This window comes from Pangasianodon hypophthalmus, chromosome 20 (assembly GCF_027358585.1).
Source record: "Pangasianodon hypophthalmus isolate fPanHyp1 chromosome 20, fPanHyp1.pri, whole genome shotgun sequence".
In the NCBI taxonomy this organism is placed as follows: Eukaryota; Metazoa; Chordata; class Actinopteri; order Siluriformes; family Pangasiidae; genus Pangasianodon; species Pangasianodon hypophthalmus.
Genome location: NC_069729.1, coordinates 2,142,768 through 2,602,522, shown reverse-complemented (window position 1 = coordinate 2,602,522; position 459,755 = coordinate 2,142,768). Strand labels below are relative to the sequence as shown.

At 40.2% G+C, this 459,755-nt stretch overlaps 13 protein-coding genes and 1 long non-coding RNA gene across 35 annotated transcripts in view; 10 read left to right on the top strand and 4 right to left on the bottom strand.

Moving 5' to 3' along the window:
* nfya (nuclear transcription factor Y, alpha) overlaps positions 1–5,842 on the top strand; it is a 6,809-nt gene extending 967 nt beyond the window's left edge. For 4 of the 9 annotated variants that reach the window (XM_026935557.3, XM_026935558.3, XM_026935559.3 and 1 more), the window contains exons 2-9: positions 1,032–1,141; positions 1,285–1,365; positions 1,889–2,035; positions 2,344–2,475; positions 2,755–2,854; positions 3,115–3,260; positions 3,385–3,558; positions 3,884–5,000. In XM_026935557.3, the coding sequence (XP_026791358.2) occupies positions 1,064–1,141; positions 1,285–1,365; positions 1,889–2,035; positions 2,344–2,475; positions 2,755–2,854; positions 3,115–3,260; positions 3,385–3,558; positions 3,884–4,054 (1,029 nt within the window). In that variant the 5' untranslated portion in view covers positions 1,032–1,063 and the 3' untranslated portion in view covers positions 4,055–5,000. Of the gene's footprint in view, positions 1–1,031; positions 1,142–1,284; positions 1,366–1,888; positions 2,036–2,343; positions 2,476–2,754; positions 2,855–3,114; positions 3,261–3,384; positions 3,559–3,883; positions 5,001–5,317 lie in introns of those variants that run through there. The other 5 variants (XM_026935563.3, XM_034314366.2, XM_053227207.1 and 2 more) reach the window with 3 other exon arrangements.
* A 685-nt stretch (positions 5,843–6,527) lies between these two features.
* cav4a (caveolin 4a) lies at positions 6,528–11,915 on the bottom strand. The gene is made up of 3 exons (XM_026935565.3): positions 11,368–11,915; positions 8,684–8,871; positions 6,528–8,508 (listed from the first exon to the last, which is right to left on the bottom strand). The coding sequence occupies exons 1-3, from the start codon at positions 11,596–11,598 to the stop codon at positions 8,358–8,360; spliced, it is 570 nt and encodes a 189-aa protein (XP_026791366.1). The 5' UTR covers positions 11,599–11,915; the 3' UTR covers positions 6,528–8,357.
* Positions 11,916–17,410: 5,495 nt separating this feature from the next.
* On the bottom strand, positions 17,411–25,634 carry si:ch211-213o11.11 (probable G-protein coupled receptor). Its single transcript, XM_026935288.3, has 2 exons — positions 25,165–25,634; positions 17,411–20,239 (listed from the first exon to the last, which is right to left on the bottom strand). The coding sequence occupies exon 2, from the start codon at positions 20,145–20,147 to the stop codon at positions 18,825–18,827; it is 1,323 nt and encodes a 440-aa protein (XP_026791089.1). The 5' UTR covers positions 20,148–20,239; positions 25,165–25,634; the 3' UTR covers positions 17,411–18,824.
* Positions 25,635–26,769: 1,135 nt separating this feature from the next.
* On the top strand, positions 26,770–36,322 carry rrp9 (ribosomal RNA processing 9, U3 small nucleolar RNA binding protein). Of its 2 annotated transcripts, none has more exons than XM_026935238.3 (15): positions 26,770–26,993; positions 27,234–27,319; positions 27,450–27,568; positions 28,451–28,518; positions 28,614–28,655; positions 29,233–29,359; positions 29,970–30,094; positions 31,688–31,780; positions 32,137–32,237; positions 32,392–32,526; positions 32,677–32,739; positions 33,356–33,501; positions 34,436–34,515; positions 35,333–35,406; positions 36,091–36,322. In XM_026935238.3, the coding sequence occupies exons 1-15, from the start codon at positions 26,916–26,918 to the stop codon at positions 36,185–36,187; spliced, it is 1,434 nt and encodes a 477-aa protein (XP_026791039.1). In that variant the 5' UTR covers positions 26,770–26,915; the 3' UTR covers positions 36,188–36,322. The 2 variants fall into 2 exon arrangements, with proteins under 2 accessions (XP_026791039.1, XP_026791038.1); XM_026935237.3 differs by having other exon boundaries at positions 33,356–33,510.
* Positions 36,323–39,133: 2,811 nt separating this feature from the next.
* Positions 39,134–68,629, bottom strand: grm2b (glutamate receptor, metabotropic 2b). Its single transcript, XM_026935761.3, has 6 exons — positions 68,107–68,629; positions 60,916–61,548; positions 48,174–49,011; positions 46,170–47,233; positions 41,983–42,163; positions 39,134–41,339 (listed from the first exon to the last, which is right to left on the bottom strand). The coding sequence occupies exons 2-6, from the start codon at positions 61,429–61,431 to the stop codon at positions 41,266–41,268; spliced, it is 2,673 nt and encodes an 890-aa protein (XP_026791562.1). The 5' UTR covers positions 61,432–61,548; positions 68,107–68,629; the 3' UTR covers positions 39,134–41,265.
* A 9,422-nt stretch (positions 68,630–78,051) lies between these two features.
* On the bottom strand, positions 78,052–123,178 carry LOC113539428 (testis-expressed protein 264 homolog). Its single transcript, XM_026935167.3, has 4 exons — positions 122,338–123,178; positions 114,398–114,619; positions 83,688–83,859; positions 78,052–80,152 (listed from the first exon to the last, which is right to left on the bottom strand). Exons 1-4 carry the CDS (start codon positions 122,596–122,598, stop codon positions 79,875–79,877), a joined length of 933 nt encoding a protein of 310 aa, XP_026790968.3. The 5' UTR covers positions 122,599–123,178; the 3' UTR covers positions 78,052–79,874.
* A 1,333-nt stretch (positions 123,179–124,511) lies between these two features.
* On the top strand, positions 124,512–125,920 carry gpx1a (glutathione peroxidase 1a). The gene is made up of 2 exons (XM_026935159.3): positions 124,512–124,779; positions 125,247–125,920. Exons 1-2 carry the CDS (start codon positions 124,540–124,542, stop codon positions 125,595–125,597), a joined length of 591 nt encoding a protein of 196 aa, XP_026790960.3. The 5' UTR covers positions 124,512–124,539; the 3' UTR covers positions 125,598–125,920.
* Positions 125,921–130,181: 4,261 nt separating this feature from the next.
* On the top strand, positions 130,182–132,894 carry brk1 (BRICK1 subunit of SCAR/WAVE actin nucleating complex). The gene is made up of 3 exons (XM_026935245.3): positions 130,182–130,346; positions 131,111–131,193; positions 131,938–132,894. Exons 1-3 carry the CDS (start codon positions 130,229–130,231, stop codon positions 131,962–131,964), a joined length of 228 nt encoding a protein of 75 aa, XP_026791046.1. The 5' UTR covers positions 130,182–130,228; the 3' UTR covers positions 131,965–132,894.
* Positions 132,895–133,021: 127 nt separating this feature from the next.
* Positions 133,022–136,899, top strand: setmar (SET domain and mariner transposase fusion gene). Its single transcript, XM_026935593.3, has 2 exons — positions 133,022–134,454; positions 134,926–136,899. Exons 1-2 carry the CDS (start codon positions 134,356–134,358, stop codon positions 135,679–135,681), a joined length of 855 nt encoding a protein of 284 aa, XP_026791394.3. The 5' UTR covers positions 133,022–134,355; the 3' UTR covers positions 135,682–136,899.
* A 14,285-nt stretch (positions 136,900–151,184) lies between these two features.
* itpr1b (inositol 1,4,5-trisphosphate receptor, type 1b) lies at positions 151,185–261,992 on the top strand. Of its 13 annotated transcripts, none has more exons than XM_026935780.3 (63): positions 151,185–151,414; positions 153,863–153,976; positions 157,047–157,117; positions 169,177–169,292; positions 169,881–169,967; positions 170,069–170,227; positions 172,337–172,435; positions 172,893–172,976; positions 173,143–173,289; positions 173,425–173,532; positions 174,365–174,409; positions 174,518–174,547; positions 175,567–175,721; positions 179,579–179,678; positions 179,824–179,984; positions 181,000–181,141; positions 181,320–181,478; positions 184,010–184,182; positions 184,595–184,714; positions 184,893–185,087; positions 185,310–185,561; positions 185,759–185,900; positions 185,998–186,151; positions 186,270–186,460; positions 186,674–186,854; positions 186,995–187,046; positions 187,171–187,336; positions 187,570–187,740; positions 188,268–188,339; positions 188,741–188,878; positions 189,128–189,253; positions 189,734–189,934; positions 190,043–190,294; positions 190,977–191,102; positions 191,771–191,899; positions 192,169–192,186; positions 194,746–194,866; positions 194,987–195,171; positions 197,249–197,397; positions 199,019–199,130; positions 201,699–201,734; positions 208,255–208,290; positions 209,373–209,420; positions 210,640–210,769; positions 212,048–212,235; positions 226,576–226,759; positions 227,095–227,345; positions 227,743–227,943; positions 228,583–228,693; positions 229,031–229,126; positions 231,323–231,457; positions 232,975–233,082; positions 233,444–233,675; positions 236,638–236,760; positions 242,485–242,660; positions 244,676–244,840; positions 244,918–245,107; positions 245,327–245,422; positions 245,879–246,012; positions 247,092–247,257; positions 248,425–248,585; positions 257,949–258,110; positions 260,565–261,992. In XM_026935780.3, the coding sequence occupies exons 2-63, from the start codon at positions 153,885–153,887 to the stop codon at positions 260,649–260,651; spliced, it is 8,397 nt and encodes a 2,798-aa protein (XP_026791581.1). In that variant the 5' UTR covers positions 151,185–151,414; positions 153,863–153,884; the 3' UTR covers positions 260,652–261,992. The 13 variants fall into 13 exon arrangements, with proteins under 13 accessions (XP_026791581.1, XP_053082913.1, XP_053082912.1 ...); XM_053226938.1 differs by having other exon boundaries at positions 151,186–151,414; positions 233,444–233,636; XM_053226937.1 differs by lacking the exon at positions 174,518–174,547 and having other exon boundaries at positions 151,186–151,414.
* A 4,694-nt stretch (positions 261,993–266,686) lies between these two features.
* On the top strand, positions 266,687–270,913 carry bhlhe40 (basic helix-loop-helix family, member e40). Its single transcript, XM_026935602.3, has 5 exons — positions 266,687–267,225; positions 267,475–267,538; positions 267,740–267,847; positions 268,587–268,710; positions 269,007–270,913. The coding sequence occupies exons 1-5, from the start codon at positions 267,149–267,151 to the stop codon at positions 269,843–269,845; spliced, it is 1,212 nt and encodes a 403-aa protein (XP_026791403.1). The 5' UTR covers positions 266,687–267,148; the 3' UTR covers positions 269,846–270,913.
* Positions 270,914–275,982: 5,069 nt separating this feature from the next.
* arl8bb (ADP-ribosylation factor-like 8Bb) lies at positions 275,983–292,854 on the top strand. The gene is made up of 7 exons (XM_026935435.3): positions 275,983–276,246; positions 283,272–283,352; positions 284,973–285,046; positions 285,164–285,257; positions 285,410–285,477; positions 285,916–285,986; positions 287,279–292,854. Exons 1-7 carry the CDS (start codon positions 276,124–276,126, stop codon positions 287,326–287,328), a joined length of 561 nt encoding a protein of 186 aa, XP_026791236.1. The 5' UTR covers positions 275,983–276,123; the 3' UTR covers positions 287,329–292,854.
* Positions 292,855–383,247: 90,393 nt separating this feature from the next.
* Positions 383,248–389,272, top strand: LOC128317107 (uncharacterized). The gene is made up of 3 exons (XR_008300610.1): positions 383,248–385,342; positions 388,220–388,423; positions 388,517–389,272. It is a non-coding gene; the product is annotated as an uncharacterized LOC128317107 (long non-coding RNA).
* A 1,534-nt stretch (positions 389,273–390,806) lies between these two features.
* Positions 390,807–455,216, top strand: sema3fb (sema domain, immunoglobulin domain (Ig), short basic domain, secreted, (semaphorin) 3Fb). The gene is made up of 19 exons (XM_034314196.2): positions 390,807–391,097; positions 395,367–395,518; positions 430,756–430,916; positions 431,984–432,046; positions 432,806–432,925; positions 435,863–435,952; positions 438,587–438,680; positions 440,475–440,594; positions 440,847–440,986; positions 443,966–444,080; positions 447,432–447,501; positions 447,834–447,978; positions 449,164–449,386; positions 450,631–450,719; positions 451,015–451,056; positions 451,495–451,652; positions 452,188–452,255; positions 452,445–452,578; positions 452,773–455,216. Exons 2-19 carry the CDS (start codon positions 395,404–395,406, stop codon positions 453,187–453,189), a joined length of 2,364 nt encoding a protein of 787 aa, XP_034170087.1. The 5' UTR covers positions 390,807–391,097; positions 395,367–395,403; the 3' UTR covers positions 453,190–455,216.
* The last annotated feature ends 4,539 nt before the right edge of the window (positions 455,217–459,755 follow it).

The window sequence follows — 459,755 nt, the reverse complement described above, 5'->3', positions numbered from 1 at the left end:
TATCCATTTTCTGGCTCCATGATTTGCTTCAACTAAAATTTCCAGGCCAGATAAATTTACAGTGTTGGAGACCAAAGTCCAAACTTTATTTGATGATGATAATTTGAATGCAAATTATAGCAATAATGAAGATAAGTGAATTGACTGCTTTCATATTTTCAGTCTTTTTTTTTTTTTTTTTCAGATCTCACCTAAAACCAAAAATGTCTAATGTAATATCAGCGTCACCTAGTATATGCCCTGAAATGCACCCCATTCAGTGCTGTGAAATGTTTGGAGAAAAGCTTAGAGAAGGTCCAGGGTATTTAGTGAGTGTCCGAATGATTCACGGGCACAGAAAGCGCACGAGTAACTTCGTGGTTCTGTAGAAGATTTGAAGTACGGCATCATTTCAGACGCATGGCAGGTCGAGCTGTGCTACTGGCATTATGCTGTAGAAGACAGGAACTGATTGACAAACAGATCACTTTTCTATCTGCCTGATAGCTCATCAGTTAGTCTCGACATCACGTGGTTTATTCAGGATTCATTTCCAGCTGGATCTCTGTCCAGATGTTCACATCTTTTTACCAAAGTGTGAAAATTATTACCAGGTTACACACAATAGATATAAATATATGCAGGTTGTTTAAACCTGACAGACATTGTTAAGGTGCAGTTGGCTTCAACCTGTTCCTTCTACCCGATGATCTCCTCTTGAAGAATGCGTTCTACTAAATCATTCGTGTTCAGTCTGTAGGGCAGAACGGAGAACGTTACCATGTATGTGGGATATTTGGCTGTAAACAGTGTTCTGTTCCAGTCATGAAGATGTTTCTGGCAGCAAGTTACGGAGAAAGAAAATCTGATTCGAACTGAAAAACCACCAATAAAAAAAAAACAAAACAACCAGGACCAGAAAATACAAAGCTTAAGTGCCTGGATAGAATATGCGTTTACGAAAGCTCTTGTGCACTGCCAGAATTCCACTAAACTAAATCCTTATCTCCATTCTCATACCTGTTTACTCTGTTTTTGTTCACACTGTGTAGCTTTGAACTTGGGTTCTGAATAGACTCTGAGCATGGAGCAGTTCACTGAGACGGCGAGCGGAGGAGAGCAGATCGTGGTGCAGGCGTCTGGTGGAGCGGTGCAGCAGCAGGTACGAGATCTGCCTCTGAATGGATGGGAGTGGATGTGGTGTTACTGATGACCAGGTGGTGCAGGCCACTGTGTGTGTGTGTGTGTGTGTGAGTGAGAGAGAGAGGTGTGTATAACCGTATGGCTGCGTTCTCTGTGGTCCAGAGCACAGTGACTGCAGTGCAGCTGCAGGCCGACGGCCAGGTGGATGCGAGTGCGGCCCAGCAGGTGCAGACTCTCCAGGTAGTGGTATTTTCTCTCCGGCTCTTCAGCTGTCTGCATGTCAGCAACTACGACTTCGCTACGTTTCCCCAAAACAGCACAGAGATGATCATCCACATGTTAAATCCGTGCAATCCACAAGCGGAGCGAGACGGCGTGTGCAGCCGTGTCTCATTCGTTCATTTCATACATTTATTTAATACTGAATTTACTATTCAGGACATTAACGTTAAACATGATGCTACTCTGCATGATTATTTTACATACAGCCATTACGATGACTCTTACCATGGCACAAATATCATTTCTCCAGTGTTCTCCAGTGCATGAAGCGTATGACTGTGTGTCTGTGTGTGTCTGTGTGTGTCTGTGTGTGTCTGTGTGTGTGTGTGTGTGTGTGTGTGTGTTCAGTGTTGTACTCAGTGTTTGTTTCGCAGAACTCTGTGTACATTCTGCATGAAGTCATCTGAACATGAGACCATTGAGAGACCTGCGGCACCAGAAAAAAACAAACAAACCCTGATTTCTCTTGCTCTTATCTTCTAAGGTTCAAGGGCAGCCTTTAATGGTGCAGGTCAGCGGGGGTCAGCTCATCACCCCCTCCGGGCAGCCCATAATGGTACAGGCCGTGCCGGGAGGACAGGCGCAGACGATCATGCAGCTACCGGTGACGGGCTCTCAGGGTCTTCAGCAGGTGTGATAATAATAATAATAATATAATAATAATAATAATAATAATGTGTGGCTTGATACAGACTGTGTGTGGTATCAAAGAAAGAACTTAGCTGCAGGATTTTAGGAAATTTATTAATTAAGTGATATGCTATTAATAGGTTATTAAAGTATTATTATTATTATTATTATTATGATTCATATGGGTTTTAATCATGTAGCTAAATTGTTGGTCTCTATCAAGGTGAAAAGAGTAGACGCCAACCTTTAGTGCCAGCATCTCAAGTAATAATTGAAAATTGTGCTGACTCTGAGGTGCGTCTCTAACAGATCCAGCTCGTGCAGCCGGGACAGATTCAGCTCTCAGGAGGTCAAACGCTACAGGTACAAACTGCACAGGGACAGACGCAGCAGATCATCATCCAGCAGCCGCAGACCGCAGTGACCGCAGGACAGAACCAGGTCTCAACACACACATGCACATAAAAACGACATACAGGCTGCTGTAGGTCTTTAAAATTATTATAATATAGGAAGGGAACTGCAATAAGCAGACAACTATAACTGATGCATGATATTACAGTTTGTTTGAGTGCCGTAGTTTATCATAATGTACTATAAAGACTACATAACATACCGTATAACACTGGATTAATATTGTACTATATTTATAATATGCAACACACAGTCTCCTGTGTAAATGTGTAAATGTGTAAATGTGTGAGTGTGTGTGTGTCTCAGCCTCAGCAGATCACAGTGCAGGGTCAGCAGGCTCAGACAGCGGAGGGTCAGACCATCCTGTACCAGCCGGTCAACTCTGATGGAACCATCCTCCAGCAGGGTAATACAACAAAACCACAGGTTCACCCACTACAGGTTTCATTTAGGAAAGACGTTGATATCACAGTAAAATAGAAATCCAGATTGGGATTGATGAAGCCAGACATTGTCATGAAAATGTATTATTTATACACAGGCAGGAAAGTATCTCTACAGAGCTCATGCACTAGTACTCTAGTGCACACTCTGATGTTACAGAAAGTGTGTTAGCTCAGATTGAGTCTTCAACCTCTCTCTTTTCTGTGTGTTTGTTCTCTTCAGGCATGATCACTATTCCAGCCGCCAGTTTAGCAGGAGGTCAGATCATCCAGGCGGGGTCAAACGCGAGCGGCACCGGGGGTCAGGGCACCGTGACCGTCGCCGTTCCTGTCACAGGAAACGTGGTCAACGCTGGAGGGATGGTCATGGTGGGTCGATCATGGGCTGAGGCTTATCCAGAGTTATAGTTACCTATAATGTTCTTTCACATGTAATTTGCCAATTTGTTAAATATGTTTTTGTAAAATGTGGCACCACTTGTGTGTTTATCAGATGGTCCAAAGCGGCGGCTCTGTCCCGACCATGCAGCGGATCCCTCTCCCCGGAGCAGAGATGCTGGAGGAGGAGCCGCTGTACGTCAACGCTAAGCAGTACCACCGCATCCTGAAGAGACGCCAGGCCCGCGCCAAGCTGGAGGCCGAGGGCAAGATCCCCAAAGAGAGGAGGGTGAGTTAAACACGCTTAACAGAAATAATGGATTTAATTTTTGCGAGAAATTTTTACGTTAGAAATGAGGTACTGCGTCAGCCTTTAAAGATGTGGTGTGTATTTTGTAGAGTGTTTAGAACTGTAATAATCGTATAATTTAAATGCTAACGTTTACAGTGTGACTCTCAGTATTGCCTTTTTAGGTATTTTCTGCTTCTGCTGTTTGTATTTTTTATTTTTTATTCTGGACGTTAACTCCAGCTCAGCTCCGCCCCTTTATGGAGACAGCAGTTTTAGTGATGGCGTGTACGATGTGTTAACCTGATTGTTCTTATTATCCTAGAAATACCTGCACGAGTCTCGTCATCGGCACGCCATGGCGCGGAAGCGTGGTGACGGTGGACGCTTCTTTTCGGTGAAGGAGAAGGAGGAGCTGACTGTGCAGGTGAGCGGGAGGCTCCAGATAAATCCCGGCACTGATTGGACTTCCATCTCAGCCCCGCCCCTGGGATAACAATCGCAGGCTTTTAAGCAATACACGCTCCCCTTTACAAGCCAAAGAGACTGCATGTGTGTACGTGTGTGTGTGCACATGTCTGTCTGTCTGTGTGTGTGTGTGTGTGTGTGTGTGTGTGTTAATGCTTTCAGGCTTCCTCACATGCATGCATCTTTTATTATTGCTGAGAACGTGTTGAGACATGGTTAACTTAATATTAATGTAATAAATGCATAGTAAATATGTTCAGCACTTTGTCCTTATAGTCACTGTTTCAAAGCTAAAACCAGTTTTGGCTGGTTTTGGACAGTTTCAGCAGTTTGGGTAACTTGTCCACCTGTATGGACTGCACTGTACAGAGTGTATTTGTGTGTGTAATGTCTAAAAACAGCCGTGGTTCTGTTAAACAGCTTCACATACGTGTGTGTGTGTGTGTGTAGCGAACACATCTTAAACCCGTCCTTGCGCTGCCCCAGTATTAACATTAACACATTAACAAAAGTGCTCTAGCTGATAGAAAGTAGAGATTACACTTTAATCACATTTTAATCTGACTTCACTTAATCTCAGTAACTCAGTATTTAATTTATTCCTTCCCCATACTTTCTTATTATTCATGATTATTCACAATAAACCGGCCGATTCCAAGCTTCATCGAGCTTCAGGACTCATCATTTGCAGTATTTTGCTTTTCTCTGTAACCTAAAATGTTATTCTCATCTGTGCCGTCTGCATGGCTTGTCTGTGTCTGTGTCTGTATCGCTGCTACGTTTGGAGTTTTATTTCATTGCTTAATTATTTGTCATAAGTTATTTACATGTTTAAAATGTTTGGAAAGGAATGCATGTGTTTTAACCTGCTGTATAAAACACACTGTTTTGTCATGTTCATATTCCTGGTGTTTTCTTGTACTTTCTCTTCTGTTACTTTTTTTTTTTTTAATTTGCAAATAAACACTTTTTTTTTAGTTTTCTTTTTTCTTGTTTTTAATATCCAAAGGATTATCCAATTTTTTCTGACTTTACTATAATGTAAAATATTGATTATTATTTTACTGTCATATATTTTGGACATTTAGAGATGTTGTGACTTTAATGACATTTACTAAAGTGATATTAATAGAGTAATGCAGATCCACATGATAAGTGGATTTTAAAAATTTTATGTGAGTTTATCATCACTCAGGGTAGTATGTGTATATAATAAAATAGAAAAAATGTCACAGTGTAATCGATTGTAATTGCCTTCATTGCTCCTCCTCTTCCTCTCTCTGTTCGGCAGGTGGAGTCAGAGCAGGCCCCGGTCGGAGAGGAAGCTGTGACTCAGATGATCAGCGTTTCATAACCCTTCGTAACACTTCATACGGTGTTCACTGCAGTGTAAAGCTGAAAGCTCGCTCCAAATCACAGCCGGTGCTTTGTACAGATTTCTACACTGGCTCTGTTACAGTCTGGTGCTTAATGAGCGAGAATGCTGATCTAGGATCAGTTTTTTAGCCTTTAACCTTGTAAATAATGCCACTATAAAGGCACGGAGAGCTGATCCCAGATCAGTGCGCTGCAGAACTGCCCATTTCTGTATGAAAGCATGGAAAGACTCGAGGACACAGAACCTGCACATTTCTTATCGCCTTGTACGACGTGTAAGGGCGACTCACGAGGTCGCTTCTGTGTGTTTTATTTTATATGGGATCTGATTGGCTTCTAAGCATGAGTTTCAATATCTTTGTTTGAATCTTGATGTTGTAGTGAGACAAAGGCAGATCAAAGAAGCTTATTTAAATACATCTGACATGTTTATTGTGGACAGCCTGAGTTACATTTCCTCATACACATTGTGAAAAGTGAAACTATTTCGCTGACTATGCACTTCCACACTGATCTCCAGAACGTACCAAATACTTAAAAGTCTCCAAGGCCATCTCATGGCAACTTCACAGCACAAATATCCATTTGATAAATAAAAAAGCTGATGTGTTTGGAAATGCAAGCAGCGTGAATGCTTATGGCTGTGTTTAGCAGTGGTGGGTGACTTTTACAGATCAGATCATTTGTACAGTAAACTCTGGAACTATTGGCACCCTCAGGAGAAATTGTTTTGCAAGAATTAATGTTAATTTCCCCGATAGCTTCCATCTTGTTTTTGATACTTATATTTTTCTTTTAGCACTTAATTTTGTGGACATGATTTGTGGAAATCATTGCTTGTTTGAATGTAAGAGCTCCCTACGCAGTCTCTGGAGTGTCATCCCACTTTTAAACATGAGATTAACAAAATAATGTTCCATCTCTTCCTGAAGTAAACATAATTTCTGTTGTTAATTGTTAATTACACTAACGCCAGATTTACCTCCGGACTGTGAACCGACTGTTTAACCATCGACTTTTCATGCTTTTTAAAGAAATAGTTCAAAAATCTTGGCACTTAGAAAGAGAAGTTTCTCCATGGGTGTGGCTATGTCTAATTTTGAATCTGACTTGTGTGTTTCTTTGCCAGGCAACTACACAACATCCCAAAGGAACTGTGATTAAATATAGAGGCCTGATAGTCATTTCCAAATGCCATGCACGTAGACCAAACCCCTGAGAGACAGATGGTCTAAATCAGATCACGAACTCCATAACACTGTTTGAACAGCAGGTTTTGAAAGGCAGGTTCTATTGACTTGGGTTTTATATGACAAAAATTGTTAGAGTCTACGATCTCTGTCAGTCTACAATCACCGAGTATCCTCTTCCCACCACTAGAGGGTGCCGTTCAGAAGAGCCGCACGTGTAATACACGATCACGGTCTTTCTCTTCAGCAGTGGAGGACACTGCGTCCCTAAAACGAGCCTTGATATTGATGTTGTTCCTTTTTGTTCTCGTGTTCAAGCCTCGCTCATTGTCAGAGTGTCAAAACTGGCCTCAGATCAGCAGAAAAATGGAGGCATCCACCAACAACCACCCACTGGACCAGCTCTCCCAGCTCAATAGCCACACATTAGCATAAAAATGGTGTGCTACGAATAATCAGGCCTGGAATAGTGCCGAATAATTTGTGCTTTTTTTCAAACAAGAGGTGCTTCATTAGTTCAATAGCTGGGATAAAATGCAGCACGTCGCCCAATTTGAATTTAAGACGAGAGATGGATGGATAAGCCTTGGCTCTCTTTTATAACATACAGATTTAAGGTTAAAAAAAAGAAAGAAAAACTTACCACAGTACAAGAAAGGATTTAAAATGAAGGCCCGTGTTTATATTGTGCCACAAAAATACCTGTGTAGTTACACAACTGTAATGTAACCCGAGGTGGTAAAAGTACCCAAGTAAAGACCTTAAAGACCTGCTAGCATGAGCTACAACTGACCTTTTTTGCTTAGGCTTAGGTCTGTTTCACTATGGCACGTAGCTATCCAACAATTTGATCGAAGAATGATGTTCACTGTGGTAAATAAATAAAAATGTTTACATGAAATATAATCACGGTTTCTTAAAGATGAGGTGTTTTCATCCCTCACTTTGTTTAATCACATTTTACTGGCCACCAGCAAATATGGTGAGGAACAGGATTAACCAATCAGAATCATGTGTTTTTCCCAGTAGATCTGGTTTTATAAGGTGAGATACTTTCCATCATATTACTAGCATGTATTTTTTTAAAAAATCTTTTTCAGTGGAACTCATAAATTTAACTTTAATGTTATTTAAATGATAAGTTGACGGTAAATGGTGCTTTTACTGCTATTCATAACACTGATCACACTTATAACTGTACCAGTCACACAGTGGTATTCTTTAGCCTATTTTATTATATATTCTCATATATAAATTCTCTGTAGTTACATTATATTTTCCTATATGTGTAATTACACAGGTATTAAAGACACTTAATGTAAAGTGGGACCAAAAGAACTTGTGTTCAGTTTTCAGGGTGTGTAAATGATATCACCACCACCACAATGCACAATATCAATTATTATAAAGTTCTATATTGCTAATAACACTCACCCTTTTGGACACCAGCCTGCTGCAGTGCATTGTGGGATTGGATGACGCTTTCAGCCGTGACTTACAAAATAGCAAATCTCCTTAAACAGTGCAGTATATTGTCAATAGGTACAGGATGATCATGACATTTTCTTGTTTTGATCCTGATTGGACATTATGTATTTTTTCCCCAGCAAAACTCTAACAGCAGTCCTATCTGGTCATTCCTTGTAAAAAAAAAAATTATAATAATAAAAAAAATAGAGTGAATCCATAGAGTCCTGTCACATCTGGTGACCGTGTCTGCTCCCGGAGCTCCTGTTAAGTAAAAATGGTCCAGGAGAGAGTTTTTCATACACGTGTGAGTTGCACACTGATGCTCGTGCAGCACTTGGAGACGCTGTGGTAGACAGGGAGGATGAAGATCTCCAGAAGGCTAGTCCATAGCATCTCCAGCCAGCTGGTGTTCATGAAGATTACCTTTACACACGGAGTGAGAAGCCTGAAGGACAAGAGAGGAAAGCTCAAGTCATTCCAAGATTGGCATTACCTGCTCATCACTGTGAATGATGAAGTGAAGTGAAGTGAAGATGCCACAAGTTCAGTTCCCCTCTACAACAGTATAAATTATTTAAAAAACCAGGATGTTGATATTAAGTTAAATAAACTGCTCGTACCAGATGTGTAGGCAGGTGAGGAACGCGAAGAGAACTCCAGCGATGATGGAGAACGGGACGGCGAGCACTGCGGTGATGATGCGATACAACCAAACCCGGGACACCTCGAAGAGTGCGTTGCTCCAGAACCACACCCGGTCTCCAGTGCGCACTGAGAGCGGCTCGGCTATCACGTCCTCGAAACTCACCTGAACACACACACACACACACACACACACACACACACGAGGCTTACATGTCTGACCTGATATTCTAACATTGCCTGACCTTTCAGAGACGTAGCTGTGTAATCATGTGCTATAAGTAAAGAATAAAACCCCATGTCATTCTGTTAAAGGAAAATAATCAACAGGGTCTCCACCTTCTGACCAATTATATTCGAGATTTCAACAGTGATGCGGTATAACGTTAGAAGAAATGTAACACAGGTAGCCTCAGGCAAACTGTGAGCAAAATCATCACAAGCAAGCTGTTGCTTGCTTATGTGGTTTCTGAGACTGTATGTCACACTGATGTCAGCAGCGGCCATCTTGTAACCAGAATCACTGTGAAGTTGCAGCTGCTTATGTATTACTGATATTACTGCAACACATGTTGTCATTGATTTTGCCCGGCAGTTTATTATGCTAAATGGTGATCATATGATGAACTGTTCAACTATATTAGCCTGGTACAATACCTTCATTGAGCTAAGTGTCATATTTGGGTCATTTTGGATAATTTTGTATGATCTGTCTCAGTCCAATGCTAGTGTTAATCTCATGGGATGCAGATAAGCATCAGCCTGCATTAACAAACCCACACTGAAACTCCTTCAGCTCATTAGTGGAGTATTAGCATATGAACAACAGATGCTGTGATCACTTATAGTGAGCGCTCATTAGGGGTTTTTGGAGAATACTTCAATGGCTAATAATGTGGAGCATATTTCAGCAGTTTGAACTTGAGACAAAAGAGCACAGGTTGATAAAATCGCACATGGAACATGTATGCGTCTGCTTTGCTTTTCATTACTCCTACATATATATATACACGGCATTTTATATGAGGGGTTTTCTACTTTAATGGCAGATTATATAATCATAGTGATTAAAACAAATCTGAGTATGAAATGCAGCATACAAGTAAAAAGATTTCTTATAGGAAAACAATCAATGACAGGGTGGTGTAATGAAGTGGAATTAATGATAAAACCCCCGGAAGTTGATTATTTTCTAATAACAGCACATCCCAAATGTTTCATTTCTATTATACCACAGAAGTTTGTCAACGCTAACAATTTTTCATTTATTAAAGAATGAAATGCACATTGTGCTTTTATCTGTTTACAGTTACATTTAATGTTATGGAACATCCATGAAATTAGTTAGTTCCTGTTACCACTTATGTTATAGCAGCTATAAACAGTCATTCCCTCACCAGCTCCTTCATCCATTGTTCCTGTGTCCTGAAAACTTACAAAAAATTACAGTTTTACTTCTGACTTACTGACACTGGAGACTCCTTCCATTAATAGTAAATAAATATCTCCTCGCAGAAACCTTCACCATATAAACCGTTACAAATGTTTTTAAATTCATTCAGTAGTGATAGAAATTCATATAACAATCATTAACACCTTCTGACCAATCAACCAATCAGAATCAGCAGAGCTGTGGTATATGTGGCTTTACTGAGGTAACATGACGATATAACCAGGATGGGTTTAGCCAGAGAACTCTTTGATGCACTTAGATATATATTTTTACACAACTTATGTGTTAAAACAAAACAAAACAAAAAACTTAGGAGATTTCCTGCTCACACAGTATGAGATGAATCTCCATCAGTGTGCTGCTATAATTGTGTTCATGATCTGAACAAGAACAACTGTGCTGCTTTTATCTTCCATCTGTCTCAGAGCAGCAGCTGTTAGCATTTACTTCAAGACAAAGTCTGTCTTTATACTTTACCTAATGAGCAAAGAGGAAACACGGACCTCTCGAGAGAAACATGTTTGTTTAGTGCAGTGGACAACAGAAGGGCAGGAGCACTCCTTCTCAGTATTAGTGTTATACCCTGTATTGTGTGCTTGAAATATACTTCTGAGCACAGTTTTTTCTGGAATTACAGTCTCCAAGAGTGCAAATTATTATTCATGTGGACTTTAATTTAATAGCATTTAATTCAGATGCTTTACACTGCTTTTGCAGGAGTTATTGATGCAGCGATATTGATGCAAAAGAATCACAATATAAGGTGAAGTCAGGTCACAATGAGCCGGATAAGTTTGGAGCGTCCTACATCTTTGAATTTCCACTGCCAACATTTAATGTGTAGACAATGATCTCATTTGTCGCAGGTTGCAAAAGTGGGTGTGGCATTGCTGTTTTTGGTATGCGATGAAGAAAATTGCATGCCAAAAGGTGTCCCAATTTACCTGATGTCACCCTATGACCCATTTTATGCTAAAAATTCCCTTATCAAGTCAAGTCTTCATCTTCTAAACCTGAGGAATTCCAAGTACATGGAGTTCGTCTGAAAGATTTGGTCCATTTCCAGGATTAAGCACATAATCTCTCCACCAGATTTAATCTCAAATTTACTTTTGGACTAAATCACACTGTCCATATGAGTACTGTGTCTCAGCTGGGACGTACTTTATCACTAACGTGACCCTGTGATCCAGTAAGTCATTCAATTACCTTGAGGCATTCGTTCATCTGTCGCGGATCTCTCTCGTTGATCAGAGGCCTCGTGTCGCTCTGCGTCGAGACCATATCCTCCTCTTCCTCCTCCTCTTCTTCTTCCTCCATGACCGTCTCCAGCTGTGTCTTCCAGGGCTGCTGTCCCTCACTGTCCTCGCTGTCTCCGTCATCTCCGAGGTCGATCTCTGTATCTACAGGGGCCGTACTCCTCATCATGGTGCTGGTCATAAACACAAAAAAACTCTTTAACACAGTAAAACTCTGAACAGCGCGTTGGCCGTGTTGCTGCAGTGCGGGGGTTGAGGGACGGATATATTAGGAAAGTGACCGTGCTCGTACAAGAATTCCCTTTGGGAAGATCTGTACCCCCTGCTAGATGAGCTATAAATACTGCAGGATGGGCCGTCACTTGTTAAACACTCCTCTTGAAAGTAACCAGAGAAGCACATGGAGGATCAGACCTGGGTTTCTCACAATGAAAGTCATTTTTTGCGTGACTTGATAGATAGATAGGTAGATAGATACTTAAAGGGGCAGTATGTGATGTTGAGAGCCCACTGTTGTCTTTCCCCTCTGATGAAACCCTCAACTTTCCCCCAAATGACCCCGCCTCCTCTGTTAATACCGTATGCCACATGTGCTGCTGTTTAAGGAAAAAGGGGCAGGGCTTAGCTCTTCTGTTTTGACAGGGGCGCGGCTAATTTCTGGGCCGGAAAAATGTAAACAGAATCCTGAAATGATGAAACTAAAGTGATTCTCTGCATTCTCTGCATTTTGAAATACTTCAAATCACAAATTTTCTCAGATTTTTTAAAATTAATTTTAGGTTTAGAAACATTTTAAACTTTACAAACTCCATCTTTAAGAAACAGGACATTTTTAATAGGAGCATTTTACACGCTTTATAAAGTGTTTGTGAAGTTGTGGTAAAAAAAGTGAAAAAAAAAAAATCTTTAAATGTCCTCTTTTACTTTATATAGGCTGTGTCTTCTTTCCTTATGTGATAAAACGTTAGCTCGGGCTCTTGCTGTAGAAGGATTACGATGATAAGGATGTGATGTGACCATGTTGAGATTCAGTCTGCTTTCTGCAGACAGAGTTTTCATCCCTGAAAAGATTTTGTAGGAGTGTCTCTACTGAATCTGAGTTAATGTATGACTTGACTCACTGAAACTTCTCGATAGAAGCTCAATAGCACCACCGGGCTTCTGCTCATCTTCAGAAGTGCTGTTTGCAGTTAGAGCTGGGCTCATTTTAAAGCTCATTTTAACATTCTGTTATTTTTAAGCTACCCATTTACACCACCAGTCAAAAGTTTGTATACATGTGCTCATAGAAGGTCTTCAATTTTACTCATTTTTGTTACATTAGAACAATAATGAAGACATTAAAACTAAGAATTAACACAAATAGAATTAACTAGTTGAGCCAACATTGAAATTCTTAATGATGAAGCTTTGCACACTCTCGGCATCTTCATGCGGAGTTTCACCCCGGAGGCTTTTTAAAAAATATAGATATTTTGACTTAGAAATAAATATATATGGGCATTAACTCCACTATTTACAAGTGTCTTAGAAACAAATCTCAACTGTAAAACTTACCAAACTGTCTTTAAATCAATGAAAAATTTAAATTGAATCTATTGTGTCCAAACTTTTGCCTAGCAATATAAACAAATCAAACTATCTGAGCTTTGATTTGATTGATTCGTAACTCAGTCTGCAGATAATAGATATGTTAGGAATCAAATGTGTAAACCCATATGTCCCAAATAACATATGAAGAGCAGATATAACTTAGTCATTCAAAGTGTGTGCTTGTTTTAGTGCGTAGCTCAAAAACGTCCAATTTGTCCGTGCTTGCGAATAGATCCGCCAGATTCACTTAGAGGAGTCGTTCAGAAAGAATGAATGTTCTGCAAATCACTAAAGCAAAAGAAAGAAAAGAAAAGACTGAGAAACAATATCCACACTGAAACACAAATCAACTGTTTAACAATTCATTATTAAAGCTGCAAAGTGCCTTCAGCATTAACACAGCTTGCGCTGATACTGTGGAATCCATTACGCACACAGCCAGGTGATGAATGGATTTGAGATTGTCGGTGACCTGTCAGTGTTTTATAACGGCAATAAAAAAACCTCACAGTCGCCATTCTGAACATTACAGAAAGACTTTATTCACTGCAAACACAATGACTTGTGTCTTTACATTATTATTATTATTATTATTATTATTATTATTTACATTATAAGTTATTTATGATAATGATCAACATTGTGGGTAGAAATAAGGAATAAAACAATTGGGAGAGTGTTTTATTCCTCTTATACCACAGTAAATTTCTAATGATTACACTTTTTTAATTAAAGAACAAGAATTTTTTTTCAGTTTATAGTTACCTTATAGTTACATTCGTGAAACAAGTTAGTTCCTGTTCTCACTTATGTTATAGCAGCTATAAACAGTCGTTTCCTCACCAGCCTTCTTTTTTTTCTCTGTTTAAGTCAGAACAAAAAACGCAGTTTGTCGTGTTCCTGAGAAACCACAAAGCGTAAACTCCTCTGTCCTGAAGATGTTGGAAAACTTAAAGTTACAGCTTTACCTCTGACTGTTACACTGACACTAGAGACTCTTTCCATAAATGTTAAATAAACTTCTCCTTACAGAAAACTTTAATCATTACACACATTTTTTTAGCACACGAGAATGAGCGGGTTCATATAAACCCGTGGCTTGCGGCTGCACTACTGTCAGAGCTGCTGTTATAGAAAATTAATCAACACCATTTGATCAATCAGAATCCAGAATTCATGGAAGAAAGGAGAATTAAGTTCCTTTAGCTTGAACGATATTTAGAGATGTTTACGTGCATTTCAGAAAAGTGATTTAAGCCACTTTGCTTAACACGAGCACGTCCTCTTGTTTGTCTCAAGTATGAATTGTTTACTTGACAGAATGCATTAGTCATAACTACGTGTTTGTGTGTGAGATCAGCACTAATGAAGTCAGCCATGACGTCTTTCAGAGAAACACAGCACCGTTTGAATCCACTACAGAAACAGAGGTCGTTGCGTCATGCAGCAATGGAATAATGTGAAAAAAAAAAAAAACAACAACTTTGAGCTTTTAGGAGGATTTGTTCCATTCACACATCATACTTGAGTGTGTATTTACAGCCACACGAGATTAAAACACCAAAATATCGTGCTTTTAAATTGAGTCTCTTTCTCTTAAACATTTTGTTAGTCCTGTACAGATCTACTCAATCAGGCATTGTTCAAACAAATTATTAAATGAAATGTCTTCTGATTTATATTTCATGCATAGGTGTGGAAATTAAATACATTAAGTTTGGTGAATATTAAATAAAATGAATAATAACAGTTTTAAATAAACTGAACTATTTTGGAATGAAGCAATTTGATCATAAGCTGTGTTTTTATTTAAACTTTTATATGCGATTTACATTGTGTAGTGTGCGCGCGCACGTATGTGTGTGTGTGTGTGTGTGTGAAAATAAAGAACAAGAAGAACAAAGATGGAAAGAAAAGAGAACCAAGTGAATCTGTGTTCTTCTTGCTTTTTATTTTCATACACACACACGCATACACACACACATACACACACACACACACACACTGTGCTTAGTGCTTGTGGGCTGCATTTACTTACTGTGGTATATGAAGGCGCTAATGGACTCTAAGTCTCTGTGGCAGATGGTGTGTATGAGAGGACATGGCTGATGAACATGTGATGTATTACTCTTTGGATTAAAAAGGAAAAGACACTTAAAGAACAAAATAGAAGCAGTATTCACAGAAAATAGGCCACATTAAATTTATTTTCATTTAAAGATAAAAACATTTTTATTGAGTGGATTATGAATAGGAATGTATCTTTCTCTTTCTTTCTTTCTCTTTCTTTCTTTCTTTCTTTCTTCTTTTCCGTGATATTTCTGATGTAGTTTTTGGGTGCATCATTGTTTAAACTGTGCAGACTCTCATGTACCTGCACCGGAGAGATCTGAAGATTGCACGTATAATTTGACACACATATAGCTCAAGTTTGTAAAATGCACCATATGCCAAAGCAAGCTACATTTATTTCTGTTTTTATTGAAACGTTCACTCATTTGGAGTACGTTAACGATAAAAGCGTTCACCAATCTTTATGCTTGTAGCTATGTAACTAGCTAATGCTAGGGTGCATCGTTACCATAAAACCCATGTGAATCTGTAGGCATATGTGACTTAACATCAAATACAGTTAAATTTGGTCAGATCTTATCTTTGAGTCCTGTGAAATATGTGAAAGTTAACTGACAAACATCCTCTTTAAATCTAAACAGGAACAACATCACAGCAGAAGCACGTTTGTAGCCTGTAGTACTGTATAGTAATATTAGTTTAGTTTAAATCCCTGTTTTATCACATACAGACAGACGGCATTGTGGGATATTTTTGGGGGGACACAAAATCTTTTACTAATGCGTTTCTGCGCTCTAATCTGACAATTTGTTAGATCTCTGTGTTTTTATGCTGCATGTCTATTGAGGTCATGCAGATTTTATACGTCTTATAGCAGAGAGTTATGTAAAAGTGTGTCACTATGACCTGGACAGGCAGCTCTGTGTGTGTGTGTGTGTGTGTGTGTGTGTGTGGGGCTCATGTTTAAGCAGGCGTAGCATGTAGTCCTGCTACAGCTGTTCCAGAGCTGATTTACTCTTATATAACTGTACATGTCAGCATCAGGGTCACGACCTCTCATAAATCCTCCTCTGTGGATGGACAGATGGCGGAAGCAGATACATACAGTATAAGGTGAGTTTATATATAATATGCAGTTTAATCTATGCACTGGTGTACACTGGTGTTGTGTTTGGTTATGTGAAACACCGTAATACACAGTTGTGAACACACAGCATATTATCATATGCTATCAGGGATGATTCAAAACTACGAAGCATTCTTCTATCCTCGTACCTGTCTACTTTTGAGAAGAAAAGCTGTCCTTTCTTTTCTAGGGAAGGCCCATAATCCCATAATTCCCTTATTAGCTTAATAGCGCTGTTCAAGGAATTGAGCTAACAAAGAACATTACCAGAACGTTCAGTCATTTTTGATATTGTAAATAAAAAGGTTACAAATATTAAGGTTCCTATAAGTAAAAATGTTGCAGCAACAATGTAGGTACTTGTTTGAGCTTTATGTTAAGTAAGTTTCTAAGTCCATAACGTTCGGAAAGCATTCTGCTATGCCAAAATTGTTCACAGAATTTCATATTTAGATTTTAGCTTGCTAATGTGAATCAACCAAACAAGCTATGTTAGTCTGGTAGTTCTTAGTTAGCTCGTAATTACTCTTTTATGTCATAGCTAATGGTATTCTTTACGGTTTTGATCACGCACGTGTTTGTAGATTGTTCTCAGGTAGATACCTAGCTAATTTATGATCTGACAGGCAGTGTATGGAATCTGTTATTTAGCAGTGAAGATAAAACGTAGAAGCTGATCCTGAATGTGATGCCTGCTGAGCTTTATACAGTTAAAATGCCGACCAGCTAAACCAATACAAGCAAACCACATAATTTTTTATTCCGTATTGCGATAATATATTGGTTCTGTAGTTTTACTGATTTTAATCATTATACGCCATTAAACAAACTCAATCTGTGCCAAGGGAAGTATTCCTTACCTTAGGTTAGGTAAGGGTGAGAGGAAGTTGGGATATTTAGATTCCCAAATTACAAATGAGGGGTCTTGTGTGCACTTTATAGCATGTTATTATCATGTTATAGCACTGTTTGCACAAAAAAGCTCCGCTTCATAATGTGCCATTTTAGTTACTGGGTTGTTATGGAGTATTAAATGCAGCAGACACTTATAAGGTCATTACTTATGCTTTTTGTGCTATAGCGTGATAAGTAGGCCTTTCTTTATCCCCTGGACCTTGACTAGCAGACACATTATCCAGCAGTGGAGCTCGCCGAGCCTGTTCAATCTTTTCTAAACAAAGACACGTTGTATAACACAGCGCACGTGACAGAGTGAAGGGTGTTTTATTCAGCAGGGAAACAGGAGATCTTAGAAACATCTCAGAGCCACATGGAGAAAAATGAACAGAAATTAAAACAGAAAGACAGCTTTTGAACTTGAATAAATATGGTTCCAAATAAATATCATTTTGCACAGTATCGTTAACTCAACATGAAACTACTCACATCACAAATGACTGAAAATGAATGTTAAAATATATTCTTAAACAATATTAAACAACACCATGTAATATATATATACTAATACAGAGTCTTTAGTATTGTGCAGCTGCGTAAAATGAGGCAACTCAGCGAACAACTCAACAAACATTGGTACCAAAATACAGGATATTTGTTAAATCAATAACAAAATAGATGGATTTCAAGGAGAGAGTGAAAGTTGTCTGATATAAAAACTGCATTATAGTTGCGTCGTGTAGTATTTTAAGGCAAATAAATAAAGACCGCGATGTTGTTACGGATCGCGGTGAAAATTCTCGTTCTGAATAAAACACGGCTGAAGACGATAATCCAAGGCGTTACTGTGGCATACGTGTAAGCAAATCCTCTCACTTCTCTGTAAACCTAACAGCCCTGAGTATCTGAAGTTGACTTCAGACAGCCTGACCTCAGTATCAGATTTTATTTTCACATATCTGATTCAGTCTAATTCAAGTCACTGGATCGTTTTACTTGAGGGACGGACCAGAAATTTGGTCATTTCTAATAATATGTTCAAAACTGATCTCTCAATTATTTAAAAATAATCACCAGTGGTGTAGTCCATGTTAAAAGTCAGTGTACGTAAACAACCCAGTATAAAAGTGAGTGTAGTGTGTGTGTGTGTGTGTGTGTGTGTGTGTGTGGTCTTGACTACATCACTCATTATCACGTGCTATTAGCATGACAAAGCAGACCCAAAAGAGACTTGAACTGTACATTTATTAATTTCCTCTTCACTTGATCAGTTTGGTTCGTTTGATTAGACCAGCTTTTGGCATCTGAGCAATTGCTAAAATAGCAGGAATTCTGGAGCAGTATTTTTTTCTGTACCTTCCCCCCCTTTTCTCCAGTTTTCCCTTTATATCTGTTTTGAACATTCCAGATTTGGATCTGATTTGAACATTGATTTGGATCCGATTTCAGTCTTCCAGATTTGGATCTGGATTTGAAGTTTCTAGATTTGGATATGATTTGAATGTTCCAGCTTGGGAGCTGATATGACCTTTCCAGATTTGAATCCAATTTTGAACATTCCAGATTTGGATCTGATTTTAAAAATTCCAGATTTGGATCCAATTTGAATATACCAGATTTGAATCCGATTTGAACATTCCAAATATGGATATGATATGAATGTTCCAGATTTGGATCCAAATTGAAAGTTCCAGATTTGGATGTCTTCTAACAGCAGCCTAGGTGAGTTCCTCAGGGATCTGTCCTGGTATCCTGAACGCGGTTTGGTCCAGTGTGTTTCTGGGAGTTGCAGTGCTGTAACTGCTGTGTGTGGCTTCCACCGAGCTGCTGCGCTTCAGGAAGTGCAGGAAGTCTTCGTGTGCAGAGGCATCGTGCCCGGATGCTGGGGGTCTCGCAGGTCTGCTGGGCGAGCGGCAGCAGCAGCACATCGTCTTACACACCTCCTCGCGGATCTGGCGGTTCAGCAGGCCGTAGAAAAATGGGTTTGCAGCAAATGAAGAGTACGCCAGCCACGTCACGGGGCCTTCTGCCTCGTCAGCCGAGCTATGGGTGACGCCCAGGGACAAGTGCAGATGGAAGGCAAAGTATGGCAGCCAACAGAGGACAAACTGGCCCACGATGACAGCGAGTGTGAGTGCTGCTTTACCGCCCACCAGTGTCCGGCGTGGCCTGCGAGGTGCGTGCGTCCCTGTCCCTCTCCTCGCACTTGAGCTGCTGGTGATGATGGTGGTTTGGCTGTTGACGGAGTCAGAACGGTGTTTTGGACGAGGTGTTGCAGGCACCCAGCTAGGCAGAGGACCCCTGTGTCGGGCGGCCATGTGCGCCACCTTGTAAACGTTGGCATACACGGCTAGGATGATGGCAGCGGGGACGCAAAAGCAAAGCACGCAGAAGATAATGGAGAAAACACGCCGGTGCCCGCTGTGGCTCCAGTGAAGTGAGCAGTGGGCGGCAGCAATGGCACTGTGGTGGCGATAACTGGGCCACCCAAACACAGTGGCCAGTCCAAGGACAGCAGACGCCAACCAGACCAGCGCCATGACTGCGGCAGCAATGCGGGGCGTCATTTTGGCCTCGTAGCGCATCGGGTGCACTATGTAGTAGTAGCGCTCGACGCTGATCGCTGTCACTGTGAAGATGGAGGCAGAGATCAGAAAAGCATTAAGGAAGATGTACAGGCGACACTCAAGCGGCGTAAAGATGACCCCAGCGAAGAATGGTGAGCCACACACAATGGTAAGGGGCATGAGGATGGCTGCACACAGCACATCCACACCGCATAGGTGCCACACGAAGCTGTACTTCCTCAGGTGTGCCGCCTTCAGCACCACGATCAGCACGGCCAGGTTCGCCAGCAGAGCCACGGCGTTCAGCGTCACCATGGCCGCCAGACCCATGGCATCACGGAGACGGGACTGTGGGTTGGACATGGTGCCCAGTTGCATGCTGGGAGTAGGGTGCACAGAGGCACCATGTTCCAGTGAGTGGTTGGCTTGTGTTTCGTTGAGGTTGGGGGTCTGAGGGAATCCCGATGCTGTCATCTTTGTAGCTCAGATCTACGCAGCTCAGGTCACAATAACGGGTTCCTCCATTGTCCAACGGGGGGATGGGATTGACTAATCACAGGCCAGACCTGTTGATGAAATAACAGATAAGGTAGTCATTTGTGTAAAAATTCCCTTAAACTCAAATATGTTTTTTAATTGGTTAACTTCTTATGCATGGCTAATTCCAGTTATATAGCTGGAAATAGCTCAAAATATACTGTACACAAAATATACAAATCACACATTGTTCCCTTTAAATTCGAGACAGGTTTGAGGTGATTATCATTAAAATGTCTTCAGGTATTGTTATATAATATTGCTGTATTTCCTACCACTTGTTTAGGAACTCATTCATACATTCATTCGTTCATCTTTTTAGCCCCTTATTCCGGGAACACTGGGCGCAAGTCAGGAGAATTCCCGCCGGGTGAGACACAAGTCCATCATAAGTCAAGTTTAGCAACTTGTTATATAAATTGTTGGAATTATGACAGAGTAATCAAAGTTCATGATGAGCATCAGAACTTTATAACCTGTAAGTCTTTTTTACTCGTGCCTTAAGCCCTAAAGAGTGTCACATTGTTTTCAGCTTAATTCTAGACTCATAATCCTTTGGTTCAATATTTGTCTTGCATGGATGATTCGTTACAGAATTGAGAGAGTGGGAGTTTGATCACTGAGAATTATTCATGACACACTCTGTGTATTTCTCTTTTTTACGCTCTCTCTCTCTCTCTCTCTAGCTCCTTTGCTTGCGCTGCATCTTTCTGCATCTCTCAGTGACCTCTTTCTCATTTCACATCTCAGCTCTGTCTTTATCTCTCGCTCTCTTATTGTCTCTCTCTCTCTCTGTTCTGTCTGTCTCTCTCTCCTTTTGCACTTCCTCTCTCTGTCTTTTCCTGTCAGTCTCTACCTTTCTGTTTGTCACTGTGTGTGTTTGTCTCTGTCTCTTTCTGTGTCTCCCTCTTTCTGTTTCTCTCTCCTCTCGTTCTTCCTTTCTCTGTCTCTATCTGTCTCTCCCTCTGTCTCACTCTTTCCCACTTGTTCCCCCCTCTCTCTCTCTCTAACCTTTTGATGGTGAGTATAATGAGGCAGCTTGTTGGGTTGCAGCTGCGGGAGGCTTTTCTGCTCTAAGCGGCATTAGCATTAGAGTGAGGTCACTGTCACCTGCACCTCACCACCACACACACACACACACACACACACACACACACAAACACACACACAAAATCTCTCTCTCTCAAACACACACGCATACAAAGCCCCCACGCGCACAGAAACATCCTCCCACACACTCACACAACATGCACTTGTAATACAGCTCATCCACAAAACACACACACACACACACACAAACACACACTACTCAAAATCTCCACAAAATCAACATCTCTCAAACACTCAGCCAGATCCTCAAACTGAGAGCATGAAAATCAAGCACCACTTAAATAAAGACTACATTTTCAATTAAATCCAAGCAGTACACTAAAAGTAAGATTAAGAATCAAACCTGAAATCTGAAATCTCAGATCTTCTAAAGCTGATCATGCCTCCTGATAGTGGACCTGCATCACTTTCTGTTTGTTCATCCATCATCTCAGGGTATATTGTGTATGAGCCACCGTCGGTGAATACAGTTTATAGGCACTAATGAGTGTCATAAATGTGTGTATGTGTGTGTGTGTGTGAGTGTGTTACATCATCACGGCTGCATGGTGTTTTTCAGCTTTATCGCAGTGTGGATCTTGATGGATCGGATGGATAGGACGAGGGCTTGCACACTCAGCTCCCACGCTTTTTCGTGAGGATGAAGAAGCCAAAGAGCTTTATCTCCAAACACACTCCTCGCCCGTCTGGTGTGAAACGTTGATAACGACAGCGAGTACAAAACATAAAATATTACCTTGTGTTTAACCCTCTCTCCTACACACACACACACACACACACACACACAGAGCCTACACACGTGCATCTATCACTGAACACCGTGTGCATTCTGTGCTCTTCTCAGAATCTTCTCAGAAAGTTTCCCAGAATGCTTCAGTGCTACGGGCTCATTAGTTCAGGCCATGTGGCACGTTTCTGATTTTATCCTCACTAATCTGCTCTAATGGACCAAGATTGGTGCACGGTGTGTATTAATGAGGTACATGAGGTCAGGACACAGAGCTGTTTCAGATTATGACAGTTATATAAGATGGTCCAGCTTTCAGACAATCTCTTTAAAATATGTAAAACTAAAACACAGAGCAAAAAAATGCAGGAAACAGTGATACGCTGATCACAACCCTTTATGTTTTACTTTAATAATTGAAGACGCTGACTTTGTCATTATTTTCTTTTAGCTAATGATGAGATGAGAAATAATGATAATAACTAACCAACCTGAATTTGCCTATAATGAAGAAAATTGTTAATCAATAACACAGACGTACATGAAATATAAAATCAGTAGATCAGATCAGAAAACCGATCTGATTTCCCATCCGATCTGATAACTGATCAGCTCTGATAATCTGATAACGTTTCTGGTCAATATCAGTCTGAGATCAATTATCTACAGCGTATGAACTATTTTAATCTAAAAGCTCTAATCTGACAATCAATAATCAATCAACCTTAATTTAATCTTTCTATAAACTATAATCTATTAATATATGAAATCTTTACCCTAAATGTTTATCTATCTACCCACCTACCTATCCATCCACCCATCTATCTATCCATCCATCCATCCATCTATCCATCCATCCATCCATTCCAGGTATTACCAGTCGGAACAATCAGATTGGAAAATTTCACCACATTGTGGTATAAAAATAATTAGATTTGGTCAGAAGGTGTTGATTAATTTTCTATAACAGCAGCTCTGACCATAGTGCAGCTCTGCTAATCACAGGCTTATATTAATGCACTCGTTCTAATACGTTATCATTTCTATAGTAACAACTAATAACTCATAAGCACTTGTCACACACTGACATGATTTAAGCCAACGGTCAAAAGATTTTAAACAATGTGCTCTTATTTAACATACAAAGAAGGACAAATTGTTGCTATGGTGATCAGAAGCTTTCTGAAAAGGCTCATTTGATGCTGTGCTAAGAAGCATGGCTTGATAAATGTACATCAGGAGTTAGACGTCATAACATAAATTTAAATCGATCATTTAACGCTGCTTGTTCTGATGCATATTACACCCAGAAAACTAGTGGCTAGTTCATAAAGAGATCTCATCTTTGCTTATTTGGTTCAACACATAATTTTATCCTTATCTGACTGTCTGATTTCTGGTGTCTAGTCCAGTGGTGTCCAATCTTAGGCTCCTAATAAGCACTGACTGACCAGAGACATTCATTATGTCCACTCTGAAGTTGTTCCTGATTTCAACCAGCCTGTAAGGTCTGTGCCTCTGAATACATTCCTTTTTCACCATACTACACATCTTTACTACGTTTTTATTAAGACATAAAAAAACATATTAAAAATCTAGACTTCCAGTTAATTTCGACAGAAACATCTTTTCCACAGATGGTATATCTTTACGCTATTACTACGTCTATACTATTATACTAAATATTGACTCGAATAGCACAGCAACATATTACCATATATACACACAAACATACACCTACTACCATCCCACTACTGTTAATAGTATGTTAAAATAGCTAATACTAATATACTACCATAATAAATAGTATGACACCTACTGTGTATTACTGTACTACCATGCAAAATATTACATCACTGATGCTGCCATGCATTTACTGTACACTGCTGTACTCTCATACTCAATGAGCTGAAAAATACTACACTGCTACTATTTGACTGCACTACTGTTATTCTATAATTATATGTATGTTATTATACATTCTTATAATACATTATACTACTGGTATTACACTATCATTTGATTAAACTCCCATTGGATTATACTACTGTTATTAAACTAACATTAGATTATACAACAATTATTATACTGCCATTAGATTATACTTACATGTCAATAGATCATACTACTGTTATTATACTATCATTAGATTCGACTACCGTTATTATACTACTATTAGACTATTCTACTGTTATTGTACTACCATTTGCTAATACTACAATTGGATTATACTGCCATTATATTACCATTAAATTATACTACTATTAGATTAATTATACTACTGTTATTATACTACCATTATTATTTTATATTGTATATATGTTTTTATACATTATTATTATTATTATCTTATGCTACAATTATTCTGCTACCATTTGATTATACTAAATTGATTAGTAATGAATATTGTGAAGTTCTATTCTTATTCTTCTGGATTCCATTTTAATTTAAATCATCAGCTAATGACTATTCAACACAGAGTCCCTAGCACTAGAACTGAGAGCCAGTTTAATCTGCACCCCAGGATCTGGCCCTTAGTCTGTGAAAGTAATCAGTTTCCAGAAAACCGATCTTTGCTGAATGATTAAGAGCGGGGAGAAGCGGCCGCCTGGGCCGAGGAAGTGCTGTTTACTCTTCATCCTCATTAAGGAGTGCGCTGGACACACAGGCTGCCTTCATTAACATCCATTAGCCTTACACAAGCCCAGGTGTGCCGGCGTGCCCCATCTCTCCTGCACGCACACACACACACACACACACACACACACACACACACACACTCTTTCTGCAGTGACATATCTGCTGTAAACTCATGGCTCAACTTTCCATCCTGCCTAATTCATGATTACTTTTGTTTTTTATGATACTGAGTTTTGGATTGACTTGATTGTGGCTGTGGGTGAAAATGTTTAACCAACGGCGCTTATAAACTGACCAGTAGTCATTCAATTCTTTTTACTTTTATTACCAGAACATTGTGCTTTTAAGAGCTGAAGCCAGACTCATCATGTGAATATCAACATGGATTAAATTATTGTAGCATTTTTCCTGGTAAAGTAGTGAATCATGACCAGATCCTGAATAAATAAATCAGATCAAAAAGTTAATAAATCTCACCTGGTGGTCACTGAAGGTCCTGTGAAATCCCTCTCAAACCCGATATCACAGCCAGATGTGCACATGTATCCAGATGTTACAATGAAGAGCAGAAGATCTATCCGAAGCAAAGCAGTTATTTAGAGCAGGAGACATTTGAGAGAAACAGGAGGGATGTGCGCGTTGGTAGAGTAAGTCCACTCTCTTTCTCTCTCTCTCTCACACACACACACACACACACACAGCGTTTATTGCCTAGCAGTAAACACCAGGTGGGTTCGAGGCAGCAGGTGAACGACGGCACTGATGCTCTGAGACAGAGAGACAGAGAGGGACACACACACACACACACACACTCAGAGAGACAGAACAGCTGGCCAGGGTGTGAGTGTGTGTGTGGGGGTGTGAGTAGTAACCAGTAGCAACAGTTAATCACATATTCATGTGAAAGTGAGTGCAAGAAAAGAGAAGATGGCCTATAGACCCCCTCCACTCTCATGGTCTCCCACACACACACACACACGCATATACACACACATACACACACACACACACACGCATACAGACAGTGTATGGCAGTGACAGGCACACATTGTCCATTTGGGTTCTCTCCTCAGTCCAGCTCTTGTTTAACCTCCTTTATGCTCCAAGTTATTATTATTTTAATTATTATTTTGTGTATGTTTGTGTAGTAATGTTTCAATTTGTGAAAGAAATTTGTTTAACAACTTTTAAAAAAAAAAAATTATTTTAATTATGTCATTGTGCCTGTTCTCGCCGTGTCCCTGTGGGTTCCTGTGTCTCTAGTTTTCTCCAAACTCCCAAAAACATGCCAGTGGGTGGGTTGGTGACTCTAAATTCCCACTAAGTGTGAATGTGTGTGTGAATGAGTGTGTGTGCATGTGTGTGTGTATATGGTGTCCCATCCAGGGTGTATTTCCGCCTCACATTCAGTGTTCCTGGGACAGTGTGTGTGTGATCCACCTGAGCCCTGACCAGGATAAAGCGCTGACTGAAAGTGTGTGAGTGAGTGAGTAGATGGGACTGTATGGAAATTAGCAATGTGTCCTTTTGGGAATGAATAGGTTCCTTTTTAAACGACACTTTTAAATGAATTTGGAGTTTGGAGCTTTAGCAAAAGAGGTCTATTTTATTTTAATTCTTTCAGTTTTTGGTCATCTTAGCTTGCAGAACTTCACTGTCAGTCAGATTGGCCATCTTAAAGTCCAGATTTACAACACTTCTCTTGTCTTTGTTACTTTCTACCTGTATATATAAATAATTTATATCTTTTATTTCCTCCTTATCTATTTTTTTTAGTTTTGTAAAGCAAATTGCTTTTGTGTTTATAAATGTAGCCTTAGCTTAGCTTCTGTCAGATCACTGGATGATGTGAAATTCAAAAAATTAAAATGGAGATTATTCATCTCTTTGTGGAGTGAATCGAATCAGTTTAAACGACTCACTGATTCGCATGGAGATTGAATCGATTCAGTTTAATGGTCGTTTCAGTACGATGAATCGCGGTAGAGCAGTGAATCGATTCTGTATAAAAGATTCATTTCAGTGAAGTGATTCGCGAGTATTGCTTGTCTCTCCGATCCGCCGGGGGGCGATAGTGAGCAAACACACTCTCACACACTCCTCAACCGAGGAAAACAGAAAGATAGCAACATGTGGAAGTGATCCATGTGGGGTTTAATACATGAGCTAACTGTGAATATTTGAAGAATAAAATAAAAATAACTAGGATAAATTATAGTTAATTAATCATGTCTTTCTTTATAAAGAAGAAATCCGCCTCAGCGGCTGTCGGGAAAGGCGAGAAGTCTGCTGGTGGCAAGCGAAAGGTGAGATTTTAGCTAGCTTGTGGCTAAAATACACAGCAATCTGCATGCCTATAAACATATAAAATATCTAAACCTTTTTATTCATGTCTCCAAGTCTAAGTAGAGTTTCTCTGAGTAAAAATAAGTGCAGATGAGTTTGCATCTAATTCCTTAATAAAGTTTTAGTGCTTTGAGTGACTTGTGGTATGTACTGTATTGGATGCAGACTCTGCATTAACACTGTGCTTTTTTTGTCTTCAGGCTGAGAATCAGGGTGGAAAAGGGCGTCTAAAAAAGCTCAACAAACGCCTGAATGAGGAGATCTCCAGCGAATCAGAAAGCGAAAAGTGACACACCTTCTGTTCTTTTTTTTCTTAATATTGAATATGATTGAATATATGAAGCTTTCAGATTGTTTGTGGTCTGTACAGTCATTGAACCCACTCTGAGTTTATAATCCGTCTCTCTTTTGTACAGTGATGAAAAGCAGGGCAGAAAGCAGAAGGAGGCGGAGGAGGATGAGGAGATCGAGGAGACGCCGCAGGAGAAGAAGCTGCGTCTGGCTAAGCTTTACCTGGAGCAGCTGAGGGATGAAGGTCAGTGAAGGTGTTCATCCAGGTGTTCATTCTGATCTGATGCTGTTTCTCTGATCCTGGATCAGGGGTTTAATCAGAGGAGCTGTCATATATCGCCGTTATCCAGGCCAGTTGGTTTAATCCAACTTTGCTCTGATGTAAAGAATAAACCTTCGGCTGCGTTTACATTGACCACTAATTCTGAGTTTTGTTTTTTTGTCTCGCAGTCTTCTAACACTGATCAGATTTTGTTACCTGCAGCACCTTGAATTAGTTTTTTTTTTTTTTTTTCACAGTCAAAATGGGCCGCATTAAAATTCTTACTGAGTCACATCTGATATCTGCTCATTAGACTCGCACTGAAGTGCTCACGTCCAATATTCTGATTACTTCTGAAGCTATCATGATTATGGTCATATGCTTGGCCAAAATTTATCATTTGGCTCTGAAACGACTGACATAAGTCACGAAGGTTAGTCGGTGGAATCCAGATGAAATAAATTGTGTTATGAATCTGTAGGAGGGAAAAAAACCCGCAGTGTAGCTACAGAAACAAGGGCTGTGACGGAGCGAGAATACAGTCCTTCCCGGTTCTAATCCCAACATCATATTAAAGACATTAAGGCAAAATCCATAGAGGTTAAGGAGCACTATAATCGTCATGGAAACTGCATTATTACTTTTGTTTCTACAGCCACAATGCTGCTATGGGTTTAAAGTTTTCTTTATAAACTTCTGGACAGGGAGTGATGTAAACATGTAAACACAGGACTCAGATATGGGTCAGATCTGGACAAAAAGAATCACATCTGTGCCAAAATATCAGACTTGTGCTTCAAGGCTCATGAAGTAAAGTCAGTCTTTGTAGATTCCAAGTGTGTGTGTGTGTGTTTCGGTGTGCAGAGGAGAAGAAGGCAGAGGACGAGGAGTTTGAGTCTGACCTGATAGCTGGACGCTTGCGAGAGGACGTGGTACGCTCTCTTCTTCTTGCTCCACTTAGAGTGATAATTGAACTTTTCATTTCATTCTGTGCTTGAACTTTCTAACATCTTTCACCTCTCAACAGCTGGAGCAGAAAGGCAAACTGCAGAGACTCATCGCTAAAGAGGTGAGCTGAGTTCCTGTTTCCTCACAGCCGCACTGAGTAGCGTGTCTCGATGCCTGGCTATGCATCGATAGACTGCGATATTTAAAATGCACAGTGTTGTCGTGGACACATCCAAATATAGACTGTAGAGATGATGAGGCTGTATGATTTTCCTTTTGTATTGGCTTTTTTCCCTCATATTTGTAGTCATATTTCATTGCACTGTACTCTTCCAAACTCTGTTTGGAAACTTAGCCAGCATTTTGTCTCATTTTTATGTTTTTTTTAATTAAGATTATTTTAAGAATAATCTAAAACACAAGCAAGAACGTTTATTCAGGACAATACATTTTTGTGACCATGATAGTGTAGATAATTATGTTAACAAAAATTCAAATTATGTGTTTATTCTGATCTATAGTTATGCTATTTGATTTACAGAAGCGCTTTATTGCTTCCATGGAAAATAAAATATGATCCAGTTTGAGATTTATTTGATTGAGTTTAAACAGTCAGCCACTCAGGAGCCAGTGATGTTACCTGATGCTTTACAGCATTTTCATGCATCGATGTGTCTCTGTGTTGTCCTTGTGTCCAGCTCATAGCTCCGGATCCTGCTGAAATCCGCTTGTTGAGAGGACACAAGCTCTCCGTCACGTGTCTAGTCATCACCCCGGACGAGAAACACATCTTCTCTGCGTCTAAAGACTGTTCCATCATCAAGTGTAACTATTATACTTAAAATCTGTTGTTTCGGGTTTGGCTGAGTCACCTTTTTTGTTTAGGTTAATTAAAAAAAAATACTAGTATCCAAAATCTTTAGGGTTATAATATTTACTATGATATATAAATAATCACAATGAAGTGTACTAAAGTGAAGAAACTGCCTTTATGAATTGAGAAAATGTTATTTTATTTGTTATGTTATTTTATGTTATTTTATTTTATTGTATTTTTTGGCAGAATTGTAGGATGCGGGCTGATACCTGAGAGAACATTCTGTACATGTATCTTGTTGTTCAGTGAAATATTTCATCCCTAAATGCTCAATATGGTTTCCTGTCAGTCTTCCTGTGTGATTAACAGTATCAGCGTTTCTGGGTCAGGATAAGGTTTCACAGTTTCGCAGTTAATGCTGTAGTGTGTGTGGGAGGTGAGAAAACGTTTATTTTTCAGTGTCTGTGCTTGTACACTCGCTTTTGTGGGACGGCGGTGTAAAATGATTAGATTGTACAGCAGCTGTGGGTTTGTGGGAGGAATAAAGTAGCTCTAAGTGTGTGTGTGTGTAAATGATGGCCTGTATATATATATATATATGTGTGTGTGTGTGTGTAGGGGAGGTGGAGAGCGGGAGGAAGGTGCAGAAGATCGCAGGAGGGAGGAAGGGGACGGAGGAACGGCATGTGGGTCACACGGGACACATCCTCTGCATGGCCATTTCCTCTGACGGCAAATACCTGGTGAGGGAAAACACTAAAAGTGTGATTATTGTGTGTGAGTGTGTGTGTGTATGTGATTTCAACTCATGTATCCCGTGGTGTGTGTTACAAAAATAATGTGTGATAATGCAAATTTATAATAATATTTATAACACAGACAAAAAGTATAGGAAATGTAAAGATTTGATTAGATGCAGAACAGAGTTATAAAACATCCATCTTATATTTAAGACAGAAATATATATAAAATAATAATCTTTTCGTTTGCTAATTGACTTAAATGTACTTAAATCATAAATTGGAATTGAAACCTTCTTAAAAACTGATTTAATCCTGAGCCCTGTCCTTGAAGCACATCTAACACACCAAATTCAACTAATCTGTACATTAACTGGTGTGAATTGACGTACGTAAATCGACATGGGTGTTTAAAGGCACTTTCGCATGTTAGGACATTTTCTGAATCAAAATTTATGCTTTTAATTCATATGCTATTTGATTTGGCTTGGTTTCGTACTGTACGTATGTAAACGAATTTAAAAAAATCATTTGAGGGCATGTAGGGCTGAAAATGTCCTTGTAGATCTCTTTGATTCATTGTTCAGAAATACATAGATGGGGAAAAAATGCAAACAGTTCTTTACCAAGTGCATAGAAATCACAAAAAACACAAAAAGAGCATGAAGCCGAAGCTAAATAAATATTTAGATAATTATATAGTAACTAGTTGAAAGCGTTTTCGCTTTTTGTTTGTCAGTTTGGATCTCTAGAGCATACAGCATTTCTACAGCTCTGTGCTTTGGCACAGTTCAGCGGCTCACATGTACACAGAAATGCCGCAAGCCAGAACACATGGCATGTTTTCATTTCTGAGTTGATTCAGAGTCGAATCGCTTTCTCACTGAGTTCACTCTGAAACGGTCCGAGACCACCTCGCTCCGATGATCTCGGTCCGATCGCTGTGTTCTCACCTGCCTACACGGGAAAAACAGGGAATTTGTAGTCAGTCAGATTTAAGAGAATATGTTGCGTATAGTTTACTTAAAAATATTGAGCAAAACAGGATTTTATTGCTTATTCTAAACCTCATTTAAACAAGTTTCTAATTACTAGATTGAATTATGTAGAGTGAGTGTGATCATTTCACATAGTATATTAATGTGATCCTGTTACTTTATAAAATCTCACGAGGCTGTCGGCACAGACAGGAAGAAATAACTCTAGTATTAATTTAATGTGATTAAATCACGTGTGACATGATAATGCGGTGGGTAACGCCAGCGACCCGGGTTCGAGCCTGAGCTCAGTTGAGAGCGTAGGAATTTATTTTACTCAGGGATTTGAAAATAGTTTCTAATATACGCAGTGGAATTAAATAAGTAAATTCCAAATAAATAAATAAATAAACTCAGTCGGCTTTTTTATTTCAGTATAAAGAACTGCACACCAGGCTTCCATTCAAATGGATAGAATACTAAAACGTGTGCAGGACGAGTGCTTTAAATCGCTAAACATTGTAAACTGTTTGTCAGCTGACCTGAGTGTGGTGCAGCTTGTGAATGTATCTTTACAACCAGAGCTTTGTGATATTAAACCCATCTTCTTCTTTACCAGGCCACAGGAGACATGAACAAGCTGATCATGATTTGGGAAGCTGCTACGTGTTCACACTTGTACAAGTTCACGGGACACAGAGACGCCGTATCGGTGAGGAGACTGCTCATCCTTATAACCGTTATAACTTTTGTGAATTTAAATAAAATTAATGTACTATAAACTGAGACAGACAAAAATAATATTCATTGAAGTTAAAACAAATAAGAGTGGAAAAGAAACTGGTAAATACTCTTAGCCCATTTATGTATTCATTATTTTAAAAAAAATTGTTCAGGATTGGATCGGAAATTTTTCTGAAAGCTGAATTTCACAGAAAAATTTAAATGTATAGAAATAAACACAACAGTAAAATACACAGCTTTTAATTATAACGGTGTAATTGTGATTTTAGTGTGTACATGTTTTGTATGATTTGTTTTTTTTTAATTATTATGTTAATTTATCAGGGGTTGGCGTTCAGGAGAGGAACACATGATCTGTACAGCGCCTCTCACGACCGCTCAGTCAAAGTGTGGAACGTGGATGAGAACGCTTATGTAGAAACTCTGTAAGTGCGCGCACACGCACACACACACACACACACACACACACACACACACACACAGGGTTTATTCCAGCTACGAGTGCGTTGTAGTAACCTTCTCCTGTCTGAAACATGAAATAGACATGAAATAATTTTTTTAAACTGTCCTGCTCCTCAGGTTCGGGCATCAGGACGCAATCACGGGTTTGGACTGCCTCGGACGGGAGCGGTGTGTGACCGCAGGGGGCCGCGACCGAACGGTGCGAGTGTGGAAGATTGCAGAGGAGACGCAGCTGGTCTTCCACGGCCACGAGTGAGTTTCACCACAAATACACAAGCCTTCAAATCTGACATATTTAACACAGAACTGCAGAAATGCAGGAAGTGATTCTGATTTTTATGCTCTTTTTTCTTCTCCTCTACATCCATAACCTGCTCTCGTTATCTTTTTCTCTCTCTGAAGGAGCTCCATTGACTGTATTCAGCTCATAAATGAAGAACACATGGTTTCAGGTGGTGATGATGGGTAAGAAGTTAAAATTGCACTCAAATTACTTTAAAATATTTAGTATAACATATTATACAGTAGTATAACATTATACAGTACAGACAGAGTGAACTGTAGCTCCATAATAAATCACAAAAGATTTGTAATTAGTCTTTTACAGTGATGTGTCCTTGTGGTTCATACTTAGTGTTTTAGGATTTCACAAAAAAACTGGGATTCAAGTAAATATTCATTATATAGGACATAACAGTGCTTGTTGTAGAACCTACATAGTGCACTATAGCATTTGAAACACCATTTGATATTCAGCCATTGAAAATGAGCAACTCAAATAAGTGGCCGTTAGAAGTATTTACATGTAATATTACTTTTAGGATACATTTGCTGTGCATCATTTTAAACAATATTTTTTTAAAAAAAAGGTAGGTGATGAATGCTGGCAATATTGTTTTGTTTGTTTGAAATTTGTTTTGTCAGCCTTAACATTCTTTTTTTTTTTTAAATGCAAAGATGATGCAGCAGTTCATTTATAAACCTTGACAGTTTTTAAAAAGTGCTGTGTGTGTGTGTGTGTGTGTGTGTGTGTGTGTGTGTGTGTGTGTGTGTGTGTGTGTGTGTGTGTGTGTGTATCCAGCTGCTTGTCTCTCTGGGCCGTGAACAGGAAGAAGCCGCTGACTACGGTGAAGCGGGCGCACGGTCTCCATGGCCACGCTGGGCTGGAGGGGCCGTACTGGGTGTCATCAGTTGCGGCGCTGCACAACTCCGACACCATAGCCTCAGGTGCCTCAGGTGCACACACACACACACACACACACACACACACACATTAATATATGTATCAGCACAAGTAGACGCACCTAAAGCCCCTGTGAATTATTTTTGTGATTAGTTTCTTTCTGTTAGATGTAGTTCTTTTTTTTTTACCTCAGTATTGATTGGAAAAGAAAGATTTCTGGAAACAACAGATCGTTTATTATGACACATTCTTTTTATTAACATTTTAAACCAAGCTGAAAACCAATGCCAAACTCACAAGTGCTTTTATATTACATCAATCGAGCATTTTTATATACACACATTCACTCATAGACTCTCAAGTACACAAGCAAGTACACACCCACACACTCATCTCTATTCTTCCTGTCTTTCTCTGTTTTTTTCTCTCGCACACCCACACACTTGCTCTCAAACGCAATATCACCTTGATCACACTGTAAACAGCTCTGCTTTTCAGCTCGTGGTGTTTTCATTTTCTATATCTCCGTGTTAAAGAACATAGAGAGGGAGAGCAAGAGGCAGATGGAGAGAGACAGAGACAGAGGGAGAGCAGGAGAGTGACAGACAGAATGACAGAGAGAAAGAAGGATGGAGCAGAGAAAGAGGAGATGGTTGGAGAGAGACAGAAGGACAGAGGTAGAGAGATGGACGGAGAGAGACAGAAAGACAGGAAGAGCAAGACAGAAATAGATGGAGAGAGACATATGGATGGAAGAGAGAGAGAAAAGGACAGCCAGAGAAATGATAGAACGGGAAAAGGGAAAGATAGATGGATGGAGAGATACAGAAGGAAAGAGGGAGAGAAGGACAGCAAGAGAGGTGATGGAGCAGGAAAAGAGAAAAAGAGATGAACAGACAGACAGACAGACAGTGTGACAGATGCCAGCTCTCTGAACGTCTCATTAACACACCATCGTGCTCTTGTGCTGTTCCTCAGGCTCCCATAATGGCTCTGTGCAGCTGTGGAAGTGCGGGCTGGGATTCCACGGCCTGGAGCCACTCTTCACCATCCCAGTGGTGAGAAACGACACGCAGCATTTCATATCTGAACCTTGATCCTGAGCACAGTGAGAGGAGAGGCGTTCACATTAGGCTGTAGTTATGCACTTGTAATTGGCTCGTGGGTGTTCGCTGTCAACACGCCTCTTTTCGTTAAACCGCTTTTGCATCACCACTGAACACTGTGACGTAATCGCGTTTGGGTGTAAGGTACAGCACTCACCTGCTGGTAACAAAAAAAAAAAAAAGAATATGCTTTTTATTTTTTTTGTCATTGAACAGATTGAATTGATCTGATGTAAAATGTGTGGTGATGTTACGTGCTACTTGAGGCCATAACATCTCTCCAGATTCTGCATTCAGGAAGAGAAAGTATGGCCATTTAAAGCAGTCTGAATGCCTGCTTGGCTGAAAGTTTTAAGAAAAATGCCTCAGATGCTCTGGTAGGAACTATATTTTAAAATCTCTGGCAGCTGCTAATTTTATCTGGTTTCTTATTTAAACCTCTAAGCAATACTTTGCACATTACTCAGCCTTTGTCTCAATAGTTGGTGTGAGATAGATGACCATAGTGATGTATTTTCACAGACTGTCCTTCAAATAAGCCACACCCCTCATTCATGATGTCACAGGATAAAACTCAAGTCTAACAGGAACATTATGTTTGTTTAAATTCAGATGTAATTGAAATAATACAAAATGTTTCAGATCATGTATTTGTTACAGTTTTTGATCATTTCACTGGTGTTGCTTTGGATAAATCACCATAATCATGAATTATAAATATCCTGGCAGTTAAATATGAGGGAATGTCCTCTCTTTTTCTTTCTTTCAGAATGGTTTTGTGAATAGTTTGAAATTCTCCAACACAGGCAAGTTCCTGGTGGCTGGCGTTGGACAGGAGCACAGGTACACATCATGGACAACATTATTTAAAACCTTTATTTCAGTTCAGTGATTGAGTGAATAAACTGAGTCCAGGAAATACACTGTAGTCCTGTTGATCAGCAGAGAGCACGTAGTGTACCATCATGATGCAGGCACATGGTGGCGCTGTTGCTCTGTGCAGATAAATTCAGGTCTATTTCCTGCAGCCTGAGCACCTGTTAAACCTGTACATATGATTTCGATCAAAAATGTGCAAAGGCAGTGTAATTTATTTAAAGATTGCTCTGTTCATGAATAAGTGGGAACTGGAAAGATTTTGATTTCAGAGTAGAAAAATTCATTTGAACAGACGTAATTCCCACCTGGAAAGTCTGACTTTCTCAGGAGCTCGGACTTCTCCGCCTGACTTTTCAAGCCTTTTAATCAGGCTTTTGAGTTTTCACTAAATACAGAAGGGCAGTTGTATGATTTACTACATAGACTGATATGATAGACTATGTACTACATCTACTGGGGAAAAAAAAGAACCTACCAGATGTCATTTTTGATATTTCTGATATTCACACCATTATTACCAAAATTAACCAATTTATGGTGGAGGAAAAAGGAAGTTTGAGTTGTAAAATGCAGAGTTCTCAGTTGTGATAAACATAGCATCAGACCTGTGAAAGTGTGTTTACCAGCTGTGTGTTGTGTGTTCTTTAGACTGGGCAGATGGTGGAGGATAAAGGAGGCTAAAAACGGACTTTACATCATTCCTCTCAAAAGACAGAACAAGGAGACGACGGCAATAACACAATAATACACACTCTGAGGACTGGACTAGAGTTTTGTTGATTTTTTTTTTTTTTTTTTTTTGGTCATCTTTATTTTTCCATTATGTTCCGTACATTATGTTGTGCAGAAATCTAAAAATAAATTTACATTTAAGTTCCCAGTATTTGACTCATTATTACATACCTTTGTACCTGTTGAATTCTGCATTCTGATTGGTCAGAAGGTGTTGATTAATTTTCTGTAACAGCAGCTCTGACAGTAGTGCAGCTTCAAATTGCGGGTTTATATTAATGCACTCGTTCTAATACGTTACCATTTCTATAGTAGCAGCTCATTCACAGGGACCTTGTTTGTGGTGGATGCTCCAGATAAACTGATTATAAAATGTGTGTGATTTGTTATGATTTTTTTTCTGCAAGGAGAAAAGGGAGTCTCCGGTGTCGGCGCTCTGTAGCAGTAAGTTTCCACCACGGGTAAATCTTTAGGAGAAGATTTTTCTCATCAACATGACAAGCAGGATTTTGTCTTATTAACTTCACAAGAGAGTAATGAAGACAGGCTTACGAGGGAATGACTGTTTAAAGCTTTACGGAACAGTAATTCAGCTTTATTACACCACCCTGTCGATGATTATTTTCCTATAACAGCACGCCGAGCATTGTACTATTTTACCTGTCCTAGCCTACTATAACTACACTTGAGCTTCAAATACAATAATTTAAAAAAATGTCAAAATTTCTAGTATTTTTTGCATTAATGTATGAATCCATTTAACATCCCATGCTTGTGAAAAAGGTACATTTTAGTTCATATAAACTTAACCCTGCTACCTGAAGTCACCCCATGAATGTTTTTTTTTTTTTTGAATATTCCACAAGTCACGTGTTCAGCAACAAGCTGCATCCTCCACATTTCCTGAAGATAATTACTAAGAGGAAAGGTAAGTTCTCTCATTCTTTTTTTCCTTATTTTCAGTGATATTGTGACATTGACTGACATTAGTACAACACTATTACTCAAATTAGTGATAGGAAGTAAAAAAAAAAAACATTTTAAGTAAATCATTACAATGTCATTAATGTCCTCGTGCCATTAGCATGGACGCTAGTCTGTTCTAAAAAAAACTCAACCTTGTTACTTAATTAAGAGCAAAATGCTTCAATCCTCAGCAAAGAAATCGTTTGAAAAAGATATTGTTGGCTGAGATGTGAATGGGCCTTATTTATCAACGTTTTACTAAAAGTTTCCGCCGTTTTATTAAAAAAAAAAACATTCAACAACGCTTATTTTGTTTGTCCTCGCGTGCGCGTGTTGATGAACTTCAATTAACAGGCGCGTTCACGTCACAGCTGATTTGCATTTGGTGACGCCCACAAATCGACATAAAAGGCAAAGCTCACGGCGCTAAAATGGCGCAGTAAACGGCAAAACAGAGCTGCTGCTTCTCCATACGCCTACTAATACTATATACTAAAAAGTATGTACTCTTTTTGTTAAGAAGAAGTACATCCTTTTGAGTGTGTAGCAAAAGAGTATGAAAGTGCTGGGGCATACTAACACTTAATGTAACAGAAGAGAGTGTTATTGCCTACTCATACACATATATATACATATATATATATATATATATATATATATATATATATATATATGGTGACATGTATATGTCACCATAAACAAACTCCTCTTTGCACTTCAGCTTTTCTTTGTTCTTTATTCCTTATATATATATATATATATATATATATATATATATAATTTAATTTAATTTACCATTCCCTTGATTTATTTTTTCAACATTTCATTTACACCTCTGTAAAATGCATCCTTGAATTCGGTGAAGAAAATGGTCACAAAACTCCTCCTCCCACTTGCAGGGAATTGTGGGTAATATTAGCTGAAAAAGTGTCCATGGATCCACACTTCGAAAATCTACCAGAAATAGTCGACCATCCGGGCACCTTTGGGATACTCATTTCAATATACTACGATTTGGAACACACTAATTATAATCTCAGATACTATTTAGTATCATGTGTATGCCAATATATATTATTCAGCAGCGTAACAGCCCCCTGAAGAGACCAAAAGTAGTAGTAGTTGTTCTTTTGGCTACTCCTGTTAGGGGTCGCCACAGCAGCTCATTAATCTGCGTATTTGATTTGGCACAGTTTTCACGCTGGGTGCCCTTCCTGATGCAGCCCTCCCCAATTTTATCTGGGCTTGGGACCGGTTGGTTCCCTGTCCGGGAATCGAGCCTGGACCGTGGCAGTGAGAGCGCCGAGGCCTAACAGCTAGTCCTCCAGGGACCCCCTGAAAAGGCCAAAGGTCTGGAGCTGAATTACACAAAAGGCGAATTAGATGTGAATTAAGTGAGGTAAAAAGAAAATGGTTTGACATGAAAGAAAAAAAAAGGTGTATACAGTATATACACATACACACTGTACTGGATTTACTGTATGTTATGTTGTTTATCATATTTAGTATTTTGTTAGTTAACTTCATTAATATATATTAAACGGCTGTAAATTTGTTTGTAACTGAAATACATAAGCTATTTAATCTTGACAGCTTAATATATAATTATATATTAATATAAATATATTAATATAAAAAAATAAATGCGCAGTAACTTGATTAATTGAGGTTTACATTAGTTAGTCTTGTTGGGCGTAACTTTACACACAGGAGCACGAGTAGGATACGAAAGTTTTTTGACAGTTTACGATAATGAATACTACATTTTAATATATGAATACTAATTTTCTTGTGAAATGCTCCTATGAATGATTTATGAATAAATCCTTCGGTATCCAAAACGAAATTGCTCCTATTCTTGGGAAAATGCTTAAAAAATGGGCTAAGTGGCATCCCAGCCATGACATCACCCGACGCTAACCAAACACATGGATTACCATGGTGTTGTGCTCTGGATTTCTTAACACTGCAATGAAACAGACAGGTTTGTCATTACAAAAGTTTATTTACATATATTACAGGAATAGCACTGACGGGTTCACCAAAGTTCACATTTAAACACATTCCTTTTTGTATTGTTATAGCTACTTTCAAATACTTTATTCAAATCTGATACACTAAAGATTTAGTCTTCAAGTTCAAAAGGAAATACTGACTATAGGGATTTGTTCTTGCATTGCCACTAAACTAGTGCATGGATAGAAAACATGGGACATTTCATTAACGACACGTAAAGAACAACGCAAATCTGCTAATGAGCTACTGAAGAAAACATGGCAGAACTCCGGCACTCGTCGTTCCAGAGCACTGCTTCAAGTCAGGTTCACAAATGCAATCATCTGAAAACAGATCTAATAACTACCACTGTTTCATGTTTCAATCATGAGCGGTGGTGTGAAAAAGTAAATACACCCCCTGAAAAGTTGTTTATTTACTGTATTATCATTGCACATACAATATCTGAACCTCAGTGCTATCAATGAAATACACTGAACTAATCTAACAGCAAACACTGAGAATAATTTTATATATATAGGTCTATATACTTTTGCAATAATTTACCTAAATTCTGTAGCTCTAAGAACATTATACATTTTTAAGAACAACTTTCCAGGGTTGTACCTACAGCAAAATGAAAGTGTGGAAAGTGTGTGTCTCGGTGTCTGTCACTGACGAAGAATATTGTTACCTGATAAGCTTCATTCAGTGACGTTCATATTTTATAAATATGTAAAGTCAAATATCTACTGTTAATGTTCCTTAAACTCCAAAGTGCACTGTAAAGCATTCACTTCATTAACACACTTCATACAACTGTATTTTAAATAAATTTTTTTTAACACGCCCTTGTTGACTTTGACCCTCACCAATTCCCCTTTTTCCTCTTGAAGGCTGTTCAAATACTTCATTATCTTAAGTAAAACTTTTTAGATGACACTTTTGGAGGACTGAGGGTTCATATGTATTTATTCAGAAGTTACTGTGATCTAATATAATGTCCCTGTTTACAAAATATTAATATAAATTTATGATACTCAGCCAGTTACTCCATACAGACGACAGATAACGTAACATTTATTTTGGCCGTGACATAGCTAGCTAGTTAAGCGCACCAGCAGGTTATAACTGTAGATCAGGAGTATGCAAGTAAAGTTTGTAAAGGTCCAGTTACATAAACTATCTTGCTTACTTTTTAATTCTTACCCATTAATGATTAGTTAATTTTGTTTCGTAGTGGTGCTTCATGTTAATGCGTTTGATCAGTGCCATAGAATGATGTAGGGAGAATAAACGCAAACTTCTTTGTCCAGTCATCTTTAAACGTTTTCATCGTCAACTTTTCTTTAAACAAACCATATCTTCAGTTGACTGATCAGACCAGAGCAGGTAAATACAGCAAAAAATCTGTGAACAATGTAGCTAGTTTCTGGTTCAATGAGCTGCCTTCAGCTAAATAATTTACAAAAATACATATGATTAGATAAACTGCAATAATTTTTTTTTTTAAGTAATTGGTTCCCTCTGCTGAAACCCTTTGCTAGGTCCACATCTGGGCCATGGTCCTCCAGTTGATGACCCCTGTTCTAGATAGATATCTAACATAACTGTAATATATATTTACAGAGCTTAATTAAAATACTTTTTTAAAATGTAAATACTAAAAATATCTAAGAAATTCGCCCAACTGCCTTTTTATAGCCACTGACTGGTGAGGGCATGTCGACAAAGTCACGTTAAAGACGCTTCCGAACTGGAGTTTTATAGTTTTACACTTTATTTCCATACTACAGCAAGTCCTAACTCCAAACATTCAAACATTAGTTGCCACTGAAGCTTTGTAACTTAAAATCTTGGCATCATGTGGCAACAAACCTACTTACTTGTTCATACTGGCACATTGCTTCCACATAGTCACATTTACAGGATTTTTTTTCAATTATTGAACTCTTGGATAGTCAAGTATTTATTAGAATTTCAGCTTAAGTGCCTGAAATGGATGACAGAAGCACCCTTGGTGGAAGAGGCATTGATAAAAGATTTATCCATGACATCACTGGAGATGGTGTAGTTGTGTATAGTTGTGTGTAGTTGTGTGCAGTCGTGTGCAGTTGTGCAGTTCCTCCTTCACAATGACGACGTCGTAGAGTCCACTACCTCTCGTCCGTTGCACACGGTGGGAACTACGGTCGCGGCCGAGGCTGTGGATGAAATATCAAATGTTTCATGGTCAGTTCTAGCGAGAGACATTTCAACTATTAACCTTTCACGCACAGAAACATGATGCAATCTCAGCGTAACCATGCTGATCACTCAAGCACGTAAAGGTTTTTGACACTGTTTCCAAAAGAATGCCACTCGGACATGATCCGCTGGAAGGAATTTGAGCTAATATTGAGAGGAAATTCAGTAGGTACACTGTTACTAGTGTTAATCTAAAGCATACAGTCTACAGGGTGTCCCAAAAGTCTCCGTACACAGGGGAAATTAACACTTTCTAGCAAAATATCTTCCAAAATTTTTCAACCTTAGTTTATATTATATATATATTTTTTTCCCGGTAGCCTTTAAAAATGCCTTTGACAAAAGAAGAACATATTGATATCATTCTCATGGCTGGATCGGGAAGCTGTCGCAAGGTTGTGATGGACTTCAACAGGAAACATGGCAAGCACATCACACACACAACACTGCTGCCAAACTTATTAACTAATTCAAAAAGACTGGAAGTGTTTGCGGACCAACCGAGAAGTGGATGTTAGGTTAGTAAAGGTTAGATAGTAGGTTAAAATACTCCAGAGTATTCCTTTAACCCTGATAAGGGCGAAGCAGGTATTTGACTACCGTGTGAGTAGGTGGAGCTGGGGGCTGTAGCGGCCGCGGAGAACCGGTTGTCCTTGGCCCTCAGCGTTGTCACGTTCTTCTGCGGCTGGAACAGTATGATGTGGATCTTGGGGGCAAAGAGGCAGCCGAGGACCACCGAGCCGCTCAGACTCACTGAGATGCACATGGTGGTGGTCTGAACCTGTGGAGTACACACACAGATGTGGGTTGTAAGACATTTATAAGCACTGAAGATAGAGATGACAGTCTTACAGCACCATGTTATAATTCAAAAAGTTTTACTGAATTATTTATTTTACATTTCACCTAAATGTCTCTTTTCACGTTTTGATATTTTGGTAATTTTTATTCAGTTTTTATCAGAAATTTTTACATAATTTATCCACTGCACAAGAATGCCATGTATCTGCACTAACCTCTACCTTTTTGAGTGGCGTGCATCATTCGCATTAAGTTCCCTGATCACTTCTTAAATGCTCATTTCTTTCCCCCTTTGCCTAAAACTCTTTATTCTAAATTCTATTATTAGCATATTAAAAAGCACATTAAATATTAAAAAGCCAATTAACGATACAAAATGCAAAAAATTGTTCATTTGAATGTCATTTTTATTCATCAGTGCCTCATTATAGAATAAACAATGTCATTTTTTTATTGACAGCCTTACTATTCGTCTCTAGATGTTATGATGATGCTTCTCATTTTTAAAATCACCCTTTTAATACACCTCTAACTGCCTTAAGGCCTGTCTAAATACTTTATTAGCTTTATAAGTGAAGTTTGTTAAATGACTCCTTGCAGTGACAAAGGATTGCGTCAACATGCAATTTCAATGATGCCATCAATGATAAGTGTCTTGTTTAAGGGAACAGACTTCCATTTGTTCACCCAGACTCACAAATTAGCATATGCTGCAGAGCTCCTGATCTCAGAGAATCTGCCTCCTTAGCTCTGCAGATTGCGCCTCAAATTGATTTTCTTAAATTTTAGCAAGCAGGTCCTCTCTTAAAATGCTGAAATCTTGGAGGATGGATGCCTTCGTGCTCCCTGACAGATTAGCATCTCCTTCAGAGACAGTTTTACATTTCCTCTGCTGTGCTTTCATAAAGTTATAACACGTTCTCCATGTCACATTATACAGTGAAGATCCTGTAACAACAGACCTGCAGTATGACTACAGAAAATTGCTATGTTCTGCTTACGTCGTCAATCTGCGTAATGTAGAAGACGGGTTCACATAAACAAACATTCTTCAAAGAGAGCTTGAGGTAATAAGGACATTGTTCCTGTTCAATAGCATTATGTTTCGCCATCACCACCACAGTATTTGTAACTGTACTTTGAGTTTCATGTCATCCTACAGCGTCCTCCTATTGGTGGCTTTTAGACAAGTATTGTAGCAATCTCACACTCACACTCACACTGAGATTTTAATCAAAATGCCTTAACTTCAGAGCTTTATGTGGCTGTCTTTGGTTGCATTCTAAGATCGCCAGTCTCACCTCACGAGCAAAGAATTCTTTTATGATGTGCAGTTTTTGTCTGCAAAAAATGTACAGTGTAAACCCGGTGTAAGACGCAGGTGTACCAACCCAGCAGATGTTTGGAAAACATTCAGTTGTCTCCCGCAGAAGTGTCTCTCTCTCATTTCAGCTTAAATTCTCATTGATTTAAAATGTGTCTCAGAGTAGAGGCTTAGAATTTCATTTGTGTTCCAGTGCTTTTTTCTTTCTGTCTGAAAACTTTGTTCCATCCACATTGTTACTGCGAACGCAACAGACACCAGCGTGTGACGAGCAGAGCTCATTTGGGATCGCCCCCTGCGCTACTCTGCGGTAAGCCGTAAAATGCTGGACAAAATACCAAAGCAAGGCTTGACAGGAGCCAAACCGCTGTGGGAAGGAAAAGGGAGAGTGAGGAAAATACGAAACTCTTTGTTGCGCTGACAATCGCTGCACTTTGCTCCCGTCTGTGAGGCCAAGGGTGCCGTGCTGAATCCCATCGCCCCAAGCCTCTCTTTTATGCCAGAATACATTAAAACTAATTCTTTTCCAAACTGTTTTCATACTGAGACGGTGCTCCTCATTAGTTATGATTCTACATTTTAAACATGGCCAAAGGCTTTATGAATACGTTTTTAGACTGTTGTAAACATCCGCTCTATCTTGATACCACAGATCGCTAGGTTTAGAATCTGGCAATGAGAATGATAAAACTTTGAAACTTTGTAAAACAGGTTTTTTTAGACCTAGAAAAACAAAGCTCATGTTCACTACACAAGTTTAAATTAATGTATTTACTAATATGCACATCTAGCAAGAAACAGAAAGCAGCTGGTATATTAGGCTGTTTGCCTAATGCCAACTGAACCCTTAAAAATTTTACTGATTATGAGCATCATTAGCACATTTCTTGGAAAGTAACCCTTGTACAAGGAGACCCTCTAAAGAATCTGCTGTAACACTGGATGCTAATGTGAGACACTTGTTAGGAAAAAATAGTTGACACTATCAAAAGTTGACATGAGATTTTGCAGAATGAACTTTTCATAAGTAAAACGTTAAAAGTTTGATTGAATATACCTTGATATTCAGCAGCACTACTAGCTTAAATGTTGTTTTAGTATTGTGGCCGTAGTTGAGCTATTTTCAAAATAATGTTGCTTTTCCAGTAATAATGTACTTTTTTTTAAAACTTTTTTTTATAGTAGCAGTGTAGCATGTCAAAACTAGCTAGCTGGACGAAAGATTGAGCCCTATTTGTATCTGATGCTCTTCTGATGATTGGTGTTTTGCAATTATAATAACTGAAGTAATATTAACTGCTATGTTTCGGCATACCCTGTACAAATTAATTAGTTGCACAAGGAAATGAAAAGTTGATTTTCCTCACTTTGACAAAGTAGCTTCAGTGTAGTTAGTTGCTTTTTCTTAGTAGCTTGTAGGGTAAAAATTTTATCAAACAAATTTTTACTGTTTCTGTGCATTATGTAAATTTATACCTAATGCGTCAACTTTTGTGACCTTTCGTCAACTATTTATGGCCTTTCTTTTAAAGACATAACACATCTTGCAATCTTTCTCGCTATATAAAATGTTATTCTTTTCGCCTGTTGTCATCACCTCAAGCGGGATACTTTGCAGTTCTTTCCTCAATCCACTCTCCACTTTGCACTGATGAGGAAACAGTGGCTTTCTTCCTGGCACAGTGATCTTTTCTGACAGCTGTTTCCTACGGCAGGCCTGGCATTGCCGCTCACATATCCTTGGGCCGTTCTTGATGACTGTGTTTACCGTGGAGCTAACCGAGTTCTGACATCTCACACCACACAGCAAAACGAGTCTGCTGATAAAGTGCGACAGGCCGCCCACAGTCTCCCGGAGGGACTCGTAACACACTCGAGTGTTACATGCTCACGCCTCTGTGAGTCGTGTTTGTGTTGGTTGATTTGCTGGATTTATCTGGTTAAGCAGCCAGCGTAAAAAGCCATCTGCCACTTAATGCCCCATCCATTGTGGCATGTCGGAGCTGTATGTATAATAAATTGACATTTTTATGGGTAGTGTATAAAAAATTCAAGAAGCGTCAGCATATCAAAGCAGCATTACCCATCCTTTAGAAGATGTGCATTTTGTTACTTGGACATACGATTGTAATTTTGTGGTTTTTATGGGAAAATGTGACAGATGGATCAACCACCTACCATGTAGTTAATGGTGGAGTAAATGATTTGTGAACTACTACAGGGTCCATGGTGGAACACTGTTAGAGCGGGGAGTGTTGCTACCTCACAGCTCCAGGGTCCCTGGTTTAATTATGAGCTGAGGTTACTGTCTGCGTGTTTTCCCTGTGACTGTGAGGGTTTCTTCCAGGTTCTCTGGTTTCCTCACACATCCCAAAAATATGCCAGCTGGTGGATTGGCTATAATAATTTGCTCCTAGGTGTGTGTGTGTGTGTGTGTGTGTGTGTGTGTACATGGTGCCCTGTGATGGACTAGCCTCCCTTCCAGGGTGTACTCCCACCTCACGCCCATTGTTCCCGGGATAGGCTCCAGATCGACTTTGACTCTGACTAGGATAAAATTATTGAAGATGAATGAAGCTTTTGAACCTGAATATATTTGAATATAACAACAACATGGTAATGCACTCAGACTTTTCATTATAGAGGCATAATCCTTACTCACCCTGTAGTCACTTGCAGTGACGTAGAAGATGGGCTGAAAGGCCAGCCAGATGATGCAGGTGGTGTACATGGTGAACCCGATGAACTTGGCCTCATTGAAGTTCTCAGGGCACTTCCTGGTCTTGAAGGCGTAGAACGTGCACAGGACGATGAGGATGCAGTTGTAGGTGAGCGACACCAGCATGCTGGAATCCAGACTGTTGCACTTCAGAGTCACCACGTCGCGCCTCTCGGGACTCACTTCCTTCCTGACACCTGGTGCCTCCACCAGGAGCCACACCAATGCCACCAACAGCTGGGCAGAGATTAGCGCACCGCAGATGGCCACTTGTGATGCGGGGCTGATGAAGCGAGGCCTCTGGGCGCCGTCTCGCACTCCACCAAAGATCCGCGCAATACGATTGGTTTTGGTAAGCAGGGCGGAGTAGCACACGGCGAAAGATGTGCCGAGGCCGAGACGTCGCAGGGCACAGACAACTGCGGACGGCTTTGTTATGTAGATGAAGGTCATAGCATAGCACAAGAGAACCCCCAACAGGAGGATGTAGGACAGCTCACGGCCACTAGCCTTCACCACTGGAGTGTCATTGTGCCGTAGAAAAACTCCAGCCACGGCCAGGGTACACATCATCCCCAGACAGGCGATGGTCACAGGTCCTACAGCCCAGGCATCTGACCAGTGGATGTATTCTTCTGGAAGCTCGTAGCAGCCAGTCAGGTTGGCCAGAGGCCATTCTCCGAAGCCACAGTCTTCACAGGTGAACTCGTCCAGAAGGTACTGATGGGCTTGGCAGGGGATGCAGATCCAGCAGCAAACGTCCCCGGGTTGCATGCTCTTGGCCTCGTTTGGTTGGCAGGGGTCGCTGCATTGGGAGGTGGGCACTGCTCCTCCAGCCCAGTGTAAAATGCTGGTGTTAAGAACAAGACTTTGGGCCCAGTACCCCACCTTCCTGTAGACATACCTTCCGTGCTCTTGCCGATAGTGGAAGATGTTGTAGCGGCCCAAGCTGTCACCCAAAGAGGTGAAGCGCACCACGTTCTCTGTATCAGCAGGTCTAAATGGAGCTAGTTAGTAATGGTAGAAAGAAAACAAAATAAAGAGCAGTGGAATTTAGTATAAAGACAATATTAAATAAAAATAGTTTCACTTAGAGAACACATACTTCATTAGCACATTTACTAACCAGAAAATGATCTCATCCTACCTTCAGCAAAGTTTTTGAAAAATGCTAAGGCTTTGAGCTGTGGTTGCTAATTATCACCACCTGCTGGTCAAAACACTTTAATGTGCATTTATTTAATGCTGTGTAAAAACAGCTCTTTATGATGGGTCATCAAAGGCCATGGTTAACACCCAAATCAATCAAATTAGATTCAAAACAAAAAAACAGCGGGAGAGTGGCACGAACATAGCGTCTCCACTGATCTTAGAGAGATGAAACACCATCGGTGGGCTTATTTGCTGAAAGCCCATGGGCTTTATTGCTGAAACTGAGAACACTGCCTCTGATGAATTGCATGTATGAAGTGTGGCTTTTAATGATTAAAAACAATGAAATAGTTAATCGCTAATTGTGGCTGAATCAACATTTTCTTCTTTCAGGCTCTACCAGATTTAAAGCCCTCGCTATGGTTAATTTTCTGATCATAGTTTTTCTCTGTGCAGCTAGGCTGACTGGAGCTGTGTGGTAACCTAATAATTACAGTTTTTAAATCTGAAATTCAGCAACATCCTTTTAATCAGCAGTAAAGACAACATACAACACAGACCATTCATCTGAGTGATGCCTGAACATTCACTGAAATAGCTCCCCTCTCTTTATAAAAGGAATACTTCATGGATAAGCGCTGCTGATAATGAATGAAAGACAGTAGGTGGCAATTAGCATTATGCAAAGCAAATCATGCTAATTGGTCCCACTAGCTTTCAGAGATTGCTGTTCATTTTGAAGTGTCCTTTTATGAAGCTGTGGTAAACATTGTCATTGTCAGTCACATCACTCACCATCAAACTTGGTCTTGAGGATGAACTCACGATAGAACCTTTTGCCGTTGCCAGGCTTCATGGCATCGCACACCCGTGTGGTATTGGGGCACACGGCCTGCCGCATGTTATGCAGAGCGTGCGCCATTGCATAGACTGCATTCACGACGAACATGATCTTTGACTCCTGCTTGAACGAGCCATCTCTCAAGCTGTGTCTGGCGCAGCCTGGCTCGTGCAGCCGACACCCAAACTTGTGCTCCCAGAATTCTCTGAACCAGGGGTTGCGTGTGTTGAGCTCTGGAGTGAGTTTGGTGAAGTAGTCCTCGAACTCGCGGATGGAGTAGGAAGCAAGCTCGATGGTGAAAGCCCCGTTGGCCGCTTTCTCACTGCCGTGCACCACACTCTCCTGCGCCCCCCAGCCATCGCTCGCCACCCAGATAAAGGTGACATTCATGCGTGCTGCTGCAACCAGAAGCTCCCTGGCATCCTCGCTGCGGGTGAACAGGATCACCACTTTGGCGTTGGCCTTCTGCTGCAGTGAGCGGATCACAGTCTCGTAGTTGCCCCGATTCATGGACCGGCTGACTTTGACCGAAGTGGCGATGCAGATCTGGCGCACACGTGCTTCCTGCTGAAAGGCGTCGATGCCTGTCTCCCCATAGTCACCCTCCGATGCCACTGTTGACACGTAGGTCCAGTTGAAGTAGCGCAGGATCTCAGCCATGGCTTTTGCCTGGTAGAAGTCTGGTGGCACTGTTCGAGCAAAGTAGTCATAGCGGGATTTGTCGCTCAGCTTGGCACTGGTGGAGGCATAGCTGATCTGAGGGATCTGGAAGAGCCGCAGCAGGTTGGCCACCTAGAGACATTTGGGGAGGAGAGAAGACAGACCTGATGTCCTACTCCAAACTCTATCAAGACATTTTTTGTGTCATGGCTCGTGCAGCTAACCAATAAGGGAAGTTTATAGCTACATTGTGAGCAAAGGGAAGATCTTCATATCCTAATGAAAAAAAAAAAACTGGGAAATGATCCTAGGCCTTAAAGCTACTCCAAGAATAATGTTGCATATACTGTGTACAGGTATAATCCAGTACACTCACACTCTTCAGTTTGCAGTTACTGTTTTTGTGCCATGAAATGACAGGTGTCAATTAGCAAGAGAGAGTGTAGACATCAGGAGGTACCTGGGCTATTCAGCAGGTTTACAGACCTAGTGATAGTCTCCTCCCAACATATTGCGCCTCTAGTCACATTGTCTCCACACAAATCAATTTAGAAAGATAGCCAGGGGCTCTCTGCAAAGCTTGTTGACAAGCAATCAGCCACACACTCCAATCTCCATGCCTGCCCATGTCCCCACTCTATGAAAAGATTGCCTCTGGCTATATATCTTCTCAGCATGGAGAGGGATTTGGACCCTACAAAGCCACCATCTTCATTCGTTATCTAACTCATCTGGGTCAATCATTTCTGCTTGCCTATCCATGGGACTTGGGCAGGTTTCATTCTGATGGATCGAGATAACGGCTGGAACCAAAAACAACAGATACGGAATATTGTTAAATTTATCCCAGGGCATGATCAGGTTAAATTTAGGTGTTGAAATCTAGCACTATAATGGTTGCCAGCAGACATGGAGGGGGAAAAAGTATTGGTTTTGTACAAACTTTTTGCCTGCTCTCATCGTAAAACATTCATATGGATATTTCAAAGGGCATGGAGACAGAATTATTCATTTAGATCTGAATGTGACATTTCTTCCTTAACTTTGTTATAGCTGCAGTTTGCTCATGAACTTTGAGTTGGACATTCAGGTGGATATTACATCTACATTCTTATTTCCCAAGGCAGAACAGGGAAGCTGTTTAGTCCGCAAATTGGAGTGACAATTAGGTCCACGGGGAGCACCGGCTAATGACGGAAAGTCAGTGTCCAAGAGGATTCACATATAGCATAAAGCCACTCACATTAAAAGGCCATTAGTCTGAGGCTTCTCGGGCCAATTGTTCTGCTTTAGGATCAATTTTTGCCTTTTGTATTTTAATGACTTACAATTACATGGACATCACAAACTGACCCTAGGTCAGATTTCCCTCTGAGACACTCCATACATTCGGTTCATGAGCTCAGGACGTGGCAGTGCTCAGTAGACTAAATCGATAAGAATACTCCTAAGGGGTTGTATGCAATTTTCTCCCACCCAACTTAAATTCCAATTTTGAGTCCCACCTAAGGCAAATCTATTCCAATTCAGCCCCCAGACACGGCTGTTATTGTATCTGTGGCTGCGTGCACGTGGCTGAGGTATTCTTCTTCAAGCTGAAAATAATCTTATCCTCTGAATAAATATATGCAACATTGTGCACTATAATGCTACTGCTTGGTTGTGCCAGTGTTAAACACTAAAGTTATTGGTTCTTAGTTTCCTAAAATGGGTCTAATCTGTTGTAGGGTTCTGCAAAAACCCTTTAATGGTAAACTTTGGGTAACCCGATTGTACGACGGAACCAAGTACAATTATCGCTTTGGTCATGGTCTTAAAAATCTTAAGGAGTTTTGCCACAGAACACTACTTTACAAATAGAAATCATATGACAGACATATAGGTTAAGTATTAATATGGAACCTGATAGATGCTTCTCTAATCATTCTTTTGATGTCACAAGGTACTAGATGAATTTCTGCCATTGTGGAAGATTCATTGTAGCATGAAATGATCTCTTTTAGAAAAATAAAAGTTCCTCAAGGGATCTTTGGACAGTTAAGGGTTCTCAACTTTCTAAAAGTTGTACTTGGAACTCTCTTTGAGAGGGAACGCCTTTGTAGAAGGCTTATTGTATGTATTTCCTTACGAAATGGTTAAAGACCTTTCTCTAAAAAATTTCCCTAAACAAACCCTTTTTTTCTGCCACCTTACCAGTGTAGATGGATCATAATGCTGTATTGCTGAAAGGATGTGTCATGTGACATTCAGTTGCTGTAAGTAATGTATACAGGTTAAATCTTGTGGAAAACATTAAAGTTTCTATGTAGACATATACAACAGAGGGTTTCTCTTTGAGAAACGGATCCATGGAGGCACGGCGGCACAGCGGGTAGCATCGATGCCTCACAGCTTCATGGCTTCAAAACTGAGCTGAGCTTACTGTCTGTGTGGAGTTTTACATGTTCTCACCGTGTCTGTGTGGGTTTCCGTCAGTACTCCGGTTTCCTCTCACTGTCCAATAACATGCCGTTCAGTGGATTGCCACTAGGTGTGAATGACGGTGTGACCTGCAGTGGACTTGGGTACCATCCAGGGTGTATTCCTGCCTCATTCTCAGTGTTCCTGGAAGAGACTCCAGATCCACCCATGACCCTGACCAGGATAAAGCACTTGCTAGAGTCTCTCTCTCTCTCTCTCTCTCTCTCTCTCTCTCTGTCTCTCTCTGTGTTGAGCTACACATGCTACTCCTGTGATCCTGACCCCTTATGCTCGCTGGACCTGCCTGATCCATCCTGTTGCCGTACTTCCGGTTGGAGTTCTCATCACCTGGAAATCACTCGCTGCTGCTGTGGATGGTCCCATACGGACAGCCTAAATATACATGAGATTACTGTGGATGGTACAATTTAAAAACCAAGTAGATGGCTTTGGACTGCAATTGATATGAACAGATTTTCTACGATGGCTTAGGACTACAATTGGTATGATAACTTTAGGACTGCAACTGCCACAAACAGTTTTGCACTCAGGTCTCCATCAGTGAACAGTTGATAACTTCAGCAAAACAGACTTCATGTGAAAACTATAGTGAATTTCCTGGTTAGACAATTGCACTTTTTGAGTAGTACACAGTTATAGAAGGGAATTATTTATCTGTTGTCACCCAGGGAGTCTCAGGGAGTTTTTGCTTGCCACTGTCACCTATGGCTTGCTCATTAGGGATAAATTTATAAATTTAAATTTATATCCTGAATTTATATATTTTTGTAAAGCTGCTTTGTGATAATGTCCATTGTTAAAAGTGCTATACAAATAAAATTGAATTGAACTGAAATGAATGAAGAAAAAACCTAGAATCATAAACACCCCAAGAACCCTGGAGGTAACACTTTTATCTAATGGTGCAGCTGTATTTTATTCTGTATTCTGTAGCCCTGGAAGAAGAACATGTCATATCAAAGCTACCAGCACAGCCTCGTCCACATGTTGATAGACATTAGATGTGATGTGTTTGGTGTTCACATGCTTAACGCTGCACGACAGCCATGTTTAAGGAGCCTGGTGGGTTCAGGGCCACTGGAGACCAGATGAATCACTGACCTAAGGAGGAGAAACTGGAGGGAAAGTAATTCGTTTAGACAAGAGCCAGTCTGGTCAGGACCAAAGCACTGGTTCACTATCAGTACACTCAGCCGAGGGAGACTCGTCCTGTTCACACTGTCTAAGATTCAAACCTAGAACATTTGTGCATTAAGATTTCACCTACTTTCCCTTTCATTTGGCATCCTCAATCTCAAGTGGAGTGTATCAGAACCACACCAAAGCACCAGCTCAGCTGTTGTTAACAGTTCATCACCCTGCACACTTTCCAGACACACACCAGCAAGGAAGAAACGCCACTGACGTCACTGACTCTCTGTTTCTCATTTTCTCTCTGTCTTCCTCGCTGTTTTCTCTCTGACCTCCTCAGATATTCAGTTTCTATACATCTAAATGAATATTTATCATCTCATCATCCTGTATGTATGTATGCAGGTGTTCTATTGGAGCATTCACTGACATCTGTCTGTGTTCACTGTGGCAAATAAAGTCCAACTGTCCCTGTACCAGAGAGAGAGAGAAAGAGAGAGATGCCGTTTTGGGGCATTTGTTCAAGTCCAATTTGAAAGGAAGTGGCTCATTGAACTCCTTATTTCAGGGGCACATTCAGGGCCGCTGCTGGTCAAATGGGTGCTCCAAGCGGAATTGTATTGTGGTGCCCCATCTCCACCAAATATTATGATAATTTAAAAACTACATTAATTGTCAGAACAGTTTTTTTTTAAAATATATATTAAATAGTTAATATATACTTACAAATATTAAATAATTAAATAATAAATCAACATAAAAATAAGTAAAACAATAATAAAATAATTTAAAAAACCTTTTGCCTATGTCTTCTGCTGGAGCATTTCAAGTTTCAAAATTCTACAAATGCACGCGCCTGCTTTTTCTGGCGCAAAGTCATTGATAAGCTCGTCATAAGATAATTCCTTTGCCAATTCGGAGTTGATGCTGATTATTGCCAGACCACTGAAGCGTTCTGGTGCCATAGATGAGCACAAGTATGATTTAATGAGCTTCATTTTAGAAAAACTTCCTCTCAGCAGAGGCACCTGTCACAGGGAGTGTCGTTGCTATGTGCAGAGCAGTCCACAGATTTGGGTACAGCTCTTGCAGGTGGTTGTCATGAAGAAATGAAAGCATCACCGTTGTGTGTGGCGGCAATTGTGGGAGGTTTATGATCTGCACGCGCTTCATCTTGAGCTTTTTTTTTTCTTCTTTTGCTTCTCAGCGCCGGACTCCTGTTGTCTCTTCCTGGGCATAGTTTTCCATTGGCATCCATCATACATGCAGGTGTAAACAGACGCACAGTGACGTAATATGCCATCTTTTTATTTATTATAAACATAGATTTTCTATATTATATTAACATATTTTAATTGTTGTGGTTCATATTAAAATTAGAATGGACCTTTTTTTTTTGAGCACCTGAGATGGTGCCCCCTTGGGAATTGATGCCCTATGCAAACTGCGTCATCCTCGTATACGGAGCGGCGGTACTGAACAAATTGCAGGTGTCCTGCTCAGTCTAGGCAATCCTAATTTTAGGCAATTCTGCTCACCGTGCTATCAAAATTTAGATACACAATGATGACCATACTGTTGCTCTGACTGTGGAGTGTGAACAAATGTAAATAAAGCTTTTCTTTCAGTTAACAGTATTTACACTCAAACTTGTGTCTGTCATTTAAAATAAAAAAATAAATTAAAAAAAAGGAGCTAATGTAATGTTGTACAGGACTAACCTGCTAGTTAGCTAGCTGTGCAATTCAGTGAACAGTATTCTAACTGTGTGGTTAAAATTAAAATGCTAACACAGCAAAGTCTTGAAGCTTAAGTAGCTAGATTACACGGATAACTTTCTAGTCCAAAGCTTGCCTTACAGTTTATGGAAATATTAGTATACGGCTAACTTTTTAGTTTCTAACTTTATAGTTAGCCAGCTACACTACTCAGAAAATGGAAGTAAAGCTGCATAGTTAAAAGTAATTATCATGAGCTTACACAACTAACTTTCTAGTCACCAAGGCTTGCTAGTTATTGGCTAGTTACCTAGCTATGTTATTCAGCAAAAGTTATGATGTTTGATGAGGCTGAAGCATTTCTCAAATGTCTGCGCAGATTGTTTAACAGTACAAGCCCTGAATGAGAAAGGGACCTTCAATAGATGCAGCTACTTAATGGTAAACAGCATCTGGCAGGGACAGAGAGATGAGAGAAGAAAAGACAGGAAGTGTTTGAGAGATGAGAAAGATAAAAATAGTGAGCATGTGAGCTAGAGTGAGAGAATGTGGAGATAAAACAGAAAAGTGTGAGTGCTATGGAGGGAGCCGGAGACTGAAAGTCTTCATATGGGAGAAGCTGTGTGGTGGTTTGACCCCATGTGCGAGTGAATTCGAAAGCGGAGTGTCTCGTGACGCAGCTCGGCTGCTTTTTACCGTCCTGCTTTCAACATGAAAGGCCCATCTGTTTCATCAGCGCTTGCGCCAGGCATGTGGGCATCCCACTCATCTACAGCACTACAGCTTCAGCCAGCGAAGTTAAAAAGAGCCTCCCTCCACAAACACTCACTGAGATGAAACAAATAGACAGAAAAAAATTTCAGCCTTCAGATTCACAGGATTCAAGTCAGTTGGAAGTTTGCTGCTATTTAATTTCCTGAATATTGGCTGTAAATTCCCATAATGGGATTTATGTATTTTAAATGATGTGCAAATTCTCGGTGAGAGTTCACAGGCAGCATATTGCTTATTTGCATTCTCTAAAACACCATGCACAGGTGAGGTCTCTGCATGAGTGACCTTGTGCATAGAGCGAGGATAGATGACTCTTTTGAACAGCAGTAACAGTATTAATAGTCCTCATCCTGTGAGTCTCTGTCTCTTCCTGTTTGGTTTGGAGCTGCTCTAACTCCATGGCTCTCAAAGTGAGGGCCAGAGTGTAATTTTATTTCTTTTTTCTTTTTTTTCTCTTTTTGCCGATGTAATGATGGTGGAGGTCACTGTTAACCACTGTTATACTATCCTGCTGTTGAATTCTTGATTCTGATTGGTCAGAAGTTGTACTGATTCATTTTCTATAACAGCGGCTCAGTGTTTGTTCTATTACGTTAACATTTCTACATACATAGTGACTTATAATACGGAAGCTTTGCATAAATGGATTAAAAAAAAAAAAAAAATTGCAATCGTTGATATGGTGGTGTTTTCTCTGGGCAGAAATTTATTTGACATTTATGGAAGAAGTCTCCAGTGTCAGTGCTTTGTAACAGTCAGTACATTTTCTGAATTCTACATTCTACATTTTAGGACACATCAGGACACATCACCTTTGTGGTTTCTAGATAACATGACAAGCTGCATCTGATTTTGTTGTATTTACTTTAAGAGATAATAAGGTAAATATGAATCTATCCACAATATTACCTGGTTTCAGTTCTGTGGATGAAAAGCTCAGCAATAAAAATCCTCCAGTAAATATGACCGTACATATTTGTGTAATGGACTCAATATATAAATAGTTGGATTATGCTATATAATAACTCCGGGATTGTTTTCATAGGAAAAAGGTACTTGTATGTAAAACCTTTGAGAACCCTTCAAGAACAATTTCGCTGTGCATGTAACGGCATGGCAATTATTATTCCCAGTACTCTGCACGCACAAGGTTGGCTTTATGCAAAATATATATAGTAATTTATTCTTTCACCTGCTGGAGGAAGTGATGAGAGCAGGAAGGATGAAAGAAGCTGCATGACTAGCAATTGGTTTGTGTTACGATTGCCGGTGTGAACTATGACGCACCTGGAGAATCTGACAAACTTTCATACAGACACACAGTAACCTAGGCAATATTCTGCCACTTTAATTAGAGTGCAGGAAGGCTCTCAGTGAAAGAGTGACAGATCCAGACTGAAATGTCACAGCCAGAATGAAAACTCCGGAGTGCCTCAGGCTTTGTGCATGAACTGAATTAATTGTAATGCGCGATTACTGAAGGATTGTCGTCGTGTAATATTAAGATTCTGTATTCATATTAATTCAGTGTTGCAACAGTGTTTATTGCAAATGTGTGTTTTTTTATTGTTTCCTTCTCTGGGGAGAGAGGCGTTTCGTTTTCAAGACAACCACACAACCCGTCTGCCAATCTCACCCACACACAAACTCAAATATAGATCACACACACACACACACACACACACACACACACACACACCAAAGATAGCACAGCCACCTGGTATCAGACACAATACCAAACTTATCCCCAAAACAGGTGAAGCTGAAGCCCGTACTCATAATAACATCCGGAAATACATTCACGTTAGGTTGTAGTCACACAAATACAATTTTCTACCTTAATGCGACACAGATCTGATTTTTGTCAGGCTCGTGTGGAAACAAAAATCTGATCTTTTCAAATCTGAACTGAGACACTTTTAACTGTGGTCCTAAATTGGATACATATCTGATAAGTGGCACTGCAACATCAATGAGAATGGTCAGATCAGAATTCATGTGGCTTCTTCCACAACGCTCATGTGCATATCACCGTCATCGTCATCATCCAGTGCCAGCAGTGCAGCAAAACAACAATGGAGGACAAAGACAGCAGTGACTATATTTAGTGGAAGGACAGGGAAATTTGGGATTTACTTGATATTTTAGGATTCAAGCAAAACTGGAAGCTACCAAAAGCTACTGAGTAGTGTCCAAACTATTGCCCATGAAATCGAATGCGCATGTGGAATGTTTCACAGCACGGCTGCGTTCACGTTAAAGACTGATATAGTCAATAAAGTGAGATAAGGTCACTTTACGAATGTAAACCCTCAAGATAGACAGATATGATCTGAGCCAAAAATTGGAATTGTGCAATGAAGCTTGTAATGTAAACATACACTCATTACATTAGACTTCTCAACATCATTTAGTGACTCCTAATGCTTCCTCCTCCATTCTACCTCACAATCCAGATGGCATGCAGTGAGAAAAAAAATAAATTGTGTGAAAAAACCCTCCCAGCTCCTAAAATGGCTGGGACGTCTGTTGCCATGTGCTGTCTGTTTTATATGCGTGTTCATCCACATCATGTTTGCTCAGGGCTCGTGCCAAGCGCCATCTCTCTCATGCCAGCAGGCTGATTGAGCTCCAGACAGCCTGAAGGCACCTCTTAGCTCCTTCTACTCAGAGGAGGACAGGTGGCTCGGGTTCTGCCAAAGCAGCGTCTCCGGGGCTGTGATAGTCCCGCCACAGACGGAGGAAACGGCTCGAGAAGCCACGCTAATTCCACCTGCTGTGAGCTATGATGTGATCTAGAGCAAGGAGAATTTGGTGGGTACTATTTTGGATTATGACATGTAGTGCGTGACTTTTATCTGTTTGGTACATTATGTAACAATAAAAGCACAGTAGAAACTCCCCATTATAGCCCACTTTGTGAACGGACAGTACCTCGGTCAAGTTCCTGCGTACGTTTCCTTTTGCATAACGGCTCCCGTAAAAGTAAATGATGTTCTATAATTTCCCAAGCAACTCTGACAGTAACAACAATGGAGGAGCCTAAAGATCTGCTTTACTTGTCATTAGGTAGTTCTTTTTCAACAGTCAGTGGTCTCCATTATTTCTGGCACCACCCATATGTCCCTGTTTGGTACACTTGGTGTCCTGACAAGGCAGGCAACTAAATTCAGCCTGAGTACAGATCACTTAGCAATGGAAACAATGCCAAAATGTCTGGTTGAAAAGCTAGCAGCCCCCTAGCTAGCTCTCTCCTATCACGCGTCACTGCTACGCCACAGTGCGGCTGAATGCTTCAAGAAAATCTCTGACTTCTTTGGGAAACTCACAGTGGTACAATCTTGACGATTGTGAACACTTTTCTGTTGTGCCAGATGGGAGCCAGAAAGTTAGTTTTCATTTGATGTTGTGTTACATCTTCATTTAATTCTGTCCCTATCATATGCCACTCGTTGTACCTTCCTGCCCTGTATGTCCTTTTTGACCTTCCACTTTCCTTATATGGTTTGCGCTTCCTGTTCCTGTTGTCTTGGTGTTTAATTAATCATGCTTATTACTTGTTTCTCCTGAACTAGTTTGTCTGTTTAAACTCTGTGTTTGTGATATATTTTGTTGTGTACTTTATCAGTCAGTAGGTTTTTTTCCTGGTGCTAGAGTCTAGTTCTTGGGTTTTTTCCCCATGCGTTTTAACCTCAGCTTTCGACAATCCATGACAGTGGTGATAGAATTCCTCTGAGTAAACATACTTAAATTCTTGAGAAAATCGAAGAGCGCCACCAAATTTCCAAACTTCACACCTTGCAGCTGTCAATAAATTTCCACTTCTGAAGTTGTGAAGGCCACAAAAATGTGCCATTGATATGGAATATTCTCATAAACATGGTGAACACATGACCACATTTACGTCATACCTCACCTGATTAACTGATTTATTTGGACCCACACTCACGTTCGTTCTGTGAATTTGACAGGGAACTTAGATTAAGGGTGTGCGAAAGCACCACAAATAGCATGTAGTTAACTCCAATCAGTCTGGCTTTTTTTTTTTTCATTTATTTTTGAGGCGATTACAAATGTAAATACGACCACTCCAAGAATAGGACAATTAGAAAACAACAAGTAGCTATCTTTGGGGCAGTAATTACATCTCTAGTAATGAAGGTTGGCATGTGTTTTTTTCTGGATATTTTTGAGATAAAGATCGAACCACTGCACAGTTCACTAGCTAACATTTTCTCATTTTCTTACCCCACTACAGCTTCTTGCATAAAAGAAAACACTACAAATCCCTCAGGTGGTCGAGTTTGTGCAGACAAAACTCAGAACCAAACCTAATTATGCAATGGGAACATAATTAGAGCTCGGCCCTCTCTCTGGCAGTGACAGCCGAAAGGAAGGAGCCGGTAATTAAACATGCTTACACTCACAGCTCACGGCATTTCTGCAGTGAAGCGCAGGAAAAAGAAGACACTTCAGTGCCGACAGACCTGTCGGGGTTCAGGAAGGCTGAAAGCCCAGATCAGGAAACTCCCAAAGTGGCAAGAAAATTTATACTGCCACAAAAATGGCTTTCAGACAACAATAAATCTGTGACACTGTCCATGAACATGTCAGCTATTAATACGCAGGGGTAACATCTTAGGGGTGTTGGTACTGTTTTGGTCATTTCATGTTATCTGATTACACAGTAATTTGCTGTGCTTTGAAATACTGTACTTGAGCGCTAATTACTCCAAAAATTCCAAGACTGTTTCATGATCATTGTATTATAGTGCTTGCAAAACAGCAGTGACATTTTAAAAACCTGTGAAAACTATAAATAATGAAAAAAAAATGTTGATTAGAGCAATTTGAGAACAGACTCAGAGGCCTACTGTTTCCTGATTTGCAGGCCTTGATATACGTTCCTCTGTCAGGGCCTCCCAGACTACAGCTCAAGCAGAATTAACCACTATGGCTAGTTGGCGAAAATCAGGATTGTTTAAACGAACATAACCATCCCATTACACAATTAGGTTAAAGGGAGGTTACGTTTGCTAGGATAGCATTAGTTGTCTTTCACATGCTAGTTTGCTTTCACTCACTAGATCCCTCTGATGGCTCTAAGTAATGGCTTTTACACCCTTCATGGTGCACTGTATACACTATATGGCTAAAAGTATGCGGACACCTGACCATCACACTCATGTGGTTTTTCACCAAACTCTTGCCACAGAGTTGGAAGAACACAATTGTAGTGAATGTCTTTGTATGCTGTAGCTTTACATTTTCCCCTCACTGGAACTAAGAGGCCCAAACCTGTTCCAGCATGACAATGCCCCTGTGCACAAAGCGAGCTCCATGAAGACATGGTTTGCCAAAGTTGGAGTGGACGAACTCGAGTGTCCTGCACAGAGCCCGGGCCACAACCCCACTGAACACCTTTGGGATGAACTGGAACCCTGACTGCACCCCAGACCTCCTCGACATCCCAACATCAGCGCCTGACCTCACTAATGCACTTGTAGCTGAATGAACAAAAATCCCTGCAGCCACGCTCCAAAATCTAGTAGAAAGCTTCCCCAGAAGAGTGGAGCTTATTATAAGAGCGAAGGGGGACTAAATCTGGAATGGCATGTTTAACAAGCACATAGGGGTGTGATGACCAAGTGTCCACAAACCTTTGGCCAGATAGTATATCATCCTATGACGAGCCATTTCAGATTAACCAAAGGAAGACTTTTAAAAAGGAAATCGTAGTTTGGATAAACTTTGTGTGGGATTGTTCATGGTAAACAAACAAGACTGACCAATTTACATCAAAAGGAAAAAAATTATCTAGACTCCTGAAACTTGGTCATACTTTTTATTGCATATTGCAACCACTACGCCTATAGTAATCATGAACCCCAGGAGTCTTAATTCCATGTTAGACTTATGGAGCAATATCTACCTGTATGGAGACATCACTATACGATCCCCCGATCACTCCAGATATAGCCAGCGGCGCCTCGTCTGGCACAGGGTTGGACCCGTCGGGGCAGATAAACCCGGGTTGGTGCACTTTGGTGAGCGATGTGCGGACGAACTCCAGCGACTGCTCCAGTGCGTATGTGTCCTTTGAGCAGGTGTCTAGGATGTGGGCACCCAGCTTGAGGCCTGGTAGGATGCGGTTGTCCTGGTTGATCTCATCGAGTGCCAGGAGCATGGCCTCCAGACGCTGGATCCCACGCTGCTCATTGATCTTACCACAGTCCTGTGTCCCCTCACCTTTCTCGTGTACGGGGAACAAGCCACCGATCACCAGGTCGCCATCCATGATGATCTCGCGTTTGGCGCCGGGTAGTGCGGGGACGTACCTCGGGCTGGCTTGGACTGGGATGGATGGGACAAGCAGGAGGACGGCCATCATGGGGAGAATTAGAGGAGCCATGATGGAGGACTGGATCCTTACTGGAAGCACAGCCATGTTTCGTTGTAGGGAATGTGCTGTTGGTTTAGATGTTTAGATGTAGGATTTTATAGACTGTTACGACTTCCAGTGAATGTTCTTTCATTTTTTTTTTTTTTTTGGTTCTTTCAGGACCTGGAAGAGGAACAAAAAAGGAAATTATAAAGGTTTCAAGGCTATTAGAGTTTATTTCGATAGAACATCAGTATCTGTCTGTATCTCTCAAGTGTGATTACTTAATCTGGCCATTTAACATTGCCTAATGTTTGCCTATCAGTTGGACATCGCTGATTAAAACCAGACATTGTGCTAATCATTAGACATCACATTAGGCAGAGAAAATATACAGAGCCGTCTGGCCATTTAATTGGATTGACCTCTATGTCGTGGAGGCTGGGCTACTTTTATTGACTCATTAATTTTATTTAATTATTTGATTATTTTATTTGAAACATCAGAGCCTGTCCAATTCTGGCAAAGAACCAAAAGCAGTGATTACAGTTCATGGCTTGTGGAAGGGAGATTTAAAATCTGTTACGGAAAAACATTTCTATCCAATTTTACTCAAATAAATCAGCTTCCAATTTTAGTTCTGTGAATTCAGAGGCTGACATTTGTCATTAGCGGTCCTCACTTAACGTCAGTTAAACACTGCTTATGAAATGCAAGTTTAGACTATTTTAAATACTAGAGGTTTGCTAAATGTTACCTAGATATTATATGCAGTCTGTGACAAAATCCCCAAGCACCAAAATGACATGTTTCCTTTTAGAAACTTTTAACAGAGGTCATCCTCGCTTTATTGTTATGCAGATTTAGTATTTCTGTTCCACGGATCCGTCTTTCTCCACGCCAAACTCTTGCCGTTCGTCTAATGAAGCAACATCCTCATATTTATTAAAGTGTTCTTCCTCGACCTCCGTTTCCATGGAAACTGCAGACCGTGGGTATGTTAAGGGGGGAATAAGGTGCCATGATAAAGGTAAGCAGCATATAGCAATTAATTTGAGATCTTTCATCGTGCAAGAACAAACACAGCATGCTTAGGAAAAAGGAATTTTTTCATCAACCGAATCCTTTAAGGTGCTTTTTTTAAATAAATGTGGAGGCAGGGAAAAAAGTTTGTTGACTGATATGGTTAAAGTGACCTTATGAAAGAAATAAAAGACAGGCACACAACAAATAATGGCTCAGCCTAACACTGAAAAGAAAAAGAATGAAACATGAAATATTAATGATGCTGTTCCACCGGAGTTTGTTGAGCAGACAGATGCCAATCACAAATCTGTATGGGTTTCATTTCCCAGGGCACAATGGTAATAATAAGATATTAACAACTGAAATCAAATACACATGCTGACCTGAGGCACCTACGCAAGACATATATGTAAAGAGAGATATAAGACAATGATTAATAATATTTTTTTTTTATCTAACAAATATTATATGGATAATATTAAATCCACAACTTTCTGATTGAATCCACGTTTTCTGACTATTAGAACAACAAACAAAAAAAGTCTTTGCTTTTATTTATTTTTTTGCACACTTGATGACAAATTCCATGCAAATGGCATTTGGAAAACGGCAGCTTTAAATGATCTCTGAGATTCTTAATTTATTATTAATTCCTAGTTCAGTTGTTTCATAAGGGTCCCTATTAGTATTTTATGATTGTTCTAGGATGGCATGATGAAGCATGGTGCCCAGTTTGATCTGGGTTCTCGACGAGTGTCCTATCCTGGGTGCACCCAGTGTTCCTGGGATAGGCTCCGGATCCACCGTGACCCTGACCAGGATAAAGCACTGACTAAATGTCGATATATCTGTAATATGTGCATGAAAACCACTGAGTATTGGTCTCAGTTCTACCTGCGAGATCACATGACAGGAAATGCAAACTTTTGCAGATAATGAGACACCTTGCAAGTTGATATGAGGTCAGATGTCAAATCTGTTGCACCAGAATTGCCTGATACAGTTTATTTGGCTGTTTTCATATCTCCAAAAAAGTAAACCTCTAAGTTTCTTTGATTTAAGTGTGCAGCTTCCTCCGAGAAAGTCAGAGATGTTTTCTGAGTTCTGACTCTTTTGTGGCAGCTATCCCTGACATCTGTCTCACCCTTGTCACGGTTAACGCTTTGGCTCCCGACTGTGCAGACGACCAGCAGGGTCCAGTGACTGCGGCCACGCAAAAATATTTAATTGGCATTAAAATCAAATCTTTCCTTGCCTTTCGTGCAGCAGATGGGAGCAGCTGGGCTCTCTGTGTCATCACCAAGGTTGAGGCCTGGAGTTAATGGGACACTCCATGCCAAGGTAATGTAGCATGATCAGGCCAGAGAAGAGATGATTAGGAACGAAGAAAAACTCTCTTTCCTCATGCTGATCCAAAAATAATGAGTAATACACTGTATGTGTGTTTCAGGGCTCAGTGTTCTGATAATGAAAAGAAAACTTATAGAAAGTGATATTAAATCATTTTTAACCTTGTAACAGTCTGTGGTGTTTCTGAGTGTCATGTCCTGTCGCTTGTGCAACATGATGCAAACAGAAGCGCATCGCTGGAAAGCACACAGCATCCAAAACAACTGAGAATAATTGACAGAAAGATGTTTGCAGTCTGTACATCTCATCACCTACTTGTCCTGACTCAGTTTCCTCAAGTTTTCACTTAGTTAGTGCTCATTCTATTAGTGATCTTCAAAGCGTGATCTTATATTAACACTTCCCATGGGAGTCTAATTCCACCACCAGTAACTTTTTATATTAAATACAAACTTCTAATATGTTATTACTCCTATAGTAAGAGCTTACACAGGGATTTGTATGGCAGATGCTCAAACAGCATAACAGACATTCCAAACCTTTTTAACAATGCGCACCAAACATCTGCGTGCAATAGTGTGTACGCTCTTGGGAAATAAAAAAGATATCCTTCTAGTACCTGTAAAGAAAGCTTTTTTTTTTTCTCAGCGTGATATACCAAGTAAAATGCCATTGGGGGGTGGGGGCTGCTTTGGTTTTATCCGTGGAATTTTGATTGGCTTGTGAAAAGTTGATGTTCCAAAACATACATGGAGATGCTAGCCTGAAGTCGTCTGTGGAGGTCTACTTGACTCCTACATCACCTGCGGCAATGAAGCAGAGTTAAACAAATTGTTGTTGGAGGAAAATGACTATTTGTCCCCAGATTGAGCCCATATTTATTTAATCCTGTATAAAAGAGAACCCTACAACAAATGTCCATTTTGATTTCAGGTTTTTTTTAAGAGTTTGTCCCTTTATGGGAACGCTTCAGGTTTCCCTGTCAGACAGTGTTCCAAGGAGAAGAACTCTACTATCCATAGAAGCTTTAAAGAAATGGACAAAAGGAAAAAAGTAAGTGGTTCCATGATGCTTCTTCAAGGCATCCACCAAATTCCAAGGCAGAATCGATTAGCCATCATGTTGATGGTGGAGATGGAGGTAGAAATGGAGGTGGTGATGGTGGTGAGGGGTTCATCCAAATGATTAGTCTTATATTACTACAGAATCTTGTTTAGGAAATATGCTTTGACATAATTAGATGAATTAGAAACAGTCATCTAGTGAAGTCAGACTTTTGGAGCCTACGTTACGTTTCAGTGTTTGATTAACAGGATACTCCTGAATCTCCTAAAGCCAAATTAAACACACAAGCATATATATTAATGCACTGCATAAATGATTAGAATCCCCACCATAAGATTGATAGCACACCTCCAAATCAAGCACTTCTACCCTCTCATTTTTGTCACGTTTCCACCCGATAATTAGGATTAATGGCCCTGTTTGTGAAGCATTTCTTTCATTCTGGCATAATTTGATTGTCTGAGAGTGCCATGCTGTCTTCGTCTACATGTTAGACCTCCAGCAGCGCCGGACAGAGAATTCAACACTCAAAAAGTGGGATGTTTCTAGGTAACCACAGGGAAGCTGGATAATGGCATACATGATGGAGTCGTGGGAAAAAAAAAAACGGCTTGATCTCAGCAGGATCTTTTTCTTGGCTATGCATGTGAATCTCAGAATCACAGGCGTAAGCAGCGGAGCTCCTCCACCAGAAGTATGCAAAAGTTCTCCCTGTTAGAAAAAAGGGGTTCTTCAAGTGTTTGTTATGATTTCATTGGATGATAAGGGTTGTAGGGTAGCTTGAAAACCTTTCTGACAGAGTAGGGTTCCTTTCAAGGTTTCCCCAGAGATACAGCAGAAGAAATGTAGTTTTTAATTCTCACTCTCACTTTCCGTAAGCGCTTTACCCTGGTCAGGGTGGTGGTAGAGCCGGAGCTTATCACGGGAACTTTGGGCAAAAGGTGGGAATACACCCTGAATGGATGCCAATCCATCACAAGGCACCATGCACATTCACACCTATTCATACCAATTTATCTTATCCAAGCTACCTATTGGCATTTTTTTGGAGGTAGAAGGAAAGCGGAGGAAACCAGTGTGAACACTGGGAAAACCCCAAAACTCACACACAGACAGTTACCCAAGCTCAGGACCGAACTGGAGACCCTTGAGCTGTTGCTTGTTCTTAATATAACTGCAGCAGAGATATTTAGATACAGCTGGAACCAACATCAGTTGAACAAACAGATCCTGATACTGCATCCTGTTCAAATTTGCCAAATGGTCTCATCAACAGTTGAGATCATTTACAGAATACAAAATCGTGGAAGGGTGGTAAAGATTATGATTTGTACCATGTATTGTGAAAATGTAGTTTATTTATAGTTTTTAATAATCATTTTCACTTTTTAAAAAAAGCAGAATTGTTTCTTGTTCCTGACTGACCACAATTCTTTGAACTAAGGCTGAAGTGACTGAATTTTGCAATGTTGCATGGATAGATGCATTTATACACACAGAAATAAACCATATGCTATTGCCTTTAACATGTCACATCGTCATTCCTGTGCAAGTTACCATGGATTCCTGAGAATGGTGACACTACAGACTCGGGCTTCTCAGGGTCTGCTATATCTGCTATAGGACTGCTGAAGTGGGCTTGATTTTGTAGAGGTGTCTAGAGAAAACCCTGCTCTTCTATTCACTTGTGGGGGAAAAGCCCACTCTGGATGAATAGTGTTATTCAAAACACAGTGCTATTGAGGCTTTATCCAGAACTTAAAAAAATTATTCAGTCCTTGCCAGACTGTTGTGTCGAGCATGTTTATGTAATGAATAGCTATATATATATATATAACATGAATGGAGCACAGCCCTTGTCACCACAACACTGCATCTCTTTAGCAAGAACACTAAAGACGCATTAAGGCTCCTCAATTAGATCAGTGACAGGTGTGAAAAACACCCCAAGCATCTTGAAGAGCATAACAGAGACGTGTAGGTTGGAGGGCAGATATAGATATAGGCTACTGTTACCAAAATTGAGTGACATTCAATGGGTCTTGGTGAATCATTTCTGCTTGGATTCCTAAGGAAGTGGTGATGTATCCTGTTCAAATCTGCTGGCTGGTTTAAAGTTGAGATATTTTAAAGAAATAAAGTCCTATAAATAGTACATCAACATATATGAGAGATGATTCATCCACTGGTCATTTAAGCAATTCACAGCAAAATCCCCAGTGTTTAATTAACACCAACAGCATTGGTTCAACACCCACAGTGACGTTATATAATGGAGTTAATTCAACATTCTAAGAGTTAGCCTGATCTCATGAGAAATTTGTATCCAACAAAGATACAAATTCGATGAGTACGGTCAAGGCACAAGACTAAATCCGATATCTGACCTTAACCTTTGCATATTATCATGCAGGTTAAGTTTTGCAAATATGAATTCACTAATGAATTTTGATTAGTATTCTGTACATTCTCAGACATAAAGGCATAGTGTACTCTTCCTTGTTGCTGGCGTGGTAGCATCAAGGGTACCTGTTTTGTAGCTTGGTGTATGTGGCGTACCTTTAATTTGTTTTTAGTAAAATATATAAAGAGGGTCCTTAAAACCCAATTATGCACCTTTATTATTGTTTTTTTTAATTGTACACTATATTCACGTTTAGTGAAAGATGCACACTAAAGGTAGAAGGAAAATACAGGTTGGTATCTTTGTTTCTAAGAGTGATCTTAAGCTACCTGAGTAAGGAAAGTGTTTTACATTTAACACATCTCGAGCTAAGTTTTCAGGGAAATAGATAGAGAGATTTCTTGCATGTGTAACACCACACCCCTCAGCCACAGACTCCAAAGAAATCACCTCCTTTGATAAACAGGAGGCTGTTAATAAAGCTGGAGCTTCCTGCGATGTTTACATGCAGTGATGAGTGGACAATAATCCTGCCTCTGTGTCCTCATGTTATCTGTCCATCTCGAAGAATTGGAAACCTTAAATGTTCACTTGCTTATGAACTAAAGCACAGGATTAACGCACAGATCGGAGTGTTTGTTATGATCGCTGACAGCGCGCGCGGGTTTCTCTTCTTTTCACAGGTAGATAACAAAGCGCGTGCGATTCTCGTGGCTCTGAAAATAGTTTTTAGATCAAATGCTTCGTGCAGTGCGATGCATGGTGATCAGTGTGTGTGAATGAGATTATAAATAAAGGTGCTGTTGAACGCGCACTCCGCTAATCCGCATGCAGGTGTGTGTGTGTGTGTGTGTGTGTGTGTGTGAGAGAGAGAGAGATACTGAAAGCTTTCTTACCTGTGAAGAATGAAAGTTTTTCTGTCTTCAGCTCAAACTACAAAACCAAACACTGAGAAAGTTTCTCTTAAGTTGATGTAAAACCAGGTGTTTGGTGAAAACAGCCAAAGCTCCGAAAAAGCAGAGTAGAGAGTTAAAAAAAAAAAAAAAAAATCTACATATGCGTGTTGCACGAACGCATCATTTCTCCGGTGCGCCTCATGATTCCACCGCGCGCCGCGCCGCGCCGCGGTCAGGTCCGGTTCGGTTCGGTTCGGTTCGGCTGTGATCCTCACACACACACACACAAACACAAACACGCGCGCGCGCACGGTCAAGTCACACTCATCCAGTCAATACTGAGCTGGTACCGAAAGGAAAGTTTGCGCAGGCTCAGGCTCGGTGGAAAAATGAAATATTCATATTATAACACAACTGGAAACACATTGCTCTAGTAGGTGTGTGTATGTATGAGTGTGTGTGTATGTTTGCTTGTATGATGTGATGTGATGCGATGGTAGGAGTGTGACCCTGAGTCTGCTCATTCTGCTCATCATCGGCGAAAGGTGGAGCTTGAACAGCACACACACACACTCCAGCTCCATCCATTCACTCCACACACTTAGGAATTGCAGAAATATGAGCAACAGCCTGCTCCACCTGATAGAACTGCTAAATAGACACCTGCAGCTGTAAGATAGCTTTTTATAGAGCAATATTAATTTATACACAGGTTTATCAACTCGTGCAGTGAATTAACACTTACAGTGTTGGAATAACCTGCAAGCTGTAAGTTCTTGTGTTGTATTATCTGTGAGGTAAGGAATAAAACATCAACGATGGGGTGGTGTGATGAAGCAGAGTAACTGTTACTACCCTGAAATCCAAAATTCCTATTACACTGTTACTTTATCGACTGTTACAACATGCTAACACTGGAGACTCCTTCCTTAAATGTAAAATGTTATTTCCGTCTCATTACAGAAAGCGCCATCATATGATCGACGGTTATATGTCATTGTTAAATAACAACACGTTTTTAAAATCTGTTGATTGCTGGCCTTAGATTAAGTGGAGCACCCAAATCTGTACGCGTTCCTGTGAATGAGTTGTTACTATAGAAACGATAACATACTAGAAGGAACTCATTAATGTAAACCTGTGATTGATTTACATCCAGAACTACTGTCAGAGCTGCTGTTATAGACAATTAATCAACATCTTCTGATCGGAGTCAAGAATTCAACAGTGTTGTGGGATCAAGTGTTACTGAATGTACACCTGTAGGGTTAAAGGTCAGTTATAGTCAGTGATTTTGGTGGAAGTTAGTTAAAGCTAGCTGTCGTTAAAGCCATGACCCTGAAGCACATGCATGCCTGCTGCCAGGGCTAGAAGACCTGAATGAGTAGTTCTGCTTATCGCTTTTATCACCGGCTTATAATAATGCCTCACTAGTAAATATATCACAGTCCTATACTGTATGAATTGGCCATAAACACCAAAACAAGCAACAAGCATACACCAAATGATGCTCCTCCATATATGAAAAATGTTTTAAGGAGACACGTCCCTGCATGGACGCCTCAGAATACTGTCAGAGATTGTGAGTAACCGGGGTGGTAGAAGTTGTGGGTGGGAATTGGCTACGAATAAATTGGAAGGAAACTGTGTAAAAGGCAATTATGGTGGTGTGAATATTTAATATCTGCACATGCCTGGTCAAGTGCATTCAGAGCAGGGAAATATAAATGTGCAGCGAGCGAGAATGGCAAACCATTATAACAAAACCTGCAAACCGCCAGGTGCTAATTCAACCACGTTAAAACTGCAAGTCACAGCCAGCGAGCCCAGCAGTGATCCGGCATGTCCAGCGTCCAGCACAGTTTCCTGATTTTTCTGCTCTAACACACCAACTAAACCTACAAATGAACTGATGAGGTAAGTCAGGTGTGCCAGAGCAGGAAGATCATACAAACTCAGTGTCAAAAATACAGGAACACAGTTTGGCAGCAGTGGGTTGTAATTCTGAGATGCTGCAGTTACAGGGTGTCCAATTTTAAGAGTATATTTTTGTCCAAAAAAGACAATTTACATATTTTTCACTTTTCTGCAAATATAGTCAGTCATCTATGACAACATTTGCTTCTTTAGTTTGTGGTTTCTGACACTATGACACACGGTTATCTATAGACAAGACCTGCTAAGAACAGACTGAGTAGCTCTTATAGCGCTTTAGCTGATACTGTGTTTTATAAGCACGTTGTAAAGACTAAGCTATTCTGAATTGAAATCCCAGCAAGATCAATGTGACGATCAACCTGGACAAGATGTAGCACAGCTCCTGGGAGGTTATCAGAAATCTCATGTGTGAAAAGAAACAGCAAGCACACAGACATTGTGTTTTGTAAATGCTGTGTTGCTGGAAATAGGAAAAAACTGTCTGGGGAGTCAACATTTCTTTCAGATGTGTTGTGAAAGAAAAGACTTGCTACAATTACACTGTAATAACGCTTAGCCTCAACCGCTAACTGAAGTCCCATAGATTCTGCTGTGATGTAGGATGATTTAAAACCCCATTCTGGCATTGCTCACCTTCACCATATATATATCTTCAGCTATCAGTATCAGCTTTCATATATAACCCGGTTGTCATAAGAGAGAAATCACCTGTAAAAAAAGAGCAAACACCTGTAATCTCACGCACAACCGGAGCAGAGCCCGTGTTTAGTGTTGTCGAAGCATCCTAACCTCTGATGCACTTGTCCAATCAGAACCTGTTCTTCCGAGTCTGTGAATGGAGTGCGATAATGGGAGGAAATCAGGCGTGGGAAGGTGTGTTTGTGTGTGAGTGTGAGAAAGATGGCCACAGAAAGAAAACCAGGGACATGAGCTTGGGCACAATGCTCACTCTGTTTGTCACACAGCCCTCATTCCCCCCCTCGTCCCGCTCTCTTCTCCAAACAACTCTCTCGGATATTTCAGGAGATGAAGCCAGAACCTCACGGGTAATTAGAGCGACTCAGACTCAGCCTCATGAGCAAAGGCGGGCAATAGAGGGCGTACAGGGGCCTCGCCCACCCTAAGAGTCGTCACACACTTCACATACATTCTGCCTTTTTTTTCATCTGCATGACAGAAAGCAGGATTCGCATAAAAAGTGTTAAAGCGTAATCATTTTAGTTGAATAAAATTACCTTTATAAGTAAATAAACAGGTTATGTTTTAGTTTTTACATCTATAGTAATAACATCTATCTATCTATCTATCTATCTATCTAAAAAGTGGTGCAACAATACTAAAAAGATTCCATTGCTCCATCCATTTTGGCTCAGTTTATCTAATGATCATAAAACAATCTTTAAAATATTTTTTTATCTTATACACGCATGCAGGGAAAAAAGCATTAACCCATCAAACTAGGGGGCGTGGCCTAAAGTTTAAAGATGGAATTATTCTTTTTTTCTTTTTTGTTCATCTATTTTGTATAAATAAAGTCATGTCACTTAACCACCTTAAGAACCCTTAAGGAACCCTTTTTCTAAGAGTGTATAGATAATAACTGTTATGATCAGATCATTTTATTTTTATCAGAGCATTAAATAAATTATCCAGCTGTTTTAGAATTAAATTTCAGGAGTTTTTTTTTGCATTCTACACCAGGCCCACCCTAACCGCAGGGTCCCCCCTTCCCCACCGTGTGTGCCTTGCTTCCCCCTCTGCTACGACACTGATCCCAAATATAATTAGCTCCATCTTTTATTTGCACTCCTGTGCACACAAAAGCTGAGAGCTCTTTGGGTTTCATTTCCATCCATGGATTTTAAAATACATTTACAGTTGTATTACCATAAATCTAAAGAGAAGGGAACAGAACTTGAGAGTCAAGAGTGCGTCATTATGCTACCAGGCAACATAGAAAGTCTACATCTGGAGGCTTAATAAAACAGTTGGTGGGTGTGTTTATGGCTGATGAGATGCATAATACACAGTCGAATTTGTCATTTACTTCTGAGTTAAGTGCTCGTCTGATATCTCAGTGTTTCAGCGAGGGCAGCATTAACAGCACTGGCACATTCACACCTAATATCATTTGGTTCAAACCCTGGTGCTTTGCCTGCTTGGATACTGGCATCAGAATCAGAGTTAGAATCACTTTATTTGCTAAATGTACAAAGTACAGTGCAAGGACATATAATGTGCAGACAAGCAAAACATACAGATGTACAGACCTACAAAATTTAAATACAGTAAAATAAACACAATAACTGCAATACGAAGTCCACATATAACACTACACAATATAGCCAAACCCATATCTGGGCCTTCCCTAGTCTGTTGCCACAAAGTTGGAAGCACACAATTGTGTAGAGTGTCTCTGTAAGCTGTAGTTTTACAGTTTCCCTTCACTGGAACTAAGAGGCCCAAACCTGTTCCAGCACGACGATGCCCCTGTGCACAAAGCGAGCTCCATGAAGACATGGTGTGTGAAGGTTGGAGTGGAAGAACTCGAGTGTCCTGCACAGAGCCCTGACCTCAACCCCACTGAACACCTTTGGGATGAACTGGAACACTGACTGAACCCCAGACCTCTTCACCAACATCAGCCCTTGACCTCACTAATGCTCTTGTAGCTGAATGAACACAAATCCCCACAGTCACGCTCCAACATCTAGTGGAAAGCTTCCCAGAAGAGTGGAGGTTATTATAACAGCAAAGGGGACTAAATCTGGAAGGGGACGTTCAACAAGCACATATGGGTGTGATGGCATGGCTTGTTGAAAGCGGTGGGGAAAAAAAAGTGGTTCTGATGGAGCCATGCCGTTTACCTGAGCAGAGTTTCTGAAACAGATAGTTCTCCAGGTGTGTGGAATCCACTGTGATTTTTTTTTCAGCTCTAATGTCATGCAGCGTCTTGAGGATGCAGAAGATGGGGATAGGTGGAGAGTGATGATTCTCTGTGGCTTCCCCTGAATAGAAAAGCCGAAAGAAGAAGAAGAAGAAGAAGAATGTCATGCAGCTTCTGAACTGATAGCTGCTGCTGACCAGGCCGCCTTTCTGCTGTACACACAAGCTTCGGCAATTCAAGTGGGAGGAGGCTGAGCTTAACCACACTGGTTAAGGCTTAGGCATATTTCCATTACAGCCTACTTGCGTACAACTTATCACAGTAAATCAGCTGCCTCAAAAGATGTCTTTCGAAACACACATGAACCTCCCGTAATTTCCCAGGAACTGTGCTAAATTTACTTCCTATTGATCATTACAGTGATTTGGGGGTTTAAATTCAAGGTTTAAATTAAAATCTTTTGCTCACACTTAACCACTTGCACACTAACATAGCCTGGTTTGCATACTACCATACTTGCACACTTACACACTAGTATAATTGCAGATTTGCACGCTTGCCTACTAGCATAATAGCTTTTTAATCTCCATGTTAAGTGCACTATATAGGGTCGCAAACAGCTTTTACACTATAACTTGAATAAGGACCCATTTCAGAGTCGGCTCTTTATTTCTTTCTCTGTATATTATGTGCACTCTATATACAGTATATATTGTATATTGATGGAAGCTCCTACACCCTACTTTGGGTACTATAATATCTAATAAAGCCGCCTTTAGGATTCTGCAGCTCTTTTGACAGATGCGTGCATACTGCTGGAACAGGTGTCACTTCCCTTCAGTACGGGGAATGGTGTGAAAGTGTTTTTTTGGTTCTCAGGTGTAAATGAACATAAATTCTGGACTAAATTACTGAATGGTGTCTCACCACTGAAGCTTTTTCTTGCACAGAGCTTCAGTGTGTGGCTGTGAAAACACATCTGCCTTTATAAATAGCTTCACTTCAGTGCAGTAGTTTTTGCACAGGCTTACTTCCACTATGGAGACAGTTATTGGTGTAATCCACCAACAGGTACATGAGACAAACAAACAGAAATAACTACCCTTTAGTACAGATATTGTCTGGGTGTTTGTGTTTAGAGTTGTGGAATTGTGTGAAAATCGAACAAATCTTCATAATGCAGTTACGAAGTTTAAACTCGTATTTGCAGTGTCTCATCGCCTGTACAAGCTTAGTGCCTGTGAGATGGTCTGCATATCTGGTCATGTGACCTTTCGAAGCAAACATGGACCAATTTTAAATCTGACTCCAAAATATTCAATTCTAATAAAGTATCCAGGGTTTAATATAAAATTAATACTAGAATAATATTATTTAGTGACAGGGTTATAGGTGAAATACATGTGAGTTTGAGCGCCAGTTAAAATCCTGTATTAATATGAAACACGCTGAAGTGTTTTATTATTATTATTATTATTATTATTATTATTATTTAAAGTGAGAGAATGAGAAATGATATGAAAAATGAAACTCTCATACATAATGGATTCAAAGCAGTCAGACTTCATTGTAAGTCAGTGTGTTAAAGTTCTGCACACTCGGAGTGTGTGTGTGTGTGTGTGTGTTGAGTATTCTCTGCTATAGTATGGATTTTTACCACCCTCATAAAAAAAAGAAACTGATGCTGACAGTAAAGGTGATAGGGTAAAGTTTGTGCACTGATTTAACAGAATGTGGTCTGCTGTACATTGCTTTTTTATTTATAAATTACACAACACTTAGAGAGGAAACATCATGCCTGAAGGGTTTTCGATACTGTCAGTAGGTATCAGGAAAAAAAATTCTAGTTATAGAATTATATATTTTTGACCATGGGGTCTGTGAAGCATAGCCAGGGTGTGATTAGCCAGGATGTGTGTTGTGTGGTGGAAATCACACACCTTTGTCAAAATACTGAGTTCTTATAGGTGTTAGCTTATTTGACTGGTCACTTGAATTAGTTTAATCCAAAGTTCCATATCTCAGAAACAAGTCAGCTTATAAATAACCCTAGATTTAAATATGAATTCAGTAATTCAAATGTGTTGTGTGTGTGGAATGTTCAAGAATAAAAAGCTCCAACAAATAATCTGAATAGCTGGATATTAATATTTGAATAGCTAGATTATGTTGATTATTTGTTGCTAGGGTGGCACGTTGGTAGTGTCACGTTGGTGACTGTCTAGGTGGAGTTTTGCATGTTCTCCCTGGGTCCATGTGGGTTTCAACCAGGTTCTCCAGTTTCCCCCCACCTCCCAAAATCACGCCAGGTGAACTGGTTATTCTAAATTTCCCATAAGTGTGAATATGTGTGTGTGTGTGTTGTGTTCGTGTGTGTGTGTGGTGCCCTGCAGTGACCTTGTGTTATATCCAGGGTGTCTCTAGATCCTCCATGATCCTGACCAAAATGAAGCTTACTGAAGACTGAAAAAAAATGTGCTGAGTGGGTCTGTGGAAATTTTTCAAAAAATTTAAAGTGATCGCTGAATCAAAAAAAAAAGTATGAGGAGACATGTTTTAGATAGCTTGTTGCTGATTTTGGTCTTTTCTGACAGCTTTTAAGAAAAAGACGACTTAACTAGTGATATGAAGGTTAAAGAATTGCTGCTTTTTCATCTCAGAATGACAATGAACTACAGAGACACTGAACACTGCATAAATCTTTCACTACACACTACACCCCTCTACCTGAGGTTTTTTTTAGGTTAGCTAACACTAAGTAAAACTTCTTATGAAATAAATGGCACTTTTAGCATTTTTCTTCTTCATGTTATTCTTCTTATGTCGTATTAATATTGTTTTTACGACATTGTTTTGACGTTTCCATCACAGTCTCATGAACCCCAGTTGGGGAAACCCTGATCTCAGTGCTCAGTGATAATGCTTCAACACACATGGATGCATCTCATTTCCACCTTTAAGTGATCTTGTCTGTGTCTTTAAAGCCCCAGGCAGGGAATCACAAATCCACATCCTGAAAACAAGCTCAAAGTTGCACAATTTAGCCATTTTTCTTCTAGTATTTAAAGCAGCAATGCTTGGTTTCCACCCCAAACGAGGCATGTAACCCAGTTTCCGCCGTGAGGAAATAAACACACTCACGTGCCGCTGGGAAAACAGCACTTTTCTGTCACTGCAGGAATATACATGAGTTTTTTCTCTGAGTGTAATAAAAAAGCAAGCTTTTAAGTTCGAGAAAGAGAAAAGAAGCTGCGAGCTGTCAGGCAGCACAAATGGAGCTGCTTAAAGATGACTGGAGAAATTCATGCTGTTAACAACATGGTGAGTTCACACACCTGACACACACCAGCAGAGACGGAGAGGAAAGTAAGAGCAGTAAAAAAGAATGTAAAAAAAAAGAAAGAAAGTAAATGAAAGTAAAGGAAGCTGTTCTGAGTGTTTTAAATCTATCAATATTTTAGCACTCTTCAAAAAATTTGTATTAAAACTTTACTTGTCACAGTATGATCACACTGAACATCCTTTCATTACATACTGATTTATAATCTCACCCAGAAGAGGATGGCTTCTAGGGCTGGGCAATATACGATACGATGACAAATTATGTCACAATACACTTTACTGAGATATCGCAGGTATTAGATATGTTTTAGCATTTTTTTATAGCAATGATGAAGCAGCAGATTGGATGTTCAAATTTTGTATTGAGCTATTTTATGTATTATTGAAATGTATTACAATTATTAGACTTTATTATTGTTTATCCTTTCTGCTTTAAAGTAATTTATTTTTGTATACAATTTAGACAAATAGTTTTTTTTAATGCAACACTACTGTTTTGTTAGTAGTTGGTTAGCAAACCTTTATAGTAAGTAATATAGTAAATTATAGTAAACCTTTATAATTAGTACACCGTGGTCAATGCCCCCTCAGTTTTTTTTGTTTTGTTTTCGGTTCGTTTTCCTATTGGGCAGACCCCTTTGTGGTTGGGAATGAATTTGGTTGGAAGAGGGACTGTCTCTGTTTTGACATGCATACCTTGTTGGGCTTTCAAAAAATAAGAAAAAGAAAATGCTGTTATGAGAGTCAAGCGTACCTGTAGCTGGTCTGCAATCATCTGTCAGTTACTCTGATTGACAGACACTTTCATACGGTTTTGTGTTGTCATTGTGCATGGATTTGATTTTTTCTGCATGGGAGCATCATCAGAAGTGTGCACATGTGCAGCTTAGAGGGAAAAGTGATTGTGATATGTCCTGTGTATAATATAAACATCTACAATTATCGTGATATATTTTTGTGATATCACCTACCCACTAATGGCTTTCTTTTTGAGTTGAGTTTCTCTCAGAGTTTCTTCCTCATGTCTCAGTTTATTTTTTTTTGCCACTGGTGCCTCATTAGGAACCTTTAACTTTTATAATACTGAAAATGGCATATTTTTGAATCTGCAAACTGCAAACATAAAGCCGCTCAGGGATAGATCTCGGAGTCTGAACGTCTGACACACAGCATCAACAGTAAACGAATTAGCATTTCTTTCCTTTTAAATGAGCTATACTGTATATACTAGTATTTGCTTGTTAAATCTATAACACTGACTATACAGTTCCCTGTTTTGTGCCGGTAAATATACATCAGTCATCACTGTTAGCTTGTTGATAACAAAAGACAAACATGGAGGGGTCCATGTTTTTCACACTTTGTAGTGCAAATGCACAGAAGTTGAAAATTATGCAATTCAGAGTTCCAAGTTTCCACTTCTGACTTAAGCTGAATGCAGCAATTATTCTAGTTAATGCTGTGCTATACTGGTATAGTAGAGATAAAATCTCACAACACATCTACACATCACTTTTTTAAATAACACAGTGACTGCCTTTTAGGAAATATTCTAGTTCAAAAATATTTTCTTTTCTTTTCGACACAGATCACTGAAAGCTTGCAGTGCTTCTGCTGCAGTGTTATAGAGCATTTAATGATTAAAAAAAGTGTATTTGTGCTTAAATGATGTGCTAAAAATACTCCCTGTGTAATGCATGTAATATTTTGGCATTGTGTTTGAATTATCCAAATCATTGTCTTGAAATTGACTCATTTTTGGTCGAGGCACCTGGCAATCATCTTCACTCAGTATTTAATATTCTGAACAGGTGAATGATCTCAACATTGATAACCAATTAGAACATTATATAAAACACTTCATTATATCACACAAAACTCATCAAGAGCCTGAAGGGACCAGAAAATCAGAGTCAAAGTCATCACATAATGACCAAAAACACATCAGATAAATGTCCAATTTGATTTGACACAAATAAAATGTGAGAGAATGGAGAAACAGGAGAAATCAGGAAAGAAAATAATTCCAAATAACAGTCATATAAAAACACCAGCACAACAATATTGATGAACAACAAAATGCAGATTTCATTCAGAAGTCAAGTACAGAGAAATACTGCATGAATGATTCAAATCTGATCCACACTCAGGGGAAATCTTCTTTCATTGTACTATTTACTGTTGATCTATGGTCAACTAAATTCATATAAAAATATAAGGCTTTGATAACCAAATGTCAGGCCCATAATACAGAAGAAACCTTACGTTTTAAGGACTTCCATTACATAGAGATTAATACAACTGTAGTAATTCTTTAATGCCGTACAATGTTATGTCATTAACACTAAATAATGGAAACAGCCAGAGACAGAATGTTTCACAACATAAGTGTTGTTCATATAAATGTTCAAATGATTGGTTAAATGTCAGTTATTAAGATATCAAAATCAGTAACTTTGAGTAGCTCAACACAGAAATCTTTCTTTATATAAGAACTATTTAAAGATTTGTTTATAAATAGGAGAGGAGATGCTGCAATGAAATGAAGTTCAAGAGATCCATGTTACCTGGTTTAAACAGTTTTGTTTTGTGCAGTTTTCAAGTCTTACAGGTAAAACTCCTGAACCAAAGAAGTCAATAAATGTCCTCAATATTTTACCTGAATGATAAATGGCCCCTTAAAAACAACACTTTAACATGTATCCAGACATTTTAAAACTAGCACTAGACTGATTCCACTTCTTACTTTTCACTAGATTATGAAGACTGATATTGATCCATTTCTAACTGAAAGGTTTGTGGCTCGGATAAGAATTTACGTCCAATCTAATACGCCAATTCAGTGTTTTAGGCCAGTAGAGGACTGAAACAGTACTGAGATTTTGATCAGTGCATCCTCCTTATGTCTTTGGCAAGGATTTAAAGAGTAAAACATGACAGTGTGTGCAGTTTTAGGAAAATAATCCAAGACAGGATGGTACGATACCATGCTGAAGTTGATTATTTTACTATAACAGCACATCCCCACATGTTTTATTCCTCTTATACCACAGCAAACTGACAATGATTACAATTTAAAATTTATTAATGAACAATATTTCACAAATTTTTAACCGTTTATAGTTACATTTAATGTTGTAGAAGGTCCAACATTTCTCTCTCTTGAAGTAAAGTGTCATTGTTACTGGAAAAAAGGAAAAATGTAAAGTCCTCTGTCCTGAAGATTTCCCCCATGATTTTCCCCAAACTTACTGACACTGAAGACTCTTTCCATTAATGTTAAACATCTCCTTACAGAAAACTTCACCATATCAATGATTATATGTTTGTCTTTCTTAAACAACACTACCTTATATTTATCCATTTATTATTAGCTTTAGATCACGTGGAGTGTCCCTGTGTTAGAGCACCTGTCAGAGCTACTGTTCAAGAAAAGGACTCAACACCTTCTGACCAGTCAGAATCGAAAACAACAGTGCTGTGGTATAAGACCCGCTAACACAACTCTCGTTACAGTTACAACATCCATGTCAATTTAAAGGCCAAGACACACAAACAGGTGTCTTATTCTTTTTCCAAATTTGCTTTCCATTTACAAATATCACTCCTCTCCTTCCGCCACCAGGCCTCGATGCTGAGAGCTGATTTTAGCGTCCTCCAGGCCATCGGATGTTACGCCTTTCTCAGTCTCCAGCTGCAGCTCCTCGAAGGATGAAGCACTGGAGCTCCTTCTACTCCTCCGGCTGCCTGAGTCAGAATCTGAGTCCCTGCGCTGGTGGTACAGAACGGACGGAGAGTGTGACAGAGCTGGAGATGTGTCTCTGCTGTGTGACTGGAGCAGGCAGCTGACCGAGCTGCACTCGCTGTGAGAGTCTGCACCTACACACACACACACACACACACACACAGGTAAATGAACACACAGAGGAGAAATAAGAGTCTGAATTTGGGTTCCAGCTAATTAATTAGGAGCAGGATCTGACGTTAGCACTACTGATGGGAGTGTTTGTGTGTGTGTGTGTGCATGTGTGTGTGTGTGTACAGCTGTTGAATGTGAGATCTTTGTGGATAATTAAAGCTATGCCTATACTGTATGCATATGCAGTGTGATTGTGTGTGTGTGCGTGTGTGTGTGTGTGTGTGTGTGAGGCTATATAGGCTCAAAGTAAGCAGTACTGTCACTGTTAATTGGAGAAAAGTGTCGCTGTGCAGTTGACGCCTGACGCAGAATTAGTGACGTGGTGAACCTGAGACCAGGATGCTAATGAGGGCCAACACACAGGGTTCAAACTCATCAAAATGAGCTTTCTGAGCCTAATCCTCTTTGGCCTTCTCTCTGCCGGGTTTAGAACAGTTCTAATCCTAATCCTCTTTCGCCTTCCTCAACGCAGCGACAGTATTCAGCGATTTTTATCGGTGTCTGAGTAGCACTTACTACAAATAACAATATCCCTGAGTTTTTAAACTAGGTCTCCTTAAGAACAAATCCTGACCCTCTGATATCTCCAATTATCACCCAATCTCCACCACGCCTTTTCTAAGATTTTGGAGAAAGTTGTCATCCAGCAGCTCGGTTCGTTTTTCTACGTAGGAATAACAAGCATGATGTATTTCAGTCTGATTTTCCGGAAGCATCATAGTACAGAATCAGCTTCGGCCAAAGTGGTCTGTAACCTACTGCGTGCTTTGCATTGTGGATATGTTTCTGTTATAGTGCTGTTCGACTTGTGCAGGATTTGACACTGTTGATGGACAGGTTTAAAAACGCAGTCGGATTAGACAGACGAGGTCTTGCTGTGTTGAGATCTTTACTTGACAGGCCGTTTCCAGTTAATGGAGAGTCTAAAAAAGTGTTCCTCAAGCTTTTGTTATAGCCCCCCCTATAATTTTCCCTATATCCAGCCCTTTGCACAAATATAATTCAGAAATAAAATGTTGGCCTTCACTTCTATGCTGATGATACACAATTACACATTAATTTGCATCAGTTCCCGAAATCTAAGACTGTTAAAGACATCGAAACTTCCTTCTAAAATACAGATAAAACAGAAATACTGATGTTGGACACTGTTCAGCTAATAAGCAATTAATAAGGCTTGTTTTATATCAGAGGTTGATATAGCATTACTGGCAAACAGAGAGAATTTTTTTTTTAAAAAAGAAGAGGCTAGGATCTGTCGCTTCGAGCAGCAAACAATGAGCAGTAGACTTTGTATGGATTTTAATGTTACGCTGAATTCATTTATTATTTCACAGCTCTGCCTGACTGTTACAGTGATGGTTTTGAAGTGATCTACATAATTTTAGACACGACAGGCTTCCACTAATAAAATGAAAGACCAATTTAACAGCTTGTGATAAGCAGAAACCTGTCTGTACGTCTGTCTCGGCCTGGCCGTGTGCTGAAATGCATAAATCTGTCTGACTGATTCATTCAGAACATAGGTGTCTGCACTTGTGTGATGAGGAGACATGTTAATGTAATCATGCCTCCTGAAAACATCCTCTGTCTGCTAGCTTGCTGTAAACTGCTGATTCAATGAGATAGCTAAAGAAAACCTGAACGGATGCAAGACTAGCACTTTTTCATCCCTCTTTTTGAGTTGTCAGAGAATTGCCTTTTCTATGGCACCTTATTTTAACCCTTGTGTCACTGTAAAAGGGGCAATGAAAATGTGTTCTCAGATTCAGGTACATCTCGTGGTGATGAAATATACAGCAACATGGCTGGAAAAAAAAGTCAAAAGTCGGGTGGTATTAGATTCTCAGGATCACATCTTTAATAAAATATTTGCTTTTCTATGATAAAACCTTTTAATTAATTTAATTCACGTGCAAAATCATGCTATTTCGACCAACTGTTTCCTTCTGTCAGACTCCGTGTGAAGCTGGTAGACAATGGGGTTATAGGTTGTGATTTACTGATGACTGAAAGGACCTAATGGACTTCTGTGATATATGCTGTATTCTCTAATTTCAGCCCATCTGCAAGGAAACAGGAAGACACTGATATATAGGATTTACGCTTATCTAGATAGAACTGGCAAACACAAGATGGAACAATTCAATTATTCTGGATCTATAACTCAATCAAGACTGGGTGAACTTTGGGAAAGCATTTAAAGCATTAACTCCTGATGCTAAAATGCTTAATTGAAATAAAAAAGGCCAATTTCTAGGTTTTTTATCAGCAGGACTGTTCAGTCAAAGAGATGCCTGTCAAGACACGAATGAAATGATCAGTCTGTCCTTGGATTTGTTGAAAAGAACAGTATGATTAAGTTTTTTTTAATCAAAATAGATATAAAGGATGAAATGTTTATCTCAGCTGAAGAAGTAAAGTTAATGGCGAGTGAATAGGGCATCGGATCCAAAAGGTAACAGCTAACGTCAGCAGTTTGCTTTATAACGTTCAGTAAAAAACAACTGACAAATTTAAGTCACATAAACCAGATTTACCAGCCTCTGAATATTAGTGTTTTCTACAGAATGATGGCGTGACTCGCATCGCAGTTTTACTTGGATAGATTTGGCTCCTAGGGGTTCTCATAATAGTCTCACACTGTTGGAGTGACCAGCAGGGGGCGATATGAGGGAAACAGAGTGTAAACAAATCGCACAAACAATGTGCACAACCTGGACCGTGCTACAAAAGTAATTACAACACCTCTGTGATCCCTCATGTTCAGTTATATTAGTTAATATCAAACCTGCCACAGATTTCACAGAGTGACAGACTGACAAGTGTGGGTAGCACACCTAGGGGAGCGCGCACACACAGATACACACACACACCCATGCACACACACACACGCAGCGGGCCAGCTGGTGTGTACAACACGTCCTTTAGCTCATGCTGGGGGGATCCATCAAACCTCTCGCTCTCCATGACACAAACTGAGCAGCCATGTTTTATCCCAGCACACAGCACCCCTGAGTTTCATACACACAAACACACACACACTCTGACATGTTGTGCACAAACATAATTACATGCACACACATTTTCTCCTTCTCACATACACCTGTCTCATTATTCAGAGCAGAGATAATGAAGTGTTACATTATTCAACTGAGCACCATATGCCTGGTTGTTAAGGTTCGAGCTCAAAATATTAATTAATCTCTAAATATTAATATGGCAATATAACGAAATTAGAGGTATGATGTAGTGCACCAATACACCAGTTTCAGTGATTACAATATGGCTGCACAGATTTGAAACTGATCAACTGTGCATCCATTTTAAATTACTGGTAAAAACATTGTTAGAGCTGTTTAACCTCAGTGCCACTAGAATAAGAGCAAATGAGAAATAACACTACTAACGCTACTGATGTTCTTCAAACAATTAGAACCCTGTAAAGAGTTGATTTTTATACATAACCTCTCTGTATTAAAGGGCAGGGTCTACCTGTGATGTCAGTCCCCTTATCCTCCTCAGACTCCTCGCCTTCCTGTTGTCTTTTCGGGGCTTTCTGGACCTCGGGCACATAGAAATCTCCCTGTCTGGCCAGTGGACTCATGTAGTAGATTAACCGACTCCTGTAGATCTCGAGGAAGGGGTGAGCACACAGCTGTCTGTCCTGAGAGAGAGAGATGCATGTTCATATTCTTATACCAATATTTTTTCTCTATAAAAAAATTGATGCAGAACTACAAACTATATATATACTATACAAATATATATATATATATATATATATATATATATACTTATGTACTGTGCAAAAGTCTTAGACACCCTATTTTTTTTTAGTACAACAAAAAACAGACAAAAAAGCACATTGAAGGCTGCAGGGTTTCACTGCAAAAATAAGAATCAAGTGTGACAGTCAAAGTCTCCAGAAGAACTGTGGTTGCTTCTGCAAGATGCTTAGTAACACTTTCCTTATAAAACTGCACAAATTGTACATGAGATTACTGTTTTTTTTTAAAGTGAAGGATCATACACAGTACTTTGTGTATATATATATCATAATACAAATATATATATATACACCGATCAGCCATTACATTAAAACCACTGACAAGTGAAGTGAATAACATTGATTATCTCGTTACAATGGCACGTGTCAAGGGGTGGGATATATTAAGCAGCATGTGAACAGTCAGTTCTTGAAGTTAATGTGTTGGAAGCAGGAAAAAGAGGCAAGTGTAAGGATCTGAGTGACTTTGACAAGGGCCAAATTGTGATGGCTAGATGACTGGGTCAGAGCATCTCCAAACTGCAGGTCTTGTGCTGCATATGGGGATGTGTAGCTGCAGACCGGTCAGAGTGCCCATGCTGACCTCTGTCCACCGCCGAAAGCTCCTACAATGGGCACATGAGCATCAGAAGTGGACCATGGAGCAATGAAAGAAGGTGGCCTGGTCTGATGAATCACGTTTGCCTTTACACCATGTGGAGAGTCGGGTGTGTTTGTGTGTCGCTTACCTGGGGAAGAGATGGCATCAGGATGCACTATGGGAAGAAGGCAAGCCGGCGGAGGCAGTGTGATGCTCTGTGCAATGTTCTGCTGGGAAACTTTGGGTCCTGGTATTCATTTGGATGTTACTTTGACACGTACCACCTACCTAAACATTGTTGCAGACCAAGTACACGCCTTCATGGCAACGGTATTCCCTCATGGCAGTGGCCTCTTTCAGCAGGATAATGCGCCCTGCCACACTGCAAAAAATTGTTCAGGACTGGTTTCAGGAACATGACAAAGAGTTCAAGGTGTTGATTTGGTCTCCAATTTCCCCAGATCGCAATCTGATCTAGCATCTGTGGGACGTGCTGGACAAACAAGTCCAATCCATGGAGGCCCCACCTCGCAACTTACAGGACTTAAAGGATCTGCTGCTAACGTCTTGGTCTCAGATACCACAGCACACCTTCAGAGGTCTTGTGAAGTCCATGCCTCGAGGAGTCAGAGCTGTTTTGGCGGCACAAGGGGGACATACACAATATTAGGCAGGTGATTTTAATGTTATGGCTGATCGGTGTATATATATATACAGTACAGTGCAAAAGTCTTAGGTACATGTACAGAAACGCTGTAGAGCAAAGATGCCTTCAAAAATAATGAAATGAAATGTTTCTGCATTAAAAAAATACTGTAAAGAGCAGTAAACAGTAATAAATGAAACAAAATCAATATTTGGTGTGAAGACCCTTCAGAAGTTTTACTGAGCATCTTGCAGAAGCAGCCACAGTTCTTCTGGAGACTTCGACTGTTGCACTTGCTTCTTATTTCTGCAGCGAAACCCAGCAGCCTTCATTATGTTTTTTGTCTGAAAAGTGTCTCTTATGTAATCTGCTGCTTAATCTGCATACAAACATTTTTCTGTAACATTTGCTTTTGTGCTGGAAAACTAATTTTTGGAAATCTAAAATGCTTTTGTACTGAATCAATAATGTAGAAGTCATAAAATAAAAATCTATAGCAAAGTTTGTACAAAAAAACAACAGGGTGCCTAAGACTTTTGCACAGTGCTGTGTATGTATATATATACATATATAGTGTCAAAGCAGCATTATATCCAATGGCAGTATTAGAGATGTTTTAATCGACGTGATCAGATGCAACAAGTAAACGACTGTCCAGTGTGTGAAAAATCCTGAAAACAGCATGAGACAGAGAGAGATGAAGAGAGAGATGAAGTGAGAGGCCCATCTCCATCAGAGACTTGGGAAGTGAGCACATCTGCTTGTCCATGGCTGAATAATCTCTAACAGGCGTGAATAGTGAGCTGATTTATTTATTCGGTGTGAGGAGGCTTCACAGCAGCAGCAGGTGTCAGAGGAGCTGCCAGGCTGGAATAACTCAATCTCCAATCAAATATATGCATATTCATATGTCAGCTAACTATGTGCGTAGACAGCCTAGAGAGGACATGTAGAGTAGTGTACTATAGTAAAGTGACATGTAGTGTAGTGTAGTGTACTATAGTGTATTGTAGTGTACTCTAATATAGTGTAGTACACTGTAGTGTAGTCTATTGTAGTGTTACGTAGAGTAGTATGTAGTGTAATTGTATTATACAGTAGTGTAGTTTAGTATAGTGTAAGTAATATGGCATGTTGTAGAATAGTGGAGTGTGTACTGTAGTGTATTGTACTCTAATGTAGTGTAGTATGTTGTGTAGCTTAAGTGTAGTGTAGCTTGGTGTAGTGTTGCATAGTGTAATAAGTAGTCTACTGTAGTGTAGTGTAGAATAGTGCATTATAGTGTAACGTAATGTGTAGCATAAATGTATTTTAGTGTAGCAGAGTGTAGCGTACATGTAGTATAGTGAAGTACAGTGTAAGTGTATTGTAGTGTATGTGTATTGTAGTGCAGTGTAAGTGTATTGTAGTGTATGTGTATTGTAGTGCAGTGTAAGTGTATTGTAGTGCAGCGTAATGTAAGTGTAGTGCAGTGTAAGTGTACTGTAGTGTAGCGTAATGTAAGTGTATTGTAGTGTAAGTGTACTGTAGTGTAGTGTAGTGTAAGTGTATTGTAGTGCAGCGTAGTGTAAATGAATTGTAGTGTAAGTGTACTGTAGTGTAGCGCAGTGTAAGTGTAGTGTAGTGCAGTGTAAGTGTATTGTAGTGTATGGTAGTGTAAGTGTACTGTAGTGTAGTGCAGTGTTAGTGTAAGTGTATTGTAGTGTAAGTGTACTGTAGTGTAGCGCAGTGTAAGTGTAGTGTAGTGCAGTGTAAGTGTATTGTAGTGTATGGTAGTGTAAGTGTACTGTAGTGTAGTGCAGTGTTAGTGTAAGTGTATTGTATTGTAAGTGTACTGTAGTGTAGCGCAGTGTAAGTGTATTGTAGTGTATGGTAGTGTAAGTGTACTGTAGTGTAGTGCAGTGTAAGTGTATTGTAGTGTAGTGTAGTGTAAGTGTACTGTAGTGTAGCGCAGTGTAAGTGTATTGTAGTGTATGGTAGTGTAAGTGTACTGTAGTGTAGCGCAGTGTAAGTGTATTGTAGTGTATGGTAGTGTAAGTGTACTGTAGTGTAGCGCAGTGTAAGTGTATTGTAGTGTATGGTAGTGTAAGTGTACTGTAGTGTAGCGCAGTGTAAGTGTATTGTAGTGTATGGTAGTGTAAGTGTACTGTAGTGTAGCGCAGTGTAAGTGTATTGTAGTGTAGTGTAGTGTAAGTGTACTGTAGTGTAGCGCAGTGTAAGTGTATTGTAGTGTAGTGTAGTGTAAGTGTACTGTAGTGTAGCGCAGTGTAAGTGTATTGTAGTGTAGTGTAGTGTAAGTGTACTGTAGTGTAGCGCAGTGTAAGTGTATTGTAGTGTAGTGTAGTGTAAGTGTACTGTAGTGTAGCGCAGTGTAAGTGTATTGTAGTGTATGGTAGTGTAAGTGTACTGTAGTGTAGCGCAGTGTAAGTGTATTGTAGTGTATGGTAGTGTAAGTGTACTGTAGTGTAGCGCAGTGTAAGTGTATTGTAGTGTAGTGTAGTGTAAGTGTACTGTAGTGTAGCGCAGTGTAAGTGTATTGTAGTGTATGGTAGTGTAAGTGTACTGTAGTGTAGTGCAGTGTTAGTGTAAGTGTATTGTAGTGTAAGTGTACTGTAGTGTAGTGCAGTGTAAGTGTATTGTAGTGTATGGTAGTGTAAGTGTACTGTAGTGTAGTGCAGTGTAAGTGTATTGTAGTGTAGTGTAGTGTAAGTGTACTGTAGTGTAGCGCAGTGTAAGTGTATTGTAGTGTATGGTAGTGTAAGTGTACTGTAGTGTAGCGCAGTGTAAGTGTAGTGTAGCGCAGTGTAAGTGTATTGTAGTGTATGGTAGTGTAAGTGTACTGTAGTGTAGCGCAGTGTAAGTGTAGTGTAGCGCAGTGTAAGTGTAGTGTAGCGCAGTGTAAGTGTATTGTAGTGTATGGTAGTGTAAGTGTACTGTAGTGTAGCGCAGTGTAAGTGTAGTGTAGCGCAGTGTAAGTGTATTGTAGTGTATGGTAGTGTAAGTGTACTGTAGTGTAGCGCAGTGTAAGTGTAGTGTAGCGCAGTGTAAGTGTATTGTAGTGTATGGTAGTGTAAGTGTACTGTAGTGTAGCGCAGTGTAAGTGTAGTGTAGCGCAGTGTAAGTGTAGTGTAGCGCAGTGTAAGTGTATTGTAGTGTACCGTAATATAAGTGTATTGTAGTGCAGCGTAGTGTAAGTGTATTGTAGTGTCAGTGTATTGTAGTGTAAGTGTATTGTTGTGTAGCGTAGTGTAAGTGAATTGGAGTGTAAGTGTATTGTTGTGTCAGTGTATTGTAGTGTAAGTGTATTGTTGTGTAGCGTAGTGTAAGTGAATTGGAGTGTAAGTGTATTGTTGTGTAGTGTAGTGTTGTGTAGTGTAGTGTAATATATTGTGTAGTGTTGCGTAGTGTAGTATAGTGGCGTATGGTGGCAGACGAGCTTGATGAGATCTTGCAGTGCAAGCAGAAAAGGAACTACTCACTGATAAAAGTGTTAACGGCAGTGCCTCCTCCATACCTCAACACCATCCTCTCTGTCTCTCTCTCTCTTTCTTTCGCTTTCTCTCCTTTGAGCTTTTTTCTCTTCTCCACTTCTCCCTTATTCCCTGCGCTCCCTGACTCTGATCTCAAGTGGGTAATCATGTCTCTTGGCTGCCTCTCCAGGCTCTCTCTCTTACACACACACACACACACACACACACACACACACAGCAAGTCTGGCCCTGAGGAGACCATTATGCTGCTCTTTACATGCTCATTTTACCACTTCTACTTCTGCATGCTCTCTCTCTCTCACTAACACACACACACACTCAGAGATCAGTCCCCTTTTCCTCTCCTTCACAAGAATCTCCTTCACTCTATCCGTGTCCATCACTGGATCTTTAATCAGTGCCGTGCATCCTGAGGCTTCCTCACATCTCACACCTTTTCGGCTTTTCTGCAGTAACGCTCCGGTAATTCCTGGATTTCCATGCCTGTCACTGGTCTGAGAACAGCATCAACACACTGCAAGAATTTCCACACAGGATGTGTCTGCTCTAAGAGGACTGACACATACATTACATTCACTGAGAACAATAAGTACCATATCCCTGATCTGAGAGCAGAGTAATAATGAGAACCGTATCCCTGATCTGAGAGCAGAGTAATAATGAGTACCATATCCCTGATCTGAGAACAGAGTAATAATGAGAACCGTATCCCTGATCTGAGAACAGAGTAGTAATGAGTACTGTATCCCTGATCTGAGAGCAGAGTAGTAATGAGTACTGTATCCCTGATCTGAGAGCAGAGTAATAATGAGTACCATATCCCTGATCTGAGAGCAGAGTAATGATGAGTACCATATCCCTGATCTGAGAGCAGAGTAATAATGAATACTGTATTACTGATCTGAGAGCAGAGTAATAATGAGTACTGTATCCCTGATCTGAGAACAGAGTAATAATGAGTAATGTATCCCTGATCTGAGAACAGAGTAATGATGAGTAATGTATCACTGATCTGAGAACAGAGTAATATTGAATACTGTATTACTGATCTGAGAACAGAGTAGTAATGAGTGGGATCGGAAGTGGGATACAAGTCTTCTGGGGTATATCTATCTATCTATCGGCTTTGCACATCTGATGTTTGATATTATTTGCCCAATCATCTTGGTTTTGGTTATGGGATATTATGTATAGATTAGGCAAGGCACTGTAGATGTCATGTCACTGAAAAAAAAAAAACAATACACATTTTACAAATATTGTGAGTGCAAAAGTTTGCATACCCTTAGGACAAAGTAAAGAGGATAAGGCAATGCAAGGAGACAACAATGACTTTTCATCACACATTTAAATTTTGTCAGAAATCATGAGGAGTGCAAACTTTTGCACTCAACTGTTAAAAAAAAAAGAGGCAAATCTGAAGTATTTACATCTATGATACAATAATGATTTTGCTTCCTTAACTTTCATCTTCTGTGCTACTATAATATAATAGGATAATTAATATTCAATGCACTTGCATTCAACTGCTAAATATTTTAACTAATTATAATCCGAATTAATTTTAAAGGAATTTATAATTAAAGGACGGCTGCAATATGTGTACTGTTCCACCCGCACAGCCATGCTAGTATGCTAGTATGTTGTTATCAGCACTGTTATCAGTGTACACAAACAGAAAACATATTGCAACATACTGCTATATTTAAAAATATAACCAGAAAATATTGCAATATATTCTCATTGTGTTGCAGTTTCCGTGGGGAAACTTGTGCAATATGAGCAGCCATAAACACACACACACACACACACACACACGACAATACATGAACATCTAAATTCATAAATATTCATAAAGTGTAAAGTATTCAGAGATTAAAACAGGCTGGAGGAGTGCCACCGTGTCCTCGGGACTAAACTCTGAGTTTATTAACACACTGCAGGGAAAAAAAAAACACACATATGACTGAATTGTAGCCTGAAAGTGGACTGCAGCAGCCCTTCACTACAGCAGCTCCAGTTTTAATTGAGTCTCCGGAGGACAGACATATCGAACAGGGCACTTTTAGTTGCTTGTCTGAAATACTGAGTAATCCGTTCATCTATAAACACTCGGAGCAGAAAACACAGCATCGATGTGTAGACGTAAGATATTCAACACTCTTCTGCGTTTGTGGCTTCAGATGCCGATCGATCAAGCGTTTAGGACCTCAATCATGCGACATGCTTTGCTTTATTTAACAATGTTCTATTAAAATTCCCAGGCAGAGATACATTTCCATCACTAAAGGGAAGATCTGTCATTACTACTTTTTTTTTTCTCCCTCCTCTTTCCAGGGGACGAGGAGGAAAAGAGCCTGGCCTATTGATTCATTGACTCTTGCATTGTGTTATCCTGATTTATCATTATCAGTAAAAACAGACATTTTGTTTTATTTCAAGAGATCGAACCAAGGAAGATACAAAAGCACAAAAGGTCCATGCATTGTAAATGTTCTGCGAAAAACAAAAAAGAAGGAAAATCAACTCAAGTTGTGACCAGTAATATACTTTGACGCTTCTACTTTAAGAAAACATATGTATGTTTTACCAAAACGATATAGAAATGTTTATATTTACATTATTTTCTAACCTCGCCTTGGTGCCTGCCTGCGAATGTTAGCATTTAGGGAAGAAGTCTCCAGTGTCAGTGATTCGTAACGGTCTGTAAGATCTGACGTGCAAAGATTTTGTGTAAGGAGCTGGTTTAACAGATGCAGCAGTGCATGCAGTCAGTCTGTGTAAAGATGTCTGAAACCTCACTAGCTTGGTGTGCTTTTCTCGATGTTTAAATGACTGAATAGAACCACCGATGTTAGTGTGAACAGAGATAAGTGAAGTGAAAAGATGACACCGAGGCTCCTATTTGAACACAGTGAGTGACTTTTACTTCAGGTGATGAGTCAGAGACTGATGTGGATGATGCTGATAATCAAAGTGAGAACTAAACTCTACAAATTCTTTAAAATGTGTCAGTTTTTCCATCAGTAGCTTAGGTTCTGTAAATGTAGAGGTAGGCATGGCGGCTTTCAGTGGATTTGGAATAAAATCTGTAAATACAATATTTTCCCTTTTCACTTTTGGGGGTAAACAGACTTTTAAATGGTGGAACTTTGCATCTGGTTGAGATAAAGAGAAACGTATTTCAGTTCAGGAAAGTCTGTAGTTTTAACAACTTTATATAGTAGGAAATCAAGCAACTCTCATGTTTATTGAGGAATAATCTCTGACCTCGCTTGAAATGACTTGAAAAAAATGACGTAAAGTTACTGTCATTATTGACGCACGTGCTGTTTGCACTAGAGGACGCGGAATCTGCTGTTTCACACATCTCAGACGAATTCGGACAGGATGTCGTGATGCAACCTGAGGTCTAAAATAAAGTCTGAAAAAGGGAAAAGTGGACATTTTAAATGAACAGTCAGAGAGCTGAGCTTATGTTGTTAGTTATTGCTATGAAACCTGTTAATGACATTCTGGGATCTTTACTAAAATTGGGTAATGCACTCACTATCTGAAGTCATATTTATTTAACTCACCAAATTGTAACTTTTCAAGGAGATGAGTTTCGCATTTAATTCCTTTTTAGTGTGTAAGTGCCTGTGGGATTTCTTAATGCTGGTTACTGCATGTTGTTATTATTATTATTATTATTATTATTATTATTATTATTATTATTAATGCTGTTATTATGTTTGGACCTTTACATTCTCTCAACCTCCAGAAATGCCCTTTGACTCTTAGAGCTGTTTTTTCCTCCTCTACATCTTCCCACTCCTCATCAGCACCATCATTATTTTGTTCCTTTTTTTTTTCATTCACACAGCTCTGTATGGTGGATACAGGAGTACAATGGGATTTTTGCCTGAAAATGGCCATAGCTGACAAACTGGCCATTTTTCAAAAATAAATATGACAAAGTATGAAAATAGGACTGCTTTACTAATGATTTCAGCTATAATGAGGACAGAAATAGAGACTGGAGTCAGGACTCTTATCCAAAACCTAAAGGAGAGACTTGTTAGCTCTTCTCCTCTGCACGTCCCTTTAATTACTACCTGCTGACACAAATACAGCTCCTGCTCCTGCCGCTCTGAGAGAAAAGGGTGGAGACGGGGAGAGAGAGAGAGAGAGAGAGAGAGAGAGAGATAACATTTTTGAGTTTGAAAATGTCTTATTTTTGGCCTAAATTTTGGCAAATTCCCTAAATCATACAAAAGCAGAACAAAGTTTAAAGACAAATACCACAGATCAGTCATATAAAAACAGAGCACAGTGTCCATAAACATGTCATGGCTGTTCAGAAAGCATCCCGTCACATTCGGGTCACACTCGCGTCATCTTCAGCAATCCTCAGCAGCCTTCCCAGAGACGGGGGTCATGGGAACTGTAACAAACACTCTGGCACAAAGTAAAGCAAATGGGCAAGTCGTGCCACGTGAAGTCACTAAGGAAGTGGATTTAATGAGGAAAGGTCAGTGTTCACACTCAGAAGGAGGAGCAGAGAGCAGCGTCCTTAAAAAGGTTACGGAAAATAACGCAAACTGAAGCTGAGAGGTTTGTTAAAGCAATTACAGAGATCTCCAAGAGACTTTCTGGTGAATGAAGACATCATCTTTACTATGTTATGAAACACATTAGTGGAATGCTGAAGCACTTTGGTTACAGAGATGTGACTGTGTGTGTGTGTGTGTGTGTGTATGTGTGTGTGTTCATTGAGGTGTAAATGAAACAGCACCACTGACCAGTTGAGGCAAAAATGAAGTGTAAAAACTCATCAGCATATATTTGCTAGTAATTTCCATTCATTTTATTTCTTTTCTTACTCTCTCTCTCTCTCTCTCTCTCTCTCTCTCTCACACACACACACACACACATTTTCCATACCCAAAATTCTCATGAATAAGAAAAGGAAATCTCTCTTTGTAAATCAAACACACATGCTTTAGCTGTAATGCACAGAGTAGAAATATAAATATGCTGCTTCGCTTCCTGATCTTCTCCTTCACACACACACACACACTCACTCACACACTCACACACACACTTTAAAGCCATACAGATCGGTGTAGATCCTGAGACACTGTTATGTTACATGGGGATTAAAGTGAAAATAATCCTCATGGCTGAAAGTTTCTCATTCTCACTTCAGCAGGTTTTTATTTTCTGGCAGTGTGAGTCATGAACAAACAGTGAATTATAAAATAAAGACTTTTTTAAGACAGTGTAGGTCTGTGACTTCAAAATTTGTTTTCCATCAAATTTGGTGGTTATGGTTTCTTCATCTTAAGCTCCAATATCACACCAGAACACGACTTTTAACAACACCAAGCCCTTGTGTTACAGTGAGACAGGCACTCTTACTCCATTCTTCTTATTCCTATTCTTCTAATTCTTTTTTGTGAGATTGAATTGAGCCCGAAGTGCTCAGTGTAAAGATTCTGTTCAAACCAGAGTCTATGCTTGCGTTTGATAAAATTTATAATTTCCTTTTAAATGTACTGAATCTTTTAGTTTAAAGTTTAAATTTTCCAGTTAAAATATATTCTGAGCAATCAGCAGCTCTGTTTTTACCTCACACCTGAAACACACACACACACACACACACACACACACACACACACACAATGCAGGTGCATACTGTAGGGCCCCTCCACCCTCCTCCCACTCACTCTCTCTCTCTCTCTCTCTCTCTCTATATATATATATATATATATATATATATAAATATATATATATACACACACACACACACACACACACACATATCTATATCTATATATATGCTTCTGCCATTCCATCTGTTTGTTTCTCCCATGGCTTTTGTCAGATGGTTTCTCTTTCTCTAATTCTCTTTCCTGTCTTTCTGTCTCTTTCCCTTATTGTTTTTTCCCCTTTTTCTTTGTCTTGTGTTTTTTCTTTCAATGTCACTTTGTCTCACACATTCCTCTCTCTCTCTCTCTCTCTCTCTCCCTCTCACTTTCACTCTCTCTCAGTCGTGGTCTCTCTGTCTATCTGTTTCTGTTTCTCGTTGTACAGTGCACACGGCTGAAGAACCTATTCTCACTGCTAGAACTGTTTAGGTGATGCTTTCTCTCTTTGGCCAAAATATTCAGCAAGACAGAAACATGCTCTAGTCCTGCTAAACGTTTTACCTGGAAAAGCAAAATAAGCAAAATGAGCAAAAAACAACACGAACAAAATGTCAGGACAGGCAGCAGTGGATGTTTTTCCTTTCTGTTTATTTTACCTTTTTTTCATCACTTTTCCTTTTGCACTTCTTTGTATTTTTGATCCTTTGCTCTCTTTTTTCTTTTTCATTTCTCAGTCGTTTTCATCTTTTCTCTCTCTCTCCTTGAATCCTTTTCTTTCTTTTCTTTTGTCTTATTTATTCTCTCTCCCTCTTTCTTTCTATCAGATTTAATGTGAAAAATGCCTGAGTATCTTTAATGTAATTCTGATAGTTTTAAGCTCTCAGGCTTGTATGTAATTACTATGTTATTATTATTATGTATTATGTAATTACACATATTATTATGTAATTACACGTAGTATGTATGTTAATAATATTTTTTTAAAAAATGTTTACTATCCAGTAAGTACATGAAAAACAGCACAGAATGATAATATTATTATGACGATTATGAAGAAGAGTGAAGGGTAAATGTGTGGTGTGATGAAGAATGATGTGTACACGGTTCTAGCAATTTTCAGAAAAGCAGAGTATATGCTCATATATTTCCTGTACAATTGTGCACCAGGACAAATGAAGACACACACACACAAACTTGCCCCACTAAATCACACTACATCTTCCCTAACGTGGTGTGAAACAAGAGGACCAATCAGTCCTGAAAGCCCACATTAGTCTCTCCATCCTGATTGCCTGCTCTCTAATTCCCACTTGCCGAAGCCTTTCTCACTTCCTCTCTCATTAAAAGACTGTAATCCACAGGACTGCGGGGTTGATGACTGTCAAACGTCCGCGAAAAACACAGGGGACGAGCGTGTTCTCAGCTGCGTCTGACAGTCCTCTCCATTAACGGCCACTAAAACTCCAAAAATACACAGGACTCGAGTGAGCCAGAGTTTAGCTCGTGTCTCTCTCAGCTCCTGTAGGATTCATCAGTGTGAAGTCTGTAGTCACACTTAAGGCTTTATAGTGTCCTTCTGCAGTACTTTTAGCTAACGGTGTCAAGCACAGATGTTTAGTTTGATCCTAAATGTCTGGGATCAAACACTAGAAACGCTCGGTCTCAAAGCTGTGAAGAAACATGACGTGGAAAGTGATTTTTTAAGGAAATAATATAAGAACACTAACGCGACTCATGCTCCTGATACACCGAGCCGAACTGCACAAGCGTCTCACTGTTTGCCACAGTTTTCTCGTAGTTTTCTCGTAGTTTTCGTAATGACCTTAGTTTCTCACTTCTGCTTATCTGCTGTAGCTCTCTGTATTTTTTATTTTTACAACAAATTATCTGTTTCAATTCCAAACACACTCTTTTAAACAGATTCAGAGTGTAGTGAAAATTTCGGTTAGTTTATTTGGCTACGTCCCTAGTCACAGTCAAAATAGTACATTTATCGTACACAGTATTGGGTTTCTGGGTTACCTTTCATCTTGAACAGAGATTATTGAACCCCAGTGGTGTGGAGCTATTTCTTTTCACACGTTTGAGTGTAACTTGTTGCCAGCTGTCTTCTTTACAGTGTGTCTAAGTGCAATTTTTATCTTGAACACACAACACACTATGTTGGTCGTAGACAAACCACTTGATCGTAGATGTTGACTTGGTGAATCACTGTCATAACAGTGAAGTGATGCTAGTTCAGGCTACTTAGCATGCCACGCCTTCTCTTTTTATTTATTTTTTTTTAATTTCTGTAAGGCTTTACATTAAGTTATTGAAACTGATGTTATATATCACATTAGTTGTCAGGAATAAAGCATGAACACTTGTATTAATTAATTTTTTTTAAAACAACATGAACAAGTTAATGAACATGTTTGTGGTTTAAATTCAGAACTGAGGCTGAAGGTTTTTAGGTATATCTATCAATTAAAACGCATGTTAATTCACATTTTACTTTATTAACACTATGATGGTCTACGTTTTTAAGCTGGTCTTTATGGTTTGTTAGTGTTAATGTCAACTAATTTAGTAAATAATGATAACTAAGGGATGCTTCATGTAAAGCATTAAATTTTATGTCTTTAGACAGCTTGCACCGAGCATCAGAGGTGTGATTGCCTCATGTTTTAATATAATTGGTGACATATCTTCAGTGTTGTCTGGTCTGTAAGTCTGTCAACATAAATCATAAAAATACGTCAGTGGATCGATTTGGAAAACGTCACATTCAATCCGATTCTGATCCAGCACCTCATGGCGTGAAGAGGGGGAAAAAAAGAAACTGGGGATAATCTGATCCTAATCCAGTGTCAGCACAGCAAGTCCCTCATTTCTTTTCCGGTGCCTCATTGTACCAGATTTCCTTTGAAACAAAGTGCATTAGCCTGGTTTGTGGGGATTTAGTCCTGACTTTGAATATAGAAGTCGCACAAAAGACTCACTCTGACAAGTCTTGCATTAAAACCTACCACTGAGCATCTCCTTTTCGCTCTTGTTTACTTCTCGGAAAGTTTGTTCAGGTTTTCTCCGCCCCGTTCTGACCCTCGCTAACCGCTCTAGAATGGTTCTCTTTAGGGAAAAAGAGCCGGTCTCTGGCTTCTTTTATCTGGGAGAGTTTTTTCTTAAGCTAAATAGCCCTGGTGCTTCTCCAACCCCCTGCTGCACTCCGGCCCCCATCCGGCTCTCATACTCCGCTGCCCACAAATTGCATTCTGAATCGCTTTGGTGTGAAAATCCCTCATCAGGAGAGAGGGAACGGGGAAAAGAGGAAGAGAAATCCTTTTCATTTGCATGTATATCTCAGAGAGGAGGTTCTCTGGGTCGCTAGGACATTTTAGCGCTTTTATTTTTGCAAAATAAGCCTGAAGGGCCACATCTGCAAGAAATAATTGAATTTGTCAGGAAATGTGTTAAGTCACATGTCACTATCGGGATTAAATTGATCTAACAGAAGGAAGAAATGTTCAGTGAATGGTCATGGAGGTCACCTGAAACAAACGATCAGACCAACATTCTCCAAGAGCTTCCACTTGAGATGACGAGCTCTCGAACAGATTCACATAGGACGACCTACTAGAGCTTTAGTGGTATCACTTTCAAAATCTTGACACACACACACACACAAAATGAAATTCTGAATAGAGAAAATCAGAGACACTTGAAGCAAGGCCTGTTGCCAAGGTAACGGGCAGGACAGATTTCCATGGAGATTAGATCCTCTGATATTCCAGAGAAGGAAGAAGAGATAGGGAGAGGAATGAGAGGAAGAGGAAGATAACAAGAGTCCTTCATTATTAAAGTGGGGGAGTGTCAGGCTTTAAGAGATTATACACAGATGAGCACTCTCAGTGAGACACAACTCATGAAAACCAGACACACATGCACACGCAGAGCCAACTATTTTACACCTGTGGCGCCTTTTACCGTTTTCACTGCCATCTTTTGGCTTCCTGCCACCCTCGAGGCTAATAACTAGGATCATAGATGCCATAAGTGATATAGTTCTATGTTTGCAGAAATGTAGAACATGTCTTTTTAAGGCATCATGATGGCGCAGCAGGTAGTGTTGACACCTCACCTCATAGCTCCAGCGTTTGATCCCGACCTTTTTTGAGTTTTATATGTTTTCCCTGTGTCAGTGTGGGTTTCCTCACGGTTCTCCGGTTTCCTCTGAAAAATATGCAGTAGGTGGATTAGGTACACTAAATCCACCTAGTTGTGAATGAGAGTGTGTGATGGACTGGTGTCCCATCCAGGGTGTATTCTCCCTCAGTGTTCCTTGGATAGGCTCTGGAATCACCGCAATTCCGACCAGGATAAAGCGCTTACTGAAGATATCACAAACTGTTTCTAATCTAATGATCAAACCAAAATATCAGAAAAACTCCCTGTACAAACGGGCACTACACTGTAACTTTCCTTGTCACTGGACTGGTACTATCAAGCGTACTTCTTTTATACCTTTACCTGGAAAGGTGTATGTAGTGCGCATTTATAGTTGTTGTGGTTGTTCTTTGTTCTTTCGGATGCTCCTGTTAGGGGTCACCACAGCAGATCATTGGTCTGCGTATTTGATTTGGCACAGTTTTTACGCCGGATGCCCTTCCTGACACAACCCTCCCCAATTTTTATCCGGGCTTGGGACCTGCACTGAGAGCGCACTGTTGCACGCAACCCCAGTGGCTGGGGTCGGGGCCGGGCCGGGAATCGAACTCGGGCTGTGGCGGTGAGAAAGCTGTGGCTGAACCACTAGTCCTCCAGGGACCCCTTAGTGCATGCTTATAGTAGTACTCTAAAATGAAATGAAAGGTACAAAAGTGGTCCTTAAGGTCCAAATATAAGAGTAAGAGTAAGTAAGAGTAAGATATTCCTTTATTTGTCCCGCAGTGGGGAAATTGCATTTAGCAACAGCAGATATATGATATATGATATAAGATATATGATATAAGATATAAATATGTGCCTTAAATCATTTAAAAGGTACTCTACGTTTACATGTACCCTGAACATTAGGAAGAAGCATCGACAGGAAGTGAGGCTCTCTAAGAGAAATCCCTTTACATACTGCAGTGGGTTAGTTAAACCTTGGCAAGTGGAGTCATGTTGCAGGACAATTGGAGCAAATTGAGCGTGTAACAGCGTAATTAAGTATGTAACAGCAGTGTTCAGAGTGTGGTGTCATGACCTTACGGAGACACCAGACTCCGCCTCGTGAGCAACGACAGATGGAGCTTTGGCAAGCTGGAGAGAGAGTACGATACTAAAATCTGAATGCTTGTCTAATCTTGTTTTTTATTTGCAAAATGCACATCCTTTGAAACCTAAGACGTCTTTTCAAAGGGTCAGTTATGTTGCACCGTCAAGGAGGCCAATGCTGACTGTTCCGTATAAGTGAACAAACACTTGTGGCTAGCGTCACACTAATCAAAAAATGAGACGAAAAAAAACCCTAGAGAGGAGATCCTGTTAGGCTCACTTCTGACGCTTTCACATGAACCAGTAGCAGGAAGTAACTGAACTGTATTTCACTGAGATGCACACAGTCACCCTTGTCCTGAAAGTCCTATTATATACAGTACAGTAGTGTGCACAAGTCGTAGGCACATGCACAGAAATGCTGTAGAGCAAAGATGCCTTCAAAAATAATGAAATTAAATGTTTCTACATTCAAAAAAATACTATAAAGAGAGTAAACAGTAATAAGTGAAACAAAATCAATATTTGGTGTGATGACTCTTTGCTTAAAAAAAAAACAGTATCTGAGGTGCAGTGTGTGCAGTTTTATAAGGAAATGAGCTGGAAGTGTTACTGAGCATCTTGCAGAAGCAGCCACAGTTCTTCTGGAGACTTTGACTGTCGACTCGCTTCTTATTTCTGCAGCGAAACCCAGCAGCCTTCATTATGTTTTTATCTGAAAAGTGTCTCTTATGGAATCTGCTGCTTTCTTTACTGACATACAAACATTTTTCTGTAACATTTCATTTTGTGCTGGAAAACTAATGTTTGGAATCTGAAATGTTTTTGCACTGAATAATGTAGAAGTCATAAAATAAATATCTATAGCAAAGTTTGTACTAAAAAAAAAAATAGGTGGCCTAAGACTTTTGCATGGTACTGGATGTAATGTATATACAGTAGATCGTACAGATTGTGGCAATTTTATGTTTTCGACACGTGAGCTATGAGCAAGCTTCTGGTAATTTCCCAGTAATGCTACTAGATCTTAAGAGATTTTAACCTTGTATTCACACCTCATCTCCTCTCATATTACAGCCATTACATTTCCACACATGTCCAAATGGGGCTCTGGACTCCTGGATTTGTTTATACGGTTTATTTCATATTCTCTGTTTGTGTTGCATTTAGTTGTAGAAAAGACTTCGGAAGTAGGTCGATGAACCGTAACCTCCTCAAATCAGATTTCACAGTGTGGTGTCACAGTGTGGTGTCTGCTTTAAGATGCTTTAACGGTCAATGTTGGGATGAGCAGTCTGCGGCTCAGAGAGAGAGAGAGAGAGAGAGAGAGAGAGAGAGAGAGAGAGAGTAACACTCTGATCATCATGATATGAGCCATATATGTAGCGACCCTGATTTAAAAGTCTGAAAAATGTAAAAAATATTTTAAAAGTGAAGAACGTCTAATAATTTGGAATGATTTTTGAGAGGTTTTCTCCCACAGTCTTTGTAAGATTCTGTTGAGTTTTCTGTTTAATTGGCTTATTGATAGTGTGATTATTCACTTACATATAGGATCAAGGTTGAGTTTCCTAAGTGTGTGTGTATGTGTGCGTGTGTGTGTCTGTGTGTGTGTTGGGTCACACAGATCTGCATAGGAAATATAAATGAAAAGAAGAAATTGTTGCTAGCCAAATAAAAATGTGATGTGACATTATTTTTTTAGTGAAAAGAATATAGTTCATCTTTTAAGCAAAACCAGTTAGGTCAATATTACACCTTTTGATTGTTTTTCATATGTTTAACTTGTTTTAAACTTCACACAATAGTCGGTTTGATATTACATAAATAAATTATGTTATATTTAATAACATGAACATAATGTTAATTTAGTAACATTGCTTGTAATAACACTGACATCATTTTTAAGTAAATTGAAACACTATCCAAACACTAATAGTGATTAAGCCAAAGAGAATTAAAGATCCAATAAGTAAATACTTCAATACAAATAATTACTCTCCATGTAAAACACTTACGTTTAAAACAGGGATTTTATAAAATAATGTTTGCACTTTAGACTTGTGTAAACAGTTCACAGCAGGGGAAAGTTTAGAGTTCGATTAAAACAAAGTTTCAGCTCTGATGCAGCAGGCATGAGTGCCTCTAATGGGAGCGCATTAATTGCTTTCACAATTAACGAACAGCCGATTAGCGGCGTGCATGGGCCAAAGTCACCGTAACGATTAATAATAGATTAATTATGCAGTCTTAACGAGCAGCGCTGTTGTTATGGAGATAGAGGCCGTATTAGGGAGCCGTTATTTTGGTGCTGAAGGTGCGCAGAGACCAGACTCTCATTTATAAGCATGGGCTGAGAGGCAGGCATGAGATGACAGGAGATGGTTGGAGTTAAGTGGCTCTGCTCGAGGGCACAACAGCAGAAGAGGTCCGTGGGCAGGGAGTTTAGAAAGCGCAGCTCCATGACCATTTTTCTTTTCCATCAGATGCTTCACAGTAGCGCTAAAATCTCAGCTTTGTACATCCCAAGGTGCACGTCCAAGTAATGAGCTCGAACTTTTAGAGTAATGGTGCACTCATCACATTTGAATGGTGTAAATAATGGGGCGTTTTATTAATTAATAATAACAATAAAAAAGAGCCAGTCTAGACAGAACTTTTAGGTTTAGTTTTCCATCAACGTCAGAGATGATAATAATGGTCACAGTGATGGTAAAAATTGAGCATGAAAAAAGTACTTGTTTTACTGTTGTCTGATTGGTCACTTGGATTAGAAACATATATTGGCTGAGATCACATTAATGTTGCATCTCCACCTCACTACACGACTCCAATTCTTCCACGTTTTAATTTTAAAAAGTCTTCTGGAAAGTTCTAGCTAGCACACTTGCTATCCAAGCCAACCATTTTGGATGTGTGTTTCTGTGTTTTGACAGCACATTAATTACACTTAATTTTTTTTTCCATTACACTGAAACACTACAGTTCATTTTCTAATCTAAAGATATTTAAAGTCAAACGCTGTCATGTCTACACCGGAATCGGCGTCCAACTACAATTCCCAGAATACAGCGCGGCTTACAAACATGGCCACGGAGGACTACAGCCCCCAGTCACCACAGACTCTCTCACGTTCACACTCACCTGATTACACACACCTGGACTCAATTACCGTCACAGCCACACTCCGAGTATAAAAAGACGCTCAGTCCATGCACTCACTGCGAGGTATACGCACTGAGTCTTTTGTACCAGTCGATACCAGGCCTTTGATTCGGTGATAGCCTTTCTGGTTTTCTCCTTTGCTCTTGCCTGCCCTAGTTAATATTGTTCGTTCATCGCCTGACCCTTGCCTGAATCTCGGCTCTGCCTTTGGATTACGTCTCTGTTTTGTTTGCCACCTTTGAATAAAACATTGAATACCTGCATTGCGACAAACACAAAACCACTGTGAGCCGCATGACAATAACATTACATTCAAGAAAGAAAAGATTTTTTACTATGTGAAGATGACACAGCAGTAGGGTTGGGTTTCGATGGACATGGATTGAAGCGTTGGTTAAAATGCAAGTGTTTATGCTCTGTGAGATGAGGGTAAGACGAGGGTAAGATGAGGGTGAGAGGAGGGTGAGAGGAGGGTGAGAGGAGGGTAAGACGACAGTGAGAGGAGGGTAAGACAGCAGTGAGATGTGAGTGAGACTATGGTGAGATGAGGGTGAGATGAGGGTGAGACAACAGTGAGATTAGGGTAAGATGAGGGTGAGGTGAGGGTGAGATGAGGGTGAGAGGAGGGTAAGATGAGGGTAAGATGAGGGTGAGAGGAGGGTAAGACAGCAGTGAGATGTGAGTGAGACTATGGTGAGATGAGGGTGAGATGAGAGTGAGACTACAGTGAGATTAGGGTAAGACGAGGGTGAGATGAGGGTGAGAGGAGGGTAAGACGAGGGTGAGATGTGAGTGAGACTATGGTGAGATGAGGGTGAGAGGAGGGTGAGAGGAGGGTAAGACGAGGGTAAGACGAGGGTGAGATGAGGGTAAGACGAGGGTGAGATGTGAGTGAGACTATGGTGAGATGAGGGTGAGATGAGGGTGAGAGGAGGGTAAGACGAGGGTGAGATGAGGGTAAGACGAGGGTGAGATGTGAGTGAGACTATGGTGAGATGAGGGTGAGAGGAGGGTGAGAGGAGGGTAAGACGAGGGTAAGACGAGGGTGAGAGGAGGGTAAGACGAGGGTGAGATGTGAGTGAGATTATGGTGAGATGAGGGTGAGAGGAGGGTAAGATGAGGGTAAGACGACGGTGAGAGGAGGATAAGACAGCAGTGAGATGTGAGTGAGACTATGGTGAGATGAGGGTGAGATAAGGGTGAGACTACAGTGAGATTAGGGTAAGACGAGGGTGAGATGTGAGTGAGACTATGGTGAGATGAGGGTAAGACGAGGGTGAGACTACAGTGAGATTAGGGTAAGACGAGGGTGAGGTGAGGGTGAGACGAGGGTTCGAGGAGGGTAAGACAAGTGTGAGATGGATGATGCTGGAGAAAAACACCTCAGCCACGTTTTAGGTGTGAAGCTGCAAATCGCTGCTCATTTAAGGACACGAATGCACTCGGTAACACACATTACACACCATCGGTGTTACCCAAGCACTTGTAGAACCATGTAAAGGCAAAAAAAAAACAAAAAAACAAGTATACATGTTAACTGCAATTCGCCATGCAGCAAAAATGTGACCTAACAATGAATAAATAATTGAATGATGAATAAAGCTGTGCTTGAATATTTAAAGAGTTGTGTTGAGTTTTAGAGAAGAGAGAGAGAGAGAGAGAGAGAGAGAGAACAGGCAGACAGATAGAAACAGAAAGAGAGACTGACATAAACAGACAGAGGGAGAGAGAGAACGACGGGGAACAAGAGACAGAGAGAGAGACACAAGTTACAGCCATGGAGACAGATTCGATCCTAATAACCACAGAAGGATCTGCGTGAACAGGAACCTCGGTAAATTAATCCGTAGTATACTCACCACTTGACTAATAACATTCTTAACTGAACACAACATCCTGTCCAACAGTCATATTAGTATGAATTTACTTTCAGAGGAGCCCCACTACAACACACCACAGAATATAATTACTTATGTCTGCTAATTAGTACAACCAGAAACTTCCACAAGGCTCTGAGCGGGAAAAGTGTATATTTAACCCATTATTTACCCATTATTTAACCCATTATTTAACCCTTCATTTCAAATCTGGCTAAAACTCGTTCATACTGAAATTAAACCCAATCCTTCTATACAGCAGCAAGGTCTGGGGACCCAAAAAACAATCACGCTGGGACACAAACCCCACCGATTCCACCTCAAGTTCTGCAGAAACAGCTTAAGAGTCCACCACAGCGCTGTGCAGCCGGCGGTGAGAGCACAGCTCGGTGACTTCGCTGTGTCTCTGTCTGAAAACTGATCCCATGTGAAGATAAATATGCTATAGAACAATAATATATGTGTAAATAGCTCTCACAAATTTACTTAACGACCTAATTATTTATCATTATTATTATTATTATTATTATTATTAAGAGAGTAAGAGAGACAGAAAGACAGACAGAGAGAGAGAGAGAGGGAAAGGGAGAGAGAGAAAGGGAGAGAGGGGAATGATGGGGCGAAATGCCAATGAGCTGAACTTGCTTCAAGTTCATTTTCACCTCAAGAGGTCAGAGTGCTGTTTCATTTACACCTCCATGACTGCCCACACACACACACACACACACACACACACACACACACAGAGAGAGAGCTCTGTAGATGATCTTGTTACAGCTTGACTCAGCAAGCTACCTATACACTAATCATCAGGCTCCTTCTACTCTAACAAACACACACACAAACACACACACACACAAACACACAGGGCAGGTGGAGAATGTTACACTCCCAGCTAAAGTTTTCTCAGCTTTGCCTCCTCGCCGTGTTATGTTCCACTCCAACTAATCGATAACAAAGCCACTGAAGTTAAAGCCCTGTGTGTGTGTGTGTGTGTGTGTGTGTGTGTGTGTGTGGGAACAGAAGCTCTTCGTGTCCTCACTAGTGCTCACACGCTGTTCTTTTTTATTCTGCCTGTGATCGGATCGATCCTATTGTAATGTGGCATTTACCCCATGCAAATGTTCCCGGAGTCCCTCAGGCCGCGGGACAAAAGTCATGTTTGAGGAGCGGAGAGGAACAGGACGATCGCAGGTCCCACACCGCCTGTACACACACACACACACACACAGAGCCAGTCCAATATTCTCTATACACATATACATTTGGACATATAGACACAGGCATGCACATGACCTGCACACACACACACAGTTACGTACAGGGTATAAAGGACTGACGAAATTTCTGATGTGGCTCCACCAATTTGAAACCTCATGAGACAGACAGAGAGAGAATGACAGAGAGAAACACACAAAGAGACAGACAGAGAGACAGACACAGAGACAGACAGGGAGAGAAAGACAGAGAGACAGAGAGAATGTGATCATGCGGCAAACAAAGTTAGGATTCAGAGCACAGGTGACGAGTGTGCTTTCATCTGCATCGGCTAATAACATATCAGAAAATCCTTCTATCCCTTTTTCATTTTCAACCGCGCGTGTGTGTGTGTGTGTGTGTGGGTGGGTCACAGCAGAGAGGGTGTGTGTATGCAGTGTGACGCCACAGGTCTGGCTGCTTGTCAGGAAAGCCATATGGTTGAGTGGGCAAGATGCTGTCTGGGGAGACGAGTGCAGGGAGCATGAGGTCTGCTTGGCAACAGCAAAGGCCACATACACACGCACACACACACACACACACACACACACTCTCAGTTTTTGGATGTGTATGACTTTTAAGCCTGTGTGAGCTAGAGCACACACAGTGACACGGTAAAGCTAAAACCTCTTAGCCAGGAATCTTTCAGGTTACTCGTGTGACCTTTTGTGCCCTTTACCCATAATTCTCCTGGGCACAGCCACCCTGAACCCTGTAGCTGCCCTCAGGCTCTGCAGCTGTCCCGATTGTCCCAGACGTGATCTCTGCCCATCACACCAACCCTATTTTAGTTCACTGATTTGGACCTGAGAGTACTCATCATCCCACCTGAAGACGCTGAAATTTGTATCTTTTTGCCAGATAAGCGTGAACATGGCAGCGCTTTAAGCTAGCTAGCATAGCAATTTCTCCATTACTTAGCGGTTTATCTGTGGCTAGCTATAGTGTGGTGAAAACGAGGAAACATTTGTAGCTTAGATGAATTTTGTGATAATAAATCAAGGCTTGTGTACACACAAAGTTTCATCTGGTCACTAGCAAGCCAGCTATTAGGCCAAGAACCTGAACAGTAAAAAGCAGTAAAGTTTACAGTTACACTGTCTAATCCCACCTCCGAAATGATTGCGCATTATGCTTGCTCAAGTTATATAAGTGCTACGTATAGTCTTATATGTGCACGTCACTAAAATTAGCGCTTCATCCATTTTGGATCTGCTGTGTTGTAATGCAAAGAGCACGACACAATCAGAGCAGTTCATGATGCTAATTTATGTGTCAATTTGCATTTTATTTTCTGCACCAATATGTTTTTAAGTGCTCGGTTTGATCCACTAAAATACTTCGCAGGGGCCGCATCTGGACCACAGGCCACCATTTGACGACCCCTGTTCTAGCTGAAAGGGTCACTGGGGTAAAATAGAGCCTCTGAGAATGCCGCTTTTAGAAATCCACCAAAAATAACCCGGCTGTGTTTACATTCAGGTCAGGGACACGAGTCTCTGACCCAAACAGCGATCCGAGCCTCCAGCCTCCATGTGCATGCCACCGTCTACCCAGACTGATGACACGAGGAAGACGGAGAGATGGCGAGAGAGAGAGAGAGAGAGAGAGGCGAATCAATCATCACTGTCATTGTTTCACTTCCTCCCAAACCTGCTGCTGTCTGAATCCATCAATATTTCACAAATTCTGACAGCTGCATGTTCGGGGAATTGCAAAATCTGGCACCACATTGTTATGAAACCCTTTAATACTCGGCAAGTTTACGAGTCATTTCCTCTTTCTGCTTAGATGCAAATGATTTATTAATAAATCCTGATGTTTCTGGAGATTAAGTCTAGTCCAGGAGCCTGAAAGTAGTTTCATTCAGAGAATTTTCCTTGGCTCTGACTTAATTCTGTTTTTATTAGTCCAGGGTTTACCATATAATCCAGATAGTGTTTACTAGACGTCTGCTGACCTCATGTTGGACACCGCGGAGGTGAATAATACATCGGCTTCATCTTTGGATGCACAGAAAGGCGTGAGTGCACACAAGCTGCTCAGAAATTCAGCCTGCACTCAGTCCGTATGGCACCTGTTCATTCCAACGTAATGACAAACTGCTAATTATCCAAGAAAGCAAGGGAAAGAGAGCAAAAAAAAAAAAAAAACAGCTTCTGGGAAAAAAAACGCAGGACTCTAGGTTGTCAATACCCTCGGCACTGCAGGGGGTTCACTGTCTGACAGTCTGACAGCTACAAGCGAGTCATAAATAATGATTGGAATAGCACGGAAATGTGAAATGCTTTTGAGTTTCCAGCATCTTGTCGAGAATGTCAGTTACTAATTTATTGGGCTGTACATTAGTGCAGGTTAAATGTTTATAAGCTTTAATGTTAACCAACAAATAAACTGTTTGATCAGCATTTGAGATTTGATTGGCAAGTTTATCATTCATGTTGTAAGAACTGTATCTTTTCGCACTGCTGCTCATGCTGTGTCACAGGGCGGCATAACACACTCAGAGGAAAGCGCTATCTGCCCTCTTACTCATACATGAGCTCAAAGACACCTGCGATTTGTTAGTATTGCTGTGATTGACAGGCGAGAGTGAGTATGCCCCTCCCACCCAGAGAACACGGCCAATTTTGTCACGGATGACACGGATGGCTCTGGCATCGTCGGGATTCAAACTTTCTCCGCGCGATAGGGCAAACAATTTGATGTTGCGTCATTTGGGAGCAGACAATTCGTTTTTAATCTCAACACCATTTCCGGCTCCACACAAACTTTCAGGCTGCAAATCTGTGACAATGAATACAAGTCCAGGTCTGAATAAATGAGCTCTGATGTTACACTTAATGTAAACTCTTGAAATCGTGGATAACAAACTTAGCATCACTAGCGTAACCTACTTGTCATGTTGAACAGTCATGAGTAACTAGATAAGTTAATTTAGTTAGTGTTAGCTCTCAAGGTTATAATGTAAATTCAGTCAGGAGTTGGTATTGGGGGCTAAACCTATGCCTGATGCTCCTCTGTTCATTTCTATGGCTAGGTAGCCTTTAGGTGGTTTAGCATTATTGCAAAATAAAATGTTTGGATTTGGAAAGCTTGGGGGTCAACTTTTCAAAATGTCGAATCCAAGGAACAGGAAAATTGCCTACAGGAATAATTAGCACAGGACACAACTCGGAGGTTAACGTTCTTATGCTGACAGCTGTTAACTCTATCAACTTGTTAGCTCTCGATAACTATAGCTATAAGAAGCTAATATAAAATAAATTTAGTTACATCACTTTCTGTTAGCCAGTTAGGTTAGCAAAGAGCCTGATGATGAAAACCATAACGATACTGTAACTACGACTGACTTGTGTTCTATACTAACTTTGTTGAAGCCACTAGTAGTGTTAGCTAGCTATCTTAAGCTATGGTGCATGGGAGTTTGTCTGTTATATTAACAATACCAATATTAAAGAATGAGAAAGAATTAGCACAGCATATGAAAAAGCAGATTTTTCTCTTTATTTTTTGGCTTGCTGTTTAAAACATTAATTAGCAGCATACTCAAAAGGATTTCTGTTTTTATCTGAAATGTTTTTGTTGCTTTGCCTGGAAACCCTTTCCTGAAAACTCTTAAATCTTCTAAATTAAATTAAGTGTGCTAAACACATGCTAACATTTGCACATTCGTCTTAAATTTATTCTTAGCACTAGAGTTATATTCCTCCCACGAAGCCAAAAACAAACAGTTCTGTCACAGAATTACAGTGTGACATCCCTAGACAGTGAAGATGCTCAGAGGGAATTATTACATTCTGGGTAACTATTGCATTTTCCTTATTTTGGGAAAAAATTGGAGCTTCTCGGATACAAACTGCAGCAGACACTCCACGGCCCACGCGCATCTCTCCCGCCGAGTGGCATTAACAGTCTATTAGCATCAGGAGGCTTTTGATAGGCAGCCAGCAGGAAGGTTAGTTTCATGTTGTTGTCATCTTTTGCCGATAATCTACAGCTGAGATCCAGCGATCATGCCGAAATGTCACCGTGGCATTTGGGAAAAAGATATTCTCTCCTCGTCCAAAACAAAGTCCAGGCCCACTAACACCGATCATGCACTCGCTGGAGGAGAGACGGAGCGAGAGAGAGAGAGACAGACGGGGAAGGGGGTTAGAAAGTGTCAGGAAGAAAGTGAGACAGAGAGAATGGAGGCATGAGGATGAAAGAGAGAGAGAGAGAGAGAGAGAGAGAGAGAGAGTGATGGACACACCTGGACTGCAGAGGAATACAGAGAAGAGCAGAATGCTGTTTTTATTCATCTTCTCTCTGACAGAAGTGATGAGTCCTTTTTTTCTGAGCCAGAACGTGCAGGCTGTTAGTACACCACCGTTAGACATTACTACTATAAACTATAAACAAAACAAACATCTGAATCTGTTTAAAATGTCTACAAGTACAGGTGTGATGATCACGCTGCAGTAGTGACAGATTTACAGTCGAGTGCAAACTCCTGTAACGAATAAATAAGACATAAAAATGTCATTTATAGCAACAAGACATGTCGTGTGTTCAAGTTGACGGATATTCCTTCATTATCACAAGTAACAATGGTCAAATAGCGCATGCTAGTATATTCATAGTAGGAGAAAAAAACAATATGACATGAATGCAAAAGTTTGCACCTCCCTCCCCTTCTCTGACACCTTTTGAATTTATAATTGTTTGCATCCTCATTTATAAAGAATGTGCTGAACAGCTTTGTAATATTCACCCTCTACGCATATCTTTCCGACATGTGTCTAGTTTATTTGTCTCCTTTGTGCATAAACGAAGAGAAAGTAGAAAGCAGTTACACGCTGCCTTCTTCAGATTAGATCTATACAAGACCTATACAATCTATATTACAGACAATAAACAGACTATACAGGTCAGTCTCGCAGCGCTTGGGGACGCCTGGTTAAGTTCAACATTAATACTAATAAATAATTCAACTGACACAGGTTTGCACTTGGTGAATTAAGCACTTCAGCTTTCTAACTTTCTTTTCCTGTATTTTGTCATTTTTATTACAAAATATGATGAATACATTGAAATCAGTATCAGTAGAACTTTTTGAGTTTAGTTTTGTCGCAGTTCAGATACTTAACAAGTTGAAATGTTGAAATCTTTGTTCCTGATGCGTAAAAAAAATAATACTAAGATTTCATATTTTAATTTCCTAAATTATTTTGCCACACAGAGCACCTTTCCGTTTCTGTCCCTCTACTCTGTCCTCAATGTAAGAAAAAACATACAGTATTTAATATATAAATGTTGTTTTGAAGCAATTCTGAGGTAAAACTATCAAACCATCATGTGTACGGGTATGTAGACTTAGAAGGATTAAAAATAAAAGTTAGACTGTATGCATGGAGAAGATGTAAACACTTGTGATAGAAGAGTGTGGAAAAACCGCTGTAAAAGTTCTTCACCATGTGCACTTTATCACATATACATAATACTATTTCTGTGGCCATGGCAACAGAGGGGCGTAGAAAATCCTGGGGGACCGAATGTCCGCTTCAAAAAACTCTCTCAGTTTACATGTGCTTACACACACAGAAGCACACACACACACACACCTAGGGAGAAAGTCATTCTTTGAATTTATTACAGGAATAATTTACTTTACAGGAATTCAGTATAGGGCCATCTGATTGATTCTCAAAAGTCCCGTTTCCCAGATCCCTCAGAACGCGTTTGAATGCTAGCTATCCAGTGAAATAATTAGCATTCACAACAGTGAAAGCAATAATAATTTACCTTACAACAAGGAATGTCAGATTTGTACAACTGACACAATATGAGACGTTCACAGTCATTGTTTCAGGTCACTGTTGTCCAGTCATGGTGTACTCAACGTATTTACCAACGAGATAGACCAACCCAAACTAGCTTTTAGGCATGCATAAATGTGTTTTCACCAACGTTCCGTAATCTTTTGAGGATCTAAACAGCTCCTGAACGCTTCTAAAACAGGACTACACAGTTCCAGGACAAGTTTGCGCTTCAGTCAAAAGCTTTATTGTCATTTATTATATTGCTTTACACTCCTGTTCTTGTGAATTCTGCTTGGTGTTCAGCAGCTGTACAGGCTGTAAAGGCTGTAAAGGTGTAAAAGCTGGTGAGGTGAGAGAGGCTGGTGAGGAAATGACCCATTGCTTTCTTGCGAATATGATTTTAACATTAATGTAGCTTTTTAACCCAGCAACAAGCATACAAAGGCTTCAGGTGAGAGGGGGGAACCATTACAAACATGTACAGAATGCACTCCCGCAATGTTTTTCACTCGCCACTGAGTAAAAATAAGAACCATCATGTACATAGACAGCATCAGTAATCACTTGTTCACTACGGGTTTTAAAATGCCAGATAAATTCCGTTCACAAAAAATATCTACTCAGGAGCAGGAACTAAAGAGGTTCCAGGAACTAAAATCAGCCCTGGTTACTTGGGTGCAATCTTGACTAAATTTCCTGAGTTCCTGCTTTAAAACTGTGCTTTATTAGTCATGGTCACGCTTGTGTAAAGACTAAATAGTTTGCCACTTGTGGAGCCATTTATCAAATGTGCACATGTCCGGTCTTGTGTTTCATCCACATTTAGCCTGGCTGTTGGTTTTCTATGGAAAACAGTGCTCCATGAGAAAGAAGCCTGAATTCCACAGTGGTGGGTCCGAGTATCTGGTTCTGTGATATTATATTGACTGAAATTAGAGGCTATGCACGACCATACCCTTTTGCTTTTTTACGGGTGAAAGGTTCGAAGAGAGAGCAAAATGAAATCTGTTCTTCTAAAGTAAACTGCCACTCAAGGATGGCTGTGAAAAGGTCGTCCCTGAGACAGCTGTGCTCAGACAGCGCCAGATCGGAGAAATCTCCCCATTATAATTCCCCACAGTTCTTTATGTGTCGGGATGTCGGCCTTTAAAAGGATTCGCCTTCAAACTCACAACTTGACTTTCACAAAAATACAGCACTCAGATTACATCTGCAGGCTAATTGAAGGGCTACTGGCTTTCACGTCCAATTAGATAGACTTGCATTTTGGTTAAACGTCAAGTGCGATGTCCAGATCAGCTGCTGACAGAAGTGGATCTGTACAGTGAGAGAAACATTGGGTTGGTTTAGCGCAAGATCTCTCGCCTACAAACCATGGGGAATTCTAAATGGATTTTTAGATTTAACTACAGATTTGAATCATTTCAGCATGGCATCTGGGCAGGAAGCAATTTCACACTGTTTTCAAATGGAGTGCAATCTGATGTGGACTCATCCAACCCAAACAGCAAGGCAGCGGCGAGTAACAGCAGCCCATGACCCAAGCATCATATCTCTCATCCACACACACACAAACCGCCATGCTTCTGGCGTGACGTTTCTTCAGCAGAAATCCGTTTGAAATTCAATACCCATCTCCAGCAGCGATGTTTTAATAAAAGGAGGTGATTTGAATAGGACTATTTGAATTGAATAGTCTGTTAACATTACTGATGTGTAGAGCAACATATATATCCATAAACCACAGGAGTAAAGGACGTGGGTCAATACTGACTGGGTGAAAACACTGCAGCACTTTATTGTAGCTTAACATATACATGTTTATTCATGCATTCTTTTAGTATTAACAGAAATTACCTACTGAAGCTCATGTCTCATTTTTGGACAACAAAGTAAGACAATAGAATAAATACAGAAGACAGACAGAAGAAGATTAGTCATGAAAGTCTTAAATAAAGTAAGATTAAATGAAACATATGTTAATTAAAATAGTGTTAGGTTAAAAATTAAGAATGTATTGTTGAAAAAAGTATTGCTGTCATTATATGGATATTCTTATGCACTTGTTTTTACATAGAAAATACAGTCTTTAAACTTTTGGTCAATAATATGCTTCAACATGAGAAACTAAATAATAAGCCAAAAGTTTAAATGTTTTGCTGATACTTTTGACTGAATACACATCGCTTTTCTTACATGATGGAAGGTATAAAGCAGACTTCGGCTGTGTAAACACAGACCTCCATGCTCTCATGAGGATAAAGAAACTCTTGCTTTCCAGTGCTGATATGTTTACTCACCTCCCTCTCCATAGCCTCTGTTCTCATCTCCGCGGCAAACACCGATGTAGGAAAGTAGAAGGCAAGAGCTCATTTTTTAGATCAGCCCTCTCAGTCCAAGTAATTATGGACATATCAAACATGTCTAGAGAACCCCTGCTCTGCTAAATGTATTGAAATTCACACCATCAAGCTTGTATGGAAGGTTCACACTAGTGAACACAACCACAGAGTGGCGGTGAAGATGAAGTTTTCATCTTTACTTACTCTACAGGAAATCTCTGAGTGTGAAGTGATTCCCTGTGACAGTTTCAATCTAGGTCAATCACTTCGACGCTCTGACGTAGCCACAAAAATTAAACTCTTAACCTACTGCAGTAGGTTCTGTACACTTCTATCTCATGTGAGTGACAGCAGGTGAAAGTTGTAATATAGCTGAGCTTACCTTAATATAGAAGTTGAGCTGTGGGTAAACCCTGTACACTCCCAGGATGATGGAGAGTCGGGTTCTGTAGGGGAAACAAGACGAGACCACGTGGGTGACTTCGGGGAAAGTGAAGATACGGAAGCCAAACTTCTCGTAGCGCTCCTGGAGTTCAGTGCTGGGTCTCTGATCGCCCTCACTCAGGATACTGCCCACGGCACTGCGACACTTCGGACCAGGCACCTGGGAAATACATATATAAAGCCATTGAGAGCGCCGGTTAAAGTAGTAAATTGCCTACTGCTGGGGTCCGATCAGGGTTTTCTTGCTTGTGTTGCTTGATCCCAGTGCAGCTTTTGATGCTATAGATCACAACGTTCTTATAGACAGACTAGGAAGTTTTGTTGGAGTTAAGGGAATGGCTCTTTCCTGGCTCAGGTCTTATCTGATAGACAGTTTGTCAATATTAACGGTGACTTGCACACAAAGGTAAAGTTTGCTGGTCCACAAGACTCTGTCCTAGGCCAAATGCTTTTTCCCTATATATTCTGCCTTTTGGGTACAACATGGTATTGGCTTCTGCAGTCATGTTAATGACAGACAGACGTATGTTTCTTGCTGATGTCCCTCATGCCTGTGTTACCTTCTGGCTCTCCTTTTCAGTTATGCTGTCATAGCAAGACCTTCCATTTGCAATCTAATCACAATGCACCATTTTTCCTAATATAACCAACCACCTGTTCACTGCTATTGTTTGAGGAGATGCTGGTTGTTGTTATGCAGTAATATGGTTCCTTCTTCTCTTAGGATTGGACTGATTCCTGCTACTTCATCTCTGAGTTATCTACACTTCTGATTATCCTCCTTGCTGTTGTAGATAATCTCACCTGGAAACCGTAGAGACTTGCACTATCCAACATCTGCTATGCCTATGACTCACATTCCTGCTGAGGCGATACAGCACAGAATTAACTATTACATTTCTGTACACTGAAATGATTTATAATCTCACCATCCCCAGAAAAGGACAGGTTCCCTTTTGAGGTTTCTTCCTCACATTGTTTCAGGAAGTTTTTCCTCACCACTGTCACCTCTGCCTTGATCATTAGGGATCTAAATCTACATCCAGATTTCCGTAAAGCTGCTTGGTGACAATGTCTGTTGTTAAAAGTGCTATACAAAGCTAATGAAATCTAAAATGACTATAAAGATATACAGAAGAAGAAGAAGAGGAAAGAGAAGTGCAATAAGTATGTCATGAACAAAGACAAGACTCGTAATAAATATACACTAAAAATTGCATTTATTTGAATTACTTAAAGGATTTTGTAATCAAATGCTAATTTTGTCCTACCACAGACAAAACACAGTATTAACAGTCTGCATCTTTGTTAAGCTAAGAAAATCACACAAGTCTTATATTCATTTCTATATATTTACCCACCAATTTATTTTTCCAAATGTGATATTTGTACACTTGATGCACATAAAATCCACCATTTTTAGCTCATCTTCATTCATTCAGGAAGAACTTTTTCCAACACACAAATCATGAATGCCTTCACAGTCACTATAGGATATGTTCACTATGTAGGGTGAAATGGAATGTTACAGCCCTTTATAATACACTGTGGATTCAGCCACAGCAAAAGAGGGACTGCCGTCCATTTCCACTTCCTTGTTTATTAGTTTGTTTTTTTCACATTTAATTGCCACTTTGATACATAAGTTAAAAATGTGAAAACCAAGTGTATCATTAACGACAGTGCACATTTCCCACATCAAGAGAAGGGTCATTCGGCCAAAAGAAGTGTAAGAAATGTGTTTTGGTAGACTTACTTTATGCAGTAGAAATATTCTAATAAAAGTATAATTTTTTGCTGTTGAATACATAAATGTTAGGCAAGTCACACCAAAACAATGAGAGAAAGTCTGCCTCTCTATTTTTTTTCCATTTTCCTGTTTTTAGCTGTAAAGTAACAGGCAGGCGCACTGACCATGACCTTTCAACCAAACCTTCAGCAAAACTTCCAAATCACTGCTGCCGTGAACCCGTCGCTTCACCCGAGCTTCAGAAAAGTCGCAACGAAGGCTGGCAAAAAAGCTCTCCACCTCAAGGCAGCAATTAGCAAAGCCTTTTCCAACAATCTTGAAGAAGCCCTTACTGAATCCTTGTCAGGTGTAAACACACTTTCCTCCTCACCTACCTCCTCTCAACACCCAGCTGGGGGCTAAAACAAACAGCCTTCATGTCCACACACACACACACACACACACACACACACACACACACACACACACATACGGGATGAGTCACCAAAAGAAAAGTGTCCTAATGAGGACCAGCCGCTCCATCGGAAAGCAGCATGGAGAGGGAAATGAAATAAATTAAAACACAAGCAGGATTTAATAAAGAAATGTAGCAGGCACAGGTGGCACTGTGTGTGTGTGTGTGTGTGTGTGTGTGTGTGTGTGTGTGTGTGTGTGTATATATGTGTCTGTGTCTGTGGTGGGACAAACTGCTGATAATTTCATATCTCTAATTGCTGAGAGTATGCTGGGTGCGGACAGATGTCCAGCTGCCATCTTCAGAGAGGAAAAGAGATTACGCGCTGAAGGACGACACACACACACACATATTTAAAGGATGCCCAGGGGAATGAGTGTGGTGTGTAACCACTTTTGCAGGAAGTAGGAGGAGGAAAAGGGAGGGGTGCAGGAGACCAGTCTGGGTCATTTCACTCTAAGTGATGAATGTGAGGTGAAGAAAATCAGGTAAAGATGTCACGGTTTAAAGCTAACTGATCGTGCACGGTCCCTGAGCAGCCATTTGTCTCACTCTGCCCCCCTGCTGAGTCCAACACAATGTCCCAGCTCGTGTCCTGCATCTGTTTAGTGCTGCAAATACATGTATCTGAATTTAAACCCAAAGCAGGTTTTCTTTTTTAGAATTCTACGTGAATCCTACCTGCAGAAACACTGGAGGAAACCCTGATGTAGAAATGTCAGCATGGTGTGTGAATTCTGGCTCTGACGGTTCCTCAACCTCAGCTACATCTCATATCACTCCAGTTCATATTTGGTCTCAACTGGGGATATGGACTGTTTTTTTTTTTTAATCCAGCATCTGGTTGAGACTAGAGGTGTGCATCACAGACCTTTTTAGGTTTTTTTCTTTCATGTAGAAATGGCACCGATCTGATACCCAGTATCAGTATTGTGCTGATACGAGCAAAAAAAATGGTTAATCGGATATTGGAGAAAACATACTGTTATATATCCTGTAACAATTGGCATTGGACTGTTTTTTTTTCTTTTGTCAAGATTGATTTTATTATTTTGACACTTTTACTTACTTTTTTTGATACATTTATTTTATAAACAATGTAAGTGATTTTTGTGTGAAAGAGTTTATCTATTATGTGCTTCAGTTAAAAACAAAAACCCACTGAAAGCTTAGTAGTTTTTAAAGAAAACTATCAGATGGCATCGATATTGGCTGATACTCAATGTTTCAGTATTGGTATTGGTATCAGAAAAGAAAAGCAGTGTTGTACCATCTCTGCTGTCATGCTGGGATGAGCGAGCGGTCCGATATGGAGCGAGCAGGACAAAGAAAGACCACGTTCGCAATGCCTTTATAACGTTCATTCATCCTTCCTAACTGCCTGGTCAGGACGTTTTGAGGAAACATTACCAATCCAGCCAGTTTGGTCAAACAAACATGCTTTAAAGAAAAGTATTTGCTAGAGCGCAATTTGCACAAACACACGTCATAAAGTGTGTGTGAGCACACGTGCAGTGGGACAGAGGGGGATCTTTACGGGTTAGAAGAGCAGCAGATTTCACTCGATGAAGCCTCGTTGGCTGACAGTCGGCTGCAGGAATGTGACTGTTTCATGTCTGCGAGAGTCTCTTGGGATTTATTATAAAACCTGTATTGCGGTTGCAGCAGGGCAGCGCTGTGAACCCCACGGCCCTCTGGGAACTGAAGCTAGTTATCATTCATGATAAACCCCCATTTAAATGACTCGCTCCTCCCTTTCTTTATCCATCCATTTACTTTGCTTTTTCCTCCAGCTGTGTAAATGCTGGCAAAGTGGAGAGTAATTTGAGAGTAATTTCGGATATTTTCAGTGCCCTTTTGTGATCGAGAATACTGAGAAATATGCCTTTGTCGAACATAGACCTGCTTAACTTTTTAATCAACACCTTTAGTTTTTACTTGCACAATAACAAGTTTTCTCAAATCACTGATTTGAGTTCATGATGTGATTTCAATGCTGTTCGGTGGGACACTAAAATCTACATAATAGCAACTGCATTTATCGTGCATACATGTTGAGTTGTCTAAAGGAATTAGCTGCGTCATACTCATTAGAAACATTTATTTCTACGTGATTTTCTATCAGCGCTTCCCCTATTTAAGTCATGTCACTTGCACCTGAATGTTTTTGCTTATATACATCCTTATCACAATTATTACATAATCATCAAATCACAATTATTTCGTATAAATACACAAGTATACAGTGTGTAGTGCAATAATATGGGTTGCATGCTATTTGATTTTGCTCTGTTGAAAAGACTTTCGATGGACAGAATGACCTACTTTTACACAAATGTGTATCTGTATTACATTTTCACAAGGTTGACTGTGGCTTTTTAAAAGAAAAAAGTCACAAAGGTGCTGTTTAGTGTGTTAAATTTGATAAATTAATGAGTTTGTGGCACATGGGTTGCCAGATCTACACAAAACGTTCCACTGTATAAAAAGTATACACACAGTTTTCTTAAATAGTGAATATTTCTGTCCCAATTGTCCTAAAACATTCTGACATAAACAAATAGTATGTAAGAGAATGAATGAGGAAAAAACTTTGCGTAGGCAGTGGAAGAGTATTGCAATTCCGTGTGAAAACCATGGATCTGTCAAGACTGTCTACGCTGCGCAGTACATCCACGCCGCCCTGTCTGTGGAGATTAAAGGGCAGTACAGTACAAGGGCAGTACATGAGGTGTGACTGTGGGATGGTGTGTAATATAAATCGTTCAGTGCATCTACCCAATTAAATCGAACGTCATGGAATTCCACGCTGAAGCTGCAGATTGCACTCGTACCGGCAGCAGCTGCACCTGTCCTGCTTTCATTTTTTTCCCCTCCACTAGACAGCAGTCCTCACTGATGGAGCATCCTGCTGTGCTTGTCCTCCTTGTGCTTTGATTGACAGAGTGTAGCAATTAGCAGACATGGGACTGGAGCGAGCGTGCCACACTGGAGAGGAGGAGAGATACAGTGAACCTTATAATGCAGATCCTCCTTTTTTTTTTTATCTCACCAGGGCTTTTAAGCACCAGGGCTTTTATGTGTCAGAACAGACAAGGTGAGAGAAAACTATACGGTCTCACACTTTCACTCTCTTCACCAAATGAGAAAGTCACGCCGATTTTTCTCAACCACGAGAACCAGCTCAAGGTCCGTGATTCTCCTCCTTCTCTTCCTTCTCCGCTGTATTATTTAGCTTAATGAAGAGAAGTGCCTAAGGGCAGGCAGGAGCTCTCCCAGAAGAGTTCACTGTTTTCCTGTGCTTTTCCACCCTTTTCTCTTTCTCTCTCTCTCTCTTCCAGGCCCTTAAAGCAGCTCTTTTGAGGCTTCTGACCTTGAGTTTGGCAGCGGTGCTCCAGGCCCCTCCGCTAACGAGCTGGGATCATTAGACCAATTAGCTGAGCTGGATTAAGACTTAGCCATAGCTGTGGAAGCAGAAGCAGTTTGGACCTTTCGCTAATTGGAGGCCTGGGAAAAAATAGCGAGACTGGCAATGACAAAAAGTCTTTCAGCACAGGAGCACAGGCGCTGTCAGTCCAACTCGCACTGCATTCCACCAGGGATTTCAGCTGAGATAAGGTGGACACATTAGTGCCATGGCAACAGCATCGGCCAATGGATGTGGACATGGATATGGGCAGGAAGTGGAAAGGAAAAATGAGCAAAAGTAAGAGGCGAGTTCACACAAAACGGGGCATAGATCTCTATAAGGGATGATACCGACTTTCACAACCTTCAACCTATAGCTGCTGTGATAAATTTGTCATTGCTGCATATTTGAAATGACACAGCAATGATCTAAAATGCACACAACCTGATTTATTATCTTTAAAGGTGTAGTTTGTAATTGTTTAAACTATTTCTAGGCCTTTAATAATCTTTAAAATTACTGTATAATCTGATTAGGATTATTTCCAAGACTTTTTGTCCATGATTGCATTAATTTATTCACAATCCTTTCATTGTGCGCCAGACGCCAGACAGTTGTCTGAGTATTAATATAACCAACCTGATATAACCTTCATACAAACTACCAAACTACCTCTGATTTTACCACTTCTCCATTTCATAAACCTAAAATTGAACAAACACACTGCGCTGTTTAGTTCTGTCCCACGATCTGTCCATATTGTTGTGTTATTGTGCATCCCTGCCTGTGTGTGTGTGTGTGTGTGTGTGTGTGTGTATACGGTGAGTACGTTCAGGCACAGACACAAATATCACATCATTTATCCCAGTTAGAAAGAGCAAATGATGTGTAAATACAGCCAAACTATATCAGATACGGTAATTTCCTCCCTATATCTGAATAATCACACACAGCAATAATCCTCCCACGTACATGCCAAAGAGATCATTACTTTACAGCATTACTGTACCAACAGCTCCACATAGTGGTGTCGGACACACACACACACACACACACACACACACACACGTTTCTACTGTAGGGTTACTATATAACCCTGACCTTAACCTCTGTAATCTAATAGGAAATATTTAGACTGTTTTAATTTTTCAAATAAAAGCTGCAGAGCATTTTTGTGAGTAATTGTGAGGATATTTAAAGCTTTCTGATCCTCACAAAGAGCTGAAAACATGCCTGCCACCTTCACGCACTCATCCTCCAACAATATTGCTGAAACATTGTGTAATAATTATATAATACTGGCATATTACACTGATATAATAGCAGTGGAAGAGCAGTGGTTAATAATTATATAACACTCACATGTTACACTGATATAATAACAGTGGAAGAGCAGTGGTTAAAAAAGGTAAATCTGTCCTGCTTTCTTTCCACTTTCCAGAGAGCAGAGGTGTTTATTCCTGCTTAATCTGCCCAATTCGGACCACTTTTGGATCCCACTCGCTCCCATAGGTACTGTATTTGTGTGTACCTGCTTGAATTTCCCAAAAATCAAAATAAATTAGTAACATTGTCGCACAGGGCCATGCGAGGACTCAGTATGCTCCCATGTTAATCATCATGGCCTTTCTTTATCCCGCGAGCGTATATCATATCTGTCCTCCCAGACCCGCCTTTTTTTTTTTTTTTTTTTTTGCACACTTCTGATAGAGGGAAGACTGATCAGCTCTATCACTGACACTAACCACAATGCTGTGCAGAAGCTGGTGAAAATAGTGCAGTTCACCACAGAGTTCTGTCCGTACAGGTAATATCAGAAACCACACACCACAGTCACAATCTCTGTCTGTCTAAAGAACAGTATCAAGCACATCTAGTCCTGGATTTCCAGGTGACAGAACATTCATTCATTCATCATGGGCATGGTGGATCTCAGGAACACCAGGTATGGGGTGGGAATACACCGTGGATGAGACACCAGTCCATTGCAGGGCACTATGCACACACACACACACACACACACACCTGGGGCAATTTAGTAAAGCCAGGGTGTGAGAAACCTGGAGAACCGGGAGAAAACCCACATGGACACGGGGAGAACATGCACAGAACTTGTACACAGACACTAATCTGAGCTCAGGAGCTGCCCTGCACCACCATCTCACTCCTACCTGAGTACATGACCTGCTGAATGAAGTGTGTTAGAGCAGGAGACACAGGATTAAGGGAGACACACTGATCAGTCTGTTCTAAAATCTCCCTTACCTTATTTGGATCATCATAGTAGACGCCTACAGTGGGCAGCTCTGGTGCAATCCTGCAGCTCTCAGCGAACAGCAGCCCGGACTCTTGATAAGGCCCTTCTCTGTATTTATAAGCGACAGTGATGCTTCTCACGGGAGAGGAGCCGGTGCTGATGTGGACCTCCGTCAGCAGGCCGGAATACACCACATACACCGCCAGGGTGACGAGGAGGAGAGCCAGCAAGAAGAACCCGATCACACTCCAAACCACAAAATCCGACATTTCACTCCACGGATGAAGGAGGGATTATGAAATGAACGCGTTGTTTATTAATAACAGTTTAATTCCGTTCAGAAACTTCTTGACTGCAAACTTCTTCTAGATGAGCTTAAGAGCGTTGACGATGATTGAATTACAGCTGAGATTTACTTCCGGGTAAAATATTTTTTAAAAGTTGTTGCCTAGCAACACGGGCAGCGTATGTAAAATCACAACTACGTGGTCATTATGGTTTTTTTTTTTCCTGTGTCCTGATTGCTGCTGATTTTGTGCTTCACTTCCCTAAACACACGCGCACGCACAGGCTCAATCCCAAAAGCATCCTTCATTGGTCATTTAGGGCACTACGTAGTGACGTAGCACCTGTTTCACGCGACACGTATGTAGGGAGCGAGGTGACATTTGGAATTCGGCCGGTGTAACGGTCTTCCCGGATGAACCATTATAAAACAGGGTGCAGTTTGAATTGTAAACACAAATTCCTGTGCTATATAGTCGTAATTTATTATATAATTCCTGTGTAAATACCATGATATTTAACTATGAATATTTAAATATAAAGGTTTTAGTGATGCGGTGGAAAAAGTAACCGAGTCTCGCAGAGCTGAATAACTTTTGGATCAGTCCGTTTCTAAAAAGATAAGTTATTCAAACTGATCAATACTGCGCACCAGAAACGCATACCACTGTCTCATTCTTATGCGTCCATGCTTACACAGAGTTTAGTCACCACGCAATAAATTTTTGATTTAACAGTAAACACAATTGCACCTCAAGGACCACTCATATAACTTTAATTAGCTTTTAGAGTAATACTTTAGGTACATTATATGCACCTATCCAGGTAAAAGATGTACCCTTGAGGTTACCACCACAGTGACAAGGAAAAGTACACTTTGGTACTTTTATTTTCTGAGAGAGAGAATATGGTGATTATCGTTGACAAATATATACACTATATGGCCAAAAGTATGTGGACACCTGACCATCACACCCATATTTGCCCATTCCAAAACCATGGACATTAACACGGAGTTTATCCTCCATTTGCTGTTATAATCAGCTCCACTCTTCTGGGAAGCTTTCCACTAGATGTTGGAGCATGGCTGTGGGGATTTGTGTTCATTCAGCTACAAGAGCATTAGTGAGATCAGGCGCTGATGTTGGTGAGGAGGTCTGGGGTTCAGTCGGTGTTCCAGTTCATCCCAAAGGTGTTCAGTGGGGTTGAGGTCAGGGCTCTGTGCAGGACACTCGAGTTCTTCCACTCCAACCTTCACACACCATGTCTTCATGGAGCTCGCTTTGTGCACAGGGGCATCGTCATGCTGGAACAGGTTTCAGCCTCTTAGTTCCAGTGAAGGGAAACTGTAAAGCTACAGCGTACAAAGACATTCTACACAATTGTGTACTTCAAACTTTGTGTCAAACAGTTTGAGGAAGAACCACACATGGCTGTGATGGTCAGGTGTCCACATACTTTTGGCCATATAGTGTATGATGATATAAGATGTAGTAGTATCTATAATATATAGTAACATAATATGATAGATTTTAATATTTTCAAGAACATGTCTTTCACCAATACCACTTCACAGATCATACACACTTAGAAAAAGATTACTAAACTGTACATTTCCTTGCCACTGGAGTGGCACCCTCGAGTGTATATGTCTTGTACCCTAAGTGTGTTTCTTTTACCTCTAATGGTGAATGTTTTGTACCTTTATAGTATTACTCTAATTAACTATTACAATGCTGTATAATTAGTAAATAATCCAGTACAGACTGAGACGGTTTGGGCATATGGATTGGCGAGACAAACAGTGTGTGTGCACAAAGTCTGGAACACTCCTTTTCACGCACAGCCCCTGTCCCGCCCCTGCACCTGAGCTCTGACCTCGAGTTATCTTCTAACTAAAGCAGTGTGCAAAAACCTCTCATTCCATGCTTCTCTGTACTCCTGTCAACATGGCTAAGAACTTTTATAACCTTTCAGCCAAGCTGCTGTCGGGTGACACTCTTGATTTCTCCTCGCTTAAAGGAAAAGTGGTGCTGGTCGAGAATGTGGCGTCTCTCTGAGGCACGACGGTCAGGGACTACACTCAGATGAACGAGCTCCACTCCAAATACTCAGAGAAGGGGCTTGTTGTGCTGGGAGCTCCCTGCAACCAGTTCGGCCATCAGGTAAGGTCCGGGTGTGAGTGCGTGTGTGTGTGTGTGTGTGTGTTTTACTCTTCTAAAACACAGTATACAAAGAATTTGTAATATACAAATTAGAATGATTTTATAATCCTAGAAGAGGATGGATTCCCTTGAGAGTCTAGTTCCTCTCAAGGTTTCTCCACACCCCAGACTCTCAAAGTATTTTCCTTGTCACTGTCACCTCTGACATGTTCATTAGGAATCTAATTAAGAATCAACATCCGGATTTCTGTAATGCTGCTTTGTGACAGTGTCTATAAAAAAAAATTGAACTGAATTGAAACTGAGCGAGGTAATCGAGGACTCTAGGAGTACTGGAGAGAAAATTTGATTCTTCAGCATGACTGTGTGTTAGTTCACAAACAGAATCCTGTAATGAGTGCTTAGTGATGGAGAGGCTTTGTAATTGCAGCCTAGTTGAATGCTGCTCTTTCTTTTTTCAAAACAAGGAAAACACCAAGGATGAAGAAATCCTGAACTGCTTGAAGTACGTACGTCCTGGGAATGGCTTCGAGCCTCGCTTCCAGCTCCTGGAAAAGATTGATGTGAACGGCAAGGACACGCACCCCCTGTTCGTGTTTCTCAAGGAGAAGCTTCCCTTCCCCAGTGACAACCCTACGGCCTTGATGACCGACCCCAAGTTCATCATCTGGAGTCCCGTGTGCAGGAACGACGTCTCGTGGAACTTTGAGAAGTTCCTCATCGGCCCTGATGGAATACCGTTCAAGCGATACAGCAGGAGCTTCCTGACCAGTGACATCGAGGCTGACATTAAAGAGCTCCTCAAGAAAGTGAAGTAAACCATCTTGGCACAGGATGGCCTCAGAGGGAGGTGTGAGCAGATAGAGACGTGACACAGCCACTCCTGTCTTATCAACCTACTGCCTGTGGAGAAAGATGGCAGTTTGTATTCAGCTGGCTGTGCTGACATGGTTAGAGTTCGACTGTTTGGTAGAAGGTTTACTGTATGAAGGCGCCGCTTGAAATCTTTATTGAGGGCGGTGGCTGATGTGAACGTAAACGCTTATTATTAACAGCTGTAATTTAGCCATGTACAGCGAGTTCAGCTTCTCCATCCAGCTGTGTGAAACCAAATAAACCTTACAAAAAAATTAATGACTTGATGTTCTTTTTGTTGACCAGTCATAGTGTGTGTGTGTGTGTGTTTGTGTGTGTTTTATGAGACTGCAGTGCAGTTGCTGACTAGGAAAAATTCAAAGCCAGTAAAAAGCCAGAGATTAATCTTGATGACTGACTGTAAAGGTTAAAAATTAAGTACTTATGATAGTCAGGACAAGGTCTTAACACTCTCACGTCTCCTCTCACGGCAATTAAACCTACTTGAGCTGCAGTATATCAGTATGAGTTGCAACATCAGATTTTTCCCGTCCTTGATCAAGCGAACTTATTAATGGAGCTGACAGGAAATATTTAAAAACAGATCAGTTTTATGTTTATTTATAGTGCATCAAATATATATATATATATATATATTAATATATTTATCTTCAAGTAGATATAATCAATAAAATCTAAATGACACCCTCTTTCCATTTCTTTAAAAAAAATGTGTTTGTGTTTGTGTGTGTATATATATATATATATATATATATATATATATAATAAAAATAAAAATAAATACATATATGTATTAAAAATCCTCCCACTGCTTTCCAATATTACTGATATGAGTCATATTAAAGGTAATTGTAAATTTGCCTGAAGGCTGAGTAGCTTGATAAAAAATATGTGGTTAATCACATGACAAATAAAAAAACACTCTCATTCAGTGTGTTTAAACCTGTACAGTGTGGTTTTGTTGTTTTGTTGTTTTCGCCACTTAACCAGCTCCACGTCTCAGAGCCATGACCAGCTTTCAGTCCCTTATCCATGTAACGTCTAGTAGACGAAGAGCTCGTAGTCCTGCTCCATGTCCAGAACCGTGTCCATGAGTCTCGCGTCCTCCTCGTCCTCCTCTCCATCAGCAGCTCCTTCCTCCACGCCGCTGTCTGCACTTCCTGTGCTGTCTCCTCGCGCCGGCGGTGTGTTCACGGTCAGAGAGAGCCTGTGACACACTCGGTTTAGCTCGTTCTCAAACTCCAGCTTCGCCATCAGCTCGTCCAAAGTCTCCAAGCCGGGGCTCTCTTCGGAAATGAAACAGGAGGAATTACAGAGCGTGACTGCAGCTGGATGACGGTTCTAACATTCATGGCACTGTGTATAAGGCATCGTTATTAGAGCGTGCAAAGAAAGTTGGGCTTAGAAACTTAGAGTTACACGTGAGAGATTTTTAGTGCTTTCCATTGCACTGCTTATTCAAAATAATATCTCAATGTGCTTCACATAAAAGAAGAAATTTTCACCAGTAATAAAATGCGATTAAGAAAATAGTCTCTATGATCATGATTATTGGCTCTGTTTCATTCATTAAACCTAATTCACTTTGCAAAGAAATGAACAGGGTAATAAAAGATTAAAGATTTTTATTGTCTCTTAAATTACAAGCTCATGATTCATATCTTTTAACTTTTCTATCTATCTATCTATCTATCTATCTATCTATCTATTCACCCTGGAGCCATTTTACACTGTCCATACAATAAAAAAAAAGTGTGTTTCATTGCTTTAAAATGACTGAGTGCAAAAATAAATTAAATTAAATAAAAAATTGACTGGATAATTGTGATTTTAATATTTTAAAAAATGATGTGATAAATATTTAAGCCATTATTGTGCAGCTCTAGAATAAAATTACTAAAACACTTTTCTACTAATGCATAGAACAAAATAGAAAAAATATAAAACAATTACAAAATAAACATGCACATAAAAATGTACTCTTCAGAGATCTAAAGTAAATTAATGTATTTTTCATTGCTCTACAATCTGTCAGTGATAAGAACACCATTGTTATGATCATGAGAAGAAATGTAGTGAAGTGTTATGACACGTCTCACTGACCAGTCGTTGCAGGAAGATCCTGATGTTCAGGTTCAGGCCCTGAGGCTGTAAAACCCTCCAGCCCGTGTCTGGATCCCTGTCTGGACCACAACAGGTGTGGAGAATAATTAGAGGTGTTATGAACCTTGCACATAAAGCACATAATTAAAGCTAATCATCAAACGCACAGCGCACACACCCGTGGTCTGCTCTGTGCTGTGTGAGGACGTGGTTATGCGCTGTCAGGGCGAGGCAAAGGTTATGAAGCATCTCAGGATGGTGCGTAGGAACAGGACATGAGACATAAAGGATAGGTCCAGGTCCTGAGATGGTGGCTGAGCAGTAGCTGACCTCGGGAAGATGGTTCGTTGCTTGACCTAAAGCTTTTGCAAGTCCTTCTCTGCATTGTCTCAGCTGAGCTGACATTGATCTAAATGTTGTTTTTTTTTTAAAATAAAAGTATTTTCTATTTTATTTCTGTCTGTATACGTGTCTGACAAATATAAAAATATGCCTTGATTTTACAGTTTATCTACAAAGCCGAATAAATATTATAGCTGCCTTAAAAAGTTTGCATCCCTTTTCACCTGCTCTGGTTAATTACTATTCGAGTGTTTATCATCCAGGTGTTGAGTGACTTAAAACACACAACATGTTACTGTTTAAGGCATAAACTCTAAACTCAAACTCTAAAACAGCTGAAAGATTTCAAGTTATAAATAAAAGGGAAGGATTTTGCAGTACCTCAATCAGAATATAATGAGCTTTTACACACCATAACATCTGGAAAAGTGTTTTGAGGCGTATTAAAAGTTTACATTTGTACCATGTTTAGGTTGATGTACAGCTTTTTAACCGTTTTTTGCTACTTTCTTAAAATGTAACTCACTAAAATGGCTAATGAGAGTAAAAAACTTTTGCACTCAGCTATACACAGCCATGTTTTATATAGATTTCTGGAGAAGCTTTGCAGTAATATAACTTGGGATGCAATTCTAGCTAATTAATAAATCATTTGAAATGGAAGTTTTACAATATTTACTAAATCACAGTGCTATAAAAACATTAATACTAACATTCTCATATATTTTATGGAGATTTTTAAAGCCTGTTTTCGTTTAAATCCTTTTCACAGTTAAGATGAAGTTAAAATTGGAAGGTTTTCTCATTAGCATATTAGCTTAATTCTTTCATTAAGATCATCTACTCTAAAAAAATCTGTTCATTAATTAAATAATGAAATTAATAATCCTAAACAGACTCAGCATGACATTTTAAACTAGATAGCAATATTATTCTATTCCAATATACAATACATGAAATCACTTGCCTTAAAGTTTGTTTTTTTCGGTTATAATTAATGTAAGATGCTTTGCAGGTTGTCAAGGAGACCAAAAACCGTTAAACTCAATACACGCGCGTGAGCTGTTTAAATTGTTTAATAGTGACAATAAATTGCGAAAATTTTTTATTTTATAATAAAGATTTTAGTGCTTCCTGTTCATTCTGTGCTCTTGTTTTATTTCACTTTTATTAACTCTTGTAATAACTTTGTTTTAAACCTTATATGGGCTAAGGAATCGTTTTAAACGATTCGTTGGAGTGAACTGACTGTATCGGATCTAAAAGATTCGATTCTTTAAGATCCGATTCTTCCCCTGCTCCTTTATGCTAAGCAAAGCCTGCAGCATGGCGTCAGTTGTTTCTGCAAGGATTCAGTGTCTAAAATGGCATATTTCAGTGCTTAAACTGAGCCATTGTTAACCATTGTTTAAAAAAAAAAAAAGAAAAAGAATTTGTAATACAACAAAATTGAATAGATGGAGTTGAATTCATTGCAGTGCATGGCATTGAAAGGGAAAAAGTCACTTTGCCCAGTCTCAGTCTCAGAGATGTTTACAGGCTGCAGACAGGCTGCCTGCATGGTGTCTGTTCATCATACATGTGCAAAGTCAAGGAATTTTACACAGACATCCCAAATTTTCTTTTTTCTTTACATTTCAAAGTTTATTTCTATAACCGTGCATCACACCATGGTGGTTTGAACACTTTAAAATGGAGAAAAAATGTATCATAGCATTATGTATCATAACAGTAGACACAGGCATATATGAAATGTATTGTTATTGTTCATAACTAGGAGGGAAAGATATATATATATATATATATATATATATATATATATATATATATAAAATAAGAATTAGCTACAATCAGAGAACCCTAAAGAGTGAATCAGAATGATGTCCTTATCACACGTGCTAGGAACAAAATATTCAGCCAAACAAATAACTCAAAACTTAAACTTAGCATTTCTGACAAAACAGCCCTAAAAAAATCATAAAGAAATAGTGAGTGAAATTTTGAATCATTTTAGTGAATCGACTCACTAAAAAGGAATCATTTTGCACGTGCCTGCTGTGTGACGCCAGGAGGCGCGCGTGAGCACCAAGTGCGACGCCCCAGCAGCTCCCAAGCAGCTGGAGTGAAAATGGCCGGACAGGAGGATCCAGTGCAGAGGGAAATACACCAGGATTGGGCTAATCGCGAGTATATCGAAGTGATTACGAGCAGCATCAAGAAAATAGCCGACTTCCTCAACTCGTTTGGTGGGTTTGTTCATACAGAAAATAAAAAGTTTGGTGTAAACAGCCGCGTCTTGCTGAATGCTGTTATGCTAACTGCGCTAGCATGGCGTAGATGAGGAGTGGCTAGTCTGCTCACTGTAGCTTCCTGTATTGCTTAAACGGTTTATTATTGATTTATAAACATTTGCCATTTCGTTTGAGGATGTTCAACGCGCTAAAGGAGCACAAATAATATAAGAGACGTGTTATTTACGCCTTCCAGCTTGGTAGTAAGCTAGCTAGCCTGCTAGCATAACAGACAGCTTTGCTAGTTTGCTAGTCAGATAGAGATGATGTAGAGTTTACATATTCATGACATTAGTGCTGATAGAGGAGATATGAATGAAATTAGAGTGTTATAGATAAATTAATATAGCATTTTTTTTTTCAAATGATTTAAGATTTCTCTTTATTTATCTTTAGAGCTGAGAGATTTAGTTTGGTTTGTTTATATGAGACTCAACATGCAACATTAGATGAAGATTTTATTCAATTCAGCTACATTTCTGTCAAGTTATAACCAGATATTGTAAATAATTTATATATAAAAAAAAAGATTTTATTTTGTTGAAAGAGCCATTTCAATCTAGGAAGTGGTATAACCTGTATTATTATCATCACCTAGATTTTGAAATGCTTCTGTTGCAGTGAAATGAATTAAATTAAATACGAACTAAATGATGGTCAGTAATAAGAATTAGATTTTTCTGATCTATATTTATATTTTTTTATGATTTCCTCCTCAGATATGTCCTGCAGGTCCCGTTTGGCCACGCTGAACGAGAAGCTGACGGCCCTGGAGAGAAGGATCGAGTACATCGAGGCCAGAGTGAGTGAATATGTCACAAGGCCAGGATTGTTCAGTTCAAGATGTAAACTCATTTAAATACTTCACCGCGTTTACACCAGAGACGCACAAGGTGTTTTCACACTTACATGTTTTTTTCTGAGCCAGCCACAGTTTGGTACAAACGTTATTATTTAATGCAAAACGTTTGACGCCAAACTTGAACATATCGAGTGCAAATGTATTAAAGATTAAAGAGCTACAGCATTTCGATGCCTTTGTGATGAAACGACAAGACAAAGTTGTTCACTTCGCTTCTTGTGAGCAACAGTTCTGCTGAAATGAAATGATTCGGCTTATAAAGCACCGGAAAGTGAAAGTGGCTTCACTCGTCTGTTTAACAGAGAGGTCGAGGTCAGTGATTCGGCTCATCACACCTTTAAAAACGAGTCTAAAATCGAGAGAGAAAATAAAGACGCAGTCAAACTCAAAGAATCTGATTCGGATTCAGAGAACCTGAATCCTTTATATGTGACGTGAAGAGAAAACAGCATTGTCCTTAAAATGAAATAATGATGAGTATTACCGAGTTGTGTTTACTTACTCATTTATGTCTGTGTTAATGTACTTAACTAGCCGACTAACTCACCACACTTAACTACCACTTTTTAGCCAGTTAATTGGTTTCCGTGACTCAGTAGCACACAGGACTCACTAATGAGGTTATGATTTGGTTGCGAAATGGTTCACAATAAGCCGAACTTACTGTCACTTTCTTTGTTTAAGGTTACAAAAGGGGAAACGCTGACCTAACCTTCCTGACGCTGAAGACGAGACAAAATGGCTACACTCCATTTTTTTTTTTTTTTTTTTTTTTCCCTCTTTTCTCATTCACCTTAAATAACCAAGCGACTGTTTTTCGACCAGCCTTTTAAAGCCCCAGTTAGGAACTGCTGACACAGTGCTACGCCGCTTCGGGACTCAAAAAGGGAACGTTAAAAACCTCTAGGTATCGTACGGTTAGAAAGGGTCGGCTCCAGCTGTAGCAGTTCCTCACTGCGGCTTTAACATGTGGGACCATGAGTAACGTGTGAACATTTTTCTTTTCCACAATTTCTGCCTCAGTATAAACAGTTGTTCTGTTTTTTTTTTTTTTTCTTTTTTTTTTTTTTGGATCGTCAGTCGACTTGTTACTGTCTCTGTGGTGCTTGCACGTACGTCTGGTCCTTCATCGTGTCCCGATTAAATTTTATTATTATTAACTGGGAAATTCAGACACTAAACATATATATTGGATAAAATGTATAGTGTACGATGAGCGAGTATGATGGGGGGGGATTTCAAAATGGTTAGTTTTTTTTTTTTTTAAACACAAACTAAAACAAAAATGTAAGTTGTTTACTCTGCCCCATGTGTGTGTGTGTGTGTGTGTGTGTGTGTGTGTGTGTGTGTGTGTGTGTGTGTGTGTAAGTAACCGTTTTCTGTATATATTTTGTAACTGTTGGAATGCAAAAGCCTGCGTTCGCAGAAACACCCGTGCCCTGTGACGGTTTCTCACGCAATAGCACATCTTCACACGGCGAGGGCGAGTGCGTGTGGGGCGAGAGGCTGGAGGAGTTACTCAAGTGCCAATTTAGATCGTGTGGAAGTGACGGCGGCCTCTCTACAGCTGATTTTGTGTTTTAATGCTCATACTTTGATGTATTGTGGTTTAAAAAAAAAATAAAAGAACATGTTACATAACTGTTTTGTGTTTTAATTTTGTCATCCAAACATATTCATTAATTAATTCATATTCTAATATCGATTGTTTTGTCTCTTTTTTTTTTTGTATAATTTTTATGTTACTTGGGAAAGAGACTAATGCAACACTTGAACTTTTCATCAGAAAGTAGATGAAAATGTCCTGGACTGTTGTACACTGAGTTAAAATGTGACACGCACCAGCAATCCAAACGGCTTCTGAGGTGTCAAGATTTATGATATTTTTCGTTATACGATCGTTAAATTCTCGATAGTTAAATTCTTCCTTAGTCAGAAGGTGTTGATAAATTAATCATTAATGATCAATTTATAGATTATTGATTAAAACAGCAGTTCTGACAGTAGTGCAGCTGTAAATCACAGGTTTATATCAATGCGCTCGTTCTAATACGTTATCGTTTCTATAGCAACAGCTCATTCACAAGGACTTGTATGGCGGACGCTCAAACATGAAAAATTTTCTTATTTAGCAATGAAAAATTAGAATCATTGATGTGCTAAAGCTTTCTGTGAGATGTTTCTTTAACATTTATGGAAGGAGTCTCCAGTGTCAGCACTTTGTAACAGTCAGAGGTAAAGCTGTAACTAATTTTTCTGCGGTTTCTCTATAACATGACAGCTGCCTTTTTTTGTTTTGTTTTTTTTTTTTTTGTTTTTTTTGTGCCTTATTCACTAAAGAGAGTTAAGAAGGAACAGTTGTTTATAGGGACAGTGAGAATAGGAACTTCACATCAGCTAGTTTCACATCATTAAATGTAACTATAAATGGATAAAAAGCATGATGTTCTTTAATTAAAAAAAAATACAGTTGTTGGCATGTTGCTGTGGTATAAGAGGACACTTCGGGACGTGCTGTTATAGGAAAATAAGCACCACGCCACAGCATCGTAGATTATTTTCCTAGAACAGCATGCTTCCTTATTGTTTTATTCTTACTTGTTTATGTTGTAAAGATATTAACAGTTTTATTTCAGAAGTGCACTGTATATTCTTCTCTCCACTTTTCTCCACACACTGTTCATATGTAAATACAAACATGGTGAAATTGTGCACTACAGAGGGGACAGGGTGTGGCTCTGAGCACACAGCAAGGGTGTAGTGTATGAATATAGTGCATAAAGCAGCAGCCATTGTGTCTGAAGCTTCACATTCATCTGAATGTCACAGCGAGTGAACAAAAGGAAGAAAAGAGTGTCAGTGTTTAATAATCAGCGTTTGATTTCTGACGCGCAGAGGGACTTTACATTTGAATTATAGTTGTTTTGGGTTACTTCCTGTTTCCGGTTGTAAGAGTCTCGTTGCTATTGGGAGTCGCGTTATTATTATTATCATTATTTTATTTAATTTTATTATTATTATTGTTATTAATACTGAATTGGTTTTAGAGCCAGGACTCGGGTCTGTGTATATGGAAAGTGTTTAATGTTTGTGTAAGTAGTAATGCTTGGTTTATTCGGAGGGGACATCAGCAACAGTCTGGAAAATGTCCCCGTTTACATCCAGAGAGACGTGAGTGAGGACAGTTTACCCAACTTCCAGGTATATTCTTGTCTTTTTTGTTTTTTTGCTCATGTTTTCTGAAGCGACCAACCTTTTAAAAATAGTTATTTTTTAATATAACGAGCTTTTATTGGATATAGGTTTGCATTTAGCCGTGTATTTGAGATTGCTCTATGCTGCAGTTTCTCTTTCTGGCCACTAGATGGCAGCGTAGACTCACACTCAGACCTCCAGCACAGCGTTTCCTGCTTCTTAGTATTTATGTACACTTGTGTATGATTTGTGTTTAAAAAACTTGTTTATCTTGTTTAATCTTGTATAATTGAAATCCATTAACATCTTAAAATCAACCTGTTGTTGTGGCAAACACTGAAAACAGTAGGGATAGCTTCTTGAATGTTTTGAGATGATGGATATTTTCAGCTTTCCTCTAGAGGACAGTGTTATTATTATTTACTGTTCATTCATTTTTATCTTATACACATTTTTAACACCATGTGTGTGCTTCAGTACACTCCAGAAAACGTTCAGGGTGTGGGCTGTGATGTTGACCCGAGTGAAGTGACCCTGCCAGGCTGCTCGTGTCGCTCGCCGTCCTGCGTGCCGCCCAGCTGCCCGTGCCTGCGTTTCGGACTGATGTACACAGAGGGAGGTCTACTGGAGCAGCGAGAGGAGTCGGGTGCTTCTTACAGCCAGCCTGTGTTTGAATGTAATGCCCTGTGTGTGTGTGGCGAGTCCTGCCAGTCCCGCGTGGTCCAGAACGGCCTGCAAACCCGCCTCTGTGTTTTCCGAACCGAGAGCCGTGGCTGGGGGGTCGTGACCCTGGAAGCCATCAAACATGGCAGTTTTGTGTGTGAGTACGCCGGGGAGGTGATCGGGTTTGAGGAGGCACGGAGGAGGCAGCTGTCCCAGACTCCCGAGGATAAGAATTACATCATTGCCGTGCAGGAGCATGGTGGCTCGCAGGGGCTAGGTGTGACGTTTGTGGACCCGGCTGCTGTGGGCAACGTGGGCCGCTTTCTGAACCACTCGTGCCAGCCCAACCTGACCATGGTGCCCGTGCGCGTGCACTCAGTGGTGCCGAGACTGGCCCTGTTCGCCAGCCGAGACATAGAGCCGGACGAGGAACTCACCTTCGATTACTCAGGAGGACACACACAGAGAAGTGACGCTTCTGGTGCAGGAGATCTCCAGAGGAAAGCGTGTCTCTGTGGTGCACAGAACTGCACTGGCTTTTTACCTTTAGACATTTCAGTCCTGCACTGAGAATACACTGGACAAATGATTCTCACAGGTTATTTATAGTTTATAATGCATCGTTAGCACTATTTGAGTCATCGCTGTGTACACACACATACTGTATTGCAGCTGACATTACTCACCTGCATCTATTTTCTGACAGCATGTCTTAAAGAAACAGTAATTATTAAATGACAGCTCAGAGACTTGGAGCTCGGAGCTGCTTGTGTCCCGAGACTCAGAAGTTTGTTGTTTCTATTGAAACACTCCATTATCTTTTACTGATTGTGGTACGGGGGTAGTGCTGACTCCTCACAGCTCCAATGTCCCCAGTTCGATCCTAAACTCAGGTTTCTGTCTGTGTGGATGGTCTCGTGTTCTCCCTGTGTCCGTGTGGGTTTTCTCCAGATTGATCATGTGGTCAGTAGTAGAAAATGATAGGGATTGTTTCACAGACATGCATAGAATTAAATCCTGGCATTACACTCCTTAATGTCTCTAACTGTGGAAGCTGCTACTATTCTGTGAGTCGGGTTAGTTTAAAACATGAACTCACTGTCAAGGTGGAAATTTCAGAAAATTCCGAATTCCCAGCCTGTACTTTAGCTTTTGGGAACGTTCTGAATTCCAAACTGGTTCCCAAGTTGCTAATTTAGCTTTTGGAAAAATTCAGAGTTCCCAACTGGTTCCAAACTGGTAGTATAGATTTCAGAAAATTTCAGAAAATTCAGAATTATAAGTTGGTTCCTGAATTGGTAACTTAACTTTCAGAACAGTCCAAATTCCCAACTGGGTCCTGAACTGGTAATTTAGACTTCAGAAAATTCTGGTATTCTGGTATTTCAGGAGTTATTTTTTACAACTCAGAAGCTCATACATACTAACATGCCATCAACACACCGTAATACCAAATAGCAATTCTGGGAAAAAGCTTTTCTACTTCTACAACATGGCCGCCCTCAATAATGTTACAGTGTTGATCTACATGATGAAGTTTTGTTCGTGTTTATAGATCACAGTCCATCACATTGTGTCCTTGTGTGTGTGATGTCACTGAGCTGAATAAAGTGTTGAACTTGCTGGTCTACTTTTCTGAACCACTTGTTCCATTCCACTTATGTTCTGTGTTGTAAACACCAGTCCAGGTTTACTTAGTGTGCATGTCCATCTTTTGAGCGAGTTTCAGAACCGCCACCTTCCCCTTTAACAGAACTTTCCATTGGAGCTAAAGCTCAGGGGTAATAAGCAATTAAAAAGAGCCTCTGGGTGTTTGGATATAGTAACAGTGCTCTCTCCCGAGCGCCACACTGAGGAGGGGGCCGGAGCGACCCATTTCACAGAGTCGTCATTCTTAAATCCCGTCTCCTCTCTCTCCTCCACGTCTCTGCCCCACTTCTAGCCAGAACCCGCCTTCATCTCAACAGCAATATTAATATCCTCATCTGGGTTAATTAGCCAGAGACCTGAGATGCAGAGCAGGGCACCAGAAACGAGACCAGAACACGAGGCACGTCAGCGTGAGAGCAGATACGCTCTGTCTGCATGTGGAGAGTAAATAATCCACAGTAACGTCCAGTATGTTAATCACAACCCTGCATCTTTATCTCCCAGGTTAATCTCACAGGTTAAGCATTTCAACTCTCAGCTCATTATTCAGTTACTTATTCTGAAGCATGTGATTTAACCTGGATCCCCTGATTGCTAAAATCCTAGCAGAAAATAAATGTTGACAATTTTCCCGTTACTCCAAATGTCAAGTCAGCCAAAACGTGATTTATGTTTAAGTAAATTTAAGTTTAAGAGATTTAAGTTCTGGTAGTTCGGTTCAAGTCAATTCAATTTGGTTTTATTCATATATCGCTTTTAACAATAGACACCGTCAGAAAGCAGTTGCAGAAATCCGGGTGTAGATTTAGATCCCTAATGAGCGAGCCAGATGTGACAGTGGAAAATGGAAAAACTTCCTGAGATGTCACGAGGAAGAAACAGACTCAAAAAGTAACCCTTCCTCTTCTGGGTTGTCCAAGATGGCCGCCACTATAACATCACAATATTCAGCTACAGTGAAGTGTTGTTCATGGCACCCTGGACCACAGACCAGCAAGATCGGGATTTGGTTTGAGGCAGAGATTTCCACAAAACATTTTGGCTGAAACAAGCCTCCATTACTTTTTGTAGCTTAAATTCAACACCAATCACATATTGGTTAATTGACTACAATTGGTTTAAAGATTGCTAGATTATTCCTTTAATGGAGTGGAGCGGAGAGACTCTTTATTCCTTTGTAAACTTCACTAAGAGATCATCTTAATTGTGATAATGATGAAGCCTTGTATGAGTCGGGGGTGCCATAACTTATGTATTGAATAGACTGTTTTGGTTTATTCTGTACATTTTCACTCATGAGTGCATGCATTAGGCCTGTCATATTTTAAAGCTGTGCAATTACGATTTGTCACTAAGATATTTTCTCTTCCTTTGTGGTTGCTGTTAATGGAGTTTTATTAAGGGTTTTTTTTCCCCAGCTGCTTTCATCAATGCCATTATGAGCAGCGATTATTAACTGTGTTTCTCTTCCTCTCGGCTGTCTGTTGAACCGCTTCCTTAGAAAATGAGTGCATGGTCTTAGCCCAGCCCGCAAGGGCCTTTCAGTCTCCCAAAAGTGATTTTCGTAAAGAATTCAATCAAGTGTGGCTGCAGTTTCTCAGGGTCTTGAGCTGCAGCTCCGGTTTGAATTCTTGTGAAAATAGTTTTTGTCTCACCGCTGTTCTGTAACTTCCTGACACATTGCAACACACTGAGAAAGCCGCTTCTGGTGTAGAGTATCGGAGGCGTTTCCTCTTCAGTGCAGGAGGAACCTTGTCTCCACTGCTCGGGCCAGAGGAGAAATGATACTGACTTGTCTGTGATAGACTCTCTGAAATTTGACTTCTGTCTCATGACTCATCGCATCGAGTGAGTAAGCAAGTCTCCCAAGTCTCTATGGCAACAGAATGTGCGATATCGATTGGACGGCGAGTGTGGGCAGTGTTTCACAGCGATTGTTGGCCGGTGAAAGCAGAAATCCTGCACTGCTGATGGAGCGACCTTCAGTTTAACTGTCACGTTGCCCTCAGAGCTGGCATCATCACAATTCGATTTTAGCCAAAGTGACTCGTGACTCTGTGAGACTCTGCGTTCTGTCCATCAGGGAACAGGCTAGGTATTAGGGTCATGTCCTCAGGTCACAGTGGCAATCATAATATCCCATTTCAGAAGATATAATCTCATACACCACCATGTTAGAATATGCCTTAAAGGTAAGTGTGCAGATGCAATGCAGTCTACATGCTGAACTCGCTCCTGGGTTTTCAGTAAATCTTTTAAAAGAGAAGCACGCAGGTAAAGTAGAGTGCAAGAACACACAATTATTGGGTTATTTCTGCATGTTTGGGGAAAACGATCAATTTCAGGGTGTTATGAGGCCTGATGTGAAGCAGAGTTACTGTTACCATAGCAAAACTGATTATTTTCCTGTAACATCACATCCTGAAGTGTTTTATTCCTAGCTTTTTTTAAATTTAAATAATAGATCTGTAGAATGATACATCATACTTTTTATCTGTTTATAGTTACATTTAATGTCCATAAAACAGGTTAGTTCCTGTTCTCACTTACATTATAGCAGCTATAAGCAGTCACTCCCTGACCAGCCTCTCTTTTTTTCTCTCTCTTGAGGTTAATAAGAATGCAGCTTGTCATGTTACCAAGATACCACAAACCTTTCGTCTTGAAGACATCGGAAAACTTCACACCAGAGGCTCTTTCATAAATATTACATAAACGTGCCCTTATGAAAATTCACCATATCAACAATTATACGTTTTTAATGTTTAAGGGCGAGTCTTTGATGTGTATAAATCGTTGTATAGATAATAGAGTCGAACAGTCAGATACTAAATATCTTAAAAACGGTCGAGGTGATTTAGATGCTAAACTGGTGGCTATACGCTTCCATTACTTGTTAATAATGTTAGCCTTGGAGCTCCAGTTCAAACACTGTCCTAACTGATTGAATACATTTTGTCTGAGGGGGAACTGTGTAAAATGTATTTTCACTAAACTGTTCCTTTAATTAGATGTGCTGTAATAAATGTAACTTCACGTAAATGTCATATGTAATTTACGTCAAAGTGACCAGAGCATTAGAGTCTATTTCTAGATTCTCCCACAAGACAACTGCTGCTTTATACACGGGTGAAATGACTTCCGCTGTTTCAAAACAAACATCCCAAATGATGTCTGTTGGGGTTACTCATTTTTTTTTAAATTCTGCCCCATTTTCTTGTTGGAAACTGGGCCAGTGGTTTATTTAGGCATAGCGGCCCATAAGCCTTGTGCACCACACCGCATGCTGTGAATTTATTTAAAGCAGAAGTGGCTGTATGTCTATATGGGACAATATGTCAAGAGCACTGAGTGCGCTGTGGCATTGGGGTGGCCTACATTACACTCGTGCGAATGTTAGAAAAGTAGTGCCACTTTGTTCTCGTTTGAAAAAAAGTGCATCAGGGTAATATTTGGGTCAGTGTAATTGTTGAGGTTTTTAATTTTATTGAATTTGGAGGTGTGTTTAGACATTAAAGATTCAGTTTGTAATTTCTAAAAGTGCTTCTAGACTTAAAATAATCAGATAATTTCAAAGAAGCCTTAATAAATATGTGATAGTTTGTTATTGGCATGCGATGGATATCATTTGTTCATTCATTTTATACAGCATCTCATAAGGCTTTAGTTTTAACAGAAGGGGTGTGGTCAATTGGGGGAAGCGGGAAGCTTGTTAATGTTTTCATAGCAATTGTAGTTCCCCTCACAGGCACCAGAGGGCTCTAAAAATTACACACTGCCCCTTTAAATCGGCAATTTTCACCAGGTTGAAGTGTTTCCAAATAATGTGCCGTACTGTAACATGGTGTCCTTATGATGAATTTATTAATATTCGTTTCAGTTATTTTAACATTTTAACCCGGTGAATATCCCCTTCATGCTTGCTGATTGCGGCGCTCTACTCCTTCTTACGTCCTCCAGCGCCGACACTTCCAGCCGTCGTGAACTCCGCAGAGATCCTGCCGTCTGCTAATCAAGGCCTCCCACGATCAAATCAAGTCTAATCAAGAGGCTCTCGGTGTGAAGAGAGGCTTCAAAGCCACGAGATGGATCAGACCGGTAAGACGTGTGAGTGGAGCAGCGAGCGGAACGGCGAGAGCGACAGCAGCAGAAATAGAAACGGGCAGCCTGTCATGTTGGAAGTGGGTTACGTCTCTGATGAGAAACCAGATGCCGTCGTGTCCACGCCAGATCTCATCCACTGGGTCTTTACTAGCTTGTGACCACAACTGGCTAACGTTATGTTAAGATTAATCTTATTTTATTTCTGTGATGTACATAGGCCTTTTTACTTAATCCTCATGATGTCTGGTCTTAATCAGTATATATCACTATATTACTGTATTTCTGTTTTATTGCTGCTGAATTACTCATTTTTATTTATTGCTATAGCATTTAATTTTCACATTTTTAGGCAGAGTGTCAGAGGGGGCCTTTGAAAATCTTTTTGGTATTTAATAATATTTTGCTACCAGGGGTTAATTATCATTCTGTACATGAGCTCGTGCTGGCGTTTCTTCAGTAGATTGCACTCAGTGTTGGCCATTTAGCATTTTTGCTGACATGCTCCTTTACAGTCACCTTAGACTTTATAATTAAAGGGAAGAAAAATCCTGTCAGGTATATTTAATTTGAGTGCACAGACGGGTCAAACTGTAAAAAATAAAAAAGTCTCTGCACAGTTTTTGCAGAAAATCTCACTGGAAACACCTTTATGCAGGTTTATGGAGGTGTTTTGTGGCGTTTCAGCTGGTATATTATAATAGAATGTGAATTGTTGATGAAGGTAATAATTTATGCGCTTTTGTGTCCAGTTTTTTTTACGAAGCAAGTAATGTTTCAGTTGTGATTTTCAAAACAAATTTTGAAAGGGCAGGACTTTAAATCCATGTTGACCTGTAGAGAGAGACCAGGTTTATTCTGTGCTATTCTTAAACTAATCCCTGTTAAGCCATTACCTTTAACCAGGTAGTCACTGGTTAGTGTTAGATCCTTTAATTCACTTTCAGACAGACCATCACCAGCTCCTAGTACCTTCTGATTACAGTTTTACAAGTTTACGCAACATGCTTGGTGGACACGTCGTGTTTAATGAGAGATGGCTGTGTCTATTTTTACTGCCTCTGGGTTTGTCAGTGAGATTAGCAGCCTTGGCTTCCTTTGAGAGATTACTGCTCTAGTGCTGATGAAGTGCAAAGATCAACTGTGAACCATCATGAACCATCTTTTGAGCTACAAATTTATCTCATAATTTGTGACAAAAAATGTCCTTTCTTTTATAGCTGTTTTTTTTTTAGTTCACTCAAAATATTGCTAAACAGGAACGAGAGCTAATAAGAACCAGTTTGCTATATTAATGTGAAATGTAAGCTATTTTAGTATTTAGTGATCCTTTCCTATGTTTAATCCTACACACTTCTTGCTCTTTGTATGCCTGTCTCTCTCTGTCTTCTCATCTGTCACGGCTGCTGATAATTGTGGTGAGATTACACAGCACATTGTGGGAACAGCACCTGCAGCTGCACCAGAGGTGCTGGACGCTCAGCTGGGTCTGGTCTCCTGGTCTCCTGGTCTCCTGGTCCCCTGGTCTCCTGGTCCCCTGGTCTCCTGCTTTTCATATCATCATAATCTGTGTGCTACATTATGTGCAACTGCATTGGGACACAATACACACAATAGTCCATAATACTGACCTGGGTTAAAATATAGTTTCATATATATATATAGTTTGAAAATTATTTACAAATAAAAAGTATAAAAGTTGTGATTGAATGAGTATTCACCCCGTGGCTGTGAAATTAGTCCTGGTGCCAGAAGTCACATAATTAGTTGAACAGAGTTCCCCTGTGTGCAAGTAAAGTGTCACGTGATCGCAATACACATGCACCTGTTTCTGGAGGAGCACAGAGTTTGTTATCCCGTGTTCATGACCAACTGGAACGTTTACGACTTCCGGGTAGGAAAGATCTGTTTGAATGGCTCTCCAACTCGTAATTCCTACTTGGAAAAATTCAGAGTTTTTCGAGAGCCGACGTCACTTCAACATGACGACGCTCATAATGAAAAGTAAGAACAAGAAATGACAGCGTGACTTAAGGTTTTCAAGCAGTCTTTTGAATTTCTGTTTATATTTAAAATCTCTAAATACGGGGTGATAATTGGATCATTGAAATGTTCATTTGTTTTCTGCAGATTTCTGATCAAACTGCTTCCATGTAATTTTTGGTACTATTAACAGTGAATTATCACATCCACTTTAAAAACAAATTCAGCACTAATCAAACACCACTTTCATTCCAGTTTTTGTAGGCAGCATTAGAGAACATACTTAAATAAATAAACAGCATCATGAAGACCAAGGAGTGATCAAAAACAAGTCTGGGATAACGTTCTGGAAAAGTGTCACTCTGGTGTTGGTTAGAATAAGATTCCTATGGAAAAACGTTAAATCCGTTATTGAAACGTTGCGTGAATACGGCATGACTGCAGCTCTTTCCTGAGGAGACCATCCACCAAATGGAAGTGACTTTTGGAGTAAATAATTTTGCAACTACACTGGTGGCCAAAACATTTTCCAACAAAGTCGTTAGTTATTTCCCAAACTATAAACTAACTAGTAGTCTAATTTAAACCACTGCGTTCCTGACCAGGCAGTTACTAAGGATGAATGAATGGATGTTGTAAATACATCACAAGGCGATGTTCATGAACATGGTCTTTCTTTGTCCTGCAAGCTTCATATCTGCTCGGACAAATGTCTAAAGCTCCAGCATGCATTTTTTGTATTTTGTTGCATATTGGACCATAGTGTACATTTGTGCACCTCATATATGTGTCTACATTTGTATCTGTTTAAAACACATTATCTGTTCAAGCAGAATAATATATTAGTATTTGATAACATCCCTAATTTGTTCTATAGTTACTCTGTGGCAGTGTGTGTGTGTGTGTGTGTGTGTGTGTGTGGAATATGAATATTGATGGGATGTTCTATATTGGCTCAGAGTTATGTGATCTTTCTTCCATGTTTCTCTGCCTCTCCATCTCGCCATCTCTTGTCTGAGCTCTGAACCCTCCTCAGAACTTAGGAGAATACCACAGTAGCATGTTTCCATAGTTACCACATCAGTGAGTGGGAGATACTGTATAGATTCCCACACCGGGGTTTCAAGAGCTGTTTTAGTGAAAGATTAGCCCAAGTGGGCCTGTAAAGCTAAAACCCAAATGCTAATATAGAGGTTGAACTCCCACATCACTACAAAGTCTTGCTTCTGCAGCATGCACAAGGTTCTCCAGGCCTAAATTTTAGGCTCGATCACATCCATTTATGGAGAAATATGTTTCAAACACTTCAGTGATTTCCTCCCAGAGATATGACGAGGTGGGATTCACTGTACTGCAAGTAATCAGACGCTCAAACGCTCACGCACACACACACACATACACACACACAGCATCTCTTCACGTCATTCTGGACATCAATGACTTCATTAAATCCATTTACACCACAATGATTCCGATCATTACAGCTTACGTGCCCCACCTCCACTCTATCGCATTTATGGTTTTGAGGCATTTATGTATTTTGCTTTTCAGATCCATTTCCTTGAAAAAAAAAAATCTAACCAAAGGCTTATCAGTCATCAAGGCATGAAGCCGAAGAGCAGTCCGAGCCCAAGCCACAGTGGATAATTAGAGCAAAACTACTAATGCTGCTGTAATAAGAACGTTTCCCCAGGGACACCCAAAGCCATTATCGCTGTATAATTGTCTTTTATTTTTAGTGAGGTACAACTTTTTGGTGTAGGGCAGAACACACTCACCTCCATGCTAGGACTTAAGCATGAACAACTGACACCCTGTAGACACGCCATGATGAAGCAGGTGGCACAGATTCAGCCTCGCTCTGTGGAAATCTTTCAGGAGGAATGTATTCATGAAATTAAAATGAGCAGAAAGATTCAACATTGCTATCATCTCATACATAATCATGTATATCCAGATTCCAGAACAACTCCTGCAGGGAAATCACCAAACTGTGCTGGACTCCGGAGATGTGATTCCTTAATGTTCTAGGATCTAGGTTAATCAAGACAGGTCTAGTTAAACAGTTATACTTAATCTTTACCATTGATTACTCTGATGTAATTGGGATAACTAGGAATTATTTTCACTTAACATTAGGTTAAAATAGGGTTTGTGCTGGAACTGAGTGCTCGTTAAATAGAATAACAGTTGCATAGTACCTACTGTTAAATGTCATGCTGACCCATAAAGTGTGTTTTTATATGATAGAAAGTCTGAAAATTGACATTGCTGCAATTTTTTAAAAAGTAGGAAATTAAAAATCTCCTTCAAACATGCTGTTTTACTGATACTAACATTGAACATATGACAGACAAATGTTATTACATCATAAAATATAAGAGCCTATGGTGGTCCAACATGCAAATGAGGGCCATGTAACACCAGGGAGAGGGAGTAGCCATATATTCATAGATACTGATTTTTTTTGCTGATGGTATATATGGAGGTTTTGGGTGAGTTTAACGATGTTTAACCTTCTTGTTGTTGGGGTAAGGTATGATTAATGAGGGTGTTTTCCTGAACTGTCGTTTCCTGCTTACAAATGTAGCATGTGAATTCATTAATCAGAAAAAAATGAATAGGAGTACTATTATAAGAGGCCCATCTTTCCATGGCCATCAATCAAGAAAGTCTATATAGTATATACACACACACACTCACACATACATACACATATATATATATATATATATATATATATATATATATATATATATATACATATATATATATATATATATATATATATATATATATATACACACACACAGTATATTAACAAATATATAATATATCTAATGTAACAGATAAAGGTTCAGTCTTTTTGCATGTGATATTCTAATGAATACAAATACATGAACATGTGTAGCTGATTTTAGGTCGTTGTTCTCGCTCAGACACGCTTGAAAAGTGGAAGCCCTGAGCAGAGCTGGTGATTTATTATCACCTCGCATCACTGGAGCACCACAATAAAAAAACAGCAGTGAGATGGACTAGGGATCAAAACGAGTTTGTCCTTGAAAATGAAACATAACAGAGCCGAGCTCGCCGATACCCCCCACCCATTCAGTCGCTCTCTGCAGAATACCATCAAACAATAGACGTACAGTTACTCTACCTTCTCTCTTCATTCTCCTGCCTGACCTCACAAAAGCACCATTCACGCTGCTGTGATGAGTGGGATTGTTCCTCTTCTCCATGTTCCACATAAATGGGAGTTTGAGGAACAACCAGAAAGCTAATGTTCTCACTCTTTTCACAAATCATAGGAGAATCGTCTTTTTTCAGAGAGCACTTTCTCTTTGCAGCAGTGCTTAAGCTTTTAGCTGTTAAAACACAACACCGGTGACGGGTTCATGAGTTCCTTCCTTATTGTGATTAGTTAATTCAATTTGTCTTGAATATTTCCAGATATTATATAGAAAGCAGATTAACCGAGACAGATAATCAGACATTCTGCTAAAAGGACAGAGTGAAACATCTTCTCTGACTTTATTTAATTTGTAAAAGCTTTAGATATCTGCCAGTTTCTGAAGAAAACACACCCATGTGCACGCAAGTTCATATCACTTGGCTTTATATCCTGTGCTTATATCTTTGAACAGTGACCCTAAATCACACCAACTATATACACTCACTAATATGATATCCTGCAGGATCTATAATACACAGATATTCACAAGGATCTTCTCAAATGGATCAACTACACTGTATTTCAGAAAGCCAGTATTAATGATGAGCCAGTTCGTGTTATTCATCCCCACTCCATTCAGTCAGATTAGTGTCTTTCAGACCAATTTCTCCAATAAGCTGTGTCTCAGACCAGGGCTACCTCTCACAGAACAACCTTGTTTAGATAGAGGAACAGAGCTAACTGATTACAGGTCATCGTTCTACCTCTGACACGCTTGAATTAAGCAACAGCTGCATCACTGTCTTGTAAAAAAAAAAAGTGCAGAACCACAAATGGTGACCTATTTAAATCCAGAACTAGCTGTATCTCAAATGCTAGCAATGAAAAGAGTACGATAGCTCTGAAGGTTGTGAAATCATTTTCCTTGTGCTGCTAGGGAACAGTGAACCCTAACAACAGTAGCAACAATGGAGAAGCTTCAAGATCTAATTTACCTTTTCACGTCCATTTGGTTTTATGTGAAGAGACATAAAAAAGCCACAAGTTTCCAGGATCTCCATTATATTCAGCAGGATTGTTATTAGACACTACTGCTGAAGATTTCTGTGCCATACTGTCCACTAAGCCTTGCTCCAAACTGCATACCGTCTTACAAAACGCTGTTTTTCTATATGAACAAACAAATTGTGGCATAGTATTTTGACATACTCTTTAGTAAGGTAGTAGGTGTTTTAGTCCTAGTATATTTTAAAAATGTCTATTGTCTGACTTTGATGATTTTATAGTGACTGAATAGACCAATCAATGATCTGCACTATTTCTAGCTCCACCCCTATTATTTAAACTCAGCATGAAGAGTACGCACATTCAACACATTCAGTACTTAATTACGTTATGAATTATTTCTCTCCCAATGTTTAATCACTGTCAATTCCCATCTACATGCTCTCCCTGTCACATGACAGCTACCAAATGGAGGGTGACACGAAAATTTTGTTCATGCTGCGTCACATGGCAGTTCGGAGGAAAGCACTAACCACCCTCTTAAGCATGCATGAGCTCATGGAAACTTAGGACTGGCTAGCGTTGCTTTGATTGACAAGGGAAAAAGAAACACTGTCCCTCCCACCCAGAACACAGACCCAGTTTCACTCTCTTAGACTCTGACATGAATGGCTGTCACTTTTGGGATTCAAACTCATGATCTCCTAACCATAAGTCAAATGGTTTTCTCTTGTGCCCTGTGATCATGGATTTCTAACCATGGCACACTGCACCTTCCAGTGGAACCATAGTATTAGACACGACTGAAAAGCAGACAGTAAAACATTAGTATAATTGTGGGTGGAACTGACTAGATGATTCAATAATCTACTGCATCTCTGATCATATCTTCGTATTATCTCACAGGATGATCGATGCATCACACTGTCTTCTCATAACTTGTTTTACCCTAGTGATCTCTTCACCACAGCAGACCTGTTTGTGTTTAATGAATTATTTTGTAGTTCAAGTGCCCTTCCTCCACGGATCTAATAAGGTGAAGAGAAGAGAGAGAGAGAGTGAGTGTGTGTGTGTGTGTGTCTGTGTGTGTGTGTGTGAGCGTGTTCACCGAGTAGCTGATCAAAGTGCCGAACCACGTGCCTCCATTTTAGTGGAAATCAGCTACAATGCAGCAGCTGTGTCAGTGAGAGTCAAACCATCTGTGAATATTTGCATCTGAAAGACCTGGTCCATCTTATGTCGCATCACACACACTTCAAAATACACACAAGACTGCATGAAACACATGCACACACACACACACACACACATAGGTCACATAGGTCAAGATCATGGGTTAAGAGTGGTCAGATAATAACAGTAACTTTAGCACAGGTATGATTATTGTCTGTGCAGAGTTTTGCATGTTCTCCACGTGGGAACAAGATTCCTATCTTTATTCCAATCTTTCTCCAAGTGGGCTTCCTCGGGGTTCTTCAAATTCCTCCCACTGACCAAAAACATGCCGGTACATGTGATGAACCAGCATCCCATCCTGGGCATGTTAAACCCAGTGTTCCTGGGATAGGTTCTGGATCCACTATGACCTTGACCTGGATGAAGTGCTTACTGATGATGAATGAATGAGAATCATTTCAGGAATGTAGCAGTGGGGGTAAAACTATAAGGACAAATGCCTTATTACCCTGTAAAGAAATGTGATTGTAAGCTTAAATAATATCTTTCTAGTTACATCTTAAAAATATTTTGTTTTTTTAATCCGTGCCTGGAGCCCTAAGGCGTTGTGGTGGGCGTGGGTCAGCGTGGTGCAGGTTCGTGGGCTGATAGGGCGGAATTGTTGTAGGACAGAATTGGTGCTTAGTATTGTTTGCCATTAATTTTCTAATCATGTTCTTCTTACATAATGTCATATGGCACATCTTTTTATTTTATAACTAACCTATTCTGGCCTCTTCTTCATATAGGTGTTTAATGTGAGCTTATGAAAGCCTTGAAATGTTTTTTGTAATCTAAAGAACTACATTTTTTATTTCTACGTGTTTCATTTTGAATTATTACTTTAAACATTGTATCCTATAATATATGAAATGTAAATATAGCTTTATCCACTATCATCCAGCAAGCCTCAGAGAGAGAAATCTGCCTCTTCCACTTTATTACACTTTTAGAAAAATGGCCCCTGGCATTATTTTATTTTATTTCATTTCATTTCATTGTAAACTAAAGCCATGCTGCAGCACACAGATGTTGATTTGGAAAGCATGTTTCTACGTCTGTGCCAAAGCTCACCACACAAAATGAGCTGAATGTGTAATGATTGAAAAAATTTGGGAGTGTTTTCTTTTTAGGCCAGGCGAAAAAAAAAGTAGATCACCAACTTGGTTTGTGGGTCAGACTGTTATAAACTTGACATGAAAGTGGAATTGACAGACAGAAAAAGGAGTGTATTAAAAAAAAGGGTTTGAGCAGCGTCTTGCAGGATGAAATGAAATGAGTTGTAAGAGCATGGACAATAGATGATGGTGCCGTGATGGGAGGCGCATTGATTTCATGGATTTTTTCTTCATTTGTTTGGTGGCTTTGTGTCTGAGGAATACACTTTTAACAGCAACCGCCATCACCACGGCAAGCTCTCATGCATGTGGCAAAATCTACACATGCCTGTTTTTGTCACATCAGCTATCACACATCAGCTATCACACAACTGAAAAACAGCCGACTCCACCCTGCCTTAAAGAGGCACACTGCAAACAAAGATCTCTTTTATAAAGAGACAAATATTCAGATAATCAGCGTGCCACTAACCGTCTCTTCATCTATAAGTTTCTGCTGTGGATGTGGATGCTGTCTAGACTTTAGCTGTCATAATGACAAAAAATACAGACTCAGATGATCTTTCTTGGAAGGATGTAAATTACAAACATGACTCCTCCACAGGCAGCTTCTTCATTTCTGATCATTAGCCTGTTTGGGTGGAAAATGGTCTTTCGGGTCTTTTTTAAAGGCTGCAGTTGCTTTTCACTCTTACCTATAAGGGCTATATTCACTTTTTTTTTTTTACCAAGTGTAAATCAAATGAATTGTTTGACTGTTCTTGGAAAAGGAGTCGTCAAGCTGGTTATTTCTCGTTTAGTTAATAGATTAGTTTGCTACTATAAAAAAAACTATTAAGAAATCAGAACTTGTGTTAAATATTAGATAGAAACGCTAAATAATACAGGATGACCGAAAAGTCAGGAACCAATGGAATTATGTTGAGCAAAATTTGCAAAATCATGATACAGCGTAGAGTGTAAGAGTGAACATATAGAGCGTGTGCTGTAAATAATAAATACAAAAATGAAGTTTATGTAGTTTGACTCTCATTGGTTCCTGACTTTTCCAGAATAATATTCAGATAATCAGTGTGCCACTAATGGTCTCTTGATCGATAGGTTTCTGCTGTGGATGGAGATGCTGTCTAGACTTTAGCTTTCTGAACAGAGTTTGTCATCATGACAAAGAATACAGACCCAGACGATCTTTCCGGGTAGGATCCACTCGTAGCAAATAAAGCATAAGTGAAAATAATAAAAGGAAAATACTATGAGTGTTACAGATGAGTGTCATGCAGCTCCAGGGTCTCTGGTTTGATCCTGAAATCCGGGAGTTTCACATGATCTCCCTGTGTCCCTGTGGGTTTCCTCCGGGTTCTCCGGTTTCCTCCTCCCTCCCAAAAACACGCCAGTAGGTGGACGGGCGATGCTAGGTGTGAATGTGTGTGTGAGTGTGTGTGTGTGTGAACTGGTGTGGTCCATCCAGCGTGTATTCCCAAATCATGTCCTGTCTTCCCGGGACAGGATCCCTTTCTGAACTGTTACTGAAGATACACCAAAGCATTCCTGGCAAAACTCTGAACTTTTATACAAAGCAAACTGGCAATAGTGTACCATGTTGGTTTAAAGAAAAGAGAGAGAGAAAGAGAGAGAGAGAGAGAGAGAGAGAGAGAGAGAGAGAGAGAGAGATCCACCACATTTTTAACGTTCCTTTTAGATTTGCATCCTTTCACCTGTCCACATGGCGGACCAGAAAAAAAAAAAAAAAGAAACCCAAAAGAAACAAAAAAACTACATTTCCCATGGACAGGCGCGGTGAGAGAAAAAGTGGGCGGAGCTCCGCGGCTCGTGGAGGCAGGAGAGTGAGCGGCGGCGCGGCGGAGCGGCGGGGACACAAACTGAGCCGTGAGACGAGACGCCGCGCTTTTCAACTGGACTCTTTTATTGCCTTGTCGCCTGCCATGGACTTACAGAGTGGAGAAAAGTGTCGGGACTTCGTCTGCCCCTGAGCGAGCTGCGCTTCGGCTGGTGCTCCGACTCCGACTCTGACTCTGTTCTTCTCCATCCGCGGGAGGTAAAAGTTCAGCACTCAGCTGATGCAGTAGTGTCAGTCGCTCGCGCCGCTGTGCGCACGAGCAGCAAGCGCGAGCCCCGGAGCCTGGAAGTCAGCTGTGATTGTAGCGAGATGTTTATTAATGATGCTGGAAGATGGCATGATGGAGCTGCGCATTCTGTGCATCTTCACGGGCTTTTCTTTCATCTCGGTCACTCAGATAACATTTTAGAGGCTGTAGTTGTTGTTTTAATGGGTTCTGAGGCTCTGCACAGGGATGACCATTGAGAAAGTTCGTTTAAGTTGGTTTAGATTAAATAATAATAATAATAATAATAATAATAATAATAATAATAATTAAACGCCAGCGCGCGAGCCCAGTTCTGATGCTCTGTGTTGAAATTAAGTAGCACTGCTGATTTATTTATTTTTTGTTATTTTTACTCGAGCTTGAGTGAGTAAACATTACAAGTATGAAGAAGTGCAACCCTTGATTTTTCTTTTTCTTTCTGCGCGAGCCCTCTTTGGGTTGTGCGGGTGATGGAGTGGATGTAAATCCTGCTCTAGGCTCGGGTCCAGGGCTGCATCCCTCTCTGAGTGGGTGTCAGGGATGCATGTGGTTTGGGTTTGAGCTCGTCGCAGGAGCATCTCATTCAGCGTGCTGTGTGATGATGGAGAATGTGAGCTGTGCTGAAACGGAAGTGTTGGCATGGTGATTGCAGCGCGTGCCGTTGATCAAACAGCTGCCTTAAAAAAAAAAACTCAAAGAGCGTTGTGTGTGTGTTTGTGTTTGTGTATGTGTGTGTGTGTGTGTGTGTGTGTGTGTTTGGTCCCCCCCATTTTTCCGCTCAACACCATGGTTCAGCTTCAGCACATGTGAACATCTCCACCAAACCCACTCATTTATTTGAGTTGACTGCGCCTTGTTCATCCTGAGACCAGAAGACTACCTGTTGCAGATGACTTGTAGACATCAGATCCCAACAAGTCAACACGCACGGTTATTAGAAAGGCTGGAGAAAGATAAGAAGATAATTTGTTAGTTGATTTCAGTGGTGTTCGGAGCTCTCAGGGGAATTCTCCTGCCTTGCTCCCGGTGTTCCCGGGATGCGCTCCGGATCCGGTGCCTCCCTGACCAGGATCAAACTCTGACTGAACATGATGATATTATTGGTCGCTTAAAAGGGTTGTAACACTTTTTTTTCTACTCGGTACACAGTTAAAGCTTTCCACAACACCTGTGTAAAGACAAGATGTATATTTGCAGATGTTCAGATTGAAACAGTGGCACTAGTGTTCTGGTCCAGCACTTTGTTCATTCATTCATTCATTCGTTGGTTGATCATCGGTAAGAGCTATCCTCGTCAGGGTTGTGGTGGATCCGGAGCCTGTCCTGGGAATGCTGGATGTGAGGTGGGAATACACCCTGGGTAACACTCATTGGTGCTTAGCGTAACCAATCCTGCCGCATGCATGCTTCTGGGAGGTAGGAGGAAACCAGGGAACCCGGGTGAAACCTTTACGGACACGGAGAGAACATGCATTAACCCGAGCTCGGGATCGAACTGGGGACCCTGGAGCTGTTACGCTGCCCTCAGTGGCCCTTTCCACTTTTTAACAACTTTAAATATTGTGATATACAGCATGTACCGTAAAAAGGCCTTCAAGTATCGTGATATGATATTTTTTGCCACATCACCCTAACCCTAATTCTGTATGGTTTATGACCGTTGATTAAGCTGTCTGTGGGCTGCATGTCTGTGGCTGAGAGTAACTGTTGAATTGTGCGTCTAGCGTCCTCCCATTTCCTCCTGTGCAGAAGGGGAATTAAAAAAAAAACATTCACAATGTGTTCAAGGGGGACTGTTTACGGTTGTGCAATCTTGAACTGTGAAGTGAACGTGTTAACCTTTGCATTCTGAATTTCTGGCCTAGTAATTATTCCTGCATCCACTTCCTGCTCGAGAGCTGTGGGTTGGAAAGTCTCTGCCTTTTTGCGTCTTGTAACTTTCCTTAAAATGAAAGTTGCCACTGTTAGAACAATGTTGATAAACTCTAATCGTATTGCCTCTACATTTTGATCAGTCTTCCTCGGCCGTTAATCAGGTCGGGTGAGGCCGGGTTCCCCACAGCAGCCCCCCGACTTTGACAGTGAACAGACCTTGAGTTCTGTGCGAGTTCTCTAAAACTAGGCCACCTCAAAAGGGAAGGTAGTGATGTTCTAGATTTTATCCCTGCAGTCCAGTGTGCTCTCGCTGGAAAAGCCGTGGATCGTCATAACCTACTTATGACCACTCATTTGCATGATCGTACGCTCACTCGCTACCTTAGTGGTCATGAGACCCGTACACTCTATTGCATTCTTTTTTATTAAACTGGCACACTGGGGAGGGGAACTTGCATGACCTGTTTGAATTTTATACTTGTATAAATAAATTTCTGCCATTGTTTTTCTCTTTCATCTAATAGGCGGACCTAAAAGCTGAGAAAAATGTCAGACAAGATGTCTAGTTTTCTCCATATTGGGGACATCTGCTCCCTGTACGCGGAGGGCTCCACCAATGGCTTCATCAGCACCCTGGGGTATGTTCTGTCTCTTTCTTTGTTCTCAAGTGCTGTCCTGCTTTTCTTCCTCTGAAATCAACCCAAACGGTGGCAGTGGCTCAGTAGATTAGGGCTATGCACCAGGATTTTATTTTTAGCCAGAGAAGTGCTGGTTTACATCCCTATTGGGAGTTTTGCATCTGCCTCGGAGAATCGCAGATCACAGTATCTCAGGCATGTTTTTCACCTGCTACAATATAAATATTTTAATTATTGGCTTCCACAGTTAATCAGACATAATCAGCTGTGATGTTGGGGAGCTCAGCTAAATTTAGCTAAGTGGATATCATTAGATATTGTTTTTCTTTTCTTTTTTCTTTCTTTCTTTTTTTTTTCTTTTAAATATTTCCCTGACAATTCTTTTGTAGATGAGAAAACTAAAAATAGCTAGTCAATGTAGGCTAGATCTACAGTAATTTCAAACTGTGGTGTAATTTTTTTTCTTCTAATTATGTTAATTTAAGGAATTCACTGCATATAAGAAGAATCCTCTCATTTCTCATTCATTTGGTGGAGTATAGACTTACACTTTGAAAGATTTTATGCTCAGGTTATTTAAAATAATAAGCTGAAAAATAACATTTAACTGCACACATGATGATAAATGATCATCATTTCAATATTGAGCGAAGTAGTCATTGTTGTCATTTCAGCATTATTGTGCAGCCCTAGGGTAGAAGACCACTCCGAGATGTGAATGTGGTTTATAAGGATATTTTAGGATGATAAGAACTTTCACATTATGTTGTAAATAATTAAAGAGATGTGTGTCAATGCACTTATCAAGGTATACAGTAGATCTTTTGTGCTTTCCTTAATCTTTTATTTTATGACCATATCACCTGTATCTAAGGAAAACATGACTCATGAGATGATGATGATGATGATGTTAACTCATTATGGTTAATTGTGCGACTGTAAAAGGCCTGCGCTTGTGTCTGCGCTTGTGTTAGTGCTTGCGTTCTTGACTGAACCGAAATCTCAGCTTTAGTGCCTTTTCTTCCCTCCAAGCTGAAGACACCTTCCCATTGGGCCTAATCACACCCTGCCACGTGGAGTTGCTCAGATCCACCCCTTTACCAGTCTGAGGCATGTCTCAATGACCCCTCTGGCACACACACACTCACTCATGTACACAGCACTGCCTCATGTCACTCCTCAATGATAACTAAACTATGTGTGTGGATTCGAAGAACTACGGCTTAACAGCACTCATTTGTCAAGACGACACACCTAGTGATTTTGCCCAGTAATCATTTCTCTCCCTCTTTTGTGTGTGTGTGTGTGAGAGAGAGAGAGAGAGAGAGAGAGAGAGAGGAGCTAGAACTGGAGCTATATTTAGAGCTGCGTGGCTCTGTCTCTGTGCCATTGACTGACCTCACACAAGACAGGCAGTAATGAGCCACCTGGCCTGCGACTCTGCCAGTAGAGCGAAGCGTGGGTGTGTGTAGGTGTACATGTGTGTCCATGCTTATGTGTTGGTCATCCGTGTGTGATTGCTGTGGGATGAGAGAGAGAGAGAGAGATAGACGTCAGCAACTTCTGTTTGTGATTTGCACTATGGGTGGTATGGAAGCCACACAACAGCCAGAGCAAGTGGCTTAAGAAACTGTAGCTGCCTTAACCAGATGATCAAGTGACCAGAGTTGGTGCAGGATAGTGTGTGTGTGTGTGTGTGTGTGTGTGTGTGTTTTCACTGTTTATATTGCTAACCCCTCAGTGTCATGTTCACACCATGAAACAGGCGTTAGTGATGATTAGAAGCCTCGGTCCTGGCTTTCACTATGCTGTGTTTGGTGTTATGTGCCTCATGTAAATGTTGCCATAGTGACAGCATCACATACTGCACATACAGCAGATAGCTGACGTGCTGGTAGCCACAAGAAAATCGCACAATGAACAAGTACAGCCAGTTATATCGCATCTACATTTTTAGTATTAGGTTATCATTTGTCAAATACTGTTATCAGTGACTTGCTAGGTAGCTAACCTATTTAGCAGACATATTGATTCTTTAATAAATAATAAAAGTACATTAATACATTCAAGTCACAGCAGACAATATTTTGACTGTAGACCGTAACAACACACGACAGACCGTGCTGTTATACGAAAATAATGCTCGCCGGGGGGTGTGATGTGACACAACGCACAAGCCGAGTGCATTATTTTTGTATAGCAGCACAGTGTGGAGTGTGTTATTCTGCTTATACCACAGCAATTTGCCAAAATTACAAAGTTTAATTTATTAATAAATGAAACGTCGTGCATTTTAAAGGTTTATATTCAGATTTAATGTTGTGGAACTTCCACAAGACAAGTTAGTTCCTGTTCTCATTTATGTTATAGCTGTGATAAACAGTCGTCCCCTCACCGGCCTCGCTCTTTTTCTCTCTTTCTCTCTCTTGCTCAGGTTACAGAGAAACTGTAAAGCATAATCTGCTCTGTCCTGAAGACTCTCCTGTGCTGATAAACTTCATAAAGCACCATGACTGTTACAAAGCACTAATCCTTGTGACTCCTTTCATAAATGTTAAATAAACGTCTCCTAACAAAAAATCGTCACCACTTCAACAATTATACTGTTTCCTGTGTTAAACAGCACACTTTTAAATCCGTTTATTATCAGTTTGTATTTATTTTTTAAAAATGTTAGAAGAAAATCACGATACCTGCGATGAAGTGTGGAAATTGTGACGTCATGGTGATATCGATATCACATCATCAAGCCCTGCTTGTCCTATAACAGCCCTACAGTTATTTCATGTAAGAGGTGGAATGAGAGGTATTTCTGCAGAAAGTCTCACTCGACTGTTTGATATTATGAGCCAGAAATGAAAACCACCGTCAAGTAATAACTGTAAACTATTTTCAACCTGTCATTAAACTGAAATATTACATTTTCCAGACTACATTTTTCAGATTTTCTCTCAGCTGCAGATTTCTCCCCAGTCTTTAGTAGTGCCTCATACAGTAAATGTATTCATGCTACTTGTGTCTGCAGCGTTTGTATGTCTGTAACGTGTGTATTTTTTTTATCTGATTGCAGCCTAGTGGACGACCGCTGTGTTGTTCAACCAGAAGCTGGAGATCTTAACAGCCCTCCTAAGAAGTTCCGCGGTAAGACCCACCTCTCTTTCTTAATTTTCTAATTCCACTCCTTCTCTCTCTCACTCTCTTACTCGCATCCTCTTCCACGCATATTTTGCATTCATTTCTAGTTCGCAGTTTTACACCTGTTGCAGCTGCTTTGGGGCTGTTTTTTTCTGTCCTCTTTCTCTCCATCTCTCTCTCTCTCTCGCGCTCTCTCTCTCTCTCTCTCTCTCTCTCTGTCTTCCATGCATTTGTTTTCTTTCATCTACGCTCCATAGAAAAGGCTGGTGCGTAAGTAGTATGTCATAACAAAAGGTTTATAAGTGGTGGAGCTGCAGATACACAGCTACAGCTTGCTCATACCCATCTGCTGCTGTTACCTCATTAGTCTTACAGTGTCTGCAGGATACATTTGGTACTGGGTATATAATACACTTTTTTTTTTTTTTAGTCTCAGACTGACAGATTTTTTATGCTTCTGTTGCTAAGGGTGTAAATCAGAAGACTTTTTTTTTTATGTATTCTGGATAGTTTTCTTCCACATTATAGATTGTGGTAATAATATGAAAATACATGTCTGATCTTCAGATTACAAGAGTCGCTGCATATTTTACAGAACACAGATGGCATTTCCAAGCTATTTTGTGGCCCAGCTGAGGTCTGAGAGGCCTGGAATTCTGGTCCATGTATCGCGTTTCCTTTGGTCCATTCACAGTGCGCATAACTCCTTGCCATATGTCTTGCAGTCATATATTATAAAATTATCAGAGAATTACTCGTTGCTCTAATTATCTTTGTTCTTGAAAAAAAATCATATAATATAATTATTCTAATTATGTGAGCCATGTTTGTTGTCCTGGTGGCATATCCTGCTTCAGTTTAGTGATGTCATGCAATAGAGATTAAATGCTCGAATCTGATTGGTCAGAAGGTGTGCATTATTTTCGTATAGCTGCACAGGTAGTTCTGGCTGTAACATGAACAGCAGGTTTATATTAATGCACTTATTCCAACATGTTGTTTCTATAGTAACAGCTCATACACAGGGACTTGTACAGAAGACACTCCACATAATCTAAGACTAATAATAATAAAAAACGGCTTTAAAATACATGTTGTTTAACAAAATAATCCCTACGATGATTGATGTGGTGACATTCTTTGTTAGGAGACAGTTATTTAACATTTATGGAAGGAGTTTTGAGTGTTAGTGCTTTGTGAAGTTTATCAGCACAGGAAGGTCTTCAGGACGGATGCGTTTATGCTCTCTGGTTTCTCTGTAAAATGATAAGCTGCGTTTTCAGAATGAGAGAAAAGAGAGAGAGAGAGAGAGAGAGAGAAAAAAGAGTGAGGCTGGTGAGAGAATACCAGCTATAATGTAAGTGACAACAGGAACTAACTTGTCTCTTGGATGTTAACTAAAAACTGTTAAAATGCACAACATTTGGTACATTAATAAATTAAACTTTGTAATCATTGGCAGATTGCTGTGGTACAAGCAGAATAACACATTGCAGACAGTGCGGTTATATGAAAAGCCTCCGGACGTACGTTATTTTTGTTTAACAGCACGGGCTGTCATGTGTTATTACTTACGTGCTAAGCATTTCATACGTTGTCTTCGTTGGAAGGGTTGTGATGTGTGTAAAGCTGAGAGCTGACTCAATATGCAGCTCCCACTGGCTCCTGGCTCATACAGCCAAGATGTGAGCTAATGTGCTGAGTAAAAAGTGCAGCCAGCTAGCAGCTAATTAACCTTCCTCTCACCTAGACCCCCTGCAGGCTAGTGAATACGAGTAGGCCAACCCCTCCTCCCTGCTGTTACCCTGCAGCCACTTTACTGCCTCTCTGCTAATAGATTCGTTATGATTCGTCCTGTATGATTAGGACCACACATCAGCGCTAATGGTTTGGGTTCTACAGATGCCTGAAGAAAACTGACTTTTATCATCATAACTGTGTAAAGCTTTTTAAAAATTTCAGAAGGTAGTGTTTGTGAAAAAAGAAAAAGCTTTTCTTCCATAAGGGAGGAAAGAAATTAGTTAGGGAACGTACCAATGTGAGAGTTGCAGCTGAAGCCAATGAGATGCTGTAGTTTCTTTTCAGCTTATTTGACCTATGACCTATGACCATGGCATCATGTCTGCATCATTACCTGGGCATTAAACTCTTTCATGTAGTCTGGTGAAACCCAGGAGTAGTGCTATCATGGTATACTGGTAGTAAATATGCACTGATAATACAGAAACAGGTGTTTTTGCATCATGCAGGTGTTTGTCAGCAGTCTGGTGTATCTCGATTGTTGGACTGTGCCAGTTACTCTGCAGGAAATCGTCAAGGCTGGAGCGTGAGCAATGGAACTTTTTTTTTTTGGTAAAACTTACAGCTAACTAGGTAAGTTAGCTAGCTGACGGTACAGAATAGTACCCGCTGTAGGATCTCTGGGAACAGACTTCACTCACTATTTTTTTTTTTTTACTTTGGAGAACAAATAAGGGAATGTATGTGCTGCTTTACCACAGGAATGGCGCATTTCTCCAGCCTCACTTCACTCGTCTTTTTGAATTAGTTTTGATCCTGTACTATTATGGAAGATGTCGAAGATTTTGTGTGTGTGTGTGTGTGTGAAGTCATATGTTAATAACTCCAGCTTACCTCATATTAAACATCTAAAGCATGTGAACCAACAGGTTATTGGAACAACGTATGTGGCATTCGAAACGGTTAACGACCGTGCCTTAGAACACTTTACTAAAGAAGGAGAAATGAAAACGTCCTTGCTCAATTTAGCACTGACTCCAGCTTGTGATGTAAATGACAATTTCCTGTAGATGTTCAGTGTCTTATAACAGTAGTTGTCAGAACAGGCTTTGGCCTTGATTTTGGTGCATACTTTTATAAGGACGATTAAAGAAAAGCTGCTCAGTTCTGTCCATGTGACCAAAAGTGAGTTAATACAGTTAATAAAATAATCAACTATGGCAGGGTTTCTAACCTTTTTTTTGTCAGCTGAATTTATTCACCTGAAATGCCCTTAGCATGTTAAGCAGGTTAACGTTAAGTGAATCTTTTGCATGTTGAAAAAGTTTGTTTTACTCGTTCACAGCTTGGGTTGATGTCCTTGCCTTGTTTGGTTTGATGGCCAAGTTTTCATGTTTTGCTCCTAAAAGTCTTTTTAAGAAAGCTGGCTTAATGCTTTGATTAGAAAGCTGCTTCACAGCACACACCACACACATGGGAAAGGGTTTGGCCTGGTCACTGTCCATACACGTAAATCTAAATATTATATATTCCTCGCTGTACTTACAGAACATTTCCTGCTTTGGGGATGTAGTTGTTTAGCTTGGAGTTCGTTCCTCCTCTTGTGATTTTCTGACAAAGTGTCTGTCCGTTTTAAGTGTATTTAAAGCATTCTAAAGATGAAGACGCTTTTAAGCCACGAAGAATGATTTAGCTAGCTAAGACTGTAATTTGTGTTTAACTCTCACATGTAAAGAACTACTGACATGACCCATGATTAATTCAGTCAACTTCTATCACTTTTTACTTATGAGATTACAATAAAATGCTACAGTATTAATGGTTTTAATTAATTTAGTTTTTTTACTTGTAAAAGTATATATATTAAAATTTAGCTGGATATGTCATTGACATTTCCCTCCCATTCTCACCAACCCCTGCTGTAAATCTGCAGTAATCCATTTAAGAGCATGTCTACTTCATCCTGATAACTGCCACTGAAATAAAAAATGGCCGTGTTGTCGCCGTTTTGGGTTGTGTGATTAGTAGCTAGTTTTTTGCTGCATCTATCAATTAGGAAGGATGGCTTTGAGTTATCGTGTGTGGGTTTTGTGCATTGGCTGCCTATACAAGGATAGGAGTTAATCCTAGGAATTTTTTATGGAATCTTAGGATGACCTTAGGCAAGCAGAAGTTTTAGTACTACTGTTGCTGACAACTGCTTTGACTACAAAACGAAATGAATAACGCAGCTGAAAAACGTCCAGAAAGGAGCAAGTGGGAAGATGTGAGAACATCTGTGTGGGTTTTTCAGAGCTGCAGAGACCTGAGAGGGCTTGAAAACTGATCCAACAACAACATTGACTTTTGTTATGCGAAGATACCTTGATCAGCAGTTTTACAATGATTCAGGTGGCGTTTTAGAGTGAACTGAACTGATGAAATTGTACCTGCATCTCATTTTTTCTGGTGTACTTCATGATGATTTCTCCTGAATTGATCAGCAACGTGCAGGCTTTTAGACCTACCTCTGTTCTCAGTGACGACGACGACGATGATGATGATGATGATGTATGATCTAGAGTCGAGGCAGTTCATTAATGGAAAGAGCTCTGGGGCACCACGCCTCTTGGATGTGGAAGAAACTGAATGATTTATAGCAGGACAGACAGGTGTTTTATGTGTGTGTTTTGGATAAGGTTCAGTGTGTGGTGTGAGATAAATAAAAAAGCTACAGGATAAGTTTTGTTTTCCTGTCACACCGTGGCATTTGATGAGGATCTGCTGTGCGTTGTGTGTGTGTGAATCCTTGTGTGTGTTTGTGGTGTGTGGGTTGATGTAGGCACCAGCAGAACAAGTATTTGAATGTGTCTATGAGCGAGAGTGTGTGAGTGAGTGTGACTGTTTATGCGTGTGTGTGTGTGTGTGTGAGAGAGAGAGAGAGAGAGAGAGAGAGAATTTTAGTCTGGGATGTAGTTTTTCACCAGTCTTGAAAGGATGTCCCCATTTCACTCTGTCTTTAACACCTTATTTGGCCACATAGCAAAGCGGTGCAGCTGTGACATCAGGTGAACAGAAATTCCAGTTATGAGGCAGACGTCATGGGGTCTGTGTTTTAACGCTACTTTCTTTGATTTTTCGTGTTTGTGAGCTATTTCTTTGTGTGTATGTAATCAATTACATTTTAAAGGTCAAGGCTGGGAGCTTAACTGATGTTTTTCTGTGTCTGTCATTTTGCTGTCCTTCATGCCCTTCAGTTTGGGTGTAAAAAAAAAAAAAAAAAAAAAAAAAAGATTCAAATGACTGATAGAAAGCCCCAATTAAAATGCACAATTTAAACCTTTTTTGCAGGTTGCACTGTCATACAGTATAGACACTCCATTTAATATTAAAATAAACCAATATCTCATTATTTATTTATTAATTCTTTTTTTTTTTTTTGGATTTTTTCCCCTAATTTTCTCCCTAATTTATTCTGGGCTAATTCCCAGCCACTAGTTAAATCTCCCCAATCATACGACAGCTACCAGTCCGGGAAGGCGAAGACTATCACGTGCTTCCTCCAAGACACGTGAAGCCAGCTGCGCACCACACAGAGGAAAGCGCTATCCGTCGTCTTCCGCATGCACAAGCTCACAGACGCTCACGATTGGCTAGTGTCACCGTGACAGGGGAGAGCGAGAGAGCTTGCATAGAAATAATTCTTTCAAGTTGACCAATTAACTTCAGTGCCTCAGTATTCCAGTCCTTTGAGAGGGACAGGAAAACCTTTTTTTTTTTTTTTTGTTTTTTTGTGAGAGACTCAGACAGCATTCACTGCTGCCTAAAGAGCATGAGTTTACAATCTGACAGTACAGAACAGAAAGTAGTCAGAAACAAAGCTTGTGTAAAATTTCACATCATTAGCTTCACAAACCCAGTCTTTCTGAACACTGAACCAGCTAGAAACCAGTGCTGACGAAAGGCAGAGCTAAAACAAATGTTGAAATATTCCGTCTTTGAAATTGTGTGTTTCCCCAATCCCTATAAACTGTACTTTTTAACCAGCCTACTGTAGTGCACTGGATATTCCACCTTGTGCTTTCAGACATTGCTCATAAAAAGGGAAAATGGCCTAAATAGTGCACTATGTAGTGAATAGGTATGTGGTTTTTTTTTTTGGATATATAGATGTCAGAAGGTTTCTGCATCTAGGTGTTACTCTTTGCTGAGACCTGAGAGTTCTTTATGGAAAACCAACAGGAGAATAAGTGATGTACTCTCACCACACTTGACTGATATTTCCTAAACTCTCAGGCTTCAATGAGTGAAATTTGAAGAGTTTAGGGTAATTGAGTTCAGTAGCTGAGATGGAGAAGCCTAAACTGGTGCACCATTGAGAGCTTTGATGTACGGAGACCTGCATCTTTCCGACTCGGTGTACGAGTACAAATGGCTTTTCTGCTGTAACCAAACCTTATACGGGCAAAAACAGACGATTAAACCTAATGGACCAATAAATATGCTTTTGCAAAGCAATGTGACATTTAGGAATAATTCTACTTAGTGTCAGTACATCTGGAGAGTTTCAGAAAGATAAAAAGTTGAGTCTTTGTGCGTTGCTTGAGCTGGAGGAATGATGTCTCTGCTGCAGTGTAGGAGGAGGCAGTGCAGGTTCTGTTCTCATACAGCAAGGCAAAAGCCCGGCAACCAGGAATGTGATGGAAAATGGTACAAAAATACTTCTCATATATTCATTTCAAAAGACAAATGACAGCAAAAAAAGGAAAAGTGCTTAAACACTGACAGCAAATTAAGATAATACATGCAGATTTGATTACAAGCACTTTGATATTCTACTATCAAACTAAAGTGGCACGTAGGCATTTTGGTATGTGAGGTTTGGATATTCCCCGCAATGCTGACCGCACATAAACACAGCAGGTTTCTCAGCCAGTGAAGGGCTTCTGTTGAAAGAATGACTGTGTGCTGTGTAATACCACACTTTCAGCTGCATATCAATTTCTGAACTTCAGCTTGAACCAAAAGAACTTGTGTGAAACCTTGTGTAAGGTTTTGTCATAAGTGAAGGACACTTCTCGTAAACATATGTTCAGAATTGACCACAGTGTCATTCAACTTCTCTCACATGTGAGCACTGGCTGTTTCTTCCAAGCCCATATTAACTGTGGGAAAGTCTTTGAGCAGGAAAAGATGCTTGAATCTGAGCATGGGCATTTCTAATAAATCTACTTGAATTTTGCAAAGTATCATTCAAATAACATTCAAAAAATTGCTGGTGAGCGACAAAATCACGTCGCACCAGCTAAACCGGTTTAGAGAAATAGAGAGAGCTGTCCTGCTTACGGCTGTAATTAACATTTAATCAAACTCAAGTTTGGTCCTGTTTGCTCAGATTACCAGTCAAAGCCACTGAGTCAAACTCTCTTAACCACTGAGTCAAACTCTCTTCATTTGGCATTAGTCATTGACACATTTATCGTGACACTAATCTAAAATACCGTACAGCAACATGTTAGGAGTAACGAGAATGCTCCTAATCTTTTTTTTTGTCTTAAATTGAGATTCGGTTGCTGAAATTGTTGAATAGCTTTCAGACTTGCAGCTAATCCACAGTGCGCGTGTCTTGATGACGTGCGCAAAGAGCGAAAATGATCACAACCTGCACGCAAACCACCTCGCCGATAGCGGACTTTCCTGCGACTCATAATTACTATAAAATAGTCAGAACTGCCTAATTTGCTACTCAAAGTCTGTCTAGAATATTGAATATTCAAAATATGGACTCCTGCCTAGTTTATAGGCAAATCATTATGCAGCGGCAATGATGAAAATGAGGGCTCATTGTATGTATGTACAAAAGCAAATAAAATCTCACATAACCATTAATATGACCAGTTCTGTAACTGTGCTTCTGCTTCTCTGTCTTCTTTCCACCTGTGGCGAGCTGTTGAGAGTCAGCAACAGCCTGCATGAATGTAACAGATCCACTATGCAAATGGCAGGAAAAGTTCCTCTTTTGTCACCTGACTCAGGCACCAAGGGACCTGTGAAAACCACACAAAAACTAGAACTGTGGCATATGAAACAGTAAACAGTTCAGGATGCTTGGTGCTCAAGCATCACAAGCTTTATCAGACCGTGACTCATGTGTATCAAGCTAGCTGCTTCACCATGTTCAAGGTCAACGTGGCCCCGGGCAGGGATACATTCTGGATGGGAAGCCAGCCCCTCATTTAGTCCCTAAAAAAGTAAATAAATTCCTTTTTGCCTCCCTACAGAATGACCCACTGGGTCTCCAAATGAGGAACTGTCAGATCAGGCCTGTGAGAGATACAGTAGCTCGAACAATGCCAGTCTTGTGGTCTGACAACACTGACACACTGTGTTCAGCTGTGCTCACTTGGCCTGAGGGCTAGAGGAGTAGACATTTAGCGACCACAAGCTCGAACTCTGTAGGATCATTTGACATTTGAATTCACATTTTCTCATTTGGCAGACACTTTTATCCAGAGTGGCCTGCAACAGGCCCTTCTCACACTTCTACACACTTCTATGCAACGGAAGTCGTCATAGTAGGAAACACATGACTGCTGACTGCAATGGCACGATTTATGAATGAACGTGTTGGCCCACTTGAGTATTTCTGATCTGCTTAACACTTTGTCAACTTCTTTCCGAACTTCATGAGGTTTTATCACCCAAATGGGACAAAACCTTTATTTTAAAGTGTGCTCACTAGCAAACAATGAGTTTTAAAAATCCTCAAGTTGATTTAAAAGCAATAGAAGAAAAAAAAGACACATTACTGATTGATGTATTCATATTCATAGTTCTGAAGACTGCTTTCACTTTCACATTCACAGATGGTGCCTAGTGTATACTGGTATTGTGAGCATGAATAGTGGTGGAATATTGAGTGTGTGATTTATTAGGTGGAGTGTTGATGCTTATTTACTCTGATTGAACATGTAAGTTATATCAAATACTGTTGATTTCGAATACAAGCACTATACCAATTTAGTACGTGCATATAAACTGAACTTTTATTATTATACTTGTCACTGTAACTTCTTCTTTTAAGTGACTAACGTTAAATTTTAGTATATGTGATCTGTAAGCGAGGTCCTCATTGGTTATTGTTAATTTTTTCAACTCGATGAAAATTATTTACACTATTTTGTCACTTGGCTTTCTCTTCGGCAGTTGATTTTTCTGAGTTAACCGATATTTTGGAGACTAGGTGAACGCGCAGACCGATTTTCATTGCTCATCTCTCAACATGTTCACTGCTGTCACAGCACAGATGCATCACCAAGCTTGAGGGATCTGTAGAGTTGATGCATTTCCTGTTTGGTCAGTGAGGTGTGGTGGTGTAGGATAGAAGTATTGAGCTGAGGTTTACACGTTTAAAAACAGCTCTTTTATGATGCGCCAGGTGCAGTGTGTGTCAGTGTGTTACAGATGCATAGAGATCCTGATTAGTTACATTCATTTATTATGTAGAATTTCATATATATCAGTAAAATAATATGAAGTGCACTGGAAAAGAAGCTGAAACAACTCCTTAAAAAACACACACAGGAAATCTCATCACGACATTTTGCCTTGATGCTTTACATTTGTGTATGGTGTACGAGATGGACATGTGATTCAGCTAAGATGACTGTGAGCTGTTGTCGAAGTCATGAGAGCTGCTGAATGAAAAGACTGATGTGTGGCAGATGCAGGAGTTACACACCTCAGTGCTGCAAGTCTGAATAAAGGACATAACGTCCCATCTGCCCCCCTACAAACACCACCCTCTTCTTCCTAGTAGCTCATGTGTACTATATAGAGATGTTGCTTGGCTTCCTTCCATTGCTGTTTTGCTCGAGCAGCAGGAACTGTGTTGGTGCTAAATCATCAGATCACTCACAGCATTAATAGGCCACTTATTTCACTTTAAAAGGGCCTGGTTTCCAAGGGAGCCACTATCTCATGCTCAAGCACTCTCCTCCTCCTGGATTGTGTAATTCCTCATTCTTGGTTGATGTAAGCTAAAATATTGTGTCCAATTTTATTCCTGAATGCCTTTTCTTCCAACAGACCGGCAACGAATCGCTTCACCTACCCATTATGGTTGTTCATTAACCATTAGTGGTTCAGCAAGGGGAATTTTACTCAGGCTGTGAGCTAATGCTTTGATGTTTTCAAGCTTTTTTGAAATAATCTGTTCAGATTTTATAGCAGGATGAACACCTGAGGAATAGCCAGTGAGTGCGCTAAAGGAAACTCGTGTAAAACATGCGAGAACACCAGATCCAAGAAACTGAGCGATGAACTTCTAGCAAGAGCATGAATTTAAGCATCCAGAGCATGAATAGGGCTGTGATTAATTAAGTCTGAAATAGTCCAGTCTCAAACCCCAATATTCAGATGTTTAATATACAGATTTCCTCTTGGTTATAAAATAAGCTATCCAACTGGAAAATTCAGCATAAGGGTCTCTATCTGATCAGCATTCTTCTTGAGGAAAAAAAACAAGTGTCATGCTACAGACAAACCACTGGAAATGATTGGTTAACTGGACTACAGCTAGGTGGTGCTAGTGTACCAGCATTAGCCATAGACTACACACAATCTCTAGCTTCAGAGCAATTGTCCTGTTTATCATTTTTTCCCAAGGTGAGAGTGTAACATGAATTTTCATCATGATGAATAATAGCAGTCTGTCCAAACACCTCCCAGAAATGTTGAACATCTGGTACAATCCACTGAGGGGAAAGCACAGAGTACTAGAAAAGAGTGTTTTTGCTCTTGCTGCAGATCCGGAGTGGCACGACCTCTAGCAGTCACTGCTGTTCTATACTGCACATGAATTAATGCCACAGTTATGGGAGAAGTTATGGGATTTGTTGGAATTAGTAGTGAAATTCAGTATAAAGGGGCTGCTGTTGTGGTGTAGCATCGTATCCAGGGTGTACTCCTGCCTCGCAGCCAGCGTTCCTGGGTGATGAATAAATGAATGAATGAATGAATGAACATGGTATAGCACTAGAACCTCATTGTTTTACTTTCTCACTCTTTTCTCACTCCTTTCCCCTCTCTCTTCCCCCTTTTCTCCTGAGCTCTGTTTTTTTTTGTTAACTTTTTATTCCCTGTGCTTAGCTTGCAGCTTAACTTTCCACTTGAGCAAAAAAAATTCCATGCCCTCTTCTCTTAATGTTCCCCTTATTTTCCACACACATCCCTCTCTCCAACCACGCTCTCTCCTTTGCCTGTATCAGTACATCAGGAGTGCTGTTGTGGAGCAGCAGCTATTTTTATCCCCATCTCACTTAAGCTCATTCCTCTCTTTTCCTCTTTGCTAAGCTCACCTCCACTCTCAGGTAACTCTCTGCATTCTCTCTGCATTGTCTTTCTGAAAGTAATAAGGTCATGCCCTTGTTTAAAGGGACAGAACCTGGCTGAAACACTCAACACCAGGCAGAAGGCAGAGGAAGAGGCCCTGAATACAGCCTTTAGAATGATGGAAGGGTAGAAAGTGCAGAACAGCTACATGACATTTAACATGATTAATAGATTTAGGTAATTCAGTTATGTGCTGTGGTGGTTTTCTCTGGAAATTCCCTTCTTCTGTTGCTTCTCTATGCTTTATTGCCATAATGAAGTTACAAACTCATGCCTAATTGACTCTACACTATGCATAATATATTCTTTCTTTTCTAGCATTGTGTTTCACATGGTTCTTCTCTTATACGCCGTAAACCTAATGCCTTTGATTCAGTAAATCTCATCAGTTAAAATAGTGCCTACAGCAGGAGTGCTCAAATATTTTTGCAGCCAGGGACCTTTTTAACTTATTTAAAGAAAAATTAAATTATAGACCCCCATGGAACATAGTAAAACTCTTCAAGTGTTAGGTGATAAGTGATAATCATTTATGTACGATAAGATTTTGGCTATTTATTGCAGCTGTTGAGCTTTGTATTTCTGAAATTTCACACTACACGACTTGCAGCGATCTCAGAATGACTGACCTTTTACACGCCATGACTGTAATCATTTGCGATCAGTTGTTTGAGTGGACACTACACGATCGCTCACAGATGAGACGCTCGCACTACACAATCTTTCGCCTGGAGTGGTCGAAGTACACTTCAACCTCAAATCCCGCTTTAACACGTAATTGTAAAATCACAGACCCCTGGTTACACTTCTCAGACCCCACTTTAAGAGCCACTGGCTTAAACGACTAAATGACTACTACAAGTAAATCTGAAGTAGTTTCTTTGTTTCTATATGTGCCTCCATTGTGTGTGTTAGTAGTGCCACATGACATTTTTTTCCCCCTCTATCTACAGACTGTCTCTTCAAGCTGTGTCCTATGAATAGATACTCAGCACAGAAACAGTTCTGGAAAGCAGCAAAACCTGGCGGCAACAGCACTACAGACACAGTACTTCTCAACAAACTACATGTGAGTTACACATGCACACAAACAAACAGAAACAGAATCAAAAATACGACAAGACAAAAAAAAAACCTAAAGATTGCGTCCTTTATATTATTTTATTTTGTTTCATGAGTGTGATCAACTACTTAGAACTGCAGAGATTTGAACCCCGGAGGTGGCACATATTTGTTGTGTTTAGGGAGACCCATTGAGCCATGTTCTTATAGACAGGAAGTGAGGGGAAGTCTGGTTTCTTAAGTGCAGTGTGATCTGCCGGGGCTGGGGGTGTTCTCAGTGTTCTTCAGTTGAGCAAGGTTGCAGAGGTTCACTGCAAAAATGCAATGCCAGGTTTCACATGCACCAAAAGAGTTGCGTGTTTGTCTTTGGCCTCCCAGATTACCGTGCAGCTAGTGGTTATAAAGAAATTTATATCAGTTTGTTGAAAACATAACAGCAGTGAGGTACGCTAGTGTACCTGGAATCCTGATTTTATCCAAAACTCCTAAAAAACCCATTTCCACTCATTTGTTTCTCGTAAGTGTGATAAGTGGATTAGAGTTCATTTAGGCCAACAAGGTGAAGCTGTTGAAATGAAACGTGTGTGTCTCACAGCATGCAGCTGATCTGGAGAAGAAACAGAATGAATCGGAGAACAGGAAGCTGCTGGGGACGGTGATTCAGTACGGCAACGTCATTCAGGTTAACCGATCAATAAGACACTTAATGACCGCTGATCATAAATATCTTCAAAACCTACGAATTTCATGTGTGTGTGACAAACTGCTGCTTCTGTTCTGCAGTTGTTGCATCTGAAAAGCAATAAGTACTTGACAGTGAACAAGCGCCTACCTGCCCTGTTGGAGAAAAATGCCATGCGCGTCACTCTGGACTCTGCTGGAAACGAGGGCTCCTGGTTCTACATCCAGCCTTTCTACAAACTCAGATCTATAGGAGACAGTGTAAGTAAACTCCACTATGTGCTTTATTCTCTAGGAAGCACTATGTCCATTCTAATCCACAGGGAACAGGGTAAGTCCATCACGCCATTGTGCGCTTGACTCAGTGGGAGACAGTCTAGGTTCTACAGCCAGGTCTTAGTTCTACAAACAGTTCATTCTACTCCACAAAAGACTGCATAACTTCACTGTAGGGTTCAGTCTGAGTGCTTGCTCAGTCAATTTAAGCTGGAGGGTTTTTTTTCACACTGAACACTGAACAAATGTTTAGCCGAAGGCTAAACATTTGTATTGAGTCTACTCTTAATTTATCACCTGTTGAGCATTGTACTAATAATTAAAATGTCCTAATGAGAAATTTGTGGAATTAGAAGGAGCAAATTTCTAAGTAACTATGCACATGTAAGTTCTGAGTATGCAGAAACATCATCTGTGCATCCATTTGGAGACTCGGTCTCCATTTCACACTGACAGGTTTAATAAATGCAAGTGCTTTAATGGTGGGTCTGGAAGCAACATTGGCGTTCCTTATATGAGTTGACCGTCTAGCTTACAGGATTGAAGCAGGGCGTTCTACTGTGGACTGGATTTTCTAACAAATTAGCTTCTCCTTGCAGTATAATGTCCTGTAAAATGAGGAGAATGCTGTAGGTATTTCTCTATGAACACTCACAGGTGTAGTATGCTTCAGTCTTGTCACAGACACTTACTACAAACCTGCACGGATTTTGCTCCCTTCACATGCCTGCTAGTACTGCCTGATTAAACAGAGGGCTGATTTAGAATTATATAATAGCATTATAGCAGTGCTGTACAGCAGTGTTGCTCAACTCCAGCGTCATCCCGTGCTCTCTCTGTTTTAACACACATGAGTCAACTTGGCAAGTCATTCTTTGACCATGCGTACCTGGTCAAGTTTTCAAAGATGCTCAGCTAGTCCAGATTTTTACTGCCCACTCCTGATTACCCATGTACCGTGTCCAGAGCTGGAACAGACTAGAACAGATTGAGGACCTCTGTCATCAAGGCATGATCAGGTGATCATTCATACTGGTTAAACAGAAAATAAGATACAAGGGGGAGTGTAATGTAGATAACGGTGTCTGTTGTATAGATAACAGATTGTGCATTTCACATGGTCTCAACGTGTAGGCTGTGTGAGTCATCCAAACAAACACTTCCTCGAATATGAATATGGATTCTGGCCAAAGTTAGCTCATTTATTTAGCTTAAGTCCATGCATAGTCTGTTGCTTCAGCTGAAGTACTTGGCGTTTGATGAATGCAGCCTCTTGATGTATGTGTTTTTCAGTCTCGGTCCTCAGGTCACTCTGCACTCCAGTGATTTCCTTGCGCAGACACACCGGAGACAAGTCTCTAGCTAATTAACACAATGTTTTTTTGTGCAGCAGAGAAACACATGTACACTACAGGAGGATTTCAAGAGCAAGACTAAGTAAATCTGCTCAAAATATATACATCAGATTAAGAGGTAATTCAGAGGTTTACAGATGAGTTTCTGGGTGTCTTCAGGCTGTCCTCAGATCAGCCTCTGTGCTTCTGACTGTACAGCTGGCAGATCCAGCATGCGCTTTCCGTCCTTGTCTTAAGATGGACGTTTGCCAGGGACAGAGCATGCAGCCATGAATTACTAAAGCTACCCTTAAATAGTTTTGGAGTGTGTCTAATTTTGTCGAGCCAATTCTGCTGAACCAGTCCAGTCCTTTTTTTTTTTCAATGTCTTTGCTCATGATTTTTGTAAACATCAACTCAACGCCTGTTCCAGGCAAGTGACACAGTACAGCCCTTGGTTACCAGGATCACATGAGATCCACATGGTGGAAAGGTTACTGAGGTTAAATAGTGATACATTTCCTTACTGCTTTAATGCGTCTGGTGTTATGTCAACTTTTTCTGTAGAAAATAGGGAACAGAAGGATAAAAGGAATATGAGAAAAGTAGTATGAGAGGGATTTTTTTTTTGAGTTATAGATTTTGCAGGAGACCTGATGACATCTTCCTGTTCTTACACTATTCTATAGGAGTTGGTTTTGTGAAGCTATGTCTGTATGAATAATGATTCTTAAGAAATTGTGTGTAACTTTCCCTGCAGGTGGTGATTGGAGACAAAGTGGTGTTGAACCCCGTGAATGCTGGACAACCTCTCCACGCCAGCACCCATCAGCTGGTGGACAATCCAGGGTGCAACGAGGTCCGACCCTCCTCCTAGCCTTACGTAAAATGGAAAAGATAATCAAGACTTTTTAAAAATTTTTATTACTATGTGTTATATATGAGATTGATTAATCTCACACAATTTGCTGTGATCTAGGACATGACACAGAAATGTCATTACAAGTTATACCATGACGACCTCCACTGTACTAGTCATGCTTGTACAGTTACTCAGAGATTGGGCTAGGTGGTTGGATAAGAGCCTTCATAAGACTGGAGCAGATCTGTCCTGCTTCCCCGTGCTAATGTTTAGCTTCATTTCCTTTCAATCACTTCGCCAAAAAAGGACTGAGAGTAGTTTAGAGGCATAGATTTGTCTTTCTTAAATATTGCTTCTCTTTGTGTGTGCTCTTAATAATAAGAGCGTTTGCCAATGTTGTGATTTCTATCTTATGATTTAATAACTGTTATGAATCCTGTCTCGTGCTGTCCAGGTGAATTCAGTAAACTGCAACACTAGCTGGAAAATAGTCTTGTTTATGAAATGGAGTGACAACAAGGAGGTCATTCTGAAAGGGGTATGTACTGCAGAGCACAGTATCATCTGAACTGAAATCTGAATGGAATATTAATATATACTTGAAGATGGAAATAGAAAGTAAGCTACCAACCCTACTTCCCACATAATGAGTAGGAGCTAAAAGTCGTAGTCTTGTTCCACTGGAGCTTTCTTTTGTTGCACAGGGTGATGTGGTGCGGCTGTTTCATGCAGAACAGGAGAAGTTCCTGACGTGTGATGACTACAGGAAGAAGCACTATGTCTTTCTCAGAACCACTGGGCGCCAGTCTGCCACCTCGGCCACCAGCAGCAAGGCATTGTGGGAAGTGGAGGTGTGTAATGGACCTACATTACCATTAGATGTCATTATTTCAGACTGCTTAACTTCAATTTTACATTTAAATGCATTAAATTTAGTTTCCAGGCAGCTCTCTGATTCTGAATTTCTCGTGTTCTCACACGTTCAGGTGGTTCAGCATGACCCATGCAGAGGTGGAGCTGGTTACTGGAACAGCCTGTTCAGGTTTAAGCACTTGGCCACAGGACACTACCTGGCTGCTGAGGCGAGTAGTGAGGTGTGTTCTGCTTCCGGACGCTCTCTCCCGCTCACTCTCTCTCAAACCACAATCTAACACAGTGTCTCAGACTCTCAGGAAGTTCACAGTGACTCAGCCTTGGCTACTGGAGACCTGGCTGATCATTTCATTCCGTACAAAGCGATGTGAAGCAGCTTGTCTGCTAGTCACAGTTAATTTCTGCTCTGTAAAAATGAATAGCGATGTGTGGAGATGTAAACTTTCCTTCAAAAACTGCAGCTATCACAAAATGACCAATTTAAGTGTTGAGGCAAAACATTTCATATGTAATTATTCATGTAGAAGCCTTTTCTTTAGTTTAAAAGTTTCTTTAGTTACATTAGTAACTGATATTAGCTTGTTATTTTAGCTTGATTCAGAGAATCTTTAGCTAGAATAAGCTGTCTGATTTCTTCTGCAGACATCAGCTAGTGTCAGCCTGCTGTAGTTAGACAAAATTTTAGTGTTATTTATGTGAACGCATATATAATATATGTATATGTTATGGAAGAAATAAAACCTATAGATTTGATATCTTAAAGAAAAAAAGCCTATCTAGATGTATATCAATTGATTCTACTCTTAAGCTAATAAATTAATGATATTTTTCCTTATAATGTAGCTCATTGTATGAAGAGTGAGGCACGTTAGAGCAGACAATCACTAAACTATGCATTTATATTCACGGATATGAAAGGTAGGTGACTATGTGCCATGGTGAAAGATGCCCATTGTGAGCCCACATGGTTAGTGGTTATTTTACACCCAGGCATCTGAAAGTGTTGCGATCTCATTGTGCACATTTTTTTTTTTTTTTTTTTTTTTTATAAAGGTGAATCCGGACTATGAAGAAGAGTCTCAAGAGTCTCGTTCCTCAGTAAGTACCTGCATGTAATATTTTTAATCCTGTTTCATTTTGTTTGTGTGTCTAATTCACTTTGTGTCTTTATCTAAATTATGTGCCGGATCTTGTTTTCTGCTCTAGGCGGGTGATTTTATCCCCTTTAACTTCCAGGTACTTTCCGTTGGTCAGTTAGAATCCATTTGCACCTAAATTCCCCTATTTTTTTGTTCTCATTATGCTTGTACACATAGCTCTGGATCTCTGTGCACTGTACAAAACATAGCTAAATGTGCATATTCTTTCTTGCATTTGTGCACCATCCCATAGTGTAGTCCTGTACATTCACTGTATGTGCCATTCTTTATTTTTGTACATTTTAAGCATAACGTTGTGTAAAATCATGTCCTCCATTGAGACGTGTGTGGTGTGTTTGTGTGAAATTGTGACTGTGTCAGTCACCAACCTTTTGTTCAAGAGACCACAAGTTAAAAACATTACTTCGTAGTTAAGAATGCCTCTTAAAGAGTGTTCACACAAGCGAACACAAAGTCTTGTTCATTCTTCAATTTTGTTAGAATCGCTCGTTAATCAGAGAAGTGCTGAAGGTGCAAGAGCAAGATATAAAGTGTGTCTGATGAATTGATTTTTTTTAGTCAATTGTTCAACAGGCATTTGTTGGATGAATGTTGGTATAAACACAAGGTGGTGCTGCACTGAGGAAAAACGGCTGCAGTACTGAGGCTAGCCTGGAGATGGTGGTATGAAACCACTCCTGAAGCAACCTCTTCGCTTCCTGGAGAGACTATGACCAGGGCAAAGGCAAAGGGCTTTTTGCTTGTCAAGGCCACCAAGACATAGATATTAGTTTTTTTTTTTTTTTTTTTAATCAGCGGTCAATACTACATATATTTTCTTTTTTTCTCCATACACATATTATATTTTATACAAGATCTTTCTGAATAATATCTCATGTCATAGGCTAGGCTTAGCACGTTGACAAAGCTGGTGCATGGTCTCCTACGTAAAGATAAATATCACTGTAATCTATATTTGGTGCGATGGCATCATTAAGGTTACCTTAGTGTATGATTGGCTTTGTGTGTGTGTTTGTGTGTGTGTATTACGTCAGTGCTGCTTGCTGACCTCTTGGTTGCTTAGTTTCCATGGTAATGAAGTGTCTTCTGTCTCAGCTGGACTTGGAGCACGAGGCTTTACGAGCTCGTCTGCGCACGCCCAACGAGAAGGTCATGTACACCCTCATTTCTGTCCCCGACGGCAATGACATCTCCTCCATCTTTGAGCTGGACCCTACCACTCTTAGAGGAGGGGACTCCCTGGTACCCAGGTAGAAATCTCACCATACCGTTTCACTAACTTTACATCATCACGTAAAATCACAATGTTTAATCATTTTTTTTTGCTAAACATTTGCAAAATGGCCAGCATCATCATTCCCACACTCACTTTATAATCTATGGCTTGTATGGGTTGTCTGGAATCCCGAGGGATGTAGAGATGTTGGGGTTAATCTGGGTTACAGTGAGAGCAACAGAACCCGAGCGAGGGCTTTGTAACACGAGAGCATAGTCGACACTGCAGGTTCTGTTGCATCGATTTTCTCTCCTGCTCCCTGGACCCCTGGAAAAGGGTACTGCCTGCCACGACCTTAACCTTTTCCACACAAAGATCTGTAATTGATGGCGCTGGCGCTCGTTTGAGCCGATACGCTTCCGTTTTAAGTCTCTTGTCAGCAAGTTTCCAACTGACACAACCTTGGACCTCAATCTCTGTGTTAGCTAAAGCGGCACACCAAGAGAGAGGGTGAGAGAGAGGCAGATGTGTGGATGGAGGGAGGGAGGATGGCTGACCAGCATGACCATTTCTGCTTTGTGTAAACAAACTGAGATATAATCGCCTTAGCTATGGATGTTTTCACGGTTTAAAAATACACCTGTGACCATGAAAGGCAGATTATTATTATTATTATTATTATTATTATTATTGTTATTATTATTATTATTATTATTATTATTGTTATTATTATTATTATTATTATTATTATTATTATTGGGCTATTAATTTATGGTCATTGTCTCTCTGTGCTGCTGACTCAAAATGTCAGTAATGCATCACCATTTTATTACACTAATAGTGTTTTAATGTGAAAATACTGAGCACTAGTGTGCTACAGAGTTGTTATTACTACTGTTATTATTACTATTATTGTTATTACTATATTATTGTTATTAGTAGTAGTATAGTATGAGGTATGCAGCCATATATATTTTGAGTCTAAATTTCGTATGTTTATCATTTCTGTGTGTGTGTGTTGCAAGTATAACGCGGTTGCACAAGTCTGCACAATACAGCTGTGATCTTGTGACTTCCATTACCTCGTGCCACGGGTTTTATTGTCTGTTGAATGCCGGTGACTAATATTTTACTTAACGTCAGAAAGCTACACACAGACACACAAAACACACACACTTTTACTGATATGCGCTTTCACAAAATTCCATTGTATCCAAGTTGCGTTTACATGTATCATTTGGCTTGCGGGAATACGTGTGTGGGAGAGTGTGTGTGTTTGTCTGTGTGTGTGAGACAGTGTGTGTATTTACTAGCTCATACCCTCATTAAGACTTCCACTGAATTCTGACCTCATCATGTGAAAAATAGGCAGGAAAGTCCCACCTTCAGAGTAGGCCGGAAACTGTGGTCACCATTCCCCTCGATTTCATCCTGTTTAATTTTGTCTCGTCTCCTGATGGCAAGCACAGGCCAGATGTTACGCAACACGCTGTGTTTATACTGCCGATCATCTGGAAAGTATCCCTGTATGACGCAGTCGGCCTTGTGTTGCAGTGCCACTGTTGAATTTGAACCAGATTCCGGCTTTGAGTGTGGATGATCAAGATTCGGGGCTGTGCCTCTGCGTCCCACTCCTGAAGCTCAACCTGGCTTTAGTTATACACAGTTGAGTCCGGATTCGTATCTAATCTACCCTACCTGGGTCTCCTGTTCAAATTAGAATTAAACAGCAGATTTTAAGGACCAGCACTGGGCACAAAGGATAAACTATGGTTAGAACTTTCACGATCAATTAATAATTTCTTAACGGGCCACGTGAGGCTAGGACTATTACTCTAGGGGTATATATAAGTGCATTTTGTGTTAGTTATATATGAGTTTTAGGTGTGTGTGTGTGTGTGTGTGTGTGTGTGTAGCATTGAAACTAAGCTTATATCTATACTAGGCTTGAGAGCTGTCAGCATACCCGGCTATTAATACTGCTGTAGTTCCTCTCATCCTTCCGTTTATGCTTTGAGCGCTAGATTTTATGATCTACTGTGGCTAGTAGATGTTTTGATAAGCTTAGTTGTGATTCTGTGTGTGTGGGAGAGAGATCAGTGTGGTCTGAGTTCACAAGATAAGAAAAAGTGGTGTGTGTGTGTCACGTTGTAATCTGCATGCTGTCTGTCTTGCAAAATGCCCACTCATGCACACAAACACCTCTTGGCACAAAGAAGAGCTTTAGGCGTGCCTAATTAATGCAAGTGCCCACAGAGTACACACACACACAGACACACACACACACACACACACACACACGGACACACAAAGGTAAGCCTGTTGATGAGGTGGCCCATTACGCAACCTGGCCTAAATACAACCAGTGTCTGATGTACGTGCTGGTGGCCCAATGCTTCATTTCTTTTTGTGTGTGTCCATACATAATTTTTTTGGGCTTTTTAATTCCAGGAGTTACTACGGATGAGGCAGAGGGTTAGTTAGGGTCACTGTATGTATGTGTGACTGTTTAACTGCCAACTTAGTGAAGAAAAAAAAATACAGGGAGGTCGGTCAGTGGTGGGAGGCGCTATAGTTCCTCAAGAGGATGTGTTTGCACACTGACGCGGTGGTGCGGGATCAGAACAATACAGGCTTTGATAACTGGCAGGTGTGTGTGTGTGTCTGTGTGTGTGTGTGTGTAATTGAGCAAGCGCCATAAATTCTCACAGAGTTTACATAAGGATTGTGCAACTAACATTTGCCTAAATACACACATTAGTTGATCTGGGGCCTGTCAGAACTCATCTTGACGGTAATTTCAGCTTCTGAAGAATTTTACATAAAACCCTTGTAGAGGAGATGTATTTGAAAAGCACATGGAGGCTCCAGCATTCTATCCTGAAACCACAGGAAAGTTCAGTAGCAGTGTCACGGATGGGTTAAAATAGTTAATTAATTATCTACCCTAGCTGACCTTGATGACCACGTTGGAAAACCCTGTTTGCTCAGTGAGTGTGACGAGCCCGTTGGTCACGCAGCAGTGCTTATCTCTCTCTCTAAGACGTCCTGAATTTTCTGCCTTAATTGTCTTGTCTTCAGACCAGAAATGTAATGCGAGTCACATGTGTCGCACTGGGGGTGCAGGCATCTGAAAGGGCTTTCTGCTTCCTCGCCCCATGTGTTCTTGACTTAATGATGCTCAGAGACTCTCACATGACTGCCTCCTCTACACTGGGTGGCTTTCCCTCAGGCAAATGTGCAATACACCAAAAGGTTGAAATGAATCTGAACGCCTGCTGAAATACCTTCTTCTACCCCAGCTGTCTCTCTCTAAGCGTGTTGGCAATGTGTAAAATAAACTTCTCACGATATAGCACATAGAGTGCTATTTATAAAATCTAAAAACTGAAAATGGTTTCTCTTTATAAAGCAGTTTCACTTTAAAATATCACCTCAAGCAAACACGTTTATGAATAACCCTGTATGAAAAGTACTACGTAGCCTAATTAATGAGACGAAGGGAAAATTTTAGACATGTTGTTTACAGCGTTTTCTGTTAGCTCATGACCTCCTGCCTTGAGGACAGAGGCATGGAGCGGATCTGTGCTTTGCTTGTTCAAGCAGTAACTCGCTGGGCTGCTGCTTGGCTCACTTGATATGATCTTTATTGTATTTATGAATTGAGGTGTATTTTGTCATACAGTCCTTTTCTTTTCTCATCGGCCATAACTCTCATTGTTCAGATATTTGTTGGGCAATTTAAAGCTGAGTGTTGGCGAGTAAGCTGTAATGAACTGTGTTTAGAGGACATCATCAAAACATAATTGTAATTAAAGCACTTGATATTATAGGGTATGTGTCTTGTGGTCTTGAGTCTGTAATTCTGAGTGCACGTGTTGTTTCCTTTAGGAACTCATATGTGCGATTGCGACACCTGTGCACAAACACATGGGTCCACAGCACCAACAACCCCATCGACAAAGAGGAAGAAAAACCTGTCATGCTTCGGGTAGATTTGTCTCTTATTGTTTGGATAACTAAGATGATTCATTGATGTTTGTGTATTGTTTCAATCAACCATGATTTGATGATCAAAACAGATTAACCGTAAACCAGCATTTCAGCATGAAATCTGTTGTTCATGCTCTATCTAGATTGGCACATCTGCTATCAAAGAAGACAAAGAGGCCTTTGCTATCGTGCCTGTCCCCCCTGCTGAGGTCAGGGACTTGGACTTTGCCAATGATGCCAGTAAAGTGTTGGCATCTATCGCCGGTAAACTGGAGAAAGGCACAATTACACAGAACGAAAGGAGGTAGGACCCTAAGACATGTTAGGCTAGAGTGGGGAAAGAGGAAATGTGCTATGATACAACAGGTAATATGTTTATACCACTAATCAAGTGTTACATAGACAGAGGGCCCAGATTTTTTTATTTTATTTTAAAGGCTTAAACACCAGACTCGACTGATCCAAGGGTTACGACAGCAGACTGAATGAAATGTTGCCAATAACAGGCATGTGTCTGTAATGAGAGTAATCATTTTTTTTGGCCCAGAATGACTGGCTTATGAGCCATTGTCAATTCCTGAGGGCCACCCTGTTGGAATTATTCCAAATTGGAACCGGCATCGGGAAGAGATCATCGGGGAGCAATGACATAAGAATTATGAGTATATAAATAAAACAGGCAGGTTAAGTAAAGTTTATTGTTATCTTGCACAAGTGTGGGACCTTAAGCTCGTGCACACGTGAAAATCCACTAGCTGGAATTTAGAAATAAGTTAGGACGTGGTGTAGGCTCGGTTTTATTATTAGTTTATAAAGTGTTAGGGTGAAACTTAACTTAAACTTATATTCAAGGCCCCTCATAATGATTTAGTTTCCAAATATAGTTTCAAAAATTTTCAAATGTTGTAGCATAAATTAAAAATATTGTAGCACTGAGATGTATATACTTATAAAAAATGCTATCTCTAACTGTTTTTATGTGTAAAAAACATAAAGATTTACTTTTTGCAATGTAGAGATAGTTGTGTTTCTGCTTTTTATGTGCAGCGTGTTATGAGATAATCTCTCGCCTGATACCACAAGCAGAACTTCTGATCTTGCTCATATATTGGATGGAATCCAATCAAGACTGTGGGCAAAACTAGTATTATTATAGACTTGTTTTTTTTTTAAATCTAATTTAGGATTCTTGAAAAATGACATGACTTCTTGTTGCAGTTTTACAGATAGGTTTGGAAAGAAAATGTAAAATAAGTTTGACCCTAAGTGTATGTGTTGATGATCTTATGTGTCTTTCTGTTCCCTGATTGTTTGTGCAGGTTTGTGACCAAGCTGCTGGAGGATTTGGTGTTCTTTGTGGTGGACATCCCAAACAGTGGGCAAGATGTGCTGGAGATTATGGTAAACAAGCCGAACCGCGAACGCCAGAAGCTTATGCGGGAGCAGAACATCCTCAAGCAGGTAGAAATGCCATATATTATACTTTATTTTAATGTATTATTTGCATTTTTACACAGCGCGATGTGCACACATACCTGAACAATGTTTCCACTTGACCGTTGTCGTGTGCATGTTAGTGTTCGTGTGGGCTTTTAGCTTTGACGTGTTTGCCTGTGTTGTCCTCTCTTCTCCACTGCAGATCTTTAAGCTCCTGCAGGCTCCGTTCACAGACAGCGGCGACGGGCCCATGCTCCGATTGGAGGAGCTCGGTGATCAGAGACACGCGCCTTTTAGGCACATCTGTCGGCTGTGTTACCGAGTGCTCCGCCATTCCCAGCAGGACTACAGGAAGAACCAGGTGGGTGTCATTAAGGGTATTTACTTATAATCAGCTTGGTTTTAATTACACCTGTGACTTTCCAGAAGTGCTGGATGATGTGGTGTATGATAGACATTTACATTTACACCCTCATCCAGAGTGACTTACAGTAGGCTTGTATAGTCTTTATCAAAACATATGCCCATGGAGTTAGTGTAAAACTTTGTACAGCAAAGAATACATTCAACCAGTCAAGTTTTTTGTCTATGTGTACAATGTGATTCTCACTAAAGTGCATTAAGTAAAATTAGTCAATTTTTGTTTTCAAGATTAGCTCTCTAACGGTTAAGTAGGAGGGTTAGGCCTTGACCTCCCCTTGAGGCCGTGCCCTCCCCTTCCCGGCCATGTTCACAAAGCTCCACCCCCAGGATCTACAGTGGCCTGTAGCGCGTCTATAACATGACTGATGGAAGGTCCATCCCAAAACAAAACAAGCATTCCAGACCGGATGTCGGTATTCCAAATGGGTTTTCTCAGCCTATTAATACCTTTGTCCTGAGGTCATAGCATAAACCGTTATTTTGTTATTATGTTCTGTATATTTTGCAGATTATTTGTACAAGTGAGAAATAAAAAAAATTGAGTATTGCACCTTTAAGTGCTTAGTGAGGGGGTGGGCCTTCAGTCTTCATTAGAAGGTGGCTACATGTCATCCTTGTGTCTTGAGAGAATGGGAGTCGAGCTGAGCAGGGATCATGGTACAGACCAGGCTTTGAGAAGTGTTTCGAGGTAGCTAGGTGGCTGCTTCAGTTTTGGCTTTGTAGACAAGCACCCCTGTTTTAAATCCAGTGGGGGCAGCTAGAGGGAGCCAATGGATGAATCGCAGCAAAATCGAGACAGAACTGCCTTATATTTTATTAAGATAATAAGTTTCAAAAAGTGCTGTTTTTGCGCAGCTGATCCCAAGCATGTGCACTTCCTTCCAAACATCGCACTCTGACTCAACAGATCATGCAGTAATTCTTCTCATACAGGCCTCATGAGTAGACCCAGTTGTCATGAGTAGACCCAGTTGTCATGAGTAGACCCAGTTGTCATGAGTAGACCAATATGTCCTGCATCCACATGAGTTTAAGGCAATGCTCCTTTGATTAGGTTCTCTTTCAGAAGCTGCTGAAGGTGTGAGATGCTGCTTACTAGGAAATGTGATGAGAATGATTGTTAGATAATAGGCCACAGAAGATTTTGATCAGGGATGGTTTTACTTTACTTTAAAAAAAAATACTTTATTTAAAGCAAAAGCATGTTGTAGTCAGGTTTTACTTTCATGGCCATGATGGCACATCCTTTTACAGCATGTACTCCAGACACTAATAATGGAAAAATGCATCTAAAAAGCAAAAAATAGACTCCGAGTCAGACGCTGAGGACATAAATACTTCCTGTCTCTCGTTTACAGAATAACGCTGTTGTCTGACAGCATGATTTTGTTCTGTATCACACAGCAGCACTGTTTTGTGAACTTTACCTATACAAAGATTCATACACTGTCTAACAGATGCGTTTTTGAGAGGATTTTCTGAGCTGAGATCGTTAGATTCTGACATGGTAGTTCTCTGAACTATGCAGAGGTTATTGAATTAAAGACTCTTTGTCTCGTGCTTTGTCCAGACCAAGCTGTTTAGACCTTATCTCTGCCTCAAGAGTGAGCTTCACTTCCTGAGTCTGCCTGCATCTGGTGGTCTGTAATAACCTCCTATCTGGGGCTGTAGAAGAGGCCGTGATGGTCAGACTCCCTTGTGCAGTTCACATTAGAAAGCTCACTGTTAGTCTGCCCTTATCATTTACCTGTACACTAACTACTTTTGTGAAAATGTGTGAAAACTCGTGAAATTTTTCAAAAGACCAGAACTCCACATGCATACCATAGTGTAGAATTCTCAACCCAAACCTGGGGAGCCCCTACAATAATAATATGTAATGATTTTATTTAAATAGCACCTTTCTTACACTAATGGTTTAGAAAATACTGCGAGAAGAAACAGAAGCAAAATATAAAAAATATATCGGTTAGAGTTTATGAAATAGAATCGGTAATGTCTAGATAGTCACAGTCCCACTCACAGTGCCACGTCATGCAGAGTCCGCTTTGACATCCCAGAGAATCAGAGCACCACACAGCACAAATAAAGAGTTGAAGGACCAGGGCAGAATGATTGTCCTTCTCATGGATGAGAATGCAAGCCTGCAGATACACGTTTCAAGGACATGGGAACTCAAGCCACAGTAAGCTCAAACCACAGTGTTGCCACCAGCACCGAAAGAACCAAATCACAAATGTCCAACAATAGAAAAGAAAACTTATTAGCAGTCTCTTTATGAGCTGAATCAGGAGAGGTAACAGTCCCTACAGCTGATGCTGTACCTTGCCTTTGTTTATCAGATAGACCTGAGGACACACAGACCAATCAGGAGCAATATCCGATTAGTTTTCAGTGTGTGTTTTTTTGTAAGAGTGCTGCCTGTTTTATTGCCGCTGACCTGCTTGACTGCCCCCCCTTTTGGTGCAGGAGTACATTGCCAAGCAGTTCCGGTTCATGCAGAAGCAGATCGGCTATGACGTGCTGGCCGAGGACACCATCACGGCTCTCCTACATAACAACCGCAAGCTGCTGGAGAAGCACATCACCGCAGCTGAGATTGACACCTTTGTCAGCCTTGTGAGAAAGAACCGTGAGCCTAGGTGAGAGGCAAAGGGCCAGAGCTGGTTTGTGCATGGACAGATGCTTTAAAAAAAAAAAGGAGGGAGGAGAGAAAATGGAAAACTAATAAACACCTAGCCAAAACGTACAAGAGAAAAGGGATATAAGGGGAAAGGACAGGGTGTGCTTAAAGTGTTTATAATCAAACACAATGATGAGTGTCTGTTTTGTAATTTATAGTCCAAACAAAGCAAATTTAGTAAAATGCTTTGAGGAAGAATAATGCCAGTAATGAAGAGTACATAATAAGAAGTACAATGCTGAGCCAGAGAACCTCCACCAGCACAGCTCTATGCAGGACCCATGTTAATAGAGTTTAATAGAATAAGAGATCTGATAGCTCTCTACTTAATTTTCTTGTGTGTGTGTGTGTGTGTGTGTGTGTATATATAGGTTTCTGGACTACCTCTCTGATCTGTGTGTGTCAATGAATAAATCGATCCCAGTCACACAGGAGCTGATCTGTAATGCAGTGCTGGACCCAGCTAATGCCGACATCCTCATAGAAACCAAGTGAGCTCTTACACTGTGAAACTATTTGTATCGTCAAACAGTTTAATGTACATAAAAACCCTCGTGTATTTGTATGTATCCATCTTCTCTGTACATGCTGGCTTAAGTATAGTGTGTCCGACTTAGTGTAAAATTGATACGATGTAAAAGGTCTTTTTATTCTCTCACTTTCTCTCAGACTTGTGTTGTCTCGGTTTGAGATCGATTCTCTGAATGTCGGAGAGCCTCCACTAGAGACAGAGGAAGATGTGGAAGAGGTGTGGTTGTTTTGGAAAGACAGCGGGAAGGAAATCCGCAGCAAGAGCATCAGGGAGTTGGCACAGGATGCCAAGGAAGGCCAGAAGGAAGACCAGGAGGTTGTCAGCTACTACAGGTAATACCTGCTTGAGTGGTGCACAGGACGAGTAAACAAACATAAGTACGTTTTAGAAATATTATCACAATAACATAAAGGGATACAATAAATCAAGAAAGAAAGTGAGCAATAATAATGGAAAGACATAAATATGATGTAATGAAATAACCAATGGAAATGACCGGACGAATTTTAATGGAATTTTTAACACTCAGCTCTTCTCCTTTCCCCTGTCCTCAGGTACCAGCTAAACCTGTTTGCTCGCATGTGCCTCGACCGCCAGTATCTGGCCATCAACAAAATCTCAGGTCAGCTGGACGTGGACTTGATCCTGCGCTGCATGTCAGACGAGGACCTGCCCTATGACCTGCGCGCTTCCTTCTGCCGCCTCATGCTGCACATGCATGTGGATCGTGACCCCCAGGAACCGGTTACGCCTGTGAAATACGCCCGCCTGTGGTCTGAGATCCCCTCCAAGATCGCCATCGATGAGTACGTCAGCTTTTAGTTTTTCCCCCCTGACCTTCCAAATAAAAGTATGATTATTGTATTCATTCTCATAGCCACATCTTTATTTTTCTCAACCCAATATTTTGTTTCTCATATTTCACAGTGCTGTTAGCTAGGAAAATGTACAAGCGCTGTTCGCTTGTACTATGGGTGATTTTATCATCATTTTTGTCTTTCAGTTATGATAACGACGGCACCACCAGAGATGAAATTAAGGAGCGTTTCGCTCTCACTATGGAGTTTGTGGAGAATTATCTGAGAATTGTGGTCTGTCAAAATGTTCCCTTCTCAGACAAGGAGAAAAACAAACTCACGTTCGAGGCGAGTTTCCACAGGCTCCCCATTTCAACACAGTCAGCTGTCACGTCTGATTCTGAGTGTACCTCACTGTCTGAATCTGTTATTTTGTCACGAACAGGTTGTGAACTTGGCGCGGAACCTCATCTATTTCGGCTTCTACAGCTTCAGTGACTTGCTGCGCCTGACCAAGATCCTGCTAGCCATATTAGACTGCGTGCATGTCAGCACGATATACCCCATCAACAAAATGGAGAAAGGCGACGAGAACAAAGGTGTCGTTTAATCTGTCACCTGTGCGAACGTTATGGTTTTTTATATTACTGTTTTTTAATGGCTTAATAAAAAGAGGCATTAACTGATCCGTGATATCTTCTCTCTTCATCTCTGCAGGTAGTAATGTTATGAGGTCTATCCATGGTGTCGGGGAACTGATGACCCAGGTTGTGCTAAGGGGGGGCGGCTTTCTGCCCTCCACCCCTACAGCACCCCCGGACGGAGAGGTGGGCAAGACCCAGACGGAGCCTGAGAAGGAGGACATCCTGGTGATGGACACCAAGCTGAAGATCATTGAGATTCTCCAGGTAACAAGAGTCACGTGTTTGCGTCCATTCACTGTGTACGTGAGTAAATGTTTAGATGTGTATGTGCAGCATTTAGGGTGGGATTTTATATATGAAGAGTGTTCTATGGGTGCAAGTCGTTAACTGGGAAAAGGTTCTTGAATAAGTGGACTTGTTAGTATGAATATTAAAAGGGCCGTTGTAAGCCGTGTTTTTGTCTTTTTCACTCTGTAGTTTATCCTGAATGTGCGTCTGGACTACAGGATTTCCTGCCTGCTGTGCATTTTTAAAAAAGAGTTTGATGGAAGCAACACTCAGACCGACACTCTGCCTAATCCTAATGCTAATGGTAACACTAGTGCTAATGCTACTACTACAGCTACCGCTAATGGGGATGGTCCTAATAGTATACCAGGTGAAAGCTTGAACCACATGCTTAAGTGTTTGAACCGCATGCTTAAGAGTTCGAACCCCATGCCTAACTCTTAAGAGTGTTTTTTTTTTGTTTTGTTTCTCCTACTTTGTTTATTTGCTTGTCCATTTTGCCTTCCACAGCACTAGATTTTGAGAAAATCGAAGAGCAGGCTGAGGGGATCTTTGGTGCAAGGTGTGAAGATGCCATAAACCATAAAAGATCTGTATTTTTTTGTATACAAGTATTTCTGCATATACAAAGCATGTTTAGTTCTTTGTCCTGGTACATAAAAGAGTCTTTGTTGTTATCCACTCAGCGAGGAGAACACACCACTAGACCTTGATGACCACGGAGGCAGAACGTTCCTGAGGGTTCTTCTGCACCTCACCATGCATGACTACCCTCCGCTGGTGTCTGGGGCTTTACACCTACTCTTCAGACACTTCAGCCAGAGACAGGAAGTGCTCATGGCTTTCAAACAGGTACACACACTTCCTCAGCTTTCAGGTCCTCAGCTTTCAGAGAGGTTTAGTGTTACTGTTGGCTCAGTAAGTGTCTAAATAAAACACTCACACACAAAACTTTCCCTTTCCCTGTTTTCTTTGTTTCTGAAAAGGAAATTTCCTTTTCAACCACATTACATGACCTGCTAATTCTAACCTAAGCCCAACTAAGCCCAACCTGTCTCTCTCTCTCTCTCTCACTGTATCTTCAGGTCCAGCTCCTGGTGACCAGTCAGGACGTAGATAACTACAAGCAGATAAAGTCTGACCTAGACCAGCTGCGCTCCATTGTGGAGAAGTCTGAGCTGTGGGTGTACAAGCGCCAGGGGGACGACGCGCTGGATGGAGGCGATGGTCCGGCTGAATCTGACCACAAAAAGAAGGTTTGAGAAGTGTGAATATTACGCACAAATTAGATATAATCCCATTGGTTCATCCCTGAGACCCACCCCACGATATTAACACCTACTTTAATCTGAATCGTGCTTAGAAGCAATAAACGATCAGTGGATCAGATTGATTTCTTTACTACGAAATATGAATTGGTTAACTGTGAATAGACCTTATCATGTGTCTGTTGAATTTTTGATCAGTTTAGAATCATGTTCACACTTCTCAGAGTAACAAGTTTTAAAATATTTATCCAGGAGCAGTGTTACGGCTTCGGAAGGGTTAGGATTTTAGCCCAGTAATTTCAGTTACTTTATTTAATGTGGGTCCATTTCCCATGTTTACCTGAAAAATAACCACCAGCCTTTTTTATTTTTTATTTATTTATTTATTTATTTATTTTTTTACTCTTAGCTCGACACAGAGCCGGTGATTTTGGCACTACTAACCCCTGTTTGGATTGCTCTTGAATAATTACTGTGTTTGAAAGTGGACTGTTTTGTTTTCACTCTTTATGCAGGGTGACATAAGTGGCATGGAGAAAAATAAAACGGAGAGCACTAGCAGCTATAATTACAGGGTTGTCAAGGAGGTAAATGTACCTTATTTCTATAGACAACACACACACACACACACACACACACACACACCTGCAAACCCATGCAAGGCAGCGCCATGACGTAGTGGTGAAGTAGTTGTTACATGCTATTACGGCCCTACGAACACCAATTAAACTCCTTCATTCAAAACCAAAGATAATAAGTTGGCATGAAGGCATGTTTTGTTGTTGTGTGTTGTTGTTGTTGTCTTTCATGATCTAGTTCATTCCTACTCATTCTCTCTTAATCATACTTTAGTTTGTGTTTCTGTTGATATTTAGTTGAAATGTCATCGATCTATGATGACTAAGTGCAGAATGCCAACTTAAGCCTGGCACTTTTATAAGTAAAAGAAAAGCTCTCTCTCCTTCTTTCTCACTCTTGCTCTGTATAGATCCTGTTAAGGCTGAGCAAGTTGTGTGTTCAGGAGGGAGTATCGGGGAAGAAAAGTAAGAAACAGCAGCAAAGGCTGCTGAGGAACATGGGAGCTCACGTGGTGGTACTTGAGCTACTTCAGATCCCCTATGAGAAGGTGAGATTTCCGATGAGAAAGTTCTGCTGTAAGAAGCATCTGGTGAGTCTCAAGAGTATCAGGATGTGGTGAGATCTGCTGCTGAACAGATGTAGTAAGATATCATATCTGAGGCATATCGTAAGGTTCCCACTTGAAAATGAAGGGGCTTGTTAGGACCCTGCTTTGGAGAGAGTTAAAAAACAAACAATCAATCAAAGCCAACTAAAACCAACTAAATGCAATAATGAGGTGTGCTTGGTTTGGCAGGGTGAGGATATTAGAATGCAGGAGATCATGAAGCTGGCTCACGAGTTCCTCCAGAACTTCTGTGCTGGGAACCAGCAGAACCAAGCCCTGCTCCACAAGCACATTAACCTCTTCCTCAATCCAGGGGTGAGTCCATGTAAATTAACATCTGTGCTGGATGGAAAAAAGTCTTGCTTGAATTTCATGGAACTCATATGGGTTATCCAGCATCTAGGGCATGTCCTGATAGGCTTGATAAGGTAGATAAGACCTTCTGGTAATCTGCAGTGGAATACTTTTCCATGGCAAATGAATCTAAAAAAAGACCTGTACAAAAGTTGTAGTGATTAGAAATAGATAGAAGTGTAGCATGGCCTTTTATGAAATTGGGAAATACTGAGGGTATTACCTGTAGTCTAGATTATACATGATTTATCGAATATACACCATTCATATTTAACCCCTGAAATATCTCATGATCTAGCATCTTACAATCTTAGCACTATATGTCCTCAATATTGGGTATTTAATCTAGACACTACATTGCTGTCTTTTCAGTAGATTTGTTTAGTTTGACATATTGCAGCACTGGGTGTGTTTAGCTGTGACCCTGTTCTCCCTCTGTAGATCTTAGAGGCTGTCACCATGCAGCACATCTTCATGAATAACTTCCAGCTGTGTAGCGAGATCAACGACCGCGTGGTGCAGCACTTTGTGCACTGCATCGAGACGCACGGCCGCCACGTTCAGTACCTCAAGTTCCTGCAGACCATCGTCAAGGCTGAGAACAAGTTCATCAAGAAATGCCAGGATATCGTGATGGCAGAGGTGGGTTATGGGTATTTTTTCCGCCATCTTTTTAGGCCTTGTGAACTTTAATGCTCATTTCTTTCTCCCCTTCTTCATCTCCGTCTACCCCTCTCCTCCTCATCGTAGCTGGTGAATGCCGGGGAGGACGTGTTGGTGTTCTACAACGACCGAGCCTCGTTCCAGACGTTGGTGCAGATGATGCGTTCGGAGCGAGACCGGATGGACGAAAACAGCCCGCTGATGTACCACATCCACTTGGTGGAGCTGCTGGCCGTATGCACTGAGGGCAAGAACGTCTACACGGAGATCAAGTGCAACTCACTGCTGCCCCTGGATGACATCGTCCGTGTCGTCACCCATGAGGACTGCATCCCTGAGGTCAGGCCGTCCACCTTGTTCTCGGTGTGCTGTGCTCAACACGACTCGGTCTGTTTGAGACACTGGAGCAATCCCAATCACTGACATGTTGAACAAGCAATGGAAATACTAGTTTTGAAACAACAATATAAAACATATAACAAATAAATTGTAACTGACATCCAACTTCATTATTAAGAGGCCAAAGCTGCTCTCTGTGAAAAAGTGATTAGATCAGATTTTAACTTCGTATTAGTTTAAATACTGACAACAGGAAATTCCGCTAATTGAAGATTTAATTTAATTCCAAGAAAAATTCAGTTAAGTGAATTTTGAACAAGCGTTCCTTTGTTATCCTGTATTTAAGAGCTACCCCACAGGTCTGGTGTTTTGGTAGTTTTGGTTTTTGTGCCTGGCTATTATCAAACCTTCCAACAGTGTAAGACCCTTATAAAGTGTTTCTTGGAAATACATTTTATAATGGCATATAAGGTGTATAATTTAGAAAAAGTGTGTACATACTTATCTCAAGAAGTCGGATCACTAGGGAATTTTTTTCTTGGCATAATGTATTTATTTATTTAATCAAGTAATTTTTTTGTCCATACAAAGTTCCTGACTGCATTGCCATTGTTATGGTTTGAGAAAAACCACAGCAATTTGTTTGGCCATTATTTCCAATAATTGTCTTGTTTGTCTGCAGGTGAAGATTGCATATATCGACTTCCTAAACCACTGCTATGTAGACACAGAAGTGGAGATGAAGGAGATCTACACAAGCAACCACATGTGGAAGCTCTTTGAGAACTTCCTGGTTGATATATGCAGGGTAATCACCTATGCAACAGCTTCTGAACCTTGATTCTGTGTTTTGTCAGATACAAGATAGAACCGGAGATATGTGAGAGATATTTTCAGCACAAATGATTCCACAAGGCAAGAGCAACAAGTGATGAATTTGCATTATTTTTTTATCTGATAAAGTGATTTTGAGGGGTTATTTAAAGTGCAAAAGAGAAAAACAGGAAGGGTGGGCACTAATTTAAATTTATGTAGCAATGAGATGTCTTAAGATACAGTATAGTTTCAAAGTTAAGAATTCGGAGAAAGCCTGGTCTCGGAACAGATGTCTGTAGAATTCCCATTCGGGATATATGACCATACCGTCGGGAGCGAAATACATTTAGTACAAACTATGTGTGTTAGAATCCTTCAAGCTGCGAGTTGTAACCGGTTTAGCTGATACTAATTAATTAAATTATTTAATTTAAATTTAAACCCATGACATGGAGTTCATTTTAGCGAGACATCGTTTGTTAAGTGCGAGTTACAGTCATCCATGTTGTTCTGCGTGATCTTTGCGTCATTGTGCTGCTATTGCTGACACAGGAAGGGTGAATCAGAGCCGTATTCTGACTTTACTCAGCATGGCCTACGCATTGCGTTAATTTTCTGCATCTTTTTTTTTTTTTTGTTATTGTTATTTACGGCTCGCAGGTCTGCAACAACACGAGCGACCGCAAGCACGCCGACTCCACGATGGAGCGCTATGTCACTGAGACGGTCATGAGCATTGTCACCACTTTCTTCAGCTCCCCCTTTTCCGATCAGAGCACTAGTTTACAGGTAATCATTGCCAGGCGGTTCTATATTGACCCGAAGCTCTACTTTCAGTTTGCGAGACACGAAAGCACATAAATCGCATTGTAGCGTTATAAAGAAACTAACTTATACTTCCTTATTATATTTGTTGTGAGGCTTCGGGTGTGGTTCCTGTTTAACATTTAATATCAAAGTTTAATGATTTGTTTAATGATAATGTTGCTGAAGACTTACATTTGTTTAATAAAGGAAGCAGCATATTTTTGATCATTTTGATCCCCCTCCCCATCTAGATGACACATCACATGTATGTAAGTACCAGTAACCCGTCCTCCTCCAAACACCCCCACCTCACATCCTGGTGTTCCTTTACATATCTCAGATCTACCACACACACACACACACTCACACTCACACTCACACATACACACACACTCACATGCTCAACACTAAATTTCTTCACACACATGTGCACCACAGACATGCACACATTTCTTTAGAAAAAGGCTGACTACTTGGATTGAGTCACAGCTTTCCAAGAACTCAGACTGTGCATTGCAAAGTTTTCCAAAAGCAGTCAAGCCAGTCATTGGTTACACTTGCTTGCACTGCTGGTGCACACGCACACACACACACACACACACACACACACACACACATACAGGCCTCTGTGTGAGCCATTCTACAGATCCAGACTTCCCAAATATCTGTTTCGCAACATTACTAGTGTGGTTAGGTCTAGCCAAATGGTTTTACTGTTTGTGTGTGTGTGTGTGTGTGTGTGAGTGCGCGTGCGTGTGCGCATATACAAATGTGTCCTTACACACTGTGTACCCTTGGCTGGGTGCATGAATGGATGTCAGAGGTAATCAGCTAATTCTTACAGTTGACTGGCTCAACTGTCCTTGGAAAGTATTGTCACTTTACTTGGAGATTTAGTATGTACTCATCTCCCCTGGGTATGTTGACTTCATTAAACACCGCCCACCATCCCTCCTGTACGATGACCCATCAGTGACTTTGACTTAACATTCAGACCTGTATTTGTCTAGGTACTCCCCCGGATTGAACCTAATCCATATGTGCTGACAGCTGTTTCCTGCTCATGAGGATTTCACTAGGATGTGTTTTTGTTTGGCCATTTGGCTGCTGATCAGGAGAGTTTTCAGCCAACTGAATGCCTTTTGATTCCCATATGAAAGTGGAAAGCACTTGAATAAATAGCCAACATATTCTCAAGCATTAACAGGATAGAAATTGTAAAACAAATTTGTATTGTGTTAGATTTTTGCATGGTTCACAGTAATTTTATGTAAACTTAGTTTGTAACTTAAAGCAGTAGTTTGTCCCGAGGTGCTAAAATGGCTACCGGAGAAGACAAGCTAGCATGCCACAGAATCTCTCTCTTTCTCTTAGGTTATGTCAACAATAGATGCGAACGTGAACAAGACTGATTAAAATGAGTTTTATTCGTGTTTAGTTGAAACACTTTAAGCCAAAGTTCACAAAAAGAAATATTACAGACTGACATTCAAACATAAGTACTCGGATAACACTATCACACTCGTTTTAGTGGTCTGTACTTTCTTAGCTGAACCAGAAACCCAAGTCATCAGTTCTTCAGATTAAAGGTTTGAATCAGGACAGTGCTTTGTCTTATGTGGTTTAAGGTTGTTAATAAAAACTGTTAATGTCTGAAAACTGAAAGGACCCCCACAACTTTTCTAACCAACAAATGACATCACTCTTTTCCCTGAAGTGAGGTGTGATGACATTGTCTGCTCTCTGTTGTTACAGGCCTCCCTTCTGTACAAACTAATAGAGGTATTGCACAGTATAGTGTGGTGACATCCTTGGCTTGGTTAGTCACATTTCTAGTAAGCCTGTCTGGGGAGCACTGAGCTCGCAGACCTCAGACAAATCTGAGGACCTTTCATTTCTTTCTTATTCATGGTATAACCCTTCAGGCCCACTAGAGCTGACTGTGTATTTGTGATTGAATTTAGAAGATGCCTGTGGATTTTTTTTACTTTAGCACCCCCCCAATTAGTTTAATGGGTGTCAGTGATTATCAGATTTTAGTAATTAGATTATACAGGGTATGAATTCAACATAATGTGGAAAGTTTTATTTCTAAAATTATATCTGTATAGGAAGATATCATATAAACCCATGGAATTTCTTATTGTGTAGAACAGACTATCACATACACTATATGGCCAAAAGTTTGTGGACACCTGATCATCACACCTATATGTGGTTCTTCTCCAAACTGTTGCCACAAAGTTGGAAGCACACAATTGTATAGAATGTCTTTGTACGCTGTAGCATTTCAAATTCCCTTAACTGGAACTAAGAGGTCCAAACCTGTTCCAGCATGACGATGCCCCTATGTACAAAGCAAGCTCCATGAAGACATGGTTTGCCAAGATCGGAGTGGAAGAACTCGAGTGGCCTGTACAGAATTCTGACCTCACAACCATGCTCCAAAATCTAGTGGAAAGCCTTCCCAGAAGAATGGGGTTCATTATAACGGCAAAGGTGGGACTAACTCTGGTTAATGCCCATGGTTTTGGAATGGGATTTCCAACAAGCACACCTGGTTGTGATGGTTAGGTGTCCACAAACTTTTGGCCGTATAGTTTTTTTCTGCTTGTGTAATTGTTTTAGTGAAGGGTAAGTTTTAGCAGTCATAGGTTTGTGAGGTGTCTAATGCTCTCTTGACTTTTTAGCATGTGATCAAGACAGTATTAAATTTTGTGTGTTTAATAATCTTGGTGATGCAGTTCGTTGGTTTTCTTTTTTCCCCACCATTGATTTTCCTTTCAAACTATTTCCTTCTGTTTTATTTTTCCTTTTCTCCACGGCAGACCCGTCAGCCGGTCTTTGTGCAGCTGTTGCAGGGTGTTTTCCGGGTGTACCACTGTAGCTGGCTCATGCCCACCCAGAAGGCATCAGTGGAGAGCTGCATCAAAGTCCTCTCTGACGTGGGTAAGAATGGCCGTCTCGGGCTCTGACCCGTGTGAGCGACAAGGCACCGTTCACAAAATACACTCTCTACCTATTCTGAGGCCTTACAACCTCTTGACAAAGTCTTTGCATTACATGCAGCCAAAAGTCGGGCGATTGCCATTCCGGTTGACCTGGACAGCCAGGTGAACAACCTGTTTGTAAAATCTAACACCGTTGTACAGAAGACCATCCTGAATTGGAGGATGTCGGCTCGGAACGCCTCCAGACGAGACTCCACAATCAGCGCATCCAAAGACTACAGAAACATCATCGAGAGGCTGCAGGTAAGCACCAACACTCGAATGGCAGGCACAGCAGGGGAACGTGTTTGGTACTTAGTCTGTCTTAGTACAAAATATGAATGTTTGGTTTTTTCCAATGTCACCTCACCACAGCTAGGACAAACACACACACAAACATTAGCACGCACGTGACATGCTGAAACAAATACATAACAAACATTCCATACATGTCCAACACACACACACACATACCTGCTCACACACACTTGCATTCCTATCACACAGGCACATAAAGACACACAGACTCACTTTCACCTTTCTGTACAGTAAAGGTATGCTGTAGAAATGAACAACACAACAGCAATGTTATTTCTGTTTTAAGACAATGACACGAACCAGTGATTATGACTCACTTCCACAACTAAAGAAAAACCTTCTCAACATTATTAGTGCCTTTGTTTTTTCCAGTACACACAATTATCTGATTTGATCTGATAGAGGAATCCGGACACTTGTTAAGTGCTGGAACAGATGTTCGTTCAGCTCACCCTGATATATTTACTTTTTCAAGGCATATTAGTTGAAATAACAACTGAGGGTGAAGGGCTTTGCTCATAGCCACAACCGTTACACTCAAAAGAAGGTAAAGGACCCGAAGTTCTCTGGTACCAGGTCAGTAGCTGTAGCTGTCCCGGGCTTTATTTCCACTTCCTTTTGAAGCCCCCCAGTGTCACTGGGGAGCAGCTGATTTCTGATCAGAGCCCCTCCCTTCTCGTAAGCCTGCTTTTAGTTCACAGGAAGTCATAGCATACGCATGATTGTGTGTTAAAGAAATGAAAATAGAATGTGTGTGCATACCTGAACTTGTCATTCCATACTTGAAGACTGAGAAGTCAGCTTTTGGGGTGTGTCTCTGTGTGCGTGTGTGGAAGCATATATGGGGGAGTCGATCATATGATGTGTAGTTTCACTTAATCACATTTGCACCACACCTGCCGCCCTTTGCACATTTCATGTAGGAGGCTGCGTGTCTATGTGCTCTCTTGTTGGGCTCAGACTAAACCAAAGCCCTTCACTGTGATCTCACAACTGCCCTTACTCGCTCTCAGTCACAGGGTTCAAAACGAAATTCCAAGGACTACACAGCAGATCGGTCACTTCTCGTTCATCTGAGCCAGTGGGTGTCATGGGTTTGGTTTGTGTGGGTGCTAGTGCTGAAACAGGATGTCAGTGTTGTGTTTGTCCCAAATGATTTAAGCCATTTATACATTGTCATGCCTCCATAACTTGTCCGTGCATCCGTCCAAGATTCTCTTTAGAGTGAGTCAAATTCACAGCAAGGTCAAATGTCTGAAATAATTTTTCTTCAATAGCTTCCTTCCTGTTTGAAGTATATTTTAAGAGTATTTGAGGCGTACAAATTGGTAACAAGAAGGACTAGACTTGTTGGCAGCGGAGGCATCCTTGTTGACACCGTTAGCGTCACGTTCTTCTTGTTTCGTAGTCACATATTTATTTAATTCAACCCCTTCTGTTAATACTAAGCAATTCAATTGCTCCTAAAAAGAGCTATTTTTTAGTTCTCCAATTCTTAACAAAAGCTAAATTTAAGTGCTTTTTAACACCTTGTACAGATTCTATAATAATTATTAGAATAAGCACATTAGAAAACATTAACACATCACTGAGACAAATGTGGTTAAAATTAAACTCAGTGTCCAGGAACAGAGTTTAGAATACCAAGAACTGGGAAGCAGAAATGTGAACAAGTGAACACACACATACTAAAAAATCACGTTATTGTGTAGCTTCTGTCACGAGCTGATAAGGAAGTGTAGGCTGTGCACCCAAATCATATCTGTTCAACTCATCCTGGTGTTTTCCGGTTTTTCATATATTTCTTTACTGGCTAAAATCTTTTAAATCATATTTTTGAAACATCTGCAATTGAATTACATAAAGACATTTATGGTCTTCTTGTCCTGGAAATAGATTCTACTCACTTTCATGTAATGTAATGTTTGAATGTGGTGGCTACATTCTCCTAGTGGTTGTATTATAATTCTATAAGCGACCTGTCCCCTTTACACCACCGTGTGTTTTTGTGTGTGTTTATCAGGACATTGTCTCTGCTCTGGAGGACCGTTTAAGGCCCCTGGTGCAGGCTGAGCTCTCCGTACTCGTGGATGTCCTTCACAGACCCGAGCTGCTCTTCCCTGAGAACACGGAGGCTCGGAAGAAGTGTGAGAGCGGAGGCTTCATCTCCAAGTAAGACTATCCTAATAATTTCCCATAATAATTTTCAATCTGCCCATATACAGTAGTGTGCAAAAGTCTCAGGCACATTCAAAGAAATGCTGTGGAGCAAAGATGCCTTCAAAAATAATGAAATTAAATGTTTCTACATTAAAAAAGAAATACTGTAGTAATAAAAGAAACAAAGTCAATATTTGGTGTGATGACTCTAAAAAAAAATGAATAGTCTCAGGTACAATTTGTGCAGTTTTATAAGGAAATGAGCTGGAAGTGTTACTGAGCATCTTGCAAAATCAGCCACGGTTCTTCTGGAGACTTTGACTGTCGACTTGCTTCTTATTTTTGCAGTGAAACCCAGCAGCCTTCATTATGTTTTTTTTTTTTTTGTCTGAAAAATGGTCTCTTATGTAATCTACTGCTTCCATTACTGATATACAAACATTTTTCTGTAACATTTAATTTTGTGCTGGAAACTAATGTATGGAATCTAAAATGTTTTTGTACTAACTTGATAATATAGAAGTCATAAAATAAAAACCTATACCAAAGTTTGTACTAAAAAAAAAATAGGGTGCTTAAGACTTTTGCACAGTGCTGTACTTGTGGCTGACAAGAAGCTTCTGGAGCTCTTTTCTTCCATTACACAATAGCTATAATGGAGATATATGAGCAGGTGTAACATTTACCTGTTAGTAGCTGTCCTCAGTGTGTGTGAGAGTGAGCGAGTGAATGTGTGCATCATAGCTGAGGATTTCTTGTAGAGGTGTTTTCTGCTGGGATTAAGTGTGTGTGTGTGTGTGTGTGTGTGTGTGTGTGTGGTGATAGGATTAAATAGTGGAGAGGTGTGTGAGATGAACACGTAGAAGTGAGATTACAGCATGGACTGACGTGTGTGTGTGTGTGTGTGTGGTTGCGCACACACAGATAAGAGCGGGAAAGACACACCTATCTGCTCGTACTCATGACCCATGATACCATTTCAGTGTAGTTAGATTTATTGCACATAAACGTAATTAAACCTGGGAGATATAAGAAAAAACAATTGTAAATATTTTGCAAGGCTTTAATTTGATATTGATGATAAAAATTTTTGATAATACTTGCTAACTTATTACAAAGTTCTTTTTCCAGATTTTTTTTTTTTAAACAAAGAGAATCTGTCCTGGTTTTCTGCATTATTCAGTTCAGTTCAGTTTATATAGTGCTTTTACCAAAAGTAATTAGAACAAAGCAGCTTCACAGAAATCCAGATGGAGATTTAGATCCCAAATGAACAAGAAGTGATGTTTTATCTCCATTTTTATTAGTTACAAAAAATCAGAACATTTCCAGTTCAAGTTTATAATTACTATATATTTACGTCTCTCTCTCTCTCTCTCTCTCTCTCTCTCTTTTGCCTTCTTGCTCTCTCTTTGCTCTGTGTCTGTCTCACTCTCTGCCTCTCTCTCTCTCTCTCTTTGCACTCTCTCTCTCTCTCTCTCTCTCTTTCACTCTCTTGCTCTCTGTTTGCTCTCTCTCTGTCTGCCTCTCTCGCTCACTTTGCCCTCTCTCTCTGGATGTCTTTCTCTCTCTCTCTCTCTCTCTTTCGCTCTCTCTCTTTCACTCTCTCTCTCTGTCTCACTCCATTTTCCAGGCTAATAAAACACACTAAGCAGCTGTTGGAGGAAAATGAGGAGCGTTTGTGCATTAAGGTTCTTCAGACTCTCAGGGAAATGATGACCAAAGACCGGGGTTATGGCGAGAAGGTAAAAACACAGAAGGTACCTTTGTGTAGAACAGCACAGAGTCCAGGTCCTATTGTTAAAAAACTCCATTGTGGCCTTATCACGGTGTCTGTCCTGAGTTATGCAAAAGGTTTACTGTTAAAGCGCGCACACACACACACACACACACACACACACACACAGTGCATACAAACTGGATTCTGCCCTTTCTCTTATCTTCCTGACAGCTTTTCAAATGCGTTGTCAGTTTTATTCTTTGATGTGGGTTTGTGGGTTACCATTACGTGCACGAAAACAAAAACTACACTAGCAGTTCATTGTTTTCAGGGTCAGTCCATTTTTAAGACTCTTAACACTCAGTGAGCCCCAGCAGCATGTTCTAATCACTAATAATCTGTCCTATTTGGCTGAATGAATCTCCTCACACTAATATTACTCAAATCACCAGTCTTGGTCTAGATAAAGTGTGTCAGAGCTACTGCTACTGGAGGGCCGCAGTTTCACACTGCATAATGCAGAGGTCTGGAGTTCTACCGGCCTGAGTCAACTCAGAAGTTAATTATCATGTTTTTACTGAGATGACCCACTAAACACTCATCTCTATAAATCACTATCTCCTCCAGCACTGCAGCCATTCAGTACACGAGTTTCAGACACCCAAGGGCTATATCACCAAGCAAGATTCTGTGGTTAACAAACTAAATTCGGGGTAATGACGGTGGCTCAATATTTGGCCAGCTCTGCCACTGTAGCAACTTCCTCTCTTTCGGAGAAGAATAGCTGATATTATGCACTTTAGCTGAAGTAAGTAAGGTCCTTAAACAATCATATCTTGTTATAAAAAAAAGAAAAGTCTGAATTTCACCTATTATATATGGAAACTAAATTGTAAAAAGTATCTCTTTTTGTCACCGTCATGCTCTACAAACCATCTATAGATTGTCCTGAGCCAGTCTATCAGCATATTAAGTGATGTGTATCTTTCCACAACATGTGATAAAACTTACTGACTCCGCAAGAACTAAATATAGAATTGATAGCTTTAGTAAGCTTTACTGTTCCCTTCATAAAACTGAGCAAAAGCGATTGTGGAAAATAAACCTTATGCACAATAATTCAATTTTTCAAGCAGTAGAAGCTGTTTATCTTTTTATCGTCTTCATCAGAAGTAATAGCATTTTCTCTCCAAAAACTATATGGGCTAAAACGAATAACGTCCCTAAGAAATATTGACCCCCTGAAACGTTTTCATTTTTTTTTTTTTCAGTATTGTTTATTATTTTTCATTTGCTGTTGGTTTTCATTTGCTGTGAGCTGTGCTTGCTTGTGCATGTGTAACCCTATCCTGTTTGCATGTGGTAGAAATATGAGGTTGCACACATAAAAAAAAAAAAAAAAATTTGTAAAATCCTGTAAATACCCATCATCTATTACCATAGAAGGAAGTACAGAACTTTCAACAGAATTTTGGTCTTTTCAAGAAAGATACAGCTGGCATGTGTTAATTGTAAGGGATTTTTTTAATTATAAAAAAACAAAAAAACAAAAAAAAAGTGATTGGGGGAGAAGATTTTTGAGCTTAAAATATCAACTATTTCATATTTTTTTTATACATATATATATGTATATATATATATATATATATATATATATATATATATATATATATATATATATATATATATATATATATATATGTACTGTAACTTTTGCTCATTTTCATGAAAGGTGTCAGTAATTCTGGAGGGAACTGTAGATAATCTACTAAACATCCAGAGCTATAAACCAGTCGAAGAAAGTGAAAGAAAGAAGGATGAGTTGATTTTGTATATAATGTGTATAGATTATCTGCTAAACAGCAGCAACCATTAACCTTTGACATGACAGTCTGTAGATAGTTTGTTGTCTGTAGAGCGTCTACACTGGACTATCCAAATAAAGTGTTGTCCGTAATCCTCCCTGATTTTCCCGACAGACTGCACTGCTCCTGAATTTTAGCCTAATCATATGTAAGGATTCATCGTGAGTTGCTAGTTTATCAGGTAAACAGGTGACCTGATCCAGTGACTACTAATACTGGATAGTCAGTCTAAACCAAATGGAGGCTTGGTTTCTTAGCACTCCTGTATCAAGCCAGCACAATTAATATTCAAATTATTGAGACATTTTCCTTTTTTTTAGTATGTAAAATTGTGATAGCTGCATGAGATAAGGCACTGAGACAGCCCGTGAAAGCTCCAGCGTACTATACGGTAGATTGAAGCTGAGGACACAGAGCAGGCATTATTACCCAATTTATTAGTCACTAAAATAAAAGTGCACAGTTTCTGGTAATTTGGATAATTACCTCTGCTTTGGTGATATATAGTGAGAGTGCTTGGTTTATTGTTTGCACTTTCTGTTCAGCTTGCTTAGTAATATGCCCTTCTCCTCTAGATCAAGCCCTTATACTTGGGTTTACCGCTCTATGCTTTTTAAATTGCATAACCCCACCTACCTAATTTTTCCCCCCTCGTGGGTGTGTGAACATTTGGGTTTGGTTCTGCCTCTTTTCCCCACTAACCCCAGGCTTGTGTTCTTCTCTTGCAGCTGATTGCCTTTGACGATGAGCTGGATGTGGCTGAGGTTGATCTTTCATCTTTTTTTCCCCCTTCATTCTTTGTCTTCTGCTTCTTGCTTGCGTGCTGTAGCTGTCCTCCTTCTAGTTTAGTGCCTTTAGTCTAGTGGGGTATTTTTTTTGTTTTGTTTTGGTTCCCACCACAAACCTGTCCCCTTTTGTCTCTTTTTAATGTAGGTGTGTGTATGAGTGTGTGCGGATTTATGTAAAATGCTGTTTTCTGTGTATGTGTGTGTGCTTTGTTGTTGCTAGATTTCCCCACAAGACCAGTGAAGTAACCGCTAAAGTAACCAGTGTTTGGAGTCAGTGTCTTTGCAAAAAAAAAAAAATCACAAACCTCTCTCGGTTACAACCTTATATAGTTTTTAACGCTTTATTTTCAATATAAAATAATGTTTGACGTTTCCCCACAAGTTAACTTGTGGCCCGTCATGCACACAGATTTAATCTGATATAAATCTGTGTGTGTGTGTGTTTGTGTGATTGCACAATGATAGGGAAAACATCAGAAATGTTGACGATGTGCTGAAAGTCTGGAGAAAATTAGAGATTTACATAAAATGTGGCTTTTATTTGTAAAACTAAAAGGAATTATAAAGGTTATGGTTTGATTAATGTGTAGGCAGAGAAATAGTCACCCGCGGTTGTACACAGTTTGTAGTAAACCCCTTTGAAGATAACTTGAGAAATTCTGCAGATGTGTTGAGGGGTGTGTGTGTTTGTGTGCGCACATCCGTGTCACTTACCGGCATGATACCTGTGAATGGGTTTGTGGGTGAGGCTAAGGTCTTTGCTGTATAACAGCTTCTGTCTGAATGTGTTAGTTTTTTTTTTTTCTTTTTTCTACTCATAGAGGAAGTTAAGTGTCGTCTTTTGTGGGTGTCAGTACGCAGATATCCAAAGTATGATGTCTGTGCCAGTAATTAGGCCCCATTAGGGCATGGCAATAACAGTGAAATAGGGATGTGATAATAATTTCTCACAATATGCTTTTTTTAGGATAACCTGGGTATCGTCAGTACTTACATCACACTCTGTTGTTACCCACAGTAGCACCTAGTAACACATAATAGCACACACTTTTAAAACTGAATTGAACTGCATTCTTGGTTTCCTGTTTGTTGGTTTGTATGAGTAAGGGTGTTAGATTTTTTTTTTTAAATAACAGCAACATGTAGTAATAAGTATAATAAGTATATATAAGTATGTATTTTATGTATTTTATATATATATATATATATATATATATATATATATATATATATATATATATATATATATATATTGCTTGTATTATGAAAATGTCTGCTCACTCTACTCACTGTGAATTAATATTTTTGTCATATTGCTCATATATTTATTTTTATATATATATATATATATATATATATATATATATATATATATATGTATATGTATGTGTGTGTGTGTGTATGTATGTATGTATGCATGTATATATACATGTGTGTGTGTGTGTGTGAGACTGCATATTTTGTCTACATGAAGAGGAAGTTGAGTGTTGTATGTGGGTGTTAGTGTGCAGACACTTACTGGGTGAAATGTGACATAAAGTACACGACCTTAGGTATGCTAATTTGTAGTAGAGGTAAGGCTGGGTTCACAAATTTGCACATTTCTGCTAGTTTTTCCAGCATAGTCAAGGATCACTTCTTCTGGGCTGGGTTTTGTAAAATGTACTTAACCAAAGTTTCCATCAGAGACTTCGTTGTGGGTTTCGGGACAACACAAGTGCTGTTTTACCAGTTCCATCTATACCCATTTTGAATTCTGTGTCCATGCTACCTCAGTTGTTTACAGTACATGAGGGGCAGAGATGTGAGAAGAAATTAGCTTTAGAGATAACAAGAAAGAAATGTGGTGATAGATATGCTTACTCTCATGTAAGGATTGAAACTGATGAAATGATTTTTTAAGTGATTTAATCTGAGCTTTAATATGACATAACAAAGCCTTATCACTGGGTTCTGCCAGTTGTGCCTTTTAGCTATCTATATTAGACTTATTAATATTATTCATTACATAATTACATTATATATTCATAAATCTAAGATCTGATTTATTTCTCGATGACAGGAATGTCCAAAAAAATATCTTCACATCTTTTATCCAAGTCAACCAGGAGGTGTAGAAATATTGGAATTGTCCCATTTTGCAGAGAAACACATTAGGTTTTTCTGAATATCAGGTTTTGACACATTTTCTCATCTTCATTTGATGATCTGAAGACAAGAATCACAACTGCTGTTGAAAGCATTGATGTGGATGTGTTGCAGCGTGCATGGCAGCATTTGGATTATCTTCTGGATGTTTTGTGCATCACAAACAGTGCTCATATCCAGTGTTTGTGCTCAAATCCACACTTTAAGGAAAAAGCATTTGGCTTTGTGTGTACACATTTCCTCGATTGGTAATTCTATGTGTGATAGTAAATTTTTCACTTGGTATCAAAGTTATAAATATATTCAGACACCCTGTACAAGATTAATTTTTCCACCATTACTGTACACTTTAACTTGTCTCCTGAGCTGCGATCTGATGAAATGATTCATTTCTGAAATGATGGGTTAAACGTTTAAATGTTTTTTCCACTTTTTGAAAGTGTTTCTCTGTAGCACTTCCTGTAGGTCATTGCATATGAGTAAAGCGATTAGGTTAGCAAAAAGAAAATAGTAGCTAGTGGGGTTTGATCTTGGAGTCCAGGTATGTGATTTGTCAAATCAATCAATAGCTCCTCCCTGCAAGATAAACCACAAACTTGATCATGGGAAAAGTTTTAAAAGCGAATGGTGGGCGTCTTCATTTCAGCGTGTTCTGTGGGTCCATCATGATAATTACAGGCTTTTGATCCAAGTTCAAAAGAGAAGAGCTTAGAAATGCATGTTTACATTCAGTCTTAAATGAGAATTAGAAATAGAAGAAAGGAACCTGCCATCTTCCTCTTCGTTCTAATACACTTTTAGCCCTGAAGCGTTTCTTGCTAATCATCTCATCTCCAAGAAGTTCAAGAATAGATGGAGACAAATAGAGCTATGAAGATGTTGTGTAGAAGCTGACTTCTGATTAGTCTCAAGGGAAATGACCAAATCTATGCTTATTATCTTCTCTCTATCTCATCACACACACACACACACATGTAACATGTTATTTCCTTTTCACTGATGCTGTTGTCATCGAGGCTGTCTGCTCATCTCTGTACAAACACACACTCATAACGCAGACTGGAGGCCGTGTTTGTATCTGTGTGTTCGTGTGATGTAAGGTGGATTAGGATAATGCAGATTTATGTCTTCACTCTGTGAACCTCTGAGCTCGGGGGTTGCATAATGAGGCAGAGCAGGGTGAGGCCGTGGATTGTGCAGGTGTGTTTTAGGCGTGATCTTTGCCAGCTGATTACAATCATTGTGAAACTATCACATCCCCCTTTCTTTCTCTCTTAGTCTAAGTCGGGGTAATCCTAACCTATTGGCTGTGTGTGTGTGTGCAGCTCTGCCTCTGTAGTGCCATCGGTGCCCAGTAGGGGTAGATATGTTCATGCGTGTGTGTGTGTGTGTGTGTGTGTGTGTGTGTGTGTGTGTGTGGGGCCTTGTCCCAATTTCCTTCCTGTACACTGCACGATTCTTGGGTACCTGCCAGTGCTTGGGCAGCGGTTACATAAGACCCGTTTGCCTTTTTTTTTCCTGGAATTGAGTCTCCCTGTTGATGTGTGACCTTCTACTGTAATTGCCAATAAACGTGTGGCAAAGGCTGTTTACTGAGAGACACTGGCAGCATACACACACACACACACACACACACTCACTCAAAATGGAGTGATAAAGCATTGGTCCATTTTATAGCCCCTTCCCTTCACCTGTTAACCCTTCTAATTCCCTTCTGTTTTGCCATATCACGTTTATGGTGGGATCTCTCCAGCACACGTACACACACACACACACATACCCACACACCCCGCCAGTTTTAATGGAGCTCATTTGGCATAACTGATATGTTATACAGAGGCTGACCTGGTCATTATGCCCCTGTGTGTGCTGGAGTGTCTTCCCAGGATGCAAAAAAAAACAAAAAAACAACGGGACAAAGAATCATGTGAACGATAGCCACTGTTTCTACTGATTGTACCTGCTCTGCTAGATTATTAGATTTATTATTACGAATTGCTTCAGCATCAAGAAGCTGCTTGCTGTACTTATGGCTTTAGAGCCAGAAAATACAACAGTGAATAAAGGTGTGAATGACCTCTCATTAAAGCTTTTTGTGAGAAAGTCTAATTTTTATTGGGTGGCACAGACAAGTATACAGCTTTCCTGTATAGCTGGGCGTTGTGACCTATTTAAGATATGCACAAATACAGGGCCATACACAAAGTATGGCCCGTTTCCCTTCTATGAAATCTACAAAATCATTTGGAGTGACTCATGGCAATAATGCTCTCCTAATAAGGCAAAATTGGCAATAATCTGTGTCGGTATCTGCCAGTGTCGTCAAAACAGAGTATTTTTTTTTCCATGTGATTTTGCTTAACAGAGTAAACCGAGAGCGAATTTAGCTGGTCCACAAAAAGAAAACAGGTATTTTATATTTAAAATGTGGCATATTATGTAGAAAACTGTATTGTGCAGGACTCTACACAATGTTAAAAAAGTCAAATGATTTAGCGTTTAATGATGGATCATGTGGTGCAACATTATGCTGTGGATTTCTTTGTAATGCAAACAAGTATCACCCCTGTGACGGCGGACCAGTTGTTCCATGGCATGCGTTTTGATCTACCACCTTCTGCTGCCCCCAGATCTTGACTGAACAGTGGAGAAAATGAACAAACGGTCTTAGACACTACGCATGTTGTTTCTTCTGAACTGATGCGAAGCATGATAAGCATGTCGCTGGATGCAAAGGGACATTTGTAAGTCACACCTTGCTAACATCACAAGGTTCTTCTTTTCAGCCCTTCATGCGAACTTGCACAAAGGGAGATTCCTGGCTGGTAGTGTTATTACTCAACTGCGTGGCGTCGTGCGTCACAGGTTGTTATTACACCACACCCCCCACCCCTTTCCACTCGCTGGGGTGTCTGCAGGCTGCTGCTGGCATTAAGACAACCACTTTTCAAAGTTTTTTTTTCTATGTGTCCAGAGACGTGTATGTGTGTGATGTGCGTGGTGTGTGTGATGTATGTGGTGTGTGTGTGGTCAGATCAGTACCGTAAGCCGTGCACCAGCTGTCTGTCCCTCTCCCTCGAGCGGGCCGAGTGTGTGCCGCGATCTTGAGCTGTACCGTGTGTGTGTGTGTGTGTCACATTTTCAGTGTTTGCTTTCTGTCAACCACGTGTTGTCTGTGTTGTCCATGCTGTCATACGTGCCGTGCTGAAAGTTCGGACCGTGAAGCTGTAGCGCATGCTCTTGCCTTGCCGTCTCACTCTACTGTACTCACCTCGCATGATTTCTACATGCATACACACATACATAAACATAGATATATATATACACATACATTTAAAATATCAGGGAAGTAATATTATCTATTTATCTATCCCTACTTATGTATAATATAAAACACACACACCCATAACTACCTTGGAAAACACACACCCAATATATTTGTCATGTATAGATAATGATTTTATAAACAAACTTTTACAGACATTGATCACCTGTTAACCTTTGGTAAATGTCTACGTTGACTCAGAAGCAAGCTATGAGAAATTGGTTATTAATGAAGTAACACAATGCCTTTCAAAATAAGGATTACGTTAACAGAGAAACGATCAGAGCGGTGTTGTCAAGAACTGGCGGGAGTGTGAATTAGTCAGATCTCGTGATTCTTTGTGCACTGATTTTACATACATACTACTTCTTCACTTAAAAAAAAAAGTATTAAGGTGTGTTGTAGCTGAGGACAGACAACACTTCATACCTCCTGTGTGTATCTACTCCCCTCATAAATAAACAACATGGCATCATTTTTTTTTTTTTAAATCAATTCACTCAAACGCAAGGCTGTGCTGCCATAGGGTTGCCTTTACAATTTTGCTAAATGACAATAATACACTTTAAGGATTAAGGATAAACAGGTTAAGAATGCAGAAGAGTCAGTGAAGCTTTCCTGTAAGTTGGCTGTGTTTATGCCCAGGCCTGTGCCTTGAGTCTGGTTTCCCAGATGACCTACATGATGAGGCTTAGTTATATAAGCCACGTGACGCTCCGGTTCCAAATATAGCACCTTGCAGGGTGAGGGCTCATGTGAGTGAATGCAGTATTAATGCAGCGTGTTCATTTTGCTGTCGCGTCTTGTTTGTGCTTCTTTGAGATTCCTCTCGGGCTAGTCTGTAGTCATGTGCGTTTTATCACTGATCTGTTCAATTAGCCATGGCCTGACTGGGTAAACGAGATGAATTAAAAAAGAAACTCTTACGCGCACACAGACGCGCCGTTTGCATGCCAGGTTTGAAGTGGCTAGGTTGTTTGCTCTATGTATTAACTAACTTTTGGATTTTTTTGTCTCCATTAGCTGGTTCCTCCTCCTGAGCCAGAGATCCTTGCCGAGGTGTGTTCAACACCCATATTTTGGAAGGAATATGGGTTGTTGCGGATAGTAGTCGATCTGTTCCATAGCATCTGTCCAGATGCATTTCATTACCGCTACAGCCCCAGCACACACAAACACACACACACACACACACACACACACACAGCCTTATCGGAGCTATTTGTGTTGACACAGAGGTGACTCGCACATTTAGACACACAGACCCGTGAAACACAAACACAGAGCTCTGGTGGAGCCTCATAAACGGATTGATCGCATAGCCGCACATGACTGGTCTGTTTTTTTTTTTTTTTTTTTTAATTTATTTTTTTTCCCCTGGCTTGGACCTCCTCTCACACATCTATTTATCCTCTTACTTTTACAGTGGTGTTCACATTTCTGCCCTTTTCATTTGATGTGTGTATGGGTGTCATTTCATTCCGTGTACTCTGTGTCATTAACCCTCACACAATTTATTATGTAACCTGGGTTCAGCTTTTTCCCTCCCACTTTTTAATCTGTTCTCTCACCTATGCCAGGCGTTTCTCACCCTGGCTGCCTTTGTTGCTCTTATGTAATTAAGACATTAATTGTAGAAAGCGAATCCAATCCACCCTAATAACACATCCACACACTTGCACACCTACAGACAGGATGCCATATTAGCTTTCGTCTTGTTTGCCTTTCAGGGTTGGCTTTTTGCATAGAACTTAAATCTAGTCATGGACTAAATGTCCACTAAATGGTTATTTTGTTTTTGTCCTTTTGATTAATTACAGAGGAGCATTATGCTATGGTAAACGTGCATATCTATGGTTTGTCACTTAATCCAGTGCTTGTAATGTCTTACACAGCCAACTTACGACACACACACACACACACACACACACACACATAGGGATGCAAACACTTCTCATTTCCTCCACTTAACTGCATGATGAAATCTGTCCCACCTTTTTTCCCAGCATGCCATTAAAAGATGACTAATGTGGATAGAATTAATCCCTCCTTTCTTTTTGTTCTCCTGGATGCCCCTTCCCCTCCCTGTCCATCCTCCTTCTTTCTCTTTTTGGCTTGCTGCTCACTCGCCTTGCTCTCAGGACCTTGATCCCAACCAGCCCCAGAAGCAAATGGAGGATCAGAAACGGGTAGGTAGTAGCATGGCTCGAACCTGAAACAGCGGCCCCCTGCTCGAGCAGCATGTCTCCATTCACACACTCCCACTACCTTTACTAACTGCCTCACGCTTCCTCAAGAGGAAACACCCATCTGTACTGAGTGCAAGGTTTAGTGCTATTTCCACAATAGTTGCGTGTTTCAGTCACATATTGTCAATGAAAAAAGTGGCTTGTTTTTTTTTTTAGTTGAATCTAAGGAGATTTTATTAGCGCAGTCCTACAGATTATGAACAGCAGAGGTAAAAATCTGATCTACATCCAGTTCTGAGATGAAGTAATGCTTGTCCAGGATTAGCGATTTTAACCACAGTTTTGAAATCTCGCCATAAGTCTGGAAAAGCATCACTAAGATATATAATCTTAGTAGCTCATATATAAAATGATAAAAAGACAAAATGAAAAAACCAAACTGTCATTACATCTTCAGTGACCTCTATAGAGTGAGCGGTGTGTGTAGAGGAAAACCCCTGAATGCTCCACCTGACCACACATCTTGGACGTGGAAGTATGTTTTGAGGAACTGCAACCAATTTTGGGAAGATATTTGATTCCCCACCATTAATTTGACACATCCTCTTGTGCTACGAGTGAGGAGTAGTTTCAATTCACACATGTATGATCGCTAATAATTAATTGTTCATGGTGCAGATTTCCAGTGATTGCATGTCAGGTTTGTAGCAACACAAAATTGTGATGCAGGTTTGTGAATTCTGCCAAAACGCTGAGGCGTAGAGATGTAAGATGGTGTCTTGTGCTATAAACTACTTCATAACTCGTAAATAACTCATAAATAGTAGCTTGTTTTATCTTTGTACATTTGAGATGTTCCCTAAGAAGGTTGGAGATTAGTGAGGAGGACACTGGGTTTTTAGTCTCCTTCCTAAATCCTGTCCTAAGCACTCATTATAAAGGCCACATGTCATGTGGACAGCGCTTTCAAGATAATAATAAAGTTAACCTTCTGGCCGTGTGATCAGAGTTTGTCTCTGATCTCCTTTATTGATATTCTTAATATTTGTTTTAACATAAAACGTGATTATAATGATTGTATATAGAGAATTATCAGCTCTAAATCTTAACAGATAACTGTCCTTTCCTAATCTAGAGCCCTAAAATGACATGTTGAGGATCACAGCTGATGTTAGTTAAACTGGACTTTGTTTGACTCTGCTTCGTCTTGTGTTGCCAGGGTGAAGCTCTGAGGCAAATCCTTGTAAACCGTTACTATGGCAACTTCAAGCCAGGAGGACGGAGGGACAGCTTGACCACCTTCAGCAACGGACCCCTTGGCCCCGGGGCACAGAGTAAAGCTCCCACAGGTCTGTTTGTAAACAGACTCCATCCACAGTTGTGACAATGTGTGTTATATTGTGTGTGTGTGTTATTTAAAAACACACAAACAAAACTAAAAGAGCCTAATGCTAGACATAGCATAAAAAAATAGGCACAGTAATAATTACGTCAATGGAATGGTCACAAAAGGTGTGTGTGTGTGGGGGCATTTTTAAAATCTTGTTTGGTATTAAATGTCCCCACAAGGTAGATTCTGTCAGATATTCCTATCCTTGTGGGGACATTTGGTCGGTCCCCACATGGCAAAATGGTGTTTTTTTCCAACAACAAGAACTTGGTTAGTGTTAGTGGTATGTGTAGGCATAGCAGTAATTACGTCAGTGGAAGGACCTCATAGTGTGTGTGTCTGTGTTTGTTAGGTAGACAAGTCGGGTCGGTGTGTGTACATGTTAGCTGAAACCTAAACTAAACCGCTTTTGGCATACACGGGTTTTATAGAGGTCTCTACATCCCTTTATTCCTATTTTCAGTTGTCCGTCTCTCTCATTATCCCTCCATCTCCACCTTCATCCTTCTGTTCCTCTCATCATAAGTCTGTCTGTTCGTTGCTTCAGTCCTGTTTGTCTGTTTAGCTTTTTATTACTCTCTCTCTCTATTAGTTCCCCTCTCTCTCTCTCTCTCTCTCTCTCTCTCTCTCTCTCTCTCTCTGTCTCTCTCTCTCTCTTTTCTTCCCTGCCCTCGTCACCCTTGGTGTTTTTGTGCTGCATGTCCTACATATTCAGAGCCGTCTCTGCTGTTGCCAGGCAACGGGAGCAGGATGCCCACACTTCCTGTGGGAATAGCCTGCAGAGGCACCTGCTACAGGAAGTGTTTGTGTAAATATGTGTATGTGTGTATGTGCAAGTGTGTATATGGAAGGTAAAAGCTAAACAATGCAAATCACGTCAGTATGCTATGGTGCTTGGTTTGCATATTTTGTTATACAGTTTGTTACTCACCCAAATTCCCATATTTCAACACATTTAGGTCCCTAGACGCAGGTAGAATGTCAGTGCCAGAGACCACTGTCCTTCCCCTGTCTGTCTTCTGTGTCACACACATATGTAGGCCCCTAAACTGTTGCCATGCTGGCACAATGCATGACAAAAAAGCAAACTCTGTGAAGACGTGGTTTGCTAAGGTTGGAGTGGAAGAACTCTAGCCCTTGAACTTTCCCAGAAGAGTGGAAGTTATTGTAACAGCAAAGGGGGAACTAAATCTGGAATGGGATGTTCAACAAGCAAATATGGTTGTTGCCCCCTTAGCATCCTCTGGTTGTTCGGTGGGAGCCCGAGGGGAGCTGAGCCTGGCCGAGGTGCAGTGCCACCTGGACAGAGAGGGAGCATCTGACCTGGTCATCGACCTCATCATGAACGCCACCAGCGACCGCATCTTTCAGGAGAGCATCCTGTTGGCCATCGCCCTGCTCGAGGGAGGAAACCCCGTCATACAGGTACTGTATTTAATCTTCTGCACTGCTCTCTGAATATATCCCAGGGATTTCAGAACTGATTTCACAGTTTAAATTCTGCTAGAATTTGCATTGTATTTGTGTGTTAAAGGGCAACAAATCCTCATTTCACTGTTCATTTCTTTTATCTTAGGTTCTTAGCAAACACAAAGTTTTTAGTAAACATTTTGGCTGCATGATGTTCCATGATGACTCTTATTAAATTAAATACCAATTTCCTTAAAGAATATAAACATGCGACAACATGTGGTTAACCATAACCAGCATGCACTTTCTGGAGTCACTCCTTTGCTGTTTCTGAATCCCAGATGAATCCACATGGTACGCTATAGTTATAACAGTTCTACAATGCCGTTATGTATACCCTATGTAGCACGCATGTATAGTGAAAACGAAAGCATGCGGGATTCAGGCTAACTGTATGTTGGAGGAGGGTTAACACCATATTTCTGCAAGACAACGAGTCGAAGCTGTCAAGCTTTTACATGGCTCTAAATCTGTCTAGCAAAAAAACTGTGGTGAATTAAATTTAAAAAATCTGAAACATTAAGATTTATGAAGAATATTATTATATCCGTAGATTCCTTATTCCATAACACATAACACATATCACTATTGCTAATGATATCACTATTGATATGTGTGTGTGTATTAGTGTAATTAATATTCAAAAGAATTCCAGTTCAAAATCCTAAGTAATTATATTATAACAAAAGATAGATAGACTTCATTGCTGGAGTCACTTTGACTCAGAGCTTTATTTTGCATTTTCTATATTGCAAAGAAGAATATCTGAGCTTTCTGATTAGTGTAAATAGTATCTAGGGCTGGGCGATATGATGCTATCATATCAACATTGTGATAAATTATGCAAAAATACACTTTTCTGATATATTGTGGATATTATGATATCTTTATTATCTTTATTATATATATCTTTATTATGCTTTTATGTTGTTTTTGTAAAATTTTTATACTTAATCTTTAAAATTGTAAAACTTATTTTTTATTTACAGATTTTTAATTGATTTCTCCTTTTAGTGTTAAATATTTCAATTTATTTTTATAAATAAAAATGTCATTTCTAAATATATATTAATTTTTTTTTTTTTTTAGAAAATTCTTGTAAACATGAAATAAAGTATCAGATGTTTTTTTTTTTTTTTTGGTTAAAAAAGGTAACAGCGCTGTACTCCTGGGAATACAGAGTTAGCAAACGTGCATCATAAAAATGTCTTTGAGAATCGTGATATGATATTTTTGTCATATCTCCCCACCCTTAATAGTGTCTTTGTACAACATTATTATACCAGCTCATTTGCATGTTGACTGTTACCAAACATTTGCAATAAATTAGGACATTGACTCAGACACAAGGCACCATTAACACTGATGATATACACACAGACACACACACACACAAGTGCACACTGCCACGTGCATGCTCACATGCACATGCTAACTATGCAAATCCGACACCAGTGACGTCTTTGCCTCGGAGCCTGAAACACAGGTATTGATTGAGTGGAATCAGGAGACTGAGTACTTTTCATCACACACATCTCAGGTGTTTTGCTACAACTTGTAATAAACCAGAATGACACATAATGCGGTGCTCACTAGCATCTGCATCTGAACATAGTTTTCGAGAGTTTTATATCAGGACTTATTGTCGGGATTTCACAATAAGATTGACACAGTATGAAAGCTGATACTTCATTGCAGTAAAATCACAAAACCACGTCGGCTTTTCGACCGAGACAGAGGGGGCGAGAGAGATGGAGAGGAGAGGCGAAGGTGCACTTTTCCATCTCCTCAGATAATTCCAGCTCCTCACGTCAGTGTCCCCCCCCACCACCACCTCTTTGCGTTGCCTTGGCAACCTGTCAATCCACTGACCTCACAGTGAGGTTGTGTGAAGGCAGACGAGGTTGGGGGGCTGACAGACAGACTGAGGGGCAATTCATCACGTAGCACAGTTTGTGTGTGTGCATGTTAGCTTGGTTGTTGTGTTAAATATGCGCGTGTGTGTGTGTGTGTGTGTGTATCCGTGCCTGTGTGCGCACCCTTGCACAAACAGTTCCTGTTGCGTAATGAGCTTGTTATTTGCATAGCCGTTCTACCTGATGCTCCCCCAACTTCCAGCAGGCTCTCGCACAAAGCTGCTCACATGAGGGTCTGTTACATAAACCAGGCCTGGCAGAGCAAATACACACACACACACACACACCCCAGCTATGCAGTAAACACACACACTTAAACTGGGCCGCTGCTCAGTGCCAGAACCAGGGCAGAGAGAGAGGGAAGGGATACAGTGAGAGAACAAAAGAAAAGACAGATAGATAGAGAATGAGAGAAATTAAAAGAGACAAAGTGAAAAATAGAAAAAAGAGACAAAGTGAAAAATAGAAAAAAAAGTGTCTGTAGGCAGTTTTTACCTGTGTGAAAGGCACACAATGAAGTTCTGGGTTACTTTGTAGACAAATGAGATTACGAACTGGATTAACCATCATCTGTGTGTGTGTGGTGTGTGTGTGTGTGTGTGTGTGTGTGTGTAGTGGCTCTATGGCTGTCACATTTATTTTAAGATTGCATTCATTGCTACATTACGTATTCGTATATCCTAGATGACGTAATGTGAAAAATAAAGAAAATCACTAAGTTATTTTTTTTATGATCAACTTTCAGATTTACTCACCTCACAGTAATGTTTTTATTCACTTGTGATATTAAACTAGATATTACATTTCTCAGACGGCCTGGGGTGCATATGAATATCTGCTGTCTTCATCTCATTTTCACAGAGGAACAGTTTTCTTTATTTAAGCCTCACAAACATTTAGGCAGAGTTGCAAATGGCTTCATTTAGATATGCTTATCGAGGTATTGTCTATGTAACACCTAGTTAGTATAGTAAATTCTCGAAACAAAGACCTTTTGGAAATGATTAACTATATACATATAATATTTGTTCATTTATTGATTGACATGATTCAGTAAATGTGAGAATTAAATATGCCATACATGACACTTATTCAGAACTCTTTTTCCTGTATCAAGCAACAGCAATGGTCATTTGGGCAAAAGGTTTAGAAAAGGCATGTTTTAATATGGACAGGCCTTCAGCATTCAAATGTGAACTGTTTTGCCTTTGCATATGTAAATATAAAGTTGGAGTAGCCTTTGAATTTGCACTTTTACAGGCTTCTTCAGCTGAAGAGCCTCTAAAATGCTTCTATTGTCATTTGTGGGTGTGATTTAGGGCAGATGTGTGTACTGGTGCCCTTCTGTAGAGTTAGTGGGGGAATTACAGCTTTTCGCTTATCGTTTCTGCTCTGATGTGTTCTCTTTCTGATTTCACAGTGAATCACTCACTTTTTTTCTTATCTCACTGTTTCCCTTTGATGCATTTCCCTCTTCCTGACAATCACAATCACCTTATCACTAACCAATCTGTATAAAGTGTCTGATGACGACCGTGCAGTACCTTCATGTCTTCCAAACAAACACCTTCTACATTATGCTTAATATGACTCATGATTTTGCCTTTTTGTCTCTTGGTTTCCATGGCGATGGTGATGTGACTCAGCATCCCCATGTCTGTCTCCACTGTCTATGATGTGTGCTAACCTTTAACCCAGTTTGCACCAGTTAATCAGGAGCAGTGATAGCTCTGAGACCTCAGGCCTGCTAAGACCATCACCTGATTCCCCATCAACCTCCGTAAACCAAGACAAACTCTTGTTTGTTGTGTGTGTGTTGGAGGGGAGGGTGAGCTGAGTGAACCTAAGCAATGTCAGCGGACACGTCACATTGCTGTGTGTTTTGTAAGGAGAGTCCTGCTGCCCTGCTTCTTTTACAGAGGAGCTTTTTGTTTCAGAGTAGCAGAAGCAGGTCAAAAGCGCACTCGTTCCTCTCGGCTTTTTTCCCCTGTGTGTTTGTTTTCGAGGTAATCTGGCTAGGTTGCTGGGCTGAGAGACAGCTGCTGTAGATGGAGAGGAGAGGGCGAAGGTACAGAGCAATAGAGTAAAGGATGGAAAAGAGAAAGATGGAGGAGGACAGAAAATGAAGGGAATATGTAAAGGTGCCAGTATTGAGCAAAAAAAGGGGAAGTGAGTTAGTCAACACAAAGAGAAGTGGGACAGGCCACAAACCCTGCCAGCACCAAAACCTATGTTGCATGTTTAAGTCATGCTGAAGTAGACGCACTTTTTTGCCTCTGAGCGGGATTTGTAAAGCTATATAAAATTTGGGACTTTCCCATTGCAGGAGGATGATGCAAGCCAAACACATACTGATAGAAAGAGAGAGTATTGTGTATTGTGTTTTCTTTATCTGCTCCTTCTCTGACACTACAATGACCTTTTAGTGTCTGTTCAGTGCTCGTACTAAGGTCTCCTAGCTAGACTCTACCAATTCTCCCCTGGCCATGCATGCATTGCCAGTTTCTCTTAACAGTTCTCTTAATAAGAACATTGACCTCACCTGTTCTAATGTAGGTTCTAATGTGGTTCTACTGTAGGTTCAAACCCGATACTTTAACGGAGAGAGGATACTGAAACTGTTTTGAAAGGAAGGGACAGATTTGCTTAAAGTTTTGCCTGAAACATCTGTAACACTGCAGGTGTTAGGATAGGAAAAGGTCAGTGGTTAGCAGCTGTAGGTGACCTAGGTTTAGTATAGAAACTCTGGAGAGTTACAAGCACACGTTGCTAAATTTTATAATGCACACTTGCTTATCTTTGTCATGGAAACCCAAGACCATACAGTGGCTATAAAAAAAAAGTATACACATCCCTGTTAAACTTGTAAAATTGTATAAATAAATAAATAAATAAATAAATAAAGTCAGATTTATTCCCACCTTTATTGTGATAGAGGAACCAACAAAATTCAAGTGAAAAACAAATAGAAACATTTTACAATAATTACAAGAGTTACAATAACCTCATTGCACAAGCGTGTACAACATTTTTAATGAGGCAATCACACTCAAACTCATGTTCAAAACTAATTATCATACGTACACCTGTCATCAAATAAATGATTCTGATTAACCCAAATAAAAATCAACTCTTTCTTGACATCCTCTTGGTTTCATCCAACTGCTGGAGCCATGGTCTACAAAGAGCTTACAAAGCATGTACAGGTTCTCTCATTGTTGAAAGATATTGATCAGGGGAGGGTGCAAAAGCATCTCCAAAACATTAGATGTACCATGGAACACTGGAAAGCCATCATCAACAAGTGGAGAAAATAGCATTACCAAGAACAGGACGTCCCTCCAAAATTGACGGAAGGACAAGATGAAAACTTGTCAGGGAGGCTGCCAAGAGACATACAGCAACATTAAAGGAGCTGCAGGCAAGTACTGGACACTCCTTTCTGCATGTGACAACAATCTCTCACATTTCTCACACTTCTGGACTATGGGGTACGGTGGCTAAACAGAAGCCCTTTCTCACAGGAAAAAAAAAAAATCCAAGCCTCCCTAAATCACCCCAAACCATGTGGCAAAATGTGTTAAAATGTGTGGGGCCACAAAGACAGCTCATCAGCCAAAGTACACCATACCTACGGTGAAGCATGGTGGTGGCAGCATCATGCTATGGAGTGGCTTCTCTTCACTTGGGACTGGTGCTCTAGTCAAGACAGAGGGAATCATGGATAACTCCAAATACCAATCTATTTTAACCCAAAACATGCAGGCCTCTGTAAACTTTCACCTTCCAGCATGATAACGACCCAAAGCACAAATCCATGGCAACAAAGGAACAGCTTCAGAAGATGATGATCGGAGTTTTGTAATGGCCCAATCAGAGCCCAGATCTAAATCCTATCAAAAACCTGTGGAATGACTTGAAGACGGCTGTGAACCAGAGATCCCCTCACAATTTAATAGATCTAATAGAAGTAGAGTGGAATAAAATTACCAAATCAGGATGTGCTAAGTTGGTAGACTCTTAGCCAAAAAGACTGACTGCTGTATGACAATCAGAAGGTGTGTTAACAAAGTATTAGTTAAGGGGTGTGCACACTTGTGCAACTAGGTTGCTTTTTGAAAAAAAAAAAAAAAAAAAAAAACTTATTTCAGAAGAGGCAAAACATGGCCTGTCCTACACTTCTTAAATCAGGCTTACTGTTTTTTTCAGTTCATTTAAACTAAAGTTCAAAACTGTCCATTAGTCTCAGAGGTACAGAACACTGCTGTTAAACAGTGTTGAGGTTCAGTTTATTGCAGCACTACAGATTTGTGCTTTCACTGATTTAACACTAATTTAAACTTGCTAATTAACTGATTTTTCATCGAGTACAGGAAAGACACTAAGCTGCGAAGTGTTGAATAGCACCAGTACTGCCAGTTAAAAACCCAGACCTAACTCTTTTCAAATTCAATACATGTCTCAAACAATAGCTAAATGAATTGGCTTTCTAATTCAGATTCATTTTCCTCTAACTTGAGAGATGACTCAAAGATGGCATCTTTGTAGCTCAAAAAAAATCTTCATCCTTTTTTCTCTTTGCTGTTTTTGATCATTTTTGGCTGAAAATCTTCAGTGTCATCTCTAATAAATATAATAAACTGATGTTACATATTGTTATAGATGTTAATATAATATAATCTGAGTAAAAATCATTGGTTATCAGGGCAGTATTATATTGTTTGGTTCTAAAGGCAAAGTTTATTTATAAAAATGTCTCATTAACAGAAAAATTCTACACAGTAATCACTGAAATCAGACAGTTGAAGAAAGTGGGACATAATGAAAACGTCGTAAGGACATTTAAGTCCTGTCAGTGCCGATCTTAAGCAGGTGCCAGACACCTATATAACTGGATCCTTTGGTACTGCACCCATGGTATTTGATTCAGGCAAAAGTCCTGGTCGTTTATTGATTGGAAAAATACCCTATTTACAAAATAAACTCGGCAAACTACGATCAGCACACAAACTACTTCTATGCTCAGTGGCTGAGCCTGTAGGTCAGGGCTAAGCTTCAGGCCTGGATGGCTTGGCAGTGCGTGGTTAGTGTTTTTCCTGCTGCAAAACACCTGATTTGAATGTCAAATTCAAAAAGTCAAAAAGGTCCAACCTGAAGTGGGTGATGTAGCTGAGCTTGTGGATTTGCTTAAAAGTGTAAAAGGAGGGGCTGAATTTGTACTCCTCACAGACCAAACTCAGATGTTTTCAGTGTTAAAGCCTACTGAAGAATAATCAAGAAGAATAAAACTGGGAAACTGTGTTGACTGATAGAAAGTGTTTCAGAACCTGTAGTACACGCTAGCGCACTGTGAAATATGATGCAGGTTTGTCCACAAATCAGACAGGATATGGTCAGTGGTGACTAAAATTAGCAAGACAGAAAGGGAAAGAATGAAAGAGTGAGGAGGGGGGGGGGGGAGTGGGAGGAGGGGGGCTGGGGGTGTTGGAGAAGTTGTGAGAAAGCTGGTTTTTGGATGACCCTTGACGGAAGCGTTCGCCCACTCTGTCCTGGCAGTTACAGAGAGTGGGCTGCAAAACCACAGACATCTCATCTGATAAACACAGACACGTACACACTCACACACTTACACACGAGCATTCATTTTATACTCTGTCCCACAGTCTTTTTCCTCTCCTGAACACAACCTCTGTTCACATCATCTGCTATACTGTATGTAAGGAAATGATGTCCCCATGCACCAAGACAGACTGGATACGACTAAACGTACATAGTCAAATCACCTAAAAAGGAAGTGCCATCTTCCTGTTAGTTGTCGTTTTATTTGCTGCTGTCCCTCCCCTGGGCTATGAAAAGCCAGGTTTAGTCACTGTCTGCAGTTTGTGCAAAGGTCAAAAGCCATACTCCCACTGGCTTGTGAAAAGAGATCATTGTAGACAGTGTTGGGCAGACGTCCAGGTGAAGGATCATTTTACTACAACCCAGAACAGCGTTTGTTTTACAAACAATATTCACTCACCCCATTACGAGCACAATACAGATTATTACATGAGTATAAATCCAACAGCTAGATATGTACCAATTTATTTATTTATTAGTGCTATTAAAGATTTTTTTCCACCCACAAAACACAAAACTCAAACCTCTTTGCTTGCGGCACGTAGACACAGGCCTGGAGGTTCCTAAGAAAAGTATAAATAGAACAGAATTTTATTACAGGGCAGCTGGGAAGTCTCGTGTGTGTGTGAGAGTGTGTGTGTGAGTGTGTGTGGGTGGGTGAGTGGGTGTAGCCGAGTGTCTTCAGGGTTGCGGTCAGGGTCTTGGTGTGTATCTACGTGTTGACCTGCTTTTTGGGTTCTTTTGAGATTCCCATTTGCGGACTTGGGTTCTTAGAGTCAGAAACAACAGCCTGTATTTGACATTGATAAACATGCAAACAAACAGGGCAGCTAGCGAGAAAAAAATCAATGAAGTTTAGCTGCAATTCAAACATCCTAAAATGTCAGCACCTTCCTATCAAGCACACACTGCCCAGTGCGTGAGTGAGTGTTTGTGTTATGTAATTTTGAGCTTTGTGTCACTATGCGGAGAGGAGGATGTGAGCCCCTTGGAGAAAGACTCCTCCTCTTCCTCGTCAGCATCGGAGCTGCGTTTCACAGAGGTTTCAGGTCACTGGCCGCACCTGTTCTTGCCATCCGCACACACACGCACACACACATTCCATTAAACATTAGCTCCTGACCTACATAACTTCTCCAGAAACAGACATCAGACAACAGGCATCAGCTTGCACGCACGTGTGTCTGATGGTCAGATACAAGCAAGCACACACACACGTACACACATAGTGATCCTCTCGTGTGGATTTTGAAATAGTCAGTCTTCTCCTGGAAGACGTACTCAATAGTGTGTGTGGCTATTACCTGGTTTTATAAGTCCTTCCCTCGCTCTCATACCTCTTAATGAAAGGGAACAGGTGTGAGGGCTGAGATTGTGTGTGTGTGTGTGTGTTTCAGGGGAGTGGGGGAAGGAAATAATGGAGAGAAAGGCTTCCATACAACTGTAGCTTATTTACTCCCACAGTATGGAGTTGTGAATTTTGCTGGTCTAAATTTCACTCTTAAGTGCTCGTAAAGCTCAGAACAGCCTCTCTCTCTCTCTCTCTCTCTCAATTAGTGCGTGTTAAGCCTGCGTAGCTCCTCTATCAACACTGTATACGTTTATACTACAGATGTAACCGAATTTGAATACATTATCTTGATTACACTGATAATGTGTTCTAAATGGATAAAAATACACATTTTCTTTCCTAAGAAATCTTGTCAGAAAGGTTCACATCTGGTCGAGACTAGAGTTGTGCATCAGGACTGGAATCTTGTCAACATCATTGCCTGACCTCACTAATACTCATGTGGCTGAATGCACAAATCCCCACAGTTATGCTCCAAAATCTAGTAGAAAGCCTTCCCAGAAGAATGGAGACTGATAGAATAGCAGCAAATGGGGATTAAATCTGGAATGGGATGATCAGTAAACACATGGTGTGATGGTCAGGTGTCCACATAATTTAGTGTATCACAGGCAGCTACAGACAAATATAACTGCGCAAGTCCTGCACCCACCTGTAGTGGAGACCAGATATGAACTGGAGTGATGTAGCTGAGGTTAAGGAACTGTCATTCTGTGAGCCAGAATTCACACACCATGCTGACAATTCTACATCAGGGTTATTTTCTCTGGTGTTTTCTGGTGCTTCTTGGGGCATAGAGATAGGGATCATATTTAATTGAAATTTAAAAAAAAAAATCTTCCAGTTTAGGTCATGTCTTCTTCTGGTTTAACTCTGAATACACATACAGATATTTGGAGCACTGAACTGATGTAGATACAGATAGTGGCATTGCGTTATATCCCTAATATATACAGTAGATATTTCTCACTGGGGAAGATATGATATGATCTGTAGGATACCTAAGAGTCAAGCAAGTATTTGGTCATGTTGCGGAGCCAGACAGACTGACCTGTCCGAACACCCACGTAGATCAGGGTCCGTGTGGTATGTGGTACAGTGTGGTAAAGTTGGTCTGCCTGGGTGTTTTTTTTTTTTTTTTTTTTTAAGGCTTAAACTAGGAGAAAAATGAAAAGAGAAGAGAAAAAAAGGAATCAAAGATATTTGTTTATTATGGATTCTGCTTTTAGGTGTCTGATTATAGTTTTTTTTTTTTTATTCTGTGTGTGTATGCATGAGTGACCTTGAGCTTTAACAACAACATCCTAAACTAAGCAAACTTCCCCAGTCTGAACATAGCCAATCTCATATGCATAAAGATCTTATAGTGCTGATAAACAGAAAACTAGATACAGCCATATGCGATTCGCTGTTTAGGGAATTTTGCTATTTTATAATCACCTCTGAAAACATCGGGTAGAATATCAGGGACCCTCTTGCAAACGCACAATGCACTGCACTATTTTGGAAACACCAGCAGACATGGTGTGTGAGAGGTGCGTGCGTGGTGGTTAGATGAAGTGTGAGAATGTTTGTGTTTGCCGCGTGAGGGGGCGTTTGTCTGTCCTGACTCAAATCTGAATATCAGCGTGCTGCATTGAGTTGATGAGTTTATTATTCAGACTGCAGTTACGGTGCGAAGGACCCGCCGTACACCCGCCCACTCTCCCAGCTTCCTTTGCAACAGCTCGTTCCCGTGGTTACAGGGCTGATGGAGTGACGGCCGCTAGCTCAGAGCCGGCAGGATCGAGGCGGGCGAGCCAAGCACCTATAAGTGGGTCTTATGCAACATCCCCTTGTTGATGGTGTGTGAGAGAGAGTGGGTACGGGGAGTGGGCTGATGGCGGAAGCCTGACCTGCTTGTCTGTTTATGTAGGCAGTTGTTTAATGACGCCACCCACACACAGCTCCTCATGCTGGTGCGCTTCCTGTGGTGTCCGGCTGCCCTGCACCTGGAATACTTCATTAAAAACAGCAAACAGTGAATGAGAGCTTGCTGGAATCAGCTGCTTGGCCTTCATTGATTCATTTATTCATTATCAACAGCCCTAGTGTTGTGTGGTGTTCATAAGCCGACTCTGTGATTAAATGCACAGGATTAGATGCGCAGACAGCCGATGGACATGGACATCGTCTCGGACAGGTGGGGACAGCTTCTGAGAAGCGCTGTCTAAACCTCTGAGAGGATGAGTGCAAAAGTTTCCTTGAACTTATGAAAATTTGAAAGCATGAGGGTGCATTTCCTGCCCTGAGCTCCTCGTCCTTGAAGAGAATGTGTAGGTAAATATGGATGAGCACAATAACTGCTTGCTTCAGGGGTCATCTATGTAAAGATTTATTTTTATTAAATAGACCTCTTCCCACACTGTGCCTTTAAACCTTCCCATCATCTGAGTGTTTTCTTATTAAATACTGACATTCTGATTACACAGACACACAGAGACACACACACACGCGCACACACTTTTTTGGTGCTTTTAAGCAACAGTTGTGGTTTAAAGTAACTGCAGCTGTGTGATTGTGAGACATTCAGGAGGTGGGGATGATCCCCTTAGCCAGAAAGTTCTGTGTGTCTGATGCTGAGTCTGAAGTGGATGTTTGGGGTTGAGGGTAAGGGGGAGGATCAAGTTAGTCTCCACAGGTTTGTGGGTTATTACTGGGCTTTACGGAGGATGCAGAGGAATGTAGATTGTAATATGCTAAATAATGCTAAAGGCATACAGGTGGAGTTTGTTTGTCTAATTACACAAACCACTGTAATAATGATAATACCTGGTAAAATGACATCAGGTACATTGTGGAGCTGAGTCTTGACCTGAGTGCTTTCCAGTAATCAGCTTTCATTTTACTTTACTGTCTGTTATTTAGTGTCTGCTACTGATTGAGTCAATGCTGTGTGTGTGTGTGTGTGTGTGTGTGAGAATGCATCACTGCAGTTTGTCCAGTTCTAACTCATGTCTGACCAGTTACAGTAAATGGTTTCTTATAAAGAAAAAATAAATTCAGTTTGAAAGGGTTTGTCCTTTAAGGGTAAAAGTTGATTTCTCTTTTGGCTTAACTCACTGATCCCACAGTACAGATGCAAGTAACTTGAATTCACCTGTTGTGTTGAGATAAATATTTGGGGAAAAAGATGACAGGCTACATTTATTGGCAAATTAATTCACCCAATAGGTGAATTTTGTCTATTTGTCACCATAAACCATAATGAGTCAACCTGATACATGTAGTCTCTCACACAGCACGTAAGCAGCATGAGAAAGGTCACGTATGTGACAGACCCGGCGCAGGAGTCGCAGCATCAGCTCTTCATACACCAGCTGCTCCACGATGGCACTCACTGGACTGATTCTGATGAATCAGGAATTGCTGTTACTCATGGATTTTTGTGTGTTTGTTTTTCCCCTTTTTGCCCTCCTGTGATGTGCTGTTTTCCTGAGTTGTTGTCATATGCTGGTCAGGTGCTGCCATGTCGACAACATCGGCTGATTCTGGAGGCTTGTTTACACACGCAGTCATGAGTCCTCCGCGTTCACGCTCTCTAATGTTATAAACTGATTCTGTCTTATGAAACCTGTGTTGATCCACCCAGCAGCTCCTAATCTGATTGAGAGGTCTCTGACTTCACGGGCTTGCTGATGTAACGTCATTTCTTTTCGAAGGGCTTGTCTGTATAAAACTGAAGAACTGCTCATTTTTGCTTTCTTGAAATGCGGTGGCAGTTCATTAGGCGTGCGGAATGAAATTAACAAACTGTTTTGAAATAGTCCTCTTTTTTTGTATACATATCTTGGACTCTTTAAATCCATGTATATGTTCCTTTCTGTGTGTGTGTGTGTGTGTGTGTGTGTGTGTGGCAGTGTGTGCTTTATTCCCTTGAGCGTGAGTGAGTTTAACCTGGATAGAAGGCCACTTATGTAACAAGCTTTAAAAACTGCCCTAGAAGCTGGCTGATAACTTTCCCTCCCTCCCTCCCTCTTCGCTCCCTCTAGCTCCGACACGCCACACACTCATTTCGTGCCTGTTTGGCTCGTGAAAGTAGGGCAGGATTTTCCTACGCTCCTTTTTTTTTCTTTTCCTTTTTTTTTCCTGACCCAGAGCACGAGAGAGTGAGTTCCCTCTCTCTCTCTCTCTCTCTCTCTCTCTCTCTGCGTGTGTGTGTGTGTGTGTGTGTGTGTGTGTGTGCGTGCATGTGTACTCTGTCCCCTCAGCTGAGTTAAGTGCTTATGTAAGGAGGGATTGTTGAGGAGGGGGGGAGTAAAGAAAAAAAAAGGAGGAAAGTAGGACAGGATATACCAGAGAAGAAAAAAAAATACCACATAATCCTCGAACCTGAGCCGTAGCGCCCCCTTTTCTGAATTCTACACGTTCAGTTCAGTCAACACTAAAAGGAAGACAGAAAGTGCGTCATTTATTATTGGTATTTTTTTCCAGATGCGTTACTAACGTTAACGGGAACCACTATTTCACTGCTGAGAGGAAAAATGTTCTTGTCATGTCTGTTTCAGTGTGTGTGTGTGTGTGTGTGTGTGTGTGTGTGTCTGTATGTGGTCACAAACTGCCAAAAGGCAGATGGTGATAAATCAGGTGAGCTAAGGGAGGCACTCCAGGTTATTTCCGTGTGTGTGTGTGTGTGTGTGTGTGTGTGTGTGTGTGTGTGTGTGTTATGTAACTCCGGTGGTGTGAGCTAGGCAGGCAGTAAACAGGGCTGAGGGAGGGACGTGAGAACAGAACCCAGGAGCATGGCTGCACCATGCCACGCTTCATGAGGTCTTTAAAGGGATAGGCTTTTAATTCCAAATGAAACACACTCAGTGTCCAAATGCCACTTTTTCTGAGTTCCTAGTGAAACCTGGGTAACTATAGCTTTCGGGGGAATTCCGGTGCTGGAGAGCCACTGCCATGCACAGTTTGGTGTTTTTCCTGCTTGCCGGATTCAGCTGATGGAAAAACTCAGTCAGGCATGTAAAACCAGAGTGGCTCTCCCGCACTGGCGTTGACCTCTCCTCATTCGGAGTCTGCAGGAAACATGCTCTCTCTCAAAATGTACAAACATCTGCAACTCTAGGTCAATTTGAAGCATCACAAAGGAGCCAGAGTATATTTTAGCCAAAAATAACTAAATCGCTCACCAGAGTTTTCCAGAGACAGGTATTTCATTCATATTCTCTGCCTCTGCCTCTATCTTTTCCTACAGCCCACTTTAAAATGAACTTCACCCTGAATTAAAAAAAATTCTTAAGTAGTACATTTTCTCCCGCAAACCACCTGTTTCAAAATCTCCACTACTAGAATAAAGTTCCTAGCAGAGTTTGGTAGCAGAGCAGTCCATCCTTCAAGTGTTCTTTCTTTCTGTCCCTTTTCCTCCAGAGATCATTCTTCATCAGGCTGACGAGGGACAATAAGTCGGAGAAGTTCTTCAAGGTGTTTTATGAGCGGATGAAGCTGGCCCAGCAGGAGATCAAAGCCACCGTGACGGTCAACACCAGCGACTTGGGCAGCAAGCGCAAAGACGAGGACACGAACGACAAGGAGGCACCCACCAAAAAGAAAGGTCAGGACCTGCACAGAGCATGCACCGTCTCCCCCAGAACAAATGAATCAACCGGACAAAGAGGGAGGCAGTGGAAATGTCCAGGAATTGAAATAGCTCAAAGCCTGGTAGTGTAGTGCAAAATGTTTCTAAATGTAAGAACATTCTGAAACAAATCTAAGAGTTTTGAAATTGGCTTTCTTTGATGCTAAATTAATAACCACTAATATATAACTATACTAAATTAAAAGTGTATCACAGCAGGTTACTTTATTCGGAATAACATTACCACAATGCGTTTAAATACTTGAGCAAAAACAATCAAACATTTTTATCTCTCTTGTCTTCTCCTCCAGTAAAAGATGTCGCCGTGGTCACAGAAGAGGTGCGCGAACAGCTTCTGGAAGCTTCCACGGCCACAAAGAAGGCTTTCACTGCGTACCGACGGGAGGTGGACTCAGACGAGCATCTGGGCGGGGGCGAAGTCCAGACCAACTCTGGGGAGAAGAACCAGGACGAGAACGAGATGAGCGTCACCATCACCATCATGCAGCCCATCCTGCGCCTCATGCAGCTGCTCTGCGAAAACCACAACCGAGAGCTGCAGGTCAGCCTCAGGTCTAATCTCTGTACTGCCCCAAACCTGTGCTACCCGATGGTCATCCAGATGAAGACATTACAAGGAACATAGACCAAAAGTTGTGTGTTATAAGGAGGAAAAACCCCCTCAGACCAGAACCAGTTAGTGCCTGAGCTAGGTTTGGTTATTTCAAAGTCTGTGAGGTTATGTTTTGAAGGTTAATTTATCATTCATAAAATAAACCCAAATATGGAACATTGCGCATGTTCCCATTACAGACATAAGCGCTAGTCTCTGTGGGTGTTCTTCCTGAACCCCGTGTGTTCTAATGTACGAGTACCAGCGCACATCCTTTATATCCTGTTGACACATTTTCCACTGAGCTGTATCTTCTCCACCTCCGTCTCTCTCTTTGCCTCTCCAGAACTTCCTGCGCTGTCAGAACAACAAGAACAATTATAACCTGGTGTGTGAGACGCTGCAGTTCCTTGACTGTATTTGTGGCAGCACCACAGGAGGCCTGGGTCTGCTGGGGCTCTACATTAATGAGAAGAACGTGGCTCTCATCAACCAAACCGTGGAGAGCCTCACCGAGTACTGCCAGGGCCCCTGCCACGAGAACCAGGTGGACATACGAGCACATGCACGCGGCCAAACTCGCATTAAATATACATATGTGGATGCTGACACATACAGACACGTCCTTCTACAAGCTGCATCTCCTACATACATGTAAATGTTTGCTATGTACATGCACATAAAAATGCACATGAAAAAACAGCAATTGCATTAAGAACCCAAGTTTCCTGTATGTCGAGTTTCACTAAGGTGAGCAGGTCTGACTCCACTACAGCATAATGGTACGCGTTATTTCCGCTGTGCCAGGTTTCTATGGCGTCAAAGGCTTCTAATTGCATAATGGCAGTGTTGCTTTGTTCCTTACTGATGATGTCATTACCATTTTCCTCGGAATAGCATAATCACCTGATAGATCGAGCTTTTCAGATCTCGCTCTCATTAAAGCAACACTGTGACTGTGTAATTTAACACTAATCTGTAGGCGAGTGTCCCAGCGTATGGCTGCATTTGTGCGTGTTTTCATGCCTATTCATACATTCATTCATTTCCACACCTTTTTGTGGCTGGTAGATTGGAGCTATTAGATTAGTTGAAATCTCTCTTTATTGCCTTTTCTGTGAATTTGTGCATTAATAGTAACAAATGATAGACTCGATCTACGCAAACCTCCTACTGTGTCTTTCAGAACTGCATCGCTACTCATGAGTGCAACGGCATTGACATCATCATTGCACTCATTTTAAACGACATCAACCCTCTGGGCAAGAAGAGGATGGACCTTGTGCTAGAGCTGAAGGTGTGAATACCCACACACACACCCGCACACACAAACACAAGCGCACACACCCACGCACACGCGCACACACAAACACACACACACACACGCGCACACACATGCAAATAGCGTACTTCATAGTGCTTTTGGAGTTTAGTACAAATAGTAGGCATATAATTAGTATGTCATTTTGAACATAGCTGGAGTAGATATTTGCTGGAAGTGTAGCATGGATCCAGTTCTCTCAGCCTGAGCTGCCTCTCTGATGTAGTTTATGTCACATCCAAGCTTGCCACAATGGAAAAGAAAGTTTGCCATGATGCGCACAGAATTCATAGACTTTATCTCTTTTGAGCAGAATAACGCCTCCAAGCTGCTTCTGGCCATCATGGAGAGCCGTCATGACAGTGAGAACGCAGAGCGGATCTTGTACAATATGAGGCCTAAAGAACTGGTGAGTGTTGGAGGTTGTACTACTAAAAGTACTGCAAACATTTTTTAATGTCACATGATTTTTTTTCGTATTCCTATGTGTATGTTGATAAATGGCCCGTAAATTACAGTGCACGTGCACACCTCAGCTGATTTCTGTTTGGTGATGCCTGCAAATCTCAATTAATAAACGACAAGAGTGGAAAGCACAAAATGGCTAATAAACGGCCATAAAAAGAAGAATTTTCTGAAGCAGAAGTTAAAGCACTGTTGACTCGCGTCTACAAGAATAAAAAATATTATTAAATAATATAAAAATATTATTATCCAGCAGAGTCACAGCACGTGAAAAGGCCAAAATATGGAGAGAAATTATGGAGGTGAATTCAGTGTTCCATCCAGTGCAATATAAGCCAAGCTATACACACACACACACACACACACACAGGTCTCTAAATATCCATAATATAATCGGGCCTATATGAAAAGATGGGCCAAAAAAATCTTTATTTTGTGTGTATTTATAATAAATAAGCAGTTTGAACCCGACAGCATAATCCTTATATAGAAATGCAGTAACTGATGACAAATTGTAAGATTCAAAGCCAATCAGTCGAGGTTTACATGATGTAGGCTTCTTTTGCGTAAATTTACACACACTCAGGAGCAGGAGTAGGATATGTTTTTACGAATTTACAGGATGTTCATGAATGCAAAATTTTTTCATACGAGCTATTTACAAATAAATCAGTACACATCCAAATTGATAAATTTAATATATTAAATAAATAAATACATTTATAAATGATATATAAAATTTGATAAATGAGACCCACTGTGAATAAAGTGTCATGCATAAGTATTCACCCCTTTCTGTAGTGTTACATCCTGGAACTGAAATGGATTTAATTAGGATTATATGTCATGAATCTACACAAAATAGCCCATGCTATGAAAGCAACAGACCTCTTGGCTGCTTCTCTGACTAATCCCCTCTGTTCCTGGTTACTGGCTTTAGGTGGACAGACTCCCCTAGGAAGAATCGCGGTTGTGTCTTATTCACTCAGTTTTCAATGACTTCTGATGTCACCAGGACTAATGTAGTGCTTTCACAGCAACAGGAGTGAATAATTGTGCAATCACTACTTTTTGCGGTTTTTATTTGTAAATAATTTTGCATACTTTATTGTTTTTTTTTTTTCCTCCCCACTTCAATATTATCTGTTATCTTGTGTAGATTCATGACATATAATCTCAGTTTCATCCATTTGCGTTTCAGGTTTTAACACTATAAATTGTGGAAAAGTTCAAGGGGGTGAATACTTATGCAAACCACTGTATACAGATACTAGGCACTTAAAGGAAAATGTTTTTTTCAAGCTAATTTCTATCCACTGAATGTGTAGTGTATGTGTGATTACTACGCACATGTTCCTGTGCTGAGAAAAGAACTGAAAACTGACTAACAAGAAGCTTTGATAATTTTATAATGGAGATATTTAGATAATGGAGCTCTAGGGGCAGTTGTTGGTGCCCGAGTATATATAACGTGAATTCGAAACTACATCCCTAAAAATAAAGTTGTTAGAATGAGAAAGACGTGAGAGAATGTCTTAACAAAGCTGTTATGGATCTTATGGAGTTTTCGGTGTTCATACGTGCTCAGAACTACACTGGGAAGTTTGGCATAACCACAGATTCTTCCCTGAAATGATGATTTATATAGTTTTATAGCTTTATTTACTAACATCTTTGACTGAAGAATTCATGAAAGTGCTCTACAAAAATACTCCTTTTGCATAAATGTTTATTGACTGCCCTTAGACTTCCATTACCTTTTTGTTTGGAATAAAATGGTTTTCTATCCTTTTCTCAATACAAGGAAACATTTTGAAATTCCTGTCTGTGATCATTGTGCATACACACTGCCGATGTACAGTATTCCTTTAACCAGGTTGTGGAATGCTGCATGTGCTGTTGATTTCATGAAGACATGTTTCTGCAGGTGTGCCTGTTTTTGCACTGTAGTGAAAGCATGCACACACACTCTAATCATTGACACACAAATGTGCATGCCTAAACAAAGCACGTGCACACCCATGCTCAGTTTCTCTCTCACACATACACACACCCACACATACACACACCCACACACACACACACACACACACACACACACACACACACTCTCACATGTGTATGTGGTTGATGCATGCAGGTGGAGGTGATAAAGAAGGCGTACATGCAAGGAGAGGTGGAAGTGGAGCACTCTGAGGAGGACGGGGAGGGCGAGGAAGAGCACGCTGCCTCCCCGCGCAATGTTGGCCACAACATTTACATCCTGGCCCATCAGGTACATGTTCACACACAGTTCACAGTCTCATGCAAATACCTAGGTGCAAGTGTATATAAACACACAAATTTGCATACAATTTTTCATGTAATTATGTGGATCACGAACCAGTTACATAAATGCTGTAAGGAATTAAAGCACTTAAGGATCGGGAAAAAAACTCTCACGAACTGGGAAAAGAAAACTTTGTCCAAGTTTGATTTAAAAAGACTCCTTAAATGAAAGCTTTTGCATATCATCATTGTATCTGCAAAAATGCAGAGCCTCATTAGTACTCATTTATTGAGTGCATTTACATATACACAAAATAATTTTATTCAAATCTTATGGATGTAAAATTTTGGAAGTTCAGCATCTCTGATATTTCACGGGAAAACTAGGCAGATCTGTGGTCTCCGTGTATTTTATTACCTAATCTTTATTATGTAATCGGGGCAAGCAGACACCCCTGATGACTCACTCTGGCCCTGTGTTCAAAACTACAGAGAAACACACCTCCCAATAGCGGGTTATTATGAGTTCTCTAGCTAAACAGTATTATAACTGCATAACAATTTCTCAACAAGGTTAAATCAGCTGAGTATCATCATCATTCACTAGATTGCCACCAAATTAGAGAACAGATAAAAGTCTTACCTCTTCAGCAAAACTCCATCAAGCTTCCATCAAACCTCAAAAAGCTAAACCTCCATCATGCCTGAATCCATTTTCCTCTTATAGTGTAATATACTCACTATACTCTCTCACTACAGGACTGATTTCTCACTGTCTCTCCTCTGATTGGCTGTTGGCTCTTGTCTGTCACTGTGTAGTCAGAGTTCTTTGATGCCTGAAGCTGGAGCGTCATGTTGTTTGATGTGTCTGAGCCGGCGTATGACACGTACAAAGCCAATGTGGACCCAACACCCCTGACCTCGAGTCAACTGTGAATTACTGTGACAGACTCACAGCAGTTCAGGAACATTATATTCTAGAGGATTTTTCTGCCTTCGTTAAATGTTTCTAAACAAAAAAAATCTTGCACCCTGTAGATTAGTAAATCTGATTATGTCAATAATGTAATCAGTATGTTTATATACGCCAATTAATTCACTTTAACAGTATTAGTTTCCTTAACATAGACGATATAACCTATATAATCTATAACTATAACCTATATAATCTATCCTTTATTGCCATGTTCGTTTGGTTGGACACACAGATGACTCTGATGTTGAGTCGGCTCTGGTGTCTCTTTGCCAGTAAATACTTATTTGTTTTTATTGAGGCTTTATGGCTGCACATAACGCTGTCCCTCTAAGAGCTGTCCGTGTTTTGATACAAATAGAGGCAAGCTTTTTTCTCTGTCTCTTTCTCTGGCGCTGTTTGCGTAATGTAGAAAAACGAAACATATCCAATTAATGGTATGTGCGCACTGAATAACATGCATATTTGACATAACCATATCACACACACACACACACACACACACACACACACAGAGTGTATATCACTTTTCTTTTTGAACATATCTGCAGCTGGCCAGACATAACAAGGAGCTGCAGGCCATGCTGAAAGCAGGAGGAACGTACGGTGAGGGCGACGAAGCTCTGGAGTTCTATGCCAAGCACACAGCTCAAATAGAGGTCTGTACTTCCTGTTTCTGGCAGCCATTTTGGATCTCCTTTTCTCAGATTCTACTCCCTGAAAGACACCATGGCAGTTGTGTAATATGATTGCATGCATATTAGAAGAAAACTGGTACGAGGACAGGTGGCTGTTCATGAACACTGTAATCCCAGTGTTTAAGCTAGGACTGCTGTTTAGCTTTTTAATTTTCATAATTTGTTAGTTAATTAGTAAGCCGTCATGGCCTGAGTCAGGCGTCTTAGAAAAGCTATACACACACTGCAAATGCATATTTATTCTAATGTATAGACTGCACACTCTACTCGTGATGGTTTCACCAGGAGTTAGGGGTGAATGTAACCTGTGGTTGTTGCTCAGATCGTGCGCCTGGACCGCACCATGGAGCAGATCGTCTTCCCCGTGCCCAACATCTGCGAGTTCCTCACACAGGAGTCCAAGCTGCGTGTGTACTACACCACGGAGCGAGACGAACAGGGCAGCAAAATCAACGACTTCTTCCTGCGCTCTGAGGACCTCTTCAATGAGATGAACTGGCAGAAGAAACTGCGAGGTACTCAAGAGACCTCTGGTAGCGCAGACTCCGTGCCCTGTGCGTGGCCCCTCTCACTTCCTCTATGTCCTAAATAAGGTGATTTACACACTCTCTCACTCGCCGGGTGCAGCAGTTCAGGGCATCTTCCTCACGGAAAACCCTGACCTCATTACACCAGGGGCGTGAGGAGGGTGTGTAAAGCAGTTAAAGTAGAAAATATAAGTTAATTCTAATGTAAGTTAAGGCATGAGCATACAATCTTATAAGTGTAATAATCTTTATTTGCAGGCAGAGTAGAAAACATCTGGGTAAAAATAGACATGTAGCTCTCATCTAGCTCCCTGAAGAACAAGCAGATTTATCAGCATCTCCTTTGGAGGAGGGAAGGAGAGAGGGAGAAGAGAGAGTGCAAGGAGAGCACAAGTAGGAGGAAGGGGTTGATAAAAGTTCAGGTGTGTGTTGAGGATGACGAAACACGTGGGAGGAAAAGAAAAGAGCTCTGAATCTAGGAGGAAGGATGAGAGATACCTCAGGAGAAATGAAGGCAAACGATCAAGCCTCGCTTCTGTTAATAAAATTTGGAGGGAGAGCTGGAGGAAGTGAGTGAGAGCTGAGAAAAATGGCAAGTGCTTTGTGAAAAGAAAAGGAATGAAATGACGTGCAAGGTTGAGAAGAAACAAAAAACAGCAGGCAATAATATTAGCAATTTCTGTCCAGTGAGAGAGGAAGAGAGCTCATTTGTTTCTGCTTATTCTGTATTAGATTCTTATATTCTAATTACATGGCGCCAAAGAGCCCTTGGTAATTGGAATAAGGGCAGTGTAACCTTGTATACCGGTAGGCCCAATTTACTTCGGTGGTGTCGGGATGTCTTGGTAAAAAAGTAATAGAAAATAATGCTATTTTATAGTAGAAGGCTGTAAGTGTAAGGATTCACAGTGTTGCTTCTTCCTCAGTGGGAGTGTGTGAATGATCTTTCTCCACACAACAGCAGTTTCTTATCAGTTCAAAACCTCAGAGGCAGAAGCCTTTTCCGTTGGCACTAGGGGTGTGAAGGTATAGGGTGATAACAAAATGTGACACAATGACGTATGGTTATAGTGGAACTGATGATCATCTCACCTAAAAGAAAAAAATACATATCCCTTAAACTGTGCTATAGGATTTGTTAAGTGGGGTGGCTAATGTTTTTTTTTTTAAGATAAAAAATGCATTTCCACATTGTTTTGGTAAATGATGAAGACACAATCTCTTGTATCTGTTTTGAACAGTATTTTATGAAATAACACTTTCCCTGATTAAATGCAATGCTGTAAGCAGATAGCAACTCGCAGGAAATGTTGCACTGCGATGAAGAAGACTAGTCTTGTGGGAATTTTACCTTGTCAGTGAAATATTCAGGCTTTAACCGAAAACTGATGTTGGTTTGACACACAACAAACGTGAATGATCTTACTCGTCTGAGTTAAAACTGCTAAGTAACTCAGCATAGCTAGAAGTAAGGATAGTTATTGCTCCCTTTTACTACCATACTGCAGAGTGCTTAAACAGAAGTAGATTATTTAATAATGTTTAGCCGGAATGCATAAGAAAGCATCATTATTGTTATTTGTCTAGTCTTCCATGTGTTACTGCTAAGAAATACATCTAGCGCTAGCTTGTAGTCTAACCTGATATTCATGTCTGTTTCATAAAGACAAAAAAGGAAAATTGTGAATGAGAAAAATTAACCTTTGAAACCAGATGGTTAACATCAGTAGCACATAAAACTTTGTAACAGGTGCAGCGTAGGACCCATGAATGAGTATGTCTACAGACTGAGCACCTACGAACCAATTAAAAACCGGACAGAATTGGAAAAACAACTAAATTTTTAGTTGAGTTAAAATGAATCCATGGATGAGATTGGATGAGATTGTCCATAGACTCGGGTTGTTATGCACTGAATGAATTTCCTGTTTTTTATTCTTTAGAAAAATCTGACCTTGCTGGTTAATTAGTGCAATTTCACAAGCACCGCATGACCGACGAGGCTTTTACAGATTCTAGACTTTGAACAAATTTTTCCTTTTCAAAGGGATGGTATGTATGGAGTACCAACTAAATATAAAGCTCAGGAGATTCAGTTAAGTAAATGGGTTGTGCTCCAAGGTCAGCGGTTCGAATGTGCTTCGCAAGTTCGTTTGACCAGCTTTGAATAGAAGTTTTGGAGGTTTCCCTGGAAACCAGCCCATGTATGCCCTTTAACTGTTAATGTTCCACCGGTTCTCTATCAGGGGCTTGTCTTTAGGATATGTAGAACATGTGCTCCTGTTAAATTAGCCTCAGCCTTGCAAATGGGACTCTGCAAAACCAAATTAATATAGAGTGACTGAATGAATGAATGAATCAAACGATGACAGTGGGACAGGGAGTGTGGCAGAACAGGTGCTGTAAAGATGAGCTAATCACAGAGATAAACACTCCAACCTTACTGTACATCCACCAACCGTAACAGAATAAGTGCCTGGTAGCATTACACCAGACTTCCACCTGAGGTTGTTTGAGGACTTGCAGATGCCTGTGTACAAGTTTGTTCAATTCTACAAAACAAGTCAAAAAAACAAAACAAAACAATTTGCTAAATAAATAATGAACACAGTCCTTGCACTTTTTAAATCTCTTCCCAAAAGCCACTTAGACAGAGTTCTACGGTTAAAGGATTTAATAATAATCACAATATGTTTATGACTGATAACCTTTTGATGCACAGAAGCGCAGATGTGTGTGTGCATGCACTAGTGTGTGTAGTATCAGGTCTTAAGACATGTTGTCTGTTTGCTAACAGTGTGTGTTGGGTGAATGCAGCTGCATCCCCCATGTTGTAGTTGTTTGCATGTGTGTTCTAAGCTTTGTATTGAGTCCATAGGTTTAGTAAGTGCATACATTAAGATGTTCATGTGTGGATAAGTTTTGTGAGTGAGTGTGTATGCTATCTGTCTGTTTCTCTGTCTCTCTCTCTCTTTCCTGTCCTCTTTAGCTCAGCCCATTCTGTACTGGTGCTCAAGAAACATGTCCTTCTGGAGCAGCATTTCCTTCAACCTGGCTGTCCTCATGAACCTGCTCGTGGCCTTCTTCTACCCGCTGGAGGGAGTCCGCGGAGGTGAGACACACTCGTACATGTAGAGACGTATAGACATGTAGTATACATGTTGCTGTCCATAAGTAATTGAACAGGGTCAGTTTTAACTCCTTCACTGGGACTGACAGTTACAGATGCCACGCCTCCTTCACTGGGACTGACAGTTACAAAGGCCACGCCTCCGTCACTGGGATTGACACTTACAAAGGCCACGCCTCCTTCACTGGGACTGACAGTTACAAAGGCCACGCCTCTTTACTCTTTGATGAAAACTTTTTTTTATTTATATATTTTTAAATTCTAATTCAATGTGTTAAATTAGAGAGCCAGAGCAGGCAAAACGGTTACTGTCCAGTTGCTTACAGACTTGAACGCTTCACACACACACACACACACACACACTTACTTATGTGCACATATGACTGATAATAAGCCTCTGGGCTTCTTGGCTAGATCACTGTTGAGATGCACAGCAGGCCTCAGGGTCCTGAAAACACTGTGTAGAAGATCACAGGTCTGTTCAACTCAGAGGCACAAGAAAAGGAAGGAAACCGACAGCATCAAACACCGTATAGATGTCAGTCCTAATAAACACAGTGCATGCCCAGCGAATGTTTTGGAATGTGACAGTTAAATGAAAAAGCAGAGCCACTGAGCATATACAACAAAATAAAAAACAGGAATAGAAATATTTTTCCCCAGAACTGGCCAAACTCTCACGTCTCTGTGCTGGGTTTACACATTACACACACAGCTAAAAGTGTTTTATAGGGGTAATTTGGTGTAAACCTGTCGCCGTGTATAAACATGCAACACACTTGCCACGCAAGAGGTGAAACACGGATGGGAAGAACCTGACCGAATTTTCTCAGGGTGTAATCTGGAGCTTCACAAAGCCAGGGCAAAGCTGTGGCCCGATTCTGCCTCTGGACACAGTTCTAATGCTGCTTACGACAAAACCTGTTATTATTCTTCAGGATATCCAGCTGTATAACATAGTAGTGTTTTGGATTCTTTCTGTCTCTCTGTCTCTCTCTCTCTCTCTCTCTCTCTCAGTGTGGTAAATACTGAAGCAGAAGCTGTAGTGCCTGATTTAATACTGGAATTGTCCGATTTGGTCCACGTGTGGAGAAACATTATCAGAAATTCAGAAAATTAGTTTTTACCACTCGGACGTTTTTATTAAATAAACATGATGGAACAAATCTGCATTTCTGAATGTTCATCTAACATAGTTTTTGACCTTTCCCCTATAGCACTGATGAAAATACACCCCAAAACCTGCACACATGTAGCTGTGTACTTCTCACCAGCACTTCTAGTTCCCATGTGAACCAAAAACTCTAATTTAAATTCAGTGTTTTGTAAGACTTTCTATAAGACTTCTGCTTTGCATTTCTGTAGAAAATGGTTTCTTTGCTGCAACATGTTCTGCAAGACCATTTCCTAGAAACTTCTGACTCTGCCTCATGATAAACAAACAATTGACTTGTTTTTATGTTTTGAGTTTTGGTATCTTTAAGGAAATGGCCTTTACCTGTTGTTCATCAGATGCAGACAGTGTTGTGGCTAGTTCACTGTTTCCTGTTTCATTTTGCCCATTCCTTTGACATCTTGAAAATTCAGTTTGGTAAGCTCTCCCTCTAAGAATGCCCTTTTCAACCTTTTTTTTTTTTTTTAACAAAAAACAAAACAAAACTATTACCTTGTCTGTTAAAGTATGTTTTGCATCTCACCTCGAGGCACCTAAGGAACGTCAAGGTTACCTGAAGAAATTTAGAAAACAAACCCATGATCTATTTGTCTCACAAGATATCAGTAACTTCAGTAACAATAACCACTGTTTGGCTCTCTCTCTCTCTCTCTCTCTCTCTCTCTCTCTCTCTCTCTCTGTCTGTCTCTGTAGACTGGATATGGATTAATTTTAACAACAATTTTTCTCCTCCCATTTTTCCATTTCCTACCAAATTGATTAAATATTTACAGTTGCAACAACATACAAAATAAATAAAATATAAATAAAGGAACCACAATAATAAACAAACTACAAAATGCTATTTCGACATTAGTAAACTGCTCACTTCTGCTTATCAGGTAAATGAAACACACACACACACACACACACACACTCACACAGAGATTTCCTGCTGATAGTCCCGTGTCTGATCCATGATGGTGTAATCCTGTGTGCACAGTGTGGTTGTTGTCTGTTGTACTGATAGTTGCATCACCCTGCAATCTGATCACTGCATTCTAGTTTAGCTTTAGTGTTTAAACTTCTTTTGTGTGTGTGTGTGTGTGTGTGTGTGTGTGTGTGTGTAATGTGACAGCTGCCTCTTGAACCTGAGCTTTTGGCCTTGAAAACTCGGCCCTACATAGCTCTAAGTTAGATCAGTTATAGAGCACAACTGGGTGCCTGAACATCTTCAGACCCTCTCTCTGTTTAAGCTGAACACACACACACACACACACACACACACACACACACACACACGGACTATAGAACACGTTCCGTAAGTGCTTTATCCTGGACAGGGTCACGGTGAAGTTTAATGTTAATGCATTCGTTAATATAATTGAAAAAAAGATTTTCGTGTCGTTTTGTCCAAACAGCGCACGAGTTCCTCTGTGGCCGTGTTTGTGATTAGATATATTTAGATATAGCTCTCAAACATGTGATTTACGATCCCTACCTCATCGTTTATTCAAAAAACCTGTTTCCATCACTCTTTTTCACATCTAGTTTTAGATCAATGTTTCCATCTCAGCCAAGCATAGAAAAACATTTTTGCCATATTTAGTTTTTTTTTTTTTTTTATTTCTATTCTGTCCCGTCCCCCCTGTACCCCCGTCAAATTTTGCATAAAAGTGCGAGCGGTCTGTAGACTTTTCCGGAACAACTCTTTTCTCGCTCTTCCTTTTACTGCAGTGGCGTTCCTAATTTCTATCTTTCTTTTTATCCCCTCTTTATCTTTGTTTGGTTTCTCTCTCTCGCTCTCTTTTTCTCACTCTGGCTGTGTGTGTGTGTGTGTGTGTGTGTGAGAGATGAGTCCTGCCATTGTTGCAGTTGCAGTGTTAAAGTGAAAAGCCGTGCTTTGAGAGGTATAAACTGTGTATTGTTCAGGCCTGGGTCAGGCAGCGAGCTCTCTTTTGTTAAAGCTTCCTCATCGACTCGAGCCTTCCAGCCATGTTGCCTTTTACATGGGGCTTCTGTAGCCAAAATTCTTCCCACAGCCAAGAGCAAGCCAGTCGCCACCACACGCTGGTTCAGTTCAGGTCACCATGAGCGACGCACGAAAGAGCAAAAGCAGATTCAACGAATGGCCGCCTTTTAAAAATAATCTAGTAAATCTTTAACGCATATAAAAACAGGTTGGGTTGTAATATATGGTGCTGGCATATCTGTATCTTCATCATAGAGGATCATTGTCATTTTAATAAGCTTCCAGCAGCTTGAACATTAACGAACTTTAACGAGGAATAAGGGAAGTGCTGTTTTGGGTTCCTACACACATTCTTTTGATCATCTAATTGTTGCATCTGAAGCGTGAAGGCCGAAAAATTCAGCTCAGTGCATGCTCAGTGATGAAAAACAATAACAAATCTTTGTATATTTTCTGCTTACTCTCTCCTTTTCTTTCATTGCTCTGTTCTCTTTAAAGTTTGCATCTCTTTATTTTAGAGCACAGCCCAGTCAAGCACATTCTCCTGATTGAGTTCATTTTATGTTTTTATTATGCACAGTGTTTTACACTGTGTGTGTGAAAGTAAGCAGTCTGTGTGTGTGTGTGTGTGTGTGTGTGTGTGTGTGGACAACACAAAGGCTTGTCTCAACCTGAGTTCTTTTAGTGTCCCAAATCTTCCAACCCCTGGAGTGAATCTTCCCTTAATTCCATGCTCAGTTCCCCCTATTTATTATTGTTGCCTCTTGTTTTGCTCTCCTCTTCTCCGGTTCTCCCCTCGCCTCTCCCTTCTCCACGCCTCCTCACTAGGATTTAGGTCAGTGTCTGCTGGTCCAGTACTGAACAGTAGCCCCCAAACACACACACACACACACACACACACACAAACGCAAAGACACTTGTAACTACAAGTTGCTTTCTGTCTTTCTCTCTCTCTCTCTCTCTCTCTCTCATCCACACACACACACACCTGCACACTTGCACCTTCTCCACTGTATGTTTTAGGTATTCAGGATAAATGATCAGGGACTTTGTGACTCACTGCAGCATTTGGAATTCAGGAGGTAAGAGTAAATGAGGGCCTATCCTTCCCTGACCCACCATCAGGCACTGCTCTCTCTGTGTGAGTGTGTGAGTGTGTGTGTGTATGGTTAGACAGATGAATGGATGTAGGCAGGCAGGGAGCTGGTGACGTGTGGCTCTGGCTGTGCTGCTGGCTGCGGGCCCTGTGGGCCGGAGCTCCTCTCCTTTCTCAGACCGACGCTCATGCATCTTTCAGCAGACGATCGCTATTTTTAGCGCCCTGCATTATGTAACCAGCACCTGCCATTTGATCTCCGCACGAGGGAGGGAGAGAGAGAAAGAGAAAGGGATGGAGGGAGTTAGGGGCTTAAACGTTGCTTCTCTATAGATCCCACAAATCCAACTAACTCTCTTCTTCCCACACAGTTACACACGCACATGGACACTTGCACATGTTTGGCCCTGATAGGTGTGTGTGTGTGTGTGTGTGTGTGTGTGTGATAGTTCAGGGCAGGTCCTGGAAGCCAGGTACACAGACTCACACTTAAGCCTCATTTGAATATGTCACACTTTGTGATTTATGTAATCTGGCTTTCACTCCCTTCTCTTTTTATCAACTCGTCCTTTCCTCGGGGAGTTAGAATGTGCCAGAGCATGTTCAGCAGGTGAATCCACTGCGTTTGCACTTCCGCACAAGTCAGGCGTGTGTGTGTGTCTTTCTCTTTTTTTTTGGTCTGCTCCATGAGGCACTCAGAGTTCCTAGGAATAGACTTTGCTCTAGTCACGTGCCATTCTTTTCTATTGTTTTATTTTCCGTAAATACAATTCAGCCAAGTGACTCATGGTTTGGGTAAATGCAAATTAGGATGTCTGGGAACAGGAAAAGTAGAAGGAGAAGAAGAAGAAGAAAGCGAGTTGGGTCAGGAAAGTTTAGGAAAAAAGTGCTTTGCAGTAGAAACTTTGGTTTTGTCTTGTTTTCTCAACACAAAATCCTTTAAACCCAATAGACAAAATCAGACCTGAACAACCATCACAGTCACTTGTTGGGTGTTTTTTTTTTTTTTTATAAACACATGCTCCAATTTCAGCCACACGCGTCACTGAAAAACCAGCGTGGCTATATCTATAACAGCTCAGGTGACAGATGACATTCACTTATGTGACAGTAACACGCAAGTGTGTGTCTAATTGAGATTTTCTACATTTTATGCACTGTAAAGTGGCAAATCAAACTATCTCCAGTAAATTCTAACATCCCTCCCATTCTCTACCCCTGTGTTTAGTCCCCATTCAGCAGCGTTTGGTGCAAAAAACTGGAAGAATCAGTTTTTTTCTTTTCCTGGTTTTCCTACAATGCTTAAATGCAAAATAAACCTAATGGTTCACACCCACAAGCAGTAACAGTAGCAGGCGGTAAATATCTACAGACTTCTTGTTTGTGACTTCTTGTATACGTGAGCATGATGTCTCCTCTAGATTCAGCTGTTCAGACTCTAAAGGTCTGTGTTCATGTGTGTCTGTATGTGTCTCTGTCTTTCAGGAACTCTTGAGCCTCATCTGTCGGCGTTGTTGTGGGCGGCCATGTTGGTGTCTCTGGCCATTGTGATTGTGCTGCCGCAGCCTCACGGGATCCGAGCTCTAATCGCGTCCACCATCCTGCGACTCATCTTCTCTGTGGGCCTCGAACCCACGCTCTTCCTGCTTGGGGCGTTCAACGTGAGTGTCTGTGTGATTATGTGTTTGTAACTGAAAGGATTTGTGTGTGTGTGTGTGTGTGTGTGTCAAAAGTAACCTTTGCATTCTCTGTGCGCACTCTGTGTTGAGCTGAGGTGTGGAGTGCGTCACTGGACTATTCCTCCCTGTCCTCACACCCTTCTGCTAAAACACAACCTGGCCAGTGAAAAGGCCACCAGTGTTCTACTTCAGTTCACACACACACACACACACACACACACACACACACACACACACACACATTTAAAGTCAGCACAAACATGAGTGTACTCCAGTGGTGACACGTTGCCCTGGTTCTTTGCCATGTCACGCCTACAAACATCGTTTAACCACGTCTGCGCTGTTCGTGCTGCAATTCCAGAGCTTTCTGTTTCGTTGTAAATTTAAGATAAATATTATAACTGCTCATTTCATCCACTTTTTTATTTACCTAAAAAAAAACCTAAGTCTTTATTCAGTGTTTGTTTGTATTTAGTAAAGTGGGTTGTAGAATGCGTGCATGGTGACACTTCATATTTGTTACAGTTCGGTGTCTTCCGCACTACACCAGCGGTTCTCAAAGCCACAGACCTGTTTAGCTGGAAAAAAAAATTCCATGGACCCCTCAGCCCAGATTTCTTTTTTTTAAATTTTTTTTTCCAAATGCACACAATAATATTCTGTTTTTTTATTCGTAAACTTTCCACTGAGAGAACTGGTCCAAATTGACATTATTTATAGCTCTATGTGATATCTTTTTATAAAAAATGTAAATAAATGTAGTGTAACTGACCGAAAGTAGCTGATTTGATGTTAAAATTTTGCACTTAATCTTTAAAACTGTAAAATGTTACAATTTATACAGATTAAAATTTTTTCTCCTTTTCAGTTTTAAAATTGACCTTTTTTAAAAATATAGAATACATTTATTTTGAAGACGTTATATAAATCATTGAACAGTTTTTTTTAATGCAACACTACTGTATAGCTGGCAGGTTGTGAGCAAACCTATATATTGTGATACGTGTCGTGTATCGTAGAAATGAGAATCGTGGTATATTTTCGTCATATCTTCTGCCCCTAGTGACCAGTCATCTCAGAGAACTCAATATTAAATACATCTTTGATAATGGTGTCTTGTGATTTCCACTGCTGTAACTGATTATAAAAAAAAAATAAATTAAAAAAATCATGGACCCCACTTTGTGTACCACTGCACCATACAATTCAACACTCAAACTTTTGGACGTTAAAGCGGCAGATTTGTTGAGACAAGTAAACTAAAACTACAGCTTCTTCTGACGTGTTAACACTAAACTGACCTAGCTAACAGTCTCCTTACAATGACTCCATACTGGTAGCTAACAAACCTTCTTAGGCAGCTAGCATCCATGGGTTGGCTGTATTGGGTTTATGTAACTGTTTTAATACTGAACCAGTGGCTGGTTTCTCTAAATACAATCAAGTCAGTCTCTCTCTCTCTCTCTCTCTCTCGTGCTCCTTAGTGTAACTGATCCTGTGGGGAAAGTGATTTAAGCAGTGCAGATAATGACCAGCTGCAATGAGCTGGAATATAAACAGTTTAGTCTGGAAGGCTTTTTTTCCCCTTCGTTTGGTTGTCACAGCTTACTGTGTGCTGGTCTTACAATGTAGTACATCTTGTGTGTGTGTGTGTGTGTGTGTGTGTGTGTGTGTGTGTGCGCACATGTTTGTGTGCATGTTAGTGGCGTTCACTATGATTCTCTAACACACTGTGGGGCTTAGTTAACACAGTAATGTATACGGTATGTTATATTAGTGATCAGGCTGTAATGAAAACAGCATTTTTCACACTAAACTAAAGGTATTGTGTGGAACGCTATCTGATCCCCGTGGCCTTTCTTAAATTAGGATAATTTAGAGGCACTACCTACATTTTTAAAAGACACAGGATCATATAGTTTGTTTACTTGAAACAAATTCTGTCTGTATTTTTTTTCTGCTCACCAACCACAGTTTTTTGTGTGTGCTTGTCAAAGGTGTGCAATAAGGTGATCTTCCTGATGAGTTTTGTGGGAAATCGGGGGACGTTCACACGGGGTTATAAGGCCATGATCATGGATGTGGAGTTCCTGTACCACCTCCTCTACCTCATCATCTGCATCCTGGGTGTCTTCGTACATGTCTTCTTCTATAGCCTGCTGGTAAAGTGAACACACAAACACACACACATACACACACATGCTACTCTTTCTCTGACCACATCGTCGTTTCTGTCCAGCTGTTCGATCTGATCTACCGAGAGGAAACTCTGCTGAACGTGATAAAGAGTGTGACGAGGAACGGGCGCTCTATCGTGCTCACCGCCGTGCTCGCGCTCATCCTTGTCTATCTGTTCTCCATCGTCGGCTACATTATCTTCAAGGACGACTTTATTCTGGCTGTCGATCGAATCCCGAATAAAACACTCGGTATGGACAGCAAGGACAAAAAAAAATGGTTACATTATGGTTACTAATATCAGAATATCAGATTAGTATGTTTATTTTCAGAAGTTTAAACTACTTTATCCAAAAATCGATGAAGGCTATTCGGGCACCAGCTTGCATGAACTCTGTATGTTTCTTTTGTTGACTGAAGATGGTTTAAGTGTACTTAATTTTTCACTGGCTGTTTCTCCAATCTAATAGAGCAAACCGCCACTATGATGAGCGAGTTCCTGTCGGGTGGGGTTTGTCAGAAAGAAGGTGGTGGGGAGAACTGTTCAGCAGAGGCCACAGTGGAATGTAAGTACACTTATTTCACAAAGTGTATTCAATCTCCAGCATGTTCTCATTCACAGCAAGCAAGCAACATTTCACTTAATACCAGTGACTGAGCTGCCAGACCTACTGAAAACCTGCCTTGAAAATGTAAATAAATGTATTGTATTATAATAATATTACGTGAGGCAATAAAAAGGTTTTTCTTTAGTTGTGGAAACAAGTCATAATCACTGGTTTGTGTCATTGTCTCAAAATAGAAATAATGATTGTGTGCACATTGTTGACCTTCTTCATCCCTCATTCCTGCAGCATGCCTTTACAGAACAAAAAGGTGACAGTGGCTCACTGTGTGTTTATGTGCCTTTGTAAATTAGGAATGCACGAGTGTGTGTGTATTGCACGTGTAAGACTGCTTGTATGTTTGGTATGTACGTGTTTTAACGTGTCGTGTGTGTGTGTGTGTATGTTTTGCCCTAGCCGTGGCTGCAGTGGTGGTGGAGGATAAAGAGCGAACATGTGACTCTTTGCTCATGTGCATTGTGACTGTACTCAGTCACGGCCTTCGTAGTGGTGGAGGAGTTGGGGATGTGTTACGAAAACCTTCTAAAGAGGTACAACACACAGTGCAAACACAATGCCTTTGTCACCTAATCACACCCTTCACAGCAGCGCAGTACACAAACACCACTAACACATTCACTACCTCATAACCACATTACTTTCACAAATATTACCTACCTTAGTTTCTAAAACGTGTTGTTTTGCTGAATATTGTGGGGAGAGTATTAATTTGGATATTTTCTAGTTTAATAATGTAGTACTTCTGGGAAATCAGGCTATTATCATTAGTTAATAAGCAATTTTGTGTATTACAGAGATGATTGCCTACTACAGTGTCACTCATCGTGTGAGAGGAGAACACTTAAATAAGCATTATTTCTACACAGCTATGTAACAGGCTTTTAGATTGTAGCCTGTTTGTACTATTGTGAGGAAATCTTTTTTTTTTTTTTGACACAGACTTCTGTAAGTCGCTTTGTATAAGAAGGTCTGCTAAATACTATAATTGGAAATGAGTATTAAGGGACTTATTGAGAGATTATTATCAATCTAGTATAAGATTATTTAGTCTGTTTTTAGATGTTTTTACTCATTTCAGGTTTTATATTGCCTTATTCTGTCAGCAGATAATTTTGCTCTTTTCTAGAAATAAATGCTTAATATTGGCACAATTATCTGCCAAATATCAAGCATGAAATTGGTAAAAAAAAAAAAAAAAAAAAGGTTTAATAATCTTAGATTTTTTTAAACTGTATTTTTATAATTTAAAAAAACTAGATACATTGGACGATATTAAAAAATATTTTCACTTGCTAAGAAGTCATTTTTTGTGGCGTATGTGTTATGAATGAATTGAGACTGGAGGTTTATCATTAAGGTCTTTGTCTGTGTTGAGAACAAAGATAGAAACATTTAGCCTTTAGTGTTTTAAAAAGCAGGGGTTATTTGCCGATGGATACTGCACTTATTAATAGGTCGCAACGTTAATACTTTCTTCCTGTATTTTGTGAACTACGTTCTCACTAGGCAAAGTTCATACACAAGTCCAAATGATGGTACCATGTCCTTTAAAAGACTGGCATCACTTTGCCACCTCTCCTCCTTCCTCCCTCTGCTTTCTTCTTTCCAGGAGCCTTTGTTTGCAGCTAGGGTGATCTATGACCTGCTGTTCTTCTTCATGGTCATCATCATCGTCCTAAACCTGATCTTTGGTGTCATTATCGACACCTTTGCTGATCTAAGAAGTGAAAAGCAGAAGAAAGAGGAGGTCCTCAAGACCACCTGCTTCATCTGTGGTGAGTAGACACATATGCAGGCCCTGTTTTTGATAAAGCATTAATAAAAAGTAGTAACGCTTGATTGCTTAGAGTATGAAATGATGCATAGCAGGGGGAACTTGATGATGTGTAATTCTTCAGAATTACTTGTGATTTTGTGCATACTTGATGCTATGTTTCATCTCTGCAACGTGTATCAGGAAGTCCTTATTAAGCGGCTAACCCAACTGTCAGGCACAGAACGAGCTGTTTTCACTCAAACAGTGTAAACATCGAGACTCTCTCTTCCCAGAAGGTTTAGTCATGGCTGCTACTGTGGGGGAGTGTCTTCTCTCGCTCACACACACACACACACACACACACACACACACACACACACACACACACACACAACACAGATTCTCACAGCCTTCATCATGAAGAAGTGTTGGGGGGGAGACGTGGGGGGCGAGGGGGGTTTAATGACTTGCCCAAAAGCATGAATCATGAGTGCTGTTACTGAAACTACAGTTCACTGGGATTGTGCTTGTGTTATTTGCCTGTAGGTGTTACATTATTCTAAATATGACGACAGAAATACTTCCTGTTGCAGTCATCAACATGTTTTATGCGCTTTAGTTCCACGATGTTTTTTTTCCCCAAATACAGTTTGCTGATGCTGATGATGCAACCTCACTCCACTGGTCGATTTTCATTTAGCTCAAAAATACCCTTTTGTAACTGTCACAAGACCCATCACCTCTATTTACTTATGACACATGACACACACACACACACACACACACACACACGCGCGCCATAAGACACACTTGTATGTTGACTACTTACTTCCCTTCTCAGAAGTGAGGAACTGAAGGAATACTGAAAGTGGAATAATAAAACAATTATCCAGCTCCTCAGATTTTGGGGGTGGGGTGGAGGGGTGGTGTTTCATACTTTTTAAATAATGCAATGTCTTAACCAAGAACCTTTAATCTAAAGTACCTGGAGGTTACCTTGAGTAGAGCACCTGGGGGATCACTGGTTTTAATCCAGTGTGTGAATGTGATATTTTTACTTATAACAGTCATAATTTCCTGCTGTTATTCTGATGTTCGTCCCTTATTAAGGCATCCATAAAACTCCATAAAACTTTTATGTGATTTGTGTGTGTGTGTGTGTGTGTGTGTGTGCATACACTGACAGGCTTGGAGAGGGACAAGTTTGACAACAAGACGGTGACTTTCGAGGAGCACATCAAGGTGGAGCACAACATGTGGCATTACCTGTTCTTCATTGTGCTTATTAAAGTGAAGGACTCGACTGAGTACACAGGACCTGAGAGCTACGTTGCTGAGATGATCAGGGTAAGAGCGATTTACGAGTGATAAAATCCTGCACGGCAAAATTTCATTATCCTCAAGACCTAGCGTTCATTCTGTCAGTGCTATAGATCGCCACACATTTGCTGCCGTAAAAATGTCATAAGACACCACAGGTTATCGTGACATATTACGTCAATACGTTCGCATGTGAACGGTGACGTGTTGTGTGTTGTTTTTTCAAGAATGATGGTGTAATGAGAGACTTTGCATGCTTTTAGTGAAATGTAAATGAACCACTGAATCATGATCCGGAAACTTTTACAAACTTACATGCACTCACATGCAGCTCTGCATAAGCTTTGCATCATATGCAGCAGCTTTAGATCAGTTCTAAGGTTCGCTGGAATACAAGTACGTAACGTGACGCATTTGAAATGACAACAAAGCCTTTGACAGTAAAACCAGAATCAAAGCCCACTCAGACACATTCATTTAGAGACTTCCAGAAACTCTGCCGCTTTGCAAAGGCGTAGCTTTTTCTTTTTCTGTTTTACTGTAGATCTGATCAGGTTTCTTTCCTGTGTGTTTTCTTATAATACTTAGAGCATCGATTAGTATATTTAAGAAGAGTTAAATAATTCCTCTGAAATTTAGTAATGGAAGTTTTAACAAAATCTATTTAATCCGAACAAACCTTTTACATCTGATGGAAGTTCATGGCTACCCAAAAACATTCCAATTAACTCACAAACCATCGATAAGGGTTTTTGAGGGGGTATAGATGGTCCAGCACATGTGTAAAGGCCTCATAAACACTAAAGCTCTCAATCACTAGAGTGAAAGCACCCACATAAGTCAGGGGCAGCTGCTCCTTAGAGAGAGTGGTTTAGCTGAGTATTTTCCACTACATTCCACGCAGCAAATCCATCTTCTGACCCTGTGTCAACCCACCCAGTTACGTAACGAGCTAAAAGAACTCGTGTTTTTTTTGCCCTAAATCTGAGCTCTATTACCCAATCTGTCTGTCTGCATTAAGACTCAGAGCAGTCTTGGCAGCAGCTCGGAATGTGTTAATGCATGAGAGAAGCCATCTAACGATTGAACGCGCACACACACACACACACACACACACACACAAAAATTTTACTTCAGTAGTATGGCCAGAGGAGCAGGAGTTGGCCCTGTGATTGCAGCTAAGCCTTGTGGGAATGTCCCTGTCTTCTGTGTATGTGTGTGCTCTGCTCCAAGAAATAGTGACCTCCTTTGACCAGGATTACCTCAACTTCCCTCAAAAATGCTTCCCCCATCACAACCTCAGTGAAACGTGAATCCCACTGTGACACAACAGCTCCTGGAAAGCATTAACCCCCCAAAAAGGGTCAGAAGTGCCTTAAAAGGGCTTCCGTGCTCAATTTTATCAGATACGCTGTCCTTTTTTTTTATATCCGTTTTTTTCAGTAAGCCCAATTTGTCTCACTTTGACGCATCAGCAATGCAGCACTAAAGTTATAGGGTGCAGCGTGGAGTTTTATAGAAGGAAAAGTGTGCAGGAAAGCCCCTACTTTACCAGTGGTTTCTCTCTTGACGCAGTCATCGCACTGTTTGGTTGGTGACACAGTTTCTGATCCGCCGGGCACTGGCCCAGTTCCTGAGCGGTCTTATGAGGAAGCACCTGACCTGAAGATTAGCCAGCCTTCACATCTCACACACACACACACACACACACACACACGCCCACCCACCCACTCTCTGCACGTACGCACACACCCAAAGACCAAAAGGCTAGAACAGATTAATTAATAGGTCAGTTCCTTGTAATTATTCTCCATTTGTAAATATTTCATGTGCAGCAGGCATTTAAACAGCACTGCTGTAATCCATAAAGACTTGGACAAATTTGGTGTAATACACCAGATGCTTCTCAAGGAACAGGATGGGATGGTTGAAACTTGTTCAGCGGTACACTGTGGGTGTATAGAATAAATCAGGTAAATTCACCAGCTGGGAAACCATGTAGCGTATGACTTACATGTCCTCCTTGTTGTTGATTAAAGCCAGAGTAAAAGCCAGACTGCATCTGCATGCTCTGAAACACTCACACACACACACACACACACACATGTTCCTGTGGTGAGCATCAAACTGGTTTTCAGCTTTCGCTTCTGAGTGTGACATGAGATAAATGAAGTGATAAAATAGTGGGCTTACTTATCGTTTGGCCACATGACCACTGAAATTGCTTGTGACGTCACTGAAAGAGAGCTTCTGGTAAATTGTGTCGTTGTTATGAGGAGCTCGACTGACGTCTGCAGCCTTTGCTAGAGCAAACGCCGTATAACAAATGTTCGGATGATTATGTGGTGTTGTTTTAGCCATCACAGGACAGGTGATGAATAATTGAACCATTCTTGTACAGTAAATGTGAACTTGGCAATCTGTGATCCAGTTTCCTCCCCGAAATATCATATATGACTGTCATGACACACAAATATTGCTGTATGGATGTGTGTAGGCAGGTTCAAAGGGGCTGATTTTGGGTCTGACGTCGTTGTTGCTGTTCAGACCGCAGCACGTCCTGTGTGTGTGAGTGTGTGTGTGTGTGTGTGTGTGTGTGTGCGCGCGTGCGTGTTAGTGTGTCTGAGTGTGTGTACGTGTGGTATTAGTAATGAAATTCACACTTCCTTCATTTCCATTGAAGCAGCAGATGCAGTCTAATTTGTTGTGGCGAAGTTCTCTGTCTCCTTCTCTCTCTCTCTCTGTCGTACAAGCACGTATGCACACACACGCGCGCACACACACATTTCCATTGAATTACTGACAAGGCTGCTGATTGTAAACAAAGTCCCTTAGGTGGAATTAGCTAGATCAGTTCTCACACATTATAAATTCTCTCACATTCTCATTATAAATGGAATTACATAGCTCTTTGAGGAGCATTTGTTCACAAAAAAAAAAACTAACTTTAACTTGACAATTTCATCCGCCTCCACATTTCCAAGTTAGTAGCCCACTGAAAACGGATGTGGACTTGAGTAATCTCTATATTCACGTTTGGCGGGACTTTTTTTTTTCTTCATAGAAATAGCCAGAGTTCTGTTTTCTGAAGAACTGAAAGTAGAGGAAGTGAGGATTGCAAGTGTGAGTCATGAAGTGTATTACTGTACCTTCTCCCTCAGTTTATCTACAGTGTCTCCGACAGGGTTTTTACACGTAGGAACAGCAGCAGTCATGAAGGAACATTCTGCATAGAAAATGAAACCGTTAATAATAGATTAGAATTGCTGTTAATGATTCAGATATACAAAGATAAACAAGTTTTCAGTTCGAGAGATAAACCTGCCAAAAATATGACAACTGTGAGTATCAATAGTTAATCCAGTTTAGAGTAAAACCAACCAGTAATCTAATCAAATCTAATTTAATTTAATTTAAACCCCAGCCCAGCTGAATTCTTGAATCTGATTGGTCTGAAGGTGTGTATTAATTTCCGATGAAAGCACAGACAGTATTAATTTCCTATGAAAGCTCAGACAGTAGTTCCTTAGTTTTATAACAAGAACGATTGGGTTATATTAATGCGCTCGTTCTAATAATTTATTTCTATAGTAACAGCTAATTCACAGGGTAACTCTCTCTATCTATACCTAATAAAAAATGCATTTGAAAAAACTTGCTGTAAACATAAAATTATGGTGAAGCTTTCTGTAAGGAGAAGTTTATGTAAAATTTATGAAAGGAGTCTCCAGCATCAGCGCTTTGTAGCACTCATGGTGCTTTGTAAAGTTTCACGTCGGGCCGTATCACACCACTCTGCTGTGGATTATGTTTGGATGCTAGAATTTTAAGTAAATATTAAGAAAATTTTATGAATATGTCTGAAAAACAGTACGCTCCTTTGTATGTTATTCCTTACACAGTAGAATCCGACAGAAATCTTAATAACAGAAATTATTAAGAAATAAAGATAATGAAATATGTGAGGAATACATGTACAAATCCCTGGCTTAGAACGCTGTGTCTCTGGGAGGACCTGGGCAATTGTACTAGTTAATAAAACATGTACTAGTTAATAAAAAAATTTGTGAATCGTAAGCAGTTATTTCTTACACTAAAATGATTTGCAGCTTAATTTACAGATGTCTGAACCTTTCTCACAAATAAGTGGAGCTGCAGAACCTGGTAAGACATTTAACAGCCAAATAGTACTAGAATTAGAATTATTTAACAATATTATTACCAAACACACTGCACAGATGATGACTTGAACTTAGGGGCTAGCAGTAGGACAAAAATATCATATCATGATCGTCAAAGACATGACACTACATGTATCACGATATATAGGTTTGGTCATTTTCAGCAATACAGTATTGTTGTGTTGTGAAAAAAAAAACAAAAAAACAAGCCACTTCAATACTTTATATTTATGTCTACAAAAATATTTTTTTTTAATGAAAAATATTTAACACTGAAAAGAGAAAAAAAAATTCCATTAACATTTTACAATTTGAAATCAGCTGCTTCCAGTCAGGAAAATAAAACATTAATAAAAAGTTTCATGATACCCCAGAAAAGTGTATTGTGGTAAATTTTATCATTATATTGATATTATGTTGTCATATTGCCGAGCCTTACTTGAAATAATGAACTAGAACAGATAGGTATCAGATACGTAGCTCTAGGAAAATACACAAGGACTTTTTATCTTTTTTTTTCTGTTCAGTGAGTAAGTGACAGTCAAAAGGACTCCTGTGTAAAAAATCCTGTTTTATCATCGTAAGTCTGATGAAATGGTACGTGTAGCTACAGGAAGTATAAGTATAAATGTCTTAATTTAATGCAGTTGCTAAAGGCAGGTCAGTAAAACTGTTGTCTGTATGACAGTGATTTAAATATAAGTACATACACTGCCAGTCAAAGGTTCCTGACACAGTTTAAAAAATTAAATGTTGCACTTGTTTTTTGAAGCAGTTACTGTAAGGTTGTTAGCGTAAGCAGAGATTTGTCTCACAGTTTATATTACACAGTGTTAGTATCAACTATAACAGAAATATGTTAGACCCTTTCGAGTTATATGCTTTTCCAAATAAGCTTTTCCAAAAACTTTAATATTAAAAGTCAAAAACATTTCTCAGTTCACTTAGACTTAGATTTTCTAATTGTAGAGTATTTAACTTCTATCCAAATCTCTAATACAGTGTGTTTAACACCGTATTTTTTTAAATATTATATAATTGTAATGCTAATTGACTAGTCTTTCAAGAGTGTTAGATAAATCTTATAGTCATGATGACCGACAGTTTCATTTGGAGATATCTGACCTATTTAAACATTGTTATTGTACGACATTGTTATTGTACGAAAAAACAAAAATGTCTTTTCTATAAAAGAAACAGCAAATCTTTTGAATTAATTCTTGAGAATAATTCTTAATTGATTAATTCTTGAGAATTCACGTTAGTTATTATATCCAAATGTGTCTTGTTCATTAATAAGTAGGATATTTGAATATCTAAATGTGAAAATGATAGATAGTAATGATGCGTAAATGGTTTGTTTGAAGATGTGGGGTTAAAGAGCTAATAAGGGGATTATGTGGGTTGCTGTGGTCGAGATGACAGCTGGACAGAGCCAGACACATTAAACACAAACCCCTACGTGAGAGTGAGTGTGTTTGTGTTCATTTCCTGTGCGCGCACACATACACACACACACACTCCTCTTCTACTCTCAGAATTAGTGTGAACGTCTATGCATCACTGGCAGCGTGATTTCCCTGTGTGTGTTGACGTTGAGAGAAGGGGACTTCATCTGGCAGCCACACAGTGTTTAAAGATTGTTAATGCACTTTTAGATATTCTTCTTCATTTTATTCATCTTAAAATTTTTTCTTATGATATTATTATTATTATTAATAGTAATAATATATTATGCACCTTTGGCTATTCTTCTTCTTCTTCTCTTGTTATTATTATTATTATTATTATTAATAATAATAATAATAATAATAATAATAATAATAATAATAATGGTAGTAGATGCCCTTTTTCTGCAGTTAGGGATGTGCAGTAGTCTGGGCTAAATTTTTTCTAGGGTTTTTTTTTATGATGTTATTATGTGTCTATTAGAACAGGTAAAGTCTATTCTAGTAAGACAGAGAGTAGTTTTAATTTTTCTTTTTTCCCCTGTGTTCTTTTTTTCTTTTTTCCCCCAGTTACTCCCTAATTTAATCTCGGCCAATTCCCACCCACTAACCAATCATATGACAGCTAGCAACCATGGAGAGTGAAGGCTAACACGTCCTTCCTCTGATATACATGAAGCCAGAATCTTTTTTTAACTGCTGCGTCACAGGGCAGCGTAATGCACGCAGAGGAAAGTGCTATCTACCCTCTTCCACATACACGGGCTCACAGAAGCTCATGATTGGCTAGTGTTGCTGTGTTCGACAGGGGCGTGAGAGAAGGCGCAGTTTTACTCTCTTGGACTCCCGGCCAGTCGAATCCTGAACTCACGATCACCAGACAATATAAAAAATTGTCTTTGTCTGTGCTGAATAACTTTAAACTCCTTAATTCCAGCATCACAAATGCCAGCTAACAAGTATATCTGAATTTGTTTTAGGTTTAATTACCTTCCTAGCTGCTTATTGGAAGGGGGAGAAAGAGATGGTGATAAACGCATCCTCTACTACATTGCGCAGTTGGAAAAAAAATATTTTGGATATAGAAAGTAACCATACTGCAGAATATCCTAAGTAACATGTGAAGAGCCTGAGCTGTTAGCGCAGGGGAATGAGCTGCCTTAAGTAGCATTATTAAAAATAATTTTTAAAATGTAAAATTGTTTAAATCAGTTCAATTTCTTTTACTATTTGTATGAAAACTGTTATTTTTATAGACTTAACATGTTACATAGCCAGTGCAGTCTACTTCCGTGATGAGATGTGGCCCCATTTAAATCTTTTCATCCTAGCACCCAGAACTGTGCGCTGATTGAAAGAAATTTTGAACCTTAAAATTAAAAACTGTAAAAATCTGAAATGATACAAGGAAAATTTTTAATTTTCAGGGCTTGAATTTGTGATGAGCTTCTGTTATTCCTAAAACAATAAGTAGCACAATGATTTCCCTTCTTTATTTAATGTCACATCCCACATGCCTCTCATGTGATTTTATTTATTTTTTAGGTAAATTTTAATGACACATTTTAGTTTCATAATAGAATATTTTAAATTAAAATACCTGTCAATTGTAGTTGCAAACAGAACTAACTAACTAAGGAATATTCATCAAATAGCTTCAGTGTGTTTGCCTGCGTTGCCTCAGAAACAGATAATGAAATAAGTGTGTAAAGTTATACTTCAGACTCCACCACTGATACTGCTGTGTGTGTGTGTGTGTGTGTGTGTGTGTGTGTGTAAATTTTGGAGAGGGCAAAAGAATGCAGTGGAGTGACCTTCCACAAGTCTCTCTGTACTTCATTCCATCTCTCTCTCTCTCCCTCTCTCTCTTTCTATCTCTTGTCTCTCTCTCTTTCTCTCTCGCTCTCTTTCTATCTCTTGTCTCTGTCTCTCTCTCTCTCTCTCTCTCTCTCTGGTGTGCTTAGCATTTGTCTTTCAAGCTCTCTTTTGTTTGGCCTTCTCTTCCTAACATATTCCTCTGCAGTGATACTCCACACCCTTAGGCTCAATACCAGTGACACTGTGTCTATTTTCATTCAGTTTGGGTGCTCTTATACTTTAAGAAAAATATTTCTTAAAATGGATGTAAGTCATTCAGAGGATAATAAATGTGCGTGTATTGATCTATGTATGCTCTAGAGAAGTACTTTTTATCATGCATTTATTAGGCATTATGTTTTTGGGGTGTCCGTCTGTCTGAGATTCTCGTTGTCTCGGGCACGATATTTCAAGAGCGAGTGGTTGAATGTTTTGTAGGAATTATGTGGAATTATTGCTGAATTATTGGTGAATTGCTACTTATTACTGAATATTTGTTAGATATTTCAAGCTAGCCTTAATTCAATTACATGGATAAAATTCCTCAATTGGAGTCAGAAGGTCATTGGTGGGGAGAGAGAGCTCGAGAGAGAGAGAGACACTCGCTATGCAGAGCCAAAACCCTGATAAGAGATCAACAGGAAGTGTGCTTGCCAAATCATGCGTGAATCCTATAAATAAGCGGCATTGTCTGGTGTTTTGGCCACTTGTCTTAAGAGTTGGTGATTTCCCACAAGTGAACTGGGCCGTCTCTCACACAAGCGAATGCATGCTCGGTTGCGTTTAGGCATGAAGAGGCAACATAACACTGCATTTCCTGGATGTTAAAGTTGATAAAATTAGGGTGGGTAATCTGTGAAATTCCTCTGTGAGATGGAGTGGAACTCTTTACGCCCTTTGGTAGGGATGTGAACAAGACACTGCAGGCTGTGTTAGGGAAAACTTTTTCAAAAGCTCATGTGACTCTTGATGGGTCATCTCCTATGCTGTAATTCAATTTCACATTGACAATTTGTCTGATGTCAGAGGCATTTGCAGTCAGAAAGATAAAGATAATTAGCAAGAGCTGGATTTTTTTGGGCTGTTTTTCTTTTGAATTCTATTAATTGTCAGAATAATTGGCTATTCATCACTACAATAAAATGGGAGTCTCTAGAAAGTACTGCTTCAATGAAAAACAGATAATTTACCATTTATCAGAGCAGTGATCTATTGTTATGATATGCATAGAAGATAGAGAGTCAAATGGGCCGTGTGACCTGCCTCTTATTCATATTATTAGGCATTGTTTAGCAATCATTTAGTAAAGTTGTGTGTAAATGTTTTGGTAGGATAAACCAACCAAAAAAAAAAAAAATCCTGGCAGATTTATGTTTCAGTAACACTGGTTTTCTTCATACTCACGTGCATATGTTGGAAATTACCAAGAACATTCACAGCATGGCTCATTTACATTTAGTGATGCCATCTATAAAAGGCAAAGCTAACAGAGAGCCGAAAACGACAAAATGAAAACTAAACGTAAAAAAAAAAAAAAAAAGATTGCCTCCTAGGCACAGCATTCGCAGCTCAGCCTTTGCAGTGCGTTGGCTAACACAGACACACACTAACTCTTTTCCTTGTTATAGGACACTACAGCATGTCCTAATTGTCTTATTTGTTTTAATTTATGGATTTGTTTCGGATCACTTTGTTTACAAGTCATTAATATGAAATAACTGTGTTTCAGAAAATGTTTGTTACATTTATGTTGATTGTAATTGAAATAAATAAGTGTTTTTAACTTGACAGCATTGTACAATTCAGTACAATTACACAATTTGAGGTTTGAGGTAAATTTACACAAACTCTGGAGCTCTTGTAAAGGACAAGTTGAGATTTAACCATTATGACTGTTCTAACAGGAGCACAACCTGGACTGGTTTCCTCGGATGCGGGCGATGTCGTTGGTGAGCAGTGATGCGGAGGGTGAGCAGAATGAGATCAGGAACTTGCAGGAGAAACTAGAGTCCACCATGAAACTGGTCTCCAACCTGTCCAGCCAGCTGACTGAACTGAAAGAGCAGGTACAAGATAGAGATGGACAGGGCAAAAAACATGACCACACAGACCTTGCTTGAGAATATACTCACATCATCATCATCATCATCTTCATCACTGGTCCTGTTTCTGGCACACTTTTTATAGCACTAAAAAGGAAATGAACCTGGAATGAACAGGAAGATGTGAATCCTCTATGAACGCTCTTAAATTTAAATCTTTTGATATTGACAGCGGGGCCTCATGTGTGAAACCTCAGAACAAAAGTGCTAATTTAGAGCTGGTTTCTGTTCATGATGAAACTAGACAAATACCTATTCAGTCCAAATAGAAAGTGTCACCTGTAATGAACCTGTCAAACATTTTCCATCTCCAGGATTGTTGTATGTTTAGGATTGGTTTGGAAAAAAAAAAATCCCTTGAAGGTTAGACACCCAGTCAGAACAAAGGGCAATGAGTCGTCTCTCTCTCTCTCTCTCTCTCTCTCTCTCTCTCTCTGTGTCTCTCTCTCTCTCTCCCTCCCTCCCCCTCTCACATCTGTGATCAGTGCAGCAAACCTATGTGGTACTAAGATGATCTTTCACCTGCGTCACGAGGCCAAGTGTTGTTTCACTCTGAATCAACTCGTGTGTGTTCCAGACAAAGTTCTCCGAACCAGTGCTGTTTGTTTCCACACATAAATAACACTGCAGGCAGAGATGATTAAATGCTGTTAAAAAACTATAGATGGTGCGGTGTCAAGAGTGAGGTTTTTGATCGACTACAGTGCACCGTAAGTCGAATAGTTTCTTGTAAATACAGTAGATTTTAACATAAATTTATATAAGAGCATCTGCGTGTAACTGGTAATTAGGAGACCTTCAAATGAGAAGTGCATAGGAGGAACTAGAACTTCTTTTGACACCCAGACAGAGGGAAATAAAAAAAAGGTCAAGTAACAAGCCAACAAAAAAAAAATAGCCTTTCACTTTTACAGTAGTTTACATGTCTGTCTCTGGAAATTATTATTTTTTAATTAATTTGTTTTTTTAAAACATATTTGAAATTCATTTTTAGACAGGAACAATCACTAGGCATACTCAGAGGCCCAAGATCATTCATTATGCTGGTAAAATGAATATTATTTATAAAATTAAATGGCTTATAAAAAGTGGAAAGGTAGCTATATCTGGAAAAATGAAATTTAAAGCATATAAACAGTAATTACTGTGAGTATGAAATAATAATAATAATTTAATTAATTAATTAATTCATTCATTCATTAACTGTATTGTCCAATAGAGAACTGTCCAAACCTGAGAAAACATTAATGCTTTAGAGGTCAGTTAAATTGATTCCTGCACTCTGGTGACTTTATGAATCAATATGAATGAAAAACACAAAATAAAACAATAAATCAAAAGCAAACACTCATTTGTGTTTAAATATTTACTTATTTATGAGTAAAAGCTAACTTGTACCATTGATCCTCCTCAAATCCTCTCAGCTGGAACTGTTCTTCAGGGGTGTGGTTGGGTGTCTAGGTGACCATGGAGACAGTTCTCACCAGGAGAGATTGTAAAGAAGTTTTTTGGAGAGACATTGACATTGTTTCTAAAGTGATAAAATGATAACTAACTGGGTAGCATCGTGCACCAAGTTGTATAATGACATTAATGACAAGCGGTCATTAAAAATGTGTTTTAAAACAGGACCACAGCACTGTCCTGATCAGGAATCCCTCTGATGATGGATCCCAGAAAGGACCACGTGGTGAAGACGCCACACGCTGTGTGTGCCAGTGTGTATTATTAGTGCCACTGTTATTCAGAGAAGACTAAATTCCTGATTAGACCTTTAAACTGTTCTTTCTAGTGTCACCACCTAGCTGTATGTGTCACATAACTATCAAATGTCTTCTATTTTTTTCAAACTTAAAATGGTTTTATTTTTCAAACTTCACATTTTGTTCTAGTTGAGTAACCACAGTAAACTAAAGTCCTTCCGATCTGTTAAGGGTGATAATTGTATCCTGTTGAAGTGTGCCTATTTGTATGTACATTCATACGGTCGTAACTTAATTGGGCAATAGGATGATGGATCCTGTAGGCTCTAACTTTGTATGAGCATGACTGTGTTAGCATATAGCCTGTTTTTAATAATGTTGAGTCAGATTAGGGGATTTCTCTGTTAGATTGATTTGTGTGTGTGTGCGTGTTCATGTTCATGTGTTTATGAGTGTGAGCCTATTGCATGAGATTGTGGAGTGCGTGATCATGACTGTGGCAAAGTCACTCACACAGTGGTTCACACATGCACATGCAAACACACAGACTTATACCGAGGGAACAGGAACAGATTTAACAGATGCATTTATGCAGGAAGTGCTTGGTGTATACAAGGGGGGAATGTGTGTGTGTGTGTGTGTGTGTTTGTGTATGTTGGGTTGTGGGGGCAGCTAAAGATTAAATCCCTCTGTGTGTTTGTGTGTGTCCTGACAGATGACTGAACAGCGTAAGCAGAAGCAGAGAATCGGACTGCTCGGACATCCCCAACACATGAACGTGAACCCTCAACAGCCTGCCTGAGTGCGTGTGTGTACGCGTGTGTGTGCGTGTGTGTGTTTGTGTGTTTGATGAGCTTCAGCAAAGGCCTTGAACTGCCACGCTACACATCTGCCCTTAGAAGTAAACCTGCAAATCTCCTTCCAGACTTACGCACACTCAACTAATCTAAGTAGGGAAAAAAAAATTTAATTAAACAAACAAAGAAGTTTGTAACCCTCAGTCCCTCGGTCAGGGTGTGTGCCAGATGTTCACTGATGGCAGTAATTATGGCGGGGGACACTTGAACTTGGGGCTACACTGGACAGTATGACTAGTTATAGATGCTGCTTGGAGAAGTGTTAAAAGAGGCGTCTTTTTGTATTTCCTAACCAGTATAGCAAGCAGTATTTTATGTCTTATTTTTGTATTTTGTGCAATATTACTACTTTAATATGCAAACTTGTTGAGCTGTACAATGTGTCTTAAAGAGATGATAATCATCTCTCATGTTAAATGCTTTTCATCCCCCTCACCCTTTTCTTTCTTAGCTTCATCATTGTACTGGAACGCTGTAGACACATAGTGTCAAGCTCATAGAGTCAATTTAGCAAGAATTCTAATAGCCATCAAGTTGCATATATGGGCCTTTTTCTTTTCTTATTTATTAATTTATTTATATCAAAAATTTAATAAATGAAGTATAAAAGGGACTGACTACACCATGGCACACACTTTTCTATAGAAAGATGCATTATGTTCTTAATGGTTTTTTTTTTTGCTTTGTCTTTTTTTTTTTTTTTTGCCTGTTCAGAAAATAATTAAAAGGTCATTAGATTTTTGAGGTGGTAAAAAATAAGATTAGCATTTAATCTGTTTAGACCGTTAAGCTTTGTTTCTGTGTTTTAATCCTAAGTGGCTTTAGCATCTAGAGCATTTTTAAATATTATGACTCATATCATTTCGAATCACGAGAGCCTCTGAGCATCAGTGCCTGTTGCGAATTCTGCACTGAGAGACTCTAAGAGGCCCGGTGAAAGAACGAGAGAAACGCCTTCCTCATCTACCGAGCAAGACATTTTGTAAACGTGGCACAATGTAATAATCTCTACAGGAGAGAGTAAGTGCTCAGAACAATACTTGCACTACCATGTCTTACAAACATGCCATATCTCTCTGTTGCTCTCTCTTTATTTCCAGTTTTCTGTACAAGATGTGTATATGTTTGTCAAGTCTTATGTAGAGATTCTTTTTTTCCTAGAGGCAAAATAGAATTTAATAGCACTGTTAATGAAAGTTATATGAAATATAATTCTAATTTAACATGTCAAGATTGTAAATTAATTTAGCAATATTTAATAAATCCTGTGATTCACCTTGAAATAAGTTTTTTTTTTTATTTGCTGCTCCTTTGCCACGTGCTCTGAGTATAAAGTGTGTCATATTGGCACAATGCTGTTTTTGCTGAAATGCCACATCTAAACTAAATTCACTTAAAATTAGAGAAGAACTATGACAAAAACGGATCACTGGCTGGTATTACACAAACCACTTGAAACATGCTGAATGTTTAAACAAGCTGCTCATCTAGTGCTGGTTAGTACATATTCTAAGTAAAGTAATCCTATAATAAGCTTTTTTAGTATTTTTTTAAATAACTTAATTTTCCTTACACATACTTTAAATAAAACAGTAACTCAGTAATTTGAACAGCACACCCTGAAAGAGTGGAATGGTTAATAAAGTTACGTTTATGTGTTTAGTCACTGCATGTTTAAATGGATTATTCCAGCATTAAAGAAAGTGGTTGTCATTCGAGGGGAAATGCACTTCAAGTGACCTCTCAAATCATAGAACATATAAAAGATTTTTTTTTGTGTGGGAGAGCCCCACACAGGCTCTACAGATCTGCATGTTAGAAGATTTTAGGAGATTAACTAAAGTGGGACTTGATGAGGACGTGAATCTGAAAGAAACAGAAGACTGCTGAAGAGTCTAGCAGAAGGTTTAGTTACAAGTTCAAAGTTCATGACCTGTGGGTGAAACATTAATGTGAAACGATAATGTGCTTCGTAATAAATAATAATGATAATAATGATAATAATGATAATGATAATAATAATAATGTGAGAACAGTGTAATCCGAATGCATTATTTTAATTGGAATGAGAGAGATCATAATGTTTTCACGTCTTTTAGAGGGACACTTCGTCAGAGGCACATTTGAAGTTCTGACCTGCGTGAATTCACCTGAGTGAAGCTATTAACAGCTGAGCAGTCAGACAATGAGTCTGTGTGTTAATGTGAGGAACGTTATAAATGGACTCGCCTCAGTGTTCACGCAGGGACGACTGGAGCGTGTTCGCCTGTGCGTCGTCACCATTCGGCCCTGTGTCTGAATTCCCCTTCTGTGGTGGAGAGTGAGAATCGACTTGTGTCCAGGTGCTGATGCTGTGACATTTAGCTCTGATTAGGAAAAAAAAAACACAGAAAGGGTAATGTTAATAAGGGACTGTTATTTCAAGAAGCAACATTTATTCACCTTTTGTTATTGTTGCTGTTGTCTTGATCATCAAAATCTACCAAATTATTGAGAATTATAATAAGTAATAGTGTCACACAAATCATTTTAAAAGATTTTAAAAGATTTGATTTTAACAGTAACCACTGCTGAGAAACCACTCAGCGCTAAGCCCTTTTCTCCTTGTATTTAAAAGGTAACTTATATGCTACTGTTCTTTGTTGTTTCACAGAAACTGACTTTATGCTGAAGACAACAAAGAAACACTTTGCAATCTCTTTGTGTCAATATGATTCAACTAACACAAATGTCAGACCATGACATGACCACCAAAATTCCTTGGTTCACACCTTGAGCAGCAGAGGGCTAACTTTTCTCAAGCAAAAGGTTATGGACGGGGATTTTTATTTTAAACTTTTTTTTTTTTTTTTTTGGAATCTGACCGTACTAACGTGATTATATTTATCAACTGCAAGACTGGAGGAAGAAGAGAAACTTAACAAGAACCAAGTTCTCTTAAGAGGTTATTAAGCCATCATTAAACACTGATTTAAACTCTGTGAAGATCCTCTGGGCAAAAATAAAACATAATTACTATGAATTTGTGCCTGGCTAAAGGCAATTCACTGTAATTGCCGGGACCATTCAAGGCTTATTAACTCAGTGGATTTAGGGCATTCCGTAAATGCAGGAAAAGCGAGCAACAAAGTGAATATTGTGTAGATTCTCAAAAAAAAAAAAAAAGAGTAATAAACAAGTAATAAAAATGCAATCATGTGATATAGTAAGATCAATATCTTTTTTTATTGGCAATTCAATAAAATCTGTATTTACAATGTTTTTCAAAATAAACTCTTATTTTTTTTGTAAGAATATCATATATGTTTGTTGCCAATGATTATAGACTCACAGATGCAGTTCATTATCACTACAGTATAAATGTCATGAGGAACTGCAGCTTTGTCATTAAGTAAAGCTTTTATTTCACACTTTGTCATCAAAGCTTTTATGACACAGAATTGACTTGAACTTTGCGCATTAGTACCGCAGCGCTTGATGTCTAAAAAAATCATGTAAGATGTTCCAAACTTTGGGGAATTTGTTTGTCCCATTAATAAAAGTGAACATCGCGACATCAGACATCTTCCTGTCTGTGTATAAAAGGAAGGCTGAAGCTGCTGCATCATCTCGGTGATGCACGTCTGACATGAAAGCAGTAAGAGAACTTTCCACACATGCTGCATGCTTCACGCAAATAAATTCAAAAAAAAAAAAAAAAACCCTTCAAGCGAATTCAATTCTCTTGCAGGAATGAGTAAAACTCCTCTTATCACAAGAAAAGCGCAACTAGTCGTAAGCCTGCAGGTGGAAAAGAAAACCTGAGACAGGTGCATGTGCTGTGATAAAGTGCTACAGAGAGAAATAAACTTGTGTGCGTTCATGCCCAGATAGAAAACACACACCTATAGGGTTTTAATCAACTTCAGATTAAGCTTGCATCAAAAATATTTACTTTTATTTTAGGTTTCTAAAACAGCAGTCAAGGAATATGAATCTGTCCCCAGGCTCTATAGTCCTTTTGTGTGTGCATGTGTGTGTGTGTGTGTGTGAGTGTGTGTGTGTGTGCGCGTGTGAGTGTGAGAGTGTGCGCGTGTGTGTGTGTGTGTGTGTGTGTGTGTGGCTTCTGAGGCACGCAAATTAGTTTCAAAATTACATAAATGTCATGTTTCTATTATTGCATTTTTGTTGACGTCTAAAACTTGGCACAGTATATAAAAAATACATGTTTATTACATGACCTGCATCTAATTACTGACTAAACCCACCCAGTCTGGTGATTTCCCCACTCGAACATGTCTACTCAACCTGATAATTAACTGATTAATTGAAATGAGGTGTCCTTAAATTACCAAGGAAATTACCAAACTGTGATGGACCCTGACCAACACCACCACCCTATACACACACACACACATATATATATATATATGTATATATATCAAAGAATCAGAATATTTTTATTCACCATACACATTTACATGTATTAGAAATTTAAAAGATACATTTAACACACGCATCAAAGACAACACAACACAATTACCATCCTAATATACAAATATTGGACCTTCAGCAGAAATGGTAGGATCAGTTCAGTAATTTACATTACAGCGGAGGTAGAAATAGCAGCTGGATGCAGTTCAGGGTGCATTAAACCGAGTGGAACAATTGTGATATATAGTAAATAATAGCCATGATATATCGTTTGTAAAACATTCAGTGCAGATTGCTTGTTACTGGCAGGGCAGCACTGTAGTGATGGCTGAATGCTGCCGAGCCAGCCTGCTTGATAACAGAAATTGCCAGTGGAAAGAAGCTGTTTCAATGGCTTGCACTTTTTGTTATTAGGGAGCGGAAACTCTTTATTGATGGTAGTTTTTGGAATAGGTAATTAGCAGGGAGGGAGGTGTTTTTTTCCTGCTCACCTCATTGTTCTGGCGATGTAAAGGTCTTCAAGTGATGACCGACTACAGCTGATGATCTTCTCAGCGGTCTTGATAGTCCGTTGCAGCTTCCTCTTTTCTCTGGAGGAGGCTGCACCAAACCAGATAGTGATGGCAGCCGTAAAGATGCTTTCCATAGTGCCAGTATAGTATAGCCTGGGGTAGATGGAACTTTGCCAACTATATAGAGAGAAAGAGAGAGAGAGAGAGAGATATTTGAAATACGTTCATTTCATATATGCCTTCCTGTAAATGAAATCCTAATTGCCAAATAAATTCTTCTCGTCTGTAGTTATGTTAAAGCCACGAGTCTCAAAGTGAGATCTGTGATTTTCTAACATTGTACTTATAAACAATGCAAACTGGAATTGGTGATTTTTTTTTTTTTTATATAAAAAATGGTTCTATGGGTGGAAAGTGCCGAAAATTTAAAAAAAAAAAAAAAAAGTCTGCCTAAAAAAAAGTAGAAATATTATTGCACACATTTAAATAATATGATTATTTTTCATATAGTTTGTTTGCAAAATAAATCTGTCCTGTGTGGGTCTTTGTAACTGAATGAATGAATGAATGAATGAATAAATAGATGATCTGGCTGATGTTATTGTCATCTTATGCAATCCTATAAATGAAATCGTTTTTTGTTAGTAATACCACTAACAGGTTGCTAATTTTATCTTTTTCACATTTATATTTCAGTAACAAAACATTTTAAAAATTAATTTTATCTGATGAAAAAACATCATTAATTAGGACTGATTCATGTGTTTTTTTCCTGTTTTTTTTTTTTTTTTTGAACAAATAAGCCATGGCTCCATAAGATATGACTTTTTTATTTTTTTTTGACTCTGTTGGCTTTCCACATCGCCTGTTGGTCTCCGCGCCTCTCCCGAAAAGCGCGTGGTTGTACACGGGACACGGAGAGAGAGAGAGAGAGAGAGAGAGAGAGAGAGAATTTATCTCTAACAGACTGGGGCTGCTGAAAGCGCCGTCCGACACGTGAGGCTCATGTGACGGAGCAGGGAGGAGAGACGTGTCTGCAGTCACAGTTTTTTTTCTTTCTTTTTTTTTTTTTTTTTAATTTAACACGTAGTCTAGTCCACCCACCGCACGCACACACTCAAACACACTCAGACACACACACAAACACACACACATTTAACCGACGACCGGAGCTTCTGAACTATTGCGCCTTGGCTCGCCAGTTCGCCAGTAACATCTCTGTCCTGCATGTGTGTGTGTGTGTGCGCGCGCGCGCGGTGTGTGTTTACAGGTTACAGCTCATAGAATAATCTGGAAACATCGGCGGAAAACTAAAACAGCAACTTCTTTTTCTTTTTCAACGTGGGACAATTTTCTTCTGAGGATATTTATATATTTAAGAGCAATTACAGGAACTTTGGTTTTTTTTTTAATGTGTGTAAATTCACACACATATTTATTGATTTAAGAGTATAATTTTCAGGAGAGAAAAAAAATCTATAGATATATTTATAACCTGTTATTTCTACACTTGGACAATGGAGCGGATTACCAGTGCACAGCCTCCTCCATGTTTGGCCAAACAGAACCCGTTGGACATGGCAGCCATTCCGGGGTAAGAGCCATTTTTAACATCGCAAAACCTTGTGCTAGATATTTACTATAAATAAATACACCATTCTGCTATTCCGTCGTAGCGTTAATGTCCTAAAGGAAACGCGGTACATGTTGCAGAAGGGGCGTAACAGCTCATTCAGTGCGGCTGCATAAAGTTTCATCATGTTTCTCAAGCGGTTTAAACACTCCGTGACATTTTTCCTCGTCTCTTATTGACTCTTCTTCTCTCTCCTGTCATTTATTATAGCATGGATTTCCCCATGTACGTATACAAACCCCGAAGAGGTGCGAAACGAGGCGAAGACAGCAAGGTACAACCAATAACATAGTTCATTACTGACTGTTTTATTTGGCTATTTCATTTGAATTTAGTAAGTCTAATTCCATCTAAAGCAGTTTTTTTTAATAACACTAAGCGTGCATGCCTGCTTCTGAAGGCTGCATGAGAGTTGCTGAAAGTTTGAAGAGTAGTTTTGCGTTTGGAGCTTGAACATTTCTTTCATTTCACGCAGGACACGTACAAGCTGCCGCATCGTCTGATTGAGAAGAAGAGACGTGACAGAATAAATGAATGCATCGCCCAGCTGAAGGACCTGCTACCAGAGCACCTGAAACTCTCCGTAAGTGTTCATGGGAATGGAGAGGGAGTGGGTGGAGGGCTTAAAATGTCTATCTGTAGCGCCACCTGCAGTGTTGCGTCTCAAACCCAATCATCTGATTATCTCGATTATTTTTTTTTTTTAAATAAATTAATCTGCTTCATGATTCATTATTTAATTCACTATTTATAATCTGTCACAAAAGCGGCTGTACATCACAGGAAAGTAATCCGCACGCTTGATGGTAAACTTGTACAGAAAAGCAGAACGTCATTTCTAAAAAGTCTGAGGGTTAAAAATCAATTTTTAAGAACATGAATTAAAGCCAATTTTAGCCACTCTAAATATAACATAACATTTACCATCGGATTTGTGGATTATCACTACAGTGTACAGGGTAATTCTCAAGAAATGTTAATGTGGACCTGATGCACCCGCTAAATTTAGAGGAGTATTTAAAGCAACAGAGCACATTTTCTTTATTTGTATACTCACTCACTCACTCAGAACAGTGGAGTAAGGAATATTGCTGCTGAATATATATATATATATATATATATATATATATATATATATATATATATATATATATATATATATGCCTCTACAGGGTGAAAACTGCAAGCATGTTGTTTTTTGTTTTTAAAGCTGGATTTGCATATCCGTTGTGTCTTTGGGTTTGCCCTCAGCAAACCAGGCAGCTTGAGAGTGTTACATAAGAAAGATAAACAGGCTTATCGAGTGATTCCTCCTTTTATAGACGCTGGGCCATTTGGAAAAGGCCGTAGTGCTGGAGCTGACGTTGAAGCACGTGAAAGCTCTGAACAGCCTGCTGGAGCAGCAGCAGCAGCAAATCATATCTCTGCAGAATGGAATGCAGATTGGTGAGTTCGATGAGATCCATTAAAATAAACACTCCTTCTGAAATGCAGCTCTTTGTGGAGAGACAGTAATGTAAACACTCTGAAGAACCCTCAACAGTGAGCTTGCCACTCGTTTATATTTAAAATAAATAAATAAATAAAAGCTACTGAGTAACATGATCCATTCTCACAACGTCTGTTCCTGTCTGTCATGCACTATCAGCAGGTATTATGCAACTGGCTGAGAGGGATGAACTCTGAGATGGGATTGTACTCATATGTAATCTACCTGTGTGTGTATGTGTGCGTTGCTGCAGGTGATCACACCAATGGGAACTTGGAGAAGAGCGAGGAGATGTTCCGCTCTGGTTTCCATTTGTGTGCCAAGGAGGTTCTGCAGTACATGGCGAGCCAGGAGAACGTGCAGGATCTGACTCCTACGCACATCTTGAACCATCTGCACAAGGTGGCCTCCGAGCTGCCACAGCGGCCGATCAGCCCGCAACAGGACATGCCTTCCCCTGCCCAAAAAGGCCACGAGATCCGCGAGAAGCCAGTGGTGATGCCGGCCAGAATGCCAGAGGGCCAAACCAAAAACTGCGTCCCTGTGATTCAGAGGACTTACCCACATAGCAGTGAGCAGAGTGGCAGCGACACGGACACGGACAGTGGCTACGGTGGCGAGCTGGACAAAGACAAGCGTGACTCCAAGGGTCAGCGGCCAGGCTACTACGGCAAAGAGGGCGCTGAATTGAAATATGGCATCAAGGAGGAATGGGATGAGCCGCAGGCCAAACGGCAAAGGTCGGACTCTTCTGAGGACGAGTCTCTGTTGGGTCACAGTGGGTACGCAAGCTTCTCTTCCCACCAGCCTCCTTTCTGCATGCCCTTTTACCTTCTCCCGCCAGTGACAGCGGCTGCTGCTGCCGCGTACCTCCCAGTTCTGGAGAAGTGCTGGTACCCAGGGGGCATGCCCATGCTGTACCCTGGCATTGGGGGTTCCACGTCAGGCTTGTCTCCTGAGAAACTTCCCTTGTCGCTTGTCTTGTCACCCAGAGTAGCGTCCCCCACCACCTCTCATGCTCATACAGACTCTCCTGCTCTGCACCAGGCCCTAAAACAAGTCCCCCCCTTAAATCTGGAAACCAAAGACTGATAACCGCGTGGCGTCCCCTTCACCCTCGACATCTATCCTCTGAATGTTAAGAGCGGAGGATATGCTGATGAAGATCAGAGTCATGCCGGCTCCTGCTCTGCTACCGCTTGCCCCGCCCTTCCCCCAGTGTTATTTAAAAAAACAAAACAATTTCACAAACATACACCAACCCAGTGGCCAACTCCCTCCACCACAGCAGTAGACGTACACGCTGGGAGAAAGCGTCCGTGTTTAGACGGGTGTACACTGGCCACGTTGAGGGAGTGGATGGGAGATGAGGACTAGGGTGTAGCACTTAGAGTCACTGTGAAGATGTTAAATGACACTGAGTTGTCTGGTTTCAGGAAGGATTGCTCCGCGGGGACACCTGCTCTCTGCGCTTGTGCTGAATGTTTCAATAAACATAAACAAACAAAAAAAACAAACCTAAATCCAGAATGTGATGTGCAGACAGCCCCTAACAGATAAATGATAAGGACTCTGCCCTTTGCACATATCGTATGTTTTGAATGTAAACCAGAAAAATATGTACCTAGCAAAACCCCTGTAGATGCTGCTTTTTTTTTTTTTTTTTTTGGGGACATTTCTCTGTGCTGCCGAGCAAGGCCTCACACTGTCAGGACTCTCTGGCTGCTTTAAATAAAGACTCTCCTTTTAGCCTAGAATGCTACCAAATAACGGTCTGCTTTAGTTGACCAGAGCTTTCACAAAATGAGACAACAGCGGCAGCCTCATCTCCCCCCATCGCTAAGTTAAGTCACCAGATTCCCCACAAACTGAATCCATCAAATGCTTGTGCACACGCAGGTGAGGCTGATCAGCCCTGACGTGGGTCGCTTGTGTAAATAAGGGAGTAATGTAATCACAGCTGTTTTTTTTTTTAAAATAGAAAGATTTTGATTATGTAATTCATTATTGTTTGTGCAAGTAGATGGGGTACTTGTGAGATAACTACATTGTGTAATTCATATGTTTATACAACATTGTTTGTACATCTCTATTATTTTTGATACACGAGCCACAGTTTTTTTTTTGTATTTTGATTGAGAGGGGAGTTCCAGATTGTCAGGAGATATTATGTAGATAAAACTGTGGAGCTTGTATCTGCATCATGCTCTGTGTCCATTTCTGGTCAAATTAAGACAGATCTCTGCTCATGCTGTTGCCTTTACTTGTTTAAAGCAGTAAAATTATGACAGATGTGTACATTTTTTTTTTTTTAAATTCTGGATTATATGGAGAAGCAGGAAATGTGAATGTACAATGTTTAAACAATATACTAGTTTTGTATAGGAGAGGTACTTGGGATTTTTATTTTGGGACCTAACAGAAGGTTGCTTAATGTATATATTTTGTCAAAAAAAAAAATGCTGTTGACATACATTAAAAAGTATTAATAAAGTTTTTTTTTTCCTGTGGAAAAGCTGCGTGTGTTAGCTTTGTCTTTGAAGCCTAGTTTATCTGCCGAAGCCATGTGGCCATTTCTCAGCCTGTTGTTATGTAATGCCTTATATAACGCTGTCTGTGGAAATCATGGACACGGGATTCAATATCAGTCGGGTTTAAAATATTCTAACGTTACTACTAATAACTGCGCTGGGTTTTTAATTTAGTGCTAACTGTATAAGTAATAACATAGTAATAACCAAAATTTGTTTTAGTCCATTCGTCAGCTAAGTTTGCTTTAAAATATTACAAATCCATTCTATTTTTCTGAAGAGCCCAATATCTGAATTCATCTCTGTCGTAACAAAATCTGTGATCACAGTTACTTGTTACCCATAAAAGCTGCTTCAGAGAAACAGGTTTCAGTACAACACTAGTGCGGTTTCATCGGCAAAACCTAGCCTCTTGTCACATGTCAAACCCTGCTGATTCTTCCTCTTTGCAGAACAGCGTGCTCTGCCTTGTGCCACATATTCAATACAGCAAAAGAAAATAAAGAAATTGTAATAATAATACTACAAAGCCAAACTCTGTCCCCATTTCTTCTTTTCACCAACTCGCCCATAATAGACCTCTCTGCATTAACAGGCCATTGCTGTTGTGAAAAGAGTACAGGTGGAAAAAAATAAAATATTGTAGCCTGATTTCTGAATTAAAATTCTGTGCTATTTCACAGTAGCATATGAAGATCAATTTCATGTGAGATACGATTTAATATTCTTTTATGTTGCTAATTTATTTTACGTATATATGTGTGACCAACTTATTTCCTGTAAACCAACGTAATGTGTCTTACCAAGGTGTCGGGCTGCCACGTCTGCCAGAACAGTATTCAGAGTATTGCTAGTTAGTTAGTATTGCTAGTATTGCTAGTATTGCTAGTTAGTTTGATTGGATGAGTGGCAAAACTGTTCACTGTATCACTCCACTTGTCTGTGTTCACTGCATAAAACACCAATTTCAGCAATACGTCTTTACACTGAAACCATTACTACATTTACTACGGGCTGTCACTCAGTCTGTGTGTTGCTATGGCAACACGCAACGCTCTATCCAGCTGTGTTCTTCTTTGGGAACTATTTTTGTTGTCAGAGCAAAAATAAACCAACTATTTGGCCATATCGTGTCTGAAACGTCAAACGTCAGCAGTATCACACTCACAATCACAATATTTTTAATTTGAGGCAGACAGCGCAGTGCATCACTGCCTCACAGCTCCGTGTTTTCCCTGTGTATAGGGGTTTTCTACAGGTTCTCCTGTTTCCTCTCACTCTGTTTCCTCCCATGCCAGTAGATAGAATGGCTACGCTGGATTGTTCCACGACTCAGACCAGGATAACATGCTTACTGAAGATACATGAATGAATTATTCCAATTTGATTTTTATTTGCCTTATTATTCATCCACTATTTTGTGATCATCACATTTTGTAAGATGTAAGAACCGTGTAAGAACTACGGACAACCGTTAATTACCAAGTTTACTCAAATGAACCAGTGTGTAATGCACATTTTACAAAAAGCAAAATAATATTTTTTGTGTGTCGGTATGATGTTGTGGACATATAACTTTAATATTTCTCTTTTGCTTAAACCTTGAATCTTTTAGTTATGAGACCCAGCAGCTGCAGCGAGAAAATGCTCAATGCTTTGATGTGATTCTGGCGCCATCATGTGGTCCAAAGCAGCATTACAAGCTGAACAACTTCTCTAGATTGATGTAGAGATTTCATTATACCATCACATATCCCTTTTAATAATAGTAATAGCAATGGTATAACATTATGACAATCTTTAATTGAATTTATATCTTACCTTTCATTAAAAAAACCACATTAGAGCTGTGTAAAGGTGTGTTAGCAGTTTAGCTGCCAGGATTTAAAGGTGTGAAGCCTCAGGTCTGGGATCTTTGTCGCTTGTAATGCTGAAGATGGGTTTGGTTTGGAGTGAGGAACTGTCAATAAAATAATAATTATATCGTTATCACTTCTTTGGGACAGTGTGTATGTGGTATAAGATGAAATAAGACTAGGGTTAGACAGGCCTAAGTGTTGAGCCGACATTGTTTAATATGGAAATTAACACAGGTAACCTTTTTTTCCTTTAGTACATTACTATTTACTTTTTTTTAGCTTCTTTATTTAGCTATTAGCAGGGCTAATCAGGCATTAAATCAAATTTGCACTGCACCATGCACTTTATAGTGTGTGTGAGAGAAAGAGAGAAATGGAGGAGATAGATAGATAGATAGATAGATAGAGCAGTTAGTTTTAGTTTTAGTTTAATGCTTGTGAACTTACCAGCCAAGTTAATAAGCTCCACAGACGCCGTTACTGAACCAAATGAACAGCAGAAATATTTATCCTCCAGTATTTCTGTTTTATTTCTATTAATTCCAACATTGGTTAATTCTATAGTAATTACTATATTGTTGCCGTTTTCAGTTTAGACTTTTAACGTTTAACGGTTTTTCGGATTTTGAATTTAAAATTCCAGTCGCGAGCGCGTCCTGTGCGCGAGCCCGCGAGCCTGCGTCCTGAGCGCGAGCCCGCGACACAGCTGCTTCACTTCTCCCCTGATTGCGCAATTCTTAATGTTTACATTATCAAGATGTATAAAAAAAATTTTTTTAAACTTTCTTTGTGTGTTATTCTTTTGATTCCTGCAAAAAAAAGTCAAGACACTACAGATGAATTAATTTATTTGCATGTATTTATACAAATGAGGCTTCATATAATTAAATATGCATATATTTGCATACTTTATAAAACAACAACAAAAAAACTTTAGTGTAAACACTAAAATATTATATTTATTATTAATCTATCAGACAAATTCCTCTGTGATATGCCTTCAATAAAAGAATGATCATGTTAAATGCAGGGCAAGTAGACACTGAGGTGTGTGTGTGTGTGTGTGTGTGTGTGTGTAACTGATACACAGCTGTGTAAAAGACTTATGCATCCCATTTTTTATGTAGATTTTGTTATAGATGCTCATTTAATGACCTCTGCATTTATTTGCATTTAATCTGCATGATTTCCAAACATTAGTTTTCCAACAACAAAATGAAATGTTACAGAAAAATGTTTGTATGTCAGTAAAGAAAGCAGCAGATTCCATAAGAGACACTTTTCAGATCAAAACATAATGAAGGCTGCTGGGTTTCGCTGCAGAAATAAGAAGCGAGTCGACAGTCAAAGTCTCCAGAAGAACTGTGGCTGCTTCTGCAAGATGCTCAGTAACACTTCCAGCTCATTTCCTTATAAAACTGCACACACTGCACCTGAGACTACTGTTTTTTTTCTTTTAAACTAAAGCACTGTCACACCTAACACTGACTTTGTTTAGCTGATTACTGTTTACTGCTCTTTATAGCATTGTTATGTAGAAATGCATTACTTTTGAAGCAGCATTTCTTTGCATGTGCCTAAGATTTTTGCACAGTACTGACACATAACAGATAAAGACTAGCCTTGTTAGATGTAGATGCAATTTATCAAATAAATAAATAAATACAAATCTGGAAAATGATTTTATTTCAGCTCTTATACAGTGTCAGTAATGGCACAGCAGCTCATAAGTGTCAGTGCCATTGTTTCTACCAGGCTATTACTCTGAACTATTATTTTGAACTCAACCTAGCAGCTGTCCTCATACAATAGTCACCTGACTCCACATACTTCCTGTAAAAATGTACAGGGTGTGTCTCAAATCGATCAGTACTTCCCTACTCTAAAGCAGGGATATTGAACTACAGTCCTACAAGACAATTTCTTATAGTCTTCAATGATGTATATATATATCATCAATCATTTCATAATTCTGACAAAGTATTCGGGAAAGAAATTGGGATAGTGTGTGTGTGTGTGTGTGTGTGTGTGTGTGTGTGTAAAAGTACAAAGTACCATGTGTAATTTTTTTTATCCATTTATATTTACATTCAGTGTTGTAGAACATCAGCAAATCCTTCCCTGACTGTTATTCCTCTCTGTCTTGAAACATTCAGCTGATATAAAGCACTGACACTGGAGACTCCTTCCATCAATGTGAATTAAAAGTCCTTATAGAAATCTTACCATAGCAACTTTTATACATTCTAATAATTTTTTTTTTATGTGGAACAAATTATACATTTTTTTCTTTGGTTTTCACACACACACACACACACACACACACACTTTCTTTTATGCCTTCTTTGTAAACATGGCATGCTGCGTTTTTTTCCCCCTCATCTTATTAACTTTGAGAGACGGAAGAAAAAAGAGCTTGGTGAGGGAACGTCAAAAGTAACTGTAAACGTAACTACAAATGGATAAAAAAATCTTCAGTATAGCTCTTTAGTAAATAAAACTAGAAATCAGCGGTGGATTGATGTGGTATAAGAAGAATAAAACACCTCTGGATGTGATGTCAGAGGCAAATAATCAGCTTCGGGGCTGTAACAGTAACTCCATCACACCACCCTGTGATCGTTGATTATTTTCCTGCAGCAGTATGACACGTAAATGATGCAGTGTAAAGGTTATATCTGCAGTATGATCTATTCACTAATCGTCTACCTTACAACATAGAACATATTTAAAAGTATTAGGGCACAGTGTGGGATTTGAGACACAGCCCTAGGGGAAAAACAGTGCACTACAGTCTTGTCTCGATTTGAGACGCACCCCTGGTCATATGACCGCGCGCACTTCCCTTCCGGAAGCTCTGTCACCTTTCAGTGCAGTAAACAGCCCAGAGTGAAAGTGATCAGCCTGTGTGTGTTTGTGTTTGTGTATGTGTGTGTGTTCATCCAGCTTCTGAGCTCTTTCTCCAGGGAGTCTCAGCACCATGTTGGCCCTCATTAACCGGCTCCTGGACTGGTTCCGCTCGCTCTTCTGGAAGGAGGAGATGGAGCTCACCCTCGTCGGCTTGCAGTACTCCGGAAAAACCACCTTCGTCAACGTGATAGCGGTGAGCTGTTCCCCATCTCTCTCTCACACACACACACACACACACACACACACACACACACACACACACTGCATGGGCCAGCTAGCCTCTGAGCTGGGCGGCTGCCTGCCACACTGCATTTAAACCCTTTATTTATATACGTATATATGTGTGTGTATGTGTGTGTGTGTATTGTGCGCGAGGTGAAGTGTAAAATCCACTCCAGGTTTTGTGAAAGTCTTGCGCCAGACGCCTGAATGCTGTTCTGGTTTTCTGCTAATCATGATTTGGACGTGTTGCTAGGCAACACTCAGGTTTTAGGTTGTTATTTCAGCAGCAGTAGTTGTCATTAATGCTGGTGCTGCAATTAGAAATGACTCCTTTACACTCCACAAAGAGAGTCATCTGCTTCCTCATCACGAGGTGCTCTTTTTTGTGTAATAGTGTAATAGTGTTTAATCATGCATTGCATGCACTCTTTCTGCTGAAGCTGTGACTGATGATGACTGACTAACTGATCTTAGAAAGAACACTAACTCAGTTCAGATGTCTTCAGCTGTATTGATAGTGAGCTTTTAACAATACACATTGTCACAAAGCAGCTTGATGGAAATCTGGATGTAGACTCAGATCCCTAACGAGCAGGCCGGAAGAAAAAAAAGTCCCTGAGATGACATGACACGACGTGACACGACATGACAAGACATGAGGAAGAACCTCAAAAGGGAACCATCTACAAATCATCTACAAATCATGACTAGACTGTAAAGTCAGACAGTAGTGAGTGTGTTGAAATGTGCTGGATGTTCAGTGTGAGCAGATGGTGAAGAAGAGGCCTGGGATGAACAAAGGCCAGTCTTTATGATTACAGCAGCACAATGAGTAGAAAACTACAGAGTCCAGGTGAGATTAAACACTGGTGCAAGACTGAAGGGTGAGACTCTGGTGTAAACCGTCCTTCTCTGGAGGTATCCATGTAGGAAAAGCTGTTCTTTAATCCAGGCGGAATAACCCTCAGATGTTAGACTGCGTCATGATATAAAGATGTTTAAATAAAGAAGATTTAATGAATAATAATATTAATGCATTGCACTGCAGGTTTTACAAGAGCAACAAGAATTGTTGTCTTCTAATTGTCTTCTAATTTTCCACCATCTTGAGATACTACCATGGAACGATCATAGTAACGACATTATTGATACTGTGTCGTCATTCTGATGCACATCATCACCCCAGGGAGGTGGGTTTAACCCGGCGCTGAAGTCCAAAATGGACGAAGTGTTCAGATGAACTTTATTCCTTTGGTTGATCAGCTGCTAATCGGCTGAGATCACGGCAGTGCCGCATCTCCACACAGCTCTCCAAAATTCTTCGCTGATGTCCTCTGGAATTAAAGTTATTTTTAAAATGTTTCAAATTGCACCTTTGTGTGCTATTCTAGACACTGTTTGATGAATACACAACTGTCTAGAAATATAAGCAAATATAGAATGAAAGAGGCAGAACTATATGGATGGACCGTATTTGCTTAAACAATGAAGGGAACACTTTTCCCATCATGCACCACGAAATGCAAAGAGAGCATTTATGACAGAATGGGCGTGGCTCTCTGTACTGTGTCTACTTCATATAGAATGTAAAAAAAAAATGTACATAGCACAATAAACATTATTTAAGTTAACCGGCTCTTTTTAGGGGTCCAAGCACCAAAAGTCTTGGAACACTATTTTTTAGCTAAGATGTTTCGGGGTCCAAGCACAGAGCTTCTTCTAAGATATGGAGTACAGTGAAAATTCTTTTTTCTCCTGATTTACTGGTTCAAGCTATAAAACGTGAGCCTTTTGGACCATTTAGCCCTGTTCACTCAAATTTATGATAATTTGCATAATATGCAGAATCTACTTTTGTGTTTTTTTGACGTATCTTTTCAAAATTTGTGTCAAGTTTGGCAGTAATTGTGTCAAGAATGGCAGTAATTCTCAAAAATATCTTGAGACTTGCAAACACTATGGCCAACATATGCCAATCAGTCCTTGTACCCTGTACTCTACTCAGACAGGTGTACCTCATGACTGATTGCATGGATTCATTTGAGAATTGAAAGGTGTGTTCAGGACAAGAATCTGAGGATGTCTTGAAAGAGGGGCGTGGTCATTCATAGATGACAGAGTCGAGATGAAATGGCGGTTTTTCGGGAAGCAATAGAGCTGAAAGTTGGTGTGCGTCTCTATGAGGGGATTTCTAATCATGAGTGGGTTTTTTCAAAAAACATGGCTGCCATCTGTCAATCACATTTCAACAAACATTTCACAGGGTTGGCATTGAGCTACCATCATGAAACCTGAACACTTTGTTCAGTGATGGTCTTCATAGTGTTCTGTGTAACTTGGCAAGAGCTGGCCTCTGGGGTGCTATTTGTGAAAGGTACATGGACGCATCTTGGCATGTGTACGTGTGTGTCTGTGCGTGCGTTTGTCTTGCAAGCTCTGCCAAGCAGTCTCACAATCTGTCTCTCTGTTGCTCACTGGTTACGGGAGTCAATGAAAGCACAAACAGATACAAATAAGTAGAGCGCTGTAATCAGACACAGGTGAGAATCATCACGCGTCACCTGCCGGTTCGACCCGCCTCCTCTCTGTCCACAGCTGACGCTCGACCACGCCCTCGCCGCCACAGTGATCACTTCGTAAAACCTCATTATGAAAATTATGATTGAATCTTTAAGTCACATGTCTTAGTCATTCGGCATCCAGCATGACTGAGCGAATTTCCCCTTATCAGAGCTGTGAGGTGATGTCGGGCCGACGCAGATGACACACAGCCTCGGGCGTTTACCCTCTCTTCAAACACTTGCTGGCAGAACAAGCTGTCTCACACCTCGCCTTGCCCTGCCTCGAATCGCCTCTCATCGTTGGTGTCTCTCTTTCTCTGAAGATGTATTGCTGTAGCAGAGTGAGCTTGGCAGCCTGCCCACTAATCGTCTCTGGCACACTTTAATGCACCAGGGCCATCGCAGACACAGGATACGATGAATGGAGGCTGTAAACTCGGCCCGCCTTTTCCAGAATGGGTTCATTAAAAGCATCATGTACGTATAGAACTGGAACACGTTGCTAAAGATAGATTAGAGAGCGAGCTTGATGAACTTTTAGAATTATGCACACAGTGAAGGATAAAAACATGCTGAGAATTGTCTTTGTATCTGTGTTATAAGATTCTTCACTATTTACTCATCCTTCCTTCAAAACATCATTAGGGACCAGTCAGGCACCTGACGATTAAATTTAAAGAGTAAATAAGCTTAATATGATAAAAATTAAAGATAAACCAAACCATCATGATATTATTTAAAGAGTATTTTCTGAGATTTTCTGAGATTTAGGTCTTGACCGGGTCTTGCTATGTAAATTTAAACTAAGATAGAGGAAAAGCTCTTGCAAGTAGATGTTTTTATATCTCATATTTTTAGAAAAGCTGTTTGATTTTTTCAGTCCTAATGATATTTTCACCCACGTTCACTGCAACAGAGCATGTTGCCATGATGCTAGCCATGTCAGCCAGAGCAATGGCAGCAAAAAAAACAAAAACTAAATAATTAGGAATTTCTTGTTTCATTAGTTATTTAGTTGCGGTTATGTCTCTTAGTTGTTTTTTTTTTTTTTGTAGGGGCGCTGAGGTACTTGACACAACTTGATTCAACGCTTTCCCTTAATTAATCAGTGAAACCACATGTGCAACAAATCTGAACACATCTCAATGGTATTAGGGTAGACTCCTCAAAAGGTTTATTAATTTTGAAAATAATAGTCACCAGATCTACCTTTCTTCCTGTTTAGTCGTAGTTCTGATATTAGAGCTTTGAAGAGTCATTCTGAAACCCCTGAGTGTTTTCACTCTTCTCCTTCACTACAAAGACCACTGAGCTGTTTCAAACCCCGTGGCTGTGTGATTGCTAATAACAGAACAGGAGTGAAATATTTCACAGTACAACCAGCTGTCAGTATTTTAAGGTTTTTTTTGGCACTTTGCTGCAGGCTGATGGAGACCGCGAGCAGGGCTGGCAAGCACCAAACAAGAAATGGGATTTTTCTTCTCATATGACTAATGAAAGTTTATGTAAATAAATAGCATCAAGTCATCGATGACGTCATGCTACCTGGCAGCACTGGCTTCACTTTAGATAAGCCTTTTTTGTCTATAAAGGGATCTGTGCAGTGCTGTAATAACTGCAAAACATTAGAAGTACTGCACTGGTGGGATTTAAAATTTTATTTTGCTCCTGTTAAACATTTCCTCAGCTATTAGTTGGTAAAAACAAAATTGATCTGAGATCATGAGCTTCTTCCATCGCAGCTGATGTGGAATTTCTGCAGCACAGTCAGAGGTTGTAATGACTGGAAGAACTCCCGCTGTTCCTTTGGGACGACGCTGAAAACGGCCTGTTGTTCGAGCTCTGATAGACAATCTGCTGTGGGGGAGCTCTGTACAGTAATTCGCTTAAATACGCACAAAATATACTTACAGAAAAATAATAATGATCATTTGAAGAATGAAACGTCTGTCCTGCAACAAGAAAACAATCCAAATTAAGGCGCATACTATTTGGGGGAAAAAAGAAAGAAGTTGAGACCTGATTATTTCATACGTCACGGATATGAGTTGTCATCGTGATAAGATTTTAACCTCATGCTTTTACACTTGTAGTTAAATGTCTCTCTGGTCAGACAGACTGAAATCTGATAGCTGTGTTAGACGTTCATCATTAATGTTCAAAAACCAACATCCAGTGCTGTTTCTTGTTTTTAGTTTAGTTTTTACCGTTTTCAATCGCACTAACATTTGTAAGATGTCAACTTCTTGTCTATTGGGAGCAGTTTTTACTTTGTCAGATGTGAAGCATTTACGTGGCTAAAACATGCCTTAGGCAGTTATAAAGGGCGCAGATACAAAATTATTAGAAAATATTTAGGCCACATTTAGAAAGGGAAAAGGAGAAGGTTAAGCTGATTGTTTATTTTAAACTATTAATATCTTAAATGCTCAAATAGTGTATGTTTTGTTATTGTGAAACATCTCTGTCTTTATTTTATCCTTAGGGGTGCACAAACATTTGCATTCAGCTTTACGATATGGCAGACTGTCCAGCATCAATTATTAAAGATCTGCTTCCGATGCAAGCTTTGGTGGCTCATTTCCTCTTTCAGTGATCTTTAGTTTAATATCACAGGTCTCTTGACTGGAGCTTTTATACCTAGGACTGTCCATTTCCTAAAAAAACTTTAATAACTGCAAATGAAAGTTATGATTAATATGAAAATGGCAACAACAACAAAAAAGGGTAAATGGAAATGTGGTAATCTAACAACACAAGGGTAATTTGACTAAAATGTTTATGAAGTATGTGTAAGCTACTTTCAGACTCTTTTTTTTTTTTTTTTTTTTTTTTTTTTTTTTTAAACTCTGGCTTTCTGTGTTGATATGATCAACAAAAAGAAGCAGTTCATGTGACGCACGTTACGCATGTTATGTAAACATAAAAATGCTCTTCCCAGTCCTAGCTAATATCCACTAACTATCTAGCCTATTCTATTTGCTATAATAATTTCAATTCAACATACCGTAAATCTCATCATATTCACTTACTAAGAAGGAGGACAGTCAGTAAGGCGTCTTCAGCTTCAGCCTGGCTGCTCACACTGTGAACAGTAAATTAAACATCACCTCACTACTTTAAATGAGTTTATAGCAGTACTTACTACAGATCAATCAGCCTAGACGTGTGAATTGATTAAATCACCTCCTTACGCTCATGATCAAAACACATGCTTTCATGGCGGCATCCATGTTTTTTTCCACACTTTGTGGCTGGTGTGTGCCAACCTTGAAAATGATACAACTCTTAGTTCAGACTTCTCACTTCCGACTTAAGTTGAATGTAGCAATAGGTTTTTTCCACATGATCCCCAGCTTGCCGACTCATTAGTCAGGAGATAACAAAGTGTTTGACGTCACTCGACATTTTACTGAAAGGTTTCACATGTCTTGTGAAACAGCAAAAGTGTGAAAGAAAAGAGAAAGTAAGTGTGAAAGCTGCTTTTTTTGGCTAAAAGTAAACTGCAGGATCATAAAGCCATCGAATGGTCGTTTTTTTTTTTTTTTTTTTTTTTTTTCGCCTATTAATACATAAATATTAGAAAAATATGAATCACGTTTATACCATGTCAGCCAAACCCGGATGAACATCTGTGGAGCTGCCGCAGCTTTTTTCCTCTACTCCAGTGATTTGATTCACAGTTGGTTTGGGTGAAATTCCTTATTTTCTCCTCCAGGAGTCTCCGAAGAATCCAGATTACTGCTGTGGATTAAGTGCTCATGACTCTTTATAGAAAAGCAGGAATGTGACCTACAGGAATGTGGCCCGGATTATGAGTTGTAAAATCGTAGAGAAATCTTAAACGTGTGTGGAAGCTGTGGAAGACTTTTTAGAGACCAATTAGAGAAATTCATCATTTGCCCCATCCTATTTGTTAGTTTTTTTCCTTATAAGATTAACTAATCAAGTCCTGCTCCTGGATTTAGAGCTCCATTAATCTATAGAGCAAGCAAGGAATGTGACCTACATCCTGCTGGGTTTTTTCCCTTTTAATTGCCGCTTATTGGATTACGAGTTTTCTGAATTTTGCCTGCGTGTCGTCTAATATAATCACTGTGTGGAGAGATTTACTGTACTGCTCAATGTGACCATTGTTTTTGAAACAACAACAAAAAAAAGTTTAAAACCCCCAGATTCAGTTTTCTTCACTTTACAACCATGAAGAATGAGATGTTTTTCCAGTCTACTCTTTAAATCTGTTTCTTCTTCTTTTTCTCGTGGTTATTATTATATAGCAGGTTTTCTGACCATGCCTGAATTATTTAGCTTTCTGGCTAACTCTGTCACAGATATTAAATAAAGTACATTGTGCCTTTACGCTTAAAGTAACATCCTCTCCTCTCTGTTCTCTCTTCTTCTCTTCATTTCGTCTCTTCTGTCTGTGTTTGTGCAGTCGGGTCAGTTCAGTGAGGACATGATCCCCACGGTGGGCTTTAACATGAGGAAGGTCACCAAAGGCAACGTCACAATAAAGGTATCTCACACACACACACACACACACACACACAGTCAGGTTTTTTTTTTTCACCTGTAACTTTCTCGCTTCTGTAGTTTGCTTAACAACTGTTAATCCCTAATCTGGTTAAATTAATCACTTGGGCTTGCACAGGTCCAGTGCTAGAGGTGGGCCAGTACTATCGCAGTTTACTCTTTGGTGTACCGTGACGTTTTCTTGCGTAGCAGCACTTCTCACAAGCTGCCGGTACGCTCTTCTGCCCTCTCCATATCAGGGTCTGGATGACTGATAATTACCCTACATAAACTACATTACTGAGGGGGCACTACATGACTCTCAGCTGTTCCCGTTCTCTCGACAAGTCTCAAGATAAACAATGTTAATGCTAGGCTAATGTTATGTAACATAACGTTAATGCGAAGTAACGTTATGTTACATAACATTAGCCTAGCATTAAAGAGAACGCATGAGTCAGATAATGACACAAACACACAGACATAATATAATAATAATAATAAAGCTAATAATATATAGTATCTTACAGATATTGCATTATTATATTATTTCTTTATTACAGTAAAATACAGATATTATTGTTGTTGTTATTATTATTATTATTATTATTATTATTATAAATTTAATAGTTTGGCAAATGGTTGTCCCTTTGAGTATATATATATGTGTATCTATATATATATATATATATATATATATATATATATATATATATATATATATATATATATATATATAAATTCATCTTTGATATATATATATATATATATATATATATATATATATATATATATATATACGTACATACACAAAGTCAGGGCCGGAAGTATTTGGACAATGACAGAGTTTTTGTGATTTTGCCTTTATATACCATGGATATGAAATAAAACAATCAAGATGTGATCGAAGTGTAGACTTTCAGCTTTATTTTCAGAGGTTCCACAAAAATATGGCATTTACCATTTAGGAATTACAGCCATTTTAAGCAAAGTACCTCCATTTTCACGGGCTCAGAGGTATTTGGACAAAGTGACATAATTGTAAATATAACCATAATTTTAATACTTGGATGAAAATCCTTTGCAGTCAATGACTGAGTTCTGAGTTTCCTCCCTGGAGATGCTTTGCCAGGCCTTCACTGCAGCCACCTTCATCTTGTTTGCTGCTTGCTTGTTTGTGGGTCTTTCTGCCTTCGGTCTTGTCTTCAGTACATATATATATATATATATATATATATATATATATATATATATATATATATATATATACACACACACACAAACGTTTCCACACAGAGGCAGACGTCAGGACGGAAAGAGGACGTTTCAGAGAAAAGTCCTGCATCAGCTGTGTTTGGGAATGAGCTGCTTTTCCTACACAGCTGATGAAGGACCTTTTCCTGAAATTGTGCTATTTTCATGAGGCTGCAAATTTCACTTCCTCTACATTCCCCTACTGTTATTAATGAAGTACGCTACACTAACCTCCAGTGTGCTTCTTCATACACATACACGCACACACATATACGTGTGTGTGTGTGTGTGTGTGTGATTTATAGATTTATTTAATTTTGAACCTGCTAAAAGCCTGGCATTAAGTTTTTGTTTGTTGTTTGTTGTGTAGATTTGGGATATAGGAGGACAGCCTCGCTTCAGGAGCATGTGGGAGCGATACTGCAGAGGAGTCAACGCTATAGTGTAAGTGCTGCTTCCTAAACTGAGCCGGAGCGAAGCGTAGTTTCTATCTTTGGAAGAAAAATGTAATTTGATCACACCTACGCTGTACATACTCGTCTTTGCTTGTTGATTTCTCAGGTACATGGTGGACGCCGCTGACCGCGACAAGATCGAGCCGTCCAGAAACGAACTGCACAATTTGTTAGACAAACCTCAGCTTCAAGGCATTCCTGTATGAGTTATATTTTTTCAATATGTGTATACTATGTGTATAATCTCAATATGTGTATACTGTTAACCATTTGACTGAAATCTTATAAACAACACAAAGGCGTCGCTTGATGGTTTTTCTGTCTTCTAAGCTCATGTTCTGGTTTTGTTCAGGTTCTCGTTTTGGGAAACAAGAGAGACCTCCCCAACGCGCTGGATGAGAAGCAGCTCATTGAGAAAATGTAAGCTTCTGTTTCTCTTCCTCTTTCTGTGAAGGTGTATTTTCTGCATTTTCTGCTTTGTGGATGTTGGATAACGTCGGGTCGACATGGCCTTAGATGAAGAAGAGATTAGAAGAGAGGAGCAAGAGAACGTGTTTCATATTACACGCGTTTACAGTCATATGATGGCTGTGAAATGAAATTGAAATAAAAGGAGCAGTAATTAAATAGTCATGACATTTTTTCCCTCTGCCTTTGACTTGCTTATTTAACAAAAGCCATAGCTAGCTTCCAAAACTCATTCTCACAGAGGAAGGCTTTTTCTTGCTGTTTTTTTCCCCATTATGCGTCAGTAGAGCAGCGTTTTGCGAGAGCCTGCAGTGCAGTTGAATGAGAGTCACCATGTGCTCAGCATTGTTAAATTAAAACCATCTCTGTTCTGTCCTTGCTTGTTTTCAGGAACTTGGCAGCGATACAGGACAGAGAAATCTGCTGCTATTCTGTCTCATGTAAAGAGAAGGACAATATAGGTGAGTGGAATCGATTCACAAGAGCTGATATGTGATATTGTGCGCTTACTGCTCATGAGAGTTCTGCGTGTCGGTTTATAACGACGCTCCAGTGATGGAGGTGACTCGGGCTGGGGTTTGGTTTTTGCCTCGTCATGTGAGTAAGCGCATAATGAGAAAATCAATATGATGAGATCAGCGTGGACTCGCTTGTGTGCAGAGATGAATCTCAGAAAGGCTGGAAATGATCTTAAAAAAGGCATAGTAATGTCAGATTCTGATTTTATCCTTGTGTTATTTTGAATGCTACAATCAACATCTAATGTTGAATCCCCAAGGCCGTATCTGCGTAGTGTTGCAATTAAACCGTATTTTAGCAGCTTATTGCTGATCCTTTCGGCAAAGTTCCAGGGGAACCTCAGCAGCAAGAAATCTGCGATCTAACAATAACGGAAAGCTACAACTTTGGAAGTTTTACTTCTGCCTTTGAAAACATATATATATATATATCCTTCTTCTGTCTACTTCCAAAGGAATTCTAACTCCTGCAGTCATTTTTGTTTGTAGCCTCCTGGAATAAGTTATAATGAAATTAATGTTGCCTAAAATATAAATAAATTAATAATTTAAGTCACAGTGCCCCTGACCAGGATAAAGCAGTTATTGAAGATGAATGAATCATTGCAGTAATCGTGTCCAGTACGCTGCCCTTAATTGTTCCACGAGCTTCATGAAAATAAAAAATAACCGCTCGTGCGATTTTTCATTTTTTGTTTTTTTTTCCTTTGGGGTTGGGATTCAAGGGATTCCAGTCCTGATCCACTCTACAGCGTGCTATCACTATATAAACTAAAAGATGACTGTTGCATGTTTTTATTGCTTTGAGTTATTCATAGCTGCTCAAGCAATTTGCCAATTTTGTTAGAATTAGCAATGCAGCTTTCATTCAGGGTTTTATGTCCAGGAAATTATATCACTTCATCATTGTAATATTGATTCTACTATTATTTCCTGCACTATTCAAATTTTCATTTTATTTCAATGCCTGTAAAAATGTAAATAACCCACGCTGTAAATGTGCTGTAATAGGTTAGGTTGGATTTCCTGTCCCATTATAGTGCTGCTGTAACTGTCGTTTCATCGATCTGCTTTATGAGCTGTGCTTCTGGATATTTGTCTATCGAATTAGGAAGAATAAGTGCTAGAGAACCGCGTGATTCATTTGATTTTATTTGATCCAGAAATGTTGGGATTGTTTCAGGCAGGTTTCTTCTGTTTTTCTCTCTCTATCTCTCTTTCTCTCTCTTTCTCAGACATCACACTGCAGTGGCTTATTCAGCACTCAAAGTCCCGGAGGAGCTGAGAGGAGAAGCCGGCGTCCTGCGTCCCACCCCGCAGCCAAAGCCCCAGCCTGCCCCCCCAAGAGCCAAAACCTGGTCTGAACACAGCTCCAAACCCCAGATCTCTACCCAGAATCAGCCTCTGGCCCTGCTTTGAGCTAGCGTAAAAGCCATTTTAAATGTGTTGGGTTTTTTAGGCCAAAAACAGTCCTGTGTATCGTTTCTTGGACCCCATTTCCTGGCTCAAAGCACAACACAGCCTCTCTCTCTTTGTTTATTTGTTGATTGACTCTCTCTCTCTCTCTCTCTCTCTCTCTCTCTCTCTCTCTCTCTGTGATTCAGGGCCCTGTTCTCTCATGACGAAAAGCAAAACACACACCTTTCCGGTCAGAGTGCACTCTTGTCAGAGCCTCGATTCAATCAACACGTCAGCAGATGCTTTTCTGTCTGTGGGCCATTTAAAAAAAAAAAAAAAAAAAAAAAAAAAGAAGCTATTTTATGTCAAACACTTAAAGTGATGGAGCATTAATATGTAGGACGACGACCATATTTTAATCTGTGGAGCATTACGGTCATTGAGAAGCAGTCGACCACACGTTTAGCGCTTATTTGAAGCTAAAGATATGGGATAAGGTCGTCTAAAAATATCCAAGTGGCCATGATAGCAGAGACTTCTGCACTACAACTCAGCACAGAGCAACAAATGGTGTGAACCAGTGGGGTGTTAAGGTATTTCGCTTTGGGTTTTGAATGTGTCACGTATTCAGCCAACTTTATTCCAACAGCAACAGCTCATATTCTCATCGCACATATAGCTAGAGATATGGTCTTCATTTAAAGCTTCTATTTGCATTTTTTTTCTGGCCCAGAAATTATTTCCTTTCACATAAATGGCACATCATAAGGTCTTGCCATCTCGTCAGTATTTTCCTTGCAGTTGCAGTTCACCTTTTGAGTATCAGACGACTTTATGAAATTACAAACTGCCACTTTAAATTTGCACGAAATGAATTTCCTAAATGCCGATTCCATTTTTATTTCGGTTTATAAACATTGAAGGAGATCGTTTCTTTTGAGTCTTCAACATCTGCAATGATGTGGACTCAGAGACCTTTGTCTGCATATTTATCCTTAAAATCACATAGAATCTGAGCGTAGCTCAATCACACTAACTACTGCATGGTTAAAAAAACCAAAAACAAATATTAATACTAGTAATCATCTATAAATGTGCCTTGATAATCCTTCTTTCACTACAGCACTCTTAAGCAGAGAAACACGTCATGTCTTTGACTGATTTAAGGTTTAATGATTTGCAATGTTTCTATCTATCTATCTATCTATCTAGATATGTATATTATATATATAATATAAATAACCATTATTGTTATGTAATTCTAATAATGTAGATTGTGTATGTAGCAAGATTCAATTAAAGGTACGGTTTGTAATTTTAACAAGTGTTACCAAAACCTATTTTAATTGTATAATTTCGTTAATATTTAAAAAAAATATATATTCACAATATTACCATGCAGTGGATCGCTTGTTTCATCTTGTAAAGCTTTTTGTATACATTTTTCTGGCCTAGAAATAAGACCAAGCAAATGTAGTTTCAGCAGAAAGATGGGGTTGTAACCCCCGCTTGCATGAAAAGGTAATAAACGGTTCTAAAAAAATGACAGGCTGCTCCTTTAAAAATGTCCAGCGACATGTCATATTTGAGAACATTGTGCTTCTTTTCATTTGGTTGTTTTTTGGCTCTAAAATGATCTAATTTATAAGAGAGGGTTGATGGTAGAGAGCTGAAGTGTGCAAAATGATTACTTTCTACAAAGCACAGTGCTTTTCCATGGTAGAACAGGACCCTCTATCTTATTTTCTCTTTCTCACTCTTCTGTAAATGCATGTGTGATCTCTTTCTCTCTCATTTCTCACACTTATCTTAATCTCCAACGTGACACTATAACCCTTTGCCAAGTCTCACGCCGCTCTTCCCAGTGCACCATCGTCTCAGCTCCTTCACCTTTTGGACACTTTCAGTGGAACGTTCACTCTCATCCTGAAACACTACTGCACACAAGCTTCTCAACTCTGGACCGGTTCCTCTCCATCACCAACACGTCCACCATCCAAAAAGTGCTGTTACGTGTCCAAAAGAGAGTGTCCATCTGTCCTCGCCCTGCCAGTCTGTGTGACTCTGTCACGTGTCTGTATGTGCTCTGGACTCGATTGTGAAAAGGAAAAAAAATGCTTGCCAAAATGATCATATTCTCAGCCTCTATAGTGCAATGAAAGCTTGAATTGTGACACAATTAAAGTGAGAGTTTGGTGGAAAAAATGGACACAGTTTTCTCTGTTTACCTGCAAAAAGGCTTTGAAAGTAATGTAGCTAATAAATACAGACAAACATATAGAATTCAGTTGAGGTCCTATTGTCTCTAAAGATGGACGACAAAGAAATGAAAAAAAAAAAAACAATGCTGGAGTCAGTATCTTCCTCAGATTGATCAGACTTTATTTATTTTATCACTCTGCAAGCAAGTTTTTGTTTTTGTTTTATTGGACATTAGAAGTAATTTGAATGGTAATTAGGTAAGGTAGTCGTATAATAGTAAAGATCTTTTTTTTTTTGTTTTTAATTTTTTTATGGGGAATTGGAGATTAGAAGTGATTAGGATTTTAATACAGTTCAAGTTTTTATTTAAATTTTTTTTAATAAATTTATTTTAATTTTACATGTTTTGGGACACTGGTTTTTGTGTTGGAGGGAAAAGATAAAATTGTGTCCATTTCATTTTCCTTTAAGAACAGGTCAGTTCCAGTCTGTATGGTCTTTAGTTTGCTAATTGTACATTAAGGAGTTGACACAGAGAAAGTGACATGCTGATCATTGTTCTCTGCAGAAATTTAAGTGCCTTCTGCGACCATTCCAGCTTTTGCATCCAAGCCATGCTTTTAAAATCCTAATAGAACAGGTTGGAATGCTAGTTTGTAGGATGCTTTAAAAACAAGTTTCAATGTAATGAGAGAGTTTCTACAGTGGTGGATTTTGTAAAGAGTGTTGGGCGAAACGTGTAAGTTGTGCTTTCCGTAAATGAATTACATCTTCATGATGACCATCAGTGGTTCCTGATCTCAGAGAAGACAGCGTTGTACTTGATGCAGATCCATGCTTGATGCAGATCCATGCATCTATGCCACTGGAGGATTCTTGGTGCCTTGAAAGTGGTCATTTGCAGGTTGTAATAATGCCATTTCCCCCTTTGCTCCGCAGAAGCGTGTCTTCTGTTTGCTCTGTCGTAATGCTTTAAGTGCACTTTGACACAGGCCTGAGTGGCTACTGGTTCTATTCTCCTTTAGTGAACTTCAAACATTCATTCAATATTTTGGCCTGAAATTGCAGCACAGCAGCAACAGCAGACAATAGCATGTACCTTAGGAACAACCTAGGGTAGCATTAGCAACAAGCTAACCAGCTAATGTAAGTGTTAAGTCTAACGTTGACGATTACTTTCTCAGAACAGTGATTAGTATGGACAGTGTAATAGATTTAACCAAGTACTGTGTCTGCATATTTACAATTTCACCTCAAACTCAGCATTAGAAGCGATATCTAAAAGTATAACACAGCCTTAGTAATTTCCCAGTCCTAAGAGATCACTTGGGGCTTGATGATTCAAATGAGTTGTAATATATTGGAGAAACATGACATTGGGAACCACTGATGCAGGTCCTGCTTAACACTAATCGTGATCACTCTGCGACTGTTCTTATTTTTCCATGCTTGCTTGCATTTAATGTGCTTTTATAACTTTTATTTAGTGGCACTTGGAAGTTGAGGTGTGTACAAGAAATCCAAAGGAAGTCTGTCCAATCCTGCCTGCTCCCAAAGAAATTCTGATCAATGCTAACTGCTCCCAAAGGAATTCTCACCAATCCTGCCCATTCCCAAAGGAATTCTCACCAATCCTGCCCATTCCCAAAGGAATTCTCACCAATCCTGCCCACTCCCGAAGGAATTCTCACCAATCCTGCCCACTCCCAAAGGAATTCTCACCAATCCTGCCCATTCCCGAAGGAATTCTCACCAATCCTGCCCTTTCCCGAAGGAATTCTCACCAATCCTGCCCATTCCCGAAGGAATTCTCACCAATCCTGCCCACTCCCGAAGGAATTCTCACCAATCCTGCCCACTCCCAAGAGTATTCTGACTAATCCCACCTGACCCCCAAAGAAAATCTGACCAGTCCTGCCAACTCCTGTAGAAATTCTGACCAATGCTGCTCACTCCTGAAGGAGTTTTGATCAATCACTCCCCCACAACACAAAGGAAGTCTGACCAATCCTCTCCACTCTCAAAGGAAGTCTGACCTATATTGCCCATTCACAAGGGAATTCTAAACAGTCCTGCCCACTCCTAAGGGTATTCTGGCCAATCCCACCTATTCCTGAGGGTATTCTGGCCAATCCCACCCACTCCTGAGGGTATTCTGGCCATTCCCACTCGACCCTAAAGAAAGTCTTACCAATCCTGTCTGTTCATTTTTTTCCCCAGAATATAAACAGATTAGTAATTTAAACCACAGTGAAGCTAACCAAGATACAGCAGCTACTAAGGTTGAATGATGGAATGCTGTAAATGACCACCTAATGCGCTCTCATGTTAATGAACATGGGCTTTTTTCTCTTGCGTACTTCATATCTGACCTCTCGCCTGAAAGTAAAATCTTTTTTGCTAGTTCCTATGGGATCCTATTCCTGACTCATACCTCTAGATCACTAGAGGATTAAAAAAAACTGTTTATTCAACACGAGTGGTAGAATTTTGTCCTTCGACGTACTGTAGTTCCACTTACAGGAGTTGATCTACACAGCAACACTATCCGAAGGCGCATAATGTCATAAGATGTTCATAACTTCTTGTTCATGGTTCCTACGTGGAGTTTATGAATGCTAATGCACTTGTTTGTGTATGCGCACACACACACACACACACACACACACACACACACACACACACACACATACATACATACATAAAGATATATATATATATATATATATATATATATATATATATATACATATATATATATATATATATATATATATATATATATATATATATATATATATATAATACACACACAAAAATAAGAGTGACTGATGTGTGCATTATATAGATTTTATGAAGTGAAATTAGCACCGGTTGACCGGCAACAACATCTCCGGACCACTTCTTATAATTCAACATGCTTGTGTAAATATGCATAAATAATTCCTACGTGGCTGATTGTTACCAGTGTTGTTTGTAGCACGCTGAACGAGTTTCCTCTTGCTTCCTCAGGCAGAGTAGTTCATCCGTGTTAGAGCTGTGCCATTTTACAAGTAACCTGTGTATCTGACCATAACTAAGCTCACTGCACAAAGTAACCACTTGTTTCAGAGCTGTAAAGATGTACGAACTTGGATTATTTTGATCTAGATTGATCATTTGTCCTATTTGTATGATTGTGCATTAAAAGTGTGTAGTCTCTGATTTGAAATGGTCTCGCTGATTTGAAATGGTCTCATTATCTCATTATACTCTGTCTCGACTGATTGTGGTTGCCTCCTCTCTATAGTCACCATGTTGGCTGTGTGTTTTCCTGCAGTGTGTTGTTCAGCCACATGGTGTCCTCACTGTGCTGTGGATCAAGCTGGGACTAGTGTGTGTGTGTGTGTGTGTGTGTGTGTGTGTGTGTGTGTGTATGTGTGTGTGTGTGTGTGTGTTTGTGTGTGTGTCTCAGCTTATTTCATGCAAGTTACCAAGTAATCACATCATGATGTTCTACAGGAAAAAGTGTCATACTTTAAAGCCCTTCAAACAATCTAAACTGAACTATTTTTTTAAAAATGTTTCTCTAATGTTCACCTACATTATTGTGTGTGTGTGTGTGTGTGTATTTAAAAACTTCATGTAAACTGCACAGCACATTAAATAGAGAGCTAGTGAAGGAATGCACATCTGTGCCCCAGAACCGAACAGTAAAAAGAATAAAAAAAGAAAAGAAAAAACCCTCCCACACATTCTGTTCAAGCGCCTCAGAGTTGACGTCATGCACTGTTTAACTCTAATAGTGTAGTGAGTTCCACTTTTAGCCACTTTTCCAACTTCTGCACTAACTCCAAGTTCCAGGACTTCCAGCAAAGCAAAGCTTTAGATTTAACCATCAGCTGCTTGGTTCTGTGCTTTGTAATTGTGTGTACTGCCTTAGATTAAAAACATGGTCTTCCTTCTTTATTTAGATGGAAGAAAATGCAAGTTAACTTCTTTTAGTAAATCTCTGCTTTATCTAAGCCCCTTTTTTGACAGATCTTCATTGCATTGAATTGTGCCACATGATAACATTATAGTGTATAGAGATTATCATGGTCTTTTTTTTCATTTTCATTCATTGTTGGCAGACTTTAGCTAACACCTAGATGTTTCTGAATGTAGAACATGAACCTAGGGTAGAACATGTGAATGCTTTTTCTTACTTGTTTCTGATGTAGAAAAACAGGTAGAGTTGTCCTGATTGGTTGGATGTTAGTGTGTTTTTATTCTTCTGCTTTACAGAGTCTTAAGGCTAGAGCTTTTCATTAAATTGATATTAAAATGAAACGAACTTTCTCGGATTCACCTTTAATTAAAAATCGCTGATGGCACCTTTAATTAGTCATCATGTTTATTCACTACTCCTGAGTGCTCTCCGAGCCTGTAGTGTCGTGTTCCTGCTTCATAGCGTGCCTTACAGCATGCTGCGTGTTGTATCACTGTGTTTACTCAGTTTGCTCTGCTTTAAACACACAGCGCTGGAGGTTCGGGCCGTGTGTGTTTGTTGAAAGCTTTCCCCAGGTGGTCTCCATGCTCGTGTTTTCCGAGCCTAATCGAAAGCAGCTTGTTCAGATGCTCCTGAAGAAGTTCATTAGCTGGGTCAGATGTGTTAGATTAGTCAGGACTTTGAAGAAGGGAAGATCTTCAGGAACAGATCTGGAGAGAGATGGAGGAGATGAAAGCAGGCAGTTTGGACGATCGAGGATAGTTGGACCCAGTCTTCGTCATGAATCCAGCAGTGACTTGGAAGAGAGAACTGACTTGTATTGAGAGCAGAGTTGCACATATTTATCACAAGCATTGTCTTTGTAGCTTATTTCAAGTTCAACATATCTGTCTTTCTTCATCCTACTGAGTTTGTTGTAATCCATTCCAGGCGTGATTTTTTTTCTCATGTGGAATAAAGGACATGAAGCTTATATTTGCTGATCACCAGCATGTCAGTAATTAATCATATCCTGAGAGTCGACCGAGCAGCAGACTTGTTCATTTCTCATAGGCAACCATGCAGAAATTCCAAATAATCAATAATCAAAGTCAGCGCTATTTCCTGCAAATGCTTTGTGCGTGAAATCATTCCTTCATGTTTCACTGCAGGAGCAAATCACAGATTACAAAATTTCATGTGGAGACATTTTTTTTTTTGTTTGTTTCTTCCTTGTCTTCCAGAGTTTACATGCATGCATCTTTATTGCATAAAACGTCACTACAAAGCTGAAGTGCAGTTGATCTCCCCCCCTTTTTTTTGCTTTTTTGTTTCATTTCTTTCCACAATCAAATCTTTCTGCTGCTGAGGATGGCCCCATATGGATAGCCTGAAGATACATGAGATTACTGTGGATGGTATCACTTAGAAACCATGAAGATGGCTTTGGACTGCAATTGAATTGAACTGCAAAATGAACAGTTTTGCACTCAAGTCTCCATCAGTGAATTTGAACAAAATAGACATCACGTTAAAACTATAATGGATTTCCTGGTTACACAATTGCTTTTTGATCATGTAGTACACAGTTACAGGAGGGAATTATTTAGACTTTATAATATCCAGGGTCACCCAGATGAGGATGGGTTCCCTTTTGAGTCTGGTTCCTGTCAAGGTTTCTTCCTCATTTCGTCTCAGGGAGTTTTTCCTCACCACCGTCACCTCTGGCTCGCTCATTAGGGATAAATTTATACATTTAAAATTCGTCTCCTGAATTTATATATTTCTGTGAAGCTGCTTTGTGACAATGTCCATTGTTTAAAAGCCCTGTACAAATAAAATTGAATTGAAAAGTTTCACCAAAAAATGGCATTTACACATTCACTCCCCAAAATGCAGTTGATCAGTGAACACACGCTTGGTTTGTGAAGTTCGACTTGCTTTATTTTTTGCATTGGAGTTACAAAATATAACATAGGTAACAAGTGCCACCAGTTGAGCATCATACATATCTGCATCATTACACATTCACCACAAAGGACATCTTTTTATAAACGGTTTCAAAATGTTAGAATAAGTGCATATACAGTAGTGTGCAAAAGTCTTAGGCACATTCAAAGAAATGCTGTAGAGCAAAGATGCCTTCAAAAATAATGAAACTAAATGTTTCTACATAAAAAAAATACTATAAAGAGAGTAAACAGTAATAAATGAAACAAAGTCAATATTTGGTGTGATGATCCTTTGCTTTTTTTTTTTTAAATCAGTAGTCTCAGGTGCAGTGTGTGCAGTTTTATAAGGAAATGAGCTGGAAGTGTTACTGAGCATCTTGCAGAAGCAGCCACAGTTCTTCTGGAGACTTTGACTGTTGACTCGCTTCTTATTTCTGCAGCGAAACCCAGCAGCCTTCATTATGTTTTTATCTGAAAAGTGTCTCTTATGGAATCTGCTGCTTTCTTTACTGACATACAAACATTTTTCTGTAACATTTCATTTTGTGCTGGAAAACTAATGTTTGGAATCTAAAATGTTTTTGTATTGAATCAATAATGCAGAAGTCATAAAATAAAAATCTATAACAAAGCTTGTGCTAAACGAAATAGGGTGCCTAAGACTTTTGCACAGTACTGTATATAACTAAATATCTCAATCAAACTGGAACTGTATTATCATGGGCATCTTTTCTAACATGCACCTTTTCACAACCTCCTTCCTGAGTCTAAGTGACACTGAGTGAATTATGTGCTGAGGAAGAAAGTGATTCAAGATGGCGCCTGTTTTAAGCTCTGTGGCGTCCTTTTGTCTATTTTTATAGATAACAGTGAGTCAGAAAGTGCATAAACAAGTCCCTGAACAAGGCATGTCAATGTTAAACTGTTTGCAACAAGCCATCTCCTCCTTAATTGTTAGCAATATTAATCTCGCAGCTCTGGCGCAAAACGAAAGAAGCAAACTTCAAACATGTCTTGTCTGATCGAGGACATTTGGACATTTGTGTACATTTGATTTTGGTCGAAATTGTTCCTTTAATGAAAACAATATCTTCACAGAACAGGATTACACAGGCAAGCAACTCGGTCTTCTCCATGTATAAATATCTTTCACTTGGATTTCACAGGGACGTCTTGCATCCAAACTGTATAAATCTTGTTTTTTTTTTGTTTTTTTTTGGATCGTGGGATTCCCTGATAAAGCCCATTTAGGTTGTTCTGAGAGCAGCTGGAATCCGCATGCATTACTCAGACACTTGGCTACGTTAGTGTGTACAGAGAATTGAGTCCTGTGTTAGCCAGTAAAAGTGAAATACAAGGCTGCGCATTACTAAACGTCCTCGGACAGTTACGAGCTGGATTAAGGGCTGGACCACTGAACAGTTGAACAGCGAGTCTCTGCTGAAAGATGAACGCGTCCTGGAAGGAGAAAGGATCATGAACAGGAGAAAGTAACATCGCAGTGCACAACAAAATGATGCTATTAAAAGTATTTCATATGGAGTGTATATTGTAAACTATAAAACAACAACTCTATCCCGTGTTGGCTTTTATAACTTTGCCGTTATCATTAAAATGCTGATTATTCAACGCAAGACGAGCGATGATGATCGTGATGATGACTGCACTGAAGTGCTCTCGAAGATGTGACTGCAGCTGACGGACAGTTTTATATACTCTTAAGACTTAAAGTTTTCTCTTCAACCTCCTCATTGGGATGGGGCCTTGCTCGTAAAAAACAAGCTTCTGGCTGATTTATGAGGTCGGACTGTCAGTGCAAGTCCTCGAGGTTGACGATAAATCTGCGTCGAGGTTTTGAGCTTTCGAGATTTTATATTTCTCATAGGGCTTCTTACTGGTCACACAGTTGGCTCAGTGGGTTACTAACCGAAATGAAGAAATGCTTCTTAGTGAAGAACAACCAAGTCCAAGGCCAGGACTAATTTTGATCGAAGGCTGGTGTTGTGCTTTACCTCAAGCGCAGCGTTCACATGCTTGCTAGCTTTTGATCAGCTACAGGATTTAAACCTCCCTCCTCTAGGGGGCCAAAATATCTCTTCCTGCCACTGGAATACTGTTCATGAAAACTACAGCAGGCTCCAAAAATCTCAGACCACACTGACAATCTGGGATTTTTTTCAAGTTTTAAATTTAGGGGGAAAAAAAAGAAGCGAAATGTTCAGTATCATGAATATTCAATATTCTGTGCTATTTATAGGTCTTGGTTTAAATTGGTGTCCAGATTGGTGTCCATGCTAGCTCAAGAATCATTAAAACAAACACTTTTGCATTAATGGTGCATAATTAAAGTACCAAAATGACCACCGGGTAGCTGGGCATCCGTTGCGGATACAGAATTTACAGAATTGTAATTATCTTAGCTAAATCTCTGGTCTTCTTTGGACATGTGGACTTAAAGTGTGTTAAACGACAAAGTCCAGAGGGCTATGGTCTTTCTCTCTGCCCTAACACACTGATTTCAACTCAGGAAGGCTTGTAAATTAGCTGATTAGGTGAATCAGGTGTGTTGGGAACAATAAAATGTGCAACACAGTGGATTCTCCAGGACCAGGCTGAAGAACCTGTGATTTACACCATAAGAGGGATCATGCGAACTTCAAGTGAGTCTGCGTGGGATGCAGGCTTCAGCAGTTGGAATTCATGATTCATTGTGTATTTATTTTCAGGCACTGATTAAGTGCATTGATTTAGTGATACTTATTTCACACATCCAAACTAGATTTTGGCCTCACCATTAACTAACAGAAATGACTCGAGATGAAGTCCCCTCTCATTGCCCCTGCGGCCTTGGACATGTGACGTGATGACGTTGGGCACAGAGAACATCACAGAAGGTACATCTGATGACCATGAAATCAGAGACCACAGGGATGTAGATTAGGCAATGGATTCGATTGCTCAGATACTTTCCAGAACCAAATTGCACCATGAGCCTTCAAGTCATCATAACGCACCATGATGTCAGAGTTGCACAATTTTTAAAGCTGCTTGGGTTCGTCCCTCCGCAGCAGGCCTATCCATGGCTTGAGATCTGGATCGCTTTCTGATCTGTTTTCATATTTTATTCTTACTTTAACGTTATTTGCAAAGAGATGGGTTAAAAAGCAACATTGCTCTCAACTTCCTTTAACCAGGAGTGAAAAAAACCTTTTGGTTAGTGTTTGGTTATCTAAACAGAATTCCAGTTGCAGAATGAAGCTAATAAATTGATACTGATATATTCTTTTGTTATTGTTTTTTAATCATCTACCCGGCTGATTTGTCACACAATTCAACCAAAAGCAGCCCAATTTGTCATCCAGTCAGACAAGAAAGGTGCATTTCCATAAAGGCAGATCTCTACTGCCCCCGGAGGCCAATTACAGCCATTATACTACAAACCTAATTAATGAATCCCATTTTGCCAAACAGTACTGCTCTAATGAACAGCTGGAGAACATCTTGTTGTGATCATGTGGCAGGTTTTGATGAGGTGTGTGTTGAGTCGCAGACTGCCTTGTATGAATGTTTTCAAAGTTTGACCCTAGTTTTCAACACTAGAATGTAAAACCAGGTGTACATTTATAGCATATAGTGCATATTTTAAGTACACGAGCACGTAATCTGTTCATTAATGAGGGCTGAACAAGGTTTATTCCTCATATGTAACCACTTCACATACAATTTCAAAGAAATTCCTTTACATGTGCAGTTCATAGAGCAGACTGTTATGTAGCCTATATGTATAATGTAGCATATTATTACATTGTAATATACAACTAGCTAATCAACACAAGATAACCTGAAAGAATATATGTGAGAAATAAAGCTAAAATGCATTAACTTGACAGGATTTTTGAGAGGAATTTTAAGACATAATCATAAATGCTCACTGTTCATTATTATCACTTCTAATGCTAGCAAAAATGAAAGAAATGGACAGAATATTTAGGCGAAATAGTCATTTAGCTTAAATGAGCTAACTTGACAGGATTTCTGAGAGGCTTTCAGAGCCATGCTAGCCAGCTAGCGAACATGATCTAACCTGACGATATCTGAGAGGAATTCCAAGCCATGTTAATGAATATCCACTATAATCACTACTAACGCTAGCCAGCTAGCTCACTTGAGACAATCCAACAGGAATTCTGAGAGGATTTCTTTATTTGTATTTATAAATTTTAAAAATTTTAAATTTTAAAAGTCTTCAATACTTATGCTGGCCAGCTAGCTAACACAAGCTAAATTAATAGAAAACCTGAGAGGAATTTTAAGTCGTATACATTAATGTTAATAATATTAACCATACATGTAAGCCAGCTAGTGGGCTAAAATGACAGGATCACTTTGAGAAATTTTAAGTTAATTAATTAAGTGTGTATTATCTTGACTGATACTAATAGATAGTTAGCTAACAGGAACTAACCTGACAGGATTTCTGAATGGAATTGTAAACTACATTCATCAGTGTCATCATCATCACTATTACTGAAAACAGTGTGAGAAAATTTGAGAGGAATTAATTGCCCTTAATACTCATTGTTACTGCTAGTTAGTTAGATTGTTAGCTAACTGGAAAACAGAACATTTACTTACATTTGTAAACCTTCTCCTCGTTTTTGTCAAAACTTTTATCTAATTTTAGCCAAATTTTGTGAAACTAAATGGCTCAGAGGGCAGCTGCCTTCCAAACGGGATTCATTTTTCTTCAGAAGTGAAAAAATACTGAACATAAAAACAGCAACCATTAGATTGGAACATATACAGAATATTGTTTGTTCATATTATCAATATTATCTACATTATCATTGTGCAGATATATAGATGTAGGCATTCAGATGGCTGTGTGTGTGTGTGTGTGTGTGTGTGTGTGTGTGTGGCCGAGACAGAGCAGAATAATGAGTTGTGAGAACCCTGGGCTCTGACAGATGTATGACAGTGATGAAGCTAAACGAGAGGAGCCGAGTCTCCCCCAGGCCTGCACCGATGTCCGCAGCCGCCCTAATGAGACAGCCGTCCTGCTACTGCTGCCGACGGAGAGAGAGAACAAACCACCAGGGAGTGAAAGAGTTTCTCACCTGGCAACGAGACAGAAAGCGAGAGACACCAGGACGTTTTCTATAGGAGGTAAGAAACCTTTTGTCATACCTACCACACCGTGCAGGATGTGATTCACAACATAATCCAAAAGGAAGAACACTTGTACTCTTGTACTTAAAGCACAAATATATCAGTGATCAGAGTGTTATGTTAAAAGTCCAAGAAAAAAAAAAAAAGATAAAACCCTGGGGAGTTGCAAATTTTTATTTTTTTAATACAATTTTGATATACAATTTTTTATGGAACTATTTTTCCAATCAACGTTATGCTTTGTATAAAGAAGATTTTTTTTTCTCAATCTCTGTACTTTCACCTCATAGCTCATGAACTAATGTGTTATAATCCATTTTGAAGATGATGCCAGGTAGCTCTAGGGGGTCATACGATATAAAATAATGACAAAACCCATTTACCAATTGGACTTTTTATTATTTTTAAAAATTTGACTATACATTTTCTTTCCCAATTAACATTTTGGTTTTGATTTGTTATTCATTATTTGTTTCTCAAATATTTTTGTGTGGTGAAAACATACAGGCTAGAGATTTTTTTTTTTGTTTCTTTTTCACATGTCTTTTAAATCATAGTTTGAGCACTAGCATGGGGAACAACTGATTTAAAGACGATGCCATCAACCGATTTGTGCTGTCATATTCGTCATGTTCCAGTGTTTCTACTGTGGCGAGTCACATGACATTTGCGTCTTATCTTATTGGCTCAAATTATGTTCCAATAAAAAAAAAAACATGACACAAAGATGGTGATGACATCAGAGGGACTAAACACCAATAAGCAAAGGAATAGGAGCCAATACAAAAGTACTCTCTGCAGTTCGAATAACAGATTAGACTGGTCTTAAAGAGGTTGTGGGCGTGGCCTAATATTGTAAGCATGCGTGATTAATTTCAGCGCCTCCCAGCAGGAACATTTAAGTGTGAAGGATTGGTAACATTCGACTGGTGGGTAGTGATGGCAAAATTTATGAAGGTTTCAGCCGTTAAAAGCTCCGCCCACTATACTCTGAAACCGGGGGAATTCTGGCATTGGAAAGTCACCAGTTGTTCAGATGTTGTTCTTCATGCTGTGGCCACAAGACCAACATTAACCTCATTAGAAAGCAATCAGGTTCTGCTTCCCTGCGGCTTCAATCTAATGACCAACTGCAGTAGTTTCTGTTTGTGTTTTTAAGTGCAAAGTGCTGGAAGTTTAACATCCTGCCCCTGAAAATCACAGAAATGTCTGTAAGTGTGCTCTGGACTTAATCATCCTCCTCTCTCTCTCTCTCTCTCTCTCTCTCATGTGTTCTCCACCTCAACAGTGCAATACAGACATCGCATCCTCTTAATGTAGGGCTGTTAGCTTTCTCACACCGTCTGATCTTAATGCCTCATTTCCACTGCTGGTTCTTCAGGTTCTCAGTGAGGTTCTCAGGGTGATAAATGTTCTCCTCGTTCTGCCTATCAGAGGTGCGCTGTTTCTCTGAGCTTTTACTGCTCATACTCCAGACAAGAGCATTACCTCACTGACACACGCAGACACACACACACATTGTGTTGTTTCACTGCACATTTATTTGTTGTTCCTACCTTACTTTTATTTCAGTCTCTTTCCTCGCTTCCCCCCCTTGTTTGCGTCCTTTTTTGCATCTTTCCTTTTGGTACTTATCATTCTTCTTTTCCTACCTTCCCTTTCTTTCTTTCTTTCTTTCTTCTACTTGTTACGTAACTTTCTTTCCTTTTTATTCTGTTATTTTAATCTTTCTTTTTTCTGTCGTCATATTTTCTTTCCCCTTGTTCCATCCTTTCTTCTGTTCCCACTCACTTTTCCCCCCAACTTCCTTCACTTTTTCATTTGTCATGTACTTCTTTCATTTTTAGCTCCTTCCTTTTCCATTTTCTTCTTTTCTTTTGCCTCATCCCTTTATTTTTGCTTCCTTTTGCTACATCACTTTATGCCTTAATGCACCTCTTTCTTTCTTTCTTTCTTTCTTTCTTCTCCTTTTTTTCTACCATTTTTTCTTTTCTTTGCCTTCTCACTTTCTCTCTCTCTCTCTCTCTCTCTCTCTGCTAGTTGGTTGAGTATTTCTTTTCTGGCTTTGTAAGACAGGATTAGAGGATTAGGACACATAATGGCAGGTTAACAGCCGTGTACTTGAGTGTACAAACATGCTTAATGTCACCCTGACGAGCCTGACAGACCTGCAACAAAGCAAACGATAGTTATTAAAAGAGGGCAGGATTAGATTTAGTCATAATTATGTGTTTGTGATGAAGGACATTACAGAGTCATTTCAGAGTCATGGGCCAACATTTTGTTCAGTAGCTCCACTAGATTCTAAATCAGGTCAAGAAGTTCATTACATGAGGATGCAGTAGTAGTGTTGTTGTTTTGTTGTTGTTGTTGTTGTTGTTGTTGTTGTTAAGAGGCTCTTCCATGAGTCTGCTGATCCCATCTTTACTCTTCTAACGATTCATACACAGTGACAGTCACTATCAAGTCAACTCTGTTTTCATTATCTAATACTGAATTGTTTTACACGCACACACACACACACACACACACACACAGTGTCAGGAGTGCAGCATGTTGTGTGCATTGTCATTATGCAACACAGGATTGCATAAGACTCCGGTGCTGTATATACAATATACTCAATCACGAGATGTCTTTCAACACAAGTTTAAAAAAAAAAAAACAAGATTACCATCACGCAAAAGGTTAAAGGTGACGGTAATTTTTGAACACGTTACTAAATCCATAACAATCTTATAATCTTTATTATACCCAAGATACATGTTTAATATTACCATTTAATGTCTTGTGAGTGTGTTTTTTTTTATATTTTCATTCTTTCTGCTCCCACCAGAAAAAAACGCCACTCAGCCACGCCTCTTTCCTTAAAAGGCACTCCATCACACATATATACTTTTCTTGTCAATTTAGCAAGTTTGTCTTCAAATATGCTGACTTGACAAAAATGTTCTGTGACCGAGCTACATACATATATTTGAGTTTTTTTTAAAAAATTATTTTCAAATAACATTACCTATGTTTGTAGAATAGGTTAAGTTGTCTGTGCCAGTTGAGTTGAAAAGTTCTCTGATTATGTTTTTGAGAATCAGCGCACATGAAGAGAAATCGAAGTGAGCTAGGAAAATAAGATTACTTCAAGCAGGCCAGAAAGTAGTATGCTACCAGAGATTCTGTTCCTGGTACGTTAGAGGTGGTGTTGGCTTCTACTGTATATTTTCACGTTATTTCCTAACACTTTATTGGAAATGGATCTATCTTGGGCCTTCATAAACCATCTATAAGCATTGCATCAATCTTTCAGAAAGCAGTTATGGAGGATTTACGAACGGCTGATGTCAAAGCAAGTGAGGTAGCATTACATGTTTTATGACTACTCTGTTTTTTCCCCATAAACAATAGACAAGAGAAGTTATTTCACTTTAGATTGTTGTGTCACAAATTTTAATCAGTCAAACTGCACTGATGTTGGAGCTGGAGGTTCGGATCCACTGTATTGTACAGTATTTATATCATACGTTGTGTTGTGTTGTGTTGTGTGTAACTTGAGTGTCATGACGTTTCACCTGGTTCTCACTGCTTTAATTAGCATCTGGGATTAAAGATGAATGAAAATCGGTGCAGCTGTTCTCGCCCTCCAGGACTGGAGTTTTGGTTTGAGTGATCAGAGTTTATAGGGATTAATTTATAATCCCAGTTTATACAGCGAGTAATAGCTCAGATATCTGATAACACATGAGGAGAACCTTCTGGAGAAACTGGCTGAAATAGTCTACGGTCTGTCCGAACCACATGTCAACGCTGTCAGTCCCTCACACTCCATCAACAGCAGGCTAATATGGCACTAATGATTTCGTGATTTAACGAGTCGTCATGTCGTGTTTGGATCAAACTGGTGATTTGTGTGCAGGGTGAAGGCCGTGAGATCTCCGCAGGCTAGGAGCATGATTTGTGTCACCGAGGGCAGGAACAGAGGCATTGCCTCATCCACTCAGCGCTCTGTTTATGTACTTGTGGTGTTGTAGTAACAGGACGAGAACTGAGAGCATCACGCCTGAGGATCATGCCATAATTACACACAGGATAATTACAACCTTCTCTTTATTTAATTATTTATTTTAAGTTAAAGATGTATATTTATTGAAGGGGTGACCATTAATCTTTGCAGCTAAATGAAAAATAGGGGTCGTAATACGATTATAAACGCTGCCTAATGCAATTATGCTATTGCAACATCATCACCCAAGCGTGATGTTTTTGAGTGCATGCAGCTGGGAGAATGGGCTATGAGAGGAGTTCTGGATGATTAATATCACGGTCAAATGCCGAGTGTCAAAGTTCCTTCCTCTTTGCTCTAAATCCTTTTAGTACGTGCACTTAAAAACCAAGCCAAACATACGTTCTGCGTGCTGGAACCTCACTCAATCACTACCCATCATGCATTTAGTGAATTATTTGACTGGTGTGTGATGAAGTCAGGAAAATGGCTAAATATTACCAGTTTATTGACTGTATTTTATCTTAACCATCCCTGATATTTCATACATGTAGTCTTGTGCAAATCCAAGCTGAAAGTTTTTCTTCCGATTTTTATTTATATATTTTTTGCTTTAAATCCTTTATTTATTGTTATAAATAAAAGCAGTGCATGCCCTGTGTAAATAATACTGTGATAATGCTTACGATTAACTTTTCTTTTATTATTATTATTATTAAAACTATGATTACAATTCTTCTTTAAATAAATATCTTTATTTATTTCGTGTATTATTAAAAAGGAGTGCACAATGCCAATATGAACTAATGTCTTAATTCATATGTCAACTCTAAAATTATTGGCACCCTTCATTAAAATCAGTAAAATGAATATACCCAGTGAGTGATTTATTCAGCTAATAATGATAATAGTGCCTTTTTTTTAATTATTATTATTATTATTATTATTATTATTATCATCATCATTATACACTTTCCCATGCTCAAAATAATACAATAAAAATCCAAGGGAAACATATTTTCTCCTGAGAGTTTTTCTCTTCTAATTCTTGCTCTTGAAGGTTTGAGGCAAACCTGCTGAGCCATCAAAACACAAAGGCTTGCTTTTGGACATTGGGTTAGTGTAATCTCTCCACCGACCTATTGGTATTTCACGCTGCTCTCTGAAGCATGAATTCTCTCGGACTCGGCCTATCTGCCTAACACTTTTCATTAAAAGTCATAAGTTCGGCTCTGGGGGCCGCTGATCAAACAGAAAAATATGTAATGCACTTTCGTTCCTGTCCCCATGCGCCATATTTACATATAGATTGAGTATTTATCTGTGAGCCGGAGGTGGAAGTAGATTTGGTTGTGACTTCATTTTCCACAGCCAGCGTGGATTTATGTATTTATAATGACTTGAAGATGTAGAGCCAGGGAATGTAATTATTTGAACACAGGATGGACACGATTTTGAAAGACGTGTGGAATGTGGTGGGTTCTGACCTCGGGAAAGTGAGAAAGCACAAGCGCTGAGGCATTTTATTACTTGAAAGGTTGCACACAGTGTAATTTTGTCCCTGTTCCTAAACATATTTATATATTTTAAAGGAACATTCATTCATTCATCTGCAGTGAGCACTCTGTCCTGGTCACAGAGTCACAGTGAATCCCAGAAACACAAAGGCACAAGGCAGAAATGCACTCTGGATCGAACGTCAGTCCATGTCAGGGCACCGCGCGATTTAGAGTATTAATTTACATATTAATTAGCATACAAAACATATTAATTAGTGGACACACACACAAGGACAAGAGGAGAACATGAGAAACTACACAGACAGTAACCTGCACTCAGGAGGAAACTGTGCCGCCCTTATAAAGGAGCTTTTTATCCAAAAATAATGTCGTCGTCGTTTTCCCTGTACCTTATCTGTGGATTTTTGGTGTTTGGTGTTTGCTTCACTAGTTTTCCACTTGACCTACTAATGTAGCTAATCAGTCCTGGAAAGTAATTTAGCATTGTGCAAACAGCATTTTCATCGCAGTTGCGTGGCCTGCATCGGCTTTTAGGAACTATTCAGTGTCTCCAACAGACTTACTGTGATTTCTGACTCACTGTTGTCTATAAACATGGACAAAAGGACATCATAGAGCTAAAAACACTCATAGCTCCATCTCGAATCTGAATCTTTTTCATTTTTTTCTTTGTGTTACAGCAGAAGTTACACTAAACGAATGCTTCCGTGACCCAGTAAGGCTGCACCTTAAAGCCTCTCCTCTTTTTATTCTGATTTAATCTGCACGCTGAGGATCAACCAGTTGCCAGAGTCTGGATTTAGGCGCGGACTCCTTTATGTCCTTTAATACCTAGTGACAGTTCTCAGTTTCGGGGTGCCATGCTGTGACAAAAGTTCAAATCTGATCATGTAACCTCTAAACCCCTGGAGTTTGGTGGAAATTACTGAGTTTGATTCAGCAGAGGATCTGCACTGAAACTCCCCGAAGGCAGAAAAACAAGTTCTTGGCTTCTCTTGTGTTTGCATTAAGAGTTTGTCTGACTTCATCAGCTGGTCATGTAGCGGCAGAGCCAGGAAGAGCGGAATTGGCTGCTATTAAAATCCGACATGCCCAGTATGTCCTCTGTGTTCATCTCTCTGCCCTTCCAACATACTCATCCCTTCCCTCAGTGTCCAGTTCATCTCTGTAACATTAGTGGATATCTGATTTCCATCTGCTGCATAACGTTACACAGAAAACTTTAGAAGAACGTTCTGGTAACTTTACGACAGCTACAGGGAGGTTCTACGACATTGAGAGAACATTCAACAGTAAAATGTTCTTGGAACATCCTTTGTATGGTATAATGTAATCTACAAAATAACATCCTTGTAAATTTATGGACATAATGATGACTTCTTCTGCTCCAACCGTACTTCTCTTTCTACCTTTCTTCTCAAAAGATTCTTCTTCTACTGTCTTCTATATCATTTCGCTTTCTCTATTACGCTGTCCTATCCCTTCATCCATCTCCAGATTTCCAGCTTGAGCTTCTCTAGTCCTTTCTTCACCTTGTTCCTAAAAGCTGATGACTCTTCCTCACCCATTCCTCCATACTTCCCTTTCTCTCCATGCACAAATAGGATTTATTCTAGATAGTGTCTTGAGACATGTTTTTTTAGACCTTTGCCTAAGTAATGGATACACAGAGTCGTTCTGGAGCAAGACGCTCATCCCACTGCTAAAAATCTAGGACGCTGAAATAGCAAGAACTTTCTTTTGACCTCACAGAAGATCTCATTCAAATGCAATTCCTACAAAATGTGAGTGGTCTTCCTTTTCCCAAGCGCTGCTCTGCTTTCCCTGAACTTGTACCTCCTCAAAGGCAGTTGTTTGAAGCAATTATTTCCTGCTGATGGATGACCACACGTCCACTTGTGCTCAGGAATGCGACTCTTTCTCTATAATGGAGGTGTGTGTGTGTGTGTGTGTGTGTGTGTTTTTTGACAGCTGCTCTTGGAAAGCTCTGGAATCTTGGTGCCTTTTATATTTTTGGTGTTTCAGCAGCTTTCGAGAAAGAATTTGAAGAATCTCAAAGCATTAATTGTGGTCATTAAGGGCACGTCGCTGTGACTAGAACATGATGAGAGCTGACAATAGGTTCCTCTATCGGGTGTGAATGGAGGGACAAAGAGGGCAAGACATAAAACAGTCGTCTCACAAATGCAGAAATGAGACAATTCATTGAGACAAGACAGTTATTATTGCAAAATCATTCCAAGTTTGATTATTGAAAGTGGAAAACTCAAGAAAACTGAAGTCTGGCTTTGTATCATGAGGATTTTTGCTTGAGCAATGTTCCCATATGCGTCTTGTCAGCTATAAATACAGATTGTTCTCTCTGTTCGTAAACTCAGAGACAGTCCCAGTTTTTTATCTTTGCAGATTTATTATAAGAGCTCGAGACAGATTCAGGTGCCGTGCTCTTTTTGAACTCTGAAGTGGAAAAACATGGCTCTTTCTGTTTAATAACAGTTTACAAACTGAGCTCACGGCTGGATAAAGCAGCGCTGGGTTTTGTGTGGATGCAGAGCAGGAAATGCGTCACAGATCGGACGGAGAGTAAATCTCCTGCATCGTAAATATCTGGCAGCGTGGGTTGCATGAGCTGCAGTACACAACCAGTCCTTTTGGACAAATAATAATTGGATTAAAAGGTTTGGCGCCAATGATGCTCCAGATGTTTATTGATGTGTTGCGAATCACTTAAGGAACAGCATGTTGCAGATTTCAGAAGACTCGCAGAACTCAATGCTACTCTGTAGGTTTCAATATACTTATTAAGACATTAATTAGCCTGGAGTTCATATCAATGCTTGCTAGCTACCTAGCTTGCTAATTGTTAGCATAGAACCTGCTAAGTTATTATGCTAGGAAATGCCAACCCTCTCTTTACACTAAACGATTAATTAACAAATAAATAAGGTGGTGAAATGACTTCACAGCTTTCACATATTAATCATTATCGGTTCACTAATGAGAGGTCGTGGAAAGATTTTTAGAACTTGTTTGTATACTACTGACTATCCTTACATTAGCCATTTATTTGGTTCGTATATATTTGTGTAAATAGCTAGTTCACTTGATTGTAGTTCATGAAAAGAAATGCTGACATTTGTATTTTCTTTAAAAAAAAGGTTGGAACATTAGAAGTAGTTCTTTCTTTCTTTCTTTAAACTACATTTTCTCCTAGTTTGGTTGTTATCCATTTCCCACCCACTCACTACCTCTCCACTGTCACGCAACAGCTATGAACGGGCGAGGCTGGTCCTTCCTGAAGCCAGCCACTGCATACTGAAGTAGTATTTTTTACGTTTAGTTCCTGAAATGACCAAAAAAAAAAAAAAAAGTGGAAATTTTGAGCAAGGTTTAAGAAATCAGTCATTAGGAGTTGTTAAATGACTTTGTGATTAGTTCAACTTGAATTCACCTCAAAGTCACAGAAATTTATTACAATACTGTGTTTTGGAAAAGTATTTTAAAAGCTGAAAAAGCATTTAGGATAAAAGCATTTATCCAGCAAGAGTTGCTTGTGTGACTGATTTATGCTTAACATGCATTTTAATGTGTGAATAAACCGTATAACCTTATAAAAATGGATTTTAAGGATCTTGTTATTGCAGCAGTGAACATAACTTTTTTCTCCTCATCAGCATTGTTTACTCTGCAGGTTTTCCGATGAGAGGAGCCAAGGATGTTAATATTAGTGCTAGTTGTCCAAACTGTATAACCTATTACCCAACACACACACACACACGCACACACACGTCTACTTCCAAAACACTTCAGGATCAGGAAGGAGTATTTAATCACACAGCATAACACCGAATCTCATTATCAGCCTAATCAAAACACAGAAGCAATTAGAGAACATATTGAGCAATTATGCAACAGCTGGAAAGTTGTTACAGTTGGTGAGCGTCAAAGTTTTGCCGTAACCTATGCTCCGTAACCCTTCCACCTCTGACAAGTTATGGATAGTTTGATCAAAAGTTTTGCACAAGAACCACCCGGTATTTCAATTGATTCCTTCATGCGTCTTAAACGAGAGTCCTGGAGGTCACTGCTACTCCCTGTAAATTGAAATGATGGCTAATTACAGCGATGGGAAACAGCTGTGCACTCACAGATCTGTTCTCCGTCCTGCCAACCACAGCCTAAGAAAAAATATACAAACACCCTACGCACCTGTCTCCTTTTAATTCCCCTCTTACACTTTCGTATGGAGTTATGGAAAAAAGCGAGAGATGGAGTAAAGTTGGTGATGGATATGCAGGTTCATTTATGATACTCTTTTTCCTCTTAGGCCTTTAGCGGTTTCTGCGTCGTATCGTTTTGAGTATTAAATGGAGCGTTCATTGCGCTTTCACCAAAATGAATAGTGTAGGTTGCCAGGTAATCATTTTTCTCTGACATGTTAATCTTGAACAGTTTCCAAAGTACACTTTCCATCCATCTCCTTCCTCGTCAGTGCCAGGAGAACCATCGCCAGCTCGCTGAGGTAATTAGCGAGCGGTTTCACCTGCAGCAGAAGTTCGTTTGCGTGGGAGGCTGTGGCAATTACACGTGCTAATGTAACCGATCGGCTTTGTTGTCGATATGAAAATAGTTCACCTCGGGTACAGGGGAACGCTTCTCTAACCCCACATGACCCCTTCTGCACGCATCCAGATAGGACACACCCTTTTCTAAATGTGTGTGAACACAAAAATACAACTGGCCTGACCAACTATTACAGATTGTCTCCATGCAGGGCGTGTTCCAGCAGGATTAGAAGGGTGTGTGCGCGTTCCTCGTGTATTTGTAGCGGCCGCTGTGGTATGCGTGATGACAATGAGAGTGTGGAATGCTTTTGTGGTGGAATCGAGCGTCACAAGGGGTCTCTGATCTGCTGGTAGATGTGAGAAAATGTGCATTTTGCAGAACTTGTCATGGAGTAAATTCTAGCACAATTTTCAGGGATTATACAAAGAAGTTTGCAAAATATACAGTATATATCACCACATTGACTTTTCGAGCCTGAGTCAAATCACCACTCCACTTTGACTCCTAAACCCTGTAAGTTTCAAGTCTTAGTGTTAAGTTTTAATTTAAAAGTCGGATCAATTTAAAGATGTACAGTACAGTATTTAATGCAATAAATAACACAAACAAACCATGAACATCAGCATTAAGACACAATCAGTAACAAGATTACTAACACTTCTATTCATTTATTTAAAAAAACAAAACAAAACAAATAAGCTGAATAATCAACACATGCATTGACTAATGTCCATATCCTTGCTGAGTAGAATTACTTATCAATATGAATAACATCTTAATGAACACGTTTTGCAGTTGGCAGAAATTCAGAACTGAGGCTGAAAAACAAGTTCCAGTATTTACTCCTGGGTTCAAGTTATCAACACTCTGGAACATGCTGTGACGTAATTTCTGCGAATTTCCGTGGACTTATTTTTATGTCACATGTTTGTACTTTGTTAGTTTGTTAATATTACTTTGAATGTTTATTGAAGTTCACAGTTTGTTAATATTAACCAACCCAGTAAATAATGTTAGTTAAGGGAAGCTTCCTGCACAAAGATCTGTTTATATTAACCTCAACTTCACCCCGCTGTACTGATCAGCGTCTCTGCACTAACTTGTGTTGGCTTGTAAGAAAACCTTTCCTGGTGTGTCTTTAAGTGGTGGAAGTTGTTAGATGTGGTTTAATTCCCAGTGTCGGTAATTGCGATGCCACAGCCATTCTCTTTTTGTCTTTTATTTCAATGTCTTTGTATCGAAAAGAAACAGCCGACCATCTGAATGAACAAAGTCGTAATCTGTTAGGGAAGGGCGTGGAAGAGTCATCCGACACGAGTGTTTGTGCACATTTCAGGGTGTGATTGAAGGAAAAAGACAATTTCTACAATAGGTGGGGGGAAAACTTTTTTTCCTGCGTGTGATATGAGTTTCCTGAGTCACATGTCAGTTAATAATGAGATCAAGTTGCAAGTCAGTATTATTTGCAGGTGTTATTAAGAATCTTCCTATTCCTATGAATGAATGTTTTCTTGCGAGTTTGTTTATATGTGTCAGGTCCTGAAGTCGCAATTGTTCGTTCCTAATGGAGAGAATGTGGAGAAGTGAAGTGTTCCTGGTTTCATGAAGGGGGTTCTACCTGAAGAACTGAAGAACACAAGCGTATTTTACTTGCTTATATTGCTTTACAGCTGATTCCCATATTAAATGTAACTATTTTTCTGACTCTTTATGGCATGTAAATTCCATGTTTTCCAATTCCTTTATCATTCTTCCCATTTTTTTTTGAAAGACCCCTAACAGCAGTCTTTGTCATAACTCTGGGATCTTTACTTCGGTTTCAGCCGTGTCATTCTGGTGAACACCTGGTGAACTTCGTCAGTTTTCTTCCTAATGTATTTAACGAGCCACTTTCACCTTCGACAAACCTGGATTTCCTGGATTTTGTGACAAAAAAATATGATGGCAATAAAATAAAAAAACTTTCAAGAAATAGCAGAAAGCAGTAGGCATCCCTAAAATGAGTAGATTTTTTTATGCTCATAGAGTTTTAAAAGAGAAGGAGAAGTTCTTGTGGAATGTCTGCGTGATGTCCCCCTCGGTGGTCTTTTATCGTCGCCCTTCACCCTTCGCACCTTTCACTTCTCTTTGTCCACGCTTTCCTCCCCTCGCTCTGCTCTCATGCCCTCGTGCTCTCCCGCTATCACCCCGCTATTCTCCTGAGTGTCACGTCGCTAATCGGCTCTTCAGTGCGACACGCTGTCTTCATTCCCAGACCTGCTGATTGTCTCATGGACTGATGGATGGCCTGTGTGTGGTATCAGGACTGGAATGAGCGACTGTCTGCTTTGTCCTTATCCACTGTCTGACTGATCGAGCCATTGGCACTAATATTTAGCGTCTGTATCAGTGCAGTCAGACCCCAAAGACCTGGACGTTTCAAAACACTGATGCTTTGTTTAAATATGAAGGTTTAAGGTTTTGGAGCTGCTTTCTCTGAACTGCAGTAATCAGAGAAATCAGATTTGATGGCCTAAACACTTTACATTTTACTAGACCTGTGGTTCTTAAAGTGGAGTCTGTGATGCTGTTGAGTATTGACATTGTTATGGATATTATTTAGATATAAGATTAAGACACTTAATTTGAGTGCGTTTAATCCAAAAAGAATGAATGTATAAATGAGTACAGTGCAGTTGTATGATTTGCATCTTCGTTTCAGCACAGTCTAGATTGGGTTCTGTGGGTGGAAAGTTCAAGAACAAAAAGCTCCAAAATGTACAATTGTTCAACAAGGCCAATGTTTGAATACTTGGATTTATTTAATTTATTGAATAGTTATTTTATTTTATTTATTGAATAGTTGGAGTTGTTTAATAAAATAAATCTGCGCTGTGATCTTAAGGGGGTCTGGGGAAATATTCTTTATACCTGACAGCATCTATAGATTGATTTATTCTGCATTTGACTAAAGGCTGTCACTCTTAATTTCTAACCTCAGACTAGATAAAAACAAAGAATATGTCCTTCAACTCGGAATGCCTACTTGGGACCTCAGAAAACTGTGACGGTCTCCTTAACTGAGAGTTCAGCACGTGACATCAAATCAACATGGCTGCCCACAGCATCAACAGTAAACAAAGAACTTCTTATTAACAAAGATATACTTCTTTATATATGCACATACTAGCATTAGATCAGGGCTGTGCAATCTCATTCGGAAAGGGCTGGTGTGGGTGCAGGTTTTCATTCCAGCATACATCAATAAACATACAGACATATTCACTTGTTAAATCTAGAACACCGACTGTACACATCACTGTTTGGCTAGCTTGTTGCTAACAATGACTTAATTCTGAGCTCTGAATTCCCACTTTTGAGCCAAGTTGAATGCATAAGTACCTCAGATTCTGAAACCACTCACTCTCAGTATGGAGCAAACAATGCGGACTGTTTTGGGGATCCTGAGAACTAGACAACCTGCTGACACTCAACACACCACGGTACCTCAGGGAGTGTTTACAGCAAGACTCCGTCTCCACTGTAATGCCCCCCAATTAGCCGTGAGTGTAGAGAGAGGTTTTATTTGTTGATGTTTTGCTCAGGTTCATCATCTCCGCAGCCGCAGTCATTTCTTTTCATGCTTGTTTTCGCTGCTAAACTCTGTCTAGAGTCATGCCAACTTTATGTTGGCAATTGTACAGTAATTATGAACCATTACCTCTGGTGTTGTTCATGACTGATGCTGCCTGATTGCTCTGGCAATATTATTATAAAACCATCAAGGCTATAAAAGCCTTTGAAGTGAGAGATTTTATGGATTTTGAGACAGACATGTCTGTTTCTGTGAGTTTAAAGTGCAATATGATTTGAGTAGAGCCTATAGAGAGATTTTCAAACTGTTTGCCTAAAATTGAATGTATCAGAGCTGTGATTTAACAGGACAAATTAAACAATTTAAACAGTTGGGCAGTATGCACACTGACAAGTAAAATGAGCATGTAAAGCTGTAGCAGTGAGTGCTATTTCCCATAATGCACTGCCACACCTCTCTCACTGTCTGCCGGGAGATTTTTTCAGAATTATACAAGATAAAAAATAATAGGGCATGTTACTGTTTATAGAACTGAGAAATGACAAAAATTATAGAGCACTTTTCTTCTTTGCATTCATGCTGCCTCATGAAAAATGTGTTGAGTATCCTTCTCAGAGTTCAGAGCCTCCTGATGGGATCATACCTAATGTGTTTTTCATTGTAAGAATTCAAAGCAGGCTAAATAAATTGGCCTAAAAATCTAAACTCTTCCAGTAAAGGAATAGGATAAAAGGACCAGAATGGACAGATCTTCTTGGGTTAAAACATTATTTGCAGAAAATACTACAAAACCCAGAGATACGGGTATTCCAAAATAATAAAATTATATGTTTTAGCCCTTTTTAACCTTTTAAGAGAGAACATCATGATGTTACATCACAGAGAGAAAGTCACATTCTTACATTACAGACAGAACCTCGTGTTTTTACGTTACAGACAGAACCTCATGTTTTTACATTACAGACAGAATGTGATACTGTTGCATCACAGACAGAGCGTCACACTCCTGCCTTGTTTAGCTGTACTCTTGTTTATTAAGGAGATCAAACTGGTCATCATATGTTTTCGAGAGTCTTTAATAATCCTCACATACCAATTGTACATTGTCCATAAGCACAGTATGTATCTATTTTTAATCCTTTATTCACAGAGAGGCTCTTTATGAAACATTCATTTGCTGTTTCTTTCTCAGCAGGTCAGTAAATCAATATGACTGTGGTAATAGTTTGGGAACACGAGAGACTCTCCCTGCATGGTCTGCTTTTTTCGCCTTTCATCTGAAATCCTGCAGCGCTTTTAATCCCAGAGTCCCAAATTAATTTGTACAGACTGAGCTGGTCTCATTTTGGTGGAGGGATGAGAGACGCAAGCTGGACGTCCCTGGGGGGATTCGCTCTCCTCCCAGGTCTTTCTCTGCTTATTCTCTCTGTCGCTCTCTTTTCTCTTCTCCTGCTATTTTTTAAATAATTTATTCTCTCTCTTTCTCTCTCTCCCTCTTTCTCTCTCTCTCTCTACTATTCCTCTTTCGCTGAACCTTCATCTCCTCACCTCTCACCTCTGTGGCCTCTCCTTCCTCCGCTGAGTCCATGAGTGTTGAGGCCATGTGTCTCTTGTCTTTCCTCGTCCTGTGGTCATGCTCTGGTACAGTAAAAACTGTTCGGGCGCGTCCAGTACTCTGTTACTCCGCAGGTGAAAACGCAGAGCAGATGGGATTTGGAAGAAAAAAATCATAGGAACACTCATGAGCTGAACCCCGTATGAAAACTCGGAGCAGATGGGGACGGCTTGGCGCAGAGTCAGCTCCATTACACACACGTTCAATGGGGCCTTTGTACCAGTGCTGATTGTGATATTGTTGCTGTAATGATTAGGCGAAAGTTAACAGTGTGTCACAAAATTATGCCGACAACAATGCACAACTCCGTGACTTCTTAATAGCTAATATCCAACGCTGATATACAACATCTGTCATCATTTTTTTGTACTTGTTTAATAACCTCATAAGATTGTAATACTGTAGCTGATAGAGCAGATCATCGTAATTAATTCATGGTTCACTCAATAAGAGCTAATCTCATAACAGGCCTCTGGGATCTGGCATCTCTGTGGGGTTCTGTGATTTATTTCTGATTTTTTTTCTCCTCCCTGTTATTTTCATTTTTGCCAGTGCTACTGAGCTCTTCATTCTGTAAATGCCTCAGCTATACATACACATCTGTTCCACAACTGGAACTCCAACCATCTTGGCCTCCTAATGGCATGAATTCCTTGATATCTTTCTCATTTTTTGCAGAGTATTATATGACATCATACTCGCTGAGAACAGCAGGTCTTTATTCCTAACTCAAAAAAACAGCTCTCTGGCTGTTAGCATCCCTCTTAAAGCGTTCCATCTTCATCACTGTCTTTATTTTCCCTTTTACCCAAAACCCAGCCAATCAGCCAAGACCCGTCTCATGTCCAACTTTTTTTTTAGTTTTCCAATGAGACTAAACTCTTATTTGAACAAGATTAAATTTACACAGGGATCTGGAGGAATTCCATCATTTGCAGGTGTTCATCTCTGATTTTTATTTCCTACCTGATCACCCATGTCAGTGATTTTTTTCCCCTGTTTTTTGATAGACTCTGCAATCATCTGATAATTTTAGTCCTGTCTAGAAAGTCACATCGGTGATTTTGCAGGTTGATGCTTCCTCCTGCTTTGGAAAAAGGTTTTTTTGATCACTGCTACGCTTTGTATTTAGTCACGCAGCTTGCACATTCTCTTCCCAAATCAGGAAAAGATGAATGCTTTGGAGGAGTCTCTGACAACTGACTTCATATGGGTCTTACAGCTTTGCTTCTATACTGCCTACATTGGGAATTCATTAGCAAGAGAAAGAAAATAAAGATTCGGATTTCAGCTACAAGTATAAAAACACTTCATGTTGACATCCGCCACAATCATGCGGTATTTACTCTTCTAGAAATAAATGAGCAGTTACATCTCTAAGTTCCTTAATCACTTAACGTTAAATGCTGACAAATAAATCAAACCATGTGTAACGCAACGATCCAGGTTCACAGACAGAACCTTCTGCAGGAACACATCCCTCTCACGTTAATTTTACCTTCCGTCCAGACACAAGAACTTGGAGACGTGTAAAAAAGTTACTATAGATGTTATCCAGAGAAACGAATCCCGTCTGAATAGGGCTTACTGTAGCCGACATCTTACTGAAGCCCGTTTCACCTAAAATCATTAAGGTCTCATTTTTAAATAAATGATTTTATAAAATAGCAATGACCATCTGTAAGAAATGTTAGTCCAAAATGGAACTTTATTATCATTGTCATCGTATCCAAAAAAAACCCCCAACCATATATACTAAAAAGAAATATCGTAAAAATGGAAAATGATCTCATGTGCATGTAAAAATGTAATGTTTTCACAAAATTATTTTTTTTCTTAAAGAAAACAAAAAAGTAAGTGGTGAGCATGTGATAATTACCCAAAAACATTACACCATGTCTTTTTCTTTCAAAAAAAAAATCTCATGAAAATTAAACATTTTTGTGTGCATGATTTTTTTAATATGTATTTTTTTTTTGTTGGTTTTTTTGGCCCTTCAGAGGGCTCTGCATCCTCGCTCTCAGTTTTCTGCTACAGTTCCACCTTCAGTCTCAGAGCGTATGGTACGGAATGTGGAATGCTACGTTAACCGGAAAGATATGATTCTGATTGTCTGAACCACAAGATGTTGTCTGAACGCCCACATGATGTTCCAGTTTTGTTTGTATTTATAGGCTAAAGTGAGATGTACATGAAAGATTTTGGTGAGAAAGACTTCTGTTACTTATTAGATTCATTAATCTCATGATGCCAGTGCAGAACTTCCATCGGCAAGTTGGACACCAAACATGTCTGTAAAAGGGTGTATTTTTTGTTGAACTTATGAAAGGTTAAGATTAGGGTCATAAGGTTATCGCTCATGTTGATCTTACAGCTCGCAGAATCATCAGGTTGCCCTCTCACATCCCTGTGAAAGTGTGTCGCTGTAGCTCTCCACCCTCAGCTCTTTCCCAGTTCACCGTGTCCTTCCTCGTATTCGTTAACAGCGTGATAATAGCGCCTACTGAACGTGAGACGGTGGAGAAATGGTTCAAAGCCACTGAACGATAAAATAACAGTGTAGGGTTTAAAAAAACACCCTCTCGCCTCTCTGAGTGCTTGAGTTTCTTTGTACGTCTCTGAAGTGATCTATGTCTTCATCGTTTGTGGTGTTGTCTCTCTAAAGTGCCCCTGTCTTGCATTGTCAGTGCTAACTAATAAATCTGCCGTGTTTTTATGAGCGAGGCCCCGTTTCAGCGAAGACGCTGAAAAGAAAATGTTTGAGTTTAGAGTCTCATAAAGCTGTCTGCATGCTGCTGGCTCCAAGAACTCATCATCATCATCATCATCATTAATACGTTACATCATTACATCATTACATCATGGCTGCAGTTGGAGAATAATTATAACTGTTAATAAGAGCAACAGTGGTTAAAGAGATAAAACACCTGGGGCATGCTGTTATAGGAAAATAATCAATGATGGAGTGGTGTGATGAGGCAGAGTTACTGTCACCCCTTTAAAGTTGATTATTTTCCAATACCAGTACACCCTGAAGTGTTTTATTCTTCCAATACAAGTCCCTGTGAATGAGCTGTTACTATAGATATGATAATGTATTAAAAGGAGAATGTGTGTGTGTGTGTGTTGTCATAGCTGACCAATCAGAATTCAGAATTCAGCAGCTTTGTGGTATAAATACGACTGATGTATGATCTTTTTTATACTAACAGTATCATTACTGATAATTTATGATAGACCCTACAAGTTTCAAGTTTTTTATATTTTACAGTAAGTTAATTGACTTTAGGAATTCTGGCCTGGTTTGTTAGTGGTCTTGCTTTATTTTTTAGAAAACAAGGATAGAAGTTTGGTGTCAGCCATGGGCGGTGTTGCCTTTTGTAACACTATGTTTTTTTTTTCTCTCCACTTCTAACATCCGTATCTTATTACAAGAAATATGAAGTCTTCCACCACTTGTGGGTTTTGCTCTCGGGGCCCGAACCGTGCCAAGCTGAGTCATACTCACTGTACAGAGTTACAGGAAACCTTAATAAACAACATAATCCAGATAAAGAACGTAATTGGATCTCTGATAATAAATCTCATTCAGAGTTCCTGGCTGTCGAGTGTTAAAATATCGGGTTATATGTGAGTATTAGGAACTAATCCGTCTTCATCTTCTTTTTTTTACATGTTATCACTGTGTAATGAAAATAGCTTTCTGGTTTCAATAACCTTTCGTTTCTGGTGAATCACCTTTACCATCGTTTTTGATCAAGGTTGCACAGTTGCGTTGCATCATTAGCTACAGTTACACTCAGACTTCGGCAATAATTCAACACTAGTGTATATAGTGGACCAGCACTGTTGAATTCTGGATTCTAATTGGTCAGAAGGTGTTTATTAATTTTTCTATAACTGCAGCTGTCAATCACATGGTTTGTTTCTATGGTAAAAGCTCATTCACAGGGACTTCTTTGGCAGACGCTTCACATAAACGGATTTCAAAACCCTGTGTAATCACTGATATGGTGAAGGTTTGTGTAAGGAGATGTTTATTTAACATTTATGGAAGGAGTCTCCAGTGTCAGCGCTTACCTTGCCACTCACTAATAAACCCACATAAGAGGAAGGACGTACTGTAAAATTTCCCTTAGCATTTTTTGGACAGCTAAAATACAGCTTTGTTGAATTACCCAGTTAACTGCTTTAACACAATAAAATATTGTATTTTTTTATATGTTTACATGACTCTTATTGCTGCCAAAATCAAATAATTATTATTACACTTATTACAGCAGTGCTCTCCATCATGTGCGGTACACTCCGCATTATTCTGTGTGAGCATCACAGAGCCTTCGGTTCGTCTGGGAACAGAGAGGATCAAAGGTTGTCTCCTCAGGTTGAGGAGTGATGAGTTTGTCTGTGTCTGTGTGTGTGTGTGTGTGTGTGTGTGTGTGTGTGTGTGTGTCTGTGTCTGTGTCTGTGTGTGTTGGCAGGGAAGATGTCGTACATAATGCCGACTCGATGAGACACTTTCATCCTGAACGTGGAGCAGCGAGTCACATCAGTGTGTTATTGCAGCCTTGTCATCTCCATCATGATCAGATAACCTTTGAGTCTAATGTTTCAGGAGTCAGACAGTGACATCGAGACTGAAGTGCGCATGAAGGGCACTGGGATATTTATTGCACTTTTGAAATGAGACGCAGCCACAGCAGACTCGTGAATTCTAGTGACAATATTCTTTACAGAGGGGATTTATTCATCGATTCAATTATTCATTAAATTATACCATGGAGCTGCTGAATTCTCAAATGGTCCAGGGACAGGGAGGTCTGGGCATCTCTGCTTAGTCTGCTGCCCCTGCGACCCAGAACAGGATAAGCTGAAGAAAATGGATGGATGGATGGCATCTTAAATTAAATTATGAACATTTCTTATAAGTATAATATGCTTTCATAAGTAATTATAACAATGTGGGTAATGCCTTATGAATGCATTATAACGATGTAATTGTGTTCATAGTTTATTATAGATATGACCTTCATAGAAAGTGTTAGCAAAATGGTATTCTGGTGACAAGTTATGGTTGAAATAGGATCTTGTGCGTTAAAGAGGCAGCGAGGAAAAAACGTCATGTGTGCATTTTGTACTTATTGACAAAGTCCAGTCAGTTCCACCAAAATAGAAGAAGTGCTAATCGGATCCTCTGTCCTTCTTTTTGATCTCATATTTTCCTGACAGTGTGACTAAATGAAATGAGTCAGTTTTCACATAGTGCTCCAAGATCACAAAACTTGGCCAGTCTTCTGAGGACAGGGGCGTGTATATGTGTGTGTGAGTATGTGTGAGTATGTGTGTGTGTGTGTACCCGTTGATGCCCAGAGCTTCACTCAGGCCCCATTATGTCCACATGTCTGTCTGCAGATCCTCAGTATTGAACCCTGGCACTTTGCCTCGTCAGTGCCAAGGTGACCTGTCACCACGCGCTCTCATGCTCTGCGCTCCAAAAGGCCTAATGTGGCTCCGGGGAGCAGTAAATGTGTTAGCGGCTCCCTGCTAGACCCTGGAATCTCCACCTGTTCTCTCTTTATGCTGGTGAGAAGCACTGAGGTGACACCTCGTCCTTAAATACCGAGGCAGGTCTCTGACGTTGGTCCAAGTTCATTATGATGCCAACATGTGCTGGTGTATACCGTCTTCTCTGGGTTGTATTTATAAGCTAGATATACAGAACCATCTGTTGGCAAGTATTTTTGGTTGAACCTAATTTTATGACCAATTTATCTTTTTTATTACATGTTTATGCATCATATCATTTATTACAATGTAATTAAGCATGTAATAACCTAAACTGCAGCTGAATCACCCAATATAAGTGTCAGTTAACGAGAGTCTAAACAGAAATGACTCTAATCTCTCAGACGTTGACCTACTGAGCTGTGGGGGTGTTAAAAATAACTGTTTTTGGCACAGTGACGTGTTCTCAGCAAGCATGCTTGGAGAGGGAACACTGTAGAGGATTTCCTCCCCTCTGATTAGATATCATGACTTATTTATAATGCGGTGTGATTGAGACATGCGCTGTTTATCTCAGCATCAGGAGGAGTTTACACAAATTCATCCGTACTGTTGGATAATGAATGAAAGCCGTGCATGACAAGGCTGTGTATGCCAATTTGGTCAGAAAATGAGTTAACCACATAAACAGGCGAGAATTTATTCTGCTGTGATGTTATTTTATTGTTTCATGGTCCAATATTTGAAAAAAATGAAGCTCTATCTAAAACCAATCTCTCAACCACTCATCATCCAGGATGAAAAAAGACACTGGCCAATCAGTATCAGTGTTCTCGGTGCAGTCTGACAGAAATCAGCAGACTTGAAGAGTATGTGAGGCTTTCTCTGCTTATTAGTTATTTAAGTTATTTAATGAGATAAAGAGATTATGTCATGAATTCCCCCTCTCGCCGCTCTATGAATGCTGTTTTCTTTTTTCTTTTTTTTTTGGTTTTGGCTCTCATCATGTGTTGATGTCTCATATCTCAAAATGGCTCTTTCCCCCGATAGAACTTTATAATACCAGGGACACAGGTTAGCTTTATGCAAATTACACAATGCTAGCTAGGCTCCTTGATGGTATCATTTCACTTTATTTCCTTTTTGACTTGGCTCAGTATCTGTTGCTCACACCACCAGTTGCACTTTGCGTATATTTTATATTACAGGTAGTGCTGAAGCTGTGTGCCCACCTCTCAGTCCTCCTGTTCTGTACACTCTGTCTGTAAGCACTGCGAGTGGAAAATCTGACTGAGGTGATGTTAATCTCTGAGTTTGTTTAACCCGTGCATTCCTGTACAGTTCAGAGCATCCTGACATCTTCATGCACTCTCTGTCACGCAGCTCAGTCCCGTCTGAACGCGTCTGAATAAATTGAAAAGACAAAAAGTCTCTTACAGCATGTTACGGCGATGACAGATCCACACGTTTTTCCTGGCTGGTCACGTGCTCGTGAATAGCATTTACAGCAAAGTGCTGTTTAATAATAATTATATCAGTTCAGACATTTGCATCCCCCTTTCTGAATGATTATAAATATTCTCTAATGACTTTAGAACTTTAAAATTTCCTGAAACCTCTTTCATACCCTCTGAACAGCTTTGGTTAACATTATACAATTGTTGCTATGGTTACGTCTCTGGTCACTCCCTCTGCATTTTTGCTGCTAACAGTATATTTCTAAAAATATTGTACTTTGTATTTTTATACTTTTGTACGTTTATACGTTGTTTTGTTCCACTGGGTACTGCACCAGCTGTATAGTTGAAATGACAATAAAGCCACCTGAATTTGACTTGAATTTGACTTGACTCTTTTTCTTACCTCATATTAAAATTTTTTCTGCATAATTAAAAATTGTGGTAACATTTCTATGAATCAGATATTCGCCATGCAATGTAAGATTTATGAAGTATTCATAACGCTTCATAAGACTTGACTGATGGTCATTTCAATTCCGGTAGCAGCAGCAAACGGCAGATATAGCCCTAGCTTAAAATGTTATTTCTGTCTGTTGTCATGGTTACATTGCTGCAGGGTTCCATGGACGAGATGATCATTATGTTTGACACATATCAGCCAATCAGAAATGAGTATTTCCATGGCTGTAGTCATTTAGTAATCATTTAGTTGCCACGTTTAATATGGCTGTAATTAAATAACTGCATGGATTTTAAGTGATTTGCTGAAGGCTACAAGCAGGTTGTAAAAGCACTCGTGCACTAGTTGGCGCTCTTGACCATGCACACACCTCTGGTAGCAAAGTCAGCGGGAGGGTATCGGCGCTATTTTGGGCGCTGTCCTGCTGTTGCGATAGGCATCCAGGAAAGACGTCACATCGGCTGCAGCTGTTGAAGGTGGATTCCTGTGTGCACCGTTCGGGCTAGCTCTCTCTCGCTTATAGCAGCTTACCTCATGCTGAGGCTGGGTTAAACAAATATCACTGCTGTTTGTGCAAATGGCTGGAGAGAGAGAGAGAGAGAGAGAGAGAGAGAGAGAGAGAGAGAGAGACAGAGCTAACGCTAAATGTAAGCTTTGGGACGAGTCACACTGTAATGCTGATCTGGAGACTTTATTTGAGACAGAGTTAACTGAGCATGCAGCTCAAACCCATCAGGGTCTTCAGGAAATGCTGACTATTAGAGCCAGATGAAAATGAACGGATCGTGTTGCAATGAATAAGTTACTCATGTCCTTGTATCAGTACTGCTTGCTCTCTCCATTTCACATCATTTCACATTATATTAGTTCATCACCTGAAGGGCAGAGGGCTCGAGGCATCATTACTGAACACTTCGCTTGCAGAAACTACCCTTTATTTTATGCTTCTGGTTAGTTAGCAATCATATATAACTCTGAAGCTAGGCGAGAGCTCAACTCTTGATGGTAGCTACTTCGATTACATTCTGCTTGTTGTCATTACATTCCTGCTCCTGGTCAAGAACAGCGTCTTCTTCTGCAAGCCATGTTGACAAAGTCATATTGGAAAAAATACGCTTTTACGGTTTACTTGCCACAAAACAGGGAGCTGAAAAACTCAAAACATCTGAGTTAGAACTGAATCACAGGCAAGTGTTATTGCATCATAAAATATAAGAACCAATCCAGTTCCAGTATGCAAATGCAGGCCATGTAACACCAGTTAACCAAGGGAAGGTGTTGGGCTTCAATAGTTTCCAAATTACATATGTGTAGAATCTGTACTTATAAAATGGACAGTTTTAGTCCTAAAATCTGATCCTCGATATATGCACACCTGTGAGCGCATCACAGAAATCATATTCTGTATTCATGCAGCAGGATTTAAAAAAAGAAACATAAGTTAACCTACACCCAATGTTCTGTCTATAGAATCCCCTTATCTTTATCATGTTATGTTGCTTAGCAACCAAAGCCTACTTTTACAGACTACATTCCATGTTGGAAGAATCGCTTTAAATATTATTAATAATAATAAATTAATAATAGCATTATAAGGTTAATGTATGTTTATTTTTATATTTTTACAGACCACATTCTATCTATCTATCTATCTATCTATCTATCTATCTATAAACAAGACATTATTCTCTCTCTCTCTCTCTCTCTCTCTCTGTTTCTCTCTCTCACTGAGCTTCAGTTTAACAAGAATTGACTTGTACACAAATTCACAGAGTTGGTTCTCATTTTAAACATAAATAGGAATCTCTCTCTCTCTCCCTCTCGGCATACTGTGAAATGTCAGAGTAACTGAACACAACATCCCATAAATACCTCTAACTGTCTAGAAAGTATTTGGCTGTCGGCTTTAATTTGCCTTTAAACTGTTTTTAAACCCTCTCCTGCACACTACATCTTCTTCCTCGCTCTAGAGACTATTAGTGTCAGCGAGGTTGCCACATGATGAAGAACTCCCCATTCTCTCAGCCCAATTTACGACAGGAGATAACGTTCCTGCTCTGAACTCCCACAGTGCCTTGGCACTGTTAGACACATCATGAATACCATAAACTTAACTGTACAGCAAGTTTTAAACTTTCTGAATTAAGCAGATGGGTTTTTTTTTTCAGTAAAGAGAATGATAAGCAATTTTCAGGGCCTGGCTGGTTTTAAAAGTTTCTGTTGACAATTCTACACTGTTTAGGACACACTTTATGTGCACGTCACAGGGGTGGATGCATTTGGCTTATAAAATGCTACCACAATGGAGGCTTTTCATCACCGTGGTTTATCTAAGGATGCAGCTGTCACTGAGATGAGAGACAGAAAATATGCAGAGTGAACAGTTCAGGTTGTACAGTTAAATTATACGGTAGAACAGGAAAATACTTCTTAAAATACTCTTTCCTATTGGCTGGCAGGATGCCGTGAATATAAAGTCAGTCCAATATTTTATGACAGTTCTAAAGTAAAGTTCCTGATGTGATAATTTCATGAAAAATAATGAACACAGTTTAGAATGAATGAGAGCCATGTGAGTGGATTTGTACACATGCACCAAACCCTAACTGTAATCTTCATAACTTGTGTATTGCACATCGAATTTGTCGTGTTGATCCATGACACTGAGCATAAATAACAATTTAGACTAGGTTTGTATATTTATTGTTCACTATTGCCTTTATCATACCACTAAGCGAAGAGAAGAAAAACAAATGATGGGAATTTACTCAGAAGAAAATGGATTTAAGAAAACGTTTGTAATCGTTGATATGGTAAAGTTGTCTGTAAGGAGATGTTTATTGAACATTTATGGAAGGAGTCTCCAGTGTCAGCACTTTGTAACAGTCGGAGGTAAAGCAGTTTTTACGCCGTGCAGTTTCTCAATAACATGACAAGCTGCAGTTTTTTTGTCTTATTAACTTTGAGAGGGGAAAAAAGAGAGGCTGGTGAGGGAACGACAGTTATGTTATGTCTCGTGGATGTTCCATAACATTAAATGTAACTATAAACAGATAAATAATATGGCTTCATTCTTTAATAAATAAAAATTCTAATCATTGTCAAATTGCTGTGGTATAAAAGGAATAAAACACTTCGAGATGTACTCTTATAGGAAAATAACCAACTTTGGTGTGCTAATCATCACACCACCCAATTCCTGATTAATTTTCTACATCAGCATGTCCTTAAGGGTTTACTCCTTACGTAACACCACATAGTGGCAATATCATTCATACTCTAGAAACAGCACCTTAGCTTCCCTTATCTTTACGTCTCGTCTCGCACTGTGTCTGTATGCTCTTCTCACATCAACAACACTTTCAGACGTGTGCCCTCCCGACCTGGCCCCCAGTAAATCAGCCCCGGGGTCAAAGGTCACAGCTCTGGCACTGTCTATCTGGCTGCCGCTGAGGAAACTGCTCTGTCGGACAAGGAAGTTATAGACGTGTCGGCTCTGCAGGACGTGGAGGACGAGGAGAAGGAGGTGATCCATGATGTGAGGAGGAGGTTTGGACAACACTAACCCCAGCGTGGTGCAGTTCTCAGTGGGGTGGTGTGTAACCGGAGCTGGCGAGTGTGTGAGTAAGTGGACCCGAGGGGGCCAGTGTGGTGTAACAGCAGTAATAGCACAGCTAAGTGTTGCAGTTGCTCTGGGAAAGAGAAGCTGGAATGCAGAGCTGGAGAGCGGTGAGAGATGGACTACTGGCTCCGACGCTCCGTCCACCAGACGATTCCTCTCGCTTGCTCTATTTTACTGTTGCAGTAGGATCCAAAAACACTGCTTACAAAAACAATTTTGCACCTAGGGTTCACGCTTGAAAGTAACAATTCCCACAAATCAATTTGTATAAAAATTCCCAGAGATTACATGGGACTAGCATTCACAGAGCATTCAGATGACATGCATTGTTTGTTTGAATTCGTACCACTTTTGCAGGAGATCAGGTTACGTGTACCTGGGGATACAGGGACGTGTACAGCCGACGCTCCACATTATGGTGAAGTTTTCTTTAAGCAGACATTTATATAACATTTATGGAAGGAGTCTCCAGTGTCAGCACTTTGTAACAGTCAGAGGTAAAGCTGTAACGTTAAGTTTTCTGAGATCTTCAGGACAGAGGAGTTTACACTTTAAGGTTTCCCAGTAACATGACAAGCTGTGTTTTTTTTCTTTATTTGTTTTATTAACTTCAAGAGAAAAAGAAAGGCTGGTGAAGGAACAGCTGTTTATAGCTGCTATAACATAAGTGAAAACAGGAACTAATTTATTTGCAAACATTCCACAATATTAGATAGATAGTAACTATAAATGGATAAACAGTACAATGTGTTGTTTTTTAACAAATACAAATTGTAATCCTTGATAAATTGCTGTTGTATAAGAGGAATAAAACACTTTGGGGCATGCTGTTGCTGAAAAACAATCAACTTTGAGGTTGTAAACATCATGTTTTATTCTTTACTCAGAATAAAACATGACGTGTTACAACAGCAATCCAGAGAGAACATATGTTAGCATTTGAATAAAATAATCACCCAAATTTGAACAAATAGACAAATCCTGTATTCATAGCTAACTCTAATATATTTTCGTCTTTAGTTTCATAGTTAAATGGCTACAAAATGAGTTTGTGTCACTGTATCAGACAAATAGTCTGGTTTTTGCTAAATGGTGACTGAACACTCCATAGTAGTGCACTTTAGGGTGACTTGCTTACTTTTCTCTATTTCGTGGTGTAATAGCTCTACGCACCTTGTATCTCTCTTTCTCTCCTTCCCTTTGTCACTTTTCCCTCTATCTAATGCACTCTACAGCTGAAACACCTCATACTTCTTGGTGATTGTGTAAGAGCACTTTCTGAGTTACACCATGATTTAATGTCCCTCCTAAATCTCTGGCCAGTGAGAAGGCTCTCCTGAAAAGAAAAAGAAAAAGAAAAAAAAAAAAAAGGAGATATTACTTACTCAAGCACAAGTCAGGACAAATCCAGTGATATGTATGTGGATCACGTTATTTTCTTTCTTTTTTTTTTTTTAATTTACATTGCAAATTCATAACAATTTGCACAACTCAACTCGTCAAATGGTTAGCGCTTGTAACCTTTTCTTGCTTCTTAAAATTCTGTAAAATTTTGTGTTTTTTTGAGATTGCCGAAATGCCAAATTTAATCCAACCGTTTTAATTTTATCATGAGCTAACTAAAATTACCACAGAATGCTAGCTAAACTTATCTCACAAGGTTTATGTTAGCTAGTTAAATTTAACACAGGTTAGAGCTAGCTAGCTAAAATAACCACAGAAGGCTACTGCTAGCTATACAAGTTACCAAAGAAGGTTGTCGTAAATGATCTAAAATTACCAATTTACAATTTACCAAGTTACTAATAGTTAGGTAAAATTACCACAAACGATTACAGATCTAGACTGAAAATGATAGGTTCTTGCTAACTAACTAAAATTACCACAGAAGGTTATCGCTAGCTAGCTAAAATTACCACAGAATATTACATCTAGCTAGCTAAAATTACCACAGATGATTGCATCTAGCTAGCTAAAATTACTACAGAAGGTTAACACTAGCCAGTGAAAATTACCACAGAAGGTTAGTGCTAGCTAACCAAAATTATCACAGAATTTTATGGCTAACAAGCTAAAATTACCACAGGTGGTTACCCTTAGCTAAATAAAATTACCACAGTATGTCACAGCTAGCTAGCTAAAATTACCACAGGTTATCACTAGCTGGCAAACTTAACAGTCATATATTACTACTCATGTTAGCTGCTTCATCTGCTTGCTGTGGCATCACAGTGCTGCCAGATTTAATCCAACAGTTTTCATTTTATTGCTAGCTAGCTAAAATGACCACAGAAGGCTATTGGAAATGAATTAAATTTACCAGAGAAAGTTATCGCTAGCACAGTGTCCTTGAGCTTGTCGTCTGATGCATCCCTGAGGGTCGGATCAGGATCAGGAACACTTCTGGATATTTGATCTGTCTTTCCTACTTGCGTTAGTCAGTATGTGGAAATTGACTCACAGGTTTTTGCTCCAGATTTTTTGTTCCTTTCTGTATGAAATACCTGGGGGAGAGATCAGGAAGTTGTTGTAATATTTGTTGGAACATGACTCAGTAACTTGGTGCTGTGTGTAAATATTAACGTGCGACAGGCCACGTTGGTCACACGTTGATGCTCCGAGTGAACTCCAACTTTTCCACCCGTAATGCTCTGTAAACAGGAAGTGAGATGTTATGATGCACTGCCGCGCATTTCAAGTGTGTCTTAGATCACACCGCAACAGTGGTAAATAACTCAGCGGCAGCTCTTTGAAGTCAGAGTACACAAGCGGGCTCGGAGTATATTTATTTCACTGTGTGTGTGTGTGTGTGTGTGTGTGTGTGTGTGCGCGCGCACACTTGTGAGATGTGTGTGTGTATGAGTCAGTCACCTGTGTATGACAGATACTGTAATTATTTAGGGGTGGTTATACACAGCATATTAGTTGGAAAGCTGGAGTGTGTATGTGTGTGTGTGTGTGTGTGTGTTGCTTGTTTATGGGTTTTAGGTTAAAGTGTTGTGTATGCAGCTGTTGGATCATAACTCAAACACTGTAACTTGATCAATGATATTCTGACTGTGACACTAACTTTCTCTCTCTCCGTCTCTGTCTGGTCATTTGGAAGGATTTTTGAGAACTCGCTTTCCTCGTCTGCCTTTAAAAAAAGATGTACATATTAACAAATTAACATTAATATCCAAAAATCCTTTTTACTTGGATTTTCTCATGAGGTTGTCAAAGTTGTGAAAATAATTGAAGGCAAATTAATAATTGAGACATTCAACAAAATGCTTGAGGGTTTTAAGTAAGGAAGGAAAAAAAACACTCTGCGTTGTGCTGTTATAGGAAAATAATCACTGCCGTGTTTTCAGGAGACACTGGAGACTACTTCCATAAATGTTAAATAAACTTCTTATCGAAAACTTCACCATATAAATGATTACTCAACCATTTAAAAAAAAAATCTGTAGAGCTGTACAAGTCCATGTGAATGAGCTGTTACGATAGAAATAATAATAATGTATTAGAACAAGCACATTAATATAAACCCCTGATGCATGATCCAGAATTCAACAGCACTATGGTATAAATTATAATAAGACTTGAGAAAGCAAACAAGTTGAACAGAGCATGTCAGTGGGGATACAAACTTTTGTGCTTGCTAATAACAAGACTCAACTTGTGAGACAAAAGTCTCCATACACACGGGAAATTGACACCTTTTAACAAAATGGCTTCCAAAATTTTTATACTTAGTTAGTTTATATTATATATTATTATATTATTATAATACTTAGTTTATATTATATATATATATATATATATAAAACAGGAAACACGAGCGAGCACATCACACACACAACACTGCTGCCAAACTTAATAATTAATTCAAAAAGACAGCAAATGTTGCGGACCAACCGAGAAGTGGACGTCCACAAACATCTACTGACGAAGGCACAACCACGTGGTGCTGGCAAACATAGTCCTCTGTGTATGGAGACTTTTGGGACACCCTGTGTATGTGTGTGTGTGTCTATATACATATATACACACATATGTATATAAACATTAAATAAACACAGAATTCCATTTTTGTTGGTTCACCCAAAAACCCAAGGGGATGCAAACTTTTACACCCAGTTGTACAGCAGTGTTTCCATCATTCATTTCATTTAATTTCATGACGACACGCATTATTGCCCACCATCTCTTCCCAAAAGGATCAGTGCAGCAACACGATTGTACATATTTTGATGAATTAACTTCCTAACAGTTACGACTGGTTGAAATTGAGGTCAGTGCTGGGTTTAGCAACTTTTTCTCCCCAGTGCACTCTTGGGAAATCACCCTCATTTATAATAACTGCAAATTCTACATGAGATCAAGTTGCAAAATCCACCAGCTCCCAGTGTTTTCATGCTGGGTTCTGGATGGTAGTTAAGCGCTAAACCATGACACACTGGGTTCGTGGGCGATTTGTAGCGTGAGTAGCCAATCGCAGTTGATTTTGATCCTTGTCCAAGATCTAATTTTATGTTATTTGTGACCCTCAAGAACATGGACGCTGGAATGAGTCATTGAGCCATTCATCAGGTTAATGATGGATCTGCCGTTACACTGAGAGATCACGGCAACTTTATGTCTTCATTTTAAAGAGTATTTATTTAGATTAAGAAATTGATTGATGGGAAAATGTAACCACGTCAGCAGGCCATGAAGCTATCCATGAACTGTTCTGCTTTCTGTAAACCAGCTGCAGGTTCTCTCCATCATATAGATGAAGTTTCACCGGCCTGTGCATAAAAATGCCGTTTTGTTTGTCCCCTGTTAGCCATAATTAGTGTGGCTAGCTTTGCACTGTGCAGAGCCCTGTTTTCCAGTGGGCTCTTTTTCCTGCAGGAAAGCTGCAGTTTTGTGCTATTAAGAGTGAAACTTGGAACAGCAGGAGGATCAGGTTTCTACCATTCTGAGGAACCCGTGCCAAGAATGACTGGGCCGAGCTCGTAAAAAGACACGCACACACATGCTCGCGGAGCTCCAAGGTAAACCAGTCCCCTCTTTACCTTTTTCGCTTTCATTTCTCGAGATGTTCGGGACACTGTGATTTGTAAAACTAAATACTTGCATGAGGTTTGGCACTTTTGGTGCACTCGGTTCTTCGTACAGGGTAAACAGGTGCCCAAAGATTATCACGCCAGGTGCTTTTTTTCCCCACAGACACAGGATTGATGCTGGAACTAGAGCCAAATCTCAATCTATCCTGCATGTTTCTTTTCAGCATGAGTTTCTGATCTGGCGCCAAGAACCTGTACTTTCAGGAAATTAAAAGGTTCTTCACCTTGTTTGTCTGGGGAACCCATAAAGGTTCTATGTGGAATCCTACAAAATCTGGTTCATCCTTGACTCCCAGAAAGGTCGTCCCAGAGAGTGAGAGAGAAACAGGGAGAGAAAGAGAGAAGGAATAGAAAGAAAGATATAAAGAAAGAGAAAGGCAGAGAGAGAGTTTGGTTTGATGAACTGCCATATGGCTGCAGCGTCTTCCGAAGGTGCGGTGAACTGATCTGGGTTCTCCAACATGGCACTTGTACAAACCCAGAGAAAAACGCCAGAACTCTGTGTTCTTGGAGAAGTGAGGCCGTTATCAGGGTCCTGGATGCTCTCACCTCACACCACAACCACAACCACAGCCCATCCATCAGCCAGTTCTCATGTGGAACATTCACTGAATCATTACACTAATCAGACCTTTGTCGTGGGTGAGTCAGGAGCGTGTCCTGAGCAGTGGTTAGGTGGTGCTCGACTGTGAACCCTCGACCTTCTAATCAATACCTCAGAACCTGAACCTGAGTCACCACCAGCCTTCATTTCCACCACTATCAGAACCCAAATGTTATGTAATCAGAAATGGAAGTTCCCTAACACAGAGTGTAACCGGGGCAGATCCCAGTCATTGTTTAACATCAAAACATAAAAAAAATCTGTAACAGAAACCAATGAGCCACAACCGGCCTGTGTTCTCACCCACACCAGAGTCCAATCCTTATGTAATCAGACGTGGAAGTTCCCTAATGCAGGGTGTAACCGGGGCAGATCGGGTTCTATGTTCACTGTAAAAGTCCTGCTTAAAGAACATACCATTGTTCAGCATTTCCTCTCTTTATACTCTTTCCTCTTTGGGTAGTTCTTCACTTTCTAAGGGGTTCTAAATGAGTAATGCCTGCCAAGTGGAACACCTTCAGTAAGAGCAGAACGTTTGAGGAACTCTTTGAGAGTTGCTGTAGTTGCTGCTATGATTCTGAAAATAGCGCCAACTTCTGATATCAGCGTTGGTTGCAAACTCTATCAGTATGTCTGTCTGTCTGTCTATCTGTCTGTCTGTCTACCTGTCTATCTGTCTCTTTTCTCTTTCCCCTTTTGTTTCTCTTTCTTTCACTCCTCTCTCTCTTACTTCTTCTCTCAGTTACAGCCCTTTCTTTCATTTCTACATTCCATTTTCTGTTTTCATCCCTCCTCTTTTCCCTTTATCTCTCTATATTTTTGCTTAAAATTGTTTTCTCTTTCTCTCTTTTTCTCTTTATCTCTCAATCTCTCTTCTTTGTTTCTGTCTTGTTAACACCTTCATCAGATCCTGGATTTTCTCGACTGTGGATAATGAGGTCTCTCTCTCTCTCTCTCTCTCTCCCTCATCTCTCTCTCTCTCTGTGTGTGTGTGTGTGTGTGTGTGTGAGACACATCCCACTGCGACAGATGGTGCTCCGTGTACAGTTTCTGGAACACTTCAGCATTTTGCAGTGTTCTGTTCTGAAATGCCCGTAAATATGTCAGCACATCAGCCTTAGGAACAGTCAAGAGCACGACGAGTGGATTTGTGTTTTCTTCTTTTTTAAATTCACATACGTGGCACATGGCCATCATCGGTGATCCTGCAGTCCGATCTAACGGCATGATTGATTGGGCCTGCGTGAGTCTCTGAACTTTACACATGTTGTAATCATGTGTGTTCGGCTTTATTCTCCCCACATGACGCCGTACACACTGAAACACTCAGAGCTCTCCTAATAATTCTGTCCCTGAAGCAGCTGTGAGCGTGTGTGATCAGAGCTTTGGCTTCTCCACAAGGAACTCTGGGACTGAATCAGTAGGAATATGACTCTTATTTTCTCGCTGCATACTTGATGGAATGCGATTGTGTAAAATGCAAAAGTCAGGTTCAGTTTGCTTAAATGCTTTAAGCAAGTCTGTCTCGCCTTCAGTCATTCCATTAGCTCAGATAGTAGAGATGAATATTTGAGTCTTTTGATTCTCTTTGTTCAGGTTTGTTCTCACATTTGTTCAGTTGTCTGGTATGACCAAATGTGTAGCCTGATCATGCAGCCGTCTAAGTCAGAAGTCTAAAAACAGCTAATAAAGCTATAAAAGCTAATAAAGCTATTTGGTGTAATTTTCTAATATGCTTGTGTGACTTCACTTCTGACGGAATGCGACTGAATGTGACTCATTGAACTCTCTGACTCAAACACTGATTTGCTGAATGAGAGAGGTGTGAATCTCAGTCATGACCAAAATGATTCTCTGATTCAAGTACTGACCTACTGAACGAGAGAGGATTGAATCTTAGTCATGACTAAAATGATTCACTGATTCAAACACTGATATGCTGAACAGAAGAGGAGTAAATCTGGGTCTTGACTGAAATGATTGACTGAAATGACTGACTGAAATGACTGACTGAAATGACTGACTGAAATGACTGAAATGACTGACTGAAATGATTGACTGAAATGATTGACTGAAATGACTGACTGAAATGATTGACTGAAATGATTGACTGAAATGACTGACTGAAATGACTGAAATGACTGACTGAAATGACTGACTGAAATGATTGACTGAAATGATTGACTGAAATGACTGAAATGATTGACTGAAATGATTGACTGAAATGATTGACTGAAATGATTGACTAACCTACTAAAAGAGAGAGGAGCGAATCTTGGCATTGATGAGTTTTGGCACACATGCAGAAACCTATGTAAAATCTCTGTGAGTTATAGATATGTATGGAAATGTAGTGCATTTCCACTACATTGTTGTAATTTCCTTATGCGTGTTAAAAATTGTAAATAAACTTTGTAGATGGAAACCGTGCTAATGTGCATCCACCCACTCACCCGCTATCCCAGACGCAGTCATTGCTCTGTGCCATGACCACTTTATAAAGCCTTCGCGTGCCAGTTCCCATAAACACCCCGTGCTGTGGTAAAGAAACCCAGCGCTCGTGGCCCTTGTGGTCAGGAACAGAGCGATTGAGTGGGTGGAGGCGAACATGAAGAGCTGGGATGAAGAGTGTGGAGGTCAGAAGGTCACTGTTAGTGGCTTAATATGTGGTTTCCTTGATGGAGATGTAATGCAGAAGAACCAGAAGAAGAATTAATTAAATTAATCCCCTTGCTTTCAAAATTAAAATTCTTGATTTCAGCTTGTGAGAGTAAATAAATGATAAACCTCAGAGGCTGTTTATAAGAGTTTCTGCTGTTTGATTTCATCTCTCTGTCTCTCTCTCTCTCTTCTCTCTGATCTCCACTCTGACCTGTCAAGACTTTCTCCTTTCTCCTCTCTCTCCCTCGGCCTTGATAGCTTCCTCCGAAACAAACAAGCAATCAGGAATTTCTTCAAAGGCATGAGAGAAAAATCGATAGACTGCTGGAGCCTTTTCATCAATAACTTATACGTGTGTGTGTGTGTGTGTGTGTGTCTGTGTCTGTGTGTTTGTGTGTAGCGAAGTGAAGTGAAGAAAAAAAAGTTGTTTACTGTCAGACTTTTTTGTTTTATGCTCTCGTGGCCAGAGATTTAATCTGTGTGTAGCTGATGGAAACACAAGTGAGGTCACGCTGACTCTCTCTCTCTCATTCTATTATTGTGTCTCTTTCTGCCTTTGTTTGTCCCTGTCTCTAAGTGTGTTTGTGTGTGTGTGTCTGTTTGTGTGTGTGTGAGAGAGAGAGAGAGAGAGACAGAGAGAGAGAGAGACAGAGACGGAGACTTTTAAATTTCAGTTCGAATTGAGAGACGGAGAGAGAGAGAGACAGATAAAGAGGCAGATAGAAAGAGAGAGACTTTTTGTCACCATCTTTAAGTGTGTACGTGTGTGTGTGTGTGTGTATGTTGGAGTGTGAATGTCACTCCCTCTCCTCTATAGTGAAGGTCGAGTGCTTATCTTTAGGTCAAATGTTTCACTTCATTGAACCCACCTGTGCATCTCTCACCTGCCAGACAGACACACACACATACACACACACACACTCATATCACAAAGCTTCTCTATCCACCACCAACAAACGCTCTCATTCACCTGCAGGATGCCATCAAACCTCTCACATTCCCCATGCAGCCTGAGAAAAGAACGAGGAGAAAAAGAACAGAAGGAGAGAGAGGGAGAGAGAGAGAGAGACTTTGATTTTTTAGATGCCTTGAATGCATCAGTTTTGCAAATATACACGTTTACATGAAAATAAACCCTTAAACACCTCTCGCTCACACCCAGCCCCCGCCCACACCCTCCACCCAAAACCCCCAAGATGCCTTTAATCAGTTTTAATCGTTAAGTCCGTGTGAAAGTCCACAGTCTGGTTCAGCGCAGAGCCTTTCCTGCAGCCGATGTTCATTCTCCCAGTCTAAACCGTCTGCGCAGTGAGAACACTTTCAGGTTTTCGTTTTTAGTGATATGTTGTGCTGATTGTACATATCGTTCTTTGTCTGCATAGTAACTTGTCAGTGAGAGGTTCCTTTTTCCTTCGGTCAGATCTAAGACTCGGTTCATCTGTGCTGTGGTGTACAGGTCCTGTACTGCACACTGGACCTTCGCTCTCCTACATCACGACATTTACTGATCTGCTATATCATCCTTAAACTCTGCAGTGCTTCTCTGTCTTGGTGTGTTCCTGTGTGAGTTCTGTGGTTTCTCCTTATGCAGCTGCTTTACACAGTAGTAGAATCTGTGTGACCGGAACTCTTGTGTTCTGCTGTCGAATGGAAATGAAAAATTTCATTTCTGAAGTGAGCCAGCTCTTTCATTATATCCTCATTTTTTTAATGAATGTCAACACATTTGAAATCTCGTGTTGCAGGGGCAGACGGGAGGAATCCCGGGATCAGTGTGTCCACGAGACTTTGTCTCTTCAGGAACACCACCACTGCTTTATTCATTCAGGAGGCAGAGTAGATGTTCTCACACCCAACCTGCTCTCTCACCACTAATAACACGTCTTCCACCTTCACCCTCCAGCACACACCTGACGCCATGCTGGAGAGGCAACGTCTCTCCGCCGGTCTCAGAGGCCATGACGTCCCGCTCACTCTCACCCACTTTCAACTGTTTTCAGCTTGTGTACTTCACTTATAACTGTAGACTTTCACTATTTCATTCAAATAAAGCAAAGAACAAGAAAACCAAAAAAGCCAGAGAGCTCTACACGTGTTCCCTCCACACACACAGAGAGAGAAAGATAGACAGACAGAGAGATGGAGAGAGAGAGAGAAATAGTGAGAGTGAGGGAGAGAGGCAAACAGACAGCGATAGATAGAGATAGAGTGAGAGAATGGTAGGATACGAGGGGACTCTTCATGAAGATACACATTTTGCTCACCTCGTGGGAATAGTACAGTAGATTACATGATAACAGATTTAGACCCTTTTTCTCTCAGTGCATTCACTGTGAAACCACTAACCCCTCTGTCTGATCACAGCCAAATTACTGTGTTCATTAAAAAGACAGAAACTAACCACACCGCATACACACAGCCCAGGAAGCTGTACAACATCCACAACTCCTACAGATGGCCCAAAAGAGCAGCAACGAGTTCCAGAAAGCAATCAGTAGTCAAGAAATTCAAACACTGTTAGACACATTTCTGGACACGACTTACACTCACAGTAAAGTCAATCACGCAGTTCAAACTATTAATATAATCTTCAAAAGAACAGCAGAGAAGGCCAAATTAAAAATTAGAACTACATCAAAACCTACATTCAAAAATGATGACAGCTGGTTTGACAAAGACTGTCAAAATTCAAGAAAAGAAGTTTATCAAACCAAAAACACAGAGATCCAAACAACACTAACATACGACTTCTTTACTGTGAAACACTCAAACAGTATAAACGTACATTCAGAACCAAAAAAGCACAATACACACAGAAACAACTGATACTAATCGAGGTGTTGATCAACACGCATCAATTCTGGGACAAATGGAACAAAGTAAATAAAAGAGAGCATGAAACATTGGCAATTCAGGATGGGGATATCTGAATAACCCATTTCCAAACACACTATAAAAATATAGAATTCCACACAAATTCAGAGCAAAATCACATAATCAGAAAGCCTGAAGAACTGGAATTGGCCATTAAAGATAATCAAAACCCTTTAGACTTCTTGATTACTGAGCAGGAATGTAAAGACAAAATGAACAAACTGAAACCAAAGAAAGCATCAGGACCTGATGGAATCCTGAATGAAATGGTTAAACACACTAGCTCAAAATTGGCCATTAAAACTCTTCAGTTTGGTTCTGAGTGTAGGTTTCTTCCCTGAAATCTGGAATCAAGGTCTAACAACACCAGTCTATAAAAGAGGAGATAAATTCAACCCTAATAATTCCCAAGGCATTTGTGTGAACAGTAATCTGGGGAGGATAATGTGTAGTATAATTAATTCAAGATTTTTAAACTTTCTTATTCACACACCACAAACATACACTAACACACCACCAACACACAATAACACACCACTAACACTCTAAAACACCACCAACACACAATAACACACCACTAACACCCTAACACACCACCAGCACACACTAACACACCACTAACATACACTCATACACCAGTAACACACCCTAACACAATAAAGACTCAGGAAGAGAAGAAATTTGCAAACGCAATTAGAATTAACCAAATTACACACACTGAGAGTAAACTAGTTGAGCTATTGGGAGTAAAATGCAGTGTTGTCTGGCCGTAAACATACAGTACAGCGTGGCAGATTATCCGAGCACGGTGACTGATCCAGAACTGAGAAACACCCTGAGGAAGTACAGACTCAGCGAGCATGGCTTGGCCATCGACACGGCCGACACACACAGCCCTGCTGCCTCGAGAGAAGAGACTGTGCCAGCGGTGCACGCTAAATAAAACAGAGACAGAGCTGCACTTCCTCACTGATGCACTAAATATAACTACATTCCAACCGAATTCTTCACCAAAATGAACAAAATCATCCCCAATTTTAACTTCCCTTCGGACCCCGATGAACTGCCCCACCTACTGGGGGAGCACAGAGAGAGCTGCACACTAGCAGCAGAGCGCACACACACACACACACACACACACACACACACATCTGCCACCAGGTGAGGGACAGTGAGTGACCACGTCATCTAATGTATGTAACACACACACAAGCACACACAAGGACGCATGCATAAACATGCACGCATGTGCACAAGCGCACACACACACACACACACACACACTATTCTACTTGGTATTCTGTTTTTTATTCTCAGGGTTCTTTGTGTTTCATCACTAGTGCTTCTTTTTGACTGTATTGTTGAATGTATGTACATTTGTTTCTATCTAATCAAACACTGTATCCAAGCTGCAATACAAACGTTAATATTTGTCATGACAATAAAGCAACCTTTGAATTTGTGTGTGTGTGAGAGAGAGAGAGAGAGAGAGAGAGAGAGGCAGAGAGAGAGAGGCATCTGGTGTTTGTCACTGTGTGAGTCTAAGTGACACCTGACACTTAAAAGGGTCCAAACTCGAGACATATGTCTTACACCGGTGACAAATCTGCTGCATGCACGCATCCAACAGTGACACTCTCAAGACCACTGCAACGCTTTTAAACACTCACACTCACACACACACACACACACACACACAGAGCTATAAAAAATGGTCTGTTCCCCTAAAACAGCAAGTGGCTCAGCTTGGTGATGCATTGCTCCCATTTTGGGTGTTGAGTGTGAATGACGCTGAATCAGAACAGACACATTTCCTCATGCTATACAGCAAAGCTCACCACTTCACAACTGCATATTTATAGCAATTACTATAAATTAAACGTTTGGTTTACGTTAGAGTCATGTTTAGTAATTTATCTTGGGAATTCGAACAAACTCGCAATGTTCTTCAGAGCAGTTCTTGAGATCCGATCACATTTCACCCTTTTTAAAACCTGACCTACGACTTATCGATTCCCATCAGACCGCAAGGCTAAACGCTCGCTCCCGTACGCATAAACTTGCCTAAACGTATTACGCTTTTGGCCAGCACTCGGGCCTTCAGTGTGTTTTGACAGCGCAATTCGTCACGCCGTCGCTCAGCAGTGCTGCGGGTACGCACCTCCACTCGACTCGGCTTTCGCTCGTGTTTATTATATTCTAGCTAAAACGTTTATTATATCACCTCCAGCACGTTTGAGTCTGGGCAGAGCGAGGCGGCTGTTCTGGCTCTCATTACGTGTTCACTATGGATGCGGTTCACTTCCAGACGACCTAGAGCTCCATAAACACACAGAAACTGTAGATTCATTCAGGACTCAGTAACTCAATTCTGCCTGAGGAGGAGGAGGAGGAGGATTAGTCTAGAGCTGAGGCATTTATAGATCCAAGGGGCCAGTTCTGTTCGATGTTGCTAGCTGTGATGCGTTTAAGGCTAACAACTTTTGAAAAAAGCAAGCACTGGAACTGTCACTGTTGATACTGTTACCAACCTGAAGTTGATTATTTTCCTATAACAGCACATACCAAAGTGCTTTGTTCTTCTTATACCACCGCAGTTTGCCAGTGATCATCTACTCATTAAAGAATTAAACCACACATTTTAGCCATTTATAGTTACATTTAATATTGTGGAATGTCCAGAAAACAGGTTCTTACTGACATTATAGCAGCTATAAACAGTCGTTTCCTCACCAGCCTGTCTATTTTCTCTTTCTTGAAATTAATAAGACAAAAAACCCGCAGCTCATCATGTTACAGAAAAACCTTGAAGCGTAACTCTTCTGTCCTGAAGACTTTCTGAAAACTTAACAGCTTTACCTCTGGCTAAAACAAAGTGCCAGCACTGGAGACTCCTTCCATAAATATTATTAAAAGTCAATGTCTCTTTAGAGAAAACTCCACCATATTAACTGTTCATGTGGAGCGTCCACTGTACACGTCCCTGTGAATGAGCTGTTACTGTAGAAATGAAAACGTATTAGAACAAGCACATTAATATAAACTTGTGATTTGCTGCTGCACTACTGTCAGAGCTGCTGTTATAGAAAATTAATCAACACCTTCTGACCAATCAGAATCCAGAATTCACCCGCGCTGTGGTTTGAATGAGTGGTGTATCTAAATCCACATTTCCAAGCTCATTTATCAATTTAACAGTGCACCAACTTAACACGTTCCCACTGGGTAATAAATTCCGAGTGGTTCCACACCCCTACCTGCTCATTAGGGACGGAAACAGGGCTGACCTGCACTCAGCGTGACGACCACAACTCGTAAAAAAAAAAGCCCTACACGCAGTTTGAAAGTGTGCAGAAGTATTGCTGTGTGCATGAAGGAGTCTGTGAATGTGTGCATGGCTGTGTGTCGTTTGTTTGTGTGTGTATTCTGCGCATATGAGGAGTGTGTGCTTGGTTATTTATGGCGAGTCCCAGTGCATGGCGCCCCGTTTCTCTTGAGGATCGGGGTTTTTATTTACAGGAGGGGCAGGAGAGGCAGGAGGGCAGCGTGGGAACGCGGGGCAGCCGTCAAGGCTCAGCACGATGCTTCACTCTCTATTGAGCAGGATTTTGGAAGCACATGGGGAGTCAGATTGGAGGTGAGGACGTGAGGGGGTTCCTGGGAGCCACAGACCCCGAAACCTGAGCGGATTCGGTTGTTAAAGCAGGAATCAAACCTCAGCAGGTTCGCTTGTACGTCTGGGTGTGTGTTTTATCACCTCCTGTGACCTGTGTCTGCGTGGAGGTTGACAATCACAGCACTGTCAGTCCTGTTTATTGCTTACATCACGGATCGTAAATGTACCCAAGTCCTCCTTTAATTTTTCCTTCTTTTCAGACTGCAGGACTTAAAAACTTTATTGACATTTGTCCCACTGAGGCAGTAAATCTTCTGTTGTCCTCATGGCACTATTTCGCTGAGCACTTTCTGTGCACGACGATTCAGCCCTTTATGTTTCAGTATAACGAGTTTGTCAGAGAGGCCTCTTATTTTGCTTCTTGTTTTATTTTTAAAATTCTCTGTTCTAACTTTTACAGAAACCATTGAGGTGTGATTTCTGCTTATTAGTAGTAGTTTTTGATTCTCCATTTTTTTTTAAAACAGGCCTCATTTTATCAAGCTATGAAATTATTAATAATTCAGCCAAGAACATGTGAAATTCCTGTTAGTTGGGGGAAAAAAAAAACATTTGTATCTGCAATATCTGAGCTGCATTATTGGAAGATTTAGCACATGCCATGCTTAGGAGGGGCTCATCGTTCAGTCGTCATCGTGTTCTTTTCAGCTCTCTGTGTTTTTTTTTTTTTTTTTTTTGTGGGCGTTGCTAAATTTAAATCAGCTGTATCTTGAAGGGGGTTAGTTAGTTACACATGATTTGCATTTATCAATCATGAGCAAAACTTTTGTATAATTGTTCTTTTGTAACTTAAAATATTGCACCGCAGTGACACACACATTGCCAGCTACAGAAACCTCACAGCCGCTTGATACAGTCAGAAGAGTGCTGGAGTTAAAGCCCGAAACTTCCCCCCTGAACCGCAGGCTCTCCCCTCAGCAAAACCATAATATTATGCTAGCAATCATGTGGTTGCTGCGGAGGGCACGTGTGGGCCGCTCCATCACAGACACATCTGGGGGAAATTCAGCATTCCTCTCACTCTGTCGCTCACTCTTTCCATTCTCTACGTTCTCCATGAATGTCCACGTCGGAGGAGAACGTCGCTGTGAGATCCGGGGTGTTTGTTCTCTGATACTGAGTCAGCTCATCTGGTTACTAAAATGTTCACACCTTTATTTCCACCATATTTAGCATAATTTTCTAAATTTGCATGGATGGAAAACCACAATTTGTCTTGTTTCCCCTCTGCGTCAGTTAAAGACCTCTCTGTGGACCGTAACGCGTGAGAAATACATGACGGCCATTTTGCTGACAGTCCAAAATTATGACCCTTAGAAGTGAATTGTAGTTCAGACTCCTGCTGGTTTCTCTAATTCTCTCTCACGCACACACACACACATGTTAGAACTGAGGACAGGTGCAGGTACCGGGAACAAACCACTACATACACACATGCACATGCACATGTACACACACACACACACACACACACACACACACACACACAGCTGTTTATGGGCAGGTGTGTGTAAGTGCCATAGTGTATCAAATGCAGTTCATGTGGTTAAAGCAGAACAGGAGTGTAGTGTGAAACACCTTCCACATGATCACACCAGATTTATAAAGAAATTTGGCCAAAAATTAAATCATACAGTTTTTCTCCTTTTACACCAAATATAGTTGATCAGTCGTATATGATGTGAAAAGTAACCCTTTTTCTAAGCGTACTTTCACACTTGTCATCTATTTTACTTTTTTACACACAGACAACAGCGCTTTTTAAAAGTAGCCTTAGTAGTAGGGTAGGGGGCGTGGCCTAATTTTAGAAATATTTTACGTTAGAAGTGATTTGGATGATAATAAAGATAAAAAGATACGACAGACACATTATCACTTTACGACCAAAATCTTTGGATCGGGGGAAAAGGAATAATTTTAAACGATCAACGTTGTCATGACATTTGATTGGTTTAAGCGCTGGACTTTATTTTAATTTAGAGACACTTAGTGAGACCGTGTACCAGAGAGAGGAAAGAAAAGCTGCTTTGATTGGAAATGCCTACTTTCCAAGTCCTACATCATTTGTGTTATTTTAAACACATCATATTTTTAACACTGGTTCAGCCTTGTTAGCGTACACCTTGCTGACTGTGCGTTATTCTAACACATCCGTGGGAATTGACTTTATTTTATTTAACGTCATGATTTGTGTTGAATCTGGAGAACAGCTCGTAATTCATCCACAGAGTCGGACGGACTTGGACACTTTACTGGCCTCCACACAAATGTTGATGCACTAAGCGGCGGGAATTTTCTGCTTGTACTCAAGCACACTCACTTTCCAAACAGCTTTATGTCATCGCTCTCACAAACACACTGCCAAACTCTGCTGAGCCTAAAGTCGGCAATTTTGTTTTGATGGGAAAAAAATGTAACTCTTTTGTACTTTTCTGTCATTAAAAAACTGATCACGCTGTTGATAAGGGTTTAAATCCTGGACAGGATTCGGACGTGAAGCTCGTTAGCATCCTGATCACGTGTTTAAAATAAGAGTGATGATATATGATCAGATTATGTGCCTATTCTTAGGGAAAAGATAATCCTACTTCAACTCAGCTAAATTCATTTCAGTTTTCACGTAGCTGAACTTTAAAGTTTATTGAAATAGAGCAAACCGACTGAGGCTAAGTTCAGTGAAATTTCTATGTGATCAAAATCTAACTAGCTAATTACCTTTTTTTTAAGCTGCGTCACTGACTATGTTTAATAACCAAGTTATAGTGTTAACAGCTAGCAAGCTTTTTATTATTTGCTAATATATACCAATGACAGCCTCTTGCTGCAATGCTAGCTAGCTTATTTACTAGCTAGGTTTAGCAAACCAGTACTGATTTAAACATACAGTAAGCTGTGTAGGAAACATTTGGGAGATAAATTTTGTCTACGTTCACACTAGCAAGGCGACACAGCGACACGGAAAAATCTAAGCGATCGGCTGGAATGATTCCTCAGACTGATCCTACGGTGCATGTAATCCGACATTTCTTTAGTTCCTTCCTGCAGTTAGTTTACTGTTTGACTCGCAAAAATTGATGAAAAACCTCTAAACGTGGATTGTCATTATCCTGTCATTAAATGTGTATAGACAGATTATAAAGAAAAATAAAGCTTGGCAGGAAGTAGCATAGATTGTTTGTTTGTCTGGTGAGAGCTAGTAGCTAGTACAGTTAGCTTGCTCTTTAAATCAAACAATCACTGATTACTGTGTTAACTAATTTGTGTTTAACTAGTTAGCTAGTTAGAAAAACACCCAACAATGCATGTCCACAATTAAGCTAGCACATAGTAAAGCATATGATGCTAATAAAGATGTGCACTGAATAAATAACAATAGAATAAACAGAGCGTAGTATCAAAGTAATTAGCATAAACAGCAGATGTATTCCAAGTGTTGAAGCTGTTCAGTGTGAGACACCTAATGTGTCTGTGCCTGGAGTGCTGAACGATGGCGTGGAATTTTGATGTTCTCCTGTGTTTCCTTTCAGAGAACAAACTGAGCATGCTAATCTTCCCTCAGGGGCCAATCAGGAAAGACGGATTATGGCATCCGAGCCCCTGTCTGTGGTCGGCTGTCTCCGGAGCTGCGCGGCTCTGGGTGACTGATCGCAACCCTAACACACATGTGACATCACAGCGAGCTGCCGAGCTCGGGCGCTCGGCCTCCACATGTTGGCGAGTTCGCGTTTGTAAATATTTACATCTCCCAGGAAGCGGAGAGCTTGTTTGCAGTAATGCACTGAGCGGGAAACGGGGTTCGTGATGGATAGTAGGAAAGAATCGGATTTCGCGAGCGAAACTTCAGGAAGTGGTTTGTGATGATGTGAAGTAAAAGTTATAAATAGTCTTCTTCAGCATATTATTTTCTGGCTAGAGTTTGCTTTTTGCTAACAATAAATCAATTTCTCTAAAACAGTTAGTTTTATTTTTTTTTTCTCGATATCCTCTTGTATTGGAGTAAATAACACTATGGGACAGGTACAAAAAAAAACTGTGAAACACCAATTTTGATTTCAGGGCCACTTTAAAGGAGCAAGAATCACAGAGTGCACTGTTATCCTCCTCGGTGCTGTCCTACTTTCTGAGCCATGCACAACATTCAGGTACAACCGGTTTAACATCACGTCATCACAAACCTCTTAATCCCCCAGCACATGCATTTACACTGAGCTTTCTGGAACATTCCACCCCACACTCTGCTCCCTCTTTCTCCTTTCCTCCGTGATCCAGAGTCTGATAAGTCTTTAGCTCTGGTGCTGCCTCTCGTTAGTGCCGCGCTCCATGCTGGATGCCATCCAGAGCTCTTATTGACATCGTCCCGCATCAATTAAATCCCTGGGAAAAAGCTCTGACCTCCCAGTGAGAACACACAACGCGGCGACGTGCCAGATCTGTCTGGCAGAGGGTGGTAGATATTGATCATGATTATAGTGTTATGGTGATAAATTCGTTTCGTGTGCACGTGGGATGAGGAAATCCTGCAGCCGGGATCCCTGGGAGTGATAGACGGCACTGATCTCATGCTGCAGGGGAGCACATGAACTGAGGAATTGGAAACCCTGTGGATATATTATAGAGATGTAAAGATAAGGATTGTAAATGTATATATGTCATTTTTATATAGATATAAAATTAGATACATTAATAATGAAGGATCTGGCAACCGGAGCTGGATGTCATATCATAGTATCATGATACTATCCACCTGGATATTGATTACTTTCCTATCACAGCAAATCCTGAAGTGTTTTATTCCTCTTATACCACAGCAGTCCTACAAAGAAAGAAAGAAACATCATTTTTATCTGTTTATAGTTCCACAAAACAAGTTCCTCTTCTCACTTACGCTACAGCAGCTATAAACAGTCGTTCCCTCACCTGCCTCTCTCTTTTTTTCTCTCTTGAGATGCAGCTTGTCATGTTAGCGAGAAAGCGCATCGTGTAAACTTTAAAATTTAAAGTTATAGCTTTTCCTCTGACTGTTACAAAGCGCTAACACTGGAGACTCCTTCCATAAATGTTAAATAAACATCTCCTTGCAGAAAACTTTACTGAATCAACAATTACACATTTTTTGTATCTGTTTATGTGGAGCATTTTATGGAGTATAGAGTTACTATAGAAACGAGAACGTATTAGAATTAGACTACTGTCAGAGATGCTGTTTTAGAAAATTAATCATCACCTTCTGACCAATCACAGTCCAGAATTCAGTAGAATTCAGTGCTGTGGGATCTGACAGGAAGTCTGGCAGTTGTGATTTTGGCGTAATAGCCTGTAGACTGTGGGGTCAATGATGTGACGGGTTTGGCTGCGTTCTGTCAAAAAGGAAGAGAAAGAGAGAGAGAGAGAGAGAGAGAGAGAAAGAGAGAGAGGAAGGAAGTGAGGAAGTGAGCAAACGAAGGGCACTCAGGTCATCCCACACGAGGCGATGATGTGTCGTGAACTCCACTGGAGGTGTGTGACCCATTCAGTCACGGTGTTCTGTTCCTGCTCAGACATGCCGGCTTTTATTTTAGCACCATGCTATACGCTGAAGCGCAACTCTATACTGTTACATAGTGTTGTTACACACACACACACACACACACACACACACACACACACACACACTGAGGGTCATGAAATACCTAGTAATGACCTGCTACTAACCTCCAACTGTCTCATTCACTCATTCTATTTGTCTTTGTGTCATTCTACTTTTTTTGTTTTCTCTCTCTTTCATTTCCTCTGCGTGTGTGTGTGTGTTGTGGTAAGCAAACCCTGTGTGTGCTCCCCAGCTCGGCATTCTGGGAATGCGCAGTAGAGAGAGACTCGCCAGCGAGGATCCACCCGTCCACATAACCTCATGTACATCCTATCCCTACTACTAGCTTAACACACACACATACACACATACACACACACACACACACACACACACACATACACACACACACACACATGCACGAAGCTTTAAAACACTCAAACAGTGAGGCTTGTTTTCATTCCTCTTGATTGGCCACTTGCGATGGCAAAGTGCACCATGTTTGACCTCTGACCTTTGGAGTCCCCTGTCTTTCTGGCATTGTATCGCTGCACATCCTGAACTAGAACCCGATCCTGAGGCGGATGTCTCTGTTCTGGCACGAGCGGCGACTTTTAAGACGAGGTTGCGAGTCTGAAATGAAGACCAGCTTGCATGTGACGGAGTAAACTTCATGCGGTGTGATACTTCATTCCGCTGCTCGTCACTGATATCCGGTGTGTTACTGGGGGACTAAAATGCGCAGTGCTTACCGCAGCAGTGTGTGTGTGTGTGTGTGTGTGTGTGTGTATGCGTGCTGCTGTGACAATATATTGGAATAATATCTCGTGTGTAGAATGATATTTCTGATTGAAAACATAGGAGGAATGTATGTGTTGCAAAGTAAAAAAATGATGAAACAAAAAAGTTTACAATCCAATCAGCTCCTTGTTGTAGACATTGTGATCGGATGTTAATTTAATTGCTTTAAATATGCATTTAATTAAACATGCAGGTAATCTGTGTCCTAGAAGTATGACGATGTCTATGTAGATATATTGGACTATCTTCTCATAGTATCATGTTTGAGTGTCATATTGTAAGTATCATATTGTGACATTGTAGTATCATATCATAATGTCATATTGGTGAGTATCATATCGTAGTGTCATAGTTTCCTGTCATGTAATATCATAGTATCATATTGGAATTATAATTTTCTAATGTAGTGTCATGTCATAGTGTCATATTGTAAGTATCGTAATGTAGTATCATGTCTTAGAGTAATTTCGTAGTGTCATAAGTATCGTATAGTCTCCTCATAGTTTCATGAGTGTCATCAGTAATGTATTGCAATGTCATGTTGTAATCATCGTATCATATCATAGTTTCATCATATGATAAGTAATATAATGTAATGTCATGCTGTAATCATCAGATCGTAGAGTCATGTCGTAGTGCATAAGTAACATTGTAATGTCATGCTGTAGTCGTCAGATCATAGAGTCATGTCATAGTGACATATCATAAGTAACATAATGTAATGTTATGTTGTAATCAGTGTATTGTAGAGTCATGTCATAGCGTCATATCATAAGTATCATTTCAAGTGTTATGACATAGTTTGATGCCATATCCTGTCAGAAGAGCATGTCGTAAGATCAAGTCATAGCGTCATATCATAGTATCATGTTGTAGTGTCATATTGTAGAGCTATATTGTAAGTATCGTATCGTGGTGTCATGTCATAGTTTCATGTTGTGTGCTGTAGTAGCATTTTGTAGTAGTATAACATCATGGGGTCACAATGTAGTATCATATCGTAGTATCACGGCATAATATTATATATCGTGAGACCTTATTCGTGACAGAGACAGATTTGCCACTGGTAATTCTAGGTCATCTCGTGCGTTGCCAGACTCTTGTGCGTGTTCCCAGAAGACTGTCCTCAGTATTGCGTGTCAGTGTGTGTGTTTGTGTGTGCGTGTGTGTGTTTTTACCAGCCTGTTTTCAGATAAACCTCTAGGAGATTCTAAACAAAAGGCAGATGAGATTTTATCTTTTTGAGGGCTCTCTCTGTCTGTCTCTCTCTGTCTCTCTCTCTCCACATTCCTGATAAGCTTAAAGCTCCTTTATTCCAGATGTTCATCACTCACACTGTCCTGTGTGAGGACCTCCTAACCCGAACCCATATCAAGACCCTCGGCATAAACAGCTCTAATCTCGTCTCAAACCTGACCCAGGATCCGATTCCTTGTGACTTATTTAGCTGGATAATTCTGTCAGGAACTCACACGCAAGAGCTCACGCCAAACACAAATGTAGCTGATGATCTGAGATTAGTGACACATGGTAGCTGTGGAGAGTGTTCACAAAATGAGTTTCACACAGTCAGCTGGCTAAACTAGATACCCATATACAGGGAAATTACTGTAATATAAAAATAATGCACATCATTACCATCTTGTTAATAGTTTCCTGCTACAATCATCACAAACTGAAGACAAGAACAAGAATAGTCATCATTAGCCAGCTAACTCAGTTACCTACAGTACAAGGAAACCAACAAACCAGTCACTGTAAGAAACTGGTACATGTATGGCTTTACACTGTTAAACATTTGTACAGTTTTAGCATAATCATCATGCTTTAATGGTGTTGGAGATCCCAGGCTCAGAACAAGGTAGTAGACACAGTTAGCCTGCTAACTCAGTTAGCAGATCCACAAGGAAACCACCAGTGCAGAACCAATCATTGCTAGAAGCTGCCCAGAAACCCAAACCCTATATATAATCAGTAAGAACAAAAGGGTCAGCTACATGATATAACTCCAAAATAAGCAAACTTTTATTTTGTTCATATTTCCTCCATTTCTGTCCAGTCCTGAGTCGTCTTTGCTGCATCTGACTTCTGGCTATAAATGTGGATTTTCACCTTGCGAACTTTAGCCAGCTAGCTGCTAGTTTGTTGTTTGTGAGTGATATTTGACGCTACATTGACTAACCTTTTCAGGCAGCAAGTGCTTGTTAGCTTTGATTCGATTCGTGAACTGAAATCGAAATAAGTGGATGTGAAATCAATGGCTACCAGAAGCAAATCCCTTTGAATTCAAACAAACAGACTTTTGCACCAGACGGATTTTATTCGTTTCCTGCTTCATGCTGATATTTGTCATCCTCAATCACACGATCCATCACAGGAAACCAAACGGTCGGATGAAGCTACAAAAAACTGACATCTGGTCTAGTTTGTTTGCCTTGCGGAATAACAAACATACATCAATTTATTCATTTATGTTTATATTTGTTTTTCAAAATACATTTATGCGTCGCTGACCGAGCATGCCATTAACAGCGCAAATTAAAGGCCACACAAACAAACAAGTAAGCAGTTAAACAATCCCAAACAGCACTGTCAGGTCTGGAGTGTGTCTCTTCTCGTGGCTTTGTGACGCGCCCAAGACAACAGCCGCGTTTAAGCCTCAGTGGGACAAAATGGCACGAGACGAGCGGAGACAGCCGGCAAGCAATCAGGAAAAAAATCTGCCTCAAATACCCCTATTCCCCTCTCAGCGCTTCTGAGACCTGGTCCTTTCCATGCAGAGAGAGCGAAAGCGATGGTGGCGTTCCTGCTTTCTCCTGGCTTACTGTTTAACCCTGGTTTGTCTTTTGTTTTGGAGCGGGTAGATAAGGAGCGTGGGGGGAAGAGAGTGGTGGGCCGTTCCTCGGAGGGCAAAATTAGAGAGGAGACAGAGAGGAATTATCGTTGACTAATGCGGAGGAGAGGGACCCGGGTTCAACATGCAGGTAATTAGGTGAACAGGAACGCTGTAAACACACAGGACCCGGGAGACTCATGCAAACACACACAAACACACAATCCAGGAGCGTTTCACGGTGGCTGAGCAATGCTGTTTCAGCAGTGTGCACACATAATAAGCAACTCGTGCAGTCACAGGTCACATGATGTATGGTAGATTTGTAGAAATTCTCTTATAGGAGAAATGACATTTTTTGAAGACGTTGTGGCATTGGAAGTTTCACACTTTGCATATTCTGTATCCCGCAAGAATTGATGCATTGTTGTCACGGTGCTGAGGGATATGATACAGCTGGTCAATCTGGATCTCTCTTACATACACACACACACACACACATACACACACACACACAGATATATACACACACTACATTCTTCTCTTGGCTCCACAGCTGTCTGTTGCAAGCCTTTGCTGTGTGTGTGGTCTGCTCTCTATTCCACAATCTAATTAGCAACAGTGGGCCACTTGAGTGTTTCTGCTCCTTCTGAAGCCTCACAGTTTCTCCAACATCCCCTGATCTGAGATCACGCCCGTGTGGTCCAAAATAGAGTTCAGAGTCCAGCAATACTGCGCCTTTCACCACTTCATGCCAGCATTTCTCAACTCAGTCTTTGGGAACCCCATACAGTCCATATTTTTGCTCTTTCCCAACTCCCACCTCATCTGTACTAGGTATTCTACTTTAGGCAAGCTGGGGCTTTAGCAAAAAATGTGGACGAAAGGGAGGTCCAAGAACCAGCTTGGGAATCATCTCATTGACTAAAAGTATAAGCACCCCATTCTTCCTCTTTTAGACAAATGGACACAGATAACTGACAGTTTCTAGCCCAAATATCAAAGAGAGCCCTGAGGACCAATTTTGGAAATACTGGACCATGGCAGACTGGTGACATCATAGATCGCACTACTTTTTACTTACCATTTCCATTACCAAAAAAATACACAAATCTCTAGGAACTTAATTGCTTACTCAGAGTATCGTACCCCCTCATCCTACCTCATCCTATTCATCCAGACATTTTCAAGAACAAACTCAAGAAATGGTGTGGCCACAAGACCAACTCTGCCCCTTTGGTGTTACACCAAAACCTGATCCTTCCATCATGTACTTTTGGTGAACCTTCTTAAACAAATCTGATTCTCTCTTTTAGACAAATGGACACAAAGAGTGCAGTTCCAACCCAAATATGGTTGGTTTTAAGCACCTGGAGATAAGTTATGGCAGTGGAAAGTGAGCTAAAAGTGGCTCAACTAATTGTAAACATCCATATGTTAGGTCCGCAGACCAACATCCATGGTTCCAAAAAAGCCTTATTTTCAACAGTTAAGGCTTTTTATTTTCTTAAAATGGCTTTTATGGAGTTATGCCATTAGAAATTTGAATTTAAATACAATTTGAATCTTTATTATTCTGAATATCTATCACACCATATGAAATTGAATTCTAAACTGAAACTGAATTTCATGGTTTGCAAAAAAGCAATCTGAAACTGAATTTCACATCGGAGGGTGTTCGATCGGACATTTGATATTGAGATATTGAGATTACTCTTTTTTAATCCAATTCAATTTTAGTTCAAAATTCTATTTCAGATGGTGTGATACAAGTTCAGAGTAATAATATTCAAATTAGATGTTCGCATTTAAATTAAAATTTCTAATGGCACAATTCTAACTCCATAGCTATACTTGAAAAGGAAATCCTTTAAACAGAACCTAAAGGATTCCTTCCTTTAGATTGTGTGTCTTATACTTTTATATAAGTTTATACAATTTTGGGGCAAAAGTGGCTTAACTGCATGTTCTGGACCATCTCTCTTGCGGTAGCTCACACATTATTTTGGGCAGAGATAGATAACAACCCTCCTTCCTGAGATCTACTAGACTGCTAGACAGAGGTTTCTCCCATTTGAAATCAGGGTGAGATTTTATTTTATTTATTCCTGAAATTTCTAAGAATTCTGCTTTTGAGAAACGATCCTTGGCTGGTCTTGCCCTGATTTAAATATCTATTTAAGAGTAAATATACTACTCCTAAATTCTTTAGAAGTTTATCTCAAGCTCATATCTTCTCAGGTATGCCTGTCATCCCAGAAATGAGATTAAACGCTAGAGGCAAAATGGAACTGCACTGTCTCACAGATGAATTAACTCTGACTGTTTCTGCCCAAGAACAATGTTTTGGTACATGGTCAGGGATGCAACACTATGCTTGTTTCATCAATCTCCAGTTCTTCTCAAAATTAAAGGCTACTTTTCTCTTATTGGCAAAAGAGGTCAGACTTCAGACATCCATGATGCTAAATACAACATGGATGTAATTCTAGGGTTCATTGGATTTGTGAGTGCTTTCGTAGTGCTGCAGTGACATCGTGAAAAAAAAAAAGCTTTAAAACAAGCGTCTGGCAGCCAAGACCCCCCGAGTGACTTACAGATCTGAAACAGCGCAAGCCTTCCATGAGTTATGATGTACCATAAAAACCAGAACAGCTATTCATGTACACAGGTGTCATTCTTAAAGTGTAAAAATGTAGGAAAATTGGTTTGAAAGAAGCAGGGAAATAACGACAAAGTTGGCACCGGTTCCTCAGGTTCGTCTGCCAATGGCAATATTCCTGCCAGGATAATTCAACTTGAGGCTGGAGGAAACAGTGCCTTATCATTCAAATCTAAAGGCTCAAAAGGAACCTGTTTAACGCTCATATGTTCCTTTTATCCAAATGTCTATGGGGAAAAATAACCTTGTTTTCGATTGACATGATTGCCCTCATGGGCCACACAGGATGAAAAAAATACATCATGCAATCATAAAAGTCATTATTGATCAAAGGGGATTTCCATTACATCAAGCCTGCGTTGGATGAGGCATGAACAATGGCAGCTTATCAGAGGAACCAGAAACACTTCAGATCTTTTGTTTTTCAATCTGACCAATTCATTAACCAAGGCCTTGTAATTCAGTCATACAAATCCGTGATCAAGCATGGTGTTTTTGCCAAACCTGACCTTAGAGCATATGTTCCACAAAACACACACACTTAGCAAGCGATGTTTGCACATCGCTTGCTAAGTGTTTAAAAATATTTTGTGTCTTGTTTTGCCTGGTACTCAGTGGAGGAGAGATAGATAGACAGATAACATCATCCTTCTTAATCCTTGAAATGGGGGTTGATACTCCAGAGTCTCACCAGACGCCACCAAAGACTGACCTGCTATCAGGTACGGATCCATCCTGCACCCTGATGTGCTGCAATCCTGAAAATGGACAAGACCTTCCATCGGTAAGCATCACTAGAGCCAAGACTTGTTTAGATACAAAGTAGAACGAAAGAACGCTGGGCGTCTTTCATCAGCCTTCCACTCTACTGTATGCATCCCAAATACAAGACACATGAGTGAAATTCATAACCAAACACAGCCCACCGTCATGGTCTGAAATCTCTGATAACCATGCACCATCATGCAAAATACAAACCTGAGATGGAGTTTCATGCAAGGTTAAAAAAAGTAATGTTCATCGCTTGACCGCCTCGGTATCTTCCACTCGCTGCTCCCTAATGAAAACATGCATTATTTAGTGTCCGTGGTTGTTTTAATCTCCAACATGTGTAAACATTGCCGAGATATTTAGATTGGGTGAAATCAAGCGTGCAGCAAACAAACCTCATGTCAGAGAGCTTCAATCAATTCTTGTGTAAATACAAGCTCCGGTACCCCGTCCTTTGGGAGAAGAATGAGAAACAGCACGGTTGAATGTGCTTCGAGTCCCTGAATGTGCCCGGAGGTTGGATTTTGAGTCGCGAGCATTGCCAAATCCTTTGTTAGAATCCTGGCAGCACACTGCATTCTCATAACGCAGTATTATGTTTCTCGTTAGAGCTGGAAATGAATAAAAAACGGGGTTGCCCTGATACACGAAACCTTTTGCAAATGTGAGATGTTTTGGTTGAAATGACACTTTTCATATCCCGGCTCAACAAAACAGGCGTCACCACATCACCACTGTCGTTCAGTGTCGCAGTACATCAAATCCAAACAATCTGCCTGATTTAACCCAAACCCATTTGCTAGCTAGCAATCCAAAAAAGTTAAATACAAACGACTTCTTATTTTGTTTAGGGTTTACACATAAAATATACATTTTCTGTTGTACAACACATTTAGAACACAAAAATGATTCATTTGTAGAAATCTGACACGTATACAGGAACTAGCTAAGAAGGCTCTCTGCTAGCTACTGAATTTTATGCTAGCATAAATTGCTAATATATTGTTCTTCAATACTAAACAGTTTTTCCTTGGTATGTCCCTGGAATGTGTTTTTAGATAATGTTTAAGAATCTTTGTAGCTAGCCATGTGGCTAGTTTTAAGACCCCAGCTTAAAGGAATGGAGACTTTTTGACCACTAATGGCAGCATTGTAGGATAAAATGGATCTGGGAAGGTTGTGTATCTCTTGTTCCTCAGGAATACAAGCAGAGGTGACTCACATGGAGAGTTTGACAGAGGACACAAATTGCATAGTTTTTCCTTGACTGGTAAGTCTCTTTTTTATATGCTTAGCTTAAAAGGTGTTTAGCTAGCTAACCAGGGCTACATGTTCTGTTTTAAGCAATGTTTTGTTTAATGACTTGGTAACGTATCTAAAACCTTCTGCTGTAACACTGCCTGCTGGATAACAGTTACACTAGAGGCAAGAAAAAAAAGTAAAACGCAAATGTTGGGCTGACTAGCTGGCTAGCAAGCTAACTGTTTTGAAGTATTTCTCTTGCTAGGCTAACATCTGCTTGTATATAAGTTTTGTAAACAACAGGCTAAAGGTTTTGCTTTCAGAGTAAGAATATGGGGGAAAAACACAATTATTTGCGAGTATGGTTTAATTATGGGTCTGGTAAGTTTGCTAGAGTGATCATTTCAATCAAACGAGGGGTGGAGCTAAACACAAAACATTTTAATATAAATGTCATGATGTAAGAACGCTCTAAAGTAGATTGTAACGCCTTGAGGAAACTCAGAAAACTGTTTATTTGAAAACTATATTGAATCTTATTCATTTTTTTGGTTGTTGCCCTCAATCAGTCATGAACACATCAGCTCTGAGAAGAGCTTTTCGCTCGGAATACTCCAATGAGAGGGATTTCCGTGATTTTCTGATCTGGCTTTGTTTCATTCCTTGTTATCCCTGCATCCTGAGACTTCCTTAAATCATATGATGTGTCCTCCTCTTCCTCCTCCTTAAACACATAAGTGTGTTAGCCTGAGGCCTAACGCCATCATCTGTCCTAATCAGATTCACGTTCGGTTCTCCGGCAGCTGTTCCTCATTCCGCTGAGGAAAGGGATCGCAGACGCTGCCGTTATCGCAGGGGATTGAGGAGTGACGAGAGACGGTAATTCAGGCTTTTACTAGCCGGATTGAGTTTCCTGCATAAAGCAGTTTGCTCTGAAAAAAAGAATGAAAAGTTGATGAATCGCAGCTTCGTCTGCTTCGGTGTTGAGGAAACTCACCTTTATCTGTCCTCTAGTGATTCATCAGTTTCATTCACTCGGTCCTTGGACTTCAACTATTCAATTCAATTAAATTTTATTTATATAACGCTTTTATCAATTGTCACAAAGCAGCTTTACAGACATGCAGATATAGATTTCGATTTATCCCTAATGAGCAAACCAGAGGTGACGGTGTTGAGGAAAAACTCCCTGAGAGGACATGAGGAAGAAACCTTGAGAGGAACCAGACTCAAAAGGGAACCCATCCTCATCTGAGTGACACAGGATAGTGCCATTATAAATCATTTCTCTTCTACAACTGTATACTATAGAGTTAAGTAGTGCTAAGTGTGTTGGAAAGATCTTCAGTGTAAGCATCAGGGCCATTGCTGATTGCAGTACAGTTTTAGCTGTAAGTCTAGAGTATCCAGGTGAACTTACGCACTGTATAAGGAATGAGACTTGAGCGTAGTTTTTAGCAAGTGGAATCATTAGGCTGTCCATGTGAGAACATCCTCAATCATCTTTAAGGTTTCTGTGTGGTACGCTAGATTGGTTCGGTCCTCAACCTCTTCTTTCATTATGTCTCTTTTCTGGAGATTTCATCTTGTGACATTGCGACTAGCCGTGTTCTTCAGCTCTGTAGTGTGAAAACAACCCTGCAATTATGAGCCACGCCCCCAAACGAGCCCAGAACTGGTCCTGGGTGCGGACTCAAGTGTTTGGCTAGAGTGTGAAAACACCCATAATCTACATCCGGATTTCTGTAAAGATGCTTTGTGACCGTGTCTGTTGTTAAACTGCTATACAAATAAAACTGAATTGAAAAAAAAGCTGTACTCTACATAACAATCTGAGTGAGCAAAACAACTTTTGTAAGTACTGAGTACTGAGCAGATGTTCATCTCTAATTGAAAATGAATGATTTCCGCAGCTTTGTTGCACACACAGCTTCCACTGGTGACCTTTTTATGAGCTTGTAGTCATGTCCTTATGTAAAAAAGACCAGCCATTAGAGGACAACCTGAAGTGTCTTTGTTATAAAGAATAGCCTTTAAGTGTTTTTATCCAAACTTCTGATCTCTGTCACGTCAAACAGCGTCTGAATGATGTCTCCTATCAGCACCTCCATGCTCTTCTGGGCTTCTTATTTCTCATTCTGAGGCCTTGCTAAATTTACTGTCACAATAAAGCACATTTTTATCGTGTAGAAGCAGCAATATCAGTCCCGGTGAGCCTGCAATATCGAGCTGTGTCTAATTCTCGAGCCGTGCTCTAATGCTTTTACAAAAAAAAAACATTTCTGTCAGCAGAGTTTAACTTCTCCTGAATTCCCTGTAAAGTTTTCTCTGAATCCTAAATAAAAAACCTGAGAGAAAAAAAAGCATGTTCCCTCTCTCACTTCATATTTTCTAATATCTACCAAGGGCACTTGCAATAACAGCGCTCTTTTTTCTGTGGATTGTACTTGACGTTTTAATAACGGAGTGAAGTCGAATTGCGACCCGTGAGGGATTTCTGAGCTGTTACGATCACGTGTAAAAAATTGATCAGTGTAAGATTAACTCCTCGATGAAGATGTAATTGGGTTTATTAGGATGTGAAACTCAAAAACAGATCCCCCATCAACCCTTTTACACTTATTCAGCATTCTTGCTGTGTTGTGGAGGAGAGGATTAGTGTAAACTCGTGCACAAAATGGATTTGCGTTTCTTTTTCTCTCTGCATAATGAAGGAAACAATTCAGTGAGAAATGAAATGTGCACAATGTTTCTCTTAGTCCAAATGTAGTCGATCAAAGATTTTTCCATGTTCAGTAAGTAGTCCCTCTTTTGTTTTGCACCAGAGCTACAAGAACAAGTTACAGAACAAGTCTATTTCACTCCTTTCCATAAAATCTTCATATAATCACTTCAGGAAATCATCCAGAACCTATCATCATTCACCTATACTGTGAAGGTTTGTTTGTGTTTATAGGTGACAAAAAGTCCCAATTTTTCCTAAACCAAATCTTCAAGTCTGAAGAAATGGGTTTGGTTTAAATTTTTTTTTTACAGAAACCATTTGTGTGATATAGATATCGCTGAGGTGCAAAGCTCCAGCAAATATCACACACATGCATAGATGCCAGCAACTACATCTCAAAAACTGTACAAAAAACCTGAAACTAGTTGGGAATTTGGAAGAAGGGACACATATGTCTTCTTTTTCTCCAGTCTTTGCACGGGAAACAAGGTTACTGTGGTGCACACGCATTTCTGATGTACGTTATCAGACATTATCCATCCGAATCATCTCTCTTTCCCTCTCCTGATCTTTGTAATTTATCTTACAACAGAAATGATTCTGTACATCACAGACACACTGCACTTACACTTTCCTGTCGTTTGCTATAACTTTTTTTCTTTGCAGATATCGATGAGATTTAGTTCCCATTATTTGCTCCTTGGTGGCCATGGACTATTTTGAAACTAATCCACCACCCACAGACTTTCCACCTGCAACCTTTTCCCAAAACCAGCCGAATTGTAAAAATGGAAAAAGAAATAAAACAAAAACAAAACACCCAAATGTAAAAACCGCAACCCTGGTCACACATCAGATCCTCTGGTGTAAGAATTACAGAAATGAATATTTATTGTTATTTTTAGTTTTTCCCAACTTCGTTTCTTGAAGCTGAACAAGTGAGCATGTTTGAGTGTGTGTGAGTGTGTGTATGTATGAGTCAGTAATCCAAGACGAGCTTTCTCCTTCAGGGAAGGACTGAAGTTGTGATTGGATGTAAATATATTTTGGAGGTAATCAAACACACACACACACACTCAGACGCTGTGCTGGTGCTGGAGAGAGATTACATCAGTAGGATGAGCTTCGTAATTAGCCTCTGATCAGCCGCTCTCGGGATGTAGCTCACACTACGCTCGCCCTCCAGGCGCTTCAGTTTACTGCAGTGCAGTCCGCAGGCTGAGGACATCCTTCTGGACTGAGAATTCTTAAATTAATATCATGTGATGGTGTAAAGAATGACTATATTTACACCACAGCACTGATTGGTCAGAAGGTGTTGATTCATTTTCTATAACATTTACATTTACATTTATGGCATTTGGCAGACGCCCTTATCCAGAGCGACTTACAATAGTGCTTTGAAGTCTATCAAAAATACATTCTATAACAGCAGCTCTGACAGTAGTGAAGCTACAACTCACAGTTTTATATTAATGCACTTGTTCTGATATGTTATTGTGCCCATAGTAACATAGTAGGTTTTTTAAATCAACTTTGCTGTGATTATTTTCCTATAACAGCTTGTCCTGAAGTGGTTTTGAATCACGTTAGATCTGCATTAAGGGCTGTACAGTTTTACAATGTTTTTTTTTCCTCTCTTGCACCTGAATCAACTCATCAGTTAATTATGAAACCCTTTCAGCAGGAAAAACACTCAAATGCGCTGCCTCTGAACAGGATCTGATTGGATCTGATTGTGATAGCTTAAGCTTTGCTAATTTTACCCAAAGGGTAATCTTAATTATAATGATGGAAACCACAAAACTGATAGCAAAATACTGTTGTTGGGGTTTTATTTTTCTTCCTGGTCACACCTCTAACTTTTTCTTTTTGTTGTTGTTGGCTTAGCTAACTTCCTTCCATTAGCTTGTCCTTCGTATTGTGTGACAGGTACAAGCTTTGGGTCAATGAATAATGATAAAGCAGCAGTCATGCTAGATTTTCCTCTCTCTTTTTTTTCTTCTTCACCAGGGTGGATAAAATCAGCTGTGGCAGCTGTGGCTTTGAAAGGAATAAAGGAATATAATGGTAAGCATTGATAATAAAAGATACGATGTGAGCATTGTGTAATAATTAGCACGGCCTCCATTTTGCTTGCTATTGGCTCACCTGGATTAAAGTTCACCTAGCTGTGCTACTTTCCTGATCTGGAGATCTGACGTTTGTGCGTTCAAATCCTCCGACTGCTAGAGATTGCTATTGAACTCTTGAGCAAGACCCTTAACCTCGACCGCATGGCTGTGTGCTCGAATTGTAGCTTGGATAAAATCCTCTGCCAAATGTCTTCACACTGCTGCATCCATTCTGATTTGAGTGAACTTTCACAAATCCTCACTGAGCTTCCTCAGAAGTTCACCAGTCATGGCTCTCAAATGGCTGAACACACTCGGAGGAGAGCAGTAACTGATATATACTATGTTCTATATACAGTAGAACCCGAGCTCATGATTTTGAGACGGACGTTCTTCCCACCGCACAGGAGGACTGATTATAGTTTTTTGGGTGCTTGTCTGTGGAAGGAGCCCAAATCTCTAAGTTTGTAAGGAAAATGAGGACTGACCACTTCTAAGTTCCCTCCTTGTATTCACAATGCAGCTTTTATTACATCCTATATGGTGTGCTGCGAGATTTTATGAGACTTAAGAGGAAGAGAGAGAGTGATTGTGTGTTTATTCCTCAAACCCTCATGCAAGCACATACCAGAGTGACTGTTTGGGTAAGAGCAGTACAGCTTTAATAAATGAAAATTTATTAGAATTGGAGGTTTTGCCAGCGGCTCGCAGGGCCTCTACACCAGCCTCGTGGTCAAACAAACACACAGCGCAGGAGGAAAGCAAGCCAGAACACATCTGTTAGACGTTAGAGCTCTTTCTATTGCAGTGATGTTCTCACTCTGCTGCTGATGAACATGAGGAGAATCATTCACTCAAAAATGCTAAGTTTGCTAATTATGAAGGAAAGCTAGGTGTGGAACAGGTACTATATGCACAGAGTTCACTATTAGCCTTTATTAATTTAATTGTTAGTCATGCTATCGCTTTTGAGTAAAGCATTTAAGTGCAACATTAAATTGTATTAAATCTCGTATTAAATTGACCAGAGCAATGACATGAAACGACGAGATTAGGCGACTCTAGATTAGCTGGACTGTGAATTTATATGGCTATAAATTGGTTAAATCAGCTACTGAAAATAAAAGCTAGGTGGAAGCATGGCTAGTTTTCTAGCATTCAAATGTGCTTGATTAGAATATTTGATTGGCTAGAATAATACATTTTATCCTACGCTTCTTACTGTAAAGATGCTACTAGCTGCTAGCTTACTTACCTACTAGCTAATCACACATACAGTATGTAGTTGCGTCATGAGGAGCTGAAATGGAAATCAGTTGATCGAGTGAACCAGAAGATTTATTTTGAAGCCATCGCACAACAGTAAAAGCTAGGCAGCTGCTACTGGTATTTCGCAAAACTCCAAACATAGCGCCCATTTACGCTGAAATTAGGCTATGATGGAAATCAGCTCATGCAGAAAATGGTCTTGAGGTAATAAGGAACATGTTTTTTCTAACTGTTAGCATGTTTATGTTTCGGCATCACCAGCAGCATCCTCCTAATGCTGGCTTTTAGTCGAACATCGTAGCAGCACTGACACTTTGCTCGAAGTGGTATTAAATCAGTCACCGGGAATGGAGAGCTACGTCACGGGCACGTTATGCACATTATCTCAACTCACGACTGGGGAATTCTTTTACGATGTATGATTTTTGTCTCTGGGCCGAAAATCATACAGTTTAATCCTGAGCTGCAGGCTAATGAGCATATCCGCAAAGTAATTTCAGGAATGTGGGACTTCTAGAATTCTAAGTTTCTCAGTTTGGTCCTAGAATGTAATAGACAAACATTGTTAGAGCACATAACATGCTGTTGTTGCATCTTGGATGGAATTCCAGCATTCCAATCAGGTCCTTCTTAAAAGTTGGCAACAAAGGAGCCAGCCAAATACACATTAGTGTTTGAGAGGGACCTGTGAGCAAAACCAAAGCTGATTAACACCTAACACTTTTTACCCTAATCATCTCTGAAATGCTTTATTTTAGCTCATTTATCTCCATTTAGCCACCATCATGGTTCTTCAGTGGGTCCTTTTCACACTTTCAGGTTTTGTGTGGCTGGACGTAGCCTTCGTTGGCTAACTTTACTTCCTCTACAACAACAACAGCAGCAACAACAACAGTGGTGAACACAATTAATGAGAAGTGTTTCAGAAAAACTGTGAACTACTGTGGAATCAAAGAAACAGCTTAGCGAGAGTTTAGCGACAAATTAACCCACAAGTGCAGTGAGTAGAAAAGGTTTGCTATCTGAACGAAGCTAATCTAACTCAAAAGCCAGCTGGTGGAGTTTGTGTCTCTTCTTTCCTCCTCAGCGACTGCTAGCATTAAGTTCTCACTAGCACCTTGCTGTTGACTACATTTAACACTAAATGAATGAAATTATTCATCTATTATTCTCCCTATGAGAGTTAGCACTCCGTTAATTAGAAATACAGCTAGCTAACGTTAGCAAACGTTAAAGATGATGAAAAATTTGGTAAAGAGATTAATGGAAATGAACAGAAATATAGAGAATATGAAATAAAACATACACAATACCAATTAAATACATATCTAGCTGCTTATCATCAATGCTAACATCGTCAGCGTTAGCTCACCCTCATCACTGTGAGTGGAGAGTTTATATCCTTTATTCAGCTTGGAATTCTGGAAGCATCTTGGAAGTTTAATCACGGCAGCCTTGAGAAAGATAAGATGTGATGAAAGATCTTTCCATTGCGAGCGAAGATGTTGATTATCGAGTGTTTCGGTGGTAAACAATCAGCTGTAAGGCTTACAGGCAATCATTCGTCTATGTAAGGATTTGTTGTTGTTGTTTGTGAGAAGGGTCCGTTAATAGTGTATTCTGACGAGGTGTTCCTCAGGGTGCGAGGTTAGGCCACAGGAATTCAGTTCAGCACATGATTCAGGCGACGGTTACTAAAAAACCAGACTGGCTCATTAAGTTTTTTTGTTTTTTTAGCTCTGAACAGCTGTCCGACTCTGTAATGGATGTGCGTGAGTGATGCTCTGCTTTGAACTCTTACGGGAGAATACTTACCTTCAAGAGGCTTCATAATTACAGGCCGTGGTGTGAGAAAGGTGTGTGTGTGTGATAGAGAGAGAGAGAGAAAGAGAGATAATTAGAAACTCTGTCCTAGTGGGAAAAGACAGGCGAGTTATTAATCCTGACCTTTCCTCTCTGCCTGTGGTCACCAGCGCTCTCGCTGTACACACGACATGTTTAAAACGAACCGACTGAATCCGATCTCCTTAAAGCACGTGTTCCTCACACATCCGTCATTCAGCGCGTGTGAGCGTCCTGTTAATGTTAACTGAAACACACACTGCATGTCCTCGCACTCCAGAACTTAAGAGCTAAAATAAATAAATAAATAAATAAATAAATAAATAAAGCACTGCTGTTCGATCACGTCTCATTAATTTCTGGAATGTTCAGTGGATTTTGACTCTTAATTTACGAGCCTTGAACGGAACAGTAGGTCTGCGCATAGCTCAAGGCCATTGCTAAGACGTTGTTCATTAATTAAAAGCACAAGCCGAGGGTTAAAGGTCACGTCCTCCCAGGTGGCGTGACGCCGCGGGCACAGCCAGTCTGACGCTCGGCTAATGACGTCTCCTGCTCGCGTTCGGTCTGAGCCACTTTTCAGACTGAGAGAAAGGAGATTGAAAGGGATGAGGATGAAAGGGAGAGAGAGGAAGGAATTAAACTTACGCTAAGCGTTTAATCCTGACATTTTAAGGCGTGTTCAACCGTCCGGGATCAACCTGAGCCTGAGGCACGGACTGAGGCCCAATTCAGGACTTACATGTGAAGAGGCTCTTTTAAAGATAAAGTAACATGTTTTAAAAGGAGCTTTTCATCCCATAATCATCCAATAACCAGCCACTAATCACGGTGACAATCAAGGTGGAAATTAAGACATTAGCTGGGTTTAAATGTCTCCTAAAGTCACGTTATGACTTACTTCTAGCTAGTTTCATTATAAAAAATGGAAAAATGGAAGAGTGAGCGTTTACAGAATGTGCAGAGTAAAAAAAAAAATATATATATATATATATATTTTTGCTATAATATACAAATATATATAATATATAAACAATTACAATTACATTTCTTACTTTTATCCTTGGAGTCTTTTCATTTTATTTTATTTTTTATATTTTATTTTATTCATGGTTCTTTATTTGTTTTATTTATTTTATCCACAGATTAATTTAATTTCATTTTTAAAAGATTCTATGGATAAAAAAAACTCCCCAATGAGTCGTTTAATGGTTTTTAAAATTTTATCCATAGTCTGTTTTTTATTTTTATTTTTTTATTTTCCCCATGGAGTTGTTTTTCCTGTTAATTCTTGGAAGTAGTCACTTAATAAATGAGTGCTTTTTGCAGAGTATTAAATTAGTTGTTATTATATTTATATTATATTTATAGATTTAGATAATAAAAGAATAAGATGAGGATTAGATCGTGATCAGATTATTAGTGTGCACATAAACACAATAATTCTTAATTTAGACTTAATTTTGATTATGTTAGAATAAACAATAAAAAAATATATACATAATGCATAAATAGTATTGTTTTACTATTTTATTGTTCAGTTCTTTTTATTTCTTTTTTCTTTTGATTATTGCTACTTGTTAATTGATTTGTTATTACTTCCCACTGTAAAGATCTGTGTTTAAAATGTATGAAATGTGCTACAGAAATAAAATGTATTAATATTATTATTATTATTATTATTATTATTATTATTATTGTTGTTGTATTGACTTTATTTGAGTGTGAGGTGGAATTTCGTGCTCCTCCACTGTAAGTGAACTGAGCAAGTCGACAGCCGAGCGTCACTGATTCGTCGTCCACAGCTGTCCTCCTGAATTAAAAGGGGGATCTGACGGATCAGTGTGTGTAGCGTGCTAGTGTTTGGGTGGAGGCGTGGGAAAGTGTGAAGGCCTCTGTGGGTGTGTGTGTGTGTGTGTGTGTGTGTTTTCAGCCGAGCACAACAGCCGCTAGCACAGCTAATAATGCGTTATTAGCAGCATGTTTGAGAAGCTCTCCTAAATCATGAGGAATAAGCAGCTGTAACTGAAGTTACTCTGAGGTTCTGAGTGACCTGTTGGTTAAATGATTGTTATTATTGAGTCAGGATTAAAGGGCTGCTGACTCAAATCTGTTCTTAGCTTCGACTATGTCTGCAATTCATGCTATCAAAACATTTGCTACTAAAAGTGGAATAGTATTTGTAGTAATTATGGGACTTCGAAAAAAGAGACTAGCAGCTAGCAAACCAGAGCTACGCCTCTGCTCTTTTTGCTAGCAAGACGCTGTGCTAATTTCACATCATTCCCAGATTGCTATAAATCTGTTCATATTCCAATGTAAAAGGTCAGACTTTTTTTTCTGATTCTGGACTTGTTTGGGGGCGGGGCCTGTCCGCCTGCCCCTTTCCCCACACAGTGACGAGGTACCTGTGGAGATGAAGGGTCGTGGATAAGACGGACAGAAGGTCAGCGATGAGGACAATAAGACAGCTCATGGACTGTGAATAATGGCTGCACTTGTGCTCGGGATCTTTCAGTCACTGGGTGGATGATTGAGCAGGAACAGGTGGCTGCTGGCTTTGATGAGTGCAGGTGAGGTGCTGTAATAAGACTGGCACAAGAACATGTTTTGAAGAAAGAAGATGAAGAACATATCTAACAGCTCTGAGAAGGAGGGCTTTTTAATAAATATCTTCATAAATTCTACAGTCAGTGATCATTTAATCACCTTCCACACCTCCCTCTACCCTGTCCATATCTGATCATGGAGGTCCTACAGTCTACAGAGAACCCTTAACGTTTCTGTGTAGAACCTTTACTTATCCAGTGAACCTGGTGTGAATTCCCCCTCTCACTTGCATGCAGTGTGTTTTGTTCCGAGGTTTCCATGTGCTTTTGTTATTGTTTTGGATTTTTTGTATCTTGGTTTCACATACTTCCTTATTTCAAGACAGCACAGAACCCTTGAAGAACCCTTTTTCCTAAGAGTGTAATTAGTATTTAGTTTTGTGCGTGTAACACACACTTTATACAGTTAATACAGACACTCTTCTTTAAGTGTTCACTGGATAATTACAGGTTCAGTACCCTTTCTGATAATGAAAACATTTTGTTGTATGGTTCTACATAGAACCTTTAAGGGATTCAAGGCTTTAAAGGGCTTACTGCACGTCTTTCCTTCTGTGTTCTGCTGCAGTGGAACGTTTTGCTCCTAGCTGGTGTCTCAGATCGACTCATTCACAAATTAATTCCTGTACCATCCTGGCTTGTAGATTGTTGCAAAGTGATAACATGTAAAATGTAAGATGCCAAGTTTGATTAAAGCTACGAATGACACCACATTATCCAGTCCTCTATCTCAGAGTGTTTTGCATTTGAGACCTCACTCCTGCGATTAGCACAAACACACACACACACACCAGACACACACCCCCTCGAGCCGGCATGCTGCGATGTGTCTTCGGAGTGTGTTGTGCGGAACGACAGGGTCATGAATAATGACCATTTACTACTAGACAGAGGGGGAGAAAAGAGTTTGAGCTCTTCAGCTCAAGAGGTAGTAAATTATGAGCCATTAAGAGGCTTTGAAGTGAGGAAAAGTGACAGAGCGCTCCGACAAGAGCGTCAGAGGAGCTTTCTTTCCTCTGGATGCTTCTGGTGTCAGTCAGTCCACTGCTTCTGAGAGATGAGATGAGTTTTGAGGCCTTTTGTGTCTGCAGTAAGAGAGCAGAGGAGGGAAACTGAGAAGTGTCTTATTAACTTGAGGAGGGAACGACTGTTCAAAGCTGCACGTTAGCAGGAAATAACCTGTTTTGTTGACGTTGCACATAACTCTAAATGAATAAATTAAAAATTGTGAGTGAATAAACCACTTCAGGATGTGCTGTTATTGAAAAATGCTCAACTTCAGGGTAGGAACAGTAACTCTTCAGCACACCACCCTGTTGTTGATTATTTTCCCATAACAGCATGATCCAGTGTGTTTTATTCATTTCATGTCAAGATCACAATGTCTTGGCACACATACTAATGTGTGTGATAAAGATCTAATGTATTCGCATAGCTATAAACAGACCCACTGACAGAGCCCGGATCCTTTTACGGGAAAGGAATGCTAGCAACGCTAATACGCGTTTATGTGTCTTGTGTTTTGTGTGTTGTTAGCTAGCACCTGACTGTGTGTGTTTGTGTGTGTCCTCTGAAAGCCGAAACGCATTTTCCTTTCTCAGGAAAGGCATCAATTGTGTTGTCGATTTAAAAAAGCATTCTGGTTTCGGGTTACGAGCTCAGCCTAAATGCAGAGGCGCTTATCGTTCTGGGTACTCGAGGCCTTTCTGTGGTGCCTCACGTTATGTTTCAGCTGCTGTTCATTAGCCATGCTTTCACCTTGCTCTAGTGACAAGGTCGGGCCGCGTTTAGCTCCGAGACTTTGCAGCGCTACAATGTACAAGTACAATGTACTTGTCAGCACATTTGTGGGATGGCGTATTATTCGGGTCTGGCTCTTTCGAACGGCCTTGGCAGGTGGACAGCGTAGCGGCTGGAGGGCGAGGATAAGAATTACAGCTGTGCCAATCCGGGCTGCGTGCTAATACTCGTGTCAAAGATGATATCAGCCCTGTAACAGGGCGCTTGCTCTTTGGACGTCGCACCCTGTCTGTCTGAAGCTCAACCATTAAGTTCACTGCGTGTCGTCACCCCGTCCATCGCCACTGGGTCTGAATGCAAACAGCCTGCTTAGCATCATTATGAGCTCTTTATATTTTCATTCCTAATTTTAAACACTTAACATACATGTACATGTAGAGATTTCTCAGGCTAGATTATTGTTATAATGTACACATTACCCTCATCAAAAAGACCAGAATCTATGAATATGCATACATTTGTGATTTGAAAGCTATTTAAAAAACTCTCATTTCTTTCCTCAACAGTCTTTTATTCTCCAATATTTATTGAACAGCAGTCAAAATATACAACAATAACCTATTTTGCTCATCACCAACATTAGCTAAGTTAGCTAGCAAGCATGCAGGTTCTGCAGCTATATGTTTTCAGTAACTATATCATCCAATAATGATTTGCTGTTAGATTAGACATTGATGGGTTTCAGACGTTCTCAAAAACTAATCCCCAAATTTTTTTCTACCTTCGTTACTGAGAACGTTTCTGATTTTTAATGGAACATTGACTCTCCACAAAGGTTTTCTTTGGAGAATAGCTGTTAGCTGTGAGACTTTTTGACCAATCGTACTCAGCGGCAGGTTTGCGTGCATCCTAAACTCATCAGTGCTGAAAAAATAATCTAACACACCATATATCTATTTGAATGGTGGCGTTTTTATTGACTGTTAGATCGAGGTATTAAAAACAGGCATAAACATGATTAATATAAACCAGAAATATGTCTGTTTAGGAGCCAAATCATGGTGGACGAAGACCGACCAAACATAAACCGCTAAGTAGAGAACAACACGCCTCCCAAAGTGTTTTATTCCTCAGCGATTTGCCAACAATTCATTTTTTTCTAAATTTATTAACGAAGCATCACACTTCCTTCACCAGCCTCTCTTTTTTCTCTCTCTTGAAGTTTATAAGATTTTTAAAAAAAAATGCAGCTTGTCGTGTTACAGAGAAGTGTAAACTCCTCTGTCCTGAAGATGTCAGAAAAGTTACAGCTTTACCTCTGACACTGGAGACTCCTTCCATAAATGTTCAATAAACATCAAGAAAACTTCACCATATCAACAATTACACATCTTCATTTGAATGAACTGTTATTATAGAAACAGTAACATATTAGAACGAGCACATTAATATAAATCTGTGATTTATGTTACTGTCAGAGCTTCTGTTATAGAAGAGTAATCCACACAGCGCTGCGGTGTAACAGCGTATATTTAAAGGCCAGATTGGTGCAGTACTATTGCATATCTCAGCTGGTGCCTTGCCTTTCGAGTCATCTTTTTTTTATTTTTGTCTATGTATGTTAAAGATTAGCAAGAGAGCTAATTCAGAACGAACACAGACTGCTGATTGTTGATGCGGTTGCCAAAATGTCTGCCTTCCAACTAGGCAAATTGCCATTGGTGTGTTATAAGAAAATCTGCTTCCTGAGATATGGATCTGTAAGAGGAGACAGGAGAAGCAGAAGTAGTCTCGCACACTAACGAAGAACAAAAACAAGCTTCGGCCTTTAATAATTCACCGCACAGCAGGCGACTCAGGCAGCAGGGGGACCTGGGTGGGTTTTTTTTTTTCTCCATTTTATCAGCTATTCCCTTTGCTGGGTTCCTCGGGAGAAGAACAAGGAGGAAGCCGTGTCTCGCTGGGTTTCTCCCCGACGTCGTGCTCAGCCCCCTGTGGGGTGCGGATCAAACGAGGTCGCCCTTAGAACCAGCTCGGCGTGAAGTTTTTTCAAAGAGTAGGTGTTACTTATGGAGAGTCGAGAGAGCAAAGTTGGCCTACTTTAGTGAGTGTGTGTATGTGTGTGTGTGAGTGAGAAGCTAGCATGGGGCGGAAGGTCAAACGGGGACTGGGGAAATATTTGTGAGCGCAGAGGCAAGCCAAAGGACATATCTCAGCGTCCAGGCTGTTTATATTTGGCTCATGCAGTCGTGGTGTATATGTTTAAACACAATGACATGACTGACGCCTTTAAAAGTTACAAATGGTTTAAGGCTTATGTGGATATTTCTGATATGATAAGTAAGGATTAAAACACTTGTGTTATAGGAAAATAATCAACGATGGGGTGGGATGATGAATCAGAGTCACTGTTCCCACCCAGAAGTTGATTCTTTTCCTGATACAGCGCATCCTGAAGTGTTTTATTCCTCTTCTACCACAGCAGTTTGCCAACGATTACAATTTTTCTTCATTAAAAGAACACAATTTTTTTCCATTTATTGTTACATGTAATGTTGTAGAATGTCCGTGAAACAAGTTCCTGTTCTCACTTACGTTATAGCAGCAATAAACAGTCAAAAGAAACACAACTTGTCATGCTACCAAGAAACCGCAAAACATAAACTCCTCTCTCCTTAAGTCTTTCACATATTGGGAAAAAAAAGTGCTAACACTGGAGACTCCTTCCATAAAATGTTAACGGTTTCTTACAGAGAACTTCACCATATCGATGATTGTGCATGTTTTTTAAATCCGTTTGTGTGGCGCGTCTGTGTGTGAATGAGCTGTTACTATAGAAACGATAACCTATAAGAACGAGTGCATTAATATAAATCTGCGATTTGCTTTACTGTTGACTGTAGTCTTGTAGAAATTGAATCAACACTCACATCCTGTGTAAAGGAAGTGACAGCAGATTCACAAGTAACAAAGCTTTTTATTTGTGTTTGTACAAGCAGAGGAACGCTAACTGGCCTTTAGACACGGCTGAAATGTAAAACCCGACAGCACAACCCCTGGGCTTTCCTATTAATAGACCTGCTTCCTCGGGGGCGTCTTTAATGTAAATCTGTAGTGTATGCAGCAGCAGGGGAACACACACACACACACACACTCTTCCCATAGCTCACTCAGTGCCTTTAAACTTCTCATAGTCTCCTCTTTGTGATTCACCCCTGTGTGTGTGTGTGTGTGTGTGTGTCTGTGTGTGTGTCCCTGTTAGTATGTAAATCACCACGATGGCAGGTCACTCTTCTCAGCCGGGGTCAGAGGTCACCTGAAGGCATGCGTTCTCCTGTTCTCCTACGCTCCCCGCTCCTCCTCTCGTCAGGGTTTGAGAATGGTCATTGTGGTGCAGAAGCAGTGACCATATTACCCCGAACCGTGACCACATTCAGATCCGTGGTGGGATTACATTCACGGTTTTACGCACTCATCCATTTTATTTTCTGTAACCTGATGATATATTACTTATTATTAATCAGTCTGATGATTAAACACAAACTTAGCTTTATAGTTATGTCAGAAATCTTCAATATACAACAGAAAAATAGTGTCAAATATAAATATAAAACATGAATAAAATAAACACTTTAGGAACTAATGAAAGTTACAGAAATACACAGTGTCTATCAAACAAGAAACATATCCATCAAAGTTTTACGTCAAAAGAAAGTTTTAATTGTTATAGCAGCTGGTTTTTCTTTATTATATTGTGCTATTTTTTCTGGAATAAAGTTAAATTTAGCTGTTAGAGGCTAATATTTACAACTCTAAAGGAAAATTTTCTTAATGACTATTCGGTTGGGATTAATTTCTTAAAATACGAGGGAGAGTCAAATGCAGTGTTTATTGCAAACAGGTCTCACAAATGTATCCTTTTTTTTTTTTTTTTTTTTACATTTCCTCCATTTCATTCGATGTGTTCCAGCGCTTAACGATTCTCCAGATTTTTTTTTTATTTATGCTGCACTTTCAAGGTTTTCATTGAACTCGCACTCTTAATAACCTTTTAGCACATGTATACTCCGTGATAAAACCCTCACACAGAGACAGAATAAAGGGTGATGATTTTATTAGCCAGTTGTCCCAGATTCTTTTGGCATTATTTCATCTCTCGCTGGTTGAAGTACCTCCCGAGCCGCAATCTTACCGTTAGAACTTGTTTTTGGTGTAAAAGCCTTTGTGTAAGCATTTTTTTGTTCAGTAGCTTTCCCATAGTTGGAGACACCTGTCATATCTGTTCATGTTTTCATCTCTTTGTTTTGTTCTGTCATTAATTTTTTGGCTAGACACTGTGTTTTTGAATGCGATAAGATATTCCCATATGACTTCAAAGTGCTCCATCTTCACCTTATCCAGTTGTAACTGACGTACCCTAGCATGATTAAAGGTGAGCTGATTTGTTTTTGTGATGCTACACAAAGAGCCATCAGATTACATTTCAGCAGGCAGAGATGATAGCGCGGTGGATGTGGGTGAATCCTCGCCCTGCTCTGTTGTGGTACTTGTAGTGCTCGGGGTCTTTTTTTTTTTTCTTGCATATGTCCAGAAAGCCTCTCTAGCATCCAGAGGGAGTGGAGCATGCCTGTCATGCCGAGGTTAGCCTCGTCCCACCCGGTCTTTTGTACGCATTATCGTGTCCCACATGAGCATGTCCAGCTCAATTAGCTGCCACCCCATGCCTCCATCCTTTGACACGCTACGGCCCCGCCACTCCGCTTGATGATAGGGGTGTCTGCAGAAGTCGAGCTGCTTATCAGATCACTCTCGCTTAAGAGTCTGGAGGTTGGGTCTCTAGATTTTGAGTGAAAATTCCAAACTCCAGATGCAATCACATACTTAAGATGTCATTTGTATAACGCTAATTAGTGGGTGATTAGCAAAGGTAGCAATTTTGGGTCTTTCAACTTCCCTTCCCTCTTTTCTTTAGATCTCACTCTCTTGTAGTCATAATACATCTCTTCCTAACTATTTGCAGTTATCTCGGCTCATTGTCTTTGGGCTACGACATGAATTCTTTGCTAGCTGTTATCACGCGCTTGTGTTTTTAGGGTGCGCTCCTGCTTGGGGCTAAATTGCATGAGAGAGGATTTTGCTATCCCCGGTCTCCTGCTGTTATCATTGCCTTCAGTAGACTTGACAAAGGGGCTCTTTCATCTTCTGGAATTTGAGGCGCAAAGTGCCTTCTACCCCCTGGGGCTGTTTCCTGACGCGTACCTGTAGAGGGTAATTTCCTACAGCCACACCTTCAAAAGCTGCTTAACAAACTCAGGTAAGTTTGCAGCCTGACAAAGAGGTAACAGTTGCAGATTACACGAAACTCCACTGGGTGGTTTTACGTAACCCTAAGTGTAACCTTACATAACCAGAATGTCCAAGGGGTAAATACACAGTGTTCACCAAACACCAAACCATTTATAAAGTAATTTAGCTTCTAGTGTTAGCAAGAAGCCTCAATATGGATAAAAACATCATCTTCATTTACTCCTTCATGGTTCATGGATTAACACTTATTATACCACAGCACTGTTGAATTGTAATCTTTGGCAAATTGCTGTGGTATAAGAACATCACACCACCCTGTCATGTGGATTATTTTCCCATAACGCCACAACCCGTGCTGTGTTATTCCTTACCTAGCATGTGCATCCTACACTGTTATAGATCTCAGCGAGGAATTGTGAATAGTCATGAAAAGCACTAGTTCTGTTGTGTGAGTTTCAGAAACTCAAATGCCACAGATAACTTTTTAAAAAAAGGGACAAATTGCCCTTGGAGATGGAGGGATCTGCCAAAAACGCTTCAGCTCTAGGTTTTTATGAAATTAGCAAGGCCGACGGGTGTCAAGGGCAGGCCGGAGTGTCTGTGGCAGTTAATAATAATTGGTGCCAGGATGTCAGCAGTCACACTGGCGCATTTCCCTGAATACCAGCTGCAGAATGACTGCGCTCTTGGCAGGTCTGTTGGTGTTGCAACATCTCGATGAGGTGTCGGTTTGGATTTCCCAATATAAGCAGATTCAGAGCAGGAGAATCGGTTTGCCGATCTCAGGAAAGGGGACCAGGCTGTGGTTTTCTCCTGCCAACCCTAATAACCTCAGATATGTGAGTGAGGATATATGTGTATCCTGCCTTCCTTCTTTGTGAAATTGTACCAAATCCAGAAGTCAGTGTGAAATGTACAATGCATTTGAACTTGTTGAGGCTAGTCAGGTTAGGAGTTGCACATTTTTCTAGACCTCCATGCATCAAGAACTTTCTCTTGGTGGTCCAGTGGTTTGGCGTCCAGATAAGAGTGAGCGATGGCCAGCTGGTCTAAATCAAAGCCCTTATCATACTCGCAAAAAAGAAACAATAAAATGTTTTTTTCCCTCGTTTTTCTCCCCAAGTTGTTCATCTCCCAATTCTTGCCAGCTTTTCCCACACAAGACACACACACGACACACGACAGCTACCAACCAGGCAGGGTGAACACGTGCTTTCTCCGAGACATGTGAAGCGCATCTTTCGTTTTGCTCATGCTGCATCATAGGTCATTATAACACTGACTGGGGTCAGTGCTATCCGCCCTCTTCTGCATACATGAGCACACAGATGCCCAGCATTGACTACCTACAGAACACGGCCAGTTTAGCTCTCTTGGCTCCTGGCCACGGATGGCTGTGGCATTGTTGAGATTTCAAATTCACGATCTCCCAATGATGGGATGTTACACTTTTTTTATTTTTATATTTTTTAAGTGCTTTTCTCTAACACACTGATTATAACCCCATGGAAGCCCTGAAGTTTAGGATTGGGAAATCCTCCAATCATCTGACAAGATGATTAGACCAGTGGTGTTGCTAATGGGTTCTTTGGATAGCTAACAGCTCCAGCTTTCTCAAACAATAAGACCTGGAGCTGAATTGGTTACTGAAGTGTCTTGCACGTTCTCACTGTGTCCGTGTCGGTTTCCTCCAGAGGATACAATACACTGTTCTGAGATATTGTGAGTGTCGTAATATCTTTTTGGAACATTTTTGTAAGATTTAAATCACTTGTAAAACTCAAAGTCAATGGATTTGATGTTAAGGTTTTGTAGTGGTGTAAATCTCTAAAATTGTAAAATGCTTTACATAGTTTTTTTAAACGAACTCAAATTGGAAACAGCTCATTAGATCTGGTGTTTAGAATCTTTAAAATTTGTCCCATTTCCCATTTTTTTTTGTTTTCTTTTTTTCTTTTTGTAGATGTTAAATAAAAGTATCATCAAACTTCCTTTCTTCACAGTTTGTTCTTAATGCAGCTCTGCTGTTTAGCTGGCAAACCTATATATCATGATACATATGGTGTATTGTAGAAATGCCTTCAGGTATCATGATATGATATTTTCTTAAACACTACAACTACAACTGCAGCCACAACCTTCCCCTGTTCCCTCATCAGACATGCTACAACCTTCCTCCTGATGCTCTACCATCACTCAGGGTTTGATCCAGGTTATTATGGTCTTTGAGTGTGTGTATTAGAGGCAGGTGTATTGGATTAGGATTTGGAGTTGGAGCTGAACTTCGAGGGGGGTAGATCTCCAGGAGCAATGCTTGTGATGGTTCTTCTGTCTTCTGCTATAATCACACGTATGTCACAATTTCTAACGCAAGCATTTAAAGCTCGTTAATGATCTGATGAAATGTACATTGATCTGTGTTATTAGCGGTGAAAAGCCTCCGTATCCATAACATGAGGCTATGCTTTGATGTTATGAGGAAACTGTTTCATAATTACGGTGGGTGAGCAAGGCTATTGTGAGAGAAGCGTGATGGATTAGTTCTTAGTAAAAGCTTTTCGTTTTTCATCTTTAAGACCCCAGTGCATAAATGCCAAAACAAACAAGAGAGAGCCAGAAGGAAAGAAGGAAGACCCACCGTATGAAGATCGTTCTCCGATGGTATGCGTGTCTATTGTGTTGTCTGTTTGCCAGATTATTAGCCACACCTACTCTATACCTTTAATCGTTCAAACGAATTTGTCTCCCAGTGTCGGCTTCATATTGTAAGAACACCTGAAACTTTGAGACTTCAAGGAAGATAGAGTCCACTTTCATTTACTCACAGAATGAAGATAGCGTCGTCCATCGCAGCTGCACACTGTATCCAACTCAATGAGCAATCATAAAGCACTTTAAAAAAAATCATAGCATGTTATTTAATCTGCAAGATGAAGTGCATTATTTTGACTTACTCATTATTTTAAGATTTCATTATTTTGAGCTATTATCTCATTATTACAACATAGTAACTTCTTATTTCAAGATATATCAATTATCTGCCTTAATAACACATTATTTCAAGGTATTACATCATGTCCACTTAACATCTGACTATTTTAATTTGATATCTAAAAAACACATTTTATGTCCAAATAATGACATAATATCTTTAAAAAATGTGTTAAGAAAAATAACAAAATAGTGAGTCAAAAGAATTGTATAATATCTTGAAATAATGACATAAAATCTTGAAAAATGAAAAGTTGAAAAGTCAAAGGTTTAGTCGAAAGTTTAGTCAAATAATGACATCTTAAAATAATGAGACAATAACTCTAAGGAATGACATAATATCTTGATATAATCTTTTAAGTTGACATAATGAGATAATTCAAAAATAATCTTAAAATAATGACATGACTTGAAATATCTTGAAAAAAATGTATCTTGAAAGCTGAAATAATGATATAAAGTCCTATGAATTCTTCAATCGAAAAAAATAGATAATAAATAAAGAAATAAGAACTAATGCTGAGTTTGAGGTGAAAATGTAGCTTGTAACTCCCTGACTACAGCCGGTAAAAACTACAGAAAACACCCTTCAGCCACCAGTTCCTTCCCCGTTTACGGAGTGACATCAAATCAACATGGCCGCTCACAATGTGAACAGTGTAAAGTTCCACTTCTCTACTTTTAAACGAGTTTATAGCAGCACTGGCTTTAGATCAGTTCATATACAGTAATTGGTTAAATCTATAACACAGACCATACTAATCACTGTTCTGAGAAGGTAATCATTAACATTAGAGCTATCATATATTAACTAGCGTTAGCTGGTTAGCTTGTTGCTATCGCTACTCGCTATTGTCATCTGTTGTTTCTGTGCTGCAATTTCAGTCCAGAATGTTGCATGAATGTTTGAAGGTCACTACAGTAGAACACGACCAGTAGCCACTCAGGCCCTCAGGCCTGTAAAAGTGCAGTTAAAGTAGATTTTTATGAGTTTTATGTGCTCTGACAGAGCAAACAAAAGAAACGCTTTCGTCAAGGCATCCATGTTTTCTTCCCAATTTGCATGTCGAGTGTCCCGAGGTGGGAAATAACATTATTACGACCTGCAAATTACCACAGACAATGGAGCATACCAGCACGAATGCAGCATAAGGATCTGGAAATAATGAGATAAATCAAACTAACAACATAATATCTTGAAGTATCAATTTATTAAGTTGATAAAGACATAACTACTAATCATTACTACTGAAATACTGAGGTAATGAGAACTATTAAGATCCTGTAAAATAACCTGACCATAACTCTAAATAATGATGTAATATCTTGAAATGATGTGATGTTATGTCGAAATCAACATGTAGCACTTAAAAAAATTCACAACATGCAGTTCTAGGCTTCCTTAGGTTTTTTTTTTTTTTTACAAAGGGATGTTTTTATTTGAATTTTTAGTGTATGAAGCAATGACATGGTGTATTTTCAGGTTACATGGCTTTGTTTTTCCCATTGCTTCTGTTTCCTAGTCAGCCAGTTCAACAGATGTACATGCTGCCAGTAATAGCCTTGAGCGTTAGCGACTAGCATCACTCGCTATAACTCATTTGGCTGAGCGTTATTAAGGTTGGATTGAAGTTACTGTTACAGATACAGATAGTGTGTTGTCAGGGTGTTGAGAACAGCATTTTGGGATGCGCAGGGTCAGAAATCTCCTACAGCTATGCGATCTCTGCCAATAAAGCTAGGAGTGGCCCTAATTTGAGCGTTATTCCTATCTGGTACATCATCTGCTGGAAGCATCACTGCCTCTCCTTGTCATGAAGATGATGAGGTGCCGATGATGTGGGATGACACGTGAAATTTGCTCCTGACAAGCGATAGCTGATTTATTGACTTTTGCGAGCAAGTTTGAACTTGGCTTCAGATGAATGAAGCGTGTCTGAGGGAAATGGCTGATCTGGAATCAGCGGCCGCTGTCTGGAGGATTGCACTTAGTCTTAGCTTTGGGCTAAAAGACTGATCTGAGATCTGTATACTTGGGTTTAGTAAAATCACATTTAATTCAGTTAATTCTCTCGGTCTCGGACATTGTCTGCCACTGTTATGTTAAAGTTCCTGTTATGTTTTTTAGTGTAGAGTTCCTTCGGTACATGCCTCCTTCTGTAGGATTGATTGTTACAAAGGCCACACCTTCTTCACTGGGACTGAAAGATACAGAAGCCATGCCTCTTTCACTGGACTAACACACAGGGCCATTCCTCATTTACTGACCCTAAAAACACAAATGCCACGCCTCCTTCACTGGGCCTGAGATCGTGAGGCCACACATCCTTCACTGGGACTGACAGATACAGTGGCCACGCCCCCTTTCTCTCACACCTCAGCGTTCTTTCCTTCAGGTATCTGAGATGTTCCTTCTTGTTCCTTGTTTCAAGGATGTTTGATGATAGCTCATCTAATGAAAGCTGTTGGATGTTGAATGTTAATCACGCCTACACACACACACACACACACACACTGCCCCGGGGGCACACGCATGCACGACGCCTGAACACACACCTCAGATCTGCAGCTCAAAGCTGATTTTTTTCGCTCGGAGTTTGGAGAGTGGAAAGGAAACTAAACTCTCATCATGTTTGACAGAACGCTGGAGGGATCGGGAGGCAACAAGCCTGGGCAACACACTGTCACACACACACACGCGTACACACACACACAGACTCCTTCTCTGCAAAAAAGCATTCCTCAATATTCCAATCAGGAATTCCACTGAATCCCCCAGATGACTACAGTGTACCTGATATGAGAGATCATAACACTGGAATAACTCAAACGTGGCCGTCTGTGCGTCTGCCTTTGGGTCTGTCAGTCCCAGTGAAGGAGGTGTGGTTTCTCTTTAGTCTTATGGATTCTCTGATAATGGTACAGCTGTGACCAGGCGTCAGGAGAGAGTGAGTCACAGTTTGGAGGGAAAAGGTGGATTCAGGAAGTGATACTGTAATACTGTGTCTTTCCTGGTTAAAAAAAGTGGTTTATACGTTTCCAGGATGTAGCTGAGTGTGGCTGAGAATAACGATTCGGTTCGAGAACAAACGTCATAAGAGTCCGCACCCTGGTGAACAGGAACCCCGGTGCTCACGAGGGGAATCAGGACACTGCCTTTTTTCCCAGCATGCATTTTCCTTTCTAGGCTTAATTAGCTACATCACACAAGTAGACAGTAAATGTAAACTAAATGGCTGTTCAGTGGTCTGTTAACCGTCACATGACCTCATAAATATGGTATAGCCCTATAAATGGTTTGAACATCAGACTGTAAAGTGAATATATTGTTATTTGAATATGTTTCTTCATTATACCTGGTCATGTGTGTCATTTTAGGCACGTTTACTTGTAATGGCTTTGTTGGTCCAAATTGCATGTTTTGTTCTTATATATTTTGGGAGAGAAAAACAGAGAGGTTGGTGAGAGATTGATTGCTTATACCTGATATAACGTAAGAAATAAGAGGAAGTGACTTGTCTCACAGAAGTTCAACAACATTAAATGCAGCAATAAATGGATAAAAATATACGATGTGACTTTCTTTAGTAAAAAAAAAATTCTGAAATTTGAAAAATTAGGAAAATTGCTGTGGTTGAAGAGGAATAAGACACTTGCCATTCTAAGGAAAAGAATCCACTTTGGGGTGGTAACAGTATCTCTGCTTCATCACACCACTCTGACGCTGATTATTTTCCTACAACAGCACAACACAGAGTGTTTCATTCCTTACTGGTAGTGTCCTAATACCGTGATTGCCAGCTCTGAATCTAGAAACAGTCACATGTCATTTGTTAAAAGTATTACGACCCTTGAAATGTTTTTATTGTAATTTTTTCACATGACTGATGGGCTAATGGACTGAAATGCTACAGCATCGTTGGCTTATGAAACACCTCTGCTTTCGCAAGTGTTAGTTTCAATTTTCTCCTGGATACAAAAGCATCTCTGTGGAGATGGAGAGAAACAGAACAAAAGTGAGGTGAAAAGAGGACAAGAAGAGATTGTGCTCTGATTCCCTCTGATTTCATTCATCATGATGTCTTCACTGAGTTTAGGAGTCCTCAATTTGGACAGATCCGTGCCTGTTTAAATTCAGGGCGTCGCGCCCGTTCACACCAAGGGGGCGTCATTTATTTTACATCGCTTTGCCTCTGACAATTCGGTTCCAATAATATAACAGATGAGTCCTTTATTTTCTCTGAAAACACCACAGAACAACTGCAGGACTCAGTAACTCTGCTCTCGCCACTGAGTCTCTCTGAACGAGTCGTGTTTTCCTGCTACGTCTCCGTTTTTACGTTCCTTTTTAACTCCATTAAACAGGATTCTCATATGTAGCATGAGTTACTGAAAAGCCAGCCAGATTTGAACCGAGTTTATTTATCAATCATGTACAACAGCTCAACAAAACACTGAATACTTGTTTCTGATTGGCTGTCAGGACATACAGAGAAAAGAATATTCTCAATGGACAGCGTGAGTTTTAAATCTCTTTAGTTATTTCTGATATTGGGCCTTTTACTGGTGTACACATTGATGCAGTATTAAAATGTATAAAACATTTATAGTGTATTATTTATATTATTTATATTTATGATGTGGGAATTGAGCGATAATAAGATTGTCTTCAGTTCTTGACACAAAAAAACACAACATAATTATCTTTGTTATCGCTGTATTAATGGCGATGAACAATACTGAGCTCACTGTCCACATTTTTGTTCATATAACGGTCTTGATTGTGTATTTAAATTTTGTGTGTGTGTGTGTCATTATGTATTGAATAAGACTGGCACTGTTTCCATCATTGGCACCAACAAACACACACACACACATGTAAGCGAGGGCCGGATGAAGCAGGCGAGGAAGTGGTGTGTATTCACGCAGCAGGAAGGGACAAAGGCCACTCACTCATGTGGCACAGAAGCGTCACAAACACACACACACACACACACACACATTACACAAAACTCCATAAACACAATAGGGCTAGAAGTCTTTCCAATGCAATTTACAGGCTTACTAGTGGGATACACACAAGCACACACACACACACACACAAAATACCCTCTGACCAGGTCCGCAGGAGGCACTTGTCTGGGCCAATTCAAACACACACACACACACACACACACACACACACACGCGAACATTATTCCACTTCCTCAGGGTTATGACATCAGCGGGTGTGGTGGGAGGAGTAACTTTTGACAAGTGTGCACTTTTAGAAGAAAGCACAAGAGTCACTAAATGTTCTTAAATCTCACGCAAAAACACAACCTCGGATATAAAACCTCTCGTTAAACATCGGCCTCTTGTGGGAAATTCTGTGTTTTTACTTACGACGATCATTAAAATGTGGTGCAGTGTGCAGATATTTGTGCTGTCCTGCCGTTGTGTGGACATTCTAGTGCATTTATGTTGGTATGACCTAATGTGTGTCCTGCACACACTGTAGGGTGTGTGTGTGTGTGTGTGTGTGTGTGTGAGTCAGCCTGACTTAACAGAAAGACTGTAAAATGGAGAGACCTGGTAGGAAGAAAAGAGTCATAAAAACAGGCGCTTTAGTTTTTTGTCAGTCAGGTTTTGATGGGAATTCTGAAGACGTTTAGTACAGATGTTTCACAAGGTGAAAAAACGGTCACTTTTGCATAGACTAGTCGACTAATACGTTCACTAGTCGCCGCTATGGAGATGCTGATTGTTGATTAGTGGAAAAAAAAACAGCGAGGCAGATGGTAAAGAAAGCTAAATGTACTTTGTGGGTCTGAAAATCTGCATTTGACTAAAAAACTCAAAGAAAACACTTCCTTAACTCGGAATTCTTACTCCTCAACTAACGATGGTCTCCTGAGCCCAAGTTCAGCAAGTGACGTCAAATCAACATGGCCGCTCACAGCAAGAACAATAAACAAAGCAGCACTTCTTATCTTTTAATGAATTATACTGTATATGCTTACTTTAGATCAGTGAATATACAGATATATTCGCTTATTAAATCTATAACACTGACTATACAGATCACTGTTTTGTGTTTTTTTCCCCATTTTGTTGCTTGAAAATGACGTAATTCCGACGAACGCAGCAATATTTCAATCCGCTGCATGAATCCGATTCTACAGTCAACTGCATGTTGTGTGCAGCTACGCTGTGAAGTGTTGGGAGTTTTAAAATGAGAGAAGGCGTTCTGATGTTTGCTCACAGCGATGTCAGCGTGGCTTTAGAGACCACCAGTAGTCCAGCCCTGGAGGACCTGAGATTCTGAGCAGGAGTGCAGATCTGCAAGAGAGATAAATCAAATTGAAATAAAGTGAATTCCATCATGAGATAGAAAATAAAGTGAATTCTATCATGACCAGTGCTGTGAGAAAGAGCGCTCTCAGAGCCACGGGTTGCACATCGCTGTCCGATCCCGCTCAGTTTTACTAGTTTAGAGTCACATGCCACCTCACGAACGATGTTCCAGACTCATTTATCGTTGTAAATGGCAGAAAGCCCCTCAGATGCTGCAGCATTGAGTTCTGTTGATGGACACGAGCTTCCATGCTGCGTGCTCTCACTTCCAGCGTCAGCGATTTCAGCTGATTCATCTACACAAGTGCATTTGAAGACTTGGTACGTTCATAAATGGTGAAATATGATGCACAGATTTATTATTTCACATGTTTATTGCAACAATGTGTTAAATTTTGTAACATTAATAGTGAAGTCTAAAGAAAGCATTCGAAACATAATGTGCTGCTGTGTATCATCATTTAACTGCAGTAAACTAGCCTAAAAATGACCTGAATCAGTGTTTGCTTTTACTACGACTAGACGAGATGACTAGTCAAGCACTTTTTTTTTTAAAATTATGGGTCAAACCGTGTGTATACAATCGCTCTAGTGTCCCTTCCTCTGTGTGAGATCAGGTGCTGACAGAAGTGTCCAGAGAGAAGAAATCAGACACAGGAGTGTGTTTTGTACGTGTGTGTTTTTATAGCTCTAACCTCATTGGGCTACACTGCTTCTCTTCTTCTTCTTCTCTTTCTTTTTCCATCCATCCAACTGCCTGCTCTGTGTCTCTGGTATAACAAGACCCTGAGGAGTGTGTGTGTGTGTGTGTGTGTGTGTGCATGTGCAGTGATATGGAAGGAGAAGTGCAGTGAGAAGTCAACAATTTTGAGCGACAGCAGCTTGTAATTTTTTCTCTTCTTAGACCACACAGAAGCTACTTGACTATCTGTCAGCGAATTCTCAGTCAAAACACTAGCAGTGTAGCACTAACAGTGTTAGTATTTTGTTGATTTTTTCATTAAAACAGTGGGGAAAACTCATTAAGTTTAGCACACAAATGCAGTTGCGCTTAGCGCTCGTAGCTCCTACAGCTACATCTGGTTAGAAACGTTTCAGTGAGATTGTGTTGTTTCTGTTCAATCATAGCCAACATGACTGCAAATCCGTAGAAAGACAAAGGAAAAGCATTTGTATGATGACAAAATTGACTTGTGGGCTACTTTATGTTCAATTTGAGACAAAATGCTGATCGTTCCTCAAATTTCGATGAATATGAACGCTAAACCTGTGATATGTTGTATATACTGTAATTCATTATTAATTGTTGTTTAATTTGAAGTATAAAGTCAATTCCAGACTCACTGTACTGTAACGTACACCTAATGAAAGTTTAGTTTGCGTCAAACCGTATGACAAAAACATATAAACCTCTAAGTTAGCCGCTATGTAGCTAAGTGACTACACATTTAAATGTAGAAAATGTGCAAAATGTGATGCAGATATGTGATGAAACTTTATTCAGTAGTGTACAGTCGATGTCATGCTGTAATATGAACTAGCGAGGTTGACATGAACAAAAAGAAAATGAACACAAACTCCGCCCCTAACCATGTCATCGTTTATTACAGATTGATTTGTTACAACTTTTCCAGCATAAGATCTTTTTGGAGGAAAACTCTAAGTGTGTTTCTTTGTCTGTGTGTGTGTGTGTGTCTGTGTGTGTGTGTGTGTGTGTGATGCTAGTCAGAGGCGTTTCTTTTCTCATGCTAAAGTCCCAGTTTGTTCAATTTTAACGATGTCGTTCCTGTTCAGCCAGGGATTGTCAGGATGAGGTGTACCACACTGACCCTGACATGGAAGCCCCTGCATGTCCGTGAATCATCGCTAGATCACGTGACGACTAGAACACAGCCAGGAAAGTGTACTTAGCCGCTTAGCTGCTTCTGTTAGCATCGATCATTTTCCACTAAATTAAATCAGCATTGCAACCAGAGGCTTTATTTGTTCAGTGCCCGCTTGCGTGACTACATTTGTCCGTGTGTGTGTGTGTCTGGGTGTGTGTGTGTGTGTGTGTGTGTGTGTCTGTGTGGGTGGGTGTGTGTGTGTATTAGCAGCCAGGGCTAGTCCCCAGTGAGGTTCATATTAAGGCTGGACATCGATGTGGAATATTAAATTAGCTGAACTCCGCTGAGCTTTCGGAGCATATGTGTCGTAGATTTGTGGTTTTTCTGTAAGCAGAGTGTATTTGCTTAAGACGTTTTTCAACACTGTTGTGGAACTTTGTATTCTGAGTGAATGAACACACACAGACACACACACACACAGCCCTGAGTGTGGTTTGCTTGGGCAGTGCTGAACTTCTTTCACAGCTCGACTAATGTGCAAAAGCAGAAAAAAATCAACACTTTGTCCATATGTGATTTGCTCTCTCTCTCTCTCTCTCTCTCTCTCTCTCTCTCTCTCTGTGTGTGTGTGTGTGTGTGAGTGTGTGTGTGTGTGAGTGTGTGTGTGCGTGTGTGTGCCAGAGAGGCTGGGAAGTGGTTCCTCCGTATCCTCCATCGTTGCCAAACCCAACAGAGGAAATGGTGCCTCATGTGTTAGAAGCTCAGGTGAGCAGAATGGAGAAACACATGTTTTCCACATTATTTACTTTTGGCTAAAGTGGGTTAAAGAGTAACACGTGTAAAGAAAAAGAAAATGACCGGGACTCATACAGGGTTCGCCTTCTAGGTCACAAAGAGCTTAGTGTTAAAGACTTGTACGATATTATAACCACGAACAAATCAGCACATTTAAATGTATTTATCTACACATAAACCTATAGCTATAGCTATATCTATCTATCTATCTATCTATCTATCTATCTATATAAACTGTATGTGTAAGTATAGTAACAGCTCATTCACAGGGATGTGTACAGCAGAAGCTCCACATAACAGATTAAAAAGAACGTGTGTAATTGCTGATATGGTGGACAGTTATGGAAGGAGTCTCCAGTGTCAGCACTTTGTAAAGCTAAAGCTGTACCTTTAGGGTTTCAGACTTTTTCAGGACAGAGGAGATTACACTTCTTGCCATTTCTCAGTAACGTGACAAACTGTGATTTTTTTTCTTATTACTTTCGAGAGGGAGAAAAAAGAGAGGCTGGTGAGGGAGCGACCAATCTCACAGACACTCCACAACGTTAAATGTAACTATAAATGGATAAAAAGTGTGATGTTTCATTCTTTAATAAATAAAAAAATTGCAGTTGTTGGCAGACTGCTGTGGTGTAAAAGGAATAAAACGCTTCAGAATGGGATGTTATTGGAAAATAATCAACTTCAGAGTTGGCAACAGTTGATTATTTTCCTATAACAGCACCACATGGAGTGTTTTATTCCTTAGTTAATGCAGTTCAGCTGCTATGTGGCTTTGGTTTGGTTTCTGAGTCAAAATTGTTTAAATTTAATTTGAAATTGAATCAAATTTAATTTAAAAATTAAAATGAAATGAAATTAATTTTTTTTTTGCTGTTTCTGCCACATTCTGCTGAGAATCCCGGACACACGTTTCGAAGCTATTCCTGAGCACAAAATACAGGATGATGAATTTGTGTTCAGCATGCATACACCGTTAAACATCTCCATTTTATTAGGGAAGAAGCTTTAAATGATTGTATTCATCATTTAGTTTTATTCCAAAAGCTCTTATCAAAAACCCAACAGAGATCTCTAATTTCACTGTATTGTGTTGTTCCTGATGTATATGTTGCATTTTGATGGGGAAAAATAATAAATTTTTATTCTTGCAATGAAATGTATGTGCGTCCTTGGATATGTGCGTAAATAACTTTAAAGTACATGTGGAATACTTTTCCTGTGTGTATAGTTTGATGGAAGAATGGATATAATTTTTTAAAATGTTTTTTATGGTTCATAAAGGTTAGGAGCAAAATTTCATTCACCATCACCTATAAAAGGATATTTTTTTATTTGGAACAGTGGTTCTGATGGGCAACTCCGTGTGATCTGATGTGATTTGGGATCCAAGCAGCTCCACAGAAGCAGCAGAGTCACACGCAGCTACCTGCAAAGTCTCCAGGCTACTTTAAAAAAAAACCTTTCATTGTCCAACTAATTACAAAACTATCTCTAGCAGTGAGAAGTCTAAAACGCTCCACACACTCCTCACTGGATGACTTTTTCTGTCCATGAGGAGTGAAGTGGAGTGGAGTGTATGAGTGTGGATAAAGTGAGTTCTTGAGGTAAAAAAAAATGAACTTTTCTCATATATATGCTAATGAGTGAAGGAACGTCGGCTTCGCGGCAGAGTTCGGAGACTTTTCAGCGTCGTGTCTTGGCGCTCTTATTGAAGCTCTGAGATTACTACACGCTTCCCCATTAAACTCAGGACAGCTATCTGTGTGGGCGAGTGACGGTTATTGAGTGTGTGTGTGTGTGTGTGTGTGTGTGTGTGCGCACCTAAATGTGGACAACTCTGCATGCATTATTAATCAGTAATACTTATAATGAACAATTTTTTAAAGGACATGTTTGGTGTTCAAGCTTGTGATTAGCACGTGATGAAAGTCTACAATTAGCATCATGTGACAAACATCACACCTGGTCTTTAATATGCATCGTTTTGCTAAGAAATCTAAATTATACACACAGCATATTAATCGAAGCAATTTTGGGTTCAAAATGGCCACCGTTACAGTTTTCTGCCAATCTACTTTTGTTCTTTTTTTTTTATAGATAACAAAATAAAAGAATATTTCAAATGAATGAACAATTCGATGTTAGATGCAATGTTCTGAAGAAAACGCAGGGCATTCACAAATCATCATTTCATGTGATGAAGCGAAGTTACTGTCACCACCCTAAGGTTGTTTATTTTCCAAAACAACATACTTGGAAGTGTTTTATTCCTCTAATACCACAGCAACTTGGCAACAATTACAGTTTTTATTTATTAATGTCACATCATGTTTTTTATCTGTTTATAGTTACATTTAATGTTGTAGAAGGTCCAGAAAACAAGTTAGTTCCCGTTATCACTTACGTTATAAACCGTCGTTCTCTCACCAGCTTCTCCATTTTCTCTCCCAAGAAGTTAATAAGACAAAAAATAAGACAAATTAAACACAGCTTGTCATGTTACTCCTCTGTCGTGAAGATGTCGTAAAGTTACAGCTTTATCTCTGACTGTTACAAAGTGCTGACACTGGAGACTCCTTCCATAAATAAACATCTAAATAAATGTGTCCTGCACCATGTCAACAATTACACAAGTTTATGTGGAGCATCTGCTCTACAATCCTTGTCTTAGTGGAAATGATAACACATTAGAGCGAGCGCCTTTGCAGCAACACTTTCTGACCAATCAGAATCGAGAATTCCACAGCGCTGTGGTTGTAGTTAAACTAGTTCAACTCGGCTCATGCAGGTATTTCAAGGCTTGGATGTCTATGATAATGGCTGGGGTGGTTTATTTTTCAATAGGGAATTCCTTGAATTGGACATTTGATGTCAGAAAGAGCGATTTGTTTCTCATTGCCATGACCGTGGCTCACTCCTGACCTCCAGCTTTTTTGAGTGTGTGATTCTCAGGCCTGGATAAGCGAATGCCGTACAATGGCACAGCGAGCTCTCTGGCTGACTGGATTACATTCTCAGAAGGAACTCCCTGCGGAAACGCTGCTGAAGGTGGTGTTTATTTACAAGCAGTGATACCTCCTGGGCGGCTCGGGTAGCTAAAGTGATACATCCGTGGTTTTTTTTTTTTTTTTTTTTTTTTAGTGGCATACAAATAGAGGGTCATTCAGCGAGGACCACGCGGGCGATGGGACAGACGAGACTCTGAGACCTCGATGAATTGCAGAAAAGAGCAGCAGAGTTCCTCAGAGGCTACCTGAGAGAGAATAGCACAGAGAACAGCTCGTTACCTGTCGAGGGAACAATCACCGACGGTTCAAGTGTCGCTGAGAGAAACGGGCCGGTCATGTGAAACTCCAGAGAGAGAGAGAGAGAGAGAGAGAGAGAGAGGAAAGAGGGAAAGAGAGTGAGGAAAAATCCCATCAGACGCCACTATGGCTGCATCTACTCTCTTAACAATGACACCCAAGTGACCAGAGGTGTTATACACACACACACACACACACACTCCACGTGCACTTTATAATAATGCATGCATCTGTGCACTCACTCATACAGATATACACTTTACCTCTCTCTTTATCTCTCTCTCTCTCTCTCTCTCACACACACACACACACACACACACACAGACAAACACTTATTTATGCACACACAACACAAAGAAAGCCACATGTATATGCATCCTATAATAATCCACGTGTGCATGCACTTATACTCATGAATGCAAACATATGTGTCAAAGATAAAAAGTATTGGCACCGTCACACAGCATTTATTTATTGACAAAATAACAACGACAAACTCAAAGATATAATTTAAAAGTCATTAAATGTGTAAATGGAAATCGAACATAAATAATTTTTAATGAAATAACTTTTATTTGGCTAGTCCTGTATGTATTTTTGGCATTGTTCTTGAATAAAAATGAGATGAAATGATACAGGAAACATCACAATGTTTAGTGTAAAGCTGTGAAATTTATTAATATATTTAAAAAAATACAATATATACATATACACATGGATGCAAGCAAACACACACACACACACACCATATATATGGACACTTACACTTCCATTAGAAAATGTGTGTAGATGATCACACACAGGCAGATGATGATGAGAAATTCGTCTTACAGACTAGTGAGAAGAAACTCTCACTTCTCTTCAGTTCATCAGTTCACCAGGTCTGACATTTGAAATGTGCTTTTTCTGTGAAGACCAATGCTTGTTTTCAACACACCACCTCCTCCAGTCAACCTGGAGCTCTCCCTCTGTGTGTGTGTGTGTGTGTGTGTGTGTGTGTTTGTTGTCGGCTCTGAGGAAAGGGAATGAAACAGAGAGCTGATGAAAGACGTAACACATGGATAAGAAATGATTTAAGCCGTCTGTCTGAAATGAGAATCGCAAAAAGCGTTTAAGTGCAGAGGGAGATTATTCCGAGATTATTCCGAGATTATTCCGAGATTTTGCAGAATTAGGAAGTTCCTGAAGCACAAGGTGAAAGATAAAATCCAGGTAAAGTCCCTCAGACACTCTCCAGAAGTCACTTTTATTTGTAGCCTTTTCTGCTATTTTTTTTTTTAAATATCTGTTTATCTATATTTATGTATATTTTATATTAGACAGGAATATATTTATGTATTTCGTCTATTGCTATATTTTATATATTTTATGTATTGTGTATCTACTATTTTTTTGTAAATGAATATATTTGATATGTTTTTAAATCAGCTTTAAGCCAGTGCATTTTTATTCCCAGTAATTACCCCATCACATTATTATATAAAAACTCTTCTTTTCTTCTTTTCTTATAAAGCACTTTGGAGCTGATAATAAAATAATGATGATGATGATTATCATTATTATTAAAGTTCTGAAAGCTGCACATTAAAACAAAAAACAAACACATTAATAAATAAAAAATGTTATATTTTAATATTATGTCATTAAATTAAATGACATTAAAACTGTCATTGTTTTTGTACTAATATGTAAGAGGTTAACATCCTACTTGCTATTTGATTTTATTTATATTTTCCCTCATCGTGTTCATTATATTTATGACTTTTTATTTCTTTACTACTTATTTCCTGTTGCAGTACTTGAAATACTTTTGTATCAAGAATATTGTTTGTTCTTTGCTGAAACTATTAAAATTTTTCGTATGGGGTAAAAAAGTAAATCAGTCTCTCTCTTCCTCTCTCATTCTCTCTCTCTCTCTCTCTCTCTCTGTTCCTAAATAACGCCACACGAGTTGTATCCTTACTTTTCCATCACATGTGTATCTGCATGGAGTGAAGTTATCTTCAGTAAATCACTCTCCGCCCTCCCACCTGCGCTCCAGCAGGAGTGGGCGTGGTGTAATCACGAAACCCCGCCCCATGGGCGTGTCGTATGCAAATCCCGGGACGGCATCCACCTGCCGAGGCGCTTCGTGCAGCAGTCAGAGACAGGCGAGACTCCGGAGAGCTCCAGTGCGCGCTTTCCTCCTCAATCTGCCCCGGATCTGGATCAACCTGCTCCTGAGGAGCTTTCCTCCCAGCCCAGTGTGTCAGGAACATCAGGACTATACACACGGACAGATACACACACACTCACACACGCATACACACACACACACCGCTGTGGATTTGTGCGCCCGGATTGGCGTGGGTTTTTTTTCTTGTTTTTATTAAATTTTTTTCTAAAAGGAGTGAGGATTTCCACTTCAGCCCTGTCAGGTAAGATCTCCCGGTGGTTTATGGATCTCTGAAGGCTTTCTCTGCTTTTAAGAGCTTCATTTAAGAGCAGTTAGGGTTTATAGGAATCTTTTCTTTCCTCATGTTCAGTGTCTGTTGTCAAAAAAAAGTGAGTTGCAACTTTATGAAGGCATTAACATGGCAGATGTATCATTTATTACTAACATTATTCTTATTCAGAGAGAGGAGTCAGGGTTTGACAGAAACGCATCATGCACTTCACAGGAAGCAGAAGAAAAAGAAGAAAAAGAAGAAAAAGCAGGAATAACCCCCAAGTCCGTGCGCTCGAGCTCTGTGCGTAAAGCTCGCCTTCATCTTCTTTATCTTTCTATCGGAAAGTTTTAAAGTTTCAGCTGGGTTTTATCTGATATACTTCTTATCTCATAGACCAGATCAGCAACATCATTTATATATATCTGTAAATATATGTGATAATATATAATAATATATAATATTGCGCGTGCGTGAGACCCGGAACCTTGATTCCGAGGGGGCTCTCAGTTTTCTGTTTATTTATTTGTTTGTTTGTTTGTTTGTTTGTTTAGAAGAAGTAGCAGCCAGGGACCTCTTCGAGTGCAAATAAAATTCCAAAAATAATCCTTATAACTGCACTTAGATACAGATTTATTTTATGAGCACAATCCACTGTTCAAGTATAAATAACTGTTAATATTTTTATTAGACTCTTTAATTAGAGCTTTTTATTGCAGTTGTTAACCTTTTGTATCACAGCACAGTACTTTTGTGTCTAATTTTAATGCAGTTTCATTTAAATTCAAGTTGATCTTATTTAATGAGCCTTAAATTCAACACAATAAATTAAAGTGAATTCGGTTTATAATGATAGCAGTTAATACTGATTATAAAAAGTGGTCACCTCTGTAAAGGCATTTGAAAAAAAAAAAAAACAGTTTAAATGAAATAAAATAATAAGCTCGGAGCCCCTGACTTTGCTGCTGGGACCGCTGCTGGCCCCTGAGCCCTTCTGCGAGAAACACGGTCATAACCAGCAGAAGTGAATCGTCTGATATGAGAGATGCTGTGGATAAATAACTCAGGAGAACTCAGTGCTGAATTCAAACTCTGACAGGGTTATTGTGTGGTTCAGTTGTGTATTTGGGGGGTTTTGGTGTACATGGCAACCTGCTCACAGTGTATTTAGTGCATGCAGGATTAATGGATGTTGTAAGTGCTGGTGTGTAATTCAGTTTAAAGCCTGACACTCGCTCATCACCCACCGAGTCTGTGAGCTTTAACGTCCTCAGTGTGGATCTTTACAGCCGTCTTTAAAGCCGTCTTTACCTTCTGATCTTCAAAGTGCACAGTTTATAACACTCTATAACACTCTATAACAGTCTGTAACAGTGTGTAACACTCTGTAAAGGTCTGTAACACTCAATAACACTCTGCAACACTCAGTAACACTTTATAACAGTCTGTAACACTCAGTAACACACTATAACACTCTGCAACACTGTATAGGTCTATAACATGCTATAAGGGTTTACAACAGCCTATAACACTCTGTAGCAGGCTACTGGTATCTGTCATATCACGGTCTGTAACAGTCTATAGCTGCCTAAATCCATCTATGAGACTATATAGCAGTCTGTAACTAAATCTGTAGAAGTCTGTAAGGGTCTATAAAAGTCTGTAACAGTCTGTAGCAGGCTATAACTGTCTGTGCCAATGTATAACCGTCTGTAACAGGCTATAGCTGCCTATATCATTCTATGGCACTATATAGCAGTCTATAACTAAATCTGCAGAGGTCTATAAATGTCTGTAACAGACTATAACAGGCTCTAACAGTCCTTAACTGTCTATAACAGTATATAACTGAACTCGATAACTGTCTGTAACTGCCTATAATTCTCTGTAACAGTCTGTAACAGTGTATAAAAGTCTGTAACAGGCTGTAACTGTCTGTAACTGCCTCAGTTATCAGTCTGTAACTAAATCTGTATCAGACTATGAGTCAATCTGTATCACAGTCTATAGCATGCTATACACGTCTAATAGCTCAGGTTTCAGGTGTTAAACTGACAGACCCATGGGTTGTTTGCTCTCCTCTCTCTCTCTCTCTCTCTCTCTCTCTCTCTCTCTCTCTCTCTCTGAACACTCCCCCCCCACACACACATCTCTCTCTCTCCCTCTCCATTGTGGTGATGGCGTATAATTGTTGTTTAGTTTTCTCTTGCTTGCGTGAAGAAGGTGGTTGTGCATTGGGATAAACACTGCGACACTTAACAAATTGCCTGCAAATAGCTGAGGTTTGAACAGCTGCTTCCACTCTGCTCAGACTCCCTCACTCTCACTCTCTCGCTCTGCCAGGACGCAGTTTTGGACCCAGTTTCTCCCTGTGACTGAAGGCGCTCGCCGTGCTGATATGTAGTGGCTTTGGGGAATAGAGCAGGGTTGCCAGGTCTTTGTAAGAGAAAACCAGGATAAACTCAGAAAGCTGAATCCAAACCGAAGTGCCGAGTGTGTTTACAGGATGTTCAGTGTGAGCGGATTGGGCGTAAGAGCCCTGGGATGAACACAGGACAGTCTTCATGATCACAGCAGCAGCTCTTGTGAGATTATGCACATGCATGTCCAGAAAGAAACCTTTAACACTTCTGCTAACAGCTAATAAACTGAATAAGCAAGCTGATTTGTGTGTAGATGTCCATCATGTAGGTAATGACAAAAACTCAGCTCTACATACGAGTCATTTATCATTTTATTTATTTAAACCTGTGTGCCAGGACAAAACCTTCTTTTACAATGGTGATGAGACAAACTCAGATAAATGGGACTGACTCTATAACTCTCTGCATGTTCGGTGGATCATGTTTATCTCTGCCACTTTAATAGGAACACCTGTACACATGCTTATATATGCAATTATCCAATCAGCCATTTATGTAGCATAAAATTGTGGAGATTTTTAGGTGAGTTAATGTTCAAATCAAAGATCAGAATGGGGAAGTGTGTGATCTCATGTTGCTTCCAGATGGACTGTTGGTTCCAGATTGAGTATTTTTTTTAAAACAGCACAACATGTCCAATCTTGAGGTGGTAACCCACATGGGGTTCCACTCCTGTCAGCCAAGAACAGGGATCTGAGGCTACAGAAGGCACAGTTAAAGATTGGTAAAAGACCAGGCGATGTTTGACGTGAACATTAGCTGAAGCTCTGGACATGTATCTGTATGATTTTCTGCATTGCGCTGCTGCCTCCTGATTGGCTGATTGCATGAATGAGCAGCTGTTCCTAATAAAGTGTCCAGTCAGTGTATAAGTGCTGCTGTTTGCAAGTTTGGAATCAACTTTTATATTTAATTATTTTTATTTACTATAAACCTATATGAAAACTTAAACTGATTTTTTTATGCCGCAGATGTTCATTTCATCAATCTTTGTTGTTAATTAACAACACTTTTTAAAAAATCTGTTTATTATTATTAAATTATGTGGAACAATATGTACAATATTATAATTATTTTCCTGTCTTACCCAGTTCATTTATTTTCATAGATCCTCAATTAAAAAAAACCTCTCTAGTGCATTCTGTCATTAAACTCTTCATAATTCAATGACAATTTTTGTCAGAGGGAATGAAAAAATATAGATTTTTTACACATAAGGTGGATTTATTGCAAATTATCATTGTCAGGTGCTTCTATTTGATTGGCTCCCAGATCTAGAAAACATTCAGAGAGGATAAAACTGCAAATCAGCTTTGCACTTATTAAAGTAAAGTTTTTACAGCTCCATGTTATTGTGAAGAGACTTTTTTTTTTTTTTTTTTTTTTTTTTTTTTTTTGTGAAAGCAGGACTTTGATTTCCAGGCAAACCCGAGAAAAAAAGAAGAATAGATAGTGAAGGTTTGAAAAAGCTCAGAAGTCACTCCAAAACAGTAAAGTTTCTGGAGACATGGAAGGATTCTGTTCTCTCGGCAGCTGTTCCTGCAGTTTAACGACTTCAGCTGAGGGTTGTGACAGCGTGTATTCTGTTTTGGTTTAATGTCTTGCTCCACATGGTCTGTATTTGAGTTGGACGCAAACAGGCATGTTTTTAGCTCCAATTTGATGTCCTGCATATCCAGGAGATGAAATGTGTGTGTGTAAAATACTGTAGCACAGTCACAACTTGGCATTGTTTGCACTAATTGTGCTAATAACAAGTTCTGCAACTAGCATGGGTTTGGTTGGCAACAAATCACTGTCAAATGCACTTCTTACATCTTAAGTTTTTTTTTTCCAGTATTCCCAGAGGTTTCTGGAGGAGAAACTGTTGCACGATGCTTTCGGACAGGTTCCGGTCGGTCCGGATTCTCCTCGTTCTGTTTGTTCTCCTGGTTCCGAGCTCGGCCAGTGATGCTCTCTCCGCCCCTCGGGTCTACCTCTCCTTTAAAGGTAAGAGATCGAAGTTCTTCTTCCTTCTGTCGCTCCCATAATCCGTTCCTGCTTGTGAGGTGCTTGGCTTGTGGTTCTGTCTCTTTGTGTGTTTGATGAAAAGAACCTCCTGGTAGACCTTTAGATTTTTATCAGTATTGTGACTGAGCTTTTGATTTTATACACATCAGAGACTCACTTTGTGATGAATGTTTCGGAATACGGCGGAAGACGTCATGCCAGTGAGAGTAAGCAGATATAAATCGCACAGTTCAACCACTTGGCACGTGCTTTTCCCGACCAGCTGCTTCTGCTTGCACGCTGTGTCGGAATAATTAAAAACACAAACAAAGGGAAACCACCACCAACAACTGAACCCAATGCTGACAAAGAACAGAAAACTTATCTGAGCTGTTTGCATGGATTCAGCCTCAGAGATTATCTTCTTTTTAAAAGCAAAATTTCCTAAAATATTCATGCCCATGCACTTCTGTTTGCTGTTGTTGTCATTGTGCCAGGTCAGCACCATGCAAAGATCCATAAAAACCCCCTCGCTATGAAACTTCTCCCTTGATTAGGCTGGCCTGTCTCTGGGGAACTAAAGGTATTTTCTAGACTCTAAATTGTCTAGAGCATTGAAGCAAATCACAAAGCTCAGAGTCCATGCTGGAGCTGATCAGCCCTGTGATTAGCCCGAGCAGCCGAGGGAGAAGTCTGTTCCGCTGCTCGCTAGCCCTTCCTCACAGTTGAGTTAATTGTGTGGGCCGGCGCAGTTCATTATTAAGGTCTTTTTCAGCCTTAATCAAGACAGATTTAACACACCGCTGAGTGCGTATGGAGCCGCTCGCTTCCGTTCAGAGGCTGCTCCTGCAGACTCGACTCATTTTCCCCGTGGCGGATTTACATGGCCCTTCTCTCCCTCCCGCTGATCGATACACACCTGAGTTTCTGCTCTCTGAAGCAGAGAAGTGAAATTGGGACTCATTGAATAAGCCGCTCAGGGAGGGCAATGTTGATCTAGAGCCAGCTCGACTATATCCGGCCGTGTAACTGCATTTGTGTGAGTTAGGGTGCAAACACTTGCTTTCACATACAGTGTTTACTCAGTTTGAATAGATCTCTGGTGTGTTCTCCTCCTCGGTTCGATAACACCAACAGACAACTTATGTGCAACATCAGCCAATGTTTCTTAGCAAATTGTAGCGTTAATGAACCACGGTTCAGAATTATGGGATTGCGATGCTCCTTTAGGTTTTATCTAAAACAAGGGACTTGTTTAGAAATCACTTGGCTTCGTGCTGCCTTCTACCTGAACAGACTTTCTCTCAGGAGCATCAGCAGCATTTGAAACTATCTACAATATATCATATAATATGAATATGTGACCCACTGTATTATCTTTGATTGGCCAAATCAGAACAGTCTGAGCTTGCTGTTTGCCGTTCATATCTTTGGACTTGTACATGGGGTTAATGGTTTCTGGTTGGTCTCCATTTTGTAGTTAAAGAACAAAAAGCTGGTGTGTGTGTGTGTGTGTGTGTGTCTAGCTGCAGGATTTGGCGATATTCTGCCAGCTGCAGATCTACAGAGGCATATTTTTAGCTGGCGTCAGATGTCTCTCCAAATTGATTTTGAAGAGCAACAGCAAACTTCATCAATGAACAGCACCTGCAGCTCATTGTGTTGTTTTTTTTTCAAAACCTACTTGAAAGCTAATTAATGTGCAATTAATCACAAAAGGTTATTGCCATTCTGATGAGCTATAATTTATGACTAGCCACAGTTTAATCACGGCTGCTTATTTTACTTTCTAAAACGGTAGTGTCTTGGCAAAGCCTCTGACGTCTGACTGATTAGCTGCACCACTTTCTTTCTGCTCACAGTGTATTTGGCCAGATATATTTTTTTCTAGAGCGTAATTCCAAAGTTGTCGTTTTTGTGTCAGTTTTTTTAAACGTTCCCCTCCTAAGAGAGGACCGTTATAAGATTGTGTTGTGTAACGCAAGATGGGCCAGCAGATGAGACCGCTTCCCAAATCGAATGGCTCGCTCTGTAAGGGGTTCAGGAGGCACGACCCCTTCATGTGAGGGACGCTCGGCTTCCCGGTCCAGCAGAGATGCCCCGCTCTGAGAGGTAATCAGGAACACCTTAATTGTTCTTTGAGCTTTGTGACTTCCTTCCCCTCGCGTTGCAGCTCGTCAAAATCATTCCCTGGGGTGGGGTGGGCCGCTTGATGGGGGGTTTGAAGGTCCTGAGCAGGGGACCTAAATCAAAGACAGCTGCGGAGCATACGGGGTCTCATTTAGTCTGGAATGATGGATCAGATGTCAAATCTGTGTTGAAGTCCAAAAAGATACAAATTTCCAAGATGTTGTGTTGGATTTTATCCATATTCCAGCATCCAAGGTATACAAATCGCAAGTATGGGATAGATTGGGAATGGCCAACCATACACTTTGATTTAAAAAGGATCTTCAAGGGTTCTGTGGCTCGTTAAGAGTGCTTCACTTTCTAAATGAGCTCTACTAGGAATCCTTTCAGATAAAGAAACACTCTAAAGCTCTTACAGGTTCCCTGAGAGTGACACGTCCACTTCTAGTTGGCCTAATGAGTCTTTATTTTTTGGTTGATTATCCTTTGTGACATCAAAACTATGACGTATGGGCTGTATTGAGATTTTAATATTAGAGTTGAGTTAAGTGCACACAGCGAGGATTTAATATCTAAATTGTCTGCATCGATATTCAAATCTCATATGTAGCTGCAAACTATTCAGATTCAGTTCCAGTGCAAAACAATAGGGTGTGCTGGATCAAGTGCTATTTTATAAGCTGTCAGATAATGTCATACATAATCGTATTATTCTGTTTTATTTTTTTTATTGTTTTCTACTTTTATGTTGCATCTTTGAATATAGACACTTAGTTGATTTCTCATACATTTGTTGCTAAAATGTTTGTAACACCATGGAGGTTCATCGGGAATCAATCGGCACTAATGTCCTGAAGGTTGTGAGTTCAAATCGCAGGATAGTCAAAATGCCAGTGTTGCACCCTCAACTGCTCAGCTCTATGCTTACGAGGTATTCTGGCTAACTTTGGATAAAAGTGTCTATCACTTCCTTTCAGAGCTAGTCTAAATAGCCAGAGGGCATGTAAAATCTGAGCAATGTAACAAATTTGTACAAATCAACAACCTTGTAACCGATCCGCACTCACTTCGTGCTGCTGCTCTAGAGCAGACGTAAGGTGAGGCAGCATGGAGAATCGGTTAAAGCTTTCAGAAGAGGATCGGTACGTACACACATACACTCGCACAGCTAGCGCCGAGCCCAGTCGCCACCGACCCTCTGGGGGGTTCTGACCCTTTCCCCTCATGTTTAGACTGGGCTAATCATTAAATCTGGCCTCTTAAGCTGATCTGAGACTAGCTTTGGGAGTGTTTTCTTGTAAAGTTTTAGGTTGGGATCCTGGATCTGTGTCAAAGGGAAGGAAGAAAATGTGGACATTTACAGTGTTTAACCTGGAGGGGAGTGGAGACAGCACGAAGTCACATACGGTTACGATGCGAGACACATGACCAGCGCTGACCTCGGAGCTCCCGTCTCTGTTTATATGTTTTACATAACCTGAAATTCGACCTTTTTCTTTATTCTCTTAAGGCCTTTAAAAACATGGAGAGTCAGAAAAATAAACACTATATACAAGTAAACTGTACTCGGGGATAGAGCAAATGTTTTTCTCTCTGACTTTTGAGAATATATAAAAATAATCAGTATCATAATATTATTACTGAATTGTAATACATAAATTATGTGAAAGTCTAAAAAAACATCAAAACATTTGACAGCTGAGCATCAGGCTCGCTCAGTTCTCAGGCTGCCCTAGGGGGTAAAAACCCATTTTGAAATGACAATAGATTTCCCCTCCATCCCTGCAGATTACAGCTTTTCATACTGCGGCTTGTAATGCTGATTAAAAGAGAAAAAGGTTGAAAGAAAAAGGAGTGTTTTATTGGATTGTTAGCCAAAGCCAAAGCCTGTTTCCCAGGAGCAGCTCAGGGGCGATGTTTTTAATCTGGTGGAATCGTTCTTTCCGTGCTAATCCATGCTGATCATTTTAATCTGCTCAAAAGCCAAAACCCAAAAAACCAGTTGGGAATTTTATGAGCGATTAAAAAAGGTCAGGACTGATTTTCCGAGCAGCAGTGAATGGAATGTTGTACCTGCAGGTTCCAAATATGAAATTTTCACAAATCATGACCCTGAGCAACTTGCCCGGAGTGGCCTAATTCCAGAGACGTGGGAGATTATCGGCAAAAATAATCACATTGACCCATGTATGGGGAAACGTGCAGAGACGCATAATTTACTCCTGTATTATATTTGGATAGAAGGAGAATTGTATGATTCCTGGAATCTTGGAGCAGGTAGAATTCCAATATCGGACAGAAAGCTGTTTTTTTTTTTTTTAATATACTTTTGAGATTTTTCCTGGTCTTATTTTAGCCGTATCTTAATTTGAGGAAATGGTCCATCTTCCATCCCAGTTCTTGGATTTTTCCCCCATCTTCACTGATCTAACACACCATGTATCAGCATTGAGATACCTTCAAGCTGTGATTAGCCGGTTCTTCGATAAAAGCTGATTGACCAGCTGATCTATGCAACCTTTAAACGCCTCTCTCTGCACCATAACTGCATGACCTTACCCTCATCTTAAAAGCATTTTGTACTATAGTTATGCTAATTATAACTACGCCGACTACCTACCAGTTCTGCGAAAGGGTGTGATGGTCCACTGATCTCACCCCGAGGGTTTGAGGCTCTGGTTCGAGGGTTTTTTTGATTGTATGTGGATGTTTAATAAGTAAACAGATTTGTCATTTGGCTCCGAACTTGTGATATGGTCCATATTATCAGTTGCCGTCACTTCTGATTGTTATTTATAGTGTAATTACTGATATCTATGACAATGAATTAACAAGCTGAAAATCTGACTAATGCAAAGCAATTTGTGGCAGCGGATGCTCGTTACTAGAAAGGAAGTTAGTGATTTGAGCTCTTTAGGTGCCAGGATGATGAGAATGGAAAGCTGTACGGATTAGAGAATGGGCTGGAGATGTGGATCAGTAGCGAAGACATGCCACTGGCTAACGCTGGGACACGAGAGATACACAATGTAAAATGAGGGGCAGTAGCTCTGATCTTTGTCAGAGAGCTGCTGTTGGTTCCTAGAGCTCAAGTTCTTGATTTTATACTTGGTTTGTTTTTTACTTCGCAAGCATGGCATTTACATTAACTGTGAACACATTCATATAAAAGATCATTGCTATATTTTGTTGACAAGTCATTAGTTCATTCAGCCCCAGTTTGTGATGAAATAGCAAGGGATGTATATGGGATTGCAGTGACTTTTTTGTGACACGGTTTCAGGATATTATATGAATATAACATTCTGATATGAGTTTTTAATATGGACATTAACAGAGCACTCCCTCACGCCTGCTCCTTATGATGTCTTCAGACAGGTGCTTGGCCCCCTAAAGTGCATCTTTCAAATCTGCAGTGTCTGAGAACTATCTGAAATGGAGGTGCTCTTTAAAGCATATTCCAGATGAATATATTTAACTGTAACACTGACAGAAAGTCACTGGAGTTCGGTTAATGATTAGGTCCTTAGCTGGCTCGGGTTCCTGAGCTTGGCTTACTGTCTACATGGAGTTTTGCATGTTCTCCATGTGTCTGTGTGGGTTTCCTCCAGTTTCTCCGGTTTCCTCCCACTTCTCGGATACATGCTGGTAGCTGGGTTGCTTACTTTAAATTGCCCCTAGGTGTCCACTGAGTGGATTCTCCTGTAGATGTCAATAGGCTAATTCCTGCTAATATTTAATCGATTATCAGCCCTTTGAGCACAAGTCATCCCTGATCCCAGATTCCCACACTGAAAGTACAAGGGACGAATACTCTGTGTGACCTGTGTGACCACACACACTTGCTCTGAGCTGAATTTTTACGTTCTATTTTAGGCGCAGGGGTCAGGAACACCCTCAAAGGGTTAACAGTTAACGGAGAGGAATGACAGAAACCTGGAAGAGGATTCGAGTGGCCAGTTTTGTATGCAAGGAGCTGACTGAGTTGAGTTGGAGAGAGATACAGAGAGAAGGAGAGGAAATTGGATCCTCTTTTTCACCTGTCTCACACTCAGTGTCCTAATGTACGTCTCAATATTACAGTTCTGGTAATGTTTTAGCGATTATCAGTCGTCCGAGCACAAAGAGTTCAGTGTGTATCCTGAGCAGGAGGATACATTAACACACCGAGGGAGCAGATTAATCTCCTGCTCGAATGACCCGGTTTTATGTGAAGCAGCGACTTTGCCAGTGAATATATCCCGTTACGTTTCAGGGCTGCTGTGAAAGCACCCAGTCTGAAAGTTTGTCCTCAGATGGGACGGCCCGTGGGTTTTCGCTAGGTATGGGGAAATCTAAGTAGATAGTTCAGCCATGATGATGCTAATGCAGCAGCCCGTGGGTGGATGCTAATGGAGTGCTTTCATGGCCTGCTACCTTTCTTTCATTGTTAGCAGATTTGGCTCTTTGCATTCTCGGAGCAGTGGGGTTCTGAGTAGGAAGTGTGGTATTGATATGCGATTACCAGACTCACTCACAGATATCCTTCCAAGACTGATCTAGTCTGTCAATCATTATCACAATATTGGCCCCTTTTATTGGTTATAACTGATATGCCAATAAAGTGTTTTATTTCCCTTATACCACAGCAATCTGCTAATACTTAACCTTTTTATTAATTAAAAAAACAACCTGTCATACTTTTTAATCTGTTTATTGTTAGGTTTAATGTTGTGGAATGTCCATGAAGCAAGTTTGTTCCTCTTATCACTTATGTTATAAAGTTTACTTTTGGCTGTTACAAAGACTCCTTCCCTGAATGTTGAGTAAATGTCTCCTTATAGAAAAATTCACCATATCAAAGATTACACGTTTTTTTTGTGTGTGTGTTTAAATAATCATTTCTCACAGGATGATGTTCTCAGCTAATGTGTGTTATGAATGGAATAGGTTTGTAATACAGTGCCTAACTCTGAATAATATATGAATGGAGCAGGAAGTGTGTGAGGTTGTATGTATGTATGTGTGTGTGTGTGTGTGTGTGTGTGTGTGTGTGTGTGTGTGTGTGGGAGGAGGGGTGGAGTAAAGTCAGCCCCACTATAGGATGTGGTTTTTGGGGAATGGATTATCCATGACTCTAGCTTCTGGTTTTCTTTTTGCTAATAACTTACACACACTCTTAATCACTCAGCCAGTGGTGAGGAATTTTTTTAGATGGCAGGATTCCGATTATGACCAGTATAGAGGCTGTGTGTGTGTGTGTGTATAAATGTGTGTTTTCTGGATTAAGGTTTAGCACTAGCATACTGCACTCACCACCAAAGTGGATGGAATTCCTCTTTATTCCATCAACGCATACACATGCATGACTAGACTCCAAAACTGGGACCACATTTGCAAGAAGGCTGCACGTCGGAGTGAGAGTTCCTTAGTAAATGTATCCTGGAACCCGGAAATGGCATACACTATATGTTGAACATCCTATTTCAGACTTAGTCCCTTTTTGCTGTTATAATAAGCTCCACTCTTCTGGGAAGGCTTTCCAGGTTAGATGTTGGAGCGTGGCTGTGGGGATTTGTGTTCATTCAGCTACAAGAGCATTAGTGAGATCAGGCACTGATGTTGGGATGTCGAGGAGGTCTGGGGTTCAGTCGGTGTTCCAGTTCTTCCCAAAGGTGTTCAGTGGGGTTGAGGTCAGGGCTCTGTGCAGGACACTCGAGTTCTTCCACTCCATCCTTCACACACTATGTCTTCATGGAGCTCGCTTTGTGCACAGGGGCATCGTCATGCTGGAACAGGTTTGAGCCTCTTAGTTCCAGTGAAGGGAAGATGTAATGTTACAGCTTACAAAGACACTGTATACAATTGTGTGCTTCCAACTTTGTGGCAACAGTTTGGGGAAGAACCACATATGGGTGAGAGATGTGCATCAGCAGGGGATCCCACAGGACCTTAGAAAAAATTCACAGGGCTGGGTGTTTTTTTACTTTCTTGCTTGTGGGAACGGGCAGTCAGGTATGAAGCTCACGGGACAAAGAAAAACAACGTTCATTAACATGGAAGAGTACTGGGTGCTCGAGTGGTGTAGCGCAACACATTTACGGCATTTATTCATGCATCTTACCTAACTGTTTTATGCGTGTGAAGACTGGATTGCTCAGAGTTTCTTTGCGAGCGTCTGGGATTTAAAAATTGGTCCCATGCACACCAGTACTCTGAGGGAACACCTAAAGGGTTCTACAATCAGAGAATGTTCCAAGTAGAAGCTTTTTAGGAGATTAAGAGCCCTTGACTATCTAAACAACCCTTGAGCAACTTTGATATTCCCAATCATCTACCCCCGCACTTTTATATTCCCAATCTGATCTCACACATAATTCATAGGAATTCTAGGAAACTAAGGTGATTTTTTTTAAAAACTGGGGTTTTAAGGTACAGCTGCATGTCTCTCGGGTGGTACCTTCAAGCGTACTTATGTCATAATTGGACCTTACAGACCACTGGACCTTTGATGAGCAGAAGTTGAATTGGTTAAGAAGTAAACTGAAGTTTTTTTTCCCCCAGAATTTTCCATGAACACTAAAGAAACATGATGGCATATGAGTTACAATCATAGTCCTCAGATCACAGAGATCAAGAAGTGAACTAGGCACTGAACAGAGGTTCGAGAGCAGCATTCTTTTGCGATACAGGAGAAAAGAAAGCAGGTCTGAGGTTCACACACGCTTTGACGTGTTGAGGATGTTCTCTGTGGGACACACGGAAGTTTCTCAGAAAAGGAAGCAGCACCACATTAAGTGAATGCATCCAAGCTTGAAGCTCTCAATGGAGCTGGAGGCACTTGGGTGGCCTGCATTTGTCATTGGCAAGTGTGTGTGTATGGAGAACCAGATGGGGAGTTCTACCAGGATTTATGGAGCGTTTGTACACATGTATCCGGATGGTACAAGAAGGATGTTATGGTGAACACCTGGCTAAAATGAACCTCACTGTCACTTCCTTTCCTTTTCTTTTCCTTTCCTTCCATTTTGTTCTCTTTCCTTTCCTTTGCATTCCTTGTCTTTCCTTTGCCTTCAGTTTGACGTACTTTAGTTATTCCAGAGGCAGAAGCTGAAGCTGCTTGAGATGATCCTCTTCCACCACCATGTCCCTGTTTCCCTCAATCGCTTGAGGAAAAGCAGCAGAACCGATCGCCTGGTCTGGGTTTGGGTTCCACGGTCCATCAGGATCCGGTGGTGGTGAATGAGATGGAAATCGGTCCTCCCTGTGGGAGTCCATCACTTACAGTTTTCACCCTGCAGAGCCTCACTGGTCCATCTGCTTTCTGCATTAGAGCTCGCTGGTGAAAAACACCTCATTAATCATGCACATGACATTCAGGTTCTCGTGGCAGTGGTTCCGTTATCCTCGTTCTTTCATTAACACTCTTCATTAATTATTAAAACAAAAGACAGACATGCACTCTTCAAATATTCCTCTACACGCCTATTCCCCTGTTCCCTTGAGATATCAGACTCAGGAAGGAGGTGTGGTCTGAAGTTTAAAGGCAGAATTGTACATTACGTTGTATTATTGAGTCAGATGGTAACAGTTTACATTTGATGTGAATTTGTGGTGTTGTTTTTTTAGCCATTTCGGAGTCTGCATTTTAATGAAAATGTCCTAAGCTGAATGAGATGCATATGTGATCATTTATTTTGCACATGCAGCATGCTAAGCTAACATGGTGGATATACTGTAGGTTTTCCTTACTTTGTTAGCTAGATTAGCCGTCATAGCTAGAGAAAAAAAATTCAGACCAAACACATCTAGGGTGATCGATTGCCTTTGGCGTGAAGGGAACATTGTGTACATTTTATTTAACCCTCAGCTCTGCCTCTGTTTTAAGTCGCTTTGGATTAAAATAACAGTCGTGTCAGATGAATGTAATGTAACATCCTGCTGTTGTTGAATTAACGAGTCATGGAGTGCAACAGCCAAACTTGTGTGTGTTAATAAAACGCATAACACTGTGTGTGGGAATTAGCCTGTGGAGGTCTTCATGGTGATTTAAGGATTAATTAATCATTGACCCCAACATTGTTTCCATCTCTATAAACACGTAGCGGCACTGCCAGTCACCGCACTGTTGTTATAGCTGTGGGTTATTATGCGGATAAGTACATGAGAAAAGAAAACAGAGAATGTTTTTTATTCATGGTGAAAAAATACATCATTGGAGATAATTGAGGTGCAATTTCCAGTTTAAAAAAGGCACAACAGCACACATTTGTGTGAAAATGACACACTTCTGTGAGTAGTACTGGGGAAAAAGATATAGATTAATATATCTAAATATGTATATAGAATATATAAAACTAATATTTGACCATATTAAACATAAATCTGCACTTCTGTGGTCTCTGGAGTGCTCAGGTCCTGAGAATGGCTGTAAAATATGTGGGTGAAGATTCTCTCCAGAGGTTGTGGAGAGGTCGTGACCTCTGAAGGAAGGGGTCAAGAGCGGGCACTCCTCTCCACCAACCGGGCGCAGCACATTTAATCAAGCGCCCGTCAATCACGCTGGAATTTCACTGCAAGCTTTCACAGATGGGATTCGGTTCCTTGAGGTTCCTCTGGAGTATGTATGTGTGTGTGTATGTGTGTGTGTGTGTGTGTGTGTGTGTGTCACAGTGAGTAATACAGTGTGTTTCAGGTCACTGCTGGTGGAAACCGTCGTTCCAAACGATGTTTATCCACTAGCGTGGTAAAAGTTTACTGCATTACGGCATTGCACGGTATTGCATCATGGAATCAGGATGGATATGGAGCAGGATGTGTTTTTCTCAAATGCTTAAAAAATGGCTGAAACATTTGTACATTGAGGTTTAGATTCAGAGCATTATTATTTGCTTTCATTATTATAGTAATTACTTTTTTCCTCTTAGAGGAATTTGCCATTGATTAGACATTTTTAATAATTAAAAAATAACACATCATACTTTTTATCCATTTATAGTTACATTTAATGTTGTGGTGCATCCCTGAAATGAGGTCTGACTTAAAGCGGCTATAAACAGTTGTGCAGTCACCATCCTCTTTTATTTCTCTCTTTTGGAGGTAATAATAATAAAAAAAAACAACGGCTTGTCATGTTACCAAGAAATCGCAGAGACCTTCCCATAAAGTTACAACTTTACCTCTGACTGTCACAAAGCGCTGACACTGGAGACTCCTTCCATAAGTGCTAAATAAACATCTCCTCACAGAAAACTTGTGTCAACCATATCAACAATTACACACTTTTTTTATTAATCAGTTCATGTGGAGCATCTGCTGTGAATGAGCTGTTACTATGGAAACGATAACGTATTGGAATGAGCACATTAACATAAACCTGCGTTACTCTCAGAGCTGCTGTTATAGAAAATTAATCAACACCTCCTGACCAATCAGATTCGAGATGTCTAATCCCAGGACTGCCACATAGTCACATTGAATGGAAGTTATATTCATCATTTGTTAAATGCATATTGTGCAAATCCTGAAAATAAGACCCTTTTTGTTTTTTCCCGTGACCTTGTAAATGGTGTCGACATTCTTTTAATTCTTTCTGTTCCTTTTCTCATCCCTCACATCTCATCCCTCCGGCCGTCGGTGTTTGAAGTGGTCAGTGTCAGTGGTCAGTCGTCCTCTTTCAGCTTTTCTCATGTGGAGAGCTGGGTGGAGTGTGTGCTGGAGTGGCACTCGGCTCGTCCGCTCGTCCCCCTCGGTGCCTCTTTGATGCCTTTATTCAGCGCTGATGCTCATTCAGCCGTTAGTTGAGTGGGTGGTGATTGTTAAGGGGCTCTCAGAGAGGCGATGCCAGTCCTCCTGCCCACTCCTCGCCCCCCTGCCTCGCCCCCCCGGGGGGATGGCCTCCTACACTGCGCATCCTTTCAAGTGCGCTCCGAGGCAGGAGGAGGAAGAGCCGGAGCACGCACTGGCTTTCTCTTTTGTTTTAGTTGACGTTGTTGGTGGTGTCTGTGTCACTTGTAGAGGGTGAAAAGAGTGTGTAGGTTGATTCTCATTCATTCATTCACTCACACACACACACACGCGCACACACGCACACACCAGCCTCCCATTCATTAAAGTTCATTCTCATTCTACCGGGGGCGTTGAAGTTTTCTCATTCATGAAGCTTCAGCATCCTGTAGAGCTCAGCAGGACACGTATCCTTGTATGTAAATAAGCACACACACACACACACACGCAGATATAATACACAAAGACACACCCACGCCCTAGGGTTTGTTTCAATCTCTGCACAGCAACCTTACAGCAACAAAAGACGCACTGACATCAAACTTCCTCCGTCCTGTACAGGAAATGGAGTGAAATAAGCAGAGTTATGGTCATTTTGTACAACAAGTCTTTTGATCTGGAGTGTGTGAGCGTGAGAAGGATGTATAGAGTGAGAATGCACCTTATTTCACCAGATTTTCTTGCTAAGAGTAAAAGAAACTATATTTAATAAAAGTCGGTCATCTCAAATACAATAGAACGCAATACAGTACAATAGTATACAAGCGTAGATAGGGGCAAGTGTGTGTGTGTGTGTGTGTGTGTGAGAGAGAGAGAGAGAGAGAGAGACAGAGATCAAACTAATGTAGCCTCAGTAAGGTACACAGACATTATTAGGCAGATTTGCTCTTTTATTGTGTAAATCGTTTCTCCTGCAGCTCCTCTGTGATGTCTGTATTTAACTCCTCCACTCCCGTTTCCTCTCTCAGCCTCAGTAAAATCGACGCTTTATTGTCGCGTTGCATGTTTGTCGTCTTTGGGTTTTTCATTTCCACCCCTACAGACGCCCCACTGCGTTTCCCAGAGTATCATGACAGCTTTTTAGCATTTCCTTTCTGCGAGGAGATGGAAAGAGACAGAAACGAGGTGGTCGAGATGAGCAGCCGTGGCTCGGGGCTTTGGGGGCCGGAGGGTCGTGAGTTTAAGGCTCCAGACACACAGATACAGATATTTTAAAAAAAAATAAAAAATCCTGTGCATACAAACAGCTTTTTCAGAAATGCTGTATCTCAGTCCACGCAAAAACGATTTGAAAATGCTCTCATGAGCTCACCAGCGCAGATTGTAAAACGTTACGTCAAATGCCTGAAAGAATAACGTTCTTAAGTAAGATTACACTTGAATACAAAGTGTTCACCTGGTTCTTCTCCAAAATCTTTCTTCATATTCTGTCTTAAGTTGTAAACATGTTATCAAATAAGAAACGATAGAGCACAAGGTAACAACCTCACCACTGGCCTAGTGCCTTCATAACACACAAAAAACACACACACACACACACACACACACGCAACTTCATGCTTTGACGTCAGCTTTTTCAAAAATGTATGTATTTTTTTTCACGTAAACACAAAAACAGTGACAACTGATTTTTAAACTTTTTCCACCCATGAGGGTGTTTTTGAAAAAAGCTTCATGTTCAGTGACCCAAAACATTGTGTTTGTATTGACAAAATGCAGAGAAATAACTACATTCTCAGAAATATCTGTATGCATGTGGGCGGAGCCCGAGTCGAGTATAACTTATCCTATTTAAATTCCTTATATGGTTTTGTACCTACAATGCTAATGTAGCTAGCTAGTAGATTTGTAAATTCTTATTTAAAAGAAATAAATATATCAGTCAAATGTGAGCTATAATATCACTCGAGTCACTTCTAATGCACAATTGCTGCCTTTAAACTTTAGGCCACGCCTCCTGCCTGAGTCAGTATGAGTGTGTGTGTGTGTGTGTGCAGAACTAATTACCTGGGTAATTAATCACTTGCGCCTATCAGTCCCCATAAAGGAGGTGTGGCCTTTTATATGTTTTATAGTAGAATTTGTGTTTGTTTGAGAATTACGGCTTTTTATTTGCAAATTCTGGCCACCATGTGAATTTCGACACTGAAACCCAAACTGAAATCTTTCAGCTGGTAAAAAACCTTCAGCAGTCATCAACACAATGTTTTTTGGCAGGTTAAACTAATATAAAGGTCAAAAAAACGTAAACCACAAATGTTTTTCTGCTAAACGGCGCTGTAGCTCTGCTGCAGTAATGCGGCTTCCTGGCGGGACGTTTGTCAAATCCCTAATTCAGTCCTTATTGCTTTAGACAGTGGGATCCATTTCCTCGTTGAGACGTTTAAAAATGGCTGTCAGTCCTGATCGAGTTCCTGCTTGTGCCCGGAGGACTTTGGCGTTGTGTTTGGAATTGAGTTGGGGATTGTGTAAGCGATGCTGGCTCCAAACACACCGACTTTTTCAACACCGCTTGGCGTCAAGTCACAGAAAGAGTCGCTTCAGTCGCTGTTAATCAGGGCTGAGCTGTGAGGTAAAGTGCACATGTGTGTGTGTTTAAGTGTGAAGAAGTGAGAGAGAGGGAGCACTGTGTGGATTTGGGTTCTTGTGGTTTGAATTTTCACTCGCTGGTCACAAAGCCGAGTCATTATCGATGTAAGGCAAACCGCACGTTTCACAAATCATGGTCAGAATCCATCGTAGATCTCAGGACGACGTGCAAATCAGAGGAAAATCCTCAGGTATACACTCCAGACACCACAGCACTCTCATAACACAGGGTTCCTCAAAGGTTCTTTCGCTGGTTAAAGGCTTATTTAAGATACATGGTTCTGTTGTCCCAGAGAAACAGACTGAAGCATGCTTTCTTCTAAATGTTAGAAGAATTTAGTATGAATTCTACAGATTCTAAGACTTTAGGGGAAAGAAGCTGGACTAGGAACTGGAAAGCAAAATAAAAAAGGGTACCAGGAGAAGTTTTTGTGCTACTCGCCCTCACACGCAGTCCAGTTCCACAGCTCTGTGCTTGAGCTGCTCTCCTGGTTGTCAGTTTAAATCTGAAGTGAAGTTACTGTTACTACCCTGACGTTGATTATTTTCCTATAACAGCACGTCCTGAAGTGTTTTATTCTCTTATACCACAGCAATTTGTCAACAATTAAAATATTTTGTATTAATTAGAGAACAATACGTCATACTTTTTACTGACTTATAGTTACATTTAATGTTGTGGAACTTCCGTTAAACAAGTTAGTTCCTGTTGTCACTTAGTAGCTATAAACAGTTGTTCCCTCACGTCCTCTTTCTTTTCTCTCTCTTGAAGTTAATAAGATAAAAAAAAAACCGCACAGCTTGTGATGGTACCAAGAAACCGCAAAGCAGCGTAAACTCCTCTGTCCTGAAGACTTTTTCTGTAAATTTACAGCTTTACCTCTGACTTACATAGTGCCGACACTGGAGACTCCTTCCATAAAAATGCTGAATAAACATCAGCGTTCACTGTACAAGGCCATGTGAATGAGCTGTTACCATGGAAACAATAACGTATTAAATGGAGCACACTGGAACTGAAAGATCTATATGGATGTTATTCCTACACCTGATTATGTAAAGGTTTGGCTCCTAATGTGATGAAAAGCGGGTCACTTCTGGACACCAGAACCTGAAAGACTGGCGTTAAACCTCGACTGCACTGCTCTGTTCTTGGAGAGGATTGTTTGCAATAAAAGTTTCTGCCAAATGAATAAATGTAAAGATGATCCCCAGACTGCCATCTATGGCCTGGTTTATTCTTTTGGGAAACTCCAAAACAGTTCTGAGTAACGGCAGCAACCGCGTCGATTCCGGGCCTCGTGATTTATGAAATTTCATTAAAAATTTGCTTGCAATTCGGCCAAATCCAACACCTTTCGTCTGCCTCGGCAACATTCTCTCTGCCAGTGAAAGATCAAATTGTGTGAAAATGATCAAACCGAACAGGAAATCTGTCCTTGGAGGGAATATAAGGAAGTTAAAACCTGGTACTGAGGATCGTTTGATCTGGTGGTTGTAGAGGTTCAGGAGTCTGTGAAGATTATACGCTAAAATAAGAAAAGAAGGTCACTGATATCTTTAAGTCTTTAAGCTGATGTTTTATCCACTTGTGAATTTTACAGTGGAAAATATTCCCCATCTTATCTTCCCGTGAGAATCGTACCTTTTCCTCCCTCTGAGTCTGCAGAGGTGAGCGCATTACTCCTGCGTCTGAGTTTCGACATCTCGGCTCAGAACTCTGAAACCGGAGCTGCGCGTTAGCTCTGGATGCGGCTCCTGCGGTGCAGCTGGTTGTGGTCGTGCCAAATGCTGCTGGATCTGCAGCACACACTCGTTTATTCGTCTGAGCTAAAAAAAAAACATATACAGTACAAATACATTTCTCTCTTTATGTCTGGACACTAAAATGTCTCATGAAGCACTGGGATTTTAAACTGCATTCTGCAAATAATAATAGTGATAAATCTGTTTTTTATCGATATAATAAAACAGGGATAAGTGAACTGTAGAGTCAGGAATTCATATTCCATATACGGGAAAAAAAGTGTGTAAGAATACACGGGCATGTGAAAGTTCAGCAGAGCCACAGACAAAACACAGACAAAAACACAGGATAAATATTAAACAGGTGTTTATGTTTAATCTGTGTTTCTACCGACGCAGTGTGTGTTTTATTAAAGGCAGGTGAACATGGAGGGTAAACCAGTGAAGGCTGCAGGTAAAGTAATACTCAGAGACCATGCAGATGCTGGACTGAAGTGATGAACTTACAGAATTTGTCCAATTAAATGTACATCATTTCTCAGTACATATATCTGTTCCTGAATTTGTAGTAATTTCCTCAGTTTAGAGTAATTTAATACTTTTGCTTGAAGTTTAACAACAAATTTGAACAAAATGTTAAAATTTATGCTATTCAAAAGCTTTTAATTGGCATTGTAATGACAACAATAAATCAAATTGTGTTCAATTTGTATTTATTATTAGTGTTAGAGATGCACTGGTGATGTTGATCTGAAACACTGGATCATCAGCATCAGCATCTGCTTCGACTCTTTCATTAGTAGTTGATACTCAGAGCTCTGATTTTTGGTGTCATAGAGGAAACTGGTATTAGTGGATCATTTCTAGTTATACTGAAATCAAGGTGTGGTCTGAGATGCTGTGTGTGAAGTGTGTGTGTGTGTGTGTGTGTGTGTGAGGGAGGGGGAGAGAGAGAGAGAGAGAGAGAGAGGGAGAAAGTCCTCATCTTACTTCTGGATAAAGTTACACAGTAATCCTGCTTAATGAAACTCATTGCTCTGTAATCCACTGAACAATACTCTGACAACTCAAATGACATACACACTGCACCACCCTCTGTGTGTGTGTGTGTGTGTGTGTGTGTGTGTGTGCTTTTACTGTATCTGCGTAGAGCTTGTATCAGCGGTTCCCATAACTGTGTGTTTTTAACATCTCGGTATAAACACTGAACATTTCATTTTGCTGACACAGTCATGACTAATCTGTCTGTTTCCACCTGACAGCCAACGGAAATCGGCTCCATTTTTGGCAACGTGAATTCTGCTTCCCACCTGCAACTCACCTCACGCACTCGAATTCATATCGTTCCATCTTATTCTCTGTCCACTGAGCCTTGTTTTGCTGAAATATGCATATTTAGAAACATGGAGGCTTCTAGTGTTTCACTGCTTCTGTGTGCAACTTCTACTGGAACAGAGTTTCACTTTTTATAGCAGTTCACCGCTCCTAAATCACTCACTGTGTGTATGTGTGTGTGTGTGTGTGTGTGTGAGCAGGAGAGAACTTATGTTCCTGATGTTAGTGCACAAACTTTGCTTAATTGATTGAGCACTGCATTAACTGCTACAGGAATTTATTAAACTTCCCTTCAGCGTCTTGTTTTTTTTTTTTTTCCAGGAGACAGCTTATGGTCCGGTTTTTCGTGATTGCTCGAGCAACTGAAGTGTTTTCGTTAAAATATCTCCTGGCTGTCACTCCCTCTACCTGCCGCTTATCTCTTTACGGAAATTCTGCTTAGCAAAAACACAACAAACAGACGTGAACAGCGTGGATCTCTGGCCCTCACCCAGATCAGATTAGCGTATTACCCTGTGTTCACAGAGCCAGAAGCTTCTATTCGATCAAGATAAGGTCGTTAAAGGTGGAAGTGGCGAGGCTTGGCGTGTAAAGATCAGAGCGGATTGCACGCAGGTCGCAGACAGAACCCTCAGCAGCTTCTCACGCGCAAAAAGGGACAAACACAATTTTGTGTGCTTTCTCATCAGGAAACGCTTTTCAGTTTTTATATCACGATAAGTGCATGATATGAAACATCTTGGGTAGTCTTTAAATCCAAGACATTGGAAATCTGACAGGTTGTGCAGGTTTACCTTCAGAAAATTGCCTGTTTTTAATATTTTACAAACAAATAGACTTGACTCATAGATCCTGAAAAAAACATATATATTTTTCAGTTTATAATGAATTTTAAAACCCTCATTGGTGAAACCAGTGATTCTTATCTGGCAACCCTACCCATGGAGAATTTCTCCTGATGTCTTACAGAAGAACACTTGAGGACCCCATACAAGTTACAATATTAAGCTAGATAGTTATCTAGGTTACGTAGGTTATGTTTAGTTACTGAAATGATAACTTCTCAGTGTTGCGCCACTTTATTCAATATCAGAATTTACCAAATGCTTTATTTTGTAGAAGGATTTTAGTACTAAGTTAACTAGCTAGCTTATTCATTGGCAAGCTAACACAAGCTAGCCAACTTTAATAGATGTTCATTTTTTTAATGACTGAAAAGTGTTCTGTAAATGATTTCAATCTGATGCTGGGTAAAGTGGTTGGGATGTAATGATTTGGACTGATGCATCAAAGTAATTGCAACAATCCAAATTGTTATTATCAAAAAAAGACAGACAACATGTGTGAGTTCTTCTTTTCAGTCATATCGATCGGAGGACGCAAAATCTGTCCTGTATCATAGCAGATTTAGAAGTATCGTCAAACACTGCGTCGCCGAATCGCAATCATATTGTATCATGTGGACGCCTGAGGTTAAGATCGCTATGCTGTATGTTTTTCAGACTGTCATAACAAACAGAATTAAGGGATTGACTTTATTTTGGGAACACAAACTTTGCCAAAATATCCATAACAGTCTTTCACATGTGAATTTTTGTGACTTATAATCAATCAATCATGGCCTCACGTCTGTCCCCAGAGCCTGTCTCCATTTCTGAAATGTTAAAATTGTGTGCATAATTGTCTCGGAAATGCCCTCGGGTTGTTTTGTGCATAGCTGAATCTGACATTGCTGCTTTTCCTTCATTCCGAAGCTGCTTTATCTCCAGCGTTTTATTGGACTGACTGTATATCTGTGGCTGTTTATGAGTCTCTCGGTATTTGGACGCCTGAACAGGGCCAACAATAACACGGCATATTAATTGCTAACTCTCCGGCGTGGGGGCTTTGTGTGCGCTTGGCATCGGGTGGGAAGTCCATTAATCTCATCCGGTGAACAAGGGGACGCTCTCAATGGATGCTGTTCCACCCATTTTATGCTTCATTCTCAAAACCTGGAAAGCCACAAAAGAGTGTGAGAAAGAAAGAGGTTCCTCTTAACTTGATCTTTCCGAAGCGTGACCGGAGACCCTGATAGAGAGCTCTTGGCATCGGTGGACGAGGGAAGGAGTGTATTTTACCCGCTGCTGAAACCAGATGGGGGTTTAAAAGTATTTGTGCTTGTTCTTGCATAGTTTGTGCACTGTTTAATTATGTGCCACTCTAATTTACACCAAATTCTTACAAAGTCTAATGATAGAGTGGGTTTTGTCAGCTTTCATACAAAATATGTTGTAAGCTTGAATAAAAAGTACAGCTGGAAGAAACATCAGGCACGAGTCTAATAGAATTTTGATATTAAATGTGTGTTGGGGTGTTAAAAAGGCAGAAACTCGACTGTCCATGTGGGTTTCCTCCTGGTTCTCTGGTTTCCTCCCACCTCCCAAAAACATTGGCAGTGGATTGGCAAATCCCTAAATTACCCCCGAGGGTGTATGTGTGTGTGTGTGTGTGCATGGAAGCCTGTAATGGATTGGCGTCCCATCCAGGGTGTATTCCCACCTCTTGCCCGGTATTCCTGGGATAGACTCCGGACCCACCACATCCTGACCAGGATAAAGCGGTTACTGGAGACCATTTACTTTTTCACTATGTTGAAGGTGTTATTCTTTGAAATTTCTATTAATCACCGTTGCAGACGTTGTTATTTATCCATTTACTTTTTTGCTGCTCTCAGTGACTTGCTTCCCTTTTTTCGAATTTCATGTCTTAGTACACACTTAAGAAGTTTTGCAGGAAAATGGCGTCTCTTTTTAAACTTCCTTCTTCTCACGTGTCTTTGCCCAGAGGGACTGACAGCTTTGGGTCAGAGGTCAACCACGAGGTCACAGTTTAGGATGTCTGTCCTGTCAGTCAAGCACGATTGGACGGCGTATCCGCCAATCAAACACCACTGGAACAAGCTCTGACAGGTTTTCAGAGAGGAACAGAGATTTTATTAAGCTCGTCCGTGGCTGGAGGAGATTATCGGGCTGATCTGACAGACGTAAATCTGCAGGTCTGTCTTTGTTCTTTATCTTTTACCTGTAATGTGTGAGAAGGGAACCTGAAGGCAAGAGCACACCACCATGACGTTCTTCAAACTGTGTGTGATTGCTGAGAAGTTTTCACACTAGTTTGTTCAGTCCTTTCGGCTTGTCTGCTCTTCTCCTAAACATTCTATAGCCAGATGTTGTTGTTGGAGAAGGTTTTGTTGGCACTATACGTCTCACAGGTTGAAAGATAGAAACTTTGTACAAAACGTGTGGATATGTTAAAAATTATGGATTTTTTTGAGAGCAATTTGCAACGTAAATGAGAGTCGAATCAGACCCAAACCACAATTTGCTTTTCTTCCTGTTTGAACCTTATGGAAAGATTTTATATGTGGAGAAAATGACCTTGCCTCCAAGCCCAAGTGTGTGCAACACGTGTGTCATATAAGGGTACGACTTGCTTGTGCCCCAGAGCTCACCCCACGGCTCAGAGGATTAATGTCAGTCTGTGCAGACAGCAGAGGAAAGAGATTGATTCTATTAGAGAAGCTTTCTGCGGCTCGGGAACGCGGCAGGGGATTGAGGGCCAAGGCAGAAAGGAAGTGGCCAAATCTCGCCCTCGAGTTGAACATGGAGACTTGATGCTGAGTTTGCTCAAATAACATCACAGACTTGCTGAAAAGGCAGCAAACCTATTGGGATTATGAAAATAGAACATCGTCTGTGTATGGTTATAGGTCTAGTGGTGCATAGAAACACAGATTCATAGTGTTGGGAGTCAGGTTTAAAATTTGGGTTAGTCAGAAAAACTAACAAGGGTTCCTTAAGGGTTCCTGGGACAGTTTCTAAAGCTTTCTAAAGGTATTTTGGATCATTTTGTGAAAGAGAAACCACCTGGTATAGGTTTCTACACAGAATCTTTAAAATTTCCTGCTGAGGGTACAAACCTAATGACCCTTTAGGGCTTTCTAAAAGCTCTTTGGAACTTTTTATGAAAGAGAAACCATTGGTTATAGGGTTCTATGTAGATTCCTTAAGGATTCGCACCAGTGATAGAAACTGAAGAACTCTTTAGGGCCTTCTAAAGATGTTTTGGAACCGTTTATGGAAGAGAAATCATCTGTTTTAGGGTTCATATAGATTCTTTTAGCGTTCTTTTCAAGGGTACAAACCCGAAGGACTTCTTACGGTTTCTAAAGGCATTTTGGAGCCTTCCACAATAAAGAAACCTTCTGAGATAAAGGCTTTCTAAAGGTGTAGGGTTCAACATAGAATCTTTAAAGGATCCCATTAGGGGTACAGACCAGAGGACCCTTAAAGGCTCCTTAGAACCTTTTATGAAAGATGAAGGGTTCTCGTTGGGGATACAAAATGAGGGACCATTCAAGACTTTTTAAAGATGTTTTGGAATCTTTTATGGAAGAGAAATCATTTTTTGTACGTTCTACATAAAATCGTCTCTTCAGTAGTGCAAAACGAAGACCTGTATAGGGTGCTAAATAAGTGAAACTAAGGCACATCAATTACAATTCTTGCTGATTTACTTTCACTCTTTAAAAAGGTTTTCCTAAAAATTTCAGTGCATCCTTTAAGGATTAGTAGCTTCCTAATGATGTACTACTACCTGGAAATGTACCACTAGCCTATCTTTGATAGGGTTTTGTATTAGGTTCTTTAAGAAACCTTAAATGATTTTTACAAGTGGAGTGTGTGTTTAACTTTGTAATCTGTCCATTAAATCCATGTGTCTGAAGATAAATTTGGAGCTTTTAAAACAAGTAAAAACATGAAACATTCTCTGAGACATGGAAGACATGGAAGACAGTGAGACGTGGGATGTCCCTCTGAGAGAACCCTCAGAAGTCCTATGTAGAACCCTACAAAAGATGCAAAGGATCAGAAAGGATTCCATGGAAGCTACAAAACCTGAACTACCCAAAGCCCTCAAAGAACCCTTTGTTTACTCAGAATGTAGCACCTTCGAGATGAGGTCAAATTAAGCCATGTAGTCCTGGATGTATGATGGAGGATTGGATGATGAAAGCCTCGGCCGGGGGAGGCAGTCGACTTGCATGCCAATGCTTAACCTAAAGAAAGAAAAGAGAAAAAAAGGCTGTGGAGTTATGGGACTGCTCTAATCTGTGCAGATGTTTAGAAAGACGAATGGAGCTTCTCCGATCTCACCTATGCCCTGCGCAGAACGAGGCCAATGAACTCTTAAGTGCATTTGGGAGTACACATAGGTAGAGAAATATGGCTTGGCTGGTGTTCTAATATTCCACAGGGTTCTCACTAAATTCCCAGTGTAGCGCAGATAAAGCCCAGTGGAGTCAGGAGCTCTGGGCTGTGTCTCATTTTTCTCAAATTCTCAAATGGGGTTGATTTATATGGAGTTTGGAAGCTTTGAATTATAGATGTCATATTAAATAAAAATCTTTTTTTCTATGGTGTATTTCATAAAAAAAATTTCTTTGTTTTGAACTTGCAAGGGTAATCTTTACTTTCACAAACATATCATTCGAAATTACGGATTACAGTTTCGAGATTAAAAAATAAATAAATCAGAATCCTAAATACAAATATTCAAATCCCAGAAATACTGAGCCAAAGATGAAGCCTCCAGGATTCCCAGGCAAAGGTAGACACTTTCAGAGTGTACACAGTAGAGTCGTTGAGTCATAACGGAAGATGTGAACCATAAGGTGCGTATAAAGTTTTTATGTTCTACTGAAATGGTTAAATTCCTTTTAACCACCTAACTTGTTAGCTAGCCAATGATTGCCAGCAATGTTAGTATAGCCTAATTAAATAAAAAGTTAATTAAATTGTAACGCGGGTCTAACATTACTGTAGAAGCTATTTTAGTAGAACACACAAAACATTTTTTATTTGTTCAGACACTCTGAAAGTATCTACTTTTCCTTGGGAATTAAAGGAATACGTTCCATTTTTTTAAACATAAATTTACAGAAAATCTATATTTTTGAGATCGGAATTTTTTCATTTTGTGTTTAAATCTCAAAACTGTAATTTTCTTTCAGAAAATCAAATCTTGCACTTAGCAGAGAAGAAGCACTGGCAAAATGTACAATTTATTAAATAAACCCCAGAAAAAAAGAGAATTTTCTTTAATGTGATTTGTATACAATTTAAATATACGAAAGTTGAGAGATAATGCATGACGCAAAAACCTGAAATCCAGCTGATTGCCTTCTTCCAATGTCATACTCTCAGTGGGGGATTTCTGATGGATTTGGAAGAAAGCTTAATGTTCAAACTCGACCCTTTCTGTGAAACGGCGCTGAATAATTTCGGTACTCTCGGCTCGTTGTGCTCGGGGGAACGGGAGTTGAGAGTATTGAGTGTTTTGTGGTTGGACACATGGCTCAGGGGAAACAAGAAGATTTCCAACAATTGCTAAATGCCTGTGGGATTTGTGTGACCCACTGTGTTTGTGTGCTTCTGATCAATGAACTCGCTCGAAGTGAATTTTTTTATTGGACAGGGATGGCATTTTCTCCCAGTTTGCCCTGCGTCCTTGGAATAGAGGCCACATTACTCACACTTGGAAATCAATACAACCTTTGGAAAAACCTTTCTGTTGTCTATAACCATGCCCTCAAACTCCGTCCTGGGAGCTTTACAGCATTGCGAATGTGTCAGAGATCGATTTGTCCACAGCTTCCATTTGTCTCCATTTCTGTTTGCTATTTGTGCTCGACGTCTGACGATAGCATTTCAGAGAACTCTGGGTAACGTCCTGTTATCTGGGGCTTTAGGTTCAGTGAAGGAGCCTCATTATCTGTCTCAGACGGTCTTGTTAAGTGAGTGAGACTGAAGAACGTGCATCTGTGTGCCTCTCTGCCGTCTAATCACGCTGGCCGATAAGCGTAGCTACGATAACAGCAAAGATAACTCTATGATAGAGGTCTCTAAGTGTCTAATAAGCACGACTTGTGGTGTCAGGGATGGAAAGAAGACCACCGAAGGTGTAGTGTCCATTCAGTTTCTTGAAATAAGACAAAACAAAACGAATCCAAATCTAAAGAACATTTTTTGAAATCCTTGGTCGAGATAGAAAAGGTCTCGGACTGATGCCGAGACGATGAGATACAGCCTGATGGGAGCAGATTTTCGAATAGGCATGGCAAGTGTAAGATCTGTGATTATCGTCTGCTCCGCTGGTAATATCAATGAAAACATTCCAAAGTGCTTTCACACCAACGTTCGGGATGTGGAACCGGAGTTTCCTGACTGGACAGCTATGCCAAGCCATGTGCTAAGCTATACCGTCTCTGACTTGCTGTTGATCATCATTAAAAATGACCCACTTAAGAGAATCACTTAAAAGTGCTCAGTCGCTAGCGATCAATCTCTGGAGTGTGTTTATGGAGCACAAACAGGGAGGTAATGGGCTGAATGAGGCCAGCTGGGTGTTTTTTATTGATTCAGCAGCAACGAGGGCCGAGAGCCGCCTCACTTCTCCCTGCTGAACAATCAGTCTGGTGGACACTCAGGTTCAAAGCACAGTAAAAAAAAAAAAAAGATAATTCTCCCCAACAGCAGTTTGTAACACAAACGAAAATGAAAAACGGTTCTTTTCCCGTCGCGTGAATCACCTGTGCGTTGAACACCGAGCGTTGACGAATTGCACCAATTTGAGGCCCCATTTAGAGTTTAGACGCTCTCAGATCTCCTATTTCTTAAGATAACATAACAAATAACAGATTGACCCCACTAATTATGGCATGTGGGTGCGGCAAATATGTAACATTCTATACCTTTAGGGTTTTTTCCTTTTTTAATTCATCTCGCTCTTCAGAAGTGAGAGTCAAACCTGAGGCTTAAAAGCACCACGGCATGACATCATCTAACACACGTGCACAAACACACGGCTTGTGGGTCGAGCACACCGTGAAAAGACTGATTGCAAACCAAGCACATGTGCTATCGCTATGTAAAGTGACCTGGAGTTAACGTTTTAGCCTCCTGTAACCAGGTCATTCGTTTTTACAAGGCTGTGGTAGTGGAGCTCACACGAAGGTTAAAGTTGTGCAAAACGTGTTACAGTTTGTATTCGACTGTTCGTGATCTTTCGAGCGCATCATTACCCAGAGGTGGTGACGTCTATGGGTTAGCTGTAGCATTTACGATATTTGACCTATGCCTACACCTGAAAGCTACTACGAGGGGAAAGGACACTGGACTTTTATAAATATTTTGTGTTTGTTTCTAATAGCAGTTAGTTTGAGTCCTAGCTGTAGAACCAAAACTCCAGGGGGTGGAGCTGGATGAATCCAACTCCTCCTATAAGCCCAGTCCTAACCCTACCCCAGGCGATGCTGTACAACACAGAACAACAAACAAACCAAAACCCACTGACAAAATGGACCCACCCACTGGACTTTTGGCTCGACTTCACCCAGGTAGGAGGAGCTGGATCAGTTCTGACTCCACCCCCTTTACTTTTGGTTCTGCAGAGAGGGGTACTTGTGGTTACTTTTGCGTTCCCTGCCATCTTGTCAGCACCATAATAATGCCACAATAATTCATGTATCCTTTTGATGATGCTTCATTAATTTGCTTGAAATTTCCCACACACTGGGACGGAAACATTCAACATGATGGCGTGCGGAGTCTGTCCGATATTCCTGCTCCTCTTCAGTCTGTCCCAGCTATTGGGGACGCTCCGTCTGAGATCAGAAACCAGAGATAGACAGGCTTTTGTTCACACACTGATGATTGTCCTCGTTCTCACTCTGCCGCTTGTCTTTGCTGTGGTCATGATGGCAGGAGATTACAGACCACAAACAGCGAGCAGCTAAATCGGCTTGGTGACCCGGGATTCCATCACGCTTATCATGTCTGCTGTGTCTGTCCCTCTTCTCTTCTCTTCTCTTCTCTTCTCTTCTCTTCTCTTCTCTTCCTGTATGTTTCATTCTCTTGGTTTTTTTTTCACTGGTCAGGGATGCTAAAGGTATCTACTGGGCATGTTTGTTGGATTTGGGTGGAAACTGAGCCCTAGGTGGGTGACGGGCATGTCTAGTCTTCTCGTCTCGAATTCTCTCCACCTGTTGCTCGAGGGTGTCGTGGAGTTCATTTCCTCAGTAAGACGTTTTGGAGAATAATGGGAAGCTCTTTAAAGCTAACACCCCCTAAGAAGGATTAGAGATAAAGCCTCCAGTGCATCTTAGCTTCTGTCACTTCTCCTGTCTCTACTCCTGCCACAGATCACGTTTTAAAGGTCACAGTAGTGTTTGTGGCTTCTGTTGTTGTTCATTTGATCACTTTGCTGGCATGAGAGGGTTCAAATCACTTGTCTGAGTTAGTGTGGGGTTTTACAGTAACCACCCAACAGCAGCTTTTGGTTACTGTAAAACCCTGTACATAAGGGCACTCCAGTTTCGATGTATCGAACATACAATGATAGATTTTATTTCATATTAATGAACTCAAAACATTCTGTACTTACCTTGACAAAGAGCAAGTATGCTACAAAGGGAGAAAATAGGGTCGAGACATTACTAATGTGAGATGGAGGAAGGGAGCTGGGCTTGCAGAGGGTCAGATAATATCACAGAGTTCAAAACGCCTACGCAGCTTTTAATCATTCCAGCTTCATCCGCTGACTGGCTCATGTGCTGGCTTTATTGTGGACTGCTATTGAGTGATAACTCATAATGGCGTACTCAGATTTTAACACAAAACGTGTAGATTCCTCTCAGGATAGCTGTATCCAGTCTTTTCCACAAAGGCCTGGTGCAATTATATTTTCTACCAAACTGGCAGTAGCACATCAGATATTTGACCGCTAAGATGACTTGGACAAGAAAAAATCAACCCTGCAACCAAGTGCTAACCTAGGAGATTTCCAAACCTTCCAGGACCTTGTTGTCCTTTGACAGGACCGAGCAGAGGTAGTTCTCACAATCCTGACCTGATCCGTATGTACCCTTCAGGAAAGCCCTAGTAGATTAAGGGTTAACACCAGGCACGCTTTCCTTTCCCATGGGAGGGTAGTGGTGTTGACGAGGGGGTCCGTTTGTTAGCGGCTAATCGCCTTCCTCACAGATGAGTGGCTCCTGAAGCGACTCAGAAAAAAATGATTGGATGGATGGCCCTGTTGACACGAGCGTGGGAAAAAAAACCCCAAAACCCCAATAATCTCACTTCCTTCCTGTTCAGTCTGGGAAACTGGGTCGATCATTGGTCCGTGTTGGCACCTGGCTCTTCCCTGATAGGCTGACAGTGCATTCCATCTGATCAGCCCTGTCTAAATAGGAAAAAAATCGAAAGAATGTTGTGGACACAAAAGTGCTCAAAGCCTGCTGCCCACGGGGATGAGAGGAAAAGCTGATGCTGTGATTTCGGAGGAAAGAACTGAGTCGAGCACACAATGGCTACCAAACAGGAAGTGGCAGAACAATCTTTCGCCCACTTCGGCCATGTCGTGACCTCCAGGGCTGCAGCAGTGATAACCCAGCATTCCTGAAACCTCGCTGGGGAGGACACTGGGAGCTTTCCCTAGCCCCGGGTCACCCGAGGTCACCTTCCTGCTTCTTTCTTGGCTGTAAATCAGTTGCGCTCCTGGACAAAATCTAAGAAATATTCAATATAGTCAATGAGCTGAGATGATGTACAAGAGCAGGAAGGTGCGTGAGGCTCCCAGTTTTGTACCCTTATACTTTTTGAAAGCTTTATGAAAATTGTAGTGTTAGTGTTTAAAACATATACAATGCTACGACAGTTTGAATAATTAGATGTCGCTGTGTAAACAGGATTTCAAAATATTATGACGATTTCTCACGCAGTTAAAGAGATTATTGTTTGAAATAATATATTGGTGAATAAATAATGAAATGAAAACAGTGCTCAGACTTTTGGACGCTACCGTATGTCCACCCCTGGGATGTCACAGGATGCAGTGAAGTGTTGTAGACCGGGGAAAAAAAGAGGCTGACCTCTGAAAGTTCACCTCCGTGTCCCCGATAAAACTCTAAAACTCTTCACCCCGCCCGTTTCTGTTCTAGTTTCCGACTCAGCTGTACGGCGCATCTCTCACTTTCCTCTTGTCCTTGTCATGTTTATTTGCGGAGGGCATTGTGTGCTTGTTAGCTGTGATGTATTGTCCTCATCCTGCTAAAGAACGCTGCCGATTGCTTCCTGGGGATTTTTAAGGACACAGATACAGACGTCCTCTTTCGTGGTGTGAACTTAAATGGCCTCAGAGTCACACAGTAACTTCTGTACTTACCTCTCTGCTGGCTAATTCATGAATAACTGATTGTGAATGATATATTAATAAACCCAAGATAACCTCAACTTTTGTTTTGTCTTTGCTGAGTCCTACAGCTCCAGAGGAAATGTGTGGGACTGTGTAAAGGAAATGGACACATACGGGGAATTAATGGAGACTTTGATAACAGGAAATGATTCACTCAAAATGTCAAAAGCGGGAATAAAAGGAATAAGGAATAAAACACTCAGTGTCATGCTGTTAGGGGAAAATAATAAACGACAGGGTGGGGTGATGAACAGGGTTGATAATTTGCCAATAACAACACAAGCAGCAGTGTTTTATTCCTCTTACACCACAGCAATTTGACATTTACAGTTTTGTTTATTAATTAAGGGATGACACATCATATGTTTTTATCTGTTTATAGTTACATATAATGTCCTTGAAACAAGTTAGTTCCTGTTCTCGCTCAGGTTATGCTAAATCTTCTAATTAATGAGACACAGAAATCAGTTAGCTCATTGGCCATGTGAATCTGATCATGGAGACGATTGATAATACTTCACTTGAGTCTTGGAATGACGTATAAGTACGTACTGGAGTCACTGATGTTGCGACATGGAATTTCCCACACACTGGGAAGGAAACTGAATTCTCTGAGTGAGCACATTTTTAGCCCATTCTCGGAGGCCAATCATAGACACATGAAGTCAGATGCAACACAATGAATAATAAGTTGTGGCCTTGAAATATTAATATGCAGCTTGAGTATGTTCGTTTGTGTAACCACCATGCCACCTCAGAGGCTCCTTATTTCCTTTTCACACCATTTCATTCCGAATCCTGACTCCACAGACGTGCGTCACGTTTCAGGACGGTTCTAAACAAGGCTTCATGGCTGCCTGTTACACACTGAGTGTTTGGGAGGAGGTCGGCTGAGTAGGCGGCGTTTTTGGGGCAGTGTTTGTTCTCTCCTATTTGGAAAGAAGCGGAAGCTTTTTTTAGCTTAGAATGCAGACAAAATATTGCAGACTGTGACTGGGTTTTAGGAATCAAAATATGAAACAGGACTACATGAAGAAAAGTGGCCGATGTGAGCACATCATGCGTGCACTGACTGGGGGTCAGAGGTCACGAGGCAAAAGCAACAGCCGCCCGGAGTTGTGGATTAATCTGGGATTATCCCTCAAGGGTCAGGGGTCGTCTGCCCCCGGGGCTGAGCGGGATCAGCATGAACGGATGGTGCATTGGGAAGAGCGATCTGCAGAATCTCAATGAGAGAAAGTGAAAAAGATGATGCCTGTGTGTGTGTGTGTATGTGTGTGTGTGTGTGTGTGAGAGAGAGAGAGAGAGAGGGGTCCGTGTGTGATGGTTATACCACACGTAGAGATGATATAATGGCCACTTGGGAGCTAAATGAACAGAAGGTGTTGATTAATTTTCTATAACAGCAGCTCTGACAGTAGTGCAGGTTTATATTAATGTGCTCGTTCTAATAGTTAGCATTTCTATAGTAACAGCTCATTGACAGGGACTCCTGGTACAGCCAACACTCCACATAAACGGATTTAAAAAGGTATATTTTCTGTAAGGAGACGTATATTTAATGTTTATGGAAGGAGTCTCCAGTGTGAGAGGTGTAGCTTTAAGTTTTCTGACGTCCTCAGGACAGAGGAGTTTACGCTTTGTAGTTTCTCTGTATCTTGACAAGCTGTGTTTTTTTTTTCTGTTAACTTGGGCTACATCGGACCACCATGTTGTTGATTATTTTCCTGTGTCAAGAGTGTTTTATTCCTTACTTTATATGGTTGTAGAAGAGAGAGGGAGTTTGGTGGAGGTTTTGCTTAGAGTCAGAACCCTCACTGATGATGAGAAAATCTTTCTGCACAAGAACTTATCAGAGCTGATAGCGAATAAAAATGAACACCATTAGAGAGAGAGAGAGTGTATATGTGTGTGTGTGTGTGTGTGTGTGTGTGTGACCCTCCTGGGGCCCTGATTGTATTGTATGTGAGCTCTTGGGATAGAAGGATGAGGGCGAGATGGCAGGCAGGAGGAGGAGGGGAAGCGATAATGAGGTGGCAAGTGGTGGAAAACAGAGCTGACATAAGCCTTAATGATAGAGTCGTGAACACACACACACACACACACACACACACACACATATACACAGGGCGTCTGAATACACACACACACCCATGCCTGCAACCACAAATACACAAACACACACACCCTCTCTCCCTGTCTGTTTCTGTTTCTCTCTGTTGGACACACACACACACACAGAGAGAGAGAGAGAGAGAGAGAGAAAGAGAGAGAGAGAGATGTAGCATGTTGGAACAGAGGTTATCTAGATGAGCTCAGTGGAGCGAAATTAAAGCCTTCTTCTTCTTCTTCTTCTTCTTCTGTCTTTGCTTTTCTTCCATATTTAGCAGCAGTTCTAGGATGTAGCTAAGAACCAAACTCTAACTCTGTCTCTCTCTCTCTCTCTGTCTCTCTCTCTCTATTTCTCTCTCTCTCACACACACACACACTTCAGTGTGAATGGAGCGTGCAAAGCTATGCAGATCTTTCGACACTGCCCTCATACACTCAGTACTAATTCAGGTAAATAATAAGGCTTTCTCATGTCACACTCCTTTGGAGGCCCATGTCCAGGGAACAAGGGTGCCAATACTTTGTGCAGCTCAGCAGATGAGCTCCAGTCAGTGATGTCACACCTATAAACTGGTCTGTAAGCTGTATAGTGGGTGTGGCTGCTTCTGTTTTCCTCCTCGTTACAGTGGAACATCAGAGAGATGCATCTTACACAATCCTCACATTCCAACACTTTTGTGTGTGTGTGTGTGTGTGTGTGTGTGTGTGTGTGAGAGAGAGAGAGAGAGACATGCGGGAAGACTCCTGCTGAGTGCTCAGTGTTAACACGCTGTCGTATTTTCTCTAAAATCTGATTGGATGATTAAAAGAGCTGCTGACACTCGATTGGCTCGATGAAGTGATTTCTTCATCGGCTGCTGAGATACAGATCACACACACACACACACACACACACACACACAGCTGTCAGTGTTATCGCTTTTGCTTGCTGTGTTTTTCTTATCTCCATCCTGGAGGAAATGAAGGTGATAAACTTGGCAGGATGGCTGCTGGACCTTGGCCATCTTTCACCACACACACACACACACACACACACACACACACACACACACACAGAAACATATACAGTATGCACATGTCATAAGAGTGAGATGTTGAAACACTACCTGCTGGATGGAGATTTTAAAGGCAGTATTTTATTCGGAAATCACACGCTAGCATCAAATCCTTCCTTCATTACTTTGTACAATGTGTGTGCGTGTGTGTGCGTGCGTGTGCATGTAAGCGCATGTGTGTGCATGTGGGCACGTGTGTGCGCACGTGTGTTTGTGTGCACGTGTGTAGGCCTGTCACGATAACTACTTTTGTTGGATGATATATTGTCCCAACATAATTGTCAACAGTCCACAAGAGGGTGCAGCGAATAAATAGGAACCAAACGCAGTGTTTAGTGTTTATTGTTTACTGCAGCGAACAAACCTGGCTGTAAACAAAGTGCATTTATTTTTATCAGCTGCATGTTGTGCAGAAGCGAGATGTAATATTAATATTACGCTTATGTTGTGTGTATGTCTGATTAATCTCCCGTGTGTGTAGGATGCGTTTGGGTGAGTTAATTAACCCGCTAGTGAAGCGCTTCAGTGTGTGTGTGTTCGCTGTTCAGCTCACGCAGCTTAAGCGGCTCAATCCCCGACATTACTACTATGACTGGATTATTTGAAACACTAGAAAATATTCTTTCTAGAATTTTCTTCTTTAAAAAACATTGCTAGTGTATTGTTAATATCTTGCATGTCATTTTTTCAACAGTATGTTTTAATTACTAATTTTTAATTATTAATTGTCTGTCACACTGCCTGTCTCTCCCCCTGTCTGTCTGGCTCTCTCTCTCTCTCTCTCTGTCTCTCTGTTTCTCTCTGTCTCATTGTTTGTCTATCCCTCTGTCTGTCTATCTCTCTCTGTCTGTTTCTCTGTTTCTCCTTGTCTCTCCCTTTGTCTGTCGTTTTCTATTTGTGTCTTTCTGTTTCTCCTTCTCTCTCTCTTTCTCTGTCTGTCTCTGTGTTCCTGTGTCTGTCTGTCTGTCTATCTATCTGTCTCTCTCTCTCTCTCTGTCTTTGTCTGTTTCAGTCTGTCTCTCTTATGTCTGTCTCCTTGATTCTCCCTGTATCTCTTTTTTCTGCCTCTCTCTTTCTGTCTATCTGCCTGTCTCTATCTCTGTCTCTCTCTCTCTCTCTCTCTCTGTGTCTGTCGGTCTTGTTCTCTCTGTCGGTCTCTATCAGTCCTCATGCACACAGTTGTAATGAACGTATGTAAGTGTGTGTGCGTGTGTGTGTCAGAGTGAAAGTGGAAGCACTTCCTGTGTGCAGTGAACCTGTAATCAGCGGTGGTTTGATCGTAACACTCTGGACAGTTTTTCCGTGTAACTGATCCTGAGACGGAATAAATCCCTGATGTTTGTCTCCTGAAGCTTGTTTTTTTTTCTTCTGGAGTTAGGAGTTCTGCTGTTCTGTTATCGCCACACTCTCATCAAAGCACTTCTACTGAATCAGCTCAGGCACTTACACACGGGCACGTGTGTGAAGTTTTACACCTGCAGTGTGTGTGTGTGTGTGTGTGTGTGATGGGGGTTTAACATCTCAGATAAAGCTTGACGTTTCCTTATCAGGATGGACATGAGATGAGGGACTAAGGGGAAATATCACAACTGCAAAGGCGTGATTTGACACAGATTTGAGTGTGACTGAAGTGTTGTGGTGAAACGTTTTGTGTTTAAATTCTTGTGTGAAAGAGCTTTAAAAGTTATAAGATGTTAGATTGGGCATGTCTAGTGTTACTCAAGAATCTCTTGCAGTGAAACTCCGCCTACTTTCATGTATACAGTGATGCCAATCTCTCTTTCTCTGTCTCTGAGGTGGTTGTTTGTGTGTGTGTGTGTGTGTGTGTGTGTACAGTGGGATCCGCTTTCATTCGCACACCAACAGTGAGTCAATTAGAGGCCAGGAAATCCTTTACAGAAGCCATTGTAGCTCTAACACAGTCCTTATGTCGCGCACACACACACACACACGCACAGAGGGAGGCTTTGTTTCTGAAACACTCGTTCGCTTTTGGAAGCCGCAGGAGGGAGAGTGTTACTGTCAAGAGAGAAACCTGAGACAAGTGAGAGACTGAATTACACTCGTTCACACTCTCTCTCTGTCTGTCTCTTTCTCTTTTTTCTATCTATCTATCTATCTATCTATCTATCTATCTGTCTGTCTGTCTGTCTGTCTGTCTGTATCCCTTTTTCTTTCTCTCCATCTCTCTCTCCTGTATTTTTGGTCTCACACCCATATCTGGTGTCTCACTCTTTCTGTCTCCTGCTCTGTCTCTCTCTCTCTCTCCTTCTTTTCCTGTCTCTGTCTATTTTTTGACAGTCAGTTTTTTTAAAGCAGATGGTCAGAGGGAGTCGCTTCAAAAACAAGCAGACGTTGAGGAGATGTTGATGGACAAGAGCGAGACATGAAGACCATCACTCTCTCTCTCTCTCTCTCTCTCTCTCTCTCTCTCTCTCTCTGTGTTTCTCTTGACCACATTTGGCTATAGTGACCGATCATTCAGCCCAACTCTCCAACACAAATAATCTAGTACACACACACACACACACACGCGCACACACACACACACACACACACACACACCATCCCAACAGCTGTCAGTCATGTCTCTGACCTACAAACACACCCTCGCCGGTGTACTATAAATCACACTACACAAACACACCGCAGCTCCTCGTGCCATCAATCACTCCGTATTGACACAAGCTGTATATTTAGACCTGTCACAGCGGGGCATGATGGGAAATTTATGCTCCCTCTGTGTTAGGTGAGGGGTCAGTGATTTATTTTCACTCATTATCTTTGGGTGATTAGTGATGTGTCTGGGTGAGACATGCTGAGTGACAGACATGGTATGTGTGTGTGTGTGTGTGTGTGTGAAGTGATAATATTGTTTCTGATTTTTTTGGGATATTTTATGAAACTGTTCATGTGGAGAAGTGTGTTTTGAGGCGAGTGTATGTGCAGTTTGGACGATGCGATGCTAAATTGGAAGCCATAAGCTTCCCTTATTTGTTAGTAACATTAACTTCGTAGCTCCACTGATGCACTACATGTCATTTTTGGCTGAAGTTGACCTGAGATCTGGGATTTGTGTGTGTTTGTGTGTGTGTGTGTGTGTATGTTTTAAGTGTGTTTTATGAGGTAAAAAATTGTAAACTTTTTGTAAACCTCTCTCTCCTTCTCTCTCTCCTTCTCTCTCTCCTTCTCTCTCTCTCTCGGCAGAACTGAGGTCCACGAACACGGCGCATCATTTCTCCTTCCTGTTAAACACGTCGGATTACCGGATCCTTCGCATGGACGAGGATCACGACCGCATGTACGTAGGGAGCAAAGACTTCATCCTGTCGCTGGACCTCCACGACATCAACCACCAGCCACTCATTGTAGGTTACACACACACACACACACACACACACACACACACACACACACACACACACTGAATTCCTGTCTGTCTACACATACTGCAGCACAAAGGTTCAGCCTGGCACAAAAGTTGCAAAACTTTAGTGTAAAATCCCTGCTGATGGTTCTTATAAAACATTTATAACAGCCTTATGACATGTTATAACACCTTTATAAGTCAGGTAAAGAATTTTGAACGCAGATTAAGTCTACACAAGGATTATAGATAGTTTAGGATTGTAATAAGCAGCTATATGGAAGTCAACTGATATTCAGGTTTTTCTTATAAATCATTTATAACACATTCATGAAAAGATAAAGTCAGGCAGTGATTTGTGGACTCTTAAGTCTACACAGCGTTTATAAACAAGTTAGACATGGATTATAGACATTTTAGGAGTGAAGTAATTGGCGATATGGAAGTAAAGTGATGTTAGGATTGTCTTTATAAACTGTTTATAACACATTTATGAAATGATTATCAAATAAAGTCAAATACGCTTATTAAGTGTACACAGAGTTTATAAACATGTCTGCATTATAAAGATTTTAGTAATGTGAAGTTTATAATCATTAGGGATTATAGAGATTTTAGGAAAGTAATTGCAACATATATGGAAGTGGAGTGATAAAATATTATTTATAAATCATTTATAACACATTAAACACATCACATCTCCACCTGTGCATGGATTTCTATATTTTAGAATTGTCTGTCGCAGGTAAATGTCAGTAGTGACCTTAACTGTTTTTATAAATCATTTATAACACATTTATAGTGTGTTTATAACACATGGTGTAGCCTACATTGGGTTTATTTTCTGTAATCAGATCAGATTTGACTTCTGCATGTAACATTATGTTGGGTATAAAATGTTATAAAAGCCTGTTCCTGTTTAATGTCATCATGAGTTAAATAAGTAGTTGAGCCAGAATAATCAGGATTGATCTATTTTTAATTATTATTGGGGTATTTATTTTTGTATTGTATTTATTCTCTCTCTCTCTCTCTCTCTCTCTCTCTCTCTCTCTCTGTGTGTCTCAGATCCACTGGCCTGTTACCTCACCAAGGAAGATGGAGTGTGTGTTAAGTGGTAAAGACAACAATGTGAGTGTTTGTGAACATTGATTTTAAGACATAGAGAAAAAAAATCAGTATATTTGGTGTGTGTGTGTGTGTGTGTGTGTTTTCTTTTGTGTGTTTCATCAATTTTTAACAGTTTTTGCAGCTCAACAAAAGAAAACACAAAGAAATATTAACACAGCCTTGTATTAATAACATTGTACATAAACAAACATTAATAATATTGTGGGTACAATTTTATATAAAATGAATCTTTTTCTAAATATTCAGACTTAAATTTATTTCGACACCTAAAAATCATGCTAGCTGTGTTTTGAAAGCGAACGCTGTCTGGATAACTAATCACTCAACTCATCACAGCACATGAAACGCTCGGAGACTTCCAGAGTTCTCCGTCCAAATCCGTGATGGGAACAAAAAAAAAACTCAGCAGCACCTGCTAGGAGGCTCTGAAAAGCTGGAGAATGTCGTGATTTGTTCGTAACCCGATACGCTTTGGCTCCACTGCGTAGGATTTGCGTATGATTGGATGATTGCTTGTCATGTTTGCTTTCATGATGATAAATTAATTCAGGAAGTGAAATATCAGATTGTTCTCTCAGCACGAATGTGGTCTTTTTACGGTTCGTTCCAACAAGGTGTCAAGGTACAGACTCTGTGAAGTGGACGGATACACACACACACACACACACACACACACGTTTGCAAGCCAGTGTCAACTTTATCAGTTAAATTCCACCCTGATGAGGTGTGTGTGTGTGTGTGTGTGTGTGTGTGTTGTAGGGTGAGTGCGGGAACTTTGTGCGTCTGATCGAGCCGTGGAACAGGACTCACCTGTACGTGTGTGGGACTGGAGCCTACAACCCCGTGTGCACCTACATCAACCGCGGACACAGAGCCATGGTAACCACACACTCCGTCCATCCCATAATACTATCAAAACACTCTGCTGATCATTCTCTCTGTCACTCCTCTCTCGCCCAATCCTTTCCATGTCACTTTCTCTCTCTCTCTCTCTCTCTCTCTCTCTCTCCTTTTCTCTCCATCTAATATCCTCTTTGTTTTTTTCTTTCTTTTCTCTGTCTTTCTCTCCTCTCTCTTCCGTCTCTTTTCATCCACATGCTTTCAATTCTCTCATTCTTTCCCATTTTCTCTCTCCTTCTTCTTTCTCTCCCTCTCTCATTCTTTCCCTTTATCCTTCCATTCTTCCTCATTCCCTCTTTCTCCATTTTTATCTCTACCTCTCTGTCTCTCTCTTGCTCTCTATTTTCAGTCTTTCACTCCTTTTCTCTCATTCCAGGCCTCTTTTGCGTCATCCTTCTCCACTCTTTCCCCTTCTTTCTCTCACCTTCTCTGTTTCTTCCTATCCATCTCTATCTTGCGCTTTTCCTTCATTCCTTAATCTGTTTCTTTCTCTGTCTTTCTCTGCCTTAATCCCTCTTTGTTATTTCTCTCCTTCCCTTTATGAATCTTTCCTCCTTTTTCTCCAGCTTTCTCCTTCCCATGTCCTTCACCTCTCCCTTTCTCTGCCACTTATTCTCTCTTCCTTTTCTCCTCTCTCTGATTCTTTCTCTCACCTTCTCCTCTCTACCTCCATTTCTCACTTTCTTTCTCTCTCACTCTGCCCTTATTCCTTTCTCTTTGTCTTTTTCTCTTTTCCCTTCTTCATTTTCTTTGTTTTTCTCTTCCTTAATCCCTCTTTCATTTTCTTCTCTTTTCCATCATTCTCTTTCTCATCCTCTCTCTCCCTCTCTTTCCATACCACTTACACTCTCTCTCTTCCTCCTTTCTTTCTCTTTCTCTCTTGTTCTCTCCCTCCAGGTGATGGTGGGCTCTCACACACAGCTGCTGTCTCCACTGTGTTTAGTCTGCCTGTTTAATTGGGGTTCTGAGTTTTTTCTTTTTTTTTTGCTCCCTCATTTTTTAACGCTCTGTCGCTCAGACGCTCGCTCCCTAATCAGCGACTTGGGGCTTTTAAATACCGAATAATGAGAGACGCAGGGTCACTTCTCTCACACGTGCATGAAGGCTGGTACATATTGCTGTTTTGTAGACTTATTCATGCATGCCACACACACACACACACGCGCACACACGTGCACACACAGACACACACACACACACCTGCACAAACATGGTCCAGCTACAGTCCCGATTCCCCCTCCACCCGTCTCCATTCTTAAATAGCATTCATTCACTAGTTGTAGTGGGAACTTTTAGTGCAGACACGACTTTGAACAGGTTTAACTGGGTGTGTGTGTTTGTGTGGGTGTGTGTGTGGGTGTGTGTGTGGGTGTGTGTGTGGGTGTGTGTGTGTGTGTACGTGTATGTGTGTGCGTGCATGTGTAGGTGTCCCTGTGAAAGGAGCAAAAATCTGCTTCAATTAAAGCTCTACATTTTCAGACAGGAAGAGTTTCTGTCAAGCTGTCGAATGCAGACAACACACATACACACCCCCCATAGCTAAATGTCTTCAGATATTCATTCCTCTCTACTGAGAATAAATCTGTTTCAAAATAAGTCTGTTTCAAATCATTAATACATAAACAAATAAATAAGTATTTGCTCCCTTACCTTTTTAATTACACTAAGATCGACTAATTCAAGTAATTTATAGATTTCACACATAATATTTATGCAATCCCAAATTTTACCATTTTTATTTGCAAATACAAAAGACTATTGGATTTTATGCAGATTCATGGCATATAATCCCAATTAGATTTGTTTCGGCTCCATTTTGTAACATTACGAAACGTGGATATGCTCAAGGGGAGGGGGTGAATACTTATCCAAACTACTACATATCCAGTTGTAGTGTATGGAGTAAATTTGAGTCAGAAAATGCCTACTAGCAGCCAATTTGTTTGACAAGAGGTGAAGAATGGCTGTCGTATGACCTCACAGAATTCCTAAAAATTGTATTGTTTCTGACAGCTGATAAAATAAAAACAGCGTTCGTTTTATTCCGTTAGACCGAGAACGCTGGAGCTGAACGTGTGTGCCCATAGCAGACATACTGACTCACACTGTTGGCTCCGGAAACACATCAGCCCAGATGTGTGGACTTACAGTGTGTGTCATGCTGAAACCGTCCACACCGCAGGAAGTTAACGATAACACTGCTGCTGTTTTCACCATCTGGTCAAACACATGACACCAGACAGACCCTGATCCACCACAACACACACACACACACACACACAAGTCCAGACATCATGCAACCCTGCACACACATTCATCCTCTCACTTTCATGCCTGAAACCTGAGGCTCAAGTGCAGAATGAATCCTTTTATTTGCTATCAGTGGGCGTGGCCAGGTGGCATAGGGTTAGGGGTGGGCAGGGATTTCCCATGAATGAGGTCCTTTTTACAGATGAGTGGGTGGGATCTTTTTCCACAGGTGGGTGGGTGGAGTCTTTTCCATGAATATGGTCCTTTTTACTGGTGGGTATACGGGGTCTTCTTCTGCAGATGGGTAGGGTGCTTTTCCACAGGTTGTTGGGTGTGGTCTTTTTACTACAGGTGGTTGGGTGGGGTCTTTTCAATGAAGAGTCAATGAACAGTCCATGAACATAATCCTTACTACGGGTGGATGTGGGTGGAGGTTCATGCTTTTGATTGTTTTCCCTCTCATTCTGGCTCCTTTTGATTTCCTTTTGATTTATTTCTTTGGCCCCTCCTTCTAAAGAATTGTTGTGAGTTTGTTAACCTAGCATTATTGGATAACATAAGAGAATGTAGCACCAGTTCGTAAAACATAACATACTAGAAGAAAGCATAAGCATAATTTACCACAAGATGTAGTTCATCATCTGCATATGTGTGAATGTGTTTTAGATGCCTCTGCACCTGCAGGTGCCCCAGTCCAGAGGGAGGTCAAGTCGGGCGGCCGAGCTCGAGACTGTGACTGATGAGACGGGACTACAGGTATGCAGAGGGTGGATTGTATACTAACCCAACCCCCTGGAGTTTGCCCTGTTAGGGGCTTCCTTACTTGACAAATATCTATGCTTTGCCATGTTTGTCCATCCTGCTTGTTTCACACAGTCCCTTTCATTGTCTGGAATCTCGCTATTTTTGCATATACATGTGCATCTTGTTTACAGGTTGTCATGGCCTTCTGTGCTAATGCTACAACAAGTCTAGCATGTCTTGCACCTTTCTGTATCTTTTCTATGATGGTTATCATAATCAACCCCCTGCATGGGAGAACTGTTACTTGACATTACCTCCAGGGATATATTTGTTTTCCTGTCCAAATCTGATGTATATCCTTGGTAAATGGTGGTTACAGGACCTGAATGAGATTGTTAGATCATATCCAGTCAAGACCAGTAATCTGATTAGTGTGTATCAGCTAAACCAGTTCTCAGGTCTTTCTGGGCAGCTCTGCCAACATGGGGGTAGAACTGGCAAGGTTGTCCGAGGCCAGGGCCGGGTGTGTGCCCAAGGGATCCAATGACGTGGGATAAGTTTATTTGATCAAAATATGTTTGTGAAAAAGTTTGTTTTTTTCCCACGCCGAGGTATTATGCACAGCAAGCCTGTCTCTGAGGTCCCATTATGACCCACTCTTCTCAAGCCAGAGGAATGTCTAAATGAAATCTCACACACATACACAGAGACACTCGTTTTTTTGTTGATCCAGAGCAAACAAGAGGCGTCTTAACTTTGTTGTGTTGTAGTAAAGATTGTGGGGAGTGGTTATTGCTCAACAGAGCTAAGTACTGCTTAAATGCTTGAGCCTTGCTACAATTTCCATCTTGGTGTGAAACATGTAACCTTTACCTGGTCTCCATCTGATCACATGACAGGCATGGCTAGCAACCTGTGCCTGTGGATTAAACCAAACCGGTTTCAGTGTAACCCCTTTTGTGTCAATGGGTACTTGATCCTAAAAACACAAGTAAGATTGTCTCATGCAACCAAAGGCTTAGCATCTGGAACGGTTTGGCTTTTTGCTCTGCTTCCCACGCGGTTCAGTCATGACAGCTTTGTAGGGGTATACAATTTCTGACATTCTTGTCAGACAACTGATGATCTTTGTAATTCTTAGGATAGACCAGTGAGTCCACCTGTCAATCAATGCATTGAAAACGGATTGTTAAGACGGAAGCTTGCAGAACACAACTAATACTATGATGGTCAAATGTATCACTGCTATTAAATCAGAGATTTTGAGAATGTTATCCTTAGAAAAAAAGGTGTAAAGAAAGCTGTTAGTTGTTATGAGCCAGTGTTCAACGCCCCTGTGCATTAGTCAAGAACCCAACAGCTTGGCATTGTTGAGAAGCCCAAGAACTTTCAAATCAAATGATAAAGAATCCAGAGCTTTTGCTGAGCCACCAGGGATTACTAATAGTCAGTAAAGTAATTGTAAAAACCTTCATATGCATCCATACATTCTTGAGTAACCAATGGTAACTTCAAGAGTAAAATTTGGCAAAATGGGTCTGTTCACCTTAAATGACCTTCTAAATCCGAGAGTGAGTTTACTGTGTTACCCAGGTTTGTATCAGACCAGAGAGAAATGCCCTGAATAAAAGAATCAGATTCCTTATTCTAGATCTGCGGCTCATCAGAGCCTGACATGTCCTGTGGGGAGCTGGCAGGGTTCTGAGTTGCTTCTACAAAACAGGAGCTTTAATCCTAGCTGAAGGATAACCTGTACATTGCATCTGAACAGTTTGGCAGGCTTCAGTGTTGAGTGATTGTTTTTAGTGATGTCTCCTGTGACTGGCAAGAATTTTAGAGAAGGAGGACAGAGAGAGAAAAGGAAGGGTATTCTGGTTGAGGTTCATGTTGGTACAAGCTTATAGCAAACCATGGACCACATGTCCAAAAAGCTGTCAGACAGATCACTCTGTAAGATGCCTAAAGCACACAGCATCCTCCCCGTGTTTTACTGTGATTGGTTATGTAGCTGCTGCTGTTGACAGGGACACCTATGGATGGTTGCTGTTGAGATGTTGAGCAATTACTGTTTACAGAATAACACTTTACTTCACAAGCTTAATTTGACATCAACTTTATGTAAGTTTACCTAAGGGTTCCCAAAGTTCTGGGGCCTTCTTTGACTTGCACTGTAACAGGGCTTCCTAAGGTCCAACAATTAAACTTTTGGATCAGGTTTGTTGGGACCAAGGAAACATGGAAATAGTGGGTTCCCTATTATTGTGAGTTGAGAAACTCTGTATTACCCCATAACCCAGACCCAATTCCTGTCAAGCTGAAGAACCACTATTTTATCCTACAATTCCCGGACCCAGATCCTGGCAAGCCGAGGAACCACTATTTTACCTCATCATTCCCAGACCCAAATCATGGCAAGCTGAGTGGCCACTGTTTTACCCCATCACTCTCAGACCCATATCTTGTCAAGCTGAAGAAACAAACTTTTTTGCCTAAAACGCCTGATTCTAACATTCTCCCATCTTTTTTCCTATGTGACCTTAAAGGTGAAAAATCTGCATGAACTGTTGCTTTTGCCTAATTTTTCAATCTTGACACGACAGCTGGATTCAGGTCAATTGAGATTCTTAATTTTTGATTTTGCGGCAGGAGTACATCTTCCGCTTGGAGCCAGGCAATGAGGATTCTGGGAAAGGAAAGTGCCCATATGACCCAAAACTGAACAGTGTCTCTGCTTTGATCAGTGAGTATCGTCAGAGGTTTATCACTTCTAACATTTTAAGTGTGTTAAGTGCATTCTTGAGTCCTTGTCCCTCTGATTTTCTGCTAACAAGATGATAAAAAACAACTATCCCTCTCCTCTCCCAATGGAGCTCATTTCTAAAGTTCCTTTGGATCAATCTTGCTTTGTGTTTTATGTTTTATTGCTGATATGTGGTGAGGGAATGCTGGATGGTGATTTTCCCAGTGCAATGTCCGTGGCTGTTTTTCTCATGAGACCTGGTGTTCTTTTGCCAGCATGAAGCTGGAGATGGAGAAAAAATGAAGGCTCATTTGTTTCCATTTGCTGCACATTTTATCGTAATGATCCATTTTGTGGTGTCTCAGTGACTCATAATTGGAAATTTAGATGTTAAAAGGGCAGAGTATTAAAAACAGACCAGCCATTGAAGCAGATTAAATCCTTATAAGCCCAGTAACGGTGTGCTTGAGACTTCTTGAGGACATGAGATGAGTCATGGCCATGATCACTGTAAGGCAGGACAATCAATTTCTCTTTTTTGTTAATAAATGAAGATCAAAAAGTCAAAAATCAAAAATCAGCTAATTCTTCAACCACAGCAGAGATCGAGTCCATGCAGTGGCTCTCTACACCTGGACTCTGGCATTCCTGGGTTTTATTTTTGTTCAGGTCATGAAGTGTTAAACCTGGAAGTCTGAGCTTCATTTAAACAACTGCAGGGTCAGGCAGACAGTGAATGTGAGGCACATAAGCAACATGTGTTACTTAGATTTCATTTTACTGGACAGGTGAGACAGTTAAAGTGAGGGAGACTCATGCTAAGTGAGGTGTAAATATCATGTCGAGAGATTACACATTAGCACTTTCTTGTTGGAACGATAAACTTCACACTGTGAATGAGAGCAAGAAGGATGAAACCCCTTTTAGACTAAAAGCTAAAATGATCACATCTCTTTTGAACATCTCTTTAACACAAGATTCCTTCTTTACTAATTTTGGATTAGTCGCTAGTCGTCAGTGACGCTACACTAGAATAGCTACTAGAAAATTAATGCACCCAGGCAATCCAGGATACCCCCAGAAAGTTATCTGATACCAGCACTTAATATGTTATGGGTTGTGGTAGGGTTGTTTGTCTCTCTGATGCTTATGGTTTGCGACTTCAATATCCATTCATATTTAACAGCTTTACTACAATATGGGAACAATAGGGTCCTTGCCAAAGAGATGACACTACTGTCAAATGTGTTTGCACACTTCCTTAAAAATAGCCTCTGAATTAACCCTATTTCACCCTGTCTACCCAGACACAAGTGTGCATGTGTCAGGGGGTAGCTCATGTCTGGCATTCCAGTGAGATAACATAAATCATTAGAGCTGTAGTAGGCAGTTTCTTGGCCATGTCTTTAAAAAAAACTGGCAGCTACAGGCTAAGACACTTGCTCTTCTCAAATATCATGTGCAGAACTCATACACCTGCATATACTAAAGCTTGCATACGTAAGCGCACACATGCACATGCGTCCATGTGCAGGTATGCATGCAGGTTGATAAAACAGAAAATCTCATGATGATACAGAGTTATTCTCCTTGGCTAGGTGCTCAAAAGTTGATGAAGGTTTGTCGTTCTGCATTGCTAGCCAGAAGGAGGAGGGGTTAAAGGTCAGAAAAGGGAAGAAGACACCTCCGGCTCCCTGCCAGAGGGTGTGGTTGGCATCGTATCACAGAGACAGCGTGTGCGTGACTAACCCTATAAATTTTTCACCCTTCTCTCTTTCTCTTTCTCTTTCTCAGATGGAGAGCTGTATGCAGGCGTGTACATCGACTTCATGGGAACAGACTCAGCTATTTTCCGAACAATGGGGAAAAACACAGCCATGCGCACGGACCAGTATAACTCCAGATGGCTGAATGGTACAAACATTATGCCAGTCCGGCACTAACAGTGCAGGTGGTTTTATATTCATGCCTTAGCATGAATGAAGGTTCCATTCAACGCCCTATACGAGTTCTTTGGTTTGTCTTTGGGGATTCCCCTTAAGAAAACACTCCAAATAGAATTCTTTTAGAAAGCTAGAACAGTTAACCAACAAAGAAACTATTGTGAACCCCTTTTTTTGAGAGTCCATAGTAGTGCATTAATAATTTTCACTCTCTCTTGGCCAGACCCCTCTTTTGTGCACGTGCACCTCATCCCAGACAGTGCAGAGAAAAACGACGACAAGCTCTACTTCTTCTTTCGCGAGAAGTCTTTGGAGATGGGCCAGAGTCCTAAATCAGAGTCACGCATCGGACGCATCTGCCTGGTGAGTCAGCCCCCCCTTGTAAATGCTAGTCTGCTTCCTACACCCTAAAGAACAAAAACCCATATAGAGGGAGTACATATGCTCTTTGTTAAAGTACAGACAGGTGACAGATTAAAGGAAAAAACAACCTCAGGGTGGTAGTGAGGTTTTACGCCACTGTGACCCACCAAAACAGCTTCAGTGTTCCTTGTCATAGATCCCAAAAGTCTCTGGAATTGTACTGGAAAGATGGAGCAAGGTTTTTCCAAAGGATGTTCCCATAGGTTTTTTTTTCACTCCAAAATCCCCATAGGTGTTTAAATGGCATGTGATCTGGTGATGAAAGCTGTAGCATATGATTTACATCGTTTTCATCCCCATCACTAAGCCCTCACTCACTTTGAATGGGGGTGGAGTCATTCTGGAAGATACCACACCCATCAGGTGATCAGTCAAACCCCGAACCAGAACAGAGCCACCAGACCGCCTCAGGTTTTTCCTTTAATTTATCACCTGTGTATACATTACAGGTCAGGCTAAAAAGCTAATTATCAATACTGGACCCTAATTATCTACAGTTATCAGCCCTTTATTATCTGAGTCAGGTCTGTTAAAACTATGCAGCAATACATCCAAATATACAAGACTGCATTTTTGGAAAGTCTGGCTGGTGGGTGGTGTCTGGGTAGAAATGATCCATTGCCCTAAAGCTTTAAAGCTGATTTATTCTTTCTGAAATGAGTGTAATTGAACAACAGAGGAAGGGGTGTGGTCTGTGGGATGAAAAACTGGCTACAGAGTTAAGGAAAAGTTTATGTTAAACTACGTTACAGTTGCCATTAGTTTGCCATTAACATAACATTATTGGATTATTGTAGTGGTAGTAATCAAGCAACAAAAAAAAATGTAAGTGAATTACTAATGTTTTGCCTTGAATCCTGTTGTGTAACACCTTCTTGCTAAAGATGGATGTAGAGAAAGATATTAGCCAGGCTTGACTTAGGGATTATCATTACGACATTGGCAAAGGATTCAGCTAAATTAAAAATCTATAGAAATAGGGCTCTGAGGTGGCATTTTAGAGGCATTATAAACATTATGTAAAGCAAAACTGCCCGATAAAATAACAAAAACCAAAATGTTTTTAGAGACGGTGCATCTTTCACACATTAGTGAATTATTAGTAACTGAAACTCTACTCAGTCTTCAGTTTTTGCTGTTTTCTTGCCATCAGAGTGCCAAAATCCTCAGATATCTATCCCCCCTTTTGGACAATGGTACTGTCTGTCTATCCTAACCCTAACCTCATGGCCTTTTGAACTTTCAGAATAGTCATCCTAACCCTGCCCAAATGTCTTGAAGTGCAGAGACATTAATAAGGGCATGTCAACATGCAAATAGAGGAGCTTTAATTTAGTGCTGCTCCAGCAGGTAATCCCAAACGTGAAGCTGCACCAGGCCATGTTAATGAAACTGCAGCAAGCTGGGTAATTGAGCAGAAAAGTAAAAACAAGTGCAGTGAGCACTTGGAGCCGCGAGGCACCACCAAGGCCTCTTTTATTCACAGTCAGAGACTATTGTTTATCTATAGGATCAGAGCTCGTGTGTGCATATGTGTGCGTGTTAATGCATTAGTGAATATGCATGCATGACATTGGATTTGCAAGCGTTCTGAATTTTGTTTATGAGCGAAGGTCAGTCAATGACCCCCTCTCCCAAATGCATATATACGCACGCACACACACACACACACGCACACACACACACACACACACACACACACACACACAGTCTTTCACTCTCCGCTTTATTATCACTCCCCAGAGACTCTCTCCATCTCACATCTGCTTCCCTTTGCTTCTATTCTGCCCTCGGTCGTGTTCCTATTCACAAAGCACTTTAGTCGAAGTTCACCAAGCAGTGTAAAGTTCAAAACAAAAATGTTACATATTACATATTAGTAATCATTGATATGTATATGTATATTTTTGTAAGGAGTTATTTATTTAAAATTCATGGAAGGAGTCTCTAGTGTCAGTGCTTTGTAACAGTTAGTGAGTTTTCTGCCACAGAGTGCCTTTAGGTCTGAGGGATTTATGCTTTGTGGTTTCATTGTAACATGACAAGCTGCATTGTTTTTGTTGTGTTCAAAAGAGAGAAAAATAAGAGACTGATGAGGAAAACTGTTCATTGATGCTATAGCATAAGTCATAGCCGTAACTATGAACGAATAAAAAGTATAAAGGCTTTAACAATATTGATGGCCCTGCATTAACATGATGTATAAACCTTTACATGCTTTTACATAACTCTTGGATGTGATTTTGCACTCTATGTGAAATACACTTATGTCCAGCTGTTAGCGTGATATACACATGCAGAGAATGCTGATTAGCCGAGATCATATATTTATGGTATGTGACCCAGAAGTCACACTCGCAGTCCATCAGAGTTTAAGACAACATGCTTAGGGAGGGGAATTAGTGAAGGGGTTACAGGATACTCTGGTAATTGACTTTCTTTCTTTCTTTCTTCTTTTCAACATCTTCCTACTTCTTTATTACTCACTCTGTCTTGCTTTCTTTCTACTTTTCAGTAACATTTGTTCTTTTTGTTCCTTATCTTGCTACATTATCTTATACCTCTCTCATGTTTTCTTGCTTTCTCTAACTTTATATAGTACTTTTTCTCTATTTTCATCTCTCTCTCTCTTTCTCTCTCTCTCTTTCTCTCTCTCTCTCTCTCTCTCTCTCTGGGATTTGGCTGGCTCTGGAAGCAGATGGGAGGTTTTTGCAGTAAACGTGGACAGTGTGTTTATGGCCCCGTCGTACCAGAGCTCCCTTTCCCCTTCTTCCCTTTCAGGACACAAGGCAGTGTTTGTGGTTCGCATGTAGCCTGTGATGTATACAACACACCAACCTGTGTTTACATTCAGAGGAGATTGCTATTGAATGCCTAAATTGATCTTGTGTGGGTGTGTGTATATGCGTGTGTTCTCAGAACGATGATGGTGGTCACTGCTGCCTGGTGAACAAGTGGAGCACGTTCCTCAAAGCTCGCCTCATCTGCTCTGTCCCAGGGGCTGATGGGATTGAAACACACTTCGACGAGCTCAGTAAGTCTCATTTATGGTCTCCTTTCTTCTTCCAAATCTCTCTTTCTTTTGCTGTTTATTTCTTTAATACTTTTTCTCTTTATTATGACAATGAGTCTGTATAAGCAAAGATATCGTGAAGAAAGCAAAACTTTATTCAAAGGTAGTAACAAAGGTAGTAGTATAACAGACTTAAGAGAGGCACATCCAATAAGTGCAATGAAGTAGCGGCTAAGAGCATTGAGGAAGGAAATTGGGTAAGGGCATGGAGGAAGCTGATCACATAAAGGCATGGTGGAAGCAGATCAGGTAAGGGCTTGGAGGAAGGAGATCGGGTAAGGGCATGGAGGAAGGAGATTGGGTAAGGGCATGGAGGAAGGAGATTGGGTAAGGGCTTGGACGAAGGAGATCGGGTAAGGGCAAGGAGGAAGGAAATTGGGTAAGGGCATGGAGGAAGCTGATCACGTAAAGGCATGGTGGAAGCAGATCAGGTAAGGGCTTGGAGGAAGGAGATTGGGTAAGGGCTTGGAGGAAGGAGATCGGGTAAGGGCTTGGAGGAAGGAGATTGGGTAAGGGCATGGAAGAAGGAGATTGGGTTAAGGCACAGAGGAAGCAGGCTGAGTAAGGGCAGATAATGACACATGGGGCGGCGGCGGGGGGGGGGGGGGGGGGGGGGGGGGGGGGTCGGGGGGGGTATTGGGCAAAGTTCAGATAATGACGTGGGGGGAGGATTGAAGTTAAATTAATGACATGTGGTACACAGATCAGGTAACAGCATGTGAGGTGCACTATCCTAGGGATCCAGATATGCAACTATCCTAGGGATCCAGATCAGGTGAGGACAGGGGGATACAGATCTGGAAATTCCAATGCATCCCAAATCTGTTTCCTTCTCTCTCTCTCTCTCTCTCTCTCTCTCTCTCACTCCCTCTCTCTCTCTCTCTCACACTCCCTCTCTCTCTCTATATATATATTAGATAGATAGATAGATAGATATGTGTATGTATATATAATGTACATATGTGATCTGTGTATGTTATTCTCTCTTTTTCTTTCCTTATACAGTCTAATAAAGAGTAGTGCACTTTCTTGGTACTGCTTTGGCCTTTAGAGGTGATTAGCTTTTCCACTCAGAGCTTATAAACCAGTCTCACTAGTTGTTAGCAGGAGCCCTGGCATGCAGGGGATTTAGGTGTGTGTTGTACGGTGCTGTTTTAATAAGGCCATAAAGCTGTAGTGCAGTATGACATCTACTAATGAATAGCCTCATGCTGGCCATCCAGACAAAAGACTGTGTGTGTGTGTGTGTGTGTGTGTGTTAGATGCTTGTTAGATGCTTGTTAGTGCTGTGTGACAGCTCAGGTGACTCCAGCTCCAGATCTAAAGATCTCTCTCACACATACACTGAAGAAGAGAACAAACCATTCATTAGTGAATACATTCAGGGTATGGTGGAGAAGAAAAGAAAGAAAAGGAAGAAAACTACCTAGAGAGAGAGGAAAGAGGTCGACACCTTGGGAGGAGCCAGCACTGGGAATTATGGGTTATTTTATATCAGGTTGTTTAGAAATTTTAGCTTATACTGCATTTATGGTTAGCAGTAAGGGCTCTAATATGCCAATGATCAGTGAAATGAATATATTTAAGGTAAAAGATACAGATTTAACCATTAATCTTCACGCAAAAAAACAAAGAGCCCAGAGCCGAGACAACGCTCTCTGGCACCCAGCGAGTTGTTTTCCTTTTCTTTGAGTATCAGTGTAAAGAGGAGTGTGTGCTCTATGTGATGGAACGTGGCCTGCAGCTGCTCTCCCCCGTTTGTGTGTATGTGTGTGTGTGTGTGTGTGTGTGTGTGTGTGTCTGTGTGTGTGTGTGTGTGTGCGTGCGTGCCCCACCGGGTAAGGACGTTAAGAGATTAGGGGAGTTTTCACAGGTGGAGAGCGTTAAAGCCCTGGCAGGTTCATCCCCAATGAGCGAGCACTCGCTGAGGTAAACCCGGCCCTGTCTCATTTCACAACACGCGGATCGCGCCGGCTTAAGGGCGTCAACGTCATAAAGCGTGAGAGAGTAGAAGAAATATTAGCACATGGACAGGCCAAGAAATGTTCCACTAATGTGGAGAGATGATCTGAGTGATGAGAGTGAAGCCATGTGAGTGTGTGAACACTGATAACACAGAGAGAGAGAGACAGAGAGAGGATGAATAAGCAGAAGAAAGTAATGTGTACCACATGTGGGATCTGGTTTTTTGACCTTCGTTGATGGGTTAAAAGAGCGTTTCTGAAGGTTCTGTATTTTCTGAGATATTTTCTTGATATATGACCGACTGTCCGACATACGAAATATATATTTAAAGTAGACAATGACTCAATATAACTAACCTCCCCCTTGACTGTGACTGACAGATACAGAGGCCACGCCTCCTTCACTGTGACTGACAGATACAGAAGCCACGCCTTCTTCACTGTGACTGACAGATACAGAAGCCACGCCTCCTTCACTGTGACTGACAGATACAGAGGCCACGCCTCCTTCACTGTGACTGACAGATACAGAAGCCACGCCTCCTTCACTTTGACTGACTTATTCACACTTTATTGAGAGACCGTTTCCGTATTTTTATTCGTCACTTGTGAGCCATTAATGAACGCTATATAACCTCAGTGAGTGTGTGTGCTGGATGGAAGTGTTTTAATGATCGTGTTTACACGCCACCATTCCCTCTGACACGCCTTGAGTGTGTGTGTGTTGTCACTGGACTCACTGGGAATATTAATGTGAATATGTGTTTAGTGTGTTTTATGATTTCATTCGTGACGCAGTCACAGTTTTCACACCTCACTTTAGAAATGAACACTTCCCAAATACTCATCTCTCTCTCTGTTTCTCTCACTCTCTTTCTTCCACGCCATCTCTGTCTCTCTCACTTTCTTTTCTTTCCCATCCTATTTCACTTGTTCTTTCTCTCCCACTTTTCTTTACCACACGTTTTCTCTGTATCTCGCTCTATTTCTTCCATGCCCTCTCTCAGTTTCTTCTTTTCTTTCTCCCTCTCTTCCATTCTGTCTCTTTCCTTTTCATCTTACTCTCTATCTCTCACTCTCTCTTGATTTGCCAAGACGTGCGATGGCATGTTACCTTTACTGGTGGCTCCTCTTTATATAAATGTGTATTATGAACATGTACACACACACGCACACACACACACACACACACATTCCTTTCTCATTAGGGAGTTTACCCCTCTATATGAGTGATTTAAGACCTGCAAATATTAGTGTGTGTGTGTGCTTGCTGAGGAATGTCTGTGTGCGTGTGTGTTTTTCTAGCTCTTACACTAACACACCGTTTGTGTGTCTATGTGTGTTTTAGGAGACGTGTACATACAACCAACACAGGACATCAAGAACCCGGTCATCTACGGGGTCTTCTCCGTCTCTGGGTGAGCGCGTGTGTGTGTGTGTGTGTGTGTGTGTGTCCTCACAGAAGTCTTTTTCCCTCTACAGATGGCTCGTTTCATATATAAACACTCTATGTGTCCCACATGCCATCATTTACACCACAGTGTTGCATGTGATACACACTACAAAGCCTGAAACAGGAAGTGGCTGTCTTCATTTCCTCTGTAGAGACACACTGTTTTATCTCACTGAGCCGTTTGATGGAAAGCCATCACTCAGATGCCATGTTGCCTGTTTAGACCCTGTGTGGGAGAGAAACTCAATATCTTTTACCCAATCATTTTCCTGACTGTACTTCTGTGTGTCCCCACAGCTCGGTGTTTAAAGGCTCAGCGGTTTGCGTTTACTCCATGGCCGATGTTCGGATGGTGTTTAACGGACCATTCTCACACAAGGAGGGTCCAAACTACCAGTGGGTGGCGTACACGGGAAAAATCCCCTACCCACGGCCAGGAACGGTGAGCCTCACCCTATTCTCACTCAGCTTTCATTGTAGAAAGTCGCAAAAACGAGAGAAAAAAGAGAAAGCAAATCCAAACCATCAAGGCTGCACTGTCAGTTTTGACCACTCTAATTTTGATGGTGTGTTCCTGGGCCAGCGTGAAAATGCAAGTGTTTATTACATCACCGGTTATACATTAGATAACACAGACTAAGAATACCTCAGTATGTCAAAAACACAATAATCCAAAACATGAAATTGTACATTATTACCATTTATGTTTCTTTTTCAACTTGTCAGTACTAAGACCTCTTTAACTAAAAGTAAAAACTAAAATTTAGTAACCTCAAGTACACAATAACTGTCTTGCACACCAACCAAGCAGAACTTAAATATACGTAATTGAACTTACAGTACCTAATACTTTCATTTTTCTTAATAACACCTGCCACTTTCAACTCAGAAGTACAGAAGGTGTTCCCCAGGTGTCAGTACTATGAAGTTTTATCTGAAAGAAAAACTCTTATAAATGTGTTAGTAAAAAACTAAGCTATTAAACTAATATTTAAAAAGAAAATATTAAAAATGGAGTACACAATATTTATAACATTTGTGTCTTGTACACCAACAAAAAAAACTTCAGAATGTGGAATTGCACCTTGTAGTACTATATGTTACAGTTCCTTTTTTTTTTTGTAACTTTCAAATCAAAAGTACACATAGTACACATAGTGCTCCCCAGGTGTCAGTACTAGGACCATTTTTCAGTTAAAAGAAAGTACTTAATATTAGTGCCCTGGAGTACACAGACGTTCTAACATTTTGTGCCTTTTACACCAACCAAAAAAAGACATGGACATGGCAGATTATTTTTTTTTACTTTTGCATGTCACTTAGAACACTTGTAAATTGAAAGTATAGCAGGTGTACATCAGGTGTTAGTACTCAGCCCTTTTCATGTGAGCCACATGCTAGTATACAGTAGTGCCTTTGTGGGTATATTTTTGTCAAAGAAACTCACATGGAAACAGAGATTGATCCTTACTGTACTTTTGATTGTTCTTCTTCTTCTTCTTCTTCTTCTTACTTCTTGACTGTACACTTTGTGTACAGATGTCAGATGCCTATGTCACATTCCTGCTAAAAGAGTGACAGTGAACTTGCTTGCCAGCTCTTTGCTAATTCCTCCATCTTTCCTCAGTGTCCTGGAGGAACCTTCACCCCCAGCATGAAGTCTACCAAGGATTACCCTGATGAGGTCATCAACTTTATGCGTAACCACCCTACCATGTACAACTCGGTGTACCCCGTCCACAAGCGCCCTCTGGTGGTCAGGACCAATGTGGACTATGAGTTCACCACCATCGCCGTTGACCAGGTGACGGCAGCCGACGGAAACTACGAGGTCCTCTTCCTGGGAACAGGTGAGTCTGCAGTATTTCACTGTAGCGCTTTTCAGATCCCAATGAGGAACCTAGCTGGGCCCTCACTTGTTTTTCCAGCTCTTGGGTCTAGCGTTGTCTTGCAGTAGCCCCATGTTCCGCTATTCCATCCCTCCATCCTGTTCTTTCCGCTAAATGCTCGTACCAAAGAATGCAACCTTCTAATCACATCGTAGCTTGTTTCAAGGGAGCGACCACCTTACCTTCGCCACAGGCTGAAAGATGAGTAATGCATGAAGCGCTGTTAAAACAGGCACCAACAAAAGGTGCGATTTAAGCAGGAGAGGAGTGCAAATGCTTGAATGTGATGGGGATAAAAGCACGAGAAAAGAGAGACAGAAAGAGAGAAAGACCCATTTGAAAGCCTTAATCAAGAGGGGATCAGGATAATCTGACCTCAGAGCCACCACAGTTTCGGTTTGCAGTTTTACAAGGCACTCAGCTACAAAGAGACAAAAGAAACATGGCTAAAAGGGAAGATAATATCGACTAAAAAGGGATCTTAGAGGGAGCTTACCTTAAGGGTCATGACTCCCCTGCTGAATTAGTGTTTTGGATTACAGTGGAGTGGGACAGCGTGGAACTTAATAGCTTCCAGTTAACAATAAAGCCCCTTGCGCTTTTAGAAGAGGGCTCCATAATCTCCATTTTGTTACATTTCAGTCAGTTGTAGTGTTGTAGTGTCGGCCTCTGTTGCTGCACTGCCAAGCTCTGTGCTGGGTGCTTGGACCCCTGATGATAAAGTATACAAAAATATGATTGCTGATCTGAGAACAGTTATGACCCAGCCATAGTGAAGAATTCAGTAATGGAACCTGATGCCAGATCAGTACTAGTGACATTTAAAGGAGCATGTGCTAATGAGTGTGTGTTGCATGTAGTTTAGTGTGTGGGTAATGGTTTTTCTCACTTTTTCTGTATTTTCTATTTATTTATTTATTTTATTTAATATATTCTTCTATCTTCTATCTTCTGCTGTTTACATATTTCATATTTATATATAGCATGTTCATCTTGCACCATGGTCTCTTGCACTTTAGTATTGTTTTATTGTTATTGTGTTGCATTTTTGTATTCTTCATTTCATCTCCCCCTTGACTTTATATCTTTATTTCTGTGTTTGCACCTGACATCAAGACAAATTCCTAGTACTGTAGAGTGTCCTTTACTGTACCTGGCAATAAATTGTTTCTGATTCTGATTATGGTTCTGATATTGTGTTACAGACAGAGGGACGGTGCAAAAGGTGATTGTTTTGCCAAGAGACGACCTGCAGACGGAAGAGCTCATCCTCGAGGAGGTGGAGGTGTTCAAGGTGAACTTTTTCTTCCTGTCGAAAGCTTTTTTTCCTTCTTTACTTATTATTTATTTTTCTTTTATCATTTTGTGTTTTTCTGCCTTTCTTGGTTTTTCTCTCTCTTTCTTACTCATTTTTCTGTAGTACCATGCTTGTTCATTCTTTTTTCTATCTATTGGTCAGTCTGTCTGTTTATTTATTTTTCTTTCTTTCTTTCTTTTGCTGTCCCTCACTAATGTTTAAATCCCTCATTTATCTAAATATAAATCTCTCTCTTTCTGTCTCTCTCTCTCTCTCTCTCTCTCTCTCTCAGGTCCCGACTCCTGTTACGACCATGAAGATTTCATCTAAAAGGGTAAGGCTAAGACCCGCTCTCTCCTGTACAGCTCTTAAACCCTCGTGTTCCTGGGTTTCAGAGTTAAAGTGTAGGGCAGAGAACAGACAGAAACACATGCGGAACAGATTTATCTCAACTTCGGGCTTCAGGCTTATGCTCGATCTATCTTCTGTGCGTGGCCATAACTCAGAACCCCCTCTGGTGTGTAAGAGTAACGATACAGAGCCGCAGCACTGACGCTGCGCATTCATAAAACCATGACGAGTTCAGTGTGTACTCTGCTTGCTCTTTTATTGTTGTTTAAAAAAAAAAAAAAAAAGTTCCCAGGTTGAAGTTTGGCCAAATTAGAACACGCAAGGCCATGATGAGATTTTCAACAGTAAAAATACTGTAAGCTTTGAGTTAGTAGAATGTAATCATTAGTTGACTCCTTGTTTTTGTCGTTGTTGTTTACAGCAACAGCTGTACGTGGCGTCAGTGGTGGGCGTGACCCAGCTCGCGCTGCACAGGTGTGACATGTATGGCGAGGTGTGCGCCGACTGCTGCCTGGCCCGAGACCCCTACTGCGCCTGGGACGGCAAATCCTGCTCCCGCTACTCAGCCTCGCACAAGAGGTGAGTGACGACACACTCCATAACACACACCGTACAACAATCACTATCAACACCTGACTGAGAATTAAAAACTCAAATCATGGCCTGCCGGTTTATTAAAGCACGTAGGTGACTGTGCAGGACATGGAAAAAGTAAATGGACTCTATTTCTATTTTTTTTTCTAAAAATTGCTTTTTTCTTACGCTGATGTGCGTGTTTGAGAACAAGGCAGACTAACTGCACAATGTCACAAAGGTGAATTAAAGGTAATTTCCTAAACAGCATTCAGTTAGACACTGAATATCAGGACAGAAAATGTTTCCTTTGTACTTAGACCTTCAAAATACAATCATTTTCTACCTCATTCTTTACACATTCCTTTACATACCGACATGTTGGAAAACAAAACATGCTAACCTGGAAAAAAACATGCTAACTCCTGACTCATGCTAACCGCTTTTGCCTGCACTCAGGACTTCAGATATTACTGACGTTTTTATTCGACTGGAGACCAAATGAAATATAAATTTTGTTCACATACTGGCTGCCTTTCAGGCGCAGTCGGAGACAGGACGTTAAGTACGGGAACCCGATACGGCAATGCCGTGGCTACAACTCCAACGGTGAGTCCCCACGACGTCACACTCAACATACACAACACTGTTTAGTGCTCAGACACATCAATACACATCAGAGCTGTTCACACTAACCTTCTATTTATACTTAACTTTTTTACACACATCATGAGTCCTTATAGCTAATGTAGTTTTGTGTGTGTGTGTGTGTGTGTGTGTGTGTGTGTGCATGTATAGTCAATAAGAACCCTCCACATTCGGTGCAGTACGGTGTAGAGAGCAGCAGCACGTTTCTGGAGTGTCAGGCCAGATCTCCACACGCTGCCATCAAATGGCACTTCCACAAAGACAACAGTGACCGGAAGAGAGAGGTACACACACACACACACACACACACACACACACACACACACACACACACACACACACATTGTCACAGCATGGAAAACAGTGCAAAATGATTAAGCTTTTTCTCTCTCTCTCCCTCTCTCTCTCTCTCACTCTCTGTCTGTCTACCTCTCTCTGTCTCTCTCCCTGTCTGTCTCTCTCTTTCTCACTATCTCAGGTTCGTTCAGATGGACGTGTACTGAAGACGGATCAGGGTTTGCTGCTGCGATCTCTCCAGGCATCTGACTCAGGTGTGTACGTCTGCTCGGCCACCGAGAAGAACTTCAAGCACACGCTGATGAAGCTGCAGCTGGTGGTGTTGTCAAGCCAGGCGGTGAACAGCGTGCTACTGGAGAGCGGCTCTCGGCCTCAGACGAGTGCTTGGACGCCCAGCGCCGGCCAGTACCGAGAGCTTCTCAGCATCCTGAGCCAACCTGAGATGGGCCTCATCAACCAGTACTGCCACGACTACTGGCAGCTCGGGGACGCGCTCAGAGACAGCGGCAGCGTCAAACCCAGCGAACTCAACGAGCAGAAGAAACCGCGCAACCGCCGGCATCATGGTGAAGAGCACGAGGACGAGGAGGAGACATGAGGACCTCCGTCACACTTTCAGAGACTTGATCTTGACCGTGATGGGGGGAAAAAACACAACGTTTCCGAACTTTTGCCAGAACGAACAGATGTCCCAGATGTTATAACGCGTAAAGAATATCATACACAGTATTTATTGTAGGTTGTAAATAGTATAATTCTGTGGATTTCTTTGTACTTAAATAGAAAAAAAAGGAAAAGAAAAGAATGCTCTTTGTGTATAGAGCAGATATTATTGTTATACCATTTTTATTGTCATTAACGAGGAACAAAAATCTATCGGGCATTGACGGGCGTTTTCATCTCGACTTGAGTGTTTGGACTTCGTAAAAAAAAAAAAACAAAGAGGTGGGACTGTGCTGTCTGCAGGAACACGAGCAGAGACTTTATTTCCGACAGACAGAGGGGGAAGACGTCGTTCCCAAGCCTGGTGTGTTCTGGCTCATCAGCACATCATTCATTCAGTCTTCCTTTCTGAGCACATCTCATATATATATATATATATATATATATATATATATATATATATATATATGTTCTACATGATTGCACAAAAGTTCAGGTGGCATATGAACTGAAAGAAAAGAAGAGAAAAGGAGCAGGGTGTGATGAGAGACGATCACACAGCACAGTCGTCGTTTCTTGGACTCCAGCCTGGACTTTGAGATTATGGATGAAAATGTGCATTAGGTTTGTTCTGCTCCTGATGAAATATACCTATTAGTAAAGATGTTTGAAACCACTGCAGACTGACTCTGGGCAGCTTCAACCCTCACTTTTACCACTTTTGTAAAGAAGAAAAGCACAAAGTGACTCGTTACGTCACATGACAGTGAAGCACACGTCATTACAGACCTGTACCGGTCTGGGATTATATACAGGAAACTTGCAAAAACAAAAAAATAGCTACTTACCACACATTGCTCCGTACTGAATTTTCCAGACTGAAATTCACACACATTATAATTCCTGCATTAGAATAATTGTTACATGCCCATTTGTTACTGTTATTATGGTAGGCTTTATACTCCAGGATTTATGGTAATATCTTGGTGCAAAAATCAGTCACCTCAATTCAGAACTCAGAAGAGATCAATGCTAAATAGGCAGAGTGCACTATTATCCTTTTTTTTTTTTTTATAATACACAATTTGCGCTATTATCAAAATTAGTATTAAAGGTGCAGGGTGTAATTTTTAAAGTGTTCCTAAACCTATAATAATCATACCTTTTTAAGGGTACCTGGAAGAACTGCGATGTGCGATACTGCAGAAAATCTTCCCAGTTTCTTCATTTCAGGCTTCTGTGCCAACTTTTTCCAGCCCGTAAATGAGTCCCACCAAAGCCAAAACTGTGCTCTTTTACCTAAACGGCAACTCATGGGGCAAATATGTTGTCAGAGGAAGGGGCGGAGTCTGTTGTGTGGAGGGTAATCAAAGACTGTACCAAAGCTTAGGAAATAAGCTGAATTTCTGCAACACTAACAGGATAAAAACTAAATACTAAAATGGCAGGACAAACACAGAAAATAAAATATGATTTATGCAACAAGGCAGCAGAACTGACAGTGATGTTTTGTCCGGAAAATACGGTACTCATCAGGAAGTTAGCTTTCACTGTGTGCATGACTAATGTGTTTGTAATACTGTAATTCTAAACACGAAAATCACTGTTATTTTTTTTTTTCCTTTATACATTTTCGGCAAACCAGGAGACAGAAGAAATTACCTGAGAGCAATGATACACAATGATACACTGTTTTTTTTGTCCATCCTCCGACATACAGTACTATGTGTGGGATTGTTACTGTGCTGAGGAAATACCACACGTTCCACATCTGTATCTTTCCTTCATCTTACAACAGGAGGAAAACGGTTGTACAATTTATTGGTCTTGTCGTCTTTCATCATCACTTTTTAAGCCTAAATGCACAGGTGATGTTATTGCAATGATTTGTGTAAATGACCCCGCCCCCTCTCCTTGTTGGTGTTGCTAACTAATAAATTAAAGCTCTATATTTTATAGTAATCCAATGTTTACTTTATTTTTCACTGAAACCTCAAGTACATACAGCTATGAGAAGATGAATAATTAACAGAATCTTAACTGCACACCCCATAACCACAACCCATCGTTTTTGCTGTGCTGTAGAAGACTGTAGCGCCACTGAAAGGTTAATAATTTGTTTAGTGAAACTGTGTATTTTTAAAACAGACTGGTTAAAATGATCACTTTTCATAGTTTTCTAGTTAATCAAACTTGAAGGCCTCAAATTTGCACCTCTTTAAAAAAGTACCCTGTTTTTGAGAGTTGTGATACCTGCAGATAAAGTAATTTTCTCATTTGTATCATTATGTATAGCAGCATGGCACAAGATTACCAGTATAACTACAATCCTGCCGTACTGGTATACTGTCACTCCTTAACCTGGACCCAGGAAGGTTTTACTACTTGGAAAGCCTCTGTTTAAATGCTGTTTAAGGCTAATTTGAGCCCAGAAAATTTGAGATCAGATTTTTAACCCAGAAACTTTATCCCAGGAACTTTATGCTAACTTCTGCCCAGAAAAATAAGCTTTGCTACTTCAGCCCAAGAATGAGTTCAAGTTGTGAACTGAGTCCAGAAACTTTCGCAGAGGAATTTTGAGACTAGGAACTTTAGCCAAAATATCAGACCCTAAACTTCGGAACTTTATCCCGAGAACTTCAAGTCAAGTCAGTTCTAGTGTTTTTTTAAGGTAATGCCATAAGAACCCAGGAACTTTGAGTCGAGGGACCTGGAACTTTGAATCCAGGAACTTTAACCCAAAAATCAAACTCGAAGCACTGGAGCTTTTTCCTCAGGAGCTTCAGACCATAAGAGCTCAGAAACTTCACAGAATCTTAGCTCAGAAATTTAGCCATAGAATGTTGAGTCCAGGAACTTGAGCCCAAAGCCCAGGAACCTTAAGTCTAGGAATTTTATCCCTGGAACATTGAATCCAGGGAGTAAAAGCCCACAAACTTCAGACCAAAAAGGCTCAGGAGCATTAGAGCAGCAACTTTAGGCTGGAAATTACACCCAGTAATTTAAGACTAGGAACTAAAGGCCAGGCATTCTGAGCTCAGAAACGTTGAGCCCACATACCTAAGCCCTGAAATTGAAGTTCAAGAACATAACGTAGGGTATGGAACTTTCAGCCCAGGAACTCCAGCATTTCAATACAGAAACCCAAAACATTACAAGTGGAGCTATTTAAAGCGCAATGTTTTCCCTGCTGACTGTTACTATAGCAACCGCAAAGCTACCAGGAACCCTGAAGCCAAGTTCAAGCCTACTGTCAGGTTTTTCAGAATTTATTTTGAGTAGATGTTAAAAGTCTCCATTCAAGTCTGTCTGCTAGAGAACCGACTAAAGCACTGCAGTGATCCGAAAAGCTCATTTTCAAAGACGTAGTGACGTATCAGAGGAAACCCACGTCAGGTCTTCCCAGTACAAAACACGTTTGTGCCTTTTACACGAGCCTCCATTCTTTCATTATCTGATCTGATCTGATCTAATCTGACTCATGGGTCTCATTCTGGAGCCACATTCTGGCCTAACCATTTTACCCAGAATACCACTCTGTCGATGAAGGAATGCTGAACCGGTAGCCCACTCAATACGCTTATCTCTGTGAGCCATCGATTTCTCCAACGGGCCGTCATTCTCCAGTCACGCCTTCAGTCTTTATGTGAAAGAGACGCCCATTGTGAAGTTCTTTTCTTGTGTTGTGGTATTGTTTGCATGTTTCTGCATTCAGACAGTTCGGCTCTCCTGCTGGTGAAAAACTCCATGACATCAACACAGGAAAGGTGAGTGAGAGCCCTCATGTGTCATGCCTTTTAAGTGTTACTCATATTACTGTAAACGCTGTTTGTTTGTCTTTATCGTTGTGTCAGATCATGGATTGTGTGACTCATCTTTAAGCACATGATAAGCGGGGCTGTGATCTGTGGCGTCTTCTCAAGCCGCATCATGACCTTCATGATCATCACGTCTTCAGAGAGCTTGTGAGTGGATATACAACCTTGAATGTAAAGTTTCCTGGCGGTGAGTCATTTTCCAACCACTCCTTCATCACATCAACACAGAGTGTAATGTGCTGTATTAAGCACTAGAGGGCAGTCTTTACCAAATATTTCATCTCCATTCACAAGCTTGCGTCTATTTGAGACAACATAAAAGTGTTTTTTTGTTGAAATTGAAAGGCAAGCTATAAATTAATTCATATTCCACTGATTACACTCTTTATTATGGTGGATTTACGTCACTGGTCACATGACCGGAGCTATTTACTTCATACACCTGAAAGAAACTCTGTTACATATAGTCATTACAAGGTATGATGATGTCATTTTGATCAAATTATACTGCACCATCTGCTGGGATAACTCACTGTACATATGACTGAACTGTAAATGTAACAAAAGCTAATAGTAATAATAATAATAATAATAATAATAATTTTCTTTTTTCTGCATGAAACGTGCTAATGTCCATAATAATAATAATAATAATACTAATACTACTACTACTAATAATAACAATAATAATAATAATAATAATTGCTTTATCATAAATACATTTATACTTAAGTATAAGTATGTTTTTTAAATCTTTTATTCGTAAAGCATTTGAGGATTTTGAAGATTATTATAAGATATAAATATTATTATTATATTATACTTATGATATAATAATTGTCTCAAGTTTTACCACAGTTTATAGTTTATAATATTAGCATGATTTCATTTTATCATAATTTTTACAACTTGCATTTATAAATTCACTTACTTCTTCTGACAGGTTTTTAAAATGTTCTTAAACTGTGTGAACGTTTGTGGAAAAAGACACATCTTTCACATCTGTGGAGCAGTGACATCATTCCTCCTGAATAGTAAAATACCATATTCATTAAATCAATAAATATGCCTGATTATTGACACATGGACTTACCGGGATATAAAATGGCAGTTAAACAGTTAAGTCCTGGTTCAATAGATTAGTAGTCGTTTGGATTGTCATTATTGTGGTTCCACAGCATGTGTGATGTGTGTAACACTGCGAGCGTCAGCATCATCAACCAGAAATAAACAACTGCAGGGAACAAACACACACTGAGCTGTGAAGATGATGAAACAATGCTGAGTCTGCGTTTCTCTGCATGTCTCTGCATGAGAGGTTTTATTCATGTAAAACAGATTATATTACACACACACACACACACACACACTCGTCTACCACAGCTATAAGAGCAGCATCACTTAAACAAGCAGAACAGTCGAGTGATACAGAGCTGAGAGATTTCAGTGTTGGAATCCAGCACTTTGTTTCTTCATATATGATGTGTAAGAAGAATCTTTTGAGAATCTTCACCATAATTCTAATAATTAGAATAATAATGATAATAATGATGACCGATATGCAGTAAAGATGCTCAGGAACAAAGCGGATCATCTCTTCTGTTTCTTTCTTTTCAATTTCTCCATTTTTATAAATAAATATGGATTTTTTTCATACATGGCGCTTGTGAACCCTTTAGAATTGTCTGTATATGTAAATATGACTTAAAACATCATCAGATTTTCACACAAGAGAGAGCCCAGTTAAACAAATGAGAGAAAAATATTATACTTGGCCATTTATTTACTGAGGAAAATGATCCAATATTACATATCTGTGAATGGCAAAAGTATGTGAACCTTTGCTTTCAGTATCTGGTGTGACCCCCTTGTGCAGCAATAACTGCAACTAAATGTTTGGGGTAACTGTTGATCAGTCCTGCACATCAGCTTGGAGGAATTTTAACCCATTCCTCAGTACAGAACAGCTTCAGCTCTGGGAGGTTGGTGAGTTTCCTCACATGAACTGCTGGCTTCAGGTCCTTCTGCAACATTTCTATTGGATTAAGGTCAAGACTTTGACTTGGCCATTTTAAAACATTTATTTATTCTTTAACCATTCTTTGATAGAATGGCTTGTGTGCTTAGGGTCACTGTCTTGCTGTATGACACACTTTCTCTCGGGGTCAAGGGGTTTAAAAAATATATTGCATTAACCGTTCAGGAATTACAGCCATTTTTTTGCAGAGTCCCTCCCTTTTCACAGGCTCAAAAGTAATTGGACAAACTAACATAACCATAAATATTTGGATTATTCTTTAATACTTGGATGCAAATCCTTTGTAATCAATGACTGCCTGAAGTCTGGGACCCATGGACATCATCAAATGCTGAGTCTCCTCCTTTGAGACGCTTTGCCATGCCTTTACTGTAGCTGCCTTCAGTTGAAAAGCAGCTCAGTTGGCTTGAGGTCAGAGCATGTGAGCGGAGCAGAGCGGGGAGAGGAGCGCCGATAATTCCACTGGAGCAGAGAGCGTCTTTTTTTAAGATTCTGCTCTGCTCGCTCAGACCGCTCCGTGCCCCTCCTTCAACCAAGAATGCACTTTGTGATATGTTGGTTTGAGAAACTGAGAAATAAGCAATAGGTCTAAGGTTATGGAGTTCAAACATTGTGTTAATGAAGTTGTAAACCTTATAGAATAAC

Excerpts from the sequence above, each read along its gene's own strand:
- brk1 (XM_026935245.3), top strand. The coding sequence starts at position 130,229 with ATGGCCGGACAGGAGGATCCAGTGCAGAGGGAAATACACCAGGATTGG. Across the intron at positions 130,347-131,110 it reads CGACTTCCTCAACTCGTTTG|ATATGTCCTGCAGGTCCCGT; the intron begins GTGGGTTTGTTC and ends TTTCCTCCTCAG. Across the intron at positions 131,194-131,937 it reads TCGAGTACATCGAGGCCAGA|GTTACAAAAGGGGAAACGCT; the intron begins GTGAGTGAATAT and ends TCTTTGTTTAAG.
- grm2b (XM_026935761.3), bottom strand. The coding sequence starts at position 61,431 with ATGGCTGTGCTTCCAGTAAGGATCCAGTCCTCCATCATGGCTCCTCTA. Across the intron at positions 49,012-60,915 it reads ATAGTGATGTCTCCATACAG|GTGGCCAACCTGCTGCGGCT; the intron begins GTAGATATTGCT and ends AAATGTCTCTAG. Across the intron at positions 41,340-41,982 it reads CAGCTCCACCTACTCACACG|CCTCGGCCGCGACCGTAGTT; the intron begins GTAGTCAAATAC and ends TTTCATCCACAG.
- sema3fb (XM_034314196.2), top strand. The coding sequence starts at position 395,404 with ATGCTTTCGGACAGGTTCCGGTCGGTCCGGATTCTCCTCGTTCTGTTT. Across the intron at positions 435,953-438,586 it reads CTGATGAGACGGGACTACAG|GAGTACATCTTCCGCTTGGA; the intron begins GTATGCAGAGGG and ends ATTTTGCGGCAG. Across the intron at positions 449,387-450,630 it reads GGTCCTCTTCCTGGGAACAG|ACAGAGGGACGGTGCAAAAG; the intron begins GTGAGTCTGCAG and ends ATTGTGTTACAG.
- si:ch211-213o11.11 (XM_026935288.3), bottom strand. The coding sequence starts at position 20,147 with ATGACAGCATCGGGATTCCCTCAGACCCCCAACCTCAACGAAACACAA.
- bhlhe40 (XM_026935602.3), top strand. The coding sequence starts at position 267,149 with ATGGAGCGGATTACCAGTGCACAGCCTCCTCCATGTTTGGCCAAACAG. Across the intron at positions 267,539-267,739 it reads AACGAGGCGAAGACAGCAAG|GACACGTACAAGCTGCCGCA; the intron begins GTACAACCAATA and ends CATTTCACGCAG. Across the intron at positions 267,848-268,586 it reads CAGAGCACCTGAAACTCTCC|ACGCTGGGCCATTTGGAAAA; the intron begins GTAAGTGTTCAT and ends CTCCTTTTATAG.
- rrp9 (XM_026935237.3), top strand. The coding sequence starts at position 26,916 with ATGTCTTTCTTTATAAAGAAGAAATCCGCCTCAGCGGCTGTCGGGAAA. Across the intron at positions 29,360-29,969 it reads AGACTGTTCCATCATCAAGT|GGGAGGTGGAGAGCGGGAGG; the intron begins GTAACTATTATA and ends GTGTGTGTGTAG. Across the intron at positions 31,781-32,136 it reads GACACAGAGACGCCGTATCG|GGGTTGGCGTTCAGGAGAGG; the intron begins GTGAGGAGACTG and ends TTAATTTATCAG.
- arl8bb (XM_026935435.3), top strand. The coding sequence starts at position 276,124 with ATGTTGGCCCTCATTAACCGGCTCCTGGACTGGTTCCGCTCGCTCTTC. Across the intron at positions 276,247-283,271 it reads CCTTCGTCAACGTGATAGCG|TCGGGTCAGTTCAGTGAGGA; the intron begins GTGAGCTGTTCC and ends GTGTTTGTGCAG. Across the intron at positions 285,047-285,163 it reads AGAGGAGTCAACGCTATAGT|GTACATGGTGGACGCCGCTG; the intron begins GTAAGTGCTGCT and ends TTGATTTCTCAG.
- setmar (XM_026935593.3), top strand. The coding sequence starts at position 134,356 with ATGCTTGGTTTATTCGGAGGGGACATCAGCAACAGTCTGGAAAATGTC. Across the intron at positions 134,455-134,925 it reads ACAGTTTACCCAACTTCCAG|TACACTCCAGAAAACGTTCA; the intron begins GTATATTCTTGT and ends TGTGTGCTTCAG.
- LOC113539428 (XM_026935167.3), bottom strand. The coding sequence starts at position 122,598 with ATGTCGGATTTTGTGGTTTGGAGTGTGATCGGGTTCTTCTTGCTGGCT. Across the intron at positions 114,620-122,337 it reads ACTATGATGATCCAAATAAG|GTGCCTGGTCCGAAGTGTCG; the intron begins GTAAGGGAGATT and ends TGTATTTCCCAG. Across the intron at positions 80,153-83,687 it reads TAAGGGGACTGACATCACAG|GTGCAGACTCTCACAGCGAG; the intron begins GTAGACCCTGCC and ends GTGTGTGTGTAG.
- cav4a (XM_026935565.3), bottom strand. The coding sequence starts at position 11,598 with ATGACCAGCACCATGATGAGGAGTACGGCCCCTGTAGATACAGAGATC. Across the intron at positions 8,872-11,367 it reads AGATGAACGAATGCCTCAAG|GTGAGTTTCGAGGACGTGAT; the intron begins GTAATTGAATGA and ends GTGTGTGTTCAG. Across the intron at positions 8,509-8,683 it reads CTCACCTGCCTACACATCTG|GCTTCTCACTCCGTGTGTAA; the intron begins GTACGAGCAGTT and ends CTTGTCCTTCAG.
- itpr1b (XM_026935780.3), top strand. The coding sequence starts at position 153,885 with ATGTCAGACAAGATGTCTAGTTTTCTCCATATTGGGGACATCTGCTCC. Across the intron at positions 153,977-157,046 it reads GGCTTCATCAGCACCCTGGG|CCTAGTGGACGACCGCTGTG; the intron begins GTATGTTCTGTC and ends ATCTGATTGCAG. Across the intron at positions 210,770-212,047 it reads ACAGAGTAAAGCTCCCACAG|CATCCTCTGGTTGTTCGGTG; the intron begins GTCTGTTTGTAA and ends TTGCCCCCTTAG.